Source organism: Pseudophryne corroboree, chromosome 2 (genome assembly GCF_028390025.1).
Source record: "Pseudophryne corroboree isolate aPseCor3 chromosome 2, aPseCor3.hap2, whole genome shotgun sequence".
NCBI classification, from domain to species: Eukaryota; Metazoa; Chordata; class Amphibia; order Anura; family Myobatrachidae; genus Pseudophryne; species Pseudophryne corroboree.
Genome location: NC_086445.1, coordinates 1030708988 through 1031285703, shown reverse-complemented (window position 1 = coordinate 1031285703; position 576716 = coordinate 1030708988). Strand labels below are relative to the sequence as shown.

At 46.8% G+C, this 576716-nt stretch overlaps 2 long non-coding RNA genes across 3 annotated transcripts; one reads left to right on the top strand and one right to left on the bottom strand.

Annotated features, from left to right (window-relative positions):
* Positions 1-162052: 162052 nt before the first annotated feature.
* LOC134988366 (uncharacterized) lies at positions 162053-495214 on the bottom strand. 2 transcript variants are annotated; one of them, XR_010193855.1, is made up of 7 exons: positions 494956-495214; positions 417139-417253; positions 408692-408885; positions 404554-404747; positions 380132-380396; positions 308946-309094; positions 162053-162234 (listed from the first exon to the last, which is right to left on the bottom strand). It is a non-coding gene; the product is annotated as an uncharacterized LOC134988366 (long non-coding RNA). The 2 variants fall into 2 exon arrangements; XR_010193849.1 differs by lacking the exon at positions 162053-162234 and having other exon boundaries at positions 308727-309094; positions 494956-495212.
* Positions 410665-491666, top strand: LOC134988379 (uncharacterized). The gene is made up of 3 exons (XR_010193866.1): positions 410665-410752; positions 411421-411562; positions 491443-491666. It is a non-coding gene; the product is annotated as an uncharacterized LOC134988379 (long non-coding RNA).
* Positions 495215-576716: the final 81502 nt, after the last annotated feature.

The following is a 576716-nucleotide window of genomic DNA, read 5'->3' as shown; positions in this document are numbered from 1 at the left end:
GTTGGAGGTACTGTGTCCCCGGTACCAAATACCATCTAGGTTCCATTTCTCTAGGCAGGCGATACCGAAAATGTACACAGACCTCAGAAAAAGACTCACCAGTGTCCTAAAAAATGCAGTTGTACCCAATGTCCACTTAACCACGGACATGTGGACAAGTGGAGCAGGGCAGACTCAGGACTATATGACTGTGACAGCCCACTGGGTAGATGTATTGACTCCCGCCGCAAGAACAGCAGCGGCGGCACCAGTAGCAGCATCTCGCAAACGCCAACTCTTTCCTAGGCAGGCTACGCTTTGTATCACCGCTTTCCAGAATACGCACACAGCTGAAAACCTCTTACGGCAACTGAGGAAGATCATCGCAGAATGGCTTACCCCAATTGGACTCTCCTGTGGATTTGTGGCATCGGACAACGCCAGCAATATTGTGTGTGCATTAAATCTGGGCAAATTCCAGCACGTCCCATGTTTTGCACATACCTTGAATTTGGTGGTGCAGAATTATTTAAAAAACGAGAGGGGCGTGCAAGAGATGCTGTCGGTGGCCAGAAGAATTGCGGCACACTTTCGGCGTACAGGCACCACGTACAGAAGACTGGAGCACCACCAAAAACGCCTGAACCTGCCCTGCCATCATCTGAAGCAAGAAGTGGTAACGAGGTGGAATTCAACCCTCTATATGCTTCAGAGGTTGGAGGAGCAGCAAAAGGCCATTCAAGCCTATACAACTGAGCACGATATAGGAGGTGGAATGCACCTGTCTCAAGCGCAGTGGAGAATGATTTCAACATTGTGCAAGGTTCTGCAACCTTTTGAACTTGCCACACGTGAAGTCAGTTCAGACACTGCCAGCCTGAGTCAGGTCATTCCCCTCATCAGGCTTTTGCAGAAGAAGCTGGAGACATTGAAGGAGGAGCTAACACAGAGCGATTCCGCTAGGCATGTGGGACTTGTGGATGGAGCCCTTAATTCGCTTAACAAGGATTCACGGGTGGTCAATCTGTTGAAATCAGAGCACTACATTTTGGCCACCGTGCTCGATCCTAGATTTAAAACCTACCTTGGATCTCTCTTTCCGGCAGACACAAGTCTGCTGGGGTTTAAAGAACTGCTGGTGAGAAAATTGTCAAGTCAAGCGGAACGCGACCTGTCAACATCTCCTCCTTCACATTCTCCCGCAACTGGGGGTGCGAGGAAAAGGCTCAGAATTCCGAGCCCACCCGCTGGCGGTGATGCAGGGCAGTCTGGAGCGACTGCTGATGCTGACATCTGGTCCGGACTGAAGGACCTGACAACGATTACGGACATGTCGTCTACTGTCACTGCATATGATTCTCTCCCCATTGAAAGAATGGTGGAGGATTATATGAGTGACCGCATCCAAGTAGGCACGTCAGACAGTCCGTACTTATACTGGCAGGAAAAAGAGGCAATTTGGAGGCCCTTGCACAAACTGGCTTTATTCTACCTAAGTTGCCCTCCCACAAGTGTGTACTCCGAAAGAGTGTTTAGTGCCGCCGCTCACCTTGTCAGCAATCGGCGTACGAGGTTACATCCAGAAAATGTGGAGAAGATGATGGAGGTCATTCCGAGTTGTTCGCTCGCAAGGCGATTTTAGCAGAGTTGCTCACGCTAAGCCGCCGCCTACTGGGAGTGAATCTTAGCATCCTAAAATTGCGAACGAAGTATTCGCAATATTGCGATTACACACCTCGTTGCAGTTTCTGAGTAGCTTCAGACTTACTCGGCATCTGCGATCAGTTCAGTGCTTGTCGTTCCTGGTTTGACGTCACAAACACTCCCAGCGTTCGCCCAGACACTCCTCCGTTTCTCCGGCCACTCCTGCGTTTTTTCCAGAAACGGTAGCGTTTTTTTCCCACACGCCCATAAAACGGCCTGTTTCCGCCCAGTAACACCCATTTCCTGTCAATCACATTACGATCGCCAGACCGATGAAAAAGCCGTGAGTAAAATTACTAAGTGCATAGCAAATTTACTTGGCGCAGTCGCAGTGCGGACATTGCGCATGCGCATTAAGCGGAAAATCGCTGCGATGCGAAGATTTTTACCGAGCGAACAACTCGGAATGAGGGCCGATGTTCATTAAAATGAATTATAATCAATTCCTCCGTGGAGACATTCACCAGCAGCAATTGCCTCCACAAAGTACACAGGGAGCTGAGATGGTGGATTCCAGTGGGGACGAATTGATAATCTGTGAGGAGGGGGATGTACACGGTGATATATCGGAGGATGATGATGAGGTGGACATCTTGCCTCTGTAGAGCCAGTTTGTGCAAGGAGAGATTAATTGCTTCTTTTTTGGTGGGGGTCCAAACCAACCTGTCATTTCAGTCACAGTCGTGTGGCAGACCCTGTCACTGAAATGATGGGTTGGTTAAAGTGTGCATGTCCTGTTTATACAACATAAGGGTGGGTGGGAGGGCCTAAGGACAATTCCATCTTGCACCTCTTTTTTCTTTCATTTTTCTTTGCGTCATGTGCTGTTTGGGGAGTAGTTTTTGGAAGGGCCATCCTGCGTGACACTGCAGTGCCACTCCTAGATGGGCCAGGTGTTTGTGTCGGCCACTTGGGTCGCTTATCTTAGTCACACAGCTACCTCATTGCGCCTCTTTTTTTCTTTGCGTCATGTGCTGTTTGGGGGGTGTTTTTTGGAAGGGCCATCCTGCGTGACACTGCAGTGCCACTCCTAGATGGGCCAGGTGTTTGTGTCGGCCACTAGGGTCGCTTAGCTTACTCACACAGCTACCTCATTGCGCCTCTTTTTTTTCTTCTTTGCGTCATGTGCTGTTTGGGGGGTGTTTTTTGGAAGGGCCATCCTGCGTGACACTGCAGTGCCACTCCTAGATGGGCCAGGTGTTTGTGTCGGCCACTTGGGTCGCTGAGCTTAGTCATCCAGCGACCTCGGTGCAAATTTTAGGACTAAACATAATATTGTGAGGTGTGAGTTGTTCAGAATAGACTGAAGATTAGAGATGAGCGCCTGAAATTTTTCGGGTTTTGTGTTTTGGTTTTGGGTTCGGTTCCGCGGCCGTGTTTTGGGTTCGAACGCGTTTTGGCAAAACCTCACCGAATTTTTTTTGTCGGATTCGGGTGTGTTTTGGATTCGGGTGTTTTTTTCAAAAAACACTAAAAAACAGCTTAAATCATAGAATTTGGGGGTCATTTTGATCCCAAAGTATTATTAACCTCAAAAACCATAATTTACACTCATTTTCAGTCTATTCTGAATACCTCACACCTCACAATATTATTTTTAGTCCTAAAATTTGCACCGAGGTCGCTGTGTGAGTAAGATAAGCGACCCTAGTGGCCGACACAAACACCGGGCCCATCTAGGAGTGGCACTGCAGTGTCACGCAGGATGTCCCTTCCAAAAAACCCTCCCCAAACAGCACATGACGCAAAGAAAAAAAGAGGCGCAATGAGGTAGCTGTGTGAGTAAGATTAGCGACCCTAGTGGCCGACACAAACACCCGGGCCCATCTAGGAGTGGCACTGCAGTGTCACGCAGGATGGCCCTTCCAAAAAACCCTCCCCAAACAGCACATGACGCAAAGAAAAAAAGAGGCGCAATGAGGTAGCTGTGTGAGTAAGATTAGCGACCCTAGTGGCCGACACAAACACCGGGCCCATCTAGGAGTGGCACTGCAGTGTCACGCAGGATGTCCCTTCCAAAAAACCCTCCCCAAACAGCACATGACGCAAAGAAAAAAAGAGGTGCAATGAGGTAGCTGTGTGAGTAAGATTAGCGACCCTAGTGGCCGACACAAACACCGGGCCCATCTAGGAGTGGCACTGCAGTGTCACGCAGGATGTCCCTTCCAAAAAACCCTCCCCAAACAGCACATGACGCAAAGAAAAAAAGAGGCGCAATGAGGTAGCTGACTGTGTGAGTAAGATTAGCGACCCTAGTGGCCGACACAAACACCGGGCCCATCTAGGAGTGGCACTGCAGTGTCACGCAGGATGTCCCTTCCAAAAAACCCTCCCCAATCAGCACATGATGCAAAGAAAAAGAAAAGAAAAAAGAGGTGCAAGATGGAATTGTCCTTGGGCCCTCCCACCCACCCTTATGTTGTATAAACAAAACAGGACATGCACACTTTAACCAACCCATCATTTCAGTGACAGGGTCTGCCACACGACTGTGACTGATATGACGGGTTGGTTTGGACCCCCCCCAAAAAAGAAGCAATTAATCTCTCCTTGCACAAACTGGCTCTACAGAGGCAAGATGTCCACCTCATCTTCACCCTCCGATATATCACCGTGTACATCCCCCTCCTCACAGATTATCAATTCGTCCCCACTGGAATCCACCATCTCAGCTCCCTGTGTACTTTGTGGAGGCAATTGCTGCTGGTCAATGTCTCCGCGGAGGAATTGATTATAATTCATTTTAATGAACATCATCTTCTCCACATTTTCTGGATGTAACCTCGTACGCCGATTGCTGACAAGGTGAGCGGCGGCACTAAACACTCTTTCGGAGTACACACTTGTGGGAGGGCAACTTAGGTAGAATAAAGCCAGTTTGTGCAAGGGCCTCCAAATTGCCTCTTTTTCCTGCCAGTATAAGTACGGACTGTGTGACGTGCCTACTTGGATGCGGTCACTCATATAATCCTCCACCATTCTATCAATGTTGAGAGAATCATATGCAGTGACAGTAGACGACATGTCCGTAATCGTTGTCAGGTCCTTCAGTCCGGACCAGATGTCAGCATCAGCAGTCGCTCCAGACTGCCCTGCATCACCGCCAGCGGGTGGGCTCGGAATTCTGAGCCTTTTCCTCGCACCCCCAGTTGCGGGAGAATGTGAAGGAGGAGATGTTGACAGGTCGCGTTCCGCTTGACTTGACAATTTTGTCACCAGCAGGTCTTTCAACCCCAGCAGACCTGTGTCTGCCGGAAAGAGAGATCCAAGGTAGGCTTTAAATCTAGGATCGAGCACGGTGGCCAAAATGTAGTGCTCTGATTTCAACAGATTGACCACCCGTGAATCCTTGTTAAGCGAATTAAGGGCTGCATCCACAAGTCCCACATGCCTAGCGGAATCGCTCCCTTTTAGCTCCTTCTTCAATGCCTCCAGCTTCTTCTGCAAAAGCCTGATGAGGGGAATGACCTGACTCAGGCTGGCAGTGTCTGAACTGACTTCACGTGTGGCAAGTTCAAAGGGCATCAGAACCTTGCACAACGTTGAAATCATTCTCCACTGCGCCTGAGACAGGTGCATTCCACCTACTATATCGTGCTCAATTGTATAGGCTTGAATGGCCTTTTGCTGCTCCTCCAACCTCTGAAGCATATAGAGGGTTGAATTCCACCTCGTTACCACTTCTTGCTTCAGATGATGGCAGGGCAGGTTCAGTAGTTTTTGGTGGTGCTCCAGTCTTCTGTACGTGGTGCCTGTACGCCGAAAGTGTCCCGCAATTCTTCTGGCCACCGACAGCACCTCTTGCACGCCCCTGTCGTTTTTTAAAAAATTCTGCACCACCAAATTCAAGGTATGTGCAAAACATGGGACGTGCTGGAATTTGCCCATATTTAATGCACACACAATATTGCTGGCGTTGTCCGATGCCACAAATCCACAGGAGAGTCCAATTGGGGTAAGCCATTCCGCGATGATCTTCCTCAGTTGCCGTAAGAGGTTTTCAGCTGTGTGCGTATTCTGGAAACCGGTGATACAAAGCGTAGCCTGCCTAGGAAAGAGTTGGCGTTTGCGAGATGCTGCTACTGGTGCCGCCGCTGCTGTTCTTGCGGCGGGAGTCCATACATCTATCCAGTGGGCTGTCACAGTCATATAGTCCTGACCCTGCCCTGCTCCACTTGTCCACATGTCCGTGGTTAAGTGGACATTGGGTACAGCTGCATTTTTTAGGACACTGGTGACTCTTTTTCTGAGGTCTGTGTACATTTTCGGTATCGCCTGCCTAGAGAAATGGAACCTAGATGGTATTTGGTACCGGGGACACAGTACCTCCAACAAGTCTCTAGTTGGCTCTGCAGTAATGATGGATACCGGAACCACGTTTCTCACCACCCAGGATGCCAAGGCCTCAGTTATCCGCTTTGCAGTAGGATGACTGCTGTGATATTTCATCTTCCTCGCAAAGGACTGTTGAACAATCAATTGCTTACTGGAAGTAGTACAAGTGGGCTTACGACTTCCCCTCTGGGATGACCATCGACTCCCAGCGGCAACAACAGCAGCGCCAGCAGCAGTAGGCGTTACACGCAAGGATGCATCGGAGGAATCCCAGGCAGGAGAGGACTCGTCAGAATTGCCAGTGACATGGCCTGCAGGACTATTGGCATTCCTGGGGAAGGAGGAAATTGACACTGAGGGAGTTGGTGGGGTGGTTTGCGTGAGCTTGGTTACAAGAGGAAGGGATTTACTGGTCAGTGGACTGCTTCCGCTGTCACCCAAAGTTTTTGAACTTGTCACTGACTTATTATGAATGCGCTGCAGGTGACGTATAAGGGAGGATGTTCCGAGGTGGTTAACGTCCTTACCCCTACTTATTACAGCTTGACAAAGGGAACACACGGCTTGACACCTGTTGTCCGCATTTCTGGTGAAATACCTCCACACCGAAGAGCTGATTTTTTTGGTATTTTCACCTGGCATGTCAACGGCCATATTCCTCCCACGGACAACAGGTGTCTCCCCGGGTGCCTGACTTAAACAAACCACCTCACCATCAGAATCCTCCTGGTTAATTTCCTCCCCAGCGCCAGCAACACCCATATCCTCATCCTGGTGTACTTCAACACTGACATCTTCAATCTGACTATCAGGAACTGGACTGCGGGTGCTCCTTCCAGCACTTGCAGGGGGCGTGCAAATGGTGGAAGGCGCATGCTCTTCACGTCCAGTGTTGGGAAGGTCAGGCATCGCAACCGACACAATTGGACTCTCCTTGTGGATTTGGGATTTCGAAGAATGCACAGTTCTTTGCTGTGCTGCTTTTGCCAGCTTGAGTCTTTTCATTTTTCTAGCGAGAGGCTGAGTGCTTCCATCCTCATGTGAAGCTGAACCACTAGCCATGAACATAGGCCAGGGCCTCAGCCGTTCCTTGCCACTCCGTGTGGTAAATGGCATATTGGCAAGTTTACGCTTCTCCTCCGACAATTTTATTTTAGGTTTTGGAGTCCTTTTTTTACTGATATTTGGTGTTTTGGATTTGACATGCTCTGTACTATGACATTGGGCATCGGCCTTGGCAGACGACGTTGCTGGCATTTCATCGTCTCGGCCATGACTAGTGGCAGCAGCTTCAGCACGAGGTGGAAGTGGATCTTGATCTTTCCCTAATTTTGGAACCTCAACATTTTTGTTCTCCATATTTTAATAGGCACAACTAAAAGGCACCTCAGGTAAACAATGGAGATGGATGGATTGGATACTAGTATACAATTATGGACGGGCTGCCGAGTGCCGACACAGAGGTAGCCACAGCCGTGAACTACCGCACTGTACTGTGTCTGCTGCTAATATATAGACTGGTTGATAAAGAGATAGTATACTCGTAACTAGTATGTATGTATAAAGAAAGAAAAAAAAACCACGGTTAGGTGGTATATACAATTATGGACGGGCTGCCGAGTGCCGACACAGAGGTAGCCACAGCCGTGAACTACCGCACTGTACTGTGTCTGCTGCTAATATAGACTGGTTGATAAAGAGATAGTATACTCGTAACTAGTATGTATGTATAAAGAAAGAAAAAAAAACCACGGTTAGGTGGTATATACAATTATGGACGGGCTGCCGAGTGCCGACACAGAGGTAGCCACAGCCGTGAACTACCGCACTGTACTGTGTCTGCTGCTAATATAGACTGGTTGATAAAGAGATAGTATACTCGTAACTAGTATGTATGTATAAAGAAAGAAAAAAAAACCACGGTTAGGTGGTATATACAATTATGGACGGGCTGCCGAGTGCCGACACAGAGGTAGCCACAGCCGTGAACTACCGCACTGTACTGTGTCTGCTGCTAATATATAGACTGGTTGATAAAGAGATAGTATACTCGTAACTAGTATGTATGTATAAAGAAAGAAAAAAAAACCACGGTTAGGTGGTATATACAATTATGGACGGGCTGCCGAGTGCCGACACAGAGGTAGCCACAGCCGTGAACTACCGCACTGTACTGTGTCTGCTGCTAATATAGACTGGTTGATAAAGAGATAGTATACTCGTAACTAGTATGTATGTATAAAGAAAGAAAAAAAAACCACGGTTAGGTGGTATATACAATTATGGACGGGCTGCCGAGTGCCGACACAGAGGTAGCCACAGCCGTGAACTACCGCACTGTACTGTGTCTGCTGCTAATATATAGACTGGTTGATAAAGAGATAGTATACTCGTAACTAGTATGTATGTATAAAGAAAGAAAAAAAAACCACGGTTAGGTGGTATATACAATTATGGACGGGCTGCCGAGTGCCGACACAGAGGTAGCCACAGCCGTGAACTACCGCACTGTACTGTGTCTGCTGCTAATATAGACTGGTTGATAAAGAGATAGTATACTCGTAACTAGTATGTATGTATAAAGAAAGAAAAAAAAAACCACGGTTAGGTGGTATATACAATTATGGACGGGCTGCCGAGTGCCGACACAGAGGTAGCCACAGCCGTGAACTACCGCACTGTACTGTGTCTGCTGCTAATATATAGACTGGTTGATAAAGAGATAGTATACTCGTAACTAGTATGTATGTATAAAGAAAGAAAAAAAAACCACGGTTAGGTGGTATATACAATTATGGACGGGCTGCCGAGTGCCGACACAGAGGTAGCCACAGCCGTGAACTACCGCACTGTACTGTGTCTGCTGCTAATATAGACTGGTTGATTTAGAGATAGTATACTCGTAACTAGTATGTATGTATAAAGAAAGAAAAAAAAACCACGGTTAGGTGGTATATACAATTATGGACGGGCTGCCGAGTGCCGACACAGAGGTAGCCACAGCCGTGAACTACCGCACTGTACTGTGTCTGCTGCTAATATATAGACTGGTTGATAAAGAGATAGTATACTACTAATATTATATATACTGGTGGTCAGGTCACTGGTCACTAGTCACACTGGCAGTGGCACTCCTGCAGCAAAAGTGTGCACTGTTTAATTTTAATATAATATTATGTACTCCTGGCTCCTGCTATAACCTATAACTGGCACTGCAGTAGTGCTCCCCAGTCTCCCCCACAATTATAAGCTGTGTGAGCTGAGCAGTCAGACAGATATATAATATATATAGATGATGCAGCACACTGGCCTGAGCCTGAGCAGTGCACACAGATATGGTATGTGACTGACTGAGTCACTGTGTGTATCGCTTTTTTCAGGCAGAGAACGGATATATTAAATAAACTGCACTGTGTGTCTGGTGGTCACTCACTATATAATATATTATGTACTCCTGGCTCCTGCTATAACCTATAACTGGCACTGCAGTAGTGCTCCCCAGTCTCCCCCACAATTATAAGCTGTGTGAGCTGAGCAGTCAGACAGATATATATAATATTATATATAGATAATAGATGATGCAGCACACTGGCCTGAGCCTGAGCAGTGCACACAGATATGGTATGTGACTGAGTCACTGTGTGCTGTGTATCGCTTTTTTCAGGCAGAGAACGGATTATAAATAAAACTGGTGGTCACTATCAGCAAAACTCTGCACTGTACTGAGTACTCCTAATGCTCCCCAAAATTAGTAAATCAGGTGTCTCTCTAATCTATTCTAAACGGAGAGGACGCCAGCCACGTCCTCTCCCTATCAATCTCAATGCACGTGTGAAAATGGCGGCGACGCGCGGCTCCTTATATAGAATCCGAGTCTCGCGATAGAATCCGAGCCTCGCGAGAATCCGACAGCGTCATGATGACGTTCGGGCGCGCTCGGGTTAACCGAGCAAGGCGGGAAGATCCGAGTCGCTCGGACCCGTGAAAAAAAACATGAAGTTCTGGCGGGTTCGGATTCAGAGAAACCGAACCCGCTCATCTCTACTGAAGATGAGTGGAAATTATGGTTATTGAGGTTAATAATACTTTGGGATCAAAATGACCCCCAAATTCTATGATTTAAGCTGTTTTTTAGGGTTTTTTGAAAAAAAACACCCGAATCCAAAACACACCCGAATCCGACGAAAAAAATTCAGTGAGGTTTTGCCAAAACGCGTTCGAACCCAAAACACGGCCGCGGAACCGAACCCAAAACCAAAACACAAAACCCGAAAAATTTCCGGTGCTCATCACTACTCCCTGCACCCACGGAGCCTAGGTATGTGGACTGCCTATACTGTAGCTCTATTGCAAAAAAATGAACACTCTTGGCAATTGTGTGGCACTGTAGAGCACTACCATTCTTCTCTTACTGACTTGCTTCACTAAAATCATCACTGCTCGGCTCCATTTCATCATAGATTAATGTTGTATACACCTAAACCTACCTCAATAAATGCTCTATAGAACTGAGAAAACAGCATCATAATCCATCTAGCTATTATTGAGATCAGCCCAAACATGGCACTCTTATACAGTATGTCCTGATGAATTACGCTGGTTTTCGTTTCTCATGAAGTAGATAAAGGAGAAAAATCTGTAGGTTCAGGGAAAATATCTCCTTCTAGACACACTATGTGCAGTTTCTTTTCTTTTCTCCTTTTGTAAAGGAAATAGCGGGGACACAGGTGCTGTGGGATCAGTGAAACTAGGCCATGCGGATTCCTGAGGAAGCTGGAAAACTCCCACACGCTTTACTTCAGGCTAAATAATGTTATGGCAGATTGTCACCGCACAGCAACACCGTCTGCTGGGGCACACAGTTAACGGCAGAAATCGGACTGAGGTAGACTGTGGGATGCTCAAGATACTGGGGTCATTCCGAGTTGATCGCACACTAGCTGTTTTTAGCAGCCGTGCAAACGCATAGTCGCCGCCCATGGGGGAGTGTAATTTCGCTTTGCAAGTGTGCGAACGCCCGTGCAGCCGAGCTCTACAAAAACATTTTTTGCAGTTTCAGAGTAGGTTTGAACTTACTCAGCCCTTGCGATCACTTCAGTCTTTTTGGTGCCGGAATTGACGTCACACACCTGCCCTCCAAACGCCCGGACACGCCTGCGTTTTCCCTACCACTCCCAAAAAACGGTCAGTTGACACCCATAAACGCCCTATTTCTGTCAATCTCCTTGCGATCGGCTGTGCGAATGGATTCTTCGTTAAATCCATAGCTCAGCAACGATCCGCATTGTATCCGTATGACGCGCGTGCGCATTGTGGTGCATACGCATGCACAGTAGAGACCTGATCGCAGCGCAGCGAAAATCAGCAGCGTGCGATCAACTTGGAATGACCCCCACAGAACGTTATCAGTCAATGTAATGCTGTCTGTGCAGGCATGCAACAGTACATTTTGCTCTGTCCTGCTCTGTCCTTACAAAGTCAGTTTGGGTAGATTATTTAAGCAGTCAGCTGGAAGTGTGTTACTAAGTGTGTCCACCTTGTATGTGGGAGAGTCCACCTCGGTATCCGTTCACATGGTCGACCATGTTATGGTCGACTGTCATTAGGTTGACCACTATTGGTCGACATTGACATGGTCGACATGGACACATGGTCGACACATGAAAATGGTCGACACATGAAAGGTCGACACATGAAAAGGTCGACATGGGTTTTTTAACTTTTTCGTTTCGGGAACTTTTCCATACTTTACGATCCAAGTGGACTACGATTGGAACGGTAATCTGTGCCGAGCGAAGCGAAGGCACCATGCCCGAAGCATGGCGAGCGAAGCGAGCCATGCGAGGGGACGCGGTGCACTAATTGGGGTTCCCAGTCACTTTACGCAAAAAACGACACAAAAAAAGTTAAAAACCCATGTCGACCTTTTCATGTGTCGACCATTTTATGTGTCGACCATGTGTCCATGTCGACCATGTCAATGTTGACCAATAGTGGTCGACCTAATAACTGTCAACCATAACATGGTCGACCATTCATACCGGAACCGTCCACCTCACAGCCTGCTGGCAAGGGAAGAGGGTCCGCCTTCAGCCTCCTAATGTGGGGTGGTTGCACACACAAAGACTATATGACAGATCTGCATATAGATGGGTCCAGCGATCCGGGGTACCACACATTTCACTGATACGCTTAGGGTAGGGGATCTGACATTGAATAAATGCTAAGTCTACTGTACAGTGCGATTGTTGACATGCACATTGGCAACATTATGACTGCGTCAACACGACATAACGCCCATGTCGGCATACAGACCACCACAACAAACGGAGCTAAAATAAAATATTGAGGATACTATTCAATGGAACAAAACTATTCGTACAGTTTTTTTTTTATAACATTATATAAATGATATCACCTGATGGCTACACAGAAGCAATGACTACCCTTAGGGGGGTCATTCCGAGTTGATCGCTCGAAAGCTATTTTTTGCAGCCGTGCAAACGCATAGTCACCGCCCACGGGGGAGTGTATTTTAGCTGTGCAAGTGTGCGAACGCTTGTGCAGCCGAGCGGCACAAAAACATTTTGTGCAGTTTGTGAGTAGGTCTGATCTTACTCAGCCGCTGCGATCACTTCAGCCTGTCAGGTCCCGGAATTGACGTCATACAGCCGCGCTGCAAACGCCTGGTCACGCCTGTGTTTTCCCTACCACTCCCAGAAAACAGTCAGTTGATACTCATAAACGCCTTCTTCCTGTCAATCTCCTTGCGATCAGCTGTGCGAATGGATTCTTCGTAAAACCCATCGCACAGCAACGATCCGCTTTGTACCCGAACTAAGTGCCTGCGCATTGCGGTGCATATGCATGCGCAGTAGTGACCTGATCGCTGCGCTTCGAAAAATGGCAGCTTGTGACTATTTCAAAGTAGAAAAGAAAAGGAAGAACAATTGCGCTGTGAGAAAAAAGGGTCAGCAGACTTTATTTCAATGTACTGTGAGTACTGAGAGCAGTGCCGTAACTAGACATTTTAGCTCTAAATATAAAAAAGGGCCAATGCGCGCAAAAATATATAGGGGTGTGGCTTAATGAGGAAGGGGTATGGCCACATAGCTCCCTTTTACACAGTACGGCAGGCAGAGCTGCCTTTTACACACTACAGCAGGTAGAGTCCCTCTTTTACACAGTACGGCAGGTAGAGCTCCCCTTTTACACAGTACGGCAGGTAGAGCTCCCCTTTTACACATTAGGCAGGTAGAGTCCCACTTTTACACAGTACGTCATGTAGAGTCCCCCATTTACACAGTACGGCACATAGAGTCCCCCTTTTACACAGTACAGCAGGTAGAGTCTCCCTTTTTTGCACATTAGGCAGCAGAGTCCCCTTTGTTACATATAGTATTACAGCAACAGAGCCCCCTTTTTTCAACACATTAGGCAGGGAGAGTGAGTGCGTGTGTGTGTGTGCGTGCGCGCATGTGTGTGTGTGTGTGTGTTGTTTTTGGGATGATCCAGCAGCAACGGGTCTCTCAGACACAATTACAACAATGGCTCAGAAAGTCGGCTAATTGGGTGACCGCTGAGTAAGGGGAGAAAGATAAATGGGGAATATATGCCTGGACAGTGACCGGTTGTAGGGGGATGTCACCAATCGTGACTAGAAAGAGTGTGTGGAGTCAAAGACATGAGACCTGTAAATAAATGTGTGGTGAGGGCTGACTTACAGGTGAAACACATAACTGTGTGGTGAGGGCTGACTCACAGGTGAAACACATAACTGGGTGGTGAGGGCTGACTCACAGGTGAAACACATAACTGTGTGGTGAGGGCTGACTCACAGGTGAAACACATAACTGTGTGGTGAGGGCTGACTTACAGGTGAAACACATAACTGTGTGGTGAGGGCTGACTTACAGGTGAAACACATAACTGGGTGGTGAGGGGCTGACTCACAGGTGAAACACATAACTGTGTGGTGAGGGCTGACTCACAGGTGAAACACATAACTGTGTGGTGAGGGCTGACTCACAGGTGAGGAGCTGTATGTGTGCGGTGAAGGTTGATTCACATGTAAGGAGCTACATAAGTGTTGGTTATATAGTTGGCTTACAGGCGTGCTATAAGTGCATGATGAGGGCTAACTCAAAGGTGATGAGCTATATATGTGGTGAGGGATAACGCACAGGTCTCTCAGGCACAGGCGGATTTAGACTTCATGGGGCCCTAATCAAGACACCTCTTGAGGGCCCCCTTTCTCAAACAATCCTCATTGTGTGTCCAAAGTGTCTCACTGGCATGCCCCCTCCACAGCAGCGCGTTCCCCACTACACATCACTGCACTAAACCCCCCATAGGCTACAATACTTCGCTGTACTACATCACTACACTACATCCCCCCCAATACACTGCACTGCTTCGCTACATTACATCACTACAGTACGCCTTCCTATACACTGCACTAGATCACTACACTACACCCCCCCAATATGCTGCACTAAGTTACTACACGCCCCTAATACACTGCACTACATCATATATTACATCACTATGCCCTCCTACATGCTGCACTACATCACTACACTACACCTCATCACTACACTACAATATGCTGCACTACATCCCCCTACTGTATATGCTGCACTAAGTCATTACACCCCCCCCATACGCTCCACTACACCCCTCTCCCTATATGCTGCACTACATCCTCCCTATCATTACACTCCACTGTTATTACACACACACATGCTGCATTAATCATTACACACACACCCCCATTGCCCATTTAACAAAAAGTAAATGTGCTACAGGCGCACTGCGGACACCCAGATCTCCGGAGTCTTACCCGGTCCGAGTGAGTCCTGGGAGGCAGGCTGGCAGCACATCCTTCCCCGTAAACTGAGCTCCACAGCGATGTCGCGTCACCACTGCACACACAGTGGGGAGGCCTGCAGGACGCTGGAGAGCAACCGTGCGGGGAGCCACTGTGTCCAAGGTTATGGCAAGTGGCAGAGCCGCAATAGGTCCTAGGAACTGCCGACTACTGCCCAGGCAGAAAATTAATAGACAGCGCAGAGACAGGGGCCACACATAGAAAAAAATAATCCATCATACCACCGTGAATATTCAGCCCAGTCAGTGGAACCCTGGGTCCCTCCGGGGCCCTAAGCAGCCGCTTTGGTTGCGTTACCGTAAATCCGCCACTGCTCTCAGGCGCAATGACAACAATGAGCTGGCGGCTACAAGAGCACTCCCCCCACATTCTCACGGGCTGACTTACCAAACGCAGCGGCGGCTCATAGATGGGAGCTGGTGCCTCCTGTAGCGCTCACACTCCCTCTCCATTCAACTGCCGGCGGCGGGTCTCAAAGGCGGAATTACCACTGGGGGGCCTGTGCAACACCATATGCCGCCTGCGACACCGCTCCCCATCCAGAGGCGGCGGCGGGAGACAGGCACCGACGGACAGCTGAACTTTCAGTACTACCTCACGAAATATAATGGCCGTACATGGGGGTGTGCTGCCAGATGGTGCGCCTCCACTGCTGTTGCGCTGTGGGAAAGGCACCATCGATACACACCTAGTTACGGCCCTGACTGAGAGTGCACATGATGGCATAAGCTCTTCTTCCCGAATGTCATCTGTAGTGGTGTGAAAGATTGAACTGGCAGAGTGGGCCCGAAATACCTGAAAACCTAGGGTGGGTTATTTTGTTTCTGTGCAGGGTAAATACTGGCTGCTTTATTTTTACACTGCAAATTAGATTGCAGATTGAACTCACCACACCCAAATCTAACTCTCTCTGCATATGTTACATCTGCCCCACCTGCAGTGCACATGGTTTTGCCCAACTGCTAACAAAATTCCTGCTGCGATCAACTTGGAATTACCCCCCATGTGCACTGCAGGTGTGGCAGGTATAACATGTGCAGAGAGAGTTAGATTTGGGTGGGTTATATTGTTTCTGTGCAGGGTAAATACTGGCTGCTTTATTTTTACATTGTAATTTAGATTTCAGTTTGAACCAGTGGTGCATGTAGAAAAAAAGTCTTATGGGTAACGTGTGCGCATGCCGAAGGGGCGAGTCAAAAAATGGGTGTGACCAAATGCCACATGGGGCGTGGACAATGAAAATGGGGGGGTGATACACATATGGGGGGAGGGGCAGATACTAGTGATGAGCGGGTTCGGATCCTCGGGATCCGACCCGCCCGAACTTCACCTTTTTTTTACACGGGTCCGAGCGACTCGGTTAACCCGAGTGCGCCCGAACGTCATCATCCCGCTGTCGGATTCTCGCGAGATTCGGATTCTATATAAGGAGCCGCGCGTCGCCGCCATTTTCACACGTGCATTGAGATTGATAGGGAGAGGACGTGGCTGGCGTCCTCTCCGTTATATTAGAAAAGAACATAGTAAACTGAGTGACTTAGTTATGTGGGGAGGATTGGGGACGGGGAGCAGCTGTTAGGGAGTACAGTGCAGGGTTTACCACCAGTGAGTTAGTTTAATCCTTTTTTTCTCTGCCTTAAAAAAAACGCTCCACCATATCTGTGCTCAGTGTGCTGCACTGCTGCATGATATATCTGTGCTGAGTGCACTGCTCACACTGCCTAATTGTGGGGACTGGGGAGCAGTTATAGCAGGAGTACAGTGCACAGTTTTGCTGACAGTGACCACCAGTCCAGTATACGTTTGTCTGCCTGAAAAACACTCCTGTGGTGGCTTTTTTTTTTTCTTCATACTAGTTTAGCAGTCTGCTGACAGTGTCCACCAGGTCCGTTATATACAGTATATTATATATATATAAGCAGTACGGTAGGCCACGGCTGTACCTACCTCTGTGTCGTCAGTGCACTCGTCGTCCATAAGTAATATAATACTATACTTACTATCCATCCATCTACATTGTATTGTATACCTACCTGTGGTGGTTTTTTTTTCCTTCATACTAGTTTAGCAGTCTGCTGACAGTGTCCACCAGGTCCGTTATATACAGTATATTATATATATAAGCAGTACGGTAGGCCACGGCTGTACCTACCTCTGTGTCGTCAGTGCACTCGTCCTCCATAAGTAATATAATACTATACTATCCATCCATCTACATTGTATACCTGTGGTGGCTTTTAGTTGTGCGCATTAAAAAATGGAGAACAAAAATGTGGAGGGTAAAATAGGGAAAGATCAAGATCCACTTCCACCTCGTGCTGAAGCTGCTGCCACTAGTCATGGCCGAGACGATGAAATGCCATCAACGTCGTCTGCCAAGGCCGATGCCCAATGTCATAGTACAGAGCATGTAAAATCCAAAACACAAAAGATCAGTAAAAAAATGACCCAAAAATCAAAATTAAAAGCGTCTGAGGAGAAGCGTAAACTTGCCAATATGCCATTTACGACACGGAGTGGCACGGAACGGCTGAGGCCCTGGCCTATGTTCATGGCTAGTGGTTCAGCTTCACATGAGGATGGAAGCACTCATCCTCTCGCTAGAAAAAAGAAAAGACTTGCGGCAAAAGCACAGCAAAGAACTGTGTGTTCTTCAAAATCACAAATCCCAAAGGAGAGTCCAATTGTGTCGGTTGCGATGCCTGACCTTCCCAACACTGGACGGGAAGAGCTTGCGCCTCTTTTTTTTCTTTGCGTCATGTGCTGTTTGGGGAGTATTTTTTGGAAGGGAAATCCTGCGTGACACTGCAGTGCCACTCCTAGATGGGCCAGGTGTTTGTGTCGGCCACTAGGGTCGCTTAGCTTAGTCGTCACACAGCTACCTCATTGCGCCTCTTTTTTTCTTTGCGTCATGTGCTGTTTGGGGAGTATTTTTTGGAAGGGCCATCCTGCGTGACACTGCAGTGCCACTCCTAGATGGGCCAGGTGTTTGTGTCGGCCACTAGGGTCGCTTAGCTTAGTCGTCACACAGCTACCTCATTGCGCCTTTTTTTTTTTCTTTGCGTCATGTGCTGTTTGGGGAGTATTTTTTGGAAGGGCCATCCTGCGTGACACTGCAGTGCCACTCATAGATGGGCCAGGTGTTTGTGTCGGCCACTTGGGTCGCTTAGCTTAGTCACACAACGACTTTGGTGCAGCTCTTTTTTTCTTTGCATCATGTGCTGTTTGGAGACTATTTTTTTAAGTGCCATCCTGCCTTACACTGCAGTGCCACTCCTAGATGGGCCAGGTGTTTGTGTCGGCCACTTGGGTCGCTTAGCTTAGTCGTCACACAGCTACCTCATTGCACCTCTTTTTTTCTTTGCGTCATGTGCTGTTTGGGGAGTATTTTTTGGAAGGGCCATCCTGCGTGACACTGCAGTGCCACTCCTAGATGGGCCAGGTGTTTGTGTCGGCCACTTGGGTCGCTTAGCTTAGTCACACAGCAACCTTGGTGTGCCTCTTTTTTTCTTTGCATCATGTGCTGTTTGGGGACTATTTTTTTAAGTGCCATCCTGCCTGACACTGCAGTGCCACTCCTAGATGGGCCAGGTGTTTGTGTCGGCCACTTGTGTCGCTTAGCTTAGCCATCCAGCGACCTCGGTGCAAATTTTAGGACTAAAAATAATATTGTGAGGTGTGAGGTGTTCAGAATAGACTGAAAATGAGTGGAAATGATGGTTATTGAGGTTAATAATACTATGGGATCAAAATGACCCCCAAATTCTATGATTTAAGCTGTTTTTTAGGGTTTTTTGAAAAAAACACCCGAATCCAAAACACACCCGAATCCGACAAAAAAAATTCGGTGAGGTTTTGCCAAAACGCGTTCGAACCCAAAACACGGCCACGGAACCGAACCCAAAACCAAAACACAAAACCCAAAAAATTTCAGGTGCACATCACTAGCAGATACACATATGACCCCAATAGTGCCAGATACACATTTCCCCACAGTGCCAGATACACATTGCCCCATAGTGCCCGATACACATTGCCTCACAGTGCCAGATACACATTGCCCCACAGTGCCAGATACACATTGCCTCACAGTGCCAGATACACATTGCCCCACACTGCCAGATACACAAATGCCCCCACAGTGCCCGATACACATTGCCCCACAGTGCCAGATACACATTGCCCCATAGTGTCCGATACACATTGCCTCACTGTGCTAGATACACATTGCCCCACAGTGCCAGATACACATTGCCTCACTGTGCCAGATACACATTGCCTCACAGTGCCTGATATACATTGCCCCACAGTGCCCGATACACATTGCCTCACTATGCCAGATACACATTGCCCCACAGTGCCCGATACACATTGCCTCACTGTCCCAGATACACATTGCCCCACAGTGCCAGATACACATTGCCTCACTGTGCCAGATACACATTGCCTCACAGTGCCTGATATACATTGCCCCACAGTGCCAGATACACATTGCCCCACAGTGCCAGATACACATTTCCCCACAGTGCCAGATACACATTGCCTCACAGTGACAGATACACATTGCCCCACAGTGCCAGATACACATTGCCCCACAGTGCCAGATACACATTGCCGCACAGTGCCATATACACATTGCCTCACAGTGCCCGATACACATTGCCCCACAGTGCCAGATACACATTGCCCCATAGTGCCCAATACACATTGCCTCACAGTGCCAGATACACATTGCCTCACAGTGCCAGATACACATTGCCCCACAGTGCCAGGTACACATTGCCCCACAGTGCCAGATATACATTGCCTCACAGTGCCAGATACACATTGCCCCACAGTGCCAGATATACATTGCCTCACAGTGCCAGATACACAAATGCCTCACAGTGCCAGATACACATTGCCCCACAGTGCCAGATACACAAATGCCCCCAGAGTGCCAGATATACATTGCCCCACAGTGCCAGATATACATTGCCCCACAGTGCCAGATACACAAATGCCCCCACTGTGTCAGATATACATTGCCCCCAGTGCCAGATACAGAAATGCCCCCAGTGCCAGATAAATATGTCCCCTCAGTGCCAGATATGCCCTCAGTGTCAGATATGCCCCAGTGCCAGGTACACATGTCCCCCCAGTGCCAGATACACATGTCCCCCCAGTGCCAGGTACACATGTCCCCCCAGTGCCAGATACACATGTCCCCCCAGTGCCAGATATACATGTCCCCCCAGTGCCAGATACACATGTCCCCCCAGTGCCAGGTACACATGTCCCCCCAGTGCCAGATATGACCCCAGTGCCAGATATCCCCCAGTGCCTCACAGTGCCAGATACACATTGCCCCACAGTGCCAGATACACAAATGCCCCCAGAGTGCCAGATATACATTGCCTCACAGTGCCAGATACACATGTCCCCCCAGTGCCAGATATGACCCCAGTGCCAGATATCCACCAGTGCCAGGTACACATGTCCCCCCAGTGCCAGATATGCCCCCAGTGCCAGATACACATGTCCCCCCCAGTGCCAGATATGATCCCAGTGCCAGGTATACATGCCCCCCCCCCCCAGTGCCAGGTATGCTCCCAGTGCCAGGTGTACATGCCCCCCCAGTGCCAGATATGCCCCCAGTGCCAGATATCCTCCAGTGCCAGGTATACATGCCCCCCCAGTGCCCCCACCCCCCGCGCCCCGCTGCCGTCCTGTGTGTGTGTGAGGGGAGGAGAAGCACAGCTTGCGCCTCTCCTTCCCCTCAGCCTCCGGCGGGTGTGGGTGTCTCAGTTCAAGTCAGCGCCGATCCGTGAGCAAATCAGAGCACGCGCTGCGAGCTCTGATTGGGTCACGGGCGGTGCTGAATTGAACGAAGACACCCACACCCGCCGGAGACTGAGGGGAAGGAGATGCGCAGGCTGCGCTCTCCACCCCTCACATCAGCGGCGAGGTGTACCCACGGCTAAATTCTTAAGGGTACGCCGTACCCACCCGTACCCGCACACTTGCACTGCTGGTTTGAACACACCCCACCCAAATCCTACGTTCTCTGCACATGTTATATCTGCCCCCCCTGCAGTGCACATGGTTTTGCCCACTGCTAATAAATTTGCTGCTGCGATCAACTCCTTAGTTCTGCCCTTGGCCAGCTAGCAGCAAGAGGTAGCAGTATAAAGCAATAATTATGGTATAGGTGAGAATCCTGGTGTATGTATTCCTACCTGACTGTTTCACTGTGATGCACTCATTAAGGTTAGAGGGTCTCAGGGGGTGTTGGGGGGATAACCCCAATTCAACACTGACACAATCAACATACCCATCAGTGCCAAAACAGTTGTATTGAATGTTCAATAGAGATTTAATCCATAGCACAAACCATTCAGTGCCTCTAAAATGACAGTGTAGAACTGAGCGAGCCGGTCGGTTACCTTATCTCCCTACCAGTGCATTTTTATACAGATGACAAATGACTAGCATCATGACCTGACGAGGTGGTGTCCAGGAACTGTGGTGAGTTACGGGAAATCTCCCGCACAAGTGCAATGTATCAAACGTTTTGTACGTTTAGAAATAAAAGCTCAGGCAGCTGGACACAGGGGAGCGGCTGAAATCTAAGACTTCTATTAATGGTAATTGTTCATATTTACAGAGCGTGGGAGACAAAGTGGCAGGATAGAGGAAAAGACAGAGGCACGTATCACTGTGTTACAGCCGGACTCTAAAAATAACAAAACAGATTAAATTGGAGCATCATTTTTACTGGAGGTGCCTTTTGTCCATGTCACCCGAATGCCTGCATGTCGACCGTATGGGGTCATACTTGCCTACCCTCCCTGAATGACCGGGAGGGTCCTGAAAATCGGTTGGCCCTCCCGGCCCCCCGGAAAGGTGGACAAACCTCCCGCTTTTCCTGTCAGCCCCCCCCCCCCCCTCGGCCACCCACAGCAGAGAACAAGTGGGCGTCAAGGGGATCCAATAATGCGATTTGCACTGAATCGCATCATCGTAGCTCCGCCACCCGCTACACAGTACCTATTTTCTCGGCACTGAATAGCAGGGGGCAGAGCCACGATGATGCGATCATGATGTCACACCCCCGGACTTCCCATGTCCCCGTCGTCACGCCCCCAGACAGCCCACATTGGCTCTGACCATGCCCTAGGATGACCTATCATGCCGCCGGCCACACCCCCATGCGCCTACAACGCTGCCTCCTCCCGGAGGAGAGGGCAGCAAGGTAGGCAAGTATGTATGGGGTCCACCTAAAGACTGTAGGCCTACTGAATGTAGATCTCCTATATCACACCCCACAGGACAATCTGCCCATCACTACAGGCCCTGCAAGCCCAATGCAGGTACCATGGGGAAGTGACAGAGCTGCACCCCATTCCCTGCACCCTGGGCGACGGCCCTGCTTGCACACCCCTAGTTACTGCCCTGGGTGTATGAGGGGTGGTGCGGAGAGCTTTGTAGGTAAGGGTGAGTAACTTGAATCAGACCCTGAAGGATACTGTTCGTGCACAGCTGTATTAGGAAAGCTTCCAGCTGATTAGCAATCGCTAAAATCTAAAGCCAAAGTGAATAGTTTCTAATATCTCAGCCATACCATTTCTTCAGCGATCACAGGTTCTGGTTCGCACATTGGGCCTGATTCATGTTTGAAGGTAAAGCAAATTAACAGCAACTGATCTGAACCATGCTGCACTGAAGGTAGGGCAGATGTAACATGTGCAGAGAGATTTAGATTTGGCTGGTTTATAGTGTTTCTGTGCAGGGTAAATACTGGCTGCCTTTGCATGTAGCCCACAAATGTCAGACAGCTTTATTTTTACACTGCAATTTAGATTTCAGTTTTAACACACCCCACCCAAATCTAACTTTCTCTGCACATATTACATCTTCCCTACCTGCAGTGTAGCATGATTTTGCCTAGTTGCTTGATAATTTGCTTTACTTACAAACATGGGGGGTAATTCCAAGTTGATCGCAGCAGGAAATTTTTTAGCAGTTGGGCAAAACCATGTGCACTGCAGGTGTGGCAGAGTAACATTTGCAGAGAGGGTTAGATTTGGGTGGGTTATTTTATTTCTGTGCAGGTTAAATACTGGCTGCTTTATTTTTACACTGCAAATTAGATTGCAGATTGAACACACCACACCCAAATCTAACTCTCTCTGCACATGTTATATCTGCATCCCCTGCAGTGCACATGGGTGGTCATTCTGAGTTGTTCGCTCGGTAATTTTCTTTGCATCGCAGCGATTTTCCGCTTATTGCGCATGCGCAATGTTCGCACTGCAACTGCGCCAAGTAAATTTGCTATGCAGTTAGGTATTTTACTCACGGCATTACAAGGTTTTTTCTTCGTTCTGGTGATCGTAATGTGATTGACAGGAAGTGGGTGTTTCTGGGCGGAAACTGACCGTTTTATGGGAGTGTGTGAAAAAATGCTACCGTTTCTGGGAAAAACGCTGGAGTGGCTGGAGAAACGGGGGAGTGTCTGGGCGAACGCTGGGTGTGTTTGTGACGTCAAACCAGGAACGACAAGCACTGAACTGATCGCACTGGAAGAGTAAGTCTCGAGCTACTCAGAAACTGCACAGAGAAGTCTTTTCGCAATACTGCAAATCTTTCGTTCGCAATTTTGAGAAGCTAAGATTCACTCCCAGTAGGCGGCGGCTTAGCGTGTGCAATGCTGCTAAAAGCAGCTTGCGAGCGAACAACTCGGAATGAGGGCCATGGTTTTGCCCAGTTGCTAACAGAATTCCTGCTGCGATCAACTTGGAATTACCCCCATGATTCGGGCCCATAATGCAGTTGCAATATATTGGGGGGGATGGGATGGGACCTTGGTCTGTACACCCTAATTTCAAAATTACAGTAGTAAGAGGTGCTATTATATTGAGACTTTTGTTATATTGGAAAAGGCACTATGCTAGTAAGTTCTGAATAAATGTATACAATTTGTCAGTTTCAGGGATGAGTGTGGGGCGCAGGGCCCCCTGGGTTGGTGTGGTCTGGCCGCTTTGGGGTATCACATTGTAATATTCAATCTATCACTTACTACCTAATTATTGTTCTAACAATGGGGGTAATTTCAAGTTGATCGCAGCAGGATTTTTGCTAGCAATTGGGCAAAACCATGTGCACTGCAGGGGAGGCAGATATAACATGTGCAGAGAGAGATAGATTTGGGTGTGGTGTGTTCCATCTGCAATCTAATTTGCAGTGTAAAAATAAAGCAGCCAGTATTTACCCTGCACAGAAATAAAATAACCCACCCAAATCTAACTCTCTCTGCACATGTTATATCTGCCCCCCCTGCAGTGCACATGGTTTTGCCCAATTGCTATCAAAAATCCTGCTGCGATCAACTTGGAATTACCCCCAATGTTACAACCTTAAAATTTTAACTATTACCTCTCACCTACATAACACATTTAACACAAGGTTTTGCTACTTCTATAACGTGGTTGCAATTCTAGATGAACCAAAAAAAAATTCCTCCCATACACAGCTATACTATTACACTTCTCCATGCGGGATCAGTACGTAATCCCGCTGGACGGGATCCCGGCGGTCAAAATACCGACGCCGGAATCCCGACCACACAATCCCGACAGGGGTGGCGAGCGGTACGCAGCCCCTTGGGGGCTCGCTTCGCTCGCCACGCTGCGGGCACGGTGCCTCGCTACGCTCGGCACACTATTATATTCTCCCTCTATGGGTGTCGTGGACACCCACGGAGGGAGAATATGTCGGAATTCCGGCGTCGGTATTTCGACCGGCGGGATCCCGTCCAGCGGGATGTTGACCGCCTCCCCCCATGCTTGGTGCAGGTATGCTGTGCACTTTACATTTTGCACAGGCAGGACTCAAAATAGGTTGAAACTCTGGCTGCATGCTCATGACGCGCCCATGCGACACTTATCTTACATGAAGACGCACACTTGCCACCGACCAACGCCATGTCAGCCGTAGGTGAGAAGCCACTAAAATGCGTACTATAAGGGCCAGATTATGGCACACATGGGCTTGGGTCTACTGTGAAAAGAAGAGGAGCTGTGATCACAAGTGTGTGGGAGGGTCCAGTGCTGTGTGGGTGTGACCACTGATGTGTGGGTGTGAACAGTGCCATATGGTCCCCCATACAGTTTTTTGGGACTGTCCCGCTGTACCATACGATGGCCGCAGTGTCAAGCTGGGGGGGGGGGGGGGGGGGGGGCAGTTGGGAGTCTCCTGTCACTCGGTGCATGCGCACAGTATATGTTCAATGGAGACAGAGGGACTGGGGGCATGCCAGCAGCTCACAGACCGCTGGACATACCCCCTCAGTTACGGAAAACAGGGGTGTGGCTTGTGATTTCCCCGCTGCTGTGAGGCCATGCCTATTTTATGTAGGCCACGCCCCTTTTCAGGTGCGCACGGCAGTCCCACTCCAGGATTTTCAAATGTTGGGAGGTATGCGATGTTGGGCCAATTTTTATGTGGGGGCCTGGGGCTAGAGATCCATTGTTAATCTGGCTCTGCGTAAAACTCTGATTCACTTGTAACTGGTCTAAGACTTGTATGTCAGCTGCAGCACACACGTGCACCCTGTGGCAACACTCAGACTTGCGTGTTAACTTATTAAGAACCAGCCCCAAAATGCTTATTGTGACAGGTACACATTAATAAACGACGCACAGACAGGCGCATACAAATCCCCTCATTGGGAGAGGGATAGGATATGAAGATGACAAATGAACCTCGCATTTTAACTGATGTGATCCTTTAATCTAATTTATTATACGTTATTAATTTGACTCTTACCTTGTCCATTTATCTTTGCTTCGTGCACTTTTGTACTCATGACACCATATGTAATTCATGCTAATAACACATCGCTTTGAAACAAATGTTGTTTTCCTGCTGTTCCAATAACAAATGTGACTTGTAGGCGACACGTCGGTGACTACTTCTGTAAGTCGTCAGTAGATTTATTCCTAGCGAGGAGAAGCTGACAGTGCTGGAGTTCCTACAATCGCTGATAAATCCTTGTGTATTCCTATATCCTGGCATAATGCCGTCACTGAGAGCGCCAGCCTGTCATCGCAACCTATTAGCCCTAAAATACTGTACAAGTGTAATTTTATTTCCTGTCAGCTGCAGCAGAAGGAGCAGACTGTTCTGTGGATCAAATGGCGCTTATATTACCATTGCTTATATACCGTAACTGTATCACCGATGGTAAGAGCCTGCACAGGGAGCAGTCTGCAGTACTGACGGCCGCTTAGAACCAGACACTGACACGTGCATTATGGGAAACCATTTGGGTAGTGTATGGGGGGTATCTGCACCCTAGTTTGCATACATATGGAAATAGGGGCTGCCAGTCTATATGAGGAGGCGCTCAAGACCAGTATTGCAAATATTACAGACAATAAAACATAACGTAAGATGATGGTTGTGGCGGCTGGTGTAAAATCAGTAGAGATGAGCGGGTTCGGTTTCTCTGAATCCGAACCCGCACGAACTTCATGTTTTTTTCACGGGTCCGAGCAGACTCGGATCCTCCCGCCTTGCTCGGTTAACCCGAGCGCGCCCGAACGTCATCATGACGCTGTCGGATTCTCGCGAGACTCGGATTCTATATAAGGAGCCGCGCGTCGCCGCCATTTTCACACGTGCATTGAGATTGATAGGGAGAGGACGTGGCTGGCGTCCTCTCCATTAGAAATTAGATTAGAAGAGAGAGAGAGATTGTGCAGAGTCAGACAGAGTTTACCACAGTGACCAGTGCAGTTGTTGTTAGTTAACTTTTATTTATTTTAATATAATATATCCGTTCTCTGCTATATCCGTTCTCTGCCTGAAAAAAAACGATACACAGCAGCAGCCAGTCACACAGTGTGACTCAGTCTGTGTGCACTCAGCTCAGCCCAGTGTGCTGCACATCAATGTATAAAAGGCAAAGCTTATAATAATTGTGGGGGAGACTGGGGAGCACTGCAGGTTGTTATAGCAGGAGCCCCCAGGAGTACATAATATTATATTAATTTAAAATTAAACAGTGCACACTTTTGCTGCAGGAGTGCCACTGCCAGTGTGACTAGTGGTGACCAGTGCCTGACCACCAGTATAGTAGTATATTGTTGTATGTATTGTATACTATCTCTTTATCAACCAGTCTATATTAGCAGCAGACACAGTACAGTGCGGTAGTTCACGGCTGTGGCTACCTCTGTGTCGGCAGTCGGAACTCGGCAGGCAGTCCGTCCATCCATAATTGTATTACAATATATACCACCTAACCGTGGTATTTTTTTTTCTTTCTTTATACCGTCGTCATAGTGTCATACTAGTTGTTACGAGTATACTACTATCTCTTTATCAACCAGTGTACAGTGCGGTAGTTCACGGCTGTGGCTACCTCTGTGTCGGCAGTCGGCAGGCAGTCCGTCCATCCATAATTGTATTATTATTATAATATATACCACCTAACCGTGTTTTTTTTTTCATTCTTTATACCGTCATAGTGTCATACTAGTTGTTACGAGTATACTACTATCTCTTTATCAACCAGTGTACAGTGCGGTAGTTCACGGCTGTGGCTACCTCTGTGTCGGCAGTCGGCAGGCAGTCCGTCCATCCATAATTGTATTATTATTATAATATATACCACCTAACCGTGGTTTTTTTTTCATTCTTTATACCGTCGTCATAGTGTCATACTAGTTGTTACGAGTATACTACTATCTCTTTATCAACCAGTGTACAGTGCGGTAGTTCACGGCTGTGGCTACCTCTGTGTCGGCAGTCGGCAGGCAGTCCGTCCATCCATAATTGTATTATTATTATAATATATACCACCTAACCGTGGTTTTTTTTTCATTCTTTATACCGTCGTCATAGTGTCATACTAGTTGTTACGAGTATACTACTATCTCTTTATCAACCAGTGTACAGTGCGGTAGTTCACGGCTGTGGCTACCTCTGTGTCGGCAGTCGGCAGGCAGTCCGTCCATCCATAATTGTATTATTATTATAATATATACCACCTAACCGTGGTTTTTTTTTCATTCTTTATACCGTCGTCATAGTGTCATACTAGTTGTTACGAGTATACTACTATCTCTTTATCAACCAGTGTACAGTGCGGTAGTTCACGGCTGTGGCTACCTCTGTGTCGGCAGTCGGCAGGCAGTCCGTCCATCCATAATTGTATTATTATTATAATATATACCACCTAACCGTGGTTTTTTTTTCATTCTTTATACCGTCGTCATAGTGTCATACTAGTTGTTACGAGTATACTACTATCTCTTTATCAACCAGTGTACAGTGCGGTAGTTCACGGCTGTGGCTACCTCTGTGTCGGCAGTCGGCAGGCAGTCCGTCCATCCATAATTGTATTATTATTATAATATATACCACCTAACTGTGGTATTTTTTTTTCTTTCTTTATACCGTCGTCATAGTGTCATACTAGTTGTTACGAGTATACTACTATCTCTTTATCAACCAGTGTACAGTGCGGTAGTTCACGGCTGTGGCTACCTCTGTGTCGGCAGTCGGCAGGCAGTCCGTCCATCCATAATTGTATTATTATTATAATATATACCACCTAACCGTGGTTTTTTTTTCATTCTTTATACCGTCGTCATAGTGTCATACTAGTTGTTACGAGTATACTACTATCTCTTTATCAACCAGTGTACAGTGCGGTAGTTCACGGCTGTGGCTACCTCTGTGTCGGCAGTCGGCAGGCAGTCCGTCCATCCATAATTGTATTATTATTATAATATATACCACCTAACCGTGGTTTTTTTTTCATTCTTTATACCGTCGTCATAGTGTCATACTAGTTGTTACGAGTATACTACTATCTCTTTATCAACCAGTGTACAGTGCGGTAGTTCACGGCTGTGGCTACCTCTGTGTCGGCAGTCGGCAGGCAGTCCGTCCATCCATAATTGTATTATTATTATAATATATACCACCTAACCGTGGTTTTTTTATACCACCTAACCGTGGCAGTCCGTCCATAATTGTATACTAGTATCCAATCCATCCATCTCCATTGTTTACCTGAGGTGCCTTTTAGTTCTGCCTATAAAATATGGAGAACAAAAAAGTTGAGGTTCCAAAATTAGGGAAAGATCAAGATCCACTTCCACCTCGTGCTGAAGCTGCTGCCACTAGTCATGGCCGAGACGATGAAATGCCAGCAACGTCGTCTGCCAAGGCCGATGCCCAATGTCATAGTACAGAGCATGTCAAATCCAAAACACCAAATATCAGAAAAAAAAGGACTCCAAAACCTAAAATAAAATTGTCGGAGGAGAAGCGTAAACTTGCCAATATGCCATTTACCACACGGAGTGGCAAGGAACGGCTGAGGCCCTGGCCTATGTTCATGGCTAGTGGTTCAGCTTCACATGAGGATGGAAGCACTCAGCCTCTCGCTAGAAAACTGAAAAGACTCAAGCTGGCAAAAGCACCGCAAAGAACTGTGCGTTCTTTGAAATCCCAAATCCACAAGGAGAGTCCAATTGTGTCGTTTGCGATGCCTGACCTTCCCAACACTGGACGTGAAGAGCATGCGCCTTCCACTATTTGCATGCCCCCTGCAAGTGCTGGAAGGAGCACCCGCAGTCCAGTTCCTGATAGTCAGATTGAAGATGTCAGTGTTGAAGTACACCAGGATGAGGAGGATATGGGTGTTGCTGGCGCTGGGGAGGAAATTGACCAGGAGGATTCTGATGGTGAGGTGGTTTGTTTAAGTCAGGCACCCGGGGAGACACCTGTTGTCCGTGGGAGGAATATGGCCGTTGACATGCCAGGTGAAAATACCAAAAAAATCAGCTCTTCGGTGTGGAGGTATTTCACCAGAAATGCGGACAACAGGTGTCAAGCCGTGTGTTCCCTTTGTCAAGCTGTAATAAGTAGGGGTAAGGACGTTAACCACCTCGGAACATCCTCCCTTATACGTCACCTGCAGCGCATTCATAATAAGTCAGTGACAAGTTCAAAAACTTTGGGTGACAGCGGAAGCAGTCCACTGACCAGTAAATCCCTTCCTCTTGTAACCAAGCTCACGCAAACCACCCCACCAACTCCCTCAGTGTCAATTTCCTCCTTCCCCAGGAATGCCAATAGTCCTGCAGGCCATGTCACTGGCAAGTCTGACGAGTCCTCTCCTGCCTGGGATTCCTCCGATGCATCCTTGCGTGTAACGCCTACTGCTGCTGGCGCTGCTGTTGTTGCCGCTGGGAGTCGATGGTCATCCCAGAGGGGAAGTCGTAAGCCCACTTGTACTACTTCCAGTAAGCAATTGACTGTTCAACAGTCCTTTGCGAGGAAGATGAAATATCACAGCAGTCATCCTACTGCAAAGCGGATAACTGAGTCCTTGACAACTATGTTGGTGTTAGACGTGCGTCCGGTATCCGCCGTTAGTTCACAGGGAACTAGACAATTTATTGAGGCAGTGTGCCCCCGTTACCAAATACCATCTAGGTTCCACTTCTCTAGGCAGGCGATACCGAGAATGTACACGGACGTCAGAAAAAGACTCACCAGTGTCCTAAAAAATGCAGTTGTACCCAATGTCCACTTAACCACGGACATGTGGACAAGTGGAGCAGGGCAGGGTCAGGACTATATGACTGTGACAGCCCACTGGGTAGATGTATGGACTCCCGCCGCAAGAACAGCAGCGGCGGCACCAGTAGCAGCATCTCGCAAACGCCAACTCTTTCCTAGGCAGGCTACGCTTTGTATCACCGCTTTCCAGAATACGCACACAGCTGAAAACCTCTTACGGCAACTGAGGAAGATCATCGCGGAATGGCTTACCCCAATTGGACTCTCCTGTGGATTTGTGGCATCGGACAACGCCAGCAATATTGTGTGTGCATTAAATATGGGCAAATTCCAGCACGTCCCATGTTTTGCACATACCTTGAATTTGGTGGTGCAGAATTTTTAAAAAAACGACAGGGGCGTGCAAGAGATGCTGTCGGTGGCCAGAAAAATTGCGGGACACTTTCGGCGTACAGGCACCACGTACAGAAGACTGGAGCACCACCAAAAACTACTGAACCTGCCCTGCCATCATCTGAAGCAAGAAGTGGTAACGAGGTGGAATTCAACCCTCTATATGCTTCAGAGGTTGGAGGAGCAGCAAAAGGCCATTCAAGCCTATACAATTGAGCACGATATAGGAGATGGAATGCACCTGTCTCAAGTGCAGTGGAGAATGATTTCAACGTTGTGCAAGGTTCTGATGCCCTTTGAACTTGCCACACGTGAAGTCAGTTCAGACACTGCCAGCCTGAGTCAGGTCATTCCCCTCATCAGGCTTTTGCAGAAGAAGCTGGAGGCATTGAAGAAGGAGCTAACACGGAGCGATTCCGCTAGGCATGTGGGACTTGTGGATGCAGCCCTTAATTCGCTTAACAAGGATTCACGGGTGGTCAATCTGTTGAAATCAGAGCACTACATTTTGGCCACCGTGCTCGATCCTAGATTTAAAGCCTACCTTGGATCTCTCTTTCCGGCAGACACAGGTCTGCTGGGGTTGAAAGACCTGCTGGTGACAAAATTGTCAAGTCAAGCGGAACGCGACCTGTCAACATCTCCTCCTTCACATTCTCCCGCAACTGGGGGTGCGAGGAAAAGGCTCAGAATTCCGAGCCCACCCGCTGGCGGTGATGCAGGGCAGTCTGGAGCGACTGCTGATGCTGACATCTGGTCCGGACTGAAGGACCTGACAACGATTACGGACATGTCGTCTACTGTCACTGCATATGATTCTCTCAACATTGATAGAATGGTGGAGGATTATATGAGTGACCGCATCCAAGTAGGCACGTCACACAGTCCGTACTTATACTGGCAGGAAAAAGAGGCAATTTGGAGGCCCTTGCACAAACTGGCTTTATTCTACCTAAGTTGCCCTCCCACAAGTGTGTACTCCGAAAGAGTGTTTAGTGCCGCCGCTCACCTTGTCAGCAATCGGCGTACGAGGTTACATCCAGAAAATGTGGAGAAGATGATGTTCATTAAAATGAATTATAATCAATTCCTCCGCGGAGACATTGACCAGCAGCAATTGCCTCCACAAAGTACACAGGGAGCTGAGATGGTGGATTCCAGTGGGGACGAATTGATAATCTGTGAGGAGGGGGATGTACACGGTGATATATCGGAGGGTGATGATGAGGTGGACATCTTGCCTCTGTAGAGCCAGTTTGTGCAAGGAGAGATTAATTGCTTCTTTTTTGGGGGGGGTCCAAACCAACCCGTCATATCAGTCACAGTCGTGTGGCAGACCCTGTCACTGAAATGATGGGTTGGTTAAAGTGTGCATGTCCTGTTTTGTTTATACAACATAAGGGTGGGTGGGAGGGCCCAAGGATAATTCCATCTTGCACCTCTTTTTTCTTTTCTTTTTCTTTGCATCATGTGCTGATTGGGGAGGGTTTTTTGGAAGGGACATCCTGCGTGACACTGCAGTGCCACTCCTAGATGGGCCCGGTGTTTGTGTCGGCCACTAGGGTCGCTAATCTTACTCACACAGCTACCTCATTGCGCCTCTTTTTTTCTTTGCGTCATGTGCTGTTTGGGGAGGGTTTTTTGGAAGGGACATCCTGCGTGACACTGCAGTGCCACTCCTAGATGTGCCCGGTGTTTGTGTCGGCCACTAGGGTCGCTAATCTTACTCACACAGTCAGCTACCTCATTGCGCCTCTTTTTTTCTTTGCGTCATGTGCTGTTTGGGGAGGGTTTTTTGGAAGGGACATCCTGCGTGACACTGCAGTGCCACTCCTAGATGGGCCCGGTGTTTGTGTCGGCCACTAGGGTCGCTTATCTTACTCACACAGCGACCTCGGTGCAAATTTTAGGACTAAAAATAATATTGTGAGGTGTGATGTGTTCAGAATAGGCTGAAAATGAGTGTAAATTATGTTTTTTGAGGTTAATAATACTTTGGGATCAAAATTACCCCCAAATTCTATGATTTAAGCTGTTTTTTAGGGTTTTTTGAAAAAAACACCCGAATCCAAAACACACCCGAATCCGACAAAAAAAATTCGGTGAGGTTTTGCCAAAACGCGGTCGAACCCAAAACACGGCCGCGGAACCGAACCCAAAACCAAAACACAAAACCCGAAAAATTTCCGGCGCTCATCTCTAAAAATCAGTGTACTTGCACAACGTGATCCACCGCATAAGTTGAACGGATACTGACATTAGCATATCAGGCTTCCGCAGCTGTCTGCACCTAACGCCTCTTTGCTTGTGAGGCTGCGACACAGAATCAGCCCTTTATGTTGTCTTTTCAAACACTATATTTTTCCCTCTCCGATGACCACATATGAATACTGTACGTATTTTGCAGGGACCTGCTTGTTTACCTTTCACATCTCAGTATGTCTGTACACAGGGGTTCAGTATGAATGACCACCATATGGGATGGGGGCGGTTACAATAACAATACCGACATCCCAATCTGTGAAATGCCGACAGGAGCACTGTGAGCATGTTTCCCCCTCTACCCTAACCATAACCCTTCCTTTCTGCAGCCTACCCATAACCTCCCCCATTAGTACCTAACACTAGCCTCCCCACGGTGGTGTCTAACCCCCCTCTCTGCAGCCTAACCCTAATCTTGACTATGGGCCTTATTCATATTTCTGTGCAAATCCGATGGAGTGTGTACAAATACAATGTACGGAGGCCTGCACATATGCAGTACGGGTCTTGTAATGTTTCTCGCCGCCCCCTGTTAGCAGCAGCATGATTGACGATTAGGGGGCGTCTCCCGTCATCCGTACTTCAAAACGGGAACACGTCACCCCTGTTTTTAAAGGCGTGATGGGTACAGGGTCTGCGACTTCCTGGATCCCGGAGCCCGGATCCTACATCTAGCCTGAGTAAGCTTGTTGGAAACAGGACAGGCCTTAGAGATTAATTATATAGATATATATATATATTAGTGATGTGCAGTGGACATTTTTCGGGTTTTGTGTTTTGGTTTTGGATTCGGTTCTGCAGCCGTGTTTTGGATTCGGACGTGTTTTGGCAAAACCTCCCTGAAATTTTTTTGTCGGATTCGGGTGTGTTTTGGATTTGTGTGTATTTTACAAAAAACCCTCAAAAACAGCTTAAATCATAGAATTTGGGGGTCATTTTGATCCCATAGTATTATACACAAAATGGAAAGCTGCTCAATCAGATTGTAATGTCACTCAGGTGCTAAAAGGGAGGGGTAATTCTGTGTAGGAAAAAACTGTGTTCCCTAATGCACACAGAGTGAAAAATATTACTACATAATAGTCAGATAATACGGAGATCTTAGTTTTGTTAACCTCAATAACCATAATCTCCACTGATTTCCAGTCTATTCTGAACACCTCACAATATTATTTTTAGCCCTAAAATTTGCACCGAGGTCGCTGGATGACTTAGCTAACCGACCCAAGTGGCACAAACACCTGGCCCATCTAGGGGGTATATTTACTAAGCTCCCGATTTTGACCGAGATGCCGTTTTTTCTTCAAAGTGTCATCTCGGTTAATCTCGGTCATTTACTAAACACTAATCACGGCAGTGATGAGGGCATTCGTAATTTTTTGCAAGTTCAGGTAAAAAATTACGAATGAATACACCATCGGTCAAAACGCGGCTGTTTAAGTATGAATCTCGGTCATTTACTAAGAAGTGCAAAGCCAAAAAAGAACAAACACTGCCGTGAAAAATTTCAACTCGTAAAAAAGTGCTAAAAAAAAACAGAACTTTTTTTTTAATTCGTGATTGGATAGGCATGCACGGATCCATGAGATCCGTGCATGTATATCAGTGGGAAGGGGTGGGAAAGTGCTTATTTTTTAAAAAAAAATTGCGTGGGGTCCCCCCTCCTAAGCATAACCAGCCTCGGGCTCTTTGAGCCGATCCTGGTTGCAGAAATATGGTGAAAAAAATGACAGGGGTTCCCCCATATTTAAGCAACCAGCATCGGGCTCTGCGCCTGGTCCTGGTCCCAAAAATACGGGGGACAAAAAGAGTAGGGGTCCCCCGTATTTTTAAAACCAGCACCGGGCTCCACTAGCTGGACAGATAATGCCACAGCCGGGGGTCACTTTTATACAGCGCCCTGCGGCCGTGGCATCAAAAATCCAACTAGTCACCCCTGGCCGGGGTACCCTGGGGGAGTGGGAACCCCTTCAATCAAGGGGTCCCCCCCCCCCAGCCACCCAAGGGCCAGGGGTGAAGCCCGAGGCTGTCCCCCCCCATCCAATGGGCTGCGGATGGGAGGGCTGATAGCCTTTGTTGTAAAATAAAAGATATTGTTTTTAGTAGCAGTACTACAAGTCCCAGCAAGCCTCCCCCGCATGCTGGTACTTGGAGAACCACAAGTACCAGCATGCGGCGGAAAAACGGGCCCGCTGGTACCTGTAGTACTACCACTAAAAAAATACCCAAAAAAACACAAGACACACACACCGTGAAAGTATAATTTTATTACATACATACACACATACATACATACTTACCTTATGTTCCCACGCAGGTCGGTCCTCTTCTCCAGTAGAATCCAAGGGGTACCTGTTGAATAAATTCTACTCACGAGATCCAGGGGTCCAGGCTCCTCGGCAAATCCAGGGATAATCCACGTACTTGAATAAAACAAAAAAACGGTTGCCCGACCACGAACTGAAAGGTGACCCATGTTTGCACATGGGTCACCTTCCCACGAATGCCAGAAACCCACTTTGCCTTCTGGCTAAGTGGGTTTCTTCAGCCAATCAGGGAGTGCCACGTTGTAGCACTCTCCTGATCAGCTGTGTGCTGCTGTCCTCACTGACAGGCGGCACACGGCAGTGTTACAATGTAGCGCCTATGCGCTACATTGTAACCAATGCTGGGAACTTTCTGCTCAGCGGTGACGTCACTTTAGGTCAACCGCAGGGCAGAAAGTTCCCATCATTGGTTACAATGTAGCGCATAGGCGCTACATTGTAACACTGCCGTGTGCCGCCTGTCAGTGAGGACAGCAGCACACAGCTGATCAGGAGAGTGCTACAACGTGGCACTCCCTGATTGGCTGAAGAAACCCACTTAGCCAGAAGGCAAAGTGGGTTTCTGGCATTCGTGGGAAGGTGACCCATGTGCAAACATGGGTCACCTTTCAGTTCGTGGTCGGGCAACCGTTTTTTTGTTTTATTCAAGTACGTGGATTATCCCTGGATTTGCCGAGGAGCCTGGACCCCTGGATCTCGTGAGTAGAATTTATTCAACAGGTACCCCTTGGATTCTACTGGAGAAGAGGACCGACCTGCGTGGGAACATAAGGTAAGTATGTATGTATGTGTGTATGTATGTAATAAAATTATACTTTCACGGTGTGTGTGTCTTGTGTTTTTTTGGGTATTTTTTTAGTGGTAGTACTACAGGTACCAGCGGGCCCGTTTTTCCGCCGCATGCTGGTACTTGTGGTTCTCCAAGTACCAGCATGCGGGGGAGGCTTGCTGGGACTTGTAGTACTGCTACTAAAAACAATATCTTTTATTTTACAACAAAGGCTATCAGCCCTCCCATCCGCAGCCCATTGGATGGGGGGGGACAGCCTCGGGCTTCACCCCTGGCCCTTGGGTGGCTGGGGGGGGGGGACCCCTTGATTGAAGGGGTTCCCACTCCCCCAGGGTACCCCGGCCAGGGGTGACTAGTTGGATTTTTGATGCCACGGCCGCAGGGCGCTGTATAAAAGTGACCCCCGGCTGTGGCATTATCTGTCCAGCTAGTGGAGCCCGGTGCTGGTTTTAAAAATACGGGGGACCCCTACTCTTTTTGTCCCCCGTATTTTTGGGACCAGGACCAGGCGCAGAGCCCGATGCTGGTTGCTTAAATATGGGGGAACCCCTGTCATTTTTTTCCCCATATTTCTGCAACCAGGATCGGCTCAAAGAGCCCGAGGCTGGTTATGCTTAGGAGGGGGGACCCCACGCATTTTTTTTTGGGATTTTACATTGTTTAATTAAAAATAAAAAAAAAAAAGAACCCCAGCACGGATCACACAGATCCGGCCGAGATTGATTGTAAAAAAAAACGGCAGTGTTTTGCTAATCACTGCCGTAAAATTAGGTAAAAAAAACCGAATGACATCGACATCGGAAGAAAAGAAAAACACGAATACGACAGCTTAGTAAATCCATCGTAATAAATTCAAAAAGTTGCAGTTTTACACTGTCGATGTCATTCGTGATTGAACTTTGACCTATTTTCGGAAATTACGAATGTTAGTAAATGTACCCCTAGGAGTGGCACTGCAGTGTCAGACAGGATGGCACTTCAAAAAATAGTCCCCAAACAGCACATCATGCAAAGAAAAAAAGAGGTGAACCAAGGTCGCTGGATGACTAAGCTAAGCAACCCAAGTGGCCGACACAAACACCTGGCCCATCTAGGAGTGGCACTGCAGTGTCAGACAGGATGGCACTTAAAAAAAATAGTCACCAAACAGCACATGATGCAAAGAAAAAAAGAGGCACAATGAGGTAGCTGTGTGACTTAGCTAAGCAACCCAAGTGGCCGGCACAAACACCTGGCCTATGTAGGAGCGGCACCGCAGTGTCAGACAGGATGGCACTTAAAAAAATTGTCCCCAAACAGCACATGATGCAAAGAAAAAAAGAGGTGAACCAAGGTCGCTGGATGACTAAGCTAAGCGACCCAAGTGGCCGACACAAACACCTGGCCCATCTAGGAGTGGCACTGCAGTGTCAGACAGGATGGCACTTAAAAAAAATAGTCACCAAACAGCACATGATGCAAAGAAAAAAAGAGGCACAATGAGGTAGCTGTGTGACTTAGCTAAGCGACCCAAGTAGCAGGCACAAACATCTGGCCTATGTAGGAGCGGCACTGCAGTGTCAGACAGGATGGCACTTAAAAAAATTGTCCCCAAACAGCACATGATGCAAAGAAAAAAAGAGGCGCAATGAGGTAGCTGTGTGACCAAGCTAAGCAACCCAAGTGGCCGGCACAAACACCTGGCCTATGTAGGAGCGGCACTGCAGTGTCAGACAGGATGGCACTTAAAAAAATTGTCCCCAAACAGCACATGATGCAAAGAAAAAAAGAGGTGCACCAAGGTCGCTGGATGGCTAAGCTAAGCGACCCAAGTGGCCGACACAAACACCTGGCCCATCTAGGAGTGACACTGCAGTGTCAGACAGAAAGGCACTTCAAAAAAATAGTCCCCAAACAGCACATGATGCAAAGAAAAAAAGAGGCGCAATGAGGTAGCTGTGTGACTAAGCTAAGCGACCCAAGTGGCCGAGACAAACACCTGGCTCATCTAGTAGTGGCACTGCAGTGTGAGACAGGATGGCACTTCAAGAAAATAGTCCCCAAACAGCACATGATGCAAAGAAAAAAAGAGGTGCACCAAGGTCGCTGGAAGGCTAAGCTGAGCGACACAAGTGGCCGACACAAACACCTGGCCCATCTAGGAGTGGCACTGCAGTGTCAGACAGGATGGCACTTAAAAAAATTGTCCCCAAACAGCACATGATGCAAAGAAAAAAAGAGGTGCACCAAGGTCGCTGGATGGCTAAGTTAAGCGACCCAAGTGGCCGACACAAACACCTGGCCCATCTAGGAGTGGCACTGCAGTGTCAGACGGGATTGCACTTCAAAAAATAGTCTCCAAACAGCACATGATACAAAGAATAATGAAAGAAAAAAGAGGTGCAAGATGGAATTGTCCTTGGGCCCTCCCACCCACCCTTATGTTGTATGAACAGGACATGCACACTTTAACAAACCCATCATTTCAGCGACAGGGTCTGCCACACGTCTGTGACTGAAATGACTGGTTGGTTTGTGCCCGCACCAAAAAAGAAGCAATCAATCTCTCCTTGCACAAACTGGCTCTACAGAGTCAAGATGTCCACCTCCTCCTCATCGACCGATTCCTCACCCCTTTCACTGTGTACATCCCCCTCCTCACAGATTATTAATTCGTCAAGCGGAACGTGACCCATCAACAGCTCCTCCTTCACATTCTCCCACAACTGGGGCTGCGAGGAAAAGGCTAAGAATTCCGAGCCCACCCGCTGTCGGTGATGCAGGGCAGTCTGGAGTGAGTGCTGACATCTGGTCCGGACTGAAGGACCTGACAACGATTACTGACATGTCGTCTACTGTCACTGCATATGATTCTGTCACCATTGAAAGAATGGTGGAGGATCATATGAGTGACCGTATCCAAGTAGGCACGTCAGACAGTCCGTACGTATACTGGCAGGAAAAAGAGGCAATTTGGAGGCCCTTGCAGAAACTGGCTTTATTCTACCTAAGTTGCCCTCCCTCCAGTGTGTACTCCGAAAGAGTGTTTAGTGCAGCCGCTCACCTTGTCAGCAATCGGCGTACGAGGTTACTTCCAGAAAATGTGGAGAAGATGATGTTCATCAAAATGAATTATAATCAATACCTCCGTGGAGACATTCACCAGCAATTGCATCTAGAAAGTACACGGGGACCTGAGATCTGAGATGGTGGATTCCAGTGGGGATGAATTAATAATCTGTGAGGAGGGGGATGAACACAGTGAAAGGGGTGAGGAATCGGACGATGAGGAGGAGATGGACATCTTGCCTCTGTAGAGCCAGTTTGTGCAAGGAGAGATTGATTGCTTCTTTTTTTAGTGGGGGCCAAAACCAACCAGTCATTTCAGTCACAGTCATGTGGCAGACCCTGTTGCTGAAATGATGGGTTTGTTAAAGTGTGCATGTCCTGTTTATACAACATAAGGGTGGGTGGGAGTGCCCAAGGACAATTCCATCTTGCACCTCTTTTTTCTTTAATTTTTCTTTGCATCATGTGCTGTTTGGGGACAATTTTTTTTAAATGCCATCCTGTCTGACACTGCAGTGGCACTCCTAGATGGGCCAGGTGTTTGTGTCGGCCACTTGGGTCGCTTAGCTTAGTCACACAGCGACCTTGGTGCGCCTCTTTTATTCTTTGCATCATGTGCTGTTTGGGGACTATTTTTTTAATCTGCCATCCTGTCTGACACTGCAGTGCCACTCGTAGATGGGCCAGGTGTTTGTGTCGGCCACTTGTGTCGCTTATCTTAGTCATCCAGCGACCTCGGTGCAAATTTTAGGACTAAAAATAATATTGTGAGGTGTGAGGTCTTCAGAATTCTATGATTTAAGCTGTCTTTGAGGGTATTTTGTAAAAAAAACACCCGAATCCAAAACACACCCGAATCCGTCAAAAAATTTTCAGGGAGGTTTTGGCAAAACGCGTCCGAATCCAAAACACGGCCGCGGAACCGAATCCAAAACCAAAACACAAAACCCGAAAAATGTCCGGTGCACATCACTAATATATATACAGATGGAGCCATCTTCATCTTGGCCTTTAATAGGATTTATTGAGCCAGGGCCGTCGGACTTAATCCCCTGCTGTAATGACTTAATCCCCTTCTGTATTGTTCTCTCTGTATTGTATTGCAGCTGAGAACAACAGATGAAAGGTTTATGCTAATAAACCATGGTGTGCCTAGGCGCAGCAGAGAAGCCAAGATAACTGTGGCTCCATCTGTAGCTGGCAAAATGTACTTTTGCTTTAGCCACATCTTCTGCGCAGTACAGACGGCGCTGACACACAAGAAGAGCTGAAATTGTGCTACGAATAGATCTCCCTTACAGCGATTGTAATTGTCTTTTCATTTCTTCTCCACTATAAAACGATCTGCCCTGTAACACAAAAACATTTCTCCGGGACGCTTGTTTACTTTATCTGCGCTAGTTTATACATCAAGCCTAGTCGGCAGTCTCCGTAATAAGCATCCAAAAAGCTGCATTAGCAGGAAAACATTTATGTAATGAAGAAAGGTGGTTTGTTCCGAGATAGAGCGCTAATGGCCGGGATCCATCTGTGTTAAGTTAATAAGTATGGGACAACAGCAGGGGTGGGAACGCGGGGATTGTGATGAATCGTCGTCTTCTCCCTTATCTTTTCCGCACATCATCTGAGATTGCTACATATTTCGCTTATTCAACATATTTTTATCTATTAGATTTACCTGTGCGGAAGTTTAGTCACACTGGCCGTATAGAATGTCTTGATCAATGTAACAAGTCTCCCGGCAAGTTTGTTCCTGTTCTCAGAACTTTCTGCCGGTTACAGACTGAAAATGTTTCTTTCTTATCTCTTTTTTTTTTTTGTTTGTTTGTTTGCGGCAGTGACTTTTTTACATTGAGACATGGGTGATTGTTATTAAAGGTATTGAACAAGTAGATGAAGCTCTCGCTCCTAATCCTCCAGCCTGATTAATGTTTGTAAGTAAAGCAAAAGGGCAAGCAACTGGGAAAAACCATGCTGCACTGCAGGTGGGGCAGATGTAACATGTGCAGAGAGAGTTCGATTTGGGTAGGGCAGTGGCAAATGCAGGATTTATAGAGGGGTGTTTCCAAATGCAAATGACAATCTCTCACTCTGTTGAACATAGAGATGAGCGCCTGAAATTTTTCGGGATTTGTGTTTTGGTTTTGGGTTCGGTTCCGCGGCCGTGTTTTGGGTTCGAACGCGTTTTGGCAAAACCTCACCGAATTATTTTTGTCGGATTCGGGTGTGTTTTGGATTCGGGTGTTTTTGTCCAAAAACACTAAAAAACAGCTTAAATCATAGAATTTGGGGGTCATTTTGATCCCAAAGTATTATTAACCTCAAAAACCATAATTTACACTCATTTTCAGTCTATTCTGAATACCTCACACCTCACAATATTATTTTTAGTCCTAAAATTTGCACCGAGGTCGCTGTGTGAGTAAGATAAGCGACCCTAGTGGCCGACACAAACACCGGGCCCATCTAGGAGTGGCACTGCAGTGTCACGCAGGATGTCCCTTCCAAAAAACCCTCCCCAAACAGCACATGACGCAAAGAAAAAAAGAGGCGCAATGAGGTAGCTGTGTGAGTAAGATTAGCGACCCTAGTGGCCGACACAAACACCGGGCCCATCTAGGAGTGGCATTTTTGTTCTCCATATTTTAATAGGCACAACTAAAAGGCACCTCAGGTAAACAATGGAGATGGATGGATTGGATACTAGTATACAATTATGGACGGGCTGCCGAGTGCCGACACAGAGGTAGCCACAGCCGTGAACTACCGCACTGTACTGTGTCTGCTGCTAATATATAGACTGGTTGATAAAGAGATAGTATACTCGTAACTAGTATGTATGTATAAAGAAAGAAAAAAAAACCACGGTTAGGTGGTATATACAATTATGGACGGGCTGCCGAGTGCCGACACAGAGGTAGCCACAGCCGTGAACTACCGCACTGTACTGTGTCTGCTGCTAATATATAGACTGGTTGATAAAGAGATAGTATACTCGTAACTAGTATGTATGTATAAAGAAAGAAAAAAAAACCACGGTTAGGTCACTGGTATATACAATTATGGACGGGCTGCCGAGTGCCGACACAGAGGTAGCCACAGCCGTGAACTACCGCACTGTACTGTGTCTGCTGCTAATATATAGACTGGTTGATAAAGAGATAGTATACTCGTAACTAGTATGTATGTATAAAGAAAGAAAAAAAAACCACGGTTAGGTCACTGGTATATACAATTATGGACGGGCTGCCGAGTGCCGACACAGAGGTAGCCACAGCCGTGAACTACCGCACTGTACTGTGTCTGCTGCTAATATATAGACTGGTTGATAAAGAGATAGTATACTCGTAACTAGTATGTATGTATAAAGAAAGAAAAAAAAACCACGGTTAGGTGGTATATACAATTATGGACGGGCTGCCGAGTGCCGACACAGAGGTAGCCACAGCCGTGAACTACCGCACTGTACTGTGTCTGCTGCTAATATATAGACTGGTTGATAAAGAGATAGTATACTCGTAACTAGTATGTATGTATAAAGAAAGAAAAAAAAACCACGGTTAGGTCACTGGTATATACAATTATGGACGGGCTGCCGAGTGCCGACACAGAGGTAGCCACAGCCGTGAACTACCGCACTGTACACTGGTTGATAAAGAGATAGTAGTATACTCGTAACAACTAGTATGACTGACTATGACGGTATAAAGAATGAAAAAAAAACCACGGTTAGGTGGTATATATTATAATACAATTATGGATGGACGGACTGCCTGCCGAGTGCCGACACAGAGGTAGCCACAGCCGTGAACTACCACACTGTACACTGGTTGATAAAGAGATAGTAGTATACTCGTAACAACTAGTATGACTGACTATGACGGTATAAAGAATGAAAAAAAAACCACGGTTAGGTGGTATATATTATAATACAATTATGGATGGACGGACTGCCTGCCGACTGCCGACACAGAGGTAGCCACAGCCGTGAACTACCGCACTGTACACTGGTTGATAAAGAGATAGTAGTATACTCGTAACAACTAGTATGACACTATGACGGTATAAAGAATGAAAAAAAAACCACGGTTAGGTGGTATATATTATAATACAATTATGGATGGACGGACTGCCTGCCGACTGCCGACACAGAGGTAGCCACAGCCGTGAACTACCGCACTGTACACTGGTTGATAAAGAGATAGTAGTATACTCGTAACAACTAGTATGACACTATGACGGTATAAAGAATGAAAAAAAAACCACGGTTAGGTGGTATATATTATAATAATACAATTATGGATGGACGGACTGCCTGCCGACTGCCGACACAGAGGTAGCCACAGCCGTGAACTACCGCACTGTACACTGGTTGATAAAGAGATAATAGTATACTCGTAACAACTAGTATGACTATGACGACGGTATAAAGAAAGAAAAAAAAATACCACGGTTAGGTGGTATATAATTATACAATTATGGATGGACGGACTGCCTGCCGAGTGCCGACTGCCGACACAGAGGTAGCCACAGCCGTGAACTACCGCACTGTACTGTGTCTGCTGCTAATATAGACTGGTTGATAAAGAGATAGTATACAACAATATACTACTATACTGGTGGTCAGGCACTGGTCACCACTAGTCACACTGGCAGTGGCACTCCTGCAGCAAAAGTGTGCACTGTTTAATTTTAAATTAATATAATATTATGTACTCCTGGCTCCTGCTATAACAACCTGCAGTGCTCCCCAGTCTCCCCCACAATTATTATAAGCTTTTATACATTGATGTGCAGCACACTGGGCTGAGCTGAGTGCACACAGACTGAGTCACACTGTGTGACTGCTGTGTATCGTTTTTTTCAGGCAGAGAACGGATATAGCAGAGAACGGATATATTAAATAAAAGTTAACTTAACAACAACTGCACTGGTCACTGTGGTAAACTCTGTCTGCACAATCTCTCTCTCTCTCTCTCTCTTCTAATCTATTCTAATGGAGAGGACGCCAGCCACGTCCTCTCCCTATCAATCTCAATGCACGTGTGAAAATGGCGGCGACGCGCGGCTCCTTATATAGAATCCGAGTCTCGCGAGAATCCGACAGCGTCATGATGACGTTCGGGCGCGCTCGGGTTAACCGAGCAAGGCGGGAAGATCCGAGTCGCTCGGACCCGTGAAAAAAAAAGTGAAGTTCGTGCGGGTTCGGATTCAAAGAAACCGAACCCGCTCATCTCTAGTTGAACATTGGAGCAAGTGGATATTAATGTAAACACTGATCTTTTTATACACTGGATACTGTATGGAATACAGTATTAATATCTATATCTGTTTTCGCAGCCGAGGGAACGGGTCCCTACTGTGCATACGCCAGCACCGTAGTGCGCCGGCGCATGCCAGACGGCCGAAGGCCATTTCAGGGCTGCGATCGCCTCTGCCTGATTGACAGGCAGAGGCGATTGCTGGGCGGGAGGGGGTGGAATGGCGGCGTTTGGCCGCCATTTTGTAGGCGCAGTCCGGCCAACGCAGGCGTGGCCGTACCGAACGGGGGGAGGGCCGCAGCGGCTGCATGACATCACACGCAGCCGCTGCGGGCCGGGGAGCGAGGAACAGCTCCCGGCCAGCACGCTAAAGCTGCGCTGGCCGGGAGCTACTCTTGAAGTGCAAAGACATCGCCGCTGTGCGATGCCTTTGCACTTCTGTGGGGGGGGGGGGGCAGCACTGACATGCGGGGCGGACTAGCCCTGTGCTGGGCGTCCCCCCGCATGTCAGTGTGATTGACTGTAGCTGTGCTAAATTTAGCACAGCTACGATCATCTCGGAATGACCCCCTCTGTGGGGTGTTTTCAAGCTGAACTCTAACTTGCAGTGTAAAAAAAAAAATCTGCCCAACATTTGTGGGCTACATGCAAAAGCAGCCAGTATTATTCACCCTGCACAGGAACAATATAAATGTATTTGCTTTCCTTGCATGGCAACATGGTTTGTTCCAGACAAATATGTTACTTGCTTATTTGGTTAACTTACAACCTTGAATCAGGCCCTATGCTACACACGTCAGGACAGTAGGTAAGCTTTTATATGCCTCAATGCTCAAGCAGGAGACGGCATTGCACACATACTGTAGGGGCTGGTTCTGAGTGGGGAGCAAGTAACTGCACCTGGACAAACCATGCTGCAATGCAAGGAGTGCATATACATTGATGATTGCAATGGCTGTAACTGCGCTATGGTCAGACCTTGGAGGGTAATTCAGACCTGATTGCTGGGCTGCTTATTTTGCGGTGCTGCAATCAGATAGTCGCCGCCTCCAGGGGGAGTGTATATTCACCGTGCAAGTGTGTGATCCTATGTGTACGACGAGCTGTAAAAATCCAGTGTGTGCAGTGTGTGCGCAGCCCAGGACTTACTCCTCCAGTGCGATGAGAACAGGCTGATCGGGGCCGGAGCTGACGTCAGACACCCTCCCTGATAACGCTTGGGAACGCCTGCGTTTTTCCGGACACTCCCTGTAAATGCTCAGTTGCCACCCACAAACGGCCTCTTCCTGTCAATCACCTTGCAAGTGCCCAGGCGAACGTTTTTTTCGCACCATCTCGTCGCTGACCGGCGATGCCCGTTGTTATTGTCTAACGCGCGTGCGCATTGCGGTGCATACGCATGTGCAGTTAGTACCTGATTGCCCGCTGTGCGAAAACGCACAACGCCGATCAGACCTGAATTAACCCCTTGGATCAAGAAACTGTGAGATATATATTGGAAGGCACTGTACAGTTATCAGTTCAGCTTATGCCACAAAAAAGTATCCCCATAGCAATATAATATCAACTACACTTACCTCTTGCTGAAAATGGAATGTCACCCCATTCAGGCTAGGCAATGGGTCTGACCCAATTGCTTAGTATGCAAATCTGGGAAATTGGTATTCAGATATTTAACTTTGGTCCAGGACCCTGTAAGCCTCAAAGGCATACACAAGGAGGAGGGGGGGTTTCCAGTTGTCTGGAAATTCCCCTTCACCATAGCTGGTCACTACATGCCGTATAAAGGGTAGGATGCTGCACATGCCCAGTGGCAATAGATTTACCTGCCAAATTCGCTCTGTGTGTGTCTGTGCATGTGATGCTCTGTTACCGCACCAGAGAGAGAATATCGTAAGTGGCTTACGCGATCGTTGGGTCTGCATAGGTCTGTAGTACTGTGTTACACACACTGCGCTTTGTTCAGAATCGGGACAGTTGGGGGGTATGTACTGTAAATGTAAAAGGAGGTCCTTCAGTAGTAGGGAGATATGGATAGTGCGTCACAATCTGGTTAGGGAAGATTAGGAAACAGGGGTCTGTGTATTGAGCCTTGTAGAGAGATAGAGTGGAGAAAGACAAAGTACCAGCCAATCAGCTTCTAACTGCCTTGTTACAGGCTGTGTTTGAAAAAATGACAGTTAGGAGCTGATTGGCTGGTACTTTATTTCCATCCAAAGCTTAGTAAATACACCCCTTTATCCCTCTTCACTTTATCTCTCTTCAAGGTTTAGTGCATAGTCCCATAGTCTCTAATAGTGTTACCTTCTTTAAACATAGTCCATTGTGTATCCTCCTCCAGTAAATTATATCGCAGCCCACGTCATGTGGGAAGATGCCATCAGTATATTGCATTAAACAAAGCTAGCTCTAGTGGTCAGCCGTAAATCCTTCCGCATTTACAATGTGAGAGGGGAAAAGTTCCTTGCTGGTTGGTGAACTTAGCTATAGGCAGATTATTTGCAACAGCAGAAGATCCAGGCAATGTGGGAGGTCTCGTATCTCCATCGCGCAGAAAGATAATCATCAAGCACTATCACTGACGCATTCCGCTGGGTTATACTGAATTTCTCATGGAAACCTGGAAACATGATGCGCATTCTTGAGCGGTCACTGACGCATTTCGCTGGGTTCTCCTGGATTTCTCATGGACCCTTGGAAACGTGATGGGCATTCCTGAGCAGTCACTAACGCGTTTCGCTGGGTTATCCTGAATTTTCCATGGATCCTTGGAAACGTGATGGCCATTTCTGAGAGGTTCCTGAGCGGTGACTGGAAGCGGTGCGCACGCACAGAGATGGTCCATCTTATAGACGTGTTTTGGGAGTGTGTTGGTGAAAGCGGTTGTATACACAGGTGCTCAACTGCTCACATAATAGGTCCTATACAGAAGGAGAGACTGTATCTGCCATATGGTTGGTGCAAGTATTGATGGTGAGACTGATGTTAACAGTGGACATCTCGTCCTTGTACCTTCAGACACACCGATGTACACCAGGGAAGGGTTTTGTTGTGACATTCTTTTACAACCACCCCCATCCCCATTGCATCATCTTTACTGAACGGTTGCAGCGTAGCAGTACATTTTATTTTGGTACCTGAAAACCCCTCATTGATAACCAACTCAAGCTGCACTGAAAACAAAGTAAGCATCAATGTTGGGTGGACATCGGGATCATAGTAGTGCTTCATGTATCATAAACGTCTGTACAGTATCCACTGTTCCAAAATACAGAAGACGCATGTTTGTTCCTACCTGTGTCAAGATGCACCGATTGTTTCATCCCCATCTAGATGTTCCGCACTTCAGTGGTATCTGTACTGAGTAGGTATGAACTCTGGGGACAGGAGGGCGCCTGTTAACAAAGAACCTTTATGTTCCATCTGCAGGTGACATAGTGTGAACAGTGTATGTAAAACGAAACCCAACAATGTCACTGATAAGGGACACTCAGATTTAATGTGTTATTGTCAAAGGCATAAATAAGTCAGCTTGTGCCTTACGATCCCCGCCGCATCAAAAGCTTCTGTTTTCTCATTTTGTTCACTGTTATTCTTTTAGCAAGACCTTCTCTATTTAATCAGTACATAAAGTATTTTTTCTCAAAGCAGAAATGTCAAGGATATTTGAATATGGGTTGAAATAATGACATTCGCTAGCAGCCAGCACATCAATTTAAGTTGAGAACTTGTAAGGGCTGTATTGTAAATATTAAAAACTGCCAAAGAATAATGTGTTATTCTGATAACTTCAGAAATTAAATTATATAGTTATGTACAAAGCTTCAAAGTAAGCATGTACACAGAATACCCGTCACTCTGGGCAGAGAGATTTGCATGTTTTTCTGGCTGCACCGTTCTGCTTGCAGTTCCTCAATGAACTCTGGTCTGTCCAGACTCCTCCCCTTACCTGTTCTGCTTCACATCATGACATACTGTATCCGGCTCCGCTTGGTGAAATGTGACACATGCAAGACACTATGAAGGCTCATCTGGATAACATTGGCTGGCAACTCAAGTGATGCGATCTTCTCTTTGCTAGACTCTTGACTGGACCTCCACCCAAGCTTCAAGGTCATTTAGATAATCCATCAGGCATTATCTTGGGGCAACCCCTATAACTTAAGGTTAATGTAATAACTGCCCCTTACCCCCAGAATGGACACAACTATTGTAAACTTAATGGACCATAATGAAGAACTTCTTTATTAAGCAGGACCTCATTAATTAGGATGGTCCATGGTACTGATGATACACCTGTCTAGTTATGCATACAGATGTGTCCTCATACATCCAGCCTTAATACACCACACGGCATGAGAGATCTAGTGCAAGCAAGCCGCCACGTCCCATGCAACTCTGCTAGTGTTGTCCATCTTTTTTGTCTCAAAATGCTCCTTATTAACAACGCCATGTGACTAGGACACAAGAGACTATGGGGTCTATTTATTAAGCCTTGGACGGAGATAAAGGGGACAGAGATAAAGTACCAGCCAATCAGCTACTAACTGCCATGTTGCAGGCTGGGTTTGGAAAATGACAGCTAGGAGCTGATTGGCTGGTACTTTATCTCCATCAACTTTACCTCCATTCAAGGCTTAATAAATAGAGCCCTAAGTTGATTCATTTCATATGCGACTATTGTAATCTGTGTGCGACTGAGTGACATGGAATAAAGCCGTAGCCACGTAGCAATTTATATGCAGATTCAGAGACTCAGTCGCTTTTAAATCAAATGAATCAGCACGGTGAGTCCTAGTCGCATTACACTGCAACTAAGACGCATTTTCAGCAAAAAGACGCGAAGAAGACACCAAACGATAGTAGAATCTCACAGGACCGTATGCGCTGTGAGTGACTGCGGGAATGATGTGTGAGCATGAATCCTTTAAACCCATGGAGTGCCACCCTCTGCCTTTGAGATAGATAGATAGATAGATAGATAGATAGATAGATAGATAGATAGATAGATAGATAGATAGATAGATAGATAGTGTTAGCCTCATACACAGTATAGCGTACAATGCGGGGCAAAAGACAGTTCACTAGGCTGGGCAGACAATACAAAAAACAAGGGAAATGTCAAAAAACCTCCAATTCCCAGAAGGAGATACATTTTTAATTTATCATCATACGAAACATCTGAAAGTGAAATTAGCTTACTGAATAAGGACTTATTGTTTGTATCTTCTGTAGTATTCTAGTGAATTTCAATGGATTGTGGAAAAGGAAAAACATCATTTGAACCGCCAATTAAAACTTAAGGAATTTTTCAATAAGGATTTGCATGTTGGGATGATATTCCTGCTCAACAATTCAGAAAACGGTCTACTTTTGAAGAGACATCTAACAACGCTAGCGTCAAAACCTATAGTCGTATGCTAGATCAAAAGGCAATCTCCACCAAAAATAAACACAAATTTCATCCTAATGTGACACCACTTAAGAAGAATGCGTTAACATCTCTAGCTAATAATTAGTGATGTGCGGGTTCGGTTCCTCGGAATCCGAACCCCCCCCGAACTTCACCCATTTTACACGGGTCCGAGGCATACTCGGATACTCCAGTATTGCTCGGTTAACCCGAGTGCGCCCGAACGTCATCATCCCACTGTCGGATTCTCGCGAGATTCGGATTCTATATAAGGAGCCGCGCGTCGCCGCCATTTTTTACTCGTGTATTGGAAATGATAGTGAGAGGACATGGCTGGCGTCCTCTCACTTTGTTTCAGAACTTTCAGGGGGCTGCAAATATCTTTATTCTGGGGACCAGCAGTATTATAGGAGGAGTACAGTGCAGAGTTTTGCTGACCAGTGACCACCAGTATTATACGTTCTCTGCCTGAAAAACGCTCCATATCTGTGCTCAGTGTGCTGCATATATCTGTGCTCACACTGCTTTATTGTGGGGACTGGGGACCAGCAGTATTATATAGGAGGAGTACAGTGCAGAGTTTTGCTGACCAGTGACCACCAGTATTATACGTTCTCTGCCTGAAAAACGCTCCATATCTGTGCTGCATTGTAGTATATAGTAGGAGTACAGTGCATCATTTTGCTGACCACCAGTATATAATATATAGGAGTACGGTACAGAAGGCCACTGCTCTACCTACCTCTGTGTCGTCAAGTATACTATCCATCCATACCTGTGGTGCATTTCAGTTTTGCACAGTTTGCTGACCACCAGTATATAATATATAGCAGTACGGTACAGTAGGCCACTGCTCTACCTACCTCTGTGTCGTCAAGTATACTATCCATCCATACCTGTGGTGCATTTCAGTTGTGCGCAGTATATATTAGTGATGAGCGGGTTCGGATCCTCGGAATCCGACCCGCCCGAACTTCACCTTTTTTTACACGGGTCCGAGCGACTCGGATCCTCCCGCCTTGCTCCGACCACCATATCTGTGCTCACTCAGTGTGCTGCACTGCTGCATGATATATCTGTGCTGAGTGCACTGCTCTGCTCACACTGCCTAATTGTGGGGACTGGGGAGCAGTTATAGCAGGAGTACAGTGCACAGTTTTGCTGACAGTGACCACCAGTCCAGTATACGTTTTTCTGCCTGAAAAACACTCCTGTGTTTTATTTTTTCTTCATACTAGTTTAGCAGTCTGCTGACAGTGTCCACCAGGTCCGTTATACAGTATATTATATATATAAGCAGCAGTACGGTAGGCCACGGCTGTACCTACCTCTGTGTCGTCAGTGCACTCGTCGTCCATAAGTAATATAATACTATACTATCCATCCATCTACATTGTATACCTGTGGTGTTTTTTTTTTTCTTCATACTAGTTTAGCAGTCTGCATACAGTGTCCACCAGGTCCGTTATACAGTATATTATATATATAAGCAGCAGTACGGTAGGCCACGGCTGTACCTACCTCTGTGTTGTCAGTGCACTCGTCGTCCATAAGTAATATAATACTATACTATCCATCCATCTACATTGTATACCTGTCTTGTTGTTTTTTTCTTCATACTAGTTTAGCAGTCTGCTGACAGTGTCCACCAGGTCCGTTATACAGTATATTATATATATAAGCAGCAGTACGGTAGGCCACGGCTGTACCTACCTCTGTGTCGTCAGTGCACTCGTCGTCCATAAGTAATATAATACTATACTATCCATCAATCTACATTGTATACCTAGGGTGTGTTTTTTTCCTTCATACTAGTTTAGCAGTCTGCTGACAGTGTCCACCAGGTCCGTTATACAGTATATTATATATATAAGCAGCAGTACGGTAGGCCACGGCTGTACCTACCTCTGTGTCGTCAGTGCACTCGTCGTCCATAAGTAATATAATACTATACTATCCATCCATCTACATTGTATACCTGTGTTGTTGTTTTTTTCTTCATACTAGTTTAGCAGTCTGCTGATAGTGTCCACCAGGTCCGTTATACAGTATATTATATATATAAGCAGCAGTACGGTAGGCCATGGCTGTACCTACCTCTGTGTCGTCACTCGTCGTCCATAAGTAATATAATACTATACTATCCATCCTTCTACATTGTATACCTGTGGTGTTTTTTTTTTCTTCATCCTAGTTTAGCAGTCTGCTGACAGTGTCCACCAGGTCCGTTATACAGTATATTATATATATAAGCAGCAGTACGGTAGGCCACGGCTGTACCTACCTCTGTGTCATCAGTCACTCATCGTCCATAAGTAATATAATACTATACTATCCATCCATCTACATTGTATACCTGTGGTGTTTTTTTTTTCTTCATACTAGTTTAGCAGTCTGCTGACAGTGTCCACCAGGTCCGTTATACAGTATATTATATATATAAGCAGCAGTACGGTAGGCCACGGCTGTACCTACCTCTGTGTCGTCAGTGCACTCGTCGTCCATAAGTAATATAATACTATACTATCCATCCATCTACATTGTATACCTGTGTTGTTGTTTTTTTCTTCATACTAGTTTAGCAGTCTGCTGACAGTGTCCACCAGGTCCGTTATACAGTATATTATATATATAAGCAGCAGTACGGTAGGCCACGGCTGTACCTACCTCTGTGTCCTCACTCGTCGTCCATAAGTAATATAATACTATACTATCCATCCATCTACATTGTATACCTGTGGTGTTTTTTTTTTTCTTCATACTAGTTTAGCAGTCTGCTGACAGTGTCCACCAGGTCCGTTATACAGTATATTATATATATATAAGCAGCAGTACGGTAGGCCACGGCTGTACCTACCTTTGTGTCGTCACTCGTCGTCCATAAGTAATATAATACTATACTATCCATCCATCTACATTGTATACCTGTGGTGTTTTTTTTTTTCTTCATACTAGTTTAGCAGTCTGCTGACAGTGTCCACCAGGTCCGTTATACAGTATATTATATATATAAGCAGCAGTACGGTAGGCCACGGCTGTACCTACCTCTGTGTCGTCAGTGCACTCATCGTCCATAAGTAATATAATACTATACTATCCATCCATCTACATTGTATACCTGTGTTGTTGTTTTTTTCCTTCATACTAGTTTAGCAGTCTGCTGACAGTGTCCACCAGGTCCATTATACAGTATATTATATATATAAGCAGCAGTACGGTAGGCCACGGCTGTACCTACCTCTGTGTCGTCACTCGTCGTCCATAAGTAATATAATACTATACTATTCACCCATCTACATTGTATACCTGTGGTGGCTTTTAGTTGTGCGCAAAATATGGAGAACAAAAATGTGGAGGTTAAAAAAATAGGGAAAGATCAAGATCCAATCCACCTCGTGCTGAAGCTGCTGCCACTAGTCATGGCCGAGACGATGAAATGCCATCAACGTCGTCTGCCAAGGCCGATGCCCAATGTCATAGTACAGAGCATGTAAAATCCAAAACACAAAAGATCAGTAAAAAAATGACCCAAAAATCAAAATTAAAAGCGTCTGAGGAGAAGCGTAAACTTGCCAATATGCCATTTACGACACGGAGTGGCAAGGAACGGCTGAGGCCCTGGCCTATGTTCATGGCTAGTGGTTCAGCTTCACATGAGGATGGAAGCACTCATCCTCTCGCTAGAAAAAAGAAAAGACTTGCGGCAAAAGCACAGCAAAGAACTGTGCGTTCTTCGAAATCACAAATCCCAAAGGAGAGTCCAATTGTGTCGGTTGCGATGCCTGACCTTCCCGACACTGGACGGGAAGAGCTTGCGCCTTCCACCATTTGCACGCCCCCTACAAGTGTTGAAAGGAGCACCCGCAGTCCAGTTCCTGATAGTGAAATTGAAGATGTCAGTGTTGAAGTACACCAGGATGAGGATATGGGTGTTGCTGGCGCTGGGGAGGAAATTGACAAGGAGGATTCTGATGGTGAGGTGGTTTGTTTAAGTTAGGCACCCTGGGAGACACCTGTTGTCCGTGGGAGGAATATGGCCATTGACATGCCTGGTGACAATACCAAAAAAATCAGCTCTTCAGTGTGGAAGTATTTCAACAGAAATGCGGACAACAGGTGTCAAGCCATGTGTTGCCTTTGTCAAGCTGTAATAAGTAGGGGTAAGGACGTTAACCACCTCGGAACATCCTCCCTTATACGTCACCTGCAGCGCATTCATAATAAGTCAGTGACAAGTTCAAAAACTTTGGGCGACAGCGGAAGCAGTCCACTGACCAGTAAATCCCTTCCTCTTGTAACCAAGCTCGCGCAAACCACACCACCAACTCCCTCAGTGTCAATTTCCTCCTTACCCAGGAAAGCCAATAGTCCTGCAGGCCATGTCACTGGCAAGTCTGACGAGTCCTCTCCTGCCTGGGATTCCTCCGATGCATCCTTGAGTGTAATGCCTACTGCTGCTGGCGCTGCTGTTGTTGCTGCTGGGAGTCGATCGTCATCCCAGAGGGGGGAAGTCGGAAGACCACTTGTACTACTTCCAGTAAGCAGTTGACTGTCCAACAGTCCTTTGCGAGGAAGATGAAATATCACAGCAGTCATCCTGTTGCAAAGCGGATAACTGAGGCCTTGACAACTATGTTGGTGTTAGACGTGCGTCCGGTATCCGCCGTTAGTTCACAGGGAACTAGACAATTTCTTGAGGTAGTGTGCCCCCGTTACCAAATACCATCTAGGTTCCACTTCTCTAGGCAGGCGATACCGAGAATGTACACGGACGTCAGAAAAAGACTCACCAGTGTCCTAAAAAATGCAGTTGTACCCAATGTCCACTTAACCACGGACATGTGGACAAGTGGAGCAGGGCAGACTCAGGACTACATGACTGTGACAGCCCACTGGGTAGATGTATTGCCTCCAGCTGCAAGAACAGCAGCGGTGGCACCTGTAGCAGCATCTCGCAAACGCCAACTCGTTCCTAGGCAGGCTACGCTTTGTATCACCGCTTTCCAGAATAGGCACACAGCTGAAAACCTCTTACGGCAACTTAGGAAGATCATCGCAGAATGGCTTACCCCAATTGGACTCTCCTGGGGATTTGTAACATCGGACAACGCCAGCAATATTGTGAGTGCATTACATCTGGGCAAATTCCAGCACGTCCCATGTTTTGCACATACCTTGAATTTGGTGGTGCAGAATTATTTAAAAAACAACAGGGGCATGCAAGAGATGCTGTCGGTGGCCAGAAGAATTGCGGGCCACTTTCGGCGTACAGGCACCGCGTACAGAAGACTGGAGCACCACCAAAAACACCTGAACCTGCCCTGCCATCATCTGAAGCAAGAGGTGGTAACGAGGTGGAATTCAACCCTCTATATGCTTCAGAGGATGGAGGAGCAGCAAAAGGCCATTCAAGCCTATACATCTGCCCACGATATAGGCAAAGGAGGTGGAATGCACCTGTCTCAAGCGCAGTGGAGATTGATTTCAACATTGTGGAAGGTTCTGCAACCTTTTGAACTTGCCACACGTGAAGTCAGTTCAGACACTGCCAGCCTGAGTCAGGACATTCCCCTCATCAGGCTTTTGCAGAAGAAGCTGGAGGCATTGAAGGAGGAGCTAAAACAGAGCGATTCCGCTAGGCATGTGGGACTTGTGGATGGAGCCCTTCATTCGCTTAACCAGGATTCACGTGTGGTCAATCTGTTGAAATCAGAGCACTACATTTTGGCCACCGTGCTCGATCCTAGATTTAAAACCTACCTTGGATCTCTCTTTCCGGCAGACACAAGTCTGCAGAGGTTCAAAGACCTGCTGGTGACAAAATTGTCAAGTCAAGCGGAACGCGACCCGTCAACATCTCCTCCTTCACATTCTCCCGCAACTGGGGGTGCGAGGAAAAGGCTACGAATTCCGAGCCCACCCGCTGGCGGTAATGCAGGGCAGTCTGGAGCGACTGCTGATGCTGACATCTGGTCCGGACTGAAGGACCTGCCAACGATTACTGACAAGTCGTCTACTGTCACTGCATATGATTCTCTCACCATTGAAAGAATGGTGGAGGATTATATGAGTGACCGCATCCAAGTAGGCACGTCAGACAGTCCGTACGTATACTGGCAGGAAAAAGAGGCAATTTGGAGGCCCTTGCACAAACTGGCTTTATTCTACCTAAGTTGCCCTCCCTCCAGTGTGTACTCCGAAAGAGTGTTTAGTGCCGCCGCTCACCTTGTCAGCAATCGGCGTACGAGGTTACTTCCAGAAAATGTGGAGAAGATGATGTTCATTAAAATGAATTATAATCAATTCCTCCATGGAGACATTCACCAGCAGCAATTGCCTCCAGAAAGTACACGGGGACCTGAGATGGTGGATTCCAGTGGGGACGAATTAATAATCTGTGAGGAGGGGGATGTACACAGTGAAAGGGGTGATGAATCGGACGATGATGATGAGGTGGACATCTTGCCTCTGTAGAGCCAGTTTGTGCAAGGAGAGATTGCTTCTTTTTTGGTGGGGGCCCAAACCAACCAGTCATTTCAGTCACAGTCATGTGGCAGACCCTGTCGCTGAAATGATGGGTTGGTTAAAGTGTGCATGTCCTGTTTATACAACATAAGGGTGGGTGGGAGGGCCCAAGGACAATTCCATCTTGCACCTCTTTTTTCTTTCATTTTTCTTTGCGTCATGTGCTGTTTTTGGAGTATTTTTTGGAAGGGCCATCCTGCGTGACACTGCAGTGCCACTCCTAGATGGGCCAGGTGTTTGTGTCGGCCACTAGGGTCGCTTAGCTTACTCACACAGCTACCTCATTGCGCCTCTTTTTTTCTTTGCGTCATGTGCTGTTTGGGGAGTATTTTTTGGAAGGGCCAACCTGCCTGACACTGCAGTGCCACTCCTAGATGGGCCAGGTGTTTGTGTCGGCCACTAGGGTCGCTTAGCTTACTCACACAGCTACCTCATTGCGCCTCTTTTTTTCTTTGCGTCATGTGCTGTTTGGGGAGTATTTTTTGGAAGGGCCATCCTGCCTGACACTGCAGTGCCACTCCTAAATGGGCCAGGTGTTTGTGTCGGCCACTAGGGTCGCTTAGCTTACTCACACAGCTACCTCATTGCGCCTCTTTTTTTCTTTGAGTCATGTGCTGTTTGGGGAGTATTTTTTGGAAGGGCCATCCTGCCTGACACTGCAGTGCCACTCCTAGATGGGCCAGGTGTTTGTGTCGGCCACTAGGGTCGCTTAGCTTACTCACACAGCTACCTCATTGCGCCTCTTTTTTTCTTTGAGTCATGTGCTGTTTGGGGAGTATTTTTTGGAAGGGCCATCCTGCCTGACACTGCAGTGCCACTCCTAGATGGGCCAGGTGTTTGTGTCGGCCACTAGGGTCGCTTAGCTTACTCACACAGCTACCTCATTGCGCCTCTTTTTTTCTTTGCGTCATGTGCTGTTTGGGGAGTATTTTTTGGAAGGGCCGTCCTGCCTGACACTGCAGTGCCACTCCTAGATGGGCCAGGTGTTTGTGTCGGCCACTAGGGTCGCTTATCTTACTCACACAGCTACCTCATTGCGCCTCTTTTTTTCTTCGCGTCATGTGCTGTTTGGGGAGTATTTTTTGGAAGGGCCATCCTGCCTGACATTGCAGTGCCACTCCTAGATGGGCCAGGCGTTTGTGTCGGCCACTAGGGTCGCTTAGCTTACTCACACAGCTACCTCATTGCGCCTCTTTTTTTCTTTGCGTCATGTGCTGTTTGGGGAGTATTTTTTGGAAGGGCCATCCTGCCTGACACTGCAGTGCCACTCCTAGATGGGCCAGGTGTTTGTGTCGGCCACTTGTGTCGCTTAGCTTAGCCATCCAGCGACCTCGGTGCAAATTTTAGGACTAAAAATAATATTGTCAGGTGTGAGGTGTTCAGAATAGACTGGAAATGAGTGTAAATTATGGTTATTGAGGTTAATAATACTATGGGATCAAAATGACCCCCAAATTCAATGATTTAAGCTGTTTTTTAGGGTTTTTTGAAAAAAACACCCGAATCCAAAACACACCCGAATCCGACAAAAAAAAATCGGTGAGGTTTTGCCAAAACGCATTCGAACCCAAAACACGGCCGCGGAACCGAACCCAAAACCAAATCACAAAACCCGAAAAATTTCTGGTGCACATCACTAGTATATATAGTAGTAGGCCATTGCTATTGATACTGGCATATAATTCCACACATTAAAAAATGGAGAACAAAAATGTGGAGGGTAAAATAGGGAAAGATCAAGATCCACTTCCACCTCGTGCTGAAGCTGCTGCCACTAGTCATGGCCGAGACGATGAAATGCCATCAAGTCGTCTGCCAAGGCCGATGTCCAATGTCATAGTAGAGAGCATGTAAAATCCAAAACACAAAAGTTCAGTAAAATGACCCAAAAATCAAAATTAAAAGCGTCTGAGGAGAAGCGTAAACTTGCCAATATGCCATTTACGACACGGAGTGGCAAGGAACGGCTGAGGCCCTGGCCTATGTTCATGGCTAGTGGTTCAGCTTCACATGAGGATGGAAGCACTCATCCTCTCGCTGGAAAAATTAAAAGACTTAAGCCGGCAAAAGCACAGCAAAGAACTGTGCGTTCTTCTAAATCACAAATCCCCAAGGAGAGTCCAATTGTGTCGGCTGCAATGCCTGACCTTCCCAACACTGGACGGGAAGAGGTGGCGCCTTCCACCATTTGCACGCCCCCTGCAAGTGCTGGAAGGAGCACCCGCAGTCCAGTTCCTGATAGTCAAATTGAAGATGTCACTGTTGAAGTACACCAGGATGAGGATATGGGTGTTGCTGGCGCTGAGGAGGAAATTGACAAGGAGGATTCTGATGGTGAGGTGGTTTGTTTAAGTCAGGCACCCGGGGAGACACCTGTTGTCCGTGGGATGAATATGGCCATTGACATGCCTGGTCAAATTACAAAAAAAATCACCTCTTCGGTGTGGAATTATTTTAACACGAATGCGGACAACAGGTGTCAAGCCGTGTGTTGCCTTTGTCAAGCTGTAATAAGTAGGGGTAAGGACGTTAACCACCTCGAAACATCCTCCCTTATACGTCACCTGCAGCGCATTCATCATAAGTCAGTGACAAGTTCAAAAACTTTGGATGACAGCGGAAGCAGTCCACTGACCACTAAATCCCTTCCTCTTGTAACCAAGGTCTTGCAAACCACACCACCAACTCCCTCAGTGTCAATTGCCTCCTTACACAGGAAAGCCAATAGTCCTGCAGGCCATGTCACTGTCAAGTCTGACGAGTCCTCTCCTGCCTGGGATTCCTCCGACGCATCCTTGAGTGTAACGCCTACTGCTGCTGGCGCTGCTGTTGTTGCTGCTGGGAGTCGATCGTCATCCCAGAGGGGAAGTCAGAAGACCACTTGTACTACTTCCAGTAAGCAATTGACTGTCCAACAGTCCTTTGCGAGGAAGATGAAATATCACAGCAGTCATCCTGCTCCAAAGCGGATAACTCAGGCCTTGGCAGCCTGGGCGGTGAGAAACGTGTTTCCGTTATCCACCGTTAATTCACAGGCAACTACAGACTTGATTGAGGTACTGTGTCCCCGGGACCAAATACCATCTGGGTTCCATTTCTCTAGGCAGGCGATACCAAAAATATACACAGACCTCAGAAAAAGAGTCACCAGTGTCCTAAAAAATGCAGTTGTACCCAATGTCCACTTAACCACGGACATGTGGACAAGTGGAGCAGGGCAGACTCAGGACTATATGACTGTGACAGCCCACTGGGTAGATGTATTGCCTCCCGCAGCAAGAACAGCAGCAGCGGCACCAGTAGCAGCATCTCGCAAACGCCAACTCGTTCCTAGGCAGGCTACGCTTTGTATCACCGCTTTCCATAAGAGGCACACAGCTGACAACCTCTTACGGAAACTGAGGAACATCATCACAGAATGGCTTACCCCAAATGGACTCTCCTAGGGATTTGTGACATCGGACAACGCCAGCAATATGGTGCGTGCATTACATCTGGGCAAATTCCAGCACGTCCCGTGTTTTGCACATACATTGAATTTGGTGGTGCAGAATTATTTAAAAAACGACAGGGGCGTGCAAGAGATGCTGTCGGTGGCCCGAAGAATTGCGGGCCACTTTCGGCATTCAGCCACCGCGTGCCGAAGACTGGAGCACCAGCAAACACTCCTGAACCTGCCCTGCCATCATCTGAAGCAAGAGGTGGTAACGAGGTGGAATTCAACCCTCTATATGCTTCAAAGGATGGAGGAGCAGCAAAAGGCCATTCAAGCCTATACATCTGCCTATGATATAGGCAAAGGAGGGGGAATGCACCTGACTCAAGCGCAGTGGAGAATGAATTCAACGTTGTGCAAGGTTCTGCAACCCTTTGAACTTGCCACACGTGAAGTCAGTTCAGACACTGCCAGCCTGAGTCAGGTCATTCCCCTCATCAGACTTTTGCAGAAGAAGCTGGAGACATTGAAGGAGGAGCTAAAACAGAGTGATTCCGCTAGGCATGTGGGACTTGTGGATGGAGCCCTTCATTCGCTTAACCAGGATTCACGGGTGGTCAATCTGTTGAAATCAGAGCACTACATTTTGGCCACCATGCTCGATCCTAGATTTAAAACCTACGTTGTATCTCTCTTTCCGGCAGACACAAGTCTGCAGAGGTTCAAAGACCTGCTGGTGAGAAAATTGTCAAGTCAAGCGGAACGTGACCCGTCAACAGCTCCTTCTTCACATTCTCCCGCAACTGGGGGTGCGAGGAAAAGGCTAAGAATTCCGAGCCCACCCGCTGGCGGTGATGCAGGACAGTCTGGAGCGAGTGCTGACATCTGGTCCGTACTGAAGGACCTGCCAACGATTACTGACATGTCGTCTACTGTCACTGCATATGATTCTCTCACCATTGAAAGAATGGTGGAGGATTATATGAGTGACCGCATCCGAGTAGGCACGTCAGACAGTCCGTATATATACTGGCAGGAAAAAGAGGCAATTTGGAGGCCCTTGCAGAAACTGGCTTTATTTTACCTAAGTTGCCCACCCTCCAGTGTGTACTCCGAAAGAGTATTTAGTGCAGCCGCTCACCTTGTCAGCAATCGGCGTACGAGGTTACTTCCAGAAAATGTGGAGAAGATGATGTTCATCAAAATTAATTATAATCAATTCCTCCGTGGAGACATTCACCAGCAATTGCCTCCAGAAAGTACACAGGGACCTGAGATGGTGGATTCCAGTGGGGACGAATTAATAATCTGTGAGGAGGGGGATGTACACAGTGAAAGGGGTGAGGAATCGGACAATGAGGAGGAGGTGGACATCTTGCCTCTGTAGAGCCAGTTTGTGCAAGGAGAGATTGATTGCTTCTTTTTTGGTGGGGGCCCAAACCAACCAGTCATTTCAGTCAGCTTAGCCATCGAGCGACCTTGGTGCACCTCTTTTTTTCTTTGCATCATGTGCTGTTTGGGGACTATTTTTTGAAGTGCTATCCTGTCTCACACTGCAGTGCCACTCCTAGATGGGCCAGGTGTTTGTGTCGGCCACTTGGGTCGCTTAGCTTAGTCACACAGCTACCTCATTGCGTCTCTTTTTTTCTTTGCATCATGTGCTGTTTGGGGACTATTTTTTTGAAGTGCCATTCTGTCTGACACTGCAGTGCCACTCCTAGATGGGCCAGGTGTTTGTGTCGGCCACTTGGGTCGCTTAGCTTAGTCATCCAGCGACCTCGGTGCAAATTTTAGGACTAAAAATAATATTGTGAGGTGTGAGGTGTTCAGAATAGACTGAAAATGAGTGGAAATTATGGTTATTGAGGTTAATAATGCTATGGGATCAAAATGACCCCCAAATTCTATGATTTAAGCTGTTTTTGAGGGGGTTTTGTAAAAAAACACCCGAATCCAAAACACACCCGAATCCGACAAAAAAATTTCAGGGAGGTTTTGCCAAAACGCGTCCGAATCCAAAACACGGCCGCGGAACCGAATCCAAAACTAAAACACAAAACCCCAAAAATGTCCGGTGCACATCACTACTAATAATACAAATTTGATTATATGTCTGGCTGATAAGGACGTGGTGATAGTACTTGAAATTTAGCTATCTGACCAGTATTGCATCAAGCTTGTGAACTTTTGGATATTTTATTACCGGAACATCCTATAACACCTAATTTTCATAAATACCCCTAAAATTCATAAAGGGGTTTAAACCCCCCTCCGGGACATTCTGTAATTACAGCAAAATGTTCACTTCTTCAATCTGCATCAATGTACTGTATATTGATTCCCTGCTACAACCTATAAGCTCTACTTTCTATTGTAGAAGATTGCTGGCTCATTAGTATCGATGTGGTTAATCTTTATGCTGTTATACACCACGATCAGGGATTACAAGCAGTGAGACATTTCTTGATGAATAATAATGCTTATAACCCTTCACACAATTTAATATATCAGTTGTTGGAATTTATACTTACAAAAAAATTATTTAATTTTCAATAAGCAACATTTCTTACAAGTTAAAGGTTGTGCAATGGGATCTAGTGTGGGTCCTTCGTACTCAATATTTTTATGCTTCAGGTGGAAAATTAGCTATTTTTGCTTATAAGGATATTATTTCTAATATCAGTATGTCTACCAGATTCATAGATGAAATCTTAATCCTTTAGAAAGGAACCAAAGGTATGTTTATATATCGTTGAACAACATAATTTAAAACAGCTCCCCATTAAATACACTTATAAATTAGGTCAACATACAGTACTTTTAACTTTTTGCCCATTTTCACTAAGCAGGGCTCTACGCTTATTACTTTAGTCTATGTTAAACCCACAGACCGTAATATCATCCTTCAAGACCAGAGCTGTCATCCTAAAAATTTAATATACGGCCTTCCCTAATCCCAAATAATTAGAGTTCCCTGTAGTAAGAGCGGATATACCACCATTACAACCCAAATAGATGATATGACTGTAAAATGTGTTCAATGGGATTATACCATTGGTTCCCAAACTTTTTTGAATCGAGGCACACTAGGGTATCAGAATTTATTTTATGGCACCCCTAGGCCATAAGTTTATTTTTTAGATATTTTGAAAGAAATGTTTAATTGTATTTATATGTCATCCTGAGGGTAAATTGTATGGTGTTGTCAAGATTTACTTCTGTTTGTCCACATATAATATAATTGGAAGCCACAAGCACTGGTTTTGCCTATTACATTGACCAATGCTCATTTGAATTGGTCCTGGACCATCAACCCAGGGCACCCCTGCAAGTGCCCTGAGGCACACCAAGGTGCCAGAGCACACAATTTGAGAACCACTGGGTTAAACCCTTGCTAATGTAATCAAAACAAAAGCTTAAGTATTAGCTATGGATCGACATAGTCTATTATCTAACAACAAAATGTTTCTCAGAAGCAATCTCGCTTACTTTGGGTTAATAGATTTAGGGGGTTATTCAGAGATGGATGCAGATCTTGCTTCCAGCAGCAAGATCTGCGTCCATCTACTCACATGCTGGGGGACGACCAGCTCAGAGCAAGTCCGCCCAGCATGTGTGTGGTGCCGCTCCGCGATGCGTTCGCAATTTGATTGCGAACACATTGAATTGAGGTCTACCCTGTGGGCTTACATATACAGATGTAGCCATGCCTAGGCGCAAATGCAGCTCATTTGCCATGATGGTGCTGTGCGCGTGTGTCTTAGTTGCACCCGCAAAAGACGCAGCCCAGTGCGGCTAGACGTGGGCACGCCTAGCCATGCCGGTAGTGGTGAAAGGTTGACCGCACACCATTCAGCCATCCGTGCAGCTCTTATTGCAGGCACCGGTGAGCAGCCGGTGACTAGACATTTAGCAGAAAAGCCACATTCTTTGTCTAGCCTGCAACATAGAATAATTAACCATATTCCACTATTGATCAGGGGTGTTGATGGTGCCCGTATGTTATTACAATGTGAATCCCATTGGATTCACCATCTGGATGATTTATCTCCCAAAGGATTAAATAAAAACTTTAGTATAGCATGCGTCCATTAATGTGTATTTCATTGATGCTATGTGATTCTTATTATAATAGAGGGCCTTATTCAGAGATGCATACACATCCAGATCTGCGTCCATCTCCTCACATACTGGGGGCAGCACAGGACAGGGGAAGGCCGCACAGTATGTGTGATGCCGCCTCACGATGAGTCCACAATTAGATTGCAGACGCATCGTAACTAAGGTTGACCCCTGGCAGCGCAGCCATTATTTTTTTCCAGAATGGCTGCATGTGAAGTCACACAGCCGCCCCAAAAATGGTCCTGACTCACCCCCGTTCGGGATGCCCCACACCCCCCAACACCGCAACGTCACCCCCCACCACCACGAAGACATCCTCCAACGGCCGCCTCTGTCAATCACACTACGTACTCAATTTACTTATATATTATCTATTAAATTGCTTTTCTGGTGTGCTTTTTGTTGGGATGTAGTTATGTTATTGGCAGTCGGAATACCGCCGGTCAGTATACTGATGCCGGCATCCCGACCACCACACATTCCAACAGTCGGCATGCCGACAGTCATGGCGATCGCCCCCCCTTCCCCCCGCCGGCAAACTGACAGCCGGGATCCCGGCGTCATGATGCTGACCGCTGAAATCCCAACCATTGGGATCGCAATCCCAACCCTTTTTGTGTAGTACTTCCTGTATATTGGTTGTTATCTTTATGTCGACACTTTACTTTAGAGACGTGATGACGTGATATTGCTGCGATCCGGACCCACACCCATCCTAAACCCGGAAAAACGGCACATCCATGTGGTGAATATGTTAATTTTTGTTTGTGTTTTATTCTGACGACAGTGATAAACTGAAACGTTAACAGCATTAGCTGCTTTACTATCATGTCTTCAAATGGTCAGAGTGCCGCACCTACTGTATGTCTGAGTATCCTATTTACTGACAGGGAACCTGCCGCAGCTACCACTTTACTGGAGTGCCAGATTGCCTAATCCTATATATATATATATATATATTTATATATATAATTAGAGATGTGCACAGGAAATTTTTAGGGTTTTGTGTTTTGGATTCGGTTCCGCGGGCGTGTTTTGGATTCGGACGCGTTTTGGCAAAACCTCCCTGGAAATTTTTTGTCGGATTTGGGTGTGTTTTGGATTCGGGTGTTTTTTAAAAAAAAAAACCTCAAAAACATCTTAAATCATAGAATTTGTGGGTAATTTTGATCCTATAGTAATATTAACCTCAATAACCATAATTTTCAATCATTTCCAGTCTATTCTGAACACCTCACACCTCACAATATTATTTTTAGTCCTAAAATTTGCACCAAGGTCGCTGGATGACCCTGCTAAGCGACCAAAGTGGGCGGCACAAACACCTGGCCCATCTAGGAGTGGCACTGCAGTGTTAGACAGGATGGCACTTAAAAAAATAGTCCCCAAACAGCACATGATGCAAAGAAAAGAGAAAAAGAGGTGCACTGTGGTCGCTGGATGGCTAAGCTAAGCGACACAAGTGGGCGGCACAAACACCTGGCCCATCTAGGAGTGGCACTGCAGTGTCAGACAGGATGGCACTTAAAAACATTGGCCCCAAACATCACATGATGCAAAGATAAATAAAATAAAAAAAAAGGTGCAAGATGGAATTGGCCTTGGGCCCTCCCACCCACCCTTATGTTGTATAAACAGGACATGCACACTTTAACAAACCCATAATTTCAGCCACAGGGTCTGCCACATGACTGTGACTGAAATGACTGGTTGGTTTGGGCCCCCACCAAAAAAGAAGCAATCAATCTCTCCTTGCACAAACTGGCTCTACAGAGGCAAGATGTCGACCTCATCATCATCCTCCGATTCCTCACCCCTTTCACTGTGTACATCCCCCTCCTCACAGAGTATTAATTCATCCCCACTGGAATCCACCATCTCAGGTCCCTGTGTACTTTCTGGAGGCAATTGCTGGTGAATGTCTCCACGGAGGAATTGATTATAATTCATTTTGATGAACATCATCTTCTCCACATTTTGTTGAAGTAACCTCGTACACCGATCGCTGACAAGGTGACCGGCTGCACTAAACACTCTTTCGGAGTACACACTAGAGATGAGCGCCTGAAATTTTTCGGGTTTTGTGTTTTGGTTTTGGGTTCGGTTCCGCGGCCGTGTTTTGGGTTCGAACGCGTTTTGGCAAAACCTCACCGAATTATTTTTGTCGGATTCGGGTGTGTTTTGGATTCGGGTGTTTTTTTCCAAAAACACTAAAAAACAGCTTAAATCATAGAATTTGGGGGTCATTTTGATCCCAAAGTATTATTAACCTCAAAAACCATAATTTACACTCATTTTCAGTCTATTCTGAATACCTCACACCTCACAATATTATTTTTAGTCCTAAAATTTGCACCGAGGTCGCTGTGTGAGTAAGATAAGCGACCCTAGTGGCCGACACAAACACCGGGCCCATCTAGGAGTGGCACTGCAGTGTCACGCAGGATGTCCCTTCCAAAAAACCCTCCCCAAACAGCACATGACGCAAAGAAAAAAAGAGGCGCAATGAGGTAGCTGTGTGAGTAAGATTAGCGACCCTAGTGGCCGACACAAACACCGGGCCCATCTAGGAGTGGCACTGCAGTGTCACGCAGGATGGCCCTTCCAAAAAACCCTCCCCAAACAGCACATGACGCAAAGAAAAAAAGAGGCGCAATGAGGTAGCTGTGTGAGTAAGATTAGCGACCCTAGTGGCCGACACAAACACCGGGCCCATCTAGGAGTGGCACTGCAGTGTCACGCAGGATGGCCCTTCCAAAAAACCCTCCCCAAACAGCACATGACGCAAAGAAAAAAAGAGGCGCAATGAGGTAGCTGACTGTGTGAGTAAGATTAGCGACCCTAGTGGCCGACACAAACACCGGGCCCATCTAGGAGTGGCACTGCAGTGTCACGCAGGATGTCCCTTCCAAAAAACCCTCCCCAAACAGCACATGACGCAAAGAAAAAAAGAGGCGCAATGAGGTAGCTGTGTGAGTAAGATTAGCGACCCTAGTGGCCGACACAAACACCGGGCCCATCTAGGAGTGGCACTGCAGTGTCACGCAGGATGTCCCTTCCAAAAAACCCTCCCCAATCAGCACATGATGCAAAGAAAAAGAAAAGAAAAAAGAGGTGCAAGATGGAATTATCCTTGGGCCCTCCCACCCACCCTTATGTTGTATAAACAAAACAGGACATGCACACTTTAACCAACCCATCATTTCAGTGACAGGGTCTGCCACACGACTGTGACTGATATGACGGGTTGGTTTGGACCCCCCCCAAAAAAGAAGCAATTAATCTCTCCTTGCACAAACTGGCTCTACAGAGGCAAGATGTCCACCTCATCTTCACCCTCCGATATATCACCGTGTACATCCCCCTCCTCACAGATTATCAATTCGTCCCCACTGGAATCCACCATCTCAGCTCCCTGTGTACTTTGTGGAGGCAATTGCTGCTGGTCAATGTCTCCGCGGAGGAATTGATTATAATTCATTTTAATGAACATCATCTTCTCCACATTTTCTGGATGTAACCTCGTACGCCGATTGCTGACAAGGTGAGCGGCGGCACTAAACACTCTTTCGGAGTACACACTTGTGGGAGGGCAACTTAGGTAGAATAAAGCCAGTTTGTGCAAGGGCCTCCAAATTGCCTCTTTTTCCTGCCAGTATAAGTACGGACTGTGTGACGTGCCTACTTGGATGCGGTCACTCATATAATCCTCCACCATTCTATCAATGTTGAGAGAATCATATGCAGTGACAGTAGACGACATGTCCGTAATCGTTGTCAGGTCCTTCAGTCCGGACCAGATGTCAGCATCAGCAGTCGCTCCAGACTGCCCTGCATCACCGCCAGCGGGTGGGCTCGGAATTCTGAGCCTTTTCCTCGCACCCCCAGTTGCGGGAGAATGTGAAGGAGGAGATGTTGACAGGTCGCGTTCCGCTTGACTTGACAATTTTGTCACCAGCAGGTCTTTCAACCCCAGCAGACCTGTGTCTGCCGGAAAGAGAGATCCAAGGTAGGCTTTAAATCTAGGATCGAGCACGGTGGCCAAAATGTAGTGCTCTGATTTCAACAGATTGACCACCCGTGAATCCTTGTTAAGCGAATTAAGGGCTGCATCCACAAGTCCCACATGCCTAGCGGAATCGCTCCGTGTTAGCTCCTTCTTCAATGCCTCCAGCTTCTTCTGCAAAAGCCTGATGAGGGGAATGACCTGACTCAGGCTGGCAGTGTCTGAACTGACTTCACGTGTGGCAAGTTCAAAGGGCATCAGAACCTTGCACAACGTTGAAATCATTCTCCACTGCACTTGAGACAGGTGCATTCCATCTCCTATATCGTGCTCAATTGTATAGGCTTGAATGGCCTTTTGCTGCTCCTCCAACCTCTGAAGCATATAGAGGGTTGAATTCCACCTCGTTACCACTTCTTGCTTCAGATGATGGCAGGGCAGGTTCAGTAGTTTTTGGTGGTGCTCCAGTCTTCTGTACGTGGTGCCTGTACGCCGAAAGTGTCCCGCAATTTTTCTGGCCACCGACAGCATCTCTTGCACGCCCCTGTCGTTTTTTAAAAAATTCTGCACCACCAAATTCAAGGTATGTGCAAAACATGGGACGTGCTGGAATTTGCCCATATTTAATGCACACACAATATTGCTGGCGTTGTCCGATGCCACAAATCCACAGGAGAGTCCAATTGGGGTAAGCCATTCCGCGATGATCTTCCTCAGTTGCCGTAAGAGGTTTTCAGCTGTGTGCGTATTCTGGAAAGCGGTGATACAAAGCGTAGCCTGCCTAGGAAAGAGTTGGCGTTTGCGAGATGCTGCTACTGGTGCCGCCGCTGCTGTTCTTGCGGCGGGAGTCCATACATCTACCCAGTGGGCTGTCACAGTCATATAGTCCTGACCCTGCCCTGCTCCACTTGTCCACATGTCTGTGGTTAAGTGGACATTGGGTACAACTGCATTTTTTAGGACACTGGTGAGTCTTTTTCTGACGTCCGTGTACATTCTCGGTATCGCCTGCCTAGAGAAGTGGAACCTAGATGGTATTTGGTAACGGGGGCACACTGCCTCAATAAATTGTCTAGTTCCCTGTGAACTAACGGCGGATACCGGACGCACGTCTAACACCAACATAGTTGTCAAGGACTCAGTTATCCGCTTTGCAGTAGGATGACTGCTGTGATATTTCATCTTCCTCGCAAAGGACTGTTGAACAGTCAATTGCTTACTGGAAGTAGTACAAGTGGGCTTACGACTTCCCCACTGGGATGACCATCGACTCCCAGCGGCAACAACAGCAGCGCCAGCAGCAGTAGGCGTTACACGCAAGGATGCATCGGAGGAATCCCAGGCAGGAGAGGACTCGTCAGACTTGCCAGTGACATGGCCTGCAGGACTATTGGCATTCCTGGGGAAGGAGGAAATTGACACTGAGGGAGTTGGTGGGGTGGTTTGCGTGAGCTTGGTTACAAGAGGAAGGGATTTACTGGTCAGTGGACTGCTTCCGCTGTCACCCAAAGTTTTTGAACTTGTCACTGACTTATTATGAATGCGCTGCAGGTGACGTATAAGGGAGGATGTTCCGAGGTGGTTAACGTCCTTACCCCTACTTATTACAGCTTGACAAAGGGAACACACGGCTTGACACCTGTTGTCCGCATTTCTGGTGAAATACCTCCACACCGAAGAGCTGATTTTTTTGGTATTTTCACCTGGCATGTCAACGGCCATATTCCTCCCACGGACAACAGGTGTCTCCCCGGGTGCCTGACTTAAACAAACCACCTCACCATCAGAATCCTTCTGGTCAATTTCCTCCCCAGCGCCAGCAACACCCATATCCTCCTCATCCTGGTGTACTTCAACACTGACATCTTCAATCTGACTATCAGGAACTGGACTGCGGGTGCTCCTTCCAGCACTTGCAGGGGGCATGCAAATAGTGGAAGGCGCATGCTCTTCACGTCCAGTGTTGGGAAGGTCAGGCATCGCAACCGACACAATTGGACTCTCCTTGTGGATTTGGGATTTCAAAGAACGCACAGTTCTTTGCGGTGCTTTTGCCAGCTTGAGTCTTTTCAGTTTTCTAGCGAGAGGCTGAGTGCTTCCATCCTCATGTGAAGCTGAACCACTAGCCATGAACATAGGCCAGGGCCTCAGCCGTTCCTTGCCACTCCGTGTGGTAAATGGCATATTGGCAAGTTTACGCTTCTCCTCCGACAATTTTATTTTAGGTTTTGGAGTCCTTTTTTTTCTGATATTTGGTGTTTTGGATTTGACATGCTCTGTACTATGACATTGGGCATCGGCCTTGGCAGACGACGTTGCTGGCATTTCATCGTCTCGGCCATGACTAGTGGCAGCAGCTTCAGCACGAGGTGGAAGTGGATCTTGATCTTTCCCTAATTTTGGAACCTCAACTTTTTTGTTCTCCATATTTTATAGGCAGAACTAAAAGGCACCTCAGGTAAACAATGGAGATGGATGGATTGGATACTAGTATACAATTATGGACGGACTGCCACGGTTAGGTGGTATAAAAAAACCACGGTTAGGTGGTATATATTGTAATACAATTATGGATGGACGGACTGCCTGCCGAGTGCCGACACAGAGGTAGCCACAGCCGTGAACTACCGCACTGTACACTGGTTGATAAAGAGATAGTAGTATACTCGTAACAACTAGTATGACTGACTATGACGGTATAAAGAATGAAAAAAAAACCACGGTTAGGTGGTATATATTGTAATACAATTATGGATGGACGGACTGCCTGCCGAGTTCCGACACAGAGGTAGCCACAGCCGTGAACTACCGCACTGTACACTGGTTGATAAAGAGATAGTAGTATACTCGTAACAACTAGTATGACTGACTATGACGGTATAAAGAATGAAAAAAAAAACACGGTTAGGTGGTATATATTATAATACAATTATGGATGGACGGACTGCCTGCCGACTGCCGACACAGAGGTAGCCACAGCCGTGAACTACCGCACTGTACACTGGTTGATAAAGAGATAGTAGTATACTCGTAACAACTAGTATGACACTATGACGGTATAAAGAATGAAAAAAAAACCACGGTTAGGTGGTATATATTATAATAATACAATTATGGATGGACGGACTGCCTGCCGAGTTCCGACACAGAGGTAGCCACAGCCGTGAACTACCGCACTGTACACTGGTTGATAAAGAGATAGTAGTATACTCGTAACAACTAGTATGACTGACTATGACGGTATAAAGAATGAAAAAAAAACCACGGTTAGGTGGTATATATTGTAATACAATTATGGATGGACGGACTGCCTGCCGAGTTCCGACACAGAGGTAGCCACAGCCGTGAACTACCGCACTGTACACTGGTTGATAAAGAGATAGTAGTATACTCGTAACAACTAGTATGACTGACTATGACGGTATAAAGAATGAAAAAAAAACCACGGTTAGGTGGTATATATTGTAATACAATTATGGATGGACGGACTGCCTGCCGAGTTCCGACACAGAGGTAGCCACAGCCGTGAACTACCGCACTGTACACTGGTTGATAAAGAGATAGTAGTATACTCGTAACAACTAGTATGACTGACTATGACGGTATAAAGAATGAAAAAAAAACCACGGTTAGGTGGTATATATTATAATACAATTATGGATGGACGGACTGCCTGCCGACTGCCGACACAGAGGTAGCCACAGCCGTGAACTACCGCACTGTACACTGGTTGATAAAGAGATAGTAGTATACTCGTAACAACTAGTATGACACTATGACGGTATAAAGAATGAAAAAAAAACCACGGTTAGGTGGTATATATTATAATAATACAATTATGGATGGACGGACTGCCTGCCGAGTTCCGACACAGAGGTAGCCACAGCCGTGAACTACCGCACTGTACACTGGTTGATAAAGAGATAGTAGTATACTCGTAACAACTAGTATGACTGACTATGACGGTATAAAGAATGAAAAAAAAACCACGGTTAGGTGGTATATATTATAATACAATTATGGATGGACGGACTGCCTGCCGACTGCCGACACAGAGGTAGCCACAGCCGTGAACTACCGCACTGTACACTGGTTGATAAAGAGATAGTAGTATACTCGTAACAACTAGTATGACACTATGACGGTATAAAGAATGAAAAAAAAACCACGGTTAGGTGGTATATATTATAATACAATTATGGATGGACGGACTGCCTGCCGAGTGCCGACACAGAGGTAGCCACAGCCGTGAACTACCGCACTGTACACTGGTTGATAAAGAGATAGTAGTATACTCGTAACAACTAGTATGACTGACTATGACGGTATAAAGAATGAAAAAAAAACCACGGTTAGGTGGTATATATTATAATACAATTATGGATGGACGGACTGCCTGCCGACTGCCGACACAGAGGTAGCCACAGCCGTGAACTACCGCACTGTACACTGGTTGATAAAGAGATAGTAGTATACTCGTAACAACTAGTATGACACTATGACGGTATAAAGAATGAAAAAAAAACCACGGTTAGGTGGTATATATTATAATACAATTATGGATGGACGGACTGCCTGCCGACTGCCGACACAGAGGTAGCCACAGCCGTGAACTACCGCACTGTACACTGGTTGATAAAGAGATAGTAGTATACTCGTAACAACTAGTATGACACTATGACGGTATAAAGAATGAAAAAAAAACCACGGTTAGGTGGTATATATTATAATAATACAATTATGGATGGACGGACTGCCTGCCGACTGCCGACACAGAGGTAGCCACAGCCGTGAACTACCGCACTGTACACTGGTTGATAAAGAGATAGTAGTATACTCGTAACAACTAGTATGACTATGACGACGGTATAAAGAAAGAAAAAAAAATACCACGGTTAGGTGGTATATAATTATACAATTATGGATGGACGGACTGCCTGCCGAGTGCCGACTGCCGACACAGAGGTAGCCACAGCCGTGAACTACCGCACTGTACTGTGTCTGCTGCTAATATAGACTGGTTGATAAAGAGATAGTATACAACAATATACTACTATACTGGTGGTCAGGCACTGGTCACCACTAGTCACACTGGCAGTGGCACTCCTGCAGCAAAAGTGTGCACTGTTTAATTTTAAATTAATATAATATTATGTACTCCTGGCTCCTGCTATAACAACCTGCAGTGCTCCCCAGTCTCCCCCACAATTATTATAAGCTTTTATACATTGATGTGCAGCACACTGGGCTGAGCTGAGTGCACACAGACTGAGTCACACTGTGTGACTGCTGTGTATCGTTTTTTTCAGGCAGAGAACGGATATAGCAGAGAACGGATATATTAAATAAAAGTTAACTTAACAACAACTGCACTGGTCACTGTGGTAAACTCTGTCTGCACAATCTCTCTCTCTCTCTCTCTCTTCTAATCTATTCTAATGGAGAGGACGCCAGCCACGTCCTCTCCCTATCAATCTCAATGCACGTGTGAAAATGGCGGCGACGCGCGGCTCCTTATATAGAATCCGAGTCTCGCGAGAATCCGACAGCGTCATGATGACGTTCGGGCGCGCTCGGGTTAACCGAGCAAGGCGGGAAGATCCGAGTCGCTCGGACCCGTGAAAAAAAAAGTGAAGTTCGTGCGGGTTCGGATTCAAAGAAACCGAACCCGCTCATCTCTAGTACACACTGGAGGGGGGGCAACTTAGGTAAAATAAAGCCAGTCTTTGTAAGGGCCTCCAAATTGCCTCTTTTTCCTGCCAGTATACGTACGGACTGTCTGACGTGCCTACTTGGATGCTGTCACTCATATAATCCTCCACCATTCTATCAATGGTGACAGAATCATATGCAGTGACAGTAGACGACATGCCAGTAATCATTGGCAGGTCCTTTAGTCCGGACCAGATGTCAGCACTCGCTCCAGACTGTCCTGCATCACCGCCAGCGGGTGGGCTCGGAATTCTTAGCCTTTCCCTCGCAGCCCCAGTTGCGGGAGAATGTGAAGGAGGAGCTGTTGACGGGTCACGTTCCGCTTGAGTTGACAATTTTCTCACCAGCAGGTCTTTGGACCTCTGCAGACTTGTGTCTGCCGGAAAGAGAGATACAACGTAGGCTTTAAACCTAGGATCGAGCACGGTGGCTAAAATGTAGTGCCATGATTTCAACAAATTGACCACCCGTGATTCCTGGTTAAGCGAATGAAGGGCTCCATCCACAACTCCCACATGCCTAGCGGAATTGCTCTGTTTTAGGTCCTCCTTCAATCTCTCCAGCTGCTTCTGCAAAAGCCTGAGGGGAATGACCTGACTCAGGCTGGCAGTGTCTGAACTGACTTCACGTGTGGCAAGTTCAAAGGGTTGCAGAACCTTGCACAATGTTGAAATCATTCTCCACTGCGCTTGAGTCAGGTGCATTCCCCCTCCTTTGCCTATATCGTAGGCAGATGTATAGGCTTGAATGGCCTTTTGCTGCTCCTCCATCCTCTGAAGCACATAGATGGTTGAATTCCACCTCCTTACCACCTCTTGCTTCAGATGATGGCGCGGCAGGTTCAGGAGTGTTTGCTGGTGCTACAGTCTTTGGCACATGGTGGCTGAATGCCGAAAGTGGCCCGCAATTCTTCGGGCCACTGACAGCATCTCTTGCACGCCCCTGTCATAAAAATTCTGCCCCACCAATTCAATGTATGTGCAAAACATGGGACGTGCTGGAATTTGCCCACATGTAATGCACGCACAATATTGGTGGCGTTGTCCGATGTCACAAATCCCCAGGAGAGTCCAATTGGGGTAAGCCATTCGGCGATGATGTTCCTCAGTTTCCGTAAGCGGTTGTCAGATGTGTGCCTCTTATGAAAAGCGGTGAGGCAATACATCTACCCAGTTGGCTTTCACAGTCATATAGTCCTGAGTCTGCCCTGCTCCACTTGTCCACATGCCCGTGGTTAAGTGGACATTGGGTACAACTGCATTTTTTAGGACACTGGTGCATCTTTTTCTGACGTCTGTGTACATTCTCGGTATCGCCTGCCTAGAGAAGTGGAACCTAGATGGTATTTGGTACCGGGGGGACACTACCTCAAGAAATTCTCTAAGCCCCTGTGAACTAACTCCGGATACCGGACGCACGTCTAACACCAACACAGCTGCCAAGGCCTGAGTTATCCGCTTTGCAACAGGATGACTGCTGTGATATTTCATCTTCCTCGCAAAGGACTGTTGGACAGTCAATTGCTTACTGGAAGTAGTACAAGTGGTCTTCCGACTTCCCCTCTGGGATGATGATCAACTCCCAGCAACAACAACAGCGCCAGCAGCAGTAGGCGTTACACTCAAGGATCAATTGGAGGAATCCCAGTCAGGAGAGGACTCGTCAGACTTGCCAGTGACATGGCCTGGAGGACTATTGGCGTTCCTGTCTAAGGAGGAGCAAATTGACACTGATGGAGTTGGTGTAGTGGTTTGCGGGAGCTTGGGTACAAGAGGAAGGGATTTATTTGTCAGTGGACTGCTTCCGCTGTCACCCAAAGTTTTTGAACTTGTCAATGGCTTCTGATGAATGCGCTCCAGGTGACGTATAAGGGAGGATGTTCCTAGGTGGTTAACGTCCTTACCCCTACTTATTACAGCTTGACAAAGGCAACACACGGCTTGACACCCGTTGTCCGCATTTCTGTTAAAATAATTCCACACCGAAGAGGTGATTTTTTTTGTAATTTGACCAGGTATGTCAATGGCCATATTCATCCCACGGACAATAGGTGTCTCCCCGGGTGCCTGACTTAAACAAACCACCTCACCATCAGAATCATCCTTGTCAATTTCCTCCTCAGCGCCAGCAACACCCATATCCTCATCCTGGTGTACTTCAACAGTGACATCTTCAATTTGACTATCAGGAACTGGACTGCGGGTGCTCCTTCCAGCACTTCCTGGGGGCGTGCAAATGGTGGAAGGATCCACCTCTTCCCGTCCAGTGTTGGGAAGGTCAGGCATCGCAACCGACACAATTGGACTCTCCTTGGGGATTTGTGATTTAGAAGAACGCACAGTTTTCTGTTGTGCTTTTGCCATCTTAACTTTTTTCAGTTTTCTAGCGGGAGGATGAGTGCTTCCATCCTCTTGTGAAGCTGAACCACTAGCCATGAACATAGGCCAGGGCCTCAGCCGTTCCTTGCCACTCCGTGTCGTAACTGGCATATTGGTAAGTTTACGCTTCTCCTCAGATGCTTTTAATTTGATTTTGGGGTCATTTTACTTAACTTTAGTTTTTTTGGATTTTACATGCTCTCTACTATGACATTGGGCATCGGCCTTGGCGGACGGCGTTGATGGCATTTCATCGTCTCGGCCATGACTAGTGGCAGCAGCTTCAGCACTAGGTGGAAGTGGATCTTGATCTTTCCCTATTTTACCCTCCACATTTTTGTTATCCTTTTTATAATGTGTGGCATTATATGCCAGTAATATTATTATTTCTATAGCAATGGCCTACTGTACTGTAAAACTATATACTGTTGGTCACCAAAATGCTGCACTGTACTACTATATATACTGCTCACAAAAATGCAGCACAGATTTGGAATGGATACTTGCAGTGACACAGAGCTGCAAGATACAGCAATGGCCTACTGATCTGTACAACTATATACTGTTGGTCACCAAAATGCTGCACTGTACGACTATATATACTGCTCACAAAAATGCAGCACAGACATGGAATGGCTACTTGCAGTGACACAGAGCTGCAAGATACAGCAATGGCCTACTGTACTGTACAACTGTATACTGTTGGTCACCAAAATGCTGCACTGTACTACTATATATACTGCTCACAAAAATGCAGCACAGATATGGAATGGATACTTGCAGTGACACAGAGCTGCAAGATACAGCAATGGCCTACTGTACTGTACAACTATATATTGTTGGTCACCAAAATGCAGCACACTGAGCACAGATATTTGCAGCACACTGAGCACAGATATGGAGCTTTTCAGGCAGAGAACGTAGATATTTGCAGCACACTGAGCACAGATATTTGCAGCACACTGAGCACAGCTATTTGCAGCACACTGAGCACAGATATGGAGCTTTTCAGGGGAGAGAACGTAGCCACGTCCTCTCCGTTCAATCACCAATGCACGAGTGAAAATGGCGGCGACGCGCGGCTCTTTATATAGAATACGAATCTCGCGAGAATCCAACAGCGGGATGATGACGTTTGGCCGTGTTCGTGTAGATCGAGCAAGGCTGGAAGATCCGAGGCTGCCTCGGACCCGTGTTAAATAGGTGAAGTTCGGGGGGGTTCGGATCTCAGAGAACTGAACCCGCTCATCTCTAAATATATATATATATATATATATATATATATACAGCAAAAAGGAATGGGGATAAGCGACCAATGGTGCAAAAGATAATTAATAAGGGAGCAATTCCCAATGTATATAAATATATATATATATATATATAGGAGCATTAAGGTAAACAAAAAGATATAAAAACTTCACATGTGACATAAATTCATTTAATTTCTTTTAAATATCCTTGAAGAAGTCTGTATGACGAAACGCATTAGTCCAATCCCTTAGATGACCTCCAATTGAGATAAGAGATTTTTATAAATATATATATATATATATATATATAATTATTCTCCAAACGTGGCATAAACGGTACTCACGGGGTTGAATGTATGAAAAGAAGCTGGTACATTTATTGATGTAACGTTTCGGAGCTGCTGCTCCTTCTTCCAGACACCAGCATATATATGCTTTTAAAAATTTTTTATCTATGTTTTCATAAAAAATCTAAAAATTTTAATGAATTTATGTCACGTGAAGTACTTATATATTTTTTACCTTTACGCTCCTGTTGTTACAATAAATTGTATATATTTTTATATACATTGGGTATTGCTCCCTTATTATTTATCTATTGCACCATTGGTCGCTTATCCCCATTCCTTTTTGCCGCAAACATTTTTTACGGGGACCTACCACCCCCGGGTACTTTGGGGAACAGCTTACACCCTTATATATTAGGGAGTGCTTTTTTACATCTAGTACATATATATATACATATATGTACCTTTATACAAATTTGAAGTGTCCTAATTATTGCTTGATAAAATCAGGTCCATTTCACAAGTGGCGCAGTATTTTTCTATGATAGACATATATATATATATATATATATATCACAAAAAATGGAAAATACTGTGCCACAAATGAAAATAAAGACTCTGCAACCCCACTTATATTGCTATTCTGTTTTAACACTCCCGATATATAGGGCGTCTGCTGATCACCAAGTAATACTGGGATGGTAAATCCCTGAATTAATTGAATTTAAGAAGGAAAGGGATGGGGGGTAGCGACCACTGGTGTCTAAAAATGAATTAAAAAAATGCTTAAAACAATAAAAATATTTATTAAGAATTCACAAATCTTTTTCTAAAAATGGGATTACACATACAGATGTAGCCAACTTTATCTTGACTGTTTCTCCGCCGAGACGGGCGTTTAGCCACGCTAAGGCGATAGCTGAGTTTAATCACAGGCAGGCGCGTTGAGACGATCTAGATACTCATCATGCATTACACATCTCCACCACTGTGTGGCTAATGCTCCACTAATCCAGTACTTTCGATCGTACAGTATAGCGGCGGATTGATCTACAGCTCTGGCAATACTGTAGGCGTAACGGGAGGCGGTGGAAAAAGTATGGAGTACAGTACTGTATGTGTATGGAGACGCAACTACAGTAATTGTGTAAAAGGAAGAATGTACAGTACAATGTATAAACACCGTGCTTTTAAAATATATGAGCGTCTGAGTTCGCTAATGCATAATGGGAATGGAGGACTAGCAGAAGGCGGAGGAAAACACCGTGCTTTACAAATGCGAGCGTCCGAGTCCTCTAAGGCATAAACCAACAGCAATGGGGCGGGGGCCGGGCGCTGTTTGCAGTACTTTCACACATGAAATTGGAAATCTCTCATGAGGCGTCGTGGGCTAGGGGTGAAGGCTCCCACCTCCCTCACTGGGGGTCCAGGGTTCGAGACATGATGTGCTTTCTTTCTTTTTTTTTTTTTTTTCTGTAATAATGCACTGTATTATTTTATTTACATTGTAAGACAGTCAATGGAAGGATGCACACAGGTTTCACATAAATCAAAGTACATCTGCAGGAGCGATTCTTTACGCTAAATGCAACCTACAGTACGGTACTGTAAGTGAGCAAAATAGTACTACAGTGGGCGTTTGTGTATTGCACATGACCTGCATTCCCTCCCTGTCTACTGCATGATCTGTGCAGGCTCCCATGGGGGAAGGGCAACAGGCTAGCAGGAGGCGGAGGAAAACACCGTGCTTTACAAATGCGAGCGTCCGAGTCCTCTAAGGCATAAACCAACAGCAATGGGGCGAGGGCCGGGCGCTGTTTGCAGTACTTTCACACATGAAATTAGAAATCTCTCATGAGGCGTCGTGGGTTAGGGGTGAAGGCTCCCACCTCCCTCACTGGGGGTCCAGGGTTCGAGACATGATGTGCTTTCTTTCTTTTTTTTTTTTTTTTTCTGTAATAATGCACTGTATTATTTTATTTACACATGTGGTAATTGCAGTTTTTTGTGTAGTGTACATTGTATCATATTTTGCAGGGAAATGTGCAGTTTGTCATATCACGCAGTCGTGCAGTGCATTGTGTGGTTTAATTGCAGTGTGTCGTGCAGTGTGCCGAAATTTGTGTTTCAGATAGTACAGTGTTCTAAGGGATGTTACTTTGGCAGAAATTATTCTAAGGGATGTTACAGTGGCCTAATGTGTTCTGACGTGCATTACTCTTGCATAAGGTTCATGACTGGCAGATCTCTACTTTGTGACGTAATGTGGATATACTACTGCACTACTGTGACGTACAGTAACGTGAATAAGGTGCTCTACTGTGTGACACAACGTGAATCAAGGACAGTACTGTGACGTGAATACGGTGCTCTACTGTGTGACACAACGTGAATCAAGGACAGTACTGTGACGTGAATACGGTGCTCTACTGTGTGACACAACGTGAATCAAGGACAGTACTGTGACGTGAATACGGTGCTCTACTGTGTGACACAACGTGAATCAAGGACAGTACTGTGACGTGAATACGGTGCTCTACTGTGTGACACAACGTGAATCAAGGACAGTACTGTGACGTGAATAAACTGCACTACTGTGACATGACGTGAATAAGATGAATTCAGGTGAGTACTGCATCATCTGTCATGAAATCAATTTGTAATGTAATGAACAGTACTGAGATGGTTAAGGGTGGGAGGGCTGCATGCTGATGTGTGTCATAATGTTTATAAGGGCAATGCTTATGTGTGTTACAATGTCTATAAAGGTAGTGTTCTGTCTAATACCCTGGACCTACTGTACTGTAGCGATACTGTAAGTGTACTGTATGTCACATTTAGAAATGTGCCCCTTAAGTTTTGAAGACAGTACAGTACACTATGCCCTCCTGAGTGATTAGGTGCAGGGTACTAGAATGAACAATTCCATTTATTGTGATGTCATAAAGATGCTGTCAATGTTGAATTTCATTGGCTGTACAGTATGCTGCCATTATACTGTATATATATTTTTACAGGGCTGGTAGCACGACGTCACAGGAGGCGGGACAGGCGCCGCCAAGCTGGTAAGTATTGTCAAATACAGTAGTGTACAGTACATAGTGATTTCTATAGTCCCAACCCCCTGTCCTGACCATCACAGATAACTCGCTGCAATCCGTTAATGTTAAGAATGTCTGTTTACAAAACTAAATGTAAATATTAAACACAAAGTATAAATAACATTGTAGATAGCTGAATACCCGTGCTTCGCTACGGGATGAGGATGGTAAATTCCAGTGATAGTTGTTTGTTAATTTACGTTTGTTGGCGATCTAGTATATAGTACTGTATACTTTAAGCATACTGTATCTTGCTTCTCTGATGCAGATTGTTTATTGGCCGGACCCCTTTTTGGTCCTGGATACTGTGCAGTACATGTTTCAAATTGACAGCTTCACTTACAGTACTGTTATTTTTTTTCCCACAGTACCACCACCACCACCACCTGCTGCGCTGCCAGGTATTGTGTAACGAGAATTCTGGTGCTACTGTCATCGTTGTTACACTACTGTACATGTGTCCTGGATACTGTACAGTACATGTTTCCAATTGACAGCTTCACTTACAGTACTGTTATTTTTTTTCCCACAGTACCACCACCACCACCACCACCACCTGCTGCGCTGCCAGGTATTGTGTAACGAGAATTCTGGTGCTACTGTCATCGTTGTTACACTACTGTACATGTGTCTTGGATACTGTGCAGTACATGTTTCAAATTGACAGCTTCACTTACAGTACTGTTATTTTTTTTCCCACAGTACCAACAACACCACCACCACCACCACCACCTGCTGCGCTGCCAGGTATTGTGTAACGAGAATTCTGGTGTGACTGTCATCGTTACACTACTGTACATGTGTCCTGGATACTGTACAGTACATGTTTCCAATTGACAGCTTCACTTACAGTACTGTTATTTTTTTTCCCACAGTACCACCACCACCACCACCACCACCACCTGCTGCGCTGCCAGGTATTGTGTAACGAGAATTCTGGTGTGACTGTCATCGTTACACTACTGTACATGTGTCCTGGATACTGTACAGTACATGTTTCAAATTGACAGCTTCACTTACAGTACTGTTATTTTTTTTCCCACAGTACCACCACCACCACCACCACCACCTGCTGCGCTGCCAGGTATTGTGTAACGAGAATTCTGGTGCTACTGTCATCGTTGTTACACTACTGTACATGTGTCCTGGATACTGTACAGTACATGTTTCAAATTGACAGCTTCACTTACAGTACTGTTATTTTTTTTCCCACAGTACCACCACCACCACCACCACCACCACCTGCTGCGCTGCCAGGTATTGTGTAACGAGAATTCTGGTGCTACTGTCATCGTTGTTACACTACTGTACATGTGTCTTGGATACTGTGCAGTACATGTTTCAAATTGACAGCTTCACTTACAGTACTGTTAATGTAATTGAGCTAGGGGATTGTGACGCTCCTTCAGCATTGCCCCCTGAACTGTGAAATGTATGCCATATTGTATCTCACTACATATCCGAGCGCTGCCACGTGCTGGGAGTTCACGGTCGGCGGCCATTTTGTCAGGTTGCTAAGCGATCCAGCTCGGTATACCGTAATGTGCATACAGTAGACCTCGCTTATCCCAGTGTAATTGAGCTAGGGGATTGTGACGCTCCTTCAGCATTGCCCCCTGAACTGTGAAATGTATGCCATATTGTATCTCACTCCATATCCGAGCGCTGCCACGTGCTGGGAGTTCACGGTCGGCGGCCATTTTGTCAGGTTGCTAAGCGATCCAGCTCGGTATACCGTAATGTGCATAGACCTCGCTTATCCCAATGTAATTGAGCTAGGGGATTGTGACGCTCCTTCAGCATTGCCCCCTGAACTGTGAAATGTATGCCATATTGTATCTCACTACATATCCGAGCGCTGCCACGTGCTGGGAGTTCACGGTCGGCGGCCATTTTGTCAGGTTGCTAAGCGATCCAGCTCGGTATACCGTAATGTGCATACAGTAGACCTCGCTTATCCCAGTGTAATTGAGCTAGGGGATTGTGACGCTCCTTCAGCATTGCCCCCTGAACTGTGAAATGTATGCCATATTGTATCTCACTCCATATCCGAGCGCTGCCACGTGCTGGGAGTTCACGGTCGGCGGCCATTTTGTCAGGTTGCTAAGCGATCCAGCTCGGTATACCGTAATGTGCATAGACCTCGCTTATCCCAATGTAATTGAGCTAGGGGATTGTGACGCTCCTTCAGCATTGCCCCCTGAACTGTGAAATGTATGCCATATTGTATCTCACTACATATCCGAGCGCTGCCACGTGCTGGGAGTTCACGGTCGGCGGCCATTTTGTCAGGTTGCTAAGCGATCCAGCTCGGTATACCGTAGTGTGCATAGACCTCGCTTATCCCAATGTAATTGAGCTAGGGGATTGTGACGCTCCTTCAGCATTGCCCCCTGAACTGTGAAATGTATGCCATACTGTATCTCACTACATATCCGAGCGCTGCCACGTGCTGGGGGTTCACGGTCGGTGGCCATTTTTAGTGTGCATAGAACTCGCTTATCCACATAGGCCCCTGTGTTTTTAACTACTATATTGAGATGCACATTTCTAGGCCTACAGTATTTAATATACAGTAAGCAGCATTGTTGTTAGGCAATAATTGAAGAATTTACATACAGTACTGACATGTACTGTATGTAATGCTTGTACATCATGTCAGTCGACCCTTATGCTGTACACTACTGTAAGTCTCACAGGGCCCATGCACTTCCAAGGAGGGTTATTTACTGTACTGTATCTGTTTCATACAGGAAACTAATTGCAGTCCATAACACTGAAGTTGTATTTTCAGTACTGTACAGTATACAATACTTAAATTTGAACATCAGGTACTGGATAGTAAACATGTACAGTATTAACTTCTATCATAAAACTCTTATGCATTTTCAGATGTGTAAATTTTAGACTACAGTATTCACAAATGTTTTCTCTCCATACAGGAATTATAGTTGGACAACATGCCAGTAACTATCAACAAAACGATGAGCAAGATAATCGCCAACATGAAAAAAGAAAATAAAACCATCAAAGAGATCCATGCATGGCTCAAGGAAAGTGGCATTATAGTCACTTTAGAAACGGTGCGCTATCATGCATTCGAGAGAACAACGCCCAGATTTGTATTTCCTACAAAATGCACATGGTACGTACTGTACACTACTGTAATGTTTAAATGACTTGCTTTATACCATAAACAATTTTTTTGAAATAAAATAAAAACTTCATCAATTGTAACTGTGATTGTGCTGTTCATGAATTCATATTTTTCATACTGTATTGTACTGTAGGAGAGTGCAACAAATTGTGGAGGAACTAACTCGTGAGGATGATGAGCGTACTGCTCTGCAAATAAAACGAATTCTCCATTCCAAGTATGACCTGGACATATCGGCCACCAGCATCAGAAGGATGCGACGGAAAATGGGATGGACCTTTGGCGCAACAAGGTAAAATACTGAAAGCAGTATAAACCATACAGTAAATGCACTGTTAATAATCCCTTGATACGTGATATAATAATGCCATAAATCATTATACAGAGTGTGTACTTTATACTATATACAGTATGTGTGTGTGTATATACTGTATATATTCTATCCCAAAAGAGATACCTACTGTATAGGCACTCAGAGACAGCAATGAAGCATTGCCGGCTTATTGTGATGATTACATACTGTATACTGTGTGTGTGTGTGTGTGTGTTTGTGTGTATGTACAGTATGCATATATATATATTACTCTGTATGTAACTTAATGTACTGTATGTACAGTTTAATGTATACAGTAGGTATATAATACAGTATACTGCACATACAGTCTACTGTATATACAGTAATCTGTAAATCTGTAATTTCATAACTGTATCTGATTTCATTATTTTTGGCTCTTCACAGGATATCTCCAATGATAAGAGATGTGAATAAAGAAAAGAGAGTGGAACAGGCACGGCGATGGATTGAGAGTGGTGAAACATTTGATGATGTCATTTTCACAGATGAATCGTCTGTTGCCCTTGAGCGGTTCTCCAGAATGTCATTCAGGAAACGTAACCATATCTCTTTAAAACCACGCCCAAAGCATCCATTGAAAATCCATGTATGGGGAGGCATATCACGATTAGGAGCTGGTCCCCTATTATTTTTCGAAGGTACAGTACTATACTTTATTCTGTGCCTGTGTTCTGTAAAAATACATGTTGTACTGTAGAGTACGTGTAACTGCACAATAAAAGGAGTTGCTTATTAATGAACAACATTTTTTGATTTCTGTAGGAATCATGGATAAGAAATATTTCCAAGAAACAATAGTAGAGAAATGTATGGTGCCATTTGTGAATAAATATTACCCAACTCACCATAGGATATTCCAAGACAATGATCCTAAACACTCCGCCTCAGCCAAATTTATGGAAGAGAAAGGTATGAATTGGGAACGCACACCACCAGAGTGAGTATTCTTTCAACAGTGTACAAGTAAAATTTTGGATAGCACTCTAGTACTGTAAAAAAAAAATTTGTTTAATAAACAGTACAATATTGTATGTTTAATTTTCTCTATTTACTGTAATGTAATTAATTTTTTCTATACGCTTTTTTTTTATTTTTATATAGATCACCAGACATGAACCCAATCGAATTAGTGTGGGCTCAATTGAAGAGGTACGTTAGGAGTGTTGCAAAGCCAACAACAAAACAGCAACTGGTGGATGGGATAAAGAAATTTTGGCTAGAAGTACTCACACCTGAACATTGTAATAATTATATAAATCACCTGTATAAAGTATTACCTGTTGTAGTTGAAAGAAATGGTCAAGCCACAAATATGTAGTTCTGTATTTTCTGTTTAAAATTTTAAATTGGTGCATTATTAAAAAAAATGATAAAATTGCCTTTGTCTGATTATTGCATAAACTAATGTAGAATATTATACAGTAGTAATGTTATTGATGTGTACTGTATGAACAGTTATTTTCAGTTTTATAAGTCCTGAATAAGAGTACTGTACATTTTGATCAGTGCAGTACATGGAATCGGATGTTGTAATACTTTATTTTTACATTAATATTGATGTTTTTCCAATAAATATTCAATTTTACAGTATGGTACGGTACAGTACATGAGGGTACCTGTACAGTATGATACGTCATTATGGGGGAGAAATACTGTATCCACTAAATGTACAGTAAAATGTTTTTTTCTTATTACAAACACACAAATGCATCTCAGATGGAAATATGCTATACACAGCAGACAGCTTATGGTGACAGAACTTCCCTACTGTATCCCCACCCATAGTCGTGGTATATTTTAGATTGCCTAATGAGACACTCCTGCAGCATTGCCAATGATTCATGTAAAACCTGTGTGCAAACAGTATCTGTATTGAATGCAAAGTACAGTAAGAGTACAGTATACAGTATTATCAGAGCCAAACCTGACCAACATGATGCCCTAGGCTAGATTTTGGCTGATGCCCTCTTGCACAGATGCTACGTAGTTCCGCCTCTAACCCTGCACCCCTTTCCCAGCACCATCACCCATTTTGGCGCTCCTACCCCCTATAATCTAAATAAGAACAATGTGCACATTTAGTGCCAGCCCAAAACAGTGTACAGTATGTTCTTGCTGGGAAGGGGCATGGTAACACAATAATACCCGAAGATGATATGACACAACACAGTACTGCAACTTTATTCACATTATATCATGCAGTGGTGTCTCTTATTCTCATGACATCATATCATAGTACCACATTACTCCTAACAGTAATGCCCCTTATTCACATTACACCCCACCACATTCATCTTTATTTACATTAGACCACAGGTTCTCAAACTCAGTCCTCAGGACCCCACACAGTGCAGGTTTTGCAGGTCTCACAGAATCACAAGTGAAAAAATTAGCTCCACCTACTGTATGGACCTTCTAAAATGTGTCAGTTAGTAATGAATACATCTGTGCACTTGCTGGTTTACCTGCAAAACATGCACTGTGTGGGGTCCTGAGGACCAAGTTTGAGAACCACTGCATTAGACCATGCAGTAGTGCCCTTTCCTTATGTTACACCAGAAAATATTGTAGTACACCTTATACACATACAGTACAGTAATGCCACACATTAGTAATGCATTTCATATTTAAATTTTCTGATTTAATTTCATAGAGCCGCAGTCACTCACAGAATATAGGCATGTACTGTAGCATCTCATTTTATTCTGCAGAAGCTGATTATTCCCGTTTGGCTAGTTTGCCGCCTCTGTACAGTATATCACAATAGAAAAAAGTTATAGTGTCAGTGAAAAAAGCACCTCATGACAGATACTGTACACAAGCTCATGTCTAAATACTGTATACTGTAAGCAGTGACATTAAGGGGTACAGTACTGTATATGCAATTGCAGTCGAATTCCGGAAGGAATACGGAAAAAATGGACACGGGATCCCCCATCTTTTTAGAACCAGCACCGGGCTCTGCGCCTGGTCCTGGTGCAAAAAATAAGGGGGACAAAAAAAGCGTAGGGGTTCCCCATATTTTTTGAATCAGCACTGGGCTCCACTAGCTGGACAGATAATGCACAGCCGGGGGAGACTTTTATACCGGTCCCTGCGGCCATGGAATTAAATACCCAACTAGTCACACCTGGCCGGAGTACCCTGGAGGAGTGGGGGCCCCTTAAATCAAGGGGACCCCCCTCCAGCCACTCGATTATCTCTATCACCCCTGTGTATTGTAGCTAGGGGATTGTGACGCTCCTTCAGCATTGCCCCGTAGCCTGCAAAATCTGTGCTGTTATTTGCTCCATAGCTGAGTGCCTCCTAGGAGCTACTGTAGGAGTCACAGGCGGTAGCCATTTCAATTGAGTCTGCCCTGCTATAGAATTGTACAGGTATGTGTACATTACCGTACGGTGCATAGAACCTTTACAGTAGAAACTCTCCTGCAGCTTTGGCCTGCTTTACTGTATGTACTGTAAAACTTGTGTTTTGTCAGTTTGCTATGCGACCGAGCCCGGTGTAACGTACAGTACTGTAATGTGCATAGACCTCGCTTACAGTATCTCTGTGTATTTTGGCTAGGGGATTGTGACGCTCCTTCAGCATCGCCCCGTAGCCTGCACAGCTTATGCCATTTCTCATTCCATACCCAACTGCTGCCTGCCACGAGGTGGGGGTTCATGGGTAGTGGTCGTTTTGACAGTGTGCTATGCGATTGAGTCCGGTGTACCGTAATACTGTATGCAATCCTACAGTAGCTTATCCCTCCCCTGTGTATTTTGGCTAGGGGATTGTGACGCTCCTTCAGCATTGCCCCATAACCTGCACAAGGGTTCAGGGGCGGCGGCCATTTTGCCAGTGTGCTACAGTATGTCATCGAGTCCGGTGTACCATAATATGCATACTGTGTATTTTAGCTAGGGGATTGTGACGCTGCTTCAGCATTGCCCCATAGTCTGTACAATCTGGACTATTACTTGCTCCGTAGCCTAGGGCCTCTGTGGGGCAAGGAGTCATAGGTGGTAGCCATTTCTATTCAGTCTGCCCAGCTACAGAATTGTATGTGTACTGTGTACGGAGCATAGTACCTTAACCTGCATAGAACCTGCACATTATGGTACACCGGACTCGATCGCATAGAACCGCTCATGCAGCTACTGTATGCCCTGGTTTACAGTATGTGAATAAAAAAAATAATAAAGTGTCTGAAAAAAACTACAGTAACATGCATTCGTACTTAAGGAATCGAACCCTGGACTCTGAGTATAGGAAGCGAAACACTTCACCACTTCGCCGCAGACAAATGTATAAATCCGTTGGTTTTGATTATGCTGTAATGGCTACGGGATTAGGACGATAACATACTGTAGAAAATTCCTAATCTTGAGAGGCAATAGTGAACTTGTAACACACATCCATTTGCGACAGTGTACACTACTGGTTTTACAGTACTGTGTTTTGTCTGCGGGACTTGGACGCTCACATACAGTATTCATAAAGTATTGTAGATGGATCATATACTGTATGCTGTACTACTGTATTTGCGTCGGTGTCGTACTGTATATACAGTACTGTATTAAATAATGCAGCGTAATGAGTACAGTATTTGCTGTATGCAGCGTAATGAGACGCCTTAGTAAAGTAGTCCTTATTATGTATGTCAGTATTGTATTTTACGGGAGACCACACGCATGCGCAGTGGTGATTGTAAAAAGCGACATCTGGTGGCTGATCGCAGGTATTACACGTAAAGGTAACGCCAAACGTCAAATGTCTGTCTCCGTGCGATTAGATAGCCTCTCTGTGGCTAGGCGCGCCTCGCTACGCCACAGTACGCTGCGTATGGTCGAACGGGACAACCGCCGCGGCCACTCAAGATAAAGGTGGCTACATCTGTACATATAAAAAAGGACATAAAGTGCAAAAAATTTAAAGTGCTTATCTGAGTCAGAGGTCAAATGATGTCCAACGCGTTTTGTCACACAGACTTCATTAAGGGGTAAAGGCAGAGTGTGACTGGGCTCGTATTTATACTTGTGCTGCTCATAACTCAATTATGACATCATATCCTGTTTAAAAAAAAGTGTATTCTTGCTATGTTATAAACTTCTCATATAAATATAACTTCCTCCCTATGGGCAGATGCTATAGCAAACCACATAAAAAACAAGTCTTTTGGAACTTAAAATAGTGTGCAGAACATCTTTAAAAGTTCAGTTTCTGTGTATTGGCGGCACTTCCGCCACACTTCCGGTGTCCGAGTGCATTAAAAGTCCGGATCACATCACTTCCGCCCCACTTCCGGATCGTCTTATTAAATGTTTTAATTGTTTTAAGCATTTTTTTAATTCATTTTTAGACACCAGTGGTCGCTACCCCCTCCCTTTCCTTTATATATATATATATATATCATTTATTTAGTCTTTTTTCTTGACATCTGTGAACACGTGTAGCCGTGCCCAGAGGCATGTGACATTGATTTACCGACACCCCGTCTAATTTAGCCTCTTCCACACAAAACATTTAAGTACCGCTAGAAAAGAGATAAATCAGAGAAGTTAAACACTGAATATACAGCCTTGATGTTAATGTTTCTATAAAACTTCAGTTTACGCCTCAGGCCCATTCCTCTGAGATGCTTTATATTTAGAGATGTTATACATGGCCGTGATCCGTCACTTATAGATTTACTGGCAACCTTCATTCAGCAGATGATGAAAACTAGTAACTCACAGGCAGTAATGTTATGGCCTTTGCTTATTTCAATATAGTAGTGATAAATCTTTACCTTTCCTCCGCAGGTCATCCGCTACGTTGGCGTGGTTCCACTCGTGCCGGTGCAGGGGGCTTAAATTGGTCCATTTGGACAGTTTGAAGCACAACTATACCAGGAATCATGTATTGAATGTGAACGACAATTGTTTTAGCGTGAAATGCTGGAGAATTGCGCAGTATAAGTTCAATTAAATTATTCTTATTATATCTCTTTTCCTTTAAGCCTGATCACCCAGTATTAGATATGGTCAGTCCTTTTAGAAGTAAAAGGGAAAAAAGAAAAGAAATATAAATGAAATAAAATAAATATAAAAAAGTAAATGTTATGTAATAAAATATACTTTATTTCAACAAGTAAACTTTTTATACCAACAATAAAAGTAAAAAATCTCTCTCTCTCTCTCTCTCTCTCTCTCTCTCTCTCTAACTCACTCTCACTGATATCTTTCCAGGACCACGATACAGTCCTTACCAAAGGAACCAATCTAAAAAAATAACCGAATACGTCCACCACGTCACAGTGGAAGACCTTACCCAACAGCTCCCGCTGCCAGAGGGGTAATCCTAACTGGTCGGACACAAAGGAGTAAATTTACTAAGGTGGAAGTTTATTTTTAGAACCTGTGTTGTTGCTCGCAGCAACCAATCAGATTCTACTTAACATTTATCTAGCTGCTTCTGTAGAAATTTGACAAAGCTGCAGGGTCGTTTGGGTTTGGAGCTTACCTGGAAGGCTCCTGGTGTGCTGTGCCGTGGCCACAGATCAGGGAGGGTTTGACCAGGAACTTACTCCTTCTCTAACTTTCCCTGACTGTGGTGGACCTTGAGCTTTGGGGAGGAAATGATGCTAACATAGTTTTTTTGGGTGGGACAGTCTCAGGGTTCTTCAGGCCATTAACAGTCAGGGGGCATCACTGTTGTCTGCGGTTTAGTTGCTAGCTAGGTAAGTGTTACGTTGTATATGTAGGTTAGTGTTACGTTGTATATACAGTAGTTTATAATATAGATTTTCTGGCTAAAAATATCTCTGGGTTAAAAATTCTATTTGCTGTAATTGGGTTCAATTGAGAGAGTTGGCACCACGGGAGGCCTCGATAGATAATACTTGTCCTCCTTATGTTTGGTAGGTGATCAGACCAACTTGAAGGAACTAGCAAGGTGAAGCAGCTTTCCTGGAATGCGAATAGTATCATCTATCTATACTAGATTATAGCTAAGAGTCAACATCAATTGATGCACTCTTATATCTGGACCTGCATTGCTGTGCGTCACACGTTACCAGCTATGTAAGTGGCTGACCTGGCCCGAGAAAGAGTTTTTCGGGGAGTCTCAAGGGTGCTTAAGGGTTAGACTAGAGCTAAGCTGAAAGATAGGTGACAAATGGTGACAGCTGGAAAATGTGATATTTATGTTCTCTGCAGATGGAGATAAATATTTCCTCGCCAGTGGCAGTTGCAGCACAGTCCAAAATTCAAACAGGGGAGACACACCAACTGCCAGTGAGTCCCAAACAGCAATTTCTGGCAGTGTTTGGGGTGGCAGTTGGAGTGGCTCCCCTGTTTGAATTTTGGACTGTGCTGCAACTGCCACCGGCGATGAAATATTTATCTCCATCTGCAGAGAACATAAATATCACATTTTCCACCTTTTATGATTTAATTATGTTTTATTAAATAGCCCCCTTAGACACTTAATAACTAATTTTGGCCAAATAGTGTAGAGTCAATGGATTTCATAGCAGAGTTGTTGGGATATCTAGATTTGACTTTGTTAGTGGTGCACACTTACTGTATTTCCAGGTGTGTCCGCTCTTTGGGGGGCTTGGCTAATGCATGTGGGTTTACCGTTAACCAAACTCATTTGGAAGTGGGGCAGCCACTTCTGCTACTGCTTCAGGTTTTCAACCGTTAGAGCTACAAACTCTGTGTCTGTGGAAATCTATGGCTCTGCGTTGCTACATGCAGCCGAGTAAAGTGATTGCATGCGTTCATTCAACATGCTTACCAGAGGTATTAGACTACTCGCTGCTATTGCAGGAGTCTGTGGGGAATTTTATTTCTTCTACAGAGGCATCAAGTAAATTAATTACTAATTAATTCTGACATATGCATAGAAAAGAACCTAGTAGGCTTTTGGTTTTTACCTCCGTAGGTTTTTTGTTGTTACCATGCTTGTTTTTTGTCTTTGTGGTTTTGTTGCTGTTGTTTGGGATTCATTCAGGCCTGATCGCTGGGCAGTAATTTTTGCAGCCCTGCGATCAGATAGTCACCGCCTACAGGGGGAGAGTATTTTAGCTGTGCAAGTGTGCGATCGCATGTGTAGCTGAGCTGTACAAACTGATTTTGTGCAGTCTCTGCACAGCCCAGGACTTACTCAGCCGCTGTGATCACATCAGCCTGTCCGGGACCGGAATTGACGTCAGGAACCCTCCCTGCAAACGTTTGGACACGCCTGCGTTTTTCCATCCACTCCCTGAGAACGGTCAGTTGACACCCACAAACGCCCTCTTCCTATCAATCTCCTTGCGAACGCCCTTGCGAACGGATCCATCGCACAAACCCATCGCTGAACGGCGATCCGCTTTGTAGCTATGTGGTGCATACGCATGCGCAGTTTGTGTCTGATCGCCCGCTTTTGCACAGAAGAGATCAGGTCTGAATGACCCCCTTTGTTCACTGCTGTGTGTGTTGGCTATTGTTAATGTTTATCTATTGTCTATGAACGTTTCTTGATGGAAGTGGAAAGCACTACTGCTCAGTCTATAATATAGTTCCTCCAGGGATGATGCTTCATTCCCTTGCCAAGAATTCCGTCAGTACTATTACTGCACAAAGCCATCTTGTTACAGTATATGAGTAACATAGTGGGAGATGGATATCTCCCCCATAGCTCATGAGATTGCAATACCATTACATGCATTGACCGCTATTCCAGCACCTGCACCATTACTGCATCCCAGAGACAGTCACCAACTGGTGATCGGTCCAAATCCTGCTCCGCTACAAGATCCACTTCACGCTTCTTTCCTGCCAGTGTAACAGTGAGCTTTCTGGCTTATGCTGGTGTTTTGGGGTGCCACATCCTGCACCTAGATATAGCGCTAGGGACCCCAAATATACAGAGATGCCTTGATGCGGCTTTGGGGCTTATTCACACATTTGCGCAAATATGTGTAACCAAGATCTCTGAATTCTAATATTATGTGGGATTTTCATCTGGTTACTGTTATCATTCAGGGTGCTGGGGGAAACAATGTCTCTCTTTTTTTCTTGCTTAGAAATACCCCTCCCTTTCGAGCACCTGAATGATATCACTAAGCTAATTGAGCATCTACCATTATATATGTCTGTTGTGAGAGGCAGAGAGGTTCCTGCATTAGGAGGAGGTGCAGGCCCTGACATGCCACATGGAGCATTATGGTGTTGCTTCAAGGTAGGTAGCTCTTAGCTTAGACATATTGTAGTAAGGAGCCATTATCATGTGGCTCCTTGCTGGTTAATCATAGACCCAGATTGGGGTAATGGAGGTGTGAGGTGTGGATCCTCTGGACTGGCTGAGCTGGATGGCTTTAGTGTGGCATACCTTTACATTCTATTAACACTTTTCACTTATTAATTTTTTAACACTATTTCTTTATTTTAATTACATGTTATTTTTGTATCACCTTCTCTATAGCTTCGGCTTCCTAAATACTAATTTATTAACACTATAGTTTTTTCACTGGTATGCTGCTCTGGGCTTTCTGGCTTATGCTGGTGTTTTGGGGTGCCACACCCTGTCCCTAGATAAAGCACTAGGGACCCCAAATATACAGAGACGCCTTGATGCGGCTTTGGGGCTTATTCACACATTTGCGCAAATATGTGTAACCAAGATCTCTGAATTCTAATATTATGTGGAATTTTCATCTGGTTACTGTTATCATTCAGGGTGCTGGGGGAAACAATGTATCTCTTTTTTCTTGCTTAGAAATACCCCTCCCTTTCGAGCACCTGAATGATATCATTAAGCTGATTGAGCATCTACCATTATATATGTCTGCTGTGAGAGGCAGAGAGGTTCCTGCATTAGGAGGAGGTGCAGGCCCTGACATGCCACATGAAGCATTATGGGGTTGCTCCAAGGTAGGTAGCTCTTAGCTTAGACGTATTGTAGTAAGGAGCCATTATCATGTGGCTCCTTGCTGGTTAATCATAGACCCAGATTGGGGTAATGGAGGTGTGGGGTGTGGATCCTCTGGACTGGCTGAGCTGGATGGCTTTAGTGTGGCATACCTTTACATTCTATTAACACTTTTCACTTATTAATTTTTTAACTCTATTTCTCTATTTTAATTACATTTCATTTTTGTATCACCTTCTCTGTCACTTCGGCTTCCAAAATACTAAGTTATGAACACTATAGTTTTTTCACTGGTATGCTGCCATGGGCTTTCTGGCTTATGCTGGTGTTTTGGGGTACCACACTCTGCACCTAGATATAGCACTAGGGACCCCAAATATACAGAGATGCCTTGATGCGGCTTTGGGGCTTATTCACACATTTGCGCAAATATGTGTAACCAAGATCTCTGAATTCTAATATTATGTGGGATTTATATCTGGTTACTGTTATCATTCAGGGTGCTGGGGGAAACAATGTCTCTCTTTTTTTCTTGCTTAGAAATACCCCTCCCTTTCAAGCACCTGAATGATATCATTAAGCTGATTGAGCATCTACCATTATATATGTCAGTGTAACAGTGAGTTCGGCTGTACTACCACTCGCAAAATAACCCACACTGCCTTGGTTAAGCTACACTGGACTGGTTCTTGGGTCACCTTGCAGTTCGCTGGTGTATACATTTACAGTAGCTCTGCTAAAACCACCACCTGTATACAAATGTCCAACAGTTTTAGTTGCTTGGTTAGGCAGTAAGGTGCGCTCCTCTTTATTTAATTATAGGCCAATCGGTCCCTGCCGGGAAATGACACAGCCTGACTGGGCGTGCTTCCCAGGAGAACTGAACACCACTGAATAATTTGCAGGCATGTTCTTGTATTTTGCCCATTCTTTGTTGTTCTCCACCATACTAAAGTTAACTCATAATACTCAGAAATTGCAAGAATTTTAATTGGAAGATATCAAAATAAATTTAACCTCAGTTAGTCTCAACTCAGGCAGTCCGATGTCTTTATTTTAAGAAAAGTATGCTAGCGTTAGGGTTAATTAAACCTTGTGGGTTAACTGAATATTAAGCCTGACTCAGAGGTTTGCGCTCACAAATGCATTTGCAGCTGCAAATGTTTACGCTGCGACTGTGAAACAAACGATTTGATTTGCATTGAGGCGCACATTGACGACTTTGCAAAACCCAGTGGCTGCGTACAAAGAGGAAGCTCTATATAGCCCTATAGTCACGCAACATGGCTGCAGGAAGTCAGGCGGCTGACACATGCATGGAAAACAGTCATGTTTTTGCCCCCATTGCTCATAACCGACCCCGAACAGTCCTTGTCCATCACTTTGCGCATAAATCCTGTCTGTGAGTGACGTTGCAAGACCATCGCAGCATATGCGCAGTGCTAAGTATACCACCCTTACAAATAGAATATTGGGGGTCATTCCGAGTTGATTGCTAGCTGCTTTCGTTCGCTGCGCAACGATCAGGCAAAAAATCGGCACTTCTGCGCATGCATATGCGATGTAATGCGCACGCGTGACGTACTATTACAACGAACGATGTAGTTTCACACAAGGTCTAGCAAAGCTTTTCAGTCGCACTGCTGGCCGCAGAGTGATTGACAGGAAGTGGGGGTTTCTGGATGTCAACTGACCGTTTTCAGAGAGTGTTCGAAAAAAACGCAGGCGTGCCAGGAAAAACGAAGGCGTGGCTGGGCGAACGCAGGGCGTGTTCGTGACGTCAAAACAGGAACTGAACAGTCTGAAGTGATTGCAAGCGCTGAGTAGGTCTGAAGCTACTCTGAAACTGAACAAAATTATTTTGTAGCCGCTTTGTGATCCTTTCGTTCACACTTCTGCTAAGCTAAAATACACTCCCAGTGGGCGGCGGCATAGCGTTTGCACGGCTGCTAAAAACTACTAGCGAGCGAACAACTCGGAATGACACCCATTGTTTGCAAGCACTAATGTATAACTCTAAATGAAAGTCAGTGGGAAAAGGACGCAGTGGGATATTGCAACATCCAATTAAAAATAATCTGCAGTCTGATATTCACAGGTGAGCACCTTACAGTACGAAGCCCAGGGCAAGCGTATCTGGATGTTTCAGGGGCAGGGTCTTTTTTTCGGAATTTCCAATAGCTGACAGACAGAAGGGACTGATCTCAATGGAGTGCTCCGTAAGTACAGGGGGTATCAAAGCCGATAGTAAGGTATCCAGTTGCCTTGCTGGAAGCTGCACGCTGTAAGGTGGCCCCATGTGGATTCCGGACTGCAGGATTCTCATTATCTCTCTTGTAAAGTACAATTTCTCAGTCTAGAAATCAGTTCCTCCTACAATATGTGATTTTATATTCTCTAACCCTTCTCTTTCCATGTTGCTGTGTATTTAATTGGACGTTACCATATCCCACGGTGTCCTTTTCTAATTGACTTTTATTTAGATTTATCTGTTAGTGCTCGCATACAATATTACATGTGTAGGAGGGGTATATTGTGTGCTGTTATTCCTGTAACTATATCGCATATGGTTTATGTCATTTATACCATGGGATTGTTCTCTGTTTACATTTATATACCAATTAACACTGTATTAAATAATATACTTAATTTAATTTAACAAAAGTGTCTTGAGCTACAGTATAAATGATTTTCTGCCATTATCATTCTACCCACTGTTTTATTATTGCAAGTACAATTCCATTTGTGTTTTTTTTTATTGTTTTTTTTTTAGTGTTTTTTTTTGGGGGGGGCTGGGTTTCACATCTGCTCAGTATTTGTGATCTGTAGCCGTTGTGATACACACTTATATCAAATTTCAAGTATACAGATGACTATATCTGCATGTGTGAAGGAGACTGAGGAGTCTATTTACTAAACCTTGGACAGAGATAAAGTGGATGGTGATAAAGTACCAACCAATCAGCTTCTAACTGTCATGTCACAGGCTGTGTTTTAAAAATGACAGTTAGGAGCCCCCCCTTCCCACACACCTATGCAATAAAAGGGATTGTGCACGCCTGTGGTACGCTCCACAAATTGGGTCATGACCACAAAATGGTATCCCCAATTCAAATTACACAATCTTATTCACATTACACCACATAGTTGTGTCCCTTATTCATGTTATGACACACATTAGTGCCCCTTATACACAAAGCCCACAGTAGTAGCACCCCTAATACACATAATGCCCACAGCAGTAATGCCCCTTATACAATGCCCACAGTGGTAGTGCTCCCAATGCAATGCCCACTGTAGTGGTAGTGCCCCCAGTGGTAGTGCACCTTATGTAGAGCCCATAGTAGTGGTGTCGCTTATACAGTGCCCCCAGTATTGGTGCCCCTTATGTCCCCAGGAGTTATGCCCCTTATGAAGTGCCCCCCATACAATACCTTCATTAGTAGTGCCCCCAGTAGTAATTTCCCCAGTGGTAATGCCCCTGTGTAGTATTGCCCCCTGTAGTATTTCCCCCTGTAGTAGTGCCCCCAGTGGTAATGCCCCCTGTAGTATTGCCCCCAGTAGTAATGCCCCATGTAGTATTGCCCCCAGTAGTAATGCCCCTGTAGTTATGCCCCCATGCAGTATTGTCCCCAGTAGTAATGCCACTGTACATATGCCCCCATGTAGTTATAAGCCCAGGAGTTATGCCCCCTGTAGTAGTGCCTGCAGTGGTAATGCCCCCATGTAGTATTGCCCCCAGTAGTAATGCCCCTGTAGTTATGCCCCCATGCAGTATTGTCCCCAGTAGTAATGCCACTGTACATATGCCCCCATGTAGTTATGAGCCCAGGAGTTATGCCCCCTGTAGTAGTGCCTGCAGTGGTAATGCCCACGTGTAGTATTGCCACGAGCGGTAATGACCCTGTGTAGTAGCGCTGCTTACACACCCAAAAATAAAACAAAACCCAATGCTCAGCTTAAGCCCCTACTGCCGTCCTTCTGGCGACTCGCTCCACGAAACTATGGGAGAGAAGTTATGACGTCTCTCCCATAGCGCACAGCCGCACATTGCCAGAGCTATAATCCGGAGCTCAAGAGTGAGCTCCTGCCTACGGCTGCCGCTGTAGAGAAAAAGTTGGGCGTCCTCTGGTAACACAATCTCAGCGGTCGCTCGGCGTCTCCGTGGACACCACAAGAGGGAGAATAGTTGTCGCCGGTATGCCGGCTGTCGGGACCCTGGTACCAGTCAATCTGTGTTTGAAAAATGACAGGAGCTGATTGGTTGCCACTTTATCACCGTGCAATTTATCACTATCCATGGCTTGATAAATCTGATCATTAATTTAAAGAAAACTATAGTATACTACTTATCTCGCAGTGCCTCAGTATCGCCAGGTGTATTGCGCCATATGGGGTATAGAGAGTAGGAGTATGAGAACACATCGGTATAAGAGAAAAATAATTGTAATTTTTATTTTTATATGTTTAATCGATTCGCTCACTTTTTGATTAGCAATTGTTTTATTTTTCGCTGTTAGTCTCTGTTTTTTCTTGTTCCATTTTTTTCCACGCTCTATGTAAAAATGTTATTTTTGCAGAATTTATATTCTACGGATAGACTTACTGTATAATGGCAATGGTCAGTGTATTTTGTGATATGATTGGAATAGGGATAGAGTGGTATACAAGAGCAATATTCAGTAGGCCTACAGTCACTACCCATATGGTTGACAGATACAAAAGGTCAACAGGATCATAGGTCGATGTGACAATGGTCGACACAAAATGGTCCACACTTATTTTTCCATTTTTGGGGTAAGTGTGAATAGTTTTTCCATCTGGGTCCACCGTTTGTAGAAACGCGTCCGCTCTGGGGCTCGTTCGGGCACAATGTTTTGGTTCGCAAGGTTACTTTAAGGTTCTGATTTGTGATGTGGATAGTCAAGGATGGAAAAAGTCCAAAAACATGAAAAAAAAACCCAACAAAAAATGTGTCGACCATATGAACCTCTTGACTCTTTGAACCCGTAAATCTTTTCCAGTGTTGACCTTTCATATGTTGACCTTTTGTCCATGTCGACCTGGTGTCTGTCGACCATATGTGGTAGACCTAATGTATGTCGTCCTATAGTCCGAATTCCAAATAGAGCTTAGGCTAACTTCTACCACCTAAAAACTATTTTGTAGCATAGGGGTCTATTTACTAAGCCTTGGATGGAGATATAGTGGACGGAGATAAAGTACCAGCCAATCAGCTCCTAACTGTCATTTTTCAAACACGGCCTGTGACATGACAGTTAGGAGCTGATTGGCTGGTACTTTATCTCCATCCACTTTATCTCTGTCCAAGGCTTAGTAAATAGACCCCATAATGTAGAATGTAACATATATAGTATACAATACAGCATACTAGGGTGCAGGCTGAGAGACACAGAGTGAACAGTGAAGGCTGAAAGACACAGAATGAAGGGTGGGAGGCTGAGAGGCACAGAGTGAAGAGTGGGAGGCTGAGAGGCACAGAGTAAAGGTGGGGAGACTGAGATGAGAGACACAAAGTGAGAGGGATGGTGTGAGATGCAGGCAGGAGATGATGGCATGGCAGAGAGACACAGGGAGAGGATGATGGTGTGGCTGAGAGACACAGGGAGGGGATGATGGTGTGGCTGAGAGACACAGGGAGAGGATGATGGTGTGGCTGAGAGACACAGGGAGGAGATGATGGCATGGCAGAGAGACACAGGGAGAGGATGATGGTGTGGCTGAGAGACACTTGGAGAGGATGATGGTGTGGCTGAGAGACACAGGGAGGAGATGATGGCATGGCAGAGAGATACAGGGAGAGGATGATGGTGTGGCTGAGAGACACTTGGAGAGGATGATGGTGTGGCTGAGAGACACAGGGAGGAGATGATGGCATGGCAGAGAGACACAGGGAGAGGATGATGGTGTGGCTGAGAGACACAGGGAGAGGATGATGGTGTGGCTGAGAGACACAGGGAGGAGATGATGGCATGGCAGAGAGATACAGGGAGAGGATGATGGTGTGGCTGAGAGATACAGGTAGAGGATGATGGTGTGGCTGAGAGACACAGGGAGGAGATGATGGCATGGCAGAGAGACACAGGGAGGAGATGATGGCATGGCAGAGAGACACAGGGAGAGGATGATGGTGTGGCTGAGAGACACAGGGAGGGGATGATGGTGTGGCTGAGAGACACAGGGAGAGGATGATGGTGTGGCTGAGAGACACAGGGAGGAGATGATGGCATGGCAGAGAGACACAGGGAGAGGATGATGGTGTGGCTGAGAGACACTTGGAGAGGATGATGGTGTGGCTGAGAGACACAGGGAGGAGATGATGGCATGGCAGAGAGACACAGGGAGAGGATGATGGTGTGGCTGAGAGACACAGGGAGAGGATGATGGTGTGGCTGAGAGACACAGGGAGGAGATGATGGCATGGCAGAGAGATACAGGGAGAGGATGATGGTGTGGCTGAGAGATACAGGTAGAGGATGATGGTGTGGCTGAGAGACACAGGGAGGAGATGATGGCATGGCAGAGAGACACAGGGAGAGGATGATGGTGTGGCTGAGAGACACAGGGAGGGGATGATGGTGTGGCTGAGAGACACAGGGAGAGGATGATGGTGTGGCTGAGAGACACAGGGAGGAGATGATGGCATGGCAGAGAGACACAGGGAGAGGATGATGGTGTGGCTGAGAGACACTTGGAGAGGATGATGGTGTGGCTGAGAGACACAGGGAGGAGATGATGGCATGGCAGAGAGATACAGGGAGAGGATGATGGTGTGGCTGAGAGACACTTGGAGAGGATGATGGTGTGGCTGAGAGACACAGGGAGGAGATGATGGCATGGCAGAGAGACACAGGGAGAGGATGATGGTGTGGCTGAGAGACACAGGGAGAGGATGATGGTGTGGCTGAGAGACACAGGGAGGAGATGATGGCATGGCAGAGAGATACAGGGAGAGGATGATGGTGTGGCTGAGAGATACAGGTAGAGGATGATGGTGTGGCTGAGAGACACAGGGAGGAGATGATGGCATGGCAGAGAGACACAGGGAGAGGATGATGGTGTGGCTGAGAGACACAGGGAGAGGATGATGGTGTGGCTGAGAGACACAGGGAGGGGATGATGGTGTGGCTGAGAGACGCAGATGGTACTGAGACTCCCGACCTCCTTCTCCATGGTGCCACCTCCTCGCGCGGTGCCTCCTCCTTCTCCCTGTGGGACCGCCTACACCTCCCCAAGGGCACCAACATGGGATTATATCTTGCCCTCCCCATTCTAAACCAACTCAAACCTAAATACATTCTGACACCCCTGCACGTACTGTACCAGAAATCATAAAAATACAGTATTAAAACATGGTAGCATTGGTGAGATGTTCCCTGGAGTTGCAATAGAAGGCTTAAGTTACACAATAGTAGAGATGTGCGGCAAGCCCTTTTTCGTGTTTTGGTTCTAATTCCATGCTCGTGTTTTGGATCTGGATTGGTTTTGCCAAAACCACCCTTTCGTGTTTTGGTTTTGGATCTGGATGATTTTTTAAAAAAACATAAAAACTACAAAAATCACAAAATTTAGGGGTAATTTTGATCCTACAGTATTATTAACCTCAATAACATTAATTTCCACTCATTTCCAGTCTATTCTGAACACCTCACAATATTGTTTTTAGGCCAAAAGGTTGCACTGAGGTGGCTGTATGACTAAGCTAAGCGACACAAGTACCCGGCACAAACACCTGGCCCATCTAGGAGTGGCACTGCAGTGTCAGACAGGATGGCAGTTTTAAAAAATAGTCCCCAAACAGCACATCATGCAAATAAGAAAAAGAGGTGCAATGAGGTAGCTGGCTGGCTAAGCTAAGCAACACAAGTGTGCGGCACAAACACCTGGCCCATCTAGGAGTGGCACTGCAGGGGCAGACAGGATGGCACTATTCAAAAACTTGGCCCCAAACAGCACATCATGCAAAGAAAAAAAGAGTAGCTGGCTGGCTAAGCTAAGCGACACAAGTGTGCGGCACAAACACCTGGCCCATCTAGGGTTGGCACTGCAGTCCCACTGCACTAATGGCAGATACCGGACGCACGTCTAACACCAACATAGCTGTCAAGGCCTCAGTTATCCACTTTGCGACAGGATGACTGCTGTCATATTTCATCTTCCTCGCAAAGGACTGTTGGACAGTCATTTGCTTAGTTGAAGTAGTACAAGTGGTCTCCCGACTTCCCCTCTGGGATGATGATCGACTCCCAGCAGCAACAACAGCAGCGCCAGCAGCAGCAGGAGGAAGTGGTTCTCGATCTTTCCCTATTTTATCCTCCAAATTTTGCTTCTCCATTATTTTTCTGGACTTATATAACAAAATGCAGCAAAGGAGAGCGTACCCCTACACCTCACAGGGCAAACCCTGTAAAAATTATTTGGATTAAATATTAATAACCCCTTTATTTGGAGCAAATTATATACAGCACAGGACAGCACCACTGGACTGGACTTATACAGCAGTACCACTGGATTGGACTTATACGCCAGTACCACTGGATTTATACGGCAGTACCACTGGACATATAAGGCAGTATCACTGGAATTATATGGCAGTACCACTGGACATATACGGTAGTATTACTGGATTTACACGGCAGTACCACTGGACAAATACGGCAGTATCACTGGACTTATACGTCAGTATCACTAGACTGGATTTATATTTCAGTACCACTGGAGTTATACGGCAGTACCACTGGACATATACGGCAGTATCACTGGAATTATATGGCAGTACCACTGGACATATACGGCAGTATCACTGGAATTATATGGCAGTACCACTGGACATATACGGCATTATCACTGGATTTATACAGCAGTACCACTGGACAGGATTTATACGGCAGTACCACTAGACATATACGTCAGTATCACTGGAATTATATGGCAGTACCACTGGACATATACGGCAGTATCACTGGATTTATACGGCAGTACCACTGGACAGGATTTATATGCCAGTACCACTAGATTTATACGGCAGTACAACTGGACATATACGGCAGTATCACTGGAATTATATGGCAGTACCACTGGACCAGGGTTGCCGACTTCTGGGCTGCTCTGGGAGAGAGCAGCCCGTCGGCTCAGCAGGGGGGGGGGGGGGGGGGGCGGCGCCTGAGGTGACGTGAAGGGAGGGAGACACCCACTGTCAGCGCATATACAGGTAGAAATACCACCATCGGTTGTGCCATTAAAAATTTGCACCTGCCCGATTGCATATGCGCGAGCAAAAAAAATAAAAAATTGCTCCGCTGCATCCAATATCACTATGACTGGAGAAAAGGGCAGAAGGACCATCAGAGTCTTCATGTACAGCAGTCACTTCTCCTAGTCTTTCTGTGATCTGACAGACATCATCCGGCATTTCATAGACACTCTGGAAAGAGAAGAGATTTTCTCAAGAAATGAAGAATGCAGAGAAAATATTGACACATGTAACAGAACAGCGAGCGCAACCTGTGATCTGGGAGACACACTGTATGTGATTGTCTTATCAGAGACAGAATAGCGCACGGAATCAGAGGCTCAGAGATATAAGGGAAAAGGACTGGAGTGATGTATCCAGCTATACACAGCTTCCGAGCTGACAACAGACTGGAAAGGATTGAAAGCCAATCTGATGACAGTTTACACGCAGTAGCTGGTAAACGAAGCAGCCAGCAGATGCTCGACACCCTGTTACTATTGCAGACATACAGCAGATAAAGAGGACTGTCTAGCGTATGGTCAATACAGTCAGGCACAGTTCCTGATAATACGTCATGTCGAAACAGTGGTCGCTTCCCGTATACAGTGTGACGTTACCCAGATTGAGCCTTGTATGACCTCATGTCCACATCTCAGATTTATTTTTACTTTCTTTCTCCAGGTATCTTCTAGTATCAGGAGTCATCTCATACTCAAAAGCAAGAACAGATGTCCAAAGTTGTTATCACCGTAGTTTTTTCATACACATGCCGGGTGTCCTCAAAAAAGGGAAGCATTAACAGACCCAAGATGGCGCCTTACCTTTTAATTTACCATTGCTACAAAGTGGATGTCACAAAACAAAACTAACAACAATATTAAAGAGCAATCCTCTTAGTTTAAATCTCTGTGCTTATGGCTAGGCATGAGGCACTAGTTATCATTGTGAAAAACAAGTGTAATTTGAAACGTGCCAGAATCCTCACCAACGCGTTTCAACATGCACCCTTTTTCAAGAAAGTGGGGTGTCTTCATACTATCCACTTTTAAAAAAAACATTCAAGCAAACAAATCATAACGATTATATTGCTAACTTGTTCATTTGTGCACAATGACCAAAGCAAAAAATTAAAATGTATCTACTGGAAATTATGTAAATCTTATATCGCCCTGGTTTCCGTGCTGCGGTTCTCATCTCATTCCCGATGGCCTACAATGCACAAACATAGAGCTTCCACTGGTCTAACCTTGTTCAATATACTGTCTAAGATACAGTACAAAGTATTGTATGCACCAGGCAGAAGGTATTACTTGTGATACTGGGACACAAAGCACAGCACATTATTGGTACAAAACCATTGAGTGCTACTACTGATTTTGATTCTTTAGGTATCACATGTCGATTTTTAAGATTGATCAGGTTGTGAATTATATGAATCTCCAGTGGGTTTTTGATTCCATAATTTCCACACTTTTATCACTCCTGATTGGCCAGGCATTATTGGCTATGTACTCATAGTGGATGATCCACTTTTTACCGATGTTAATATCCCAGAGCAAATGAATCCATTGATTGTTTGAGGCTAATTACTCAAATAATATGTACCCCTGATGAAGTCTCTGTGAGATGAAACGCGTTGGATTTCAAATTTGTTGTGATCTGACCTCCAACTTACAATCCTTTGAAGGAGGAGTTCGCAAAATAAATATTTGCACATCTGTTCTTATGTGGACCACCACTGGATGTTAGTGGTGGTTGAAATGTTTTATGGACAGTAATATATCAATACAGTATCAGATGATCTTTTATAAATTTTAATAAATTTTGCGTATTGGAACATATTGTTTTCCTAAACAAGATTTTATTTGACATTAGGTCATTCTGTCACAAAAATAGGGGTGTTATAACAACCCCAAGGTGCCAATTACACTAATACTGCATAGAAGGTATTACTTGTTTACATTCCGAGCCTCCTTTTCAAGGTAGTGGAATTATGTTCCCAATCTCCATGAATGAAGTGTGAGGGAGAGATGTACTAACCATGCTGTGTACAACCAGCTACACTTCTCTGGACCTTGCACCGATGCTAATCCCATATGTACTAACATATGTGAATAGCATTGCAGAGGTCAGCTCTTCCGATAAGAGCTGTCCTTTGCGATGCTCTCCCATCCCTGGACTTCTGGGTTACAACCCAGGGGTCCATCTGCGCAAGAACAGAGATGCGGCAGCTGCAGGGCATGCTGGGAAGGATCCAATTGGATCCCTCAGACAGCGCGACGCTGAAAGAAGCCCATAGGCTTCTATAGGGTGACCCTCTGTGTCCGAGCCCCGGCGATGGGGCTTTAGTACATTTGGAAGTGTTGCAAAAAACCCAAAACTGAGTTTTTACTGCATTTCTGCTTTAGTACAGCCCGCCCTTAGCGAGTTAAAGAAACCACAGTGGAATTTACAATGTATACTAAGAATGAAAGAGTAAAAATAAACTAAAAACAATAAATACAAACCTAGTTTTGGTATAAACAACATGGGAACTTTTCCAGAGTCATCTGCAAATAGGTGAAACCCTGTTCATTAAAACATCGTTTTCAGAAATCTTTATACCATTGTGGTTTCAGTATTGTTATACGACTAACGCGGGAACTTCCACGTACAATGGGTGGTCATTCCGACCCGTTCGCACGCAACGGTTCATCGCTGCGGTGCAAACAGGTTGGAAATGCGCATACGCGGCAGACGCATTGCGTATGCGTGGTGTTGCCCGGTGACAGCCTTCGCCGCGTGGCGCAGTTAGCGGAAAAAGTGATTGCAGCGGCGATCGCAAGAAGACTGACAGGTAAGAGGCGTTCTGGGGCGTCAACTCACCGTTTTCCGGGCGTGGTGAGGCGAACACAGCCGTGTCCAGGTGTTTGGAGGGGGGATGTCTGACGTCAAACCCGGGACCTTCATCGCTGGATCCGTCGCAGAGGGTAAGTAAGTCGGACCCTGGTCTTGTTTTGCAGGAAACTTTTTTAGCATAGCAGGGCTGCACAAGCAATCGCAGCCCTGCTATGCTAAAATACACTCCTCCATAGGTGGTGTCAGGTTGATCGCATGAGCAGCAAAAAGTTGCTACTGTACATGCGATCAACTCGGAATGACCCCCCATGTTACGAGACACGAGTAGTGAAGGAAATTTTATTCAGTAAAACTCAGGGTAATGTGGCGTTATTACAACGGCCGACCGTGGACGTCTCAATTTATATCCAGGCGGCATAAGCATTCAATTTTTTTCACACAGTACAGTATCTACGTAGAGTATCGCAGCTGTGAATGCCTTAGCATGTACGCCGGAAGGCCCATAATGCAGAATAAGTTGAATATTTAATTGAACTTTTTTTTTTCTTCTTAAGAAAAAACAAAAATGTCTCGTGCAATTTCTGGGAACATCTGAAGAGGAATGCAGCAGCGTTGCCATTCTTGACAATGCAAAAACATTTTTTTTGAAATTGTATTCTTATATCTTTTAGAAATTCTTCTACATTTTTCACGTTGATGACTAAACCAGGGAAAACTATGCAGACTGTAACGAGAAAAGAAGAACAGATTTAAAGCTTTTAAAAGTTTTCTTCCCATTATCAGTCAGATGCACTTTCGATTTCTGTGTCTCCTGTAAGTGTATAAAAATAACATTATCTTAATGCAACGATCATTTTCTTTCTTCTTACCTAAAACGATTGGAAGCCTGAATTATTTTTATGTAACTGAACAACTGTAATAATCTTACATCTCTTGTGAATGATTCCTAACATTCCCTTATTCCTATATGTTGTACAAAGATCTAAGTGATTGCTAAACCTTCAACAGCTTATTCAATATAGACATACAGGAACACACACACACACACACACACACACACACACACACACACACACACACACACACACACACACACACACGTACAGATGGAGCCCTGCTCATCTATCCCTTTAATAGGATTAATTGAGCCAGTGCTGTCAGATTTAGTGGGTCATTCCGAGTTGATCGTACGCTGCAACTTTTTGCAGCCCATGCGATCAGATAGTCGCCACCTATAAGGGAGTGTATTTTAGCTGTGCAAGTGTGCGAACGCCTGTGCAGGGGAGCTGTACAAAAACATTTTGTTCAGTTTCTGAGTAGCTCTGAACTTACTCAGCCGCTGCGATCACTTCACCCTGTCAGGTCCCGGAATTGACGTCAGACATCCGCCCTGCAAACGCCTGGACAGTGGACACGCCTGCGTTTTCCTCTCCACTCCCAAAAAAAAGTCAGTTGCCACCCCGGAACGCCTTCCTGCTGTCAGTCACCTTGCGATCGCCGCTGTGATCTTAATCTTCATTAGAACAATCGCTGTCTGGGTTCCCCGTCGCCGGGCAGCAATGTGCCTGCACATTGCAGCCGCAGCGCATGCGCATTCTGATACCCAGTCGCATGGCTACGAAAAACTGCAGCGTGCGATCGGGTCGGAATGACCCCCTTAATCCCCTGGTGTATTGTTCTCTCTGTATTGTATTGCAGCTGAGAACAATAGATGACACACTGATGCTAATAAGCCTCGGTGCACCTAGGCGCAGCGGAGATGCCTAGATGAGCAAGGCTCCATCTGTATGTATAAAATAATAAGATAAGGGCAAAGTCCTGAAGTTCAATAAATAATGTTTGCTTCTATTCCACAATTATGTTAGTGCAGCCTCTTCCAAATAGCCCCAGCCTCGGCAGAGTGTATCCCAACATGTGAAAAATGAATGGAGGTCACACAGTGTGACTATAATGTAAAACAACTTTTACTTGAAAAAAATAAAGGCTTACATGCATCAAGGTTATCAGCAATAAACGTGTAATCTACTCATCTGCCTTTTGTTCTACTGTACATACGTTGCTTCCGAAGCGCTCCAGCTCTCTGATCTCCCACCTCAGTACACTGTAGAGACATTTCCTGGTTTCTGTTCACTGTAAAATGCCACGTGATGTCACCGCGTGCAGTGTCCAAGCCTCGCCCAACGCATTGTTATTTCAACGTTTCACTGGGCACAGTCTCTTTCATCAGGAACAGATTCAGAAATAAACTAACATTCATAAATAACCATCTAACCCAACAATACCCACCTCACCCCAACTGTGCCACAAAATTACCTTACAGGTGTGGATTATGGGTTAGAGGGTATTTACGTGTGTTGGGGGATATTTATCAAAGCCTGGGAAGAGATAATGTGGAGAGAGATAAAGCATTAACCAAGCAGCTCCTAACTATAATTTTTTCAAACACAGCCTGTGACATGGCAGTTTGGAGCTGTCCACTTTAGCTCTCTCTCCAAGGCTTGATACATCCCCCTTAGTTTGTTTCAAACAAACCTTAAAGTAAGACTATGACGACTGGAGATGTGCGGCGGGCGCTTTTCGGGTTTTGTGTTTTGGTTTTGGATCTCCGTGGGCAGATGTATAGGCTTGAATGGCCTTTTGCTGCTCCTCCATCCTCTGAAGCATATAGAGGGTTGAATTCCACCTCTTTACCACCTCTTGCTTCAGCTGATGGCAGAGCAAGTTCAGGAGTGTTTGCTGGCGCTCCAGTCTTCGGCACGCAGTGGCTGAATGTTGAAAGTGTCCCGCAATTTATCGGGCCACCGACAGCATCTCTTGAACGCCCCTGTCATTTTTTAACAAAAATTCTGCACCACCAAATTAATTGTATGTGCAAAACATGGGACGTGCTGGAATTTGCCCAGATGTAATGCACGCACAATATTAGTGGCGTTGTCAGATATCACAAATCCCCAGGAGAGTCCAATTGGGGTAAGCCATTCTGCGATGATGTTCCTCAGTTTCCGTAAGAGGTTGTCAGCTGTGTGCCTCTTACGGAAAGCGGTGATACACAGCGTAGCCTGCCTAGGAACGAGTTTGCGTTTGTGAGATGTTGCTACTGCTGCCACTGCTGTAGTTGCTGCGAGAGGCAATACATCTACCCAGTGGGCTGTCACAGTCATATAGTCCTTAGTTTGCCCTGCTCCAGTTGTCCACATGTCCGTGGTTAAGTGGACAGTGGGTACAACCGCATTTTTCAGGACACTGAGGACACTTTTCTTATTGTTCCTGTACAGTCCGGGAGTCGCTTGCCTAGTGAAGTGGAATCTAGACGGGATTTGGTACCGGGGATACAGTACATCCATCAACTGTCTAAATCCCACTGATCTATCGGCAGATACAAGACGAACGTCTAATGCCTCAGTAATCCACTTTACAACAGGGTGACTGCTGTCATATTTCATCTTCCTCGCAAAGGACTGTTGGACAGTCAATTGCTTAGTTGAAGTGGTACAAGTGGTCTTCCAACATCCCCTCTAGGATGACGATCAACTACCAGCAGCAACAACAACAGCAGGCGTACTACTCAAGGATCCTCCGGAGGAATCCGAGTTAGGAGAGGAATCCTCAGTCTTGCCAGTGACATGGCCTGCAGGACTACTGACGTTCCTGAGTGAGGAGGAAGTTGACGTTGAGGGAGTTGGCTTGCAGAAGCTTGGGTACAAGAGGAAAAAGGGATTTAGATGTCAGTGGACTGCTTGTGCTCTTACCCAAAGTTTCTGAACTTGACAATGACTTATGATGAATGCGCTGCAGGTGACATATAAGGGAGGATGTTCCTTGGTTGTTAAGGGCCTTACCCCTACTTATTACGGACTGACAAAGGCAACACATGACTTGACACCTGTTGTCCGGATTTGTGGAGAAATAATTCCACACCGAAGAGGTGGCTTTTTTGGTATTTTGTCCAGGCATAACAATGGGCTTTCTCATCCCATGGACAACAACTGGCTCCACTGGTGCCTTAGTCAAACAAACCACATCACCATCAGAATCCTCATCGTCAACTTCCTCCTCAGCGCCAGCTACACCAATATCCTCCTCATCCTGGTGTACTTCTACAGTAACATCCTCAATCTCAATATCCGCAACTGGACTGGTGCTGCTCCTCCCAGCACTTTCAGGGGGTGTGCAAATGGTGGTAGGAGCCTCCTCTTTCCATACAGTCTTGGGATGGTCAGGCCTAGACATCGTAACCGCGGACACACTTGGACTCTCCATGGGGATTTGTGATATCTCTGAACGCACAGTTGTTTTTTTCCTGTGCTTTAACAAGCTTAATTTTTTACTTTTTATGAGGGAGGAGGGCTTCCATCCTCATGAGAAGCTGAGCCACCAGTCATGAACATAGGCCAAGGCCTTAGCATTTCCTTGCCACTTCGTGTCGAGAATGGCATATTGCCAATTTTACTTTTCTCATCAGATAATTTCTTTTTTTATTATTAATTTTTGCTTCTTGGATTTTACATGCCCTCTATGACATTGGACATCGGCCTTAGCAGACGACGTTGATGGAATTGCATCGTTAATGTCATGACTGGTGGCAGCAGCAGCTTCAGCACTAGTACTAGGAACTGGAAGTGGTTCCTGATCTTCAAATACTTTTTCCTCCAAATTGTTGTTCTCCATTTGACAGGACAGCACCCCTTTATTATTAATACAGCACACAGAACAGTGCCCCTTTATTTTCACAGCACCCCTGTATTTTGACAGCATACTGGACCAGTGTACTTTTATTTTGAATGCAGCATCCCTGCATTTTTACAGCATACAGGACCAGTGTACTTTATTTTAACAACAGCACTCCAGTATTTTGACAGCATACAGGATTAGTGTACATTTATTTTAACAACAACACCCATGTATTTTTACAGCACACAGGAACAGTGTACTTAATTTTAACAACAGCAACCCTGTATTTTGACAGCATACAGGGCCAGTGTACTTTAATTTTAACAACAGCACCCATGTATTTTTACAGCATACAGGACCAGTGTACTTTATTTTAACAACAGCATCCATGTATTTTTACAGCATACAGGACCAGCGTACTTTTATTTTAACAACAGCACCCCTTTATTTTTACAGTATACAGGACCAGTGTACTTTTATTTTAACAGCAGCACCCCTGTATTTTTACAGCATATTAGACAGGGCCAACACCCCTGTATTTTCACAGCATACAGGAACAGTGTGCTTTTATTTTAACAACAGCACCCCTGAATTTTTACAGCATGTAGGACCAGTGTGCTTTTATTTTAACAACCGCACCCCTAACTTTTTACAGCATACAAAACTGGGCCAGCACCCCTGTATTTTCACAGCATACAGGACCAGTGTGCTTTTATTTTAACAACAGCACCCCTGATTTATTACAGCATACAGGATCACTGTACTTTTATTTTAACAGCAGCACCCATGTATTTTTACAGCATATTAGACAGTGCCAGCACCCCTGTATTTTCACAGCATACAGGAACAGTGTGCTTTTATTTTAACAACAGCACCCCTGAATTTTTACAGCATGTACTACCAGTGTGCTTTTATTTTAACAACAGCACCCCTAAATTTTTACAGCATACAAGACTGGGCCAGCACCCCTGTATTTTCACAGCATACAGGACCAGTGTGCTTTTATTTTAACAACAGCACCCCTGATTTATTACAGCATACAGGACCAGTGTGCTTTTATTTTAACAACAGCACCTCTGAATTTTTACAGCATAAAGGAGGACAGTTCCCCTGCCCCCTGTACAACACAGTGACAGCCAGGACAGCAACACCCATGTACAGCTGCAGCACCCCTAACAGCACATGAAACACCAGTGGCAGCCAGGGCAGCCAGTACAGGACACCTAACAGCATAGGTACACCACAGTGACTGCAGCAGCACCCCTACAGAGCGCACACTGACCCCACCCAATGTCACCACCCACAGAGAAACAAAGGTTGTCTCCCTCACTCTCCAAGTCCGGAGTGAAAATGTCAGCAACGCGCGGCTGTTTATATAGAATCCAAAACCTGCAAGAGTCCGACAGCGGGATGATGACGTTTTGCCTCGTTCTGGTTTCCAAGTCTGGCAGGAAGTCCCGAGCCAGGCTCGGACCCCGGCTTGGAGCGTGAAGTTCGGGGGGGGGGGTTCGGTACTCTGAGAACAGAACCGGCTCATTTCTAATAACAACCTGAGTAAACACAGATATAGTTTTTAAACAATTACTTCATTTATTGAAGGATACACGTTATCAATCACCTATATCACCTAATATATTTTAAAAATGAATTGCTCCCTAATTCAATAACTGGCTGTGCCACCTTTACCAACAACAACTACAACCAAACAGTTCCAACAACTGGAGATCTGTCTTTGACATCGCTGTGGTGGAATTTTGGCCCACTCTTTGCAGAATTGCTTCAGCCACATTGGAGGTTTTTTGAGCAGAAACTGTCCGTTTAAGGTCCTGCCACTGCATCTCAAATGGATCCAGGTCAGGACCCTCCAAAACCTTAATTCTGTTTGTTATGAGCCATTAAGAGATGGACTTGTTCTTGTGCTTCGGATCATTGTCTCACTGCATAATCCAATTGTGCATGAGTTTAAGATCATGGACTGATGATCTGACATTCTCCCTCAGAATTTTCTGGTAGAGAGAGAATTCATGGGTCCATCAATTATTGCAGTTCACCCCAAGTCCTCAAATAGCAAAGCATTCCCACACCATGTATGTATAATGTTTTTATTGTGGAATGCTGCTTTAGCTTTGCAACAGATGTAGCGGGTCACATATCTTCCAAAAAGTTCTATTTTTGATTCATCAGTCCACAGAACATTAGCCCAAAAGGATTGAGGATTGTTTTTTGGCAAATGTGAGACGAGCCTCTATGTTGCTCTTGGTATGCAGTGTTTTTTTCCTGGCGCTTCTGTCATGCATACCAGTTTTTCCCCAGTCTCTTTCTTATGGTGGGATCATGAACGTTGAGATGTGCGAGGCCTGCAATTACGTAGATGTTTGTCTGGGTTCTTTTGTGACTTCCTGGATGAGTCATTGACAGTATCGGACTGGGGCATGAAGGGCCCACCAGGGAAATGCAATCACAGGGGCCCACTAAGGGGCATTGCTATATTCTGGAAGGGGTGTGGCCACATGACCAGAGAGGAGTGGCCAGCTAATATAGGCATCACCTAGCATAGTATATAAAGAAAAAGAGCTCTTCCTCTCTGCCCACTTCAAGCTGTTGTGTATGTGCTTGGGTTACACTGGGAGAGAACAGTAGTATATGCACCAGATATAAATAATGACCTCAGTAGAGTTCCAGATACACCTACGCCCCCAGCAGTACCAGATACACATAAGCCCCCAGCAGTACCAGATACACATATGCCCCCAGCAGCAACTGAGAAGAGAAAAGGCCATAAAGGAAAACATTGTTAATAGCCAAGCAGAGCTGAAAACTCCAAATCACACTAACAAATATTAGGAGGTTTGTCTGCTGGCCATACTAACTTGTCTTTCCATCTCCTTCCTGTGTTTCAGTAAGTCAGAGGATTGAGGGGTATCCAGGAACTTATGCATTTCACTGTGTCCCCCACACCATTGACAGCAAAGCCCATTAGGTGCATGCACACCCCTCAATCCTCTGACTTACTGGAACACAGGAAGGAGAGGGAAGGAAAAGTTAGTATGGCCAGGGAGTCAACCTCCTAATATTTGTTAGTGTGATTTGGAGTTCGCAGCTCAGCTTGGCTATTGACAATGTTTTCCTTTATGGCATTTTCTCTTCTCAGTTGACGAAAAACAGAGTCTTCTGTGTCTCACTAGGCCCTGTCTTATATTTAATTTTCTTAATCAATCAATCAATCAATCAATGCTTTCCACTACATACTCCACCTCTGCCCCCGCGCCTCTGATCTTGTTCTTGATTAATGAAAACTTTGCCATCCTGTCTGGTACTGCTGTGTTGCAATGTTTCATAGATGCGCTACATGTATAGTCTTTTAAACTGCTGTGTGTTTGTGCCACTGCTCTGTTGCTTAGTTTAGCCAGCCAGCATTGGTCAGTATTGGTGAGCAATATTGAGAGCTGTGAGGTGGTCAGAATTGACTGGAAACGAATGTTATTGATGTTAATGATGCGTTAGGAACAAAAATAGGCCCACATTACATGATTTTAGCTATTTTTGTAAAAAAAAAATTCAATCCAAAAACAAGAAACTTGGTGGTTTTGGCAAAACCAAACTCAAAACCTGCTGATGAATTAAAATCACGCGCATATCTCTACCAAAAGCAGAGATGCTTTAGCGTAGCTGGTGATTTATCCATACTGTACAGTATGTTTGCAAATATATGCAACTGAAATCTCTGCATTGCTATTAATATGTAGTATTTAAATGTCATTTGGTGGTCCTTTGTGGTGTGCTTGGGGAATTTAATGTTTCTTTTTTTGTGTCTAGATACTGTAGATATATTCGGTATTTATGAGATAGATAGATAGATAGATAGATAGATAGATAGATACTGTAGCTTATTGCCATCTGTTTGCATTTTCATATTTTGCTGCACGTTCTGTTTCCAGATTTTCCTCCTCTCTCGGCTGTTTCTCCCTCTGACATAAATAGCCCTCATCAGTCAGCGACTGTGCTCAGCGAGGCTGGCTGGTAATTCAAACCTTTCATTCAGGTTATCATTACACACTAAAGAGGAAAATATGTGTTTACCAAATTACCTCCCTGTGAATGTTCTGGGCTCACTCGCCTGAGAAGCTGAATGTCTGCCTGATGGGCTCAGTTCACACTCAACATCCGCATGAACCCAAGATACAGCGACGGGAAGCGTTCACCAGACGTAAATAATCCAATATACGCAGATGGATTAAACAAAACATCAACGGATCTGGATGTCACGCATGAGGTGTGATCCGTGTCGCCTGTTCTGTGTTGTCAGTGTATATACAGCAATTTACATGTGTACATAGTCGCCACCTTTCCTTAATTTTGAGGAATAGTCGCAGGTGTTAGAGGCTTCTCCCATGGAACCTTTATGTACCTTTGATAAGGTCCATTTTTTGCCATATTGATAAATTATACATTCTTTCTTTATTACAGTATCTCTCTTAGGGATCTATTTACTAAGCCTTGGATGGAAATAAAGTAGACAGAGATTAGTGCCAGCCAATCAGCTCCTAACTGTCATTTTTCAAACACAGCCTGTGACATGACAGTTAGGAGCCGATTGGCTGGTGTTTTATCTACATACTGTACACTTTATCTCCATCCAAGGATTAGTAAATAGACCACTTATTGTATGGTCTTTAGATGATGTTTTTTGAAGATGGGAGTTTAAGCTTCAGAAAAGCATGTCATAATCACGTGGACCCCATCATGCGTCATGTATTAAAGTTTCCCTGGAACTCACTTATAATGAGCCCGACTCAGACCTGATCGCTGTTGTACGAAATCGCACAGCGACCGATTATCAAATGACTGCATATGTACCGCAATGTGCAGGCGCAGCGCCAAACAGCGACAGAATGGTGAGAACATTTTAAATCGCTAGGCGTACCAAAGTAATTGACAGGAAGAAGACGTTTGTGGATGGTAACTGGACGGTTTCTGGGAGTGTCAGGAAAAACGCAGGCGTGCCCAAGCGTTTTCAGAGCGGGTGTGTGACGTCAGCTCCGGCCCCGATCAGCCTGTTTGTATCGCACTGTAGGAGTAAGTCCTGGGCTGCGCACACACTGGTAAAATCATTCGATGGTGACTGAGTTGCGAACGGACTTGCAGTTGTCCGCTGTCTGGCAAATTTTTCGCATGGCGTACACATGCATTCGCACACTTGCACGGGGCGGGTTTTCACTCTCTATGGGCGGCGACTATCTGATCGCAACTCTCTGCAAGTTTGAGGAGTAGCGATCAGGTCTGAATTAGACCCAATGTTGGCAACTCTGCTTGTGAATTACATCAGTACAATACATAAACTCTCCATGGCTGATGCACTCACACTCCATGCACACCCAGTTATCTAAATATATAAATACACGGACCACTGTAATTGCGGTGAAATGGGGTCAGCTTTTTATTGAAAGTGTTTAAACTAACTATTTAAGTTTTAAGCTAACTAAAGTATGGTGGCAGGATAAGAACGGCCTAGCGTAAGCAAACACGTAACATTAACTGTAAGAACCCGGGACAACTGCCCGACAGGCAAGGAAGAGCCAACTGCCATCTTCCTTGCCCATCTGACTTGCCAAGGCAGGGCTAACCGCCCAAGCCTTGCGGGGACAACACCACAAACCGATGAGGCCATCTGCCCACATCAGCATCGACTTGAGGCAGCAGTTCAGCCATGAAGAAGGAGGAAGGAGGGCCCACTTGGTCCGGTGATGCCCTCTGGTCCACCACTGATTATCCATGCCCAGACTCCTCTATGACTGAACTGCCCCCCAGGGAACAATTTACCTATCCTAACAAGAATTACATATAAGCCATTCTGAGACCGGCCAACATGAAGGTTTAATCTACAAAAACCTGCACCACCATACTTTAAACCTACTATAGCTGCCAGCCCTAAGCTAACCAAATACCCCTAAAAATGTCATCCACAAACCTACGCATACCCTCGTCTGAGAGATGCACACCATCACCTCAGAACAGAGCGTGATCTCTATATGATATGCTCGGGTGTGAAATGACATGCCCGCCAGAAGCCACCACAACACGGCCGACAACCGCGTTCACCCTCCTACGTACCAGATCAATGGCACCCAGTCTCTCAGCACCATACCAGACCAAACGCGGGATGATGTCCGACCACCAGATACGGCAGAAAGGCCATTTTGCAATCAAGTCTACTAACTGCCACCTAATATCACTTCTCAGGTCCAGAGACGACCAGGATGTCAAATCGTTGCTCCCCAAATGTACAATTATGAACAACGTATAGCCGAAAAAAAACCACAGCCTCATCCAATCTCTGGCGGGAATGCCTCCCATCGTATTCCCCTCCATCCAATCCAATGCAGAAAAAAGGCTTCAGGGCACCTAGCGACATCCGCCGCACACAAAGAACGAGCCGCCCAATATACAAATGAGTGACCTATCACCCATATAAATTGCTCGTCTAAACGCCCACCTGTACAAAAATTAATGAACACCATTAATAACGAACCAACCAGAAAAAAACTCAAATGGAAAAAAACAAGCAAGCAACTCCTAAGCACGAACTGGGGATCTAATAAGGGCACACCCCTAACCTGACCATATGTAGGGACGGGGAGGGACGGGCATGGGTCTCCTAACTTGACTTGAGGCAAAAAACACAAACTTCCATCAGCTGGTAGAAACTGTAATTAAAACTGATGGTTAAACAATAAATTCCTCAAGACCCCCACCTAATGGTGACGAGTAGTTACTCTTCAAGTTACTGTAGGTTGCACTGACCAGGTCAATGTCTGATGTATCTATGAAATACCCCAGACCTCCACCTGCCTAGCGCCCGGATATCGTTTATGGACCAGCCCGCTGTGGCGGCAGCCAAAGCGGCACCGATACGGAAGGAATGAGTGCCATAAACACCCGGAGATAGACCCAAGTGGAAGATGCAGCGCTTCAAGACCCACCCAAATTGATAACGAGTCAAAGGAGACCCGTCAGCATGAATTAGCCACGAACCAGTCAAATCCAGACACAAGCCCCCATAAGTCTCCGCCAAGAACACAGGACAAATTCTGCCGTCCGAGCATCGACCCATGGAGACCTAATGTCCTCTACCAACTGGATCAGTCTTGGACAGCTGCAACCAACACCACAGAGCATCTGCACGAAGCACCACATGTGACGTCAGCAAGGGCGAAACTGACCGCCTTGTAGAGGCAACCAATTCACCCACCCTGAAAGCCCCGTGGAACGCCACAGCAAAAGCCAACCGGAAAAACGCAAACTCGAAACGCAAAGCGCAAACTACCGACAATGGTGGTCATTCCGAGTTGATCGCTCACTAGCTACTTTTTGAGCGCTGCAATCAGATAGTCGCCGCCTATAGGGGAGTGTATTTTCGCTTTGCAAGTGTGCGATCGCATGTGCAGCCGAGCGGTACAAAAAAGTTTTGTGCAGTTTCTGAGTAGGTCTGAACTTATCAGTCGCTGCGATCACGTCAGCCTGTTCGTGTCCAAAATTGACGTCAGACACCCGCCCTGCAAACGCTTGGACATGCCTGCGTTTTTCCAGCCACTCCCAGAAAATGGTCAGTTGACACCCACAAACGCTTTCTTCCTATCAATCTCCTTGCGATCGGCTGTGCGAATGGATTCTTCGTTAAATCCATCACTCAGCAACGATCTGCTTTGTACCCGTATGACGCGCATGCGCAGTTTTGACCTGATCACACCACAGCGAAAAAACCTAGCGTGCGATCAGGTCGGAATGACCCCCAATGCCCGCAACAAATGAACAAGCATGGCACCGTCGATGGGCAATCGTGAATCCAGAGGGGTGGGAGTGGAACACGTCCAACCCTTAAGGACTCTAGACATAAAGAATGATTTGGTAATATCTTGTTCCCCTCGTAAACTAAGGAAATAGGATATACCCACCAGTAACTTCACAGCATACACCCTGGAGTTACCCGATGCGTACAAATCCCAAACAAAGGCCATAAGTAAGGAAAATGACTCTAACCTCAACCGCCCCTGTGGATCAAAAATTGGCTCCACTGCTCCCACGCGGACAGATAAGCTGCATAAGTTGACGGGGCCAGCGAACGGTGAGCTAGTCCCTCCATGTCGGACGGATAACCTGCCATACATAAAAGGGGCAAGACTCACCAAATGGGTTATCGCATGGCGCCAGCCTTCTAAAACGCAGCCAGTCAAAGCGTGACAGAGCATCCGCAATACCATTATCACTACCCGGAACATGCTTAGCTCTAAGAGTAATGTTACACTCTAAGCATCACATGACAATCTGCGCAAGAACCTGTAGTACCGGAAGCGACGTTGAGCGCTAGCATGCACTACACCCAAATTGTCGCACCAAAACACTACTTCCCTGTTCTCCAGCCCAGCAGACCAAAGCTGCAGCGCCACCATAATCGGAAAAACACTCCAACAGCAACATATTGGTCGTCACCCAATCCGCCGGCCAAGGAGCCACACACCAAGCCCCCTGAAAAAAGGCCCCAAACCCGGTGGAGCCAGCCGCGTCCGTAAAGAGCTGGAGAACAGGGCTGCAAATCGTGGGAGAGACCCAATCCGAATGCCATTGAAGCTAGCCAAAAACACAATGTAATGTTGTGCATGCCGAACTCCTACCGTCGCCCTCTCTAGCTTCCTGCAGAAGATTCGACCCATTGTGATTACCCTGCAAGCGAAGTTAAACAGACCCAACAGCAATTGGGTCTGCCTAAGAGTGACCTTGTCACCAGCCAGCGCCAGCAAGATACTGTCATGCAAACGCAAAACTTTTTCCTGCGGAAGATGACTCAGGCCAGCCAAGGTATCAATTTCAATACCCAGATAGGTAATGACCTCCTTAGGTCCCCCAGTTTTATCAGCAGCTATGGGAACTCTGAAAGACCGAAACAATGTTTTGCACTCTCTGGGAGCTTAGCGCAACATGCCCACTAAGAGGAAATCGTCTAAGTAATGAGCCACCCCCACCTCTCCCGAGCTCTGCGTTAAACACCAATGCAAAAATGCACTGAACCGTTCAAAATACGCACAGGATATCGCACAGCCCATAGGGAGACACTTATCAATATAAAAGCCATCGTCAAGCCGAAAGCCCATATATCGAAAAGAGGATGGGTGCAAGGGGAGTAAGCATAAAGACGATTCCACATCCAACTTACACATGAGGGCTCCCGTACCAAAAGATCGCACAATGTCCAACGCCGACTCGAAGGACTGATAAGTAACGCTACAGAGAACATCATCTATAGTATCGTTCACGGAAGAGCCCGCCGGGGAAGACAGATGTTGAATCAGCCTAAACCTACCGGGGGCCTTTTTAGGTACGACCCCCACCAGGGACAGCATCAGGCCATCAATAAGGGTCTCCATGAACGGACCCTCCATACGACCCAACTCCACCTCAGCCATCACTTGTTCGCGCAACACCATGGGAAAATCCCTAGCCGAGTGCAAGTTACCAGCCGATCCAGCCCTAACTTCCTTATCGGCAGACGGAGAAAAACCCACTGAAAAACCCAATTTAAGAAACTCTGCCGCCGCACGATCGGGGTAAATGTCCAGCCAGCCTAACATTTTCCCCAAAGCGCACTGGAGTGGGGGCCCTACTTATAAGTGGCTGCTGCAGGACTGCGGCTTTGCTGACCTGATGCGCCCCAGCCCCCACCGCCCGATCGCGTGCAATCTTTAATCGGGTGGGTGCCGCCACACCTAATACAAAGGTGCCGAAACTTGCATTTCCTACCCAGAGAACATTGCCAATTATTAAAAGCAAAACATTTCCCATGATCAGTACGCGAGCCGCTGGACCTACCGATGACCGCCTTGGATGTCGCGTTCCACGAGCCGCGACCCCCTCGCCGCGCCGGACCAGCCTTCTCAGGCGACTCATCATGATTAGTAACATCTACAAACAGCTCAACATCCATTTTACCGAGGTCCATCACCTCGCGCCCATGCTGCTTGTGATGAAAAGCCTCATCATAAGTCATCCAAACAGCACCCCGCAAAGAAAGTCTATGGATAAGGAACATATAACGGACTGCATTAATGTGCTCATCCGGCTGTGTTTTCAGATAGCATGCAGCAAAAACGTACATGCCCCGCAACCAGTTATGGTAAGACACGTATGCGTCCCTTTTTTCGTGCCGCCGCCAACGCCTTTTTGGTTTTGCTTGTTAAAGCAAAAATATTCACATACCGGCCTCTCCTAATGCGCTCCTTCACCCTAGGCTGCAATCCCCTGAACACTGCAGTGTTAGCGCAGCGCACCTCATCCGACTGGATGGACTCAACCGACATGCTCAAGCTTGAAGACCGTTGCCGCCTCTTAGCACCCCTATTCTTGGAAGTCCTTCTATGGTCTCTTGATGAGCCAGACTAATCAGATGAAGTCGAAGAAGGACAGACCCCCCCCCCCCAACACTGCCTGCGCCGCCTACGGCGGCGCTTGCGATCACTTGCCGATGCCGAAGAGCTATCTGCAGCTGACACTGAAGAGCCGTCATGACCAGACTCCGAACCAATCCAGTCAGGGTCAACGGAGGACTCAACAGACATTGCCGCAGGTCTCTCAGCCCGAGAAGCCCCCTCAGTGGATAAAGTTGTCTGCGCACGCTCCAAGATGCCTTCTCCAATCCTGGGCACGACACCTGCAGACACAGAAGAAGACACTCCCGACATTACAGGCACACTGTCCCCACCAGTGGCACTGGACAACCCGTCACTAGATGCGTCCGCAACAGCCGCAGCAACCGCAGGTGCCACTGCCTGAACTAAACGTGCAGTTATCGCCTGTCATATTAATGCCCTCCGTGTTCTTTGTTAGTAGGTGGTCATTCCGAGTTGTTCGCTCGCTAGCAGTTTTTAGCAGCCGTGCAAACACTATGCTGCCGCCCACTGGGAGTGTTTTTTAGCTTAGCAGAAGTGCGAACAAAAGGATCGCAGAGCTTCGGCATAATTTTTATGTGCAGTTTTAGAGTAGCTCAAAACCTACTCAGCGCTTGCGATGACTTCAGACTGTTCAGTTCCTGTTTTGATGTCACAAACACGCCCTGCGTTCGCCCAGCCACGCCTGCATTTTTCAAGGCACGCTTGTTTTTTTTTGAACATACCCTGAAAACGGCCAGTTGACACCCAGAAACGCCCACTTCATGTCAATCACTCTGCGACCAGCAGTGCGACTGAAAAGCTTCGCTAGACCTTGTGTGAAACTACATCGTTTGTTGTAATAGTACTTCGCGCGTGCGCATTGCGCCACATACGCATGCGCAGAAGTGCCGGTTTTTTGCCTCATCGCTGCACAGCGAACGAATGCAGCTAGCGATCAACTCGGAATGACCACCGTAATCCCTTATTACTTTTTTTCTTTAGTAGTTTTTACAGAGGACAGAAGGAGCTGCTCATATGGAGGGGATCCAGTCAGTAGAGAATCCCTTTCCAGCAGTGTTTTACACGGGTGGATAAGTGCCCGTTACCTGCTGGAAAGTGGGAATTGTTATCACATGCACTGTAGTAAATTATTGTATGCCTCTCTGCAACTGGGTGCTGGTATTTACTTTGATGTTCATTTATATCCCCAGTCTCCGGCTGTAGTACCCGGTCCAACACTACAGCTGAGCAGTTCCCAGCTATACTGCATTTGATAGGATACCTCTTATACAGTATCTGTAGATTGAAATGGTTCTTGAAGTCAACACGAATTTCTGCGGCCATTACAAAGCACTCAGTTTATTATGTATTGACTTTACGTAGTCTCAGGACCGCTTGATGGTTCTAGACAGTAGAATTCTTGCACCACCCATACAAACAGTTCATAGTCCGTATGGAAAGAAAACCTCTGTCTTTGTTACTGATCCATCGTGGTTCAATGGTGGGAAAGGATAAAAAAAATCTTAATATAAATTTATTAAATTAGGGTTGAAAACTGCCTGTGATTGGTTGGCTGTGTTGGAAGAGAGTGCTCCTCTTGACCCTGCAAATACCTTGCGCCACCACCACTGAGCTCAGTATACTCTGTAACACCACCACTGAGCTCAGTATACTCTGTGCCACCACCACTGAGCTCAGTATACTCTGTGCCACCACCACTGAGCTCAGTATACTCCTGTGCCACCACCACTGAGCTCAGTATACTCCTGTGCCACCACCACTGAGCTCAGTATACTCCTGTGCCACCACCACTGAGCTCAGTATACTCCTGTGCCACCACCACTGAGCTCAGTATACTCCTGTGCCACCACCACTGAGCTTAGTATACTCCTGTGCCACCACCACTGAGCTCAGTATACTCCGTGCCACCACCACTGAGCTCAGTATACTCCTGTGCCACCACCACTGAGCTCAGTATACTCCGTGCCACCACCACTGAGCTCAGTATACTCCTGTGCCACCACCACTGAGCTCAGTATACTCCGTGCCACCACCACTGAGCTCAGTATACTCCTGTGCCACCACCACTGAGCTCAGTATACTCCTGTAACACCACCACTGAGCTCAGTATACTCCTGTGCCACCACCACTGAGCTCAGTATACTCTGTAACACCACCAATGAGCTCAGTATACTCCGTGCCACCACCACTGAGCTCAGTATACTCCGTGCCACCACCACTGAGCTCAGTATACTCTGTGCCACCACCACTGAGCTCAAAATACTCCTGTGCCACCACCACTGAGCTCAGTATACTCCTGTACCACCACCACAGAGCTCAGTATACTCCTGTGCCACCACCACTGAGCTCAATATACTCTGTGCCTCCACCACTGAGCTCAGTATACTCCTGTGCCACCACCACTGAGCTCAGTATACTCCTGTGCCACCACCACTGAGCTCAGTATACTCCTGTGCCACCACCACTGAGCTCAGTAAACTCCTGTGCCACCACCACTGAGCTCAGTATACGCCTGTGCCACCACCACTGAGCTCAGTATACTCCGTGCCACCACCACTGAGCTCAGTATACTCCGTGCCACCACCACTGAGCTCAGTATACTCCTGTGCCACCACCACTGAGCTCAGTATACTCCTGTGCCACCACCACTGAGCTCAGTATACTCCTGTGCCACCACCACTGAGCTCAGTATACGCCTGTGCCACCACCACCACTGAGCTCAGTATATTCCTGTGCCACCACCACTGAGCTCAGTATACTCCGTGCCACCACCACTGAGCTCAGTATACTCTGTGCCACCACCACTGAGCTCAGTATACTCCGTGCCACCACCACTGAGCTCAGTATACTCTGTGCCACCACCACTGAGCTCAGTATACTCCGTGCCACCACCACTGAGCTCAGTATACTCCGTGCCACCACCACTGAGCTCAGTGTACTCCTGTGCCACCATCACTGAGCTCAGTGTACTCCTGTGCCACCACCACTGAGCTCAGTATACTCCTGTGCCACCACCACTGAGCTCAGTATACTCCGTGCCACCACCACTGAGCTCAGTATACTACGTGCCACCACCACTGAGCTCAGTATACTCCTGTGCCACCACCACTGAGCTCAGTATACTCTGTGCCACCACCACTGAGCTCAGTATACTCCTGTGCCACCACCACTGAGCTCAGTATACTCTGTGCCACCACCACTGAGCTCAGTATACTCCTGTGCCACCATCACTGAGCTCAGTGTACTCCTGTGCCACCACCACTGAGCTCAGTATACTCCTGTGCCACCACCACTGAGCTCAGTATACTCCGTGCCACCACCACTGAGCTCAGTATACGCCTGTGCCACCACCACTGAGCTCAGTATACTCCGTGCCACCACCACTGAGCTCAGTATACTCCTGTGCCACCACCACTGAGCTCAGTATACTCCTGTGCCACCACCACTGAGCTCAGTATACTCCGTGCCACCACCACTGAGCTCAGTATACTCCTGTGCCACCACCACTGAGCTCAGTATACTCCTGTGCCACCACCACTGAGCTCAGTATACTCCGTGCCACCACCACTGAGCTCAGTATACTCCGTGCCACCACCACTGAGCTCAGTATACTCCTGTGCCACCACCACTGAGCTCAGTATACTCCTGTGCCACCACCACTGAGCTCAGTATACTCCTGTGCCACCACCACTGAGCTCAGTATACTCCAGTGCCACCACCACTGAGCTCAGTATACGCCTGTGCCACCACCACCACTGAGCTCAGTATACTCCGTGCCACCACCACTGAGCTCAGTATACTCCTTTGCCACCACCACTGAGCTCAGTATACTCCGTGCCACCACCACTGAGCTCAGTATACGCCTGTGCCACCACCACTGAGCTCAGTATACTCCGTGCCACCACCACTGAGCTCAGAATACTCCTGTGCCACCACCACTGAGCTCAGTATACTCCTGTGCCACCACCACTGAGCTCAGTATACTCCTGTGCCACCACCACTGAGCTCAGTATACTCCTGTGCCACCACCACTGAGCTCAGTATACTCCTGTGCCACAACCACTGAGCTCAGTATACGCCTGTGCCACCACCACCACTGAGCTCAGTATACTCCGTGCCACCACCACTGAGCTCAGTATACTCCGTGCCACCACCACTGAGCTCAGTGTACTCCTGTGCCACCATCACTGAGCTCAGTATACTCCTGTGCCACCACCACTGAGCTCAGTATACTCCGTGCCACCACCACTGAGCTCAGTATACTCCGTGCCACCACCACTGAGCTCAGTGTACTCCTGTGCCACCATCACTGAGCTCAGTATACTCCTGTGCCACCACCACTGAGCTCAGTATACTCCTGTGCCACCACCACTGAGCTCAGTATACTCCTGTGCCACCACCACCGAGCTCATTATATTCCTGTGCCACCACCACTGAGCTCAGTATACTCCTGTGCCACCACCACCGAGCTCATTATATTCCTTTGGCACCACCACTGAGCTCAGTATATTCCTGTACCACCACCACCGAGCTCAGTATACTCCTGTGCCACCACCACGAGCTCAGTATACTCCTGTGCCACCACCACTGAGCTCATTATACTCCTGTGCCCCCACCACCGAGCTCAGTATACTCCTGTGCCACCACCACTGAGCTCAGTATACTCCTGTGCCACCACCACTGAGCTCAGTATACTCCTGTGCCACCACCACCGAGCTCAGTATACTCCTGTGCCACCACCACTGAGCTCAGTATACTCCTGTGGCACCACCACTGAGCTCAGTATACTCCTGTGCCACCACCACGAGCTCAGTATACTCCAGTGCCACCACCACTGAGCTCAGTATACTCCTGTGCCCCCACCACCGAGCTCAGTATACTCCTGTGCCACCACCACTGAGCTCAGTATACTCCTGTGCCACCACCACTGAGCTCAGTATACTCCTGTGCCACCACCACCGAGCTCAGTATACTCCTATGCCACCACCACTGAGCTCAGTATACTCCTGTGGCACCACCACTGAGCTCAGTATACTCCTGTGCCACCACCACGAGCTCAGTATACTCCTGTGCCACCACCACTGAGCTCTGTATACTCCTGTGCCCCCACCACCGAGTTCAGTATACTCCTGTGCCACCACCACCGAGCTCAGTATACTCCTGTGCCACCACCACCGAGCTCAGTATACTCCTGTGCCACCACCACCGAGCTCAGTATACTCCTGTGCCACCACCACCGAGCTCAGTATACTCCTGTACCACCACCACTGAGCTCAGTATACTCCTGTACCACCACCACTGAGCTCAGTATACTCCTGTGCCACCACCACCGAGCTCAGTATACTCCTGTGCCACCACCACCGAGCTCAGTATACTCCTGTGCCACCACCACCGAGCTCATTATATTCCTGTGCCACCACCACTGAGCTCAGTATACTCCTGTGCCACCACCACTGAGCTCAGTATACTCCTGTGCCACCACCACTGAGCTCAGTATACTCCTGTGCCACCACCACTGAGCTCAGTATACTCCTGTGCCACCACCACTGAGCTCAGTATACTCCTGTGCCACCACCACTGAGCTCAGTATACTCCTGTGCCACCACCACTGAGCTCAGTATACTCCTGTGCCACCGCTGGCTATACAGTATATGTACAGTATATACAGTACACAGGTCTGTGCTTCAGTACACAGCACACCACCTGCGTTAACCCCACACATTCCTGACGGCATACTGTACCAGCATTAACCCTCTGTTACTCTGCAACATGTTAGCCTGGTTAATAAACCAAAACCTATGTTACATATCTGTGGGCTGACCTTCATTACACATCTGAATTCCATTGGGCATTCCAAAAACTATTATCGGGATGATGGGAGGCATCCCCCAAAACTGGTGTATTCCCAAGAAATTCATGACAGATCCTTAGCGCAGGGGGAAGTTTGCCCCCCCTCCACTGCGCACTTACAGTAGTAGTTTTCCCAGATCGCTGGGCATACCTTCAATGTGTCAAAAACAGGGGTTGATCCCTCAAGGCCACACCAGTTAATGGGCAGGCGCAAATCCACCAGTCAGTAGTTACAGAAAGTTGGGAGGTATATGGTATAATCATAGGACGTTATTCAGAACTGGACGCTGCTGCACACACCTCACCAGGCGGAAGCACGGCGAAGTATGCCCACATGCAGCAGCCGCACTGCACGTGCGCACACAGTGAGATGCGACGGCATCTCACTTGTGCGATTGACTCTGCCTAATTTACTAGTCGATGCGTTCGCGGGGCGGGAGGGGGCCTCGCAGCTGTGTTAAAGGGGCGTCGGCTCGGCATTGGGTTGGGCGTGGTCTGGGCAATGCAGTCGTGTCTGGACCATTTGCTGGGCGGGCCACAGCGGCTGCGTGATGTCACATGCAGCCACTGCGACACGAAATATGGCGGGTAGCCGCTTGGCAGCGTAGGCAGAGGGCTACTCGAAACATGTGAAAGCATCACCGCCGTGCGATGCTATCGCATGTCTGCGAGGGGGGGGGGACTGGGTCAGGCATGCGGGGCAGACTTGCCCTATGCTGGATGTCACCCCGCATGTCTAAGAATTTGATCGTAGATGTGCCTTTATTCACACATCTACGATTAGGTCTGAATTATCGCCATAGTTTTCATAAATTTTATAGATATTGTTCAGATGCCCAGTTTTACAGATCTATATATATATATATATATATATATATATATATATATATATATATATATATATGAAAGCCCTCACTCACTGACTCAAGCACTCACTCACTGACTCATCACTACTTCCGGTACGTTAGGAAGATGAAATGTAACATAGGTATTCTTCAGGTGGGAAATATGAAAACTACGTAACTAGAAGTTTATTAAACCTCCCCTAAAGGGATGAACAGGGGGTTGACATAATGACGTCATTACCGATGTGTGACTTACGTGGACGTGAACGATAACGGCCAAACGGACAATTGGATCAAAATTTGGATTGTGCCTCAAGTGTGTAGAATTTAATAAACTACAAAACTGGTCCTGTCACTTTTTACTGTATCTGCTACGCGGGGTGTGGTATGGAGGGTCGACAGTAACTAGGTCAACAGTGTCTATGTCGGCCACTATTGGTCGACAGTCACTAGGTCGACAGGGTCTGTAGGTTGACATGGTCTAGGTCGACAGGTCAAAAGGTCGACATGAGTTTTTATTTTTTTGGGTGTTGTTTTCTCCATACAGTGACCGGGAACCCCAATTAGTGCACTGTGTCCCCTCGCATAGCTCACTTCACTCGCCATGCTTCGGGCAAGGTGCCTCGCTCCACTACTGCTGCGCTCAGCACAGGTTACTATTCCCAATCGTAGTCCGCGTGGGTCGTTAAGTATGAAATAGTTAAAAAATAAAGTGTGAAAAACTCATGTCGACCTTTTGACCTGTAGGCCTAGAACATGTCGACCTAGAGACCCTGTCGACCTAGAAACCCTGTTGACCTAGAGACCGGATACCGATACGGGTTCTCCTCGGGTAACTCCAAGCAGCGCCGTAACTAGGTGTGTGCTGAAGGGGCATTGCCCACAGCGCACACCTAGTTGGAGCGCATATTCCCCCTGGCTGCGCTCCCACCTCCTGTCCCTGAGGAGGCGGCTCACTTATCGGCGGGTGATTGGGCAGGCGGCGGTCGCGGTCAGAGCCTCCGATCTGCAGCACTGCGCTCCTCCGACGGCTCTCTGTAGGTTGCCCTGGCAACCGAACAGCAGAGGCTCCAGCGCCGCAGAGAAGTTCAGGACAGCTAAGCGACGGCTCAGCTGTCCAATGGTGTTAAGGTGCAGCCTGCGGCTCAGTCATTGGCTGGGCATGCAGGCTGCAGGAAAGAAGAGTTTGTGGAGCCAGCCAGCAGAGTGCCACAAGCAGCTTGCCAGCTGCAGAGAAAAAAAGTAAGCTAGCTGTATTTTTTTATTTTTCGTTAAAATCATCCTGCTGTTATAATGTTGTTGTTGTTTTTTATTATGCTGCAGTTTATAAAATTGGAATTTTTGGCTCTCTGTGTTGCTTTATGTGTGTGTCTATGTATGTAATGTGTGTGTGTGAGTGTGTATATGTGTATATATATATGTATGTTTATATGGGACGCTGTCTGCCGTAATGTGTAAAAAGGGGGATGCTGTCTGCCGTAATGTGTAAAAGGGGGACGCTGTCTGCCGTAATGTGTAAAAAAGGGGACGCTGTCTGCCGTAATGTGTAAAAAAGGGGACGCTATCTGCCGTAATGTGTAAAGAGAGGACGCTGTCTGCCGTAATGTGTAAAAAAGGGGACGCTGTCTGCCTTAATGTGTAATAAGGGGACGCTGTCTGCTGTAATGTGTAAAGAGGGGACGCTGTCTGCTGTAATGTTTAAAAAGGGGACGATGTCTGCTGTGATGTATAAAAAGGGGCGCTGTCTGCCGTAATGTGTAAAAAGGGGAATCTGTCTGCCGTAATGTGAAAAAGCGGCTCTACCTGGTGTAGTGGCGCTACTGTGCGGCATAATTTGAATAATGGAGACTACTGTGCACCATTATATGAATCGGTATTATTTTGTGGCCACACCCCTTTCCCTATATTTTTTGCGCATGCCTACGGCGCGCACTGCCGCCGGTTTAGGTTAAGGGGGTGTGGGGGGGGGGCGCCGATGCCGTTTCTTGCACACAGCGCTAAAATGTCTAGTTACGGCACTGACTCCAAGAACCATGGATTAATATTTACTTACATTAGGACGTCTCAAATTTACATCTCTATAGATTTATCAAATGTATATTTACAACCATGAAAATCAGAAACTGCCGTGTGAAGAACGGGTAGAACAGCTAGTTGAAAATATTGCATTTCACAATCATTCTGTACTAACACTTTATATTAATGCAGACATGAAATTTCAATATTTTCCGTGGTTTCACATCAGCCAGACCATCAAAGGGTCCCAACGTGCGATTCCACCCTCTTAGCCTCTGCTGATTATTTCCCGCCCAGATGCTTTTATTTTATTAATGTGCAAGATAGGAATTGAACCAAACACTAACTGGAGGGGAGGGAATAGGGCGCTAACTCGTCCTTCCAATTGCAGCCTGTTTGTGGGAGCCAGCATTATTGGAGGCTGTTGTGGAATGTGTTAGTGGGCATGATGCAGATATGGGCACAGTAGCACAGTGGCTGCGTCTTTGTATGCAGCAACTGCGCTAAAATATGTAAATGCCGCAGGAGGGGCCTTGTGTAAATAGACACCTCCTGCTTAGGGGTAACTGTAACCGTCGTTGCATCCACAGAGCATGTGCAGGTCATGAACCATCGGGGGTGTATGTAAGTTATCAGGTTTGCGAGCATTTCTGGGTCTGACCCAGAAAGTGCTTATTGCTATTCATACATCGCTCTGTGCATGGCGATGTTAATTATCCCAGTACAAGTATTGTGTACAGGTTTGATGGTGGGGTGTGTGGCGCCATCTTGTTACTGTGTAGAGTGACACAGTGGAGGCAGATGTCTTCCCCTTAGCTGCATATTACTGGCTTTTACCACCGTTCCAGTGTCCTCCACCGCTGACCGCATACGTAGGACAGTCACTGGCTGCTGAGCTGACACAACCCTGCTCCACTGCAAGTTCCGCTCATGCCTCATCCAGTGCAATAGTGAGTACGGCTCTACCTTCACTTCTCAATAAACCACATTACTGGTTAAGTCATTGGACTTATCTTTGAGTCACAAAAATACTCAGCTGGTGTGTACATTACTCTGCCATATACCATCACATGTACACACATATTTCCAACAGGGGGCGCCAAAGTAGATTCAAGCCATCGCTTCCAATTGATCTAGAACCGGCCGTGGGTAGGGACTGGGAGTAGAGATTGTAAGCTCCACTTGGGAAGGGACTGACGTGAATGACGGAAATATTCTAGGATAGCGCTATGTAATATGTGTGCGCTGTATAACTATTGCCGGCAGTAATTCTTTGGAATTAAGCCGTTTTCACCATCAATATGGATTTTTGCCCTTTGATAGGTCAGCCCGTTAGTGAGTTATGCAGAATTAGGCAGGAAACACATCGACAAAACATAGTCAATGACTTTATTTATTACAAAAAGACTAAATGTCTGATATACAAGCTTTGCTATAATACATTTTTATTCTAAAAATGACAGGCGCGTAATATCGCAATTGCTCGTTATGTTTTTCTCTGTAAAGATCTCATTTTATTTGCACAATACAAATGCGTCTCACAATCAGAAAAATAAACAAATGGTATTTTAGTACTTCCAAGGTCACATATTTCCCAGACGGCAAAGTTTTGCAATGTTGCATTGTCCTTTAAACTCAATAACATACCTAACTGCTACTAACAGACATTGTTGTCTGACAATGGCGGCGTGTGCAGCGCTAGGAATAAAGGCTGGCGGAGCTGGAACACTTTTTCATGTGGCTTATATAATGGTTCAGATCCGAATGTTTTCGTTTTTTTCTTTCCTATAGATTTCCCTGTTGTAATACTGAAAAATCAGCGTGCGTCAGAGGGCAAGACCGCACGTCGCCCGGTGTTGTACATTTACTCATTTTCTAAAGGAACATGCTGACTTATTGAAACCAATTTTTTTTTACCATGATGTCTAATGACTTTTATGAGACATTTTAGAAATACAGATGCAAGTGTACAGCAGTGCCATGGTTCAGCAGGTGTGCCCAGGGGCGGATCCAGTAGAAAATGAAAGGGGGGAACCATGATAGGGGAACGGTAATAGTTATATTTACATGCACCTAAGGCACGCATGCTCCCAGATAAGGGGTGTGGTATCACAGGGGGCGTGGCCTCACGGAATACGCCATCAGGTAATGATTGGCTGTAGGAGCGCATCCTGGTTTATTACCAATGTTTCACCCTGATGAAAAGGCTGATTGGGCCTTGAAATGTTGGTCACCTGTTCCATTAGGTATGGGAGCCTGGAAGGCACCCCAGCACAATATCATTATTATAGTGTTTAGTTGGTGGTGGCAGGTGCAGCATACCTTGTTTTGGGCACTGCACTGAGACTCAGACTGCAGGACATGAACTGCCCATCTTTGATCAGTAGAAACAGCCAGCTGGATCTCCAACAAGCAGCATAAGACATCTGCAGGACAGCCCTGTCACAATCACACAGGCCCCCTTCTCAAAGCTGAGGCTGAGTGTGACTGCACCTAGCATGGTGGTAAAGGAAGTGGAGGAGGAAGTGCTGGGAAACTGTGCGGTGCAGTGAGGGCTAATGAAGCCTTCTGCGCCATCATAAGTAACAGTCTTACTCGATGCTGGCATTTGAACCCCACGCCTGGGCTGAACTCAGGCCGGCTGTAAGTGGAGGAGGTAGGTTGCGGTGTGAGCAGGGGAGAGGCTGGAGCTGCAGCTCCAGCCTCCCCATTGGTTACCACACGGACTTGCTGTTAGAGCCGCGGCGGGTCCTAGTGCCTACCAGCTCTTTTATCAAATCTGACTGACAGAAATAGCAGTAGTGCTGCTGCTGTTCTCCTTTTGAAAAAAAGAAGTCAGAAACGACAGGGGGGGCACAGGCCCGAGTGTCCTCCCCTTGGATCCGCCTATGGGTGTGCCACGGTCACTGAGCTACACCCTGCGGCCACCGGAACAGAATACAGAGGGAGGGGGTCCGCGTAGCATGACCCGACAAGCCCATAACCATATACCTCCCAGAACCCTAAAAGAGGCATGCTCCATGTTGTATGTTAACAAGAGACGAGGACTTTACAATATTCAATTATGACTGTTATCAGGTGTATTTTATGAAATGCAAAAGGCTACTGTTGTTTTAATCCATTCAGGCTACAATTATTAGACATGCTCTAGACTAGTAATTGGCCACTGGATACGCAGCCCACCAGCCTCCAAAGGGGCCTTTACTCAATTGTTCCAAAATAGTCCAACACATTCTAACACCCCTCGTATTGTCCACATGACCAACAAACCTCTCAGAATCCCGCAAATGACCCCCCATACAGTACTTCACCACATGCCCCTCAGACGGCCCCACGTGTCCCTCACCCTTCATCATATCACTCCCTCCTTACCACATGCCCCTCACTGTTTGTCACTTGCCCCTCACATGCCCCAGACTGTTCCTCAGGCCCCTCTCACCTACCCACCTGGCCCTCACTATTCTCTGTTGGGAGAGCAGCGCTGTGCACTGCCTCCGTCAAGCCCAGTCGGACCTGCTGCAGCTCTCACTGGAGGTCCATTCTCCTAAATGCTCTACTGCGTAATCGTATGTGCTGAAAGACCATGTCCCTCTCTCCTCTGGTGTCCTACAAGTGTGGATGCAGCCTCAGAGCACTGGACCCTGCAACAGCCCAAATAACTTCAGAACCACAGTTTAGGTGACCAAGCACCCTACTACTGCCACAGTGAGTTTACAGCCTGATGGTGCATTTTACACCAGGCGTACTACACCACCCAGCACAGCCTGCTTGTTACAGGCTGCCAAACTGCAATACCACCACCGTGTATGTACCATTGCATTAACTCTGCATTAGCTTTTACCCCTGATACCAATAAACCCTGCCACCTGGTGAAGGACTCTCTGCGGTATGGCAGACACTTTCACAATCCGCTTGGCACCTATTGTATCGCAATCCACATCTTCCCACTAGGTTATATATCAATATTCTCTATAATGCCCCTTACATGCCACCATACTTCCTCATGTGCCTCTCACATACCACCACATGCCACGCGTGTTGAATATTTGTATACCATTTGGTGAAGGTAACAAGCAGTAAATAATATATACAGTACTTACCAAACAGCCCAGCACTTAACCAGTAGTATGGCTTTTTATGCAGTAGTGTGTACAGCCATACTCACAGTTACATACACTCAGGGGCATATTTACTAAAGTGTGGGTTTTTAGAAGTGGCTATGCTGCCTATAGCAACCAATCAAATTCTACTTATCACCTATCCAGCACCTTCTAGAAGACAAAAGTTAGTTTCTGATTGGTTGCTATGGGCAACACTAGGTGACAACTATCTCTGGGATATTGCAGTGTCTCCGGGAGCTGAGTGCAACACTTCTTTGTCCTAATGTGGCGCTCTAACACTACAGTAAGATGGCGCCACGCATGAGCAGAAGACCAAACGGCGGCCATCTTGATTAAGGACTGGTGCCTCCCTAAAGAAGCAGCTTGGAGACTGTGCAGTAGCGCAATCCTTATTTTAAAACCTTATATTCTCTTTAAGGGGGACATTTACTAAGCAGTGATAAGAGCGGAGAAGTGAGCCAGTGGAGAAATTTCCCCATCAACCAATCAGCAGCTCTGTATCATTTTATAGTATGCAAATTATAGATATTACTTCAGTGCTGATTGGTTGCCATGGGCAACTTCTCCACTGGCTCACTTCTCCGCTCTTATCACTGCTTAGTAAATGTCCCCCTAAATGCCTGTTGTGTGCTCCATAGACCTCAATACATGCCCTTCACTCCTCCCCACATGTCGCCGATCAGACTTCGGGGTCTACTTCATAAGCCTTGGATGGAGATAAATTGGACGGAGATAACTTCCCAACCAACCAGCACCTGTCATTTTTCAAACCCAATCTGTGACATGGCAGTTAGGAGCTGATTGGTTGGTACTTTGGGCGGGATGTACTAACCTCCCGCGCTGCGGTATCTTGCTTTTCTGTGCTCTCCCGGTGTTATCTCTGCAGTTACTGTTCTCCTCTCCGCTGCCCGGCGCTAACCGCTGCTCCCCCAAGCTGCCCGTTTTTTATTCTCCTCTCACCGTGGTCTGCCTCATTACCGCGGGCAGGGTCCAGGATCTGGCGCGGCGTCCCACAAGCCATACACACACAAGCCAGTGTGCGCCTGACAGAGGGGCGCATGGGCAACTAACAGGGGGAGCGCAGCGCTGACCAAGCGCTACAGAAAGCGCAGGAATCAGTGGTCGCAGCGGTAATGAGGCGGGCTGCAGTGAGAGGAGAAAACAGGCAGTGTGGGGGAGCAACGGGCAGCGGAAAAGGAGACCAGTAACCATGGAGATAACACAGGGAGCACAGAGAAAAGCAAGATACCGCAGCGGGGGAGGTTAGTACATCCCGCCCTCTATGTCCGTTGACTTTATCTCCATCCAAGGCTTAGTACATAGACCCCTTTGTCACATGACCTCACATGCCCCACCCACTATTTAATCTACAGTAAATACTTCTACCTTTCTGCCTATTATCATGTCCACATGGGATTACTGTTAATGCTTATCCAACTATTTTCTAATATCCTCCTTGTTTCTTTACCACACACAGGGGCAGTGGTTAAAGTGGGCCGGAACGGGGCGGAACTGCGTTCCGACACTTCTAATTGAAGGCGGAACCAGTTCCGCCTCCGCCCGGCCACCAAAAAGTGAAAGCTTCAGGACCAGGCTTTAATTTAAAATTCAGATCTGCATAAGCAGCTGCCACTGCCAGCCAATCTCTCCTCCAGCTTCAGAGCCAATCACGGCTCGTGGACCGCCAGCCAATGAGAAGCTGCGAAGTGGCAGCTTTTCATTGGCTGAAAGTCCAGCGATCCGTGATTGCTTCGAAAGAGCGGCCCCTTTTAAATAGCAGGCAGTGGCAGTGCGCCAGGCAGCCGATCCATGACCGTAATGTCAGGACTGTCTGGCAGCACTGCCAACAGCCGCGACCTGATGCTCCAGGCTCCGACGAGGGGGGGATGTGGAGGACGAGGGGGAAGATGAGAGCAGCAGGGGATGAGATAGTGGGGCCAGGAGGAGGATGAAAAAGCCGGAGGCAAGATGGGCGGAGGGGATGACAAGAGAAGCAGGGGGTGAGATAGGCATGGGGATGATGAGACTGAGGAGCAGGGGATGAGATAGGTGGAGGGATGATGAGAGGAGCAGGAGTGAGACAGCAGGGGATGATGAGAGGAGCAGGAGTGAGACGGCAGGGGATAATGAGAGGAGCAGAGAGTGAGACGGCAGGGGATGATGAGAAGAGCAGAAGTGAGACGGCAGGGGATGATGAGAGGAGCAGGTAGTGAGACGGCAGGGGATGATGAGAGGAGCAGGAGTGAGACGGCATGGGATGATGAGAGGAGCAGGGGGTGAGATGGCAGGGGATGATGAGAGGAGCAGGGAGTGAGACGGCAGGGGATGATGAGAGGAGCAGGGAGTGAGACGGCAGGGGATGATGAGAGGAGCAGGGAGTGAGACGGCAGGGGATGATGAGAGGAGCAGGGAGTGAGACGGCAGGGGATGATGAGAGGAGCAGGAGTGAGACAGCAGGGGATGATGATAGGAGCAGGGAGTGAGATGGCAGGGGATGATGAGAGGAGCAAGGGGTGAGACGGCAGGGGATGATGAGAGGAGCAGGGAGTGAGACGGCAGGGGATGATGAGTGGAGCAGGGAGTGAGATGGCAGGGGATGATGAGAGGAGCAGGAGTGAGATGGCAGGGGATGATGAGAGGAGCAGGGAGTGAGATGGCAGGGGATGATGAGAGGAGCAGGGAGTGAGAAGGCAGGGATTGATGAAAGGAGCAGGGAGTGAGACGGCAGGGGATGATGAGAGGAGCAGGAGTGAGACGGCAGGGGATGATGAGAGGAGCAGGGAGTGAGATGGCAGGGGATGATGAGAGGAGCAGGGAGTGAGACGGCAGGGGATGATGAGAGGAGCAGGAGTGAGACGGCAGGGGATGATGAGAGGAGCAGGAGTGAGACGGCAGGGGATGATGAGAGGAGCAGGGAGTGAGATGGCAGGGGATGATGAGAGGAGCAGGGAGTGAGACGGCAGGGGATGATGAGAGGAGCAGGAGTGAGACGGCAGGGGATGATGAGAGGAGCAGGGAGTGAGATGGCAGGGGATGATGAGAGGAGCAGGAGTGAGACGGCAGGGGATGATGAGAGGAGCAGGGAGTGAGGCGGCAGGGAATGATGAGAGGAGCAGGGAGTGAGACGGCAGGGGTTGATGAGAGGAGCAGGGAGTGAGACGGCAGGGGATGATGAGAGGAGCAGGGAGTGAGATGGCAGGGGATGATGAGAGGAGCAAGGGGTGAGATGGCAGGGGATGATGAGAGGAGCAGGGAGTGAGATGGCAGGGGATGATGAGAGGAGCAGGGAGTGAGACGGCAGGGGATGATGAGTGGAGCAGGGAGTGAGATGGCAGGGGATGATGAGTGGAGCAGGGAGTGAGGCGGCAGGGGATGATGAGAGGAGCAGGAGTGAGACGGCAGGGGATGATGAGAGGAGCAGCGAGTGAGACGGCAGGGGATGATGAGTGGAGCAGGGAGTGAGACGGCAGGGGATGATGAGTGGAGCAGGGAGTGAGACGGCAGGGGATGATGAGAGGAGCAGGGGGTGAGATTGGGGTGGGGGTGGTGAGAGGAGCAGGGGGTGAGATGGGAGAGCAAGAGAAGCTGAGATGTGAAATGAGAGGAGCATAGAGTGAGAGGCTCTGGGAGAGGTGGGAGAGTGAGAGGCACAGGGGTGAGATAGAAGCAGTGGTGGAAAGGGTAGCAGGGAGTGAGAGGTGTAGGGGTTAAGTAAAGGAAAGAAAGATTCAGGTGAACAGACATAAAGGTATATAGGGAATACGGGTAGCCTAGGAAACAAGAAAGCAGAAAGGACACATGGAAGACATAGAGGTGAGTAAAGGTTGTACATATCCTGATACATTGCGCATTTCTACATTTAAACACATTATAAAAATACCTATAGATTCGGTGGGGCACTACTACTACTGTGGGCATTGTGTGTGTAAAAGGCACTAATATGTGGGGCAATGTGAATTAGATCGTGCTACTATGAGGCGTTATTTTAAATTGGTACTATTGTGTGGCCACGCCCATTCCTAGTGAGGTCACCCCCCCTTTTTTGCAGCGTGCACCTTTGGCGCTCGGGTGATGAGTTCCCCCACCTCTCCAGGACCACTTTAAGCCCTGCACAGGGGTAAATGTATGAAGCAGTGATAAGAGTGGAGAAGTGAGCCAGTGGAGAAGTTGCCCATGGCAACCAATCAGCATTGAAGTAACATTTATAATTTGCATACTATAAAATAATACAGAGCAGCTGATTGGTCGCCATGGGCAACTTCTCCACTGGCTCACTTCTCCACTCTTATCACTGCTTCATACATTTACCCCACAGTATTATTCTCTCCCTTTAACATTTCCCCCTTTTCCATATATACTCCCCTTTTACTATATACCCGTGACTCATCTCTCCATAGAGCTAAACAATGCACGTAGCTACATGCTATTATTGACCGACATTATAACACGCTACCTATTATTCTGTATACTGAATGGGATTCTCACTTACTACTGTCATATATTTAATATGAGTGTTGCTTATTCAAACAATCACTTTATCGCCAGGTTCAGTAACCACAGTAGGGAGCGCCGTACGCTCGGTTTCCTCTGTCCTGTACTATGAATGGCGTGCTAAGATGCATGGGCTTAGCAGCAAATTATTTTGCTCTATAAAATGCTCCCTCTATATACCTCATTGTTGTTCTCCAGGAGCCTGCAGGAGATCTCCGGGAAATGGGATAATAAGCAGCTCTCAGAACGGCAGCTGTAAAGTCTGCAGGGATCCAAATATTGTGTACAAAATATCCGACAGCGCTGCACTCACGGTATCGCTAAAAGGGCGTGCGCGTCATTGTCAAGGTATCAGGGCACCTGCAGAGCGATTGCCACTTATAAACCTTTTGCACCTGTAAACCATGTGTCACGACATGACCCGCCTGGGTATGAGTGGTAGGTGGGTCTGAAAGGGTTCATCAGCTGGCCAGTCTAAACTTACCGTACAGTAAATAAAATTCAACAATATGATATCTCGCATTCACTAATAAACACCTAGAAGATTCAGTTGTACAAAACATATTCACAAAATAAATGATCTGAATCGATCTTTATGAGACTTTAACCAGGGATGCAGATGAGGAGGGGCGGGGAAAAAAGAATCCAGGCTTCTCTGGGGGTTTTGGAATACAGGGGAGAGTAACTGTGCCATCAAGAAGGCATGGGCTGGCCATGACCCCTTGTAGCTGCTTCCACTTAGATGCTGCTGCTACATAGGCCCTCCACATGTCTTTATCTATCTATCTATCTATCAAGTGCAAAAAGTCATGGGATAGGTGCCTAATATCATGTAGGACCCCCTTTATCCCGGCCAAGTGCAGCAACTCAACCTGGTATCAATTCCACAAGTGGTGGGAATACCTTTGGAGAGATGTTGACCATACCACCTGGATAGCTTCCCAGAGCTTCCTGATATTTGTAGGTGCAGGATCTTGGGTGCGAATGGACCTCTCCGACAAGTCCCATAAATGCTCAATTGGTTTCAAGTCGGCCGAATGTGTTGGCCTCACTAGTCGTCGTAACTTTCCAGATGCAAGAGTGCTCCCCAAACCAGTTCTGGACAACTTGGGACTGATGACATGGTGCATTATCCTGCTGGAATATTCCATCATTGGGGGGTACATAAAGTCCATACAGGTCAGCATATGGTCACCAAGCACTGCAATGTAGGCGCCGTAGAGCGAGGACTGTTGAATGTTCACACAACTTCGAAAATGAAATGTCTCATTTGGCGGTCACCTGCTATCATGCCAAGTTCAAACTCTTCACATCGCCTTGCCATGAGCAACCTAGCTGGTGTTCAAACTGACTCATGAGATGTCAGATTACAACTGATGCGGGTCTGGGCACATATATATGTACACAGTATACAGATGGAGCAACGCTCAACTTGGCTTCTCTGATGCGCCTAGGTGCACCATGGTTTATTAGCATAAACCCTTCATCTATTGTTCTCAGATGCAATACAATACAGAGAGAACAATACAGCAGGGGATTAAGTAATTACAGCAGGGGATTAAGTCCAACTGCCCTGGCTCAATTAATCCAATTAAAGGCAAAGATGAAGAGGGCTCCATCTGTACAGTAGCTCTTTCTCCTTGGCTAAAATAGCTGATGTGTTTTCACTGATTTGAAACACCCAATTTGTCAATCCAGATAAAACATTTTTTATAAATAGAAGAAATCTTTGGGAGGTAACATGACTGGATTACATTTGTATTTTCCTTATTATCCAGATTATAAACCGTAACCCTAGAACCATAATTTGAGAAAAATCCTTGATGGAGGAATTGTATATTATGGATGAATGAAAGATTTTTCAGATGGGTTCCCTGGTGGTGAACCCTCTCTCAGACCTGGAACATCCTAAATAAATACAGTATACAGTATTGTATAAAGCAGTATTATTTAATTTAATTGTTTTCTACATATTATGGAACGGACTGGGTGGGGACATTTTAAACAGAGAGAAAGAATGTAAACGTTAATGTGAGTTTTTCTATTGGTTTGATTTTTTTTTTCTTAAATTAGATTCCGCTTTTGAAGAACATAATAAATCCTGTTTCATTATAGTAATAGCAATTTTACTAGGAATCTATGTACCGTATAAAGGGGGTCATTCCGAGTTGATCGCTCGCTAGCTAGTTTTAGCAGCCATGCAAACGCTATGCCGCCGCCCACTGGGGAGTGTATTTTAGCTTAGCAGAAGTGCGAACGCATGTGCAGCCGAGCTCTGCAAAAACAGTTTGTGCAGTTTCAGAGAAGCTCTGAACCTACTCAGCGCTTGCAATCACTTCAGCCTATTCGAACGTCAGTTGACACCCAGAAACGCCCCCTTCCTGTCAATCTTCTTGCGACCGTCAGTGCGACTGAAAACTTCGCTAGAACCTGTGCACAACCACAACGGGCTTTGTACCTGTACGATGCGCGTGCGCATTGCGGTGAATACGCATGCGCAGAAATGCCGATTTTTAGCCTGATCACTGCGCTGCGAACAACGGCTGCTAGCGATCAACTCGGAATGACCCCCAATATATGAAAACCTGAAATTAGGAGGGTGGTGCTACCCAAAAGTTAAATGTATATTCATACAAAGGGACAACAGAAACGCAGAAAAGAAAAAGATATTTAAGGGTGCACTCAACTAATATACCATAAAATATAATGTTTATTAAAATTACCTGTATACCTGTATATTCCGCCATCTTCTCCTGAATAGTTACACAATACAAACAATTTTGATATACAAAGCCTTTCATTTTTTATATATTTTGGTATTATAATAATGTCACATATGTCCAAAAAAGCTAAATATTAAAGCATAGATAATAAGAAGTGAGGACAAGGCACAGGCTTTTTTATACTCAAATTTTATTTGTTTTCCTTTTTACTTTTTTAAGCGGTGTGGAATCAGCAAATCCCTTCACTTACTGTGGAATTTTCTGGTGGGACAGGTCTAGTATGGAGATACATAGGGACGCAGGCCTGGTGTACATAGAGGCTCGGGCCTAGTACTGGGAGTTACACAGGGGACAAGCATTGTGGCTGGAGTTACACAAAGCTAACAACCTAATGCCAAACTTAAGTGGGCCTCAGCTTAATGCCCGGTTAAACTTAATTGGCAATGCCATGATTTTCTAGTGGGTAAGGGTAAGAGAGCAGCACCCCACTGAGGTATTACCTGTGCTAACCAACCTCAGCAGGCAGAAAGGGGGTCACCACTGCTCCTCAATTCTCTTGAGTCTTGTTTTTGGCTTGACAACGCCATCTGACTGTCACTGGACTGCACCTGGTCAGCAAGGTGCCTAGTATAAGCTGTTTTGAAAGAGCCCCCCTTGCTAGAAGGACTTAGGCTTCTTGAAGTGTTCAGGACCCATTCCTTCATCCTTCTAACACCTATCCCCTTCTGTTTCTTCCTGCCAGATCCTCTTCCTCCTGCAGTGCCTCCTCTTCCTGGTATTCTTCTTGAGCTCACCTCAACTCCTTTGCTTCCACCATACTTCCTCCGTGCCACCATTAAGCTCCCTGTTGTATTTGGGCATTTACACTTGATCTTAGCCCATAGCACGACCTGTGAAATAATTCAGTAAAATAAACACACAACACACTCCTCATACAGCCTCCTTGACATCTTTTTTTCTGATCCAAAGCCATTGCGTGATCTTCTTTTTTCTCAGACCTAAGTTATCCCTTTGAAAAAAAAAAAAAACATACATTGAACATGGAGCCACAGTGTTAATGACCGTCCTAGTGGCTGGTGACACCAATTAATACAGAATCGCCTCACTTTGATTAGGTAGAGTACTGGAAACGCAATGTGTTTTGGCTAATAGTGATAAGACCAAATGTTTACCATTGAACTACACTGAATCCACCGCTAACTGCTAAGTACCTAGTTTATAAAATTTTCCATGACATCAAAACGGGGGCTGAACCTCACCAAACAGTCAAATTTTAATGGCACACCAAGAAAGTAATGACAAGCATGGTTGCAAACATTATTGTCTACAGGGTTGTGGATCATTAGATCGACAGTGTCTAGGTCGACAATATTTAGGTCGACCACTATAGGTCGACAGTCACTAGGTCGACAGGGTCAGAAGGTCAACATGTTCTAGGTCGACAGGTCAAAAGGTCGACATGAGTTTTTTATGTTTTTTTGGTGTCGTTTTCTTTGTAGAGTGACCGGGAACCCCAATTAGTGCACCGCGTCCCCTCACATGGCTTGCTTTGCTCACCATGCTTCGGGCAAGGTGCCTCGCTCCGCTACCGCTTCGCTCGGCACAGATTGCCGTTCCAATCGTAGTCCACGTGGATCGTTAAGTATGAAAAAGTACCTAAACATTGTCGACCTAGACACTGTCGATCTTCAGACCGTATCCCGTCTACGGTCCTGCAAAAATAAAGGTTTTTAACATATTTACCATTGACAGCTGTAAATTTTAAAAGAAATTCCAGAAATGCTTTGCGGATAAGTAGCATCTTATTGTGCGGTTGAACTATATTGAAAAATTAATTAAATTTCCAGAATAAATCATTAAAACCGCGAGCACCCAATTATAGATTAATAGAATAACAATGTTTTCTTAGAGTTAGTTTCCCCTTTCCATATTGATTCTACTAATAAATGAATCCATCCAAAGTAACCCTTTTGGTGTTCAATCATTCTGTATACATCACAAATTGGGGGTCATTCCGAGTTAATCGCAGCCAGCAACTTTTTGCTGCTGGTGCGATCAACTAATCCATGCCTATGGGGGAGTGTATTTTATTTTAGCATGGCTGCGTTCGCTTGTGCAGCCCTGCTAAGCTAAAAAAGTTTTGTGCAGTTGAAGAGTAAGGCTGGAGCTACTTACCCTGTGCGACGGATCCAGCGACATTCCTCCCGGCTTTGACGTCAGACATCCACCCTCCGTTTGCCTGGACACGCCTGCGTTCGGACGACCACTCCTCGAAAACGGCATCCAATGGTGAGTATCCGCCCCGGGACGCCTCTCCGCTGTCAATCTTCTTGCGTCTTATTTTTTCGCTGTGCACGTCATTGCGCCGGGCAACAATTCGCATGCGCATACCACGCATGCGCTGTTCTGACCCGTTCACACCGCAGCGAAGAACCGCTGCGTGCGATCGGGTCGGAATGACCCCCATTGTACTTAACTGGTTACGGTGACTGCCTGAAAAACTAATTTCTCCCAGTATTGTGTAACTTTCATGTAAGAGTGGAAATATAACTACATATAAAAACATTATACCTGAGTGCTTTTTACTTGTCAACCTGTCCTCCTACTCTACTAGAGTCATCGCTGAAACTGAGAATTCACAGGATTAGGCATACATATAAAAAAATATGTTTCATCTCAATTGTTTTAGATAAATTGCAAAGGCATTTTGCTGCAAAGTTACCCTTAGCAATGTTTCCCACAACATCCAAGCCTTGAAACAATAGATTATTATAGCACACATAAAATAGGTATACTGTAACTGGAAATATATGGGAACAATGCAGCAACATGATGCGTTTCACAGCAATGTCTAATAAATATTAATCAAATAAAAACACATGCCTTTATATAAGACAGTATGAATTGTTTCATTATCTCTGCTGTAGCACTGGGAGTTTATGCTGTATCTATAGTGCATTGGTTATACAATGCAGTCAGATATTACATGTACAGGCAGCAATTTGCAATACACAGAGCAGGGCACGGGATTATGCACACATCGTTCATGTCATATGTAAAATATTGCATTTTTTTTTTAGTATTATATCTTGCTGCAACAATTTAATTTTGTTTCAAATTTCTTTCTGAATTCTTTATAGTTTTTGTATCAAAGATTGATACATTGTGATTTTGCAGTTACTAAGCAACCACACAATGTATTGTGTTTTGCTGCCAACAATGAGGTTGTGTAAAAAAGAGGCTCTATTACAAGATGTACTTGCTGACTTCTAAAGCACCATCAGTTCAATGCTGCAAATAATATTATTTAAAAGCCATATTTATTTTTCTATTTAGTATAATGTAGCTACTGTTCAGATGTCAAGGGACATTATTGTTAGTCATCTACATACCGTAGAACCTACAAAATGAAGACTTTAAGAGTAAATGTGAAACAACGGATACCTAATTTGGCACTACACTGTACTGTAAGAATTGCTGTTCACATGCTCTAACACTAGGGGTGCTGTGAGTAAACTAGGAAGGGTCTCAGAAGATGAAGTCTATACCTCCAGTAGTGTTTTTCACATGGTCACCGTGCCGCTATGACTGGGGTTAAGAAGTGTCTCAGTCCATGGAATCCTGTCTGCCTTGTGTACAGGAATTGACTTAGTTCAAGAAGTAATCTGAATAAAGAAAGTTTTGTTTATTTTATGTGTGTACAAGAGAGACAAGCTTAACCCATGTATGTAACCCCTTTCCCCTTCAAAAATTCCAATTCAAGCTTCTCGCACTCACAAAGCACTCACCCACTCCTCCCCCATTTACATCTCTGACCTCGTTTCCCTTTACACTCCCGTCTACGATCTTTGCTCCACAAATACATGCTTCCTCTCTTACCTGCTGATTACCTCCTCCCACCCCCAAGATTTCTCACGTGCTGCTCCCTATCTCTGGAATTCTTTCCCTCTCCCAGTCAGAATCTCCACCTCTATACAAAACTTCAATCGGGCTCTCAAGACCCACTATTTCACCAAAACCAGCCGTTTCTCACCCTAATCTTCTGTTCAACGATCACTATCTAACGCATCTGTGACACCCCTGTCTGTCTGCCTCTCCAGTTTAGAATATAAGCTCTCATGAACAGGGCCCTTTCCCCTCATGTGCCTTTCCTTCTCTTACTTAGACTTTACTTATATCATCACCTAGCCCATGGCATCATCCACCCTGTGCTTATTTCAGTCTCATATCCACCGATACAGCAGCAATGTGTATATACAGTGCCATGTCCTACATTGTCTTGTACTGTAAGACACAGTTTTGGTTGTTTTGCACATTTATTTGTGTACTTGTTAGGTGCTGCAGAACTCTTGTGGCACCATATACATGTTGTTTTAACAAGGTCCAGGAGGGAAACATTCTTCAAATGAAGAGAAGCAAGACTGGAAGGGGGGAGGTTCAGGGGAAATTTGAGGAAAAATTACTTCACAGAAAGGGTAGTGGACAAGTGGAATAGCCTCCCATCAGAGGTGGTAGAGGCTAAGACAGTAGATCAATTTAAACATGCATGGGATAGACATAAGGATATCCTTACAAAGAAATAAGGATCAAATAAGGTTTGGGATTAGAAAATATGGTTAAAAAAAAGGGACAGACTAGATGGGCCAAGTGGTTCTTATCTGCCATCAAAATCTGTTACATAAAGCATAATAATAACAATAAATGATAATATACAGGCCTGATAAAGTTTTTTAGTGAAAATGTGTGACCTGAATGAAAGTTTCCTTAAACAAAAAAACAAAACAACAGCTATATTTTCCTCTCTAAATTCAAATCAAACTCCACCCCAAAAAAAACAAATAAAATAAAACCACAAACGTGCCTTGTGGATGAATGACAGAAGAATCAATTGACCATTGTGGGGTCTATGTACTGAGAGAGATAAATTGGACGGAAAACAAAGTACCAAGTAGGGAAATCACCAGTGGGCATCAGTGCCTGAGAGTCCCTCCCTATTTCTTTTGAGTCTGTTTCTGTACCATGTGTTTAAATTATACATTTGTAACAAGCTGCGAATGCAGCTTGCATTCTGTTTATGTTTTAATGTTGTGATACTGTTGTATTTCTGTTAGCATTTCAGATTTTCTTATGTACTTTTTTGGGGTACTGTTGCGGGCAACCTTTGGTGAGTCTGTGTCACTGCAGCCTGTTTCCTGTATGTGTGGCCTGTGCAGTCTCACCTGTCAGATAATTAGGCCATTACCTTGTGTCTGATTTTCCAGCCATCCTGATTGGTGCTTGCTCCCTTTATTACCCAGCTTGCCCTTCACCTGACACCGGTTATAGCTTCAAGTTCCTGTTTGTACCTGGTCCCGGTTCTCGTCCTGTGGTCGTGAATTGAGCCTGTGCTGTTGGCGCTGTCTGTTCCAGTTGCCAAGCCTGCTATCATTTCACACAGTGTAATCCTGCTCTGAAGCTGGTCTCAGTCTCAGTGTCTCTGGATCTCTGCTCTCCTTCATGGGGTTCTGTTTCAGTTCCAATTTCCAGGCTTCTTCAAAATCCACAGCAGACAGTTTAAGCCAAGTCCTGTGATTTTACATTGGTTATTTTCAGACTCTGATTTACCTCTTGTATTTGTTTATTTATATCATCCTGTGCATTGTTGCATTTACATACCATCTGTGTTTAATTATTATACCACCCTGTGCATTGTTGCATTTCATATTTATTCAGTGTTTATTATTATTTCAACCTGTGCATTATTGCACTCACGTGCATTCTGTTATTACAGTATCTCCGTCTGTGCATTTAGCAGCATTACTAAGGTTTTGTCCAGTGAATGTCTCACTGTACTGCATTTTACTCTTGCCCAGCCTCCAATAGTCGCCTTGTCCTTACATAAGACCTGAGGGCATCTGAGTACGGGGTGGACCTAATTCAACCTGGAAAGGCAGCTGCTAAAGGTGAAGCCTAGCATCGCAGGAAGCTAAAAGACTGCTGGGCAAGGGTAATTGTGTGAGCATCACCAAGTACCACTTGGTAACCCTCTTAACTGAGAAGTCCATATAACAACATTGTTATTCTGGGTTAGTTGCTTGGTGGAGCAAGACCACAAACTGTTGGCTACTACTGTACTCACCCAGGTGGACCCTTTATTCCTTTGTCCGACACTGGTACCAACCAATTAGCTCCTGTCATTTTTCGAACACAGCATGTGACATGGCAGTTAGGAGCTGGTTGGTTGGCACTTTATCTCTCTCCAAGACTTAGTAAATAGATCCCTGAATATCTACTGATATGAGAAGTTGCCTTTGGCATTAGCACATATTCTCAGATCTGCTGCATCTAAAGACACAGCATTGGCTACCTCTTATTCAGGCCCATAATCTGGTGTGCCAGTTGTCCTTAAAGGTCGTCTCAGAATCAGATTCTACTTAACATTTATCTAGCTGCATCTAGAAGATAATAGATAAAAATCTAATTAGTTTCTATGAGCAACATCACTAGTTCTAAAAAAACTCCCACCTTAGTAAATTTACCCCTGTGAGTGTAAATCTCTATGGGGGTCATTCTGAGTTGTTCGCTCGCTAGCATATTTTAGCAGCATTGCACACGCTAGGCCGCCGCCCTCTGGGAGTGTATCTTAGCTTAGCAGAATTGCGAACGAAAGATTAGCAGAATTGCGAATAGAAAATTCTTAGCAGTTTCTGAGTAGCTCAAGACTTACTCCTACACTGCGATCAGCTCAGCCCGTTTCGTTCCTGGTTTGACGCCACAAACACGCCCTGCGTTCATCCAGCCGCTCCCCCGTTTCTCCAGACACTCCCGCGTTTTATTCTGGCACGCCTGCGTTTTTCCGCACACTCCCAAAAAACGGTCAGTTTCCGCCCACAAACGCCCACTTCCTGTCAATCACACTACGATCACTTCAACGATGAAAATTCTTCGTTCGGACGTGAGTAAATCTACTAGGTGTTGTGCTAAAATACTTAGCGCATGCGCACTGCGTACCATGCGCGTGCGCATTTTTGCCTTAATCGCTCCGTTGCGAAAATCGACAATGAGCGAACAACTCGGAATGGCCCCCTATGTGCTACAATTCTCCTCTGTCCATGGTGCTGATGTGTTTGTAAATTAGCCACAAGTCTATTAGGCCTATTCAATTACTGTAGATGCAAGTTTTCCAAAAATCTCGTACCGCTGGATTTTTCCCGCAGGGGAGATATGTTTGGTATTCAATCGAGTGCAAGGTTTTTGGGTATTTTGGGGTGTGCTCAATTTTTGTTTTTCTGAGAGATCACAGGTGTGGCCCGGAACACACCAGTAAGTGCCTTGTGTTCCATGCAACATCTTTTTTTCACCCCCTGGACAATTTTGGCCGCATTTTTTACATTTAATTCTGCATGTTTCAGGAGCGCACATACCCGCGGTAATTAAAAATTGAGCGAAACATTTTTTTACATTTTCTGTCCAAACTCCCGAGCTAATTGAATATTCCTTTATAAATGTTTCTGCTGCGGGGGGACACTGGGCTCCACAAGGAATGGACAAGGGGGTGTAGAGTAGGATCTTGATCCGAGGCACCAACATGCTCAAAGCTTTGACTGTTCCCAGAATGCATAGCGCCGCCTCCTATATTACCCCGCCTACCTGCACAGGATCTCAGTTTTGTAGTTGGTGCTGCAGTAGCAGGCACTTAACAGAGGGGCTGCTCAAGGCAGCCCTAAGAAGAGCTTTTTTTCAGAGGAAAAACGTGAAGACTTCAAGGGCAGCAGCAGTGTTACATGTCAGTGGACATTCACGGCTGCAGCTCCGGCTCTCCCCAGCGGCGCTGTACACTCCCGAGCCCTGGTTGCCGGGTAACTACAGCTGGAAGCTCTGGTTTTCTTCTTGTCAGGCACACACGACGGGGGCTCTCCGGGATCACGTGGCCGCGATTCGGGAGGTGGTAAGTGGGTCCCGCTTGCGGGACCCGGTCTTTATCGCGATCCAGCAGGGTCAGTGGGAGGCGGGCTGCGCGCGCTGGCGGTGGACACTGTGGCAGTACAGGCGATCCCACTAGATCACCAGGGCATGGGACAGGTCAGGTTTTCTCTATAAACCGTTTTATTAGAGCCTGCAGTACCCGGTGGTTTTGCCAGCAGGGGGATAGAGCTTGGACCTGAAGCCCCTCCCCCATTCTGCAAATGTTCCCGCCCTGGAGCTGCATATCTGTCTCTCCCTCACTCCCTGGCAGTGTCTGCGGCGCCATTATCCTTCAGCTCACTGTTCCTGGGAATGCTTGGGCAAATCCTCCTATGTAAAGCCGCCTGGTTGTCAGTGCTGTGACTTTACAATAGAGATGAGCGGGTTCGGTTTCTTTGAATCCGAACCCGCACGAACTTCACTTTTTTTTTCACGGGTCCGAGCGACTCGGATCTTCCCGCCTTGCTCGGTTAACCCGAGCGCGCCCGAACGTCATCATGACGCTGTCGGATTCTCGCGAGACTCGGATTCTATATAAGGAGCCGCGCGTCGCCGCCATTTTCACACGTGCATTGAGATTGATAGGGAGAGGACGTGGCTGGCGTCCTCTCCATTAGAATAGATTAGAAGAGAGAGAGAGAGAGAGAGATTGTGCAGACAGAGTTTACCACAGTGACCAGTGCAGTTGTTGTTAAGTTAACTTTTATTTAATATATCCGTTCTCTGCTATATCCGTTCTCTGCCTGAAAAAAACGATACACAGCAGTCACACAGTGTGACTCAGTCTGTGTGCACTCAGCTCAGCGTGCTGCACATCAATGTATAAAAGCTTATAATAATTGTGGGGGAGACTGGGGAGCACTGCAGGTTGTTATAGCAGGAGCCAGGAGTACATAATATTATATTAATTTAAAATTAAACAGTGCACACTTTTGCTGCAGGAGTGCCACTGCCAGTGTGACTAGTGGTGACCAGTGCCTGACCACCAGTATAGTAGTATATTGTTGTATACTATCTCTTTATCAACCAGTCTATATTAGCAGCAGACACAGTACAGTGCGGTAGTTCACGGCTGTGGCTACCTCTGTGTCGGCAGTCGGCACTCGGCAGGCAGTCCGTCCATCCATAATTGTATAATTATATACCACCTAACCGTGGTATTTTTTTTTCTTTCTTTATACCGTCGTCATAGTCATACTAGTTGTTACGAGTATACTACTATCTCTTTATCAACCAGTGTACAGTGCGGTAGTTCACGGCTGTGGCTACCTCTGTGTCGGCAGTCGGCAGGCAGTCCGTCCATCCATAATTGTATTATTATAATATATACCACCTAACCGTGGTTTTTTTTTCATTCTTTATACCGTCATAGTGTCATACTAGTTGTTACGAGTATACTACTATCTCTTTATCAACCAGTGTACAGTGCGGTAGTTCACGGCTGTGGCTACCTCTGTGTCGGCAGTCGGCAGGCAGTCCGTCCATCCATAATTGTATTATAATATATACCACCTAACCGTGGTTTTTTTTTCATTCTTTATACCGTCATAGTGTCATACTAGTTGTTACGAGTATACTACTATCTCTTTATCAACCAGTGTACAGTGCGGTAGTTCACGGCTGTGGCTACCTCTGTGTCGGCAGTCGGCAGGCAGTCCGTCCATCCATAATTGTATTATAATATATACCACCTAACCGTGGTTTTTTTTTCATTCTTTATACCGTCATAGTCAGTCATACTAGTTGTTACGAGTATACTACTATCTCTTTATCAACCAGTGTACAGTGCGGTAGTTCACGGCTGTGGCTACCTCTGTGTCGGCACTCGGCAGGCAGTCCGTCCATCCATAATTGTATTATAATATATACCACCTAACCGTGGTTTTTTTTTCATTCTTTATACCGTCATAGTGTCATACTAGTTGTTACGAGTATACTACTATCTCTTTATCAACCAGTGTACAGTGCGGTAGTTCACGGCTGTGGCTACCTCTGTGTCGGCAGTCGGCAGGCAGTCCGTCCATCCATAATTGTATTATAATATATACCACCTAACCGTGGTTTTTTTTTCATTCTTTATACCGTCATAGTGTCATACTAGTTGTTACGAGTATACTACTATCTCTTTATCAACCAGTGTACAGTGCGGTAGTTCACGGCTGTGGCTACCTCTGTGTCGGAACTCGGCAGGCAGTCCGTCCATCCATAATTGTATTACAATATATACCACCTAACCGTGGTTTTTTTTTCATTCTTTATACCGTCATAGTCAGTCATACTAGTTGTTACGAGTATACTACTATCTCTTTATCAACCAGTGTACAGTGCGGTAGTTCACGGCTGTGGCTACCTCTGTGTCGGAACTCGGCAGGCAGTCCGTCCATCCATAATTGTATTATTATAATATATACCACCTAACCGTGGTTTTTTTTTCATTCTTTATACCGTCATAGTGTCATACTAGTTGTTACGAGTATACTACTATCTCTTTATCAACCAGTGTACAGTGCGGTAGTTCACGGCTGTGGCTACCTCTGTGTCGGCAGTCGGCAGGCAGTCCGTCCATCCATAATTGTATTACAATATATACCACCTAACCGTGGTTTTTTTTTCATTCTTTATACCGTCATAGTCAGTCATACTAGTTGTTACGAGTATACTACTATCTCTTTATCAACCAGTGTACAGTGCGGTAGTTCACGGCTGTGGCTACCTCTGTGTCGGAACTCGGCAGGCAGTCCGTCCATCCATAATTGTATTATTATAATATATACCACCTAACCGTGGTTTTTTTTTCATTCTTTATACCGTCATAGTGTCATACTAGTTGTTACGAGTATACTACTATCTCTTTATCAACCAGTGTACAGTGCGGTAGTTCACGGCTGTGGCTACCTCTGTGTCGGCACTCGGCAGGCAGTCCGTCCATCCATAATTGTATTACAATATATACCACCTAACCGTGGTTTTTTTATACCACCTAACCGTGGCAGTCCGTCCATAATTGTATACTAGTATCCAATCCATCCATCTCCATTGTTTACCTGAGGTGCCTTTTAGTTCTGCCTATAAAATATGGAGAACAAAAAAGTTGAGGTTCCAAAATTAGGGAAAGATCAAGATCCACTTCCACCTCGTGCTGAAGCTGCTGCCACTAGTCATGGCCGAGACGATGAAATGCCAGCAACGTCGTCTGCCAAGGCCGATGCCCAATGTCATAGTACAGAGCATGTCAAATCCAAAACACCAAATATCAGAAAAAAAAGGACTCCAAAACCTAAAATAAAATTGTCGGAGGAGAAGCGTAAACTTGCCAATATGCCATTTACCACACGGAGTGGCAAGGAACGGCTGAGGCCCTGGCCTATGTTCATGGCTAGTGGTTCAGCTTCACATGAGGATGGAAGCACTCAGCCTCTCGCTAGAAAACTGAAAAGACTCAAGCTGGCAAAAGCACCGCAAAGAACTGTGCGTTCTTTGAAATCCCAAATCCACAAGGAGAGTCCAATTGTGTCGTTTGCGATGCCTGACCTTCCCAACACTGGACGTGAAGAGCATGCGCCTTCCACTATTTGCATGCCCCCTGCAAGTGCTGGAAGGAGCACCCGCAGTCCAGTTCCTGATAGTCAGATTGAAGATGTCAGTGTTGAAGTACACCAGGATGAGGAGGATATGGGTGTTGCTGGTGCTGGGGAGGAAATTGACCAGAAGGATTCTGATGGTGAGGTGGTTTGTTTAAGTCAGGCACCCGGGGAGACACCTGTTGTCCGTGGGAGGAATATGGCCGTTGACATGCCAGGTGAAAATACCAAAAAAATCAGCTCTTCGGTGTGGAGGTATTTCACCAGAAATGCGGACAACAGGTGTCAAGCCGTGTGTTCCCTTTGTCAAGCTGTAATAAGTAGGGGTAAGGACGTTAACCACCTCGGAACATCCTCCCTTATACGTCACCTGCAGCGCATTCATAATAAGTCAGTGACAAGTTCAAAAACTTTGGGTGACAGCGGAAGCAGTCCACTGACCAGTAAATCCCTTCCTCTTGTAACCAAGCTCACGCAAACCACCCCACCAACTCCCTCAGTGTCAATTTCCTCCTTCCCCAGGAATGCCAATAGTCCTGCAGGCCATGTCACTGGCAAGTCTGACGAGTCCTCTCCTGCCTGGGATTCCTCCGATGCATCCTTGCGTGTAACGCCTACTGCTGCTGGCGCTGCTGTTGTTGCCGCTGGGAGTCGATGGTCATCCCAGAGGGGAAGTCGTAAGCCCACTTGTACTACTTCCAGTAAGCAATTGACTGTTCAACAGTCCTTTGCGAGGAAGATGAAATATCACAGCAGTCATCCTACTGCAAAGCGGATAACTGAGTCCTTGACAACTATGTTGGTGTTAGACGTGCGTCCGGTATCCGCCGTTAGTTCACAGGGAACTAGACAATTTATTGAGGCAGTGTGCCCCCGTTACCAAATACCATCTAGGTTCCACTTCTCTAGGCAGGCGATACCGAGAATGTACACGGACGTCAGAAAAAGACTCACCAGTGTCCTAAAAAATGCAGTTGTACCCAATGTCCACTTAACCACGGACATGTGGACAAGTGGAGCAGGGCAGGGTCAGGACTATATGACTGTGACAGCCCACTGGGTAGATGTATGGACTCCCGCCGCAAGAACAGCAGCGGCGGCACCAGTAGCAGCATCTCGCAAACGCCAACTCTTTCCTAGGCAGGTTACGCTTTGTATCACCGCTTTCCAGAATACGCACACAGCTGAAAACCTCTTACGGCAACTGAGGAAGATCATCGCGGAATGGCTTACTCCAATTGGACTCTCCTGTGGATTTGTGGCATCGGACAACGCCAGCAATATTGTGTGTGCATTAAATATGGGCAAATTCCAGCACGTCCCATGTTTTGCACATACCTTGAATTTGGTGGTGCAGAATTTTTTAAAAAACGACAGGGGTGTGCAAGAGATGCTGTCGGTGGCCAGAAGAATTGCGGGACACTTTCGGCGTACAGGCACCACGTACAGAAGACTGGAGCACCACCAAAAACTACTGAACCTGCCCTGCCATCATCTGAAGCAAGAAGTGGTAACGAGGTGGAATTCAACCCTCTATATGCTTCAGAGGTTGGAGGAGCAGCAAAAGGCCATTCAAGCCTATACAATTGAGCACGATATAGGAGATGGAATGCACCTGTCTCAAGTGCAGTGGAGAATGATTTCAACGTTGTGCAAGGTTCTGATGCCCTTTGAACTTGCCACACGTGAAGTCAGTTCAGACACTGCCAGCCTGAGTCAGGTCATTCCCCTCATCAGGCTTTTGCAGAAGAAGCTGGAGGCATTGAAGAAGGAGCTAACACGGAGCGATTCCGCTAGGCATGTGGGACTTGTGGATGCAGCCCTTAATTCGCTTAACAAGGATTCACGGGTGGTCAATCTGTTGAAATCAGAGCACTACATTTTGGCCACCGTGCTCGATCCTAGATTTAAAGCCTACCTTGGATCTCTCTTTCCGGCAGACACAGGTCTGCTGGGGTTGAAAGACCTGCTGGTGACAAAATTGTCAAGTCAAGCGGAACGCGACCTGTCAACATCTCCTCCTTCACATTCTCCCGCAACTGGGGGTGCGAGGAAAAGGCTCAGAATTCCGAGCCCACCCGCTGGCGGTGATGCAGGGCAGTCTGGAGCGACTGCTGATGCTGACATCTGGTCCGGACTGAAGGACCTGACAACGATTACGGACATGTCGTCTACTGTCACTGCATATGATTCTCTCAACATTGATAGAATGGTGGAGGATTATATGAGTGACCGCATCCAAGTAGGCACGTCACACAGTCCGTACTTATACTGGCAGGAAAAAGAGGCAATTTGGAGGCCCTTGCACAAACTGGCTTTATTCTACCTAAGTTGCCCTCCCACAAGTGTGTACTCCGAAAGAGTGTTTAGTGCCGCCGCTCACCTTGTCAGCAATCGGCGTACGAGGTTACATCCAGAAAATGTGGAGAAGATGATGTTCATTAAAATGAATTATAATCAATTCCTCCGCGGAGACATTGACCAGCAGCAATTGCCTCCACAAAGTACACAGGGAGCTGAGATGGTGGATTCCAGTGGGGACGAATTGATAATCTGTGAGGAGGGGGATGTACACGGTGATATATCGGAGGGTGAAGATGAGGTGGACATCTTGCCTCTGTAGAGCCAGTTTGTGCAAGGAGAGATTAATTGCTTCTTTTTTGGGGGGGGTCCAAACCAACCCGTCATATCAGTCACAGTCGTGTGGCAGACCCTGTCACTGAAATGATGGGTTGGTTAAAGTGTGCATGTCCTGTTTTGTTTATACAACATAAGGGTGGGTGGGAGGGCCCAAGGATAATTCCATCTTGCACCTCTTTTTTCTTTTCTTTTTCTTTGCATCATGTGCTGATTGGGGAGGGTTTTTTGGAAGGGACATCCTGCGTGACACTGCAGTGCCACTCCTAGATGGGCCCGGTGTTTGTGTCGGCCACTAGGGTCGCTAATCTTACTCACACAGCTACCTCATTGCGCCTCTTTTTTTCTTTGCGTCATGTGCTGTTTGGGGAGGGTTTTTTGGAAGGGACATCCTGCGTGACACTGCAGTGCCACTCCTAGATGTGCCCGGTGTTTGTGTCGGCCACTAGGGTCGCTAATCTTACTCACACAGTCAGCTACCTCATTGCGCCTCTTTTTTTCTTTGCGTCATGTGCTGTTTGGGGAGGGTTTTTTGGAAGGGCCATCCTGCGTGACACTGCAGTGCCACTCCTAGATGGGCCCGGTGTTTGTGTCGGCCACTAGGGTCGCTAATCTTACTCACACAGCTACCTCATTGCGCCTCTTTTTTTCTTTGCGTCATGTGCTGTTTGGGGAGGGTTTTTTGGAAGGGACATCCTGCGTGACACTGCAGTGCCACTCCTAGATGGGCCCGGTGTTTGTGTCGGCCACTAGGGTCGCTTATCTTACTCACACAGCGACCTCGGTGCAAATTTTAGGACTAAAAATAATATTGTGAGGTGTGAGGTATTCAGAATAGACTGAAAATGAGTGTAAATTATGGTTTTTGAGGTTAATAATACTTTGGGATCAAAATGACCCCCAAATTCTATGATTTAAGCTGTTTTTTAGTGTTTTTGGAAAAAAACACCCGAATCCAAAACACACCCGAATCCGACAAAAATAATTCGGTGAGGTTTTGCCAAAACGCGTTCGAACCCAAAACACGGCCGCGGAACCGAACCCAAAACCAAAACACAAAACCCGAAAAATTTCAGGCGCTCATCTCTACTTTACAAGACACTTAAGTATTCTACCTGCCTTTTTTAGTTAGTGTTAGTTAAGAAAGAGTGCATTTAGTCAGGGTTTCCTAGTACAATTACCCTGTGATATACATCCAGTTCTTACTGTGTAGTGTTATATCTATTGTTATATAGCTGTGTAAGCTAGTCCAGTGCAGTATTATTGTCTGTAATAACCTCTGCATTGTACAGACTGTGACTATTTGTGTGTGCATTTGATAGCTTAGTGGTGTCCATTTTGTGTCTTTCACTCAACCTGCTATCCCTATATTCTATAACCTGAGGGGGCTTGGTGCGTCAGGTTTTATCTAATATAGGATTTTCACAAAGATATACTGTTTTACGTATTTTTCTCTGTGATTTAGTCACCATATCTCTCCTTTATCTCTGCTGGTGCTGACTACACTGCGCAGGGGTTTGGGCTAGAGGTATCGTGCTGCTGACAAATTGTACTGTGTTACTTGATACTGCAAGTTATATCATGTCTGCTTCTGAGGGTAACGGTTCTGGGGCTGAACACACTGCCGGTGTTGCTGAAGCCGCAGATACCTATGAGGAGAATATAGCAGCTTTGGGCTCTGGTTCTGGGGGCTCCTTGTCCCCCAGTGGGACGGTGGCAACGGGGGCAAATAATGACCCGCCGTGGGCCGTTTTCCACGCTTCTGCATACGCTAGTTCATAAACTAACATTCCCTATGGGACCCCCAATGCCGGTACAACCGTTTGTGGTCCCTGCAGCTAACCCGCCGTGGGCGGACGATTTATCTGCTCAAATAAAGAAGTTGAACCAGTCCCTGACTACTAAAAAGTCTGACCATCGCTCGCCTACGTCCAAGGGGTCCTCTAAGCAGCGCTTGTCTCCTCACAATCCACTGCTGTCACTGACACCTTGTCGGATGAAGACGGCACTTACACTGACCCCACAGGTTCTGACTCAGATACGGCTGATGGGGAGGGTGGTTCACATGTGTATGTTCCTGATCTCTTGGAGGCTATTAAGTTAATTTTACAGATTACGGATGACCCGAGCCATCCATTCCTCCTTAGAAACCAGATAGGTTCAAGCGTCAGAAGGTGATTAAACAAGTTTTACCTCACTCTGACCACCTAATTGATACGCGTCAGGAACCCTGGGAAAACCCGGGTATGAAGTTTGTGCCTCAAAAGAAGATGCTGGCTCGCTATCCCCTCGCGCCAGAGCTGTCTAAGACTTGGGAAACGCCTCCTCCAGTGGATTCACATGTGGCTAGGATGGTGGTTTACTCAGCTCTACCAGTCACCACTGTCACGTCTCTAAAAGAGCCTACGGATAAACGTGTGGAGGGTTGTCTGAAAGTGATTTACACCCTCACGGGTGCTGCACAAAGGCCCACTATTGCAGCTACTTGGGCTGCAGAGGCCATTGAAGCATGGGCCTTGGAGTTAGATGCTGAAATCTCCTCTGACCATGCTAGACAATACTTGTCTTATATTGTCACAGCTTCTCGTTATATTAAAGAGGCAGCTTCTGATGCCGGTATCCTGGCAGCCAAGGCCTCTACTACATCAGTCCTGGCTCGCCGGATATCGTGGCTGAGATCCTGGTCTGTGGATCTGGGCTCTAGAAAAATCCTGGAGGTATTCCCTTTTAAGGGAGATATTCTGTCTGGGGAGGATTTAAATAAGATTGTGGCTGACTTGGCTACTGCCAAAACAGCCTGTCTCCCAAGTACTGCTCCTTCTGTGCCGAAGGCTAAAAGTACTTCCTTTCGCCCCTTTCGTCCTTCAGGTAAAGCAAAAGGTCAGGCGTACAACAAGCAGGCCCGCACTTCCAAACCTGGTAAGCCTAAGCCCAAAAGAGCCTGGGCGGCCTGTCAGCCAGCTTCCAAGACAGATAAGCCTGCCGCATGATGGGGCGGGCCTGCCTCTGGGGGATCCCAGGGTGAGGGGCCGGCTTCTAGGGTATACCCAGGAATGGTTGAAGACCACTTCAGATGCCTGGGTATGGGAAGTCATCACACGAGGTTACGACATAGCCTTCAAAAACCGCCCCCCTCATCGATTTTTCCAGACAGATGTCCCGTTGGACAAGACAAAGCCAAACACTCTACATTCGGTGGTACAGACCCTCCTGGATACAGGACTCGTAGTACAGGTGCCTCTTGCGCAGAGGGGCCGGGGGTACTATTCTCCGCTGTTTCTAGTCCCGAAACCGAATGGGTCCTCCCGGCCCATTCTCAACCTCAAGGCATTGAACAGGTTTGTGAAGGTTTCCAAGTTCCGGATGGAAACCCTTCACTCTATAGTTCTGACCTTGGAACCTGGGGACTTCATGGTCTCCCTGGATATACAAGATGCTTACCTGCATGTTTCTATAGCAGTGTCTCATCAGCAATACCTGAGATTTGCGACTGGCAACTGCCATTACCAGTTTCGGGCGTTACCTTTTGGTTTAACAACGGCTCCACGAGTCTTTACAAAAGTCATGGCGGTGATGACGGTGGTACTCTGCCATCAAGGGGTCAGGATACTGCCGTATTTGGACGACTTGTTAATCCTGGCAAATTCCTCAGAACTTCTCCTGCGTCATCTAGATGTGACGGTCCAGATTCTGCAAGCCCACGGGTGGCTCATCAACTGGAAGAAGTCATCCCTGATTCCTGCTCAGAGCATGGTGCATCTGGGAGCACTATTGGACACTCACAACCAGCGGTTGTTCCTGTCTCAGGAGAAAGTCCTGAAACTTTAGGACAGGATTCGTTGCTTCCTATCTCGTCCGCAAGTGTCGATACATTCGGCAATGCAGGTGCTGGGCCTCATGGTGTCAGCATTCGACATGGTGGAGTACGCTCAATTTCTTTCTCACCCTCTCCAGAGGCTGATTCTAGCCAAATGGGACGGCCTGCCTCACCAGATCAGGTCTCAAATGATCTCATTGACTACAGAGGTCCGTCTGTCGCTACTCTGGTGGCTCCGGGACCAACAACTGTGCAGGGGCCATCCGTTCTGGATATCAGACTGGGTCCTGTTGATGACAGATGCCAGTCTAAGAGGTTGGGGCGCGGTGCTGGAGCAACACTCCCTTCAGGGGCGGGGGACCAAGGAGGAGTTCCTCCTCTCGATCAATATTCTCGAGTTGCGGGCGGTCTTCAATGCCTTGAACCTAGCCCAGCATTTAATTCAGAACCGTCCTGTTCAAGTACAGTCGGACAACGCCACCACAGTGGCTTACATAAATCATCAAGGCGGCACTCGAAGCCGCCTAGCAATGAAGGAAGTCTCACGGATTCTACAGTGGTCAGAACGCCATTTACCAGCCATATCGGCAATATTCATTCCGGGAGTCCTGAATTGGGAAGCGGGCTTTCTCAGTCGTCAAGACGTGCATGTCGGCGTGTGGGGCCTCCATCCAGAAGTGTTTCAACTCCTAGTGGAAATGTGGGGCCTTCCAGACGTAGATCTGATGGCGTCTCGACACAATCACACGGTTCCGGTCTTCAGAGCAAGGACAAGGGATCCTCAAGCAGCATTCGTGGATGCGCTGGCGGTACTGTGGAGGTTTCGGCTGCCGTACGTGTTCCCTCCGGTGTCACTCCTACCCAGGGTAATTCGGAAGTTCAAGCAAGAAAAAGGAATTCTGCTTCTCATAGCTCCAGCGTGGCCCAGACGGCACTGGTTCTCAGACCAGCATTGTCAGAGCATCCATTTCTACTTCCACAATGCCCAGACCTCCTCGTTCAGGGCCCCTGTGTCTACCAGGACCTAGCCCGGCTGTCTTTGACGGCGTGGCTCTTGAAGCTTCCGTCTTAAGGGCTAAAGGGTTTTCTGAGGCGGTAATTCAAACTATGTTGCGGGCCCAGAAACCGGCTTCGACTCGGATTTACTATAGGGTCTGGCATTCTTACTTTGTTTGGTGCGCATCTAACGATTATGACGCTTCCAAGTTTAGTATAGCCCAGTTGTTGGCTTTTCTTCAGCAGGGCCTGGACTTAGGTCTGCGTCTGGCCTCCCTCAAGGTTCAAATATCTGCCTTGTCGGTGTGGTTTCAGAGAAAAATTGCGACCTTACCTGATGTGCATACCTTTACTCAGGGCGTGTTGCGTATCCAACCTCCCTATGTCCTGCCTGTGGCTCCTTGGGACTTGTCGGTGGTTTTGGAGGTGTTACAAGAGTCTCCGTTTGAACCTCTTGGTTCAGCTGACCTTAAGTGGCTTTCCCATAAGGTGGTGTTTCTGCTGGCTATTGCTTCAGCTAGAAGAGTGTCGGATTTGGGTGCCTTGTCCTGTAATTCCCCATATCTGATATTTCACCGTGACCGAGCGGTTCTTAGGACTCGTCCCGGCTATCTACCTAAGGTGGTTTCTTCATTCCACCTTAATCAGGAGATTGTAGTTCCGGCACTTGTTTCTCCTGATCTGTCTCCCAAAGAGCAGTCTTTGGATGTGGTACGGGCTCTCCGTATCTATGTGAAGAGAACTGCTCCTATTAGGAAATCAGATTCTCTTTTTGTTGTGTTTGGGTTTCACAAACGTGGCTGGCCTGCTCACAAGCAAACTCTGGCCAGATGGATTAGAATGGTGATTGCACATGCTTATGTGAAGGCTGGTCTCTCTGCTCCTGATCACATTAAGGCCCATTCTACTCGGTCTGTTGGACCTTCTTGGGCGGCCCAACGTGGTGCGACCCTTGAACAATTGTGCAAGGCGGCTACGTGGTCCACTGTGAACACGTTCATAAGGTTCTATGCCTTCAACACTGCCGCTTCCCAGGATGCTTCCTTTGGACGCCGGGTTTTTGTGCCCGCTACAGTGCGTCCCCTCCCATAAGGAACTGCTTTAGGACATCCCCATTGTCCATTCCTTGCAGAGCCCAGTGTACCCCGCAGCAGAAAACGAGTTTTATGGTAAGAACTTACCTTTGTTAAAACTCTTTCTGCGAGGTACACTGGGCTCCACAAGGCGCCTACCCTGACGCACTTAGCTTCTTTGGGTTGATATGGCATTAGCCGCTGACACATCTCCTGTCGCGAGAATGCGGTGTTGTGGCTACTAACCGTTGTCGTCTCTTTTCCTGCTACTGCATTGGACTGGTTAACTAAAAACTGAGATCCTGTGCAGGGAGGCGGGGTGATATAGGAGGCGGCACTATGCATTCTGGGAACAGTCAAAGCTTTGAGCCTGTTGGTGCCTCGGATCAAGATCCTACTCTACACCCCATTGTCCATTCCTTGTGGAGCCCAGTGTACCTCGCAGAAAGAGTTTTAACAAAGATAAGTTCTTACCATAAAACTTGTTATCTCAACCTGTGAGATTGATGTAGTAATGATGACATTTATCATTAATGTACATCATCACTTACCTGATTTAAGATCCGCCACAATTCTTCTACAGAACGTTGAAGACATCACCAGGGCAGATTGTTACTGTATAGAGCTGTCTTCACTGATGAGTTTGTGACCCAGGTGATATACATGAGCACATGAGCTAGTGGCCACTCTTGGGGAGGTCCTCTTCAGATCCAGTGGCATATTAAGACATTAGGTGGCCTGTGTGGGAACAAGGGTCATGCATCTCAGAATAGGAACTTACCAAATCCAGGACCTAATTCAGACCGGATCGCTGCTGTGCTTTTTTGCAGAGACCTGCCGTCAGATAGTCGCCGCCCTTAGAGAGAGAAAAACCGCCCAGTGCAAGCGTGTGAACGCATGCGTACACCGTGCGAAAACTTCTCTAGACAGCGGACATTTGCAAATCCGTGTGCAACTGACTCACCATCTAATGATCTTTCCAGTCTGTGCAGTGTGTGCGTAACCCAGGACTTACTCCTACCGTGCGATACAACCAGGCTGATCGTGACCGGAGCTGACATCACACACCCTCCCTGAAAACGCTTGGGCACGCCTGCATTTTTCCTGACACTCCCAGAAAACGTCCACTTACCACCCCTAAACGCCCGCTTCCTGTCAATCAGCCTGCGTTACCTAGCGATAAAAAAAACGCAGGATTTTTTCGCTGTTTGGCCTCGCACCTGCTCATTACGATCTGTACGCGTACACAGTCAGTCAATAATCGGCTGCTGTGCAAATTCGCACAACAGCGATCGGTTCTGAATTAGGCACACAGTAGTTCCGGGGTGCACAGCAATATATATATTTTTTATCTCTGGTGCAGGATAGTGACCCCCCCAATAAATGATGACAGATGTATGCTAAACCCCAAAACATTGAGAATCATAAGTGATCCAGTGCTCTATTTTCTGATAAACAATGTTTAAAAATAGGAGATCTACTAATTACTATTTTTTTTTAGTACAAATGTTTAATAGAGAATATAAAAGTAGAAATGTTTCTGAACCAATTAAACGTACAGTATGCAACAACACGGAATCAGCTACCTAGGGTGACAGTGACAACGTGATCATTCATAATGTTGATGCTTTTATTGTTGACTGTTGTAGGGGGTGTAGTACGGCTGACCGGCGGTCAGGAGACCGCCGGTCAGCTTACCGACGCCGGGATCCCGGCAGCATATCGACGCCGGGATCCCGGCGGGGAGGGGCGAGTGCAGCAAGCCCCTTGCGGGCTCGCTGCGCTCGCCACGCTGCGGGCTCGGTGGCGACCGCAGGTCGCCACGGGTTCTATTCCCACTCTATGGGTGTCGTGGACACCCACGAGTGGAAATAGTCCTTGTTGGTTGGCATGCCGACCATCGGGATAGTGAGCCGTCGGGATGGTGGGGTAGGTCATGTGACTGTCGGTCAGCTGACCGCCGGTCAAATGAATACCACCCGTTGTAGGCATTCACAGAATGCTGACATGTGAAATGACAACACTGGCAGAATGTCAACATTAGGGTTAGCTGTGGGGGAAGGGTGAGGGTTGTGCTGCAAGTATGGCGGTACAGGGCGGTACTGCATACCGGTAAGTAATTGGCAGCTGGTACGCAGTACCGCCGGCCCGAACGCCATGTTTGCAGCCGCTGGCTGCTGTGTGTGAGGAAAGGAGAGCACAGCACGCGCCTCTCCTGCCCCTCAGTGCTCAATCCGTTCTCCGGTGGCAATGAGGCGCCGGTTTGTTAGCCAATCAGAGCTCAGGGCCCGGCTTATGCGGCTCTTGATTGGGTGCCAGACTGCAAGCTCTGATTGGCTCATGAACCAGTGCCTCATTGGAGATACACGCCGCCAATGCCGGAGACCGGACTGAGCACTGCAGGGCAGGAGCAAGCGCAGAAAAATAACATTATCTTACATGCGCCCAAATTCCTTAGCGTTACATTTTTTCTAGCCGTCGATGGGAATTTCTACCTGTAGCGCAACTATCCATTCAACATAACCCGCACATGCCATTGAGTGCTTGACTTTTGTTATTCACACGCTCTTATTTAGGATTGACCTTTATAACATTCAATAAACGTGTTCTTAAGAACTCCGGATGGACTATGAATTTTCCACAGACTTTTATTTAATGTGCTCCGTTCAGACTGTTTATGATGCATTGATTTTGCTGAATTGTTGGACTGTCATTTCACAGAACCAAATGGCTCCCATTACAGATGGACTTTGATATTCTATGGTAAGTTTGCTCCTGTTGTCAGCATTTAATGTCGTCTTGAAGCGTAGGAGAAGATGCGTTGTTACCAGATCACGGTCTACAGATCCCAGAGCTGTCTCATCGTATCCTCACATAACTTCTGCACTTTATTTGTTATAACATAGAATTCAGGAAGGAAAGATTCAGATAGAACACGGAGGACATGAAATACAGGTGACTAAGGTCAATGTTTTCAACAATAAAATACAGGAAAAAGGATTAAAAAGTAAAAGCAGTGATTGCAATGAAAGGATACAGTATTTTAAACTTAGTTTGAAACACAAGGAAAACCTATAGTAAAATGTTGTTTAATAGGTGGTTCACAGTAATAAATTTAAAGGGACCAATTCAATTAGGGGAGATGTTCTTGGCGCCGCCAGTAAGTGCGGCTATTTACTTATATTACTACCAGACTTGCTGTTCTTTGTTCCCAGTCCCGTAGGTCTGGGCCACGAGGGGGGACGAGTTTGAGTGCTATAGTTGGTGTTTAAACACCATTGCAATGGCAACTCACTCCTTTGCCCCTAATTGAATTGACCCCACAAAATGTATTGCCCAAAGTCCTGACACAGAAATTTCAGTGCAAAATTGAATCCCAAGTCCTTTTACTGTAAAGTTTAGGAAGCATTATTTTTGGGATGCTCTTTTGCATCACTTTCTTGCAGAATGAGGTTCACCATTGCATTTGTAAATTTGTCTCACTCTGTTGGTGACACCATTCTGCCATGTGTTGTTTGCGGTGCGGGGCGTGGGAGGCATCCCCCAGCAAAATGTGTGAAGCGCCTCCAATTTTTATACTCATCTCTAACTGTGCAGCAATGCAACTGCTAAACAACTCGGAACACTGCTGCCTAATACTGATGGCAACAACGTGATTATTGCATGATCCTGGCATCAATTAGGGCACCACAAGAGATTTCAGGAACAACCTTTAATGGTCGAACACCATAACTATAGTAGTAAGTGAGCCTATGGCTGCTTTCTCCAGCTGCTGAGAAGACATCACCATCTATGAGACTGACATACAAATATAGGCTGTGTGAATGCCCCCACCTGGCTACATCCCCATCCAACCTCACCCTAACCTATTATATAGACTGTGTGTACAGATGTGTCCTCTTGTAGCTTTGTTCTGTTTGTTACCACAATGGGTATGCATCACGGTAATGCTATGCTCTCGGGAGATGCATATGAAAGGGACACATCTGTAGATTAACCACTGAGTGAAATTGCAGCAAAGTTTGTGTGAATCGAGTTTCTCTGCGGAACAGTTTTACTTAGTTGCACCGTTACGTTGATATTGGAGTCCTGTCTGCAGAGTGATTAGCGATTGGACAATGATGCTCAATTAATTCCTCTATTTGAACTAGAAACACTTAAAGACAAATGCTGTTGGCAAAATGCCGGATGAGGAGAATATTTCATGGAGCATTTCAGAAGATTTTGCTCATTAGCCAGAATGCTGCACCTTGTTTATTGTCCTACACCCTTAATACATACTAACAATCTGAACCTTAAAAAACACGTGACATCAATCCTTACATAACACATAAATTATAAATGACACAGACACTTCACCTAGAGCCCCTGCCAATGCCAGTCCACAGAATTCCAAGGCCCACCAATGACACTACACATAATTTGAGGGACAACCAATGCCAATCCACATAATTCCAAGCCACACCAATGCCAATCCACAGAATTCCAAGACTCACGAATGCCAATTCACAGAATTCCAAGGCCCACCAATGCCAATCCACAGAATTCCTAGGCCCGCCAATCCACAGAATTCCAAGACTCACCAACGCCAATCCACAGAATTCCAAGGCCCACCAATGCCAATCCACAGAATTCCAAGACCCACCAATGCCAATCCACAGAATTCCAAGACCCACCAATGCTAATCCACAGAATTCCAAAACCCACCAATACCAAACTGCAGAATTCCAAGACTCTTTTAATGCCAATCCACTGAATTCATAGCTCCACCAATGCCAATCCACAGAATTCCAAGCCCCTTCCAATGCCAATTCACAGAATTCCAAGCCCCACCAATGCCAATCCACAGAATTCCAAGACCCACCAATGCCAATCCACAGAATACCGAGACCCACCAATGCCAATCCACAGAATACCGAGACACACCAATGCCAATTCACAGAACTCCAAGACCCACCAATGCCAATCCACAGAATTCCAAAACCCACCAATGCCAAACCGCAGAATTCCAAGACTCTTTTAATGCCAATCCACTGAATTCATAGCCCCACCAATGCCAATCCACATAATTCCAAGCCCCTTCTATTGCAAAACCACAGAATTCCAACTCTTTTAATGCCAATCCACAGAATTCATATCCCCATCAATGCCAATACACAGAATTCCAATGCCAATCCACAGAATTCCAAGACCGACCAATACCAGTTCACAGAATTCCAAGACCCACCAATGCCAAACCACAGAATTCCAAGACTCTTCCAATGTCAATCCATAGAATTCCAGGACTCTTCCAATGCCAATCCAAAGACTTCATAGCCCCACCAATGCCAATCCACAGAATGCCAAGGCCCACCAATGCCAATCCACAGAATTCCAAGGCCCACCAATGCCAGTCCACAGAATTCCAAGACTCACCAATGCCAATCCACAGAATGCCAAGGCCCACCAATGCCAATCCACAGAATTCCAAGCCCCTTCCAATGCCAATTCACAGAATTCCAAGACCCAACAATGCCAAACCGCAGAATTCCAAGACTCTTCCAATGTCAATCCACAGAATTACAAGACTGTTCCAATGCCAATCCACAGACTTCATAGCCCCACCAATGCCAATCCACAGAATTCCAAGGCCCACCAATGCCAGTCCACAGAATTCCAAGACCCACCAATGCCAATCCACAGAATGCCAAGGCCCACCAATGCCAATCCACAGAATTTCCGAGCCCCTTCCAATGCCAATTCACAGAATTCCAAGCCCCACCAATGCCAATCCACAGAATTCCGAGACCCACCAATGTCAATCCACAGAATACCGAGATCCACCAATGCCAATTCACAGAACTCCAAGGCCCACCAATGCCAATCCACAGAATTCCAAAACCCAATGCCAAACCGCAGAATTCCAAAACCCACCAATGCCAATCCACAGAATTCCAAGGCCCACTAATGTCAATCCACAGAATTCCAAGCCCCACCAATGCCAATCCACAGAATTCCAAGACCCACCAATGCCAATCCACAGAACTCCAAGACCCACCAATGCCAATCCACAGAATTCAAAGACCCACCAATGCCAATCCACAGAATTCCAAGACTCTTCCAATGCCAATCTACAGACTTCATAGCCCCACCAATGCCAATCCACAGAATTCTAAGACCCACCAATGCCAATCCACAGAATTCTAAGACCCACCAATGCCAATCCACAGAATTCCAAGGCCCACCAATGCCAAACTGCAGAATTCCAAAACCCACCAATGCCAATCCACAGAATTCCAAGGCCCACCAATGTCAATCCACAGAATTCCAAGCCCCACCAATGCCAATCCACAGATTTCCAAGCCCCACCAATGCCAATCCACAGAATTCCAATGCCTACCAATGCCAATCCACAGAATTCTAAGACCCACCAATGCCTATCCACAGAATTCTAAGACCCACCAAATGCCAATCCACAGAATTCCTATCTCTGGTGTTTATCGCCTTATATCTCTTTCTCTGCTATGACAGTTGCTCCAGTGCTGACCTACTGTAGAATCCAGAAATGATTCCAAAGTTTTTTTTATACTCCTTTCACTTAAACATCTCTTTTTCTGAAAGGCACTCTGCTCCTGCATTTAACTTAATACAAGAACTCCATTTAGATACTAATGAAAGAGTTGTATTTATAGGGGGTATGTATCAAAGCTCGGAGAGAGAAAATCAGCTTCTTCCTTACATTTTATAGGCTGTGTTTGAAAATGACAGCTAGAAGCGGATTGGTTGGCACTTTGGAGGAGATTTATCAAAGCGTGGAGAGTGATAAAGTGGAGAGAGATAATGATTGGTTGGTACGTTTGAATATACTATATGTACTAAGCCTTGGAAAGAGATAAAGTGGATGGAGATAAATGGGGACAATAACTAAGCAGTGATAAGAGTGGAGAAGTGAGCCAGTGGAGAAGTGGCCCCATCAACCAATCAGCAGCTCTGTATCATTTTATAGTATGCAAATTATAGATGTTACTTCAGTGCTGATTGGGTGCCATGGGCAACTTCTCCACTGGCTCACTTCTCCGCTCTTATCACTGCTTAGTAAATATCCCCCAAAGTACCAGTATTTTTCTTTACATAGCAGTATTTTCTTAGCTCTCTCTCTCGTCTTTTGACTCCTATTATTATTTTCCGGGCTGTATAAAGGACAGCGCATGGTAGAAGATGTGGCAGGGAAGACGTTACATGTACAAAGAATGATTTCAGATAAAGAATTTATGAAGTAAGTAACCTGAAACAACTTTTAAAAGCCCCAGCCACAATCCACTTGAAAAGATAAAAGATAGGCACTTTTTTGTGTTGCAGCAGCAATAAGTGCTAGAAGCGCGGTAGCCGGAGCAGGATCTTATGCCGGCTATAAAGCGATCGGCGATGGAATTCAGAAATGTAAACAGCTTTTTATTCCTCCGCTTTTTACTGACTTTTTCATGTTTGAAAGCCGCAGTCCTGGTACAAAAGATATAATAGCCAGGTAACTATGAACGCCTTTCTCAGCCTTTCCTTTGTCAGCAAAGACTGAATCTCATGACACAGAGACGCACGCATCGCATCCAAGCCTTGAATTAGAGACTGTGAGGAGAGGACGGGGAGAGGCGAAGACGACGATGGAGCCGAAACAAACATAGGGCTGTCTTTTTACTCAGCAAGAAAAGCTTGGGACAAAAATAGATTGCACTGCTGTCAGATTAAAGAGCCAAGCGCAGGAGACACATATACTGTAGGGTCGTTTCATCAGCGAAGCTCAATGTACAGTACATTAGTATAAGAGTGGCCTTCCCAAAATGACATTATGTAGCTGCGCTCCTGCGTCCTCTTCATCACTTCCTTGTTTCGTAGCTATACCCATTGCGTGAAAGACGTTTTGCTCATGTATTGTACTTTTTGTTTTAAGCACTCTTTAGAGGTCAGTGAATAAAGTTGTTCCATTTACTCATATCTACAGTACAACACTTCAGGCTTAATCCTGAGTCACAAGGAGTATATTTACTAAAAGGTGATATGGGTCAATGTTGATCGATTTTGAGTTTCAGGGTCTAACGCATTTACTGACAGAAGTTTTTGGACATCCTTCTAAAAAAAATATCTAAAAAAATCATCCGTTAGTAAATGTGGTGTTTAGAGGTACGTTTACTAAAAATCAATCTGGGTTGATTTTTGGTTGATTTTATATTTTAGGGTCTAAATCCCACATTTACTAACAGATGATTTTTTTTATTTTATTTTTTAAAACAATCTCAAAAATCATCTGTTAGTAAACGTGTGATTTAAGGCTCCCATACACGGCACAATATACTGTAGCTGTTGATCCAACGAATTGGCAGCCGTATTGTTCCTTGTGCGGGCATGTTGTCGTCCACTTTGCGCACCCATACGGTCGTCCGCCTACATCCCTGGTCTTTCAAAAGATCAGCAATGCGGGTGGCGAATCCCACGCAGCGCTATGTGGCGGAGGGCCGGAATAGTGGTCGCTCGGGTACTGGATCGCCCCGTGTGTGGGGACCGCATGATATGTCGGCTGCTGCTCCGTCTCATCGGCTGCACAATATCGCTCCGTGTGGCCACTTTTAGACCCTGAAACACAAAATTGATCCAAAAATTATCAAAAATCAACCAAAATCGACTTTTAGTAAATATACCCCAAAGTGCCACATCTGTGGCTGTCAGGTTACTACCTTATGCTAGAGATGGTATCCATCTGGTAATGCGAGTATACGTCCATCTTCATATGTAATGTGGCTTTGTCCACTGTTTGTCCGTCCACAGCCACAACCATTGTTAACATTAACGGCACATACACCCACCTCAAGCCTTGTGCTACAGATCCAGCAGAAACAGACGTCCCATCTTCATCCGCACGCCCCAAACAAGCAGAGAAATCGATCTTCACATGCATAAATTAGTCTGCGCAATAACCACCCGGTTGCCACCTAGAAACGCTCAATTCACGGACATGCATGGAGAGAAGCGTTTGCTCTCGTATCCTAAAGTTTCAGGTTTTTTATTATCAGTGCCACAAAGAGATGCAATACATACATAACACATTCCAATGTTTCAGTATGCAGCTTAATAAACAATTGCTGGAAAACACCTATTAATGGGGTCTATTCATTCATCACCTCTTTTTAAATAAGTAGGAGAAAATTAAAACTTTCACCTACTTTTGTAGAAATGATGGGCCTAATTCAGACTGATCGTAGATGTGCGAGAAAATGCACATCTATGATCAATTTCTTGACATGCGGGGGCACGGGGGAAGTCCGCCGAGCATGCCGAAATCAGCACCCCCCCCCCGCAGACATGTGAGAGCATCGCACGGCAGCGATGCCTTCGCGCGTTTAGAGTAGCCCTCTGCCTGGGCATGGCTACCCACCATATTAAGGGTCACAGCGGCTGCGTGTGATGTCATGCAGCCACCGCGGCCCACCCCGCAAATGTTCCGGAAACGCCTGTGGTGTCCGGACCGTGCCCCTAAAATGGAGCATCGACGCCCACAAAACGCGGCATCGACGCCTCGTTCCCGCCCCACTCCAGGTTGTAAACTGCAAAGTGAAGAGAACACAGTTTAAGACCTTGCAAATGCGCGTACCGGTGTACACGCATGTGCAGAAATCACTACATAGAGATTTTTGCACATCAGCATCAGGGTCAGACTCGGTCCCTAAGTCTCTTAACCATCTATATATATAAATGTGAAAGCCCTCACTCACTCACTGACTCATCACTCACTCACTGACTCACTGACTCACTGACTCATCACTCACTCACTGACTCACTCACTGACTCATCACTCACTCACTGACACACACTGACTCACTCAATGACTCATCACTCACTCACTCACTGACTCATCGCTCACTCACTCACTCACTCACTCACTCACTCACTCATCACTAATTCTCTTCCCGATATGTTAGGAAGATGAAATGTAACAGGTATTCTGCAGGTGGGAAATAGGAAACAACGTAATTAGGATTTTAATAAACTTCCCCTAAGGGGATGAAAAGGGGGTGACATAGTGACATCATTACCAATGCGTGGCTTGCGTTGCGTGAATGATACACCTAAACAGACAATCGGATAAAAATTTGGATTGTACCTCCAGTGTGTAGACTTTATTTAACTACAAAAATGGATCTGTCACTTTTTACCGTATCCGCTACGGGTGCTCCTCGGGTAACGCCAAGAACCATGGATTAATATTTACTGACATTAACGCGTCTCAGATTTACATCTCTATAGATTTACCAAATTATTAATACTCATTTATATTTACAACAGTGAAGACCAGAAACTCCTTTGCGAAGAACGGGTAGAACAGCTAGTTGATTATAAAAGTAATAGAGGATATTTCAGGGATATCTCTATCTCCGTCCCAGAGCAATGTTGAACTGCACCGCCGTTTTAGTACCCAGCGTTTGATGAATAGACCCCAAAATCAATTACCCCTCAACTAGTGATGAGCGGGTTCGGTTTCTCGGTAACCGAACCCCCCCGAACTTCACGCTTTTTACACGGGTCCGAGGCAGACTCGGATCTTCCCGCCTTGCTCGGCTAACCCGAGCGCGCCCGAACGTCATCATCCCGCTGTCGGATTCTCACGAGGCTCGTATTCTATCGCGAGACTCGGATTCTATATAAGGAGCCGCGCGTCGCCGCCATTTTCACACGTGCATTGAGATTGATAGGGAGAGGACGTGGCTGGCGTCCTCTCCGTTTAGATAGAGAGTGAGACACTTGATTTACTGGAGCATTAGGAGTACTCAGAGAGTGCAGAGTTTTGCTGATAGTTATACTAGTGACCACCAGTTTTATTTATTATTTAATATAATCCGTTCTCTGCCTGAAAAAAAACGATACACAGTCACATACCATATCTGTGCTCAGCCTCAGTGTGCTGCATGATAATATCATCTATGTATATCTGACTGTGCTGAGTAGTGCTCACTGCTCACACAGCTTAATTGTGGGGGAGACTGGGGAGCAGTTATAGCAGGAGTACATATTTAACAGTGCACACTTTTGCTGCCAGAGTGCCAGTGTGACTGACCAGCAGTGACCACCAGTATATTGTCTGCCTGAAAAAGTTAAACACTCGTGTGGTGTTTTTTTTTTTTATTCTATAAACGCATTCTGCTGACAGTGTCCAGCAGGTCAGTCATTCATTATATTTCTATCTTCTTCTTACTAGTAGTTTAGGAGTCTGCAGTGCTGACAGTGTCCAGCAGGTCCGTCATTATATAATATATACCTGTCCTGCAGTAGTGATATATATATATTTTTTATATCATTATCATCCAGTCTATACTAGCAGACGCAGTACGGTAGTCCACGGCTGTAGCTACCTCTGTGTCGGCAGTCGCTCGTCCATAATTGTATACCTACCTGTGGTGGGTTTTTTTTTTTCTATCTTCTTCATACTAGTAGTTTAGGAGTCTGCAGTGCTGACAGTGTCCAGCAGGTCCGTCATTATACAATATATACCTGTCCTGCAGTAGTGATATATATATATTTTTTATATCATTATCATCCAGTCTATACTAGCAGACGCAGTACGGTAGTCCACGGCTGTAGCTACCTCTGTGTCGGCAGTCGCTCGTCCATAATTGTATACCTACCTGTGGTGGGTTTTTTTTTTCTATCTTCTTCATACTAGTAGTTTAGGAGTCTGCAGTGCTGACAGTGTCCAGCAGGTCCATCATTATACAATATATACCTGTCCTGCAGTAGTGATATATATATATATATTTTATATCATTATCATCCAGTCTATACTAGCAGACGCAGTACGGTAGTCCACGGCTGTAGCTACCTCTGTGTCGGCAGTCGCTCGTCCATAGTTGTATACCTACCTGTGGTGGGTTTTTTTTTTCTATCTTCTTCATACTAGTAGTTTAGGAGTCTGCAGTGCTGACAGTGTCCAGCAGGTCCGTCATTATACAATATATACCTGTCCTGCAGTAGTGATATATATATATTTTTTATATCATTATCATCCAGTCTATACTAGCAGACGCAGTACGGTAGTCCACGGCTGTAGCTACCTCTGTGTCGGCAGTCGCTCGTCCATAATTGTATACCTACCTGTGGTGGTTTTTTTTTTTTTCTATCTTCTTCATACTAGTAGTTTAGGAGTCTGCAGTGCTGACAGTGTCTAGCAGGTCCGTCATTATACAATATATACCTGTCCTGCAGTAGTGATATATATATATTTTTTATATCATTATCATCCAGTCTATATTAGCAGACGCAGTACAGTAGTCCACGGCTGTAGCTACCTCTGTGTCGGCAGTCGCTCGTCCATAATTGTATACCTACCTGTGGTGGTTTTTTTTCTTTCTATCTTCTTCATACTAGTAGTTTAGGAGTCTGCAGTGCTGACAGTGTCCAGCAGGTCCGTCATTATACAATATATACCTGTCCTGCAGTAGTGATATATATATATTTTTTATATCATTATCATCCAGTCTATACTAGCAGACGCAGTACGGTAGTCCACAGCTGTAGCTACCTCTGTGTCGGCAGTCGCTTGTCATCCATAAGTATACTAGTATCCATCCATCTCCATTGTTTACCTGAGGTGCCTTTTAGTTGTGCCTATTAAAATATGGAGAACAAAAATGTTGAGGTTCCAAAAATAGGGAAAGATCAAGATCCACTTCCACCTCGTGCTGAAGCTGCTGCCACTAGTCATGGCCGAGACGATGAAATGCCATCAACGTCGTCTGCCAAGGCCGATGCCCAATGTCATAGTACAGAGCATGTAAAATCCAAAACACCAAATATCAGTAAAAAAAGGACTCAAAAATCTAAAATAAAATCGTCGGAGGAGAAGCGTAAACTTGCCAATATGCCATTTACCACACGGAGTGGCAAGGAACGGCTGAGGCCCTGGCCTATGTTCATGGCTAGTGGTTCAGCTTCACATGAGGATGGAAGCACTCAGCCTCTCGCTAGAAAAATGAAAAGACTTAAGCTGGCAAAAGCACAGCAAAGAACTGTGCGTTCTTCGAAATCACAAATCCACAAGGAGAGTCCAATTGTGTCGGTTGCGATGCCTGACCTTCCCAACACTGGACGTGAAGAGCATGCGCCTTCCACCATTTGCACGCCCCCTGCAAGTGCTGGAAGGAGCACCCGCAGTCCAGTTCCTGATAGTCAGATTGAAGATGTCAGTGTTTAAGTACACCAGGATGAGGAGGATATGGGTGTTGCTGGCGCTGGGGAGGAAATTGACCAGGAGGATTCTGATGGTGAGGTGGTTTGTTTAAGTCAGGCACCCGGGGAGACACCTGTTGTCCGTGGGAGGAATATGGCCATTGACATGCCTGGTGAAAATACCAAAAAAATCAGCTTTTCAGTGTGGAAGTATTTCAACAGAAATGCGGACAACATTTGTCAAGCCGTGTGTTGCCTTTGTCAAGCTGTAATAAGTAGGGGTAAGGACGTTAACCACCTCGGAACATCCTCCCTTATACGTCACCTGCAGCGCATTCATCATAAGTCAGTGACAAGTTCAAAAACTTTGGGCGACTGCGGAAGCAGTCCACTGACCAGTAAATCCCTTCCTCTTGTAACCAAGCTCACGCAAACCACCCCACCAACTCCCTCAGTGTCAATTTCCTCCTTCCCCAGGAATGCCAATAGTCCTGCAGGCCATGTCACTGGCAATTCTGACGAGTCCTCTCCTGCCTGGGATTCCTCCGATGCATCCTTGCGTGTAACGCCTACTGCTGCTGGCGCTGCTATTGTTGCTGCTGGGAGTCGATGGTCATCCCAGAGGGGAAGTCGTAAGACCACTTTTACTACTTCCACCAAGCAATTGACTGTCCAACAGTCCTTTGCGAGGAAGATGAAATATCACAGCAGTCATCCTGCTGCAAAGCGGATAACTGAGGCCTTGGCATCCTGGGCGGTGAGAAACGTGGTTCCGGTATCCATCATTACTGCAGAGCCAACTATAGACTTGTTTGAGGTACTGTGTCCCCGGTACCAAATACCATCTAGGTTCCATTTCTCTAGGCAGGCGATACCGAAAATGTACACAGACCTCAGAAAAAGACTCACCAGTGTCCTAAAAAATGCAGTTGTACCCAATGTCCACTTAACCACGGACATGTGGACAAGTGGAGCAGGGCAGACTCAGGACTATATGACTGTGACAGCCCACTGGGTAGATGTATGGACTCCCGCCGCAAGAACAGCAGCGGCGGCACCAGTAGCAGCATCTCGCAAACGCCAACTCTTTCCTAGGCAGGCTACGCTTTGTATCACCGCTTTCCAGAATACGCACACAGCTAAAAACCTCTTACGGCAACTGAGGAAGATCATCGCAGAATGGCTTACCCCAATTGGACTTTCCTGTGGATTTGTGGCATCGGACAACGCCAGCAATATTGTGTGTGCATTAAATATGGGCAAATTCCAGCACGTCCCATGTTTTGCACATACCTTGAATTTGGTGGTGCAGAATTATTTAAAAAACGAGAGGGGCGTGCAAGAGATGCTGTCGGTGGCCAGAAGAATTGCGGCACACTTTCGGCGTACAGGCACCACGTACAGAAGACTGGAGCACCACCAAAAACGCCTGAACCTACCTTGCCATCATCTGAAGCAAGAAGTGGTAACGAGGTGGAATTCAACCCTCTATATGCTTCAGAGGTTGGAGGAGCAGCAAAAGGCCATTCAAGCCTATACAACTGAGCACGATATAGGAGGTGAAATGCACCTGTCTCAAGCGCAGTGGAGAATGATTTCAACGTTGTGCAAGGTTCTGCAACCTTTTGAACTTGCCACACGTGAAGTCAGTTCAGACACTGCCAGCCTGAGTCAGGTCATTCCCCTCATCAGGCTTTTGCAGAAGAAGCTGGAGACATTGAAGGAGGAGCTAAGACAGAGCGATTCCGCTAGGCATGTGGGACTTGTGGATGGAGCCCTTAATTCGCTTAACAAGGATTCACGGGTGGTCAATCTGTTGAAATCAGAGCACTACATTTTGGCCACCGTGCTCGATCCTAGATTTAAAACCTACCTTGGATCTCTCTTTCCGGCAGACACAAGTCTGCTGGGGTTCAAAGAACTGCTGGTGAGAAAATTGTCAAGTCAAGCGGAACGCGACCTGTCAACATCTCCTCCTTCACATTCTCCCGCAACTGGGGGTGCGAGGAAAAGGCTCAGAATTCCGAGCCCACCCGCTGGCGGTGATGCAGGGCAGTCTGGAGCGACTGCTGATGCTGACATCTGGTCCGGACTGAAGGACCTGACAACGATTACGGACATGTCGTCTACTGTCACTGCATATGATTCTCTCCCCATTGAAAGAATGGTGGAGGATTATATGAGTGACCGCATCCAAGTAGGCACGTCAGACAGTCCGTACTTATACTGGCAGGAAAAAGAGGCAATTTGGAGGCCCTTGCACAAACTGGCTTTATTCTACCTAAGTTGCCCTCCCACAAGTGTGTACTCCGAAAGAGTGTTTAGTGCCGCCGCTCACCTTGTCAGCAATCGGCGTACGAGGTTACATCCAGAAAATGTGGAGAAGATGATGTTCATTAAAATGAATTATAATCAATTCCTCCGTGGAGACATTCACCAGCAGCAATTGCCTCCACAAAGTACACAGGGAGCTGAGATGGTGGATTCCAGTGGGGACGAATTGATAATCTGTGAGGAGTGGGATGTACACGGTGATATATCGGAGGATGATGATGAGGTGGACATCTTGCCTCTGTAGAGCCAGTTTGTGCAAGGAGAGATTAATTGCTTCTTTTTTGGTGGGGGTCCAAACCATCCCGTCATTTCAGTCACAGTCGTGTGGCAGACCCTGTCACTGAAATGATGGGTTGGTTAAAGTGTGCATGTCCTGTTTATACAACATAAGGGTGGGTGGGAGGGCCCAAGGACAATTCCATCTTGCACCTCTTTTTTCTTTCATTTTTCTTTGTGTCATGTGCTGTTTGGGGAGTAGTTTTTGGAAGGGCCATCCTGCGTGACACTGCAGTGCCACTCCTAGATGGGCCAGGTGTTTGTGTCGGCCACTTGGGTCGCTTATCTTAGTCACACAGCTACCTCATTGCGCCTCTTTTTTTCTTTGCGTCATGTGCTGTTTGGGGGGTGTTTTTTTTTTTAAGGGCCATCCTGCGTGACACTGCAGTGCCACTCCTAGATGGGCCAGGTGTTTGTGTCGGCCACTAGGGTCGCTTAGCTTACTCACACAGCTACCTCATTGCGCCTCTTTTTTTTCTTCTTTGCGTCATGTGCTGTTTGGGGGGTGTTTTTTGGAAGGGCCATCCTGCGTGACACTGCAGTGCCACTCCTAGATGGGCCAGGTGTTTGTGTCGGCCACTTGGGTCGCTGAGCTTAGTCATCCAGCGACCTCGGTGCAAATTTTAGGACTAAAAATAATATTGTGAGGTGTGAGGTGTTCAGAATAGACTGAAAATGAGTGGAAATTATGGTTATTGAGGTTAATAATACTTTGGGATCAAAATGACCCCCAAATTCTATGATTTAAGCTGTTTTTTAGGGTTTTTTGAAAAAAACACCCGAATCCAAAACACACCCGAATCCGACAAAAAAATTTTGGTGAGGTTTTGCCAAAACGCGTTCGAACCCAAAACACGGCCGCGGAACCAAACCCATAACCAAAACACAAACCCGAAAAATTTCCGGTGCTCATCACTAACCTCAACCCCTTCTGTTGGTCAGCTGTGTAAGATGAGGCTTACTCAGCTGGCTACTGTATGTGCGAGTTGGTTGCGATTTTGGATCCCAGCGTGTGACGTCGGTGCTGGGATCACAGCAACATGCAGGAGGCTTCTCTTCTTCTGAGACATCTCCTGCACTCCCCTCCTAGAGACTGGATGGAAATTCAATGCTACTAACAAATGGCTTTGCAGTTCCATCCATCACTGAATCAGGCCCACGGTCCACATGCGTGCACTCTGGCCCCCATATACCGTAGCGCGGTTAAATATCTTGCCCTCCAACATAAAATCAAAAGATAATTTGTAGAGTCTCAATTTTGTAGCTTTTGTTTATACATTGAAAGTCAATATTTGGAAAATATATAAAACATTTGCAATTGCTGCAGTATCTGCTATAGATTGTGAGGTGCCTGATGTCGCCCGTGACAATTTAACCAGTATTTGGCAAGATCATTGTACACTTTTTGCCAAAAGGTGCAAGACCCTTGTGGCAAGACTAATCACCTACTGATACATAGAGAGTGACCAGTGTTGTGTGGGTGTGGCCAGTCACATGTGGGTGTGGCCCGTGTGGGTGTGGCCATGTGGGCATGTACACTGCTTTCACTATCAGCCCCAATGTCTCCTTTAATGCGTAAAAGTAGAGACCGTGTGGAATGGTGGGCGATAGATCCTCATCATGCTTCCTTGGTGATGGGCCTATCTTTATATAGAGGCCTGGAGCTATATTCCCATCCGTCACATTATTAATCTGGCCCTTGGTAAGCAAGTGGGATAGAACCTAGAGAAATTTTGTACCCAATTAAATTTATAAACTGGATTATCATAACAGTTCTCGGAGCTCCGATTTATCAGAGTTTTATCGTGGCCTCATTATTGCTCAGTCTGCCTTTATTTTAGTTACGATTTCATGCCCTTGACTATGAGCTTCTTAGCTGCTGAATTAGGAGGCGGACTATAGACCCTGCGTATACTGTATACATAACATCATTTTTTTTTATTGATTTTGTGTCACGCACTGAATCATATATTCCATTAAAATGTTGTATACACAATAACTTTCACATTTATATTATACACCAGTGATTGCCCTATTCTCCCTTTCCACTCTTTCGTTTTATAGTTTATGTAGCTGCATTCGCTGAAAATAAATACAGCTCATTTAGCAACTGTGTCAATGGTTTTTTTGTTTGAATATTCTATAGATTTCCTTTGATGTTTTACATTCTGTAAATTAATTTCCAGTGGCCTCAGATGTTTTGACAAATGTAAAATGAACGTTTATTCTCCATACCCTACTCCTCCAAATCTTATCTTTTCCCCCTCGTCTCTTCCAATTAGGCTAGCCACAGCTGGCAGCTTGTCAGCCCCCCCCCCCCCCCCCACACACACACACACACACACCACGCACACTGCTCCATAGCTTCCCCCGAGCATCCCCCAAAGCTTACCAGTTTGGGGGGGGGGGCGGATGGCAGCAGTGAGGATCAAGGGGGCCAGGTCAGCTGTGTGCACTGCGTCAGGCAGCCACAGAGGGACAGAGCCACGGCAGTGTACTTACTATAGAGCTGGCCGCAAGCCAATCGGAGCTCGTGGACCGGCAGCCAATCAGGAGCTCTTGTCGATGCTCACTGCTGCCACCCGGGCCCCATCTCAATCATGGCTCAGGACTGGAGTCCCCCCTCCCCCCCCTCTTGATGGCGGGCCTGTTAAGCAGTCTCTGTGTGTATGTGTGTGAGATGGACTGTGTAAAAGTGAGAACGCCCTCTTTACTTACTGTATCTGAGTGTTGTGCGATTCCGCCAGATGGACCTTGCACAGTATAAGATCAGTAAACATCGGCAAACATCGGTAGCTCGCATAAGATCTGGGTCACACATATAGAACTCTCAACAAACTACACTCCCGCAGCGCACCCACTTTTTTATAATGTTTCTTTTTCGTTACCACCCAGTCTCCACCCACATTCGCAAATGCTTCCCAACAGTCTTCTCAGGTACTTGCAACTAATTATCAAACTGTGCGCGCATTGTAAATCCAGCTTTAAATATGCCCCAATGTGTTACATATATACTGTAAACTAGTTTCATGATATATATGATACAATAGACAATCTGACTTTAGATTGGATCATTAGCTTTCTTTCTTAGTAACCTACACCTTGCACATCCCCACCTGGGCCTGTAATCCTGCAGAAGTAGGGCAGACTGATTCATCCGGAAAAGCTCCAAAGTCCAAGTGCGATCTTTCATCCACGCACGTATAAGCAAGACAAACTGCTGCACTTACACATAAGGGGGGGCACTTTCATTTTGTTCAGAAATGAGGCCCAATTGGTGTTTATTAATATTTTATTATTATTATTATTATTATTATTATTATTATTATATGTAACATTTACTTATATAGTACCAGCATATTCTGTAGTGCTGTACGGTTGGAAACAAAACAGTAATAAAGAGAGACTCTGTAATAACTGACTGAGTGGTTAGAGGGCCCTGCTCATAAGCTGAAACTCCACTGTGCATTGCTTAGTAATGATCACAGAATAGGGCATTGTGTATAATGTGATCTGGAGGTACTGTTTGGAATAATATGAACTGGGGGCACTGTGTGGTATAATTTGAACATGTGTACTGGGGTCATTGTGTGTCATAATGTGAATATGGGCACTCTGTGATATAATGTGTACTGTGGTCATTGTGTGGCATGATGTGAACAGGGGCACTGCGTGATATAATGTGTACTGTGGTCATTGTGTGGCAAAATGTGAATAGGGGCACTGTGTGATATAATGTGTACTGGGGGCATTGTGTGGTTACAGGGGAAATGGAAGCACTGTGTGATATGTGTACTGGGATAACTGTATGGTATAATGTGAACTGGGGCACTGTGTGGTATAATGTGTACTGGGGGCATTGTGTGGTATAATGTAAACTGGAAGCACTGTGTGATATAATGTGTATTGGGATGACTGTATGGTATAACGTGAACTAGGATAACTGTATGGTATAATATGAACTGGGGCACTGTGTGGTATAATGTGTACTGGGGCATTGTGTGGTATAATGTGAACTTGAGGCACTGTGTTGTATAATGTGATCTGGAAGCACTGTGCGGTATAATGTGTACTGGAAGTACTGTGTGATATAATGTGAACTGGAGGCACTGTGTGGTATAATATGAACTGGGGGCACTGTGTGGTATAATGTGAACTGGAGGCACTGTGTGGTATAATATTAACTGGGGGCACTGTGTGGTATAATGTGAACTGGAGGCACTGTGTGGTATAATGTGAACTGGAGGCACTGCGGGTCATTCCGAGTTGTTCGCTCGTTATTTTTTTGTCGCAACGGAGCGATTAGTCGCTAATGCGCATGCGCAATGTCCGCAGTGCGACTGCGCCAAGTAAATTTGCTATGCAGTTAGGAATTTTACTCACGGCATTACGAGGTTTTTTCTTCGTTCTGGTGATCGTAATGTGATTGACAGGAAGTGGGTGTTTCTGGGCGGAAACTGACCGTTTTATGGGTGTGTGTGAAAAAACGCTACCGTTTCTGGGAAAAACGCGGGAGTGGCTGGAGAAACGGAGGAGTGTCTGGGCGAACGCTGGGTGTGTTTGTGACGTCAAACCAGGAACGACAAGCACTGAACTGATCGCACTGGCAGAGTAAGTCTCGAACTACTCAGAAACTGCACAGAGAAGTCTTTTCGCAATATTGCGAATCTTTCGTTCGCAATTTTACTATGCTAAGATTCACTCCCAGTAGGCAGCGGCTTAGCGTGTGCAAAGCTGCTAAAAGCAGCTTGCGAGCGAACAACTCGGAATGAGGGCCACTGTGTGGTATAAAATGAACTGGGGGCACTGTGTGGTATAATGTGAACTGGAGGCACTGTGTGTTATAATATTAACTGGGGGCACTGTGTGGTGTAATGTGAACTGGAGGCACTGTGTGGTATAATATGAACTGGGGGCATTGTGTGGTGTAATGTGAACCAGGGGCATTGGGGCAGATGTATTAACCTGGAGATGGCATAAGGAAGTGATTAAACCAGTGCTAAGTGCAAGGTTATAAACACACCAGCCAATCAGCTCCTAACTATTAATTTACATATTGGAGCTGATTGACTAGTGCGTTTATCACCTTGCATTTAGCACTGGTTTAAAACCTCCTTATGCCTTCTCCAGGTTAATACAGCTGCCCGACTGTGTGGTATAATGTTAACTTGGGGGAATTGTGTAGTATAATGGGAACTGGGGCACTGTGTGACATCATGGGAACTGGGGGCAATGTTTGGCATAATGTGAATTGGAGACATTGGGGTATATTTACTAAAATTCGTATTTTTCCGAATGAGGTTAAAGTTCAAACACGAATGACATCGAAAGTGTAAATTTGCAACTTTTTGAATTTATTACGACTAATTTACTAAGCTGTCGTATTCTGCATTTTCGGATTTACCGATGCCGATGTCATTCGTATTTTTTGGCAGTGTTTTACGGGAGTGAATTGTAAAACACTGCCGACTTTAACACAATGAATCTCGGCCAGATCTGGGCTTCATTGTGCACCTTTCGTAAAAAAATAAAACATTGTTAAAAATAAAAAATGCGTGGGGTCCCCCTCCTAAGCAAAACCAGCCTCGGGCTCATTGAGCCGGTCCTGGTTGAAAAAATATGGGAAAAAAAGTGACAGGGGTTCCCCCATATTTAATCAACCAGCACCGGGCTCTGCGCCTGGTCCTGGTTCCAAAAATACGGGGGACAAAAAGCGTAGGGGTCCCCCGTATTTCTGAAACCAGCACCGGGCTCCACTAGCCAGATACATAATGCCACAGCCGGGGGACACTTTTATATTGGTCCCTGCGGCCCTGGCATTACATACCCAACTAGTCAACCCTGGCCGGGGTACCCTGGAGGAGTGGGAACCCCTTAAATCAAGGGGTCCCCCCCCTCCAGCCACCCAAGGGCCAGGCGTGAAGCCCGAGGCTGTCCCCCCCATCCAAGGGCGACGGATGGGGGGCTGATAGCCTTTTTGACAAATTGTGAATATTGTTTTTAGTAGCAGTACTACAAGTCCCAGCAAGCCTCCCCCGCAAGCTGGTACTTGGAGAACCACAAGTACCAGCATGCGGAGGAAAACCGGGCCCGCTGGTACCTGTAGTACTACTACTAAAAAAATACCCCAATAAAAACAGGAGACACACACCTTGAAATCAAAAGTTTATTACATACATCCACACCTCCATCTCCTATATAATAGCCCAGATCTGTGATCTTGTGATTCATTTGCTAACGCTGGGCGGAGTTACAATAGTGGGCGGAGTTAGTCAAATGAGTCACAGATCTGGCCAAATCTATAGGACACTAGGAGCAGCTGCAGAAGCAGATAGTATGGACATGGCACAGACAGGGTGCATACCTCCCAGCTTTCACACACTCACACACACTCACACACACACACACTCACACTCACACTCACACTCACACACGGCGAAAAGGGGGCGTGGCTTCGCGGGAGGGCCCCGTTTTCGTCAGTGAGGGGGCATGCCCAGCGCTCTGTGAGCTGCTGGCATGCTCCCAGGGGCTGATTATGAGTCCGGGGGGCCCAGGGCACTTGAGACAGGGGAGCCCTATCTCATTGCTGTGCATGCTGTGGGTTGGGGGCGTGGCCTAATCGCGGGACGCGAGGCCACGCCCCATTATGCAAATTCCGGGATTTTTTTTTTAATGGTATTTTGGCCCCTCAGCTAGAGGTAAATCCAGAGGAGGTGGTCGCTCCCCCTACACACCCGCACAGGCAGAAGAAAGCAGGCAGACTGCTGCCTCCCTGCAACACCACAGACCTGCCAATACGCAGCAGCGTGTGCTGACTGTAACACAATGCTGCCGCTGTTGCTGGCAGGACGGGGGAGCTTCAGAGCTGGGACAGAGCTACTCCAGCCGGGGGGACCCTAAAACTGTGGGGCCAACGGTACGTACCGCCTGCCCCCCCCTTAATCCGGCTCTGCTGCTGGAACCCCCCCTTAATCCGTACCCCCTGATGCCCCCTCTCCCTCTGTCTCCACTATTCACCGCTGCTCTGCTAAGCAGAACAGCGAGTACAGGAGCTTTCCAACTGCTCCCCCCCCCCCCCCCCACCGCAGCACACTGCGACCCGCGGGTGGAACAGCGGGACAGACCCCAAAAAATGGGACTGTCCCGCGAAAATTGGGACATTTGGGAGGTATGGGGGTGTGTGAGGGGGTATGCCATACTTGACCCCCACATCAGCATACTCAGCAGGGTCTCTCTGGCGGGGAGGAGCGTCACATTCTGGCACACTCCACGCTTCTTAGCTGTAGTTTAGTGGGGCACCTGCCGCTGTGCAGGTTCCATACTGCCTCTGTTATCTCCAGCCCCTGCGACCCCACCGCTAGCTGCAGCGCTGCCACCCGCAGTGAGTTGCGCCCAGCTCCTTCACACACTTTAGCCGGTGGGTAGCGCTGCAGAAGTCCGCGCTGCTTGCAGGCTCTGACCCCCTCCTCCCTCCAGCATCAGCGTCTCCTGGGAGCTAACCAGTCACTCCCAGTCTCCCCTTACCATAGTGCCCAGCAGCCGTGAGGTCCGCGCCACGTGCATGCTATGACCCCCTCCTCCCTCCAGCCGCAGCATCTCCTGGGGGCTAACCAGTCACTCCCAGTCTCACCTTACCACAGTGCCCGGCAGCTGCGCGAGGTCTGCGGTGTGTGACTGAGGAGGGGGGGAGTGATGCGGACGGGCAGAGGAAGCAGGAATACAGTCTAAGAGAGTCAGCCATGCCAAGTCTCCACCAGCAGCAGATGCCAACAGGTTGGAGTGGAACAGCAGCAGCCAGCAGCAGTGACTCCGGTAAGACACATCTGTCTGTCACCACTGTTCTGTCCCTAATACCAATCTCTCCCGTGCCCTGTGTTCTTGCATGTCCCTGTAACCCCTGGCCTTGACCTGCCACCCTTATCCTGGCCCTTTCACCCTTATCCTGGCCCTTTCACCATTATCCTGGCCCTGTCACCCTTATGCTGGCCCTGCTACCCCTATCCTGGCCCTGTCACCCCTGTGCTTCCCTGTCAACCCTATACTGGCCCTGACACCCCTGTCCTGGTCCTGCCGCCCCTACACTGACCCTGTCACCCCTATCCTGTCCCTGTCATTTCTGTCCTGGCCCCGTCGCCCATGTCCTGGCCCCGTCACCCCTGTCCTGGCCCCGTCACCCCTGTTCTGACCCTATCACGCCTGTTCTGACCCTGTCACCCCTGTCCTGGCCCAGTCAACCCTGTTCTGACCCTGTCACCCCTGTCCTGGCCCTGTTACTGCATACCCTCCAACTACCTTTTTGGCAGGTACAAAACCCGCAGCACCTCCAGACCTCTCCCCAATGCACCACACCTCCGCACCTTACCCTCCACCACATGCGGCACTCCACCCCTCCCCCACATGCTGTGCCTCCAGACCCCCTACACCACCCGCGGCTCCCACTCCTCCGCCCCTTCACCACCCCCAGCAATCTCCAGGCCCCCTCCACCATTCACCCCCCTTATATGTCTCCCCCACACCTGCCCCCCTCCACCCGCAGCATCTGCAGACACCCTCCTCCATCCGCGGCCCCCCCCTCACCCACCCCTCCCCCACCAATGGCACCCCCGCACCTGCCCCACCACCACCTGCAGCACCTCCGGACCCCCATCTGCCGCAACACCCGTACCTGCCCCTCCCCTACCCATGGCGCCTACGGACCCCTACCCCACCAGTGGCACTCCCGCCCCTTCCCATCCCACAGCACCTCCGGAACCCTTCACCCATCTGCAACATCCCCACACCTGCCCCTCCCCCACCCATGGCACCCCTGCCCCTCCCCCACCTGCAGTGCCTCCGGACCTTTCCCCCATCTGCATCCCCCACTCCTCTGCCCCTCCCCCACCCGCAGCACCTCCCAACCCTTCCCCATCCGGGCCCCACCCCCACTTCCGCCCCCCCCTCCATCCGCAGCATCTACAGACACCATCCGCAGTACCCCCCGCACCCGCTACATTCTGTACATTGTGGCCTGCAGGTGCTGTTCACGCCGTCGCAAGGGGCTGCGCCTCCTTCACCATCGCACACCCTTTCATTGTGCAATATTTAACCACTAACAAAGGAATGCAGGTGATACTCCATATAACACAAATATTGAACCCCAGAAAGGCATGCAAGGGTTAAGGGGGCGTTGCCCCTTGCGACGGTGTGAAGAGCGCCCGTAGGGCGCGATGAAGCACCTAGTACACACATACTTACCTATGTTCACACGAGGGTCGGTCCTCTTCTCCATGTAGAATCCATGGGGTACCTGTAGGAAAAATTATACTCACATAATCCAGTGAAGATCGGTCCTCTTCTGTTCTATTTGTAATCCACGTACTTTGCAAAATAAAAAAACGGACACCCGACCACGCACTGAAAGGGGCCCCATGTTTTCACATGGGACCCCTTTCCCCGACTGCCAGGAACCCCCCCTGACTTCTGTCTAAGAGGGTTCCTTCAGCCAATCAGGGAGCGCCACGTCGTGGCACCCACCTGATTGGCTGTGTGCACCTGTAGTGTCTGTCAGGCAGCACACGGCAGTGATACAATGTAGCGCCTATGCGCTCCATTGTAACCAATGGTGGGAACTTTGTGGTCAGCGGTTGACCGAAAGTAACCTCACCGCTGACCACAAAGAGTAGGCCACCATCCAGACCGCACATAGTAATCGGTCTATCAAGCTGGAGCTGCGGAACTCGCAGACCTTGAGCCCAAGAAAGATCTATAATGTTCCCAGCAGCTCCGCTATCAATAAATGCTGAAACAAAAGAACTCTGACCTCTGAAGATATTTCTGCAGGAATTAACAAGGAATCATGTGAGGAGACTAATTGAAGACCACAGTGAACCCCCTCACTTTTCACTTGGTCAGAGCGTTTCCCTGCTTATTTGGGCAGCTGCACGCAACATGTCCCTTGCCGATACAGTATAAGCAGAGCCCTAAATTTAACCTTCTGGTTCTCTCCTCAGAGGAGAGTCGGAACAGACCCACTTACATGGGTTCTTCAACGTCCTCAGGGAGAGCATACACAGATGGACTAGGCCTAAAACTAGCCCCTCTTTCAGTCCTCCGCTCTCGGAGACGGTGATCGAGCTTAATAGCGAGCTCCATGAGCTTATCCAAAGTCTCCAGAGCTGGGTACTGAATGAGACTATACTTGATCACTTCTGACAAGCCGAGGCAAAACTGACTGCGCAGAGCAGGGTCATTCCAGCCACAGTCGTTCGACCAACGGCGAAACTCAGTACAATGCGCCTCAGCGGGAATTTTAACGCACGTAAATGGCTCTCTGCAGATGCTTCCCTATCTGGATCATCATACAACAGGCCTAACAACTTAAAAAAGGCATCCACCGTGAGTAATGCTGCGTCATCGGGTTTTAGCCCAAAGGACCAAGTTTGTTTGTCCCCCTGAAGTAATGACATAACTATGCCCACCCCCTGGGACTCTGTACCTGAGGACCGGGGCCTTAAGTGAAAGTAAAGTTTACAGCTCTCCCGAAAATGAAAAAAATCTTTCCAGTTACCCGTAAAGCGGTCAGGAAGATTCATCTCAGGTTCAGGAGTCACACTCGGAGAAGCTCGTAAAAGGTCCTCCTGAGACCTCACCCGAAGGGTAAGGTCCTGCACCATTTGAGTGAGATTCTGAATCTGACTGGCCAATACCTGGCAGGGATTTTGTCCTTGCACTGATGGATTCATGAGGAAAGAATTTCAAGGCCACCCTGACTTGTTTTTTTGTGGCCGGTGATAATGTTACGTTCTCTGTTCTTGGAACCCAGGAGATAGGGTGGCAGCAGAAGAGTTCCAAGTACAGATGCGTGAAGCTGCAACAGAACTGGGATATGCAGCAATACCAAACGGGAATCCTGACTCCATTGTCTCTCCCAAGTGGTCGGTCAACGCCTGCGAGACTATGGTTTCTCGGGCCCACGGTAGCCACGTTTGATGGACAGATAAGGTCTTCCCGACTCCGATGCCCCCCGGTCTTAGTAGGTGACAAGGCATTAACCGAGACAGAGAGAACAAGGGGAAAACTAACTAAAACAGACACACAAGAAAATAGGGGGAAACCACTAAAGAACAATAAACTAGTATATGTGCGGAGCGGCCGCCAACATAACTGTAACCAAGGTAATGCTGCCCAAACACCAAACACGACACCATCGTAATTTGGTGAGGACAGCAATAGCAGAAACCTCCGCAGAGAAACACAAACGCCAGAAAGTAAGAGTAAATACGGCCACAGCCATAAGGTGCGGAAGAGCTGCTACTCACGACACCGGTAAAGGTGCACGTAGAAGGAACAGGAACCCCAAGGCTACAGGTACAGGATAACAGGACTGGAAGGCTGGATAAAATTCCAATGATCAGGCTACGGACACCAGGACCCAGGATACAGGATAAACTGGCTGCACATGAACAATCCAGGAACACACAGGAACACACCTCCAGCTATTACCGGAGGGGCTGTCCTAATCTGGCTCCCATAAAAAAACCCTGTAGCCCAATCAGCAGGCAGCCCAGCCCCAGATCCTAATTATCCAGATTTTAGCTGGCGTGCAGCGCGCGGCATCCCGGCTTAGTAACAGCCGGGACTGCAGTGATGGGCAGCCTCCCAGCACCTTCGGTTGCTAGGCAACCGTCCGGGAGCAGGGAGTTAGCGACGGAAGTGACGCGCCGGCACGTTGCCTAGCAACGGCCGGGAGCCGGCGCTAACAGTAGTATAATGTGGATTGGGGGCACAGTGTGGTGTAATGTGATTTGGTAGCACTGTGTGGTATAATGTGAATTGAGGCAGTATGTGGTATAATGTGAACTGGAAACACTGTGTGGTGGAAACACTGTGTGGTGTAATGTGAACTGGGAGCACTGTGTGGTGTAATGTGAACTGGGAGCACTATGTGGTGTAATGTGAACTGGGAGCACTGTGCGTTGTAATGTGAACTGGGAGCACTGTGTGGTGTAATGTGAACTGGGAGCACTGTGTGGTATAATGTGAACTGGGAGCACTGTGTGGTATAATGTGAACTGGGAGCACTGTGGTATAATGTGAACTGGGAGCACTGTGTGGTATAATGTGAACTGGGAGCACTGTGTGGTATAATGTGAACTAGGAGCACTGTGTGGTGTAATGTGAACTGGGAGCACTGGGTGGTATAATGTGAACTGGGAGCATTGTGTGGTGTAATGTGAACTAAGAGCACTGGCCCTCATTCCGAGTTGTTCGCTCGCTGCTAATTTTAGCAGAATTGCTAATAGACTAAAATCCGGCAGTTCTGCGCATGCGTATGCATCTCAGGGCGCACGCGCTAAGCAAATTTACACAAAACTATGCTATTTTACTCACAGGTGAACGAAGCTTTTCAATCGCTCTGCTGATTGACAGAAAGTGGGAGTTTCTGGGCGGAAACTGGCCGTTTTCAGGGAGTGTGCTAAAAAACGCAGGCGTGCCAGGTAAAAACGCAGGAGTGTCTGGAGAAACGGAGGAGTGGCTGTTCGGACGCTGGGCGTGTTTGTGACGTCAAACCAGGAGCTAAACGGACTGAGGTGATCGCAATCTAGGAGTAGGTCTGGAGCTACTCAGAAACTGCAAGGAAATTTGTTTCGTTAGCAATTCTGCTAATGGAGGTCATTCCGAGTTGTTCGCTCGCAAGGCGATTTTAGCAGAGTTGCTCACGCTAAGCCGCCGCCTACTGGGAGTGAATCTTAGCATCTTAAAATTGCGAACGAAGTATTCGCAATATTGCGATTACACACCTCGTAGCAGTTTCTGAGTAGCTTCAGACTTACTCGGCATCTGCGATCAGTTCAGTGCTTGTCGTTCCTGGTTTGACGTCACAAACACTCCCAGCGTTCGCCCAGACACTCCTCCGTTTCTCCAGCCACTCCTGCGTTTTTTCCGGAAACGGTAGCGTTTTTTCCCACACGCCCATAAAACGGCCTGTTTCCGCCCAGTAACACCCATTTCCTGTCAATCACATTACGATCGCCAGAACGATGAAAAAGCCGTGAGTAAAATGACTAAGTGCATAGCAAATTTACTTGGCGCAGTCGCAGTGCGGACATTGCGCATGCGCATTAAGCGGAAAATCGCTGCGATGCGAAGATTTTTACCGAGCGAACAACTCGGAATGAGGGCCAATATTAGCAGAATTGCTACTCTTTCGTTAGCAATTGCTAATCTTTCGTTAGCAATTCTGCTATGCTAAAATACACTCCCAGAGGGCGGTGGCTTTGCGTATGCATTTCTGCTAAAAGTAGCTAGCGAGCGAACAACTCGGAATGAGGGCCACTGTGTGGTGTAATGTGAACTGGGAGCACTGTGTGGTATAATGTGAACTGGAAGCACTGTGTGGTGTAATGTGGACCGCAAGCACTGTGTGGTGTAATGTAAACTGGGAGCACTGTGTGGTGTAATGTGAACTGGGAGCACTGTGTGGTGTAATGTGAACTGGGAGCACTGTGTGGTGTAAAGTGAACTGGGAGCACTGTGTGGTGTAAAGTGAACTGGGAGCACTGTGTTGTTCAATGTGAACTGATAGCACTGTGTGGTGTAATGTGAACTGGGAGCACTGTGTGGTGTAATGTGAACTGGGAGCACTGTGTGGTGTAAAGTGAACTGGGAGCACTGTGTGGTGTAATGTGAACTGGGAGCACTGTGTGGTGTAAAGTGAACTGGGAGCACTGTGTGGTGTAAAGTGAACTGGGAGCACTGTGTGGTATAATGTGAACTGGGAGCACTGTGTGGTGTAAAGTGAACTGGGAGCACTGTGTGGTGTAAAGTGAACTGGGAGCACTGTGTTGTTCAATGTGAACTGATAGCACTGTGTGGCATCACAACGCTGCAGGCCAGGTGGCTTCGCTCGCCACAGGTTCTATTTCCAGTCATTTGGTGGTGTGGACCACCAACCGAGTGGGAATTAGGGGAGGGTATCGGGATGCTGACCATCGGCAAAATGTCGGCTGTCGAGATTCCAGCGTCGGTCTCCTGAATGCCGGGATCCCGACCGCCGGCATTATGCCAGCACCCCGTGGAGAGAGTGTGCAAAATGTGCATTTCCTAAATGTTCCAGGTGGTCATTGTAAAATCCAGAGTCCAGTCACAAATGGTGAGGGTTCCACCTAGACCTCATTACTTGTTTGTAATCAGAGGCCACACAAAATTTTTTAGTTGGGGTGCCAAGATATAATTTCATTTTGGTGCCCCTTAAACCACAGCCCTCAGGGGTAGCTGAAGTTACATGCCACACCGCGCTGCGGGAGGGGGGGGGATGGTGCATTGATGGAGGGAGGGAGACAGAAAGCAGAAAGGGGTATCTGAGGGGGAAGAGTGGAGAGATATATGAAGAGGTAGGTGGGAAGGGTGCAGTGCTGGTCCCAAAGGAGGGGCCAGCCTGCAGTAACTAGCCGTACACTGTAGAGCCTGTAGCTGGGTGCAAGGGGGAAGAGAGTCCTGAAGGTGAGTGGAGAAGGGCTGTGGGGAGGGATGAGATGGAGCATCCGGAAGGGGGATTATCCTGGCACTGCATGTGGTAACCCTAGATGGTGGCTGCACTGTACCCCACAACCCAGTACAGACTGGCTCCTCTCAAATGTTTTGGGGGGACGAGCTGGTACTCCTCCTCCCGTTCCGACATTAAGTCTGTAATACATGAAACCCAGCACCTTTAGTAGAGTTCCTTTCCTGTTTGCCCAATTCTTGGTAGCCCATGAAACTTGCAGAGCTCATTGACTGATGTCTAGTATATGATGTCGGTGGCCCACTGTGCCAATAATTTGCTGAATCCCTTTTTTCCCAGTGCACCATACAGAATCTATTTCTGTGTGGCCAGTGTACCAACAACAGTAAAGTTAATTCCAATACCAAACAAGGGGAAAAAATACTTTGAGCTATTACCTCAAAATTCAGTTTTTGTTAGGTTTCTGGTGCTGAGAACAAGGGAGATGTTGCGTAGTGAGTCCTGAGCACCAGAATGTGACGCTGAAATAAGGTGTGGTGTGGAAATAGCCCCTAGCACCCTACCTCCGTTGTTTCAACCGTGTGGTCCGTTCACGCCTGAGTGACTATGGTTTCTTGGGCCCACGGCAGCCGCGTTTGAAGGGCGGATTAGGTCTGCCCAACTCCGATGCCCTCAGGTCCTAGATTGAGACAAGGCGTGAACCGAGACAGGATAATAACAAGGGGACCTCTAGCTAAAACAAACAGAAGGCTAGGGGCTACTAACAACCCTAAACCTAAATATATGTGCGGCACACAGCCAAAGGAAAAGAACAACAAAGGAAGTGCTGTCCACTCGCCGACACAATACCGTTGTGTACCGGCGGTGACAGCACAAGCAGAACCCTCTGCAAAAACACCAGAAACAAATTATAACCAAAGAATACTGCGGCCTGAGCCGACGGACGCGGCAGAGCCGCTACTCACGGAACCGGTACAGATACTGGCAAACGGACAGGAACCCCCAATGTAGCCGACACAGACTCTCAGAACTGGAGGACAGGCAGAATCCCAAATGACAGACCGGTGGACACCAAGAAGCCAGATATTCGACCAGGCACAGACAAAGCCACAGGACTTCTGGACAGGAACGCTTCACGACAGGACACGGGACCAGACACTGGAATTGACACAGGAACCGACACTCAGGAACCGACACTCAGGAACCGACACTCAGGAAGCAGCTAGACAGACACTGCTAGACAGGAGCTCAGGAACTGGCAGAAACTAGCTTAGAACTCAAGAACTCTGGAACCTTGGAAATCTGGAAATATCACCAGCGTCTGTGAATTGCACTGAGCCAGAATATAACAGAGAATCTTAATTAATTATGTCGTGCAGCTGCCCTGCTGCACAACTGAGAGGTGCAATCAACAGACAGGTGAGGCTGAACACATGGGAACAAGCTGCAATTACACAGACTCACCACCGGCAGCAAACAAGAGTATTCTTAAACCAGAGCAACGGGAAATCCTGGCCTGCAAGACTACTTATAAACATAAAATAGGAATGAACCACTACCTGTGGTTCATAACAGTACCCTCTCTTTAAGGGAGGGCTCCGAACACCCCATGACACCCACGGGGAACAGAAACAGAAGTATAACATGAAATACATAACCAAAAATGCAAAACAGGAATGAGCCACAGCCGTGGCTCATAACATTACCCCCCCCCCTTGAGGAGGGGTCAAAGGACCCCAAAATTCAGGTTATCCAAAACAAGGTATACATTAATAAACCTGACACTGGAATAAACAGACAAAGACAAGTAACAGAAACAAGCTGTGGCAACAGCTTGTAACAGTGCCCCCCCCTTGACAGTGGCCATTGGACACAAGACAAGGGGGAAAAAAATATTTTTTTTTTATATCAAGGCAAGAGTCAATAATATTTCTTTTTCTTCTTTTTACCCTGTGCTTGCTTGGCGACACCAGGAAAGGAAGAAACCTCTGGCTCAAAAAATTCTTCAAAACATATAGGTCGAGCGATCAGATGCTTCTTCCATCTCCTACCAGAGTGCCCCGGCATATAAGAAACCTCATCAGTTTCGGAATCTGAGAACAGACCATAGATTGGTTCCATTCCCCAAGGTACCGAAACTTTAGAAGATTTCCTGTATGGAGAAGACAGGAAAGCACATCCAGTAGCAATGGTAATAGGCTGTGATCTTTGTGCCGAGTTTACAGTATACGGTGGACTCTCAGCATATAAGACGGGTGACCTAGAGGAACCTGAACCAATTTCTTTGGAACCATATCTCTTAATAACTGCATCACTGAATGCAGGGGGATCCTGAAGAATGGGATCTTCAGCTTTCATTAGGCTGGTCGCCCACTCAAAAGGCTCTCCTCTAAAGGAATATATCAGATAGAGCACAAGGTTCTCTGAAGTGATGCCCAGAAATGGTCTAGACAACAAAATGGTGTAATAGTGTTTGTAAAGCGCCAGAAATTGGACTAAGTCCCCATCAAAGATTATAGATGATGAGATATCAACAGAGTCAAGATCTGCTTCCTTCCCATCTGACTGACTAGAGTGCTTTGCTAGGACCTGGTCACTATTGACCTTACTCAAGGCTGAGACTTTCTGAACCCCACCTGGGGCAGTGACTTTCTGAACCCCACCTGGGGCAGTGGCCCTCGGAACCCCACCTGGGGCAGTGGCCCTCGGAACCCCACCCGGGGCAGTGACTTTCTGAACCCCACACGGGGCAGTGACTTTCTGAACCCCACCCGGGGCAGTGACTTTCTGAACCCCACCCGGGGCAGTGACTTTCTGAACCCCACCCGGGGCAGTGACTTTCTGAACCCCACCCGAGGCAGTGGCCTTCGGGAACCCCGCAGGGGCAGTGGCCTTCGGGAACCCCGCTGGGGCAGTGGCCCTCGGGAACCCCGCTGGGGTCAGCACCTCGGATTCTTTTACTGGGACCGGGCCGTCGGCCTCCCTTTCTGGGGCCGGGCCGTCGGCCTCCCTCTCCGAGTCGATAATTATCGAAACTTCTCCCAGGACTATGACTTCCGGGACTTTTGCTGAAGCTTTAAACTTCAGAACCTCCACTAATGCTATGCCTCTTAAGTTCTTTCCTGGGGAAGCGACCTCTAGACCCTTCTTTGGGGCTGCGTCTCTCGAGACCCCACTTGGGGATATTACTTCAAAGATCCCTTCTGGGGTTTTGCTTCTCGAGTTCCCTTCTAGAACTATGGTTTTAGACACCTTCTCTGGAGTTGCGCTTTTCAAGTCTCTACCTGGGGTAACAGCTTCTGAGACCCCTTCTGGTATTGACACCTGAGCTATAATATTCGATGTCCCTCTATAACCTAGGGCATCGGGTACCGCTCCAGGACTCTGGGCATCGGGTACCGCTCCAGGACTCTGGGCATCGGGTACTGCTCCAGGACTCTGGGCATCGAGTACCGCTCCAGGACTCTGGGCATCGAGTACCGCTCCAGGACTCTGGGCATCGGGTACCGCTCCAGGACTCTGGGCATCGGGCACCGCTCCAGGGGTTTGCAACTCTGCTTCAACAGGAAAATCAAGAGAGGAGAGAAACATTCTCCTTTGGTTCCTGAATCTATAATGGGGCTCCCTAGCCCAAGGACCCCAATTATAGGACAGAGTGCTTTTTAGTGTGGGTTGTGTGACAAGTACCTCTGCCACAGTGGAGACAGGAGTAGGACTTGTATCCTGACTCAACTTGGCCAGAGGGCAGGACTTGTCACCACATTTTGGCTTGCGCAACTCACAGGTCTGCAGATAGTGGCCTAAACCCCCACAATAAAGGCATAAATTTGAGTTTCTGCGACGCAGACGCTCCTCTTCTGAGAGCCTGGGCCGCGGAAAACTTTTAAACCTTTTCTCTTTAATTAAACCTGAGGATTGACTTGTCACCATACTGTGAGCAAGAGTCTCTTTATAGGATGAACTCTAAACAACTTCTGGCAAAATAAGCAAAATTTTGGTCAGAAGATTTTGCAGTTGCTTTAAGGATTGCTGCAAAACTTCCAGCCGCTCAGGTTTCAAAGCACTGAAAGCAGAGTTCAGGGCTGAAAGAGATGCTTGCAGGGCTTGCATAGTAGGCATAGGAGGATTTCAGACTAGACAAGACTAGACTAGACACGATTCTAGACACGATTCTAAGACAAGATTCTAGACACGATTCTTAGACAAAATTCTTAGACAAGATTCTAGACATGATTCCAGACAAGATTCTAAGACAAGATTCTAGACAAGATTCTTAGACAAGATTCTAGACAAGACAAGACTGGACTGGATTTTTAAACTCCGGACTGGATTCTGCACACTGAGTTCTAAACAGGACTGGATTCTAAACACCGGACTGGATTCTGCACACTGAGTTCTAGACAGGACTGGATTCTAAACACCGGACTGGATTCTGCACACTGAGTTCTAGACAGGACTGGATTCTTGACAGGACTGGATTCTGCACACTGAATTCTAGACAGGACTGGATTCTAAACACCGGACTGGATTCTGGACAAGACACTGGACTGGGCCAAAAAAGAAAAAGCTTTATTTCTTTTTTGTTGTATGGCTGGTGATAATGTTAGGTTCCTGGTGCTGAGAACAAGGGAGATGTTGCGTAGTGAGTCCTGAGCACCAGAACGTGATGCTGAAATAAGGTGTGGTGTGGAAATAGCCCCTAGCACCCTACCTCCGTTGTTTCACCCGTGTGGTCCGTTCACGCCTGAGTGACTATGGTTTCTTGGGCCCACGGCAGCCGCGTTTGAAGGGCGGATTAGGTCTGCCCAACTCCGATGCCCCCAGGTCTTAGATTGAGACAAGGCGTGAACCGAGACAGGATAATAACAAGGGGACCTCTAGCTAAAACAAACAGAAGGCTAGGGGCTACTAACAACCCTAAACCTAAATATATGTGCAGCACGCCGCCAAAGGAAAAGAACAACAAAGGAAATGCTGTCCACTCGCCGACACAATACCGTTGTGTACCGGCGGTGACAGTACAAGCAGAACCCTCTGCAAAAACACCAGAAACAAATTATAACCAAAGAATACTGCGGCATGAGCCGACGGACGCGGCAAAGCCGCTACTCACGGAACCGGTACAAATACTGGCAAACGGACAGGAACCCCCAATGTAGCCGACACAGACTCTCAGAACTGGAGGACAGGCAGAATCCCAAACGACAGACCGGTGGACACCAAGAAGCCAGATATTCGACCAGGCACAGACAAAGCCACAGGACTTCTGGACAGGAACGCTTCACGGCAGGACACGGGGCCAGACACTGGAATCGACACTCAGGAACCAACACTCAGGAACCGACACTCAGGAACCGACACTCAGGAACCCGACACTCAGGAACCCGACACTCAGGAAGCAGCTAGACAGACACTGCTAGACAGGAGCTCAGGAACTGGCAGAGACTAGCTCAGAACTCAAGAACTCTGGAACCTTGGAAATCTGGAAATCTGGAAATATCACCAGCGTCTGTGAATTGCACTGAGCCAGAATATAACAGAGAGTCTTAATTAATTATGTCGTGCAGCTGTCCTGCTGCACAACTGAGAGGTGCAATCAACAGACAGGTGAGGCTGAACACATGGGAACAAGCTGCAATTACACAGACTCACCACCGGCAGCAAACAAGAGTATTCTTAAACCAGAGCAACGGGAAATCCTGGCCTGCAAGACTACTTATAAACATAAAATAGGAATGAACCACTACCTGTGGTTCATAACAGTACCCTCTCTTTAAGGGTGGGCTCCGAACACCCCATGACACCCACGGGGAACAGAAACAGAAGTATAACATAAAATACATAACCAAAAATGCAAAACAGGAATGAGCCACAGCCGTGGCTCATAACAGTTTTGTATTAAAGCTTACCATGTGAATGACCTTGGTACAGATGAAGCTGCACTCAGCTTTCCCGAAATGTGTCCTAGTCACAGCAAAGCAAGCGCAGCTAATGTGGCAATGACTATTACACATGCGTATGCACGAGCACCTCCATATGAATGCACAGGGGCTTTAAATAGTTGCCGTAAGACACACCTGCTACACAGTGCGGGATACATGATGGTGGCTACATCTGTAATTCTGTTACCACAGCATGGTGATTCCATTGCCACAGTGAGGTCATACCGATCCCACAGCGTGGTAATTCCACTACCACAACATGGTGATTCCATTACCACAGCACACTGATTCCATTACTGCAGCGCAGGGATTCCACTACCACGGCACAGTGATTCTGTTACCACGGCACGGTGATTCCGTTACCACAGCATGTGATTCCATTACCACAGCATGATGAGTCCGTTACCACAGCATGTGATTCCATTACCACGGCACAGTGATTCTGTTACCACAGCACAGTGATTCCATTACCACAGCATGTGATTCTGTACCACAGCACGTGATTCCATTACCGTGGCACGGTGATTCCGTTACCACAGCAGGATGATTCCGTTACCACAGCACGGTGATTACGTTACCACAGCACAGTGATTCTGTTACCACAGTACAGTGAATCCTTTACCACAGCACAGTGATTCCATCACCACAGCACAGTGATTCAGTTACCACAGCATGTGATTCCATTACCACAGCACAATGATTCCATTACCAAAGCACAATGATTCCTTTACCACAGCACAGTGATTCTGTTACCACAGCACTGTGATTCCGTTACCACAGCACAGTGATTCCGTTACCACAGCACAGTGATTCCATTACCACAGCACAGTGATTCCATTACCACAGCATGGTGGTTCCATTACCACAGCACAGTGATTCCATTACCACAGCATGGTGGTTCCATTACCACAGCACAGTGATTCCATTACCACAGCATGGTGGTTCCATTACCACAGCACAGTGATTCTGTTACCACAGCACTGTGATTCCGTTACCAAAGCACAATGATTCCTTTACCACAGCACAGTGATTCTGTTACCACAGCACTGTGATTCCGTTACCACAGCACAGTGATTCCGTTACCACAGCACAGTGATTCCATTACCACAGCACAGTGATTCCATTACCACAGCATGGTGGTTCCATTACCACAGCACAGTGATTCCATTACCACAGCATGGTGGTTCCATTACCACAGCACAGTGATTCTGTTACCACAGCACTGTGATTCCGTTACCACAGCACAGTGATTCCGTTACCACAGCACAGTGATTCCATTACCACAGCACAGTGATTCCATTACCACAGCATGGTGGTTCCATTACCACAGCACAGTGATTCAGCACAATTATTCCATAACCATAGCACAGTGATTCTGTTACCACAGCATGTGATTCCATTACCACAGCACAATGATTCCATTACTGAAGCATGATGATTCCTTTACCACAGCATGATGATTCCGTTAATACAGCATGTGATTCCATTACCACAGCACAGTGGTTCCATTACAACAGCACAGTGATTCCATTACCAAAGCACAATGATTCCTTTACCACAGCACATTGATTCTGTTACCACAGCACTGTGATTCTGTTACCACAGCACTGTTATTCCGTTACCACAGCACAGTGATTCCGTTACTAAAGTACAGTGATTCAGTTACCACGGCATGTGATTCCATTATCACAGCAATGTGATTCCATTACCACAGCTCAGTGATTCAATTACCAAAGCACAGTGATTCCATTACCACAGCAAGGTGATTCAGTTACCACAGCACAGTGATTCCGTTACCAAAGCATGGTGGTTCCGTTACCTCAGCACAGTGATTCAGCACAATGATACCATTACCATAGCACAGTGATTCTGTTACCACAGCACGATTATTCTGTATCCAAAGCACGGTGATTCCATTACTATAGCACAGTGATTCCATTACCATGGCACAGTGTTTCAGCACAGTAATTTAGTAACCACAGCACAGTGATTCCGTTACCAAAGCATGGTGGTTCCGTTACCTCAGCACAGTGATTCAGCACAATGATACCATTACCATAGCACAGTGATTCTGTTACCACAGCACGATTATTCTGTTACCAAAGCACGGTGATTCCATTACTATAGCACAGTGATTCCATTACCATGGCACAGTGTTTCAGCACAGTAATTTAGTAACCACAGCACAATGATTCCATTACCACAGCTTGGTGATTCTATTACCATAGGATGGTGATTCTGGTACCACAGCACGGGGATTCAGCACAGTGATTCCATTACCACAGCATGATGATTCCATTACCAAAGCACAGTGAATCAGTTACCACAACATGTGATTCCATTACCACAGCACAGTGATTCCGTTACCACAGCACAGTGATTCTGTTACCACAGTGATTCCGTTATTTTCAGCTCCAGGCCCATGTGGCCCTTAATCCGGCCCTGAAAACAGTGATTCTGTTACCACAGCACAGTGACACCATTACCATAGCATGGTCATTCTATTACCATATCACTGTGATTCCATTATCATGGCACAGTGATTCCATTGCCATAGCATTCCATTACCATACCATAGTCACCATAGCACAGTGATTCTGTTACCACAGCACGATGATTCCATTACACAACACGATGATTCTGTTACCACAGCACAATGATTCTGTTATCAGAGCATGATGATTCCATTACCACAGCACAATGATTCTGTTACCACAGCACGATGATTCTGTTACCACAACACAATGATTCTGTTACCACAGCACAATGATTCCATTACCACAGCTTGGTGATTCTATTACCATAGGATGGTGATTCTGGTACCACAGCACGAGGATTCAGCACAGTGATACCATTACCACAGCACGATGATTCCATTACCACAGCACAGTGAATCAGTTACCACAACATGTGATTCCATTACCACAGTGATTCCATTACCACAGCACAGTGATTCCGTTACCACAGCCGTTACCACAGTGATTCCGTTTTATTTTCAGCTCCAGGCCCATGTGGCCCTTAATCCGGCCCTGAAAACAGTGATTCTGTTACCACAGCATAGTGACACCATTACCATAGCATGGTCATTCTATTACCATATCACTGTGATTCCATTATAGTGATGTGCACCGGACATTTTTCGGGTTTTGTGTTTTGGTTTTGGATTCGGTTCCGCGGCCGTGTTTTGGATTAGGACGCGTTTTGGCAAAACCTCCCTGAAATTTTTTTGTCGGATTCGGGTGTTTTTTTTACAAAAACCCCTCAAAAACAGCTTAAATCATAGAATTTGGGGGTCATTTTGATTCCATAGTATTATTAACCTCAATAACCATAATTTCCACTCATTTTCAGTCTATTCTGAACACCTCACACCTCACAATATTATATTTAGTCCTAAAATTTGCACCGAGGTCGCTGGATGACAAAGCTAAGCAACCCAAGTGGCCGACACAAACACCTGGCCCATCTAGGAGTGGCACTGCAGTGTCAGACAGGATGGCACTTCAAAAAAATAGTCCCCAAACAGCACATGATGCAAAGAAAAAAAGAGGTGCGCCAAGGTCGCTGGATGGCTAAGCTAAGCGACACAAGTGGCCGACACAAACACCTGGCCCATCTAGGAGTGGCACTGCAGTGTCAGGCAGGATGGCACTTCAAAACAATTGTCCCCAAACAGCACATGATGCAAAGAAAAATGAAAGAAAAAAGAGGTGCAAGATGGAATTGTCCTTGGGCCCTCCCACCCACCCTTATGTTGTATAAACAGGACATGCACACTTTAACAAACCCATCATTTCAGCGACAGGGTCTGCCACACAACTCTAACTGAAATGACTGGTTGGTTTGGGCCCCCACCAAAAAAGAAGCAATCAATCTCTCCTTGCACAAACTGGCTCTACAGAGGCAAGATGTCCACCTCCTCCTCATCGTCCGATTCCTCACCCCTTTCACTGTGTACATCCCCCTCCTCACAGATTATTAATTCGTCCCCATTGGAATCCACCATCTCAGGTCCCTGTGTACTTTCTGGAGGCAATTGCTGGTGAATGTCTCCACGGAGGAATTGATTATAATTCATTTTGATGAACATCATCTTCTCCACATTTTCTGGAAGTAACCTCGTACGCCGATTGCTGACAAGGTGAGCGGCTGCACTAAACACTCTTTCGGAGTACACACTGGAGGGTGGGCAACTTAGGTAAAATAAAGCCAGTTTCTGCAAGGGCCTCCAAATTGCCTCTTTTCCTGCCAGTATACGTACGGACTGTCTGACGTGCCTACTTGGATGCGGTCACTCATATAATCCTCCACCATTCTTTCAATGGTGAGAGAATCATATGCAGTGACAGTAGACGACATGTCAGTAATCGTTGGCAGGTCCTTCAGTCCGGACCAGATGTCAGCACTTGCTCTAGACTGCCCTGCATCACCGCCAGCGGGTGGGATCGGAATTCTTAGCCTTTTCCTCGCTCCCCCAGTTGCGGGAGAATGTGAAGGAGGAGCTGTTGACGGGTCACGTTCCGCTTGACTTGACAATTTTCTCACCAGCAGGTCTTTGAACCTCTGCAGACTTGTGTCTGCCGGAAAGAGAGATCGAACGTAGGTTTTAAATCTAGGATCGAGCACGGTGGCCAAAATGTAGTGCTCTGATTTCAACAGATTGACCACCCGTGATTCCTGGTTAAGCGAATTAAGGGCTCCATCCACAAGTCCCACATGCCTAGCGGAATCGCTCTGTTTTAGCTCCTCCTTCAATGTCTCCAGCTTCTTCTGCAAAAGCCTGATGAGGGGAATGACCTGACTCAGGCTGGCAGTGTCTGAACTGACTTCACGTGTGGCAAGTTCAAAGGGTTGCAGAACCTTGCACAACGTTGAAATCATTCTCCACTGCGCTTGAGTCAGGTGCATTCCCCCTCCTTTGCCTATATCTTAGGCAGATGTATAGGCTTGAATGGCCTTTTGCTGCTCCTCCATCCTCTGAAGCACATAGAGGGTTGAATTCCACCTCGTTACCACCTCTTGCTTCAGATGATGGCAGGGCAGGTTCAGGACTGTTTTCTGGTGCTCCAGTCTTCGGCACGCGGTGGCCAGTCTTCGGCACGCGGTGGCTGAATGCCGAAAGTGTCCCGCAATTCTTTGGGCCACCGACAGCATCTCTTGCATGCCCCTGTCGTTTTTTAAATAATTCTGCACTACCAAATTCAATGTATGTGCAAAACAAGGGACGTGCTGGAATTTGCCCAGATGTAATGCACGCACAATATTGCTGGCGTTGTCCGATGTCACAAATCCCCAGGAGAGTCCATTTGGGGTAAGCCATTCTGCGATGATGTTCCTCAGTTTCCGTAAGAGTTTGTCAGCTGTGTGCCTCTTCTGGAAAGCGGTGATACAAAGCGTAGCCTGCCTAGGAACGAGTTGGCGTTTGCGAGGGTATTCGGACTCCAGGTCAACAGCACAAAGGTCGACACACCTTAGGTTGACATGGACAAAAGGTCGACATGGACAAAAGGTCGACAGGAACAAGATCGACATGGAAAAAGGTCGACATGAGTTTTTCACGATTTTTTTCTTTTTTTGAACCTTTTCATACTTAACGATCCACGTGGACTACGATTGGAACGGTAAAGTGTGCAGAGCGAAGCGGTAGCAGAGTGAAGGCACCATGCCCGAAGCATGGCGAGCGAAGCGAGCCATGCGAGGGGACGCGGTGCACTAATTGGGGTTCCCGGTCACTCTACGAAGAAAACGACACCAAAAAAAACAAAAAACTCATGTCGACCTTTTTCCATGTCGACCTTGTTCCTGTCGACCTTTAGTCCACGTCGACCTAAGGTGTGTCGACCAATTTGCATCGACCTAAGGTGTGTCGACCTTTGTGCTGTCGACCCTCAGTCCCAGATCCGTTTGCGAGATGCTGCTACTCTTGCCGCCGCTGCTGTTCTTGCTGCGGGAGGCAATACATCTACCCAGTGGGCTGTCACAGTCATATAGTCCTGAGTCTGCCCTGCTCCACTTGTCCACATGTCCGTGGTTAAGTGGACATTGGGTACAACTGCATTTTTTAGGACACTGGTGACTCTTTTTCTGAGGTTTGTGTACATTTTCGGTATTGCCTGCCTAGAGAAATGGAACCTAGATGGTATTTGGTACCGGGGACACAGTACCTCAATCAAGTCTGTAGTTGCCTGTGAATTAGCGGTTTCTCACCGCCCAGGCTGCCAAGGCCTGAGTTATCCGCTTTACAGCAGGATGACTGCTGTGATATTTCATCTTCCTCGCAAAGGACTGTTGGACAGTCAATTGCTTACTGGAAGTAGTAAAAGTGGTCTTCTGACTTCCCCTCTGGGATGACGATCGACTCCCAGCAGCAACAACAGCAGCGCCAGCAGCAGGAGGCGTTGCACTCAAGGATGCATCGGAGGAATCCCAGGCAGGAGAGGACTCGTCAGACTTGACAGTGACATGGCCTGCAGGACTATTGGCTTTCCTGTGTAAGGAGGAAATTGACACTGAGGGAGTTGGTGGTGTGGTTTACAGGAGCTTGGTTACAAGAGGAAGGGATTTAGTGGTCAGTGGACTGCTTCCGCTGTCATCCAAAGTTTTTGAACTTGTCACTGACTTATGATGAATGCGCTGCAGGTGACGTATAAGGGAGGATGTTCCTAGGTGGTTAACGTCCTTACCCCTACTTATTACAGCTTGACAAAGGCAACACACGGCTTGACACCTGTTGTCCGCATTTGTGTTAAAATAATTCCACACCGAAGAGGTGATTTTTTTTTGTAATTTGACCAGGCATGTCAAGGGCTATATTCGTCCCACGGACAACAGGTGTCTCCCCGGCTGACTTAAACAAACCACCTCACCATCAGAATCCTCCTTGTCAATTTTCTCCTCAGCGCCAGCAACACCCATATCCTCAACCTGGTGTACTTCAACACTGACATCTTCAATTTGACTATCAGGAACTGGACTGCGGGTCCTCCTTCCAGCAATTGCAGGGGGCGTGCAAATGGTGGTAGGCGCCACCTCTTCCCGTCCAGTGTTGGGAAGGTCAGGCATCGCAGCCGACACAATTGGACTCTCCTTGGGGATTTGTGATTTAGAAGAACGCACAGTTCTTTGCTGTGCTTTTGCCAGCTTAAGTCTTTTCATTTTTCTAGCGAGAGGATGAGTGCTTCCATCCTCATGTGAAGCTGAACCACTAGCCATGAACATAGGCCAGGGCCTCAGCCGTTCCTTGCCACTCTGTGTCGTAAATGGCATATTGGCAAGTTTACGCTTCTCCTCAGACGCTTTTAATTTTGATTTTTGGGTCATTTTACTGAACTTTTGTGTTTTGGATTTTACATGCTCTCTACTATGACATTGGGCATCGGCCTTGGCAGACGACTTTGATGGCATTTCATCGTCTCGGTCATGACTAGTGGCAGCAGCTTCAGCACGAGGTGGAAGTGGATCTTGATCTTTCCCTATTTTACCTTCCACTTTTTTGTTCTCCATTTTTTAATGTGTGGAATTATATGCCAGTATCAATAGCAATGGCCTACTACTATATATACTGCGCAAAACTGAAATGCACCACAGGTATGGATGGATAGTATACTTGACGACACAGAGGTAGGTAGAGCAGTGGCCTACTGTACCGTACTGCTATATATTATATACTGGTGGTCAGCAAACTGTGCAAAACTGAAATGCACCACAGGTATGGATGGATAGTATACTTGACGACACAGAGGTAGGTAGAGCAGTGGCCTACTGTACCGTACTGCTATATATTATATACTGGTGGTCAGCAAACTGTGCAAAACTGAAATGCACCACAGGTATGGATGGATAGTATACTTGACGACACAGAGGTAGGTAGAGCAGTGGCCTTCTGTACCGTACTCCTATATATCATAATCTGGTGGTCAGCAAAATTATGCACTGTACTCCTACTATATACTATAATGCAGCACAGATATGGAGCGTTTTTCAGGCAAAGAACGTATAATACTGGTGGTCACTGGTCAGCAAAACTCTGCACTGTACTCCTCCTATATAATACTGCTGGTCCCCAGTCCCCACAATAAAGCAGTGTGAGCACAGATATATGCAGCACACTGAGCACAGATATGGAGCGTTTTGCAGGCAGAGAACCTATAATACTGGTGGTCACTGGTCAGCAAAACTCTGCACTGTACTCCTCCTATATAATACTGCTGGTCCCCAGTCCCCACAATAAAGCAGTGTGAGCACAGATATATGCAGCACACTGAGCACAGATATGGAGCGTTTTTCAGGCAGAGAACGTATAATACTGGTGGTCACTGGTCAGCAAAACTCTGCACTGTACTCCTCCTATATAATATACTGGTTGTCCCCAGTACCCACAATAAAGCAGTGTGAGCACAGATATATGCAGCACACTGAGCACAGATATGGAGTGTTTTTCAGGCAGACAACGTATACTGGTGGTCACTGATCAGCAAAACTCTGCACTGTACTCCTCCTATATAATACTGCTGGTTCCCAGTCCCCACAATAAAGCAGTGTGAGCACAGATATATGCAGCACACTGAGCACAGATATGGAGTGTTTTTTCAGGCAGACAACGTATAATACTGGTGGTCACTGGTCAGCAAAACTCTGCACTGTACTCCTCCTATAATACTGCTGGTCCCCAGAATAAAGATATTTGCACTACAGACCCCTGAAACAAAGTGAGAGGACGCCAGCCACGTCCTCTCACTATCATTTCCAATGCACGAGTGAGAAATGGCGGCGACGCGCGGCTCCTTATATAGAATCTGAATCTCGCGAGAACCCGACAGCGGGATGATGACGTTCGGGCGCGCTCGGGTCAACCGAGCAAGGCGGGAGGATCCGAGTCTGCCTCGGACCCGTGTAAAAAGGGTGAAGTTCGGGGGGGTTCGGATTCCGAGGAACCGAACCCGCTCATCACTAATTATCATGGCACAGTGATTCCATTGCCATAGCATTCCATTACCATCAGGGCCATCTTAACAGCAGTGTAGGCCCCTGGGCACAGCAATGCACTGGGCCCCCTACGCATCCTCCAGCAGTAGGGGTGGGGGGTGCAGATTTGATGTCCCGCGGGCGGTTGGAGGTGTTCTATCTGCCACTCAGCATGTAGGACCTGGAGCAGTCATTTCTGCTAATTACTCCTTTACTGCACAGATGGGGCTAAACTGTATAAGGGGCATTAGGCTGAATGAAGAAGCCCCGGTACATGACTTCCAGGGTGGTAGGGGGTGTTTAATACATAGGGGAGGGGTGGATATTGGAGTGGGCTTAATATTTATCATTTTCCGGTGGGAGGGCAGCTTGCTTGACTGCAGATATCTCAAGTTCCTGAAAATATATTTCTGAATGGGATAAAATCTAGAGAGTCTGACCTGTCAGTAGGTGCTGGGGATTTGGGGATCAGAGTTCAGGAGCCAGAGCAATTCACCAACGAAAATCTAAAACTGCATATTAGGCGTGTGGAGCTGGAGCAGAGACCAGCTGATGGAAGGCTGATATCTATGGTTCTGGTCACAGTAGAGACAAGCTGTTAGTGTCCACCAATAGGGGAGAGTCACAGCTTTAGGATTATACCCTCAGAAAAACTCTAAGTCAGACAAAACCCTAGATATCTAGCTGGGAAGAACAATTAACAGGCTTGGATGGGGACCACTGCTTTCAAGTCGATTATCTCCAGTTCCCCAGGTCCGATTTTCAAAAATCTGGTACCCCTGGAAAGAGGGAACCCTCAGCTATCAGACTAGGGCCCTTATACTCATGGGGCCCTTGGGCAAGAGCCCATTGAGCCCATACGGAAAGACAGCCCTGATTATTACCATACCATAGTTACCATAGCTCAGTGATTCTGTTACCACAGCACAATGATTCCATTACACAACACAATGATTCTGTTACCACAGCACAATGATTCTGTTACCACAGCATGATGATTCCATTACCACAGCACAATGATTCTGTTACCACAGCACGATGATTCCATTACCACAGCACAATGATTCTGTTACCACAGCACAATGATTCCATTACCACAACACAATGATTCCATTACCACAGCACAATGATTCTGTTACCACAACACGATGATTCCATTACCACAGCACAATGATTCTGTTACCACAACACAATGATTCCATTACCACAGCACAATGATTCTGTTACCACAACACGATGATTCTGTTACCACAACACAATGATTCTGTTACCACAGCACAATGATTCTGTTACCAAGGCACAATGATTCTGTTACCACAGCACGATGATTCCATTACCACAACACAATGATTCTGTTACCACAGCACGATGATTCCATTACCACAGCACAATGATTCTGTTACCACAACACGATGATTCTGTTACCACAACACAATGATTCTGTTACCACAGCACGATGATTCTGTTACCAAGGCACAATGATTCTGTTACCACAGCACGATGATTCCATTACCACAACACAATGATTCTGTTACCACAGCACAATGATTCTGTTACCAAGGCACAATGATTCTGTTACCACAGCACGATGATTCCATTACCACAACACAATGATTCTGTTACCACAGCACAATGATTCTGTTACCACAGCACGGTGATGGTGATTCCATTACCACGTCACAGTGATTCGGCACAGTGATTTTGTTACCACAGCACGGTGATTCTGCTACTTTATTAATAACTGTGCCCAGGTTACACAAATTGTCATACTTATACCAAATGTATGTGTTCCCACGTTGTCTCCATCTTGCAATAAAATTGTGAAAATCTAGAGTCAATTCTGGAAACTGAATTTATCAATGTTGTGTACAGGTCTCATGAATGGTGATTCGTTACTGACTTTGAACATAGGCTGATTAATCAAGGATAACTTACACAATATAGAACTTGAGCCATAGTGAAAGTATTTTATATGGCCATTATTGTGTGCTGTTGGGTTATGAGGATTTTGGAATTGCCCACGGGATCGTCAGGGCTTTTTGCTTTTTTCAAATCCTCCTAATTAACCACATAAACTATTACATCTTTTTAAACTGCCCCCATAAGTTCTCCGCCTCTTGTCTGTTTGCGTCTGGAAATGTTCTTGACGTAAGAAGTAAAAACTCTTCAAACACTTAACACTTCCTCCGCTTTATGTCATCTTCTTCCTTAATTCCAAGATTTAAACCCCCCGCCCTCTCAAAATATTATTTTGTTGTGTTTGGTTTCTGCGTTAAATAAATAACAAGAGTGACGTACATTAGTGTTAAAGTCTTTATTATATGTTTTCCTATCGCACATTTGGATGATTTTATTATACATCAGAGCTGTGCCTAAATCGTTCCTTCCCACATGTGCCTGGAAGCCCTCCAAATAAATGTATACGGTAATCTCCTTCGCCGACACGTGACATGCAAGATTCCATGGAATAGTTTAGAAAACTTCTCTAATCTTTAGTCAGCAACAATCTTGTTATTTTTTTGAAGAGCACTAACATTATACACATAGGCACCTTCCAAAGAACTTTCTATGTGCTCATATACAGAGGGATATTATTATAGAACAGCATTGTAGGAGCAGTTATACCCTGCATCACTCCTCTACTGCCATCTGCTGGACACAGAGTAAAATGAATGCAATGCTTCTTCACAATAATTTGCATACGTCAATGTGTTCTGCAATAAATGTTGTACTTTGGGAAAATTTTATAATTGCATTTGTTATTATCTCGTAAATCTGTGCTTAATCTGGTTGTTAGCATTTAATATTTTTGTGCGTTTGCGGTGTCTTATGTCAGCAACACTAAATAAAAAGGCAAGAATAATTTGTGTCCTATTGATCAACAACTCAGATTCAATTGACAGGAATAAAGATGTAAAAAAAAAATAGATCGGCACATGCTGAAGGTTATATGAAGAAAATACATTGTATGATTACGGTCTGCGGTCCCCGGAGTTCTTACCAGTGCCGTAACTAGGTATTTTGGCGCTGTGTGCAAGAAATGGCATTGGTGCCCCCCCTCCACACACGCAAGACAGGAGCAGTGCGCGCCGCAGGCGCGCAAAAAATATATAGGGGCGTGGCTTCAAGGGGAAGGGGCGTGGCCACAAAATAATGCCAATTCATACTACGGTGCATAGTAGTCTCCATTACTCAAATTACGCTGCACAGTAGAGCCACTACACCAGGTAGAGCCTCTTTTTACACATTACGGCAGAGGGCGTGTCTTTTTACACATTACGGCAGACAGCGTCCCCCTTTTTACACATTACGGCAGACAGCGTCCCCCTTTTTACACATTACGGCAGACAGCGTCCCCCTTTTTACAAATTACGGCAGAAGGCGTGCCTTTTTACACATTACAGCAGACAGCGTCCCCCTTTTTACACATTACGGCAGACAGCGTCTCCCTTTTTACACATTACGGCAGACAGCGTCCCCCTTTTTAACATTACGGCAGACAGCGTCCCCCTTATTACACATTACGGCAGACAGCGTCCCCCTTTTTGCACATTACGGCAGACAACGTCCCCCTTATTACACATTACGGCAGACAGAGTCCCCCTTATTACACATTACGGCATCCCCTTTTTTAAACATTATGGCAGACAACGTCCCCCTTATTACACATTATGGTATACAGCGTCCCCCTTATTACACATTACGGCAGACAGTGTCCCCCTTATTACACATTATGGCAGACAGCGTCCCCCTTTTTACACATTACGGCAGCCAGTCCCCCTTTTTACACATTGCGGCAGCCAGTCCCCCTTTTTACACATTGCGGCAGCCAGTCCCCCTTTTTACACATTGCGGCAGACAGACACCAAAGAGAGAGAGAGAGAGAGAGAGAGAAAAAGAGAGAGAGACAGAAGGGGAGAGAGAAAGAGAGAGAGACAGAAAGAGAGAGAGCTATATACTTACCATCTCTCAGGCTCCTCGTGCTGGCAGAGATCCCGGGCAGCCGCAGTGGAGAAGGAGGAGGAGGGAGGGGGACTTGAGCCGCAGCAGCGCTATGTCATTGGTAGCGGCGCCGCTGCAGCACTCCCCTCTCCTTCCGTATTGGCTGGCTGCTGCTGAGAATGCTGGGATGAGGGAACCGCATCCCAGCATTCACAGCAACGCCGGGCAGCCAATACAGAAGGAGAGGAGAGTGCTGCAGCGCCGCCGCTATCAATGACATAGCGCTGCTGCGGCTCAAGTCCCCCTCCCTCCTCCTCTGCCTCCGGCGCTGCTCTCCCTCCAGCGTGGCACACGGCACCCAGCAGAGGCGGCATGTAATGAGTCAATTTGACTCATTACATGCCGCTCGCCGTGCGCCCTCAGTGTAACTGCGCTGTATGCCAGGCACACCTGGCACATAGGTAGTTACGGCGCTGGTTCTTACAGATCAATCTCCCAGGCAGAAACCTTAGGGAAATGTACTGTAGCCCATAGCGTACAATGGCTAATGCCATCTGAAGATTAGCATTCCAGAACTTGGTAGATTTGGCATTTTAGCAGCTTAGAGGGCTACTGGGCAAAAGAGGGATGGCAGCAGATATCTCCAATATCTGCTGTTGTCCCCCTGTGGTCATGCCCCCTAATTTTGCAGGTCTGTGTCCCTCCTCTCGACTTTCTATAGTTGAGAGGTGTACCTTAGGTACTTTCACAAAATCAGGGCAACCCTTAAAACATACCAAGCAAATGTCCCTTTGAAAATGTATGCCAATATATGCATGCTGTATAATACAGGAGTTACTGTATACAGTAGTTCTGAAAAATCACGTTTTTTATTTATTCATGTTTTTAACATAATTCATGGAGATTTTTTTCTATCTTCTCTTTCATTAGAAGTTCATATAGTTTTTGTCCAGTGAGGAAGTCTCAGCAGGTCTCCTCTAATTTCTCCTGTTTGCCCTGATATCAGGATGGGAGAGATGTCCCCAGTTCTGGACTTCTTAGCACTTTATGTAGCATAGGGGTAATCAGGGCCATCTCCAGGCTTACTAGCGCCATGAGCAAGAAAATTTTGAAGCACCCCCCCCCCTCCCCTTTTTTTGTTCTTCCTGGAAAAGTGTGCGTGGCCTTGCAACTTTATATCATCAAACTATAAATAAATATGCTTTCAAACCCTCTCTACACACACAATTAGCAGCCTTACACATGACAGCCATAGTAGTGTTCCTTATACATAATGTCTCCCGTATAGTGTCAGACACAAAATGACTGCAGTATAGTGCCTGTTACACATACGCCCCCAGTAGTGCCAGATACACATACACCTCCAATAGTGCCAGATACACATACGCCCCCAGTAGTGCCAGATACACATACACCTCCAATAGTGCCAGATACACATACGCCCCCAGTAGTGCCAGGTACACATACACCCCCAATAGTGCCAGATACACATATGACCCCAGTAGTGCCAGATAAACATAGGCCCCAATAGTGCCAGATACACATACGCCCCCAGTAGTGCCAGATACACATACACCTCCAATAGTGCCAGATACACATATACCCCCAATAGTGCCAGATACACATATGCCCCCAATAGTGCCAGATACACATACGCCCCCAGCAGTGCCAGATACAAATCTGCCCCCAATAGTGCCAGATACACATACGCCCCCAGCAGTGTCAGATACACATATGCCCCCAGCAGTGTCAAATACACATATGCCCCCACCAGTGCCAGATTCACATACGCCCCCAACAATGCCAGATACACATATGCCCCAGTAGTGCAGTGCCAGATACACATTATATGCCCCCACAGTGCCAGATACAAATTAAATGCCCCTGGCAGTGCCAGATACACATAATATGCCTCCACAGTGCCAGATACACATAATATGCACCCAGCAGTGCCAGATACACATGATATGCCCCCAGCAGTACTAGCTATACATAATATGCTCCCAGCAGTGCCAGATACACATAATATGCACCCAGCAGTGCCAGATACACATGATATGCCCCCAGAAGTACTAGATATACATAATATGCTCCCAGCAGTGCCAGATACACATAATATGCTCCCAGAAGTACCAGATACACATGTTTCCCCACAGTGCCAGATACACAGGTGCCCCCATAGTGCCAGATACACATAATATGCCTCCAGCAGTGCCAAATACACATAATATGCCCCCCAGCAGTGCCAGATACATAAAATATGCCCCCACAGTGTCAGATACACATAATATGCACCCACAGTATCAGATACACATTATATGCTGCCACAGTGCCAAATACACATAATATGCCCCCACAGTGCCATATACACAGAATATGCCCCCAGCAGTGCCAGACACACAGGTGCCCCCACAGTGCCAGATACACATAATATGCCCCCATAGTGTCAGATACACATAATATGCACCCACAGTGCCAGATACACAGCTACCCCTACAGTGCCAGATACACATAATATGCCCCCACAGTGCCAGATACACAGGTGACCCACCAGTGCCCAGAGTCGGACTGGGGCATGTAGGGCCAACAAGGGAATACAGTGGTAGAGGCCCATGTTTAGGGGTGTGGCCAGTCTCGTGAGGGGGTGTGCCCAGCCGTCACATTGGTTTGCCTAACCATTTTGCATGGGTTGGTCCCCTAGATAAATATATACAGTAAACACTGTAGTGCAAGCATGATAATGTACTAGATGAGTAACAGCACAGTCTGGAACCTGATCCCTTGAGGAGGGGTGGGCCCATAGGCAGTAGGGCCCACCGGTGGTTTTCCCTGTACCCCTGTGGGCCAGTCCACCCTGCCAGTGCCAGATACACATAATGTGCCACCACAGTGCCAGATACACATAATATGCCCCACACAGTGCCAGACACACATAATATGCCCCCACAGTGTCAGATACACAGATGCCCCCACAGTGCCAGATACACATAATATGCCCTGACAGTTTCAGATACACACATGCCCCCTGTAGTGGTGCTCACCACCGCTGGCCTTCCTGCTGCTGCCGCAGTCACTGCTGCTGTGTGAGGAGAGGAGAGCGCAGTGCGCACCTCTCCTGCCCCTCAGTCCAGTCTCCGGTGGCCCCCTGCCTTGCATCTGAAATCAGCCGCTGGTCCGTTAGCCAGTTAAAGCTCGTGGCCCAGCAGCTAATAGAGAGCCGCCGCTGCCGGTCCACAAGTGCTGATTGGCTGATGGACCGGCTGCTGATTTAAAATTGCGGCCGGCTACCGGCCACCATTAGGAGTCAGCGCCCAGCGCGGCCACTCCTAAGGAACGTGCCTGGAGAGGGCCCTCGTGGTAATTATCTGATGATGACAGATGATCACCTGAGAGAAACTTCTCAGTGCCACATCCTTTGAAATAGGGGACTTTTCTCTTTCAAATGAGGATACACCAGTGATATACATGTGTCCACTTACATCTTTGCTATTTTGCTCAATGTGGCACAACATGCAAAACACAGCTAAACTGTTTTTCACGAGTAGCGAGTGGATGAATTTGTATTTCCCATAATAGAATATGTATAAAGTAACATATTAAAGAAAATCAAGAGAAATCACAAGGCACGGCTAAATCTCTAAGTTTATGGCATGCAAAACTGTGCCATACACGGCGGGATATAGCAAAGATGTATGTGGACACATCTGTAGATTTTGCTCCCCCCTGCCAAAAAGTTTCTGGTGCTAGCATCAACGCCCGCATCCACCACACCACCACGGGGGCTGTTGTTACGCCGTTGGGATACATTCATGTCTGTAGATGACAAGACTAAGGATATTTTATTGCTCTCCCTCCATCCTCTTAGTTTTACAGTTTTCTTTAGTGTAGTGTGTGTGCATGAGTGGGGTTTAATGACATCACTGTGTCTCCAGTGCTATGATGTTATCAAGCCGTGTCCCTTCCCCATCTTCCTCTGGCAGAAACTAGCAGCAAGTAATTTTTATTTTTTACCCTCTGATCTCCTGCAGTGCTGACTATGTGACTCTTCCTTTGCACTCTTGAGGTACTGTATATGCCGAGGACGAGTCCCACTCATCCTTAGCGCTAAAGGGGCTTATAACGCAAATGAAAAGCAATGTGTAAACGTGTTCAGTATGCTCTTTGCAGCTGGCAATCCCATACATGAAAGGCACTCTGCGCAAGAAGAAAAATTCTACAGTATCATTTATCTCGGTAATATGTTTAAAAGAAATAAAATCAGCACGGATGGAGTACTAATTAGCATTACTGCCCCACAGCACTCAGGTCACATCACAAATTATAAAGGACAAATGAGTCTCTGCACCCCGGATATAATGTTGCAAATATGAAATAATGACTCTTCCCTAAATACTATAACATCTTTCCAGTCTCTACTTTAGGAAAGGAGAGAAATCATGGCGGTTTTAATTGGGTGCAACGTAGAGAGATGCAGACTGTAAAATACTATATACAGAGTGTAGAGCAAATATATTCCCAGAGGAATACAGAAAAATCTAAAAAGTAAAAACATATAACTAAGTAGCAGATTTTTCAGTAGTCCTAAGACAGAGGTTCTGTAGCGATGGCGTGTCTCAGTCATGTTTCATAACTGGATGCGACAACAGGGACGGTGCAAGGTTTCCCAGCAGCCTAGGCAAAACTTCAGCCTACTGCCCCCAGCCACCAGCAATACCCATTATCTACCCCATCAGATGAAAGTGTGATTCATAAGTTCCACAGCCACTGCTTGCATGAAGAGATATCCTTCATTTTGTGTTAGGGAGACTCAGTGACGTCCCTAGACAGCTGCCTAAAGTCTTTGTACATTCTGGGGGTCATTCCGAGTTGATAGCTCGCTAGCTACTTTTTGCAGCTGTGCGAACGCATAGTCGCCGCCCACTGGGGAGTATATATTTGCTGTGCAAGTGTGCGATCGCATGTGCAGCCGAGAACTACAAAAATAGTTTGTGCAGTTTCTGAGTAGCTCAGAACTTACTCAGCCGCTGCGATCACTTCAGCCTGTCCGGGACCGGAATTGGCGTCAGACACCCGCCCTGCAAACGCTTGGACACGCCTGCGTTTTTCCAACCACTCCCAGGAAATGGTCAGTTGTCACCCACAAACACCCTCTTCCTGTCAATCTCCTTGCATCGGCTGTGCGAATGGATTCTTCGTTAAATCCATTGCACAGCAATGATTCGTTTGGTACCCGTACGACGCGCCAGCGCACTGCGGTGCATACGCATGCGCAGTAGTGACCTGATCGCTGCGCTGTGAAAAAACATCAGTCCAATGTATACCTGTGAAGGGTTTATTCTAGCCTGATGTGACTAAGGCAGAAATCACTAAAGCGGTCGCAGCAGTGTGCAAATCTGGATCATTCCCGCTAAATGAGTGCAATAATTACTGAGGTTTAGACAGCAGTTTCCACTTCTTTTGGATAAAAGCAAAAAACTATGGGGGTCATTCCGAGTTGATCGCTCACTAGCTAGTTTTAGCAGCCGTGCAAACGCTATGCCACCGCCCACTGGGGAGTGTATTTTAGCTTAGCAGAATTGCAAACGCATGTACAGGCAAGCTCTGCAAAAAACAGTTTGTGCAGTTTCAGAGTAGCTCTGAACGTACTCAGCGCTTGCGATCACTTCAGCCTATTCGTGTCCGGATTTGATGTCATACACCCACCCAGCGACCGCCCAGCCACGCCTGCATTTTTTCAGACACACCTGCGTTTTTGCAAACACTCCCTGAAAACAGTCAGTTGACACCCAGAAACGCCCCCTTTCTGTCAATCTTCTTGCGGCCGTCAGTGCGACTGAAAACTTCGGTAGAACCTGAGCACAACTACAATGGGCTTTGTACACGTACGTCACGCGTGCGCATTGCGGTGCATGCGCAGAAATGCTGATTTTTAGCCTGATCGCTGCGCTGCAAACAACGGCAGCTAGCAATCAACTCGGAATGACCCCCTACGTTGTGTAGAGTAGCACTGAACAGCATATTCTTATTGCAGCTTAATAAAGAAACAGCAGCTCATCCTTTTCATAACATAGGGGGTAATTCTGAGTTGATCGCAGCAGGAAATTTTTTAGCAGTTGGGCAAAACCATGTGCACTGCAGGGGAGGCAGATATAACATGTGCTAGAGAGAGTTCGATTTGGGTGGAGTGAGTTCAATCTGCAATCTAAATTGCAGTGTAAAAATAAAGCAGCCAGTATTTACCCTGCACAGAAACAAAATAACCCACCCAAATCTAACTCTCTCTGCACATGTTATATCTGCCTCCCCTGCAGTGCACATGGTTTTGCCCAACTGCTAAAAAATTTCCTGCTGCGATCAACTTGGAATTAGGCCCATAGTTAGCTGGAAAAAGGCAAGTGACCTCAGACAGTGAAATAAAGCCTTTGTATTAAAAATGACTGAGCTAATTAGTTTATTTTGCAAATGATGCACTAGAAGTTGGGTCATCTCCACGCTTGTCCAAAGCCGACGTGCCTCTCCTAAGTCACTCTCGTGTTATTCCCCCCACCTCCCGTCTCCATTGCGGCTTCTATATTTGTCTATCTCCTCTGATACTCTCCCAGTGCAGCAGGATGAATGTTTCATCAACATATCAAAGCTTTGTGAACATGGAGGAGTTTGTCTTGGATGCCAGTGAAGGAATATCTGAAACACAGTCTGTATCTGTGTGCTGAACGCTGCAGCTCGGGAGAGACAGAGCATTGAGCAACAGTTTTCAGTTTAATGAGCAGCTTCCTCTTATTGCTGGAATCCTCACTAGGTTCAGGGCAGAAATACAATGTATCGCTGTCATGAATATTACATACATTAACTTTTATTTTCTGGAAGAAATTGTCCCCTTTTTCCCACCTTCAGTTAAGTTGCCCCAGGCATCATATCTTATGTATTATGGTGAAATTGTCTTTTCCTCTAACATATCCTTTATTTCCTGAAGTCTAATGTAATAAAATATTATCAATATCACAGTACTTCTCCTGCTGATGTGTTGCAGTATTCTAACAAGTCGCACAATAAAATGCAGGTGGAAAGAGAGAGGAAAAAACAGAGGGAGAAATGTAAAACAAGCACAAAGGTGCATTCTCAGTCTGGTGACATGAAGGCGACACCTGTCAGTCAAGTCATTTTGTGATTTGGCGCATTTGTTGGAAATCAAATTATTTTAAAGGAGGACACATTTGTTGCAATTTGAGGCATACATTGGGGGTAATTCAGACCTAATCGCTTGCTAGCATTTTTTTTTTGCAGCGCTGCGATCAGGAAAGAACTGCACATGTATGCACCGCAATGCGCAGGTGCGTCGCACGGGTGCAAAGCGGATCGCCGCTCAGCGATGGGTTTGTGTGAAGAATCCATTCGCACGGGCGTTCGGAAGGAGATTGACAGGATGAAGCCATTTGTGGGTGGCAACTGACCGATTTCTGGGAGTAGTTGGAAAATGCAGGCGTGTCCAAGCGTTTGCAGGGAGGGTTCCTGACGTCAATTCCGTCCCTGGACAGGCTGATGTGATCGCAGCGGCTGAGTAAGTCCTGGGCTGCGCAGAGACTGCACAAGATCTGTTTGTACAGCTCTGCTACACATGCGTTCGCACACTTGCAAAGCTAAAATACTCTCCACTGCGGGTGACGACTATCTGATCGCAGCAGTGCAAAACAAAAAACCCTAGCGTGCGATCAGGTCTGAATTAAGTACATTGTCTATGGGCGCTGCACATTCCTCTATTAAGACAAGCATAAAATAAATCTGGAAACTGGGAGTTGTTTGGATAGAAGGGGAAGCGCGGGCAGTGTTGGATGCAGCTGAGCGACTATTTTTCTGCTGTTCATGTATCTAAGTCGCACTGTGCGCCCGTCCAGGGACACCACACACAGACTGGCAGTTGCAATCGAGACACACGGGCTTGTAGTGACATTTGCATAAAGTCACAGACCTGTGACTGGAAACAACAATGCCACTGCATGCGGCTTAGAATTATCCTCTCTGCGGGTACATTCTGTGACAGAACTAAGGTTCAACCAGGAGATACAGTGACCATAGCTGTAACTATTACTGCTTTCACATCGCTAACCCGGTAAAGAACCGGCTTTTGAACACGCTTCCGACCCGGGTCTGAACACGCTATACCCCTTTCACATCGCAGTTTGGAGCCGTGTTATTACCGGGTTATTCCCGGGTTGGTGCCTTTCACACTGAACCCGGTTCACCCTTTGAAAACATTTGTGATGTCATTATAAATGGACTTTTCTGTCTCCTATTGATGAGGTTTGAAAGGTATTACAAGGAGGGGCTGGGGAGTGCTCAGTAGTGCAGCAATCATGGCCGACACAGCACATGTCTCTATAGACTTTATGATAGTCTCAGCTGTACTGCTCTTGGATTCAGCCTGTGAGAGGATATTTGAGCTTCTCACATTCTGTAGCTTGTTCAGCAGCTATGTTATGAGGAGGAGGAGGCTGCAGTATTTGAGAGACACCGCCATTCGCTATGCTGGAGGATAAGCTAACCGGTGTTGCAAGTGCTGTGTGGCCAAATATGGTGGCACACTGCTCATAATATTGCCACTCCATACGGGCAGCACCACTTCTGTTTCTGTTGTGGTCGTGGACCTTATGGAAATTCCTTTTAAGGGCCTTTAGTTTATTGATTACCTGCTGGGAGGTACGGTGGAATCCAGAGGCTGCAAGCATCTTCGTTATGTTTTTGTACGTGATTGCATCCTTAACAGTCCCTGTCATTCGGTGGGTGATTTCCGACTCCCCTCTTATCCGTAACAGCTCCCTAACCTCATCCTCACTCCAGTTTGCCATATTCTCCAAGCACTGTAGCAATGCAGCACTGTGAATGTAGTATAAATAAAAACACACTGTTTAAAGCGTGCTGCCTGTTTATTTCCGGGTTCAGACAGGTGACATCATGCAGGGAGACAACCTATCACCTCCTTTTTAAGATTACCGGGTTGAATATAGCGGGTCTGAGGCTTTCACACTGCCAAATGAACCGGTTCTGAACCGTGTAGGATCCTTCTTTTTACACGGGTTAAAATACCGGGTTGTTTGACACGGTAAATTCATAATGGCGCTTTCACACTGCACCTCAAACCGGGTTGACACGGCTCAAACTCGGCAATATACCGGGTTATTTTTGCGATGTGAAAGGGGTAATTGTGTGCCAGGTGTGCCTCTCCTTCCACATTGGCTGGCCCCTGCAGCTGTGAATGCTGGGATGCGCTTCCGTCATCCCAGCATTCACAGCGGCGGCGGCCAGCCAATGCGGAACGAGAGGGACAGCTGCAGCGGCGCCTCTACCAATTATATAGCGCTGCTGCGGCTCCCTGCTCCCCCTCCCTCCTCCTTCTATCTATCTATCTATCTATCTATCTATCTATCTATCTATCTGTCTATCTATCTATCTATCTATCTATCTATCTATCTATCTATCTATCTATCTATCTATCATCTATCCATCCTGTTTACCTAATGTGTGAAAGGGGCTTTACCTGGTGTAGTGGCGCTACTGTGCGGCGTAATTTGATTAATGGAGACTACTGTGCACCGTAATATGAATTGGTATTATTTTGTGGCCACACCCCTTCCCCATGAAGCCACGCCCCTATATATTTTTCAGCACACCTGCGGTGCGCACTGCCCTTATGTTATATAAGGTGTGTGTGTGTGTGGGGGGGGGGGCGCACCGATGCCGTTTTTTGCACGCAGCGCTAAAATGTCTAGTTACGGCACTGACAGTAACAGTGGATAATTAACAGTAATGAGACAAACAGGCCTGCTCTCTCTATTAGGGGCCAGACGTGTCCCATTACAGCACATTAGATAACATATAGGGGTCTATATACTAAGCATTGGAGAGAGATAAAGTACCATCCAAACAGCTCCTAACTGTCATTTTTCAAACACAGCCTGTGACATGGCCGTTAGGAGCTGATTGGCTGGCACTTTATCTCTCTCCACTTTATCACTGTCCAAGGCTAGGAGCTGATTGGCTGGTAATCTTTAGATGCAGTTGCTGACCGTAACATGCCCGCAGCACACCCACATGGACCTAACCTCCCCACCTCTTACCTTCCAGAAGTGGCACTAAAATACACAGCTTCATTTTTCCAAATTCTTCATTTGAGGTCGCATGCACTGCGTGGGCTGACACTATCAGCTGCTTGTGTGTAGCACTAACCTAATGCTCCCCTGTGAATCAGTCCCATTGGCTGTAGTGCAAACACGTGGCAGACTAATATGAGGGACAAACTCTCCTAGCTGGCGCGTTTCAGAGAAGAAGGGATGCGTTTACTAAGTGACAGCAATTGCATGTCGCTGCATTTCAGAGTGATTAACCCCAAAATTTAAAAAGGCAATCACATTAAAGCCAAACCGTGGCTTATAGCAGAGATTCTTAAACGCGGTCCTCAAGGCAGCCCAACAGTCCAGGTTTTCAGTATATCCATGGCTCAGCACACATGGTTCAATCAAGTTGACTGAAGGGCTAATTAAGTCACCTCTGGCCAAGCATGGATAAACTTAAAACCTGGACCATTGGCGTGCCTTGAGGACCGCGTTTGAGAACCTCTGGCAGACAGTAATTTACTTTTAATATGATTTCTGTTTAAAATTTCAGGTTAAATATGTTGAGATGAGGTGGCTTGTAAATGACCGGCAGTGATTTCCGTTTCTATAAAAATAAGCGCTGGTACTTACCTACAGTTATAAGCTAATACAAGGGTTTCCTCAGCACCACCAGACAAAAAGCATTGGTGACTGGTATTACTGTGCAGGTAGGTACATGCTGGTTGATAATGTTCTAATGAGAAGAGAACCAGGAATATGGTGATTTTTGCTGTTTTTATAGATTTTTGTCAAAGATTATACATTATTTCATCGATATTAGACCGAACCAAAATCTGAGTCCGACCCAAAACACTTGAGGGTAGTTTTGCCAAAACCAAAACCAAAATGTGATGCTGAATTCAAACCAAAACCAAAACATGGAGGTCAAGGCACATCTCTAATTATAAAACTCGGGATACGTTATTGTATTGCACCATTGAAATTACAAGACTGGTAGTTTATCACTTTCCATTTTATCTCTCCGAGCAATGATGCATCTAGCTCTAAGGGAGACATGTACTAAGGGGCAAATGTATTAACCTGGAGAAGGCATAAGGAAGTGATAAACCAGTGACAAAGGCACCAGCCAATTAGCGCCAATATGTAAATTAACAGGATCTGATTGGCTGGTGCCTTTATCACCTTGCACATATCACTGGTTTATCACTTCCTTATGCCTTCTCCAGGTTAATACATCTGCCCCTAAGAGTAATAAAAGTGGAGAAGTGAGCCAGTGGAGAAGTTGCCCGTGGCAACCAATCAGCATTGAACGTAACATTTATCATTTGCATACTAAAAACGTATACAGAGCAGCTAATTGGTTGCCATGGGCAACTTCTCCACTGGCTCACTTCTCCACTTTTATCACTACTTAGTACATCAACCCTTTCGTGTTAGAATGATGTCATATGTTCATTACTAAAACCTCTTGGGAATTGATTTGTGATACCCCGAAATGATCAATATCTGAACTATATTGTCTACCACCTCTACCCACCAGCCATAGGTTACTCTGGCAAGAAACACATCCATGCTCCTAGGATTATCCATAAATCATCACAACTTTTGTTTACTGCGGCTGATTCAGTGGCGGACGCAGATGTTGCCGTCGCTCCGTCTTTGAACGCAGCGGCTGTGCAAAAATATACAAACGCTGCAGGTAGCATCTTGTGTAATAAGACGCCCACTGCCGGCTTCGCTGATCCGCTGGCTGTGTCCGAAAAAATGCAGCAGCGGACCAACATCGCAACCAGCGGCTGCAGCTCCGGACATAAGGACCACCCCCCCCCCCCCAAACGCCCGCAATATGTCAATCAGGCTGCAGCGCCCAGGGCACTGTGAACGGAGTCATCGCAGCACGTCGTATGCACAGTCTCTCAACCATCGGTCATTTGAGACCGAATCACACCTGCGTGCAGCACTGAATCAGTCCCCTGATCTATAAGACAATAAGTAAATAGGAGGCTGGTGTCACTGGCTGCTTGTCTGCCTGGCTTGCTGAGATGCTTACCTCCCAGCCGCCTGGCTCTTGTGTGCGCACTGCAGACAGTAATTACAGGGACACAGAGCAGGTGATGAAAGGGAGAGCGCTGATTACAGACGGTGATCTGCACCCAGCACGCCGTGAGTCACACCGCGCAGATCACTCTTCTATCAGACGTCCTTACTAAAAAGGATTTTATTACACAGCATTAAATAAACAGAGACATGTGCGGGATTTCAGGGACAATGACAATTAACCATTTTATGTACAGTTTTAGTACCAGCGGATATAACATTTATCCACTTTCATGTTCCTGTTTTTATGAGATCTGCCTTCCTGAGGGCTCTGCGAAAGCTGCGCCTTCTCCTCCGTCTGTCACTGTAACGTTTTACCTGACACCCGCCCCCCCCCCTTTCCTTTAAATTTGCGTCTTATTCGGACCTCGTAATCAGATTCAGACTCATAGGCACACAGATATATGTGTCACATCTCAAATGAATCCGTGCAGGCTCACTAACCCTTTATGATCCATTGCATGTTTCCAGTGTAAAGTAGACGAATGAGGCCCTAAGTAACCCGCCATATATGATGATGAAAATATGGTTGGGTCATTTTCATTTTTAGTACATAAAGCATTGTAGCACGTATACCAAAACATTGAGATATGTTCTCATTTGATTATTTTGATACCGTAGCGTCTGCCGGAAAATGTATACGGTATTTTCGTACATTGAAATGGACATTGAGGTGTGAATGGCAGCCGTCATCACAATCCAGTATGCGCAATCATTTTGTAAATAATGGACAAAGGGTCATAAAGGGTTAAGGGGTTTTGTCACATTAGATTGTTAATTTGCTTGACAAAGACGCACATTTAAGTGGAAAAGACGTTTGGAGCAAGGGACTTGGTGCACTCAGAAGGGATGTTTTATGTGATTGCAGCAATAGTGTATTGGGGCTAGAGATGTGCGGCGGGCACTTTTCGTGTTTTGTGTTTTGGTTTTGGTTCTAATTCCACTTTCGTGTTTTGGTTTTGGATCTGGATGATTTTGGAAAAAAACATAAAAACAGCTAAAATCATAGAATTTGGGGGTAATTTTGCTCCTACGGTATTATTAACCTCAATAACAATAATTTCCACTCATTTCCAGTCTATTCTGAACACCTCACACCTCACAATATTATTTTTAGTCCTATAATTTGCACCGAGGTCGCTGGATGACTAAGCTAAGCGACACAAGTGGACAACACAAACACCTGGCCCATCTAGGAGTGGCACTGCAGTGTCAGACAGGATGGCACTTAATAAAAATAGTCCCCAAACAGCACATGATGCAAAGAAAAAAAGAGGTGCACCAAGGTCGCTGGATGGCTAAACTAAGCGACACAACCACCTGGCCCATCTAGTAGTATCATGCAGTGGCTGAATGTCGAGAGTGGGCCGCAATTGTTCGGTACACTGACAGCATCTGCAGCACACCTCAGTAATTATTTTTTTTATTCTGCAATTGGTGGTCTTATACGGCAGTACCCCAGGACTAATACAGCAGTACCCCAGGACTCATACGGCAGTGTCACACAGGATGGCACTTTTCAAAAACTAGGCCCCAAACAGCACCTCATGCAAAGATGTCGAAGAGGTGCAATGAGGTAGCTGTGTGACTAAGCCAAGTGACACAAACAATTCCCAATGGAATTATATGTCCAAATCACTGGAATTAATTGGCAAAATCACTGGAATTATAAGTCAAATCACTTTAATTAATTGGCAAGATCACTGAAATTAATAATTATACGTCCAAATCACTGGAATTAATTGGCAAATTCACTGTAATTAATAATTATACGTCCAAATCACTGGAATTAATTGCCAAAATCACTGGAATTATACGTCCAAATCACTGGAATTAATTGGAAAGATCACTGTAATTAATAATTATACGTCCAAATCACTGGAATTAATTGCCAAAATCACTGGAATTATACGTCCAAATCACTGGAATTAATTTTCAAAATCACTGTAATTAATAATTATACGTCCAAATCACTGGAATTAATTGGCAAAATCCCTGGAATTATACGTCCAAATCACTGGAATTAATTGGAAAGATCACTGTAATTAATAATTATACGTCCAAATCACTGGAATTAATTGGCAAAATCACTGGAATTATACGTCCAAATCACTGGAATTAATTGTCAAAATCACTGTAATTAATAATTGTACGTCCAAGTCACTGGAATTAATTGGCAAAATCCCTGGAATTATACGTCCAAATCACTGGAATTAATTGTCAAAATCACTGTAATTAATAATTATATGTCCATGTCACTGGAATTAATTGGCAAAATCACTGTAATTAATAATTATACGTCCAAATCATTGGAATTAATTGGCAAAATCACCGTAATTATACGTTCAAATCACTGTAATTAATTGGCAAAATCACTGTAATTATCCGTTGAAATCACTGGAATTAAATGGCAAAATCTCGCTATCGTCTGCCTAGTGAAGTGGAATCTAGATGGGATTTGGTACCGGGGACACAATATCTCCATCAATTGTCTAAATCTCACTGCACTAATGGCGGATACCGGACGCACGTCTAACTCCAACATAAGTGTCAAGGCCTCAGTTATGAGGGCTTCCATCGTCATGTGAAGCTGAACCACTAGTCATGAACATAGGCCAGGGCCTCAGCCGTTCCTTGCCACTCTGATTTGTAAATGGCATATTGGCAAGTTTACGTTTCTTCTTAGACCATTTAAATTTATTTTTTGGGGTCTTTTTACTGTACTTTGAATTTTTGGATTTTACATGCCCTCTACTATCACAATGGGCATCAACCTTGGCAGACGACGTTGATGGCATTTCATCATCTATGTCATAGCTAGTGGCAGCAGCTTCAGCACTAGGAGGAAGTGGTTCTTGATCTTTCCCTATTTTATCCTCAAAATGGATACAAGAGTCCGCCTTCTTCTGCGCTATCCACAGGTCTTCAAAAAGGGGTGGTAGTCTTTAAGAAAGTTTAAAAGTCCCAAACTTCAGAACCCCAAAGAAAAGGCCACCGACAGTCTGGATAAAGTCAGTTTAGAGATGTTGAAGATATCAAATGGCGGTGATTAACAGATATATGTCGTGAAGAAATATCAAGGGAGCTTCTTATGGGTACGCACCGTACTCACTTGTACAGTATGCGTAAAACATTCAGAAAGGTTTCTTTCTACTCCTTCACCGCAGTGAGTACTGCCGATATTCTTTCTTTTTAGTGGCCCCTCATACAATAAAAAGGAACAGACAGGGGTGGAAACCCCAATAGTGTAATACGTTCGATGTACTTGCGTCAAACAGATACAGGAAAACCGTGAAGGTAATAGGAATCCTTATTATTATAAGTAGGGAACATACCGTACTTACATGCAAACAAATAAACAACTCCTATAAAGGTATCTTTCAAAGGTGCAGACAATAGAAGGGTGAGGCGTACCTCAAACTCACGTTCTATGGATGTTATCAGGACACATCAAGGTTTCTTTCAATGAGAGCTTCCTGCTTCTTCCTTATGGCATTACCATCGGGACCACAGGATACATAAAAACCCACAAAGGGGAAGGTTTTATGATAATGTATCCGTTTATTACAAGAAATTTGTAAAACATAAAGTAAAACTTCTTTTTAAAACATGAGTCACCATGCATAAACCATGGAAGGACACATCCCAATACTGAGAGGTAGTTGTGAAAAAAAGCACAGACCTGGGGTGTGGTAAATCCGGACTCCCACACTCCTGGAAACTGGTCTCCTGGGTATTGGGGTGAACCTCTTTAACCACCAACGTGTTTCAACTAAAAAGTCTTTGTCAAGGTGTAGCCGGGTAGTGTATGATGCAGGAATAAATACCCTGCAGCATGGTAACGCCCCTTTTTTGGGGGGATGGGCCAAAGGACGTCTTTAAAAGATCCTAAACTGGGCAGTAAGGCACCTATCTGAGGTATCAACAATCCCTGCATAAAGTGCCATAATTCATGCTGCCCCTAGTCGACCCCTTATGGGGTTTAAAAACCTATGAAATGTATTTTACGGCGTGCGTTCCACCTGCCGTGGAACGCATACCGGAAATCCCTATGTAATATGTGGGGCGGCTGACTTAACCGTGACCCCGGGGACGCGGAAAAAGTATAGTAGGTGGAGGACATGCGTAAATCCTGCATGTGTATGTACTACAAACTGCTTCCCTCCTGTGGAATGAAAAACGAAAAACGGAGCTAAAGGATTGCAACATGGAATGCGCGCCACTTCCGCCGGAAGTCCGGAGTCCCCTGTAGTGTGATGCGGCTGACATGGCCGTAACCGTAACAACGCGGTGCATGATGCTGCAAGTGAAGGACGTGTGCGAAGTATACAGGGATATCGCACCAACGTCCTTGTGATGTTACTTGCAAATCATTTATTTATGTGAAAGGGGTAAAAATACATCAATCCGGCATGCGTTCCACCATACATGGAACGCATTCCGCATATACCAGAAGTCCATGGAACGGTAAACATAGCCGTTACCATGGTGACACATTAAATAACACACAAGTGGAGGGCATGTATGACATGTAGACTCCATGCACCGTGCAAATAATTATGGACTTACATAATTACATAACTCTGGCGTGCGTCCCATGAACATGGAACACATGCCGGGATGAACTCCCACGTGTGTGGCTAACGATGACGTTTCCCTGGCAACGCAAATGTTGTCACGAAAGGGAGGGGTCTAAGATGGTGATGATAGCAAGTAAGTTGCCCTGGTAACATGTAAATCAACAGGGAAAAAAAGTAACCCCAACAACTAAACGGTGGATTACCTCACCCCAGGTCTATACATAACCACATGATATCCAAGGTAATGATGGATGTGACGATATGGACAATGAACAATAAACAATGTTTCCATCCCTAATAAATAACCTCCTTAAAAAAGTGTCCTCTAATTTAATGGATACACTTTCATAGATGTAGCATGATGCAAAAAAAGGAAGAAAAAAGAAGGGAGAAAAGAGGAATAGGGGGGAGAGGGGAGAAAACAGGAAGAGAGATGTGAGAAAAGTGTGATGAAATTGAGTTTACTACAGGACTGAGGGAACTAATCTTATAGGGATTCATAAGAACCACTTGGTCTCAAAGTTTAGATTAAGTCCCCTGGGGGTCATGGTCCCTAATTTAAAGATAATTTCCATTTTTTTTCTGGCCACTCTCTCCTCAGAGTCATTTTTTCTCCAGTTATTCTTGATAATGTAAATTCCACAAAATGACACCAAGTCTGATATATCACAATTATGTGTGTTAAGAAAATGTGCCGACAATCCATGTGTGGAGAGTCCTTTTTTGACGTTCCTGATGCGTTCACTCATTCTCTCTTTAAGTTTCCTGGTGGTCCTACACACATATTGCTTATTACATTTGCATTGCATTAAGTAAACCACATTTTTAATGTCACGTGATGAAATCGTGAATGGGGAAATCTTTCATCGTGTTAGTGGTAGTGTACTTAGTAATGGCTGTATTGGTGCCTTTGCAGTTCCTGCACATTACGTAGGAACCGCATCTAAAAAATCCCTTTGATTTAATGTTGTTCTTTTACCGTCCATTGTCCAGCATGCTACTGACCACCCGTTTTTTTATATTATCAGCTTTTCAATATATGAAAATGGGTTTGTCAGTAATATATTCTTGCAGAGTGGGGTCCTTAAAAAGAATCCCCCAATGTTTCCTAATAATACGTTCTAAATCTTTGTATTGGCTGCTGTATTTGGTGATAAAGGTGACACCAGTTTTGACTTCTGGACCCTTTTTCCTCTTCTTCTTATCATTATTATGCAGGATCAGTTCATCTCTATTTCTTTTCCCATAATCCAAAAATGGGCTCATGATCCTATCTTCTTCATATCCCTTCCCGATAAATTGTGTTTTAAGCAAAATGCCTTGATCTTCATAGTCTTTAAGCCTCGAGCAGTTCTTCCTCACTCTGTGGAACTGGCTTTTGGGTACTGATGATAACCAATTTTAATGGTGATTGCTATCGTGAGGGATAAAGAAATACAATCAGTGGGTTTGACAAAGGTTTTGGTCTCTATATTCCCATTATCCACAAAGATTGTTAGATCTAAAAAGTTTACACTTTCTTTGTTTTATTCAAATGTCAACTTGATATTCCTAGTATTGGTATTTAGTTGGTCACAAAAATTCTCCAACAACGTCAAATCTCCGTTCCAAATAAAAAGTATGTCATCAATATACCTAACCCATAGCACCAGGTTTGCCCTCAGCTCATGCCTACCGTACACAGATTGTTCTTCCCAGTTGGCCATGAATAAGTTAGCATAACTGTGTCAAACCTGGTGCCCATGGCCGTGCCATGTAATTGTAGGTAGAACGATTCCTCAAACCAGAAAAAATTGTTTTTAAGGATAAGTTCAATACTTTCCATAGTGAACGATTTATGTTCCATATCAAATTCTTCTCTATCAAGAAAAATTTTTGTTGCCTCCAGACCATGCTCGGGGTCAATGGCCGTGTAAAGGGATGTTACATCGGCCGTGACCAAAGTGTAGTTAGGTTCCCATTGGAGGGAGTTGATTTTTTTCATTTACTGCCGTAGAGTCCCTTAGGTATGATCTGGTTTTCTGTGCTAGGGGTTGTAGAGTATGGTCGATAAATTGTGACAGGTTTGCTGTTATAGAGTCGGTACCTGCAACAATGGGTCTTCCAGGTGGGCATTCAGGATTTTTATGGATTTTTGGGAGAGTGTAAATCACTGGGATAGATGGATGAGTGATTGTCATATATTTCTTTTCATTTTCAGTGATGATTTTCTTTCGCTCAAATCTTTCCAGTAAATCCATAAGTTTCTTTTTTATACCTTCCGAAGGATTGCCTCTGAGCTTCTTGTAGGTCACTGAGTCATCCATTATCTCTCTTTTGTAATCCTCTACATCCTGGATGACAATCTAGACTTTGAGACCAAGTGGTTCTTATGAATCCCTATAAGATTAGTTCCCTCAGTCCCGTAGTAAACTCCATTTCATCACACTTTTCTCACATCTCTCTTCCTGTTTTCTCCCCTCTCCCCCCTTTTCCTCTTTTCTCCCTTCTTTTTTCTTCCTTTTTTTTTGCATCATTCTACATCTATGAAATTGTATCCATTAAAATAGAAGATACTTTTTTAAGGAGGTTATTTATTAGGGATGGAAACATTGTTTATTGTTCATTGTCCATATCGTCACATCCATCATTACCTTGGATATCATGTGGTTATGTATAGACCTGGGGTGAGGTAATCCACCGTTTAGTTGTTGGAGTTACTTTTTCCCCCTGTTGCTTTACGTGTTACCAGGGCAACTTACTTGCTATCATCACCATCTTAGACCCCTCCCTTTCGTGACAACATTTACGTTGCCAGGGAAACGTCATCGTTAGCCACACACGTGGGAGTTCATCCCGGCATGTGTTCCATGTTCATGGAAGGCACGCCAGGGTTATGTAATTATGTAAGTCCATAATTCTTTGCACGGTGCATGGAGTCTACATGTCATACATGCCCCCCACTTGTGTGTTATTTAATGTGTCACCATGGCAACGGCTACGTTTACCGTTCCATGGACTTCCGGTATATGCGGCATTCATTCCATGTATGGTGGAACGCATGCCGGATTGATGTATTTTTACCCCTTTCACATAAATAAATGATTTGCAAGTAACATCACAAGGACGTTGGTGCGATATCCCTGTATACTTCGCACACATCCTTCACTTGCAGCATCATGCACCGCGTTGTTACGGTTACGGCCATGTCAGCCGCATCACAATACAGGGGACTCCGGACTTCCGGCGGAAGTGGCGCGCGTTCCATGTTGCATGGAACGCACGCCTCATTAAGGCATCCTTTCGCTCCATTTTTAGTTTTTCATACCACAGGAGGGAAGCAGTTTGTAGTACATACACATGCAGGATTTATGCATGTCCTCCACCTACTAGAGATGAGCGGGTTCGGTTTCTCTGAATCCGAACCCGCCCGAACTTCATGGTTTTTTTCACGGGTCCGAGCAGACTCGGATCCTCCCGCCTTGCTCGGTTAACCCGAGCGCGCCCGAACGTCATCATGACGCTGTCGGATTCTCGCGAGACTCGGATTCTATATAAGGAGCCGCGCGTCGCCGCCATTTTCACACGTGCATTGAGATTGATAGGGAGAGGACGTGGCTGGCGTCCTCTCCATTTAGATTAGAAGAGAGAGAGAGAGAGAGAGATTGACCTGATTTACTGGAGCTTAGGAGTACTGTAGAAGTGTAGAGAGTGCAGAGTTTACTAGTGACTGACCACAGTGACCACCAGACAGTGCAGTTTTATTTAATATATCCGTTCTCTGCCTGAAAAAAACGATACACACAGTGACTCAGTCACATACCATATCTGTGTGCACTGCTCAGCCCAGTGTGCTGCATCATCTATGTATATATATCTGACTGTGCTCAGCTCACACAGCTTATAATTGTGGGGGAGACTGGGGAGCACTGCAGTGCCAGTTATAGGTTATAGCAGGAGCCAGGAGTACATATTATATTAAAATTAAACAGTGCACACTTTTGCTGCAGGAGTGCCACTGCCAGTGTGACTGACCAGTGACCTGACCACACTGACCACCAGTATAGTTAGTAGTATACTATATTGTGATTGCCTGAAAAAGTTAAACACTCGTCGTGTGACTTCACTTGTGTGGTGTTTTTTTTTTAATTCTATAAAAAACTCATTCTGCTGACAGTGTCCAGCAGGTCCGTCATTATATAATATATACCTGTCCGGCTGCAGTAGTGATATATATATATTTTTTATATCATTATTTATCATCCAGTCGCAGCAGACACAGTACGGTAGTTCACGGCTGTAGCTACCTCTGTGTCGGCACTCGGCAGTCCATCCATAATTGTATACCACCTACCCGTGGTTTTTTTTTCTTTCTTCTTTATACATACATACTACTACATCTCTTTATCAACCAGTCTATATTAGCAGCAGACACAGTACAGTACGGTAGTCCACGGCTGTAGCTACCTCTGTGTCGGCACTCGGCAGTCCGTCCATAATTGTATACCACCGACCCGTGGTTTTTTTTTCTTTCTTCTTTATACATACATACTACTACATCTCTTTATCAACCAGTCTATATTAGCAGCAGACACAGTACAGTACGGTAGTTCACGGCTGTAGCTACCTCTGTGTCGGCACTCGGCAGTCCGTCCATAATTGTATACCACCTACCCGTGGTTTTTTTTTCTTTCTTCTTTATACATACATACTACTACATCTCTTTATCAACCAGTCTATATTAGCAGCAGACACAGTACAGTACGGTAGTTCACGGCTGTAGCTACCTCTGTGTCGGCACTCGGCAGTCCGTCCATAATTGTATACCACCTACCCGTGGTTTTTTTTTTCTTTCTTCTTTATACATACATACTACTACATCTCTTTATCAACCAGTCTATATTAGCAGCAGACACAGTACAGTACGGTAGTTCACGGCTGTAGCTACCTCTGTGTCGGCACTCGGCAGTCCGTCCATAATTGTATACCACCTACCCGTGGTTTTTTTTTCTTTCTTCTTTATACATACATACTACTACATCTCTTTATCAACCAGTCTATATTAGCAGCAGACACAGTACAGTACGGTAGTCCACGGCTGTAGCTACCTCTGTGTCGGCACTCGGCAGTCCGTCCATAATTGTATACCACCTACCCGTGGTTTTTTTTTCTTTCTTCTTTATACATACATACTACTACATCTCTTTATCAACCAGTCTATATTAGCAGCAGACACAGTACAGTACGGTAGTTCACGGCTGTAGCTACCTCTGTGTCGGCACTCGGCAGTCCGTCCATAATTGTATACCACCTACCCGAGGTTTTTTTTTCTTTCTTCTTTATACATACATACTACTACATCTCTTTATCAACCAGTCTATATTAGCAGCAGACTGTTAGGCGCCGGGGTCCGCTCGTCGGTGCGGCCCGGCGCCTAGCAACCAGGGACGCCGTGCGCGTACAGCCGCCGGCTCCCTGGCAACGCTAGACGCCGGGCGCACGGAGCCGCTCTGACCCTAGCAACGGGGACGCCACGTTCGGGCCGCGTTCCCCGTTGCTGGGTCTGTTCTAATTGTATCATGATGTGCTGATTGTATCATGGTGTGCTGGCCGTGCAGCATGCAAGCTGCACGGCATTAATTGTGATGACCCAGTCTGGCTCCTGATTGGGGAGCTCACACTTATAAGCACCCTTTGGACTTCTCACAGACGCCGGTGATAGCTTCCTGTTTGCCTTTGTCAGTTGCAGAGAGTTTCCAGTCCTGCTCAATCCGGTTGTTCCTGTCCTCAGTGGTCCTGTACTCGGATATTTGTCATCTATTCCTGGAGTCTGACCGAGCACCTTTAACATCCTGTGGTGTTCGTGAGTCGCGGCGCAGCCGTGTGTTGCGGCTTGTCCGCTTACTGTTTATTATTTAGTTTATTTGTGTTCTGGAGCTTTTGCGGAGGATTCCGCTCCCACAGATCCACTCTGGTATCCAGCGGTGCTGGATAGGAGTAACGGATCAGTGGATCTTTGGTTGTCCTTTTCCCTGGCGGCTAGTCCGCACATACCTTGGTTTAAGTTAGTTAGCTTGTAACCCCTGGCCTGGTTGCTTAGTCAGAGGGCCCCTTGTTATCACCCTGTCTCGGATTTCCCTTTGTCTCCCTTTAAGACCTGAGGGGGCATCGGGGTTGGGCAGACATAATCCGCCCTTCGAACGCGGCTGCCATGGGCTCAAGCAACCATAGTCTCGCAGGGGATTTCTGATAACACGGGCGAGACAACGGAGTTAGGGCGCCAGGGGTTACTAGGCTCTCCTGCTCCCACAACCAGCAAATCTTCCCAGTACTCAGACCTCTGCCATTAGATCTCCTCTGGTCTGGAGTACGGGAATCATAACATTATCACCGGCCAGACAAAAAAAAAAATTAACAGGAGTTGATTTTTTTTTACTTATTCAGTTGGGAGATTTTTGTCGGCCTCATGAATCCCACCGGTGTTGGGCCAAATCCTGGCCAGCTTCTAGTTAGTCAGATTCAAGAACTTACTCAGATGGTTCAGGATCTGTCCCTCCGGGTGAGGTCACAGGAAGATCTGTTACGGACTTCCCCGAGGGTCATTCCTGAACCAAAGATGCATCTGCCTGACCGTTTTTCTGGGGATAGAAAACAGTTTTTTAATTTTAAAGAGTCTTGTAAACTTTATTTTCGTTTAAGACCAGTCTCCTCAGGTACGGAGGCTCAGCGGGTTGGAATTATTATTTCTCTGCTTCAGGGGGATCCTCAGACCTGGGCTTTTGGTTTAAAGACAGACGATCCAGCCTTATTGTCTGTAGATGCCTTTTTAAAATCGTTAGGGCTACTGTATGACGACCCTGATAGAGAGGCGTCCGCTGAGAGTCAGTTGCGTGCTCTCAGACAGGGTAGGAATCCCGCAGAGATTTATTGTACGGAGTTTCGCCGTTGGTCGAACGACTGTGGATGGAATGACCCAGCCCTGCGCAGTCAGTTTCGCCTCGGCTTATCTGAATCTATTAAAGACAGTCTCCTTCAGTATCCCGCTCCTGAGACTCTCGATAAACTCATGGAGCTCTCTATTAAGATAGATCGTCGGCTCAGAGAGCGGAGGGCTGAAAAAGGAGCGTCTGTCGGGTCTACTCCTTGTGTTTTTTCCATCCCTGTGGACATGGAGGAGCCTATGCAGATAGGTCTCTCCAAATTGTCTCCTGAAGAAAGAACCAGGAGGCAAAATTCTGGTCTTTGTTTATACTGTGGAGGTAAGGGACATTTTGCCCGTAGTTGTCCGAACAAGTCGGGAAACTTCCCGACCAAGTGAGTTGTGAGGGGGTTCACTTTGGTCTGCAGCTTATCTCCTCAAATAATTCACTGTTAGTTCCTGCTAAAGTTTCCTTTGGCAGCCTCTGTTCCTCGGTCTCTGCTTTTGTGGACAGTGGAGCTGCAGGGAACTTTATGGATTTAACATGGGCCAAGGCCTTAGGTATTCCTCAGTTAACCTTGGGTAGGTGTGTCACCATGCATGGTTTAGATGGGAGTCCCTTGTCCAATGGGGTTATTTCTCTCTGTACACCTCCTGTTTTACTTTCGGTAGGAGCTCTGCATTCTGAAAAGATTGAGTTTTTCCTTACCCATTGTCCAGCAGTTCCTGTGGTTCTGGGTCACCCTTGGCTGGCCTTTCATAATCCCATCATTGATTGGCAGTCGGGGGAGATCTTACAATGGGGTACCATCTGTAATAAAGAATGTATTACGCTTCCTATCCGAGTAGCTGCCGCCGTTCCCGCACCCATTCCTGTGGAATACCAGGATTTTGTTGATGTATTTTCCAAGGGCAATGCGGATATTCTGCCTCCCCATAGGCCTTATGATTGTGCCATTGAGCTAATTCCTGGTGCCACGTTGCCTAAAGGAAGGTTATATGCATTGTCTGGTCCTGAAACTGTGGCCATGAATGAGTATGTGAAAGAAAGCCTTGGGAAAGGATTTATCAGGCCATCCAAATCCCCTTTAAGTGCAGGTTTCTTCTTCGTAGAGAAGAAGGATGGTTCTCTCAGACCCTGCATTGATTTTAGAGCTTTGAATAAAATCTCAGTAAAGAATACTTACCCTCTGCCGCTGATCTCTGTCCTCTTTGATCAGCTACGTTCGGCTGTGATTTTTTCTAAGATTGACCTGAGAGGAGCATATAACCTCATCAGAATCAAGTCAGGGGATGAGTGGAAAACGGCATTCAGTACTCAGTCAGGCCACTATGAGTATCTGGTCATGCCATTTGGCCTGTCTAACGCTCCGGCAGTCTTCCAGGATCTCATTAACGATGTGCTCCGTGAATTTCTTGGAAGGTTCGTTGTAGTCTACTTAGACGATATTTTGATATATTCTGATTCTGTAGAACAACATGTTACCCAGGTGCGTCAAGTTCTAAAAAAATTACGTGAAAATCACCTGTATGCCAAGCTGGAGAAGTGTGAATTTCATGTTACGGAGGTATCCTTTTTAGGGTACATTATTTCCCCTCGGGGATTCTGTATGGAACCAAAGAAGCTCCAAGCCATCCTTAGTTGGGCGCAACCCACCAACTTAAAAGCAATTCAGCGCTTTTTAGGGTTTGCGAACTACTATAGAAGATTTATCCACTCTTTCTCTGACCTAGTTGCTCCCATTGTGGCACTAACTAAGAAGGGAGCAGATCCTACCAATTGGTCACGTGAAGCTGAGTTATCTTTTCAGGCCTTGAAACAAGCCTTTGTCTCAGCCCCTGTCCTCAGACATCCCAACCCAGAATTGCCTTTCATTGTTGAGGTTGATGCCTCGGAGGTTGGAGTGGGGGCTATCCTATCTCAGAAGGATCCGGATTCCCTTGAATTACATCCTTGTGCCTTTATGTCCAGGAAATTCTCATCTGCAGAATCCAACTACGATGTTGGTAACCGGGAATTGCTGGCTATTAAATGGGCTTTCGAGGAGTGGAGACATTGGCTTGAAGGAGCGACTCATACTATTTCAGTTTTGACTGATCACAAAAATCTTCAATACATTGAATCAGCTAAGCGACTGAATGCCCGGCAGGCTCGTTGGGCTTTATTTTTTACTCGTTTCAAATTCATTATCACCTTCAGGCCAGGTTCCAAGAATACTAAGGCAGATGCCCTGTCACGCAGTTTTCTTCCAGTTCAAGACAACAGTCCTGTTACTCCCATACTGCCGTCTTCAACCATTCGGGCAGGCCTCACACAGGATGTATTTACCCAGTTAAAGCTGCTTCAACATCAAGCTCCTGGAAATACTCCTGCTGGTCGTCTTTTTGTCCCTGAGTTTTTGAGAGCAACTGTTTTGACGGAGTTTCATGATAGCAAAGTTGCCGGGCATCCGGGAATCGCTAAGACTTTGGAATTAGTCTCCCGCTCAGTATGGTGGCCTGGTCTTTCCAAAGACATTAAAGAGTTTGTTTTTTCGTGTCAGGTCTGTGCACAGCATAAAGTTCCCCGTTCTTTACCCATCGGTCAACTTATGCCCTTGAATGTTCCTCTTAGGTCATGGTCGCATATCTCCATGGATTTTGTGGTGGACCTCCCTCTGTCAGCCGGATGCCGAGTCATATGGGTGGTAGTGGACCGTTTTAGCAAAATGGCCCATTTCATTGCTCTTCCCAGATTGCCATCTGCCCAGGGATTGGCAGTCTTGTTCCTCCGCCATGTTTTCAGACTCCATGGCTTACCCACTGATATTGTTTCTGATCGGGGTCCACAATTCATTGCACAATTTTGGAAGTCTTTTTGTGCTTCATTAAAGATGAAGTTATCTTTACCGTCCGGCTATCATCCCCAATCCAATGGGCAGACTGAGCGAGTTAATCAATCTCTAAAACAATATTTGCGTTTGTACTCGGCCAAACTCCAAAATGACTGGTCGGAGTTTCTTCCATTGGCGGAGTTTGCTTATAATAATGCCTGTCATTCTTCCACCAGTGTGTCTCCATTTTTTGCAGTTTTTGGTTTTCACCCCAGAGCTAATTCATTTTTTCAACATTCCTCTGTCTCCTCACTGGCCCTGACCTCTCATCTTAAACTTATTTGGAGAAAAGTGCACCTGGCTCTCAGAAAAGCGGCATTCCGGGAAAAAAGATTTTCTGACAGGCTCCGGCGGCCGTGCACTTTTAAAGTAGGAGATAAGGTGTGGTTGTCGACTCGCAACATTAAACTTCGACAAACCTCAGCCAGATTGGGTCCTAAATTTATTGGACCATTTCACATTATCAAAAAAGTCAATCCAGTTGCTTTCCGGTTACGTTTACCAAAAACTTTACGGATCGGAAATACCTTCCATTGCTCATTGCTGAAACCATATGTTTCGTCCAGTAGATTTCCTCGTAAAAATTCTCAGGGGAGATCACCTATAAATGTACAGGGTCAGCAGGAGTTCTTGGTGGAGAAGGTTCTCGATTCCAAGTTGTCCCGGGGTCGGCTATATTTTTTGGTACATTGGAGAGGTTATGGGCCAGAGGAAAGGTCTTGGGTCCTGGATGAGGATCTTCATGCCCCGAGGCTCAAAAGGGCATTTTTTCGAGAATTTCCTCAGAAACCTGGCTTTAGGGGTTCCTTGACCCCTTCTCAAGGGGGGGGTACTGTTAGGCGCCGGGGTCCGCTCGTCGGTGCGGCCCGGCGCCTAGCAACCAGGGACGCCGTGCGCGTACAGCCGCCGGCTCCCTGGCAACGCTAGACGCCGGGCGCACGGAGCCGCTCTGACCCTAGCAACGGGGACGCCACGTTCGGGCCGCGTTCCCCGTTGCTGGGTCTGTTCTAATTGTATCATGATGTGCTGATTGTATCATGGTGTGCTGGCCGTGCAGCATGCAAGCTGCACGGCATTAATTGTGATGACCCAGTCTGGCTCCTGATTGGGGAGCTCACACTTATAAGCACCCTTTGGACTTCTCACAGACGCCGGTGATAGCTTCCTGTTTGCCTTTGTCAGTTGCAGAGAGTTTCCAGTCCTGCTCAATCCGGTTGTTCCTGTCCTCAGTGGTCCTGTACTCGGATATTTGTCATCTATTCCTGGAGTCTGACCGAGCACCTTTAACATCCTGTGGTGTTCGTGAGTCGCGGCGCAGCCGTGTGTTGCGGCTTGTCCGCTTACTGTTTATTATTTAGTTTATTTGTGTTCTGGAGCTTTTGCGGAGGATTCCGCTCCCACAGATCCACTCTGGTATCCAGCGGTGCTGGATAGGAGTAACGGATCAGTGGATCTTTGGTTGTCCTTTTCCCTGGCGGCTAGTCCGCACATACCTTGGTTTAAGTTAGTTAGCTTGTAACCCCTGGCCTGGTTGCTTAGTCAGAGGGCCCCTTGTTATCACCCTGTCTCGGATTTCCCTTTGTCTCCCTTTAAGACCTGAGGGGGCATCGGGGTTGGGCAGACATAATCCGCCCTTCGAACGCGGCTGCCATGGGCTCAAGCAACCATAGTCTCGCAGGGGATTTCTGATAACACGGGCGAGACAACGGAGTTAGGGCGCCAGGGGTTACTAGGCTCTCCTGCTCCCACAACCAGCAAATCTTCCCAGTACTCAGACCTCTGCCATTAGATCTCCTCTGGTCTGGAGTACGGGAATCATAACACAGACACAGTACAGTACGGTAGTTCACGGCTGTAGCTACCTCTGTGTCGGCACTCGGCAGTCCGTCCATAATTGTATACCACCTACCCGTGGTTTTTTTTTCTTTCTTCTTTATACATACATACTACTACATCTCTTTATCAACCAGTCTATATTAGCAGCAGACACAGTACAGTACGGTAGTCCACGGCTGTAGCTACCTCTGTGTCGGCACTCGGCAGTCCATCCATAATTGTATACTAGTATCCATCCATCTCCATTGTTTACCTGAGGTGCCTTTTAGTTGTGCCTATTAAAATATGGAGAACAAAAATGTTGAGGTTCCAAAATTAGGGAAAGATCAAGATCCACTTCCACCTCGTGCTGAAGCTGCTGCCACTAGTCATGGCCGAGACGATGAAATGCCAGCAACGTCGTCTGCCAAGGCCGATGCCCAATGTCATAGTACAGAGCATGTCAAATCCAAAACACCAAATATCAGTAAAAAAAGGACTCCAAAACCTAAAATAAAATTGTCGGAGGAGAAGCGTAAACTTGCCAATATGCCATTTACCACACGGAGTGGCAAGGAACGGCTGAGGCCCTGGCCTATGTTCATGGCTAGTGGTTCAGCTTCACATGAGGATGGAGGCACTCAGCCTCTCGCTAGAAAAATGAAAAGACTCAAGCTGGCAAAAGCAGTAGCACCGCAAAGAACTGTGCGTTCTTCGAAATCCCAAATCCACAAGGAGAGTCCAATTGTGTCGGTTGCGATGCCTGACCTTCCCAACACTGGACGTGAAGAGCATGCGCCTTCCACCATTTGCACGCCCCCTGCAAGTGCTGGAAGGAGCACCCGCAGTCCAGTTCCTGATAGTCAGATTGAAGATGTCAGTGTTGAAGTACACCAGGATGAGGAGGATATGGGTGTTGCTGGCGCTGGGGAGGAAATTGACCAGGAGGATTCTGATGGTGAGGTGGTTTGTTTAAGTCAGGCACCCGGGGAGACACCTGTTGTCCGTGGGAGGAATATGGCCGTTGACATGCCTGGTGAAAATACCAAAAAAATCAGCTCTTCGGTGTGGAGGTATTTCAACAGAAATGCGGACAACAGGTGTCAAGCCGTGTGTTCCCTTTGTCAAGCTGTAATAAGTAGGGGTAAGGACGTTAACCACCTCGGAACATCCTCCCTTATACGTCACCTGCAGCGCATTCATAATAAGTCAGTGACAAGTTCAAAAACTTTGGGTGACAGCGGAAGCAGTCCACTGACCAGTAAATACCTTCCTCTTGTAACCAAGCTCACGCAAACCACCCCACCAACTCCCTCAGTGTCAATTTCCTCCTTCCCCAGGAATGCCAATAGTCCTGCAGGCCATGTCACTGGCAATTCTGATGATTCCTCTCCTGCCTGGGATTCCTCCGATGCATCCTTGCGTGTAACGCCTACTGCTGCTGGCGCTGCTGTTGTTGCTGCTGGGAGTCGATGGTCATCCCAGAGGGGAAGTCGTAAGACCACTTTTACTACTTCCACCAAGCAATTGACTGTCCAACAGTCCTTTGCGAGGAAGATGAAATATCACAGCAGTCATCCTACTGCAAAGCGGATAACTGAGGCCTTGGCATCCTGGGTGGTGAGAAACGTGGTTCCGGTATCCATCATTACTGCAGAGCCAACTAGAGACTTGTTGGAGGTACTGTGTCCCCGGTACCAAATACCATCTAGGTTCCATTTCTCTAGGCAGGCGATACCGAAAATGTACACAGACCTCAGAAAAAGAGTCACCAGTGTCCTAAAAAATGCAGCTGTACCCAATGTCCACTTAACCACGGACATGTGGACAAGTGGAGCAGGGCAGGGTCAGGACTATATGACTGTGACAGCCCACTGGGTAGATGTATGGACTCCCGCCGCAAGAACAGCAGCGGCGGCACCAGTAGCAGCATCTCGCAAACGCCAACTCTTTCCTAGGCAGGCTACGCTTTGTATCACCGCTTTCCAGAATACGCACACAGCTGAAAACCTCTTACGGCAACTGAGGAAGATCATCGCGGAATGGCTTACCCCAATTGGACTCTCCTGTGGATTTGTGGCATCAGACAACGCCAGCAATATTGTGTGTGCATTAAATATGGGCAAATTCCAGCACGTCCCATGTTTTGCACATACCTTGAATTTGGTGGTGCAGAATTATTTAAAAAACGACAGGGGCGTGCAAGAGATGCTGTCGGTGGCCAGAAGAATTGCGGGACACTTTCGGCGTACAGGCACCACGTACAGAAGACTGGAGCACCACCAAAAACTACTGAACCTGCCCTGCCATCATCTGAAGCAAGAAGTGGTAACGAGGTGGAATTCAACCCTCTATATGCTTCAGAGGTTGGAGGAGCAGCAAAAGGCCATTCAAGCCTATACAATTGAGCACGATATAGGAGGTGGAATGCACCTGTCTCAAGCGCAGTGGAGAATGATTTCAACGTTGTGCAAGGTTCTGCTGCCCTTTGAACTTGCCACACGTGAAGTCAGTTCAGACACTGCCAGCCTGAGTCAGGTCATTCCCCTCATCAGGCTCTTGCAGAAGAAGCTGGAGACATTGAAGGAGGAGCTAACACGGAGCGATTCCGCTAGGCATGTGGGACTTGTGGATGGAGCCCTTAATTCGCTTAACAAGGATTCACGGGTGGTCAATCTGTTGAAATCAGAGCACTACATTTTGGCCACCATGCTCGATCCTAGATTTAAAGCCTACCTTGGATCTCTCTTTCCGGCAGACACAAGTCTGCTGGGGTTGAAAGACCTGCTGGTGAGAAAATTGTCAAGTCAAGCGGAACGCGACCTGTCAACATCTCCTCCTTCACATTCTCCCGCAACTGGGGGTGCGAGGAAAAGGCTCAGAATTCCGAGCCCACCCGCTGGCGGTGATGCAGGGCAGTCTGGAGCGACTGCTGATGCTGACATCTGGTCCGGACTGAAGGACCTGACAACGATTACGGACATGTCGTCTACTGTCACTGCATATGATTCTCTCACCATTGAAAGAATGGTGGAGGATTATATGAGTGACCGCATCCAAGTAGGCACGTCACACAGTCCATACTTATACTGGCAGGAAAAAGAGGCAATTTGGAGGCCCTTGCACAAACTGGCTTTATTCTACCTAAGTTGCCCTCCCACAAGTGTGTACTCCGAAAGAGTGTTTAGTGCCGCCGCTCACCTTGTCAGCAATCGGCGTACGAGGTTACATCCAGAAAATGTGGAGAAGATGATGTTCATTAAAATGAATTATAATCAATTCCTCCGCGGAGACATTGACCAGCAGCAATTGCCTCCACAAAGTACACAGGGAGCTGAGATGGTGGATTCCAGTGGGGACGAATTGATAATCTGTGAGGAGGGGGATGTACACGGTGATATATCGGAGGATGATGATGAGGTGGACATCTTGCCTCTGTAGAGCCAGTTTGTGCAAGGAGAGATTAATTGCTTCTTTTTTGGGGGGGGTCCAAACCAACCCGTCATATCAGTCACAGTCGTGTGGCAGACCCTGTCACTGAAATGATGGGTTGGTTAAAGTGTGCATGTCCTGTTTTGTTTATACAACATAAGGGTGGGTGGGAGGGCCCAAGGACAATTCCATCTTGCACCTCTTTTTTCTTTTCTTTTTCTTTGCGTCATGTGCTGTTTGGGGAGGGTTTTTTGGAAGGGACATCCTGCGTGACACTGCAGTGCCACTCCTAAATGGGCCCGGTGTTTGTGTCGGCCACTAGGGTCGCTTATCTTACTCACACAGTCAGCTACCTCATTGCGCCTCTTTTTTTCTTTGCGTCATGTGCTGTTTGGGGAGGGTTTTTTGGAAGGGCCATCCTGCGTGACACTGCAGTGCCACTCCTAGATGGGCCCGGTGTTTGTGTCGGCCACTAGGGTCGCTAATCTTACTCACACAGCTACCTCATTGCGCCTCTTTTTTTCTTTGCGTCATGTGCTGTTTGGGGAGGGTTTTTTGGAAGGGACATCCTGCGTGACACTGCAGTGCCACTCCTAGATGGGCCCGGTGTTTGTGTCGGCCACTACGGTCGCTAATCTTACTCACACAGCTACCTCATTGCGCCTCTTTTTTTCTTTGCGTCATGTGCTGTTTGGGGAGGGTTTTTTGGAAGGGACATCCTGCGTGACACTGCAGTGCCACTCCTAGATGGGCCCGGTGTTTGTGTCGGCCACTACGGTCGCTAATCTTACTCACACAGCTACCTCATTGCGCCTCTTTTTTTCTTTGCGTCATGTGCTGTTTGGGGAGGGTTTTTTGGAAGGGACATCCTGCGTGACACTGCAGTGCCACTCCTAGATGGGCCCGGTGTTTGTGTCGGCCACTAGGGTCGCTAATCTTACTCACACAGCTACCTCATTGCGCCTCTTTTTTTCTTTGCGTCATGTGCTGTTTGGGGAGGGTTTTTTGGAAGGGACATCCTGCGTGACACTGCAGTGCCACTCCTAAATGGGCCCGGTGTTTGTGTCGGCCACTACGGTCGCTAATCTTACTCACACAGCTACCTCATTGCGCCTCTTTTTTTCTTTGCGTCATGTGCTGTTTGGGGAGGGTTTTTTGGAAGGGACATCCTACGTGACACTGCAGTGCCACTCCTAGATGGGCCCGGTGTTTGTGTCGGCCACTAGGGTCGCTAATCTTACTCACACAGCTACCTCATTGCGCCTCTTTTTTTATTTGCGTCATGTGCTGTTTGGGGAGGGTTTTTTGGAAGGGACATCCTGCGTGACACTGCAGTGCCACTCCTAAATGGGCCCGGTGTTTGTGTCGGCCACTACGGTCGCTAATCTTACTCACACAGCTACCTCATTGCGCCTCTTTTTTTCTTTGCGTCATGTGCTGTTTGGGGAGGGTTTTTTGGAAGGGACATCCTGCGTGACACTGCAGTGCCACTCCTAGATGGGCCCGGTGTTTGTGTCGGCCACTAGGGTCGCTTATCTTACTCACACAGTCAGCTACCTCATTGCGCCTCTTTTTTTCTTTGCGTCATGTGCTGTTTGGGGAGGGTTTTTTGGAAGGGCCATCCTGCGTGACACTGCAGTGCCACTCCTAGATGGGCCCGGTGTTTGTGTCGGCCACTACGGTCGCTAATCTTACTCACACAGCTACCTCATTGCGCCTCTTTTTTTCTTTGCGTCATGTGCTGTTTGGGGAGGGTTTTTTGGAAGGGACATCCTGCGTGACACTGCAGTGCCACTCCTAAATGGGCCCGGTGTTTGTGTCGGCCACTAGGGTCGCTAATCTTACTCACACAGCTACCTCATTGCGCCTCTTTTTTTCTTTGCGTCATGTGCTGTTTGGGGAGGGTTTTTTGGAAGGGACATCCTGCGTGACACTGCAGTGCCACTCCTAGATGGGCCAGGTGTTTGTGTCGGCCACTAGGGTCGCTTAGCTTAGTCATCCAGCGACCTCGGTGCAAATTTTAGGACTAAAAATAATATTGTGAGGTGTGAGGTATTCAGAATAGACTGAAAATGAGTGGAAATTATGGTTTTTGAGGTTAATAATAATATGGGATCAAAATGACCCCCAAATTCTATGATTTAAGCTGTTTTTTAGGGTTTTTTGAAAAAAACACCCGAATCCAAAACACACCCGAATCCGACAAAAAAAAATTCGGTGAGGTTTTGCCAAAACGCGGTCGAACCCAAAACACGGCCGCGGAACCGAACCCAAAACCAAAACACAAAACCCGAAAAATTTCAGGCGCTCATCACTACCACCTACTATACTTTTTCCGCGTCCCCGGGGTCACGGTTAAGTCAGCCGCCCCACATATTACATAGGGATTTCCGGTATGCGTTCCACGGCAGGTGGAACGTACGCCGTAAAATACATTTCATAGGTTTTTATACCCCATAAGGGGTCGACTAGGGGCAGTATGAATTATGGCACTTTATGGAGGGATTGTTGATACCTCAGATAGGTGCCTTACTGCCCAGTTTAGGATCTTTTAAAGACGTCCTTTGGCCCAGCCCCCCCAAAAAGGGGCGTTACCATGCTGCAGGGTATTTATTCCTGCATCATACACCACCCGGCTACACCTTGACAAAGACTTTTTAGTTGAAACGCGTTGGTGGTTAAGGAGGTTCACCCCAATACCCAGGAGACCAGTTTCCAGGAGTGTGGGAGTCCGGATTTACCACACCCCAGGTCTGTGCTTTTTTTCACAACTACCTCTCAGTATTGGGATGTGTCCTTCCATGGTTTATGCATGGTGACTCATGTTTTAAAAAGAAGTTTTACTTTATGTTTTACGAATTTCTTGTAATAAACGGATACATTATCATAAAACCTTCACCTTTGTGGGTTTTTATGTATCCTGTGGTCCCGATGGGAACGCCATAAGGAAGAAGCAGGAAGCTCTCATTGAAAGAAACCTTGATGTGTCCTTATAACATCCATAGAACGTGAGTTTGAGGTACGCCTCACCCTTCTATTGTCTGCACCTTTGAAAGATACCTTTACAGGAGTTGTTTATTTGTTTGCATGTAAGTACGGTATGTTCCCTACTTATAATAAGGATTCCTATTACCTTCACGGTTTTCCTGAATCTGTTTGACGCAAGTAAATCGAACGTATTACACTGTTGGGGTTTCCACCCCTGTCTGTTCCTTTTTATTGTATGAGGGGCCACTAAAAAGAAAGAATATCGGCAGTACTCACTGCGGTGAAGGAGGAGAAAGAAACCTTTATGAATGTTTTACGCATACTGTACAAGTGAGTACGGTGCGTACCTGTAAGAGGGTGGCGGCGGTGCGTGTGGTGGTGCCTGCTGCTGTGCAGGTGTAGTTTCGGTACTCACCAGGCGCCGCGCTCTCTCACCTTCAGGTACCGGAACCTTCAACGGACCTGGCAATCTTCAGTCGGATCCGGACACGGCGATTCCCTCTCGGAGCTGACCGACGACCGAGCTGAGGAGAAAATAGTCTACCTTAAGGGGGGTATCAACCCTTCTTCCACCGGAAAAGGGGATACCCCAGGGGTGACGGCGACCTTCACCGGTTGGGTGAAAGGTCATCACTGGCACAAAGCCTCAGCCACCCAGATTTCACACACTCGCACTCTCGCGCGTAGTGTGATGAAGGGGATTCTCACGTCCGGGAGCAATCCCTATTCCGGCACTCGGGGACAGACAAGGGACAAACGTACACAGATGCTACTCACCGTCTCAAGTCTTGCACTCCGATCTTCTCCACTTACAGGTCCCTGTAAGGAGGCAAAGAGAAACAGCCGTGCAGGGCCAAGAACTACCCTAGTGTGCGTCCGCTACACTAGCTACATAAACAGAGCCCTCAAACTAGCTCGTGTGGGTGGTGCAACACAAACTATGCACAAACTTAAAACAAACAGACACTTTGCTCTGCACGGTAACAACATACATCACAATATCGGATTACAAGATCCCACGGTGCTGTCCCTTTAAGTACCCGACTCAGAACACCCGGTAGTGGGGGCCGCACAGCTCACCCACCTCCCGTACTCTCTTCTCAGGTGCTCAGGCCGAGCGGACCTGCCTACCTAAACACCTCAGGGTGGCCTGGGCCTAGTGCCCAGTGCCACCTTTATTCAGCTCGGGGGGGCACTTATTCACTGGGCCTAGCGCCCCCTGACTGCACACAGGCCGGAGGCCTGACTTCACCCACGGGCCTAGTGCCCGCCTAACTTGTTGCCCGTTGGGTGACCTGGGCCTAGTGCCCAGGGTCACCTTATATGTACCTAGCGGCCGCCAAACTTAACTAGGGCCTAATGCCCTCTAATGCCCCCACAGGCCTATTGCCTGGATTGCCCACGGGCCTAGTGCCCGCCTAACTTGCGCAGTTTAGGTGGCTTGGGCCTAACGCCCAAACCACCAAATCTAATGGTGACCCCCCAAATTCCTTTCTGCGCCACAGGCCTAGTGCCTGAACTGTGCCCCCCGGGCCTAATGCCCGTCCCTGATGGTCTAGGGAGGAAAAGGGGAGGGGGTGAGAGTAGCCTCACTGAGGCCTCACCTGATCCGGGGGTCTCCGGCACCCTCTTCTGCCGCTGACCCGTCCTGGCCAGCGGCGCCGCCGTCTCTTCTCCGCGTCCAGCCGCCGCTGGACATCTTCTTCCCGGAGCCTGGAGTCTTCTGGCCTCTTCCGCGGCCACCAGAGCTCTTCAGCGCTCTTCCGCGCGCCCTCCATCTTCGGCTCCCACACGGCGTCTTCTTTCGCACTCCTCCGCGCGCCCGACCTCTTTGGCTCCCGCCCGGCGTCTGACGTCAGATGCCGGGGGCGGGGCCTATGACGCGGCGAGCGCCGATTGGCTCGCCGCGCCCCTCTCTGATTGGCCGCCGCTCGGGGAGCCGCGATTGGCTCCCGGAGGGCGCCAATATTTGAATGCCCCCGCAGCCTCCGGTCCAGCGTAGGGAAGAGTCTAATCCCTGCACCGGACACCCGCCGCTCCTGTCCACGGACAAGCGCTGGGGACAGACAAACTGCCCCAGCGCTGCCATACACACACTCCCGCAGGGGACACAGATCCCCTGCGTGCTGCTGCTGGGATGTGTCCTGGGGTACAGGACACATCTCCACATACCCATAAGAAGCTCCCTTGATATTTCTTCACGACATATATCTGTTAATCACCGCTATTTGATATCTTCAACATCTCTAAACTGAATTTATCCAGACTGTCGGTGGCCTTTTCTTCGGGGTTCTGAAGTTCGGGACTTTTAAACTTTCTTAAAGACTACCACCCCTTTTTGAGGACCTGTGGATAGCGCAGCAGAAGGCGGACTCTTGTATCCAGTTTGTAATTGTTTGTGGCGATAGAGTGACATCTCCCTGTACGCCCTCACTGCAGCCATCTGTGGGCGCAGTAGATCCTCACCACACCATGGGGGTCATTCCGAGTTGTTCGCTCGCAAGCTGCTTTTAGCAGTATTGCACACGCTAAGCCGCCGCCCTCTGGGAGTGAATCTTAGCTTATCAAAATTGCGAACGAAAGATTAGCAGAATTGCGAATAGACACTTCTTAGCAGTTTCTGAGTAGCTCCAGACTTACTCGGCAACTGCGATCAGTTCAGTGCTTGTCGTTCCTGGTTTGACGTCACAAACACTCCCAGCGTTCGCCCAGACACTCCTCCGTTTCTCCAGCCACTCCCGCGTTTTTCCCAGAAACGGTAGCGTTTTTTCGCACACACCCATAAAACGGCCAGTTTCCGCCCAGAAACACCCACTTCCTGTCAATCACATTACGATCACCAGAACGAAGAAAAAACCTTGTAATGCCGTGAGTAAAATACCTAACTGCATAGCAAATTTACTTGGCGCAGTCACACTGCGGACATTGCGCATGCGCATTAGCGACTAATCGCTCCGTTGCGAGAAAAAAATAACAAGCGAACAACTCGGAATGACCACCATGTGTTTGCATTTATCCTCAAAATGTTTGTTTTCCATTATTTTTCTGGAGTTATATAACACAACATGCGGCACAAGAGAGCGTATCTCTACACCTCACTGGGCAAACACTAAAAATAATTTGCATTGAATATTAATTACTCCTTTATTTGGAGTAAATAATATACAGCACAGGACCCACCACTGAACTTATATGGCAGCACCACTGGACTGGATTTACACGGAATTATATGGACTTTTATGGAACTATACGTCAGGATAACTGGAACTATATAGCAGTATCACGGGAATTATATGGCAGTATCACAGGAATTATACGCCATTATTCTGAGAATTATACGCCAATATCACAGGAATTATACGCCAGTATCACTGAAATTATACGCCAGTATTCCGAGAATTATATGGCAGTATCACAGGAATTATACGCCAGTATCACGGAAATTATATGGCAGTATCACAGGAATTATACGCCAGTATCACGGGAATTAATTGACAGTATCACAGAAATTATACACCAGTATTCCGAGAATTATACAGCAATATCATGGGAATTATACGCTAGTATCACGGGAATTATACGGCAGTAACACTGGATATATGGCAGCAGAGGACACCACCACTGTGACTGGTCACTGGACTGATGCTGCACAAGACACTTCCCCTGGTCTGATGCAAGACAACACAGCAAAAATGCAAGGGTCTTATACCGCAACCAGCAGCACTGGGGACATATAGCAGCAGAGGACACCGACACTGTGACTGGCTGGACTGATGCAGCACAATACACTGACTACACTGGACTGGACTGTGCAGCACAACACAGCACAAGACTCGCCACGCCACTTTCCCACCCCCACACAGACACTGAGGACGGAGACACGTCCTCTGACTACACTCTCCGAGCGCGGCTCCTTATATGGAATCCAAATCCCGTGAGAATCCGACAGCGGGATGATGACGTTTTGCCTCGTTCGGGTTTCCGAGTCAGGCGGAAAAACCCGAGCCTGACTCGGAACCGGGCTCAGAGCGTCCGGTAGGGTTCGGTTCTCTGAATACAGAACCCGCTCATCTCTAATTGGGACACATCTGTAGGTTTGCAGTTAGGCGAACAGGACCCTGAGGCCAGTAGTTGCTGTGACGGCTGCTACCTGTATTACTACGCTTGTAAAGGGGTATGTGTGCAAATCACCACAGGAGTCTGGAGAACCGCAGAAGTGTGACTTTACTAGCCTGAACATGGGTTGCAGAAGCACTTCCTGTATAACAAACACTTCCTGTATAACAATAGGATGGCAATGATGCAACTTCCGCCATCCCCATACAGCATAAATTTACATCCCCCTTTGTCAACATAAAGAGCACTAAACTTGCGTGTGGGTCTTAGAAAGTGTGACAGTGTACAACAAAAAACAAACATAAACTAAAAAATGGGAGATTAAGTAACATACTGTAGGGGTCTATTCACTAAGCCTTGGATGGAGGTGAAGTACCAACCAATCAGCTCCTACCTGCCATTTTTCAAGCACAGTCTGTAACACGGCAGTTAGGAGCTGACTGGCTGGTACTTCATCTCCATCCACTTTATCTCCATCCAAGGTAAATAGACCCCATAGTCCTAGAATTATGGATTAGACATGGGAATTCTCCCAGATCTGGTGACAAAGAAATGAGCTAGTGGTGTGGCTGGTGTCTGAAGAGGCTCACTATTGGGCAAGGGCATGGGAATCACTGTCCAATGGAGATGGGTGTTGTGACACCGTCAGTCTGTGTTAGGTGAGATGAAGGCATTGGCTCATACACCCCTGAGAGGTGACATCTGCTGCTTTCATGCAAAACACAGATAGATTGCGCCACATATCTGCTGGGCCTGTTGTAGAATTCTTGCACAGTCCCGAGTGGTCCGGATGCAGACGGTCTGCCCAGGGGACAATGGTCTTACGCGATAAAATGTTTTATCATGAGTAGCTTTGATTTGCAACCTGGAGGTCTTCAGAGCATTTTGCACGTTGTTCTCAACTTGTAGTCTAAGTTTGAACTTGGCGGTGGGAATGATGGTGTGGGGGAGCCTGAACAGAAAGCTTTAGGCAGGAAAGGGAAGTTCGTCTCTCAGAGCATTTCTCAAATTGAGAAGTGCCATAAATACGGCAGAACCATCTCTATAATATTCGCCTAATAGAAGAACTGCCCTTTCTGCTACTCTGCTGGTCTGTGGACAGCGAGGACAACTGGTGACATGTGAGATGACCCATTCACTGATGAAAGTTTGAAACTCACCACTTATGATGACCTGCCTGGCATTGTCCGTAAGTAGCTTGCATGGTATGCCATGTGCAGAAAATGGTCTTTTCGTTGTGTTGATGACTGTGGCACTTCTCCGTTTTGGAAGATAATCTGTCTTGAATCAACTGGAATATGAATCCACCTCCACAAGGTGCTCTTTCCCCATCATTCAAAAAGATCTGCACCAACGATGGACCAAGGAATGTAATGAACCTCATGCAGAATGAGTGATTCCTTGGCATGACGGGAGCACTGGCAGAGACAACCTCCTAAATGTCAGCAACCAGGGCTGTTTCTAGCCAATTTGGCTCCCAGTGTGAGATTTAAAAATGCGCGCCCCGCCCCCCCCATGACATAAAAAATGCGCCCCCCCAGATAAAAACAACAACTTGCGCGCGCTCCCGGAAAGGGGGCGTGACCTCATTTAAACGGGCGTGGCCTCGTTAAAATGGGCATGACCTCGTCTGAAAAGACTACCTTACAGCACAGTTTTTGACCCTGCACCAACAGATCACGGCCACCATAGAGAGAAAAAAATTCTACCATATTATGCCACACACCGCATTGCCCTTGATACATTAAATCCCCACGTTACGGCAGGCAGAGTCCCCATTTTCCACATTACGGCAGGCAAGAGTCCCCATTTTCCACATTATGGCAGGCAAGAGTCCCCATTTTCCACATTACGGCAGGCAAGAGTCCCCATTGTACACATTACAGCAGGCAAGAGTCCCCATTTTCCACATTACGGCAGGCAAGTGTCCCCATTTTACACATTACGGCACGCACGTGTCCCCATTTTCCACATTACGGCGGGCAAGAGTCCCCATTTTCCACATTTTCGGCAGGCAAGTGACCCCATTTTACACATTACGGCAGGCAAGAGTCCCCATTTTACACATTACGGCAGGCGAGTATCCCCATTTTACACATTACGGCAGGCAAGAGTCCCCATTTTGCACATTACGGCAGGCAAGAGTCCTCATTTTACTCACTACGGCAGGCAAGAGTCCAATTTTCCACATACCGCAGGCAAGAGTCCCCATTTTCCACATTACGGCAGGCAAGTGTCCCCATTTTACACATTACAGCAGGCAAGAGTCCCCATTTTACACATTACGGCAGGCAAGAGTCCCCATTTTACACATAACGGCAGGCAAGAGACCCCATTTTACACATTACGGCAGGCAAGAGTCCCCATTTTACTCATTACGGCATGCAAGAGTCCCCATTTTACACATTACGGCAGGCGAGTATCCCCATTTTACACATTACAGCAGGCGAGTATCCCCATTTTACACATAATGGCAGTCAGAGTCCCCATCGAGAGAGATTGAGAGAGACAGAAAGTTACTATACTTACAGAGGCGATTCCCGCTCTTCGACTCCTCTCCAGTCGCTCCTCGCACCGGCCGCCTCTCCCTCTTCCTAATTTGGCTCCCCCTCCTCCTCAGTACTCCGCTTGGGGGGAGGAGTTTTGTGGAATGACGCGGTTGCGTCATGACGTTATGACGCAACCACATCATTCCGCAAAACTCCACCCCCTGAGCGGGGTATTCGGGAAGAGGGAGGAGGTGGAAGCTGGGAGCCAAAGTCAGTGCTGCGGAGGCGCCCTGTGCGATTGCACAGCTCACCCGCCTCAAGAAACAGCCCTGTCAGCAGCAATGGAGGACCAAAACAGGACATCCATAGTCTACCCTAAGGTGTCCTCACACCAGGGATGCTGCTGGTGGGCTTGCTAAGCTTAGATTGATGGGTAGAAGGTCACAGGAAATGCTGACCAGACAGGAGGTGAGCATATCTCTTGATCCACGTCTGAATAGACAAATGTGTCAGCCTTATCTACATCCAGGTTGAGCAAGGTATTGTATATGCCTATTTAGATTTGTCTTGAACTTGAGCCAAGAGTCTGCAATGGCATTGTCTAAAACCAGCGGATCTATGCATCGAGGACCTTCTGCCATCACAGCCAGACTTCTGACACCGTGTAAAGTGAAAATCACCACAGTACTCTGAAGAACTGCAGAAGTGTGACTTTACTAGTAACCCATGGAGCACTACATATCACCATCATCTCGTTTTTGCTTTTTTTTAAATGATAATAGTGCACTTTTGGCATTTGAAGGACTATGGATCATAAGAATAAATTGTACAAAATAATAAGAATTTACTCACCGGTAATTCTATTTCTCGTAGTCCGTAGTGGATGCTGGGAACTCCGTAAGGACCATGGGGAATAGACGGGCTCCGCAGGAGACTGGGCACTCTAAAAGAAAGATTAGGTACTATCTGGTGTGCACTGGCTCCTCCCTCTATGCCCCTCCTCCAGACCTCAGTTAGGGAAACTGTGCCCGGAAGAGCTGACACAACAAGGAAAGGATTTGGATTCCAGGGTAAGACTCATACCAGCCACACCAATCACACTGTACAACTTGTGATATCCATACCCAGTTAACAGTATGAACAACAACTGAGCCTCCGTTCACGGATGGCTCATAACAATAACCCTTTAGTGAAGCAATAACTATATACACATATTGCAGAGAGTTCGCACTTGGGACGGGCGCCCAGCATCCACTACGGACTACGAGAAATAGAATTACCGGTGAGTAAATTCTTATTTTCTCTGACGTCCTAGTGGATGCTGGGAACTCCGTAAGGACCATGGGGATTATACCAAAGATCCCAAACGGGCGGGAGAGTGCGGATGACTCTGCAGCACCGAAAGGGCAAACTCAAGGTCCTCCTCAGCCAGGGTATCAAACTTGTAGAATTTTGCAAATGTGTTTGAACCCGACCAAGTAGCAGCTCGGCAAAGCTGTAATGCCGAGACCCCTCGGGCAGCCGCCCAAGAAGAGCCCACCTTCCTTGTGGAATGGGCCTTCACCGATTTTGGATGCGGCAATCCAGCCGCAGAATGAGCCTGCTGAATCGTGCTACAGATCCAGCGAGCAATAGTTTGCTTTGAAGCAGGAGCACCCAGCTTGTTGGGTGCATGCAGGATAAATAGCGAGTCAGTTTTTCTGACTCCAGCCGTCCTGGAAACATAAATTTTCAAAGCCCGGACTACGTCCAGCAACTTGGAATCCTCCAAGTCCCGAGTAGCCGCAGGCACCACAATAGGTTGGTTCAAATGAAACGCTGATACCACCTTTGGGAGAAATTGGGGACGAGTCCTCAATTCTGCCCTGTCCATATGGAAGATCAGATATGGGTTTTTACATGACAAAGCCACCAATTCTGACACACGCCTAGCCGAAGCTAAGGCCAACAGCATGACCACCTTCCACGTGAGATACTTTAGCTCCACGGTCTTAAGTGGCTCAAACCAGTGTGATTTCAGGAAATCCAACACAACGTTAAGATCCCAAGGTGCCACTGGAGGCACAAAAGGGGGCTGAATATGCAGCACTCCCTTAACAAACGTCTGAACTTCAGGCAGTGAAGCCAGTTCTTTTTGAAAGAAAATAGATAGGGCCGAAATCTGGACCTTTATGGATCCTAATTTTAGGCCCATAGACACTCCTGACTGTAGGAAGTGCAGGAGTCGACCCAGCTGGAATTCCTCTGTAGGGGCCTTCCTGGCCTCACACCAAGCAACATATTTTCGCCATATTCGGTGATAATGTTTTGCTGTCACGTCTTTCCTAGCCTTTATCAGCGTAGGAATAACTTCATCTGGAATGCCCTTTTCCGCTAGGATCCGGCGTTCAACAGCCATGCCGTCAAACGCAGCCGCGGTAAGTCTTGGAACAGACAGGGCCCCTGTTGTAACAGGTCCTGTCTGAGAGGCAGAGGCCATGGGTCCTCTGAGATCATTTCTTGTAGTTCTGGGTACCAAGTTCTTCTTGGCCAATCCGGAACGATGAGTATAGTTCTTACTCCTCTCTTTCTTGCTATCCTCAGTACCTTGGGTATGAGAGAAAGAGGATGGAACACATAAACCGACTGGTACACCCACGGTGTCACTAATGCGTCCACAGCTATCGCCTGAGAATCCCTTGACCTGGCGCAATATTTTTTTAGCTTTTTGTTGAGGCGGGACGCCATCATGTCCACCTGTGGCAGTTCCCAGCGATTTACAATCTGTGTGAAGACTTCTTGATGAAGTCCCCACTCTCCCGGGTGGAAGTCGTGCCTGCTGAGGAAGTCTGCTTCCCAGTTGTCCACTCCCGGAATGAACACTGCTGACAGTGCTAGCACGTGATTCTCCGCCCATCGAAGAATCATTGTGGCTTCTGCCATTGCCATCCTGCTTCTCGTGCCGCCCTGGCGGTTTACATGGGCGACTGCCGTGATGTTGTCTGACTGAATCAGTACAGGTTGGTTTTGAAGCAGGGGCTCTGCTTGACTCAGGGCGTTGTAAATGGCCCTTAGTTCCAGTATATTTATGTGTAGTGAAGTCTCCAGACTTGACCACTGTCCTTGGAAGTTTCTTCCCTGAGTGACTGCCCCCCATCCTCGGAGGCTTGCATCCGTGGTCACCAGGACCTAGTCCTGTATGCCGAACCTGCGGCCCTCGAGAAGATGAACACTCTGCAGCCACCACAGCAGAGACACCCTGGCCCTTGGGGACAGGGTGATCAACCGATGCATCTGAAGATGCGATCCGGACCATTTGTCCAACAGATCCCACTGAAAGATCCTTGCATGGAACCTGCCGAAGGGAATTGCTTCGTAAGAAGCCACCATCTTTCCCAGGACTCGCGTGCAGTGATGCACCGATACCTGTTTTGGTTTCAGGAGGTCCCTGACCAGAGATGACAATTCCTGGGACTTCTCCACCGGGAGAAACACCTTCTTCTGTTCTGTGTCCAGAATCATGCCCAGGAAAAGCAGACGCATCGCAGGAATCAGCTGCGACTTTGGGATATTCAGAATCCAGCCGTGCTGTTGCAACACTTCCTGAGAGAGTGCTACGCTGACCAACAACTGCTCTCTGGACCTCGCCTTTATGAGGAGATCGTCCAAGTACGGGATAATTATAACTCCCTTCTTCCGAAGGAGTATCATCATTTCGGCCATTACCTTGGTAAATATTCTCGGTGCCGTGAAGAGACCAAACGGCAACGTCTGGAATTGGTAATGACAGTCTTGTACCACAAACCTGAGGTATTCCTGGTGAGGTGGGTAAATGGGGACATGCAAGTAAGCATCCTTGATGTCCAGTGACACCATAAAATCCCCCTCTTCCAGGCATGCAATAACCGCCCTGAGCGATTCCATTTTGAACTTGAACTTCTTTATATAAGTGTTCAAGGATTTTAAATTCAGGATGGGTCTCACCGAACCGTCCGGTTTCGGTACCACAAACATTGTGGAATAGTAACCCCTGTCCTGTTGAAGGAGGGGGACCTTGATTATCACCTGCTGGAGGTACAGCTTGTGAATTGCCGCCAGTACTACCTCCCTTTCCCTGGGAGCAGCTGGCAAGGCTGATTTGAGGTAACGGCGAGGGGGAGTCGCCTCGAACTCCAGCTTGTATCCCTGAGATACAATGTGTACAGCCCAGAGATCCACTTGTGAGCGAACCCACTGGTTGCTGAAGTTTCGGAGACGCGCCCCCACCGCACCTGGCTCCGCCTGTGGAGCCCCAACGTCATGCGGTGGACTTAGTGGAAGCAGGGGAGGATTTTTGTTCCTGAGAACTGGCTGCCTGGTGCAGTTTATTTCCTCTACCCTTGCCTCTGGCCAGAAAGGATGCTCCTCTGACCCGCTTGCCTTTCTGAGGCCGAAAGGACTGCATTTGATAATACGGTGCTTTCTTAGGCTGTGAGGGAACCTGAGGTAAAAAAGTCGACTTCCCAGCAGTTGCTGTGGATACGAGGTCCGAGAGACCATCCCCAAACAATTCCTCACCCTTATAAGGCAAAACCTCCATGTGTTTTTTAGAATCAGCATCACCTGTCCACTGCCGAGTCCACAATACTCTCCTGGCAGAAATGGACATTGCATTAATTCTAGATGCCAGCAGGCAAATGTCCCTCTGTGCATCCCGCATATATAAGACGACGTCTTTTATATGTTCGATGGTTAGCAAAATAATATCCCTGTCGAGGGAATCAATGTTGTCTGACAGGGTATCAGTCCATGCTGCTGCAGCACTACACATCCAGGCTGAAGCAATAGCAGGTCTCAGTAGAGTACCAGAGTGTGTATACACAGACTTCAGGATAGCTTCCTGCTTTCTATCCGCAGGATCCTTTAGGGCGGCCGTATCCTGAGACGGCAGTGCCACCCTTTTAGATAAGCGTGTTAGCGCCTTGTCCACCCTAGGGGATGTTTCCCAACGTAACCTATCCGTTGGCGGGAAAGGGTACGCCATCAGTAACCTCTTAGAAATTACTAGTTTCTTATCAGGGGAACTCCACGCTTCTTCACACAACTCATTTAATTCATCAGATGGGGGAAAAGTCACTGGCTGCTTTTTCTCCCCAAACATAATACCCCTCTTGGTGGTAACCGGGTTAATATCAGAAATGTGCAATACATCTTTCATTGCAGTAATCATGCATCGGATGGCTTTTGTAGACTGTACATTTGTCTCATCCTCATCTACACTGGAGTCAGACTCCTTGTCGACATCTGTGTCTACCATCAGAGCAAGCGGGCGTTTATGAGCCCCTGACGGCTTCTGAGTCGCCTGGGCAGGCGCGTGCTGAGACCCCGGCTGTCCCAAGGCTGCTGCGTCATCGAACCTTTTATGTAAGGAGTTGACACTGTCGGTTAAGACCTTCCACATATCCATCCAATCAGGTGTCGGCCCCGTCGGGGGCGACACCACACTTATCTGCCTCTGCTCCGCCTCCACGTACCCTCCTCATCAAACATGTCGACACAGCCGTACCGACACACCGCACACACACAGGGAATGCTGAGGACAGGACCCCACAAAGTCCTTTGGGGAGACAGAGAGAGAGTATGCCAGCACACACCACAGCGCTATATAACACAGGGATGTACACTATAATAAGTGATTTTTCCCAATAGCTGCTTACTTATCTCATTTGCGCCTAAATTTAAGTGCCCCCCCTCTCTTTTTTACCCTTCTTGTATCCAGATACTGCAGGGGAGAGCCTGGGGAGCTGCTTCCAGCGGAACTGTGAAGGGAAAATGGCGCTGGTGTGCTGAGGAAGAAGGCCCCGCCCCCTCAGCGGCGGGTTTCTGTCCCGCGTTTTGTGAGACTTAATGGCGGGGGTTTGCACACATATACAGTGACAGACTGTATTATGTGTATAATTTGTGCCAAAAGGTATTATAATTGCTGCCCAGGGCGCCCCCCCCGCCCCCAGCGCCCTGCACCCTACAGTGACCGGAGTGTGTGGTGTGCTGTGGGAACAATGGCGCACAGCTGCAGTGCTGTGCGCTACCTTAATGAAGACAGGAGTCTTCAGCCGCCGTTTTCGTCGTTTCTTCTGTCTTCTGGCTCTGCAAGGGGGACGGCGGCGCGGCTTCGGGAACGGACGATCGAGGTCAGGCCCTGTGTTCGAACCCTCTGGAGCTAATGGTGTCCAGTAGCCTAAGAAGCACAAGCTAGCTGCAAGCAGGTAGGTTTGCTTCTCTCCCCTCAGTCCCACATAGCAGTGAGTCTGTTGCCAGCAGATCTCACTGAAAATAAAAAACATAACAAATACTTTCTTTTCTAGCAAGCTCAGGAGAGCCCACTAGGAGCACCCAGCTCTGGCCGGGCACAGATTCTAACTGAGGTCTGGAGGAGGGGCATAGAGGGAGGAGCCAGTGCACACCAGATAGTACCTAATCTTTCTTTTAGAGTGCCCAGTCTCCTGCGGAGCCCGTCTATTCCCCATGGTCCTTACGGAGTTCCCAGCATCCACTAGGACGTCAGAGAAAACCTAATAGGCAGAAATTGGATATTTTATAGTGCAAGTGTCATAAAAGCAGGGACATTTCCAGAAATAAATGTTTAAAATCTTGACCTATACCTATCCATTATGGACGGCTGACAGCTATATTTATTACCTTTGACCTTGGATAACACAATGGCTGTATGAACTGATGTGAACAGTTGAGCAACATGTTAAGTCTATGGTGGGTGTCAATCCCAATGCCCCAATTTCAAGGGAGACAAATAATAATAATAATAATAATAATAATAATAATGTAATTTTTATAACACTTGTCTGCCAATAAGGCTATATTTATAGATAAGAGGAAAAGAAAACATGTTACAAAATAAAAACAAGTATTAACAGATTTAGTGTTTTAGAAACCTAAGGGACATTAGTGAAATGCGTGAGTAAATAGGTAGGTGTTAAGTCTGTTTTGGTGTCTAGAGTGGAGACTTACAGCATCAAACTGTGCGGGGAAGTGAGTTCCAGAGAGTAAGAGTGACAAAACTAAAAGCTCGACCCCAGATGAATTCCAAGAGATTCTAGGAACTGCTAACAGACCTTCATCTACAGATTGCAGTAATTGATTGGAACAGTAATGAATCAGAAGTTGCACCAGGTACCTTGGACCCTGGTCATGTAGGGCTTTGCAAGTCAGTAAGCCAATCTTGAAATATATTTGCCCTCTTACAGGCAGCCAGTGGAGAGAGTAGAAAATGGGTGTTTTTTAGAAATGGGCGGCGGGCACTTTTTCGTATTTTGTGTTTTGGTTTTGGATCTGGGTCCCCGCTCTTGTTTTGGATCTAGATTGGTTTTGCCAAAACCACCCTTTCGGGTTTTGGTTTTGGATCTGGATGATTTATGAAAAAAACACAAAAACAGCTAAAATCACTGGGGGTAATTTTGATCCTACGGCATTATTAACCTCAATAACATTAATTTCCACTCATTTCCAGTCTATTCTGAATACCTCACACCTCACAATATTGTTTTTAGGTCAAAAGGTTGCACCGAGATTGCTGGGTGACTAAGCTAAGCGACACAACTGTGTGGCACAAACACCTGGCCCATCTAGGAGTGGCACTGCAGTGTCAGACAGGAGGGCAGATATAAAAACTAGGCCCTAAACAGCACATAATACAAAGAAAAAAAAGTAATGCACCGAGGTCGCTGGATGACTAAGCTAAGCGACACAATTGTGGGGCACAAACACCTGGCCCATCTAGGAAGTGGCACTGCAGTGGCAGACAAGATGGCAGTTTTAAAAACTAGGCCCCAAACAGCACACACACACTTCACTTTAATTTATTTTAATTGTCACTTGACACTGACTTCTGATGAATGCGCTGCAGGTGACATATAAGGGAGGATGTTCCTAGGTGGTTAACGTCCTTACCCCTACTTATTACGGATTGACAAAGGCAACACATGGCTTGACACCTGTTGTCCGGATTTGTGGAGAAATAATTCCACACCGAAGAGGTGGCTTATTTGGTATTTTGCCCAGGCATGACAACGGGATTCCTCATCCCACGGACAACAACTGTCTCCACTGGTGCCTTATTCAAACAAACCACATCAGAATCCTCATCGTCAAAATCCTCCGCAAAGACAGCTACACCCATATCCTCCTCATCCTGGTGTACTTCTACAGTGACATCCTCAATCTCAATATCAGCATCTGGACTTGCAGGGTGCGTGCACAGAGCCGGCGCTACCCGCTCAGCAAGGGGATGCAGTGCAGGGAGGCACCATGCTGAAGGGAGGCGCCGTCCTGCTCTGCATCCCCGCTGATGCCGGCTGCCACTGCGCCTGTCACGCTGGTAGCGGCGCTGATAGCGTGTAGCGCGGCTCTCTCCCCCATCCTTCCCCAGAGAGCTGGGCTGAGTACGCGGCCTCAGCCCACACACAACGCTGAGCCGGGCATCTTTTGGGGGCGTGACCTAATCGAGGGAGGTGTGGCCACGCCCCCTTGTGGAAAAAGTTTTTTTTTAAAAATCTTTGTAGTGCCGATCAGGTTGTAGGGGTCATGGGGAGGCCCTGAGCCCCTCAGCCAGAGTCAATTTGAGGGGGGAGTGTGATCACTTCCCCCCACTACCCGAACAGGCAGAGGCTCAGCAGTAGCAGCAGCCTCACTGCAGCACAGCACACTGCAGCATGTGCTGTGCTGCCAAGATGAGTGCTTATGCTGCTGCCCAGTAAGGAGGGAGGGGGTAGGGAGTGCGGTGGACCAGGGCCCCACTGAGCCCTACATCAGTCCGTGGCCCGAGTAATTAGTACCCGTTCCCTCCCTCTCGGCATAACTGCCGACATCCTACAGAGCCGCTGCTGCGGGGGTAACGGCGCCTCCGAGAGACATGAGGAGAATGCAGAGGAGGAGCAGCGCTGGAGTCGGGACCTCCTGCAGGTACTGGGGCAGTGCTGTGGAGGGAATCAGGGATGTACCTGGTATAATATGTATAATGGGCTCTACCTGGCCGCATAATGCGTATAAGGTGCTCTCCTGTGTGGGTACTACTGTGCAGTGTAATGTGAGTAACGGACACTACTGTGTGGTGTAATGTGACTAACGGACACTACTGTGCGGTGTAATGTGACTAATGGACGCTACTGTGCAGTGTAATGTGACTAACGGACACTACTGTGTAGTGTAATGTGACTAACGGACACTACTGTGCAGTGTAATGTGACTAACGGACACTACTGTGCAGTGTAATGTGACTAACGGACACTACTGTGCGGTGTAATGTGACTAATGGACGCTACTGTGCTGTGTAATGTGACTAACGGACACTACTGTCCAGTGTAATGTGACTAACGGACACTACTGTGTGGTGTAATGTGACTAATGGACACTACTGTGTGGTGTAATGTGAATAACGGACACTACTGTGCAGTGTAACATGAATAACGGACACTACTGTGCAGTGTAATATGAATAACGGACACTACTGTGCAGTGTAATGTGAATAACTGACGCTACTGTGCAGTGTAATGTGAATAACGGACGGTACTGTGCGGTGTAATGTGACTACCGGACGGTACTGTGCAGTGTAATATGAATAACGGACACTACTGTGCACTGTAATATGAATAATGGACGGTACTGTGCAGTGTACTGTGACTAACGGACACAACCGTGCGGTGTAATGTGAATTGGTACTATTCTGTGGCACCTATATTTTTGCGCGTGCCTGCGGCGCGCACTGTCCCTATATTGAGGTTGGTGGGCAGCAAATGAAATTTTTGCCCTGAGTTCCTCATGGTCTAGAACTGCCCCTGTCACCAATTTTAAAATATCCTTTTCTTTTCAAATGTAACATGCCCCCAATTCAGTACAGAGGAGGTGGCACTGAAACATACCCTTGCTCCGGGCACCATGGCACCTAGCTACACCTCTGGTAAGAGGCACTACTGTGGACATTGTGTATAAGGGATAGTACTGTGTGGCGTAACGTGAATACTATGTGGTGTAATATGAATTGTGGGTAACATTGTGGCCATGCCCCTCCCTGGTGTTACCACACCCCTTTTTGCGGTGCGCACTATTCCTTTTTTAAGGATGGGAGGGCGCCAATTTATAATTTGCAGGGGGGCGCCAAACACTCTAGCATTGGCCCTGCGCGCGCAGCACCCCTATATTTTCAGTGCCCCTGTACAACACAGTGACAGCCAGTACAGCAACACCCATGTACAGCTGCAGCACATGAAACACCAGTGACAGCCAGGACAGTACCACTAACACAGCACCGGTACACCACAGTGACTGCAGCAGCACCCGTACAGAGCACACACTGACCCCACCCGATGCCACCACCCACAGAGAGACAGAGGTCTGTCTCCCTCACTCTCCAAGTCCGGAGTGAAAATGGCGGCGACGCGCGGCTGTTTATATGGGATCCAAATCCAGCGAGAATCCGACAGTGGGATGATGATGTTTTGCCTCGTTCTGGTTTCCGAGTCTGGCGGGAAGTCCCTAGCCAGACTCGGATACGGACTCGGCGCATGAAGTTCGGGGGGGCGGTTTGGTAAGTTCGGGGGGGGGGGGGGGTTCGGTTCTCAGGGAACCGAACCCGCTCATCTCTAGTGTTTTTTGGCAAGACCGGGCCTAGTTAGGTAACAGCCTGGCAGCTGCATTTTGTACCATCTGCAAGCGGTGCAATTCTTCTGCTGGGAGGTCCAGGTAGAGGGCAGAGGTCCAAGCGGGATGATACAAGTGTATTTATGTATGTTTGCATGAGTGTAGGCAAAACTTCTGAGGGAAGCAAGTGCTTGATCCTGGCTATGTTCCTGAGATGAAAGAATTAGGACTTGACCATAGCTCATCATGTGTGATATTTATGTGTCACACCACCATCCAGGACAACACCAAGATTCCGCACATGTTCAGCGCTTTGCAACTCTGGACCCCCAAGCGTTAAGACTTGTTGGTTGACTAAGCTGCAGTCTTGTTCTTTGACAGTAAGCTTCTATCATAACAACTTCTGTTGTATCGGGAATGAGCCGCAGCCATCTAGCACTCATCCATCGTGGAGCTCAACTAGACAGCCATGGAAGACTGGTATTAGGTTCTCAGTTCCTGGAGGAAAGGTATTGTAGAGTTGAGTATCATCTGCACAGCAGTGGTAGACCAGGCAATGACGTCTGATTATTACACCCAGTGGTAGAATGTAGGTAAACAGCATAGGAGCTAGCACAGAACCCTGTGGAACACTGATGATGACTATACTCCTGTAGGGTGTAGTATGTGATGATGGCGGGCGGGCTCCCGGCGGCCAGCATACCGGCGCTGGAATCCCAACTGCTGGCATACTGACAGCTGGGCGAGCGCAAATGAGCCCCTTGCAGGCTTGCTGCACTCGCCATGTTGTGAGCACGGTGGCACGCTACGCTATTCTCCCTCCAGGGGGGTCGTGGACCCCCAAGAAGGAGAAAATATGTCGGTATGCCGGCGGTCGGGATTCCGGCACCGGTATGGTGGTCGTCGGGAGCCCGGCCGCTGGCAACCTGAAGACTACCCCTCCTGTAGACACTTTGATTGAAATGTGTCAAACCTTCTAAAAAGGTCAAATGGAAGTGTTGCCCACGGCACCCAATCAGATTGTATTATTTTATATCACTCTAATCACACCTACATTCTCAAATGGCCGCACCTCTTTAACTTGAAGCCACCTCCCTCTCTGTGTGTGTGAATTGGGAATTCCAGCCAATATTTGGGTTATTGGGAGTCATGCTTTAGGGACGTGCAATTAAATAAAGTTTAAAATTTCTGTTATTTTATCTCTTACTTTCTTGTGAATTTCTTTCAAATAATAACACTTGCTGATAGCAGCTCGCCGCCTTCTCCCGAACCAACCGATTAATATTTCAAACAAGTTTTGGTTTCAAAGAGGAAGAAATATCTCAGCAAATTAGCGCAAGCAAACAAACAAAGAAACAGGTTATCTAAAGCTATAAAGTGCAACCTCTAAGAAGTAATGGAAATAACAGAGGTTATATGATACAGCCATGCCTAGGGCTTCGGTTTACCTTTCCCAGACTCTGGAGGAAGTACAGGGAACACATTTTGCAGAACCTAAAGGTCATTTTCCCTTCAGAGCTGTGTCCTATTTAATAGCTACATCACTGTGCAGCTTAGGCAGCGACTGTGTATTCCATTTATACGTCTCCAGCTTTGATGTTCCGGGGGCCTTGGAAGCAAGTGTATTTAGAGCAAATTGTAATGTAAGTGTGGCTCGGAAAATAAAATATCCTGTGAAATGCTAGCAAGATGAAAAGGAAACTGTAATATAATAAATGGCTCAGATTCCAGAAGCATATTTAGGACATGTACAATAAATACTATGACACATAAAGGGAGATAGAAGCAGTTTAGTACAATATCTCTCCCTACGCAATTTTACATAACACGATTAACCCCAGCGTTGTGTGTAACCATCATCTGCTAGAACCCAGCATGGAGTCAGGGGCACCATAATTATGGGAGTAAGCCCCCCAATAATCTAGATCCCTGTTCCACAGTAATGTAACACTTTGTTAAAAATCAAATATTAAAAAAGTAAATAAAAATGATCAGTAAATATTTTGCATAGTTTTGTAAACAAAAAGATAGGAGTTATCTGTCTGGCCTTCCACCCTACTCACTTGTCCACCAGAGTGTGTACAGTATATTTACACACTGAGACGGCCAGTCCAGTCTTAGGAGAGGACAGGTCACCAGGGTAACTATAGGAGCATGGGGGGTAAGGCAGTACGAGGCGATCGTAGTGGGTCAGGTCAGAGTGATGGGGAGGCGGGTAAGGAGCCGCAATGGACAGGTGGGGGGGGGGGGGGGGGGCAGAGCTAGCCAGAGTGGAGGGGGGAGGAGACTGAGTTGACCCAGCATATGCCAGGTCAGAGTTGACCCAGCATATGCCAGGTCCGAGTTGACCCAGAATGTGCCAGGTCCAATATAAAAATATACAGGATATACACTGTACAGTATATGTGCTAGTGACAAAGTATGCCTGCTATCGTAGCATATAATGGCGGCATATAACTTTAGTGTGTACCGAAAAAAATGAAATAAATAATTTGTTTCTCTAAGGAATACATTTTAGCACCAGCAATTAATTAACGTTCATATTCGTGTATAGACCTGCAACATATGTCCAGTGTATAACATATAATACCGTGTGTTTGCACTCAGTATTGACATATAGAATTATCTTCTGTCTAACAATATCCATTTACATGATCAGAAGACTAATATTAGAAGTGCAGTTGCTGAAATTATTTGAGCCAGCTAAGTACAAACCCCAAGCCGGAATGGGGTTGATGAACATTGATTTGTGTATTGTTTGTGCACCCATGGTGGGATTTATAGGTGCTAAGCTGCTACTACAAAAATAAAGACTGAAGTTTATGAACCTAAAACAAAAAATAAATATATATATATATATACAAAACAGATACTCTCCCTTTTGCGCTATTAAACAGAAAGTGAGAAAGGATTGGGTTAAGGCTGCCAAATTCCACTAAGTCCCTTGTTAGGAGGGACTAAAAAGATACAAATATGTGCCAATAGAGGAATGGGCGCACTTGGGTTGTTTTTCCACCCAATATTCAACGGGGAAAAACAGCAGTCTCCCTAAGATATTTACTCCTAATTTGTGAGCATAAAACCACATTTAACATGTTCCATGTAAAATTTATTACAACATAAAAGCAATGATACAAAACGGTATAGTATCTCTTCTTGCAGATAACACCATATAGTACAGAGGACCAGTTGAAATAACTTTGATAGATTCCTCCTTCTCCTTTGACAATTCGGAGATTTGATGTTTATGAACAAATAACCCGACGCGTTTCGTCTTACTCTAAGACTTCATCAGGGGTATGTCTCTAGTGCTTGATAAATACTGTTAGTGCATCAATAAAATGGCAATTACGTATTCTGGATACTTGAAAAAACCACACACCGGTGGGGTACACAGGTGAAAGTTAGATTAAGCCTTATGGTTAAGTGCTTGAATAACAAGTTCAAACGCATAGGCCTGAACGCAAGTTCAAATAGGTATGTGACCTTATGATTCAGGGATTTGGATAACAAGTTCAAATACACAGGTCTACCACAATTTCATATGCGTGTGTAACCTTGCCAGCAGCTACAATAGCTTCAAGTCACAACCAGTTGATGAACATTGATTTGTGTATTGTTTGTGCACCCATGGTGGGATTTATAGGTGCTAAGCTGCTACTACAAAAATAAAGACTGAAGTTTATGAACCTAAAACAAAAAATAAATATATATATATATATATATATATATATATACACACAGTATATATATATATATATATGTGTGTGTGTGTGTGTGTGTGTGTGTGTGTGTGTGTGTGTGTGTGTGTGTGTGTGTGTGTGTGTATAGGTTCTACTATATATTGGCTAGTTTGGTCATATTTGAGCCCTAATTGCTAAATATTTTTATTTGAATCAATGGGAACGCATTACTATTCAGTGTAGTAACGTAAGCTCGGATAAGCTTGATTCTGGTTGTATTGTTACATTCTCTTGAATTTAGGTCAAACATTTTTAGCTTGTGAGTTTATGGCAAATTTTCTAACTTTACAACCAGCTGAGAACAACAGCATTAAATAATATTAGTTAACTCAAGACAATAGATGCTGATAAACCATCCAAAAATGAGTGTTTTGCTTTCTTTCAAAGAATAATATTTGCTGAATTAAGTTATGTGTTAGTCGCGTGAGCTGGTGAGAACTGTTCCTACCATCTGTAATACACAAATTTGGGGTTGAGGTCAGAAGTTTATTTGTAACGCATAATTTAAATAAATGGGGACTAATATGGATTATTATTTTTGTAAAAATGTTCTTTTACTTTGCAAAAAAATTACACTAAGGTTGAAAGTAAATCTTATTGAAGGCCCTTTACATCATGAAAAGCTGGCCAGGCAAATGCTTGTGGCAATTAACAGTAAGGTCATTTTCACAACTCTTTTGGGATGGCATGGATTGTAACAGTACTAACAGGATTGGTGACGACCTTGAGCAGAGGCTGTCGTATCAGTGACCTTCAACCGGGACTACCGCAAGGGGTATCGGGCTTTGCTATGCCCAATAAGTGGCTCTCTGACTGAGTAGGCATTGAGATTGTCCACATGAGGTGTACTGGAGCATGGTCATCAAGAACAGGTCAGAACCGGGCAGGCAGTGCGGTTCCGGAGGATGTACAGAATCAGGTGAGGAGGAAACCAAAGTTGGAACCAGGAAGTCGGAAGAAGCTGTACCCAGGGAGCAGGAGAAACATCGGGGGACTAGATTAGAACACAAGATTTACCCTGGGAGCTTAAACAGAACAGACGCTGGTGCACAGGTATGGAGCCTAACATTTTGGCACTGGATAGTGCCCAGATACTTCTTTATATAGGGAAGTGATTCAATTTTGGCGCCAACATGACATCATGCTTTGCGCATGCCTACGCCTTTAAATTTTAATCAAAGTAGTGCACGTACAGTATTCCCATGGAATCTCCTAGCTTTAGCCAGCAACCAAAGCCACACAGCAGCCGCCGGGGAGGAGATGGAGCTACTACTTGCACAGCCATCAGGAGAGAGGAGATACCAGCAGCCCCAGGGCAATTACTGAGGCTGGTGCCAGAACTGGTTAGAAGAAGCCAGTCTCCGGTGAACTGTGACAGTCATACACTCCAGGTGCATATCATACCTAAAGGGTTGGTGTAAAGATGCGTGTTGACGATAATTAAGGTATATTTACTGCTTAAGATAAAAACACTTTTTTTTTTTAAATAAAAACACATCTCTCTACAATCCACAGTGAGTATACCGGGATGTTTTCTGCTAATGCATGAAGTTCAATATAAAGGTGCAAACTTAATTTATTAACATTTTTGATAAGGGCGTGATGAGCCTTCACTGTGCACAAAGTTTTTCTAGTTTCTCCCATCAAAAGAAACAAACTTTTGCACCCCTGGTGGCATTGTCACTTGATCAGCTAGTCCTTGCACTTCCCGGAAAAATTGTTGCATGTCGCCACAAATCAGCATTTGCACGGTGGCGTCACATATTTACAGCGTTGTCAGTGACCTTTTGAATCCTTGCTTCATTTCAGCTATCAATAAAACAAGAATATTCCAGTGATGAAGATAATTGTCCACTTGCTAAAAGTTTGCCAGCTCGCTAAGGGGCTGATATTGAGGTGGGATCAAATCAAGAAAATAAGTAACTTTGCACCTGGACAAACCATGTGGCAATACAAGGGGTGCAAATACACTCATTATTATTTTTTAGCTGGGTAAATAGTGTCTGCTTTTGCATGTAGCCCACAAATGTTGAATGGTTTTATGTTCACACTGCCATTTATATTTTGGTTTGGACATGCCCCTCCCAACTCTAAATCCTTCTGCACATGTTACATCTGCCCCAGTAGCAGATCTTGCCACGGGCAAGCAGGACTTTTGCCCGGGGCGCCGCCTTCCGGAGGGCTCAGGGCGCCATCCGGAGGGCGCCGCACCAGGGCAAGATCCGCTGCTGCTGTGCCCCCCGCTGCCCGTTGTCCCCCGCTGCCGATGTGAAGAGAAACGTACGCGTCTAGTTTCCCTTCGTGGAGAGGTCCTTTACTGTGCGGTGCGCGATGACGTCATCGCGCACCGCACATCATTTCAGTCTGTACAGGGGGCGTAAATGACCACGTACGTAGCCACGCCCCCTATTGTCACCCGGGGCGCAGAGCGCCCAAGAACCGGCCCTGATCTGCCCTTACTGCTGTATGACATGGTTTTTGTCAAGGTGCACAGTTACTTGCTCTTTTTTGCTTTGGCCCCAACTCAGAACCAGCCCCTTAACCTTAATAGAAGGCGCACTAACAAGGACGTTATGGAGGTAATACATATTCCCAAGGAATCTTTATAACATGTTCATGTTTTCTATGTATGTGTGGAAAATTACCATATTTAGTGGACTTATTGCTGTATCTCTGCTATATTCCAGAAGAGATATACAGTATTATATTTATATAACTCATTACCAGAACTGTTTTTCAACAGCGGATAATTAAAAATTGCCCAGTCCTTGTAATTCTCTGACTGTGGCGTTTCCCGAGTCCGGTCCATTCCGGCATTCACCCAATACCCTGTTTCTACTCATCATTCCATCAGTGTATCAGTGTCCTGCTCAAGACCTTCTAGTCACACCTGGTACTCATTCTGGTGGGGCTGTGACCTGTATACTACAGCAGCAGAGCCTGTTTTATATACCCATGGGGGGGGGTCCCTGGTGAATACCTGCTCTGCTCCCTTGTGAAAACCAGAACCAAACCAGATAGACAGGACCACAGAACCTCTGAATAAGGTCAGTGGTTCCTAACAGTTTTGACAAATGCCATGTAATATTTATCATTGCAAATGATGGCGTTCTCTATGTATATGTTCTGTTCAAATATTAGCATAGTTGTAGGACAATACTATATCTACCAACTGTCCCAATTTAGTTCTGATTCAGGCTCAACAATCATAATTATAGAGGACTGTCTTTTTGAGAGTCAGGACTCCTTCGCCAACTTCGGAAATGTTGAGAGGTACAGTGCGTACTGCTCAATGAGTGCTCAATGGGAGCCTAATTCAGACCTGATCGGTGCTGTGTGTTTTCACACAGCAGCCGATCAGGTCTGAACTGCTTATGTGCCTGCGCCACAGTGCGCCGGCGCATGCCAGACAGCCAATGGCTGTCTCAGCCCTGCGACCGCCTCTGCCTGATTGACAGGCAGAGGCGGTTGCTGGGTGGGAGGGGGCAGGCCAGCAGCATTTGGCCGCCATTTAGGGGGCGCAGTCTGGGCAACGCAGGCGTGCCTGGACCATGCGGGGGGAAGGCCGCAGCGGCTGCCTGAAATCACACGCAGCCGCTGCGATCAGCACATCAATGGGTAGCTCCCTGCCTGCGCGCAGGAGCTGCCCTGCCAGGGAGCTACCCTTCAAGTACAAAAGCATGGCCGCTGCGCAATGCTTTTGTACTTGTGCGTGGGGGGGGGGGGTGTCGGGCCCGACATGCCGTGTGGACTAGCCCTGTGCTGGGCGTCTCCGCGCATATCTGTGTGACTGATCGTAGATGTGCTAAATTTATCTCATCTACGATCAGGTCTGAATTAGGCCCAATGTACTGTAGAAGAAGAAGCACCAGACATGCCCCCGGTGGAAAAGGCATGACCAAATATCTCGTGACCATGCCGTAACATAATGTGATAGAGAGAGTCACCAGGCTTGGTTTTACCAGAATACTGAATAAGTAACATAACATTGGTGGCAACAGATATGGAGAAACTGTGCTGTAATTGCCTTATGCTGCTCTAGCAATCAATCAAGGAGGAGCAGAAGATGCCACCATGGTAAGAAGCAGGAAGGAGAAAGGATTGGTGGTTGCAGGGGCAAAGGGTCATAACAGGGAGCTTTAACCAGCACTGTCTGGTATCCAGATGATCATCCATCAGCGTCTATGTCAACAGTCAATAGGGCGACACCATATGGTCGACAGGGATTAGGTCAAAAGGTATAAAAAGTCAACAGGTTCAAATGGTCGACATTCATTAAAGTTGACAGGTACAAATTCTCGATCGATTCAAAGAGTCGACATGACAGTGGTCAACACAAATGGTCGACACAAGGTTTTTTTAATATGTTTTGCAAACTTTTGCTTGATTTACTGTGACCATGGACTACGATTAGGAATAGCAACCTTGCCCGAAGTGTGGCGAGCAAATCAAATCTGCAAGGGTACAAGTTTCCACTGGTCACGGTCACATATGATGAATCACAAAGAAAGACACCGGAAAAAAATAAAAGACATGTGTTGACCATTTCTGTGTCCCCAATATCATGTCGACCTTTGTACCTGTCGACCGTTTCTATCTAAATACAAAAGTGACACCTAAATGTGTCCAGGGCGCTTGTGATAATACAATCGTAAGTGATTAAATATGTAATTTGATACAATACGTTCCTTGAATAAACATCAACATGAAATTTGCCGGTCGACAAGGATGATGTATTGGTTGGTTATTTGTCAACACAATCCAGGCGGTGTCCCGTGATGGATTTCCAAAGATCATGCAAAAGATTAATAACAGAAGGAAAAAATGTGTAGTATAGTCTATAGAAAGTCAATTTAGATCAACAACACTTTATAACCAGTATCTTCCTCAATAGGTTAAAGATGGCGTACCCCACTCACTCTATATTGGGGGAAGTCGTATATATAAAGGTATCTTTTGATCCAAAAATTCTTCTAATGAGTTCTTTCGTAATTCAACATAGGTGAATACGTAACCAGATAATAATGATATAGATGGGCGTACCCGAAACTCACACAGGATATAGATGGAAAATGCCTATAAAGGTATCTTTTAAGGTAAGTACGTGTACCCTCCAGCAGACATTCACGTGACTGAGATAAAATGTGGATATATAACCAAACAATACTAGTTGTGATGGGCGTACCTGAACTCACACAAAAAGTGCTTCAAATATGCATATAAAGGTATCTTTATAGCTGGAGTCATACGGTAAGGAGCGTAGCCCAACTCACACTGAATATCATATGCAGACTCCTATCACGGTTTCTTTGGGTGACTCCAAAATCACCTTTGAATCTTTTAGTAAGAATTTCTTATGCCGACCACTTCAGTGAAATTTAAAAAGGAATTTATTCCACAAAATGATGCAAAGACACAAAATAAATAGTCCGTATATACAGATTAAAACACCAAACATTATAAAAATTTAAGATATGAAAAAATAAAACCAAAAAACAATATGAAGTCCTTTTTGTATTTTCCTTTCTAAATAAAAATAATGACAATGTTTCCTCGGGTTACTCACAGTCCAGATACCATGTCGACCTTTTCTATCTGTCAACCGAATGCAAGTCAACCGTATGGGCCAAACTAATGACTGTCTACCTAGACACAGTAGATGTTCTACACTACACCCCACTGTCCGGCTCTGCTGAACGCTGGTTGGTTTGGTTGTTCTGTTCTACAAGATAGAATCTAATCTCAGCGAATTTGTGAGGGTTTATTTAGTGTGGACTAACAGATGTATTGAATCATTTTCCACAGACGTGAGTCCATACTCAGGTTAACGATGAGTTAAGTACAGTGTTGCAAACATTCACCTTCACTTGGTGAACCGAAAGCAGAACCTGGAGATTATCCAGTATCTAAAAAGACGGTTCCGCCACAAGACTCAATTACGGTGAAATCGTGCTCATCCCTTTTTTCCATGTATTACTTTTATAAGCTCTCTTCTGAGTAAAACTTTCAACAATGATGCAAATTATTGTGTTGGTAGCAGCGCGGTAACACTTGGACACATCAAAACGCAGCAGAATAGACCTGTAAAAGTATTTCAGTGCCGGCAATTATTCCTTGGGAGATTACATTGAAATGATTGCTTGCTGAATTCACCAATTTATATTGTCCTACATAATGTGATGTTTATCCTATTTTAACTCAATTATTTTCAAATGAACATGAAGTAATGTTGCATTCAGCGCTGTCGGGTAACAGGTAACCCGCTGAGGTGTTTTTTGTGCACCCTTCAGTAAGTAGGAAAAAGTGACAGTGACAGCAATTACAGAATATAATGTAGTATAGCTGAGAAAGGATCTGTACGGGAGCGGGCCTAGAGGGAGTTATAGAGTTAAAACAGGTGTACATGAATTATGGTGTCCTGGGAATCTAGACCAAATGAAACACTTGTGTGGGCTTGACGAGTGACCACTACACCAGACTTGTGTCAAGTCGCAGATGAATACCTGTACAAGTAAGTAGATTTGTCTGAATTCTGAAACTTATTGTATGCACGCCTTTTCCTGGAGGCTGGGCCGCAACGAAAGGTGTGCAAGCTTTGCTGCTGCCCTCTGCGTGGTGTCTAGGGGCAATACAATTACTGCCCCACAGCACCCATTTTTGGTGGCCCAGAATGACACCTTGCAGTCTAGAAAACATCTAGACCTTCTGGAGTGCCCTTAGGAAGCTCCAGGCAGCTCTACAGGCTGTGTGTGTTACACGAGGGCAACAGGCACTGCTCTTCTTCATTATCTAGGGCCACAAAAAGCTGAATGGGGCTCACGTAATGAGGGGAGCGCGGCCAAATCCATGAGCTGTGACACCCACCCCCCACCTCTGATAAAAACATGTCCTCCTTAGCAGCTGACCTGGGCTCCCATTTGGCCCTCTGACAAGCCCGGGTAATCCATATTTCCCCTCGGCATGACATCATGAGGTCACATGTTTGGGGGCAGACCAACACAGGGCATATGACAGCCCTGCTGCAGCCCTGCCATGAGCCCGTTTGTGGCAGTCTTCTAAAATGCACCCCAATCTGCCACCATTCTCCAAACATCATCTGCAGCATCTTCTCAGACACAACTGGTGCAACTCACATCCCCTAAACGTTAACCTAGATTAGTGGTTCTCAAACTCGGTCCTCAGGACCCCACACGGTTCATGTTTTCCAGGTCTCCTGTAGATCTTTGAAATGTGACAGTTGGTCAAACACATGTGCCCATCTAGGTGACCTGGAAAATGTGAACAGTGTGGGGTCCTGAGGACTGAGTTTGAGAACCACTGACCATAGACCAATTCTTACCTCATACACAAGCAGCATGTAGAGAAGGGGATATCCTTGTTGTCGCATAACTTTATTGGGATCACTTAATTGGCTGAGAGCATTCTAGTGATGTCATCCTATGAAAGGATTTTCCACACAAGAGGTGGTTGCAAATGAATGACGAGATCTTAAACTAGTGAGAGGGAGTAAATTACAGAGGATAGGTGCAGGTGATATTTACTGAAGTATAGACGTGCTTGTCTGTGGCTTTGAAATCTGTTGCAGATAGTGTCCATGCAATGTGGCCCGGATTCATGTTTATAAGTACTGTAAAGCAATTTATCAAGTAACTGGGCAAAACCATGCTGCACTGCAAGTGGGGCAGATGTAACATGTGCAGAGAGAGTTAGATTTGGATGGGGTGTGTTCCCACTGCAATCTAAATTGCAGTGTAAAAATAAAGCAGCCGGCATTTACCCTTCACAGAAACAATATAACCCGACCACATCTAACTCTCTCTGCAAATGTTACATCTGCCCCACTTGCAGGCAGAGGCGTTTCTACCCTTTGGCCAGGAAGGCACTCGCTAGGGGCGCCAGCTGAGGGGGGGGCGCTTCCCGGCCGTGCCAGCCACTGCCAGGGGTAGTGCATAGTACAGGCAGCACCTGCGTTCCACCTGGACGTTTCCTGGCACTGGAGACACACTTAGCAGTCAGTGTAACTAGCGCTGGTGTCCAGAACTTCACTACTGTGGAGCAGCTCTAATTAAAACTACAGCTCCCAGCAGCCCTGTGTGACGTAACATGAATAAGGTTGCACTGGGCAATTAAAGACTGGATCTACTATTGCGTGGCTGCATCCCTACCCAGCAAGACCATGCCCCTATTTTGGGGCATGTACCTTCAGCGCGCACTGTCCCTATTTCAAATATGGAGGTGGGGACGCCAATGCCCTTAATGGCACAGGGCACCAAAATGTCTCATTACAGCTCTGATGGTTATTGTAGTGAATAAAGGTCTGACTAGGAATGACACATGTAACATGTATAAGGGGCACTACGGTGTGGTATAATGTGAATAAAGGACACTACTGTGTGGTGTAATTTGAATTTGGGGTAATATTGTGTGGCCACGCCCACTTTTCAGCACACGCACCTTCTCTATTTCAAAAATGGGGGAGGGGGGGCGGGAGCCAGTCACTTACTTTGCTAGGGGCGCTCTCACCTCTAGATACACCCCTGCCCGCAGTGCAATACAGGTTTGCCCAGTTGCTTAATAATTTGCTGTACTTACAAACATGAGTCAGACTCTTTGTATGGTAGATGAAGTATTCTGACACACGCATTGCACACTGTAATGGTGTCACTGGAATGGGTGCAGCAAAACGTATTTAAGGGATTACAATACTAAACCAGAGGATAAAGAAAAAGCACATTTGTTGGGAAAATATTACTTTTATTTCTGATATTATTTAAAGATGGAATAATCCTTAAAATCCAGGTGCTAGAACTGATATGGATAAGCAGTGTCTGCCCCGCTCACATTTCTCCTCTCTCGCTGCCATACAACCATCATTAGTGAAAATTTGAATGACAAGGATCGTTCACCTGAAACCGTCTCGGAGAGCTGTCAGTGCTTTATCATGTAAAGCCTTCTGTCAAAATGTACTCCCTTTTAAATTCCATGTATACCACCGTATCTCCCCCATCACTCACTTACAGTACATAATATATACTGCCATTATCAAGCTTCCCGGTGCATTATACTGCCTGTGCATTCCCGAGGGTTCCCCGCCAGAACCCCCTTCTTACTTATGAATTCAGAAACATTGTATCCTTTTTTTTAAAAATTTCTAATATAATCACACAGCACTCTGGGAAATTACTGAGAGCAATGAAACACTGCAGGGTATTAGAGGCAGAGTATAATTAAAATAGCGTACACTGTCTAAAATATGGAATTATTAAATTGTAAGATCTAATTTGTTATAGAAAATATATTTCAATTAAATTAACTTTTTTGGTTATTAAATTCCCACCCTTCATTACAGCTTTAAAGTAAAGGAATGCAGAAACTTTGAGCGATTTAAGATTTCTGTGTTGAATTCCGTATCTATAAAAGAAGACCTCAGCATCCTAAAGACAACGCTACCTGATAAAGGTTACCAGACAGCGTTGAAAGTAACTAAACAGGTTTGATTGCTACCTATGGATGATACATTTATTCTACAAGATATATTTTACACAGCTTCATAACTGAAGCTGTGGCATTCCAATGTGAGCAGGGCTGCCACCAGGGGGGGACTGCTGGGACTTCGGTCCAGGACCCAGACTGCAAGGTACTGTAGCACATATGGCAGACCTGAATGTGATCATTATCATCATGGAGGCTCTCTGGTCGAGACCAGAGCAGCATCTTGGGGCAAAATACAAGGCTGGGGTAATTTGTGGAGAGCCTTCGAGTCTGTTTGATGTGTAGGCAAGGCTGCCTCTTTCAGCCTAGCCCGGCTGGAGAACTTAGAGACCAGCGGTAGTAAATATAATAGATCTAAACTGAATTAGCCATGAATTCAATTTGGTCGCTGACTGATCCTCTGCTTAATAATTGTAATAATGTGGAATAATATTTGATTTCCTTTGGAAATGGTTAAAAGCTTGAATTCTGCAAGAAGGGAAAACAGTTCAGCGGTAAACATATGCTCACATTGACAGTTCTCTCCTCTAGCTCGTCCTCCGCACTCGTCTGATTATATTAAAGTCTCAGTCAATCCGTCTATTTACATATATTCCAAGAAGACGCTGCGCTGTCACTCATCCGGTAATGAAAGACAGATGGCAAAATCCTCTCCAGGATTGTCAATTGATACGTTCTGCATTTACCTAGAGACAGTTACTGGGCTGTTACTTGTCTTCAGGTATCTCGGTTATGTCCAACCACATTAACTAGCTGGTTAAATGCCTATACATGTATGGATTCGTTTACAAGACATAGGGCTTTGTTTTTCATTAAAAATCAATGTTGGTGGTATAATTAGTTTAGTATTGCTGCATCTTGCAGTGATACTGGATATTATATTGCCGGTATTTACCATTACTTACCGTAACCCCTACTGTGTTGCACGTGCATAGGGAAAACAGAGTAACATTGCAAACAAATACTGTATACTGTACATAGTAAAAATTGGGAGCATAAAACTGTCACATAATAATTATAAAAGCTACAAACACAGTTACAAATGTGGGAGTAATACTGACATATAATAAATAATAGTGACCCAAACCCGCCGGCTGAGATAGTGAACATGGGGGGAGGGAATAAACATTGGGAGGGAGGGACCTGCTTGTGAGAGCTGACATTCTAAAATGGAAATGGAATGAGTGGGGGTACAAGGTATAGACAAGGGTTAGCGAAGTGCGAGGGACGGACAAACTAGGCAGTATATAAGTTACGCCACCTATGGGCTTCCACCAGGTGATACGTACAGTGAAGCTACTATCCGCATGAGGTCTATGGGGATGGCAGTAATTGACGGTAAATGGGAAACAGCCAGAGTAATCGGTGATTTCTTTAGGGTTAACCCTGTGATTACACCAGTGTTGCCGTTATTTAATAATTTAGCTTCATTTTAACAGTTTATATTTTTGCCATCAAATATTTTTAGAAAAGTTTTAGATATGATAATGTCGATATTATCTTAAACCATAAAGCTATACCTCTAAACACACTTTTACCATGGAGCCGCTGCGGCCGCTAGACTTAATACACACGCTACATACTTTGTACGCTATTTGCCTACAGAGTCCCGTACCTTGTCCGGACTTAGCGTACAAATGCCGCGCTGGGGGTACAAAGTACACACAGCGCGCACACACTCTTGATATACTTTTTTTTTTTTAGACAACAATTTCTTTATTATTATTTAAGATCGTCATTATGACAACGTATACATTTACAATGAATATAACGATGACGGCATTACAGAAAAATTAGAATAACAATTTAGCAGTTAAATTAGGAAAGAAGTATAATTCCCATATCAGGGAATCTAGGACAAAGGAGAGAAAGAGAAAGTAGCTAAATAAATTTAGCAATATATATCAGAACCAGCCTCAGCTTAAAAGGGAGAATTAACCAGGTTGTGGTTAATATCCGTAGGAGAGCCAGTAAATATATAACAACTCTTGTTATAATAAAAGCAGATATCCATGTAAAAAGCTATAACTAGCTAAACATAGTTGGAGAGGCTGACATCGCAATTCTCACCAAAGAATCACAAAAAACAATAAAATAAAAACAGAATAAAACTACATGAAAGGGTATGGGAGGGGTTTGAAAGGGGGTGAGGAGAAGTAGATATTCATGGTACCAAATAATTAAAGTCTAAGAAGCTCTCAGTTTGTCATAAACCCAGACTGAAACAGAACACTTTATTAAGTTTAATAATACCCGTCAGGGGGCTAGGAAAGTTGTTTGCGTGAATATGCCGAAATAAGGTTACGCAAAAGTTGCCATTCTGTGTTTTCAAAAATTTTCATAATGGTAGCTTGTGTGAAAAGATCCAAGGAAGAAATAAAAAGTTCCCATTTCAAATGAAATTTCTCTATATTTTTATTTAAGTCCGGAAATGTATCTCTCCTATCAAAGTACATTAATTGGAGTAATTTTTGTCTAACTTCTAATATGGATGGAGTGGTCGTAGATATCCAATGAACTAGGATAATTTTCTTGGCCACTGTAACTATAATCGTTAATAAAGGCAGAATGGTTGATTTGCGGGCGCCTAGGGCCCAACCCCTAAAATCAGCTAAGAGACAAGCAGAAGGATTTGGGAGGAGGTGTAGCTTGAACAAAGAATTTATGTAATTGAGTAATTTACACCAAAAACGTTTGATTTTCCCACAACTCCACATGCAATGGAAAATATCTGCTCTAGAAACTCGACATTTCGGACAAGAGCTATCATTTTCAGGAAACATGTGAGCTCTCTGAGACGGGGAAACATAAGCTCTATGTGTTGTTTTTAAATGTACCTCCTGTAAATATGAGGATTTCAAGTGCTTCAGTGTCGTTTCAAAATGGCTAGTAATGTCGGTGGAAGTTTGTACAGTTGCTATGTCAGAATGCCATGCTTTTAAAAGTTTTGACCAAGCCGTTGATGTAGAGGCAGGGGAAAGAAGAGAATAAAGCAATTTAGTGTGGTATGGCATAGATTTCAGAGCATTAAATAAACTATTTAGAGGTTCTGTAGAAAGGGTATAACGAGTAGAAGAAGTCAGGGATAGTGCATAGTGTCTAGATTGTAAATACATAAAAAAGGTCCGATCAGATAACTGATACTTAAGTTTCAGTTCGGAGTAAGAAAGTATAAGCCCTCCTGGGTCAAAAATTTGTGAAGCTAAAGACAGACCTTTCTGTTTCCAGTTCAAATAGTCAGCATTTGTTAATGAAGGTGGGAATGAAGGATTTCCCCATAAAGGGACATAAGGAGATGAGAGATGATTTCTGAATAATTTTTTGTTAATTGATTTCCATGCTAAATAAACATCACGAAACAGAACGTTCTGTAAAACGGTAGGTAGAATGTCACCTTGTTTGTGGAGCAAGGCACTAGGAGCGAATGGAAAGAAGATGGCACAGTCTAATGCAAGATCAGTGTAAATGGAAGAATTTAGCATCCAGTCAGTAATAACTCAAAATTGTATAGAAAGAAAATATCTATGGAGATTAGGAGCATTCATTCCTCCTTTGGAGCGAGGAGACTGAAGTTTATCCAGGGCGATTCTAGGGCGTTTTTGGTTCCATAAAAAACGAGAAGTGAGACTATCAAATTTGGAAAAATCTGATTTGGAGAGTCCAATTGGAAGCATTTGTAGGGCATAGAAAATTTTCGGAAAGATAATACTCTTAACAATAGCTAAACGGCCAAGAAGAGAAAGGGGAAGGTTCATCCATGTATCATATAAGGTTGAGATTTTTGCAAGAATTGGGGAAAAATTTAATTTGTACAAAGAAGAAAGGTCAGAGGGAATATTAATACCCAAATATTTGATACTGTCAACTTTAGTGAAATGGGATTGTATCGATGAAAGAAAGGGCCGAGGTGAATGAGGACTAGATATAGGGAGTAATTCAGATTTAGCAATGTTAATCCTGAAGCCCACAACACACCCGAACGAATGGATAAGGGACATTACATTGGGGATCGAAATATCAGGTTGGGAGAGGAATAATAACATGTCATCCGCGAAGAGAGCAGTTTTCAAAACAACATCGCCAATTTGAATACCATCAACAAATGGAGAATTACGAATAGAAACCACAAGGGGTTCAATTGCTAGCGCGAACAACAAGGGGGGAGAGTGGACACCCTTGACGTGTGCCTTTATATATGGTAAATGGAGTAGAGAAGTAACCGTTACATAGGAGTTGGAATTTCGGGGAAGTATATAAGGTTTTCAATAAAGAAATAAATGAAGAAGGGTAACCGAATTTCTCTAAGGTCAAGAACAAATGAGGCCAAGTTATGAGGTCGAAGGCCTTTTCTGCATCTAGGGTTAAAACTACAGCGGGGAGGGAGTCGCGAAAACTAGGGGCAGTCAAATGTTGGATAGTAGCTAATACCCTTCTAACATTCCGAACAGAGTGGCGTCCGCAAATGAAACCTGTTTGATCAGGATGGATAACCTGCGGTAGAGAGAACTTCAATCTGTCAGCTAAAAATTTTGTCAGGATTTTGTAATCTAAATTTAAGAGGGAAATGGGATGGTAGGAAGCGGGGTTAGAGAGGTCACAACCTTGTTTTGGGAGGACTTTGATAATGGCTGAATTAAAATGAAGGGGAACCATGTTAGAATCTATTATATGATTGTAGAAAGCCGTCAGGTGTATGACTATTTTTGGAGCTAGGTGTTTATAAAATTCTCCTGACAATCCGTCAGGACCAGGGGCTTTGGAGGATTTTAACTTAGAAATTGCCTGCCGGACTTCTTCGCAGGTGATCGGAGCCATCAAAGAGGGAAAATCTTCAGCCGGAAATTGTGGAAGTTCCAGAAAATCCCAAGTTTGAGAGGGGGATTGAATACCGAAAGGAGGGAGGGGTGTGGTAGAATGAGGAGAATTTAGTTTTTCATAATATACTTTCATTCTATCTGAGATTTGCTGAGGATTAGTGGTCAATGTGCCCTCCGCAGTTGCCAAGGGGTGAACTATCATAGGAGTGACAGTTCCTTTTAGGAGGTTTGTGAGCATCTAACCAGTTTTGTTTCCAAATTTGTGGAATTTATAGTCAACTTTAAATTTGTATTTATCTCCCATAGAGGATAATAATTCATTAAAGTGCAATTTCTGCGTAAGATAAACGTGTTTATTAGCCAGGGATGGATTCAACTTATAAGATGATACGCATCTGTGAGAGCACATTGAGCTGATAAATAGGATTGTGCATATTTTCTTTTGAGTTCCGAAGTATAAGAAAGAATCTCGCCTCGTAGAACAGCCTTGGAGGCTAGCCAAAAAAGGGACGGGTCAGATTCTGCATGAGATTTATTAGCAGAAGAGTAATTATCCCAAGCAGCATCTAACATATCACCAAATTCAGAGGATACTATTAAATGAGATGGGAATCTCCATTGGGGGGGGGGGGGGTTTCTTTGCAGGCCGTATGAGGAGTGAGAACCAAATCAAGGCGTGATCAGAAATTGCTATTGGTTCAATGTCGGAATCTGTGATTTTTGGATATAATTGATGAGAAATAAAAGTGTAATCAATACGTGAAAGAGTGTTGTGTGCAGCAGAAAGGCAGGTATAGTTTTTATCCATAGGGTGTAAGGCTCTCCAAATATCAACTAAGTGTAAGGATGAGCATAAATGTGAGATACCTTTTTTGGGAAGGTGAAGAGGAACGCCAGAAGAGTGTGAGCGGTCTAAGTAAGAAGAAGTAATTAAATTAAAATCTCCACACATAACCAAGTTATTATGGGCATGAGGAATGAGTTTGGAGAGCAGTAGTTGAAAGAACGCTTTGCTATAAGCATTGGGAGCATATACATTGCAAAAAATATAAGGGATATCGTATAAAGTGAGTTCTACAATGAGGAGCCTACCAGCAGGATCTGCATCAACTAGTGTTACCGCAATTGGGACATGGCGCTTGGCTAATATGACTACACCGCATGCCTTGGAATTAAATGGGGCATCCGCGATCAAGGACCACTGAAGCATTTGAAGTTTAAGTGTTTCTAGGTGAGTGAGATGTGACTCCTGTAAAAAGATAACGTCCACTTTTTGTTTAGTCAGATAGTGGAGAATTTTGCGTCTCTTAGCCGGAGAATTTATACCCCCAACGTTAAGGGTACCTATTTAGATTTCAGTCATTTAAAACAAAGAACATAGTAATAATAACTGGGAGCAGCAAGCAAGCAAGAAATCAGTACATGTATATCTAGCTGGATTGGGGAGAGGAGGGGGAGGGACATAGGTAAAACAAAGAAAAATAATAACAAACCAGAACAAATTATGTATAATGTCTGTATGATACAGACGGAAATCCGGTAAACAGATTACAAACAACATTGAACACAAATACTGTGGAATTTCGACATAGTACTCCGGTAGGCAAAATCACCACATAAGACTTGGTATACATAAAGGGGACCAATAAACAAAAGATTGAAACATTGCCGTTTAAACTGAAAAAGATCAGCCATATTAGGCTTATAGCTAAAAACATATAAATGCAACCACATATATGAAAAGTAAAATACGGGTAAACCGAAGTAGTAGTGAGATAAGCAGGGTACTCCCAATGATAGTCCTGCAGCATGAGCTAAAGAAAAAAAAAAAAGGAAAAAAATATTTAACAGCATACGACCATCATATCACAGCGGGGAGTCCGTCTTGTAGTGAGTCATGAGTGCGAAAAACTAGAGAACAACAATCCAGCGAAATCTTTGGCAGGAAAAGAAGATTTATTCAGAAGCGACAGGGAGAGGGGCATCAGTAATATCTTCCCGGGTGTCTGAAGCTTCATCATGAAGATATGCCAAGGCATCATCGGGAGAAGTAAAATCCAGCGGTTTGTCACCTCCATAAATTCTGAGTTTTGCAGGGTATAACAGAGAGAATTTACATTTTTCCTGAACTAGCCTGGAGCTTACTGGGTTAAAAGCTTTTCTAGCCCTAGTAAGTTCAGCAGAAAAATCCTGAAAGAGAAACAGGCGAGAATTGTCCCACATCACGGATCTCTGTTTGCGGGAGGCCGTCCAAAAGGCCATTTTATGCAGGTAGTTGAGACAACGAAACAATGTGACCCGCGGGCGGCCATCGAGAGTGCGTGGAGGGGGGCCCACTCTGTGTACCCTTTCAATCACTAGATCTTTGCAGGCATCAGAGATATTTAAGAGGGACGGCAGAGTGGTCTGAACGAAAGTAACTAGGTCAGCACCCTTGACGGACTCAGGCAAGCCCACTAACCTAATATTGTTCCGTCGCGAGCGATTTTCTGCGTCCTCTAGACGGTTCCATAATTGATGATTCTCTTTTTGTAAACGGAGGATGGAGCATTGAGTTGATGCCATATCATGACTCAAAACCCCAACTTGATTATCATGAACAGACACTTTGTGTGTGAGGTGTTGTAGCTGCTGTGTAATATCAGTCACAGCCTTAGATAGTAAAGGACTCATAGTGCTGGTGATCGCAGCTGCCAGGTCAGAATGAGTTATTGGGGCATCTGAGGGGAGACTGACCTGTGGAGAGTCCTTATGAAACAGCACAGTGGCTGTTTTTTTAGCCGCAGGAGATGCCGGGGGAGTAGTGCTGCTCGGCGCTATATTAGGGCTGGCACGCTTCTTCTCAAGTCTCGGCGGCTGCGGGAGAGAGGAGGACTTCGGCACGGCCCCCGGAGCTAAATACTTCTCCATTAGGCTGCGGAGGAGATCGGCAGAGAGCGGAGGTCTCAGTGGAAGCCGTGAAAACGGCTTTTAAAAGCTAAGTGGGATAGTGCCTCACGGAGCGATGCTGGGAGCGCACCTCACAGCATCAAGCCGGAACCGGAAGTCCCCCACTCTTGATATACTTTAAACCTTATTAGTAATGCAATGCAATGATATTATTACACTCTAAACCTTATGCAGTAAAGCACTGCAATGATGTTATTACACTCTAAACCTTATGCAGCGCTGACGGTATAAAGTACCCGCAGCGCGTACACACCTTATCAATACACTCTTAAACCTTATGTAGTTAGGTAATGTAATACACTTTAAACCCTAGCAGGGAAAAGAGGACACAACACAGATTTGTAGTTAAAACACTGGGCTCCGACACCTCAGCATAAATATCTGGAAGGGGATAACAATACAATTTATACACTACAATACAACAGAGTAAATGGTTACAGTCAATGTACATACGTGAGAATATTCGCTTGCGCAACCTGGTCCAGTCCTCCGCTAATCAGGTAGATAGCGTTAAGAGTCTTCTGACTGGCCAGGCAGCAACAGGCTTTTTATACACTACTTCCAAAAGCAATACAATGGATACTGTAATCCCTTTGTCCATTGGACACAGAGATGCATCTTTACATTACAGGAGAGGTCATAGGTTGATTTGAAAAGGTGGGCGATGTCTTTCTCAACTGCTCTTGTGGGTGGTCTCCTCTGGATTCCCGCCGCATACATAATATACAGTAAATACAGTTTATATCTATATTCTACTTCTGCACATAACTATACGCAGGATCATGCGATCTTCTTCTAACCAACACCGGAATGTTACCCTTAAAATACCCTACAGCTGGATACTAGACATCACCTTATAACCTTAGTCTGTCCCTTCCTATCATGCAAAGGTGAATCCCTTAGACCTGGAATCATTTAAACTGTTGATACTTGCTGATGTGGTGCGGGGGGGGAGGGGCTATGTTTACAATGTGCACTATTTGGATTAAATATGTAATGTTTTGATAACCCTCTATGCGCTCACAAACTCCGCCGTAAATACCCATACCACGCGCAGGACCACGGGAGCGACCATACGCAAAGGTGTAATGTAATGTGCTACTGTGTGTAATATGGGGGGGGAGGTGTAATGTACTGTGCTACTGTGTGTAATATGGGGGGAAGGTGTAATGTAATGTGCTACTGTGTGTAATATGGGGGGAAAGGTGTAATGGAATGTGCTGCTGTGTGTAATATGGGGGGGCGTAATGTAATGTGCTACTGTGTGTAATATGGGGGGGTGTAATGTAATGTGCTACTGTGTGTAACATGGGGGGTGTACTGTAATGTGCTACTGTGTGTAATACGGGGGGGTAGTGTAATGTGCTACTATGTGTAACTTGGGCGGGTGTACTGTAATGTGCTACTGTGTGTAATATGGGGTGGGGGTGTAATGTTCTGCTGTGTGTAATATGGGGGGTGTAATGTAATGTGCTGCTGTGTGTAATATGGGTGGGTGTAGTGTAATGTGCTGCTGTGTGTAATATGGGGGGGGGGTGTAGTGTAATGTACTACTGTGTGTAATATGGGGGGTGTAATGTAATGTGTTACTGTGTGTAATATGGGGGGGGTGTAATGTAATGTGCTACTGTGTGTAATATGGGGGGTGTAATGTAATGTGCTGCTGTGTGTAATATGGGGGGGGTGTAATGTAATGTGTTGCTGTATGTAATATTGGGGCTGTAATGTAATGTGCTACTGTGTGTAATATGGGGGATGTAGTGTAATGTGCTACTGTGTGTAATATGGGGGGGTGTAATGTAATGTGCTACTGTGTGTAATATGGGGGGGTGTAATGTAATGTGTTACTGTGTGTAATATGGGGGGATGTAGTGTAATGTGCTACTGTGTGTAATATGGGGGGTGTAATGTAATGTGTTACTGTGTGTAATATGGGGGGATGTAGTGTAATGTGCTACTGTGTGTAATATGGGGGGTGTAATGTAATGTGCTGCTGTGTGTAATATGGGGGGGTGTGTAATGTAATGTGTTGCTGTATGTAATATTGGGGCTGTAATGTAATGTGCTACTGTGTGTAATATGGGGGGTGTAATGTGCTACTGTGTATAATATGGGTGGGTGTAATGTAATGTGCTACTGTGTGTAATATGGGGGGTGTAATGTAATGTAATGTGCTGCTGTGTGTAATATGGGGGGATATAATGTAATGTGCTACTGTGTGTAATATGGGGGGGTGTAATGGAATGTGCTACTGTGTGTAATATAGGGGGGTGTAATGTAATGTGCTACTGTGTGTAATATGGGGGGTGTAATGTGCTACTGTGTGTAATATGGGGGGTGTAATGTAATGTAATGTGCTGCTGTGTGTAATATGGGGGGATATAATGTAATGTGCTACTGTGTGTAATATGGGTGGGTGTAGTGTAATGTACTACTGTGTGTAATATGGGGGGTGTAATGTAATGTGCTACTGTGTGTAATATGGGGGGATATAATGTAATGTGCTACTGTGTGTAATATGGGGGGGTGTAATGGAATGTGCTACTGTGTGTAATATAGGGGGGTGTAATGGAATGTGCTACTGTGTGTAATATGGGGGGGTGTAGTGTAATGTGCTACTGTGTGTAATATGGGGGGTGTAATGTAATTTGCTACTGTGTGTAATATGGGGGGATGTAATGTAATGTGCTACTGTGTATAATATGGGTGGGTGTAATGTAATGTGCTGCTGTGTGTAATATGGGTGTGTGTAATGGAATGTGCTACTGTGTTTAATATGGGGGGGTGTAATGTAATGTGCTACTGTGTGTAATATGGGGGGTGTAATGTGCTACTGTGTATAATATGGGGGGGGTAATGTAATGTGCTGCTGTGTGTAATATGGGGGGTGTAATGTAATGTGCTGCTGTGTGTAATATGGGGGGGTGTAATGTAATGTGCTGCTGTGTGTAATATCGGGAGGTGTAATGTAATGTGCTACTGTGTGTAATATGGGGGGTGTAATGTAATGTGCTACTGTGTGTAACATGGGGGGGGGGGGTGTAGTGTAATGTGCTACTGCTGTAATATGGGGGGGTGTAATGTAATGTGCTACTGTGTGTAATATGGGTGTGTGTAATGGAATGTGCTACTGTGTGTAATATGGGTGTGTGTAATGGAATGTGCTACTGTGTGTAATATGGGTGTGTGTGTAATGTAATGTGCTGCTGTGTGTAATATGGGTGTGTGTAATGGAATGTGCTACTGTGTGTAATATGGGGGGGTGTAATGTAATGTGCTACTGTGTATAATATGGGTGGGTGTAATGTAATGTGCTGCTGTGTGTAATATGGGGTGTGTGTGTAATGGAATGTGCTACTGTGTGTAATATGGGGGGGTGTAATGTAATGTGCTACTGTGTATAATATGGGTGGGTGTAATGTAATGTGCTGCTGTGTGTAATATGGGGTGTGTGTGTAATGGAATGTGCTACTGTGTGTAATATGGGGTGTGTGTGTAATGGAATGTGCTACTGTGTGTAATATGGGGGGGGGCGTAATGTGCTGCTGTGTGTAATATGGGGGGGTGTAGTGTAATGTGCTACTGTGTGTAATATGGGGGAGTGTAGTGTAATGTGCTGCTGTGTGTAATATGGGGGGGGTAGTGTAATGTGCTGCTGTGTGTAATATGGGGGGGTGTAGTGTAATGTGCTACTGTGTGTAATATGGGGGAGTGTAGTGTAATGTGCTGCTGTGTGTAATATGGGGGGGGGTAGTGTAATGTGCTGCTGTGTGTAATATGGGGGGGTAGTGTAATGTGCTACTACTATGTGTAATATGGGGGGGTGTAGTGTAATGTGCTACTACTGTGTGTAATATGGGTGGGTGTAATGTAATGTGCTACTGTGTGTAATATGGGTGGGTGTAGTGTAATGTGCTACTGTGTGTAATATGGGTGGGTGTAGTATAATGTACTGCTGTGTGTAATATGGGTGGGTGTAATGTGCTACTGTGTGTAATATGGGTGGGTGTAGTGTAATGTACTACTGTGTGTAATATGGGGGGGCTGTGTAATGTAATGTGCTACTGTGTGTAATATGGGTGGGTGTAGTGTAATGTACTACTGTGTGTAATATGGGTGGGTGTAATGTGCTACTGTGTGTAATATGGGTGGGTGTAGTGTAATGTGCTACCCTGTGTAATATGGGGGGGTGTAGTGTAATGTGCTACTGTGTGTAATATGGGTGGGTGTAGTGTAATGTACTACTGTGTGTAATATGGGGGGGTGTAGTGTAATGTGCTACTGTGTGTAATATGGGTGGGTGTAGTGTAATGTGCTACTGCGTGTAATATGGAGGGGTGTAGTGTAATTTGCCACTGTGTGTAATATGGGGGGGGGGGGCTGTGTAAAATGTAATGTAATGTGTTACTGTGTAATATAGGGGGACATCAGCGGTGCAAGTATGCGGGTACGGGTGGGTACAGCGTACCCTTAAGAATTTTGCCGTGGGTACGCCGTACCCACACCGACGGGCCGCCGCTTGCTACCGCTGATGTGAGGGGAGGAGAGCGCAGCATGCGCCTCTCCTGCCCCTCAATGTCTTCTTTCAAATCAGCGCCGCCCGTGAGCCAATCAGAGCTCGCGGAGCTTTCATTGGCTCACGGATCGGCGCTGAAGATTGAACTCACCCGCCGGAGACTGAGGAGAAGGAGAGGCGCAGGCTGCGCTCTCCTCCCCTCACACAAGACAGCAGCAGCGGTGAGCAGGGGAGGGGGATTCTGCTGCTTCAGGAATACCTGGCACTGTGGGGGGCAATGTATATCTGGCACTGTGGGGGGCAATGTATATCTGGCACTGTGGCGGGCGATGTATATCTGGCACTGTGGGGGGCAATGTATATCTGGCACTGTGGGGGGCAATGTATATCTGGCACTGTGGGGGGCAATGTATATCTGGCACTGTGGGGGGCAATGTATATCTGGCACTGTGGGGGGCAATGTATATCTGGCACTGTTGTGGGCAATGTATATCTGGCACTGTTGGGGCAATGTATATGTGGCACTGTGGGGCATTCGTGTATCTGGCACTGTGGGGCATTCGTGTATCTGGCACTGTGGGGCAACGTGTATCTGGCACTGTGGGGGTCATATGTGTATCTGCCCCTCCCCCATATGTGTATAACGCCAACATTTCCATTGGCCACGCCCCATTTGGCATTTGGCCACGCCCATTTTTTTGGCACGCGCACAGTACCTGTAAGACATTTTTTCTACTTGCACCACTGGGGGACATGGAGCAGCGGGTCCCAGAGCTGCTCGCAGAGGCGGGTGAGACATGGAGCTGTGGGTCTTGCTGAAGCGCTGCTGTCTATCATGGTGTGACACACACACACAGTCTCTCTCAGATATAGGAGCTCTACCTGGCGCAGTGTGTATAAGGGACTCTACCGGGGGTAATGTGTGTAAGGATACCTGGCGTAGGCTAGCTGGCGTAATGTTTGTAAGAGGTTACCTGGTGTGATGTGCGTAAGAGGCTACCTGGAGTAATGTGTGTAAGAGGCTACCTGGCATGATGTGCGTAAGAGGTAGCCTAAGATGTGCGTAAGAGGCTACCTGGAGTAATGTGTGTAAGAGGCTACCTGGCATGATGTGCGTAAGAGGTAGCCAGGTAGCCTATCTGGCGTAGGCTACCTGGAGTAATGTGCATAAGAGGCTACCTGGCGTGATGTGCGTAAGAGGCTACCTGGCGTATGGTGTATATAAGGGGCTGTCAGGCGTAATGTGTATAAGGGGTACTACTGTGTGATGTAATGTGACAAATGTACACTACTGTGCAGGGTAATGTAATGTGAATTTTGTGGTCTTACCACTTTCCCATGAAACCATTTCCCTATATTTTTGGGGGCGCGCCTTCGGCACGCAGTCCCTATTTTACGTGTGGGTGGGGGGCACCATTTCAATCTCTGGCACAGGGCACCAAAATGTCTACTTACAGCTCTGGCTGTGTATATAATGTAATGTATTATGGTGCTATATATATATATATATATATATATATATATATATATATATCACAATATCGCACGCCAGAGTATATACTTTAGGTTTTCTATTCGTCCGTCTCTTCTCACCAGTGTACAGTACACACTACCGTAATATATAGTGCACCTATTATTACTCTAGTGTACCTATATTATTACTCTTTTTGTTTTTGGCTGGTTTTAGACAGTACTATAGTTTTCATCAGGACACACCCCTGAGTGGCAATAAATCCCCTTATAGGTGGACCTAGACACGCCCTTTGGGTGGAGCATGACACCCCCCCCCTTCCTCCCCAACGGAAAGCGCTGCGTGTTCTGCTGCCACCTGTAATCTCCCTGAAACTAGTTTTCAAAAGTAGGCAAGTATGCATCAATGCACAAACATAAAATGATACCGAGACTCCACTGCCATGGTTTCATTGCCCTTGCATATTTGGACTAAATACTATAAATAATAGTAATACACATTTGTGATTCTACACACTGGAGGCGCAACCCAAATTTTGATCCGATTGTCTGTTTGGGTATTATCTTTCACGCAGCGCAAGCCACGCATCGGTAATGACGTCATTATGTCATCCCCCTTTTTATCCCCTTAGGGGAGGTTTATTAAAATTCTGATTACGTAGTTTTCCTATTTCCCACCTGCAGAATACCTGTGTTACATTTCATCTTCCTAACATATCGGGAAGTAAGAGACTTAGCAATGAGTCGACATGTCAGTGGTCGACACAAAAATAGTCGACACGTGTTTTGGGGTTTTTGTTTGCCCACATCTTGTATATTTCATGCTCTGTGACCACGATCAGTATAAATGTATACCCTGGCGGGCTCGATTCGCTCACCACTCTCCGGGCAAGGTTACTATTCCCAATGGTCGTCCACTTGGATAATTAATCAAGCACATTTTTTTAGCCATGTCAACCTTTTGAACCTGCTGACCTCCAATCTTATGAAATATTTTATTTGGTACACAGAAACTAGACCTACAGAATTTTATTTTCTAGTACTTGGCTGCAGTTTGCCTAAGTTGAACTAATTGGGAATAAGAATTAACAAAGATTATTACATGGATATAAATGAGAACCAACGGTTTTGTCTTATGAGTTTTTGTGTTGAAAACAGTATCAGTAATATAGATTTCGGAATCACTATTTTTTCTGGAAGTACTTTATTTTGAGCCGCTGATAGAGGAGAGCTAGGAAATGCCATTAAGCAGCGTGACGCAGATAAAGGGATAAGCAGCTGATAGAGAGACTGCAACAAGCAGACTGGCTGAGACTTGTGGTTCCATGCAGAAAGTCCTGCCAAAGTGAGCGCTGTAATTATCTTTTGGAGTGGAAGTAGCACCTGACTCAGTAGGGGATGTGTCCCAGCTGTCGTGATGCCGACAACCAAAGTCGGAATCCTAACACCAACCAGGAGATTGGGAGGGTTAGCGTTAGGCACTAGGGGGGTTAGGGTTAGACATAATTTGTGGCACCAATGTGAATGGTAGTTCATTCTTGATACAGTTATCAGTAACTGACCGATTGCATTTAATTTATTATGAACTTAACCACTTAACTATTTTCCCCTTCAAAGGCGTTAACAACATTGGGGGTGATTCCGAGTTGTTCGCTCGCTAGCTGCTTTTAGCAGCATTGCACACGCTAGGCCGCCGCCCTCTGGGAGTGTATCTTAGCTTAGCAGAATTGCGAACGAAAGATTAGCAGAATTGCGAATAGAAATTTCTTAGCAGTTTCTGAGTAGCTCGAGACTTACTCCTACACTGCGATCAGTTCAGTCAGTTTCGTTCCTGGTTTGATGTCACAAACACGCCCTGCGTTCGCCCAGCCACTCCCCCGTTTCTCCAGACACTCCCGCGTTTTTCCCTGACACGCCTGCGTTTTTCCGCACACTCCCAGAAAATGGCCAGTTTCCGCCCAGAAACACCCATTTCCTGTCAATCACACTACGATCAGCAGAACGATGAAAAAACTTTGTTACACCGTGAGTAAAATACCAAACGTTTGTGCTAATTTACTTGGCGCAGGCGCGCTGCGTACATTGTGCATGCGCAGTTTGCGACTAATCGCTCTGTAGCGAAAAAAAATAACGAGCGAACAACTCGGAATGACCCCCATTGTTTTTTTAAATTTATTTTATTTAATAAAGTTGAAAAAGTATTTTTTAAATATTTAAACATCATATTATGCACATATGCAGATCGGATCTCTTCGTCAAAAACGGGGGGACAGGGTGGGACGACGCAGTTGCATGAAATCTGACCATGCCAGTTAAGTGGTTAAGGAACAAGTAAATCTTTCATTTACTCCAACCATCTCCCTGCCTCATTCCTGTTCTCATCTGGGGTCAGATAAATGAAATACATATTCCATCCTTGTGCATACTAACCTAGTTGTGCATTTTGCTGTATCTGGGTGGGGATGACCCTTGCCTCTCTGCTAGGATGTGGCCGGAGCTGGAAGTTGCCACCAAATAAAGAAGCCAGAAGGCTGATCTGTCAGAGAGAACTCCCCACCATCCGTATCATCACCTTAAGCAGGGTATCACTTTTACAAGTGCCATTTATGCAAAAAGGACTGGATTGCACTCATGTCCAGGGGTGACAGAATGAAAGGGGGGGGGGGGGGCAAGGGGGTAGCTCGCTCCCCCCAAAACATGAGAGAGGCGCCATACAGTCCACCCGCCTGCCTGTGAAGCCGCCAGCTACAGCACTGCCCGCGTCCGGCACTGCTACTATAAGTTTACACAGCGGGTAACAGCAGAGCCGAGGTAAGCAGCAATATAGCTGCTGGCAGGGGTGGATTGGTCTGGCGGGACACCAGGCTAGTCCCACCGGTCTCGTTGGCCTCTCAGTGCTCTTCACACACACCTCTGCCGGGCTGGCTGCTCACAAGACATGACAACCAGCGCAGGCTCAGTGTCTGGCCATGCTGGTGGTTGAAAAGGAGGGAAGCGCTGTATGGAGGAAAGCACAGCCAGTACCCCAGCCCACCCACCACGCTCAGTAGCTGCTGCAGACGCCAAAAGTTTAATAGGCAGGCGCCCGCTGTAAAAAAACGGCAACCTGCGGCCACCTTCATCTTCCTGTCCCTGGGCAGCTCTACCTCCTGCCCGTGGAAGAAGATAGGAGGACATGAGAGAACCTGCAACACTGGAGGAAATGACCCCCCCAGTGACAGACAGCCAAGTAAAGGGAAATTGAAAGAGTGTTTGGCATTATGATTTATAAAGGATTGGTGAACATACATTCTATAAAGGGTGAAGGGGGGATGTGGGGATGAAGCACTAATTATCTAAGTAGTGGTGGGGGTAATAGGCATAAGATACATGAGGGGTGGGAGAGGGTGTTGATGGCAGCCCCGGAACAGGGCGCTACTGTGTGGTATCAATGGTAATCTGATGGTATCCGGACTCCAGGTCGACAGCACAAAGGTCGACACACCTTAGGTCAACGCCAATTGGTCGACACACCTTAGGTCGACGTGGACAAAAGGTCGACATGGACAAAAGGTCGACAGGAACAAGGTCGACATGGAAAAAGGTCGACATGAGTTTTTCACGATTTTTTTCTTTTTTGAACCTTTTCATACTTAACGATCCACGTGGACTACGATTGGAACGGTAAAGTGTGCCGAGCTAAGCGGTAGCGGAGCGAAGGCACCATGCCCTAAGCATGGCGAGCGAAGCGAGCCATGCGAGGGGACGCGGTGCACTAATTGGGGTTCCCGGTCACTCTACGAAGAAAACGACACCAAAAAAACATAAAAAACTCATGTCGACCTTTTTCCTTGTCGACCTGGTTCCTGTCGACCTTTTGTCCATGTCGACCTTTTGTCCATGTCGGCCTAAGGTGTGTCGACCAATTGGCGTCGACCTAAGGTGTGTCGACCTTTGTGCTGTCGACCCTCAGTCCCAGACCCAATCTGATGTACTGTATAAGGATATATATATCTATACCTGCAGTGTGGGTGGTAATCAGATGTACACTATATGTTTCTATGTATTATCTATACCTGCAGTGTATAATGGAGTGAGGTGTGTGTGTGTGTGTGTGTGTGTGTGTGTGTGTGTGTGTGTATATATATAATTATAATATACAGTGCTTGAGCGGGGTGGAATGCACCGAGCCAGGGCCTTCTTTTTTCCCCCAACCCCACTGGAGGCTGCCGCCACAATGGCCTTTGGCACCTACCGCAATCCAATCGTGACTAGCGGACAGGCCGCTGGCTTCGGCAGAAGTAGTAGCTCCTTGCCTTCCGGCTTCAGCCCAGCTAAGAACCCGGACGCTGGGACGGTAGGAGGCAGTGGCACAGGCCCCGGAGTGCAGTCAGCGGAGCTTTTCAGGACACATGTCATGTGTGCGGAGACTTCAAGATCATATCCAGGAGGACGTCTATCCAGCTCCACTTCTCTGCAGAGAGGTCTCCTGGGACCAGTAACCTGTGTGTGTAGGCAGCACATGTCTTCTACGACCCGGTGCAGCCTGCTGCTGGCAAGGTCTCTCCTGTATTCTATTCATATCTCTTCCTTATCAGTCTGGTATTAGGGTGCTTCTTGGTAATTCTGTTTTATTTCTATGTTATTAAGGGCAGAATGTGTAAGGGGCACTACTATGGGTATAATGTGCAAGCGGCACTACAACTGTGGGCATAATGTAATTTGTAAGGAGCGCTTATATTGTGTGGGCATAATGTGTAAGGGGAATTACTACATGGTGCATAATGTATGGGGCACGGCTACTGTGTGGGAATAATGTGTAAGGGGAATTACTACATGGTGCATAATGTAGAGATGAGCGGGTTCGGTTTCTTTGAATCCGAACACGCACGAACTTCACTTTTTTTTCCACGGGTCCGAGCGACTCGGATCTTCCCGCCTTGCTCGGTTAACCCGAGCGGGCCCGAACGTCATCATGACGCTGTCGGATTCTCGCGAGGCTCGGATTCTATCGCGAGACTCGGATTCTATATAAGGAGCCGCGCGTCGCCGCCATTTTCACTCGTGCATTGAGATTGATAGGGAGAGGACGTGTCTGGCGTCCTCTCCATTAGAATAGAGATAGATAGATTAGATAGAGAGAGATTGTGCAGAGTCGCAGACAGAGTTAGTTTACCACAGTCAGTGACCAGTGCAGCAGCTAGTTAACTTTTATTTAATATAATATATCCGTTCACTTCTCTCTGCTATATCCGTTCTCTGCCTGAAAAAAAAAACGATACACAGCACAGTCAGTCACACAGCGTGACTCAGTCTGTGTGCACTCAGCTCAGCCCAGTGTGCTGCACAGTCATCAATGTATAAATTAAAAGCTTATAATTAATTGTGGGGGAGACTGGGGAGCACTGCAGGTTGTTAGCAGGAGCCAGGAGTACAATTATATTAATTAACAGTGCACACTTTTGCTGCAGGAGTGGTGACCAGTGCCTGACCACCAGTATAGTATTGTTGTATACTACTAATATCTCTTTAAATATCAACCAGTCTATATTAGCAGCAGACACAGTACAGTGCGGTAGTTCACGGCTGTGGCTACCTCTGTGTCGGCACACGGCAGGCAGTCCGTCCGACCAGAATTGTATTATTTATTATTATATACCTACCACCTAACCGTGGTTTTTTTTTCATTCTTTATACCGTCATAGTGTCATCCTAATTGTTACGAGTATACTACTATCTCTTTATCAACCAGTGTACAGTGCGGTAGTTCACGGCTGTGGCTACCTCTGTGTCGGCACACGGCAGGCAGTCCGTCCGACCAGAATTGTATTATTTATTATTATATACCTACCACCTAACCGTGGTTTTTTTTTCATTCTTTATACCGTCATAGTGTCATCCTAATTGTTACGAGTATACTACTATCTCTTTATCAACCAGTGTACAGTGCGGTAGTTCACGGCTGTGGCTACCTCTGTGTCGGCACACGGCAGGCAGTCCGTCCGACCAGAATTGTATTATTTATTATTATATACCTACCACCTAACCGTGGTTTTTTTTTCATTCTTTATACCGTCATAGTGTCATCCTAATTGTTACGAGTATACTACTATCTCTTTATCAACCAGTGTACAGTGCGGTAGTTCACGGCTGTGGCTACCTCTGTGTCGGCACACGGCAGGCAGTCCGTCCGACCAGAATTGTATTATTTATTATTATATACCTACCACCTAACCGTGGTTTTTTTTTCATTCTTTATACCGTCATAGTGTCATCCTAATTGTTACGAGTATACTACTATCTCTTTATCAACCAGTGTACAGTGCGGTAGTTCACGGCTGTGGCTACCTCTGTGTCGGCACACGGCAGGCAGTCCGTCCGACCAGAATTGTATTATTTATTATTATATACCTACCACCTAACCGTGGTTTTTTTTTCATTCTTTATACCGTCATAGTGTCATCCTAATTGTTACGAGTATACTACTATCTCTTTATCAACCAGTGTACAGTGCGGTAGTTCACGGCTGTGGCTACCTCTGTGTCGGCACACGGCAGGCAGTCCGTCCGACCAGAATTGTATTATTTATTATTATATACCTACCACCTAACCGTGGTTTTTTTTTCATTCTTTATACCGTCATAGTGTCATCCTAATTGTTACGAGTATACTACTATCTCTTTATCAACCAGTGTACAGTGCGGTAGTTCACGGCTGTGGCTACCTCTGTGTCGGCACACGGCAGGCAGTCCGTCCGACCAGAATTGTATTATTTATTATTATATACCTACCACCTAACCGTGGTTTTTTTTTCATTCTTTATACCGTCATAGTGTCATCCTAATTGTTACGAGTATACTACTATCTCTTTATCAACCAGTGTACAGTGCGGTAGTTCACGGCTGTGGCTACCTCTGTGTCGGCACACGGCAGGCAGTCCGTCCGACCAGAATTGTATTATTTATTATTATATACCTACCACCTAACCGTGGTTTTTTTTTCATTCTTTATACCGTCATAGTGTCATCCTAATTGTTACGAGTATACTACTATCTCTTTATCAACCAGTGTACAGTGCGGTAGTTCACGGCTGTGGCTACCTCTGTGTCGGCACACGGCAGGCAGTCCGTCCGACCAGAATTGTATTATTTATTATTATATACCTACCACCTAACCGTGGTTTTTTTTTAATTCTTTATACCGTCATAGTGTCATCCTAATTGTTACGAGTATACTACTATCTCTTTATCAACCAGTGTACAGTGCGGTAGTTCACGGCTGTGGCTACCTCTGTGTCGGCAGTCGGCAGGCAGTCCGTCCATCCATAATTGTATTATTATTATAATATATACCACCTAACCGTGGTTTTTTTTTCATTCTTTATACCGTCATAGTGTCATACTAGTTGTTACGAGTATACTACTATCTCTTTATCAACCAGTGTACAGTGCGGTAGTTCACGGCTGTGGCTACCTCTGTGTCGGCAGTCGGCAGGCAGTCCGTCCATCCATAATTGTATTATTATTATAATATATACCACCTAACCGTGGTTTTTTTTTCATTCTTTATACCGTCGTCATAGTGTCATACTAGTTGTTACGAGTATACTACTATCTCTTTATCAACCAGTGTACAGTGCGGTAGTTCACGGCTGTGGCTACCTCTGTGTCGGCAGTCGGCAGGCAGTCCGTCCATCCATAATTGTATTATTATTATAATATATACCACCTAACCGTGGTTTTTTTTTCATTCTTTATACCGTCGTCATAGTGTCATACTAGTTGTTACGAGTATACTACTATCTCTTTATCAACCAGTGTACAGTGCGGTAGTTCACGGCTGTGGCTACCTCTGTGTCGGCAGTCGGCAGGCAGTCCGTCCATCCATAATTGTATTATTATTATAATATATACCACCTAACCGTGGTTTTTTTTTCATTCTTTATACCGTCGTCATAGTGTCATACTAGTTGTTACGAGTATACTACTATCTCTTTATCAACCAGTGTACAGTGCGGTAGTTCACGGCTGTGGCTACCTCTGTGTCGGCAGTCGGCAGGCAGTCCGTCCATCCATAATTGTATTATTATTATAATATATACCACCTAACCGTGGTTTTTTTTTCATTCTTTATACCGTCGTCATAGTGTCATACTAGTTGTTACGAGTATACTACTATCTCTTTATCAACCAGTGTACAGTGCGGTAGTTCACGGCTGTGGCTACCTCTGTGTCGGCAGTCGGCAGGCAGTCCGTCCATCCATAATTGTATTATTATTATAATATATACCACCTAACCGTGGTTTTTTTTTCATTCTTTATACCGTCGTCATAGTGTCATACTAGTTGTTACGAGTATACTACTATCTCTTTATCAACCAGTGTACAGTGCGGTAGTTCACGGCTGTGGCTACCTCTGTGTCGGCAGTCGGCAGGCAGTCCGTCCATCCATAATTGTATTATTATTATAATATATGCCATCTAACCGTGGTTTTTTTTTCATTCTTTATACCGTCGTCATAGTGTCATACTAGTTGTTACGAGTATACTACTATCTCTTTATCAACCAGTGTACAGTGCGGTAGTTCACGGCTGTGGCTACCTCTGTGTCGGCAGTCGGCAGGCAGTCCGTCCATCCATAATTGTATTATTATTATAATATATACCACCTAACCGTGGTTTTTTTATACCACCTAACCGTGGCAGTCCGTCCATAATTGTATACTAGTATCCAATCCATCCATCTCCATTGTTTACCTGAGGTGCCTTTTAGTTCTGCCTATAAAATATGGAGAACAAAAAAGTTGAGGTTCCAAAATTAGGGAAAGATCAAGATCCACTTCCACCTCGTGCTGAAGCTGCTGCCACTAGTCATGGCCGAGACGATGAAATGCCAGCAACGTCGTCTGCCAAGGCCGATGCCCAATGTCATAGTACAGAGCATGTCAAATCCAAAACACCAAATATCAGAAAAAAAAGGACTCCAAAACCTAAAATAAAATTGTCGGAGGAGAAGCGTAAACTTGCCAATATGCCATTTACCACACGGAGTGGCAAGGAACGGCTGAGGCCCTGGCCTATGTTCATGGCTAGTGGTTCAGCTTCACATGAGGATGGAAGCACTCAGCCTCTCGCTAGAAAACTGAAAAGACTCAAGCTGGCAAAAGCACCGCAAAGAACTGTGCGTTCTTTGAAATCCCAAATCCACAAGGAGAGTCCAATTGTGTCGTTTGCGATGCCTGACCTTCCCAACACTGGACGTGAAGAGCATGCGCCTTCCACTATTTGCATGCCCCCTGCAAGTGCTGGAAGGAGCACCCGCAGTCCAGTTCCTGATAGTCAGATTGAAGATGTCAGTGTTGAAGTACACCAGGATGAGGAGGATATGGGTGTTGCTGGCGCTGGGGAGGAAATTGACCAGGAGGATTCTGATGGTGAGGTGGTTTGTTTAAGTCAGGCACCCGGGGAGACACCTGTTGTCCGTGGGAGGAATATGGCCGTTGACATGCCAGGTGAAAATACCAAAAAAATCAGCTCTTCGGTGTGGAGGTATTTCACCAGAAATGCGGACAACAGGTGTCAAGCCGTGTGTTCCCTTTGTCAAGCTGTAATAAGTAGGGGTAAGGACGTTAACCACCTCGGAACATCCTCCCTTATACGTCACCTGCAGCGCATTCATAATAAGTCAGTGACAAGTTCAAAAACTTTGGGTGACAGCGGAAGCAGTCCACTGACCAGTAAATCCCTTCCTCTTGTAACCAAGCTCACGCAAACCACCCCACCAACTCCCTCAGTGTCAATTTCCTCCTTCCCCAGGAATGCCAATAGTCCTGCAGGCCATGTCACTGGCAAGTCTGACGAGTCCTCTCCTGCCTGGGATTCCTCCGATGCATCCTTGCGTGTAACGCCTACTGCTGCTGGCGCTGCTGTTGTTGCCGCTGGGAGTCGATGGTCATCCCAGAGGGGAAGTCGTAAGCCCACTTGTACTACTTCCAGTAAGCAATTGACTGTTCAACAGTCCTTTGCGAGGAAGATGAAATATCACAGCAGTCATCCTACTGCAAAGCGGATAACTGAGGCCTTGGCATCCTGGGTGGTGAGAAACGTGGTTCCGGTATCCATCATTACTGCAGAGCCAACTAGAGACTTGTTGGAGGTACTGTGTCCCCGGTACCAAATACCATCTAGGTTCCATTTCTCTAGGCAGGCGATACCGAAAATGTACACAGACCTCAGAAAAAGAGTCACCAGTGTCCTAAAAAATGCAGCTGTACCCAATGTCCACTTAACCACGGACATGTGGACAAGTGGAGCAGGGCAGGGTCAGGACTATATGACTGTGACAGCCCACTGGGTAGATGTATGGACTCCCGCCGCAAGAACAGCAGCGGCGGCACCAGTAGCAGCATCTCGCAAACGCCAACTCTTTCCTAGGCAGGCTACGCTTTGTATCACCGCTTTCCAGAATACGCACACAGCTGAAAACCTCTTACGGCAACTGAGGAAGATCATCGCGGAATGGCTTACCCCAATTGGACTCTCCTGTGGATTTGTGGCATCGGACAACGCCAGCAATATTGTGTGTGCATTAAATCTGGGCCAATTCCAGCACGTCCCATGTTTTGCACATACCTTGAATTTGGTGGTGCAGAATTTTTTAAAAAACGACAGGGGCGTGCAAGAGATGCTGTCGGTGGCCAGAAGAATTGCGGGACACTTTCGGCGTACAGGCACCACGTACAGAAAACTGGAGCACCACCAAAAACTACTGAACCTGCCCTGCCATCATCTGAAGCAAGAAGTGGTAACGAGGTGGAATTCAACCCTCTATATGCTTCAGAGGTTGGAGGAGCAGCAAAAGGCCATTCAAGCCTATACAATTGAGCACGATATAGTAGGTGGAATGCACCTGTCTCAAGTGCAGTGGAGAATGATTTCAACGTTGTGCAAGGTTCTGATGCCCTTTGAACTTGCCACACGTGAAGTCAGTTCAGACACTGCCAGCCTGAGTCAGGTCATTCCCCTCATCAGGCTTTTGCAGAAGAAGCTGGAGGCATTGAAGAAGGAGCTAACACGGAGCGATTCCGCTAGGCATGTGGGACTTGTGGATGCAGCCCTTAATTCGCTTAACAAGGATTCACGGGTGGTCAATCTGTTGAAATCAGAGCACTACATTTTGGCCACCGTGCTCGATCCTAGATTTAAAGCCTACCTTGGATCTCTCTTTCCGGCAGACACAGGTCTGCTGGGGTTGAAAGACCTGCTGGTGACAAAATTGTCAAGTCAAGCGGAACGCGACCTGTCAACATCTCCTCCTTCACATTCTCCCGCAACTGGGGGTGCGAGGAAAAGGCTCAGAATTCCGAGCCCACCCGCTGGCGGTGATGCAGGGCAGTCTGGAGCGACTGCTGATGCTGACATCTGGTCCGGACTGAAGGACCTGACAACGATTACGGACATGTCGTCTACTGTCACTGCATATGATTCTCTCAACATTGATAGAATGGTGGAGGATTATATGAGTGACCGCATCCAAGTAGGCACGTCACACAGTCCGTACTTATACTGGCAGGAAAAAGAGGCAATTTGGAGGCCCTTGCACAAACTGGCTTTATTCTACCTAAGTTGCCCTCCCACAAGTGTGTACTCCGAAAGAGTGTTTAGTGCCGCCGCTCACCTTGTCAGCAATCGGCGTACGAGGTTACATCCAGAAAATGTGGAGAAGATGATGTTCATTAAAATGAATTATAATCAATTCCTCCGCGGAGACATTGACCAGCAGCAATTGCCTCCACAAAGTACACAGGGAGCTGAGATGGTGGATTCCAGTGGGGACGAATTGATAATCTGTGAGGAGGGGGATGTACACGGTGATATATCGGAGGGTGAAGATGAGGTGGACATCTTGCCTCTGTAGAGCCAGTTTGTGCAAGGAGAGATTAATTGCTTCTTTTTTGGGGGGGGTCCAAACCAACCCGTCATATCAGTCACAGTCGTGTGGCAGACCCTGTCACTGAAATGATGGGTTGGTTAAAGTGTGCATGTCCTGTTTTGTTTATACAACATAAGGGTGGGTGGGAGGGCCCAAGGATAATTCCATCTTGCACCTCTTTTTTCTTTTCTTTTTCTTTGCATCATGTGCTGATTGGGGAGGGTTTTTTGGAAGGGACATCCTGCGTGACACTGCAGTGCCACTCCTAGATGGGCCCGGTGTTTGTGTCGGCCACTAGGGTCGCTAATCTTACTCACACAGCTACCTCATTGCGCCTCTTTTTTTCTTTGCGTCATGTGCTGTTTGGGGAGGGTTTTTTGGAAGGGACATCCTGCGTGACACTGCAGTGCCACTCCTAGATGTGCCCGGTGTTTGTGTCGGCCACTAGGGTCGCTAATCTTACTCACACAGTCAGCTACCTCATTGCGCCTCTTTTTTTCTTTGCGTCATGTGCTGTTTGGGGAGGGTTTTTTGGAAGGGCCATCCTGCGTGACACTGCAGTGCCACTCCTAGATGGGCCCGGTGTTTGTGTCGGCCACTAGGGTCGCTTATCTTACTCACACAGCGACCTCGGTGCAAATTTTAGGACTAAAAATAATATTGCGAGGTGTGATGTGTTCAGAATAGGCTGAAAATGAGTGTAAATTATGTTTTTTGAGGTTAATAATACTTTGGGATCAAAATTACCCCCAAATTCTATGATTTAAGCTGTTTTTTAGGGTTTTTTTAAAAAAACACCCGAATCCAAAACACACCCGAATCCGACAAAAAAAATTCGGTGAGGTTTTGCCAAAACGCGGTCGAACCCAAAACACGGCCGCGGAACCGAACCCAAAACCAAAACACAAAACCCGAAAAATTTCCGGCGCTCATCTCTAGCATAATGTAAGGGGCACGGCTACTGTGTGGGAATAATGTGTAAGGGGAATTACTACATGGTGCATAATGTATGGGGCACGGCTACTGTGTGGGAATATGTGTAAGGGGTACTACTCTGTGGGAATTATGTGTAAGGGCACTACTGTGTCAAGTAATGCAAATAACGGCCTAAGTGTGTGTGTTTTATTGGTGCCTATGTGTGTGTGTTTTTCCTATTGGTGCCCATGTGTGTGGTACAGACCAGTGGCAGCTGCAGAGGCGGGGCTGGAGCGCAGCCCAAAATTCAAATAGAGGAGCCACACCAACTGCCAGTGAGTGCCGGAAGGCGATGTTTGGGGTGGCAGTAGGAGTGGCTCCTCTAATTGAATTTTGGACAGCGCTGCAGCCCCACCTCTGGAGCTGCCCCTGGTACAGACCATAACCTACATGCACACGGCATCTGATCACACTGTGGCCCCTTTTCTGATGCAGGCACATGCATGAATACTGTGTAAATATATATATATATATTATAGTACACATACATCACATACATGTGTTTACTGTACATGATTTAGGGGTCTATTTACTAAGCCTTGGATGGAGATAAAGTAGATGGAAATAAAGTACCAGCCAATCAGCATCTAATTGTCATGTTACAGGCTGGGTTTGAAATATGACAGTTAGGAGCTGGTTGGTTGGTACTTTATTTCCATCCACTTTATCTCCATCCAATGCTTAGTAAATAGACCCCATAGTATGCTGCAACATGTTTGGTGTAATGTGTATCTTAAAGTCACACATGCTGCTGAACAGTGGCGTCACAACCGGGGTGCGGGGGGTGCGGCCCTCACTCGGGTGTCACCCACCAAGGGGTGTCACCACAGTGTCGGCTCCTGCTCAGTGACAGGGTGCTGCACTGTAACATTACGTGCAGTGCCCGGCTTCTGTCACTGTGAAGAAGCCGACACTGCAGTCTCCGGGGTCAGCCAGCCACCTCCCGCACCCCCTTAGTCATGGAAGCGGGGGTCGGGAAGCGTAGCCACGCCCATGTGCAGCACAATCACACCCCCATCTCGTAAAGCCACGTCCCTTCTGACAGCACCCGTGAAGCCGTGCCCATTTTTGAGCAGAAGCCGCACCGGGTGTCAAACATGTAAGTGTCGCCTCTGCTGCTGACTACTAATATATAACATTTTTAACTTATTGGTAATTGCTAATTTCTGTTTATTGCACCTCTGAATGTTTTTCTAATGAGAGAGATCAGCAGATAGAATGGGAGTGACATTGTGTAAATATGCATGTTTCTTTTCTAGTTACAGTATGTTATATAGCAAGCACCACTATGTCATGGTACAGAGGTTCTCAAACTGTGTGCCGTGGCTTCCTGGGGTGCCTCTGGGCACTTGCAGGGGTGCCCTGGGTTGGTGGTTCAGGACCAATTCAAATTATATATGGTCAATGTAATAGGCTACACCAGTGCTGGTGGCTGCCAATCATATCATACAAGGACAAACAGAAGCAAATCCCGGGCCTAATTCTGAGTTGATCGCAGCAGCAAATTTGTTAGCAGTTGGTCAAAACCATGGTGGTCATTCCGAGTTGTTCGCTCGGAAAATTTCTTCGCATCGCAGCGATTTCCCACTTAGTGCGCATGCGCAATGTTCGCACTGCGACTGCGCCAAGTAAATTTGCTATGAAGTTAGGTATTTTACTCACGGCTTTTTCTTCGTTCAGGCGATCGGAGTGTGATTGACAGGAAGTGGGTGTTACTGGGCGGAAACAGGCCGTTTTATGGGTGTGTGGGGAAAAACGCTACCGTTTCTGGGAAAAACGCGGGAGTGGCTGGAGAAACGGAGGAGTGTCTGGGCGAACGCTGGGTGTATTTGTGACGTCAAACCAGGAACGACAAGCACTGAACTGATCGCACTGGCAGAGTAAGTCTCGAGCTACTCAGAAACTGCACAGAGATGTCTTATCGCAATGTTGCGAATCTTTCATTCGCAATTTTAAGAAGCTAAGATTCACTCCCAGTAGGCGGCGGCTTAGCGTGTGCAAAGCTGCTAAAATCGCCTTGCGAGCGAACAACTCGGAATGAGGGCCTATGTGCACTACAGGGAGGGCAGATGTAACATGTGCAGAGAGAGTTAGATTCATTTGGGTGGGGTGTTAATGGATCTTTTTCAACTTGGACTGAAGTGCTAAGTGGTGTGCCGCAAGGCTCAGTATTAGGACCACTATTGTTCAATATTTTCATTAACAACCTAACAGAAGGTCCAAAGTGTGTAAAGTTATAAATGCGGAGGGGGATGCTGAGTCTCTTCAGAATGACTTAGTTAAATTAGAAGCTTGGGTAGCGAAATGGAGAATGTGCTTCAATACAGACAAGTGTAAGGTAATGCACTGTGGTAACAAGAACAAAAATAACACCTACCTACTAAATGGGGTAAAATTAGGAGACTCTGTACTGGAAAAGAATTTCGGTGTCCTCATAGATAGCAAACTAAGCAGTAGTACCCAAAGTAGGACTGCAGCAAAGAAGGCTAATAAGATATTAGCATGCATAAAACGGGGTATTGATGCTAGGGACGAGAGTATTATACTCCCATTATATAAATCACTTGTGAGGCCACACCTTGAATACTGTGTACAATTCTGGGCACCTTACTACAAAAAGGATATCCTGGATCTAGAAAAGGTTCAAAGGCGGGCGACCAAACTAATTAAGGGTATGGAGACGCTGGAATACGAGGAAAGGCTTGCAAGACTAGGCATGTTTACACTGGAAAAGAGGAGATTAAGAGGGGGCATGATCAACATTTACAAATATATAAGGGGACATTATACAGATCTTGCGCAGGACCTGTCTTTGGTTAGATCAACACAGAGAACTCGTGGACACTCGCTCAGGTTAGAGGAGAGGAGATTCCGCACAATACGGCGTAAAGGCTTTTTTACGGTAAGGACGATACGTGTTTCGAATTCCCTGCCTGAGGGAGTTGTAATGGCAGACTCAGTCAACACCTTTAAGAATGGGTTAGATAAATTCCTAATGGATAAGGATATCCAGGGTTACGGGGCATAGTCACGCACTATGGTTATTATAAAAAAAGAGGGATAAAACGTAACGGCAGTCAAAATTTTCTACAAAATAATTGTGCATAGGAGACCACAAATAGGTTGAACTCGATGGACAATTGTCTTTTTTCAACCTTAGATACTATGTTACTATGTTACCTGGCATAATGTGTGTAATGGGCTCTACCAGGTTTAATGTTACAAGGGGTCACTCCCAGCTGCTCCATAGAGGGGTAGATGTATTAAGCCTGGAGACGGCATAAGGAAGTGATAAACCAGTGATAAGTGCAAGGTGAAAATGCACCAGCCAATCAGCTCCTAACTGTTAATTTACATATTGGAGCTGATTGCTTGGTACTTTATTACCTTGCACTTATCACTTGTTTATCACTTCCTTATGCCTTCTCTTGGTTAATACATCTGCCCCAGAGTTCCATACAGGTGCAAAAGACCTATCTAAGGTGGCCAGGAGCTAGGGGCGCCAAACTGAGATTTTATCTTGCCCCCCTCCTGCTCATATTCGAACTATCGGCTATACAATAAACTGATTGTCTAAAGATGATAACATAAAGAAATGTTCCCAAACAAAATGATTATCTTATTATTAATGCTGAGCACTGCGGTGGTAGGATTGAAACCTGAAGGTAAATGAGAAACTAAAGACTGTAAATAAATGCCAATATAATGAAAGTTACATACAATAGAGTTCTACTAATTAGGTAGCCAAGGGAACTAGTGAGACTCTGTGCGTAGGTGTGACATTGTAGCTAACTGTATTGTTGGCTGTGAAATTCAAATGAAATTAACGTAATGCTTAGATACTGTACTTATTTACAGACAAATTTAAAAAAATGAAACTAAATGATCATAATACAAAGTAGGATTTCACTTTGAATTTGTAAAGGAATAAAGTGTTTTTAATACCGGCAAACCTTCAAATATTAAAACTGGGTGTGTTATGATACGTCGACTGCCATACTGTCAACACACGTCATGTTGACATGAGATTGTCAACATAGCCATGCGATTTACCTGCTCAATATGGCTCCAGCATCATCTGCCAGGTCCTGACAATCATGAGATTATCTCTTTTGGGTCAGAGCTCCAATCCTCTGCCTCCAGTAAGCATTGAGCTCCTATCCCTAGCCCTAAACCCCACAGCTAACCCTTTCTCTAGAGCCCAACCCTACCCCCCTCCTTACAGCCTAATCCTAACTGCTCAACGAAGCCTAACCCTAACCCTCCCACCCATAGCCTAACCCTAATATCGTCGTTCTGGGAATGTCGACACATTGCCTGTTGACATTTAAACAATGTCAACATCATAACTGTTGACATGTTGCCTTGGCATTATGAATTTCATCATTGTCATTGCCGACCTTTTGACTATGGGGGTTAGTCAGGTTTATTAGCAAACCAAAAGAGTAAGCAATTGGGCAAATGCATGCTGCACTGCAGGTGGGCCAGATGTAACATGTGCAGAGAGAGTTAGATTTGGGTGGGTTATATTGTTTCTGTGCAGGGTAAATACTGGCTGCTTTATTTTCACACTGCAATTTAGTTTTTAGTTTGAACACACCCCACCCAAATCTAACTCTCTCTGCACATGTTACATCTGCCCCACCTACAGTGCAGCATGATTGGGACCCCGAAATAACGAGCGAACGGCCGATATATCGCTAGGGGGTCGGCAGGTGTGTACACATGGTATGTCTGCGATCGATGTCGATTACAGACGCATCGCGTCAGCTATGCAACAGAGCCAATAGCTGACATGTCTTCAGAAATATCAGTGCAACTGGCTGTGTGTACAGGCGGTCCGCCGACTGTCCGTACACATGCTGTCGGCACTGAAGACAACGCTGAGCGGGAAAATTCAAATGTCAGGACGACACACCGAGCGGCCGATCTGTAAGTTTATATACTCACCTGAATAGGCTGCTCTGTCGTGTTAATGTGTCGCTCTAATGTGTACCCAGCTTAACAGCTTTGAGAAAGGGGTACAGTCACCACCTGAAACCTCAGTGTCTTACATGAAGCAGTCATCCACTCTGCACCACTATGGTTGTTGTTCCCAAACCCTGGTCCAATTCATCTACCACAGGGGTCAGGGAACTTTTTTACCTTTTACCCCAAAATATATTTAGATACGCCTACGTTACCCCCTTGATTTGAAAGGAAGGAAATTATATATTATTGTGCATATATATATATATATATATATATATATATATATATATATATATATAAATGTATTTTCGCCAATTATTTTTTGGCAATGAATGGGTTAATTAAGACTTTCTCCCCAAAACACCAGAATGAATGTAAGACAGATGGATGAGGGGGAAAGGGGGGGGGGGGGGGGGACGGATGAATTTTTGGAGACAAATGGTCAATCCTCACCTCAGTAATGTCAGTGGGAATTTCCCACTGTTATGTGGGCCACTGTCTGATCCTGCAGAACTCCGTCAGCGGTTAGCCACAGAACACATCAAGATCTGTATGTGGGTTGGCGGGCCGCAGGCGGAAGGACAGCGCAGGACGGGCGGGCGTGAGGGAGCGTGGTGTGATGTTAGCATGTCACACCGCGGCCAGGAACACAGCACAGGGCGGCCAGGAGCACATCGCAGGGCGGGCAGGAGGGAGCGCGGTGTGACGTTTGCGAGCCGGACGGTGCTGGATGGGGCTGTTTCTCGGCAGCGCAACGTTTTTACCCCATTTGTGGTAATTTACCCCTGTTCCCTGAACACTGATCTACCACTATTAGACAAAACTCTGCCCACTTTCGGGTAAGACCCTTACCTTTTAAGCTTGACATATTGGCACTGTTGCGGTGAAATCAGGATAAAATTGAGGCATGATAATATATAATTTTTCATGTATTGTAAAAAGCATCTTACTTAAAATTGCATTACATCCCGCCCCATGCTTCCTATGTGCTATGATATATAAACAGCCCTACTGTATAACCATTCAATGTACTGTATGCCCCAGAACACGCGCCAAAAGTCTCATTCCTGTCTATGCTGGCTTTATGGTTCTATGGTAGCCTAGCTCCTCCATCACCAAGTTTACCTTGTACTATACAGTAGGCATTAGATCTGAAATACTTTGTGCTGCTGGTTTCATTTTAATACATTGATTGACTACAAGCTGTTCTAGCCCCACCCACTTCATCCTCTTTTTGCCAGTGTGACCAGATAATTTTTTTTAAATAATATTTTTATTGATTCACAAAAGCCATTTCAATACATATATGGCACAGTACAAAAATGGAAAACTAGATAACGGTCCATTGTGTACACGTAAGCAAAAAATAACAATGCTCCGAGAAGCGGGGAATAAAAACTCCGTATTTCACCTGGAGTTACAGAATATATGAGAGCAACAGCAAAACAGGTACAATGGTAAACATCTACTTACATGGTGCTCCGCCGTCTAAGACAGGTAAGTTTTATCATGTGGATAGATGGAAAGTTGGTCTGAGTGTCTAAGTATCCAAAAACTTTTCAGTCAGGCTTTCTTTATTGATAAATGTAGCGGTCCAGTCCATATAGAATGAATGGGACAATCTAGGAGTAAATAGTGAGAATGATGGCGTGGAGGGCTCAATACATTGTGATAGAATGTTTTTTTTTCGCTGCTCCATCAATCTTACATAAACGCAATTTATTACACTTGGATATAATAGGAGAGAGTATTCCAGAGAATGACCCCCAGAAAACCCAAGTGGGTGAAAGGAGTATGTGTATATAGGGGATGCAGTCAGGTATCACGGCAGTCAGAATACCGACGCCAGAATACCGACCCTATTCTGAATGCCGACACCAGGTTAGGTTTAGGCTGCAGGGAGGGAGGGTTAAAGTTAGGCTGCGTTACAAGGGCTTAGGGTTAGGCTTGGGGTAGGGGGTTTAGGGTTAGGAACCCCCCCTTGGAGGGATAGTCTTAGGCTGTGGGAGGGGAGGGTTAGGTTTAGGCAGTGGGGACAGAGGTTTAGGTTTAGGCACCTACAGGGGGTGGTTAGGGAACACCCCATACTCACCGATGTTGGTTTCTCAAACATCAGGATCATGGCGTCAGTATTACAACTGCCGGGATCCCATGCACCAGCAAAACATACTGATCATGTATATGGAGGATCTTGGTAATATAAAGGTGGATCTGGGCCCAGAACTCTACTACCAACGGACACAGCCAGAGGCAATGGTACAGTATATATCACACTTAAAACAATTGCCATCAGGAATTTTAATTTGGGAGTATACAGTAGTTTGCCCGATGTAACATTTTGTAGGTCGTTTCGGAATACGAGGTGGAAATTAGTTGTTTGTTTATAGTTCTTGTGGCTTTTACCATTTGCTGAGTGTAAGCTCCGGAAAAGTAGATTTCCATTTTGCTAGGCCCCCTGGGATACTATCCAAATCTATATCAGGTCGAATATGAGAATAAATGTCGGAAGAAGATGGAGGCTCAGCAGAGTTGCAGCGCAACTACAGTAAGGATGACATACAGTATAAACAAAATTTACGTAATTTTAAGTTCTTTCTAAATTTCTCAATAATAATCTTTTGGCCTATGGGAGCCATGTCAAAAATTCTGATACATTGGGGCGCCGTGATTCAAAAAAGTTTGGGAAACACTGAACTAGAATATTTGTTGGCTTGGCCTAACCAGTCCATGGCAAAGTGGTAGTTGTGACCACAATTTTAAAGCACAAATACAAAAGGTTACTCTAAAATGATGATAATAAAATATGGAATCACATTGACACTAAAGGGTTACGTTAAATTATGAAGAAAAAAAAATACAGGTGATTAATGAAAACATCATCATTTAACACAAAACGGGGAAAATATTATAATAGTACAACATAAAAAAAAATAGATTCCACTTTTCTTTTGAGCCGTTGAAAATGTTGGAGAAAAAAAATCATTTATTTGTAAACCAAGCCGATCTTTTGTTGTTGTTTTTTTTCTTTTTTTATACTAATCCCAAAATCTATTATTCATGCTCCCTTGTGCATATACCACATTCGTAAGCAAAAGACTTGAGTGTTGAATGCACAATTACTACACAGGTCAGAAGAATCCCATAAAGCTAATTTAATAAACTTCATACTGCTGTGATGCAAATAAAGTTTTGGGTTTGTCCAAATAAAATATTCCTAAAATCTAAACCTGCTACAGCCTTGGGTTCTAAGGCAGAAAATTGCAAGTAAAAGTGTGTCATGCAAATGGCAAATCCAATTTAGTTCTGAATCTGTAAGGGATGATATTGGAACAGTGCCGGAACTTGTGTGTGGTGGGCCAAGGTGCAAAACTATGCTTTGGGCCCCCTCTCCTCTACCATACCCGTCTCCGTCAGGGAGACGGACAGGATGACAGGGATGAGGCAGAGGATGATGGGGATGAGACAGAGGGTGACAGGTAAATGGAGAGTTGGTGAAAGGGAGAGGCAGTGGGTGACAGGAAAAGGGTGATGGGGAGAGTGTGACAGGGAGAAGCAGTAGGTGCCAGGGAGAGGCATTAAAGGAGTGAGAGGGTGAGAGGGAGAGAGTGACTTGCAGAATGTGATGAGGGGAGGCAGAGGGTAGGAGAGGTCTCAATAGGTGGAAGTAAAGGGGGTAAATTGGGTTGAAAGGGTTCACTGGGACAAGAAGGGAAAGTATCAGTGGGGAAGACAGTCAGAGAGGGGGAGACTGAAAAAGAAAGAAAGAAAGAAAGAAAGAAAGAAAGAAAGAAAGAAAGAAAGAAAGAAAGAAAGAAAGAAAGAGGGAAGGTGGTACACAGAGAAAGAAAGGGGGTGATAGGTAGAGAGTTGGAGAGAAAGAGAGAGGGGTGATGGAAAGAGAGAGAGCGAGAGAGAGAGAGAGGGGGGGTTTAAGAGGAAGGAAGAGAGGTGCAGGGGAACAGAGAGACAGAGGGGAGAGATAGGGGGACAGAGACATAGAGAGGTGGGGGAGAGATATAAAGAGAGGGGACAGAGATGGAGAGAGAGAAAGGAGAGAGATGGAGAGAGAGAGAGGGAGAGACAGGAAGGGGGGATGGAGAGGGAGAGGGGAAACAGAGGGGAGAGAGAGAGAGGGGAGATGAAAAGAGAGGGATAGAAGAGGAGAGGGAAGAGTGAGGGGGATGGAGAAACCAGAGAGAGGGGTAATGGAGAGAGAGCGAGAGAGGGGGGTTTGAGAGGAAGGAAGAGAGGTGCAGGGGAACAGAAAGAGAGACAGAGGGAGAGATAGGGGGACAGAGACATAGAGCGGTGGGGGAGAGATATAAAGAGAGGGGACAGAGATGGAGAGAGAGGAGAGAGATGGAGAGAGAGAGGGAGAGACAGGAAGGGGGATGGAGAGGGAGAGGGGAGACAGAGGGGGGAGAGAGAGGGGAGATGGAAAGAGAGGGATAGAAGAGGAAAGGGAAGAGTGGAGAGAGAAGAGTGAGGGGGATGGAGGAACCAAGGGAAGGAGAGAGGGATAGAAGAGGAAAGGGGAAGAGTGGAGAGGGAAGAGTGAGGGGGATGGAGAAACCGAGGGAAGGAGAGAGAGAAGGATGAAGAGGAAGGAAGAGAGGTGCAGAGGAACACTAATAGAGAGATGGGAGAGAGAGAGAGGGGCAGAGATGGAGAGGGGCGGAAGCAGAGAGAGAGGGGGAGACAGAGAGAGAGAGTCACAGAGACCGAAAGAGGGGAAGACAGAGAGAGAGAGGGGGAGATGGAGCAAGAGAGAGAGGGAGACGGAGTGAGAGAGAGGGGGAGAAGGAAAGAGAGAGAGAGGGGGAGACTGAGAGAGAGGAAGGGGGAAGAAAGAGGGAGAAAGAGAGGAAGAGGGGGAGGGAGACTGAGAAAGAGAGAGGGGAAAGACGGAGAGAAAGAGATAGAGAGATGGTGAGAGAGGGAAAGAGAGAGTGGGGGACTGAGAGAGAGAGGGGGGCAGAGAGAGAGAGGGGGGCAGAGAGAGATGGAGGGGAAGAAGAGGGAGAGAGAGAGGTAGTGAAAAGGGAGTTAGAGAGAGGGGGCTGAGGGAGGGAGGGAGAGAGAGAGAGAGAGAGAGATGAGGGAGGGAGAGATAAAGGGGGCCAAGATAGAGTACACAAGAGAGAGAGAGAGTTGAGGGAGAGAGAGAGGAGAAGGCAAGAAATACAGAATGGGGCGAGAAAGAGAGAGAGGGGGAGTAGTGGGAGGGATGGAGACAGAGAGAGAGAGAGAGGGCGAGCCGTGGCAGGGATGGAGACAGAGAGAGAGAGAGAGAGGCGAGCCGTGGCAGGGATGGAGACAGAGAGAGAGAGGCTTAGCAGCACTCGTCACTTGTATTACTCTAGTATTGTTTTCTCCTACCTGTCCTCTAAGGCATGGAAAATCAGGGGCTGCGCATGGTGATGGCCTGTTACTCTGCTTCCTTTCCATTGGAATTTTTTGCGCTGGGACGTCAGGAGACTGTCCCACACAGGCAGTATGACGGGATATTGAGGGAGGAGCTTAGCGAGGGCACCCTCCTCCCCCTTTGGCTGGGCTGTCCCATATAGGCAGTATTACGGAGTCTAGGAGAGGAGCCTATGGAGAGTGGCCCCTCCTCTCCTTCTGTCCAGGCTGTCCCACACAGGCAGCATTACATACCCTCCAACATTTTACACATAAAAACCAGTACAAAATATGAAAGGGGGCATGACCATGGGTAAAAAGATCACGTCCCCTTTCCTAAACTTTCAATGTTAATTTGGAGAGTCAAAAATTGGTACAAAGCCCTTTTTGGCAGGTACAGACCATAAAAAAAAGGTACTGTACCTGCCAAAAAGGTACATTTGGAGGGTATGGTATTATGGTGTCTGGGGGGAGAGGCTTGAAGGAGAGAGAAGAGTGGCCCCTCCGCCCCCCTCCAGCTGGGACCCGAGCACTGATGATGGTGCATAATGTGCACTACAGCAGCCGGCAGGCTCTAGGGCACTGGCGGTGCAGCACTGGCAAAACAGGAGTCAGTGTGACTCATAATAATGCCAGTGGCTGTGGGTCCCTTCAATGCATTGGCCCCGGTGCAATGCACTGGCTGCACCGCCGTAAGTTATGTCTCTGTATTAGAATATTTTATCGTGAGAGGTCTATTGCATTACAGGCCGGGTATCCGTTATCCGGATACCCGTTAACCGAAATATTTTGTAAACCGGGGCTGGCGTCATGACATCACTGGAGTCCGTGGCCAATCACAGACAGGTGGGGGTGTGGCTTTCCACTGGACCCCCCCCCCCCCACACTGATGTGTTGGACTTGCCACGGATACCCCCCCCCCCCATGTCAATGCGCCGGACCCACAGTGGGCCCCCGGGACCCACCCAGAATACTGTTATCCGGAAAAATCCCATATCTGGAATGCTCCTGGTTCCAAGCATTCCGCTGATGGGATACTCGACCTGTATATGATTGCATTTACTGAGCTGCTGTTTTCTCAAACTGATATTTCTTTATGCTGGGACAGAGCAGAGTAAGAAGTGTGGACTCTGGGGGTCATTCTGAGTTAATCGCTAGCTGAAAATGATCACTGCGCAGCGACGATGCAAAAAAAAGGCACTTCTGCGCATGCGTATGCGGCGCAATGCGCACGCGCAACGTACTTTCACAACGGCCGATGTAGTTTCACACAAGGTCTAGCGAAGCTTTTCAGTCACACTGCTGGCCGCAGAGTGATTGACAGGAAAGGGGCGTTTCTGGGTGTCAACTGACCGTTATCAGGGAGTGTTCGGAAAAATGCAGTCGTGCCAGGATAAACGCAGGCTGTGTGAACGCAGGGCGTGTTCGTGACGTCAAAACAGGAACTAAACAGTCTGAAGTGATCGCAAGCGCTGAGTAGGTCTGGAGCTACTCTGAAACTGCACAAAATTATTTTGTAGCCGCTCTGCGATCCTTTCGTTCGCACTTCTGCTAAGCTAAAATACACTCCCAGATGGCGGCGGCATAGCGTTTGCACGGCTGCTAAAAACAGCTAGCGAGGGAACAACTCAGAATGACCCCCTAGGTGCGGCTTGTGTCAGAATGGGAGGAGCAGAGATAGAGTACATGTGTTCAGGGGCGGATTAGGCTGGAAAGCCAGACCGGGAAATCTTCAGAAGCAGCCCTAATGGGGGCGGAGTTTGTTGAGGGGGATTCAATTTAATGGTCAGGTAGGAGATAAATCAAATTTACAATTAGAGATGAAGATTTTGATATCAGAAAGGCCAAAAACCTAGCAACTGGCAAACATACTACACTATAGGCACGCTGCATTCACGCCACCTCAGATGTCACACAGGTACAGCCATTCAAAAAGGGTGTAAAATTATAAAAAAATTGTTTTATTCACATACTGTATTACATTAACTGAAAGGGCATTTTCCCCAAAGTTCAGTGTCTGTTTTAGGTGTGACATCAGATTAAAAATAAAAGAACATGCACTCTCACCTCCAATTCATTAGCTATGTGATAAGAGTCAACTGTACCAATAACACACACCAAAGCAAGTTTCTAATATGTCTTTTTGCAAACATATAACAAAGCATATTGGACTGTGGGTCTACGTGAGGGGCATAATCTGTAGAAACAAACTGTGCAGGTTCTAGTGCAAATAGCAATGTTGTAACACAGCAATCAGCAGAGCCGTAGCTAGACATTTGGTGCCCTGTACCAGAAAGAGCATTGGGCCACGCCCCCAGATTTTAGATAGGGACAGTGCGTGCCGCAAAACATATTGGCAGTGCTTGTGATGGTAGATTTGGTGATGACTTCCGGATGCTCCCAAATGCTTTCTTCTTTAAGTTAGAAGACAGGGAAATGAATCCCACAGAAGTTAGATACACCTGTTCGCATGCACCAGCATTTCTGTGGCCACGGATACAATACAGTATTGTTGATTGAAACACACCTGTTTGCATGGATGAATTATTATTGAAAAGTTGTGATATAGATGTTTTGTGCATAACTTGCATTTGGATATATCCACATTGGGGGTCATTCCGAGTTGATCGCTCGCTAGTAACTTTTTGTAGCGCTGCGATCAGATAGTCGCCGCCAATTGGGGAGTGTATTTTCGCTTTGCAAGTGTACGGATGCTGTTGCAGCCGACAGCACAAAAAAGTTTTTTGCAGTTTCTGAGTTGCCCAGGACTTACTCAGCCGCTGTGATCACTTCAGTCTTTTTGGTCCCAGAATTGATGTGAAACACCCGCCCTGCAAACGCTTGGTCACGCCTGCGTTTTTGCAAACACTCCCAGAAAACGGTCAGTTGACACCCACAAACGCCCTCTTTCTGTCAATCACCTTGCGATCGGCTGTGGGAATGGATTCTTCGTTAAATCCATCGCCCAGCACCGATCCTCTTTGTACCCGTACGACGCGCCTGCGCATTGCGGTGCATACGCAGTTTTGCCGAGATTTAACCTGATCGCAGCGCTGCCAAAAGCTGCTAGCGAGCGATCAACTCGGAATGATCCCCATTGTGTCTTACATATTGTGCACCTGCTATATATATTTTTATAACACTGTGTACGTGTTATAGTTTGCTGTTGGACAGAAACATAAAATACTAAGAGTCAGCAACCCACTAAATCAATCTCACCCGGCTGCTGTCCCACCCCCTCTAGGACAGTACACTTACCCAGCGCCCCTGGCAGCCTGCACAGAAGCCGCCTTGGTGGCCGGGCTCCTCACTTGATGCCCGGCAGTGTGCGGGAGCTGAGGGAGGCGGAGCTGCGTCAGAACTGCCGCTGGGTGCTTTGTCCACAGAGACAGCACATCACGGCAGGTCCGACTAGAGTGAGCCTCTGCGCATGCTCAAAAGCTCCACTAGCGGAAGCCCCTGCCGGGGTTGTCTGACTCTGCTTGTGCTGGGGGGTAGAACAGCCGCTGAGTGGAGCATGGGGGACAGGCAACCAGTCCCAGTTCTCCAGGCTCTGTAGATGGACAGTCAGCACATCACACACCAGTACCACTGTACCGACACCACCCAGACGCACAGCCCGCACCAGAGGTGGGTTGCCGCAGCCATGTGGTGGCAGGATGTGGTATAGAGGATATATAGCTTGTTAGCTTGCGAGCAGGGCCCTCCTACCTCTAAGTCTGTCAGTTATTTACCCAGTTTTGTTCTGTTACTGTTGCTCCAATTGTAAAGTGCAACAGAATATGCTGCGCTATATAAGAAACTGTTAATAAATAAATCTACAATATCTAGGTCTACAATCATTAGGTCCAACCCAAATGGTGCCCAAGCATTAGGTTGTCATGGACAAAAGCTGACCTATGAAAGATCAGTACAGGAAAAAGTTGACAGGTGTAGATGGTACACACATAAAAAGGTCGACACAGCAAATGGTCGACACAAAAAGTTCGATACAGCATTTTTTTTGGAGTGTCATTTTCACGGTCAGAGCACAGGCAACCCCAATTAGTGTACCGCCCTTACCAGGTTGGTTTTTTCCTTGTAAATAATTGACGCTTTAAAAATACGGGCATTCTCGCAAAAGGTTTTGACGCCTCTGGCTTCTCGCAGGCTATTACATTTACCCAAATATATTTTCTATAGTCGTTATGCTACATGTTTTTTTCAGAAACCAACATTTTTTGCACTTTAGAATGTTTTTTGGTTAAAATCTTCTTAAAGTTTAAATTAAAAAACAACAGAAAAAACTTTTGCTGAAATAATGGTGGTCATTTCGAGTTGTTCGCCCGTTGACGTTTTTCGCAACGCAGCGATTAGGTGGAAACTTTGGAGATCTACACAAGCTCGAGCGACGTTTTTTCAATGCTCGAGTGATCGTAGTGTGATTGACAGGAAGTGGGTGTTTCTGGGCGGAAACTCTGCGTTTTCAGGGAGTGTGCAAAAAAACGCAGGCGTGCCAGGATAAAACGCAGGAGTGGCTGGAGAAACGGGGGAGTGGCTGGCCGAACGCAGGGCGTGTTTGTGACGTCAAACCAGGAACTAAACGGACTGAGCTGATCGCAATCTAGGAGTAGGTCTGGAGCTACTCAGAAACTGCAGGGAATTATTTAGTAGCAATTCTGCTAATCTTTCGTTCGCAATTCTGCTAAACTAAGATACACTCCCAGAGGGCGGCGGCCTAGCGTGTGCAATGCTGCTAAAAGCAGCTAGCGAGCGATCAACTCGGAATGACCACCTATGTGCGATTACCGGCTGAAAATCATCGGCAAGAACAATTGTGTTTATTTTGCAATGTACTTAGGGGGGGGGGGATTCAGACCTGAACGCTGCTGTGCGTTTTTTGCACAGCGGGCGATTAGCGATCAACTGCACATGCATATGCACCGCAATGCACACGCGTGTCGGCCAACAGCAACAGGCATTGCCGCACAGCAGTAGGCTTGAGGGAAAATTCTGATCGCACAGCCATCCGCAAGGTGATTGACAGGAAGAGGCCGTTTGTGGGGGGTTGCTGTCCAGTTTTCAGGGCGGGTGTGTGACGTCAGCTCTGGCCCCGATCAGCCTGTTCTCATCGCACTGTAGGAGTTAGTCCTGGGCTGCGCAGACACTGCACACACTGAGACCTGAGTTGGTCGCTCGCTAGCTATTTTTTTGCAGACGTGCAAACGCATAGTCGCCGCCCACGGGGGAGTGTATTTACGATTTGCAAGTGTGAGAACGCCTTTGCAGCGGAGCTCTGCAAAAACATTTTGTGCAGTTTCTGAGTAGCCCAGGACTTACTCAGCCGCTGCGATCACATCAGCCTGTCCGGGACCAGAATTGACGTCACATACCCGCCCTGCAAACGCCTGGACACGCCTGCGTTTTTGCAAACACTCCCAGAAAACGGTCAGTTGACACCCATAAATGCCTTCTTCCTGACCGTCTCCTTGCGATCCACTGTGCGAACGGATTCTTTGTTAAATCCATCGCCCAACAACGATCCGCTTTGTAACCGTACGACGCGCCTGCGCATTGCGGTGCATGCGCATGCGCAGTAGTGACCTGATCGTTGCGCTGCGAAAAACGTCAGCGAGCGATCACCTCGGAATGACCCCCCGAGTGAGGTGTGAACGGATTTGCAGCTGGCCGCACCCGAACATAAACTAGCACGGTGTGAATTTCCACTCCCCCTTGGGCGGCGACTATCCGATCGCAGGACAGCAACATTATCAGCCCATCGATCTGGTCTGAATCACCCCCTATGTATGTACATTTACAAACAAGTTCACCATTACATTTCTTTTCTGCAAATGTAGGTGTTGTAAAGCGATTTACTGTAGATTATGCAATTTCAGCCGTGTTCTTGCGCTAATGTATGTAAAACTGTAAATAGTGTTTAAGTGTTTTATTATTCCATAGGTAAGTGGTTACTCAAAAAATGTCTTACAAATATACAAATGTATAAAAATGTGTTTTAAAGAGCTGCTTTAATAATTTATCAAAATAGTTAAAATGTCATGTTGCTAAAATAATGTAGCGCAGTTTAACACAAGAACACTGCTGCAATAACACACTTAAACACTTCAGCACTACTTAGAGTTTTACAGGCATTAACACAAGGCCATTCATTTAGAATTTGCAAAGATAAAAATAAAAATACACAAATTAAAGGGACAGTCATGACAGTGGGAACACAGAAAGCCCGACTGGTGATGTCATCATCAGGCCCCGCCCCTGCCCGGTGCTGACTGGTTGCATCTGCTGTGCGCCGTCCTGTGTGGTCCAAATGGCAGGAGGGAGGCGGCGTGTGTGTGTGTGTTTGAGGGCTTTCTCCACCTCTGGTAGACCTACAAGTCCCAGCTGCACCATAGCTTGTGTGTGCGCACATCCGAAGAGCTGTCATATCGCTTTACGTATTTTCTCATACGTCCTAGAGGATGCTGGGGACTCCGTAAGGACCATGGTGTATAGACGGATCCACAGGAGCTTGGGCACACTATAAAGACTTAAACTTGGTGTGAACTGGCTCCTCCCTCTATGCCCCTCCTCCAGACCTCAGTTAAACTTTGTGCCCAGGAGTGATGGGTCACACACTAGGGGAGCTCACCTGAGTTTCTCTCAAAGACTTGATGTTAGGTTTTTTATTTTCAGGGAGACCTGCTGGCTACAGGCTCCCTGCATCGTGGGACTGAGGGGAGAGAAGTCAGACCTACTTAAGTGATAGGCTCTGCTTCTTAGGCTACTGGACACCATTAGCTCCAGAGGGTTCGATCACTTGGTGCGCCTAGCTGCTTGTTCCCGAGCCACGCCATCAATCCCCTCACAGAAGCCAGAAGAAAGAAGCCGGGTGAGTATTGGAAGAAAAGAAGACTTCAGTGACGGCAGAAGACTTCAGTAACGGAGGTAACAGCAGCGGTAGTGATGCGCTCCAGGCTCCCACACACCAACGTTTCTGGCAGGGTGCAGGGCTCTGGGGGGGAGCGCCCTGGGGGGCATGTTGCTGAGGGTCTACAATGCTGGCGGGGGACATATTTCGGTGCCTGGGCACGGTGTATGTTCACCCCGCCAGGGTGCCGCAGGGGGGAGAGACAGCGGTAGCGCTGCGCTCCCTGCTCCCCATCACCTGCAGGGTGCAGGGCGCTGGGGGGGCAGCACCCTGGGCAGCATATAATAAAATCTGTAATATCACTGGCAGGAGGACATACTTCGGTGCCCGCCCCGCCAGTGCGCCAAGAACGGGTGAGAGCAGCAGTGGTAGCGCTGCGCTCCCGGCTCCCGCACTCCACCGGGCCTGCAGGGTGCAGGGCGCTGGGGGGGAGCGCCCTGGGCAGCGTATAACGGGTGAAATCACATGCTTCGGTGCCCACCCCACCAGTGCGCCGCGAACGGGAGAGAGCAGCAGCGGTAGCGCTGCGCTCTCTGCTCCCGCTCTCCATCAGCCGGCAGGGTGCAGGGCGCTAGGGGGGAGCGCCCTGGGCGGCATTTCTGAAAGGATCCCGGGTGGGGAACATACCCGGACACCGGGTGTCTTCGCCCCACCGGGAGACCGCAGCGTGCACGCTGCGGTCCATAGCTCCCACACACCAACGGCTTCCATGGGTGCAGGGCGCAAGGGGGGGGCGCCCTGGGCTGCGTAGAGGCATTAAACAAGTTATACAGGGGGTTACCCCCTGTGTATTGGGTCCCCAGCAAGGTTTTAGTATATTATATACTTATATAATTGAGCGGGCTTAAGCGCGCCAGGAAGGGGCGGAGCTTAGCCCTCACAGAGGAGTCAGCGCCATTTTCCTCAGGTCCCCGCCAAGATTTACTGTATAGTAAGAAGGAGGGGGGGCACAGTGATTTTCATGCTATATGGGTGTCATATAGCATTGTGTTTACTAATGGACGCATAATCCTTGTTGTGATACAGACATTCACTGTTTCCCTGTTTATTTACCCACTATCGGTTAGTCGACATATGTCGGTAGGTGTGAGGGCTTTGTCACAAGCTGCTGTGGGGATAACTGTCGGCTTCGCCGACGCATGGCGGTACTTGATTCAAAAAATTAAGTATTAGCAGGTTGGTTTTGTGTACTTAAACACAATCACGCTAGGGGAGACACAGTTGTTTGTGGATGCCCTGTCGGCATCAACTATATTTCCTGGGTAAAAGAATTAACAGGCTGTTATTGCCTTGTACCTGTATTTGTATATATATATATATATATATATATATATATATATATATAAATATATATATCTCCTATATAATAGCCCAGATCTGCGACTTTGTGCCTCATTTGCTAACGCTGGGCGGAGTCACAACACTGGGCGGAGTTAGTCAAATGAGTCACAGATCTGGGAAAATCTATAGGAGACTAGGAGCAGAAGCAGATGGTATGGGCATGGCATAGGCAGGGGTGCATACCTCCCAGCTTTCTTCAGGCAGACGGGTGCATACCTCCCAGCTTTCTTCAGGCAGAAGGAGGGACATACGTGCAGCGAAAATGGGGCGTGACCAACGAAAAGGGGGCGTAACTTCCCGTTTTCGTCAGTGAGGGGTCATGCCCAGTGCTCTGTGAGCTGCTGGCATGGCCCCAGGGGCGGATTATCGGTCCGGGGGGCCCAGGGCACTTGAGACAGGGGGGACCTATCTTATTGCTGTGCCTGCTGTGGGTTTGGGGGCGTGGCCGAATCACACGCCCGCGTGGCCACGCCCCCTTATGCAAATTCCGTTTTTTGTTTTTTTTAAATGGGATTTTGGCCTCTCAGCTAGGGGTAAATCCAGAGGGGGTGGTCGCTCCCCACTACACACCCGCACAGGCAGAAGAAAGCAGGGACCACAGACCTGCCAACACGCAGCAGCGTGTGCTGACTGTAGCACAATGCTGCTGCTGGCAGGACGGGGGAGCTTCAGAGCTGGGACAGAGCTACTCCAGCCGGGGGGGCCCCTAAAACTGTGGGGCCTGGGGTATGTACCCCCTGGGCCTCCCCTTAATCCAGCTCTGCTGCCGGACCCCCATTAATCCGTACCCCCTGATGCCCCCTCTCCCTCTGTCTCCACTAAATAGACGCTGTGCACATGCGCACAGCGTCTATTCACCGCTGCTCTGCTAAGCAGAACAGCGAGTACAGGAGCTTCCCAACTGCCCCCCCCACCACCACCACCCCCGCGGGACACTGCGGCCCACGGGTGGGACAGCAGGACAGACCAAAAAAAATGGGACTGTCTCGCGAAAATCGGGACAGTTGGGAGGTATGGGGGTGTGTGAAGGGGTATGCCGTACAGACAGACGGGCACCGGCTCACTGTGTGCTTGACCCCCCACATCAGCATACTCAGCAGGGTCTCTCTGGTGCGGAGGAGCGTCACTTTCTGGCACTCTCCACGCTTCTTAGCTGCAGTTTTGTGGGGCACCTGCCGCTGTGCAGGTTCCGTACCGCCTCTGTTATCTCCAGTCCCGGCAACCCCACCGCTAGCTGCAGCGCTGCCGCCCACAGTGAGGTGCGCCCAGCTCCTTCACACACTTTAGCTGGCGGCCAGTGCTGCAGAAGTCCGAGCTGCTTGCAGGCTCCGACCCCTCCTCCCTCCAGCCGCAGCGTCTCCTGGGGGCTAACCAGTCACTCCCAGTCTCCCCTTACCACAGTGCCTGGCAGCCGCGAGGTCTGCGCCGCGGGCATGCGATGACCCCCTCCTCCCTCCAGCCGCAGCATCTCCTGGGGGCTAACCAGTCACTCCCAGTCTCCCCTTACCACAGTGCCCGGCAGCTGCGAGGTCCGCGCCGCGTGCATGCTATGACCCCCTCCTCCCTCCAGCCACAGCGTCTCCTGTGGTTTTACCAGTCACTCCCAGTCTCCCCTTACCACAGTGCCCGGCAGCCGCGTGAGGTCCGCGGTGTGTGACTGAGGAGTGGGGGGAGGAATGCGGACGGGCAGAGGAAGCAGGACTCCAGCCTGAGAGAGTCAGCCATGCCAAGTCTCCAGCAGCAGCAGATCCCAACAGGTTGGAGTGGAACAACAGCAGCCAGCAGCAGTGACTCCGGTAAGACACATCTGTCTGTCACCACTGTTCTGTCCCTAATACCAATCTCTCCCGTGCCCTGTGTTCTGTCATGTCCCTGTCACCCCTGGCCTTGCCCTGTCACCCTTATCCTGGCCCTGTTACCCTTATCCTGGCCCTGTCACCCTTATTCTGGCCCTGTCACCCTTATCCTGGCCCTGTCATCCTTATCCTGGCCCTGTCACCCTTATCCTGGCCCTGTCACCCTTATCCTAGCCCTGTCACCCTTATCCTTGCCCTGTCACCCCTGTGCTTGCCCTGTCAACCCTATCCTGGCCCTGTCACCCCTGTCCTGGTCCTGCCGCCCCTACCCTGGCCCTGTCACCCCTATTTTGTCCCTGTCATTTCTGTCCTGGCCCAGTTGCCCCTGTCCTGGCCCCGTCTCCCCTGTCCTGGCCCTGTCTCCCCTGTCCTGGCCCCATCACCCCTGTTCTGACCCCGTCACCCCTGTTCTGACCCTGTCACCCCTGTCCTGGCCCCGTCACCCCTCTTCTGACCCTGTCACCCTGTCCCGGCCCTGTTACTGCATACCCTCCAACTACCTTTTTGGCAGGTACAGTACCAGCAGCGCCTCCAGACCCCTCCCCAATGCACCACGCCTCTGCACCTTCCCCTCCACCACATGCGGCACTCCACCCCTCCCCCACACGCTGTGCCTCCACACCCCCTACACCACCCGCGGCTCCCACAGACCCCCTCCAGCATCCACCTCCCATATATGTCTCCCCCCACACCTGCCCCCCCTCCACCCGCAGCATCTGCATACACCCTCCTCCATCCGCGGTCTCCCCTCCCCCACCCACGGCACCCCCGTACCTGCCCCTCCACCACCTGCAGTGCCTCCAGACCCCCTTCCCCACCCGCCGCACCACCCGCACCTGCCCCTCCTACACCTGCGGCACCTCCGGAACCCCTACCCTACCCCCGGCACCCCTGCCCCTTCCCATCCCACAGCACCTCCGGAACCCTTCACCCATCCGCAACAGCTACATCCCCACACCTGCCCCTCCCCCACCTGTGGCATCCCTGCCCCTCCCCCACCTGCAGTGCCTCCGGACCCCTCCCCCATCTGCAGCCCCCACTCCTCTGCCCCTCCCCCACCCGCAGCACCTCCCGACCCTTTCCCATCCGCCCCCCCCCCCCGCATCCGCAGGTGGGGGAGGGGCAGGTGCGGGTGGTGCGGTGGATGGGGAAGGGGGTCTGGAGGCGCTGCAGGTGGTGGAACAGGGGTGACGGGGCCAGGACAGGGGTGATGGGGCTAGGACAGGGGTGACGGGGCAAGGACAGGGGTGACGGGGCAAGGACAGGGGTGACAGGGACATGACAGAACACAGGGCACGGGAGAGATTGGTATTAGGGACAAAACAGTGGTGACAGACAGATGTGTCTTACCGGAGTCACTGCTGCTGGCTGCTGCTGTTCTACTCCAACCTGTTGGGATCTGCTGCTGGTGGAGACTTGGCATGGCTGACTCTCTTAGGCTGGAGTCCTGCTTCCTCTGCCCATCCACATCCCTCCTCCCCCCCTCCTCAGTCACACACCGCAGACCTCGCGCAGCTGCCAGGCACTGTGTTAAGGGGAGACTGGGAGTGACTGGTTAGCCCCCAGGAGACGCTGCGGCTGGAGGGAGGAGGGGGTCATAGCATGCACGCGGCGCAGACCTCGCGGCTGCCGGGCATTGTGGTAAGGGGAGACTGGGAGTGACTGGTTAGCCCCCAGGAGACGCTGCGGCTGGAGGGAGGAGGGGGTCGGAGCCTGCAAGCAGCGCGGACTTCTGCAGCACTGGCCGCCAGCTAAAGTGTGTGAAGGAGCTGGGCGCACCTCACTGTGGGCGGCAGCGCTGCAGCTAGCGGTGGGGTTGCCAGGGCAGGAGATAACAGAGGCAGTACGGAACCTGCACACGGCAGGTGCCCCACAAAACTGCAGCTAAGAAGCGTGGAGTGTGCCAGAAAGTGACGCTCCTCCGCGCCAGAGAGCCCCTGCTGAGTATGCTGATGTGGGGGGTCAAGCACACAGTGAGCCAGTGCCCGTCTGTCTGTACGGCATACCCTCTCACACACCCCCATACCTCCCAACTGTCGCGGGACAGTCCCATTTTTTTGGGTCTCTCCCGCTGTCCCACCCGCGTGCCGCAGTGTCCCGCGGTGGGAGGGGGCAGTTGGGAAGCTCCTGTACTCGCTGATATAGAACAAAACAAAACAATAAATAAACAGCGCTAACAGGTGTTGGTATTAAATCAATAAATAAAATTTAATATAATCAAATTAGTAAAATAAACACATATTAAAATCAAAACAAGCCTCATAAGCCAGTGATACGACCAAACGGTATTTCTGTGGACTCTAAAAAGGCCAAGTGATGGTAGAATCGTTCCAATGCTTTATAATATCATATCCTGCACGGATAACCATAAGATAATTACCAGATCCTGGGTGGAAGGTAGCAGGGTATTCCACCTAGCGCGGTAATGATGATTCTGTCCTGCGCAATTGGAATTGGTGGTTCTCCCTTTTTGTTAAATGTCCACATGCATGGATCGGTCTCTGGATAGATGTATATTGGATGGGTCAGAGCTCTGAAGACCACTACGGGTCATCCCAAACATTTGTATCCAATTTTATGGCAAGATGATGGATGATATATACCATAAGTTCTCTGGCCTTAGCGATGTCCTGGTCATAGGCTGGCAACCTAACGCGTTTCACTGTCTGTTTGGCAGCTTTATCAAAGGTGATGTACTAGAGGCTTACTTCCCCTTATATAGGTAATTTAATAAGAAAAGAACCAACACCTGAATAAACATTAATTACATGTATTTATTTAAAATGATCTCATATCTTCTACGAAGCAGCAGGAGAGCAGACTATATGGTAATCATAACTTTAAATCAAAAAACGAAGTTTATAAACTGTTTGAAACAGGACTTATTCAACTCACATATTTAAACCCACGGTCATGTGATCATGAACACATGACCACTCTATACCTTGTCATTGGCCATTACCCACAACAAATCATGTCGCTATGGTAACTCAGGAATCTCCGTTCAGGCTCCTGAATGATCAAGCCCATATTTGGATGTCCGGTAGCGTCATATTTCCGGTCACGTGTTTACAGTCACGTGATCGGACCTGTTGACATCTCAGGAATCTCCGTTCAGACTCCTGAATGATCAAGCCCATATTCGGATGTCCAGCAACGTCATACTTCCGGTCACGTGCTTACAGTCACGTGATCGGACCTGTTGATATGACGACCACGTCATCCCGGATGCCCGAGTATATTCTCATACAACCGATGACGTATTCTTTTACAGTCACGTGTCTACAATCACGTGATCGGAACATATCTTACAATGTTAGCCTTTATTACTGCCATTCATATACCCAGCACCGGTACTTTCCAACCACGTGGGCATGGTCACATGGTCGGACGAGGACCTCTAATGTAATTGTAATCACGTGATAAAACTATAACATATAATAGAAAAAAGCAACCCGTTTTATCCCTTACAGAACTTAAATGGATAATCTATCTATTAAAAACCTTATTCAATTTATAAGTGATTATATAACCGGAAAAATTGAAACTAGAAATTACGTTAAAGAAATAGGCAGTAATGCGTATCTTCATTACACCAGTGCACATTATACCCCCTGGAAGGATAATATTCCTAAAGGGCAGTTGTTGCGAATAAAACGCAACTGCTCCAAAAAAGATGTGTTCTCAGAACAAGCAGAGTCAATGATTGACGCTTTTAATTATCGGGGCTATCCTAAGGAATTAGTAAGGAAAACATTTGAAGATGTCTCGGAGTTAGATAGAGAGACACTTATTTTTGGGAAGAAGAAGAACACCAACTTTCAGTATAGGGATCTGGCCTTCATCACTAAATATAACAATAGATCTGGAGAAATTAAAAAAAGTTTTAGTCGAAATTATAACATTTTGAAGCAGGACCCTCTTTTGAAAGAAGACCTTCCCTGTATTCCGAAAGTTATTTTCAAAAAGAATAGGTCACTCAAAACCATGTTGGCTCCAAGTATGCTTAAGAATGATCAGGGCTCGAGTGGGAAATCCGGGGAAGGAGGGTGGTTGACCACTAGAACTAAGGGATTCTTTAAATGCGGTAGAACAAGATGCACCACCTGTACCCATGCTATGAACCAAACAAAAAGTATTGCTATAGATACAAACGAGGACACATATAGTATAAAAAGTTTTATTAATTGTAATACAGATTGGGTTATTTACATGTTGCACTGTAGTTGTAACATGAGGTATATTGGTAGGACCACACGCCCCCTAAAAACCAGATTTATGGAACATCGACGTAATGTCATAAATAAAAAACTGGATCATAGTGTATCTCGACACTTTTTTGAATGCCATCATGGGGACCCTAGTACATTGAAGGTTACTGGTTTGGAACAAATCATAAAAACAAAACGAGGAGGTGACAGGTTTAAAACCCTGTGTAAACAGGAGATCTATTGGATATTTAAGCTTAATTCCTTGCATCCTCATGGATTGAACGAGGCATTGGAACTCAATTCGGTCCTATGATGGACTAGTTTTAGGTTTGAGTTTATCTCAATATGTGGTGGGGTTATGGGTCTAGATAGAGTCTAAGCATCTGTTAAGGAAAAGAGCATCGTCACCATCTAAAAATGGTGATTTCTTTTTAATTTAGGTTAATTAAATAAATATGGTTCGGAATATTATTATGGTCTTGGAACAGAATCAGAAAATATCCATGCACACAATGGGGGGTGTTGTCTATGTTGTATTTTTATGTTTAGAATGTGGAAAATTGTCTCCTTAAATTGGGGACGCATTTATTTAGGTATTATTATTTATCTATGTTTATAGTTTATATATAATATTTTTTAGTAATTATAATTTATAATATATCTGTATTAAGAAAAGAAATATATATATGCTGTGCTTGTTGTGGCTTATATTTTATATAATCACTTATAAATTGAATAAGGTTTTTAATAGATAGATTATCCATTTAAGTTCTGTAAGGGATAAAACGGGTTGCTTTTTTCTATTATATGTTATAGCCTTATCACGTGATTACAATTACATTAGAGGTCCTCGTCCGACCATGTGACCATGCCCACGTGGTTGGAAAGTACCGGTGCTGGGTATATGAATGGCAGTAATAAAGGCTAACATTGTAAGATATGTTCCGATCACGTGATTGTAGACACGTGACTGTAAAAGAATACGTCATCGGTTGTATGAGAATATACTCGGGCATCCGGGATGACGTGGTCGTCATATCAACAGGTCCGATCACGTGACTGTAAGCACGTGACCGGAAGTATGACGTTGCTGGACATCCGAATATGGGCTTGATCATTCAGGAGTCTGAACGGAGATTCCTGAGATGTCAACAGGTCCGATCACGTGACTGTAAACACGTGACCGGAAATATGACGCTACCGGACATCCAAATATGGGCTTGATCATTCAGGAGCCTGAACGGAGATTCCTGAGTTACCATAGCGACATGATTTGTTGTGGGTAATGGCCAATGACAAGGTATAGAGTGGTCATGTGTTCATGATCACATGACCGTGGGTTTAAATATGTGAGTTGAATAAGTCCTGTTTTAAACAGTTTATAAACTTCGTTTTTTGATTTAAAGTTATGATTACCATATAGTCTGCTCTCCTGCTGCTTCGTAGAAGATATGAGATCATTTTAAATAAATACATGTAATTAATGTTTATTCAGGTGTTGGTTCTTTTCTTATTAAATTACCTATATAAGGGGAAGTAAGCCTCTAGTACATCACCTTTGATAAAGCTGCCAAACAGACAGTGAAACGCGTTAGGTTGCCAGCCTATGACCAGGACATCGCTAAGGCCAGAGAACTTATGGTATATATCATCCATCATCTTGCCATAAAATTGGATACAAATGTTTGGGATGACCCGTAGTGGTCTTCAGAGCTCTGACCCATCCAATATACATCTATCCAGAGACCGATCCATGCATGTGGACATTTAACAAAAAGGGAGAACCACCAATTCCAATTGCGCAGGACAGAATCATCATTACCGCGCTAGGTGGAATACCCTGCTACCTTCCACCCAGGATCTGGTAATTATCTTATGGTTATCCGTGCAGGATATGATATTATAAAGCATTGGAACGATTCTACCATCACTTGGCCTTTTTAGAGTCCACAGAAATACCGTTTGGTCGTATCACTGGCTTATGAGGCTTGTTTTGATTTTAATATGTGTTTATTTTACTAATTTGATTATATTAAATTTTATTTATTGATTTAATACCAACACCTGTTAGCGCTGTTTATTTATTGTTTTGTTTTGTTCTATATGGTGACTGACTATCACCTTTATTTAACAGCCGCTTTGGGAAAACAACTCTGTTAAAGCGCCCGGAGAGAAAATTATACTGATTTATCAGTATAGGTTTTTTCAATAATTATATCTTCCTGTACTCGCTGTTCTGCTTAGCAGAGCAGCGGTGAATAGACGCTGTGCGCATGTGCACAGCGTCTATTTAGTGGAGACAGAGGGAGAGGGGGCATCAGGGGGTACGGATTAAGGGGGGTCCAGCAGCAGAGCCGGATTAAGGGGGGTGGGGGCAGGGGGTACGTACTGCGGGCCCCACAGTTTTAGGGGGCCCCCCGGCTGGAGTAGCTCTGTCCCAGCTCTGAAGCTCCCCCGTCCAGCCAGCAGCAGCATTGTGCTACAGTCAGCACACGCTGCTGCGTGTTGGCAGGTCTGTGGTGTTGCAGGGAGGCAGCATCCTCCCTGCTTTCTTCTGCCTGTGCGGGTGTGTAGAGGGGAGTGACCAGCCCCTCTGGATTTACCCCTAGCTGAGAGGCCAAAATCCCATAAAAAAAAAAAAAAAAAAAATCCCGGAATTTGCATAAGGGGGCGTGGCCACATGGTCGATTAGGCCACGCCCCCAAACCCATACAGGCACAGCAATGAGATAGGGCCCCCCTGTCTCAAGTGCCCTGGGCCCCCCCGGACTCATAATCCACCCCTGGGGGCATGCCAGCAGCTCACAGAGCGCTGGGCATGACCCCTCACTGACGAAAACGGGAAGCCACGCCCCTTTTTCGTTGGTCACGCCCCATTTTCGCTGCACGTGTGTCCCTTCTTCTGCCTGAAGAAAGCTGGGAGGTATGCACCCCTGTCTGCCTGAAGAAAGCTGGGAGGTATACACCCCTGTCTGCCTGAAGAAAGCTGGGAGGTATGCACCCCTGCCTGTGCCATGCCCATACCATCTGCTTCTGCTCCTAGTCTCCTATAGATTTGCCCAGATCTGTGACTCATTTGACTAACTCCGTCTAGTGTTGTGACTCCGCCCAGCGTTAGCAAATGAGACACAAAGTCACAGATCTGGGCTATTATATAGGAGATATATATATATATATATATATATATATATATATATATTTGTAGGTATATGTGGGGGGAGTGTTATTGAAATTGTATATGTAATGTATGCTTCCCTCAGACCCCTCGGGGTTTCAAGATTATTATGAATTTTTACCCGCTTACTATTCCTTGCTGTCGACATTTACTCAGTTTCTGTCGACCATAACGTTCCTGGTAGATCCACATCGGGGGCACGTCAGTACATGGTCATACACATTCACAACACATTACTGTCAGTAGGGACCTGATAGGTCTGGACAATCCACCTGCGTATAGGTTATATCTATATGTGTGTATATGTAGATATAGGTTATGTACGCATGGTTAGGATATATGTGTTTTATTGTGTATTACATGCTGTATAGTCATGAATGCTGAAATAATGGTGTTCTTATCATGTGCTGGTCGCTCTGTTGATTAAGCTCTAGATTGGCCGTGACGAGTTGGTTTCGATCCTCTCAGGGAGTCCGAATATTATTCTCTTCACAACGCGGAGAGAAAATTATGACAGTCAACTCCTGGTCGTCGCAGAGCCCGGTCGCAAAGGATCATACACAGGCAGCTAAGTGAAATCTTATTTCTATACTTTGACCTTATTTGCACTGTATGCACTTGAGGGAGTGTTGTATTCGAGTAGGCATCCGATAGACTTACCCTACCCAGAGTAGGTAGGCTTGCCTATGTTTATTCTACATGATAACATTACAGCAGGCTGCCACGTGACAACAGGAGGTGTGACCGGAAAATGCGGAGGATGTCTCCAGGAGATGCTGGTGGGAGGTATACAGCTGTTTGGTGTGGCCTCTGTTCAGTCGATCTCTGCGGATTCCACTGGTAAGTCTAACTTCGTGAGTTAGCCTCCTTCACAACGGTTGGTGACGCATTCTTTTGTGGGATGCAGTCCTTTTAACTGTTTCGATACCGTTCTTTTTTTCCTTTTTCTATGCAGACAGTGGAAGGTGTAAAGGTAAGAGTTCTGTAGCCTTGTTAGGTTCGCAGAAGTGGATGTCATTTCTGTTTCCACTACATCCACCACTTGTCGCTGAGTCTATCTGGCTGGTCCCCACTCAGGTGACCACTTATCTACTAATTTTCAGTTAGCCCAGGAATAGACTAGGACCTGTGAGTTATTTATAGAAGCCAAAGGGGGACATTCTGAGTTTCGGTTGTTTCCCCTTACTGTTTTTTCTAATAGATCTTGCCATTCCCCTCTGGAAGGGGAGGTAGTACGCGACGCCATACAGAGGTGCGTCAGGTTCAGGACATTGTCTGGTTGTCCCTGTATAAAGGTGCAAATCGTTGTTTCTCGCTGACGGTTCTTCGACACAGGGATTGGCTGTTGTTCCCAACGACGCAGATGTCAAAAGTGGGTTTCAGAGTAGATACTGACCGGTTAAGGTTCGGTGTTTTTCCTGGGGAAAGAGGTCTAAGGGTCCAGAGTTGACTCGGCTTTGAGGTGACACCTCATCATTATGTTCCGTTAATAAGACAGATGGGTGCGGCCTAATAGGTTTTTTTTTCGGTCAGCAGGTCTAATACCAGAGTGGTTTTCATGGGACCAGTTGGAAATGTGGTCCGGGTCTCACCTGCGCATGCACCGGAATATAATTCAAACGGCCAGGACATCGCTTCTGTGGTGTCTGCTCGCTTCTTTCCTTCTAGAGGAATGGAGGTTTGGGAATTAAGTGCTATTTTCGTCGAACGTATTCTTCGTGTTCTGCCGTGTTAGTTCTGCCAGTCGACTTGTCAGCAGTGGCATAAGTAAGCCGCTATGGCGGAACAAGGAGCAAAGCGGCAATGGCAGAAGATGCACAGTTTGCAGTTGATTGGGAAGTCTGGTAAACGCTGTTTCAGCAGTCTTCGTTCCGGAGGTAAACGACGGAGAAATAGATTTCCTCTGCTGACGCGATATCCAGCCGGGAAAAATTCAGTCATCATCGAGAAGCTTTCCCAGACGTGACAAGTCCTTGAGGAGTGTCACAATTGGACATGTTGGCGTCTCGCCTCAACGAGAGGCCTCAGGGAGATTGTTCCAGGTCAAGGGACACTCAAGATATAGCAGTGGACATCCTCGTGACTCCGTGGGTGTTTTTAGTCGGTCTATGTGGCCTCTCAGCTTTCACTTTTCTGACGGTGGTAAGCGTAAAATAATTGAAGGTTCCGGTGATCCTCTTGAATCCGGTCTAGCCAGCGAGGGTTGGCTATCCAGTTTCATGGTTTACTCATAGAAGATTACTGCCCTCTTCCTCTACGTGAGGTAATGTTACAAGATCAGGGCATGTATCAGGACTTACCGCGGCTGCGTCTGACGGCGGGGCGGTTGAATGCCATATCCTAAGCTGAACGGGTGTTCCCAGTGAAGTCGTTTCCTCAATTCTTCAGGCTAGGAAAGAACCAACGGCAAAGCGTTACCACCGTAGTTGGAGTAATTATGTGTCTTGGTGGGTATCCAGGAAGGCTCCTATGGAGGACTTTCAACTAGGTCATGCTTATCCATACTGTACAAGTTGGGTGGAGGCAAGCCTAATAAGTTTCTTTACAAAATTTCTCTCTTGGAAAGTGGTCAGGCTATTGGCTTTGACGTCCGAAAGGCGAGTGTCGGAAGTGGTGGTTTTGTCTCACAAGAGCCTTGTTTGATCTTTCAGGTGGATAGAGAGGAATTGAGTATTAGGTTGGTAGTTCTACCAAGAGTGGTTTCTGGGTTTCACAGAAATCAGCCTATTTTGATGCCGGTGGTTACTTAGGCGTTAGCTGATTCAAATTCCCTCGATCTAGCCAGGGATTTGAGTATGTAGGTCGTCATTTTAGCTCAGTTTGGAGAAACAGAGGCTCTGTATGTCTGGTAGGTTCCCAGCATGGTTTGGGAGACTGCGTTATGCAGTCTGTTACACGCTGAATCTGTGATGCGGTTTGGCATGTTCGCTCTACGGCTGAATTGCCGTCACTGAAGTCGGTGGAGGTCCATTCCTTTGGGAAGATGGGCTTTTCTTGGGCGGATGCCCGAGGAGTCTCGGCGGTTCAACTTTGCCGAGCGGATTCTTGGTCGGGATCAAACGCTTTTGCTATGCTCTACAAGTTTGATACCCTGATTATTGGGGACCTTATGTTTGCTTATTCGGTGCTGCAGAGTCGTCCGCACTCTCCCGCCCGTTTTGGAGCTTTGGTATAAACCCCATGGTCCTTACGGAGTCCCCAGCATCCTCTAGGACAAATGAGAAAATAGGATTTTAGTACCTACCGGTAAATCCATTTCTCTTAGTCCGTAGAGGATGCTGGGCGCCCGTCCCAGTGCGTACGGTGTCTGCAGTTATTGCTTTTGGTTACACCCTGGTGGTGTGTCTTCTGTGTCTGGCGGTTGCTACCGTTGTTCATGGCATGGCATGTGGGGTCTTATTTTTGCTTATGTGGACACACGGTTTGTGTTACATATTCTCTCAGCATGTGGCTGTGTTTTGTTCATGCTGTGGGCTGGTATTCTATTGAATACCTCGTTCTACGGTGTGTGTGAGGTGTGAGCTGGTATGACACTCACCGTGTTTATAACAATAAATTCTTTCCTCGAAATTGTCCATCTCTCCTGGGCACAGTTTTCTAACTGAGGTCTGGAGGAGGGGCATAGAGGGAGGAGCCAGTTCACACCCAGTTTAAGTCTTTATAGTGTGCCCAAGCTCCTGCGGATCCGTCTATACCCCCATGGTCCTTACGGAGTCCCCAGCATCCTCTACAGACTAAGAGAAAAGGATTTACCGGTAGGTACTAAAATCCTATTTTTTCTAATGCAATGTGTATGTTATAATTTGTACATTGCAATTACAATTTGCTCAGCTTTACTATTCGATTTTTTTATGACATATTTTTATTAGCTTTGCATAAACAGGTATGGGGTGGAAAAATCCAGAGCCAGTTCTTGGTAGGAGGGGGCAGGAGGAAGACGCAGGTGGGTGGACAGCACCAATGTGGGCTGGGGCAGCAGCGGTTTTATCCCAAGGGGGAGGGGAGGTGATTTATTTGTCAGTACCAGCAGGGCTGTCTCTAGACAATTTGGCTCCCAGTGCGAACAGTAAAAAAATGTGCCCCCCCATAAACATTCTAAAATGTGCCCCCCTCCTCATAGACATAAAGAAATCTAGGGGAGGGCGTGGCCTTGCTAAAACGGGCATATCTGTGCTAAAAATGGGCATGGCTTCACAGGAAAAGACTACCTTACACCCCAGTTTTTGACCCTGCACCAACAGATCTCGGTCATAGGAAAGAGAGAAATTCCACCATATTAAGCCCCAAACAGTGTTGCCCCTTGCCCCATATTATCCCACACACTGCAATGTCTGTGATACATTATGCCCTACAGGAAGGCTTTTCATTACTTTTAAATTACCTGCTCGTTGCCAAGGGTTTCATGTTTGTTGCCAGGGGTTTCATGCTCTGGGTTACATGTTCATTACCCGGGGTTTCATGCCCTATGTTCCATGCACGTTGCCAGGGGTGTTTAATGCTCATTGCAGGGGTGTGTAATGCTTGTTGCCAGGGGTGTAATGCTTGGAGCCACGCCAGGCCACCAACACTGCTATCCTCCTCCTACTGCCTATAGCATTCCACTTGGAGGGGGCAGAGTTTAACAAGATGACGCGGTTGCATCGTTACATCATGATGCAACCACATCATTTCATGAAACTCCACCCACTGCTATGGCAGCCCTGAGTGTAGTGGTGTAGCATTAGGGAGTTTAGCCCTGAGTAGTGGTGTAGCATGAGGTAGTGTAGTCACACAGTGCAAGAAGGGAGTGCACTATGTGACTACACCATGAGGTAATTCAGACGTGATCGCTGTACTGCAAATTACACTGCGATCAGATAGTCGCCGCCCAGGGGGAGTGAAATTTGCCTCGTGCAGGTGTGCGAATGCATGTGTACACTGTGAGAAAATTCCCCTCAGCCAGTGGACAGCTGCAAAACTCCTCCAGTGCGAAGAAATCAGGCTGATCGGGGTCGGAGCTGACGTCACACACCCTCCCTGGAAACGCTTGGGAACGCCTGAGTTTTCCCAGACACTCCCTGATCGAAATTTTTGCACCATCCTGTCGCTGTTTGCGGTGCATACGCATGCGCAGTAGTTCAATAATCGCACAGCAACGATCAGGTCTGAATTGGGCCCATAGTGTGGGGATGTAATGTGGGGAAATAGCATTTTGATGTAGTGTGGGGAGGTTGTGCAGTGATGTAGTGCAGGGATGTAGTGTGGAGAGGTAGCGTAGTGATATAGCATGGAGAAGTAGTGTGTGGAAGTAGTGTTTTGATGTAGTGTGGGGAGGTTGTGCAGTGATATAGTGCAGGGATGTAGTGTGGAGAGGTATTGTAGTGATATAGCATGGAGAAGTAGTTTGTGGAAGTAGTGTTTTGATGTAGTGTGGAGAGGTTGTCAGTGATATAGTGCAGGAATGTAGTGTGGAGAGGTGGCGTAGTGATATAGCATGGAGAAGTAGTGTGTGGAAGTAGTGTTTTGATGTAGTGTGGGGAGGTTGTGCAGTGATATAGTGCAGGGATGTAGTGTGGAGAGATAGCGTAGTGATATAGCATGGAGAAGTAGTGTGTGGAAGTAGTGTTTTGATGTAGTGTGGGGAGGTTGTGCAGTGATGTAGTGCAGGGATGTACTGTAGTGTGGAGAGGTAGCGTAGTGATATAGCATGGAGAAGTAGTGTGTGGAAGTAGTGTTTTGATGTAGTGTGGGGAGGTTGTGCAGTGATATAGTGCAGGGATGTAGTGTGGAGAGGTAGCATAGTGATATAGCATGGAGAAGTAGTGTGTGGAAGTAGTGTTTTGATGTAGTGTGGGGAGGTTGTGCAGTGATATAGTGCAGGGATGTAGTGTGGAGAGGTAGCGTAGTGATATAGCATGGAGAAGTAGTGTGTGGAAGTAGTGTTTTGATGTAGTGTGGGGAGGTTGTGCAGTGATATAGTGCAGGGATGTAGTGTGGAGAGGTAGCATAGTGATATAGCATGGAGAAGTAGTGTGTGGAAGTAGTGTTTTGATGTAGTGTGGGGAGGTTGTGCAGTGATATAGTGCAGGGATGTAGTGTGGAGAGGTAGCGTAGTGATATAGCATGGAGAAGTAGTGTGTGGAAGTAGTGTTTTGATGTAGTGTGGGGAGGTTGTGCAGTGATGTAGTGCAGGGATGTAGCGTGGAGAGGTAGCGTAGTGATATAGCATGGAGAAGTAGTGTGTGGAAGTAGTGTTTTGATGTAGAGTGGTGAGGATGTGCAGTGATATAGTGCAGGGATGTAGTGTGGAGAGGTAGCGTAGTGATATAGCATGGAGAAGTAGTGTGTGGAAGTAGTGTTTTGATGTAGAGTGGTGAGGATGTGCACTGATACAGTGTGGGGATGTAGTGTGGAGAGGTAGCGTAGTGATATAGCATGGAGAAGTAGTGTGTGGAAGTAGTGTTTTGATGTAGAGTGGTGAGGATGTGCAGTGATATAGTGCAGGGATGTAGTGTGGAGAGGTAGCGTAGTGATATAGCATGGAGAAGTAGTGTGTGGAAGTAGTGTTTTGATGTAGTGTGGGGAGGTTGTGCAGTGATATAGTGCAGGGATGTAGTGTGGAGAGGTAGCGTAGTGATATAGCATGGAGAAGTAGTGTGTGGAAGTAGTGTTTTGATGTAGTGTGGGGAGGTTGTGCAGTGATATAGTGCAGGGATGTAGTGTGGAGAGGTAGCGTAGTGATATAGCATGGAGAAGTAGTGTTTGGAAGTAGTGTTTTGATGTAGTGTGGGGAGGTTGTGCAGTGATATAGTGCAGGGATGTAGTGTGGAGAGGTAGCGTAGTGATATAGCATGGAGAAGTAGTGTGTGGAAGTAGTGTTTTGATGTAGTGTGGGGAGGTTGTGCAGTGATATAGTGCAGGGATGTAGTGTGGAGAGGTAGCGTAGTGATATAGCATGGAGAAGTAGTGTGTGGAAGTAGTGTTTTGATGTAGTGTGGGGAGGTTGTGCAGTGATATAGTGCAGGGATGTAGTGTGGAGAGGTAGCGTAGTGATATAGCATGGAGAAGTAGTGTGTGGAAGTAGTGTTTTGATGTAGTGTAGGGAGGTTGTGCAGTGATATAGTGCAGGGATGTAGTGTGGAGAGGTAGCGTAGTGATATAGCATGGATAAGTAGTGTGTGGAAGTAGTGTTTTGATGTAGAGTGGTGAGGATGTGCACTGATACAGTGTGGGGATGTAGTGTGGAGAGGTAGCGTAGTGATATAGCATGGAGAAGTAGTGTGTGGAAGTAGTGTTTTGATGTAGTGTGGGGAGGTTGTGCAGTGATATAGTGCAGGGATGTAGTGTGGAGAGGTAGCGTAGTGATATAGCATGGAGAAGTAGTGTGTGGAAGTAGTGTTTTGATGTAGTGTGGGGAGGTTGTGCAGTGATATAGTGCAGGGATGTAGTGTGGAGAGGTAGCGTAGTGATATAGCATGGAGAAGTAGTGTGTGGAAGTAGTGTTTTGATGTAGTGTGGGGAGGTTGTGCAGTGATGTAGTGCAGGGATGTAGTGTGGAGAGGTAGCGTAGTGATATAGCATGGAGAAGTAGTGTGTGGAAGTAGTGTTTTGATGTAGTGTGGGGAGGTTGTGCAGTGATGTAGTGCAGGGATGTAGCATGGAGAGGTAGTGTAGTGATATAGCATGGAGAAGTAGTGTTTTGATGTAGTGTGGGGAGGTTGTGCAGTGATATAGTGCAGGGATGTAGCATGGAGAGGTAGCGTAGTGATATAGCATGGAGAAGTAGTGTGTGGAAGTAGTGTTTTGATGTAGTGTGGGGAGGTTGTGCAGTGATGTAGTGCAGGGATGTAGCGTGGAGAGGTAGCGTAGTGATATAGCATTGAGAAGTAGTGTGTGGAAGTAGTGTTTTGATGTAGTGTGGGGAGGTTGTGCAGTGATGTAGTGCAGGGATGTAGCGTGGAGAGGTAGCGTAGTGATATAGCATGGAGAAGTAGTGTGTGGAAGTAGTGTTTTGATGTAGTGTGGGGAGGTTGTGCAGTGATGTAGTACAGGGATGTAGCGTGGAGAGGTAGCGTAGTGATATAGCTTGGAGAAGTAGTGTGTGGAAGTAGTGTTTTGATGTAGTGTGGGGAGGTTGTGCAGTGATGTAGTGCAGGGATGTAGCGTGGAGAGGTAGTGTAGTGATATAGCATGGAGAAGTAGTGTTTTGATGTAGTGTGGGGAGGTTGTGCAGTGATATAGTGCAGGGATGTAGCGTGGAGAGGTAGCGTAGTGATATAGCATGGAGAAGTAGTGTGTGGAAGTAGTGTTTTGATGTAGTGTGGGGAGGTTGTGCAGTGATGTAGTGCAGGGATGTAGCGTGGAGAGGTAGCGTAGTGATATAGCATGAAGAAGTAGTGTGTGGAAGTAGTGTTTTGATGTAGTGTGGGGAGGTTGTGCAGTGATGTAGTGCAGGGATGTAGCGTGGAGAGGTAGCGTAGTGATATAGCATGGAGAAGTAGTGTGTGGAAGTAGTGTTTTGAGGTAGTGTGGGGCGGTTGTGCAGTGATGTAGTGCAGGGATGTAGCGTGGAGAGGTAGCGTAGTGATATAGCATGGAGAAGTAGTGTGTGGAAGTAGTGTTTTGATGTAGTGTGGGGAGGTTGTGCAGTGATGTAGTGCAGGGATGTAGCGTGGAGAGGTAGCGTAGTGATATAGCATGGAGAAGTAGTGTGTGGAAGTAGTGTTTTGATGTATTGTGGGGAGGTTGTGCAGTGATGTAGTGCAGGGATGTAGCGTGTAGAGGTAGCGTAGTGATATAGCATGGAGAAGTAGTGTGTGGAAGTAGTGTTTTGATGTAGTGTGGGGAGGTTGTGCAGTGATGTAGTGCAGGGATGTAGCATGGAGAGGTAGTGTAGTGATATAGCATGGAGAAGTAGTGTTTTGATGTAGTGTGGGGAGGTTGTGCAGTGATGTAGTGCAGGGATGTAGTGTGGAGAGGTAGCGTAGTGATATAGCATGGAGAAGTAGTGTGTGGAAGTAGTGTTTTGATGTAGTGTGGGGAGGTTGTGCAGTGATGTAGTGCAGGGATGTAGTGTGGAGAGGTAGCGTAGTGATATAGCATGGAGAAGTAGTGTGTGGAAGTAGTGTTTTGATGTAGTGTGGGGAGGTTGTGCAGTGATGTAGTGCAGGGATGTAGTGTGGAGAGGTAGCGTAGTGATATAGCATGGAGAAGTAGTGTGTGGAAGTAGTGTTTTGATGTAGTGTGGGGAGGTTGTGCAGTGATGTAGTGCAGGGATGTGGAGAGGTAGCGTAGTGATATAGCATGTAGAAGTAGTGTGTGGAAGTAGTGTTTGAGTGGTGAGGAAGTGCACTGATACAGTGTGGGGATGTAGACCAGTTATGTGGTGTAGGGAGATATTGCAGTGATATAGGGGGTCATTCCGAGTTGATCGCTCGCTGACGTTTTGCGCAGCGATCAGGTCAGAACTGCGCATGCATATGCACCGCAATGCGCTGGCACGTCGTACGGGTACAAAGCGGATCGTTGCTGGGCGATGGATTTAACAAAGAATCCGTTTGCACAGCGGATCGCAAGGAGATTGACAGGAAGAGGGCGTTTGTGGGTGTCAACTGACCGTTTTTTGGGAGTGTTTGGGAAAATGCAGGCGTGTCCAAGCGTTTGCTGGGCGGGTGTCTGACGTCAATTCCGTCACCAAGAAGACTGAAGTGATCGCAAGGGCTGAGTAAGTCCAGAGCTACTCAGAAACTGCACAAAATGTTTTTGCAGAGCTCTGCTGCACAGGCGTTCGCACACTTGCAAAGCGAAAATACACTCCCCCGTGGGCGGCGACTATGCGTTTGCACGGCTGCAAAAAATAGCTAGCGAGCGATCAACTCGGAATGAGGGCCATACTGTAGTGCAGAGTTGCAAACGAAAAAGAGACGTTCACAGCAACCGTCGCAAACACATTCGCAATTGTGTACACATTCGCAGCCTATACGCAAAACCAATGAACATCAAGGTTATGGATTGGCCTATGGCTACGCAGATTAGATACAGCATTAGTGACATGTTTTGTGGCACGTATGAGCTCGCAGCTATGCGACGTCTGCGTTTTTCCAACCACTCCCCGTTAACACGTCCAAACGGTCGCTTCCTGTCCATCACTTCTCCATGAAATCACCATTGCGGGCGGGATCGCAGCGTCACCGTGATGAACAATCTGCTGATAATCGCTCTGTTGCTTGATCATCGGTTATTGCGTACAAGCACGTAGTAAGCCCACAGTGCGAAATTATCATTCAACAGAAAGGCCAATGCCCCAGCAGAGCGCTAACGTATTGCCGGAATTTCACGCCTCTGCATGAAATTTAATTTGCGCAAAATCCTGCAGCAACTTCTATCATCTTTATCTGAAATGATAACGTCAATGACAGTGTAATCTGATGTTCGGGAGGGATGTGGAGTCACTCTTGCAGAAGCATTGCTCTCGCTAAAATATGTAACAGCCTGGGAGCTGCGCAGAGATTCCGGACGGCCTTTTCTCCTTTTTTTTTGACATAAAATAATTATGAAGAACAACAGCGACGATGTTAAGCAGAATTTCTCTGGGAGGCGTTTTTTTTCCGTTTTACATTTGCTCTCTCCAAGGCCCATGTAACCTGATTTTTATCACTCCATTCCCCGTATGCTGGAGGATGATTCAGATTCAGATTGTGAGTTATTCCCTTGTACCAAAGGAGCAAAAAAAAAGATGCGTGTAGAGTACATTTTTCCAGAAAATGTCTGTTTAAAGTAACAGTGTCCTATATTTGCATTCTTTGGGGTCTCCCTTAATTTCTAAAGTATAAAATTAACATTTTCTCCTTGTAGAAATTAAGTATCAAGGCCGTTTATTATAAAAGCCTGCTTACCTCTCACTCCCAATCTGGTCCTGGCTGAGGGGCTCTGACCCCCCCCCCCCCCTTCAGGTTGGCAGCACACAAATAATAGGGTTGTTATGCATATATTATACAGATGGTGTGGACACACCTCTGTGATTAGGTCACACCCCCTAACTTTATCGGGGCTCAGGCAATCTCTCTATGGCCCTGACTGTTCATGGTATTCCCGAAGATGGAAGCAACATAAGGGCACTCTGTTTCAGAGGTCTGCGATTAGATATCCACCGCCCAGAGAGAGTGAAAACCCGCCCCGTGCAAGTTTGCTAATACATGCGTACGCCGCGCAAAAACTTTGCCAGACAGCGGACATCTGCAAATTTGTTTGCAACTCACTCACCATCGAATGATGTTACCAGTCTGTGCAGTCTGTGCGCAGCCCAGGACTTATACAAACAGGCAATACAAACAGGCTGATCGGGGCCAGAGCTGACGTTACACACCCTCCCTGAAAACCCTTGGGCACGCCTGCATTTTTCCTGACACTCCCAGAAAACGGCCACTTACCACCCACAAACGTCCTCTTCCTGTCAATCAGCCTGCGTTCGCCTAGCAATAAAAAAAAATGCTGGATTTTTTTCCAGCTTGGCCACACCCCTTCTGGATGCTGGCCACACCCCTAAACCATACCTCCCAACTTTGCATCTTCATAAAGAGGGACACGCGTGCTCCCGAAAAAGGGGCGTGACCTAAGAAAAGGGGGCGTGGCTTCACTGAGGACCCGCGATCGTGAGCCATGCCCCGTTTTCGTCACTGAGGGGGCATGCCCAGCGTTCTGTTAGCCGCTGGCATGACGCCTCTCCCTCTGACTCTAGTGAATAGACGATGTGTGCATGCACACAGCGTCTATTCAGCGCTTGCAGGAGCCTCCCAACTGTCCCCCCCCACGCGGGACACTGCGGCCCGCGGTTGGGACAGCGGGACAGTCCCCAAAAAACGGGACTGTCCCGCGAAAATCGGGACAGTTGGGAGGTATGCCTAATCATGGGCTCCTACCTCTGCACCCCCCCTCCGGTGGTCCCTTCATGCCCCAGTCCGACACTACCTGCGCATTTCGATCTGTACGCATGAGCAGTCATTCGATAATCGGCCGCTGTGCGATTTCGCCCAGCATCGATCAGGTCTGAATTAGTCCCTATATCAGATAACATGATTTTTAATCCATTTATTGCATGTCCTGTAGATGCTGTTTCTTCTTCTTCATTACAGAACGTATAACTCACACTACATAACATGTGCTTGAGCTTTGTTCCTGTTCTCCGTGACTCCCAGGAACAGACGTTGCTGTAAGGCTTGCTTGTTAAACAGGAGGAGTTCTGGTGACTACTGTATAAGAGAAATACAGCTGAGCCCTTGTTTCATTTTATATTCAGTATGCGGCCCCCTGGTGTCATTATGTGCTGTACACTATGTTTGTGCTAATACACTATACCACGGCGCAACTTCTAAACTTTATGTGTTGATGCTTATTTAGCATCTGGGTAACAATAGTCTGTGAATACATTGCTGACACCTTGTAAGGGAACAAGGTTTTTTTTTTAAATTATTATTATTATTATTATTATTATTATTTATAATTGTAATACAGACACAATTGTATTATAAGACAAAAGTTTTATATACTCTTCTACAGTTGTCTGAATCTAGTGACTGCAGTACAGGTGCGTCCTCGTGAACCTATTCTGTTTGCACCATATGGTTTGAGATGTCTGGTGTGAATTACATTCTCTGCCGTGGGTAGCGATTCCTGGACTTTCATCCTTTTCCCTAAATTTAGCTTCTTATTCGCATTGCAGCCGTATACTGTATAAAGCTGCTTATAGTAAACTAGGAATCAGAGGCGGAACTAGCGCCAGTGCAGGCAGTGCCTTGCACTGGGGCCCGCAACTGTCAATGGGCCCGCAGCCAGAACGGCGTGTAATGAGTCAAACTGACTCATTACATGCCGCCTGGCTGCCGCTGTGTTCCGCCGCCGCCGAGGAGAGGATGCGCACCGGCTACGGGGGATGAGGAGGAGGAGGGGGGGAGGAGGGAGCCGCAGCAGCACTGTGTAATTGGTAGAAGCGCTGCTGCTGCTGGCCCTCTCCTTTGCCATAGGCTGCCCTCCGCCGCTGTGAATGCTGGGATGCACATCACCTGCCAGAACAGAAGCTGCACGAGGAGCCTGACTGAGTATACCTAGTCTGTCTATCTATCTATCTATCTATCTATCTATCTATCTATCAATCTATCTATCTATCTATCTATCCTGTTTGCCATAATGTGCAAAACATGGGACGCTGTCTGCCGTAATGTATAATAAATGGGACGCTGTCTACCGTAATGTGTAATAAATGGGACGCTGTCTGCCGTAATGTGCAAAAAATGGGACGCTGTCTGCCATAATGTGTAAAAATGGGACGTTGCCTGTTGTAATGTGTAAAAAAGGGACGCTGTGTGCCGTAATGTGTAAAAAGGGGACGCTGTCTGCCGTAATGTGTAAAAAATGGGACGCTGTCTGCCGTAATGTGTAATAAATGGGACGCTGTCTGCCGTAATATGCAAAAAATGGGACGCTGTCTGCCGTAATGTGTAATAAATGGGACGCTGTCTGCCGTAATGTGTAATAAATGGGACGCTGTTTGCCGTAATGTGCAAAAAATGGGACGCTGTCTGCCGTAATGTGTGAAAAGGGGACGCTGTATGCTGTAATGTGTAAAAAAGGGACGCTGTCTGCCGTAATGTGTAAAAATGGGATGCTGTCTGTTGTAATGTGTAAAAAAGGGACGCTGTGTGCCGTAATGTGTAAAAAGGGGACGCTGTCTGCCGTAATGTGTAAAAAATGGGACGCTGTCTGCCGTAATGTGTAATAAATGGGACGCTGTCTGCCGTAATATGCAAAAAATGGGACGCTGTCTGCCGTAATGTGTAATAAATGGGACGCTGTCTGCCGTAATGTGTAATAAATGGGACGCTGTCTGCCGTAATGTGCAAAAAATGGGACGCTGTCTGCCGTAATGTGTGAAAAGGGGACGCTGTATGCTGTAATGTGTAAAAAAGGGACGCTGTATGCCGTAATGTGTAAAAATGGGACGCTGTCTGTTGTAATGTGTAAAAAAGGGATGCTGTGTGCCGTAATGTGTAAAAAGGGGACGCTGTCTGCCGTAATGTGTAAAAAATGGGACGCTGTCTGCCGTAATGTGTAATAAATGGGACGCTGTCTGTTGTAATGTGTAAAAAAGGGACGCTGTCTGCCGTAATGTGTAAAAATTGGACGCTGTCTGTTGTAATGTGTAAAAAAGAGACGCTGTGTGCCGTAATGTGTAAAAAGGGGACGCTGTCTGCCGTAATGTGTAAAAAAGGGGACGCTGTCTGTCGTAATGTGTAAAAAGGGGACGCTGTCTGCCATAATGTGTAAAAAAGGGACGCTGTCTGCCGTACTGTGTAAAAATGGGACGTTGTCTGTTGTAATGTGTAAAAAAGGGACGCTTTGTGCCGTAATGTGTAAAAAGGGGACGCTGTCTGCCGTAATGTGTAAAAAATGGGACGCTGTCTGCCGTAATGTGTAATAAATGGGACGCTGTCTGCCGTAATGTGCAAAAAATGGGACGCTGTCTGCCGTAATATGTAAAAAGGGGACGCTGTCTGCTGTAATGTGTAAAAAAGGGACGCTGTCTGCCGTAATGTGTAAAAAAGGGGACGCTGTCTGTCGTAATGTGTAAAAAGGGCACACTGTCGTAATGTGTAAAAAGGGGACACTGTCTGCCGTAATGTGTAAAAAGGGGGACGCTGTCTGCCGTAATGTGTAAAAAAGGGGAAGCTGTCCGCCATAATGTGTAAGAGGGTCTCTACCTGGTGTAGTGGTACTACCGTGCGGCGTAATTTGAATAATGGACACTACTGTGCACCGTTATATGAATTGGTATTATTTTGTGGCCACACCCCTTCCCCATGAAGCCATGCCCCTATTTTTTTGCGCGCGCCTGAGGCACGCACTGCCCCTGTTTTACATAGAGGGGCGGGGCTCCGATGCCATTTCTTGCACACAGCACTAAAATGACTAGTTACGGCACTGTTGCTAGGTATCCATTTCCCTGGCCCTGAGCAGGTCCCCCTCACCAGATCCTCTCCAGGGGTAGGGCGGTGGACTTAGATGGGGGGGGGGGGGGCAAAGCATTTTGTCGCACATGGGCCCACCGCTCGCTATTTATTTATTTATTAGCAGTTTCTTATATAGCGCAGCATATTCCGTTGCGCTTTACAATTAGAACAACAATTATAGAACAAAACTGGGCAAAGACAGACAGACAGAGGTAGGAAGGCCCTGCTCGCAAGCTAACACTCTATAGGGAAATAGGTATTGATACACAAGGATAGATGCAACCTGTTACATAATGTTTCCCCAGATTGCTAGGTTCTTAGTGGGTTGTATGATATGATCACCCAGCAATGTTGGAAGACAAAATGTGAGGTTATGGGGACTGTGCAGAGGGAATGTAACTGGATAGGGAAGCATTGAAGGTTATGTGTGTGGGTCTGAAATTTGGTAGGCTTGTCTGAAGAGGTGAGTTTTCAGAGAACGTTTAAAGGTTTGGAGACTAGAGGAGAGTCTTATTGTGCGTGGGAGTGCATTCTACAGAGTGGGTGAAGCCCGGGTAAAGTCCTGTAATTTTGAGTGGGAACAGGTAATACATGTGGATGAGAGACGCAGATCTTGTGCAGAGCGGAGAGGTCGGGTAGGGAGATATTTTGAGATGAGTGAGGAGATGTATGATGGTGCAGTTTGGTTAATAGCCTTGTATGTAAGTAAAAGTATTTTATATTTGACACGGTAGAATACCGGTAACAAATGGAGGGACTGACAGAGCGGATCAGCAGATGAAGAACATCTGGCGAGGAAGATTAGCCTTGCAGCTGCATTTAAAATGGATTGTAGTGGTGATTGCCTATGTTTGGGAAGACCAGTAAGGAGACTATTACAATAATCAATGCTGGAGATGATGGGGTATATTTACTAAGGTCCCGATTTTGACCGAGATGCCGTTTTTTCTTCAAAGTGTCATCTCGGTAATTTACTAAGCAAAAATCACGGCAGTGATGAGGGCATTCGTAATATTTTGGAAGTCCTTGGAAAAAATCACGAATCAATACACCATCGGTCAAATACGCCTGCAATTTGCTAGAAATCGGTCATTTACTAAAAAGTGCAAAACACAAACACTGCCGACAATAGCCAAACACTGCCGTGCTAAAATACAAATCGTGAAAAAGTGCTAAAAAAAAACAGACCTGCTTTTTTATCCCGTGTTTGTATAGGCATGCACCGATCCATGAGATCCGTGCATGTTTATCAGTGGGAAGGGGTGGGAAATGTTATAATTTTACCAAAAAAAAATGCGTGGGGTCCCCCCTCCTTAACCAAACCAGCCTCGGGCTCTTTGAGCCGGCCCTGGTTGCAAAAATATGGGAAAAAAATTGACAGGGGTTCCCCCATATTTAAGCAACCAGCACCGGGCTCTGCGCCTGGTCCTGGTTCCAAAAATACGGGGGACAAAAAGCGTAGGGATCCCCCGTATTTTTGAAACCAGCACCGGGCTCCACTAGCAGGACAGATAATGCCACAGCCGGGGGTCACTTTTATACAATGCCTTGCGGCCGTGGCATCAAATATCCAACTAGTCACCCCTGGCCGGGGTACCCTGGGGGAGTGGGGACCCCTTCAATCAAGGAGTCGTCCCCCCCAGCCACCCAAGGGCAAGGGGTGAAGCCCGAGGCTGTCCCCCCCATCCAATGGGCTGCGGATGGGGGGCTGATAGCCTTTGTTCAAAGTGTTTGATATTGTTTTTAGAAGCAGTACTACAAGGCCCATCAAGCCTCCCCCGCAAGCTGGTACTTGGAGAACCACAAGTACCAGCATGCGGCGGAAAAACGGGCCCGCTGGTACCTGTAGTACTACTACTAAAAAAATACCCCAATAAAGACATCACACACACACCTTGAAAGTATAACTTTAATACATACATGCACACCAACATACATACATACATACATACATACTTACCTATGTTCCCACGCAGGTCGGTCCTCTTCTCCAGTAGAATCCATGGTGTACCTGTTGAAAAAATTATACTCACATAATCCATGGTTGAAGGCTCCTCTGCTTGTAATCCTTTTGTAATCCACGTACTTGAAAAAATAAAAAAACGGATACCCGACCACGAACTGAAAGGGGACCCATGTTTTCACATGGGACCCCTTTCCCCGAATGCCAGAAACCCACTCTGACTGATGTCTAAGTGGGTTTCTTCAGCCAATCAGGGAGCGCCACGTTGTGGCACCCTCCTGATCGGCTGTGTGCTCCTGTACTGTCTGACAGGCGGCACACGGCAGTGTTACAATGTAGCGCCTATGCGCTCCATTGTAACCAATGGTGGGAACTTTGTGGTCAGCGGTGAGGTCACTCTCGGTCAACCGAGGATCGGCTCAAAGAGCCCGAGGCTGGTTTGCCTTAGGAGGGGGGACCACACGCAATTTTTTTTTTACATTTAAACTTTTTTTTTTTTTTAACAAAGTGCACAATGAAGCCCAGCACGGATCTCTCAGATCCGGCCGAGATTCATTGTATTAAAGTCGGCAGTGTTTTACAAGTCACTCACGTAAAACACTGCCAAAAAAAACGAATGACATCGACATCGGAAAACCCAAAAATGCAGAATACGGCAGCTTAGTAAATTAGTCGTAATCAATTCAAAAAGTTGCATATTTACACTTTCGAAGTCATTCGTGATTGAACTTTGACCTCAAATGGGAAAATACGAATCTTAGTAAATTTACCCCGATGAGTGCATGGATTAGAGTTTTTGCAGTGTCTTGTGTAAGATAAGGGCGTATTTTGGATATGTTTTTAAGGTGCATGTAACATGATTTAGAGACAGATTGAATGTGTGGAACAAAGGACAGTTCAGAGTCAAGGGTGACACCTAGGCAACGAGCTTGTGGGGTGGGGTGGATAGTTGCATTGTCAACAGTTATAGAGATATCAGGTTGGTAACCACTCTTAGCTGGTGGGAAAATAATTAATTCGGTTTTGGAAATGTTGAGTTTGAGGTGGCGAGATGACATCCAAGATGAAATGGCAGACAGGCATCCAGTGACACGAGCCAATACTGGTGGTGACAAATCTGGGGAGGATAGGTAGATTTGAGTATCATCAGCTAGTTCCGCCACTGCTAGGAATAGTGTTTCTGTTGCAAAAGTATTGCTGCAAATTCACAGGTTCATCCATATGGGACCTCAGTCTTTTTTGTCATATTAGTGATGCGACTAATACACATACTATGGCCCAGATTTATCAAGACTTGAAGAGTGATAAATTGCACGGTGATAAATCATCAGCCAATCAGCTTCTAACTGCCATGTTACAGGCTGTTTTTGAAAATTGACATCTAGGAGCTGATTGGTTGTTACTTTATCACTCTCCAAGGCTTGATCAATCAGGGTCATATTTTGTTAAAAAGTCTGGGCCAAGATGTATTTCGTCGCTTAGTCATAAAGTCTGTGGCATGCCAAATGGGTTTATTTGGTACGATTCGAGGATAGGTTTATGTTGACACATCTGTATAATTCTTCACTTTACCTGAGATGAGAGCAAGAGAAAAGGAGAGAAACAGCGGCAGAGATAACGAAAGAGGAAGAGGAGAGGAAACGTGTAGATAGAAGAGATGGAGAAGAAGTGTAAGAGAAATTAACTAAGGATACATGAGGAAAATTAGCAAAATGTAATGGAAATAGAGAGAAGAAAAAGTTGTAAAGAGATAGAAAGAGTGAGAAAAAGAGTGAGAAAAAAAGAACAAGAATAAGAAAACTTGAGCAATGAAAAAGAGAGAGATAACAAAAGAGCGAGAAAAACAGATATAGGAAAATTAATGAAAATTAAAGAGAGAGAAAAAGAAATAGAAAGAGAGAGAGAGAGAGAGAGAGGGATGAAAGGAGAATAAAACACAATGAGAAAGATAGAATATAAGACCAAAGACATGACAAACAGAATACAGTCTATATAAGAAAAGATGCGGGAAAGAGGTTATATAACCAGGGAGAAAGTAGAGATAAAAAGAGACAACATAAATAAATAACCAGGGAGAAAGTAGAGATAAAAAGAGACAACATAAATAAAGCTACAGTAAAAGGATAAAAGTACCCATTCTGTGGCTCAGACTGAGAAGAGACTGACTGCTACAGGTAAGTAGAGTGGATATCTTTGGCGGCAGCACAACCATTGCTTTAACTGTTGGCTGAAACTAATTTGGCACCTCAAGTATGCCAATTGCAGATCAAATTCTAAATAGTAATTAACACATTATCTCAGAGTGCAGCTTGGGGGATCTAGCGCTTTCTTCAATCTCTTCAGCAGGAGTTGCTGCATCTAGAAGGAGTGCTGCTTTTGTGGAGGCAACAACTCAGCAGCATGAGGAACGGACAAAGCAAAGGTTCAGTCACATCAGAGATTCTATGTGTCAATCATGCCAATCACATATAATAATAATAATAATAATAATAATAGTAATGTTATTTATATGGGAAGCAGTTAGCTTCCAGATGGACTGGATCCCGGCGGTCGAAATACCGGCACTGAGATCCCGAAGGAGGATGCAATCCCGGCATCTAGATACCGCCGCCGCACGGGATACCGGTGTCACAATACCGACAGCCGGCATCTCAATGGTCATGCCTTGGGGGGAGGGGGCTAGGTTTAGGCAATAGAAGGGGGGTTAGAGTTAGGGTGCAGGGCCGGGAAGGTTAGGGTTGGGTACTGGGGAGGGAAATTTAGGTTTAGGCACATAGAAGGGGCGGTTAGGGTTGGGAACCAGGGAGGGAGGGCTAGGGTTAAGCACATAGAGGGGGAGGTTAGGGTTAGGTATCAAACGGGGAGAATTATGTTTAGGCAGTGGGGAAGGGAGGGTTAGGCAGTGGGGAAGGAAGGGTTAGGGTTAGGCATCAAGCGGGAGGGTTAGGTTTAGGCAGCGGGGAAGGGAGGTTTAGGCATCAAGCGGGGAGGGTTAGGTTTAGGCAGCGGGGAATGAAGGGTTAGGATTAGGCATCAAGCGGGGAGAATTATGTTTAGGCAGCGGAGAAAGGAAGGGTTAGAGTTAGGCATCAAGCGGGAAGGGTTAGGTTTAGGCAGTGGGGAAGAGGGGGTTAGGGTTAGGCATCAAGAGGGGAGGGTTAGGTTTAGGCAGCGGGGAAGGGAGAGTTAGGCATCAAGCGGGGAGGGCTAGGTTTAGGCAGCGGGGAATGATGGGTTAGGATTAGGCATCAAGCGGGGAGGGTTAGGTTTAGGCAGCAGGGAAGAGGGGGTTAGGGTTAGGCATCAAGCGGGGAGGGTTAGGTATAGGCAGCAGGGAAGGGAGGGTTAGGGTTAGGCATCAAGCGGGGAGGGCTAGGTTTAGGCAGCGAGGAAGGGAGGGTTAGGCATCAAGCAGGGAGGGCTAGGTTTAGGCAGCGGGGAAGGGGGGGTTAGAGTTAGGTGTCAAGCGGGAAGGGTAAGATTTAAGCAGTGGGGAAGAGAGGGTTAAAGCTAGGCACCACCATGGATGGGGTAGAGGAGGGTTAGGGATCTTTAGAGGTGGCTGTCGGGATTCAAATGCACGGGATGCCACTGTCGGTATTCTGACTGCCGACATCACGTACATTGGTAAATCATACTGAACCCATTTATATAGCGCTCTTTCTCCAATAGGACAGACAGTTAGGTGCCGAACAGCTAGCACGAACATAAACCATGAAGTGCAGAAAAGCTTTTCTTAAAATACAGGGAATGTTGAGTAAACAGGAAAGTCTTGAGTATGTGTGAAGGATTCTAGAGTGTAGGCCTCTCGCACTGTGTGGGGAAGTGACTTCCATAGAGTCGGAGCCTCATGGATAAAAGCTCGATCTCCTCATCTTACTGATGCGGAGACCGTACAAAGCAGAAGGTCACATGTGAAGAGGGTGCTGAAACAATGAGCAATGCATGTCTCACATCAGGGATGTAGAGTCCTCACAGTGCTCAACGGTCAAATAACTGGGCTTCAAGATACAATAACACACAAACACCTGTTTTGTAAAGTCCCGGGTAAATCATGAAAACGCAGGACCATTGTTAGATACAGCAGCAGAGAAAGCACCATTCCAGGTCTGAAACATGTTGCCTGACCCACTTCTAATTAATAAAATTACCTCTGCAGGTGTCTCGTGCCAAATATGCTAGTGATACTCCGGTCCGGGTTTTTACTGTGTAGTGGTTACAGGCTCTGTGCATGGCAGGGAATCCGGCGCTGGTTTTGTGCTCACAGTCTGTGAGGTCTGAGTGGGGCGTGGACAGCACCTGCTATATTAACCATCCTCTCAGGCTAGGCAAATGCTGCTGAATCTTTGTTTGTTAGTCAGTTCCAGAGAGTTAGCTAGTACTGTGTGACTTTGTATTTACTTGTTGCTTACTGCGAATAGGCCTTGGGATTCGGTACTTCATTCTGCCAATCCGGACCTAGCAGTAAGACTGGAGTCAGTTGTTTGACCTGCTGGGGTTCTTTTGCTATTCTGTGAACCCAGCAGGTTTGCGGCTGTACTCTCAGACTTGCTTGCTTAATCCTCCCTCACTGTGCAGGGCGTCCAGGTTTCTGTTTAGTGGCAGTAAGCTGAACCTGTGCCCTGCAAGTAGGGGTTAGGATTGTGGATACTCTCCTTGTGTCTATATTTCTATCTCTGACCAAGGAGTTTATTCCCACACCCGTTGGTAACCCTTTGGGGTTTTTTCTGTTGCTCTTAGCAACATCATTTCAGGTGCTCCACATGTTAAATCACTACACATCGCTTCATTGTCCGCTCTATTCCATCTGAGCATTCCTGACACTAGGGAGACACCCAATTCCTGAGCCTTTGGGCTTCTCCGTTCACTTTGTGTTTATTAGTTATTCCATCACCTCCTGTGTATGTTATGTTATACTGTCTGTGAGTCCGTTTGCTTCGCTTCCCTCTCTGTTCATACACCGGTATACTCCTGTTAGCACTGGCGTGCGTAACATTTACGTTGCTGTTGATGACGTCTTATAAGCCATATGGAGAAGGGGCCTGGACTGCACACCCTAGCTTCTTATAATGGGATGTGCTACCTTACTGGGACTTAGTACTACAATATAGGAACAAGGGTGCACCATACACCATTAAAATGATAACCATAATATTCAAGGTTCTTGGCATATATTGGCCAGTATGTGAGCCTGCCCACCTACTTCATGGTGACCTAGTCGGACAGGTCCCTAACACTATAGGGGTTCGCCTCTGGGGCGCAGAGCACCACCAAACCACCCCAGCCACACCAGCCCAAGGCATCACACAGAAAAAGGATAAGAGTGATAGATCAGTATTAAGCAAATGAAAGAGGCTGCTGAGTGTTAAAGAAAAAAGAGGACAGCAGAAAGGTGTCAGAGTGAGGGCAGCAGTAAGGTGTCAGAGTGTTAGAGAGAGGGCAGCAGTAAGGTGTCAGAGTGTTAGAGAGAGGACAGCAGTAAGGTGTCAGAGTGTTAGAGAGAGGACAGCAGTAAGGTGTCAGAGTGTTAGAGAGAGGACAGCAGTAAGGTGTCAGAGTGTTAGAGAGAGGGCAGCAGTAAGGTGCAGAATGTTAGAGAGAGGACAGCAGTAAGGTGTCAGAGTGTTAGAGAGAGGACAGCAGTAAGGTGTCAGAGTGTTAGAGAGAGGACAGCAGTAAGGTGTCAGAGTGTTAGAGAGAGGACAGCAGTAAGGTGTCAGAGTGTTAGAGAGAGGACAGCAGCAAAGTGTCAAAGTGTTAGAGAGAGGACAGCAGTAAGGTGTCAGAGTGTTAGAGGGCAGCAGTAAGGTGTCAGAGTGTTAGAGAGAGGGCAGCAGTAAGGTGTCAGAGTGTTAGAGAGAGGACAGCAGTAAGGTGTCAGAGTGTTAGAGAGAGGACAGCAGTAAGGTGTCAGAGTGTTAGAGAGAGGACAGCAGTAAGGTGTCAGAGTGTTAGAGAGAGGACAGCAGTAAGGTGTCAGAGTGTTAGAGACAGGACAGCAGTAAGGTGTCAGAGTGTTAGAGACAGGACAGCAGTAAGGTGTCAGAGTGCTAGATAGAGGACAGCAGTAAGGTGTCAGATGTTAGAGAGAGGACAGCAGTAAGGTGTCAAAGTGTTAGCGAGAGGACAGCAGTAAGGTGTCAGAGTGTTAGAGAGAGGACAGCAGTAAGGTGTCAGAGTGTTAGAGAGAGGACAGCAGTAAGGTGTCAGAGTGTTAGAGAGAGGGCAGCAGTAAGGTGCAGAATGTTAGAGAGAGGACAGCAGTAAGGTGTCAGAGTGTTAGAGAGAGGACAGCAGTAAGGTGTCAGAGTGTTAGAGAGAGGACAGCAGTAAGGTGTCAGAGTGTTAGAGAGAGGACAGCAGTAAGGTGTCAGAGTGTTAGAGAGAGGACAGCAGCAAAGTGTCAAAGTGTTAGAGAGAGGACAGCAGTAAGGTGTCAGAGTGTTAGAGGGCAGCAGTAAGGTGTCAGAGTGTTAGAGAGAGGGCAGCAGTAAGGTGTCAGAGTGTTAGAGAGAGGACAGCAGTAAGGTGTCAGAGTGTTAGAGAGAGGACAGCAGTAAGGTGTCAGAGTGTTAGAGAGAGGACAGCAGTAAGGTGTCAGAGTGTTAGAGAGAGGACAGCAGTAAGGTGTCAGAGTGTTAGAGAGAGGACAGCAGTAAGGTGTCAGAGTGTTAGAGAGAGGACAGCAGTAAGGTGTCAGAGTGTTAGAGACAGGACAGCAGTAAGGTGTCAGAGTGTTAGAGACAGGACAGCAGTAAGGTGTCAGAGTGCTAGATAGAGGACAGCAGTAAGGTGTCAGATGTTAGAGAGAGGACAGCAGTAAGGTGTCAAAGTGTTAGCGAGAGGACAGCAGTAAGGTGTCAGAGTGTTAGAGAGAGGACAGCAGTAAGGTGTCAGAGTGTTAGAGAGAGGACAGCAGTAAGGTGTCAGAGTGTTAGAGAGAGGGCAGCAGTAAGGTGCAGAATGTTAGAGAGAGGACAGCAGTAAGGTGTCAGAGTGTTAGAGAGAGGACAGCAGTAAGGTGTCAGAGTGTTAGAGAGAGGACAGCAGTAAGGTGTCAGAGTGTTAGAGAGAGGACAGCAGTAAGGTGTCAGAGTGTTAGAGAGAGGACAGCAGCAAAGTGTCAAAGTGTTAGAGAGAGGACAGCAGTAAGGTGTCAGAGTGTTAGAGGGCAGCAGTAAGGTGTCAGAGTGTTAGAGAGAGGGCAGCAGTAAGGTGTCAGAGTGTTAGAGAGAGGACAGCAGTAAGGTGTCAGAGTGTTAGAGAGAGGACAGCAGTAAGGTGTCAGAGTGTTAGAGAGAGGACAGCAGTAAGGTGTCAGAGTGTTAGAGAGAGGACAGCAGTAAGGTGTCAGAGTGTTAGAGACAGGACAGCAGTAAGGTGTCAGAGTGTTAGAGACAGGACAGCAGTAAGGTGTCAGAGTGCTAGATAGAGGACAGCAGTAAGGTGTCAGATGTTAGAGAGAGGACAGCAGTAAGGTGTCAGAGTGTTAGCGAGAGGACAGCAGTAAGGTGTCAGAGTGTTAGAGAGAGGACAGCAGTAAGGTGTCAGAGTGTTAGAGAGAGGACAGCAGTAAGGTGTCAGAGTGTTAGAGAGAGGACAGCAGTAAGGTGTCAGAGTGTTAGAGAGAGGACAGCAGTAAGGTGTCAGAGTGTTAGAGAGAGGACAGCAGTAAGGTGTCAATGTGTTAGAGACAGGACAGCAGTAAGGTGTCAGAGTGTTAGAGCAGGACAGCAGTAAGGTGTCAGAGTGTTAGAGAGAGGACAGCAGTAAGGTGTCAGAGTGTTAGAGAGAGGACAGCAGTAAGGTGTCAGAGTGTTAGAGAGAGGACAGCAGTAAGGTGTCAGAGTGTTAGAGAGAGGGCAGCAGTAAGGTGCAGAATGTTAGAGAGAGGACAGCAGTAAGGTGTCAGAGTGTTAGAGAGAGGACAGCAGTAAGGTGTCAGAGTGTTAGAGAGAGGACAGCAGTAAGGTGTCAGAGTGTTAGAGAGAGGACAGCAGTAAGGTGTCAGAGTGTTAGAGAGAGGACAGCAGCAAAGTGTCAAAGTGTTAGAGAGAGGACAGCAGTAAGGTGTCAGAGTGTTAGAGGGCAGCAGTAAGGTGTCAGAGTGTTAGAGAGAGGGCAGCAGTAAGGTGTCAGAGTGTTAGAGAGAGGACAGCAGTAAGGTGTCAGAGTGTTAGAGAGAGGACAGCAGTAAGGTGTCAGAGTGTTAGAGAGAGGACAGCAGTAAGGTGTCAGAGTGTTAGAGAGAGGACAGCAGTAAGGTGTCAGAGTGTTAGAGACAGGACAGCAGTAAGGTGTCAGAGTGTTAGAGACAGGACAGCAGTAAGGTGTCAGAGTGCTAGATAGAGGACAGCAGTAAGGTGTCAGATGTTAGAGAGAGGACAGCAGTAAGGTGTCAGAGTGTTAGCGAGAGGACAGCAGTAAGGTGTCAGAGTGTTAGAGAGAGGACAGCAGTAAGGTGTCAGAGTGTTAGAGAGAGGACAGCAGTAAGGTGTCAGAGTGTTAGAGAGAGGACAGCAGTAAGGTGTCAGAGTGTTAGAGAGAGGACAGCAGTAAGGTGTCAGAGTGTTAGAGAGAGGACAGCAGTAAGGTGTCAATGTGTTAGAGACAGGACAGCAGTAAGGTGTCAGAGTGTTAGAGCAGGACAGCAGTAAGATGTCAGAGTGTTAGAGAGAGGACAGTAGTAAGGTGTCAGAGTGTTAGAGAGAGGACAGCAGTAAGGTGTCAGAGTGTTAGAGAGAGGACAGCAGTAAGATGTCAGAGTGTTAGCGAGAGGACAGCAGTAAGGTGTCAGAGTGCTAGAGAGAGGACAGCAGTAAGGTGTCAGATGTTAGAGAGAGGACAGCAGTAAGGTGTCAGATGTTAGAGAGAGGACAGCAGTAAGGTGTCAGAGTGTTAGAGAGAGGACAGTAGTAAGGTGTCAGAGTGTGAGAAAGAGGACAGCAGTAAGGTGTCAGAGTGTTAGAGAGAGGACAGCAGTAAGGTGTCAGAGTGTTAGAGAGAGGACAGCAGTAAGGTGTCAGAGTGTTAGAGAGAGGACAGCAGTAAGGTATCAGTGTTAGAGAGAGGACAGCAGTAAGGTGTCAGAGTGTGAGAAAGAGGACAGCAGTAAGGTGTCAGAGTGTTAGAGAGAGGACAGCAGTAAGGTGTCAGAGTGTTAGAGAGAGGACAGCAGTAAGGTGTCAGAGTGCTAGAGAGAGGACAGCAGTAAGGTGTCAGATGTTAGAGAGAGGACAGCAGTAAGGTGTCAGAGTGTTAGAGAGAGGACAGTTGTAAGGTGTCAGAGTGTTAGAGAGAGGACAGCAGTAAGGTGTCAGAGTGTGAGAAAGAGGACAGCAGTAAGGTGTCAGAGTGTTAGAGAGAGGACAGCAGTAAGGTGTCAGAGTGTTAGAGAGAGGACAGCAGTAAGGTGTCAGAGTGTTAGAGAGAGGACAGCAGTAAGGTATCAGTGTTAGAGAGAGGACAGCAGTAAGGTGTCAGAGTGTGAGAAAGAGGACAGCAGTAAGGTGTCAGAGTGTTAGAGAGAGGACAGCAGTAAGGTGTCAGAGTGTTAGAGAGAGGACAGCAGTAAGGTGTCAGAGTGTTAGAGAGAGGACAGCAGTAAGGTATCAGTGTTAGAGAGAGGACAGCAGTAAGGTGTCAGAGTGTGAGAAAGTGAGGTTTAGCTGAGCAGTGTTACAAGTGAAAAAAATATGTGAAAAATGCTACATAAATATAAAACAAACACAAGGTGATATAAGTGTTAAAAATAAATGTAAGGTGGTAATGCTCCAAAGTGGTCCGGCCAGAGCAATACAGGGAGCTCCATGCCCCAAAAGTTCACCCCCAAACTGACTTTCTATATAAATGAAAGGATCTTACCTATGTCTTTTGTGCAGTCAGCATGTGCTAGTTCCGTTTAAGAGCCTGAGAGGCAGTGGGCGGGGTGCTAATCCAAGGATGAGGCCGTCCAAAGCCCTCAAGTGTGTATACACACACATAATATAGACTATATGGAGAAGGGGCCTGGACTGCACACCCTAGCTTCTTATAATAGGATGTGCTACCTTGCTGGGACTTAGGGTGTCATTCCGAGTTGATCGCTAGTTGTTCGCAGCGCAGCGATCAGGCTAAAAAATTGCTTTTCTGCAAATGCGTATGCACCACAATGCGCACGCACGTCGCTAGTTGTTCGCAGCGCAGCGATCAGGCTAAAAAATTGCTTTTCTGCAAATGCGTATGCACCGCAATGCGCACGCGCGTCATACGGCTACAAAGCCCGTTGTTGTTTTGCACAGGTTCTAGCAAAGTTTTCAGTCTCACTGACGGCCGCAAGAAGACTGACAGGAAGGGGGCGTTTCTGGGTGTCAACTGACTGTTTTCAGGGAGTGTTTGCAAAAACGCAGGCGTGTCTGAAAAAAGGAAAGGCGTGGCTGGGCGGGTGTATGACGTCAAATCCGGACACGAATAGGCTGAAGTGATCGCAAGCGCTGAGTAGGTTCAGAGCTACTCTGAAACTGCACAGGCTGTTTTTGCAGAGCTCGGCTGCACATGCGTTCGTACTTCTGCTAAGCTAAAATACACTCCCCAGTGGGCGGCGGCATAGCGTTTGCATGGCTGTTAAAACTAGCTAGCGAGCGATCAACTCGGAATGATCCGCTTAGTACTACAACATAAGAACAAGGGTGCAGGTGCACCATACACCATTAAAAGTATAACCATAATATTCAAGGTTCTTGGCACTCCTATTCTTTTTCTGTGTGATGCCCTGGGCTGGGGTGGGTTAGGGGTACTCTGCGTCCCAGAGGTGAACCCCTATAGTGTTAGGGACCTGTCCAACGAGATCACCATGAAGTAGGTGGGCAGGCTCATATACTGGCCAATATATGCCAAGAACCTCGAATATTATGGTTATAATTTTATTGGTGTCTTATAAGCCATGTTTTGGGTCACCATTTTTACCAAAGTATTTATTGGTGTCTTCAAAGAACTTTATTAATAATAGAACAAACACAATTATTTATCGGAAGAGGGAGGAAAAATGAACAGCGACTGTTCATCATCAAATAAACAAGTGTCGCTGTGGACACGTAAAATTCTCACTGTCCGAAACAGACAATAACTGGGATTCCAGATGTGTAACAGCACCAAACACTTGCTACTTAATGAAGGTCTTTGGGGTTCATAAAAAAGAAGGAAAATTGAAAAAAGCAACCATGTTAGTTAACAGCAATACGCCAACACAGTGGCACAATGGTTAGCATTGTGACCTCACACCACTGGGGCATGAATTCAATTCCTGCCCCTTTCACAATAGAGTCCTCTGAAAATAGAAGCAACAATCAACTAACAGTCTAGCAGATTCAAAGAACTGCACGTGTGTTACAAAGTCAAAGAAAGGTTTACCCCAAAAGCATAACCAGCCCCGGTCCCCTGAGCCCAGTCTGGCACTGAGAAACAGGATAAAAACTGGAGTGGGGGTCTACCGGAACCAGAAATGAGCTGAACCAACTGGGGGGGGGGGGGGGGGGGGGGGGCTTACACTATAGCAGGGAGACGTGCATCTCGTGCCATCACGTAAACCAGCCCAGACCAGGAATTCCTCGGAAAGTGGGGACCCCACCAAAAAAAGGTGACCTTCCTCCCGCGGAACTCCCACACCTGGGCTGAAAACCATGTATGCAGGGTTAATGTGTACAAAACAGACTCAGTCGCACACATGTACGAATGTTGCAAACCCCAGTGGCGGAACTAGTGAGTACTGGGCCCAGGTGCAACAACTTGACGTGGGCCCCCTAACTCCAACCCCAAACCAGGGTCATTTTGTGCGCTGAAGGCTTGCGCCTAAAAAATGGTGTGGCCTCACGAGAAGGAGGGCAAGTCCTAGCGGCAGACAGGGTGTCAGTATTATTCATGTACAATGCAAATTAGTCTTTAATCAAATCAGGATAATCCTGATCTGATTAAAAACTATATTGTATTGTACATGAATGATACTGTGGAGTGTGGGCTGTGTATGTAGGGAATGGCTCAGATGGCTCAGGAGAAGTGTAAATGGGTTGGGCTTAGATTCTGTAGGGACTTTACTTACCTGGGCCCATGCCAGAGCTGCAGCAATTGGAGGGGCGAATCTTTTGTCCTTCCTGGTTTTTCGCACCAGGGCTGGTGTGGAGATGTGCCCTGTATCACAGCGCACATCAGAGCAGCGGCGGAGTGCAGAGTACAGCGGTGGCCAGCGCTGGGGCAGTGTGTCTGTCCCCAGCGCCTGTCAGTGTGCAGCAGCGGCGGGTGTCCGATGCAGGGACAGTGTATCGGTTCCCTGCACCGGATGAGAAGCGGCGATGGGCAGCGGCAGCAGTGTTTGAAACTTGGTGCCAATATGGCCGACAATGAGAAGCACCGGCCGCGTCTTTTCAAATTTGTCTCCCTCCGCGAGCCAATCGCAGATCTCTGGCCAATCACAGGCAGTCGCGGCGAGCCAATCGGTGCTCCCTGCGTCATAGGCCCTGCTCCCAGTGTGTGACGCCAGACGCCGCCGGATTCAGGAGAAGACGGGAGGCCACACCGAAGAGCGGTGAATAGTCGGGCGGCGCCAGGAAGAAGAGGACGTTGCGGAGGGAGTTCCTGAGGCTGCGGAAGAGGCCTGAAGATGCGGGCAGTGCCGGAGAAGATGTCCAGCGATGGCTGGATGCGGAGAGGCAACGGTGGCGCCGCTGGCCAGGACGGGCCAGCGGCAGAAGAGTGAAGAAGAGTGCCGGAGAGGTCACCAGGGGTGGGAAGAAAAGAGCTAACGAAGCTCCCCCCTGGTGCCTCTCCCACCGGGTCAGGTAGGCCCTTCTAAGGTGCCCCTGCTACCCCCATCCCTCCCTAGACCACCAGGGATCGGGTATTAGGCCCGTGGGCACAGTCAGGCCACAGGCCTGTGGCACTGCAGGCGGGCACTAGGCCCGTGGGTAACATCAGGCATTAGGCCTGCAGGGATATTAGAGGGCATTAGGCCCTAGTTCAGTTAGGCGGCCATCAGGCATATAAGGTGACCCTGGGCATTAGGCCCAGGTCACCCAACTGGCCTTTGTTAGGCGGGCGCTAGGCCAATGGGTGATGTCAGGCCTTTGGCCTGTGTGCAATTAGGGGCGCTAGGCCCAGTAAATAAGTGGTCCCCCAGGTGAATAAGGGTGGTACTGGGTGCTAGGCCCAGGCCACTCCAACGTGACTAACGTAGGCAGGCCCAAAGGCCTGAGCCCCATATAAGTAAGTGTATAGGAGGTGGGTAGGCTGTACGGCTCCCACTCCCCGGAGAGCAGGTAGGGATTTAAAGGAACAGCACTGTGGTAGTTACTTGCACTGTATTGTGATTTGTGATGTGTGTTGTTTCCGTGCAGGGCCAAGGTTGCTTATAGTTTGTGTCTAGTTTGTTGTACCACACACACAGAGCTAGTTTGAGGCCTCTGCCATTGTAGTTAGTGTAGTGATGTTACACCAGTATAGAGTTGGGCCCTGCACGGCTGTTGTTTGTTTGCCTCCTTACAGGGACCTGTAAGTGGAGAAGAAGTTCGCAGTGCAAGATTGGCAACGGTGAGTAACACCTCTATCCGTGTGTCCCTTTCGATGTGTGTTTGTCCTTATCTGTCTCCCTTCCTTCAGGGCGAACGGTGAACCTTGCACGCAGGTGCAAAGTTGAATTTACACCAGGTGCAAGAGTACCGATAGGTGAAATTCGGGCTCTGAGGCCGTGCGCCCAGGATGACCTTCGCCTAGCCCGAAAGCTCTATTTTTCTCTGTTTCGGAGGGCGTTTCGGTCCACAGTTAGGAGGAACGGCACTCAGCAATCTCTTTCCCCCTAGGTCATCATGTCCGGGTCCAACTGAAGATTTCCAGCTCCGTTGAAGGTTCCGTGACCTGAAGGTGAGTGCCTGGTGAGTAGTGAGCCTACACCTGCACGGCAGCAGGCACTACACCGCACCACCACCCTCTTACATTTTGGCGTAGTCGGCAGGATCACGGGCCGCGGACACAATGTGGAACGTCCCCTAGAAGACCCCCCTGTGGACGGCTCCGGAACAGACCCACCCCCGGACGTGTGCAGACCAGAGCGACTGGGTGACGGTGTCTGGGGCAGACATCCTGAAGATGGTGCAGCGGTCAGTCCAGCGAGGAAAGGAAGAGCACCGGGAAAAGGGGCGCAAGAAGGCCGCTGTGATGCCCTGCAAGAAATGTCGGCAAATGGGACACTTTGCCGACAAATATACTTGGCAGGAGAGTCCGAGGAAAAGAAGCCCAGAGAAGTCCCTGAAGAGCACACAAACGACCCAGCGTGTGAAGAGAGAGCATGGAAGACAAAGCCCTGTGAAGGAAGAGTCCTGGTGTTTGCACTCTGAGGCTAGGGGACATGAGCTTCCCGATTGTCCGTGGAATGAAGACCGGATGATTGCGGATGGTCGTGTCCAGGGATGGGAGGAAAAAATCAGAGAAATGGAGCGGAAAAGACTGCTTGAAGTTAGTTCGCAGGTGCCCATTTCCTCTGAGCCGGAGACAACTGGTGAAGATCCCTCAGTGAAGGAGGTGGCCAAGGAACCCGTCTTGGAGAAGGTGGCAGTAACACTCCCTTGTTGGAAGTGTCGGCAACCAGGACTTTTGGCCAATCAGTGTCCCTGGGAAGATGCCGCGGCCCCCGTTTCCCTGCCGCCACCCCTGCAATGCTCCATCTCGGAAACGGAGTGTTGCCACCCCGCGAACGCCTCTGCCTGTCAATCACCCACCTGGGGCACCCGCAGTAAATGCATATGCAGGACGAGCCCTGGGCATGTGCGCCTCGGCGAACTCAAAAATTCCGGTTGGGATCCAACCTGTATTAGGCCCTATATCTTTAAAATTCAGTTTAGAATAGAATATCTAGAGGCCAATTGCTTCATGGTGAAAAGTATTGTAATACAGGAAAAGTGACGCCATGCGCAGAATCAACCTGGGAGATTACCGGGATTCATTTAGGCCAAATAATACCCCTTTTAAAATGTAATAATATACAGTAGATAAAATATAAACAAATTGGGTTTGTTTTAATAAATGTGGACAGATTATACTGTCTTGTGTTTCTTGATCCCTCATTCCCACGGGAAAAACATTCAAAGTTTTATACAGTAATTATTAGAGATGAGCGCCTGAAATTTTTCGGGTTTTGTGTTTTGGTTTTGGGTTCGGTTCCGCGGCCGTGTTTTGGGTTCGACCGCGTTTTGGCAAAACCTCACCGAATTTTTTTTGTCGGATTCGGGTGTGTTTTGGATTCGGGTGTTTTTTTAAAAAAACACTAAAAAACAGCTTAAATCATAGAATTTGGGGGTCATTTTGATCCCATATTATTATTAACCTCAAAAACCATAATTTCCACTCATTTTCAGTCTATTCTGAATACCTCACACCTCACAATATTATTTTTAGTCCTAAAATTTGCACCAAGGTCGCTGGATGACTAAGCTAAGCGACACTAGTGGCCGACACAAACACCTGGCCCATCTAGGAGTGGCACTGCAGTGTCACGCAGGATGTCCCTTCCAAAAAACCCTCCCCAATCAGCACATGACGCAAAGAAAAAAAGATGCGCAATGAGGTAGCTGACTGTGTGAGTAAGATAAGCGACCCTAGTGGCCGACACAAACACCGGGCCCATTTAGGAGTGGCACTGCAGTGTCACGCAGGATGTCCCTTCCAAAAAACCCTCCCCAATCAGCACATGACGCAAAGAAAAAAAGAGGCGCAATGAGGTAGCTGACTGTGTGAGTAAGATTAGCGACCCTAGTGGCCGACACAAACACCGGGCCCATTTAGGAGTGGCACTGCAGTGTCACGCAGGATGTCCCTTCCAAAAAACCCTCCCCAATCAGCACATGACGCAAAGAAAAAAAGAGGCGCAATGAGGTAGCTGACTGTGTGAGTAAGATAAGCGACCCTAGTGGCCGACACAAACACCGGGCCCATTTAGGAGTGGCACTGCAGTGTCACGCAGGATGTCCCTTCCAAAAAACCCTCCCCAATCAGCACATGACGCAAAGAAAAAAAGAGGCGCAATGAGGTAGCTGACTGTGTGAGTAAGATTAGCGACCCTAGTGGCCGACACAAACACCGGGCCCATTTAGGAGTGGCACTGCAGTGTCACGCAGGATGTCCCTTCCAAAAAACCCTCCCCAATCAGCACATGACGCAAAGAAAAAAAGAGGCGCAATGAGGTAGCTGACTGTGTGAGTAAGATTAGCGACCCTAGTGGCCGACACAAACACCAGGCCTATTTAGGAGTGGCACTGCAGTGTCACGCAGGATGTCCCTTCCAAAAAACCCTCCCCAAACAGCACATGACGCAAAGAAAAATAAAAGAAAAAAGAGGTGCAAGATGGAATCCTTGGGCCCTCCCACCCACCCTTATGTTGTATAAACAAAACAGGACATGCACACTTTAACCAACCCATCATTTCAGTGACAGGGTCTGCCACACGACTGTGACTGATATGACGGGTTGGTTTGGACCCCCCCCAAAAAAGAAGCAATTAATCTCTCCTTGCACAAACTGGCTCTACAGAGGCAAGATGTCCACCTCATCATCACCCTCCGATATATCACCGTGTACATCCCCCTCCTCACAGATTATCAATTCGTCCCCACTGGAATCCACCATCTCAGCTCCCTGTGTACTTTGTGGAGGCAATTGCTGCTGGTCAATGTCTCCGCGGAGGAATTGATTATAATTCATTTTAATGAACATCATCTTTTCCACATTTTCTGGATGTAACCTCGTACGCCGATTGCTGACAAGGTGAGCGGCGGCACTAAACACTCTTTCGGAGTACACACTTGTGGGAGGGCAACTTAGGTAGAATAAAGCCAGTTTGTGCAATGGCCTCCAAATTGCCTATTTTTCCTGCCAGTATAAGTATGGACTGTGTGACGTGCCTACTTGGATGCGGTCACTCATATAATCCTCCACCATTCTTTCAATGGTGAGAGAATCATATGCAGTGACAGTAGACGACATGTCCGTAATCGTTGTCAGGTCCTTCAGTCCGGACCAGATGTCAGCATCAGCAGTCGCTCCAGACTGCCCTGCATCACCGCCAGCGGGTGGGCTCGGAATTCTGAGCCTTTTCCTCGCACCCCCAGTTGCGGGAGAATGTGAAGGAGGAGATGTTGACAGGTCGCGTTCCGCTTGACTTGACAATTTTCTCACCAGCAGGTCTTTCAACCCCAGCAGACTTGTGTCTGCCGGAAAGAGAGATCCAAGGTAGGCTTTAAATCTAGGATCGAGCACGGTGGCCAAAATGTAGTGCTCTGATTTCAACAGATTGACCACCCGTGAATCCTTGTTAAGCGAATTAAGGGCTCCATCCACAAGTCCCACATGCCTAGCGGAATCGCTCCGTGTTAGCTCCTCCTTCAATGTCTCCAGCTTCTTCTGCAAAAGCCTGATGAGGGGAATGACCTGACTCAGGCTGGCAGTGTCTGAACTGACTTCACGTGTGGCAAGTTCAAAGGGCATCAGAACCTTGCACAACGTTGAAATCATTCTCCACTGCGCTTGAGACAGGTGCATTCCACCTCCTATATCGTGCTCAATTGTATAGGCTTGAATGGCCTTTTGCTGCTCCTCCAACCTCTGAAGCATATAGAGGGTTGAATTCCACCTCGTTACCACTTCTTGCTTCAGATGATGGCAGGGCAGGTTCAGTAGTTTTTGGTGGTGCTCCAGTCTTCTGTACGTGGTGCCTGTACGCCGAAAGTGTCCCGCAATTTTTCTGGCCACCGACAGCATCTCTTGCACGCCCCTGTCGTTTTTTAAATAATTCTGCACCACCAAATTCAAGGTATGTGCAAAACATGGGACGTGCTGGAATTTGCCCATATTTAATGCACACACAATATTGCTGGCGTTGTCCGATGCCACAAATCCACAGGAGAGTCCAATTGGGGTAAGCCATTCCGCGATGATCTTCCTCAGTTGCCGTAAGAGGTTTTCAGCTGTGTGCGTATTCTGGAAACCGGTGATACAAAGCGTAGCCTGCCTAGGAAAGAGTTGGCGTTTGCGAGATGCTGCTACTGGTGCCGCCGCTGCTGTTCTTGCGGCGGGAGTCCATACATCTACCAAGTGGGCTGTCACAGTCATATAGTCCTGACCCTGCCCTGCTCCACTTGTCCACATGTCCGTGGTTAAGTGGACATTGGGTACAGCTGCATTTTTTAGGACACTGGTGACTCTTTTTCTGAGGTCTGTGTAAATTTTCGGTATCGCCTGCCTAGAGAAATGGAACCTAGATGGTATTTGGTACCGGGGACACAGTACCTCCAACAAGTCTCTAGTTGGCTCTGCAGTAATGATGGATACCGGAACCACGGTTCTCACCACCCAGGATGCCAAGGCCTCAGTTATCCGCTTTGCAGTAGGATGACTGCTGTGATATTTCATCTTCCTCGCAAAGGACTGTTGGACAGTCAATTGCTTGGTGGAAGTAGTAAAAGTGGTCTTACGACTTCCCCTCTGGGATGACCATCGACTCCCAGCAGCAACAACAGCAGCGCCAGCAGCAGTAGGCGTTACACGCAAGGATGCATCGGAGGAATCCCAGGCAGGAGAGGACTCGTCAGAATTGCCAGTGACATTGCCTGCAGGACTATTGGCATTCCTGGGGAAGGAGGAAATTGACACTGAGGGAGTTGGTGGGGTGGTTTGCGTGAGCTTGGTTACAAGAGGAAGGGATTTACTGGTCAGTGGACTGCTTCCGCTGTCACCCAAAGTTTTTGAACTTGTCACTGACTTATTATGAATGCGCTGCAGGTGACGTATAAGGGAGGATGTTCCGAGGTGGTTAACGTCCTTACCCCTACTTATTACAGCTTGACAAAGGGAACACACGGCTTGACACCTGTTGTCCGCATTTCTGTTGAAATAGTTCCACACCGAAGAGCTGATTTTTTTGGTATTTTCACCAGGCATGTCAACGGCCATATTCCTCCCACGGACAACAGGTGTCTCCCCGGGTGCCTGACTTAAACAAACCACCTCACCATCAGAATCCTCCTGGTCAATTTCCTCCCCAGCGCCAGCAACACCCATATCCTCCTCATCCTGGTGTACTTCAACACTGACATCTTCAATCTGACTATCAGGAACTGGACTGCGGGTGCTCCTTCCAGCACTTGCAGGGGGCGTGCAAATGGTGGAAGGCGCATGCTCTTCACGTCCAGTGTTGGGAAGGTCAGGCATCGCAACCGACACAATTGGACTCTCCTTGTGGATTTGGGATTTCGAAGAACGCACAGTTCTTTGCGGTGCTACTGCTTTTGCCAGCTTGAGTCTTTTCATTTTTCTAGCGAGAGGCTGAGTGCCTCCATCCTCATGTGAAGCTGAACCACTAGCCATGAACATAGGCCAGGGCCTCAGCCGTTCCTTGCCACTCCGTGTGGTAAATGGCATATTGGCAAGTTTACGCTTCTCCTCCGACAATTTTATTTTAGGTTTTGGAGTCCTTTTTTTACTGATATTTGGTGTTTTGGATTTGACATGCTCTGTACTATGACATTGGGCATCGGCCTTGGCAGACGACGTTGCTGGCATTTCATCGTCTCGGCCATGACTAGTGGCAGCAGCTTCAGCACGAGGTGGAAGTGGATCTTGATCTTTCCCTAATTTTGGAACCTCAACATTTTTGTTCTCCATATTTTAATAGGCACAACTAAAAGGCACCTCAGGTAAACAATGGAGATGGATGGATACTAGTATACAATTATGGACGGACTGCCGAGTGCCGACACAGAGGTAGCTACAGCCGTGAACTACCGTACTGTGTCTGCTGCTAATATAGACTGGTTGATAAAGAGATGTCATAGTATGTATGTATGAAGAAGAAAGAAAAAAAAACCACGGTTAGGTGGTATACAATTATGGACGGACTGCCGAGTGCCGACACAGAGGTAGCCACAGCCGTGAACTACCGTACTGTACTGTGTCTGCTGCTAATATAGACTGGTTGATAAAGAGATGTCGTAGTATGTATGTATGAAGAAGAAAGAAAAAAAAACCACGGGTAGGTGGTATACAATTATGGACGGACTGCCGAGTGCCGACACAGAGGTAGCCACAGCCATGAACTACCGTACTGTACTGTGTCTGCTGCTAATATAGACTGGTTGATAAAGAGATGTAGTAGTATGTATGTATAAAGAAGAAAGAAAAAAAAACCACGGGTAGGTGGTATACAATTATGGACGGACTGCCGAGTGCCGACACAGAGGTAGCCACAGCCGTGAACTACCGTACTGTACTGTGTCTGCTGCTAATATAGACTGGTTGATAAAGAGATGTCGTATGTATGTATGAAGAAGAAAGAAAAAAAAACCACGGTTAGGTGGTATACAATTATGGACGGACTGCCGAGTGCCGACACAGAGGTAGCCACAGCCGTGAACTACCGTACTGTACTGTGTCTGCTGCTAATATAGACTGGTTGATAAAGAGATGTCGTAGTATGTATGTATAAAGAAGAAAGAAAAAAAAACCACGGTTAGGTGGTATACAATTATGGACGGACTGCCGAGTGCCGACACAGAGGTAGCCACAGCCGTGAACTACCGTACTGTACTGTGTCTGCTGCTAATATAGACTGGTTGATAAAGAGATGTCGTAGTATGTATGTATGAAGAAGAAAGAAAAAAAAACCACGGTTAGGTGGTATACAATTATGGACGGACTGCCGAGTGCCGACACAGAGGTAGCCACAGCCGTGAACTACCGTACTGTACTGTGTCTGCTGCTAATATAGACTGGTTGATAAAGAGATGTCGTAGTATGTATGTATAAAGAAGAAAGAAAAAAAAACCACGGTTAGGTGGTATACAATTATGGACGGACTGCCGAGTGCCGACACAGAGGTAGCCACAGCCGTGAACTACCGTACTGTACTGTGTCTGCTGCTAATATAGACTGGTTGATAAAGAGATGTAGTAGTATGTATGTATAAAGAAGAAAGAAAAAAAAACCACGGGTAGGTGGTATACAATTATGGATGGACTGCCGAGTGCCGACACAGAGGTAGCTACAGCCGTGAACTACCGTAATGTGTCTTGCTGCGACTGGATGATAAATAATGATATAAAAAATATATATATATCACTACTGCAGCCGGACAGGTATATATATTATATAATGACGGACCTGCTGGACACTGTCTGTCAGCAGAATGAGTTTTTTTATAGAATAAAAAAAAAAACACCACACAAGTGAAGTCACACGACGAGTGTTTAACTTTTTCAGGCAATCACAATATAGTATACTACTAACTATACTGGTGGTCAGTGTGGTCAGGTCACTGGTCAGTCACACTGGCAGTGGCACTCCTGCAGCAAAAGTGTGCACTGTTTAATTTTAATATAATATGTACTCCTGGCTCCTGCTATAACCTATAACTGGCACTGCAGTGCTCCCCAGTCTCCCCCACAATTATAAGCTGTGTGAGCTGAGCACAGTCAGATATATATTATATACATAGATGATGCAGCACACTGGGCTGAGCAGTGCACACAGATATGGTATGTGACTGTCTTGTACTCCTGGCTCCTGCTATAACCTATAACTGGCACTGCAGTGCTCCCCAGTCTCCCCCACAATTATAAGTAGAGATGAGCGCCTGAAATTTTTCGGGTTTTGTGTTTTGGTTTTGGGTTCGGTTCCGCGGCCGTGTTTTGGGTTCGAACGCGTTTTGGCAAAACCTCACCTAATTTTTTTTGTCGGATTCGGGTGTGTTTTGGATTCGGGTGTTTTTTTCCAAAAACACTAAAAAACAGCTTAAATCATAGAATTTGGGGGTCATTTTGATCCCAAAGTATTATTAACCTCAAAAACCATAATTTACACTCATTTTCAGTCTATTCTGAATACCTCACACCTCACAATATTATTTTTAGTCCTAAAATTTGCACCGAGGTCGCTGTGTGAGTAAGATAAGCGACCCTAGTGGCCGACACAAACACCGGGCCCATCTAGGAGTGGCACTGCAGTGTCACGCAGGATGTCCCTTCCAAAAAACCCTCCCCAAACAGCACATGACGCAAAGAAAAAAAGAGGCGCAATGAGGTAGCTGTGTGAGTAAGATTAGCGACCCTAGTGGCCGACACAAACACCGGGCCCATCTAGGAGTGGCACTGCAGTGTCACGCAGGATGGCCCTTCCAAAAAACCCTCCCCAAACAGCACATGACGCAAAGAAAAAAAGAGGCGCAATGAGGTAGCTGTGTGAGTAAGATTAGCGACCCTAGTGGCCGACACAAACACCGGGCCCATCTAGGAGTGGCACTGCAGTGTCACGCAGGATGTCCCTTCCAAAAAACCCTCCCCAAACAGCACATGACGCAAAGAAAAAAAGAGGCGCAATGAGGTAGCTGACTGTGTGAGTAAGATTAGCGACCCTAGTGGCCGACACAAACACCGGGCCCATCTAGGAGTGGCACTGCAGTGTCACGCAGGATGTCCCTTCCAAAAAACCCTCCCCAAACAGCACATGACGCAAAGAAAAAAAGAGGCGCAATGAGGTAGCTGTGTGAGTAAGATTAGCGACCCTAGTGGCCGACACAAACACCGGGCCCATCTAGGAGTGGCACTGCAGTGTCACGCAGGATGGCCCTTCCAAAAAACCCTCCCCAAACAGCACATGACGCAAAGAAAAAAAGAGGCGCAATGAGGTAGCTGTGTGAGTAAGATTAGCGACCCTAGTGGCCGACACAAACACCGGGCCCATCTAGGAGTGGCACTGCAGTGTCACGCAGGATGTCCCTTCCAAAAAACCCTCCCCAAACAGCACATGACGCAAAGAAAAAAAGAGGCGCAATGAGGTAGCTGACTGTGTGAGTAAGATTAGCGACCCTAGTGGCCGACACAAACACCGGGCCCATCTAGGAGTGGCACTGCAGTGTCACGCAGGATGTCCCTTCCAAAAAACCCTCCCCAATCAGCACATGATGCAAAGAAAAAGAAAAGAAAAAAGAGGTGCAAGATGGAATTGTCCTTGGGCCCTCCCACCCACCCTTATGTTGTATAAACAAAACAGGACATGCACACTTTAACCAACCCCATCATTTCAGTGACAGGGTCTGCCACACGACTGTGACTGATATGACGGGTTGGTTTGGACCCCCCCCAAAAAAGAAGCAATTAATCTCTCCTTGCACAAACTGGCTCTACAGTGGCAAGATGTCCACCTCATCTTCACCCTCCGATATATCACCGTGTACATCCCCCTCCTCACAGATTATCAATTCGTCCCCACTGGAATCCACCATCTCAGCTCCCTGTGTACTTTGTGGAGGCAATTGCTGCTGGTCAATGTCTCCGCGGAGGAATTGATTATAATTCATTTTAATGAACATCATCTTCTCCACATTTTCTGGATGTAACCTCGTACGCCGATTGCTGACAAGGTGAGCGGCGGCACTAAACACTCTTTCGGAGTACACACTTGTGGGAGGGCAACTTAGGTAGAATAAAGCCAGTTTGTGCAAGGGCCTCCAAATTGCCTCTTTTTCCTGCCAGTATAAGTACGGACTGTGTGACGTGCCTACTTGGATGCGGTCACTCATATAATCCTCCACCATTCTATCAATGTTGAGAGAATCATATGCAGTGACAGTAGACGACATGTCCGTAATCGTTGTCAGGTCCTTCAGTCCGGACCAGATGTCAGCATCAGCAGTCGCTCCAGACTGCCCTGCATCACCGCCAGCGGGTGGGCTCGGAATTCTGAGCCTTTTCCTCGCACCCCCAGTTGCGGGAGAATGTGAAGGAGGAGATGTTGACAGGTCGCGTTCCGCTTGACTTGACAATTTTGTCACCAGCAGGTCTTTCAACCCCAGCAGACCTGTGTCTGCCGGAAAGAGAGATCCAAGGTAGGCTTTAAATCTAGGATCGAGCACGGTGGCCAAAATGTAGTGCTCTGATTTCAACAGATTGACCACCCGTGAATCCTTGTTAAGCGAATTAAGGGCTGCATCCACAAGTCCCACATGCCTAGCGGAATCGCTCCGTGTTAGCTCCTCCTTCAATGCCTCCAGCTTCTTCTGCAAAAGCCTGATGAGGGGAATGACCTGACTCAGGCTGGCAGTGTCTGAACTGACTTCACGTGTGGCAAGTTCAAAGGGCATCAGAACCTTGCACAACGTTGAAATCATTCTCCACTGCACTTGAGACAGGTGCATTCCACCTACTATATCGTGCTCAATTATATAGGCTTGAATGGCCTTTTGCTGCTCCTCCAACCTCTGAAGCATATAGAGGGTTGAATTCCACCTCGTTACCACTTCTTGCTTCAGATGATGGCAGGGCAGGTTCAGTAGTTTTTGGTGGTGCTCCAGTCTTCTGTACGTGGTGCCTGTACGCCGAAAGTGTCCCGCAATTTTTCTGGCCACCGACAGCATCTCTTGCACGCCCCTGTCGTTTTTTAAAAAATTCTGCACCACCAAATTCAAGGTATGTGCAAAACATGGGACGTGCTGGAATTTGCCCATATTTAATGCACACACAATATTGCTGGCGTTGTCCGATGCCACAAATCCACAGGAGAGTCCAATTGGGGTAAGCCATTCCGCGATGATCTTCCTCAGTTGCCGTAAGAGGTTTTCAGCTGTGTGCGTATTCTGGAAAGCGGTGATACAAAGCGTAGCCTGCCTAGGAAAGAGTTGGCGTTTGCGAGATGCTGCTACTGGTGCCGCCGCTGCTGTTCTTGCGGCGGGAGTCCATACATCTACCCAGTGGGCTGTCACAGTCATATAGTCCTGACCCTGCCCTGCTCCACTTGTCCACATGTCCGTGGTTAAGTGGACATTGGGTACAACTGCATTTTTTAGGAGACTGGTGAGTCTTTTTCTGACGTCCGTGTACATTCTCGGTATCGCCTGCCTAGAGAAGTGGAACCTAGATGGTATTTGGTAACGGGGGCACACTGCCTCAATAAATTGTCTAGTTCCCTGTGAACTAACGGCGGATACCGGACGCACGTCTAACACCAACATAGTTGTCAAGGACTCAGTTATCCGCTTTGCAGTAGGATGACTGCTGTGATATTTCATCTTCCTCGCAAAGGACTGTTGAACAGTCAATTGCTTACTCGAGTATAAGTCGACCCGAATATAAGCCGAGGCACCTAATTTCACCCCAAAAAACTGGGAAAACTTATTGACTCGAGTATAAGCCTAGGGTGGGAAATGCAAGTCTAGCCGTACACAGCCCTCAGTGCCAGATATGCCCCCACATTGCCAGATATGCCCCCACATTGCCAGATATGCCCCCACATTGCCAGATATGCCCCCACAGTGCCAGATATGCCCTCATAGTGCCAGATATGCCCCCACAGTGCCGGATATGCCCCCATAGTGCCAGATATGCCCCCACAGTGCCATACTGCCAGATATTCCCCCACGGTGTCAGATATACCCCCACAGTGCTACATGTGCCCCCACAGTGCCAGATATGCCCTCATACTGCCAGATTTTCCCCACGGTGCCAGATATGCCCCCACAGTGCTACACATTCCCCCACAGTGCCAGATATGCCCTCACAGTGCCAGATATACCCTCATGGTGCCAGATATGCACAGCCCCCAACCCCCCCCCCCACCCCCCCACTGCCGCCGCCTGTCTCTACTCACCATTGACGGGCTATGTGTAAACGAATGAAGGGGCAGCGGAATGCGGGCAGCAGCAGGCGGTGCGGGCATCGGTGGCCGGCCTTAGGTCATACAGGAAAGTCTGCAGCGGCTGAGGAGGCGGGCGGCGCGGCGGTGCTTCAGCGAGCAGGGAGAGGGAGACGGACGGCTGCAGCAGCGTCACTGATTGATGCACCAATTACAGTGCGCTGCTGCGGCTCCCGTGTCCCCCTCCCTCCTCCTCCTTCCCTCCTTCCCAGAGCTCTCTACGCTCTGCTCCGGAGCATCACTCGAGTATAAGCCGAGGGGGAACTTTTTCAGCACAAAAAATGTGCTGAAAAACTCGGCTTATACTCGAGTATATACGGTAGTTGTCAAGGACTCAGTTATCCGCTTTGCAGTAGGATGACTGCTGTGATATTTCATCTTCCTCGCAAAGGACTGTTGAACAGTCAATTGCTTACTGGAAGTAGTACAAGTGGGCTTACGACTTCCCCTCTGGGATGACCATCGACTCCCAGCGGCAACAACAGCAGCGCCAGCAGCAGTAGGCGTTACACGCAAGGATGCATCGGAGGAATCCCAGGCAGGAGAGGACTCGTCAGACTTGCCAGTGACATGGCCTGCAGGACTATTGGCATTCCTGGGGAAGGAGGAAATTGACACTGAGGGAGTTGGTGGGGTGGTTTGCGTGAGCTTGGTTACAAGAGGAAGGGATTTACTGGTCAGTGGACTGCTTCCGCTGTCACCCAAAGTTTTTGAACTTGTCACTGACTTATTATGAATGCGCTGCAGGTGACGTATAAGGGAGGATGTTCCGAGGTGGTTAACGTCCTTACCCCTACTTATTACAGCTTGACAAAGGGAACACACGGCTTGACACCTGTTGTCCGCATTTCTGGTGAAATACCTCCACACCGAAGAGCTGATTTTTTTGGTATTTTCACCTGGCATGTCAACGGCCATATTCCTCCCACGGACAACAGGTGTCTCCCCGGGTGCCTGACTTAAACAAACCACCTCACCATCAGAATCCTCCTGGTCAATTTCCTCCCCAGCGCCAGCAACACCCATATCCTCCTCATCCTGGTGTACTTCAACACTGACATCTTCAATCTGACTATCAGGAACTGGACTGCGGGTGCTCCTTCCAGCACTTGCAGGGGGCGTGCAAATGGTGGAAGGCGCATGCTCTTCACGTCCAGTGTTGGGAAGGTCAGGCATCGCAACCGACACAATTGGACTCTCCTTGTGGATTTGGGATTTCAAAGAACGCACAGTTCTTTGCGGTGCTTTTGCCAGCTTGAGTCTTTTCAGTTTTCTAGCGAGAGGCTGAGTGCTTCCATCCTCATGTGAAGCTGAACCACTAGCCATGAACATAGGCCAGGGCCTCAGCCGTTCCTTGCCACTCCGTGTGGTAAATGGCATATTGGCAAGTTTACGCTTCTCCTCCGACAATTTTATTTTAGGTTTTGGAGTCCTTTTTTTACTGATATTTGGTGTTTTGGTTTTGACATGCTCTGTACTATGCCATTGGGCATCGGCCTTGGCAGACGACGTTGCTGGCATTTCATCGTCTCGGCCATGACTAGTGGCAGCAGCTTCAGCACGAGGTGGAAGTGGATCTTGATCTTTCCCTAATTTTGGAACCTCAACATTTTTGTTCTCCATATTTTAATAGGCACAACTAAAAGGCACCTCAGGTAAACAATGGAGATGGATGGATTGGATACTAGTATACAATTATGGACGGGCTGCCGAGTGCCGACACAGAGGTAGCCACAGCCGTGAACTACCGCACTGTACTGTGTCTGCTGCTAATATATAGACTGGTTGATAAAGAGATAGTATACTCGTAACTAGTATGTATGTATAAAGAAAGAAAAAAAAACCACGGTTAGGTGGTATATACAATTATGGACGGGCTGCCGAGTGCCGACACAGAGGTAGCCACAGCCGTGAACTACCGAACTGTACTGTGTCTGCTGCTAATATATAGACTGGTTGATAAAGAGATAGTATACTCGTAACTAGTATGTATGTATAAAGAAAGAAAAAAAAACCACGGTTAGGTGGTATATACAATTATGGACGGGCTGCCGAGTGCCGACACAGAGGTAGCCACAGCCGTGAACTACTGTACTGTGTCTGCTGCTAATATATAGACTGGTTGATAAAGAGATAGTATACTCGTAACTAGTATGTATGTATAAAGAAAGAAAAAAAAACCACGGTTAGGTGGTATATACAATTATGGACGGGCTGCCGAGTGCCGACACAGAGGTAGCCACAGCCGTGAACTACTGTACTGTGTCTGCTGCTAATATATAGACTGGTTGATAAAGAGATAGTATACTCGTAACTAGTATGTATGTATAAAGAAAGAAAAAAAAACCACGGTTAGGTGGTATATACAATTATGGACGGGCTGCCGAGTGCCGACACAGAGGTAGCCACAGCCGTGAACTACTGTACTGTGTCTGCTGCTAATATATAGACTGGTTGATAAAGAAATAGTATACTCGTAACTAGTATGTATGTATAAAGAAAGAAAAAAAAACCACGGTTAGGTGGTATATACAATTATGGACGGGCTGCCGAGTGCCGACACAGAGGTAGCCACAGCCGTGAACTACCGCACTGTACTGTGTCTGCTGCTAATATATAGACTGGTTGATAAAGAGATAGTATACTCGTAACTAGTATGTATGTATAAAGAAAGAAAAAAAAACCACGGTTAGGTGGTATATACAATTATGGACGGGCTGCCGAGTGCCGACACAGAGGTAGCCACAGCCGTGAACTACCGCACTGTACTGTGTCTGCTGCTAATATATAGACTGGTTGATAAAGAGATAGTATACTCGTAACTAGTATGTATGTATAAAGAAAGAAAAAAAAACCACGGTTAGGTCACTGGTATATACAATTATGGACGGGCTGCCGAGTGCCGACACAGAGGTAGCCACAGCCGTGAACTACCGCACTGTACTGTGTCTGCTGCTAATATAGACTGGTTGATAAAGAGATAGTATACTACTAATATTATATACTGGTGGTCAGGTCACTGGTCACTAGTCACACTGGCAGTGGCACTCCTGCAGCAAAAGTGTGCACTGTTTAATTTTAATATAATATTATGTACTCCTGGCTCCTGCTATAACCTATAACTGGCACTGCAGTAGTGCTCCCCAGTCTCCCCCACAATTATAAGCTGTGTGAGCTGAGCAGTCAGACAGATATATATAATATTATATATAGATAATAGATGATGCAGCACACTGGCCTGAGCCTGAGCAGTGCACACAGATATGGTATGTGACTGAGTCACTGTGTGCTGTGTATCGCTTTTTTCAGGCAGAGAACGGATTATATTATGTACTCCTGGCTCCTGCTATAACCTATAACTGGCACTGCAGTAGTGCTCCCCAGTCTCCCCCACAATTATAAGCTGTGTGAGCTGAGCAGTCAGACAGATATATAATATATATAGATGATGCAGCACACTGGCCTGAGCCTGAGCAGTGCACACAGATATGGTATGTGACTGAGTCACTGTGTGCTGTGTATCGCTTTTTTCAGGCAGAGAACGGATTATAAATAAAAGTGGTGGTCACTGGTCACTATCAGCAAAACTCTGCACTGTACACTACTGAGTACTCCTAATGCTCCCCAAAATTAGTAAATCAAGTGTCTAAACGGAGAGGACGCCAGCCACGTCCTCTCCCTATCAATCTCAATGCACGTGTGAAAATGGCGGCGACGCGCGGCTCCTTATATAGAATCCGAGTCTCGCGATAGAATCCGAGCCTCGCGAGAATCCGACAGCGTCATGATGACGTTCGGGCGCGCTCGGGTTAACCGAGCAAGGCGGGAAGATCCGAGTCGCTCGGACCCGTAAAAAAAAACATGAAGTTCTGGCGGGTTCGGATTCAGAGAAACCGAACCCGCTCATCTCTAATTATAAGCTGTGTGAGCTGAGCACAGTCAGATATATAATATATACATAGATGATGCAGGCATGCAGCACACTGGGCTGAGCAGTGCACACAGATATGGTATGTGACTGAGTCACTGTGTGTACCGTTTTTTTCAGGCAGAGAACGGATATATTAAATAAAACAACTGCACTGCTGGTGGTCACTGTGGTCAGTCACTAAACTCTGCACTCTCTTCTACAGTATCAGCCTCAGGTCAATCTCTCTCTCTCTCTCCTAATCTAAATGGAGAGGACGCCAGCCACGTCCTCTCCCTATCAATCTCAATGCACGTGTGAAAATGGCGGCGACGCGCGGCTCCTTATATAGAATCCGAGTCTCGCGAGAATCCGACAGCGTCATGATGACGTTCGGGCGCGCTCGGGTTAACCGAGCAAGGCGGGAAGATCCGAGTCGCTCGGACCCGTGAAAAAAAACATGAAGTTCGTGCGGGTTCGGATTCAGAGAAACCGAACCCGCTCATCTCTAGTAATTATGCATAATGCTTTATAAATATGGTAACGAGTAGTAAATAGTGTTTTTCAAAGATACATGCAAACCAAAATAAGACACGACTTAAAGATACAGATATATGCATCCATCCACAGAACTTACTCGGTGATGCAAGCAACATATATCCGGAGATCTGCTCCGAGGCATCTTCCGGGAGCACTGCCATGTATCCGGAAATCCTCGCGTACTACAGAAATCATCGGCATATCGGCACATGGGCAGTAGACTCTAGTACGGAACCAGAGTCTACTGAGGTCATGTGCCGACATGAGGGAGGGAGGGCCGACAGAGGCTGTATGCAGGCCCTCCACTATCTTGATCCGCCCTTCTGCTGCAGACCCCTTAGGGTTGGCTTAAGGCTTGTGGGGGCCACAGGGCAGGGCCGGTTCCGGGGCTTCTTGCGCCCCGGGCTGCATTGGGGGGCGTGGCTTCATACAGGGGGCGTGGTCAGTTACGCCCACTGTACTGCAGTAGGATGTGCGGTGCGCGATGACGTCATCGCGCACCGCACAGCAAAGGTCCTCTCTATGAAGGGAACTAGACGCGTAGCGTCTAGTTTCCCTTCGTGGAGAGGACCTTTGCTGTGCGGTGCGCGATGACGTCAACGCGCACCGCACATCATTACAGTTTAGGTCCTCTCCAGGAAGGGGAACTAGACGCATAGCGTCTAGTTTCCCTTCACAGCGGGCAGCCCACGAAGGGAAACTAGACGCGTAGCGTCTAGTTTCCCTTCACAGCGGGCAGCGGCAGCGGGGGGCACCACAGCAGCAGCGGATCTTGCCATGGTGCGGCACCCTCCAGAAGGTGGCGCCCCGGGCAAAAGTCCTGCTTGCCTGTGGCAAGATCCGCTACTGCCACAGGGCAACTAACTTTTGGGAACACCTTCATACAGGAAATGGAATTACATTCATATACTGTAACAAGCTACAGTAGGTTCCTTGCAGACTCAGAGCCTGAATCAGATTTGTATATAATACTCCTTTCACACCGCCGATGCCGGATCCCACCCGGGAATTGGAAACGGGTCCTTCCCGGGTGGGATCCGGCATTGGCTGCTGCTGCAGGCTTCCCCGACCCGGCAATATGCCGCGCGGGTTGCCATAGCAGTGGAGGCGAAGCCGGTGGTTGGGGGCGGAGGTGGAGGCGGCGCTGGGAGATGAGATCATCTCTGCGCCGCCTCTCCCTGCTGTAGTAAACGGGTCCCGGGTCATATCGACCTGGGAGCCCGTTTACGCAGCCGGTATTCAACTCGGGTATAACACTGCTTTATTCCCGGGTTGAATTGCTGGGTCAGACGACCCGGGATTTCGGCTATGCCCATTTCATACCGCGTGTCGACCCGGCAATATGCCGGGTCCATACCGGGTTATTTGTGCGGTGTGAAAGGGGTATTAACCAGTGTGCATCTGCATCTCTCTTCCCCCAGCATAGTAGTAGAAGCCTCAGCATGATAGAACCTCTTGATATCTTTAGTAATAGGATGTGCAGTCCAGGTCCCTTCCTTTTTCCACTATATTTGTGTATATATTGTACACTGGAAGGCAAGGCTTCCTTCCTCTGGTATTGGCACTCCTCCCATTCACCCTCAGGTGTTTTAATAAGCTGGATTCCTGCATTTCAGATCACACATTGATAAGGCCTATTTATGTCGCTTTCAGATCGCAAATGCCGGATCCCACCCGGTAAGAGAAACGTGTCCTTACCGGGTGGGATCCGGCATTTGCTCTTCTCTGCTGGCTTTCTGACCCGGCAATATACCGGGTCGGTTGCCATAGCAGCGGGGGGCGCAGCAGGGGCGGGAGTGGAGGCGGCGCTGGGAGATAAGCTCATCTCCTGCGCCGCCTCTCCCTATGCTGTGAATGGGAGCCGTGTCGCATCGAAACGGCTCCCATTCACACTGCACCTGACCCGGTATTCAACCCGGTAATAACCCTTCTTTTTAACCGGGTTGAATTACCGGGTCAGGCGACCCGCTAATTCAGCAAAGGAGCTTCCACATCGCACACTGACCCGTTTCGACACGTCAATATGCCGTGTCGATACCGGGTTATTTGTGCGATTTGAAAGGGGTATTAGAGGTAAGTCCTGAATAAATGTATAGAACAGAGGTTCCCAAACTGTGTCCCGTGGCTCCCTGGGGTGCCTCGGGACACTTGCAGGACCAATTCAAATTATTCATGGTCAATATAGTAGGCAAAACCAGTGCTGGTGGCTGCCCGTCATAAAATATGTGGCCAAACAGAAGCAAATCTTGTCCCTCACCACACAACTGACCCTAAGGATTACATAGAAACGCCATCTACTTAATGTAATATTTCTTTCTAAATTTCTCAATAAGACATTTTGGCCTCGGGGTGCCGTGAAAAAAATTCTGATATTCTAGGGTGCCGTGATTCAAAAAAGTTTGGAAACCACTGGTATAGAATGTGATAGTATTAGGAATGTTAGGGACCCATGTGAAGAAGTCACCTGGCCGCGGTACATGGGCCCGCATATTTGCGCAAATGTGTGCTAAGAACTTCAATTATACTCCATGTTAATTGTGAGGGTTTATTTAAACTATCAGTATTCTTAGTGCAAAGAGTGTGCATTTGCATCTCTCTTCCTCCAGAGTGTATAATCCTAAAGGGACCACCCTTTTCTATGAATAAAGGGATCACCCTGATAATATATATAATAGCGCACCTTAGGTAATTCTTTTTCTGCATTTCTATATTTGGTCTCCACCAGCAGGGGACCACCTGAAAGGTGACGATCACTCCGTGACTTGTCAGTCACAGTCCCAGTTTCTCGGAATTTGGAAATTATGCACCTGACAGCGGTATGTGGATTTGGAGGTCTTTCTGGGTGCTGAATGTTATAATCTGCAGCTATGACACGGAAACTTTGTTCTCCAGACATCAAAATGACCTCTGTTCTCTCCTCTTTTGTCATAGCTATCTTCAGTTACCTGCAACAAAAAAGTGTTGTAACTTTTGAACCATAAGTGCTATTTCAAATCTGTTTGAAGCAATAAACTTTTCAAGAAATTGACATGTTACACGACCCCCTTTCCATTTGAAAAAATGTAATCAAATTCAAGATGGCAAATTTCAAGATGACGCCCATGTTCGGTACATACCTTAAAAGATAGCCCAGCTCACCCATACCTTACTGGAGTATTCAGTTTTCCCATTTCCTGCACAGTTTTTGAAACTAAAGGATGTACTGCGACTTTTGAACCACCCTGTATATATATACAGTTAGGGATGCCAATCCCTGGCCGTTTTTTCAATCCCGGGATTCGGAATTGAAAAACGCTCGGTAGCGGTGCGGGAGGGAGGGAGGCTTGGTAGCAGCGCAGGAGGGAGGCTGTTAGAGAGCACTGCACAGAGGGATGGTGGGTGTAAGTAATACTACTTACTATTAGGTGGGCGGCAGCCATGGACACACTGAACGCGGCGGCATTTCAAATGAAGCGCCGGCTGCCAGCCAACCAGAGCTGGCGGACCGGCAGGCAATCAGGGAAGCGGCCGCAGCTGTCACTCCTGATTGGCTGCCGCTGCTGCGGCAGCTTCCCTGATTGGCTGCCGGTCCGCCAGCTCCAATTGGCTGGCGACCGGCGCTACATGTGAAAGGCCGCCGCATTCAGCGTGTGTCCATGGCTGCGGCCCGCGTAATAGTAAGTAGTGATGAGCGGGTTCGGTTCCTCGGAAACCGAACCCCCCCGAACTTCACCCATTTTACACGGGTCCGAGGCATACTCGGATTCTCCCGTATGGCTCGGTTAATCCGAGCGCGCCCGAACGTCATCATCCCGCTGTCGGATTCTCGCGTGATTCGGATTCTATATAAGGAGCCGCGCATCGCCGCCATTTTTACTCGTGCACTGGAAATGTTAGGGAGAGGACGTGGCTGGCGTCCTCTCTGTTTATTAATGTTGCTGCAAATATTTGTGCTTATTGCTTAATTGTGAGGACTGGGGAGCAGCTGTATTATATAGGAGGAGTACAGTGCAGAGTTTTGCTGATCAGTGACCACCAGTTTCATCTGTTCTCTGCCTGAAAAACGCTCCATATCTGTGCTCGGTGTGCTGCATATATCTGTGCTCACACTGCTTTATTGTGGGGACTGGGGACCACCAGTATGATATAGGAGGTGTACAGTGCAGAGTTTTGCTGACCAGTGACCACCAGTATTATACGTTCTCTGCCTGAAAAACGCTCCATATCTGTGCTCAGTGTGCTGCATATATCTGTGCTCACACTGCTTTATTGTGGGGACTGGGGACCAGCAGTATTATATAGGAGGAGTACAGTGCAGAGTTTTGCTGACCAGTGACCACCAGTATTATACGTTGTCTGCCTGAAAAACGCTCCATATCTGTGCTCAGTGTGCTGCATATATCTGTGCTCACACTGCTTTATTGTGGGGACTGGGGACCACCAGTATGATATAGGAGGTGTACAGTGCAGAGTTTTGCTGACCAGTGACCACCAGTATTATACGTTGTCTGCCTGAAAAACGCTCCATATCTGTGCTCAGTGTGCTGCATATATCTGTGCTCACACTGCTTTATTGTGGGGACTGGGGACCAGCAGTATTATATAGGAGGAGTACAGTGCAGAGTTTTGCTGACCAGTGACCACCAGTATTATACGTTGTCTGCCTGAAAAAGCTCCATATCTATGCTCAGTTGCTGCATATATCTGTGCTCACACTGCTTTATTGTGGGGACTGGGGACCAGCAGTATTATATAGGAGGAGTACAGTGTAGAGTTTTGCTGACCAGTGACCACCAGTATTATACGTTGTCTGCCTGAAAAACGCTCCATATCTGGGCTCAGTGTGCTGCATATATCTGTGCTCACACTGCTTTATTGTGGGGACTGGGGACCCACAGTATTATATAGGAGGAGAACAGTGCAGAGTTTTGCTGACAGTGACCACCAGTAAATATAGCAGTACGGTACGGAAGGCCACTGCTCTACCTACCTCTGTGTCGTCAAGTATACTATCCATCTAGATTCTATACCTGTGGTGCATTTTAGTTTTGCAGTTTGCTGACAGTGACCACCAGTATATATAGCAGTACGGTACGGAAGGCCACTGCTCTACCTACCTCTGTGTCGTCAAGTATACTATCCATCTAGATTCTATACCTGTGGTGCATTTTAGTTTTGCAGTTTGCTGACAGTGACCACCAGTATATATAGCAGTACGGTACGGAAGGCCACTGCTCTACCTACCTCTGTGTCGTCAAGTATACTATCCATCTAGATTCTATACCTGTGGTGCATTTTAGTTTTGCAGTTTGCTGACAGTGACCACCAGTATATATAGCAGTACGGTACGGAAGGCCACTGCTCTGCCTACCTCTGTGTCATCAAGTATACTATCCATCTAGATTCTATACCTGTGGTGCATTTTAGTTTTGCAGTTTGCAGACAGTGACCACCAGTATATATAGCAGTACGGTACGGAAGGCCACTACTCTACCTACCTCTGTGTCGTCAAGTGTACTATCCATCTAGATTCTATACCTGTGGTGCATTTTAGTTTTGCAGTTTGCTGACAGTGACTACCAGTATATATAGCAGTACGGTACGGAAGGCCACTGCTCTACCTACCTCTGTGTCGTCAAGTATACTATCCATCTAGATTCTATACCTGTGGTGCATTTTAGTTTTGCAGTTTGCTGACAGTGACCACCAGTATATATAGCAGTACAGTACGGAAGGCCACTGCTCTACCTACCTCTGTGTCGTCAAGTATACTATCCATCTAGATTCTATACCTGTGGTGCATTTTAGTTTTGCAGTTTGCAGACAGTGACCACCAGTATATATAGCAGTACGGTACGGAAGGCCACTACTCTACCTACCTCTGTGTCGTCAAGTATACTATCCATCTAGATTCTATACCTGTGGTGCATTTTAGTTTTGCAGTTTGCTGACAGTGACCACCAGTATATATAGCAGTACGGTACGGAAGGCCACTGCTCTGCCTACCTCTGTGTCATCAAGTATACTATCCATCTAGATTCTATACCTGTGGTGCATTTTAGTTTTGCAGTTTGCAGACAGTGACCACCAGTATATATAGCAGTACAGTACGGAAGGCCACTGCTCTACCTACCTCTGTGTCGTCAAGTATACTATCCATCTAGATTCTATACCTGTGGTGCATTTTAGTTTTGCAGTTTGCTGACAGTGACCACCAGTATATATAGCAGTACAGTACGGAAGGCCACTGCTCTACCTACCTCTGTGTCGTCAAGTATACTATCCATCTAGATTCTATACCTGTGGTGCATTTTAGTTTTGCAGTTTGCTGACAGTAACCACCAGTATATATAGCAGTAGGGTACGGAAGGCCACTGCTCTACCTACCTCTGTGTCGTCAAGTATACTATCCATCTAGATTCTATACCTGTGGTGCATTTTAGTTTTGCAGTTTGCTGACAGTGACCACCAGCATATATAGCAGTACGGTACGGAAGGCCACTGCTCTACCTACCTCTGTGTCGTCAAGTATACTATCCATCTAGATTCTATACCTGTGGTGCATTTTAGTTTTGCAGTTTGCTGACAGTGACCACCAGTATATATAGCAGTAGGTACGGAAGGCCACTGCTCTACCTACCTGTCACGATCCGGGTATCTGGACGCCATTTCTTACCTATCAGATGCCTCCTAAGGCTGGCTCAGCGCTCCAGGACCGGATCCCATCTGTTATCCTGATGTGCACATTCCCGCATCCTCTCCTGTCTCTCTGGACGCAGTCACAGTAACGCCTTATACATCTGGCATGGCGTCTCCCGCGGCCTCCGCCGCCGTCCCTGAGCTTCTGCATTCAGAGTGGCGATTACGTCAGCCGCGGCCTCCGCTGTGTCCGCGTGGTCGGATGTGCATCTGTCAGCCTGGCGTCTCCTGTCTCCGGTGGCCGGCGCCGCCATTACTCTTACATCTTGGATTCTGTCAGCTGATCTTTCCTACCAATCCGTTGTCAGTATTATTAATTTGCATAATTGCCTAGCCAATGCCTTCCTTGCTGCAGGTATAAATAGGTTGTGTCTGAGCAAGGAAGGCGTCAGTGCTTTGGTTGTCAAACCTAGTTCCAGTTTGTCTCTCTTCTGTGAATGTCTTCCAGGTTCCAGCTCCTGTCTCCAGACTTCTGCTATAGAGACCCGCACCAGCATTCCATCTGCGGTGTAGCCTGACTCTCCGATCCATTCTGGACTCACCTGTTTCCAGCTACAACATCACCTGCTTCCAGCTCAGCTTCCAGCAGTGTACAGCTTCTCTTAAAGGGCCGGTGTCCTTTCTGCAGTTTACCACTCTCCACCGGTATTATTATTTCTCCGCTCTCAAATTCTACATTTCATCTACATTGCATCGCTCTCAAGCTTTATTTATTATTTAACTGGTTCCAGCCAGTATCCACTCCGTGCCAACACCTGTCTGGTTCTAACCAGTACCCACAGCAGCATTTTATCTACAGCAGTCCAGCTTTCCCTGGAACACCAGCTGGTACGACCCTGGGCTTTCCTCATTGCTACAGTTGAGCCTGGTAAGGACTTTCCAACTTGCAGATAATAAGAACTGTCTCATACCACCAGAGCTCTGTGGCCCCTGCCACCCTGTAATACCCAGGAACTGTATTATTATTTCTCTGCTGATTTTTATGTTACTTTTTACTGCTACTGTGATGCATGGAGTTTGTCATAAATAAATATCATTGACGTTTACTCAAGTTGTCGTGGTCACGCCTTCGGGCGGTTTCTCTTCATGTTACTTACATGTCCAGGGGTCTGATACAACCTCCCAGGTTCCGGTACATCTCAGCCCCTGCAACTGAGGCTGCCTTCCGTCAGCTCAGGCCCTCAGTTGTGACAGTAAGCACTGACCAAATGAATCCAGCCGGAGACCAGGATCAAGCGGCAAGGCCGATGCAAGAACTGGCAGCCCGACTTGAACATCAGGAGGCTGCACAGGGCCACATCATCCGCTGTCTCCAGGATTTCTCTACTCGGCTGGATGGGATTCAGACAACTCTCCGTGGATCAGGCGCATCTGGGGCGTCAACCACAGTGACTCCAACTATAACCCCACCCACCTTACCCGTTTCTGCTCCACGTCTTCATCTTCCAACGCCAGCAAAATTTGACGGATCTCCAAGATTCTGCAGGGGATTTCTCAACCAGTGTGAGATTCAGTTTGAGCTACAACCTGGCAATTTTCCCAGTGACCGTACAAAAATTGCCTACATCATCTCACTTCTCAGTGGCTCAGCCCTTGACTGGGCATCACCGTTATGGGAGAGGTCCGACACCCTGCTATCTTCTTACACTGCATTCGTGTCAACATTCAGGCGTATCTTCGACGAGCCAGGCCGGGTAACTTCAGCTTCATCTGAGATTCTCCGTTTACGCCAGGGATCACATACTGTAGGACAATATCTTATACAGTTTCAGATCCTGGCATCTGAACTGGCATGGAACGACGAGGCCCTGTATGCTGCATTCTGGCATGGTTTATCCGAGCGTATTAAAGATGAGTTAGCTACCAGAGACTTACCCTCCAAGTTAGATGAGCTAATCTCACTTTGTACAAAAGTTGACTTACGTTTCAGAGAGAGAGCAACTGAGCGTGGAAGATCATCTGCTCCAAAATCTTCTGCTCCTCCTCCTCGCCAACTGTCACCAACTAAAGATGAACCCATGCAAATTGGCCGTTCCCGTTTAACTCCTGCTGAGCGCCGAAGACGTCTCTCTGAGTCTCTCTGTCTGTATTGTGCAGCCCCGTCTCACACTATTCATGCCTGTCCCAAACGTCCGGGAAACTTCAAATCCTAGCTCGCCAAGGAGAGGGCCGGCTAGGAGTAATGATCTCCTCTCCATCTCCTCAAGATTGTAATCTCCCAGTCTCGCTTCAAGTTGCTCAACGTTATCAGAACGTCATTGCCCTCCTGGATTCCGGAGCAGCTGGGAACTTTATTACCGAAGCCTATGTTAAACGGTGGTCCCTACCCACCGAGAGACTTCCTTCCTCCTTTTCCTTAACTGCCGTGGATGGCAGTAAAATTTTTGATACAGTTATTGCTCTAAGGACTCTACCAGTTCGTCTGAGAGTGGGAGTTCTTCATTCCGAACTTATTTCACTTTTAGTGATTCCAAGAGCCACACATCCTGTGGTCCTGGGCCTTCCATGGCTCAGTCTTCACAATCCTACAATTGATTGGACGACTACGCAAATCCTGGCATGGGGTCCCTCCTGTGCTGAGACATGTTTGTTTAAAGTGTTTACATTTAATTTAAGCGCACCATTGCTTTTTCTTTTTCTTTATACAACTGTTTGAGGATTTAGCTAATCCTTTAATGTGTGCAGCTGAAGTTAAACAATTAAATATAATTGGTTCAATTGCGCCGGGAGTTGGGGTGTGAATAACACCTTTCCTGTGGTTAAAGTGGTTAAAGTGTTGCCTGTCTGTTCTTCCTCCCCCAGGTCGTCTGATGTTCCACCTCCTCCATATCAAGATTTCACGGATGTGTTCAGTAAAGCTTCTGCTGATATCCTTCCTCCTCATAGAGAATGGGACTGTCCGATTGATCTCGTTCCAGGGAAGGTTCCACCTCGAGGCCGAACTTATCCGTTGTCTCTGCCCGAGACGCATTCTATGGAGGAATACATTAAAGAGAACCTAGCAAAGGGGTTCATTCGACCTTCTTCTTCTCCAGCCGGCGCAGGCTTCTTTTTTGTAAAAAAGAAAGATGGTGGTCTGCGGCCGTGCATCGACTACAGAGGTTTGAACGACATTACCATCAAGAACCGCTATCCTTTACCCCTGATTACTGAGCTCTTTGACAGAGTTAGCGGAGCTACCATCTTTACAAAGCTGGACTTGAGAGGTGCATACAATCTCATCCGGATCCGTGAGGGTGACGAGTGGAAGACCGCATTTAACACCCGTGACGGACATTATGAGTACCTCGTCATGCCCTTCGGATTGAGCAATGCTCCAGCTGTCTTCCAGCATTTCGTCAATGAGATCTTCAGAGACATTCTATACCGTCATGTCGTGGTCTATCTAGATGATATCCTCATTTTTGCCAACAATTTAGAGGAACATCGTTTTTGGGTAAAGGAGGTTCTGTCCCGTCTCCGTGTCAATCATCTCTATTGCAAATTAGAGAAATGCGTCTTTGAAGTCAAGTCCATTCCGTTTCTAGGGTACATTGTGTCCGGTTCCGGACTAGAGATGGATCCTGAGAAACTACAAGCAATCCAGAATTGGCCGGTACCCTTAACCCTCAAAGGGGTCCAGAGGTTCTTAGGGTTCGCCAATTATTACCGAAAGTTTATACGAGACTTTTCCACCATTGTGGCGCCTATTACTGCTTTCACCAAGAAGGGTGCTAACCCGTCCAAGTGGTCTGAAGAAGCCATGCAAGCTTTTCATCTTTTAAAACAGAGGTTCATCTCTGCGCCTGTCCTGAAACAGCCTGACATCGACTCTCCTTTCATCCTAGAGGTGGATGCCTCCTCCGTTGGAGTAGGAGCGGTGTTATCTCAGAGGGCTAAAGATGGCCATTTACATCCTTGCAGTTTCTTCTCACGGAAGTTCTCACCAGCGGAGCGCAACTATGCCATTGGCGACCAGGAGTTGCTAGCCATCAAGCTCGCTCTAGAGGAATGGAGATATCTGTTGGAGGGAGCTTCTCATTCAATCACCATCCTTACAGACCACAAGAACCTTCTATATCTGAAAGGCGCACAATGTCTCAACCCTCGTCAGGCCAGATGGGCACTTTTCTTTTCCAGGTTCGACTTTAAACTCCAGTTCTGTCCGGGCTCTCAGAATCGCAAGGCCGATGCCCTTTCCCGCTCATGGGAGCAAGAAAATGAATCAGAGTCTTCAGACAAGCATCCTATTATAAGTCCGTTGGCATTCTCCACGGTAGGGATGGACTCTACGCCCCCATCAGGGAAAAGTTTTGTGAAGCCGACACTAAGGAAGAAGCTCATGCATTGGGCCCATGCTTCCCGCTTTGCCGGACATACAGGTATCCAAAAAACCCTGGAGTTTATCTCTAGGTCCTATTGGTGGCCAACTCTGAAAAAGGACGTTTTGGAGTTTATTGCATCTTGCCCAAAGTGTGCTCAACATAAAGTATCCCGCCAGTCGCCTGCGGGGCAACTGGTTCCACTATCTGTTCCCCGTCGACCATGGACCCATTTGTCGATGGATTTTTATTACAGATTTGCCCATGTGCAACAAGTTTAATACCATCTGGGTGGTAGTTGACCGGTTCACCATGATGGCACACTTCATTCCTCTCACCGGTCTTCCGTCAGCTTCCAAGTTGGCTCAAGTATTCATACAAGAGATCTTTCGACTCCACGGTCTTCCAGAAGAAATTATCTCAGATCGAGGAGTTCAATTCACAGCCAAATTCTGGCGAAGTTTATGTCAAGCCCTCCAAGTCAAGCTAAAGTTTTCCACGGCTTACCATCCTCAGACCAATGGTCAAACTGAGAGGGTGAATCAGGACTTGGAGTCCTTCCTCCGCATCTATGTGTCCTCCTCTCAAGATGACTGGGTTCAATTACTTCCCTGGGCCGAGTTCTGTCATAACAACCAGTATCATTCTTCATCTTCTTCAACACCATTCTTCACCAACTTTGGATTCCACCCTAAAGTCCCTGAGTTCCAACCGCTTCCAGCAACTTCTGTTCCCGCAGTGGATATCACCTTGCATCAGTTTGCCAATATCTGGAAGAGCGTACGATCAGCTCTGCTCAAGGCATCGTTCAGGTACAAGAAGTTTGCGGATAAGAAGCGTCGAGCAGTTCCTGCTCTCAAGGTGGGTGATCGGGTATGGTTATCCACGAAGAATTTGAGGTTAAGAGTTCCCAGTATGAAGTTTGCACCTCGCTACATCGGTCCTTTTAAAATTGATCAAGTCATCAATCCTGTTGCTTACAGACTCCAGTTGCCTCCCTTCTTAAAAATACCCAGGACATTCCATGTTTCCCTGTTGAAACCGCTAATCTTGAATCGGTTTCATTCCTCACTTCCTCCAACTCCGAAAGTCCAAACTCAACGAGGCGTTGAGTATGAAGTAGCCAAGATCCTGGACTCACGTCACCGTTACGGTCAACTTCAGTATCTTATTGACTGGAAGGGTTATGGCCCTGAGGAACGTTCATGGACCAATGCTTCTGATGTCCATGCTCCTGCCTTGGTCGGAGATTCCATTCCAAGTTTCCTCAAAAGCCAAAGAAGTGTCCTGGGGCTTCTCCTAAAGGGGGGGTGCTGTCACGATCCGGGTATCTGGACGCCATTTCTTACCTATCAGATGCCTCCTAAGGCTGGCTCAGCGCTCCAGGACCGGATCCCATCTGTTATCCTGATGTGCACATTCCCGCATCCTCTCCTGTCTCTCTGGACGCAGTCACAGTAACACCTTATACATCTGGCATGGCGTCTCCCGCGGCCTCCGCCGCCGTCCCTGAGCTTCTGCATTCAGAGTGGCGATTACGTCAGCCGCGGCCTCCGCTGTGTCCGCGTGGTCGGATGTGCATCTGTCAGCCTGGCGTCTCCTGTCTCCGGTGGCCGGCGCCGCCATTACTGTTTTCCAGACCACATGGAATACAATCCAAACTTCCCTCCAAGTGTCTGCATGGGCGCAGCCATCTTGGATTCTGTCAGCTGATCTTTCCTACCAATCCGTTGTCAGTATTATTAATTTGCATAATTGCCTAGCCAATGCCTTCCTTGCTGCAGGTATAAATAGGTTGTGCCTGAGCAAGGAAGGCGTCAGTGCTTTGGTTGTCAAACCTAGTTCCAGTTTGTCTCTCTTCTGTGAATGTCTTCCAGGTTCCAGCTCCTGTCTCCAGACTTCTGCTATAGAGACCCGCACCAGCATTCCATCTGCGGTGTAGCCTGACTCTCCGATCCATTCTGGACTCACCTGTTTCCAGCTACAACATCACCTGCTTCCAGCTCAGCTTCCAGCAGTGTACAGCTTCTCTTAAAGGGCCGGTGTCCTTTCTGCAGTTTACCACTCTCCACCGGTATTATTATTTCTCCGCTCTCAAATTCTACATTTCATCTACATTGCATCGCTCTCAAGCTTTATTTATTATTTAACTGGTTCCAGCCAGTATCCACTCCGTGCCAACACCTGTCTGGTTCTAACCAGTACCCACAGCAGCATTTTATCTACAGCAGTCCAGCTTTCCCTGGAACACCAGCTGGTACGACCCTGGGCTTTCCTCATTGCTACAGTTGAGCCTGGTAAGGACTTTCCAACTTGCAGATAATAAGAACTGTCTCATACCACCAGAGCTCTGTGGCCCCTGCCACCCTGTAGTACCCAGGAACTGTATTATTATTTCTCTGCTGATTTTTATGTTACTTTTTACTGCTACTGTGATGCATGGAGTTTGTCATAAATAAATATCATTGACTTTTACTCAAGTTGTCGTGGTCACGCCTTCGGGCGGTTTCTCTTCATGTTACTTACATGTCCAGGGGTCTGATACAACCTCCCAGGTTCCGGTACATCTCAGCCCCTACAACTGAGGCTGCCTTCCGTCAGCTCAGGCCCTCAGTTGTGACACTACCTCTGTGTCGTCAAGTATACTATCCATCTAGATTCTATACCTGTGGTGCATTTTAGTTTTGCAGTTTGCTGACAGTGACCACCAGTATATATAGCGGTACGGTATGGAAGGCCACTGCTCTACCTACCTCTGTGTCATCAAGTATACTATCCATCTAGATTCTATCCCTGCGGTGCATTTTAGTTTTGCAGTTTGCTGACAGTGACCACTAGTATATATAGCAGTACGGTACGGAAGGCCACTGCTCTACCTACCTATGTGTCGTCAAGTATACTATCCATCTAGATTCTATACCTGTGGTGCATTTTAGTTTTGCAGTTTGCTGACACAGTGACCACCAGTATATATAGCAGTACGGTACGGAAAGCCACTGCTCTACCTACCTCTGTGTCGTCAAGTATACTATCCATCTAGATTCTATACCTGTGGTGCATTTTAGTTTTGCAGTTTGCTGACAGTGACCACCAGTATATATAGCAGTATGGTACGGAAGGCCACTGCTCTACCTACCTCTGTGTCGTCAAGCATACTATCCATCTAGATTCTATACCTGTGGTGCATTTCAGTTTTGCAGTTTGCTGACAGTGACCACCAGTATATATAGCAGTACGGGACGGAAGGCCACTGCTCTACCTACCTATGTGTCGTCAAGTATACTATCCATCTAGATTCTACAGCTGTGGTGCACTTTAGTTTTGCAGTTTGCTGACAGTGACCACCAGTATATATAGCAGTACGGTATGGAAGGCCACTGCTCTACCTACCTCTGTGTCGTCAAGTATACTATCCATCCATACCTGTGGTGCATTTCAGTTGTGCGCAGTATATATAGTAGTAGGTCATTGCTATTGATACTAGAGATGAGCGCCGGAAATTTTTCGGGTTTTGTGTTTTGGTTTTGGGTTCGGTTCCGCGGCCGTGTTTTGGGTTCGACCGCGTTTTGGCAAAACCTCACCGAATTTTTTTTGTCGGATTCGGGTGTGTTTTGGATTCGGGTGTTTTTTTAAAAAAACCCTAAAAAACAGCTTAAATCATAGAATTTGGGGGTAATTTTGATCCCAAAGTATTATTAACCTCAAAAAACATAATTTACACTCATTTTCAGCCTATTCTGAACACATCACACCTCACAATATTATTTTTAGTCCTAAAATTTGCACCGAGGTCGCTGTGTGAGTAAGATAAGCGACCCTAGTGGCCGACACAAACACCGGGCCCATCTAGGAGTGGCACTGCAGTGTCACGCAGGATGGCCCTTCCAAAAAACCCTCCCCAAACAGCACATGACGCAAAGAAAAAAAGAGGCGCAATGAGGTAGCTGACTGTGTGAGTAAGATTAGCGACCCTAGTGGCCGACACAAACACCGGGCACATCTAGGAGTGGCACTGCAGTGTCACGCAGGATGTCCCTTCCAAAAAACCCTCCCCAAACAGCACATGACGCAAAGAAAAAAAGAGGCGCAATGAGGTAGCTGTGTGAGTAAGATTAGCGACCCTAGTGGCCGACACAAACACCGGGCCCATCTAGGAGTGGCACTGCAGTGTCACGCAGGATGTCCCTTCCAAAAAACCCTCCCCAATCAGCACATGATGCAAAGAAAAAGAAAAGAAAAAAGAGGTGCAAGATGGAATTATCCTTGGGCCCTCCCACCCACCCTTATGTTGTATAAACAAAACAGGACATGCACACTTTAACCAACCCATCATTTCAGTGACAGGGTCTGCCACACGACTGTGACTGATATGACGGGTTGGTTTGGACCCCCCCCAAAAAAGAAGCAATTAATCTCTCCTTGCACAAACTGGCTCTACAGAGGCAAGATGTCCACCTCATCTTCACCCTCCGATATATCACCGTGTACATCCCCCTCCTCACAGATTATCAATTCGTCCCCACTGGAATCCACCATCTCAGCTCCCTGTGTACTTTGTGGAGGCAATTGCTGCTGGTCAATGTCTCCGCGGAGGAATTGATTATAATTCATTTTAATGAACATCATCTTCTCCACATTTTCTGGATGTAACCTCGTACGCCGATTGCTGACAAGGTGAGCGGCGGCACTAAACACTCTTTCGGAGTACACACTTGTGGGAGGGCAACTTAGGTAGAATAAAGCCAGTTTGTGCAAGGGCCTCCAAATTGCCTCTTTTTCCTGCCAGTATAAGTACGGACTGTGTGACGTGCCTACTTGGATGCGGTCACTCATATAATCCTCCACCATTCTATCAATGTTGAGAGAATCATATGCAGTGACAGTAGACGACATGTCCGTAATCGTTGTCAGGTCCTTCAGTCCGGACCAGATGTCAGCATCAGCAGTCGCTCCAGACTGCCCTGCATCACCGCCAGCGGGTGGGCTCGGAATTCTGAGCCTTTTCCTCGCACCCCCAGTTGCGGGAGAATGTGAAGGAGGAGATGTTGACAGGTCGCGTTCCGCTTGACTTGACAATTTTGTCACCAGCAGTTCTTTCAACCCCAGCAGACCTGTGTCTGCCGGAAAGAGAGATCCAAGGTAGGCTTTAAATCTAGGATCGAGCACGGTGGCCAAAATGTAGTGCTCTGATTTCAACAGATTGACCACCCGTGAATCCTTGTTAAGCGAATTAAGGGCTGCATCCACAAGTCCCACATGCCTAGCGGAATCGCTCCGTGTTAGCTCCTTCTTCAATGCCTCCAGCTTCTTCTGCAAAAGCCTGATGAGGGGAATGACCTGACTCAGGCTGGCAGTGTCTGAACTGACTTCACGTGTGGCAAGTTCAAAGGGCATCAGAACCTTGCACAACGTTGAAATCATTCTCCACTGCACTTGAGACAGGTGCATTCCATCTCCTATATCGTGCTCAATTGTATAGGCTTGAATGGCCTTTTGCTGCTCCTCCAACCTCTGAAGCATATAGAGGGTTGAATTCCACCTCGTTACCACTTCTTGCTTCAGATGATGGCAGGGCAGGTTCAGTAGTTTTTGGTGGTGCTCCAGTCTTCTGTACGTGGTGCCTGTACGCCGAAAGTGTCCCGCAATTTTTCTGGCCACCGACAGCATCTCTTGCACGCCCCTGTCGTTTTTTAAAAAATTCTGCACCACCAAATTCAAGGTATGTGCAAAACATGGGACGTGCTGGAATTTGCCCATATTTAATGCACACACAATATTGCTGGCGTTGTCCGATGCCACAAATCCACAGGAGAGTCCAATTGGGGTAAGCCATTCCGCGATGATCTTCCTCAGTTGCCGTAAGAGGTTTTCAGCTGTGTGCGTATTCTGGAAAGCGGTGATACAAAGCGTAGCCTGCCTAGGAAAGAGTTGGCGTTTGCGAGATGCTGCTACTGGTGCCGCCGCTGCTGTTCTTGCGGCGGGAGTCCATACATCTACCCAGTGGGCTGTCACAGTCATATAGTCCTGACCCTGCCCTGCTCCACTTGTCCACATGTCCGTGGTTAAGTGGACATTGGGTACAACTGCATTTTTTAGGAGACTGGTGAGTCTTTTTCTGACGTCCGTGTACATTCTCGGTATCGCCTGCCTAGAGAAGTGGAACCTAGATGGTATTTGGTAACGGGGGCACACTGCCTCAATAAATTGTCTAGTTCCCTGTGAACTAACGGCGGATACCGGACGCACGTCTAACACCAACATAGTTGTCAAGGACTCAGTTATCCGCTTTGCAGTAGGATGACTGCTGTGATATTTCATCTTCCTCGCAAAGGACTGTTGAACAGTCAATTGCTTACTGGAAGTAGTACAAGTGGGCTTACGACTTCCCCTCTGGGATGACCATCGACTCCCAGCGGCAACAACAGCAGCGCCAGCAGCAGTAGGCGTTACACGCAAGGATGCATCGGAGGAATCCCAGGCAGGAGAGGACTCGTCAGACTTGCCAGTGACATGGCCTGCAGGACTATTGGCATTCCTGGGGAAGGAGGAAATTGACACTGAGGGAGTTGGTGGGGTGGTTTGCGTGAGCTTGGTTACAAGAGGAAGGGATTTACTGGTCAGTGGACTGCTTCCGCTGTCACCCAAAGTTTTTGAACTTGTCACTGACTTATTATGAATGCGCTGCAGGTGACGTATAAGGGAGGATGTTCCGAGGTGGTTAACGTCCTTACCCCTACTTATTACAGCTTGACAAAGGGAACACACGGCTTGACACCTGTTGTCCGCATTTCTGGTGAAATACCTCCACACCGAAGAGCTGATTTTTTTGGTATTTTCACCTGGCATGTCAACGGCCATATTCCTCCCACGGACAACAGGTGTCTCCCCGGGTGCCTGACTTAAACAAACCACCTCACCATCAGAATCCTCCTGGTCAATTTCCTCCCCAGCGCCAGCAACACCCATATCCTCCTCATCCTGGTGTACTTCAACACTGACATCTTCAATCTGACTATCAGGAACTGGACTGCGGGTGCTCCTTCCAGCACTTGCAGGGGGCATGCAAATAGTGGAAGGCGCATGCTCTTCACGTCCAGTGTTGGGAAGGTCAGGCATCGCAAACGACACAATTGGACTCTCCTTGTGGATTTGGGATTTCAAAGAACGCACAGTTCTTTGCGGTGCTTTTGCCAGCTTGAGTCTTTTCAGTTTTCTAGCGAGAGGCTGAGTGCTTCCATCCTCATGTGAAGCTGAACCACTAGCCATGAACATAGGCCAGGGCCTCAGCCGTTCCTTGCCACTCCGTGTGGTAAATGGCATATTGGCAAGTTTACGCTTCTCCTCCGACAATTTTATTTTAGGTTTTGGAGTCCTTTTTTTTCTGATATTTGGTGTTTTGGATTTGACATGCTCTGTACTATGACATTGGGCATCGGCCTTGGCAGACGACGTTGCTGGCATTTCATCGTCTCGGCCATGACTAGTGGCAGCAGCTTCAGCACGAGGTGGAAGTGGATCTTGATCTTTCCCTAATTTTGGAACCTCAACTTTTTTGTTCTCCATATTTTATAGGCAGAACTAAAAGGCACCTCAGGTAAACAATGGAGATGGATGGATTGGATACTAGTATACAATTATGGACGGACTGCCACGGTTAGGTGGTATAAAAAAACCACGGTTAGGTGGTATATATTATAATAATAATACAATTATGGATGGACGGACTGCCTGCCGACTGCCGACACAGAGGTAGCCACAGCCGTGAACTACCGCACTGTACACTGGTTGATAAAGAGATAGTAGTATACTCGTAACAACTAGTATGACACTATGACGACGGTATAAAGAATGAAAAAAAAACCACGGTTAGGTGGTATATATTATAATAATAATACAATTATGGATGGACGGACTGCCTGCCGACTGCCGACACAGAGGTAGCCACAGCCGTGAACTACCGCACTGTACACTGGTTGATAAAGAGATAGTAGTATACTCGTAACAACTAGTATGACACTATGACGACGGTATAAAGAATGAAAAAAAAACCACGGTTAGGTGGTATATATTATAATAATAATACAATTATGGATGGACGGACTGCCTGCCGACTGCCGACACAGAGGTAGCCACAGCCGTGAACTACCGCACTGTACACTGGTTGATAAAGGGATAGTAGTATACTCGTAACAACTAGTATGACACTATGACGACGGTATAAAGAATGAAAAAAAAACCACGGTTAGGTGGTATATATTATAATAATAATACAATTATGGATGGACGGACTGCCTGCCGACTGCCGACACAGAGGTAGCCACAGCCGTGAACTACCGCACTGTACACTGGTTGATAAAGAGATAGTAGTATACTCGTAACAACTAGTATGACACTATGACGACGGTATAAAGAATGAAAAAAAAACCACGGTTAGGTGGTATATATTATAATAATAATACAATTATGGATGGACGGACTGCCTGCCGACTGCCGACACAGAGGTAGCCACAGCCGTGAACTACCGCACTGTACACTGGTTGATAAAGAGATAGTAGTATACTCGTAACAACTAGTATGACACTATGACGACGGTATAAAGAATGAAAAAAAAACCACGGTTAGGTGGTATATATTATAATAATAATACAATTATGGATGGACGGACTGCCTGCCGACTGCCGACACAGAGGTAGCCACAGCCGTGAACTACCGCACTGTACACTGGTTGATAAAGAGATAGTAGTATACTCGTAACAACTAGTATGACACTATGACGACGGTATAAAGAATGAAAAAAAAACCACGGTTAGGTGGTATATATTATAATAATAATACAATTATGGATGGACGGACTGCCTGCCGACTGCCGACACAGAGGTAGCCACAGCCGTGAACTACCGCACTGTACACTGGTTGATAAAGAGATAGTAGTATACTCGTAACAACTAGTATGACACTATGACGACGGTATAAAGAATGAAAAAAAAACCACGGTTAGGTGGTATATATTATAATAATAATACAATTATGGATGGACGGACTGCCTGCCGACTGCCGACACAGAGGTAGCCACAGCCGTGAACTACCGCACTGTACACTGGTTGATAAAGAGATAGTAGTATACTCGTAACAACTAGTATGACACTATGACGACGGTATAAAGAATGAAAAAAAAACCACGGTTAGGTGGTATATATTATAATAATAATACAATTATGGATGGACGGACTGCCTGCCGACTGCCGACACAGAGGTAGCCACAGCCGTGAACTACCGCACTGTACACTGGTTGATAAAGAGATAGTAGTATACTCGTAACAACTAGTATGACACTATGACGACGGTATAAAGAATGAAAAAAAAACCACGGTTAGGTGGTATATATTATAATAATAATACAATTATGGATGGACGGACTGCCTGCCGACTGCCGACACAGAGGTAGCCACAGCCGTGAACTACCGCACTGTACACTGGTTGATAAAGAGATAGTAGTATACTCGTAACAACTAGTATGACACTATGACGACGGTATAAAGAATGAAAAAAAAACCACGGTTAGGTGGTATATATTATAATAATAATACAATTATGGATGGACGGACTGCCTGCCGACTGCCGACACAGAGGTAGCCACAGCCGTGAACTACCGCACTGTACACTGGTTGATAAAGAGATAGTAGTATACTCGTAACAACTAGTATGACACTATGACGACGGTATAAAGAATGAAAAAAAAACCACGGTTAGGTGGTATATATTATAATAATAATACAATTATGGATGGACGGACTGCCTGCCGACTGCCGACACAGAGGTAGCCACAGCCGTGAACTAGCGCACTGTACACTGGTTGATAAAGAGATAGTAGTATACTCGTAACAACTAGTATGACACTATGACGACGGTATAAAGAATGAAAAAAAAACCACGGTTAGGTGGTATATATTATAATAATAATACAATTATGGATGGACGGACTGCCTGCCGACTGCCGACACAGAGGTAGCCACAGCCGTGAACTACCGCACTGTACACTGGTTGATAAAGAGATAGTAGTATACTCGTAACAACTAGTATGACACTATGACGACGGTATAAAGAATGCAAAAATAACCACAGTTAGGTGGTATATATTATAATAATAATACAATTATGGATGGACGGACTGCCTGCCGACTGCCGACACAGAGGTAGCCACAGCCGTGAACTACCGCACTGTACACTGGTTGATAAAGAGATAGTAGTATACTCGTAACAATTAGGATGACACTATGACGGTATAAAGAATGAAAAAAAAACCACGGTTAGGTGGTAGGTATATAATAATAAATAATACAATTCTGGTCGGACGGACTGCCTGCCGTGTGCCGACACAGAGGTAGCCACAGCCGTGAACTACCGCACTGTACACTGGTTGATAAAGAGATAGTAGTATACTCGTAACAATTAGGATGACACTATGACGGTATAAAGAATGAAAAAAAAACCACGGTTAGGTGGTAGGTATATAATAATAAATAATACAATTCTGGTCGGACGGACTGCCTGCCGTGTGCCGACACAGAGGTAGCCACAGCCGTGAACTACCGCACTGTACACTGGTTGATAAAGAGATAGTAGTATACTCGTAACAATTAGGATGACACTATGACGGTATAAAGAATGAAAAAAAAACCACGGTTAGGTGGTAGGTATATAATAATAAATAATACAATTCTGGTCGGACGGACTGCCTGCCGTGTGCCGACACAGAGGTAGCCACAGCCGTGAACTACCGCACTGTACTGTGTCTGCTGCTAATATAGACTGGTTGATATTTAAAGAGATATTAGTAGTATACAACAATACTATACTGGTGGTCAGGCACTGGTCACCACTCCTGCAGCAAAAGTGTGCACTGTTAATTAATATAATTGTACTCCTGGCTCCTGCTAACAACCTGCAGTGCTCCCCAGTCTCCCCCACAATTAATTATAAGCTTTTAATTTATACATTGATGACTGTGCAGCACACTGGGCTGAGCTGAGTGCACACAGACTGAGTCACACTGTGTGACTGACTGTGCTGTGTATCGTTTTTTTTTTCAGGCAGAGAACGGATATAGCAGAGAGAAGTGAACGGATATATTATATTAAATAAAAGTTAACTAGCAACTGCACTGGTCACTGACTGTGGTAAACTAACTCTGTCTGCGACTCTGCACAATCTCTCTCTATCTAATCTATCTATCTCTATTCTAATGGAGAGGACGCCAGACACGTCCTCTCCCTATCAATCTCAATGCACGAGTGAAAATGGCGGCGACGCGCGGCTCCTTATATAGAATCCGAGTCTCGCGATAGAATCCGAGCCTCGCGAGAATCCGACAGCGTCATGATGACGTTCGGGCGCGCTCGGGTTAACCGAGCAAGGCGGGAAGATCCGAGTCGCTCGGACCCGTGGAAAAAAAAGTGAAGTTCGTGCGGGTTCGGATTCAAAGAAACCGAACCCGCTCATCTCTAATTGATACTGGCATATAATTCCACACATTAAAAAATGGAGAACAAAAATGTGGAGGTTAAAATAGGGAAAGATCAAGATCCACTTCCACCTCGTGCTGAAGCTGCTGCCACTAGTCATGGCCGAGACGATGAAATGCCATCAACGTCGTCTGCCAAGGCCGATGCCCAATGTCATAGTAGAGAGCATGTAAAATCCAAAAAACAAAAGTTCAGTAAAATGACCCAAAAATCAAAATTGAAAGCGTCTGATGAGAAGCGTAAACTTGCCAATATGCCATTTACGACACGGAGTGGCAAGGAACGGCTGAGGCCCTGGCCTATGTTCATGGCTAGTGGTTCAGATTCACATGAGGATGGAAGCACTCATCCTCTCGCTAGAAAAATGAAAAGACTTAAGCTGGCAAAAGCACAGCAAAGAACTGTGCGTTCTTCTAAATCACAAATCCCCAAGGAGAGTCCAATTGTGTCGGTTGCGATGCCTGACCTTCCCAACACTGGACGGGAAGAGCTTGCGCCTTCCACCATTTGCACGCCCCCTGCAAGTGCTGGAAGGAGCACCCGCAGTCCAGTTCCTGATAGTCAAATTGAAGATGTCACTGTTGAAGTACACCAGGATGAGGATATGGGTGTTGCTGGCGCTGGGGAGGAAATTGACAAGGAGGATTCTGATGGTGAGGTGGTTTGTTTAAGTCAGGCACCCGGGGAGACACCTGTTGTCCATGGGACGAATATGGCCATTGATATGCCTGGTCAAAATACAAAAAAAATCACCTCTTCGGTGTGGAATTATTTCAACACAAATGCGGACAACAGGTGTCAAGCCGTGTGTTGCCTTTGTCAAGCTGTCATAAGTAGGGGTAAGGACGTTAACCACCTAGGAACATCCTCACTTATACGTCACCTGGACCGCATTCATCAGAAGTCAGTGACAAGTTCAAAAACTTTGGATGACAGCGGAAGCAGTCCACTGACCACTAAATCCCTTCCTCTTGTAACCAAGCTCCTGCAAACCACACCACCAACTTCCTCAGTGTATATTTCCAACTTACACAGGAAAGCCAATAGTCCTGCAGGCCACGTCACTGGCAAGTCTGACGAGTCCTCTCCTGCCTGGGATTACTCCGATGCATCCTTGAGTGTAACGCCTACTGCTGCTGGCGCTGCTGTTGTTGCTGCTGGGAGTCGATCGTCATCCCAGAGGGGAAGTCGGAAGACCACTTGTACTACTTCCAGTAAGCAATTGACTGTCCAACAGTCCTTTGCGAGGAAGATGAAATATCACAGCAGTCATCCTGCTGCAAAGCGGATAACTCAGATCTTGTCAGCCTGGGTGGTGAGAAACGTAGTTCCGGTATCCACCGTTAATTCACAGGCAACTAGAGACTTGATTGAGGTACTGTGTCCCCGGTACTAAATACCATCTAGGTTCCATTTCTCTAGGCAGGCGATACCGAAAATGTACACAGACCTCAGAAAAAGAGTCTCCAGTGTCCTAAAAAATGCAGTTGTACCCAATGTCCACTTAACCACGGGCATGTGGACAAGTGGAGCAGGGCAGACTCAGGACTATATGACTGTGACAGCCCACTGGGTAGATGTATTGCCTCCCGTAGCAAGAACAGCAGCAGCGGCACCAGTAGCAGCATCTCGCAAACGCCAACTCGTTCCTAGGCAGGCTACGCTTTGTATCACCGCTTTCCATAAAAGGTACACAGCTGACAACCTCTTACGGAAACTGAGGAACATCATCGCAGAATGGCTTACCCCAATTGGACTCTCCTGGGGATTTGTGACATCGGACAACGCCACCAATATTGTGTGTGCATTACATCTGGGCAAATTCCAGCACGTCCCATGTTTTGCACATACATTGAATTTGGTGGTGCAGAATTATTTTAAAAACGACAGGGGCGTGCAAGAGATGCTGTCGGTGGCCCGAAGAATTGCGGGCCACTTTCGGCATTCAGCCACCACGTGCCGAAGACTGGAGCACCAGCAAACAGTCCTGAACCTGCCCTGCCATCATCTGAAGCAAGAGGTGGTAACGAGGTGGAATTCAACCCTCTATATGCTTCAGAGGATGGAGGAGCAGCAAAAGTCCATTCAAGCCTATACATCTGCCCACGATATAGGCAAAGGAGAGGGAATGCACCTGACTCAAGCGCAGTGGAGAATTATTTAAACGTTGTGCAAGGTTCTGCAACCCTTTGAACTTGCCACACGTGAAGTCAGTTCAGACACTGCCAGCCTGAGTCAGGTCATTCCCCTCATCAGGCTTTTGCAGAAGAAGCTGGAGACATTGAAGAAGGAGCTAAAACAGAGCGATTCCGCTAGGCATGTGGGACTTGTGGATGGAGCCCTTAATTTGCTTAACCAGGATTCACGGGTGGTCAATCTGTTGAAATCAGAGCACTACATTTTGGCCACCGTGCTCGATCCTAGATTTAAAACCTACGTTGTATCTCTCTTTCCAACAGACACAAGTCTGCAGAGGTTCAAAGACCCGCTGGTGAGAAAATTGTCAAGTCAAGCGGAACGTGACCCGTCAACAGCTCCTCCTTCACATTCTCCCGCAACTGGGGGTGCGAGGAAAAGGCTAAGAATTCCGAGCCCACCCGCTGGCGGTGATGCAGAGCAGTCTGGAGTGAGTGCTGACATCTGGTCCGGACTGAAGGACCTGCCAACGATTACTGACATGTCGTCTACTGTCACTGCATATGATTCTCTCACCATTGAAAGAATGGTGGAGGATTATATGAGTGACTGCATCCAAGTAGGCACGTCAGACAGTCCGTACGTATACTGGCAGGAAAAAGAGGCAATTTGGAGGCCCTTGCACAAACTGGCTTTATTCTACCTAAGTTGCCCTCCCTCCAGTGTGTACTCCGAAAGAGTGTTTAGTGCAGCCGCTCACCTTGTCAGCAATCGGCGTACGAGGTAACTTCCAGAAAATCTGGAGAAGATGATGTTCATCAAAATTAATTATAATCAATTCCTCCGTGGAGACATTCACCAGCAGCAATTGCCTCCAGAAAGTACACAGGGATCTGAGATGGTGGATTCCAGTGGGGACGAATTAATAATCTGTGAGGAGGGGGATGTACACAGTGAAAGGGGTGAGGAATTGGAGGATGATGATGAGGTGGACATCTTGCCTCTGTAGAGCCAGTTTGTGCAAGGAGAGATTGATTGCTTCTTTTTTGGTGGGGGCCCAAACCAACCAGTCATTTCAGTCACAGTCGTATGGCAGACCCTGTCGCTGAAATGATGGGTTCGTTAAAGTGTGCATGTCCTGTTCATTTTTCTTTGCATCATGTGCTGTTTGGGGACTATCTTTTTAAGTGCCATCCTGTCTGACACTGCAGTGCCACTCCTAGATGGGCCAGGTGTTTGTGTCGGCCACTTGTGTCGCTTAGCTTAGTCACACAGCGACCTTGGTGCGCCTCTTTTTTTCTTTGCATCATGTGCTGTTTGGGGACTATTTTTTTGAAGTGCCATCCTGCCTGACACTGCAGTGCCACTCCTAGATGGGCCAGGTGTTTGTGTCGGCCACTTGTGTCGCTTAGCTTAGCCATCCAGCGACCTTGCTGCACCTCTTTTTTTCTTTGTATCATGTGCTGTTTGGGGACTATTTTTTTGAAGTGCCATCCTATCTGACACTGCAGTGCCACTCCTAGATGGGCCAGGTGTTTGTGTCGGCCACTTGTGTCGCTTAGCTTAGCCATCCAGTGACCTCGGTGCAAATTTTAGGACTAAAAATAATATTGTGAGGTGTGAGGTGTTCAGAATAGACTGGAAATGAGTGGAAATTATGGTTATTGAGGTTAATAATACTATGGGATCAAAATGACCCCCAAATTCTATGATTTAAGCTGTTTTTGAGGGTTTTTTGTAAAAAAACACCCGAATCCAAAACACACCCGAATCCAACAAAAAAATTTCAGGGAGGTTTTGGCAAAACGCGTCTGAATCCAAAACACGGACGCGGAACAGAATTCAAAACCAAAACACAAAACCCGAAAAATTTCCGGTGCACATCTCTTATAGTAAGTAGTATTACTTACACCCACCCTCCCGCAGATGAGCACTGTAATCCCGTGAATCCCGGCATTGTCATGATTTAAAAAGAGTAAACACAGTTGTTTGACAATATATGGCTTCACCCAACCACTAACCTGTAATTCTGCTAGGGTATATAAACTTATGAGCACAACTGTATATATATATATATATATATATATATATATATATAGCATTTCTTTTGTTTTAATAAATTGTTATCCTATTTTAACAGACTTTTATCTATTATTTTTTTTAAAGACATAATTCTTCTAGGTATACTTTTATGGTGGGACACCAGTGGTTGCTGATTACCCTATTCCATATACAGTATGTATATATATATAAATTGTAATCGAATTGGCACTCCCATGTCAGATTTAAATAGGCACCGGCGCCTCCACCCAAAAGAGGCTATTGCATAGGTGAAGAAGAAGGTGTGGCACTCGGCGTCTTAAATGGCAAAACCTGTATTGAAATAACAACCGGATAACCAACGTTTCGGGGCTCACATGCCCCTTTGTCAAGGTGTACAACAGTGAAAAGAGAACAAAACATACCTTTATAGTGTGGAAGAAGCCCCATGTGTGTACTCAGCCGGCGCTAAACGATTCCGTGGATCGGCGCCGTCGAATGACGTCATCAGTGCGCGGCCGCCCGGTGCCATAGTAACTAGGCACGCGTCGTTGCCGCATTGGATTATGGAGAATGTAGTGCGCTGTGAAGACCGATACTTGTCTACCAGACCCCGCACCTGTTAAAAAACACAATCCCAGCAGCATACATGCATTAACGATTCTGATGTAAATCAACTCCTATAACCATACCAACGTTTTATGTAACCTAAACACCAGTGTTTTGAATATTAATCCCATATAGGGCGAACACTGTTCGATGTTATAGATAGATGAGCGCGGTGTAATCATCAATTCCTGCTGGGGTTGAGTTGCACAAAAGAATGTGATTAAAATAGAAAAAGAAAAAGTGATGTTGAAAGGGTGTTTTAAAGAAGAGTGTTTTTAGAAAGTACCCAGGAGGAGAACACTATATGCATATATCTTATAAATAGAAGATACATAGAGAGAACAGTTTCAGTACTTAAAGGCATATAGGAAAGGCATGAAAGAAACAGCTCTTAGGGAGACATATATAGAGACACTGTCACAGTTGACAGGCATGATGGGGACCACAATTAGCTTTTCACTTATGCGTGAATAAATTCCACGGCATCATCTCGTTTAGTCCTCCTGGGCTGATGGTTCCCAAACGGTGAATCCATTTGGCTTCTAGTCGAAGGAGCCTTCCTTCCCGGTCACCTCCCCTTAGTGACTTTTCCACATGGTCGATGACCATATGCTTAAGGTCCCTAATGGAATGTCCAGCTTCCAAAAAGTGCCTGGCAACAGGCTGGTCAGGTACTTTCCCCACAGTGGCTTTTTTAATTGCAGACCGGTGAAGGGCCATTCATTCCCTCATAGTTCTGATGGATTTGCCCACATACACCAAATTGCATAGGCAAATTATAATATAGATGATAAATGAAGAAGTACACGTGAGTACATGTCTGATAGGAATATCATGGTCTTGATGTGGATGCTTAAACAATGGTCCGGTAAGCATGTGGGAACACGTAGTACACTTAATGCACTTATAGCATCCAGGTGTTTTCGACAGAAACCCAGACGGGCACCCTGCCTTCTTACTGAAACCTGTCACATCAGTGTGGACTATGATGTCCTTAATGTTGCGTCCTCTAGTAAAGCAGGCCATTGGGCGTTTACTTTTGAACGAGGGGAGAGCTTTGTCTGAGGCAACAAGCGGCCATAGGGCTCTGGAGGCACGTGGAATGACTGCACTTGTTGTGTTGTACTGAGTGACAAACGGGATCACCTCCCCTTTGGATTTCTTGGTATCAGAGGAAAGCAACTTCTTTCTTGGTATCGCCATGACCTCTAATTTCTGTGCCTGTAATTTCCTGTGGTCGTAGCCCCTTCGTAAAAATTTAGTGATTAGTCTGTCGATTTCCTCTTCCAGTTTAGAGCGGTCACTAGTGATTCTGGCTATTCGTATCATCTGTGACCTAGGGAGTCCATTGATTAAGCCTTTAGGGTGGTGGCTGTTGGCTCGAAGCAAGGTGTTCTGATCGGTGGGTTTGGTATATCATCCTGTATGGATTAGTCCATCTCTGGTAGTCACTTGAACATCCAGATAGTTGATAGTAGTATCATTGATAGAATACGTGAATCTGATGGATGACTCTCGGGAATTTGCTGTGGTCATTAGTGCTTCAAAAAGAGCTTGGGGGCCAGTCCACATGATGAACAAGTCATCTATGAAACGCGTATATAAAAGAATATACTTGGCCATTTCTGGATCCTTAAAGAAAATTTCGACCTCCTCCCTGAACATAAAGATATTAGCAAAGGATGGGGAGACATTGCTCCCCATCGCACACCCTGTTCTCTGGCGAAAAAATTGACCATCAAAAAGATACATTTTTTGAGTAAGAATTAATTTTAGCAGATCTAGAAATAGCTTGTGGTCCAGGTCTCTCATTTGTTCTGTCACAAGAAATTCTTCCATCGCTTGTAGGCCTTGTTGGTGGGGGATACTGGTGTAGAGACTATATACGTCTACTACACACATAATGTTGCCTGGTGGTACACAAGTCACTGTGGAAAGACGTTGGAGAAAACAAGTGGTGTCCTTTATGAATCTTTGATGTCCAAGGATGAATGGTTGCAGAATGTTATCTAAAAAAACTGAAATAGGTTGAAGTATAGAATTCCTGGCTGATATAATTGGACGACCTGGTGGGCACTGGAGGTTTTTATGAATCTTCGGCACCGTAAAGAAGACAGGGACTTCAGGGTGGTCCTGGGTGAGAGCCTTAAGAAGTTTAGGAGAAATGAGGCCCCGAGTACAGGCTGTTTTCAGCATGATGTCTACCGCTGTTTTATATTCGACTGATGGATCTTGAGTCAATCTTTCATACGTAGACTCATCATTGAGTTGATGGTATGCCTCTTTGAGATAGTCACTCAGGTTCATGACTACTATCCCGCCCCCTTGTCGGCGGGGCGGATGACAATGTCTTTATAAGATCCCAGTTGCTTAAGTGCCCCTTGTTCCTGTCGAGACAAGTTACAATGGCTATTGGGTTGGTACTTAGACACCGAGTCATTAATCAACCGTATATATATGATTTAATGGAGGAATTGGTTGAAGGTGGATCGAAGGACGACAATTGCCTAGAGTTAATAAAGTTACTGTGTGTCATCTCCTGGTCATTCAATGTATTACCTGGTCGTTGTGCTTGAAAAAATTCCTGTAGCCTAAGTTTACGGGCAAAACGATGGATGTCTACTTGCCAGGTGAAATCGGCAAACCTAGATGTAGGCACAAACGAAAGTCCTTTCTCCAGAACTGAAAGTTCATGAGGGGAAAAAATTCTGTTTGATAGATTGTACACTAACGATTCCTCCTTGTGGTGGCTCCTTTTGTCCCTCGCCCATTGCCCGCCCCTGCGGGTGGTCTGCCTCTTCTGCCTTTTTCTTTGGAGGCGGAGCTGGCTTGTGCTCCCTCTAAAGGGACACGTGGTGTATGGGGGGAATCTTCAGTCTCCTGTAGAGTGATCTCATTCTCACTATTTGAGGTAGCTGACATATGGGACTGTGCCTCCCGCCTCCTACGCCAACTGTGTTTAGCTCGCGCGTTGTAAGGAGTTTTAGCTCCTTGTTCACCGCTCATCAGCCATCTATAGACACGGTTATTATCATAATCTTCCTTAACTATGGAATATTTATTCCTTTTAAATTTAGTTAAGTCTCTTCGATACGTGTCACATTGTGTCTGCAGCTTAATGAGCCAGTCCTGTTGGGTGTCACTGCGCAGAGCTTGGAGATGCTCCCTTTCCAGTTGGCTAATTTTGTCCCGTGTAAGGGAGAGTTCTCTGCCAGCTTCTTCCACCACCAATAGCAAAAGGTCAAGACTGCACTTGTTTAAGATGCCAATCCATTTTTTACAGAACTCAGGGTTGAAGCGGCCGATGGTAGGGACATTGCGCACCCTGAATCCCCTAGGGATCAATTTATCTCTATGATAGTCAGAGAGAGCAATCCCATGTAAGAGGAAGTCAAACTCACGGCGCTTAAGTTTTAGTAACTGGTGATAAATGTCTTCTGCCGTGTCAGCCTTATCTATATAGCCCAAGCTGTCCTTGAAGCGTAGACGATCTGCGTCGTCATCAGTGAAGCTGTATAGTTCCCCTAAAGTAGAGGACATGCCTCTGCAGCCTGGATCACCCTCCTGTGTCATTCTAACACAGTCCCTTCAATAATAAGTGGTGCTGCTAGTGAAGAATGAAGTGCACGTGTACAATGGAGGTATCACCTTTAAGGGTCCTGTAGATCTGGGAGGGGTGCCTTATTCCAAGATGAATCGCTGGAACCGCAAACAGTCCTCAGAATCCAAAAGTACACATAAATTGTAATCGAATTGACACTCCCATGTCAGTTTTAAATAGGCACCGGTGCCTCCTCCCAAAAGAGGCTATTGCATAGGTGAAGAAGAAGGAGCGGCACTCGGCGTCTTAAATGGCAAAACCTGTATTTAAACAACAACCGGATAACCAACGTTTTCGGGGCTCACATGCCCCTTTGTCAAGGTGTACAACAGTGAAAAGAGAACAAAACATACCTTTATAGTGTGGAAGAAGCCCCATGTGTGCACTCAGCCGGCGCTAAAGGATTCCGTGGATTGGCGCCGTCGGATGACGTCATCAGTGCGCGGCCGCCCGGTGCCATAGTAACTAGGCACGCGTCGTTGCCGCATTGGATTATGGAGAATGTAGTGCGCTGTGAAGACCGATACTTGTCTACCAGACCCCGCACCTGTTAAAAAACACAATCCCAGCAGCATACATGCATTAACGATTCTGATGTAAATCAACTCCTATAACCATACCAACGTTTTATGTAACCTAAACACCAGTGTTTTGAATATTAATCCCATATAGGGCGAACACTGTTCGATGTTATAGATAGATGAGCGCGGTGTAATCATCAATTCCTGCTGGGGTTGAGTTGCACAAAAGAATGTGATTAAAATAGAAAAAGAAAAAGTGATGTTGAAAGGGTGTTTTTAGAAAGTACCCAGGAGGAGAACACTATATGCATATATCTTATAAATAGAAGATACATAGAGAGAACAGTTTCAGTACTTAAAGGCATATAGGAAAGGCATGAAAGAAACAGCTCTTAGGGAGACATATATAGAGACACTGTCACAGTTGACAGGCATGATGGAGTCCACAATTAGCTTTTCACTTATGCTGGTCAGGTACTTTCCTCACAGCGGCTTTTTTAATTGCAGACCGGTGAGGGGCCATTCGTTCCCTCATAGTACTGATACCAAGAAATCCAAAGGGGAGGTGATCCCGTTTGTCACTCAGTACAACACCACAAGTGCAGTCATTCCACGTGCCTCCAGAGCCCTATGGCCGCTTGTTGCCTCAGACAAAGCTCTCCCCTCATTCAAAAGTAAACGCCCAATGGCCTGCTTTACTAGAGGACGCAACATTAAGGACATCATAGTCCACACTGATGTGACAGGTTTCATTAAGAAGGCAGAGTGCCCGTCTGGGTTTCTGTCGAAAACACCTGGATGCTATAAGTGCATTAAGTGTACTACGTGTTCCCACATGCTTACCGGACCATCGTTTAAGCATCCACATCAAGACCGTGATATTCCTATCAGACATGTACTCACGTGTACTTCTTCATTTATCATCTATATTATAATTTGCCCATGCAATTTGGTGTATGTGGGCAAATCCATCAGAACTATGAGGGAACGAATGGCCCTTCACCGGTCTGCAATTAAAAAAGTCACTGTGGGGAAAGTACCTGACCAGCCTGTTGCCAGGCACTTTTTGGAAGCTGGACATTCCATTAGGGACCTTAAGCATATGGTCATCGACCATGTGGAAAAGTCACTAAGGGGAGGTGACGGGAAGGAAGGCTCCTTCGACTAGAAGCCAAATGGATTCACCGTTTGGGATCCATCAGCCCAGGAGGACTAAACGAGATGATGCCGTGGAATTTATTCACACATAAGTGAAAAGCTAATTGTGGACTCTATCATGCCTGTCAACTGTGACAGTGTCTCTATATATGTCTCCCTAAGAGCTGTTTCTTTCATTCCTTTCCTATATGCCTTTAAGTACTGAAACTGTTCTCTCTATGTATCTTCTATTTATAAGATATATGCATATAGTGTTCTCCTCCTGGGTACTTTCTAAAAACACCCTTCTTTAAAACACCCTTTCAACATCACTTTTTCTTTTTCTATTTTAATCACATTCTTTTGTGCAACTCAACCCCAGCAGGAATTGGTGATTACACCGCGCTGATCTATCTATAATATCGAACAGTGTTCACCCTATATGGGATTAATATTCAAAAACTGGTGTTTAGGTTACAGAAAACATTGGTATGGTTATAGGAGTTGATTTACATCAGAAGCGTTAATGCATGTATGCTGCTGGGATTGTGTTTTTTAACAGGTGCGGGGTCTGGTAGACAAGTATCGGTCTTCACAGCGCACTACATTCTCCATAATCCAATGCGGCAACGACGTGTGCCTAGTTACTATGGCACCGGGCGGCCGCGCACTGATGACGTCATCCGACGGCGCCGATCCACGGAATCATTTAGCGCCGGCTGAGTGCACACATGGGGCTTCTTCCACACTGTAAAGGTATGTTTTGTTCTCTTTTCACTGTTGTACACCTTGACAAAGGGGCATGTGAGCCCCGAAACGTTGGTTATCCGGTTGTTGTTTCAATACAGGTTTTGCCATTTAAGACGCTGAGTGCCGCTCCTTCTTCTTCACCTATATATATATATATATATATATATATATATAGCGAGGTAGTGAGCTGGCACTCTAGGAGACTTTCTTAAGTATACCACAGACACAGTTTGCTGTCAACGTTTCAGGGGATAACCCTTTTATCAAGACAACCGTATGATAACAGAATAAAAACATTTATACCTTACCAAACACCGCGTGTACAGTCCGTCCACGGCGCCCGCAGAGACCCGATGACGTCATTGGCGCTGGCCAGTGCCGGCGACCCAGTGTCAGAGGGGGGCGTGGAATGGTATGTAAAGTGACCCATCACCATGGGAACAGTGGAAGCTGTAGGAAACATGCATGAGATGTCTTAATAACAGGATAATACAGTGTATAAATCCACAGTGGGACAGAAGGCAAGGGAACCCGTCACTTGACGCAGACCTTGTCTTCTTGTTAATTAACTCAAAATAATTTGCGATGAATAACACTCGTAAAAGGACACTCTTAACACTCTTTATACACTGTATTATCCTGTTATTAAGACATCTCATGCATGTTTCCTACAGCTTCCACTGTTCCCATGGTGATGGGTCACTTTACATAAAATTCCACGCCCCCCTCTGACGCTGGGTCGCCGGCGCTGGCCAGCGCCAATGACGTCATCGGGTCTCTGCGGGCGCCGTGGACGGACTGTACACGCGGTGTTTGGTAAGGTATAAATGTTTTTATTCTGTTATCATACGGTTGTCTTGATAAAAGGGTTATCCCCTGAAACGTTGACAGCAAACTGTGTCTGTGGTATACTTAAGAAAGTCTCCTAGAGTGCCAGCTCACCAACTCGCTATAGACTGTTTTCAGAGAGCAGGGCACCGGAGCATGTATTACTGTTAAACAGTTTGGAGTGCCGGACATCCCAGCTATATATATATATATATATATATATATATATATATATATATATAAAGCAGGGAAGTCCCGCACTCTCACCCAACACAGGTAACTGCTGGGGTGCCAATCAAAGCCTGGCCCAATATGGGGTCAGACTCATAGTACAATACAGAGTACATCCACCAGAGTGGAAGACAGATAGCACTCTCCAGACTTGCTTAATAAATGCCAAAAAAATTTATTCCAAAAATAATGATGGTTCCTTAAGTGTCCATAACAAACAGAAATTGAAAGGGCTCACCAACGTTTCGGTCCCGTGCTGGGACCTTTTTCAAGATAATAGCAAATTAGAAAATAGTCCAATATAGTCACCGCGTCATCAGAGAAGTAGACAAGGAACCAGGAGCACTGCAATATGCCTCCCAGGTCCCCTATATATGCCCATATGTAAATCAGCTAATTCTAATGGGGCGGCCGCGTCCGGTTGCGTCACTTCCGGTCCGGACCAGAAGTGACGTTGCGTCAGCGTCCGTCCAAAAAGAACATCTACCCATCTCACAATTTTTGAGGGTCATGAGGAATAACACCGATGCCACCCAGATGGAACTACAGCTGCAGGAGATGTCGATGAGATTCCATGAACGTGGCTACACTAGTGGATGCATACGACGCTGCCTGAAGAAAGCACGTACAAAATTCCAAACCCCTGACACACCAAGATGTACTGAGCAGAAACCTGACCGCATGGTATTTACCACAACGTTTGATGCACATTCAAATAAGATCAGCAGTGCCCTGCGGAAGAGATGGCCTATTATTTCTTCCGATACCCAACTCGAGATGAAAAACACTAAACCACCCATGATGGCATACAGAAAAGCCCCTAATCTCAAACAGTTACTATTGAGACCAACGGGATGCCCAACTGCACCGATTAGGACAACCTGGCTACAGGAGCAGAAGCCAGGTTGCTTCAAATGTAGCGGCTGTACCACATGTAGGAGTATGCTTACTGGACCCACTTTCCCCCACCCACACTCGGGACGTCTTATCAAGATTAAGTATAAACTTCATTGTCTCATGGACCACGTCATCTATATACTTACCTGTCCCTGTGGACTTTACTATGTCGGTATGACTGCCAGGCGGTTTCGTGACAGGATGGCGAACCATAGAACGACCATTCATCAAGCGATTACATCAAAAACAACAGACCAACCAGTACCTAGACATTTCCTGTTACACCAACATCAAGTTTCCAATCTTCGGTGCAAACTGATTGATTGGGTTCCCCCTCTTGCACGGGGAGGTGACCGTGTTTTGGCACTTAAAAAGAAAGAGAGCTATTGGATTCACCGTCTGGACACTATCTCCCCACGTGGGATGAATGAAAACAATCCCCTCTCTATATTCCTCAAGTAGTGTTAGAGTTGTGTATCACTACTGAATAGTATGTATTACATACTCGTACACAGGAGGGCAAATTGGCATGACATTATTTGTTGGGGACTCTCTTTATAAGTGGGCTTATGATCTTACCCCCCCAGGAACATTATGATGTCCTGTATTTCCATTATCATCTAATGGGTATGGGATAGTGACATCATTAGAAGGTGTCGGTTACCAGGCTGGGACACACTGTTATCATTACATTTAATGTCCCGTTCTGACAGTCTGACCCTGCAGGAATACGTTGTTCTATTTTAATTATTATGTTTGTTAAATACAAATTGTGTTTGTATTATCATGTTTAGTCTAACTGCTTAATTATGACTCCACTCGGTTTGCACATGTTTAATATATGTATATATTAGATTACACTGTTTTCTTCCGGGATTGCTAAGAGCAACAACCAGGTCTCCGATATGCCCCATCAGTATACTGGTGGATATGTGACCAGGATACTGTTTTTGTTTACAGATGCAGTTTAAGTATGCACAGCGACGTCACCAAGGTTACTGCTACTTCCGGTATCACCGGGAGTTATTAAGTGGTGACACGACGTTGCTATAGTTACTTCTGACACTGTGTACGTGGCTTGATGCGGTTTGAACATACATAGCGACGTTACTATGGTTACCGCTACTTCCGGTTTAACCGGAAGTGATGTAGCGGCTTTGAGACGGCGCTATAGCTGTATGAGTCTAAATGCATTCATGTTTGTCACACGATCAATTCTACAGCAATGGGAACTTTACCGCATCTCCCACTAGTAGTTAAGCACCGCTGAAGCACCTTGGTGCTAGATTTTTGGACGGACGCTGACGCAACGTCACTTCCGGTCCGGACCGGAAGTGACGCAACCGGACGCGGCCGCCCCATTAGAATTAGCTGATTTACATATGGGCATATATAGGGGACCTGGGAGGCATATTGCAGTGCTCCTGGTTCCTTGTCTACTTCTCTGATGACGCGGTGACTATATTGGACTATTTTCTAATTTGCTATTACCTTGAAAAAGGTCCCAGCACGGGACCGAAACGTTGGTGAGCCCTTTCAATTTCTGTTTGTTATGGACACTTAAGGAACCATCATTATTTTTGGAATAAATTTTTTTGGCATGTATTAAGCAAGTCTGGAGAGTGCTATCTGTCTTCCACTCTGGTGGATGTACTCTGTATTGTGTATATATATATATATATATATATATATATATACAGAGAGAGAGAGTTGAATTAAGGCAGCGGCACTCTAGGATTTGTAATCGTGCACAAAAAAAACCCTCTTATTGAAAAATACATAAATTCCAACGTTTCGGGGCCCATAGCCCCTTTGTCAAGGTGTCACACCTTGACAAAGGGGCTATGGGCCCCGAATTGTTGGAATTATATATATATATATATAGAGAGAGCGAGAGAGAGAGAGAGAGAGACAGAGATAATGTCCGGCACTCTCATGCAAATACAGACAACCAGTCTGGGTGCCCTTCCAAAAAGCAATATGGAATACGGTGTGACGGACGGCACTCCAGCATATAGACGAATCAAACAAGAGGCAGAAGTAGTAGCCACTACTTCTACTACTGCCTCTTGTTTGATTCGCCTATATGCTGGAGTGCCGTCCGTCACACCGTATTCCATATATATAAAATATATATATATATATATAAATAAAAGTATACGCGCTGATCCACTCAGTCCAAGTCTTTATCAGGGTTAATTGGATGCTCCTGAAGAATCCTCACTGGACACAACAATCCTCTGCAGCCTCCTCAAGATGTGAGCCGTACCACGGGCTCAATGGAATTACATGCAGAAAGAACAAATGAGGGGCGCGGAGTATAAGTAAAGTGCTTCAACAGTTATTTTAATTGTAGTACATAGATACATACATATCAGTTTAATATAAACGGCTCAGTCAGTCCCCCTCGGTGTCTCTGGATAACATCCGATATGGAAACCTCCCGCCGGCAATTCACCGCTCACCGCTCTCCGGTATATGCGTTACACAGTCAGGGCAGCATACAGGATGTCAGCACGTCCACTCTGTCGTTGTCACGCCAACGCGTTTCAACCATCAAGGTCTCACCCCCTGACAAAGACCTTGATGGTTGAAACGCGTTGGCGTGACAACGACAGAGTGGACGTGCTGACGTCCTGTATGCTGCCCTGACTGTGTAACGCATATACCGGAGAGCGGTGAGCGGTGAATTGCCGGCGGGAGGTTTCCATATCGGATGTTATCCGGAGACACCGAGGGGGACTGACTGAGCCGTTTATATTAAACTGATATGTATGTATCTATGTACTACAATTAAAATAACTGTTGAAGCACTTTACTTATACTCCGCGCCCCTCATTTGTTCTTTCTATATATATATATATATATATATATATATATATACACATACATATAATATATATATATATATATATATATATATCCTAGTAAACACAAAGAGAGAGGGGGCGCTCCATAGTGCATAAAAGTTTTATTACAAAGAAATATATAAAAATGCAATTCCGATCCGAAAGAACTCGTACCAGAGAAAAACACACTGTGGGCTGGTTACCACATGACATAATATGTTACCATCCAGGCAAAACTCGGCCCACGATCCAGCGTCTCTGCAGGAGCAGACTGTATCACTCACAAGCCGCTGAATAGTTATCAGCTCCACTCGGTCCAGCCGTATGTAGAAGCGGCTATACCTGGATCACGTTGGGGCGGTCAGAGAAAGCCGAAGGCAAAAACAGAGGTGCAACGCTGAACTCAGCCCTTACCGGTTTCGTCACAAAGTACTTTGTCAGAGGGCGTAGCTCAGTCAGCGCCAGACAATACTTTCAAATCCTACTGTCACCAATGAGCATGTTAATTCCAAACACACCCCTTTCTCAGGTGTGATAATTAGTCTGCTACATGAGGCAATTAGTGGCATACATCACAATGCACTTATAATCAAACATTGCATAACAAAACATTCACATATGTGCAGTGTCAGACTGGGGAATGAAGGGCCCACCGGGGGAATGCTGCTGTAGGGGCCCATGCTTAAAGGTGTAGCCAGATTCCAGTGGGGGCATGGCCAGTCACCACAGAGGTTTGGCTAACTATTACATGTGCTGTACCCCTTGGTAAATATAGAATAAACCAAATTATTGTGAAGTAGAATGTAACATATGTATAATGCATAAATCCAGTGCACTAGGATAGTCTGGAACTTGATCCCTAGAGGAGGAGGAAGGCCCACAGGCAGTAGGGCCCACCGGTGGTTTCCCCTCTTCCCCTGTGGGCCAGTCCGACCCTGCATACGTGCATTTCATAATACAATTCTTCAATCTAAAAAAATACTTGTTTTGCAAAAAATATTAATAGAACATATAAAACACATTATCGTGTCACTAATTGCCTCATGTAGCAGACTAATTATCACACCTGAGACAGCGGTGTGTTTGGAATTAACATGCTCATTGGTGACAGTAGGATTTGAAAGTATTGGATCGGAACTTTTATGCACTAATCTCTTTGTGTTTACTAGGATTTTACACCCAAGGGTCCTGGGTTTTTGGAGCTGAGAAAAGGGGAGCAGCGGTCCTTATATTTGTGGACATATATGCTAATTGACTTCAGGTTACCTGTTGTCTGCGCTGGACTTGAGACTCATACAAGTATACTGGCCACATCACTATTTTTTATCTTTATATATATATATATATATATATATATATATATATATAACAGCCAGTCAGGCGGCACTCCACTAACATCAGGAAATGAGGGTAAACTGCCGGTGCCTTCCCATGGAGAGAGGAATAACACCTCCCTCAAAAATACAGCGTCTGTGCGGGCGGCACTCACGGCGGATAAAACAGGACAAAAGCCAAGGATACTGTCAACGTTTCAATGTAGATAATTACATTTTCATCAGGACAAATAAAACATGCAAACATACATACCTATATAGCCTCCTCTGATTGTGCATGAGGCAGTCCGCCCGCTGCGTCCGTCCGTCACTTCCCGCCCGGTCCAATGACGTCATCTGCAGGCGCCGCCGTCCGGTGTCATGACAACCTGAATGAAGCACACCATAAACAACAAAGACAAAGTGAACAAGTGCTACCACATATAAGGTGCAGAAAGAATACACATATTGCATTCCTGTAGAGAGAATAAAAGCTGTTCTGCATATCAGATACTGTAAATCCTATACTATTAAAGTGCATAATATTCAAGGTAACCTCATACAGAGTTAAAGAAACAGCAAGATTAGGAGAGAGAAACGACTGCATAGGAAAGGAAAGAGTTAAACATCCTGTGAGGGGTGGACTTAGCTGTGAGGAAAGTACAGCCTTTGGAAAAAGGGGAGGGTTAATATATATAGGGAATGCTAGGCCAGCTTGGTCTCTCTTGCTGCTGAATTGCCTTCCCGCCCTCCCGCCCTGTTGGTAGAGGTTCTGGCACGGAGTGCCTTGGCGTTGAATTGTTGGCTGGTTTTATCGTTGGCTATTTATTGGCGGAAAAGAACGGCAGGTTGTAGTTTGTATTGTTAGCTGTAGTGATTTACAGTTTGGTGTGGTTTAGGTGCACTCACCTCCATCGACTTTTAGGGCCGCTCGACCACCCGTCCGGGGGCAGCGGCAGGCACCCATCAGGGTGGGTAGTCACCGTGGGGGTTGAGTTGGGCACCTATTACCGATTTTATAGTTTGTATTTAAATTAGGATAGTTTTGAATTTTAACGTTTATAAGGTTAGCGTCAGTTCAATAGAGCCGTTCTTTTTTTCTGCCACCATATGCCGGCTGAATCGGCATGTTAACAAAATTTTTCAATTTACAGGTTTGCTAATGGTTAGGGTATAATAAATAGCTAGCAATTTTTCTGCCAAATTCAAGTCTCCGTGTCATTATTTCTTGGTATTAGAGGTAATGAATGCTTTACTTTGAATGAAGGGGTCCACCGAGTATCATTAGGATGTTTATAGAATAATTAATAAAATAGAGATGACAGCTCAAAAGGACAGTATCCTGTGAGTGATGGCTAGCATAAAGGGATAACTCAAATAAGATACAAGTATTCTAACAAACAGCGCAGCTTAATAGCAAACATTAATAAAGATGATGTGGAGACCATACAAACTCCACACCAGACCAAGCAGTTATAGTCAATAAGATCAAATTTAGCTAGATACATACATCCCACATTGGCAGTGGATACAAGAAATCCTGGAGCAATAGAATGTAAGTGGAACAGGTGTGGAGAACATACAGACTCCACATCAACACAAGAACTACCAACAGGGTTCTACTAAGAACTACTTAAAGCAAACACCCATTAAATGAAGCAATTGAGGCCCTGATGTTCATTGAGTCCTCTAGGAGACATTGTGTCAAGCAAATGGATCCATTTAGCTTCCCTTTTAAGCAACAGGAGACCTCTATCACCCCCCCGTCTAAGTGGGGGAATATGGTCTATAATGCGATATCGTAGTTGTGCCAAAGAGTGGCGGGCTGACACAAAATGCCTAGAAATCGGTTGGTCGCTTTTTCCTGAACTGAGTGCAGCTCTAATAACGGATCTATGCGCCGCCATGCGTTCTTTAAAGGCGCATTCCGTTTTGCCCACATAATGTAGGCCGCAAGGACAGCTCAGCAGGTACACCACAAATTTGGTTGTACAGGTCACCCGGTGGAGGATTTTAAATTTCTTTCCAGTATAGGGGTGACAAAAGCTGTCACCAGCAATCATGTGACTGCAGGTCGTGCAGCCTAAGCATTTGAAACAGCCCAAACGTGTCGGGTTAAGAAAACCCAAAGATTTAACCTCATGTGGTAACGGAAATTGAATATCCGTTTTTACCACATAATCTCTCACGTTCTTATAAGCTGGCATTATTTTAGTATGGGCTAGGCTATTGAAATGTTTATCGGACTGCACCACTGGCCACAGGGACTTAGTTAGCCTATTGATCTGGTTGCTGGAACAGTGAAATTTGTTGGTCCAAATTAGGCGATCTTTTGTTTTTTTGTTTTTTTTTAAAGTTAGAATTTTTATTGAGGTTGATCAGTAATCAAAACGTTAACAAGAACAAACTTGTGCAGGTTAAGGAAATTGAACATGAAGACAAACATTTTACATACCAAATCAGAACAGTAGAGACATTTCCATGAAATTATAGGCCAACAGGTACTAGTAATATGTGCCCTGCATATCTCTAAACGTGGATCTGACCTTTCTCATTTTATTTTACCGATATAGTATAAAATTTATACCAAAACAGAGTGTAAACTTGTGAAGAGTGAAAGTAAGAAAGAAAAAGAAAAGGAAGGGAGAGAAGAAGCTAGAGAATGTATCTTAATAAAGGGGAAGCATTGGGGAAGTTACATATAGGGAAATAAGAGAATGGGAACAGTCCACTGTATTGGTAACAGAGGGGGAGACAACAGAGGTGATAGAGGTATTAGCAAAGTTAGTAGCATAAGCATTATCAACATAGTCCGGGCATTATCAACATAGTCCGGGCATCAATAAAGACCGAGCGAGGTACCAAGGAGACCAGATGTTGTGGAACTGGGCCACAGTGTTATTCCTCAGGCTTGTAATATATTCCATACTGGCTATATAATTAATCTTGGACAACAGTGATGCCTTGGAGGGAGGTTTATGGTCTTTCCAGCATTTAGCGATCAGAGATTTAGCCGCCATGCAAAGTAGTATGGTAAGCTTGTCTTGGGTTTTTGGTAGCAATGGTATGGGAGCATGCAGTAGAGCAGTTTCAGGGGAGAGGTCTAGATTATGTCCGCATGTTTGAGCAATAAGTGCTCCTACCATTTTCCAAAAGGGGCGAATAGAGGGGCACGCCCACCATATGTGGAAAAAGGTGCCCTCCTCTCCACAGAGTCTCCAACACAGATTTGATGTCGTGGGGTAAATGGAATGAAGTCTGGAGGGAACTAAGTACCACCTGGTGTAAACCTTATAGCATGTTTCCTTAAGTGCCACACTAATGGAAGCTTTTGCGATGCGCATTCTGATTTCTTCCCATTGATCATCTTCCAACGGATGGGAGAGATCTGATTCCCAGGCTAGTTCATGGGGTTCACGGGCAGGGGGGTCTGGGGTCAGAATAGAGTTGTATATTGTTGAGATATTCCCCTTTTTGCCGATTGAGAGTAAACACATATGTTCAAAGGATGTGGGTGGCTTCAAAGGTGTAGTTTTAAGCTGAGATTTGAGAAAGCTAAGAATTTGGATGTAATGGTATTGACACGAGGCTGGTAAACCAAGGCGCTCCTGAAAATCTCCAAAAGAGGTCGGTGCTGAGTGGCCTTTAACATGGATAAATCTCGTGATACCCTGAGATTGCCATGGGGCCGCTATTTTTCACTCGCAGCCTGGGGGAAAGGCAGGGTGTCCCCAGATAGGTGTTAAAGGTGAGGGGTATGAGGATAGATTGTAGGTGCTGCGGAGTTTGTCCCATAATCCAAGGGTGAATTTAATTGTGGGGATTGAATAGGCCGAGGCTGGTCTGCAGGACCTGGGGAGCCATAGAAGAGAGTCGAGGGGGACGCCCTGATATATTGAATTCTCAATATCGACCCATTTTCTGTGCCCTTGGGGGGAATGCCAGGACACCATGTGATTAAGGTGACAGGAATCAAAATAAGATTGAAGGTTAGGATATCCCAATCCGCCCGAGGTAACACTCTTAGTCAACAGTGTTCGTCTTAATCGAGATTTACGGTGAGCCCAGATAAATTTGTTGCACAGTGATTGCAAAGAGGCCAGAGTCACTCGGGGTACCATTATCGGGATGGTCTGAAATAGGTAAAGAATGCGGGGAAGGAAATTCATTTTCAGGGCGTTAATCCGTCCAATCCATGAAATGAATAATCTATCCCATTTATCCAGGTCTTGGGTGAGAGTTTTAATCATAGGAACATAATTAGTCTGGTATAGGCTGGAGTAGGATTTATTAATGAATATGCCGAGGTATTTGATAGCCGAGGGTCTCCAAAGAAAAGGGAAAGAGGAGGTTAGAATCAAGTGGGTCTGGGGTGGGATATTAAATGCAAGGGCCTCAGATTTGGTGTGGTTTATTTTGTAACCAGAGAGAGAACCGTATAGTAGTAATTCTTTTTGTAGATTAGGAAGAGAAATCAAAGGGTTAGATAAAGTCAAGAGCACGTCATCCGCAAATAAAGATATTTTGTATGAGCTCTGCCCCACTGTAATCCCCCCAATGTCCGAGTTAAGTCTAATACGGGCCGCAAGAGGTTCGATGCATAGAGCGAAAAGTAGGGGTGAAAGAGGGCAGCCCTGGCGAGTACCATTCTTCAAACTAAATCGAGGTGAGCTCAATCCATTGGTCAGGACCATAGATGAGGGGTTGGAATAGAGGGCCGCTATTGCAGTGATGAAATGACCATGGAGGCCAAACGTAGATAAAGTTGAAAACAAAAAGGGCCAGGAAATGCGATCAAATGCCTTTTCGGCGTCTAGCGCCAAGGCAATCGCTGGTGTTTTCGTCGAGTTTATTTGGTGAATCAAATTAATGGTGCGTCTGGTGTTGTCCGAGGCCTGGTGGCCAGGGATAAATCCCACTTGGTCAGGATCTATTAATGATGGCAACACAGCGTTCAGGCGAGTTGCTAGTATTTTGGCAAAAAGTTTGAGATCGGTATTTATCAAAGATATGGGTCTGTAATTTGTGCAATGCGAGGGATCTTTTCCGGACTTCGGGATTACAATAATGCGGGACGTCGTGGAGTCAGCATGGAAGGGCGTACCCCGTAATATTTTATTAAACAGGGAGATCATATGAGGGATGAGTTGAGGGGCGAAGGTTTTGTAATACACCATCGGATAGCCATCCGGACCAGGTGCTTTCGAAGGTTTCTGGGTTTTCAAAGCCGCTTCAATTTCCTCAGCAGAAATATCAGCATTGAGAGTAGAGTTAGTTTCCTCGTCTATATGAGGAAGAGCGCATGACTCTAGATATTGTTGTGCCTGGTCGGCTTGTGCTAAGGGGTCGGACGGGGGGTCAAGGTTATAGAGTGTCCTATAATAATCAAAGAAGATACTATTAATTTTTTTGGGGTCGTAGGTAATGTTACCTGAGGGTTGTCTAATAGTATGGATGCATTGGTTAGCTTTTTTGGCACGTAATTGGTTAGCTAATAAAGTATGTGCCTTGTTACTTTTATCGTAAAATGATTGGTTGGCCCATCGAAGCGAGCGCTCAATATTCTCTGCCAAGAGGGATTGTAGGTCATCTCGTGCTTTAGAAAGTTTGGCTAGAGTTTTTTTAGAGCGTGTGCATTTATGTTCCTGATCCAATGTTGCAATATTATCCGTTAACAGGGCAATTTGGTTTTCTCGGATTCTCTTACGACGGGATGCAAATTGGATAATGGATCCCCTGATAACCGCCTTATGGGCTTCCCATATAGTGGCTATATTGCAGTCACCTTCTACGTTAACCGCAAAATAATCCCGAAGCTCTGTTTTAATTAAGTCTTGGAACTTAGGGATCTTCAATAGTGTCTCGTTTAGTCACCATGTCGGTCTACCGTCAGGGATATCAAAAATGTCAAATGTCGCAATTAAAGCTGCATGGTCAGTCCAGGTAAGTGGGACTATCGAGGAAAAGCGAGCGGTGCGGGAGAGAGGTGCACAACTCAAGAACATATCAATACGAGAGTACACATCATGCGGATTAGAATAGAAGGTATAGTCCCTGGTGGTCGGGTTAAGGAATCGCCATACATCGAACAAACCAGCCTCGGCCAAGCCCCTGTGTAATACGGAGGAATTTGGGGTTTGACTACTACGCAAGGGGCCGGACCTGTCCATGCCCGTGAGAGCCATATTGAAGTCGCCACCAACAAGTATTTTACCTCGTCTATATGAGTAAAGGTCGTGGAAAAACTTACAAAATAATTTGGATTGGGCAGTGTTTGGAGAGTACAGGTTAGCCAAGGTAACCTCCTCGTGTCCAATTTTTCCTCTCACCATTACATAACGGCCTTCATTGTCGTGCTTACAGTCTAGGAATTGGAAAGGGACAGACCCCCTTATTAGGTTGGAGTACCAGGCCATAGGAAATTGTTTAGATGTCAGGGAGGGATGAGAATCTGATTTCAAGTGTGTCTCCTGTAAGAAAATCACGTCACCTTTTAATGTTTTGAGAGATCTGTGGAGATGAGAGCGTTTCTGGGGAGTGTTCAGCCCTTTGACATTAATGGACAGGCTCTTTAGCGGCATGATTGAAGCTGAAGAGGGGGTAATTCGCTGGAGATCCTTAGGGTCCCGGACTCTGCTAATATGGACGAGAGAGATAGGAAAAAAAAAAAAAACCCAGAAAAAATAAATAAAAAAACAACAACAAAGAATAAAAAGAGCAAAATAGGAGTGTGTGATTCCGTATACGTACAATATTAGTTAAATGAATCAAACTATCTGTGCTTACAGGGGTGTCAATACACAGGTGTACTGTAACCGGAGTCTAAGAGAGGAGGGGAGCAGAAGAATGAGGAACAAAAAAGAATAAAGCAGACGCAGTATCCAGTAGGCAGGATACTCGACTGCCAAGGTTGAGCTCTCAAAGAAAAGAAAAATGAGAGAGCTCGCTGGCGGGACACAAATGCAATATAACAGACGAGGGTATTACCCCTCTATGCTTGATAATAACTTTAATCCCTAAGAGTCGGGGGAGGAGGTATCGAGATAGGGCACTGACGCCCCCCACCCGAAACCACTAACAAACAGAACGTGCGGACCGGTGTGTAGCTAACTAAGATCTACTTCAGGGGCGAGATATTCCTAAACATAGAACACGATAATATGAGTGATCATATAACATATAGCAACATTTTAGTGATAACAATAAAACCAATGGTAATATCGCTGGACAGGTCGGCGGCCAGAGACAGTCCTCACGGTTTCGGAAAAGGATTCAATCCAGTAATCTGTCTATACGGCAATGGCTCCAGGCCGCCGACCAACACAGCGAGACAACAACATAGTACTACTTGAGGCATAAAGGTCCGCCAACAAGAACCTTCTAAGAAGAGAGTTAATGAGCATTCGTGTATGGAGCGGTACCTAAAACAGGGCTTACATAACAGTTGAGCAAGATTGAGAACAAAATCGGATAGAGTAAACGTTATAAAAACATTGAAATTAAACAAAAGGAGCTTCACATCTATGAGGTAGCAGCCGGAGTCAGCTGCAACTTTCGAAGCAATTTGTCCCCATCATCAGGAGAGCGAATGGTGTAAATTTTGCCATCAATCTCCACAATGAGGCGGAAAGGGAATCCCCAGCGATATTTATAACCATTGTCGCGCAGTGTGGAGGTGACAGAGCGTAAATCGCGTCGATTAGCAATGGTCACTGGTGACAGATCTTGATAAATCTGAAGCCGGGAGTCTTCAAATAAAATTGAAGTTGAGTTTCTGCATGCCAGAGTAATGCTATTTTTAATCTTGAAGGACAGAAATCGGAGGATAACATCGCGGGGAGGCTCCGAGTCCTTTGGTGTAGGTCTCAGGGCGTGGTGAGCTCTCTCTATCGAAATGGCAGAGTTTGAAAGCGACGGGATCAGGTGTAGAAACAAGCATTGGAGGTATGGTTCCAATTCAGAGGCTGTGATAGATTCAGGGACATTGCGGATGCGTAAATTGTTCCGCCTTTCGCGATTTTCGCTGTCCTCAACTTTATCCTTAAGGAGTTCCAGTTCGCTGGATAGGTAGCTCATGTCCTCCCCCACTTGTTTGTGGAGATTTTGTTGGTGGTCCACCCGTGATTCTAGCGCGGTTGTGCGTGAGTCCAGTGCCGCCATGTCGGATTTTAATTCCCCGATCGCTGTTTGAAGAGCTGTCGTAAATGAACCCTTAAGGTCTAGTATCATGTTCTGGAGGGACTGGATGTCCGCCTTGGTTGAGGGTGCATCCGTCTGATCCATGATGGGGGTGGGCATCGGTGAGGATGGAGACGAAGCTTCTGACGGTTTTTCCCGGCGTGAGAAGTGTTGTGAGATATCTTGTGAAGCTCCTGATTTTTTTGCTCTGGTGTTCGCTCTGCTCATAATATCTGTTGAAAGTAGAACGTCCGTTTAAGGAGTGGTAACAAGAATGGTCCACCTGGATGTTACGTGTTTAACAGTTGGTCCGGGTGAGGAAGAAGTCAGGCATTCGTGAAATTACATCATTTATAGGACTTGAGTCCCATTAATCTATGAAGACGGTGAGAGGGGTCCACGGGAGAGCGTCCTGATTTACAACACACTTTTCCGTGGTTGTATGAAATGTAGTGTAAGAGATAAAAAATAGCAGCTGCGGGGTTGAGATTTTGACTTGATTCCTTGTGAAAATAGGGAGAGTGTATTTTCACAGCTCCAGCAGGGGCAGCAGAGTGCAGATAAGATAGGATGTGCCTAATCTGCCACCTCCAAGATGGCCGCCATCAATAGTGTGTGGAGAGACTTCTTATGGGCATTCACAGCGGTGCCCCCAGGGGTTTATTTTACTTTTAGATGCCCCCAGGTCCCTCATCTATCTCCGCCCGTCCCCCCTGCCAGTTGCCGCGGCCAGCAGGCCTCTCGGAGTGGTGTAGCGCCTGCTTCCTGTCAGACGCCACACCCAAGATGGCCGCCGCCACCGGAGCTCCGTGATTCTGATCGGCTCCGGCCCTGCACCTCCAGGAGCTCTGAATTCCTCCTCGGCTGCCCTGTCAGGCCTCCCCAGGCAAGGGGTACGGGATGTGGTGGCGGGGTAAGTCCGGGGGCAACGTTTTAGCGGCCGGGCGATCCCGGGCGGGGGTATTAATAAATGATCTTTTGGTTTTTTAACGGCTGACGTGAGTGCAACAGATCTGGGAGTACTCAATACTTTAAGCTTAGTGGCCATTAGGTCATCAAGTGGATTCCCTCTCTGTTGGAATTTTATAACCATAGAATCTAATGCTTGTTCTACCGCACTCTCATCGCTTAGGATCCTGCGCACCCGCAGCATTTGAGAGTACGGGAGACCTTTTTTGAGAGGTACTGGGTGATGGCTAGACGCTAACAACATGTTGTTCCTGTCTGTAGGCTTAACAAAAAGCTTGGTATTGATTTTACCATCAACAATCTGAATGCATACATCCAAAAAGTTAGCGCTCCTGTGCTCAAGGCTATAGGTAAACTTTACTGGTGAATCTGATTCATTATGTCTAACAAGCAGAGACTCCAAAGTTTGTTGAGGCCCATCCCACAATAGCAGCAGATCATCAATATAACGTACATATAAGATGATCTGGGTGTTAAATTCTGAACGGTTCAGGAGCAAGGATTCCTCCACCGCAAACATAAAGCTGTTCGCGAATTAAGGCGCCACATTACTCCCCATTGCGCACCCCTGCAGTTGCAGGTAGTACGCGTTATTGAACATAAAATAGTTACGCTGTAGGGTGAGTTCAAGAAACCGAGAAAAAGGTCTATATCGGGACCTTTATACAATGGATTCCCTTCAATCAAAGACCTCACAGCCCAAATTCCTTCCTGATGAGGAATACATGTGTATAGGCTATTGACATCTATCGTTGCCAGTATGCACTCAGGCGGAATCTGTTGGAGCTCTCCCAACCGTTTCAACAACATAGTTGTGTCTTTAAGATATGATGCCTTAGCCTGCACACATGGTTGGAGATAGAAATCCAAATACATAGAAATTTTTTGATATAACGATCCCCTAGCCGATATAATGGGCCTAGCGGGAGGGCAGTGGGCATCCTTATGGATTTTAGGTAACGACTAGAGTAATGGGGTTACCGGAAATCTTGTAGTCAAAGCATCACATGTAGTTTGTAAGATCAATTCACTAGACACAGCCTCACTGAGAATCTTATCTAATTCCTGTTTAAATTGAGAGGTGGGATCAGCAGGGAGTTTGCGGTAGACATTGTTGTCACTCAGTTGGCGGTCCAATTCTAGCACATAGTCTGAAATATTCTGAATGACTATGGCCCCACCCTTATCGGCGGGGCGAATGACCACATCATCATATTTACTGAGTGACTGCAGTGCCTCCCACTCCTCACGACACAAATTCGAGTGACTGTTTTTTGGTATAGAAATCGCTTGTTGTACAGAACAATTTAGAGTGCGACAAAAAACTTTAATTGATTGATTATGAGACACAGGGTCAAATCTCGAATTCGTCCGTAGTGAAGATGGAAAGTCACCAACTGGATCCAACAAGGAAGGTTTATCATTGAAGTATTCCTTGAGACGTAATTGTCTCTCCAACTTAAATTGTTCGATCTTCCACTCAAAAGGATCAAATCTGTTGGTTGGCACAAAATTAAGTCCCTTAGAAAGAACTTGGGTTTCCATAGGAGAGAGAGTTCTGTCGGATAAATTGAAGATTATTTGTTCCGTTTGTAACGGGGACGTCCCGGACCTCGACCTCTTGTTCTGGCCCCCCCTCCTCGTACATTGCCTCCGGGGTCTGCAATTTGGGCCCTTGTACGAACCCCTAAAGGGGGACGACCGGAGATAGTATCCTGGGATTCCACCTCACTCGCTGAGGCATTTCCGTCTGTGGAGGTATCTGTGTCGATGGGAATCTGATTGTTCCGATGGGGGTAGCGTCTCCTGGTGAATCTGCCAGAGTTGGTCGTACCGGTGATCCACGGATATACTTGTTTCCGTGTGTAATCCATATTCACTTTCTCCAATTTGTTGCATTTGTACTGGATTAGCTCTTTTTTATACTTATCCACCTGTGTGGACAAATTGCCCAACCAATCATTGGTCTGATCTTCACTAAGTGTAGTTTTGTGGGAGATCTCAAAAGTCTCTATCTGAGCTCTGATGTTGGTGAGCTCACGAGTGACTTCCTCTATCACTAATAAAATTAAATCAAATGAGCACTTGTTTAATATGAAAATCCATTTTTTGCAGAATGGTACATTGAAGCGACCAATGGTCGGAACATTCTTAATCCTGAAGCCCCGGGGAATCTTTTCTTCACGGTGATAGTCCGATAGTGTTACCCCGTGACAATAGAAATCCTGCTCTCGCTTCTTAAGCTTCAGTAATTCTCTAAACAAGTGCACATTATCCACCTCACCACTGGTAGTACTTAATTGGTCTTTGAATCGGATGTTAGCTGCATCCACATCTGAATAGCTGAATGTATCTCCCTGTGTGAGATCAATCACAGCTAATAATGCATCCAGATCTGTATCCACCTGAGATGTCATAATGCTAGATAGGCTGCCACACAGATATCACTGTCCAAAGCAGATCTCAATACAGGTGCATGACAACAACCACGGTGCAGGTGTACTTAAAAACGTCCAATCAGAGAAATGCAAATAAATATAGAAAGAAATGATGACGGGTGCCAACCATAAGTCCATCCAAGCGTGCACGCTAGCAAATGGACCACATATAACAGCCAGTCAGGCGGCACTCCACTAACATCAGGAAATGAGGGTAAACTGCCGTGCCTTCCCATGGAGAGAGGAATAACACCTCCCTCAAAAATACAGCGTCTGTGCGGGCGGCACTCACGGCGGATAAAACAGGACAAAAGCCAAGGATACTGTTAACGTTTCAATGTAGATAATTACATTTTCATCAGGACAAATAAAACATGCAAACATACATACCTATATAGCCTATAATCTTGCTGTTTCTTTAACTCTGTATGAGCTTACCTTGAATATTATGCACTTTAATAGTATAGGATTTACAGTATCTGATATGCAGAACAGCATTTATTCTCTCTACAGGAATGCAATATGTGTATTCTTTCTGCACCTTATATGTGGTATCACTTGTTCACTTTGTCTTTGTTGTTTATGGTGTGCTTCGTTCAGGTTGTCATGACGCCGGACGGCGGCGCCTACGGATGACGTCATTGGACCGGGCGGGAAGTGACGGGCGGACGCGGCGGGCAGACGGCCTCATGCACAATCAGAGGAGGCTATATAGGTATGTATGTTTGCATGTTTTATTTGTCCTGATGAAAATGTAATTATCTACATTGAAACGTTGACAGTATCCTTGGCTTTTGTCCTGTTTTATCCGCCGTGAGTGCCGCCCGCACAGACGCTGTATATATATATATATATATATATATATATATATATACACACACACACTGTTGATTAAGAAGCGCTCACCCAGGCAAACAGCAAGTCTACCAATGGCACAGCACCGCCACCACACAAATGCTAAAGCAACTCCGAAATACATTCTAAAAACATCCAATACCCTTCGTCAGTAAGATTTACGTCATCTGGCCTAAACAGGGGGGCATCCTTGAATTGGATCAGCAAACCGCTTAGATCATCTTCCTTACCACTTCATCCATCACTGGACCAGGTTTCTTGGAATTCCACATGTGGCGTGGCACACTAGCCGACCAAATAAATCTGCAGAAGGCCAAGACTGGGACAATTCAAAATCCCAAATAAAAGCCAACGCAAATCCAACAACCTGTGCCCGCACAAATGATGGCCTCCTAGTTGACAAACCAAATTTTGTGGGACCCCAAATTACCTTATTGCAGTCATCATACAACCCTTCAGAGTCTTCCACAACATTCCACGAAAGCTTATCCAGTATATGTCCCGAGTCTGAGGGAAAATACAGTCATGGGTCATAGGTGTTAAAGAAGTCGCTGGACCTGAACCACTCACCTGAACAAACAAAGGAATGATTAAGGATGTTGGTAAAAACAACAAAAGGACATGGTAACCGGACCGGCGGCAACAGAGAAACCTATTAGGGTATATTCTGTAATAAGGTAAACTACTTGTTGCCTTCGTAGGAAACAAAAATATTCCTCACAGACTCCTGCAAAAGACAGCGAGTAGCTAGACCTCCGGTTAGCATGCCAAAACAAAAAAGTGTCTCACAGCATTTTACTTGGCTGAACGTATTGAGTCGACAATAGGCTACCGACTTCCGTCAACCCAGTGCTTGGATGTCAGAAGCTGGGAACTCTGTGGCAGCAGCCAAGTGGCCATACCCATCTGGAACAAAGGTGGCAAAAACACCACAAGGAAGGCCCAAAAACATACTGTAATACAAAGCTTCAAAATCAAACTGAATTAATATTTAGTAAAGGGAGACCCATCCTGATGCACAAGCCAGGATACAATCTCCTTCAGACGTGCTGACACATAAGCCTGCCCTATGGATATCGGACATATCAAAGTATCTTGATAACTGGATAGAGAAACCCAGTGGCCACATCCTAGCTGGTCACAGTCTTGAAATGTAATTTTCCTAATAAACATGATTGTGCAATAAAACATTCCAGACAAGGAGGACTGATTCTGCTATCTTTGCATGTGCCACTGACGCACTAATACTGAACGTGCTATGAAAGTCCATTGTAAAGGCTACTTTAAAAAACATGGCTTCATAAACTTAATACCAAACACCCTCAACCACCGTCAATAGGAGGGGCGATATGTGGATGTTAATAGGCTTATCCTTCACCGCAGGCACCGCCCGAGCCCAATACCTTAAAGCCTTTGTAATTACAAAATCCTTAATGGGATCAGCACACCCATGGAAATATGCAAAATAAGCCAAATCAGCTCACCATTTTTTAATCAAAGGAAGGGAACAGCCTGTATCATAAGCTGACCAGAGTAAAGAGTGCGTCAGATGACGCTTTCACCTCTATCATGTGATGCAGATCAGTAATGTATCCATTCAACCCAACTTCCCAAGCCGCTTCATAAGAGCGCAACATCCCCAGACCAAGAGATCACCTGGTTAGTCCCTCCAATCAGGTTGAATAATTTGCCAAACATAAGGAGGACGGCTGTCACAACCTAGTGCGGCGTGAATCTATTTTGTATTACCTGCTAAAAAACAAATAATAGGTGTCAGAATGGGAAGGGGTGGGGGGAATGGCAAGTGCGCAGCTCACTTCCCTTCCCAAATATTTCAGAGGCGCCGGTTAATGTACTGGGATGCGGGGTGCATTTCGACCTCTATCTAGGGTTACCACTGGCAGCGGTCAGGGTGGAGATAATCTCCATTCCGGCTGCTCCACCTTCAGTAGCGGCTCTTGCCACGGGCAAGCAGGACTTTTGCCCGTGGTGCCGCTTATCCGGGGGCACAGCCGTGGCAAGAGCCGTTACTAACTGGGATGGCGGCGGCGGTGGTTAGGAGAGGGTCCTCTCCGCGAAGGGAATCTAGACGTGCAGTGAGGTAGCATCTAGTTTCCCTTCGCGGAGAGGACCTTTCTGTGCGGTGCTGGGAGAGACGTCATGACGTCTCTCCCATAGGTCAGAGGAGCAGCAGCCGGCGGCGGAGACGGAGTGCAGCGGTCGGGAAGCAGGAATGGGGCTGGTAAGTATTTTTTATTTTTTACTAGGGGCACAGCTACTGGTGGGCACGCTAAGGGGGGCACAACTACTGGGTCCACAACTAATGGGGGCACAGCTACAAGGGGGCACAGCTGCAGGGGGCATAACAGCTACTGCGGGCACAGCTGCAGGGGGCACAACAGCTGCAGGGGGCACAACTACTGGGGGCACAGCTGCAGGGGGCATTACAGCTGCAGGGGGCACAACAGCTGCAGGGGGCACAACAGCTACTGTGGGCACAGCTCTACAGGGTGCACAACTCTACAGGGGGCAAAACTACAGGGAGCAAAACTGACCACGCCCCTTTCCTATGAAGCCACGCCAAAGGAAACTTTCACCCTGGGCGCCACAAGGTCTAGAACCCGCCCTGTCCACCTTCTCCCTCCCAACAGCCCTTCTCCACCCACCTCTAGTGCCTCACTCCCTCCTGCACCCAGGTCCAACCCCTACAGTGTGTGGCTAGTTACTGTGGGCTGGCCCTGTGCCCTTCTCTCCTCCAACTTCATATGTTCCTCCCCTCTTCCCCCTCAGCTCTTCCCTAAGTCCTCGCCCCTCCCTCCCCCCAGCCCTCGCAATTGAATACTGAATTCTGTTGGAGCTTATAATGTAATTTTCAAAATGAAAAAACCTAGAATTAATCAGTAGTGATTATAAGACTGCATGACGGTATTATGTGGCAGATTCAGACCTGATCGATGCTGTGTGTTTTCGCACAGCAGACGATTATCGAACTACTACCCCTGCGTATGAACCGCAATGCGCATCGCCGAACAGAGACAGAATGGTACGAAAATTTCGATTGCACGGTGATTGACAGGAAGCGGACGTTTGTGGGTGGCAACTGCCCGTTTTCTTGGAGTGTCAGGAAATACGCAGGCGTTCCCAAGCGTTATCAGGGCAGGTGTGTGACGTCAGCTCCGGCCCCAAACAGTCTGATTTCTTTGCACTGGAGGAGAAAGTATTGAGCTACGCGCACACTGCACAGAATGGGAGAAACATTTGATGGTCAGTGTGATGAGAACGGATTTGCAGCTGGCCGCTGACTGAGGTGAATTTTCGCACAGCGTACACATGCATTCGCACACTTGCACGGGACGAATTTTAACTCCCCCTGGACGGCGACTATCTGATGGCAGGACAGTGTCATTTGCAGCACAGCGATTAGGTCTGAATTAGGCCCTATATGTTGAGATGCTTTTTCTACCCAACACTTTTTTTTATTTTAGCAGGGGTCAACCTTGAGGAGTATTTCACAATCTATTAATTTCGCTGTATTCAGCATTTATAGATCAAGCTCTTGATGGATCTCAAAGTAACTACAGTATTAGCAGCGTATAATTCATGAGATAAAGGTGCTGCTGTAATACCCCTTTCACATCGCACAAATAACCCGGTATCGACACGGCATATTGCCGTGTCGACACGGGTCAGTGTGCGATGTGAAAGCACTTTGCGTGAATTAGCGGGTCGCCTGACCCGGTAATTCAACCCGGTATAAAAGAAGGATTATACCCGGGATAAATACCGGGTCAGGTGCAGTGTGAATGGGAGCCGCTTCGATGCGACACGGTTCCCATTCACAGCATAGGGATAGGCGGCGCAGGAGATGAGCTTATCTCCCATCGCCGCCTCCACCCCCGCCCCTGCTGCTGCTGCGCCCCCCCGCTGCTATGGCAACCGACCCGGTATACTGCCGGGTCGGATAGCCATCAAAGGAGACCAAATGCCGGATCCCACCCGGTAAGGACACGTTTCTCTTACCGGGTGGGATCCGGCATTTGCGATCTGAAAGCGGTATTAGTTATATTATATAATGACCATGCTTATCAGACTACAGCAGCAGCAGGGCCGGTGCAAGGTTTCTCGACACCCTAGGCATAACTTCAGCCTACTGCCCCTAACCACCACCAGTACCCATTTCCCAGCCCTTAATTTGTGATAGGCAGGCTCTGTGGCACCGTCCCCAGATCCCTGCGCCCTAGGCAGCTGCCTAATGGTAGGGCCTGCCCTGAGCGGCCGGCATCTCATCAACTGTCACTTTCCGGCTTCCTGCCTTCTATGCAATTTTTTTAGAAACTTTATTAATAACGTAACAAATATGCATAACACGTACAATGCATATATTAACATATGAATATTTGTGGTGTGGCTAAGCAATTGCGTCATCCTAGCCATGATATCCCCCAGCTATACAATGAAGAAATTACCGGCATTGTACAGAAGGGGGTGTGGCTATGATGACATGATTCACAGTGATGTGCGGTGAGGAAAATGGTGGAGGAGGCACTGACTAGTATTAGGGCCAGATTTACACACACATATATGAACCTGAGGGTACATGTGGACTTTATATAAAGGTGCAGCAGTATCTACTGCTGGGATTTTATACTCCAGAGTTTTGACCATTAAAATTATTAGAATAATATAACGAAGATATTTATAACATATTTGTACATCTAATTATGAGAGGAGAGGACAGGCTCTGCTTCACCCGACCACACGTCACTGGCAACTCGGCGCGAATCGCGTCATCAGCCACCCAGTCCACCAGGGTTGGACTGGCCTACAGGGTTACAGGGAAAACCACCGGTAGGCCCCACTGCCAGGGGGCACACCTCCTCCTCTATGGCTCAGGTCCCGGCTGTGCACTTGAATTGCATATTATACATATTATCTACAGTGCATTGCAGTTATTAATCTGGTACATTATCATGCATGCACTAGCAGTATTTTCTATATATATTTATCATGGGGCCCATACCATGTTAGCCAAGACTCTGTGGTAGCTGGCCACACCCCTAAACATGGGCCTTTACCTCTGTATTCCCCCGGTGGGCCCTCCATGCCCCAGTCCAACACTGCAGTCCACCAACTTTTCTGTTAATGGACGACAGATGCGGACGGCTTCGGAAAACTGGCCCACTTTCCCCAGGGGGCTGGGAGCTTCACCCGATTTTCGGGAGTTTCCCGGCTGTTCCAGGCGAGTAGCCAAGTATGGTCCAAATTCTTTCCTCGTCTGCTTGCAGTGACCATTGGGGCTCATACACAGTGTGACTCGGATGCATGCACAGACTTAAAGAATCGGCCATTTCTGTGCGACATCAATACTATGTCCACCTCCGGTTCAGGCCCTACAATGCCATGAAGCAGAAGGTCCTTCTGTGTTATACTGAAATTGTGTCAATACCACTTAATCCTCACAAACGAGTTTAATAATTTACAGTGCATCCGGAAAGTATTCATAGCGCTTCACTTTTTCCACATTTTGTTATTTTACAGCTTTATTCCAAAATTTAATAAATTAATTTTTCCCTCAAAATTCTTCACACAATACCCCATAATGACAACGTGAAAAAAGTTTTTTTTATAGTTTTTTGCAAATTTATTAAAAATAAAAACTAAGAAATCACATGTACATAAGTATTCACAGCATTTGCCATTAAGCTCAAAATTTAGCTCAGGTGCATCCTGTTCAAAACTAATCATCCTTGAGATGTTCCTATAGCTTAATTGGAGTCCCCCTGTGATAAATTCAGTTGATTGGACATGATTTGAAAAGGTACACACCTGTCTATACAAGGTCCCACACTTGACAGTGGATGTCTGAGCACAAACCAAGCATGAAGTCAAAGGAATTGTCTGTAGACCTTCGAGACAGGATTGTCTCGAGGCACAAATGTGGGGAAAGGTACAGAAAAATATCTGCTGCTTTGAAGGTGCCAATGAGCACAGTGGCCTCCATCATCCGTAAATGGAAGAAGTTCGGAATAATCAGGATTCTTCCTAGAGCTGGCCGGACGTCTAAACTGTGCGATCCGGGGAGAAGGGCCCTAGTCAGGGAGGTGACAAAGAATCCACTGGTCACTTTGTAAGAGCTACAGCATTCCTCTGTGGAGAGAGGAGATCCTTCCAGAAGGACAACCATCTCTGCAGCAATCCAACAATCAGGCCTGTATGGTAGAGTAATGAAATAGTAGCTATAGAGTGAAGTAACTTCGCCTTTCTAGCTGCAGCTCAGTCCCTGCTCACAAGAGCACCAAGTCTTGATCAGCATACAAAAACAAACAAAAGAGAGCAGTCCTCGAGCACTGCTAGATTTTCTCAGACTCGTCCTGTAGACACCGATCTGCACTGTTGGTGTATATGGAAGAAAAAGGACACAATATATCCTAAATCAGATGTCAATTGTGACCACTATAGAAGGGAACCTTCACACTCACCATAAAGCAGTGAGATGCGTTCACATAAAGGTTTCTTTCGTTGGTAGATATACACCTTCTACACTTTTTTTCATATGGATCAGCACTCACCTGGGTCATATGACCCTATATGCATCAAAGGGTTTCTTTCTGTCGCTGATATCCTCCACAATGATCCAAAATGAAAATATGAGGAATGGTATCCGCAACAGTTCCAAGCAAGACGTATTTTATTTACTTAAAAAATCCATAAAAAATCCACATATATAAAAAATATTTTTTAATAGTATATATTAAAAAGGATACATGAAAAGAACCACAAAGGAATCCTGGCATGGCAACAAAATTATGTTTCACTCAGTGGCGTAACTACTGCCCCCGCAGTCCTCGCGGTGGCTTGGGGGCGAGGGGCTGCGGGGGCGCCACTGATTTACAGCAGACTGACATGCGGACAAGCGTCCGCATGTCAGTCTGCAGTCTCCTTCCCTCCGCCGCTTGTTGGAGGGACACGGAGGGCACACAGCGCGCCTCCCTGTGTCCCTCCTGCTGCATCATCTCCGGCGGCCGCGGGTCTAATAGGGGGAAGTGCCGTCCGTGAGCTCTAATTGGCTCACGAACCGGCACTTCCCCCTAATAGACCCGCGGCCGCCGGAGATGATGCAGCAGGAGGGACACAGGAGAGGCGAGCTGTGTGCCCTCCGTGTCCCTCCAAAAAGCGACGGCGGGGGGGGGGGGGTAAATATCTGGCACTGGGGGCATATATGGCACTGGGGGGGGAGGGAGGAATATCTGGCACTGGGGCATTTCTGCCACTGGGGGGAATATCTGGCACTGGGGGCATATCTGGCACTGGGGGGGAGATATCTGGCACTGGGGCATATATGGCACTGGGGGGGAATATCTGGCACTGGGGGCATATATGGCACTGGGGGGGGATATCTGGCACTGGGGGCATATATGGCACGGGGGCATATATGGCACTGGGGGGGAATATCTGGCACTGGGGGCATATATGGCACTGGGGGGGATATCTGGCACTGGGTCATATATGGCACTGGGGGGAATATCTGGCACTGGGGGGAATATCTGGCACTGGGGGGGGGATATCTGGCACTGGGGCATATATGGCACGGGGGGAATATCTGGCACTGGGGGCATATATGGCACTGGGGGGCATATATGGCACTGGGGGGGATATCTGGCACTGGGGGCATATATGGCACGGGGGGAATATCTGGCACTGGGGGGGAATATCTGGCACTGGGGGCATATATGGCACGGGGGGAATATCTGGCACTGGGGGGGAATATCTGGCACTGGGGGCATATGTGGCACTGGGGGGGAATATCTGGCACTGGGGGCATATGTGGCACTGGGGGGGTATATGTGTACCTGGCACATGGGGACGACGACTATATTTGGCACTGGGGCATGTAAGTACCTGGCACCGTGGGGGAATATCTGGCACTGGGGACATATGTGGCACTGGGAGCACAGCCCTAGCAACAAGGACTACCTCCTAGCAACGAGCATGACACCCAGTGCATGAAACACCTGGCAACGAGCATGACACCCAGTGCATGAAACACCTGGCAACGAGCATGACACCCAGTGCATGAAACCCCTGGCAACGAGCATGACACCCAGAGCATGAAAACCCCTGGCACCGTGCATGGAACCAAGGGCATGAAACCCCTGGCAACGAGCATGACACCCAGTGCATGAAACCCCTGGCAACGAGCAGGTAATTGAAAAGTAATTAGAAGCCTTACTGTAGGACTTAATGTGTAATGGGCATTACAGTGTGTGGCATAATGTATCACGGACATTGCGGTGTGTGTCATAATGTGTCACAGGCATTACGGTGTATGGTATACTATATCGCGGGCATTGTGATATGTGGTATAATGTCTCAGGGTCATTGCAGTGTGTGGCATAATGTATCACGGACATTGCGGTGTGTGTCATAATGTGTCAGGCATTACGGTGTGTGGTATACTATATCACGGGCATTGTGGTATGTGGTATAATGTCTCAGGGTCATTGCAGTGTGGCATAATACATAACGGGCATTGCGATGTGTGGCATAGGGTATAACGGGCAGGGCATTGCGGTATGTGTCACAGGCATTACGGTGTATGGTATACTATATCACGGGCATTGTGGTATAATGTCTCAAGGTCATTGCAGTGTGTGGCATAATGTGTCACAGGCATTGTATGTGCTATAATGTATCGGGCATTGCAGTGTGTGGCATAATGTATCACGGACATTGCGGTGTGTGTCATAATGTGTCACAGACATTGTATGTGCTATAATGTATCAGGGGCATTGCAGTGTGTAGCATAATGTATAACGGGCATTGCGATTCCTGTCATAATGTGTCACAGACATTACGGTGTGTGGCATAATGTGTCGGGGGCATTACAGTGTGTGCATATTGTGTCGTGCATTATTGTGTGCGGCATAATGTCTAAGGGCCATTGCAGTATGTGGCATAATGTATACTGGGCATTACTATAAGGAGGAAAAATGACAAATAATGTAAGGGGCATGAATCAGGATTATTTTTCTTTCCTGTGGTGGCCAACGTATGGGCGTGCAGGTTGCAAAACTGGGGTATAAGGTAGTCTTTTCCTGCAATACCACGCCCCTTTATGCGAAACCACGCCCACTCCAACAAAACCACGCCCCTTTTTTGGCGCGCGCGCCTTCGGCGCGCACATATTTATCCCTTTCTTGCTCCCAATTATGGAGCATGAAGGGGGGAGGGGGGGGCGCTGAAGAATTTTTTGGCTTGGGGGAGAAAAATTTCTAGTTACGCCACTGGTTTCACTCTAGACCCTAAGGCATAAAGGAATGCAAAAAAAAGGAGCTGAACTTCATCACCACATTGTTCCTGGGAAAAACAATGTTGGGACCAAAGTACCTCCTTAACTTTGAATCAAAAGCAAACCTTGATCAAAAAGAGCCAATAGGTGAGCAATGAGTGAATGCCAACCTCCAGGGTACCTCAACACCAACGCGTTTTGGAATGCCTTCCTTCCTCAGGGTGTAAAGTCAAACAAACAGAATGGGCTTTTTATACAGTAATTTTCAGATCACATGATAATTTCCACCAATCCTAAAACATCATCTCTAAAACTACCCTAATATTTATCAACAAATACTAGAGATTTCCCATCTAGTAAAGACAGGCATACATATTGTTAATATTAGAGATGTGCACCGGAAATGTTTTGGTTTTGGATTCGGATCCACGGCCTTGTTTTTGGATTCGGACGCGTTTTGGCAAAACCTCCCTGAAATTTTTTTGTCGGATTCGTGTGTATTTTGGATTTGGGTGTTGTTGTTTTTTTTTAAAAAAAAACCCTCAAAAACAGCTTAAATCATAGAATTTGGGGGGGATTTTGATCCTATAGTATTATTAACCTCAATAACCATAATTTCCACTCATTTCCAGTCTATTCTGAACACCTCACACCTCACAATATTATTTTTAGTCCTAAAATTTGCACCGAGGTCGCTGGATGACTAAGCTAAGCGACCCAAGTGGGCGGCACAAACACCTGGCCCATCTAGGAGTGGCACTGCAGTGTCAGACAGGATGGCACTTAAAAACATTGGCCCCAAACAGCACATGATGCAAAGAAAAGAGAAAAAGAGGTGCACTGTGGTCGCTGGACGGCTAAGCTAAGCGACACAAACACCTCAATATCACAGGAATTATTCGTTCTAATCAATGGTATTATTGGTCCAAATCACTGGAAGAAAATGACAAAATCACTGGAATTATTTGTTCTAATCAATGGTATTATTGGTCCAAATCACTGGTAGAAAATGACAAAATCACTGGAATTATTTGGCAAGATCACTGTAATTAATAATTATAAATCACTGATTTTAATTGGTAAAGTGAAGTGGAATCCAGATGGGATTTTGTATCGGGGACACAATAACTTCATCAATTGTCTAAATCCCACTGCACTAATGGCGGAAAACGGGCGCACGTCTAACAGCGCACTGATTATACTGAGAACTGATTATACTGATCACTGATGATACTACGGAGAACTGACACTGAGCAGCGAGAACAGCACTGGACTATTGTACTGTAGTATACTGGTCACCACAATGCAGCACTGACACTGAGCACAGATATTACCTGGTGTATCTCACACATCACTCAGATTACAGGATGTATAATCACCAGGTGTATAACACACGTCGCACAGTACAGTAAACAGGGTGTATAATCCCCAGGTGTATCTCACACATCACTCAGTACAGTATATAGGGTGTATAATCCCCAGGTGTATCTCACACATCGCTCAGTACAGTATATAGGGTGTATAATCCCCAGGTGTATCTCACACATCGCTCAGTACAGATTACAGGATGTATAATCACCAGGTGTATAACACACGTCGCACAGTACAGTATACTTACTGGTCACAACAATGCAGCAGATATTGAGCACTGATCAGGATACTAGAAGTGACACAGAGCTGCAAGATACAGCAATGGCCTACTGTACTGTACTATATGTATACTGCTGGTCACCAAAATGCTGCACTGTCCTACTATATACTGCTCACAATAATGCAGCACAGATATGGATAGTATACTTGACACAGAGCTGCAAGATACAGCAATGGCCTACTGTACTGTAGTACTATAATTATATAATGGTGGTACCCACATTGCAGCACACGGAGCACAGATATTTGCAGCACACTGAGCACAGATATGGAGCGTTTTCAGGCAGAGAACGTAGATATTTGCAGCACACTGAGCACAGATATTTGCGGCACACTGAGCACAGATATTTGCAGCAGACTGAGCACGGATACGGAGCTTTTCAGGGAGAGCACGCAGCCACGTCCTCTCCGTTCAATCTCCAATGCACAAGTGAAAATGGCGGAGACGCGCGGCTCTTTATATAGAATACAAATCTCGCGAGAATCCGACAGCGGGATGATGACGTTCGGGCGCGTTTGGGTTAACCGAGCAAGGCGGGAAGATCCGAGGCTGCCTCGGACCCGTGTAAAATAAGTGAAGTTCGGGGGGGTTCGGATCTCAACGCACCGAACCCGCTCATATCTAGTTAATATACTATAATATACACCATCTAATGATAATAAAATACTTTTTATACATAAATAATCTTAATTCAAGGAGTAAGTGATAGTTCCATAGTTGTACTAGAGTAGAATCAAATCCACCCTTATTTCATAATTCTTCTATTAGAGGTGTTCATACACCCATAAGTCCTTTAATTTCTCTGACGTCCTAGTGGATGCTGGGAACTCCGTAAGGACCATGGGAATAGCGGCTCCGCAGGAGACTGGGCACAAAAGTAAAGCTTTAGGACTACCTGGTGTGCACTGGCTCCTCCCCCTATGACCCTCCTCCAAGCCTCAGTTAGATTTTTGTGCCCGGCCGAGAAGGGTGCACACTAGGGGCTCTCCTGAGCTTCTTAGTGAAAGTTTAGTTTTAGGTTTTTTATTTTCAGTGAGACCTGCTGGCAACAGGCTCACTGCATCGAGGGACTAAGGGGAGAAGAAGCGAACCTGCCTGCTTGCAGCCAGCTTGGGCTTCTTAGGCTACTGGACACCATTAGCTCCAGAGGGACCGAACACAGGCCCAGCCTCGGAGCTCGGTCCCAGAGCCGCGCCGCCGGCCCCCTTACAGAGCCAGAAGCAAGAAGAGGTCCGGAAAAATCGGCGGCAGAAGACATCAGTCTTCAACAAGGTAGCGCATAGCACTGCAGCTGTGCGCCATTGTTACTCAGGCACACTTCACACTTCGGTCACTGAGGGTGCAGGGCGCTAGGGGGGGGCGCCCTGAGCAGCAATGTAAACACCTTGGCTGGCAAAAATACACCACATATAACCCCCAGGGCTATATGGATGTATTTTAACCCCTGCCAGAACTCACCAAAAAGCGGGAGAAAAGGCCGCCGAGAAGGGGGCGGAGCCTATCTCCTCAGCACACGGGCGCCATTTTCCATCACAGCTCCGCTGGAAGGACGTCTCCCTGACTCTCCCCTGCAGTCCTGCACTACAGAAAAGGGTAAAAAAGAGAGGGGGGCACTAATTTGGCGCAGTTTTAATAATAACAGCAGCTATAAAGGGAAAAGCACATTTTATAGTGGTATTCCTGTCTATATATAGCGCTCTGGTGTGTGCTGGCATACTCTCCCTCTGTCTCCCCAAAGGGCTAGTGGGGTCCTGTCCTCTATCAGAGCATTCCCTATGTGTGGGCGGTGTGTCGGTACGATTGTGTCGACATGTTTGAGGAGGAAAATGAGATGGAGGCGGAGCAATTGCCTATTATAGAGTTGTCACCCCCTAGGGAGTCGACACCTGAGTGGATGAGCTTATGGAAGGAATTGCGTGACAGTGTCAGCTCTTTACGAAAGACAGTTGATGACATGAGACAGCCGGCTACTCAGCTTGTGCCTGTCCAGGGGTCTCAAACGCCATCAGGGGCTTTAAAACGCCCGTTACCTCAAATGGCAGACACAGACACGGATACTGACTCCAGTGTCGATGATGAGGAGACAAACGTGACTTCCACTAGGGCCACACGTTACATGATTGAAGCAATGAAAAATGTATTGCATATCTCTGATAATACAAGTACCACTAAGAAGGGTATTATGTTTGGTGAGAAAAAACTGCCTGTAGTTTTTCCTGTATCCGAGGAATTAAATGAAATGTGTGATGAGGCGTGGGTTTCCCCCGATAAAAAACTGATAATTCCTAAAAGGTTATTGGCATCATACCCTTTCCCGCCAGAGGATAGGGCACGTTGGGAAACACCACCTAGGGTGGATAAAGCGCTCACACGCTTGTCTAAACAGGTAGCACTACCCTCTCCTGATACGGCCGCCCTAAAGGAACCTGCCGATAGAAAGCTGGAGAATATCCTAAAATGTATATACACTCACACGGGTGTTATACTGCGACCAGCAATCGCCTCAGCCTGGATGTGCAGTGCGGGCGTGGCGTGGTCGGATTCCCTGACTGAAAATATTGATACCCTAGATAGGGACAGTATATTACTGACTATAGAGCATTTGAAGGATGCATTTCTATATATGCGTGATGCACAGAGGGATATTTGCCGACTGGCATCAAGAGTTAGCGCGCTGTCCATTTCTGCAAGAAGAGGTTTATGGACGCGGCAGTGGTCAGGTGATGCGGATTCTAAAAGGCACATGGAAGTATTGCCTTATAAGGGGGAGGAGTTATTTGGGGTAGGTCTATCAGACCTGGTAGCCACGGCAACTGCTGGAAAATCCACATTTTTACCCCAGGTAGCTTCTCAACCTAAGAAGACGCCGTATTATCAGGCGCAGTCCTTTCGGCCCCATAAGGGCAAGCGGGCAAAAGGCGTCTCATTTCTGCCCCGTGGCAGAGGGAGAGGAAAAAGGCTGCAGCAAACAGCCAGTTCCCAGGAACAAAAGCCCTCTCCCGCCTCCGCAAAGTCCTCAGCATGACGCTGGGGCTTTACAAGCAGACTCAGGCACGGTGGGGGCCCATCTCAAGAAGTTCAGTGCGCAGTGGGCCCACTCGCAAGTGGACCCCTGGATCCTTCAGGTGGTATCTCAGGGGTACAAATTGGAATTCGAGACGTCTCCCCCTCGCCGTTTTCTAAAGTCTGCTTTACCGACGTCTCCCTCAGACAGGGAGGCAGTATTGGAAGCCATTCACAAGCTGTATTCCCAGCAGGTGATAATCAAGGTACCCCTCCTACAACAGGGAAAGGGGTACTATTCCACACTATTTGTGGTACCGAAGCCGGACGGCTCGGTGAGACCAATTTTAAACCTAAAATCCTTGAACACTTACATACAAAGGTTCAAATTCAAGATGGAGTCACTCAGAGCAGTGATTGCAAACCTGGAAGAAGGGGACTATATGGTGTCTCTGGACATCAAAGATGCTTACCTACATGTCCCAATTTACCCTTCTCACCAAGGGTACCTCGGGTTTGTGGTACAGAACTGTCACTATCAGTTTCAGACGCTGCCGTTTGGATTGTCCACGGCACCCCGGGTCTTTACCAAGGTTATGGCCGAAATGATGATACTCCTTCGAAGGAAGGGAGTTTTAGTTATCCCTTACTTGGACGATCTCCTGATAAGGGCAAGATCCAGGGAACAGTTGGAAGTCAGGGTAGCACTATCTCAGATAGTGCTGCGCCAGCACGGTTGGATTCTCAATATTCCAAAATCGCAGCTGATCCCGACGACACGCCTTCTATTCCTAGGGATGATCCTGGACACAGTCCAGAAAAAGGTGTTTCTCCCGGAGGAAAAAGCCAGGGAGTTATCCGAACTAGTCAGAAATCTCATAAAACCAGGCCAAGTCTCAGTGCATCAATGCACAAGGGTCCTGGGAAAGATGGTGGCTTCTTACGAAGCAATCCCATTCGGCAGATTCCACGCAAGAACCTTCCAGTGGGATCTGCTAGACAAATGGTCCGGGTCGCATCTTCAGATGCATCAGTGGATAGTCTTGTCACCAAGGACAAGGGTGTCTCTCCTGTGGTGGTTGCAGAGTGCTCATCTTCTAGAGGGCCGCAGATTCGGCATTCAGGACTGGGTCCTGGTGACCACGGATGCCAGCCTGAGAGGCTGGGGAGCAGTCACACAGGGAAGAAATTTCCAGGGCTTGTGGTCAAGCCTGGAGACATCACTTCACATAAATATCCTGGAGCTAAGGGCCATCTACAATGCTCTAAGCCTAGCAAGACCTCTGCTTCAAGGTCAGCCGGTGCTGATCCAGTCAGACAACATCACGGCAGTCGCCCACGTAAACAGACAGGGCGGCACAAGAAGCAGGAGGGCAATGGCAGAAGCTGCAAGGATTCTTCGCTGGGCGGAAAATCATGTGATAGCACTGTCAGCAGTGTTCATTCCGGGAGTGGACAACTGGGAAGCAGACTTCCTCAGCAGACACGACCTCCACCCGGGAGAGTGGGGACTTCACCCAGAAGTCTTCCACATGATTGTGAACCGTTGGGAAAAACCAAAGGTGGACATGATGGCGTCCCGCCTCAACAAAAAACTAGACAGGTATTGCGCCAGGTCAAGGGACCCTCAGGCAATAGCTGTGGACGCTCTGGTAACACCGTGGGTGTACCAGTCAGTGTATGTGTTCCCTCCTCTGCCTCTCATACCCAAGGTACTGAGAATCATAAGAAGGAGAGGTGTAAGGACTATACTCGTGGCTCCGGATTGGCCAAGAAGGACTTGGTACCCGGAACTTCAAGAGATGCTCACAGAGGACCCGTGGCCTCTACCTCTAAGAAGGGACCTGCTCCAGCAGGGACCCTGTCTGTTCCAAGACTTACCGCGGCTGCGTTTGACGGCATGGCGGTTGAACGCCGGATCCTGAAGGAAAAAGGCATTCCGGATGAAGTCATCCCTACCCTGATCAAAGCCAGGAAGGATGTAACCGTACAGCATTATCACCGTATTTGGCGTAAATATGTTGCGTGGTGCGAGGCCAGGAAGGCCCCTACAGAGGAATTTCAACTGGGTCGTTTCCTGCATTCCCTGCAAACAGGACTGTCTATGGGCCTAAAATTAGGGTCCATTAAGGTTCAAATTTCGGCCCTGTCGATTTTCTTCCAGAAAGAACTGGCTTCAGTTCCTGAAGTTCAGACGTTTGTCAAGGGGGTACTGCATATACAGCCTCCTTTTGTGCCTCCAGTGGCACCTTGGGATCTCAATGTAGTTTTGGGGTTCCTAAAATCACATTGGTTTGAACCACTCACCACTGTGGACTTAAAATATCTCACATGGAAAGTGGTAATGCTGTTGGCCCTGGCTTCAGCCAGGCGTGTCTCAGAATTGGCGGCTTTATCCTATAAAAGCCCTTACCTAATTTTTCATACGGACAGGGCAGAATTGAGGACTCGTCCTCAATTTCTCCCTAAGGTGGTTTCAGCGTTTCACTTGAACCAGCCTATTGTGGTACCTGCGGCTACTAGGGACTTGGAGGACTCCAAGTTGCTGGACGTAGTCAGGGCCCTGAAAATATATGTTTCCAGGACGGCTGGAGTCAGAAAATCTGACTCGCTGTTTATCCTGTATGCACCCAACAAGCTGGGTGCTCCTTCTTCTAAGCAGACTATTGCTCGTTGGATTTGTAGTACAATTCAGCTTGCACATTCTGTGGCAGGCCTGCCACAGCCAAAATCTGTAAAAGCCCATTCCACAAGGAAGGTGGGCTCATCTTGGGCGGCTGCCCGAGGGGTCTCGGCTTTACAACTTTGCCGAGCAGCTACTTGGTCAGGGGCAAACACGTTTGCTAAATTCTACAAATTTGATACCCTGGCTGAGGAGGACCTGGAGTTCTCTCATTCGGTGCTGCAGAGTCATCCGCACTCTCCCGCCCGTTTGGGAGCTTTGGTATAATCCCCATGGTCCTTACGGAGTCCCCAGCATCCACTTAGGACGTTAGAGAAAATAAGAATTTACTTACCGATAATTCTATTTCTCATAGTCCGTAGTGGATGCTGGGCGCCCATCCCAAGTGCGGATTGTCTGCAATACTTGTACATAGTTATTGTTACAAAAATCGGGTTATTATTGTTGTGAGCCATCTTTTCAGAGGCTCCTCTGTTATCATGCTGTTAACTGGGTTCAGATCACAGGTTGTACGGTGTGATTGGTGTGGCTGGTATGAGTCTTACCCGGGATTCAAAATCCTTCCTTATTGTGTACGCTCGTCCGGGCACAGTATCCTAACTGAGGCTTGGAGGAGGGTCATAGGGGGAGGAGCCAGTGCACACCAGGTAGTCCTAAAGCTTTACTTTTGTGCCCAGTCTCCTGCGGAGCCGCTATTCCCATGGTCCTTACGGAGTTCCCAGCATCCACTACGGACTATGAGAAATAGAATTATCGGTAAGTAAATTCTTATTTCCCCCCCCAGAGCAAAATGTATAGCCATTGCCATAGTGACGTCTCGGTCATCAGAGGAAGCGATGGCTGAACAAGTTGTCATGGTATTTCCCCGATGCCGAAAGTCCCGTAACATCACTTCCTGTTTGTGGAACGCAAACAGGAAGTAGGCACCCGCTGGTTGAAGCGCATATAGTGCTAAGTCCATAGATAGAACCATATAGAAAACAGAGTAAAAACAACATTAGTGATTCTTAATGTAATATCTTACACCTTTGTATTTAATAATCTATATGAATATACAATCGGTTTTAGGATAATATAAGAACAGATTTTTTTACCAGAATAACATACACAATGTATTAACCTAAACAGAGAGAGTGTCATAGAAACCATTTGGTTTCAAATTCCACATTAAGTTCCCTAGGGACAAGGGTTCTAAGTTCATATATACTCCTCATCTCCTCTTTTGCTAGGGTTTCTTCCCTGTTATTAGTTCTCCAATTTGGCTTAATGGCTTTTATTCCACAGAAAATAACCATACTCTTGATGTCACAATTATGTGTCTCTTTAAAATGTAAAGATACATTATGGGTTTCTAGGCCCTTTTTTATGTACCGTACATGTTCAGCTAGTCATACTTTCAACATACGCGATGTGCGGCCAACGTATTGGACTTTACGTGTGCATTCTTAGAGGTATATACAATCTTTCATATTACACGTAATGAAATCCTTTATAGGGTAAACCCTCCGTATACAGGTCGATCTATATTTCGTAATTTTGCTCTCATTGCTTCTACACATACGGCACATCTGACACATGCCGCACCTATAGAAGCCCTTAGATTTATTTCTAGTTGTTACTTTAGGTACAGATATGGCACTTTTAACCATACTATCCTTTAGATTACGTGCCTTCCTATACACAAATCTAGGATGTTCTGAGATATATGGTTTTAATAAGTGATCTTTATTAAGTCCTCCCCAATGTTCCTAATAATACCCTCTATCTGCTTATATTGGCTGTTAAAGCCAGTAATAAAGGGAACAACCTCCTTGCTGTTACTTTGATACCTCCTATTTTTTCCTTTTAAGGTGTTATTTCTGTCTAATTTTAAAGTCTACTCATTTACTCTCTCAATTTCCTCCTTTTTATATCCTTTTTCCTAAAATTGATTACTTCGAATCACTGCTTGTTCCTGGTAAGTATCCACATCTGTACAATTTCTTTTTATACTCTGACATTGACTGTTAGGGATACTTTTCAGCCAATTAATGTGGTGATTGCTACTATGTTCAATAAATGAGTTGCAATCTGTTGGTTTAATAAAATTCCTGGTTTTTAAACAATTATCCTCTACATATATGCTCAAGTCTAAAAAGTCATCCTGATTTTCACTAATATTATATGTTAGAGCGATATCATCAGGATTAGTATTCAAGTATCCGCAGAACTGGTCTAGGGATGATCTATCACCACTCCATATAAATAAAATATCGTCGATATAATGACTCCATGACACCAGACTGGCACCGAGCTCACGTCCACTCCACACAAACCTCTCCTCCCAATGGGCTATGAATAGGTTAAAAGTAGCTCGGCGCCAGTCTGGTGCCCATGGCCATACCAGTTAGCTGCAACTGGGGGATTACACTAGTTGGCGAGTCCTGTTGGTTCGTTTCCCTAAAAAACGATCCTGGGTATCCTAATAGGAAAAATAATTTAAGTAAGGTAGAACAGGAAGCAATTAAACCACTAAGCATGAATAAAAATATTGTAGTTAAACCTGCGGATAAGGGGGGCAGTGTGGTCATAATGAATGTGGAGTACTACAATGAAGAAATTATGAGACAGCTGTTGGATAAAGAAACTTATCAAAAATTAAGACATAATCCAAGTATGAATATATATAAAAAATGTGAAACCTTTTTGGCACTATATACCTCTAAGAGAGTCATAACAGAGGACGAAAGATTGTTTATGATAATTGAAAAGCCATCAATCCCTGTTATGTATGTGCTACCTAAGGTTCATAAATGTAAAGTGAAACCGCCAGGTCGACCAATCCATAAGGATGGATTGGATTCTACTCTAGTACAACTATGGAACTATCACTTACTCCTTGAGTATATGGCACAGTTTGGTTTCAACCAATTAAGATTATTTATGTATAAAAAGTATTTTATTATCATTAGATGGTGTATATTATAGTATACTAACAATATGTATGCTTGTCTTTACTAGATGGGAAATCTCTAGTATTTGTTGATAAATATTAGGGTAGTTTTAGAGATGATGTTTTAGGATTGGTGGAAATTATCATGTGATCTGGAAATTACTGTATAAAAAGCCCATTCTGTTTGTTTGACTTTACACCCTGAGGAAGGAAGGCATTCCAAAACACGTTGGTGTTGAGGTACCCTGGAGGTTGGCATTCACTCATTGCTCACATATTGGCTCTTTTTGATCAAATTTGCTTTTGATTCAAACTTAAGGAGGTACTTTGGTCCCAAAATTGTTTTTCCCAGGAACAATGTGGTGATGAAGTTCAGCTCCTTTTTTTTTTGCATTCCTTTATGCCTTAGGGCAGGCATTCCCAACCACGGTCCTCAAGGCACACCAACAGGGCAGGTTTTAGTGATATCCAGGCTGCAGCACAGATGGTTAAATCAAAATAGCTCATCTACTAATTAAGTCACCTGTGCTGCAGCCTGGATATCACTAAAACATGCACTGTTAGTGTGCCTTGAGGACCGTAGTTAGGAATGCCTGCCTTAGGGTCTAGAGTGAAACAACATTTTGTTGCCATGCCAGGATTCCTTTGTGGTTCTTTTCATGTATCCTTTTTAATAAATACTATTAAAAAATATTTTTTATATATGTGGATTTTTTAAGTAAATAAAATACTTCTTGCTTGGAATTGTTGCGGATACCATTCCTCATATTTTCGTTTGGAATCATTGTGGAGGATACCAACGACAGAAAGAAACCTTTTGATGCAAATAGGATCATATGACCCAGGTGAGTGCTGATCCATATGAAATAAGTGTAGAAGGTGTATAATCTACCAATGAAAGAAACCTTTATGTGAACGCATCTCACTGCTTTATGGTGAGTGTGAAGGTTCCCTTCTATAGTGGTCACAATTGACATCTGATTTTGGATATATTGTGTCCTTTTTCTTCCATATACACCAACAGTGCAGATCGTTGTCTACAGGACTAGTCTGAGAAAATCTAGCAGCGCTTGAGGATCGCTCTCTTTGTTTTTGTATGCTGATCAAGAATTGGTGCTCTTGTGAGCAGGGACTGAGCTGCAGCTAGAAAGACGCAAGTTACTTCACTCTATAGCTACTATTTCATTTCTCTACCATACAGGCCTGACTGGTGGATTTCTGCAGAGATGGCTGTCCTTCTGTAAGGTTCTCCTCTCTCTACAGAGGAATGCTGTAGCTCTGACAAAGTGACCAGTGCATTCTTTGTCACCTCCCTGACTAGGGCCCTTCTCCCCTGATTTTGGATATATTTTGTCCTTTTTCTTCCATATACACCAACAGTGCAGATCGTTGCCTACAGGACTAGTCTGAGAAAATCTAGCAGCGCTTGAGGACCGCTCTTTTTTGTTTGTTTCTGTATGGTAGAGTGGCCAGACGGAAGCCACTCCCTAGTAAAAAGCACATGGCAGGGCGCCTGGACTTTGCCAAAATGCACCTGAAGGACTCTCAGACCATGAGAAACAAAATTTTCTGGTCTGATGAGATAAAGATTTAACTTTTTGGCGTGAATGCCAGGCGTCATGTTTGGAGGAAACCAGGCACCACTCATCACCAGGCCAATACCACCCCTACAGTGAAGCATGGTGGTGGCAGCATCATGCTGTGGGGATGTTTTTCAGGGGCACGAATTGGAAGACTAGTCAGTATAGAGGGAAAGATGAATGCAGCAATGTACAGAGACATCCTGGATGAAAACCTGCTCAAGAGCGCTCTTGACCTTAGACTGGGGCGACGGTTCATCTTTCAGCAGGACAACAACCCTAAGCACACAGCCAAGATATCAAAGGAGTGGCTTCAGGACAACTCTGCGAATGTCCTTGAGTGGCCCAGCCAGAGCCCAGACTTGAATCCGATTGAGCATCTCTGGAGAGATCTGAAAATGGCTGTGTACCGACGCTTCCCATCCAACCTGATGGAGCTTGAGAGGTGCTGCAAAGAGGAATGGGTGAAACTGCCCAAAGATACAGTAGGTATACCAAGCTTGTGACATCATATTCCAAAAGACATGAGGCTGTCATTGCTGCCAAAGGTACATCAACAAAGTATTGAGCAAAGGCTGTGAATACTTATGTACATTTGATTTCATAGTTTTTTTTTTTTTTATAAATTAACAAAAATCTAAAAAAAACTTTTTTCACATTGTCATTATGGGGTATTGGGGGTCATTCCGAGTTGTTCGCTCGCAAGCTGCTTTTAGCAGCTTTGCACACGCTAAGCCGCCGCCTACTGGGAGTGAATCTTAGCTTATCAAAATTGCGAACGAAAGATTAGCAGAATTGCGAATAGACACTTCTTAGCAGTTTCTGAGTAGCTCCAGACTTACTCGGCATCTGCGATCAGTTCAGTCAGTGTCGTTCCTGGTTTGACGTCACAAACACACCCAGCGTTCGCCCAGACACTCCTCCGTTTCTCCAGCCACTCCCGCGTTTTTCCCAGAAACTGTAGCGTTTTTTCACACACACCCATAAAACGTCCAGTTTCCGCCCAGAAACACCCACTTCCTGTCAATCACATTACGATCACCTGAACGAAGAAAAAACCTTGTAATGCCGTGAGTAAAATACCTAACTGCATAGCAAATTTACTTGGCGCAGTCGCACTGCGGACATTGCGCATGCGCATTAGCGACTAATCGCTCCGTTGCGAGAAAAAAATAACGAGCGACCAACTCGGAATGACCCCCATTGTGTATAGAATTTTGAGGGGAAAATATAATTTATTCCATTTTGGAATAAGGCTGTAACAGAACAAAATGTGGAAAAAGTGAAGCGCTGTGAATACTTTCCGGATGCACTGTATCTTATCTGCATCTACTCAGCTTTATTCTTATGTTTATTTGTAGCTTTACAGTATATATATATATATATATATACATACAAACAAATATAGAAAACCACAGCACTCGCCACCCCAGAAGCGGGGTGCAGTGTCTGCACTCACCACTCATTCAGCCCATGGCCACCTACCCAAATACATACAAATAGAAAATTCAGCACTCACCATAGCAAGCTCACTTGTCCTCACAACATCAATAAATAAATGATGGGGGTTTAGTTAGTGAATTGGCCAATGCACGGAAGCCTGCATACCGCTCGCCAAGGTACCCCACCTACATGCAGGTCCTACACTACCACAAAGCCTTAAAAATTAAAACCTGGCAACTGTATCACATATAATATAACTGCAAATATGCCCACTAAGTTTAATGTATGCCTGCCACATATCTTATGGCTTTTAAAGGCATACTAGTCACCTTACACTAGCCGATAAATTACTAAGGAGCAGCTGACACAGGTTTAGAACAATTGAGATTACACAGGGGTGCATGAAAAGGCCTGTGACCACGGTTAAACCCCCATAATTTATTTATTGATGTTGTGAGGACAAGTGAGCTTGCTATGGTGAGTGCTGAATTTTCTATTTGTATATATATATATAGAGTAAAGATACACTCGGCACTCCGCCAAATAAATGTAGACATCTTGCCCGGTGCCTTCCTTCTGAGTTTGATATAAGTATGGTATGTAGGCGGCACTCGTGGACTTAATTCAAATAAGAAACCCGGACACTCCTGGGTTGAATACAACGTTTCGGATTTATTATCCTTCGTCAGGTATATAACAAATGCAAGAAATCAAGCTTACCTTTATGCAGTTAAGAAACACCAAGTGAAAGTGAAAGTAAGTGCAAAAACACTCCCCATGCTGCTGCTGCTGACGTCATCACCAATAGACGGCGCCTGAGCAGTGACTGGGACAAAGTGAAAATGAAAGTGAAAGTAAAAACCGTTACCATGGTTACAATGATACATTGTACAAACGGACATTACTACAAATGATCTTACAGCAATACTACAAAAAATAGCAACATAACCATTATAAGAAACAATTAAAGGAAATCATTTCATTCAGTCCATGCGGGGAAACGGTATTCAAAAGATGTATCCATTTAATTTCTAACTGCAGAAGGATCTTTCCTCTATCACCCCCCCTGATATCTTCCTTGACATGGTCCAACATCATGTAGCGTAATGAGGAGAGACTGTGCTTGCAAGTTTTAAAATGTTTGGCAACAGGCTGATCTATGTTTTTCCCTTCCAATATCTGCTTAATGGCACTGCGGTGTTGTGCCATTCTTTCTTTGAACTGGCACACCGTTTTGCCTATGTAATATAAGCTGCAAGGGCACCTAATGCAGTAGATCACATATTTGCTGGTGCAAGTAAAAACATGTTTTAATTTGATCTGTTTACCACTATGTGGATGCCTGATATAATTGCCGGTGTCCAGATAGGTGCAAGTAGTGCAACCTAAGCACCTGTAGTTTCCTGGTTTTTTAGTCATGAAGTGTTTAGGATATGTGGGTGACATGTTAGCAATGTCAACATGTATCACATGGTCCCCGATGTTTTTACCCCTTGTATAACAAGGTAGTAACGCACTTTCAGACAATTCTGCAAGGTCTGGGTCTGCTTGGACTACTGGCCAAACCCTTTTAGCGGTACTGACAATGGTCTTAGTAGATACCGTGTAATTGTTGACCCAAATCATGGTAGTGTCTATTTTATTAGGTTTGGGACAGGTGATATTCTTTACTTTAGGTGCTTTGAGTGCCTTAATTTTAGCTGATTGTAAATCCTTGTTGCTGTACCCCCTTTCTAGAAATTTTTTAGTCATAAGTTCCATTTTATTCACCTCATCAACAGGATCACTGCAAATGCGGTGAACCCGTAAGAATTGCGAATAGGGGAGACCTCTTTTAAGGGAGCTCGGATGGTGGCTGGAGGCATGCAGCATATTGTTGCAATCAGTGGGTTTCTGGTAAATAGATGTACTGAAGTCAACACCACGTATTTTTACCTCTACATCTAAAAAATGTATGTTTTCCTTTTGAATGTTCCACGTAAACTTGATGTGTCTGTCCCTAGTGTTGGCCAGTGACATCATATTAGTGAATTCCTCCTCTGTGCCCCTCCATAGAAGGAACACGTCGTCTATATATCTTGTATATAGGGGTATGAGATTGGCCAGGTCCTGGTCATCAAAGAACAATTGGTGTTCAACTAGGAACATGAAAGCATTCGCGTAGGTTGGTGCGACACAAGATCCCATCGCACAACCCCGGGTCTGCAGGAAAAATTCATTGTTAAAAATAAAATAATTTCTCTCCAAAACCAACCTCAAAAGTTGCAATAGTGCCTAGCCAGCAGTCTTCAGGTATAACACCAAAAGATCTGAGTTTATGCAAAAACATTGTCGTGTCTTTCAGATATGTAGATTGATTCTGAACTACCGGCTGGAGGTAAAAGTCAAGATATTTGGATACTTGATAGTACAAGGAGTCCCTGGCAGACACAATGGGTCTGCACTATTGATGTAGTAAGCCTATACACTAGTATTCCTCATGACAGGGGACTCGAGGCTGTACGAAGTTTGATTACCAATAACACCCTCTATCTTGGTCCTAATGTGGATTTTTTCTTGCAACTTTTGAGGTTGGTTTTGGAGAGAAATTATTTTATTTTTAACAATGAATTTTTCCTGCAGACCCGGGGTTGTGCGATGGGATCTTGTGTCGCACCAACCTACGCGAATGCTTTCATGTTCCTAGTTGAACACCAATTGTTCTTTGATGACCAGGACCTGGCCAATCTCATACCCCTATATACAAGATATATAGACGACGTGTTCCTTCTATGGAGGGGCACAGAGGAGGAATTCACTAATATGATGTCACTGGCCAACACTAGGGACAGACACATCAAGTTTACGTGGAACATTCAAAAGGAAAACATACATTTTTTAGATGTAGAGGTAAAAATACGTGGTGTTGACTTCAGTACATCTATTTACCAGAAACCCACTGATTGCAACAATATGCTGCATGCCTCCAGCCACCATCCGAGCTCCCTTAAAAGAGGTCTCCCCTATTCGCAATTCTTACGGGTTCACCGCATTTGCAGTGATCCTGTTGATGAGGTGAATAAAATGGAACTTATGACTAAAAAATTTCTAGAAAGGGGGTACAGCAACAAGGATTTACAATCAGCTAAAATTAAGGCACTCAAAGCACCTAAAGTAAAGAATATCACCTGTCCCAAACCTAATAAAATAGACACTACCATGATTTGGGTCAACAATTACACGGTATCTACTAAGACCATTGTCAGTACCGCTAAAAGGGTTTGGCCAGTAGTCCAAGCAGACCCAGACCTTGCAGAATTGTCTGAAAGTGCGTTACTACCTTGTTATACAAGGGGTAAAAACATCGGGGACCATGTGATACATGTTGACATTGCTAACATGTCACCCACATATCCTAAACACTTCATGACTAAAAAACCAGGAAACTACAGGTGCTTAGGTTGCACTACTTGCACCTATCTGGACACCGGCAATTATATCAGGCATCCACATAGTGGTAAACAGATCAAATTAAAACATGTTTTTACTTGCACCAGCAAATATGTGATCTACTGCATTAGGTGCCCTTGCAGCTTATATTACATAGGCAAAACGGTGTGCCAGTTCAAAGAAAGAATGGCACAACACCGCAGTGCCATTAAGCAGATATTGGAAGGGAAAAACATAGATCAGCCTGTTGCCAAACATTTTAAAACTTGCAAGCACAGTCTCTCCTCATTACGCTACATGATGTTGGACCATGTCAAGGAAGATATCAGGGGGGGTGATAGAGGAAAGATCCTTCTGCAGTTAGAAATTAAATGGATACATCTTTTGAATACCGTTTCCCCGCATGGACTGAATGAAATGATTTCCTTTAATTGTTTCTTATAATGGTTATGTTGCTATTTTTTGTAGTATTGCTGTAAGATCATTTGTAGTAATGTCCGTTTGTACAATGTATCATTGTAACCATGGTAACGGTTTTTACTTTCACTTTCATTTTCACTTTGTCCCAGTCACTGCTCAGGCGCCGTCTATTGGTGATGACGTCAGCAGCAGCAGCATGGGGAGTGTTTTTGCATTTACTTTCACTTTCACTTGGTGTTTCTTAACTGCATAAAGGTAAGCTTGATTTCTTGCATTTGTTATATACCTGACGAAGGATAATAAATCCGAAACGTTGTATTCAACCCAGGAGTGTCCGGGTTTCTTATTTGAATTAAGTCCACGAGTGCCGCCTACATACCATACTTATATATATATATATATATATATTTATTATTATTATTATTATATATTTTTTTTCCTTAAATACAAAATGTGCAGTATTTTAATTCGATTTTTTTTCACATTTTCAATATTGGGTACAGGTTACCAGGAATTAGGATGGTGGTAGTCAGAATACCGACACCAGAATCCAAACTTCCTAAAATCCCAACAGGGGTGCTCAACTAAACTAACCCTAACCCCTTAAATACAGGAATAGATGGTCCCACTGCGCCTATTTTCATCAATAAATAATTATTGGGTAAATTGTTTTGTTTTAATGTTTTTATTAATATTTTTATGATGCTTCTCTTGATCAGAACCCACCAGTTCATGTTCCAACATACAAATACACAACATAAAATGATCAAAAGGGCGCTATGGCAGAACTGATTGATATCTGTCACTAGGATTATATCCTTATGGCTCTATAATTAGGGCTCTATTAATCTGTCACTACCCTATACATCCTGTTTTTAATGATTCTGTAACTTATTTATCAGAGATCTATTAAAAACAATTACTTCTAAAAAAAACCTTTAAACAAAAATACAGAAAAAAATTAATCTACAGATGGAGCAGCGCTCACCTGATGCGGCTCCATCGCATTCGAGGATTCCCAGCGTGACTAGGCGATCCAGCCACCTAGTCACGCCAGGAGCGCACAGAGACACTGGGGCGCGTGTGCATCTTGGACGCGCACGCACCACGGACATGGCAATAGGCATGTCCGAGCTGACGCACAGGCACAGATGGAACCACGATTAGCGTGGATACATCTGTATTTATATATAGAAATGCGAAAGCCCTCACTCACTCACTCACTCACTCACTCACTCATCACTAATTCTCTTACTTCCCGATACATTAGGAAGATGAAATGTAACACAGGTATTCTGCAGGCGGGAAATAGGAAAACTACGTAATCAGAATTTTAATAGACCTCCCCTAAAGGGATGAAAAGGGGGTTGACATAATGACGTCATTACTGATGCGTGGCTGCATTGCGTGAACGATAACGCTCAAATGGAAAATCGGATAAACATTTGGATTGCACCTCCAGTGTGTACAATTTAAAAACTATAAAAATGCAAAAGCCCTAGATTGCATTTTGCACTTCTATTATACCTGTGTTTAAACACTGATCTCAATGTCCGACTCCGACGCATTTCATTTTAGCAGGAATTATTCTTTGAAAAAAAAAAAAAGGGTATATTTATAAAAACAGGGAGTACTGGAAGGAATGGGTGATAGTACATATGTATATATATGTATATAGAATAGAAATATAAATTTACATAAAAATAGATTAAACTCTAACTCTCCTATCCCCCACAGATTAACCCTAATCCCCCCATAGACTAACCCCAGACCTCCCACCCACAGCCTAACTCTAACCCCTTATAGCCTAAGCCTAACCCTTCCACCCGCAGCCTAACCCTAACCCTCCCCTCCTACAGTCTAACCCTAACACTTCACAGCCTAACCCTAACCATCACCCCGCAGTCTAACCATAACCATCACCCCGCAGTCTAACCCTAACCATCACCCCGCAGTCTAACCCTAACCATCACCCCGCAGTCTAACCATAACCATCACCCCGCAGTCTAACCCTAACCATCACCCCGCAGTCTAACCATAACCATCACCCCGCAGTTTAACCATAACCCTCACCCCGCAGTCTAACCCTAACCATCACCCCGCAGTCTAACCCTAACCATCACCCCGCAGTCTAACCCTAACCATCACCCCGCAGTCTAACCCTAACCATCACCCCGCAGTCTAACCATAACCATCACCCCGCAGTCTAACCATAACCATCACCCCGCAGTCTAACCCTAACCATCACCCCGCAGTCTAACCATAACCATCACCCCGCAGTCTAACCATAACCATCACCCCGCAGTCTAACCCTAACCATCACCCCGCAGTCTAACCCTAACCATCACCCCGCAGTCTAACCCTAACCATCACCCCGCAGTCTAACCATAACCATCACCCCGCAGTCTAACCATAACCATCACCCCGCAGTCTAACCATAACCATCACCCCGCAGTCTAACCCTAACCATCACCCCGCAGTCTAACCCTAACCATCACCCCGCAGTCTAACCATAACCATCACCCCGCAGTCTAACCCTAACCATCACCCCGCAGTCTAACCCTAACCATCACCCCGCAGTCTAACCCTAACCATCACCCCGCAGTCTAACCATAACCATCACCCCGCAGTCTAACCCTAACCATCACCCCGCAGTCTAACCATAACCATCACCCCGCAGTCTAACCCTAACCATCACCCCGCAGTCTAACCATAACCATCACCCCGCAGTCTAACCCTAACCATCACCCCGCAGTCTAACCCTAACCATCACCCCGCAGTCTAACCATAACCATCACCCTGCAGTCTATCAATAACCATTACCCCGCAGTCTAACCCTAACCATCACCCCGCAGTCTAACCATAACCATCACCCCGCAGTCTATCCATAACCATCACCCCGCAGTCTAACCATAACCATCACCCCGCAGTCTAACCATAACCATCACCCCGCAGTCTAACCATAACCATCACCCCGCAGTCTAACCATAACCATCACCCCGCAGTCTAACCCTAACCATCACCCCGCAGTCTAACCATAACCATCACCCCGCAGTCTAACCCTAACCATCACCCCGCAGTCTAACCATAACCATCACCCCGCAGTCTAACCATAACCATCACCCCGCAGTCTAACCATAACCATCACCCCGCAGTCTAACCCTAACCATCACCCCGCAGTCTAACCATAACCATCACCCCGCAGTCTAACCATAACCATCACCCCGCAGTCTAACCCTAACCATCACCCCGCAGTCTAACCATTACCATCACCCCGCAGTCTAACCATAACCATCACCCCGCAGTCTAACCATAACCATCACCCCGCAGTCTAACCATAACCATCACCCCGCAGTCTAACCATAACCATCACCCCGCAGTCTAACCATAACCATCACCCCACAGTCTAACCATAACCATCACCCCGCAGTCTAACCCTAACCATCACCCCGCAGTCTAACCCTAACCATCACCCCGCAGTCTAACCATAACCATCACCCTGCAGTCTATCCATAACCATTACCCCGCAGTCTAACCCTAACCATCACCCCGCAGTCTAACCACAACCATCACCCTGCAGTCTATCCATAACCATCACCCCGCAGTCTAACCATAACCATCACCCCGCAGTCTAACCATAACCATCACCCCGCAGTCTAACCATAACCATCACCCCGCAGTCTAACCATAACCATCACCCCGCAGTCTAACCCTAACCATCACCCCGCAGTCTAACCCTAACCATCACCCCGCAGTCTAACCCTAACCATCACCCCGCAGTCTAACCATAACCATCACCCCGCAGTCTAACCATAACCATCACCCCGCAGTCTAACCATAACCATCACCCCGCAGTCTAACCCTAACCATCACCCCGCAGTCTAACCATAACCATCACCCCGCAGTCTAACCATAACCATCACCCCGCAGTCTAACCCTAACCATCACCCCGCAGTCTAACCATTACCATCACCCCGCAGTCTAACCATAACCATCACCCCGCAGTCTAACCATAACCATCACCCCGCAGTCTAACCATAACCATCACCCCGCAGTCTAACCCTAACCATCACCCCGCCGTCTAACCATAACCATCACCCCGCAGTCTAACCATAACCATCACCCCGCAGTCTAACCATAACCATCACCCCGCAGTCTAACCCTAACCATCACCCCGCAGTCTAACCCTAACCATCACCCTGCACACCACACCCTAACCCTCCCCAGCATACTTACGTTTGGGATTCCGGCTGTCGGTATTCTGTCGCCGGTATTCTGACTGCCGAGATGCTGTCCATCGGAATGCCAACTACATCCCATTGATGGTATATAGCCAGGCGTCTGTGCTCTTTTGTGGCATGCAGACAAGACGTGACACCTGTTTTGCACCCAGCAAGGAATGCAGGGACAAAAACTGCGGTGTAAGGTAGTATTTTCCTGCGAGGCCATGCCCATTTTTAGTGAGGCCACACCCATTTATGTTTATTAGCGGCACATTTTTATAATGTCTATGGGACAATGCTTGCACCAGGAGCCAAATTGTCTAGAAACAGCCCTGCTAAGTATCACTGTGTCATTTCCCCAGGCCTTTCATGCAATCACATGCGACCCCACCACCCCACTGTGTCCCCCATTTTTGACAAGAGATCTGTTCTGCAGATGTGCATTATATAATATTTAAATATTTGAAAAAATAATTTTTAAACTATATAAAAAAATAAAAAAATTTATTTAAAATTTAAAAAAATTACACGAATGGTTTTGAAGGGAAAAATCGTTAGTAACTGTAAGTGGTCAAATTAACGTTTTGTTTGAAAGATACTTTTCATATCTATGTTCCCAATTCTGGTATCTTAATCGAGCTTAGGAGAGAGATAAAGTGGAGAAAGATAAAGTACCAGCCATCCAGCCTAAAACATGACAGTTAGAAGCTGATTGGCTGGCACTTGATCCCCGTCCACTTTATCACTCTCCAAAGCTTAGTACATCTCCCCGAAAATAATATATGATCCAACCTGGAAATAAAGTAGACAAGTAACAAGTACTGGTGAAATCCAAACATAATCAAAAATCCAAAGCCAGGAGCTCATTGAAAGTGTGATATAAAATTTTGCAAGAAAACACGAGTTGGATAAAATAATTCAATATTGCTGCGTCAAAAATTCATTGCTTAAAGGCTTGATCATAATATCTCAATTAATTTTTCAATCCACATGTAACTTGCATGATAAGCAGTGGCGTAACTACTTGGGGCTTGGGGGCGAGGGGCTGCGGGGGCGCCACTGATTTACAGCAGACTGACATGCGGACGAGCGTCCGCATGTCAGTCTGCAGTCTCCTTCCCTCCGCCGCTTGTTGGAGGGACACGGAGGGCACACAGCGCGCCTCCCTGTGTCCCTCCTGCTGCATCATCTCCGGCGGCCGCGGGTCTAATAGGGGGAAGTGCCGTCCGTGAGCTCTAATTGGCTCACGAACCGGCACTTCCCCCTATTAGACCCGCGGCCGCCGGAGATGATGCAGCAGGAGGGACACAGGAGAGACGAGCTGTGCCCTCCGTGTCCCTCCAAAAAGCGACTGCGGGGTGGGGTGGTGGTGGGGTAAATATCTGGCACTGGGGGCATATATGGCACGGGGGGGGGGAGGGAGGAATATCTGGCACTGGGGCATTTCTGGCACTGGGGGGAATATCTGGCACTGGGGGCATATCTGGCACTGGGGGGGGGGATATCTGGCACTGGGGCATATATGGCACTGGGGGGGAACATCTGGCACTGGGGGCATATATGGCACTGGGGGGGGATATCTGGCACTGGGGGCATATATGGCACGGGGGGCATATATGGCACTGGGGGGAATATCTGGCACTGGGGGCATATATGGCACTGGGGGGGGGGATATCTGGCACTGGGGCATATATGGCACTGGGGGGAATATCTGGCACTGGGGGCATATATGGCACTGGGGGGATATCTGGCACTGGGGGCATATATGGCAAGGGGGGAATATCTGGCACTGGGGGGGAATATCTGGCACTGGGGGCATATATGGCACGGGGGGAATATCTGGCACTGGGGGGGAATATCTGGCACTGGGGGCATATATGGCACTGGGGGCATATTTGGCACTGGGGGGGAATATATGGCACTGGGGGCATATCTGGCACTGGGGGCATATGTGGCACTGGGGGGGAATATCTGGCACTGGGGGCATATGTGGCACTGGGGGGGTATATGTGTACCTGGCACATGGGGGGGAACGACTATATTTGGCACTGGGGCATGTAAGTACCTGGCACCGTGGGGGAATATCTGGCACTGGGGACATATGTGGCACTGGGAGCACAGCCCTAGCAACAAGGACTACCTCCTAGCAATGAGCATGACACCCAGTGCATGAAACACCTGGCAACGAGCATGACACCCAGTGCATGAAACACCTGGCAACGAGCATGACACCCAGTGCATGAAACCCCTGGCAACGAGCATGACACCCTGTGCATGAAAACCCCTGGCACCGTGCATGGAACCAAGAGCATGAAACACCTGGCAACGAGCATGACACCCAGTGCATGAAACCCCTGACAGCGAGCAGGTAATTGAAAAGTAATTAGAAGCCTTACTGTAGGACTTAATGTGTAATGGGCATTACGGTGTGTGGCATAATGTATCACGGACATTGCGGTGTGTGTCATAATGTGTCACAGGCATTACGGTGTATGGTATACTATATCGCGGGCATTGTGATATGTGGTATTATGTCTCAGGGTCATTGCAGTGTGTGGCATAATGTATCACGGACATTGCGGTGTGTGTCATAATGTGTCAGGCATTACGGTGTGTGGTATACTATATCACGGGCATTGTGGTATGTGGTATAATGTCTCAGGGTCATTGCAGTGTGGCATAATACATAACGGGCATTGCGATGTGTGACATAGGGTATAACGGGCAGGGCATTGCGGTATGTGTCACAGGCATTACGGTGTATGGTATACTATATCACGGGCATTGTGGTATAATGTCTCAAGGTCATTGCAGTGTGTGGCATAATGTGTCACAGGCATTGTATGTGCTATAATGTATCGGGCATTGCAGTGTGTGGCATAATGTATCACGGACATTGCGGTGTGTGTCATAATGTGTCACAGACATTGTATGTGCTATAATGTATCAGGGGCATTGCAGTGTGTAGCATAATGTATAACGGGCATTGCGATTCCTGTCATAATGTGTCACAGGCATTACGGTGTGTGGCATAATGTGTCACAGACATTACGGTGTGTGGCATAATGTGTCGGGGGCATTACAGTGTGTGCATATTGTGTCGTGCATTATTGTGTGCAGCATAATGTCTAAGGGCCATTGCAGTATGTGGCATAATGTATACTGGGCATTACTATAAGGAGGAAAAATGACAAATAATGTAAGGGGCATGAATCAGGATTATTTTTCTTTCCTGTGGTGGCCAACGTATGGGCGTGCTGGTTGCAAAACTGGGGTATAAGGTAGTCATTTCCTGCAATGTCACGCCCCTTTATGCGAAACCACGCCCACTCCAACAAAACCACGTCCCTTTTTTGGCGCGCACGCCAAAGGCGCACGCATATTTATCCCTTTCTTGCTCCCAATTATGGAGCATGAAGGGGGGGGGGGCGCCAAAGAATTTTTTGGTTTGGGGGAGAAAAATTTCTAGTTACGCCACTGATGATAAGGGCCCTCATTCCGAGTTGTTCGCTCGCAAGCTGCTTTTAGCAGCATTGCACACGCTAAGCTGCCGCCTACTGGGAGTGAATCTTAGCTTATCAAAATTGCGAACGAAAGATTCGCAATATTGCGAAAAGACTTCTCTGTGCAGTTTCTGAGTAGCTCAAGACTTACTCTTCCAGTGCGATCAGTTCAGTGCTTGTCGTTCCTGGTTTGACGTCACAAACACACCCAGCGTTCGGCCAGACACTCCTCCGTTTCTCCAGCCACTCCCGCGTTTTTCCCAGAAATAGTAGCGTTTTTTCAAACACTCCCATAAAACGGCCAGTTTCCGCCCAGAAACACCCACTTCCTGTCAATCACATTACGATAACCAGAACGAAGAAAAAACCTCGTAATGACGTGAGTAAAATGCCTAACTGCATAGCAAATTTACTTGGTGCAGTCGCAGTGCGAACATTGCGCATGCGCAATTAGCGGAAAATCGCTGCGATGCAAAGAAAATTACCGAGCGAACAACTCGGAATGACCACCAATGAGAGAGATTTTAAGATGATGGTGGTCATTCCGAGTTGTTCGCTCGCAAGCTGCTTTTAGCAGCTTTGCACACGCTAAGCCGCCGCCTACTGGGAGTGAATCTTAGCTTATCAAATTTGCGAACGAAAGATTTGCAATATTGCGAAAAGACTTCTCTGTGCAGTTTCTGAGTAGCTCGAGACTTACTCTTCCAGTGCGATCAGTTCAGTGCTTGTCGTTCCTGGTTTGACGTCACAAACACACCCAGCGTTCGCCCAGACACTCCTCCGTTTCTCCAGCCACTCCTGCGTTTTTCCCAGAAACTGTAGCGTTTTTTCAAACACTCCCATAAAACGGCCAGTTTCCGCCCAGAAACACCCACTTCCTGTCAATCACACTCCGATCTCCAGAACGCAGAAAAAACCTCGTAATGCCGTGAGTAAAATACCAATCTTCATAGCAAATTTACTTGGCGCAGTCGCAGTGCGAACATTGCGCATGCGCAATTAGCAGAAAATCGCTGCGATGCGAAGAAAATTACAGAGCAAACAACTCGGAATGAGGGCCGATAATTGGAGTAAAGTCATCCATAATTAAATATACATGATGATAAAAAAAAACATTAAAAAAATTATTTTCAGATATTTTTATTAATTATGCCAATTTACATGTAACTTGCATTATAATGACAATGGGGGTCATTCCGAGTTGTTCGCTCGTTATTTTTTTGTCGCAACAGAGCGATTAGTCGCTAATGCGCATGCGCAATGTCCGCAGTGCGACTGCGCCAAGTAAATTTGCTATGCAGTTAGGTATTTTACTCATGGCATTACGAGGTTTTTCCTTCGTTCTGGTGATCGTAATGTGATTGACAGGAAGTGGGTGTTTCTGGGCGGAAACTGGACGTTTTATGGGTGTGTGCGAAAAAACGCTACCGTTTCTGGGAAAAAAGCGGGAGTGGCTGGAGAAACGGAGGAGTGTCTGGCCGAACGCTGGGTGTGTTTGTGACGTCAAACCAGGAACGAAACTGACTGAACTGATCGCAGATGCCGAGTAAGTGTGGAGCTACACAGAAACTGCACAGAGAAGTCTATTCGCAATTTTGCTAATCTTTCGTTCGCAATTTTGATAAGCTAAGATTCACTCCCAGTAGGCGGCGGCTTAGCGTGTGCAAAGCTGCTAAAAGCAGCTTGCGAGCGAACAACTCGGATTGAGGGCCAATGTCCCTTTATTTATCGGTGAGAAATTCTTCCATAATTAGACATACTGTACAGTAGATGATGATAAAAAAAAAGAAAGCAAAATTAGCAAAAAGAATTAGTTGAGAATAAAAAAATTATTTGATTAATAAGACAAAAAAGTACACAAAGAACACAAATAATCTGTGAGTGGTATAAAACCCAATTAGCTACAGTATATAGAAAATACAAAAAGGGATTAGAGAGGAGTAGATCTGGAAAATGAATGGTCCAAAAATTCATGAAAAAGACCTCTCAGTGTTTCAAACAGTTTCCTTGTCCCACAGTTCTGTTAACTGGTGTTCTTATGCCATATTCTTGAGTCAGAACTTTTGTCGATTGGTTGTCTTATACAGGACGTGAGGGCCAGCAATGTCACAGCAGCTCAACTGACTGCATTCTTTTTGTTTGTATTTTTATGTAGGCCCATATCGAGATGTTCCCTGGCCCAACTCTTGGGTTGTGGGTTCTTGTTTCGGGTCTGTATCTCCTTTGTGTTTTGGATCTGTATTTGTTTTGGATCTGCTAAAATCACAGAATTTAGGGGTGTTTTGTTCCAGCAGTATTATTAAGCTCAATAACATTAATTTCCACTCATTTCCAGTCAATTTTGACCACCTCACAGCTCACAATATTGTTTTCATCCAGTTTAGACCAAAAGGTTGCACCGAGGTAGCTGGATGACTAATCTAAAGGCCCATACACACTGAGTGATTTTGAGCTGAGAGCAGGTCACTTTTGGTGTTTTGTGCTGCTTTCTGCTCAAAACCGCCCAGTGTGTATGCCCCAGCGATTAGCGCTGATGCACGCTCCCGCTTCATCACCAGCGGTCACCATTCATGTACTGGTATTACCAGTAGATGAACGGCAAGGTGAACAGCTTTCCATAGCGTCCTGCTATGGAAAGCCATTCATCACCGCTGACATCGCTAGGCAGGAAAGAAAAGCGCTCAGTGTGTATGCACTGAGCTTTCTCAGCCAAGCGATGTCAGCCATCAATGCTGTGCATACACGCTGGGCAAAAATGCCCAGTGTGTATGCACCTTAAGCGATAGCAGTGGGCAGCAAACACGTGGCAGTTATTAATATATTTTTAAATGCTGTAATCATGCGTTAAAATTATTTTCAAATTAGGATCAAGTTCTTCTATTCCTGAAAGATGTCTCTGGCATGGAGAAGGTTCACTAATCATTTGTTAATTTAAAAAAAAAATAGGATCAATGTCTTCATTTACAGAAAGATATCTTCAACATGGAGAAGGTTCGCTAATCATCCGTTAAAATTATTTTCAAATTAGGATCAAGTTCTTCTGTTCCTGAAAGATATCTTTGCCCTGTTGAAGGTTCGTTATTCAAGCGTGGAGAGTTTATCAGAAATATCATGCAGTGTTTTACTTGTTTGTACCATTGCACTGAGATGTTTTGGGCTCACTGAAGCAAATTTGTGTCCAATCCTATGTGAACCAAGTTCAACCAACCATCTAAAACATGATCTGAGTGACATCTACAGAGCACCTGTTGCTAACACACAGTGTGTGCAGCCATTTTGTGCCACGTTCTCATGAATATTGATAACCATAGTGAATAGACCATAAACTCAGCGAGAATCCGACAGTGGGAAGATTATATTTTTCCCCGTTTTGGGATCCGAATCTGGTTTCAATATCAATCACCTTAATCACATTCACACCACAGACTTCTAGTTGCCTATGAGGGGTAAATTTACTAAGGTGGGAGTTGTTTTTTTTAAACTGGTGATGTTGCTCATAGCAATCAATCAGATTCTATTATCTTCTAGAAGCAGCTACATAAATGTTAAGTAGAATCTGGTTGGTTTCTATGAGCAACATCACCAGTTCTAAAAAACTCCCTCCTTAGTAAATTTACCCCTCGATCTCTGCTCACATCATTAATTTTTCATTTATGTTGCATTATTGTTTTTGTTTTTCATCCACAGTTTAGTTTGTCCCATTTTTTTTACTATTTTATTGTAATTTCACTCAGTGGCCACTTGATTGGATATGCCTGTACAATTGCTCGTTAATGCTAATTTCTACTTAACCAATCATGTGTCAGAAGCTCAGTGCATAAAACCATTCATGATGTACAGTAACACTCCGACAGGCAAGTACAGTATAAACATGGGCCCTCATTCCGAGTTGTTCGCTCGCAAGCTGCTTTTAGCAGCTTTGCACACGCTAAGCCGCCGCCTACTGGGAGTGAATCTTAGCTTATCAAAATTGCGAACGAAAGATTCGCAATATTGCGAAAAGACTTCTCTGTGCAGTTTCTGAGTAGCTCGAGACTTAGGGGCCCTACTCACTGGCCGACCCGCCGCCGAGCTGCCCGACGGCGGATACGGCCGACGAGCGACCCGGCGGCGGGGGGGCAGTGACGGGAGGAGTGAAGTTTCTTCACTCCCCCCGTCACGCGGCTGCATTGAAGTGCAGGCAAATATGGACGAGATCGTCCATATTGGCCTGCATGCACAGCCGACGGGAGACCAGCGATGAACGAGCGCGGGGCCGCGCATCGTTCATCGCTGGAGTCTCCACACTGAAAGATATGAACGAGTTCTCGTTCATTTATGAACGAGATCGTTCATATCTTTCAAAAAATCGGCCAGTGTGTAGGGCCCTTAACTCTTCCAGTGCGATCAGTTCAGTGCTTGTCGTTCCTGGTTTGACGTCACAAACACACTCAGCGTTCGCCCAGACACTCCTCCGTTTCTCCAGCCACTCTCGCGTTTTTCCCAGAAACGGTAGCGTTTTTTCAAACACTCCCATAAAACGTCCAGTTTCCGCCCAGAAACACCCACTTCCTGTCAATCACACTCCGATCTCCAGAACGAAGAAAAAACCTCGTAATGCCGTGAGTAAAATACCAATCTTCATAGCAAATTTACTTGGCGCAGTCGCAGTGCGAACAATGCGCATGCGCAAATAGCGGAAAATCGCTGCGATGCGAAGAAAATTACAGAGCGAACAACTCGGAATGACCACCATGGTGCGAAACACTTGTGGCTCAGAAATGGGCCACACTGATTCACTGACAGAGGGAAGGGTTTCTAGCCCCAGACACAGCAAAGTCACACTCATGTACAAACAAGTATACTTGATATTGATAAGGTATCACCCATATATGTGTCCTGAGTGAAATCCCATCCTTCCTTCCTGCAGCACACAGGCTCACGGTGAGATCCCATCCTTCCTGCCTGCAGCACACCGGCTGGCGGCAAGATCCCATCCTTCCTGCCTGCAGAATACAGGCTCACTGCGAGATCCCATCCTTCCTGACTGCAGCACACAGGCTCACGGCGAGATCCCATCCTTCCTGCCTGCAGCACACAGGCTCACGGCGAGATCCCATCCTTCCTGCCTGCAGCACACAGGCTCACGGCGAGATCCCATCCTTCCTGACTGCAGCACACAGGCTCACGGCGAGATCCCATCCTTCCTGCCTGCAGCACACAGGCTCACGGCGAGATCCCATCCTTCCTGCCTGCAGCACACAGGCTCACGGCGAGATCCCATCCTTCCTGCCTGCAGCACACAGGCTCACGGCGAGATCCCATCTTTCCTTCCTGCAGCACACAGGCTCACGGTGAGATCCCATCCTTCCTGCCTGCAGCACACAGGCTCACGGCGAGATCCCATCCTTCCTGCCTGCAGCTCACGGCGAGATCCCATCCTTCCTGCCTGCATCACACATGCTCGCGGTGAGATCCCATCTTTCCTGCCTGCAGCACACAGGCTCACGGTGAGATCCCATCCATCCTGCCTGCAGCACACAGGCTCGCGGCGAAATCCCATCCTTCCTGCCTGCAGCACACAGGCTCGCAGCGAGATCCCATCCTTTCTGCCTGCAGCACACAGGCTCGCGACAAGATCCCATCCTTTCTGCCTGCAGCACACAGGCTCACGGCGAGATCCCATCCTTCCTGCCTGCAGCACACAGGCTCACGGCAAGATCCCATCTTTCCTGCAGATCCCATCCTTCCTGCCTGCAGCACACAGGCTCACGGTGAGATCCCATCCTTCCTGCCTGCAGCACACAGGCTCACGGTGAGATCCCATCATTCCTGCCTGCAGCACACAGGCTCACGGCGAGATCCCATCATTCCTGCCTGCAGCACACAGGCTCACGACGAGTTCCCGTCCTTCCTGCCTGCAGCACACAGGCTCACGGTGAGATCCCATCCTTCCTGCCTGCAGCACACAGGCTCACGGCGAGATCCCATCCTTCCTGCCTGCAGCACACAGGCTCACGGCGAGATCCCATCCTTCCTGCCTACAGCACACAGGCTCACAGCGAGATCCCATCCTTCCTGCCTGCAGCACACAGGCTCACGGCAAGATCCCATTCTTCCTGCCTGCAGCACACAGGCTCGCAGCGAGATCCCATCCTTCCTGCCTGCAGCACACAGGCTCGCGGCGAGATCCCATCCTTCCTGCCTGCATCACACAGGCTCACGGCGAGATTCCATCCTTCCTGCAGATCCCATCCTTTCTGCCTGCAGCACACAGGCTCGTGGCGAGATCCCATCCTTCCTGTCTGCAGCACACAGGCTCGTGGCGAGATCCCATCCTTCCTGCCTGCAGCACACAGGCTAACGGCGAGATCCCATCCTTCCTGCCTGCAGCACACAGGCTGGCGGCAAGATCCCATCCTTCCTGCCTGCAGCACACAGGCTCACGGCGATATCCCATCCTTCCTGCCTGCAGCACACAGGCTCACGGCGATATCCCATCCTTCCTGCAGCACACAGGCTCACAGCAGGTCCCCGACAGCTCAGCTTGCATGTTGCCAGACTGTCCTTTTGCTCCAGCTATGTAACTATTATGCATATCAGGGGCAACATGCCCTGATGGGTTCAGTATGATTTACTGACAGACACAATACCGACACGGTCAAAATACCAACATTCATCATGCCCACAGGTTTAAAATGCCGACATAGTCAGAATACCGGCATTTGAAATGCTGACATTTCAAAATGCTGACATGAGTTTTTCTGTGTTTCTTTGGTGTCAATGCCGACATAGGTCAACATGGACACCGTGTAAGTGTACCGCGTCTTCTCGCATTGCTCGCATAGCTCGGCACACTATTATATTCCCCCTCCAGGTCCACTGGGCTGGTAAAGTATGAACAAGTCTATTTTGGGGCAAAAATTCCTTAAAAACGCATGTCGACATTTTAACATGTCTGCATTTCAAATGTCGATATTCTGACTATGTCGGTATAATGAATGTCGGTATTTTGACCGTGTCGGTATTTTGACTGTTGGTCAATGGCTGACGGGATTATGACCGTCGGTATTGTGTCCGTCGGTAAAGCAACTGCTACCAGCCCTGATGATCTGTTGATGTCTCCCACGGGGGTTCCAGGTCTCTGGTATCTATAATGAGTGCAGGGTGTGCATTGGTCCAGAGGTTACCACACCGCACACCATGCACTCATATAATTACACTTACCTTTCCGTACTCCCGCATCAGTCGTCGCTGCAGAGCAGCAGAAATCACCAGGAAAATGGTGGATGGCCATTTTCCTGGAGACTTGCACATGCACAGTAGTGAAGGCACTGGGAACATGGCATAGGTGCCATGTTCTCGGAGACCTGTCCCCATGCAATAGAAGCTGACACCAAGCCAGAGTCCACTGTATATAGGGAGGCCAGTCCCGGGATTTAGGCCCAAAAATGGACGGGATTCAATCCTGGGATTTCGGGATCAGGCGGCCCTTTGATTTTGTAATCCCGGGCAGCACTGAGCATCCTCTAAATCCCGGGTATCACAGGAATCCTGGGATTGACCATTGAAAAAATGGCCCGGAATCGGCCACCCTAACTGTATAGCCAGAGAGAAGGGGGGCCACATGAAGTCTGCACCAACCCAGTCTTAAACCACCCCCGGACCTGGCTGTCATGGAGGTGACCATAACAGTCTTTGCTGCAGCTGCAATTCCATGGAGGCGGCAGTCTTTAAACTATGGGGAGCTGTTTAAGTGACACTGTACCTCACTGCAGCGAGCCCCTCAATACCCCAGTAGAGAGACTCTTGCCCTCGTCTCTTGGTATAAGATACTACATTGCTGGGCCCCTACCCATGTTTTGCTCTGTGACCTGAAAATGCAACTGTTCCACCTCAGATGGAAAGGTAGATTTCCGTAATATGAAAGAAACAAGCCGGTGACCGTTCATACCTGTCAGCAAATCACAGGAGACAAACATGTCCATTAAACACGTTCATTCTTAAGGAAAGATTCTAGCTGAACAGGGTTGTCTTAGAAGGATTGTTTAAAAGGGTTATGAAAATATTACGATATAGACTTAGCCAGGACCATATATTGAAGGGGCTGTGCTGGAATGTGACGATTGGTCTCCTTTCTTTGCAGGTAATCTACACTCATCCATTGCAGTTTGGGTCTGCTTAGAAAATACATCTCTATCACTGTTGAAAACTCAGCAATCATCCCTACCCCACAAGCTCGCTGCCTAGGTGTCATCCTGACTCTGATCTGTCCTTTGTTCCCCACATTCAATTTGTCCCAAAATCATGTTGCATGCATCTAAAAAACATATCCAAAATATAACCATACCTTACACAAGACACAGCTAAAACTCTAATCCACGCTCTCATTATCTCCCGCATTGATTATTGCAATAGTCTCCTAACTGGTCTTCCCAAAACAAGACTCTCACCACTACAATCCATTCTGAATGCAGCTGCGAGGCTTATCTTCCTCGCTAGACGTTCATCGTCTGCAGATCCGCTCTGTCAGTCCCTCCACTGGTTACCAGCATTCTACCCAGGGCCGTAACTACGTGTGTGCCAAGTGGGCTTGGCACACAGCGCAGTTGCCCTGAGGGCGCACGGCCAGCGGCATGTAATGAGTCAAATTGACTCAATACATGCCGCCTCTGAAGTTTGCGCAGTGCGCCGCCGCCGCGCTGTGAAGGAGAGAGCAGCGCCGGGCAGGTGAGAATGAGGAGGAGGGAAGGGGACTGGAGCCGCAGCAGCGCTATGTCATTGGTAGTAAGCGCCGCTGCAGCATCCCCCTCTCCTTCCGTATAGGCTGCCTGGCGCTGCTGTGGATGCTGGGATGCGGTTCCTCCATCCCAGCATCCACAGCAGCGCCAGGCAGCCAATACGGAAGGAGAGGGGGATGCTGCAGCGGCGCTTACTACCAATGAAATAGCGCTGCTGCGGCTCCAGTCCCCCTCCCTCCTCCTCATTCTCACCTGCCTGCACCGAGGGAGCTGCACGAGGAGCCTGACTGCCAGTGGGGAGATGGTAAGTATATCTCTCTTTCTCTCTCTCTCTCTCTCTCTGGGACACCGTCTGCCATAATGTGTAAAAAGGGGGCCTGGCTGCCGCAATGTGTAAAAAGGTGGACTGGCTGCCGCAATGTGTAAAAAGGGGGCCTGGCTGCCGCAATGTGTAAAAAGGGGGCCTGGCTGCCGCAATGTGTAAAAAGGGGGCCTGGCTGCCGCAATGTGTAAAAAGGGGGACTGGCTGCCTCAATGTGTAAAAAGGGGGACTGTCTGCTGTAATGTGTAAAAAGGGGGACGCTGTCTGCTGTAATGTATAAAATAAGATTTTACTCACCGGTAAATCTATTTCTCGTAGTCCGTAGTGGATGCTGGGAACTCCGTAAGGACCATGGGGAATAGACGGGCTCCGCAGGAGACTGGGCACATCTAAAGAAAGATTTAGGACTATCTGGTGTGCACTGGCTCCTCCCCCTATGACCCTCCTCCAAGCCTCAGTTAGGACACTGTGCCCGGAAGAGCTGACACAATAAGGAAGGATTTTGAATCCCGGGTAAGACTCATACCAGCCACACCAATCACACCATATAACTCGTGATAGGAACCCCGGTTAACAGTATGATAACAAATGGAGCCTCTGAACAGATGGCTCGCCATAACAACCCGATTTTTGTAACAATAACTTTGTACAAGTATTGCAGACAATCCGCACTAGGGATGGGCGCCCAGCATCCACTACGGACTACGAGAAATAGATTTACCGGTGAGTAAAATCTTATTTTCTCTGACGTCCTAGTGGATGCTGTGAACTCCGTAAGGACCATGGGGATTATACCAAAGCTCCCAAACGGGCGGGAGAGTGCGGATGACTCTGCAGCACCGAATGAGAGAACTCAAGGTCCTCCACAGCCAGGGTATCAATTTTGTAGAATTTTGCAAACGTGTTTGCCCCTGACCAAGTAGCAGCTCGGCCAAGTTGTAAAGCCGAGACCCCTCGGGCAGCCGCCCAAGATGAGCCCCCTTCCTTGTGGAATGGGCTTTTACAGATTTAGGCTGCGGTAGTCCACCGCAGAATGCGCAAGCTGAATAGTGCTACAAATCCAGCGCGCTATAGTCTGCTTAGAAGCAGGAGCACCCAGCTTGTTGGGTGCATCCAGGATAAACAGAGAGTCAGTTTTCCTGACTCCAGCCGTCCTGGAAATATAAATTTTCAGGGCCCTGACTACGTCCAGTAACTTGGAATCCTCCAAGTCCCTAGTAGCCGCAGGCACCACAATAGGTTGGTTCAAGTGAAAGACTGATACCACCTTCGGGAGAAAGTGAGGACGAGTCCTTGCTCTGCCCTATCCATATGGAAAGTCAGGTAAGGGCTTTTTCATGACAAAGCCGCCAATTCTGACACATGCCTGGCCGAAGCCAGACCCAACACATGACCACTTTCCATGTGAGATATTTCAAATCCACGGTTTTAAGTGGCTCAAACCAATGTGATTCCAGGAACTCCAAAACCACATTGAGATCCCAAGGTGCCACTGGGGCACAAAAAAGGGGCTGAATATGCAGCACTCCCTTACAACGTCTGAACTTCAGGCTGACATCCTTCCTGGCTTTGATCAGGATAAGAATGACTTCCTCCGGAATGCCTTTTTCACTCAGGATCCGGCGTTCAACCGCCATGCCGTCAACGCAGCCGCGGTAAGTCTTTTAACAGACAGGGCCCCTGCTGCAGCAGATCCTGTCTGAGTGGCAGAGGCCATGGGTCCTCTGAGATCATCTCTTGAAGTTCCTGGTACCAAGCCCTTCTTGGCCAATCCGGAACAATGAGTATAGTTCTTACTCCTCTTTTTCTTATTATCCTCAGTACCTTGGGTATGAGAGGGAGAGGAGGGAACACATAAACCGACTGGTACACCCGTGGTGTCACTAGAGCGTCCACAGCGATCGCCTGAGGTTCTCTTGACCTGGAGCAATATCTTTTTATTGAGGCGGGACGCCATCATGTCCACCTGTGGTCTTTCCCAACGGTTTACCAGCATTTGGAAGACTTCTGGATGAAGTCCCTATTCTCCCGGGTGGAGTCTGCTGCGGAAGTCTGCTTCCCAGTTGTCCACTCCCGGAATGAACACTGCTGCCAGTTAGAGATGAGCGGGTTCGGTTTCTTTGAATCCGAACCCGCACGAACTTCACTTTTTTTTCCACGGGTCCGAGCGACTCGGATCTTCCCGCCTTGCTCGGTTAACCCGAGCGCGCCCGAACGTCATCATGACGCTGTCGGATTCTCGCGAGGCTCGGATTCTATCGCGAGACTCGGATTCTATATAAGGAGCCGCGCGTCGCCGCCATTTTCACTCGTGCATTGAGATTGATAGGGAGAGGACGTGTCTGGCGTCCTCTCCATTAGAATAGAGATAGATAGATTAGATAGAGAGAGATTGTGCAGAGTCGCAGACAGAGTTAGTTTACCACAGTCAGTGACCAGTGCAGTTGCTAGTTAACTTTTATTTAATATAATATATCCGTTCACTTCTCTCTGCTATATCCGTTCTCTGCCTGAAAAAAAAAACGATACACAGCACAGTCAGTCACACAGTGTGACTCAGTCTGTGTGCACTCAGCTCAGCCCAGTGTGCTGCACAGTCATCAATGTATAAATTAAAAGCTTATAATTAATTGTGGGGGAGACTGGGGAGCACTGCAGGTTGTTAGCAGGAGCCAGGAGTACAATTATATTAATTAACAGTGCACACTTTTGCTGCAGGAGTGGTGACCAGTGCCTGACCACCAGTATAGTATTGTTGTATACTACTAATATCTCTTTAAATATCAACCAGTCTATATTAGCAGCAGACACAGTACAGTGCGGTAGTTCACGGCTGTGGCTACCTCTGTGTCGGCACACGGCAGGCAGTCCGTCCGACCAGAATTGTATTATTTATTATTATATACCTACCACCTAACCGTGGTTTTTTTTTCATTCTTTATACCGTCATAGTGTCATCCTAATTGTTACGAGTATATTACTACTATCTCTTTATCAACCAGTGTACAGTGCGGTAGTTCACGGCTGTGGCTACCTCTGTGTCGGCACACGGCAGGCAGTCCGTCCGACCAGAATTGTATTATTTATTATTATATACCTACCACCTAACCGTGGTTTTTTTTCCATTCTTTATACCGTCATAGTGTCATCCTAATTGTTACGAGTATACTACTATCTCTTTATCAACCAGTGTACAGTGCGGTAGTTCACGGCTGTGGCTACCTCTGTGTCGGCACACGGCAGGCAGTCCGTCCGACCAGAATTGTATTATTTATTATTATATACCTACCACCTAACCGTGGTTTTTTTTTCATTCTTTATACCGTCATAGTGTCATCCTAATTGTTACGAGTATACTACTATCTCTTTATCAACCAGTGTACAGTGCGGTAGTTCACGGCTGTGGCTACCTCTGTGTCGGCACACGGCAGGCAGTCCGTCCGACCAGAATTGTATTATTTATTATTATATACCTACCACCTAACCGTGGTTTTTTTTTCATTCTTTATACCGTCATAGTGTCATCCTAATTGTTACGAGTATACTACTATCTCTTTATCAACCAGTGTACAGTGCGGTAGTTCACGGCTGTGGCTACCTCTGTGTCGGCACACGGCAGGCAGTCCGTCCGACCAGAATTGTATTATTTATTATTATATACCTACCACCTAACCGTGGTTTTTTTTTCATTCTTTATACCGTCATAGTGTCATCCTAATTGTTACGAGTATACTACTATCTCTTTATCAACCAGTGTACAGTGCGGTAGTTCACGGCTGTGGCTACCTCTGTGTCGACAGTCGGCAGGCAGTCCGTCCATCCATAATTGTATTATTATTATAATATATACCACCTAACCGTGGTTTTTTTTTCATTCTTTATACCGTCGTCATAGTGTCATACTAGTTGTTACGAGTATACTACTATCTCTTTATCAACCAGTGTACAGTGCGGTAGTTCACGGCTGTGGCTACCTCTGTGTCGGCAGTCGGCAGGCAGTCCGTCCATCCATAATTGTATTATTATTATAATATATACCACCTAACCGTGGTTTTTTTTGCATTCTTTATACCGTCGTCATAGTGTCATACTAGTTGTTACGAGTATACTACTATCTCTTTATCAACCAGTGTACAGTGCGGTAGTTCACGGCTGTGGTTACCTCTGTGTCGGCAGTCGGCAGGCAGTCCGTCCATCCATAATTGTATTATTATTATAATATATACCACCTAACCGTGGTTTTTTTTTCATTCTTTATACCGTCGTCATAGTGTCATACTAGTTGTTACGAGTATACTACTATCTCTTTATCAACCAGTGTACAGTGCGGTAGTTCACGGCTGTGGCTACCTCTGTGTCGGCAGTCGGCAGGCAGTCCGTCCATCCATAATTGTATTATTATTATAATATATACCACCTAACCGTGGTTTTTTTATACCACCTAACCGTGGCAGTCCGTCCATAATTGTATACTAGTATCCAATCCATCCATCTCCATTGTTTACCTGAGGTGCCTTTTAGTTCTGCCTATAAAATATGGAGAACAAAAAAGTTGAGGTTCCAAAATTAGGGAAAGATCAAGATCCACTTCCACCTCGTGCTGAAGCTGCTGCCACTAGTCATGGCCGAGACGATGAAATGCCAGCAACGTCGTCTGCCAAGGCCGATGCCCAATGTCATAGTACAGAGCATGTCAAATCCAAAACACCAAATATCAGAAAAAAAAGGACTCCAAAACCTAAAATAAAATTGTCGGAGGAGAAGCGTAAACTTGCCAATATGCCATTTACCACACGGAGTGGCAAGGAACGGCTGAGGCCCTGGCCTATGTTCATGGCTAGTGGTTCAGCTTCACATGAGGATGGAAGCACTCAGCCTCTCGCTAGAAAACTGAAAAGACTCAAGCTGGCAAAAGCACCGCAAAGAACTGTGCGTTCTTTGAAATCCCAAATCCACAAGGAGAGTCCAATTGTGTCGTTTGCGATGCCTGACCTTCCCAACACTGGACGTGAAGAGCATGCGCCTTCCACTATTTGCATGCCCCCTGCAAGTGCTGGAAGGAGCACCCGCAGTCCAGTTCCTGATAGTCAGATTGAAGATGTCAGTGTTGAAGTACACCAGGATGAGGAGGATATGGGTGTTGCTGGCGCTGGGGAGGAAATTGACCAGGAGGATTCTGATGGTGAGGTGGTTTGTTTAAGTCAGGCACCCGGGGAGACACCTGTTGTCCGTGGGAGGAATATGGCCGTTGACATGCCAGGTGAAAATACCCAAAAAATCAGCTCTTCGGTGTGGAGGTATTTCACCAGAAATGCGGACAACAGGTGTCAAGCCGTGTGTTCCCTTTGTCAAGCTGTAATAAGTAGGGGTAAGGACGTTAACCACCTCGGAACATCCTCCCTTATACGTCACCTGCAGCGCATTCATAATAAGTCAGTGACAAGTTCAAAAACTTTGGGTGACAGCGGAAGCAGTCCACTGACCAGTAAATCCCTTCCTCTTGTAACCAAGCTCACGCAAACCACCCCACCAACTCCCTCAGTGTCAATTTCCTCCTTCCCCAGGAATGCCAATAGTCCTGCAGGCCATGTCACTGGCAAGTCTGACGAGTCCTCTCCTGCCTGGGATTCCTCCGATGCATCCTTGCGTGTAACGCCTACTGCTGCTGGCGCTGCTGTTGTTGCCGCTGGGAGTCGATGGTCATCCCAGAGGGGAAGTCGTAAGCCCACTTGTACTACTTCCAGTAAGCAATTGACTGTCCAACAGTCCTTTGCGAGGAAGATGAAATATCACAGCAGTCATCCTACTGCAAAGCGGATAACTGAGTCCTTGACAACTATGTTGGTGTTAGACGTGCGTCCGGTATCCGCCGTTAGTTCACAGGGAACTAGACAATTTATTGAGGCAGTGTGCCCCCGTTACCAAATACCATCTAGGTTCCACTTCTCTAGGCAGGCGATACCGAGAATGTACACGGACGTCAGAAAAAGACTCACCAGTCTCCTAAAAAATGCAGTTGTACCCAATGTCCACTTAACCACGGACATGTGGACAAGTGGAGCAGGGCAGGGTCAGGACTATATGACTGTGACAGCCCACTGGGTAGATGTATGGACTCCCGCCGCAAGAACAGCAGCGGCGGCACCAGTAGCAGCATCTCGCAAACGCCAACTCTTTCCTAGGCAGGCTACGCTTTGTATCACCGCTTTCCAGAATACGCACACAGCTGAAAACCTCTTACGGCAACTGAGGAAGATCATCGCGGAATGGCTTACCCCAATTGGACTCTCCTGTGGATTTGTGGCATCGGACAACGCCAGCAATATTGTGTGTGCATTAAATATGGGCAAATTCCAGCACGTCCCATGTTTTGCACATACCTTGAATTTGGTGGTGCAGAATTTTTTAAAAAACGACAGGGGCGTGCAAGAGATGCTGTCGGTGGCCAGAAAAATTGCGGGACACTTTCGGCGTACAGGCACCACGTACAGAAGACTGGAGCACCACCAAAAACTACTGAACCTGCCCTGCCATCATCTGAAGCAAGAAGTGGTAACGAGGTGGAATTCAACCCTCTATATGCTTCAGAGGTTGGAGGAGCAGCAAAAGGCCATTCAAGCCTATACAATTGAGCACGATATAGGAGATGGAATGCACCTGTCTCAAGTGCAGTGGAGAATGATTTCAACGTTGTGCAAGGTTCTGATGCCCTTTGAACTTGCCACACGTGAAGTCAGTTCAGACACTGCCAGCCTGAGTCAGGTCATTCCCCTCATCAGGCTTTTGCAGAAGAAGCTGGAGGCATTGAAGAAGGAGCTAACACGGAGCGATTCCGCTAGGCATGTGGGACTTGTGGATGCAGCCCTTAATTCGCTTAACAAGGATTCACGGGTGGTCAATCTGTTGAAATCAGAGCACTACATTTTGGCCACCGTGCTCGATCCTAGATTTAAAGCCTACCTTGGATCTCTCTTTCCGGCAGACACAGGTCTGCTGGGGTTGAAAGACCTGCTGGTGACAAAATTGTCAAGTCAAGCGGAACGCGACCTGTCAACATCTCCTCCTTCACATTCTCCCGCAACTGGGGGTGCGAGGAAAAGGCTCAGAATTCCGAGCCCACCCGCTGGCGGTGATGCAGGGCAGTCTGGAGCGACTGCTGATGCTGACATCTGGTCCGGACTGAAGGACCTGACAACGATTACGGACATGTCGTCTACTGTCACTGCATATGATTCTCTCAACATTGATAGAATGGTGGAGGATTATATGAGTGACCGCATCCAAGTAGGCACGTCACACAGTCCGTACTTATACTGGCAGGAAAAAGAGGCAATTTGGAGGCCCTTGCACAAACTGGCTTTATTCTACCTAAGTTGCCCTCCCACAAGTGTGTACTCCGAAAGAGTGTTTAGTGCCGCCGCTCACCTTGTCAGCAATCGGCGTACGAGGTTACATCCAGAAAATGTGGAGAAGATGATGTTCATTAAAATGAATTATAATCAATTCCTCCGCGGAGACATTGACCAGCAGCAATTGCCTCCACAAAGTACACAGGGAGCTGAGATGGTGGATTCCAGTGGGGACGAATTGATAATCTGTGAGGAGGGGGATGTACACGGTGATATATCGGAGGGTGAAGATGAGGTGGACATCTTGCCTCTGTAGAGCCAGTTTGTGCAAGGAGAGATTAATTGCTTCTTTTTTGGGGGGGGTCCAAACCAACCCGTCATATCAGTCACAGTCGTGTGGCAGACCCTGTCACTGAAATGATGGGTTGGTTAAAGTGTGCATGTCCTGTTTTGTTTATACAACATAAGGGTGGGTGGGAGGGCCCAAGGATAATTCCATCTTGCACCTCTTTTTTCTTTTCTTTTTCTTTGCATCATGTGCTGATTGGGGAGGGTTTTTTGGAAGGGACATCCTGCGTGACACTGCAGTGCCACTCTTAGATGGGCCCGGTGTTTGTGTCGGCCACTAGGGTCGCTAATCTTACTCACACAGCTACCTCATTGCGCCTCTTTTTTTCTTTGCGTCATGTGCTGTTTGGGGAGGGTTTTTTGGAAGGGACATCCTGCGTGACACTGCAGTGCCACTCCTAGATGTGCCCGGTGTTTGTGTCGGCCACTAGGGTCGCTAATCTTACTCACACAGTCAGCTACCTCATTGCGCCTCTTTTTTTCTTTGCGTCATGTGCTGTTTGGGGAGGGTTTTTTGGAAGGGCCATCCTGCGTGACACTGCAGTGCCACTCCTAGATGGGCCCGGTGTTTGTGTCGGCCACTAGGGTCGCTTATCTTACTCACACAGCGACCTCGGTGCAAATTTTAGGACTAAAAATAATATTGTGAGGTGTGATGTGTTCAGAATAGGCTGAAAATGAGTGTAAATTATGTTTTTTGAGGTTAATAATACTTTGGGATCAAAATTACCCCCAAATTCTATGATTTAAGCTGTTTTTTAGGGTTTTTTTAAAAAAACACCCGAATCCAAAACACACCCGAATCCGACAAAAAAAATTCGGTGAGGTTTTGCCAAAACGCGGTCGAACCCAAAACACGGCCGCGGAACCGAACCCAAAACCAAAACACAAAACCCGAAAAATTTCCGGCGCTCATCTCTACTGCCAGTGCTACCCCATGATTTTCCGCCCAACGGGGAATCCTTGTGGCTTCTGCCATTGCCCTCCTGCTTCTTGTGCCGCCCTGCCTGTTTACATGGGCGAGCACCGTGATGTTGTCTGATTGGATCAGTACGGCTGGTTTTGAAGCAGGGGCCTTGTTTGGGTTAGGGCCTTGTAAATGGCTCTTAGCTCCAGAAAATTTATGTGAAGTGAAATCTCCTGTTTTGACCACAGTCCTTGGAATTTCACTCCCTGTGTGACTGCACCCCAGCCCCGAAGGCTGGCATCCGTGGTCACCAGGACCCAGTCCTGTATTCCGAATCTGCGGCTCTCTAGTAGATGAGCCCTCTGCAGCCACCACCGCAGCGACACCCTGGTTCTTGCCGACCGGGTTATCCGCTGCTGTATCTGGAGATGGGACCCGGACCATTTGTCCAACAGGTCCCACTGGCAATTCCTTGCGTGGAGCTTTCCTAATGGAATTGCTTCGTACGAAGCTACCATTTTTCCCAGGACTCGTGTGCATTGATGTACCGACACCTGTCCCGGTCTTAGGAGGTTTCTGACTAGAGATGACAACTCCTCGGCTTTTTCCATTGGAAGAAACACTTTTTTCTGGTCTGTTTCCAGAATCATTCCAAGGAACAGAAGACGTGTCGTCGGGACCAGCTGTGACTTTGGAATTGAGCTGTTGCAGCACTTCCCGAGAAAGTGCTACCCCCTTACCAACTGTTCCTTGGAGCTCGCCTTTATCAGGAGATCGTCCAAGTACGGGATAATTAAACTCCCTTCTTGCGAAGGAGTATCATCATTTCGGTCATTACCCTGGTAAAGACCCTCGGTGCCGTGGATAATCCAAACGGCAGCGTCTGGAACTGATAGTGACAGTCCTGTACCACAACCTTGAGGTACTCCTGGTGAGGAGGGCAAATGGGGACATGCAGGTAAGTATCCTTGATGTCCAGAGAGACCCTGTAATCCCCCTCGTCCAGGTTCGCAATAATCGCCCTGAGCGATTCCATCTTGAACTCGAATCTTTTGTTATATGTGTTCAAGGATTTTAAATTTAAGGTGGGTCTCACCGAACCGTCCGGTTTCGGTACCACAAACATTGTGGAAAAGTAACCCTTTTCCTGTTGAAGGAGGGGTACCTTGATAATCACTTGCTGTGAATACCGTTTTTGGATAGCCACCAACACTGCCTCCCTGGCAGAGGGAGTTGCCGGTAAGGCAGATTTTAGGAAACGGCGGGGGGGAGACGTCTCGAATTTCAGCCTGTACCCCTGAGACACTGTTTGAAGAACCCAGGGATCCACCTGTGAGAGAGCCCACTGTGCGCTGAATCTCTGAGAGGGGCCCCCACCGTACCCGGGTCCGCCTGAGCAGCCCCAGCGTCATGCTGTGGACTTACCGGACGCAGGGGAGGACTTCTGCTCTTGGGAACTAGCTGTGTGCTGCAGCTTTTTCCCTCTACCTTTTCCTCTTGGCAGAAAAGATGAGCCTCTAGTCCTCTACTTTTCTGGGGCCGAAGGGACTGTACCTGATACTACAGTGCTTACTTTTGCTGTGGGGTAGCTTGTGGCAAAAGTTTTGATTTCCCAGCCGTAGCTGTGGAAACGAGGTCTGAAAGACCATCCCCAAACAGTTCCACCCCCTTATAGGGCAAACTGCCATGTGCCGTTTTGAATCGGCATCGCCCGACCATTGCCGAGTCCATAACCCCCGTCTGGCGGCAATGGTTTTACATATCGCTTATTAGTGATGCCAGTCGGCAAATATCCCTCTGTGCATCACGCATGTATAAGACAGCGTCTTTTATATGCTCTATTTTCAGCAAAATATTGTCCCTATCTATAGTATAAATATTATCCGACAGGGAATCTGACCACGCAGCTGCCGCACTGCACATCCATGCCGAGGCAATAGCAGGTCTCAATATAATGCCCGTGTGTGTGTATATAGCTTTAAGGGTAGTTTTCTGCTTTCTATCAGCAGGTACTTCAGGGCGGCCGTATCCGGAGACGGTAGTGCCACCTTTTTTAATAAGCGTGTAACCGCTTTATCTACCCTAGGGGGTATTTCCCAACGTGACCTATCCTCTGGCGGAAAAGGGTACGCTGCTTAGAAATTATCAATTTCTTATCGGGGGAAGTCCACGCTTCCTTACACACCTCATATCAATTCCTCAGATGCAGGAAAACTACTGGTAGTTTTCTGTCACCAAACATAATACCCTTTTTTGTGGTACCTGGGGTATTATCAGAAATGTGTAATACATTTTTCATTGCCTCAATCATGTAACGGGTGGCCCTATTGGAAGGTACACTAGTCTCATCGTCGTCGACAGTGGAGTCGGTATCCGTGTCAACATCTGTGTCTGCCATCTGAGGTAGCGGGCGTTTTAGAGCCCCTGATGACATGAGACGCTTGGACAGGCACAAGCTGAGCAGCCGGCTGTCCTATGTCGTCAAACCTTTTATGTAAGGAGTTGACACTGTCACGTAATTCCTTCCATAAGTCCATCCACACCGGTGTCGACCCCGCAAGGGGGTGACATCCCATTCACAGGCATTTGCTCCGCCTCCACATCATTATCCTCATCATACATGTCGACACAGCAGTACCGACACACAGCACACACACAGGGAATGCTCTGACAGAGGACAGGACCCCACAAAGCCCTTTGGGGAGACAGAGGGAGAGTATGCCAGCACACACCAGAGCGCTATATACCACAGGGATATCACTATACAGAGTGTTTTTCCCTTATAGCTGCATAATATATTTATATTGCGCCTAATTTGTGCCCCCCCTCTCTTTTTAACCCTTTTCTGTAGTGCAGGACTGCAGGGGAGAGCCAGGGAGCGATCCCTCCAGCGGGGCTGTGAGGGAAAATGGCGCCAGTGTGCTGAGGGAGATGGCTCCGCCTCTTTTTCGGCGGGCTATCTCCCGCTATTGTAAAAGTTCTGGCAGGGGTTAATAAACACCTATATAGCCCCTGGGGCTATATATGGTGTCAGTTCGCCAGCCAAGGTGTTAATATTGCTGCTCAGGGCGCCCCCCCCCAGCGCCCTGCACCCATCAGTGACCGCAGTGTGTGGTGTGCATGAGGAGCAATGGCGCACAGCTGCAGTGCTGTGCGCTACCTTGGAGAAGACAAAAGTCTTCAGCCGCCGATTTTCCGGACCACCTTCTTGCTTCTGGCTCTGTAAGGGGGACGGCGGCGCGGCTCCGGGAACGGGCGACGAGGTCGGGTCCTGTGTTCGATCCCTCTGGAGCTAATGGTGTCCAGTAGCCTAAGAAGCCCAAGCTACCACCACTTAGGTAGGTTCGCTTCTTCTCCCCTTAGTCCCTCGGTGCAGTGAGCATGTTGCCAGCAGGTCTCACTGAAAATAAAAAACCTAACATATACTTTCTTCCTAGGAGCTCAGGAGAGCCCCTAGTGTGCATCCAGCTCAGCCGGGCACAGAAATCTAACTGAGGCTTGGAGGAGGGTCATAGGGGGAGGAGCCAGTGCACACCAGATAGTCCTTAATCTTTCTTTAGATGTGCCCAGTCTCCTGCGGAGCCGTCTATTCCCCATGGTCCTTACGGAGTTTCCAGCATCCACTAGGACGTCAGAGAAAAGGGGCTCTACCTGGTGTAGTGGCGCTACTGTGCAGCGTAATTTGAATAATGGAGACTACTGTGCACCGTAGTATGAATTGCTATTATTTTGTGGCCACACCCCTTCCCCATAAAGCCACGCCCCTATATATTTTCCGCGCGCCTGCAGCGCGCACTGCCCCTGTCTTACATAGGGGGGGGGGGGGCGCCAATGTCGTTTCTTGCACACAGCGCTAAAATGCCTAGTTACGGCACTGATTCTACTGTATTCAATATAAAATACTTTTACTCACACACAAGGCCATTAACCAAACTACACCAACGTACATCTATTCCCTTATCTCAAAATATCTCCCGACCCGACCTCTCCACTCTGCACAAGATCTGCGTCTCTCATCCACACTCATTACTCACTCCCACTCACGACTGCAGGACTTTCATCGGGCTTCACCCACTCTGTGGAATGCCCTACCACGCACAATAAGACTCTCCTCTAGTCTCCAAACCTTCAAGCGTTCCCTGAAAACTCACCTCTTCAGGCAAGCTTATCACATTCCAGAACCGCCCACATAACTTTCATAAACCTTCCTATCAAATTGCATCCACTCTGTACAGTCCACACATATCCTCACATGTCTTCTCATTCTTCACTTTCCCTTCCTCTCGAACCCGGTTCATCATTGCTGTATAACCATATCATTCAGCCCACCAAGAACCTTTGCAATCTGGTGGACAACTATGCAATAGATAGCACCTTTCCTTGTGTACACATGCCTATTTCCCTATAGATTGTAAGCTTGCGAGCAGGGCCCTCCTACCTCTATGACTGTTTGTTATCACCCAGTTTTGTTATATCATTGTTATTTCCAATTGTAAAGCGCAACTGAATTTTCTGCGCTATATAAGAAACTGTTAATAAATAAAATAAGATTTTACTCACCGGTAAATCTATTTCTCGTAGTCCGTAGTGGATGCTGGGGACTCCATAAGGACCATGGGGAATAGACGGGCTCCGCAGGAGACTGGGCACTCTAAAGAAAGATTTAGTACTACCTGGTGTGCACTGGCTCCTCCCTCTATGCCCCTCCTCCAGACCTCAGTTAAGGAAACTGTGCCCGGAAGAGCTGACATTACAAGGAAAGGATTTTGGAATCCAGGGTAAGACTCATACCAGCCACACCAATCACACCGTATAACTCGTGATAAACTTACCCAGTTAACAGTATGAAAAACAACAGAGCATCAAACAACAGATGCCAACATAACATAACCCTTTTATTAAGCAATAACTATATACACGTATTGCAGAAAGTCCGCACTTGGGACAGGCGCCCAGCATCCACTACGGACTACGAGAAATAGATTTACTGGTGAGTAAAATCTTATTTTCTCTAACGTCCTAGTGGATGCTGGGGACTCCGTAAGGACCATGGGGATTATACCAAAGCTCCCAAATGGGCGGGAGAGTGCGGATGACTCTGCAGCACCGAATGGGCAAACACAAGGTCCTTCTCAGCCAGGGTATCAAACTTATAGAACTTTGCAAAGGTGTTTGAACCCGACCAAGTAGCTGCTCGGCAAAGTTGTAATGCCGAGACCCCTCGGGCAGCCGCCCAAGAAGAGCCCACTTTCCTTGTGGAATGGGCTTTCACTGATTTTGGATGCGGCAAACCAGCCGCAGAATGAGCCTGCTGAATCGTGTTACAGATCCAGCGAGCAATAGTCTGCTTTGAAGCAGGAGCACCCAGCTTGTTGGATGCATACAGGATGAACAGCGAGTCAGTTTTCCTGACTCCAGCCGTCCTGGCTACATAAATCTTCAAAGCCCTGACTACATCAAGCAACTTGGAGTCCTCCAAGTCACGAGTAGCCGCAGGCACCACAATAGGTTGGTTCAAATGAAAAGATGACACCACCTTCGGAAGAAATTGCGGACGAGTCCGTAATTCTGCCCTGTCCATATGGAAAACCAGATAGGGGCTTTTACATGACAAAGCTGCCAATTCTGACACACGCCTAGCCGAAGCTAAGGCCAATAGCATGACCACTTTCCACGTGAGATACTTTAGCTCCACGGTCTTAAGTGGCTCAAACCAGTGAGATTTCAGGAAACTCAACACCACGTTAAGATCCCAAGGTGCCACTGGTGGCACAAAAGGGGGCTGAATATGAGGCACTCCCTTTACAAACGTCTGAACTTCAGGAAGCGAAGCCAGTTCCTTTTGAAAGAAAATGGATAGGGCCGAAATCTGGACCTTTATGGATCCTAATTTTAAGCCCACAGTCACTCCTGACTGTAGGAAGTGCAGAAACCGGCCCAGCTGGAATTCCTCTGTAGGAGCCTTCCTGGCCTCACACCAAGCAACATATTTTCGCCATATACGGTGATAATGCTTTGCTGTCACGTCCTTCCTAGCCTTTATCAGCATAGGAATAACTTCATCCGGAATGCCTTTTTCCGCAAGGATCCGGCGTTCAACCGCCATGCCGTCAAACGCAGCCGCGGTAAGTCTTGGAACAGACAGGGCCCTTGTTGCAACAGGTCCTGTCTGAGAGGCAGAGGCCATGGGTCCTCTGTGAGCATTTCTTGCAATTCCGGGTACCAAGTCCTTCTTGGCCAATCCGGAACAATGAGTATTGTTCTCACTCTTTTTCTCACAATTCTCAGTAGGAAACACATAGACCGACTGGAACTCCCACGGTGTTACAAGTGCATCCACAGCTATCGCCTGAGGGTCTCTTGACCTGGCGCAATACCTTTTTAGCTTTTTGTTGAGACGGGACGCTATCATGTCCACCTGTGGCAGTTCCCATCGATTTGCAATCTGCGTGAAGACTTCTTGATGAAGTCCCCACTCTCCCGGGTGGAGGTCGTGCCTGCTGAGGAAGTCTGCTTCCCAGTTCTCCACTCCCGGAATGAACACTGCTGACAGTGCTAGTACGTGATTCTCCGCCCAACGAAGAATCCTGGTGGCTTCTGCCATTGCCACCCTTCTTCTTGTGCCGCCCTGGCGGTTTACATGGGCCACTGCAGTGATGTTGTCTGACTGAATCAGCACTGGTTGGTTTCGAAGCAGAGGCTCCGCTTGACTCAGGGCGTTGTATATGGCCCTTAGTTCCAGGATATTGATGTGCAGACAAGTCTCCTGACTTGACCACAGCCCCTGGAAGTTTCTTCCCTGAGTGACTGCCCCCCATCCTCGGAGGCTTGCATCCGTGGTCACCAGGACCCAGTCCTGTATGCCGAACCTGCGGCCCTCGAGGAGGTGAGCACTTTGCAGCCACCACAGAAGAGACACCCTGGCCCTGGGGGACAGGGTGATCAGCCGATGCATCTGAAGATGCGATCCGGACCACTTGTCCAACAGATCCCACTGAAAGATCCTCGCATGGAACCTGCCGAAGGGAATGGCTTCGTATGACGCCACCATCTTTCCCAGGACTCGCGTGCAGTGATGCACCGATACCTGTTTTGGTTTTAGGAGGTCTCTGACCAGAGTCACGAGCTCCTGAGCCTTTTCCTCCGGGAGAAACACCTTTTTCTGGCTTGTGTCCAGAATCATGCCCAGGAAGGGCAGACGCGTCGTAGGAATCAGCTGTGACTTTGGAATATTCAGAATCCAGCCGTGCTGTCGCAACACTTCCTGAGAGTGTGCTACGCTGATCAGCAACCGCTCCCTGGACCTCGCCTTTATGAGGAGATCGTCCAAGTATGGGATAATTGTAACCCCTTGCTTCCGAAGGAGCACCATCATTTCCGCCATCACCTTGGTAAATATTCTCGGTGCCATGGACAGGCCAAACGGCAACGTCTGGAATTGGTAATGACAGTCCTGTACCACAAACCTGAGGTACTCCTGATGAGGTGGATAAATTGGGACATGCAAGTACGCATCCTTGATGTCCAGAGACACCATAAAATCCCCTTCCTCCAGGCTTGCAATGACCACTCTGAGCGATTCCATCTTGAACTTGAATTTCTTCAGATAAATGTTCAGGGATTTTAAATTCAAAATGGGTCTGACCGAACCGTCCGGTTTCGGTACCACAAACATAGTGGAATAGTAACCCCTTCCCTGTTGAAGGAGGGGAACCTTCACTACCACCTGCTGGAGATATAGCTTGTGAATTGCTGCCAACACTACCTCCCTTTCCATGGGGGAAGCTGGCAAGGCCGATTTTAGGTAACGGTGAGGGGGCGTCACCTCGAATTCCAGCTTGTATCCCTGAGACACAATTTGTATAGCCCAAGGATCCACCCGTGAGCGAACCCACTGGTGGCTGAAATTTCGGAGACGCGCCCCCACCGCTCCTGGCTCCAGCTGTGGAGCCCCAGCGTCATGAGGTGGATTTAGTGGAAGCCGGGGAGGACTTTTGTTCCTGTGAACTAGCTGCATGGTGCAGTTTTTTTCCTCTACCCCTGCCTCTGGCAAGAAAGGATGCACCTCTGACTTTCTTGCTTTTTTGTGAACGAAAGGACTGCATTTGGTAATACGGTGCTTTCTTTGGCTGTGAGGGAATATATGGCAAGAAATTTGACTTCCCAGCCGTAGCTGTGGAAACTAGGTCCGAGAGACCGTCCCCAAACAAATCCTCACCCTTATAAGGTAACACCTCCATGTGTTTTTTAGAGTCGGCATCACCTGTCCATTGCCGAGTCCATAGGACCCTTCTGGCAGAAATCGACATTGCGTTTATTCTAGAGCCCAGCAGGCAAATGTCCCTCTGGGCATCCCGCATATATAGGACAGCGTCTTTGATATGGCCTAGGGTCAGTAAAATAGTCTCCCTGTCCAGGGTATCTATCTCCTCAGACAGAGTATCTGTCCATGCTGCTACAGCACTACACATCCAGGCCGAAGCAATTGCTGGCCTCAGAAGAGTACCAGAATGTGTATAAACAGACTTCAGGATACCTTCCTGTTTCCTATCTGCAGGATCCTTTAGTGCGGCCATATCCTGTGACGGCAGGGCCACCTTTTTAGATAAGCGTGTCAACGCTTTGTCTACCCTAGGGGAGGATTCCCAGCGTAACCTATCCGTTGGCGGGAAAGGATACGCCATAAGTAATCTTTTGGAAACCAGTACTTTCCTATCAGGGGAATCCAACGCTTTTTCACATAACTCATTTAATTCATGTGAAGGGGGAAAAGTCACTTCTTGCTTTTTCTCCCCAAACATATAAACCCTCTTGTCAGGGACAGGGTTTTCCTCCGATATGTGCAATACATCCTTCATTGCTATAATCATGTATCGGATGGCTTTAGTCATTTTAGGCTGCAACTTTGCATCATCGTCATCGACACTGGAGTCAGAATCCGTGTCGACATCTGTGTCAACCAACTGGGATAGTGGACGCTTTTGAGACCCTGACGGCCCCTGAGCTGTAGAATCAGACATGGGTTGAGATCCTGACTGATTATCCAACCTTTTATGCAAGGAGCTTACGTTATCATTTAACACCTTCCACATATCCATCCAATCAGGTGTCGGCGCCGTCGGCGGCGACACCACATTCACTTGCACTTGTTCTGCCTCCACGTAACCGTCCTTATCAAACATGTTGACACAAACGTACCGACACACCGCACACACACAGGGAATGCTCTAATTGAGGACAGGACCCCACAAAGACAGAGAGAGAGTATGCCAGCACACACCCCAGCGCTATATAACCCAGGGATTACACAGTAATTTAGTGTTTACCCAGTAGCTGCTGTTTATGATAATTTGCGCCTAAATTTATGTGCCCCCCCTCTCTTTTTACCCTTTTTCTACCTTGATACTGCAGGGGAGAGCCTGGGGAGCTTCCTCTCAGCGGAGCTGTGGAGAGAAAATGGCGCCGGTTAGTGCTAAGGAAGAAGGCCCCGCCCCCTCAGCGGCGGGCTTCTGTCCCGGGTCTGTGTAAATAAAATGGCGGGGGCTCGTACATATATACAGTGCCCAGCTGTATATATGTGTCTTTTTGCCAAGAGGTATCCTAATTTCTGTCAAGGGCGCCCCCCCCCCGTGTGCCCTGCTCCCAACAGTGACCGGAGTGTGTGGGTAGTGTGGGCACAATGGCGCACAGCTGCGGTGCTGTGCGCTACCTCATGTGAAGACAGGAGTCTTCTGCCGCCGATTTCGATCTCTTCTTGCTTCTGCCGGCTTCTGTCTTCTGGCTCTGCGAGGGGGACGGCGGCGCGGCTCCGGGAACGGACGACCAAGGTTAAGATCCTGTGTTCGAACCCTCTGGAGCTAATGGTGTCCAGTAGCCTAAGAAGCGCAACCTAGCCGCAGTTAGTAGGTTTGCTTCTCTCCCCTCAGTCCCTCGTAGCAGAGAGTCTGTTGCCAGCAGAAGCTCTCTGAAAATAAAAAACCTAACTAAAATACTTTCTTATTAGCAAGCTCAGGAGAGCTCACTAAAAGCACCCAGCTCTGGCCGGGCACAGATTCTAACTAAGGTCTGGAGGAGGGGCATAGAGGGAGGAGCCAGTGCACACCAGGTAGTACTAAATCTTTCTTTAGAGTGCCCAGTCTCCTGCGGAGCCCGTCTATTCCCCATGGTCCTTACGGAATCCCCAGCATCCACTAGGACGTTAGAGCAATAATAAATACTCAGCATTCAAGCAAATTGCAAAATGTAACCTGTAAAAGCATTTATTCCAGATACAGCTGCTTTTCTCTTTAGCTGTATATTGTATTCTCTGTTTTAATCAAGTCACTTGTATTTACAGTTTCCACGGCATTAAGCAGTCACCTGGAGGACGCAATTTGCAGCGCTCACAGCCGTCAGTGATACTAAGCGCTACACTGAATAACGGCTGAAAGGTTTGCTTTGCAGAACTGCGATCCCGTTATTAGAGCGAGAAGTCACCAGGGGACTCCGAGAGTCGCTGACTGTGTCCGCCGAAGCGTCAGCTGCTCGAAGGAAAAACTTTTCATTTTATTAAGAATAATAAACAGGTCTGAAAAAGTAACCACGTCGTTCCTCATCCTTTCTGCGACTCTCATTGCACTTCAGATCGTTCTAGCGCGGAGAGCGATGGGGCAGAGATCTGGCCTACTTTCTCATTTTCTACATTTTGATTGGTATTAATTAGCAGGAGGAGGCGCGGCGCACGCAGGCCCTGGAGCAAGCCGTTGGCGCTGCTTTGCCGACCACAGAACATTATTCCATCACAGCTGCATAATCTGCAAAATACTTACACAAAATTGCAGTTTTATTAGGAGCTCAAAAGTTTTCTGTTTCCTCCAACTTACTAATTTCTGCATCATCTCCTTTTCCCAGGGGTGCCGCTAACAATTACTGTAACTAAGAATGCCAAATCTATTCCGAAAGAGAAGTACTGCATGCATTAATTCTGTTGTATGGTGTAAGATACGTTCATTGCAAATAAGATGTGCCTGAAGATTAACGGGTGCAAGTTTGTGAAATGATCATTGCTGTAACTTTGCTCCAGATATAGATCTACATGGCTCCTACATGGCTTCATGGATCTGGTCCAAACTTTGTACACATACAGTACCCTTTATTATCCAACCTAAAATACAGTACTGGCAGGGTTTCAACTAAAAAAATCCACCCCTTCACGGGCCATGGCCATATATCTTATACTAGCTGGAGTACCCAGTGTTGCCAGGGATTTTAAGAATGTCTGTTTACATAAATAAGTTTAAATATTAAACACACAGTATAAATAACATTGTAGATAGTTGAGTACCCCTGCTTCACTACGGGATGAGGATGGTAAATTAGAATGATAGTTGCTCGTTAATTTACGTTGGTTGGAGTGGAGATCTAGTATATAAGCATATCTTGCTTCCCTGACGCTGCTCCTCCCACTATATAACTCTCAGTCTGTGGCTTCCTGCTGCCTCCATTCCCCTCCTCACACCATGTCACTGCCCCTGTCACATGCAGTCCTGTCCTCACTGACACATCCCTCATCTCCTGATATACTCTGTGCTGCTGGGGGACTGTGCTCCTCCCACTATATAACTCTCAGTCTGTGCTGCCTGCTGCCTCCATTCCCCTCCTCACATCATGTCACTGCCCCAGTCACATGCAGCCCTGTCCTCACTGACACAACACTCATCTCCTGATATACTCTGTGCTGCTGGGGATCCTGCTCCTCCCACTATATAACTCTCAGTCTGTGGCCTCCTGCTGCCTCCATTCCCCTCCTCACATCATGTCACTGCCCCTGTCACATGCAGCCCTGTCCTCACTGACACATCACTCATCTCCTGATATACTCTGTGCTGCTGGGGGCCCTGCTCCTCCCACTATATAACTCTCAGTCTGTGGCTTCCTGCTGCCTCCATTCCCTTCCTCACATCATGTCACTGCCCCTGTCACATGCAGCCCTGTCCTCACTGACACATCACTCATCTCCTGATATACTCTGCGCTGCTGGGGACCCTGCTCCACCCATTTTATAACTCTCAGTCTGTGGCTTCCTGCTGCCTCCATTCCCCTCCTCACATTATGTGACTGCCCCTGTCACATGCAGCCCTGTCCTCACTGACACACCCCTCATCTCCTGATATACTCTGTCATACTTGCCTACTTTTGAAAACTAGCTTCAGGGAGATTGCAAGTGTTAGCAGAATACGCTGTGCAACGCTGAAGGGGCGTGTCATATTCCACCCAAAGGGCGTGTCTAGCTCCACCTATGGGCATATATATTGCCACTCAGGGGTGTGGCCTGCAGCTGAGCTGCTGGTTTATTGGCAGTGTGAGATCACTTTAATTTAAAAATCACCTTGGACACCTTTGCTCCCAAATGAGAACTTGCATATACAACTGTACAAATAACATTTATTTTTATTCTCAGTTAGGCCACTGTAAGATTGGTTCCATTTACACTAACTCAAGACCTAAATGCTGACAGGAGAAAGGGAAGAAACTGGTGCTGAGTGTCACAGACATTACCTACCACCAGAGAGAGCATAGATGTCTGTCAGTGAGTGCACTTTCAGAGTGCAGTTATTGTCTGTGACATTCAGCACCCAGCTTCCTCCCTTTCTCCTGCCCAATCCAGACACCATGGTCACCTTGACGCAATCTAGTTTATTAAATTCCCTTACATTTTAACAGGCCACTGTGGGGGGAGAAGATGCCACCACTGTCGCTGACACTGCCGCCTCTGCTGCTGACACTGCCACCACGAGCACACTAGCCTCCACTCAGACTCTCTGAGTATGCACTGCGAGACGGCCACGGCTACCCACAACCCATGCAGGCCCCGGCATTTACAGACTCGCGCATGCGCAGTCTGGATTTTTATGGAGGGACATTGAAAAACCAGGAGGGCTAGGAACGTTTGCCTGTGGGGGGGGGGGGGTGCAGGAAGATGTGATTATATGAAAATGGGGATCATTATTCTATATCGGGTGTGGTATGCATGACCGGCGGTCAAATGCCGGCATCCTGCCACGGGTTCTATTCCCACTCTATGGGTGTTGGGATTATGAGGGGGCAGGATGTAGGGGGTAGTTACATGACTACATCCCTTCTGTATCTTGTGGATTGTAGAATGCCCGCTGCTGTATAACATCAGAGTGGGTAACAAAGCAGCAGCTGGACCAGGGTACACATTGACACAGGAAAGAGCAGCCCAGCAGCAGTGCCAGCTGCCAGTGTTCTGCTCAGGCACTGGCTGCAGGGAGGGAAGGTGATGGGGAAGGTGGCGCTAAGTACCTGGGATAAATGACGAATACACCAGCCCTTCCCTCACCAGCAGCTCTCTGCACTGAGGATGGAATTTAGGATACAGCACACTTGCAGGAGCCGGATTGACCCTCTCTCCCAGAGCGCATCCATCCCAGGTGAAATAGCGCATCCGTCATGAAGTCTCCTATGCAGGCCCCGCCTGCGGCATTTCCGGACTAGAGCATGCACCGTCCAGATTTTTCACAGTGGGACACTGAAAACCGGGGAGGGGGGGGGGGGGGATGCTGGGTGTAATGCTGGGGAGGGGGGGGGATACTGGGTGTAATGTTGCCCCCCAACATTACACCCAGTAACACATTTCACACAGCTCCCCTCCCCCATATTACACCCACTACCATATTATATTATGCACAGCACACACAGCCCCCACCCCATATTACATCCAAATAGCACATTACATTATACAGAGCCCCCCCCACCCCATATTACACAAAGTACCATATAACATTGTATTATACAGAGCCCAAACATCCCCCCCTTCCCCATAAACCTCAGTACACACAGCACCCACCTGCTGGCTTTGCTGCTCTTTCCTGTGAGGAGCAGGGAACTGTCCCAGGACAGTGTGGTGGGGGAGTCAGCACTGAGCAGCCACATGCAGATTGCAGGACCAGGAAGAGGTAAGCTGGGCTGTGTGTTACACGCAGCCCACTCTGAGTGAGGTGGGCGGGGCCAGCAGCAGTGAAGCAGAGCAACTGGCTGTCAGTAGACCAGCTGCTCTGTTAATTACTCTCCTGCCTCCGCTCAGCCTCAGACTGCCCGACTCAGTATGCACAGCAGGACGGCCACCGCTACCCACAACCCCGCGGTGGCCGCCAGCTGTGACCTCTTCAGCGCAAGCTCCGCCCCCCGCATTTCCGGACTCGCGCATGCGCTGTCCGGGTTTACAAGGAGCTGCTTTAAAAACCGGTAGGGCAGGCAAGGTAAACGGGGCAGCGGGAGGCTCACTTAAAAATCGGGAGCCTCCCGCTAAATGCGGGAGGGTAGGCAACCCTGTACTCTGTGCTGCTGGGGACCCTGCTCCTCCCACTATATAACTCTGACGTGTCACTACCCCTGTCACATGCAGCCCTGTCCTCACTGACACATAACTCATCTCCTGATATACTCTGTGCTGCTGGGGACCCTGCTCCTTCCACTATATAACGCTCAGTCTGTGGCTTTTTGCTGCCTCCATTCCCCTCCTCACATCATGTCACTGCCCTTGTCACATGCAGCCCTGTCCTCACTGACACATCACTCTTCTCCTGATATACTCTGTGCTGCTGGTGACTAGTGATGAGCGGGTTCGGTTCCTCGGAATCCGAACCCCCCCGAACTTCACCCATTTTACACGGGTCCAAGGCATACTTGGATACTCCAGTATTGCTCGGTTAACCCGAGCGCGCTCGAACGTCATCATCCCGCTGTCGGATTCTCGCGAGATTCGGATTCTATATAAGGAGCCGTGCGTCGCCGCCATTTTTCACTCGTGCATTGGAAATGATAGTGAGAGGACGTGTCTGGCGTCCTCTCACTTTGTTTCAGAACTTTCAGGGGGCTGCAAATATCTTTATTCTGGGGACCAGCAGTATTATTGGAGAAGTACAGTGCAGAGTTTTGCTGACCAGTGACCACCAGTATTATACGTTCTCTGCCTGAAACATGCTCCATATCTGTGCTCAGTGTGCTGCATATATCTGTGCTCACACTGCTTTATTGTGGGGACTGGGGACCAGCAGTATTATATAGGAGGAGTACAGTGCAGAGTTTTGCTGACCAGTGACCACCAGTATTATACGTTCTCTGCCTGAAAATCGCTCCATATCTGTGCTCAGTGTGCTGCATATATCTGTGCTCACACTGCTTTATTGTGGGGACTGGGGACCAGCAGTATTATATAGGAGGAGTACAGTGCAGAGTTTTGCTGACCAGTGACCACCAGTATTATACGTTCTCTGCCTGAAAAACGCTCCATATCTGTGCTGCATTGTAGTATATAGTAGGAGTACAGTGCATAATTTTGCTGACCACCAGTATATAATATATAGGAGTACGGTACAGAAGGCCACTGCTCTACCTACCTCTGTGTCATCAAGTATACTATCCATCCATACCTGTGGTGCATTTCAGTTTTGCACAGTTTGCTGACCACCAGTATATAATATATAGCAGTACGGTACAGTAGGCCACTGCTCTACCTAACTCTGTGTCGTCAAGTATACTATCCATCCATACCTGTGGTGCATTTCAGTTTTGCACAGTTTGCTGACCACCAGTATATAATATATAGCAGTACGGTACAGTAGGCCACTGTTCTACCTACCTCTGTGTTGTCAAGTATACTATCCATCCATACCTGTGGTGCATTTCAGTTTTGCACAGTTTGCTGACCACCAGTATATAATATATAGCAGTACGGTACAGTAGGCCACTGCTCTACCTACCTCTGTGTCGTCAAATATACTTTCCATCCATACCTGTGGTGTATTTCAGTTTTGCACAGTTTGCTGACCACCAGTATATAATATATAGCAGTACGGTACAGTAGGCCACTGCTCTACCTACCTCTGTGTCGTCAAGTATACTATCCATCCATACCTGTGGTGCATTTCAGTTGTGCGCAGTATATATAGTAGTAGGCCATTGCTATTGATACTGGCATATAATTCCACACATTAAAAAATGGAGAACAAAAATGTGGAGGGTAAAATAGGGAAAGATCAAGATCCACTTCCACCTCGTGCTGAAGCTGCTGCCACTAGTCATGGCCGAGACGATGAAATGCCATCAACGTCGTCTGCCAAGGCCGATGCCCAATGTCATAGTAGAGAGCATGTAAAATCCAAAACACAAAAGTTCAGTAAAATGACCCGAAAATCAAAATTAAAAGCGTCTGAGGAGAAGCGTAAACTTGCCAATATGCCATTTACGACACGGAGTGGCAAGAAACGGCTGAGGCCCTGGCCTATGTTCATGGCTAGTGGTTCAGCTTCACATGAGGATGGAAGCACTCATCCTCTCGCTAGAAAAATGAAAAGACTTAAGCTGGCAAAAGCACAGCAAAGAACTGTGCGTTCTTCTAAATCACAAATCCCCAAGGAGAGTCCAATTGTGTCGGTTGCGATGCCTGACCTTCCCAACACTGGACGGGAAGAGGTGGCTCCTTCCACCATTTGCACGCCCCCTGCAAGTGCTGGAAGAAGCACCCGCAGTCCAGTTACTGATAGTCAAATTGAAGATGTCACTGTTGAAGTACACCAGGATGAGGATATGGGTGTTGCTGGCGCTGAGGAGGAAATTGACAAGGAGGATTCTGATGGTGAGGTGGTTTGTTTAAGTCAGGCACCCGGGGAGACACCTGTTGTCCGTGGGACGAATATGGCCATTGACATGCCTGGTCAAATTACAAAAAAAATCACCTCTTCGGTGTGGAATCATTTTAACACAAATGCGGACAACAGGTGTCAAGCCGTGTGTTGCCTTTGTCAAGCTGTAATAAGTAGGGGTAAGGACGTTAACCACCTCGGAACATCCTCCCTAATACGTCACCTGCAGCGCATTTATCATAAGTCAGTGACAAGTTCAAAAACTTTGGATGACAGCGGAAGCAGTCCACTGACCAGTAAATCCCTTCCTGTTGTAACCAAGCTCCTGCAAACCACACCACAAACTCCCTCAGTGTCAATTTCCTCCTTACACAGGAAAGCCAATAGTCCTGCAGGCCATGTCACTGTCAAGTCTGACGAGTCCTCTCCTGCCTGGGATTCCTCCGATGCATCCTTGAGTGTAACGCCTACTGCTGCTGGCGCTGCTGTTGTTGCTGCTGGGAGTCGATTGTCATCCCAGAGGGGAAGTCGGAAGACCACTTGTACTACTTCCAGTAAGCAATTGACTGTCCAACAGTCCTTTGCGAGGAAGATGAAATATCACAGCAGCCATCCTGCTGCAAAGCGGATAACTCAGGCCTTGTCAGCCTGGGCGGTGAGAAACGTGTTTCCGTTATCCACCGTTAATTCACAGGCAACTACAGACTTGAGGAACATCATCGCAGAATGGCTTACCCCAATTCTACTCTACTGGGGATTTGTGACATCGGACAACGCCAGCAATATTGTGCGTGCATTACATCTGGGCAAATTCCAGCACGTCCCATGTTTTGCACATACATTAAATTTGGTGGTGCAGAATTATTTAAAAAACGACAGGGGCGTGCAAGAGGTGCTATCGGTGGCCCAAAGAATTGCGGGCCACTTTCGGCATTCAGCCACCGCGTGCCGAAGACTGGAGCACCAGCAAACACTCCTGAACCTGCCCTGCCATCATCTGAAGCAAGAGGTGGTAACGAGGTGGAATTCAACCCTCTATATGCTTCAGAGGATGGAGGAGCAGCAAAAGGCCATTCAAGCCTATACATCTGCCTACGATATAGGCAAAGGAGGAGGAATGCACCTGACTCAAGCGCAGTGGAGAATGATTTCAACATTGTGCAAGGTTCTGAAACCCTTTGAACTTGCCACACATGAAGTCAGTTCAGACACTGCCAGCCCGAGTCAGGTCATTCCCCTCATCAGGCTTTTGCAGAAGAAGCTGGAGACATTGAAGGAGGAGCTAAAACAGAGCGATTCCGCTAGGCATGTGGGACTTGTGGATGGAGCCCTTAATTCGCTTAACCAGGATTCACGGGTGGTCAATCTGTTGAAATCAGAGCACTACATTTTGGCCACCGTGCTCGATCCTAGTTTTAAAACCTACGTTGTATCTCTCTTTCCGACAGACACAAGTCTGCAGAGGTTCAAAGACCTGCTGGTGAGAAAAGTGTCAAGTCAAGCGGAACGTGACCCGTCAACAGCTCCTCCTTCACATTCTCCCACAACTGGGGCTGCGAGGAAAAGGCTAAGAATTCCGAGCCCACCCGCTGGCGGTGATGCAGAGCAGTCTGGAGCGAGTGCTGACATCTGGTCCGGACTGAAGGACCTGCCAATGATTACTGACATGTCGTCTACTGTCACTGCATATGATTCTGTCACCATTGAAAGAATGGTGGAGGATTATATGAGTGACCGCATCCAAGTAGGCACGTCAGACAGTCCGTACGTATACTGGCAGGAAAAAGAGGCAATTTGGAGGCCCTTGCCTCAAACTGGCTTTATTCTACCTAAGTTGCCCTCCCTCCAGTGTGTACTCCAAAAGAGTGTTTAGTGCAGCCGCTCACCTTGTCAGCAATCGGCGTACGAGGTTACTTCCAGAAAATGTGGAGAAGATGATGTTCATCAAAATGAATTATAATCAATTCCTCCGTGGAGACATTCACCAGCAGCAATTGCCTCTAGAAAGTACACAGGGATCTGAGATGGTGGATTCCAGTGGGGACGAATTAATAATCTGTGAGGAGGGGGATGTACACAGTGAAAGGGGTGAGGAATCGGAGGATGATGATGAGGTGGACATCTTGCCTCTGTAGAGCCAGTTTGTGCAAGGAGAGATTGATTGCTTCTTTTTTTGGTGGGGGCCCAAACCAACCAGTCATTTCAGTCACAGTCGTGTGGCAGACACTGTCGCTGAAATGATGGGTTCGTTAAAGTGTGCATGTCCTGTTTATACAACATAAGGGTGGGTGGGAGGGCCCAAGGACAATTCTATCTTGCACCTCTTTTTTCTTTCATTTTTCTTTGCATCATGTGCTGTTTGGGGACTATTATTTTGAAGTGCCATCCTGCCTGACACTGCAGTGCCACTCCTAGATGGGTCAGGTGTTTGTGTCGGCCACTTGTGTCGCTTAGCTTAGCCATCCAGCGACCTCGGTGCAAATTTTAGGACTAAAAATAATATTGTGAGGTGTGAGGTGTTCAGAATAGACTGAAAATTAGAGATGAGCGGGTTCGGTTCCTCGGAATCCGAACCCCCCCGAACTTCAGCCTTTTTACACGGGTCCGAGGCAGACTCGGATCTTCCCGCCTTGCTCGGCTAACCCGAGCGCGCCCGAACGTCATCATCCCGCTGTCGGATTCTCGCGAGGCTCGTATTCTATCGCGAGACTCGGATTCTATATAAGGAGCCGCGCGTCGCCGCCATTTTCACACGTGCATTGAGATTGATAGGGAGAGGACGTGGCTGGCGTCCTCTCCGTTAGAATAGATAGAGACACTTGAGTTGATTACTTAGTAATTTTGGGGAGCATTAGGAGTACTCAGAGTGCAGAGTTTTGCTGATAGTTAGTTACTAGTGACTGACCACTTTATTATTTAATATAATCCGTTCTCTGCCTGAAAAAAAACGATACACAGTCACATACCATATCTGTGCTCAGCCTCAGTGTGCTGCATGATTGATAATATCATCTATGTATATCTGACTGTGCTGAGTGCTCACTGCTCACACAGCTGAATTGTGGGGGAGACTGGGGTGCAGTTATAGCAGGAGTACAGTGCACACTTTTGCTGCCAGTGTGACTGACCAGTGACCACCAGTATATTGTCTGCCTGAAAAAGTTAAACACTCCTGTGGTGTTTTTTTTTTTATTCTATAAACGCATTCTGCTGACAGTGTCCAGCAGGTCCGTCATTCATTATATTATATAAATATTTACCTGCAGTAGTGTTATATTTTTTTTGTTCATCTCTATCATCTTTATCATCTCTATATTAGCAGACGCAGTACGGTAGTCCACGGCTGTAGCTACCTCTGTGTCGTCAGTGCTCGTCCATAATTGTATACCTATCTGTGGTGGGTTTTTTTTTTCTATCTTCTTCATACTAGTAGTTTAGGAGTCTGCTGACAGTGTCCAGCAGGTCCGTCATTATATTATATATACCTGCAGTAGTGATATATATATATTTTTTATATCATTATCATCTCTATACTAGCAGACGCAGTACGGTAGTCCACGGCTGTAGCTACCTCTGTGTCGTCAGTGCTCGTCCATAATTGTATACCTACCTGTGGTGGGGTTTTTTTTTCTATCTTCTTCATACTAGTAGTTTAGGAGTCTGCTGACAGTGTCCAGCAGGTCCGTCATTATATTATATATACCTGCAGTAGTGATATATATATATTTTTTATATCATTATCATCTCTATACTAGCAGACGCAGTACGGTAGTCCACGGCTGTAGCTACCTCTGTGTCATCAGTGCTCGTCCATAATTGTATACCTACCTGTGGTAGGTTTTTTTTTCTATCTTCTTCATACTAGTAGTTTAGGAGTCTGCTGACAGTGTCCAGCAGGTCCGTCATTATATTATATATACCTGCAGTAGTGATATATATATATTTTTTATATCATTATCATCTCTATACTAGCAGACGCAGTACGGTAGTCCACGGCTGTGGCTACCTCTGTGTCGTCAGTGCTCGTCCATAATTGTATACCTACCTGTGGTGGGTTTTTTTTTTCTATCTTCTTCATACTAGTAGTTTAGGAGTCTGCTGACAGTGTCCAGCAGGTCCGTCATTATATTATATATACCTGCAGTAGTGATATATATATTTTTTATATCATTATCATCTCTATACTAGCAGACGCAGTACGGTAGCCCACGGCTGTGGCTACCTCTGTGTCGTCAGTGCTCGTCCATAATTGTATACCTACCTGTGGTGGGGGTTTTTTTTTCTATCTTCTTCATACTAGTAGTTTAGGAGTCTGCTGACAGTGTCCAGCAGGTCCGTCATTATATTATATATACCTGCAGTAGTGATATATATATATTTTTTATATCATTATCATCTCTATACTAGCAGACGCAGTACGGTAGTCCACGGCTGTAGCTACCTCTGTGTCGTCAGTCACTCGTCATCCATAAGTATACTAGTATCCATCCATCTCCATTGTTTACCTGAGGTGCCTTTTAGTTGTGCCTATTAAAATATAGAGAACAAAAATGTTGAGGTTCCAAAAATAGGGAAAGATCAAGATCCACTTCCACCTCGTGCTGAAGCTGCTGCCACTAGTCATGGCCGAGACGATGAAATTCCATCAACGTCGTCTGCCAAGGCCGATGCCCAATGTCATAGTACAGAGCATGTAAAATCCAAAACACAAAATATCAGTAAAAAAAGGACTCAAAAATCTAAAATAAAATCGTCGGAGGAGAAGCGTAAACTTGCCAATATGCCATTTACCACACGGAGTGGCAAGGAACGGCTGAGGCCCTGGCCTATGTTCATGGCTAGTGGTTCAGCTTCACATGAGGATGGAAGCACTCAGCCTCTCGCTAGAAAAATGAAAAGACTTAAGCTGGCAAAAGCACAGCAAAGAACTGTGCATTCTTCGAAATCACAAATCCACAAGGAGAGTCCAATTGTGTCGGTTGCGATGCCTGACCTTCCCAACACTGGACGTGAAGAGCATGCGCCTTCCACCATTTGCACGCCCCCTGTAAGTGCTGGAAGGAGCACCCGCAGTCCAGTTCCTGATAGTCAGATTGAAGATGTCAGTGTTGAAGTACACCAGGATGAGGAGGATATGGGTGTTGCTGGCGCTGGGGAGGAAATTGACAAGGAGGATTCTGATGGTGAGGTGGTTTGTTTAAGTCAGGCACCCGTGGAGACACCTGTTGTCCATGGGAGGAATATGGCCATTGACATGCCTGGTGAAAATACCAAAAAAATCAGCTCTTCGGTGTGGAAGTATTTCAACAGAAATGCGGACAACAGGTGTCAAGCCGTGTGTTGCCTTTGTCAAGCTGTAATAAGTAGGGGTAAGGACGTTAACCACCTCGGAACATCCTCCCTTATACGTCACCTGCAGCGCATTCATCATAAGTCAGTGACAAGTTCAAAAACTTTGGGCGACAGCGGAAGCAGTCCACTGACCAGTAAATCCCTTCCTCTTGTAACCAAGCTCACGCAAACCACTCCACCAACTCCCTCAGTGTCAATTTCCTCCTTCCCCAGGAATGCCAATAGTCCTGCAGGCCATGTCACTGGCAATTATGACGAGTCCTCTCCTGCCTGGGATTCCTCCGATGCATCCTTGAGTGTAACGCCTACTGCTGCTGGCGCTGCTGTTGTTGCTGCTGGGAGTCGATGGTCATCCCAGAGGGGAAGTCGTAAGACCACTTGTACTACTTCCAGTAAGCAATTGACTGTCCAACAGTCCTTTGCGAGGAAGATGAAATATCACAGCAGTCATCCTGCTGCAAAGCGGATAACTGAGGCCTTGGCATCCTGGGTGGTGAGAAACATGGTTCCGGTATCCATCATTACTGCAGAGCCAACTATAGACTTGATTGAGGTACTGTGTCCCCGGTACCAAATACCATCTAGGTTCCATTTCTCTAGGCAGGCGATACCGAAAATGTACACAGACCTCAGAAAAAGACTCACCAGTGTCCTAAAAAATGCAGTTGTACCCAATGTCCACTTAACCACGGACATGTGGACAAGTGGAGCAGGGCAGATTGAGGACTATATGACTGTGACAGCCCACTGGGTAGATGTATTGACTCCCGCCGCAAGAACAGCAGCGGCGGCACCAGTAGCAGCATCTCGCAAACGCCAACTCTTTCCTAGGCAGGCTACGCTTTGTATCACCGCTTTCCAGAATACGCACACAGCTAAAAACCTCTTACGGCAACTGAGGAAGATCATCGCAGAATGGCTTTCCCCTAATTGGACTCTCCTGTGGATTTGTGGCATCGGACAACGCCAGCAATATTGTGTGTGCATTAAATATGGGCAAATTCCAGCACGTCCCATGTTTTGCACATACCTTGAATTTGGTGGTGCAGAATTATTTAAAAAACGAGAGGGGCGTGCAAGAGATGCTGTCGGTGGCCAGAAGAATTGCGGGACACTTTCGGCGTACAGGCACCACGTACAGAAGACTAAAGCAACACCAAAAACGCCTGAACCTGCCCTGCCATCATCTGAAGCAAGAAGTGGTAACGAGGTGGAATTCAACCCTCTATATGCTTCAGAGGTTGGAGGAGCAGCAAAAGGCCATTCAAGCCTATACAACTGACCACGATATAGGAGGTGGAATGCACCTGTCTCAAGCGCAGTGGAGAATGATTTCAACGTTGTGCAAGGTTCTGCAACCTTTTGAACTTGCCACACGTGAAGTCAGTTCAGACACTGCCAGCCTGAGTCAGGTCATTCCCCTCATCAGGCTTTTGCAGAAGAAGCTGGAGACATTGAAGGAGGAGCTAACACTGAGCGATTCCGCTAGGCATGTGGGACTTGTGGATGGAGCCCTTAATTCGCTTAACAAGGATTCACGGGTGGTCAATCTGTTGAAATCAGAGCACTACATTTTGGCCACCGTGCTCGATCCTAGATTTAAAACCTACGTTGTATCTCTCTTTCCGGCAGACACAAGTCTGCAGGGGTTCAAAGAACTGCTGGTGAGAAAATTGTCAAGTCAAGCGGAACGCGACCTGTCAACATCTCCTCCTTCACATTCTCCCGCAACTGGGGGTGCGAGGAAAAGGCTCAGAATTCCGAGCCCACCCGCTGGCGGTGATGCAGGGCAGTCTGGAGCGACTGCTGATGCTGACATCTGGTCCGGACTGAAGGACCTGACAACGATTACGGACATGTCGTCTACTGTCACTGCATATGATTCTCTCACCATTGAAAGAATGGTGGAGGATTATATGAGTGACCGCATCCAAGTAGGCACGTCAGACAGTCCGTACGTATACTGGCAGGAAAAAGAGGCAATTTGGAGGCCCTTGCACAAACTGGCTTTATTCTACCTATGTTGCCCTCCCACAAGTGTGTACTCCGAAAGAGTGTTTAGTGCCGCCGCTCACCTTGTCAGCAATCGGCGTACGAGGTTACTTCCAGAAAATGTGGAGAAGATGATGTTCATTAAAATGAATTATAATCAATTCCTCCATGGAGACATTCACCAGCAGCAATTGCCTCCACAAAGTACAGAGGGAGCTGTGATGGTGGATTCCAGTGGGGACGAATTGATAATCTGTGAGGAGGGGGATGTACACGGTGATGAATCGGAGGATGATGATGAGGTGGACATCTTGCCTCTGTAGAGCCAGTTTGTGCAAGGAGAGATTAATTGCTTCTTTTTTGGTGGGGGTCCAAACCAACCCGTCATTTCAGTCACAGTCGTGTGGCAGACCCTGTCACTGAAATGATGGGTTGGTTTAAGTGTGCATGTCCTGTTTATACAACATAAGGGTGGGTGGGAGGGCCCAAGGACAATTCCATCTTGCACCTCTTTTTTCATTCATTTTTCTTTGCGTCATGTGCTGTTTGGGGAGTATTTTTTGGAAGGGCCATCCGGCCTGACACTGCAGTGCCACTCCTAGATGGGCCAGGTGTTTGTGTCGGCCACTAGGGTCGCTTAGCTTACTCACACAGCTACCTCATTGCGCCTCTTTTTTTCTTTGCGTCATGTGCTGTTTGGGGAGTGTTTTTTGGAAGGGCCATCCTGCGTGACACTGCAGTGCCACTCCTAGATGGGCCAGGTGTTTGTGTCGGCCACTAGGGTCGCTGAGCTTAGTCACACAGCTACCTCATTGCGCCTCTTTTTTTCTTTGCGTCATGTGCTGTTTGGGGGGTGTTTTTTGGAAGGGCCATCCTGCGTGACACTGCAGTGCCACTCCTAGATGGGCCAGGTGTTTGTGTCGGCCACTAGGGTCACTTATCTTAGTCACACAGCTACCTCATTGCGCCTATTTTTTTTCTTCTTTGCGTCATGTGCTGTTTGGGGAGTATTTTTTGGAAGGGCCATCCGGCCTGACACTGCAGTGCCACTCCTAGATGGGCCAGGTGTTTGTGTCGGCCACTAGGGTCGCTTAGCTTACTCACACAGCTACCTCATTGCGCCTCTTTTTTTATTTGCGTCATGTGCTGTTTGGGGAGTGTTTTTTGGAAGGGCCATCCTGCGTGACACTGCAGTGCCACTCCTAGATGGGCCAGGTGTTTGTGTCGGCCACTAGGGTCGCTGAGCTTAGTCACACAGCTACCTCATTGCGCCTCTTTTTTTCTTTGCGTCATGTGCTGTTTGGGGAGTGTTTTTTGGAAGGGCCATCCTGCGTGACACTGCAGTGCCACTCCTAGATGGGCCAGGTGTTTGTGTCGGCCACTTGGGTCGCTGAGCTTAGTCATCCAGCGACCTCGGTGCAAATTTTAGGACTAAAAATAATATTGTAAGGTGTGAGGTGTTCAGAATAGACTGAAAATGAGTGGAAATTATGGTTATTGAGGTTAATAATACTTTGGGATCAAAATGACCCCCAAATTCTATGATTTAAGCTGTTTTTTAGGGTTTTTTGCAAAAAACACCCGAATCCAAAACACACCCGAATCCGACAAAAAAAATTCGGTGAGGTTTTGCCAAAACGCGTTCGAACCCAAAACACGGCCACGGAACCGAACCCAAAACCAAAACACAAAACCCGAAAAATTTCCGGTGCACATCTCTACTGAAAATGAGTGGAAATTATGGTTATTGAGGTTAATAATACTATGGGATCAAAATGACCCCCAAATTCTATGATTTAAGCTGTTTTTGAGGGTTTTTTGTAAAAAAAAAACACCCGAATCCAAAACACACCCGAATCCGACAAAAAATTTTCAGGGAGGTTTTGGCAAAACGCGTCCGATTTCAAAACACGGCCGCGGAACCGAATCCAAAACCAAAACACAAAACCCAAAAAATTTCCGGTGCACATCACTAAGGATTATATGAGTGACCGCATCCAAGTAGGCACGTCAGACAGTCCGTACGTACAGTATACTGGCAGGAAAAAGAGGCAATTTGGAGGCCCTTGCAGAAACTGGCTTTATTTTACCTAAATTGCCCACCCTCCAGTGTGTACTCCGAAAGAGTGTTTAGTGCAGCCGCTCACCTTGTCAGCAATCAGCGTATGAAGCTACTTCCAGAAAATGTGGAGAAGATGATGTTCATCAAAATGAATTATAACCAATTCCTCCGTGGAGACATTCACCAGCAATTGCCTCCAGAAAGTACACAGGGACCTGAGATGGTGGATTCCAGTGGGGACGAATTAATAATCTGTGAGGAGGGGGATGTACACAGTGAAAGGGGTGAGGAATCGGACGATGAGGAGGAGGTGGACATCTTGCCTCTGTAGAGCCAGTTTGTGCAAGGTGAGATTGATTGCTTCTTTTTTGGTGGGGGCCCAAACCAACCAGTCATTTCAGTCACAGTCGTGTGGCAGACCCTATCGCTGAAATGATGGGTTTGTTAAAGTGTGCATGTCCTGTTTATACAACATAAGGGTGGGTGGGAGGGCCCAAGGACAATTCCATCTTGCACCTCTTTTTTCTTTCATTTTTCTTTGCATCATGTGCTGTTTGGGGACTATTTTTTTGAAGTGCCATCCTGCCTGACACTGCAGTGCCACTCCTAGATGGGCCAGGTGTTTGTGTCGGCCACTTGTGTCGCTTAGCTTAGCCATCCAGCGACCTTGCTGCACCTCTTTTTTTCTTTGCATCATGTGCTGTTTGGGGACTATTTTTTTGAAGTGACATCCTGTCTGACACTGCAGTGCCACTCCTAGATGGGCCAGGTGTTTGTGCCGGCCACTTGGGTCGCTTAGCTTAGTCATCCAGCGACCTCGGTGCAAATTTTAGGACTAAAAATAATATTGTGAGGTGTGAGGTGTTCAGAATAGACTGGAAATAAATGAGTGGAAATTATGGTTATTGAGGTTAATAATACTATGGGATCAAAATGACCCCCAAATTCTATGATTTAAGCTGTTTTTGAGGGGTATTTGTAAAAAAAACACCCGAATCCAAAACACAACCGAATCCGACAAAAAATTTTCAGGGAGGGTTTGCCAAAACGCGTCCGAATCCAAAACACGGCCGCGGAACCGAATCCAAAACCAAAACACAAAACCCGAAAAATGTCCGGTGCACATCACTACTGGTGACCCTGCTCCTCCCACTATATAACTTTCAGTCTGTGTCTTCCTACTGCCTGCATTCCCCTCCTCACATCATGTCACTACCCCTGTCACATGCAGTCCTGTCCTCACTGACACCTCACTCATCTCCTGATATAGGGGGTCATTCCGAGTTGTTCGCTCGCAAGCTGCTTTTAGCAGCTTTGCACACGCTAAGCCGCCGCCTACTGAGAGTGAATTTTAGCTTCTCAAAATTGCGAACGAAAGATTCGCAATATTGCGAAAAGACTTCTCTGTGCAGTTTCTGAGTAGCTCGAGACTTACTCTGCCAGTGCGATCAGTTCAGTGCTTGTCGTTCCTGGTTTGACGTCACAAACACACCCAGCGTTCGCCCAGACACTCCTCCGTTTCTCCAGCCACTCCCGCGTTTTTCCCAGAAACGGTAGCGTTTTTTCACACACACCCATAAAACGGCCTGTTTCCGCCCAGAAACACCCACTTCCTGTCAATCACATTACGATCACCAGAACGAAGAAAAAACCTCATAATGCCGTGAGTAAAATACCTAACTGCATAGCAAATTTACTTGGCGCAGTCGCACTGAGGACATTGTGCATGCACATTAGCGACTAATCGCTCCGTTGCGAGAAAAAAATAACGAGCTAACAACTCGGAATGACCCCTATACTCTGTGCTGCTGGGGAACCCTGCTCCTCCCACTATATAACTCTCAGTCTGTTACTTCCTGCTGCCTCCATTCCTCTCCTCACATCATGTCACTGTCCCTGTCACATGCAGTCCTGCCCTCACTGACACATCACTCATCTCCTGATATACTCTGTGCTGCTGGGAACCCTGCTCCTCCTACTATATAACGCTCAGTCTGTGGCTTTTTGCTGCCTCCATTCCTCTCCTCACATCATGTCACTGCCCCTGTCACATGCAGGCCTGTCCTCACTGACACCTCACTTATTTCCTGATATACTCTGTGCTGCTGGGGGGCCGTGCTACCTCCACTATATAACTCTCAGTCTGTGGCTTCCTGCTGCCTCCATTCCCCTCCTCACATCATGTCAGTGCCCCTGTGAAATGATCAATTTATTTACAGTTTCTTATATAGCGTAACACATTATGTATCTCCTGATATACTCTGTGCTGCTAGGGGACCGTGCTACCTCCACTATATAACTCTCAGTGTGTGGCTTCCTGCTACCTCCCTTCCCCTCCTCACATCATGTCTCTACCCTGTCACATGCAGCCCTGTCATCACTGACATATCATGCATGTGCTGATATAGTCTGTGCTGCTGGCCCACCCCTAGGGGCGCTAGTGGTGTGTTACCCTGACAGTGTTTGTTCCCAGAGTGTAAGTCTTATGTGTAGCAAGTTTGGTGTAAATTGCTCCAGGCATTCCAAAGTTATGCTGTCTGCTAAAAAACTCTGTGCTGCTGCCTCACCCCTAGGGGTGCTAGGGGTGTCTTACCCCCACAGTGTTTGTTCCCAGCTTGTAAGTCATATGTGTAGTAAGTTTGTTGTAAATTGGTCCAGGAATGCGGGAGTTATGCTGTCTTCTCAAATACTCTGTGATGCTGTCCCACTCCTAGGGGTGTCTAACCCCCACATAGTTTGTTCCCAGATTGTAAGTCAGATGTGTACCAAGTTTGGTGTAAATGGCTCCAGGCCTTCCCCAGTTATGCTGTCTGCTGACATACTCTGTGCTGCTGTCCCACCCCCAGGGGTGCTAGTTGTGTGTTACCCCCACAGTGTTTGTTTCCAGAGTGTAAATCATATGTGTACCAAGTTTATTGTAAATTGCTGCAGGCATTCCAGAGTTATGCTGTCTGCTGAAATACTCAGTGCTGCTGTCCCACCCCTAGGGGTGCAAGGGGTGTCTTCCCCCCACAGTGTTTGTTTCCAGATTGTAAGTCATATGTGTACCAATTTTTGAGTACATTGCTCCAGCAATTCCGGAGTTATGCTGTCTCCTGATATACTCTGTGCTGCTGTCTCCCCCCTAGGGGTGCTAGGGATTTCACGATCTTCGCTTGTAAACTGGATTTGTAAAGAAAGACAGAAGGACAAATTTTCGCTTTTATATAGTAGATAAAATTCATTGGTCTGTTTGTTTGTTTGTTTGTTTGTTTGTTTGTCTGTCCAGATATGCATTCAAACACCCTGCACCGATTGGGAAGAAACCAACGCAAGGTGGTCCACTTGGATCTTGGTGGTTAGACCTCACAGCAGAATGCGCCGGGCAGAACTTTGACCCATGGAGCCTGTTCTGGGCTTTCCACTGGATGGATTTGAAAGAAAACTTCACAAAGTGGTAACATTGTATCCCAGAAGACATACTAGGGGGTTGGGGTCCCAGTCGGGCCTACCACTTGTGCACGCTGGCCAGAACTTTGACTCGGAGAGCCTGTTCTGGGCCTACTACTGAATGTATTTGGATGAAAACTTCATAGGGTGGTTACATTGGATCCCAATCAGACCTCCTATTGGTGTACATACTGCGTTCCGCAGGTGGGACAGCAGTACAGTCCGAAAATTGTGACAGTTGGTAGGTTTGTGATCCCATTTCAATGTATCTGTTATTTATATTTTCCCAGAAATATAACAGCTACATAGTGGAGGCAAAGCACAGTCAGGGAGATTGCTAGACTCTTCAGGGAGTCAGGGAGATTGCTAGACTCTTCAGGGAGTCAGGGAGATTGCTAGACTCTTCAGGGAGTCAGGGAGATTGATTGCTAGACTCTTCAGAGAGTCAGGGAGATTGCTATACTCTTCAGGGAGTCAGGGAGATTGCTAGACTCTTCAGGGAGTCAGGGAGATTGCTAGACTCTTCAGGGAGTCAGGGAGATTGATTGCTAGCATCTTCAGGGAGTCAGGGAGACTGCTAGACTCTTCAGAGAGTCAGGGAGATTGCTAGACTCTTCAGACAGTCAGGGAGATTGCTAGACTCTTCAGAGAGTCAGGGAGATTGCTAGACTCTTCAGAGAGTCAGGGAGATTGCTAGACTCTTCAGGGAGTCAGGGAGATTGCTAGACTCTTCAGGGAGTCAGAGAGATTGCTAGACTCTTCAGGTAGTCAAGGAGACAGCTAGACTCTTCAGAGAGTCAGGGAGATTGCTAGACTCTTCAGAGAGTCAGGGAGATTGCTAGACTCTTCAGGGAGTCAGGGAGATTGCTAGACTCTTCAGGGAGTCAGGGAGATTGCTATACTCTTCAGGGAGTCAGAGAGATTGCTAGACTCTTCAGGTAGTCAAGGAGACAGCTAGACTCTTCAGAGAGTCAGGGAGACTGCTAGACTCTTCATGGAGTCATGGAGATTGCTACTACTGTATTTCAGGGAGTCAGTTGGCGAGATCTCTGGCCTCTTTCCTTCCCCTAAACGGTGACGACAGTTTTCCCAAACAAAGGCTGTCGTCGCCCCCTCCCTGCCCCCACATGGCATTAGACTGTCAGTCACTGACAGTTTGATGCCGGAGTGGGTGCTACGTCACAGTACCCACTTGTGCACACCCAAATTGCTACTTTGCACATATTGTAGTACTTGCTATGGGATCTGCATAACCCCCTGTATGTAATGCGCCAACAGATGCTCCAACTCAGGTACTGTAGCATACTTTTTCACAAATATTATGTCTTGGTCGCACAGCAGCCACATGCAAAGCCGCACACAGCGTGGCAGAGACACCAGATTGTGACTTTTCTCGTGAAGGGATTGATGCAACCTATGTGCAGATTCAGTGGAACGTGGTGGGAGGACAGTTTTGCTTCTCACTCTCACACAGATGTACAAACACCACTCGTTCCAGTAGTCAGTGTATACTAGCAATGACCTGTTTTTCCCCCTCCCCTTGAAGGGCTGCTGCATAGGTGGGCTGTGGACAGTGGCGCCCCCTGGAGACAGGAGGTAGGAGCCGTATACATAGGACCAGTAAAGATACAGTATAGAAGCTGCAGTAAAGGTAGGTGCTAGGTGGGATACAATCCTCAGGTCGACCTCACTTAGGTCGACCACTATTGATCGACATGCATTAGGTCGGCACCTGGAATAGGTTGACATGAGCATTAGGTTGACATGGCAAAGATCAACACATGAAAAGGTCGACATGAGTTTTTCAACTTTTTAAAAAAAAATTGGAACTTTTTCATACTTTACGATCCACGTGGACTACGATTGGGAATAGTAATCTGTGGCGAGCCATGCGAGGGGACACGGTGCACTAATTGGGGTTCCCGGTCACTTTACGAAGAAAATCACGCCAAAAAAAGTTACAAAAACTCACGTCGACCTTTTTCCATGTCGACCTGTTCCATGTCAACTTGCCGACCATGTCGACCTTTTCCAGGTGTCAGCCTACCGTCTGTCGACCAAAAGTGGTCCACCTAATGAGTGTAGGGTCGACCCAACAAACCCATTCCGTGCTCAGTAGCGGATCTTGCAACGGGCAAGCAGGACTTTTGCCTGGGGCGCCGCCTTCCAGAGGGCACCGGCGCCAGCCGGAGGGTGCCGCACAATGGCAAGATCCGCTACTGTGCCCCCCACTGCCGCTGTGTCCCCCGCTGCTCCTCCGCTACTGTGCCCCCCGCTGCCGCTGTGTCCCCCGCTGGTCCCCCACTGTGAAGGGAACTAGACGCTACCTGTCTAGTTTCCCTTCGTGGAGAGGACAAATGCTGTGCACTGCACAGCATTGTGGGACTGGCACAGACGCTAGGGGTCATAATTGACCTCTAGTGTCTGTCTATGCTGTGCTATGGGAGAGACGTCATGACGTCTCTCCCATAGATCCGAGGAGAGGAGCTGCGCCGGCGGAGGTCTGCAGCGGTCGGGAATCAGGAGCGGGGATAGTAAGTATTCATTTTTTTCCCTCTTACGTCCTAGAGGATGCTGGGGACTCCGTAAAGACCATGGGGTATAGACGGACTCCGCAGGAGACATGGACACTTTAAGACTTTAAATGGGCATGAACTGGCACCTCCCTCTATGCCCCTCCTCCAGACTCCAGTTAGATCCTGTGCCCAGAGGAGACTGGTCACACACTAGGGGAGCTCTACTGAGTTTCTCTAGGAAATAGACTTTGTTAGGTTTTTTTATTTTCAGGGTGCACTGCTGGCAACAGGCTCCCTGCTTCGTGGGACTGAGGGGAGAGAAGCAGTCCCACTTTCCTAGACTGATGGGCCCTGCTTCTTAAGCTACTGGACACCATTAGCTCCAGAGGGTCTGAACACTGGTGTCGTCTAGCTGTTCATTCCCGAAGCCGTGCCGCCGTCCTCCTCACAGAGCCAGAAGATAGAAGCCGGGTGAGTATAGGAAGCAAGAATCAGAGGCGGCAGTAGACGTCAGATCTTCGTGAGGTACTGCGCAGCGGTCGTGCTGCGCGCCATTGCTCCCACACACACACAAGGCACTACAAGGGTGCAGGGCGCAGGGGGGGCGCCCTGGGCAGCAAAATTTACCTCAGATACTAGACTCGCATAGTATATACACTGCATAGGCAGGGTATACAAATCCCCGCCAGTATAAATAATAGCGGGACCAAAGCCCGCCGTCAAGGGGGCGGGGCTTCTTCCCTCAGCTCTAACCAGCGCCATTTTCTCCACAGCTTGCTGCAGAGAAGCTGCTCCCAAACCCTGCCCTGCTATACACAAGTAACGATGCAAAACGGGGGGGGGGGGCACAATAATTTGGTGCTGATTTGATATATATTTATATATATAGAAAAGCGCTTACAGGTCTGAGGTATTGTTAATATTTCGGACTGTGGCGGTGTTGGGTGTGAGCTGGCAAACTTCCTCTCTGTCTCTCCAAAGGACCTCATTGTGGGTCTGTCCCCTATAATTCAGTGTGTTTGTGGGTGTCAGTACGTGTGTGTCGACATGTCTGAGGCGGAAGGCTCTTCGAGGGAGGAAGTGGAGCAGAATGTGGTAATGACTCCGTTGGCACCGCCGACTGCTGATTGGGTAGACATGTGGAATGTTTTGAATGCAAGTGTGGCTTTATTACATAAAAGGTTGGACAAATCTGAGTCTCAGAACCAAGCATGGAGTCAATCCATGGATATTACTGTGTCACAGAACCCATCAGGGTCCCAGAAACGTCCCTTTACCCAAATAACAGACACTGATAGTCTGATACCGACACGGATTCCGACTCCAGTGTCGACTATGATGATGCGAGGTTACACCCAAGGATGGCAAAGAGTATTCAGTACATGATTATAGCAATAAAAGATGTATTACATATCACAGAAGACCCCTCTGTCCCTGACACAAGGGTCTGTATGTTTAAGGAGAAGAAACGTGAGGTAACGTTTCCCCCATCTCATGAACTGAACGCTCTATTTGAAAAGGCTTGGGAAACTCCAGACAAGAGGCTGCAGTTTCCCAAGAGAATTATTTTGGCGTATCCTTTCCCCTCACAGGACAGGTTAAGGTGGAAATCATCACCCTCGGTGGATAAAGCCTTGACGCGGTTATCCAAAAAAGTGGCCCTACTGTCCCCGGACACGGCGACCCTAAAGGATCCTGCGGACCGCAAGCAGGAAACCACTTTAAAATCAATTTATGTGAGTACGGGAGCCCTCCTCAGACCGGCAGTTGCGTCGGCATGGGTGAGTAGCGCAATTGCAGGTTGGGCAGATAACTTGTCATCTGACATGGACACCCTCGACAGGGATACTGTTCTGTTAACCTTGGGTCACATCAAAGACGCATCATTATACCTAAGGGAGGCTGGGAGAGATATTGGCCTCTTGGGATCAAGGGCCAATGCCATTGCAATTTCAGCTAGGACAGCGGTGGCCAACCTGTGGCTCTTGAGCCACATGTTGCTCTTTCTTTATTCAATTGTGGCTCCCAACACTCTAAATCATGTGACCACAACAGATACAGAAACCGCTGCACTCCAGCCAGACACGCAGCTGCACTACAGGGACTGTAATCTGAAGGAGTCAGATACTAGAGGTGAGACACCCACCAGCAAACAGAGGACACATTAGGGACTACTGGAATGGAATGAGTTGATGGGGGGGCTGTAATGATACATGAGGGTGGGCTAGAGTGACACATGGCAGAGCTGGCTGGAGAGACAGAGGAGGGTCCTGGCAGGAGTGACGCGGGAGGGTGCTGGCAGTAGTGACACATGGGAGAGCTGGCTGGAGTGACATAGGAGGGTGGTAGCAGGAGTGACACATGGGAGAGCTGGCTGGAGTGACATAGAAGGGTGGTAGCAGGAGTGACACATGGAAGAGCTGGCTGGAGTGACAGGAGGGTGTTGGCAGGAGTGACACATGGGAGAGCTGGCTGGAGTGACATGGGTGGGTGGTAGCAGGAGTGACACATGGGAGAGCTGGCTGGAGTGACATGGGTGGGTGGTAGCAGGAGTGACACATGGGAGAGCTGGCTGGAGTGACATAGGAGGGTGGTAGCAGGAGTGACACATGGGAAAGCTGGCTGGAGTGACAAAGGAGGGTGGTAGCAGGAGTGTCACATGGGAGAGCTGGCTGGAGTGACATAGGAGGGTGGTAGCAGGAGTGACACATGGGAGAGCTGGCTGGAGTGACATAGGAGGATGGTAGCAGGAGTGACACATGGGGAGAGCTGGCTGGAGTGACAAAGGAGTGTGGTAGCAGGAGTGACACATGGGAGAGCTGGCTGGAGTGACATAGGAGGGTGGTAGCAGGAGTGACACATGGGAGAGCTGGCTGGAGTGACATGGGGGAGCTGGCTGGAGTGACATAGGAGGGTGGTAGCAGGAGTGACACATGGGAGAGCTGGCTGGAGTGACATAGGAGGGTGGTAGCAGGAGTGACACATGGGAGAGCTGGCTGGAGTGACATAGGAGGGTGGTAGCAGGAGTGACACATGGGGGAGGTGGCTGGAGTGACATAGGTGGGTGGTAGCAGGAGTGACACATGGGAGAGCTGGCTGGAGTGACATAGGTGGGTGGTAGCAGGAGTGACACATGGAAGAGCTGGCTGGAGTGACAGGAGGGTGGTAGCAGTTGGGACACATGGGAGAGCTGGCTGGAGTGACATGGGGGAGCTGGCTGGAGTGACATGGGGGAGCTGGCTGGAGTGACATAGGAGGGTTCTAGCAGGCGTGACACATGGAAGAGCTGGCTGGAGTGACATAGGAGGGTGTTGGCAGTAGTGGCACATGGGAGAGCTGGCTGGAGTGACACGTGGGAGCTGGCTGGAGTGACATAGGTGGGTGGTAGCAGGAGTGACACATGGAAGAGCTGGCTGGAGTGACAGGAGGGTGTTGGCAGGAGTGACACATGGGAGAGCTGGCTGGAGTGACAAAGGAGGGTGCTAGCAGGAGTGACATATGGGAGAGCTGGCTGGAGTGACATAGGAGGATGGTAGCAGGAGTGACACATGGGAGAGCTGGCTGCAGTGATATAGGATGGTGGTAGCAGTTGGGACACATGGGAGAGCTGGCTGGAGTGACATGGGGGAGCTGGCTGGAGTGACATAGGAGGATTCTAGCAGGCGTGACACATGGATGAGCTGGCTGGAGTTACATAGGAGGGTGTTGGCAGGAGTGACACATGACAGAGCTGGCTGGAGTGACACAGCATTGTCTTGGCAGTAGTGACACATGGGAGAGCTGGCTAGAGTGACACGGGGGAGCTGGCTGGAGTGACATAGGAGGGTGCTAGCAGGAGTTACACATGGAAGAGCTGGCTGGAGTGACAGGAGGGTGTTGGCTGGAGTGACACATGGGAGAGCTGGCTGGAGTGACAGGAGGGTGTTGGGTGGAGTGACACATGGGAGACCTGGCTGGAGTGACACGGGGGAGCTGGCTGGAGTGACATAGGAGGGTGCTAGCAGGAGGGACATAGGAGGGTGCTAGCAGGAGTGACACATGGAAGAGCTGGCTGGAGTGACAGGAGAGTGTTGGCTGGAGTGACACATGGGGGAGCTGGCTGGAGTGACACAGCAGGGTCTTGGCAGTAGTGACACATGGGAGACCTGGCTGGAGTGACACAGCAGGGTCTTGGCAGTAGTGATACATGGGGGAGCTGGCTGGAGTGACAGTAGGGTGTTGGCTGGAGTGACACAGCAGGATCTTGGCAGTAGTGACACATGGGAGACCTGGCTGGAGTGACACAGGGGAGCTGGCTGGAGTGACATAGGAGGGTGCTGGCAGGAGTGACATATGGGAGAGCTGGCTGGAGTGACAGGAGGATGGTAGCAGGAGTGACACATGGGAGAGCTGGCTGCAGTGACATAGGAGGGTGGTAGCAGTTGGGACACATGGGAGAGCTGGCTGGAGTGACATGGGAGAGCTGGCTGGAGTGACATAGGAGGGTTCTAGCAGGCATGACACATGGATGAGCTGGCTGGAGTGACATAGGAGGGTGTTGGCAGGAGTGACACATGAGAGAGCTGGCTGGAGTGACACGGCATTGTCTTGGCAGTAGTGACACATGGGAGAGCTGGCTAGAGTGACACGGGGGAGCTGGCTGGAGTGACATAGGAGGGTGCTAGCAGGAGTTACACATGGAAGAGCTGGCTGGAGTGACAGGAGGGTGTTGGCTGGAGTGACACATGGGAGAGCTGGCTGGAGTGACAGGAGGGTGTTGGCTGGAGTGACACATGGGAGACCTGGCTGGAGTGACACGGGGGAGCTGGCTGGAGTGACAGGAGGGTGTTGGCTGGAGTGACACATGGGAGACCTGGCTGGAGTGACACGGGGGAGCTGGCTGGAGTGACATAGGAGGGTGCTAGCAGGAGTGACATGAGTGACATAGGAGGGTGCTAGCAGGAGTGACACATGGAAGAGCTGGCTGGAGTGACAGGAGAGTGTTGGCTGGAGTGACACATGGGGGAGCTGGCTGGAGTGACACAGCAGGGTTTTGGCAGTAGTGACACATGGGAGACCTGGCTGGAGTGACACAGCAAGGTCTTGGCAGTAGTGATACATGGGGGAGCTGGCTGGAGTGACAGTAGGGTGTTGGCTGGAGTGACACAGCAGGATCTTGGCAGTAGTGACACATGGGAGACCTGGCTGGAGTGACACAGGGGAGCTGGCTGGAGTGACATAGGAGGGTGCTAGCAGGAGTGACACATGGGAGAGCTGGCTGGAGTGACACAGGGGGGAGCTGAAGTTTATTATGTGAAAGTGACTTTTTCAATGGATTTGGCTTAAAAAATATTATTTGATGTCGTTCTAGCTTTTTCAATGTATTTTATACCAGGGGTGTGGGCTAGCAGGCACAAGGCCACATTCCATTATTGCATGCGCGCCATAGGCTCGATGTCGGCTCTTTGACGTACTTAACAAGGTTTTTTGGCTCTTTGTCACTGACTGGTTGGCCACCCCTGAGCTAGGAGGTCGCTGTGGACCCGTCAATGGACTGGTGATGCTGACTCCAAGAGACTTATGGAGGCTTTGCCTTACAAAGGTGAAGTTTTGTTTGGGGATGGCCTCGCGGACCTGGTTTCCACAGCTACCGGGGGTAAGTCTTCTTTTTTGCCTTACGTTCCCCCACAGCAAAAGAAAACGCCTCAATACCAGATGCAGTCCTTTCGGTCTCATAAATTCAGGAAGGGGCGTGGATCATCTTTCCTCGCCAGAGGTAGAGGAAGAGGGAAAAGAACACCAGCTACGGCTAGTTCCCAGGAGCAAAAGTCCTCTCCGGGTTCTGCCAAATCCACCGCATGACGCTGGGGCTCCCCTGCGGGAGTCCGCACCGGTAGGGGCACGTCTTCGGCTCTTCAGCCAGGTCTGGGTTCAGTCGGACCTGGATCCTTGGGTGCTAGGAATTGTGACCCAAGGGTACAAACTGGAGTTCGAAGATGTGCCTCCGCACCGATTTTTCAAATCGGCCTTACCAGCTTCTTTCCCAGAGAGAACAAAAGTTTCAGCGGCAATACAAAAGCTGTGTTAACAGCAAGTGATTATCGTGGTTCCCCGGTTACAACAGGGAAAGGGGTTTTATTCAACTCTATTCGTGGTCCCGAAGCCAGACGGCTCGGTCAGATCGATTCTGAACCTAAAATCCCTAAACCTGTATTTGAAGAGATTCAAATTCAAGATGGAATCTCTCCGAGCAGTGATCTCCAGTCTGGACGGGGGGGATTTTATGGTGTCACTAGACATAAAGGATGCATACCTTCATGTCCCCATATACCCGCCTCATCAGGAGTTCCTGAGATTCGCTGTGCAGGATTGTCATTACCAATTTCAGACGTTGCCGTTTGGGCTTTCCACGGCCCCGAGGATTTTCACCAAGGTAATGGCAGAAATGATGGTGCTCCTGCGCAAGCAGGGTGTCACAATTATCCCCTACTTGGACGATCTCCTGATAAAAGCGAGATCAAGAGAACAATTACTGAAAAACGTAGATCTCTCTCTGAGGGTGCTACAACAACACAGCTGGCTTCTAAATTTGCAAAAGTCGCAATTGGTTCCGACAACTCGGCTGTCGTTTTTGAGCATGATTCTGGATACGGAAAGACAGACAGAGGGTTTTTCTTCCAGTGGAAAAAGCTCAGGAAATCCAGAACATGGTCAAGGATCTGCTGAAACCAAAAAGAGTGTCGATTCATCAATGCACTCGAGTGTTGGGAAAGATGGTGGCGGCCTACGAGGCCATTCCGTTTGCAGGTTCCATGCAAGAGCTTTTCAGTGGGACCTACTGAACAAGTGGTCAGGGTCCCATCTCCAAATGCATCGGATGATAAGCCTGTCCCCCAGAGCCAGGATCTCTCTCCTGTGGTGGCTCCAGAGTGCTCACCTTCTAGAGGGTCGCAGGTTCGGAATTCAGGTTTGGGTTCTCGTGACCACGGACACGAGCCTCCGAGGATGGGCAGCGGTCACACAGGGAAAAAACTTTCAGGGAATATGGTCAAACCAGGAGGCTTGTCTGCACATAAATGTGCTGGAATTAAGGGCCATATACAACGGCCTGAGACAGGCGGAACATCTTCTTCGCAACCTACCCGTTCTGATCCAGTCAGACAACATCACAGCCGTGGCGCACATAAACCGCCAAGGCGGAACAAGGAGCAGAGCAGCAATGGCGGAAGCCACCAGGATTCTTCGCTGGGCGGAAAATCATGTGAGTGCTCTGTCAGCAGTATTCATTCCAGGAGTAGACAACTGGGAAGCAAACTTCCTCAGCAGGTACGATCTCCATCCAGGAGAGTGGGGACTTCATCAAGAGGTCTTTGCAGAAGTGACAAGTTGCTGGGGACTCCCTCAAATAGACATGATGGCCTCACGCCTCAACAAGAAGCTTCGGACATATTGTTCCAGGTCGAGGGACCCTCAGGCGATAGCAGTGGACGCGCTAGTAACACCATGGGTGTATCAGGCGGTCTATGTGTTCCCTCCACTTCCACTCGTCTCAAAAATATTGAGAATCATAAGAAGAACAAAGGTTCAGACGATACTCATTGTTCCAGATTGGCCTCGAAGGGCCTGGTATCCAGATATTCAAGAAATGCTCACGGAAGATCCTTGGCCTCTTCCTCTCAGAGAGGACCTGTTACAACAGGGACCGTGTGTGTTCCAAGACTTACCGCGGTTACGTTTGACGGCATGGCGGTTGAACGCCAAATCCAACTAGGAAAGAAATTTCAGGGGAGGTCATCCCTACTCTGCTTAAAGCTAGAAAGGAGGTAACGGCGAAGCATTATCACCGTATCTGGAGGAAGTTTGTGTCTTGGTGTGAATCCAAGAATGCTCCTACGGAGGATTTCCAGCTGGGTCGTTTTCTCCATTTTCTACAGACAGGAGTGGATATGGGCCTAAAGTTAGGCTCCATTAAGGTGCAGATTTCGGCCTTATCAATATTCTTTCAGAAGGAATTGGCCTCTCTTCCAGAAGTGCAGACTTTTGTGAAGGGAGTGCTGCACATCCAACCTCCTTTTGTGCCCCCAGTGGCACCATGGGACCTTAACGTGGTGTTACAGTTCCTTAAATCACATTGGTTTGAACCTCTTCAAACTGTTGACTTGAAATTTCTCACTTGGAAAGTAGTCATGTTGTTGGCCTTCGCATCTGCAAGGCGGGTGTCCGAATTGGCGGCTTTGTCTCACAAGAGCCCCTATCTGATTTTCCATGTAGATAGAGCGGAATTGAGAACTCGTCCTCAATTTCTACCCAAGGTGGTTTCGTCGTTTCACATGAACCAACCTATTGTGGTGCCTGTGGCTACGGATGTCTTGGAGGATTCCAAGTCCCTTGATGTGGTCAGGGCTTTAAAAATGTATGTAGCCATATACGGCTCGTATTAGGAAAACAGAGGCACTGTTTGTCCTCTATGCAGCCAACAAGATTGGCGCGCCTGCTTCCAAGCAGACTATTGCACACTGGATCTGTAACACGATTCAGCAGGCTCATTCTATGGCTGGATTGCCATTACCAAAATCGGTAAAGGCCCATTCCACTAGGAAGGTGGGTTCTTCTTGGGCGGCTGCCCGTGGTGTCTCGGCTTTACAGCTTTGCCGAGCAGCGACTTGGTCGGGTTCAAACACTTTTGCAAAATTCTATAAGTTTGATACCCTGGCTGATGAGGACCTCATGTTTGCTCAATCGGTGCTGCAGAGTCATCCGCACTCTCCCGCCCGGTCTGGAGCTTTGGTATAAACCCCATGGTCCTTACGGAGTCCCCAGCATCCTCTAGGACGTAAGTGAAAATAAGATTTTAAACTTACCGGTAAATCTTTTTCTCCTAGTCCGTAGAGGATGCTGGGTGCCCGTCCCAGTGCAGACTGAAATCTGCAATAATTGTACACAGTTATTGATAAGGTTACACAAGGCTTGTGTTACAGTTGAAATCAGGCTGTTGCTGATTTTTGTTGTTCATACTGTTAACTGGTTTACTTATACTGTATACCAAGTTGTACGGTGTGTTTGTTTTGTGAACTGGTATGTGTCTCACCCTTAATTAACAAAATCCTTTTCCTCGTAATGTCCGTCTCCTCTGGGCACAGGTGCTATAACTGGAGTCTGGAGGAGGGGCATAGAGGGAGGAGCCAGTTCACGCCCATTTAAAGTCTTAGAGTGCCCATGTCTCCTGCGGAGCCCGTCTATACCCCATGGTCCTTACGGAGTCCCCAGCATCCTCTACGGACTAGGAGAAAAAGATTTACCGGTAGGTTTAAAATCTTATTTTTTTTCAGCTGCGCTACTCTACAGGGGGCACACATGGGGGCGTAACTGACCACGCCCCCCGTAGGAAGCCACACCCCAACTTTTTTGCCCGGGGCGCCACAAGGGCTAGAACCGGCCCTGTCCGTGCTTTGTATGTTTGAGTTGAGGGTGCATGTAACAATATGATTGCACAGAGTTTTGGTGAAGATATAAGTGCTGGATATAGTTACTGCTCTCTAGATCTTTGTGTCTGTTTTGCACTTTTAAGCACTAACAAAAACCTTCCTCCGAGGAGACAGTTACTTTATATGGACATAAAAGTGGTCGATTTTTACTCTCAGAAGTGTTTTATTATTCCCAGTTTTATTAAACAGCAATTAAACACTTACACTCATTTGCTTTATGTGGCACTATAGAAACAAAACTTTCCTTTGTAGGAAACTAAATGAAGCATATTTTAAACAGCTTAATTAAATAAAAGGAAGTAACTGTAATTAGATGTCCTGAAATACCCTGAAGCTGTATTTACCCATAACCGTTCCATCTCCCTCATCCATTTACACCACTTGGCATAATTAGCACATTAACAAGAAAGACAGATCAGGTGTTTTCTGAGATAGTCATTTACAGTAATGCGTTCCTCCCTCCGCAGGGCCTGGCCTGGCTGCGTCTGGTCACTCGCTTCTCTGCATACATCTGATTCATGGGATGAATGGTTCATATACACTCATATAGGGTCTCATTCTGATGGGGACGTAGCCGCATCTGTCTCTGCAGCTATAGGTGATCGTCTGTCTGCAGCTTTATGCAAATACTGCTACAAAGTTCTTCCCTAGTGCACTGTATATCCATGTGTCTGACTGTGCAAGGACTGAGACCAGGGCCGAACTGCCCAGCTGGCACCTCTAGCAAATACCAGAAGGGGCGATGGACGGGTGGGCCGGTCCGGCTCTCTGGCCTGGCCGCCCCCCACCCGTCTCCGTGGAAATTAAGGCGTGCCGTGAATCCACATCACAGCATCAAACCTCAAAAATGTATCTTGCCCGGCAGACAAAAGTGGGTGTTTTTGCAAAAATCACATAAATCTATAAATGCAGGGGACTGGGAAATTACTAATTTAAAATTGTATATCTTAGCACTTAGCCCAATGTGTTCTTTGATCAGGATGCTATGATCTCAGTCTCAGCTGAACCTGAAATCACTAATTACACGTTCCTATCCAGTCACTAGGAACCATTGACGTCACTGGGAATGCAGCCTATCTAGACCCTAAGAACCAGTGACATCACAGAGAATGCAGCCTGTCCAGTCACTAGGAACCAGTGACATCACTGAGAGCACAGCCGATCCAATCACTAGGAGCCAGTGACATCACTGAGAGTGTAGCCTATCCAGTCACTAGGAACTAGTGACATCACTGAAAGTACAGCCTATCCAGTCACTAAGAACCAGTGACATCACTGTGGATGCAGCCTATCCAGTCACTATGAACCAGTGACATCACTGAGGGTATAGCCTATCCATTTACTAGGAACCAGTAACATCACTGAGAATGCAGCCTATCCAGTCACTAGGAACCAGTGACATCACTGAGAGGGCAGCCTATCCAGTCAATAGGAACCAGTGACATCACTGAGAGTGTAGCCTATCCAGTCACTAGGAGCCAGTGACATCACTGGGAATGCAGCCTATCCAGTCACTAGGAACCAGTGACATCACTGAGAGCGCAGTCTAACCAATCACTAGGAGCCAGTGACATCACTGAGAATGCAGCCTATCCAGTCAGTAGAAACCAGTGACATCACTGAGAGTGCAGCCTATTCAGTCACTAGGAACCAGTAACATCACTAAGAATGCAGCCTATCCAGTCACTAGGAACCAGTGACATCACTGAGAGGGCCGCCTATCCAGTCACTAGGAACCAGTGATATCACTGAGAGTGTAGCCTATCCAGTCACTAGGAGGCAGTGACATCACTGAGAATGCAGCCTATCCAGTCACTAGGAACCAGTGACACCACTGAGAGTGCAGCCTATCCAGTCACTAGGAACCAGTGACATCACTGAGAATGCAGCCTATCCAGTCACTAGGAACCAGTAACATCACTGAGAATGCAGCCTATCCAGTCACTAGGAACCAGTGACACAATTGAGAATGCAGCCTATCCAGTCACTAGGAACCAGTGACATCACTGAGAATGCAGCCTATCCAGACACTGGGAACCAGTGACATCACTGAGAGTGTAGCCTATCCAGTCACTAGGAACCAGTGACATCACTAAGAATGCAGCCTATCCAGACACTAGGAACCAGTGACATCACTGAGAGTGTAGCCTATCCAGTCACTATGAGACAGTGACATCACTGAGAATGCACCCTATACAATTACTAGCTTCTCTCTCCTCCTATACAGTCAGGGCTGGCTCGAGGCATGTTCCTTAGAAGCGACCGCGTGGGACACCGGATTCCTAAGGGCGGCCATCAGCTGGCCCATCAAACAACTCAAAACAGGCGCTGGTTCATCAGCCAATCAGAGCTCGTGGACTGGCAGTGGCTGATTGGTTACCAGACCGCAAGCTTTGATTGGCTGATGAACCGGCGCCATATTTGAGATGGCCACCACTGGAGACCGGACTGAGGGATAGAAGAGGTGTGCACTGCGCTCCCTTCCCCTCGACCACAGCGACAGCAGCAGAGCCCAGCAATGGAGACAGACGTAGAGGAGCCCGTCGGCAGCCAGCAGAGCCTTGAGATGGTGACAGCAGCAGCGGAGCCCGTGGTGGTGAGCAGCGCTACTGGGGACATATGTGTGTCTGGCACTATGGGGGCATATGTGTACTTGGCACCGTGGGGGCATATGTGTATCTGGCACTATAAGGGCATATGTGTATCTGGCACTATACTGGGGGCATATGTGTATGTGGCACTATACTGGGGGCATAGGTGTATCTGGCACTATACTGGGGGCATAGGTGTATCTGGCACTATGGGGGCATATGTGTATAAAATGTTCTCGCTCAGGATGCTAGTATGCCAGGAGCTGCCCCTGTATGCAGTCCACACTAGATGTCTCTTTTCTTTGCTTAACACCAGTGTGGCTGCCGCCCCACCTCTTCACTGCCTGTTCTCCCCCCACTTGATACTGCTACTAGGCTTATTCTTATTGGAACTTTATTCCAACGACCTCGGATGATATTACCATTGTTCTAGACTGTAAGCTCTCATGACCTCTCATAAGCAGGGCCCTCCCTTACTCTTTGCTTACTGGTTTCATCTTCTTTGTAAACCTTCTCTGTACGTCTTCTATTCGTATAGTCTATTTAAAATGATTGGCACTCGCTCTGTATAAATATATTTTTATTTTTAAAGAGTCCCAGTCATATATTATATAATTTACTGGATATTTTAATTCAATAAAATAGTCCCTTCCGCTGTTGATCTACAAGTCCCGGCGGTATCTGATCAGATATCATGTCAACATTCAGTAACCATGTCAGCATTCATACTGCTGACACCCCAATGTCTACGCTAGAATGTCGACATAACCCGATGTGTCGACAGACGACATGCCAGTATCCTCAGAATGTTGACATGTACACAGTGTTCATACAGTATTTGCAACATTGCCATGTGAAATGTCTCCACTCTTATAATGCCGGTGTTTTGGGTTAGGCTGTAGATAGGGGGAGTTAGGGTTAGCCTTAGGGAGAGGGTAAGGGGTTAGTGATAAAGGGAAAATACTGTACTTACTAGAATCCCACTGACTCACATAACCTATAAAAGAGTATTTCAAAGAGTTTTCTAAGTAGTAAAAGGTTATGGCGCGAGAAATAATCTAGTAATCCATTTTTTAAAGCACATTAGATTAGTTCTATAATCTTTATATGTGCTGGCCATGTTAAAAAAAAAAAAACATCGTTAAAAGGCAAAACCAATCATATAATGTTAAAACAGCATTTCTTCCCATACAAAGCACATTTTCAAAGGCAGTCATCGTCTTTATTTCTCCGCTCTTCTTTTCAGTGGCTGAACGCTCCGGGTTCTACAATTTATTTTCAGATATTTTTGTAAAATAAAATTAAAAAAAGAAGGGTCAATGGTTCATCAGAGACGCTGATGGCAACCCTCTCCTGCAGTCACGATGATAGTTAAAATTGAATGAGTCTCATGAAGTCGAAATGCGGAAGCCCTTGTGAATCTTCTGAGTGCCTGACTTAATGGAATTGAAGTCGGTTCTTCAGTAGCTTAGGCCTGTAATGGAAGTTCAAGCGTCATGGACACCTCAAGAAGCGGTCAATGGCACTTTAAAGAAATATATCTTTGCTGAAATATGGAAAATTTGGAATGCAGCCACTTAGTACTGTATGCGGTTTCACAAACCACCATACATCCAATGTGCAGTATTAAGACTTAGCCTGTACTTAAACTGTACGAAAACTGAAAGAAAACAACAAGCACCAACAACAACTACAAATTTACTTCTTTGCAACTTCTAATGTATGTATATGTGTAATGATTGCCTTGTAAGTGGCATTGCATGTGTGGGGAAGTTGCACAGTGAAACAGTTTATAATTGCATGCTCTCTGGTGTTTACCTCCTTTGATCATTTGACCATTGTGGTCAGGATACTATATCTTTACATTTACTGAGGTGTAGTCGTGGTGTACAGGACAGAGTGTGATTCCTGATTAGTAAAAAAACAAACACTGAGCAACATCCCCAAACAGGTAATTTCAACTTTAAACTTGTCATTTATTTTGTACTATCTGGACATGGCTACTAATAACAAATGCACAGACAAAATTCTTAAAGCTATGTGTGAAAATGCTAGGAGCATAGGGTACAAAATTCCAGAGCTAATTGCAATAATGACAAGGGATAACCTGGATTTTGTGGCAATTACAGAGTCATGGTGCAATGAGAATCATGACTGGGACATAGGTATACCAGGATACAATTTATTTAGGAAGGATAGAATAGGAAGAATGGGAGGAGGGGTAGCAATGTATGTGAAAAAAGCATAAATGCTATTTAATACAAAATATTGAAGACAAAACTGAGGCCCTTTGGGTCACCATAGAAACCGCAGAGAAGGACATTATTCGCATTGGGGTGATCTATAGACCACCAGGCCAGGGGCAGGATTTGGACAGGAACCTATTGTTGGACATCACTAAAGTCATAATCATGGGAGACTTTAATTTACCTGATGTAAATTGGGAGGGGTCTTTTGCTAGTTCAGCTACAAGTGGCAAATTTCTACATTCCTTACAGGGACCATCTCTCAAGCAATTGGTGAGGCAGCCCACTCGCAAAGACTCAATATTAGATTTAATTCTTACAAATGGTGATAGGATATCCGACACACATGTGGGTGAGCACCTGGGATCCAGTGATCATCAAGCAGTATGGTTTAGTATAAAGACAGGATCCAACTCCTGTCACACAAAAACAAAGGTGTTGGATTTTAGAAATGCTGACTTTGCAAAAATGGGGAGATGTTTAAGTGATTCATTGGCAGACTGGAGGAACTTGGAAGGAGTGTAGGAGAGGTGGGAAAAACTGAAAAGTGCAATACTAAGTGCAACAGACCTTTGTATCAAAAGGGTTAGGAAAAGCACCAGGAAAAGGAAACCAGTGTGGTTCACAAAAGAAGTATCAACTAGTGTGAAGGCAAAAAAGATGGCTTTTAGGAAACACAAACAGACTCAAAATAATAACGACAAAGAGGTGTATCTAGACAGATGGAAGGATGCTAAGAAAGTGATAAGACATGCAAAGGCAGAAGCTGAGGAGAAAATGGCCCAGTCAGTAGATAAAGGGGGCAAAACTTGTTTTAAGTATATAAGTGAAAGGAGAAAATCAAATGGAGGAATAATAAGACTTAAGGCAGAGAGTGAGCATTTGGTGGAGAGAGATAAGGCAATAGCAGATCACCTAAATAATTATTTTTGCTCAGTATTTACTACAGAAGAAGGTATGGGGCCACAGTTAAGTTGCAAGGACATTCATAAAAATCTGGTAGATGAAAGTACATTTACAGAGGAGAAGGTCCTAGCAGAACTTTCAAAACTAAAAGTGGATAAATCAATGGGGCCAGATGGGATACACCCAAGGATACTCAAAGAGCTAAAAGATGTGCTGGTTACACCTTTAGCAGAATTATTTAACCAGTCTCTAAGTACAGGTGCCATTCCAGAGGACTGGAAAAGAGCAAATGTAGTTCCACTGCACAAGAGTGGAAGCAAGGAAGAAGCAAGTAACTACAGACCAGTAAGCCTTACATCAGTAGTGGGGAAAGTAATGGAAAAACTATTAAAAGAAAGAGTTGTGGAATATCTTAAATCAAACCACTTACAGGATCCAAAACAGCATGGATTTACTGGTGGGAGATCATGCCAAACAAATCTTATTGACTTTTTGACTCTGTGACGAAAATAATAGATCAAGGGGGAGCTGTAGATGTAGCATATCTAGACTTTAGTAAGGCATTTGACACTGTCCCACATCACAGACTGCTAAATAAACTTGAAAGCGTGCGGGTGGATTATAAAATAGTTAAATGGATAACTGGTTGCAGGATAGGAAACAGACAGTTGTAGTAAATGGAGTGCAATCTATGGAGGGAAATGTTACCAGTGGAGTACCCCAGGGATCTGTACTTGGTCCAGTTCTCTTTAATATCTTTGTTGGTGACATTGCAAATGGTATTGAAGGGAAGGTATGCCTTTTTGCAGATGATACAAAGATATGCAACAGAGTTTACACACCGGGAGGGGTAAAACAAATGATTGATGTCCTAGGTAGGCTTGAGAAATGGTCAAGAACGTGGCAACTACAGTTTAATGCTAAAAAATGCAAAATCATGCACTTGGGTCTCAAAAACCCAAAGGCTAAATATAGTATCAAGGGTACTATAATGGAAATTACTGAGGAGGAAAGGGATCTAGGAGTCACTATTTCAGGTGACTTAAAGGCAGGAAAGCAATGCAACAAAGCAATGCAATGAGAAAGGCAGGTCAGATGCTTGGTTGCATAGGGAGAGTAATCAGTAGCAGGAAAAAAGAAGTGATAATGCCACTGTATAGGTCATTCGTACGGCCCCATCTGGAATACTGTGTCCAGTTCTGGAGACCATATCTCCAGAAGGATATAAATACATTAGAGAGTGCACAAAGAAGGGCAACTAAAATGGTGCATTGTCTACATCACAAAACTTACCCGGAAAGGCTAAAAGATCTTAACATGTATCGTTTGGAGGAGAGAAGAGAAAGGGGGGACATGATAGAAACTTTCAAATATATCAAGGGTCATAACTAGAGATGTGCACTTGAAATTTTTCGGGTTTTGTGTTTTGGTTTTTGTTTCGGTTCCGCGGCCGTGTTTTGGGTTCGACCGCGTTTTGGCAAAACCTCACCGAATTTTTTTTGTCGGATTCGGGTGTGTTTTGGATTCGGGTGTTTTTTTTAAAAAACACTAAAAAACAGCTTAAATCATAGAATTTGGGGGTCATTTTGATCCCAAAGTATTATTAACCTCAAAAACCATAATTTCCACTCATTTTCAGTCTATTCTGAATACCTCACACCTCACAATATTATTTTTAGTCCTAAAATTTGCACCTAGGTCGCTGGATGACTAAGCTAAGCGACCCTAGTGGCCGACACAAACACCGTGCCCATCTAGGAGTGGCACTGCAGTGTCACGCAGGATGGCCCTTCCAAAAAACCCTCCCCAAACAGCACATGACGCAAAGAAAAAAAGAGGCGCAATGAGGTAGCTGTGTGAGTAAGATAAGCGACCCTAGTGGCCGACACAAACACCGGGCCCATCTAGGAGTGGCACTGCAGTGTCACGCAGGATGGCCCTTCCAAAAAACCCTCCCCAAACAGCACATGACGCAAAGAAAAAAAGAGGCGCAATGAGGTAGCTGTGTGAGTAAGATAAGCGACCCTAGTGGCCGACACAAACACCGGGCCCATCTAGGAGTGGCACTGCAGTGTCACGCAGGATGGCCCTTCCAAAAAACCCTCCCCAAACAGCACATGACGCAAAGAAAAAAAGAGGCGCAATGAGGTAGCTGTGTGAGTAAGATAAGCGACCCTAGTGGCCGACACAAACACCGTGCCCATCTAGGAGTGGCACTGCAGTGTCACGCAGGATGGCCCTTCCAAAAAACCCTCCCCAAACAGCACATGACGCAAAGAAAAAAAGAGGCGCAATGAGGTAGCTGTGTGAGTAAGATAAGCGACCCTAGTGGCCGACACAAACACCGTGCCCATCTAGGAGTGGCACTGCAGTGTCACGCAGGATGGCCCTTCCAAAAAACCCTCCCCAAACAGCACATGACGCAAAGAAAAAAAGAGGCGCAATGAGGTAGCTGTGTGAGTAAGATAAGCGACCCTAGTGGCCGACACAAACACCGGGCCCATCTAGGAGTGGCACTGCAGTGTCACGCAGGATGGCCCTTCCAAAAAACCCTCCCCAAACAGCACATGACGCAAAGAAAAAAAGAGGCGCAATGAGGTAGCTGTGTGAGTAAGATAAGCGACCCTAGTGGCCGACACAAACACCGGGCCCATCTAGGAGTGGCACTGCAGTGTCACGCAGGATGGCCCTTCCAAAAAACCCTCCCCAAACAGCACATGACGCAAAGAAAAAAAGAGGCGCAATGAGGTAGCTGTGTGAGTAAGATAAGCGACCCTAGTGGCCGACACAAACACCGGGCCCATCTAGGAGTGGCACTGCAGTGTCACGCAGGATGGCCCTTCCAAAAAACCCTCCCCAAACAGCACATGACGCAAAGAAAAATTAAAGAAAAAAGAGGTGCAAGATGGAATTGTCCTTGGGCCCTCCCACCCACCCTTATGTTGTATAAACAGGACATGCACACTTTAACCAACCCATCATTTCAGTGACAGGGTCTGCCACACGACTGTGACTGAAATGACGGGTTGGTTTGGACCCCCACCAAAAAAGAAGCAATTAATCTCTCCTTGCACAAACTGGCTCTACAGAGGCAAGATGTCCACCTCATCATCATCCTCCGATATATCACTGTGTACATCCCCCTCCTCACAGATTATCAATTCGTCCCCACTGGAATCCACCATCTCAGCTCCCTGTGTACTTTGTGGAGGCAATTGCTGCTGGTCAATGTCTCCACGGAGGAATTGATTATAATTCATTTTAATGAACATCATCTTCTCCACATTTTCTGGATGTAACCTCGTACGCCGATTGCTGACAAGGTGAGCGGCGGCACTAAACACTCTTTCGGAGTACACACTTGTGGGAGGGCAACTTAGGTAGAATAAAGCCAGTTTCTGCAAGGGCCTCCAAATTGCCTCTTTTTCCTGCCAGTATAAGTACGGACTGTGTGACGTGCCTACTAGGATGCGGTCACTCATATAATCCTCCACCATTCTTTCAATGGTGAGAGAATCATATGCAGTGACAGTAGACGACATGTCCGTAATCGTTGTCAGGTCCTTCAGTCCGGACCAGATGTCAGCATCAGCAGTCGCTCCAGACTGCCCTGCATCACCGCCAGTGGGTGGGCTCGGAATTCTGAGCCTTTTCCTCGCACCCCCAGTTGCGGGTGAATGTGAAGGAGGAGATGTTGACAGGTCGCGTTCCGCTTGACTTGACAATTTTCTCACCAGCAGGTCTTTCAACCCCAGCAGACTTGTGTCTGCCGGAAAGAGAGATCCAAGGTACGATCCTTTAAATCTAGGATCGAGCACGGTGGCCAAAATGTAGTGCTCTGATTTCAACAGATTGACCACCCGTGAATCCTTGTTAAGCGAATTAAGGGCTCCATCCACAAGTCCCACATGCCTAGCGGAATCGCTCCGTGTTAGCTCCTCCTTCAATGTCTCCAGCTTCTTCTGCAAAAGCCTGATGAGGGGAATGACCTGACTCAGGCTGGCAGTGTCTGAACTGACTTCACGTGTGGCAAGTTCAAAGGGCATCAGAACCTTGCACAACGTTGAAATCATTCTCCACTGCGCTTGAGACAGGTGCATTCCACCTCCTATATCGTGCTCAATTGTATAGGCTTGAATGGCCTTTTGCTGCTCCTCCAACCTCTGAAGCATATAGAGGGTTGAATTCCACCTCGTTACCACTTCTTGCTTCAGATGATGGCAAGGCAGGTTCAGTAGTTTTTGGTGGTGCTCCAGTCTTCTGTACGTGGTGCCTGTACGCCGAAAGTGTCCCGCAATTCTTCTGGCCACCGACAGCATCTCTTGCACGCCCCTGTCGTTTTTTAAAAAATTCTGCACCACCAAATTCAAGGTATGTGCAAAACATGGGACGTGCTGGAATTTGCCCATATTTAATGCACACACAATATTGCTGGCGTTGTCCGATGCCACAAATCCACAGGAGAGTCCAATTGGGGTAAGCCATTCCGCGATGATCTTCCTCAGTTGCCGTAAGAGGTTTTCAGCTGTGTGCGTATTCTGGAAAGCGGTGATACAAAGCGTAGCCTGCCTAGGAAAGAGTTGGCGTTTGCGAGATGCTGCTACTGGTGCCGCCGCTGCTGTTCTTGCGGCGGGAGTCCATATATCTACCCAGTGGGCTGTCACAGTCATATAGTCCTGACCCTGCCCTGCTCCACTTGTCCACATGTCCGTGGTTAAGTGGACATTGGGTACAGCTGCATTTTTTAGGACACTGGTGAGTCTTTTTCTGAGGTCTGTGTACATTTTCGGTATCGCCTGCCTAGAGAAGTGGAACCTAGATGGTATTTGGTAACGGGAGCACACTACCTCAAGAAATTGTGTAGTTCCCTGTGAACTAACGGCGGATACCGGACGCACGTCTAACACCAACATAGTTGTCAAGGCCTCAGTTATCCGCTTTGCAGCAGGATGACTGCTGTGATATTTCATCTTCCTCGCAAAGGACTGTTGGACAGTCAATTGCTTACTGGAAGTAGTACAAGTGGTCTTCCGACTTCCCCTCTGGGATGACCATCGACTCCCAGCAGCAACAACAGCAGCGCCAGCAGCAGTAGGCGTTACACGCAAGGATGCATCGGAGGAATCCCAGGCAGGAGAGGAATCGTCAGAATTGCCAGTGACATGGCCTGCAGGACTATTGGCATTCCTGGGGAAGGAGGAAATTGACACTGAGGGAGTTGGTGGGGTGGTTTGCGTGAGCTTGGTTACAAGAGGAAGGGATTTACTGGTCAGTGGACTGCTTCCGCTGTCACCCAAAGTTTTTGAACTTGTCACTGACTTATTATGAATGCGCTGCAGTTGACGTATAAGGGAGGATGTTCCGAGGTGGTTAACGTCCTTACCCCTACTTATTACAGCTTGACAAAGGCAACACACGGCTTGACACCTGTTGTCCGCTTTTCTGTTGAAATACCTCCACACTGAAGAGCTGATTTTTTTGGTATTTTCACCAGGCATGTCAACGGCCATATTCCTCCCACGGACAACAGGTGTCTCCCCGGGTGCCTGACTTAAACAAACCACCTCACCATCAGAATCCTCCTGGTCAATTTCCTCCCCAGCGCCAGCAACACCCATATCCTCCTCATCCTGGTGTACTTCAACACTGACATCTTCAATCTGACTATCAGGAACTGGACTGCGGGTGCTCCTTCCAGCACTTGCAGGGGGCGTGCAAATGGTGGAAGGCGCATGCTCTTCACGTCCAGTGTTGGGAAGGTCAGGCATCGCAACCGACACAATTGGACTCTCCTTGTGGATTTGGGATTTCGAAGAACGCACAGTTCTTTGCGGTGCTTTTGCCAGCTTGAGTCTTTTCAGTTTTCTAGCGAGAGGCTGAGTGCTTCCATCCTCATGTGAAGCTGAACCACTAGCCATGAACATAGGCCAGGGCCTCAGCCGTTCCTTGCCACTCCGTGTGGTAAATGGCATATTGGCAAGTTTACGCTTCTCCTCCGACAATTTTATTTTAGGTTTTGGAGTCCTTTTTTTACTGATATTTGGTGTTTTGGATTTGACATGCTCTGTACTATGACATTGGGCATCAGCCTTGGCAGACGACGTTGCTGGCATTTCATCGTCTCGGCCATGACTAGTGGCAGCAGCTTCAGCACGAGGTGGAAGTGGATCTTGATCTTTCCCTAATTTTGGAACCTCAACATTTTTGTTCTCCATATTTTAATAGGCACAACTAAAAGGCACCTCAGGTAAACAATGGAGATGGATGGATACTAGTATACTTATGGATGGACTGCTGAGTGCCGACACAGAGGTAGCTACAGCCGTGGACTACCGTACTGTGTCTGCTGCTAATATAGACTGGATGATAATGAGATGAAATCAATATATATATATGTATGTATATATAATATCACTAGTACTGCAGCCGGACAGGTAGATAATATATTTATTAGGTAATGATGACTGATGACGGACCTGCTGGACACTGTCAGCTCAGCAGCACCGCAGACTGCTACAGTAAGCTACTATACTATAGTAGTATGCACAAAGAAGAAAGAAAAAAAAAAAAACACGGGTAGGTGGTATACAATTATGGATGGACTGCCGAGTGCCGACACAGAGGTAGCTACAGCCGTGGACTACCGTACTGTGTCTGCTGCTAATATAGACTGGATGATAATGAGATGAAATCGATATATATATATGTATGTATATATAATATCACTAGTACTGCAGCCGGACAGGTAGATAATATATTTATTAGGTAATGATGACTGATGACGGACCTGCTGGACACTGTCAGCTCAGCAGCACCGCAGACTGCTACAGTAAGCTACTATACTATAGTAGTATGTACAAAGAAGAAAAAAAAAAAAAAAACACGGGTAGGTGGTATACAATTATGGATGGACTGCCGAGTGCCGACACAGAGGTAGCTACAGCCGTGGACTAACGTACTGTGTCTGCTGCTAATATAGACTGGATGATTGATAATGAGATGAAATCAATATATATATGTATGTATATATAATATCACTAGTACTGCAGCCGGACAGGTAGATAATATATTTATTAGGTAATGATGACTGATGACGGACCTGCTGGACACTGTCAGCTCAGCAGCACCGCAGACTGCTACAGTAAGCTACTATACTATAGTAGTATGTACAAAGAAGAAAGAAAAAAAAAAAACCACGGGTAGGTGGTATACAATTATGGATGGACTGCCGAGTGCCGACACAGAGGTAGCTACAGCCGTGGACTAACGTACTGTGTCTGCTGCTAATATAGACTGGATGATTGATAATGAGATGAAATCAATATATATATGTATGTATATATAATATCACTAGTACTGCAGCCGGACAGGTAGATAATATATTTATTAGGTAATGATGACTGATGACGGACCTGCTGGACACTGTCAGCTCAGCAGCACCGCAGACTGCTACAGTAAGCTACTATACTATAGTAATATGTACAAAGAAGAAAGAAAAGAAAAAAACCACGGGTAGGTGGTATACAATTATGGATGGACTGCCGAGTGCCGACACAGAGGTAGCTACAGCCGTGGACTAACGTACTGTGTCTGCTGCTAATATAGAGTCTAGACTGGATGATAAATTATTGATAATGAGATGAAATCAATATAATATCACTAGTACTGCAGCCGGACAGGTACTATATATATTTATTATGTAATGACTGATGACGGACCTGCTGGACACTGTCAGGTCAGCACAGCACCGCAGACTGCTACAGTAAGCTACTATAGTAGTATGTATAAAGAAGAATGAAAAAAAAAAAAAACACGGGTAGGTGGTATACAATATTATATATATATATATATATATATATATTATATACAATTATATATATATATATATATATATATATTAAACTGGTGGTGATTGATTATTAAACTGGTGGTCACTTCAGGTCACGTTGCAACTTGCAACTAGTACTCCGAGGCCTAAGCAGACAATCACAAAATATATTATTATACTGGTGGTCAGTGTGGTCACAACAATGGCAGTGTGGCACTGACTCTGGCAGCAAAAGTGTGCACTGTACGTTATATGTACTCCTGAGTCCTGCTCTCAGACTCTAACTACTCCCCACTGTCAGTGTCTCCCCCACAAGTCAGATAATACACTTACAGTCACACTATCTAATCTATAAATATCACTTCAGCAAGTAGTATAGTAGTATACAGTATAGTAGTACTCCTCCTAATAATGCTCCCCAAAATACTGTGTCTCTCTCTTCTCTAAACGGAGAGGACGCCAGCCACGTCCTCTCCCTATGACTCTCAATGCACGTGTGAAAATGGCGGCGACGCGCGTCTCCTTATATAGAATCCGAGTCTCGCGATAGAATCCGAGCCTCGCGAGAATCCGACAGCGTGATGATGACGTTCGGGCGCGCTCGGGTTAGCCGAGCAAGGCGGGAAGATCCGAGCCTGCTCGGACCCGTGTAAAAAAACCTGAAGTTCGGGCGGGTTCGGATTCAGAGGAACCGAACCCGCTCATCTCTAGTCATAACAAAGTTCAGGAGGGAAACATTCTTCAAAGGAAGAGAAGTATTAGAACTCGAGGACATACACTGAGACTGGAGGGGGGGAGGTTCAGGGGAAATTTAAGGTAAAATTACTTCACAGAAAGGGTAGTGGATAAGTGGAATAGCCTCCCATCAGAGGTGGTAGAGGCTAAGACTGTAGAGCAATTTAAACATGCTTGGGATAGGCATATGAATATCCTTACAAAGAATTAAGGTTAAAAAAGGGTTGAGATTGCTTAAAGGATAAAATAAAAAAGGGGCAGACTAGATGGGCCAAGTGGTTCTTATCTGCCGTCAAATTCTATGTTTCTATGTTTCTAAGAAGCCTAAGGTTTGCAGGCGATCGCACCCAATATGTGCAAGTATACAAACTGCAAGACCCTACTGTGTGTGGTATAGGGTAACACGGGATGTGGTTTAGAGCAGTCTACTGGTTCTCACACCAAACTTCATGAATTGGTGACAGGCCCAGGGCTGGACTGGTCCACAGAGGTACAAAGAAACCCCTGGTGGGCCCCACTGCCTGAAGACCCACCCCCTCCTCTAGGGATTAAGTTCCAAACTGTGCACAATGGGCCTAATTCAGACTGGATCGCTGCAGCGGCATCGATCGCAGTCTGAAGCCCTTTGGGGAGTGCACCCCGGGAGGCCCAGCGAGAGGCAGAGGCGGTCACGGGGCAAGAGGGGGTGTGCCAACGGCAGTAGAACGCTGTTGATGGGGCGTGGCATGTCCGAACCATTGCGGGGGAGGGCTGCAGCGGCTGTGTAACGTCACATGCAGCCACTGCGACCCGGCACCCGTGCGGGGCGGGGGTAGGGCCTGACATGTGGGGCGGACTAGCCCTGTGCTGGGCGTCCCCCCGCATGTCAGAGAAACTGAACGTAGATGTGCTAAATTTAGCACATCTATGATCAGATCTGAATCACCCCCAGTATTTACTATATACATTACATATATATATATAAATCAAGGGGCGCAGACATTGCACTCCCTAATGGTTAGTCAAGCCTTTATAGTGGCTGGCCACATTGGCCCCTACCACCGCATCCTCCTGGTGGGCCCTTCGACACTGGACATGCCTCTGCTTGCTCGCTGTCTACTGGTTTTACATTAGGACTCTCTTACAGTAATGCTAAATTGTACAATCAATAGCAAGTAACAGTGACTTTTTGCAAGGACACAATCAGGACCCAAAATCTAGGCTGAGGAAGCAAGGGCAACGTCCCGGGACCCCCAGCCAAAAGGGACCCTCAATAGAGGGCACTTTAAAAATCCTCTAACTCATTTTATGCAAGTAAGCAAGATTGGCCTACATACGTTATGTTACATACAGTGCGTTTGAAAACACGCAGCCGCTGCGAGAAAAACAATGGAGGCAGACCACCTTAAATGGATGCGTTCGCAATGAAATTGCGAATACATCGCGGGGCGGCGCCACACACACGCTGGGCGGCCTTGTCCTGCGCTGGGAGGCCCCCTGCATGTGAGTAGTTGGACTCAGATCTTGGTGTGGAAGTTGGGATCTGCGTCCACCTCTGAACAACACCCTGTACAAGGGGTGCAAATGGAATTATTTGTTTTGCCAATGGGGAAACACTGACCGCTGTAGTTTTGCATGCAGCACGTAAATTCTGGACGTTTGTAATGGTGACACCTTCTGTTTAATGTCCGTCTATCGCTAACTCTATCTCTAAGTTTAACGTCAACCCTAATATTAACGCTAACCCTAACCTTGATGCAAATGTCGACATATATTGACGTTCTGTCAATGTCGTCATTTTCCAGATGTCAACATTAATGCTGGCAACATCATGGGCGTTGACCGTTTGCTAAAGACTAGAGGTGATGCGGCCCCATAGCTGCCACACCAACAAAAGCTACTCTCTTGGTATCAGCCATACATACACAAACAGAGATCAATAGTGTGTATGGATTCATCTGTTCATTGACAGACCGCACTTTTCATGAAATGGTCAGCAACTGGGTGGCATGGAACTTGTTCCATGTCGTGGTAGTGGTACGGACATGTAAGCCAGCTTTTGTGCTTCATCATAATGTGTGGAAGATGAAGTCCACTAGAATTGTGGGGCCCTAGGCAGCAGCCCGGAGTGCCTATACGTTAAGATGGCCGTGATGACAGCTGTGGGCAGGATAGACCTCCACATGCACTCTTATCATTTGATCACCCAACACAACTGATAATAGTGTTTTAATTCTTCCACGAGACATTAAAGAAAAACAAAATACCCTGTACAGAAGTCATTATGTTCTTGTTCCTAGTGCCTGGCAGCTGCCCTTACAGAGCAGACAGAGCGCCCAGACGTTCTCATCCCTACAGAACCATCTCCCTTTCTGTATCTGTGCGGAGCCCTCCAAGACAAACCATTTAACTATTCCCGCTGTCACGTGGCCCTTTACTGAGGCTGTCTGTTAGGATCTCCTGCTCTGTGCTGCCACGTCGCCATGGCAACCGGGAGGCAAGTGTTAGCGAAGTAACCTGAGCGCAGCTGATACTCCGGTCCGGGTTTTTACTGTGTAGTGGTTACAGGCTCTGTGCACGGCAGGGAATCCGGCGCTGGTTTTGTGCTCACAGTCTGTGAGGTCTGAGTGGGGCGTGGACAGCACCTGCTATATAAACCATCCTCTCAGGCTAGGCAAATGCTGCTGAATCTCTGTTTGTTAGTCAGTTCCAGAGAGTTAGCTAGTACTGTGTGACTTTGTATTTACTTGTTGCTTACTGCGAATAGGCCTTGGGATTCGGTACTTCATTCTGCCAATCCGGACCTAGCAGTAAGACTGGAGTCAGTTGTTTGACCTGCTGGGGTTCTTTTGCTATTCTGTTAACCCAGCAGGTTTGCGGCTGTACTCTCAGACCTGCTTGCTTAATCCTCCCTCACTGTGCAGGGCGTCCAGGTGTCAGTTTAGTGGCAGTAAGCTGAACCTGTGCCCTGCAAGTGGGGGTTAGGATTGTGGATACTCTCCTTGTGTCTATATTTCTATCTCTGACCAAGGAGTTTATTCCCACACCCGTTGGTAACCCTTTGGGGTTTTTTCTGTTGCTCTTAGCAACATCATTTCAGGTGCTCCACATGTTAAATCACTACACATCGCTTCATTGTCCGCTCTATTCCATCTGAGCATTCCTGACACTAGGGAGACACCCAATTCCTGAGCCTTTGGGCTTCTCCGTTCACTTTGTGTTTATTAGTTACTAGGCGATTCATCGCGCCCTACGGGCGCTCTTCACACCGTCGTTAGGGGCTTCGCCCCGTTAACCTCTGCACGGCTTTGCCGCGGGTGGGGGAGGGGGCAGTTAGCCGGGGTGGTGCGGTTGGGGGTGGGTGGGTGTGAGGGTGCTATGGTTGCAGGGGCGGGTGGGAGAGGGGGTGGAGTGCCACGGGTGGTGGGTGGATGCGGTGGGTGCCGCAGGTGTTGGTTCTGCGGGTGGGGGAGAGGGTGGGAGTGCCGCGGGTGGGGTGCGAATGCGGTTGGTTGCCGCGGGTGTTGGTGCTACGGGTTGGGGGAGGGGGCGGGAGATTCGCGGGTGGGTGGCGCGGGTGTTTGTGCTCTGAGTGGGGGAGTGCCGCGGGTGGTGCGCGTGTTGGTGCAGCGGGTGGGGGAGGGGGGGAGTGCCACGGGTGGTGGGTGGATGCGGTGGGTGCCGCGGGTGTTGGTGCTGCGGGTGGGGGAGGGGGTGGAGTGCCACGGGTGGTGGGTGGATGCGGTGGGTGCTGCGGGTAGGTGGCGCGGGTGTTGGTGCTGCGGGTGGGGGAGAGGGTGGGAGTGCAGCGGGTGGGGGGCGAATGCGGTTGGTTACCGCGGGTGTTGGTGCTACGGGTTGGGGGCGGGAGTTCCGCGGGTGGGTGGCGCGGGTGTTTGTGCTCTGGGTGGGGGAGGGGATGGGAGTGCCGCGGGTGTTGGTGCAGCGGGTGGGGGAGGGGGGGGTGCCACGGGTGGTGGGTGGATGCGGTGGGTGCCGCGGGTGTTGGTGCTGCGGGTGGGGGAGGGGGTGGATTGCCACAGGTGGTGGGTGGATGCGGTGGGTGTTGCGGGTAGGTGGCGCGGGTGTTGGTGCTGCGGGTGGGGGAGAGGGTGGGTATGGGGGAGGGACAGGGTTGCATCGGGTGGGGGAGGGGCGGGGGGTGCTGCAGGTGTGGGAGCTACGGGTGGGAGTGCCGCGGGTGGGAGCGGATGTGGGGGATGTGTTGGGTGCCGCTGGGGGGGGGGCAGTGGGTGTTGGTGCTGTGGGTGGGGGAGGGGGCAGAGTGCCACGGGTGGTGCGGGTGTTGGTGCTGTGGGTGGGGGAGTGCCACGGGTGGTGGGTGGATGCGGTGGGTGCCGCGGGTGTTGGTGCTGCGGGTGGGGGAGAGGGTGGGAGTGCCGCGGGTGGGGGGCAAATGCGGTTGGTTGCCGCGGGTGTTGGTGCTACGGGTTGGGGGAGGGGGCGGGAGTTCCGTGGGTGAGTGGCGCGGGTGTTTATGCTCTGGGTGGGGGAGGGGACGGGAGTGCCGCAGGTGGTGCGTGTGTTGGTGCTGCGGGTGGGGGAGGGGGGGGGAGTGCCACGGGTGGTGGGTGGATGCGGTGGGTGCCGCGGGTGTTGGTGCTGCGGGTGGGGGAGAGGGTGGGAGTGCCGCGGGTGGGGGGCGAATGCGGTTGGTTACCGCGGGTGTTGGTGCTACGGGTTGGGGGCGGGAGTTCCGCGGGTGGGTGGCGCGGGTGTTTGTGCTCTGGGTGGGGGAGGGGGCGGGAGTGCCGCGGGTGTTGGTGCAGCGGGTGGGGGAGAGGGGGGGTGCCACGGGTGGTGGGTGGATGCGGTGGGTGCCGCGGGTGTTGGTGCTGCGTGTGGGGGAGGGGGTGGAGTGCCACGGGTGGTGGGTGGATGCGGTGGGTGCCGCGGGTAGGTGGCGCGGGTGTTGGTGCTGCGGGTGGGGGAGAGGGTGGGAGTGCCACGGGTGGGGGGCGAATGCGGTTGGTTGCCGCGGGTGTTGGTGCTACGGGTTGGGGGAGTGGGCGGGAGTTCCGCGGGTGGGTGGCGCGGGTGTTTGTGCTCTGGGTGGGGGAGGGGACGGGAGTGCCGCGGGTGGTGCGCGTGTTGGTGCAGCGGGTGGGGGAGGGGGGGAGTGCCATGGGTGGTGGGTGGATGCGGTAGGTGGCGCGGGTGGGGGAGAGGGTGGGAGTGCAGCGGGTGGGGGGCGAATGCGGTTGGTTACCGCGGGTGTTGGTGCTACGGGTGGGGGAGGGGGCGGGAGTTCCGCGGGTGGGTTGCGTGGGTGTTTGTGCTCTGGGTGGGGGAGGGGACGGGAGTGCCGCGGGTGGTGGGTGGAGACGGAGGGTGTTTGTGCTACGGGTGGGGGAGGGGGCAGGAGCAGTGGCGCCACAACGTGGGTGCGGGGAGTGCGGCCCGCACCCGGGTGTTACCCTCTGAGGGGTGACACCAAAGTGCCGGCTCCTGTCACAGCGCAGAAGCCAGCACTGCAGATTCAGCAGTGTCCCCCGAACCACAACGTGCCGAAAACGGGGGTCGGGACGCGAAGCCACGCCCCATTCCGCGAAGCTACGCCCCCTTTTTGGCCGCGACCGCAGCGGGTGTTAGAAAAGTGAAGACTCTGGGCGGGAGTGCTGCGGATGTTGGTGCTGCGGGAGGGGGAGGGGACGGGAGTGCCGCGGGAGGGGGGCAGATGCGGGTGGTTGCCGCGGGTGGTTGCCGCGGGAGGGAGGGGGGGGGGCGAGTCACTGTTCAGCGTTCAGCATGTCTCCCTAACTCAGTGGCAGCCGCAAGACTGTGAGGCGGGTAATGTGAGTTCCGCTCACAGTCAGCGGCTGCGGTGTCACCACTCACCAGGGGCAGTACGGGGAGAAGGGAGACAGGGGACTGGGCGGATATCGGGAGGGGACTGGGCGGAGAGAGGGAGGGGACTGTTCCTGGCCAGATCTGTGCCTGTGACTCCGCCCAGCGTTACGGCCAGCACAGAGTCACAGAGTTGGGCAAATATATAGGAGATTCCATCACCTCCTGTGTTTGTTATGTTATACTGTCTGTGAGTTCGTTTGCTTCGCTTCCCTCTCTGTTCATACACCAGTATACTCCTGTTAGCACTGGTGTGCGTAACACTGTCAGACGGACTTTCTGATGCACTGACGCTGCTGTGACAATGATTTGTGGATAATGAAGAAGATGATATTACGATAATGTCTGTACAATAGATATCATCGTTCTTTGATATACCCAAAAAAAGGTAAATTCAATGGAGGAAACACGAAAGAGTGTCTGTAGCAGCCTGGGAACACTGAGATTGGTGGCATCCTGCTTTTTCTCTCCATCAATAAATCCAGGGCTGCAGTCGTATTAGACACATATAATCGTATTGACTGGCAGTCAGTTACCTCTGCTGCAAACTTGTTCCTCACGGTCCTATAGGAACCTGTTCTACTGAATGAAACAGATGTTATTTGGGGTTCCGTATGATTTACTGATGGACACAATATCCCAACGGTCATAATCCCAACAGCCATTGGCCTACAGTCAAAATACCGACACGGTCAAAATACCGACATTCATTATACTGACATGTTCAAAATGCTGACCTCGCCAGAATACCGATATTTGAAATGCCGACATGTCAAAATACCAAAAACCCTCCCAAAGCCAAGCTCTAACCTATCCCCTACTGCTTGATCCAAACCATACCTCCTGTTGCTCCTACTTTATCAGACCGAGGGAAGGACATCGGATGCAGCCCCTAGAAGCCTGTTAGAGAGAAGGAGTGGCTTCCTGTTGGGAGTGCTCTCTGGTAAGTCTGGCAGTTCCGGAGTGTGAATGCTGATTATTTTACAGGACATAAAGCAATACCTTATTTCACCAAAGTTCAAGCCGCTGCGGCCGCTGTATTTAATCCTTAACCTCTGTACTATTTACACACCTTACGTACACAAGATCGTACCGTATGCGCACTCTGCGTACCTACGCCAAACGGACGTAGTAAGTACACAGTTTGCGTACACAGGCCTACACGCTGATAGTACAATGCAGCAGCCCGAGTGGCTGTAAATACACTTTAAACCTTAGCAGGAAAAGGGACACAACACCAAGTTGTACTTAGAAACTATGTTGGGGTCCAACCCACCAATGGTTATTTACTAGCAGGGGGTTACAACAACAATACAATACAGTAAGAGAAAAAGGCTACAGTCAATGGTACATACGTTTGTTCACCTGCTCTACCCGGTCCTCAGTCAATCAAGGTAGATGACCTTCAGAGCATGTGTCTGACCGGGCCTGCAGCTGGCCTTTTATACATTTGTCCAAAACCTAATACAATGGAAACTGTAATCTCTTCACCTATAGGTCACTGGGATGGTCATTTACAGTACAGGAGGGGTCATAGGTCAGTTTGAATAGGTGGGCAATGTCTGGTTCAGGTGCACTTGCAGTTGGTCTCCACTGGGTTCCCGCCGAATATCAGGAGTACAGTAAATACAGTTGATATTAATATTCTGCTCCTGCGCATATCTATTCGCAGGAGCATGCGATCTTCCGCAAACTGATACCGGAATATTGCTCTTAAAATACCTTACAGCTGGATACCAAACACCACCTCTTAACCTAATTCTGTCCCCTTATATTCTGTAAAGGTGAATCCCTTTGTTATTATACCCTTTAAGCAAGTGTAACTCGCTGGTGTGGTGCATGTAGACTATGGGGTATATTTACTAAGCTCCCGATTTTGACCGAGATGGTGTTTTTTCTTCAAAGTGTCATCTCGGGAATTTACTAAACTCAAATTTCGGCAGTGATGAGGGCATTCGTATTTTTTTCTAAGTCAAATAAAAAAAAAAATGAATGAATACACCATCGGTCAAATACGCCGTTTTTTGATACAACTCGGTAATTTACTAAAAATTGTATTTCACAAACACTGCCGGCAATAGCCAAACACTGCCGTGAAAAAATACAAATCGTAAAAAAAAGCAGTTTTAAAACAGACCTGCTTTTTTTTACCGTGTTCTGATAGTCCATGATGTCCGTGCATGGTTATCAGTGGGAATGGGTGGGAAATGGTGTAAAATGTGGAAAAAAAATGCGTGGGGTCACCCCTCCTAAGCAAAACCATCCTCGGGCTCTTTGAGCCCTTTGAGCCGGTCCTGGTTGAAAATATATGGGGTACCCCCATACTTAATCAACCAGCACCGGGCTCTGCACCTGGTCCTGGTGCAAAAAATACGGGGGACAAAAAGCGTATGGGGAGGCTTGTAGGGACTTGTAGTTCTTGTGCAAAAAACAATATTCTTTTATTTTACACTTGGCTATCAGCCCCCCATCCGCCGCCCTTGGATGGGGGGACAGCCTCGGGCTTCACCCCTGGCCCTTGGGTGGCTGGAAGGGGGGGACCCCTTGCTTTAAGGGGTCCCCACTCCTCCAGGGTACCCCGGCCAGGGGTGACTAGTTAGTGATTTAATGCCAGGGCCGCAGGGACCTATATAAAAGTGTCCCCCGGCTGTGGCATTATCTCTCTAACTAGTGGAGCCCGGTGCTGGTGTAAAAAATACGGGGGACCCCTATGCTTTTTGTCCCCCGTATTTTTTGCACCAGGACCAGATGCAGAGCCCGGTGCTGGTTGATTAAATATGGGGGAACCCCGGTCATTTTTTTCCTCATATTTTTTCAACCAGGACCGTCTCAAAGAGCCCGAGGCTGGTTTTGCTTAGGAGGGGGGACCCCACGCATTTTTTTCCATGACTTTAAACTATTTTTAAATTTTTTACAGGTGCACAATGAAACCCTGCACGGATTTCACAGATCCGGCCGAGATTCATTGTTTTAATGTCGGCAGTGTTTTACTATTCACTCCCGTAAAACACTGCCAAAAAATACGAATGACATCGACATCGGAAAACTCAAAAATGTAAAACACGACAGCTTAGTAAATGAGTCGTAATAAATTCAAAAAGTTGCAAAATTACACATTCGATGTCATTCGTGTTTGAAATTTAATCTCATTCTGAAAAATACGAATTTTTGTAAATATACTAGTGATGAGTGGGTTCGGTTCCTCGGAATCCGAACCCCCCCGAACTTCACCCATTTTACACGGGTCCGAGGCATACTCTGATTCTCCCGTATTGCTCGGATAACCCAAGCGCGCCCGAACGTCATCACCCCGCTGTCGGATTCTCGCGAGATTCGGATTCTATATAAGGAGCCGCGCGTCGCCGCCATTTTTCACTCATGCATTGGAAATGATAGTGAGAGGACGTGGCTGGCGTCCTCTCAGTTCTATGTTTAGGGGGCTGCAAATATCTGTGCTCACTGCTTTATTGTGGGGACTGGGTATATAGGAGGAGTACAGTGCAGAGTTTTGCTGACCAGTGACCACCAGTATTATACGTTCTCTGCCTATAAAACGCTCCATATCTGTGCTCAGTGTGCTGCATATATCTGTGCTCACACTGCTTTATTGTGGGGAATGGGGACCACCAGTATTATATAGGAGGAGTACAGTGCAGAGTTTTGCTGACCAGTGACCACCAGTATTATACGTTCTCTGCCTGAAAAACGCTCCATATCTGTGCTCAGTGTGCTGCATATATTTGTGCTCACACTGCTTTATTGTGGGGACTGGGGACCAGCAGTATTATATAGGAGGAGTACAGTGCAGAGTTTTGCTGACCAGTGACCACCAGTATTATACGTTCTCTGCCTGAAAAACGCTCCATATCTGTGCTCAGTGTGCTGCATATATCTGTGCTCACACTGCTTTATTGTGGGGACTGGGGACCACCAGTATTATATAGGAGGAGTACAGTGCAGAGTTTTGCTGACCAGTGACCACCAGTATTATACGTTCTCTGCCTAAAAAACGCTCCATATCTGTGCTCAGTGTGCTGCATCATATATCTGTGCTCACACTGCTTTATTGTGGGGACTGGGGACCACCAGTATTATATAGGAGGAGTACAGTGCAGAGTTTTGCTGACCAGTGACCACCAGTATTATATGTTCTCTGCCTGAAAAACGCTCCATATCTGTGCTCAGTGTGCTGCATATATCTGTGCTCACACTGCTTTATTGTGGGGACTGGGGACCAGCAGTATTATATAGGAGGAGTACAGTGCAGAGTTTTGCTGACCAGTGACCACCAGTATTATACGTTCTCTGCCTGAAAAACGCTCCATATCTGTGCTCAGTGTGCTGCATATATCTGTGCTCACACTGCTTTATTGTGGGGACTGGGGACCAGCAGTATTATATAGGAGGAGTACAGTGCAGAGTTTTGCTGACCAGTGACCACCAGTATTATACGTTCTCTGCCTGAAAAACGCTCCATATCTGTGCTCAGTGTGCTGCATATATCTGTGCTCACACTGCTTTATTGTGGGGACTGGGGACCACCAGTATTATATAGGAGGAGTACAGTCAGGGCCGGCCCGACGCATACGCGGGCTATGCAGCCGCGTTGAGCGCCGGGCCATAGGGGGCGATGCTGCAGAGAGTGAGTCACAGTGACTCACTCTCTACAGCAGCGGTGGCTAGCAAGCGGCTCGATCTGCTCCCGGCCACCGCTGCCCGGCGCGCACTGACGTCTCCAGCGGCGGTGTGTATCTGAAATTCGGCGCCGGCTCGTGAGCCAATCAGAGCTCGGGGACCGGCAGCTGAGGCTCCTGATTGGCTTCCGGACCGCGAGCTCTGATTGGCTCACGGGCCGGCGCCGAATTTCAGATACACACAGCCGCTGGAGACGGAGGGGTAGGAAAGGCGCGCGCTGCCCTCTCCTCCCCTCACAGCAGCAGTAGGTGAGCAGCACTTTTTTTTTTCAGGGGGGGAGGTACTGTGGGGACATGTATCAGCTCTGGGGGCATATCTGGCACTGTGGGAGGCACTGTGGGGGCATGTATCAGCACTGGGGGCATATCTGGCGCTGTAGGGGCATATCTGGCACTGTGGGAGGCACTGTGGGGACATGTATCAGCACTGGGGGCATATCTGGCGCTGTGGGAGGCACTGTGGGGACGTGTATCAGCACTGTGGGCATATCTGGCACTGTGGGGGCATGTCTAGCAGCACTGGGGGCATATCTGTCACTGTGGGAGGCACTGTGGGGACATGTATCAGCACTGGGGGCATATCTGGCACTGTGGGAGGCACTGTGGGGGCATGTATCAGCACTGGGGGCATATCTGGCGCTGTGGGGGCATGTGTATCTGCACTGGGGGGATAGCTGGCACTGTGGGGATATGTGTATCTGCACTGGGGGTATATCTAGCACTGTGGGGACATGTGTATCTGGCACTGGGGACATCAGTCATCCACTATCTCAATGTCACCCTGCCTGAGTCACCCATTATCTCCCTGTCACCCCTGCCACACCAGTAACCTATTATCTCCCTGTCACCCACTATCACCCTGTACCACGGGGAGTACAATTGTGTAGCCACACCCCTTTCTTGTAAGACCACACCCTTTTTATCCCATCAAGGGGCGCCAAAATAGATTTTTGCTTACTAAAAAAAATAAGCTTGGGCCGGCCCAGAGTACAGTGCAGAGTTTTGCTGACCAGTGACCACCAGTATTATACGTTCTCTGCCTGAAAAACGCTCCATATCTGTGCTCAGTGTGCTGCATATATCTGTGCTCACACTGCTTTATTGTGGGGACTGGGGACCACCAGTATTATATAGGAGGAGTACAGTGCAGAGTTTTGCTGACCAGTGACCAGTGAACACCAGTATTATACTTGCTCTGCCTGAAAAACGTTCCATATCTGTGCTGCATTGTAGTATATAGTATGAGTACAGTGCATAATTTTGCTGACCACCAGTATATAATATATAGCAGTACGGTACAGAAGGCCACTGCTCTACCTACCTCTGTGTCGTCAAGTATACTATCCATCCAGGGCCGGATTAACAATGGGGCTAATGGAGCTGCAGCTCCAGGCCCACCATCCAAAATAGGCCCACAGATTCTGTAGATGTTTTTGCTGAAGTAAACAGGAAAAAATAAATTCCTGCTACTACAGCCTGCTGTAACCTAGGGACCGCCCACTCCGGCATCAATAACACCCCCCCTCCCCTCTACCCTTGAACCCCATGCTGCAGCGCCGGTCCGTGGCACACGCAGGGTACCCAACGGAGCAATTCGTTTTTTTAATATATTTGTAAACATTGAAGCCCCGCCCACTCGCGGTATTAGGTCACGCCCCCTTCCGCGGCATTATGCCCGCGATTTACTAGCCTGTCGGGAGAGGAGTCCTGCCTGCAGAAAACCCCAATGGCTGGAAAGGAGAAGGCGCTCATCACCAGGTTTCCTTGCAAGAGCCCTGACTGCAGAACAGGAAATCCATCCAGCAGCACTGCAAAGTAACTAGGGCTCTGTACTTTCATCCTCCACATCTACTGTTGGCAAGACAGAACTTCAGTAACTAGGTAGGAGGTGTGTGCACCCACACTGTAGCTATACACATACTGTAATCGGGTTGGGATCGATATATATATATATGAAAGCATACAGAATAGAGATGAGCGGGTTCGGTTTCTTTGAATCCGAACCCGCACGAACTTCACTTTTTTTTTCACGGGTCCGAGCGACTCGGATCTTCCCGCCTTGCTCGGTTAACCCGAGCGCGCCCGAACGTCATCATGACGCTGTCGGATTCTCGCGAGACTCGGATTCTATATAAGGAGCCGCGCGTCGCCGCCATTTTCACACGTGCATTGAGATTGATAGGGAGAGGACGTGGCTGGCGTCCTCTCCATTTAGATTAGATTTAGAAGAGAGAGAGAGAGAGAGATTGCTGTGATACTGTAGATTAGAAGAGAGTGCAGAGTGCAGACAGAGTTTAGTGACTGACGACCACAGTGACCAGTGACCACCAGAGACAGTGCAGTTGTTTGTTTTATTTAATATATCCGTTCTCTGCCTGAAAAAAACGATACACAGTCACACAGTGACTCAGTCTGTGTGCACTGCTCAGCCCAGTGTGCTGCACATCAATGTATTGTATATAAAGCTTATAATTGTGGGGGAGACTGGGGAGCACTGCAGGTTGTTATAGCAGGAGCCAGGAGTACATGATAAATAATATTATATTAAAATTAAACAGTGCACACTTTTGCTGCAGGAGTGCCACTGCCAGTGTGACTAGTGGTGACCAGTGCCTGACCACCAGTATATTAGTAGTATTGTATACTATCTCTTTATCAACCAGTCTATATTAGCAGCAGACACAGTACAGTGCGGTAGTTCACGGCTGTGGCTACCTCTGTGTCGGCACTCGGCAGGCAGTCCGTCCATCCATAATTGTATTATATACCACCTAACCGTGTTTTTTTTTTTCTTTCTTTATACCGTCGTCATAGTCATACTAGTTGTTACGAGTATACTACTATCTCTTTATCAACCAGTGTACAGTGCGGTAGTTCACGGCTGTGGCTACCTCTGTGTCGGAACTCGGCAGGCAGTCCGTCCATCCATAATTGTATTATAATATATACCACCTAACCGTGGTTTTTTTTTCGTTCTTTATACCGTCGTCATACTAGTTGTTACGAGTATACTACTATCTCTTTATCAACCAGTGTACAGTGCGGTAGTTCACGGCTGTGGCTACCTCTGTGTCGGAACTCGGCAGGCAGTCCGTCCATCCATAATTGTATTATAATATATACCACCTAACCGTGGTTTTTTTTTCGTTCTTTATACCGTCGTCATACTAGTTGTTACGAGTATACTACTATCTCTTTATCAACCAGTGTACAGTGCGGTAGTTCACGGCTGTGGCTACCTCTGTGTCGGCACTCGGCAGGCAGTCCGTCCAACCATAATTGTATTATATACCACCTAACCGTGGTTTTTTTTTCATTCTTTATACCGTCGTCATACTAGTTGTTACGAGTATACTACTATCTCTTTATCAACCAGTGTACAGTGCGGTAGTTCACGGCTGTGGCTACCTCTGTGTCGGCACTCGGCAGGCAGTCCGTCCAACCATAATTGTATTATATACCACCTAACCGTGGTTTTTTTTTCATTCTTTATACCGTCGTCATACTAGTTGTTACGAGTATACTACTATCTCTTTATCAACCAGTGTACAGTGCGGTAGTTCACGGCTGTGGCTACCTCTGTGTCGGCACTCGGCAGCCCGTCCATAATTGTATATACCAGTGACCTAACCGTGGTTTTTTTTTCTTTCTTTATACATACATACTAGTTACGAGTATACTATCTCTTTATCAACCAGTCTATATATTAGCAGCAGACACAGTACAGTGCGGTAGTTCACGGCTGTGGCTACCTCTGTGTCGGCACTCGGCAGCCCGTCCATAATTGTATACTAGTATCCAATCCATCCATCTGCATTGTTTACCTGAGGTGCCTTTTAGTTGTGCCTATTAAAATATGGAGAACAAAAATGTTGAGGTTCCAAAATTAGGGAAAGATCAAGATCCACTTCCACCTCGTGCTGAAGCTGCTGCCACTAGTCATGGCCGAGACGATGAAATGCCAGCAACGTCGTCTGCCAAGGCCGATGCCCAATGGCATAGTACAGAGCATGTCAAAACCAAAACACCAAATATCAGTAAAAAAAGGACTCCAAAACCTAAAATAAAATTGTCGGAGGAGAAGCGTAAACTTGCCAATATGCCATTTACCACACGGAGTGGCAAGGAACGACTGAGGCCCTGGCCTATGTTCATGGCTAGTGGTTCAGCTTCACATGAGGATGGAAGCACTCAGCCTCTCGCTAGAAAACTGAAAAGACTCAAGCTGGCAAAAGCACCGCAAAGAACTGTGCGTTCTTTGAAATCCCAAATCCACAAGGAGAGTCCAATTGTGTCGGTTGCGATGCCTGACCTTCCCAACACTGGACGTGAAGAGCATGCGCCTTCCACCATTTGCACGCCCCCTGCAAGTGCTGGAAGGAGCACCCGCAGTCCAGTTCCTGATAGTCAGATTGAAGATGTCAGTGTTGAAGTACACCAGGATGAGGAGGATATGGGTGTTGCTGGCGCTGGGGAGGAAATTGACCAGGAGGATTCTGATGGTGAGGTGGTTTGTTTAAGTCAGGCACCCGGGGAGACACCTGTTGTCCGTGGGAGGAATATGGCCGTTGACATGCCAGGTGAAAATACCAAAAAAATCAGCTCTTCGGTGTGGAGGTATTTCACCAGAAATGCGGACAACAGGTGTCAAGCCGTGTGTTCCCTTTGTCAAGCTGTAATAAGTAGGGGTAAGGACGTTAACCACCTCGGAACATCCTCCCTTATACGTCACCTGCAGCGCATTCATAATAAGTCAGTGACAAGTTCAAAAACTTTGGGTGACAGCGGAAGCAGTCCACTGACCAGTAAATCCCTTCCTCTTGTAACCAAGCTCACGCAAACCACCCCACCAACTCCCTCAGTGTCAATTTCCTCCTTCCCCAGGAATGCCAATAGTCCTGCAGGCCATGTCACTGGCAAGTCTGACGAGTCCTCTCCTGCCTGGGATTCCTCCGATGCATCCTTGCGTGTAACGCCTACTGCTGCTGGCGCTGCTGTTGTTGCCGCTGGGAGTCGATGGTCTTCCCAGAGGGGAAGTCGTAAGCCCACTTGTACTACTTCCAGTAAGCAATTGACTGTTCAACAGTCCTTTGCGAGGAAGATGAAATATCACAGCAGTCATCCTACTGCAAAGCGGATAACTGAGTCCTTGACAACTATGTTGGTGTTAGACGTGCGTCCGGTATCCGCCGTTAGTTCACAGGGAACTAGACAATTTATTGAGGCAGTGTGCCCCCGTTACCAAATACCATCTAGGTTCCACTTCTCTAGGCAGGCGATACCGAGAATGTACACGGACGTCAGAAAAAGACTCACCAGTCTCCTAAAAAATGCAGTTGTACCCAATGTCCACTTAACCACGGACATGTGGACAAGTGGAGCAGGGCAGGGTCAGGACTATATGACTGTGACAGCCCACTGGGTAGATGTATGGACTCCCGCCGCAAGAACAGCAGCGGCGGCACCAGTAGCAGCATCTCGCAAACGCCAACTCTTTCCTAGGCAGGCTACGCTTTGTATCACCGCTTTCCAGAATACGCACACAGCTGAAAACCTCTTACGGCAACTGAGGAAGATCATCGCGGAATGGCTTACCCCAATTGGACTCTCCTGTGGATTTGTGGCATCGGACAACGCCAGCAATATTGTGTGTGCATTAAATATGGGCAAATTCCAGCACGTCCCATGTTTTGCACATACCTTGAATTTGGTGGTGCAGAATTTTTTAAAAAACGACAGGGGCGTGCAAGAGATGCTGTCGGTGGCCAGAAAAATTGCGGGACACTTTCGGCGTACAGGCACCACGTACAGAAGACTGGAGCACCACCAAAAACTACTGAACCTGCCCTGCCATCATCTGAAGCAAGAAGTGGTAACGAGGTGGAATTCAACCCTCTATATGCTTCAGAGGTTGGAGGAGCAGCAAAAGGCCATTCAAGCCTATACAATTGAGCACGATATAGGAGATGGAATGCACCTGTCTCAAGTGCAGTGGAGAATGATTTCAACGTTGTGCAAGGTTCTGATGCCCTTTGAACTTGCCACACGTGAAGTCAGTTCAGACACTGCCAGCCTGAGTCAGGTCATTCCCCTCATCAGGCTTTTGCAGAAGAAGCTGGAGGCATTGAAGAAGGAGCTAAAAGGGAGCGATTCCGCTAGGCATGTGGGACTTGTGGATGCAGCCCTTAATTCGCTTAACAAGGATTCACGGGTGGTCAATCTGTTGAAATCAGAGCACTACATTTTGGCCACCGTGCTCGATCCTAGATTTAAAGCCTACCTTGGATCTCTCTTTCCGGCAGACACAGGTCTGCTGGGGTTGAAAGACCTGCTGGTGACAAAATTGTCAAGTCAAGCGGAACGCGACCTGTCAACATCTCCTCCTTCACATTCTCCCGCAACTGGGGGTGCGAGGAAAAGGCTCAGAATTCCGAGCCCACCCGCTGGCGGTGATGCAGGGCAGTCTGGAGCGACTGCTGATGCTGACATCTGGTCCGGACTGAAGGACCTGACAACGATTACGGACATGTCGTCTACTGTCACTGCATATGATTCTCTCAACATTGATAGAATGGTGGAGGATTATATGAGTGACCGCATCCAAGTAGGCACGTCACACAGTCCGTACTTATACTGGCAGGAAAAAGAGGCAATTTGGAGGCCCTTGCACAAACTGGCTTTATTCTACCTAAGTTGCCCTCCCACAAGTGTGTACTCCGAAAGAGTGTTTAGTGCCGCCGCTCACCTTGTCAGCAATCGGCGTACGAGGTTACATCCAGAAAATGTGGAGAAGATGATGTTCATTAAAATGAATTATAATCAATTCCTCCGCGGAGACATTGACCAGCAGCAATTGCCTCCACAAAGTACACAGGGAGCTGAGATGGTGGATTCCAGTGGGGACGAATTGATAATCTGTGAGGAGGGGGATGTACACGGTGATATATCGGAGGGTGAAGATGAGGTGGACATCTTGCCTCTGTAGAGCCAGTTTGTGCAAGGAGAGATTAATTGCTTCTTTTTTGGGGGGGGGTCCAAACCAACCCGTCATATCAGTCACAGTCGTGTGGCAGACCCTGTCACTGAAATGATGGGTTGGTTAAAGTGTGCATGTCCTGTTTTGTTTATACAACATAAGGGTGGGTGGGAGGGCCCAAGGATAATTCCATCTTGCACCTCTTTTTTCTTTTCTTTTTCTTTGCATCATGTGCTGATTGGGGAGGGTTTTTTGGAAGGGACATCCTGCGTGACACTGCAGTGCCACTCCTAAATGGGCCCGGTGTTTGTGTCGGCCACTAGGGTCGCTAATCTTACTCACACAGTCAGCTACCTCATTGCGCCTCTTTTTTTCTTTGCGTCATGTGCTGTTTGGGGAGGGTTTTTTGGAAGGGACATCCTGCGTGACACTGCAGTGCCACTCCTAGATGGGCCCGGTGTTTGTGTCGGCCACTAGGGTCGCTAATCTTACTCACACAGCTACCTCATTGCGCCTCTTTTTTTCTTTGCGTCATGTGCTGTTTGGGGAGGGTTTTTAGGAAGGGACATCCTGCGTGACACTGCAGTGCCACTCCTAGATGGGCCCGGTGTTTGTGTCGGCCACTAGGGTCGCTAATCTTACTCACACAGTCAGCTACCTCATTGCGCCTCTTTTTTTCTTTGCGTCATGTGCTGTTTGGGGAGGGTTTTTTGGAAGGGCCATCCTGCGTGACACTGCAGTGCCACTCCTAGATGGGCCCGGTGTTTGTGTCGGCCACTAGGGTCGCTAATCTTACTCACACAGTCAGCTACCTCATTGCGCCTCTTTTTTTCTTTGCGTCATGTGCTGTTTGGGGAGGGTTTTTTGGAAGGGCCATCCTGCGTGACACTGCAGTGCCACTCCTAGATGGGCCCGGTGTTTGTGTCGGCCACTAGGGTCGCTAATCTTACTCACACAGCTACCTCATTGCGCCTCTTTTTTTCTTTGCGTCATGTGCTGTTTGGGGAGGGTTTTTTGGAAGGGACATCCTGCGTGACACTGCAGTGCCACTCCTAGATGGGCCCGGTGTTTGTGTCGGCCACTAGGGTCGCTTATCTTACTCACACAGCGACCTCGGTGCAAATTTTAGGACTAAAAATAATATTGTGAGGTGTGAGGTATTCAGAATAGACTGAAAATGAGTGTAAATTATGGTTTTTGAGGTTAATAATACTTTAGGATCAAAATGACCCCCAAATTCTATGATTTAAGCTGTTTTTTAGTGTTTTTGGAAAAAAACACCCGAATCCAAAACACACCCGAATCCGACAAAAATAATTCGGTGAGGTTTTGCCAAAACGCGTTCGAACCCAAAACACGGCCGCGGAACCGAACCCAAAACCAAAACACAAAACCCGAAAAATTTCAGGCGCTCATCTCTAATACAGAAGGAAAGCACTCCCAGTGAAATAAATGATAGTCCCGGTGCCCGCAGTAGGTATTTCAAGCCGAAATCCAGTATATACACATGGGTAATCCGCAGCACACGGTCAGGAATACAAGCAAAGATAGCAGAAGTACTGCAACGTTTCGATATTTATTATATCGTCATCGGGCACATTAACAAACCTTATATCCCATTTCACCCACATGGCGAGGACCGTGTCCGGAAACAGAGGGACGGCGCCAATGTATGACGTCATCACCACCCGTCCGTTGCTAGGACCAGAAGCCAAACAAAACAATTAAAAGCATGAATAAAAACACAGCTAGGGGGTATATGCAGAAGCAATCTACTGTACATAACATATTATAATATAGATAACATTATACTACAAAGTAGCACCTCATAGAGTAACATAATAAGATATACAATTCATACATGCAGATATGCCAGAATATTCATTCAAACCCCTCGGTGACAGGGTTTGTAGGCGGTAAATCCACGGAGCCTCACATTTCAATAGTTTAGAAGCACGGTCACCCCTCCTTAAATTAACCGGTATATGATCAATGATCATATACCGTAACGTAGCCAAACTGTGACCCGCCTGCATATAATGACGGGCCACCGGTTGGTCGCTATGATTGGTGGAAATAGCTTGTCTTATTGCATACCTGTGTGTGGCCATACGTTCTCGCAGGGTGCGTTCAGTTTTCCCTACATAACTGAGTACGCAGGGACAAGTAATAAGATACACAATGTAGCATGTAGTACATGACACGCAATGTTTAATATAAAACTTCTTACCACTATATGGATGGCAAAAACTGCCGCCCACAACAACAGAGCGACAGGTAGCGCAATCCAGACAGCGGTAGCAGCCATTTTTACGGTTAAGAAAACTTTTAGCAGTCTGCGGCTGCTGAATGCCTGTGACGTCTGTACGCATAACAATATCTCTGATGTTACAGCCACGAGAATAACAATTCATAACTCTAGTCTTGGAAAGGTTTAAAACTCCATCAGACTGGACTATGGGGGTAATTCCAAATTGATCGCAGCAGGATTTTTGTTAGCAAATGGGCAAAACCATGTGCACTGCAGGTGGGGCAGATGTAACATGTGCAGAGAGAGTTAGATTTGGGTGGGTTATATTGTTTCTGTGCAGGGTAAATACTGGCTGCTTTATTTTTACACTGCAAATTAGATTGCAGATTGAACACACCCCACCCAAATCTAACTCTCTCTGCACATGTTAAATCTGCCCCACCTGCAGTGCACATGGTTTTGCCCATTTGCTAACAAAGTTCCTGCTGCGATCAATTTGGAATTACCCCCTATGGGTCACAATTTCTTGCTAATCTGACTGATGGTACCACTAAAAGGGTTAAAATGATTAACCCAGGGCATGACAGAATCCACGTGTCCCTTCTTTTTAGGTTGCAATAATTTAGAACGTGGAATACGCAATGCCCTCTCTTTAGCTTTATTTAAATGACACAATTCATAGCCTCTTTGTAAGAAATTAACAATCTGTTTATCAATGTTAGCAATAGCGAACATTAGCAAGAAATTGTGGCCCATAGTCCAGTCTGATGGAGTTTTAAACCTTTCCGAGACTAGAGTTATGAATTGTTATTCTCGTGGCTGTAACATCAGAGATATTGTTATGCGTACAGACGTCACAGGTATTCAGCAGCCGCAGACTGCTAAAAGTTTTCTTAACCGTAAAAATGGCTGCTACCGCTGTCTGGATTGCGCTACCTGTCGCTCTGTTGTTGTGGGCGACAGTTTTTGCCATCCATATAGTGGTAAGAAGTTTTATATTAAACATTGCGTGTCATGTACTACATGCTACATTGTGTATCTTATTACTTGTCCCTGCGTACTCAGTTATGTAGGGAAAACTGAACGCACCCTGCGAGAACGTATGGCCACACACAGGTATGCAATACGACAAGCTATTTCCACCAATCATAGCGACCAACCGGTGGCCCGTCATTATATGCAGGCGGGTCACAGTTTGGCTACGTTACGGTATATGATCATTGATCATATACCGGTTAATTTAAGGAGGGGTGACCGTGCTTCTAAACTATTGAAATGTGAGGCTCCGTGGATTTACCGCCTACAAACCCTGTCACCGAGGGGTTTGAATGAATATTCTGGCATATCTGCATGTATGAATTGTATATCTTGTTATGTTACTCTATGAGGTGCTACTTTGTAGTATAATGTTATCTATATTATAATATGTTATGTTATGTACAGTAGATTGCTTTTGCATATACCCCCTAGCTGTGTTTTTATTCATGCTTTTAATTGTTTTGTTTGGCTTGTGGTCCTAGCAATGAACGGGTGGTGATGAAGTCATACATTGGCGCCGTCCCTCTGTTTCCGGACACGGTCCTCGCCATGTGGGTGAAATGGGATATAAGGTCAGTTGTATGTTTGTTTGTTAATGTGCCTGATGACGATATAATAAATGTTGAAACGTTGCAGTACTTCTGCTATCTTTGCTTGTATTCCTGACCGTGTGCTGCGGATTACCCATGTGTGTGTGTGTATATATATATACACATATATATATATATATATATATATATGCAGCGGTCAGGCTCGGCACTCCTTGCAGGGAAAAATTACTTGCTGTGGTGCCATCTCAGGATGTGTGAAGTCCTTTGTATATCCATGCAAACAGAGGCACTCAACAGACTGATAAGGTAAACGTACAGCCTTTATTACGGTCCTACGCCAATTCGGGGTGATACCCCGTCTTCAGGGACAAGCAATACAAATAACATACAATAAACCACATCTAATATACCCTATCTAACAAGTATTAACAATGTCTAACATCACTCACCTGTCCGGCACTGCCATTCCCGCCGCGTCCAGCCGCTAATCACGCGGGTCTCAGATCTGTGACGTCATCTGGCCGCGCCGGACTAGGAGAGCCAATAGAAGGATGTAAAAAGTGTTGCTAAGTGACGCCTGTACACAAAAACAGAAAAACAATAACAATAGTGCGTATTAAAAGATCAAAGAGGATACATCCTAAAATTCCTCAATAATACAGAAGTTAAAAACATTGGGTGTCAATTACTGATAGCGGAATATTAACTAAACTATTACTTGTAATACTTGCTATGCTGAGTAAAATATAAACATGATTAAGCCCGCTATGGAACACTATTAGCGCTTCTGAATTTAGACAAATATAAAGGGATGCTTGTCAATATGAATTATAGTTTGGGAATGAGCAGTACAATTATGTTACATTATAGAAAACACTGTAGTCCCAGAGTTTCATTTAAACCCCCCGGGGATACAGTGTTTAGTACATGTATCCATCTACTTTCTCTTTGTAGTAAGATCCTATTGCGATCTCCTCCTCTGTGGTGCTGGGGAACATGGTCTATAATGATAGCTCTTAGACTCGCTACATTATGTTTAGCTATTAGACAATGGCGGGCCAGAGGTTGTTCACTGGTGCCCTTCTCTTTAGCCTGTTTTATGGCACTTCTATGTAGAGCCATCCGTTCTCGGAACTGCCGCTGTGTCTTGCCCACATAAGCAAGACCACAGGGGCATTTCAACATATAGACGACATGAGTGGTCGTACACGTCACTCGATGTCGTATTTTAAAGATTTTGCCCGTATGGGGGTGACTGAATGTGGAGCCAGTCAGTAAGGTGTTACATGTAGAGCAACCTAAACAGCAAAAACACCCAACCTTCAGACGTAAAAACTGGGTTTGTTGCTGTCTGGTAAGGGGAAACACATCCAATTTAACTACTCTATCGGCTATATTGGGGCCCCTAGTATAACTAGGTAATACACGGGAGCCCAATAGCGCCGGTAATGTGTTATCAGTGTTTACAATTGGCCAGAGCTGCTTAACCTGTTTAGTTGGCACAATCAGATGCTAAGGAACGTTTCAGTTTCTCTGACGCAGAAGCCCAGGCGATATTAATAAGGAGGAAACTGGATGATGATCCCCAGTCCGTTACAAAAGAGGAATTATACCGCCGCTGGCAGCGTCTGAAACAACGGGAATGTGACTTTACGTACCATGGAATTAGTCTATCCGATTATTATCGCAATAACCAAATCCCGAGGGGTTTTAGGATCCGGAACACCCCCACAATTGGACGGTATAGCATTCCCTTCTGTCGTAAATGGGTAGCTATACTAAATAAAGGTTCCATGGATCTTTTATTGCTAGTAGTGGAGGAATCGACGCGGGAATTAACCATCATTAAGGAACAACTGATTGAGTTTGAGAATCTACACAAGGCGACATTGGCACAGGATACCAGCACGAATTGGCTGGAGAAGCTACAGGTCCAAATGGACCAGTATAGGAGTGACCTCATTAAATATAAAAAAGAAAAACTGTACAAGGTACAGCAAGACTACCAACAGAGAAGAGTATATGCCTGGCTGAACAATACGGGCCCAACACAAGAGTGCCCGCATTATAATAGAAGACACCGTCAACGACCCAACTATCAAGGGCAGTCGGCATCTAGTACGTCGGCTAGTGACGGAGAGTCCTTCAATGCATCATCAGCCTCAGGAAATACACCTCACCCTTTGGGGGCAGTCACCCGCTCAGGCAATCAGCCAAAGTTCCCCCGCGGACGCGGAGGTCGGGGCAGAATAAAAGGTTACAGCACTCGACGACCACCACATCCTTAACAGATCTGGTTATTAACCTCTCGACTTCCCCACTAACAGAAATAGAACATAAGGTCCTTTCTAAAGGACTTTTATTTGTCCCAACGGTGAAACCAGATTCATTTATGGCCGAAGTGGAGAACTATAAGTTTAACAGGACTTTACGTTTAAAGGAACACTTTGGGGATACTTCAAGAATAACACCGGAGTCCACAGTTCCTGAAAAGCTTAAGAAAATTACACCAAGATCAAAATTTGATCCTAACACCAATAATCCATCAATCAGGACATTCTCTCGGTTAACAGAACAAATTTACCAGAAAGAAGTGACTAAATCATACCATTCCAATTTTAGCCGACAAGAATTAACAGCTCTGAACGATCTTTCCAAAAGGACAGATTTGGTGATTCGTAGTGCTGACAAGGGCGGAGCCATAGTCATACAGGACTTGTCAGACTACTTGTCGGAAAGTAAGCGCCAACTGTCAGATCTAGAGACTTATAGTCCTCTGTCTTATGACCCCACTACACGGTTCAAACAGGAGTTGGATGAAGTGTTAACACAAGCCACTACATCAGGGATTTTATCTTTGGAACAAAAACGGGCCATGACAGTGAATCATCCCAAGATTTCACTGTTTTATACAGTTCCAAAAGTACATAAATCGCTGGATAATCCACCTGGCCGACCCATTGTGTCGGCCAGGAACTCCTTGTATTATCCAGTAGCTATCTTTCTAGATGCTTATCTTAATCCATGTATCCAGGCGATTCCATCATATTTGAAAGACACGACAGCTTTGCTGGTAACTCTACAATCGCTGGATACGCCACCAGAGGGTTTAACCCTTTGCAGTGCGGACGTAACTAGTCTCTACACCTGCATCCCTCATGATGCAGGTGTGGAGGCAGTTCGCCGCCTGATTACAGATAATCCTCTTTATCTAGGCCCATGCATAGAGTTGTTTTTGCAATTGTTGACTTTGGTCTTAAAACGTAACTATTTTATTTTTGATGGTCGCATATACTTACAGGTATTTGGCTGTGCGATGGGGTCCCCAGTGGCCCCATCGTACGCCAATGCCTTCATGTATACCATAGAGAACACACTGTTTGATCCATTATTGGCTCCTTCTATGTACCTCTACAAGAGGTACATAGATGATCTCCTCATCTTGTGGCAGGGAACACGAGAACAAATGGAGCAATTATTGGAGGCACATAACCAGACAGGGAGTCCAGTTCAATTTACATACCAGATGTCCTCAGTGGAGATTCAATATTTGGATGTGATAATTAGGCATCAGGATGGCCGACTACATACGGCTTTACACACCAAACCCACTGATCGCAATTCACTTTTACATTATACCAGCTCCCATCCGGTATCATTACGTAAGGGATTACCACAATCACAATTTTTAAGAGCCAGACGCATCATTTCAGATCCAGAACAGGTGGAACCCACCTTGGACCAGATGGTGCATAAATTTGAACAGCGGGGTTATCCACGTACTGACCTATTAACCAGTAAGAACAAGGTCATGTCTTTATCTAGGGAAACATTATGGAATCCACCAGGTGAGGATGACACAAAACAAGTGACCCACAGAGTACCGTGGGTTAATAACTACACGGCAGCTACCACCACTATTACTAAACAGGTTAAGCAGCTCTGGCCAATTGTAAACACTGATAACACATTACCGGCGCTATTGGGCTCCCGTGTATTACCTAGTTATACTAGGGGCCCCAATATAGCCGATAGAGTAGTTAAATTGGATGTGTTTCCCCTTACCAGACAGCAACAAACCCAGTTTTTACGTCCGAAGGTTGGGTGTTTTCGCTGTTTAGGTTGCTCTACATGTAACACCTTACTGACTGGCTCCACATTCAGTCACCCCCATACGGGCAAAATCTTTAAAATACGACATCGAGTGACGTGTACGACCACTCATGTCGTCTATATGTTGAAATGCCCCTGTGGTCTTGCTTATGTGGGCAAGACACAGCGGCAGTTCCGAGAACGGATGGCTCTACATAGAAGTGCCATAAAACAGGCTAAAGAGAAGGGCACCAGTGAACAACCTCTGGCCCGCCATTGTTTAATAGCTAAACATAATGTAGCGAGTCTAAGAGCTATCATTATAGACCATGTTCCCCAGCACCACAGAGGAGGAGATCGCAATAGGATCTTACTACAAAGAGAAAGTAGATGGATACATGTACTAAACACTGTATCCCCGGGGGGTTTAAATGAAACTCTGGGACTACAGTGTTTTCTATAATGTAACATAATTGTGCTGCTCATTCCCAAACTATAATTCATATTGACAAGCATCCCTTTATATTTGTCTAAATTCAGAAGCGCTAATAGTGTTCCATAGCGGGCTTAATCATGTTTATATTTTACTCAGCATAGCAAGTATTACAAGTAATAGTTTAGTTAATATTCCGCTATCAGTAATTGACACCCGATGTTTTTAACTTCTGTATTATTGAGGAATTTTAGGATGTATCCTCTTTGATCTTTTAATACGCACTATTGTTATTGTTTTTCTGTTTTTGTGTACAGGCGTCACTTAGCAACACTTTTTACATCCTTCTATTGGCTCTCCTAGTCCGGCGCGGCCAGATGACGTCACAGTTCTGAGACCCGCGTGATTAGCGGCTGGACGCGGCGGGAATGGCAGTGCCGGACAGGTGAGTGATGTTAGACATTGTTAATACTTGTTAGATAGGGTATATTAGATGTGGTTTATTGTATGTTATTTGTATTGCTTGTCCCTGAAGACGGGGTATCACCCCGAATTGGCGTAGGACCGTAATAAAGGCTGTACGTTTACCTTATCAGTCTGTTGAGTGCCTCTGTTTGCATGGACATATATATATATATATATATATATATATATAATAAGCTATTTTTTCCGGCACTCCAGTCATGCAATAACCGGCTCCGGTGCCCTCCTCTGGGGTGCAGTCCCCGATAATATGAATATCCAATACAGCAGGCGGCACTCAGAGACTTGTACTTAGCTGTAAGTATGCATAAATACCCCGTAGGGTGTGCTTTATTGTGACTGCCTATTTAAGGTCACTGTTTGACACATTGTTTTGTCTGAAAAAAGGGAGAAGTCCCCGAAACGTCACAATAAAGCACACCCCACAGGGTATTTATGCAGACTTACAGCTAAGTACAAGACTGAGTGCTGCCTGCCGTATTGGATATATATATATATATATATATATATATATATATATGGATTGGGTAGTGGGAGTATGGCGCCACAGGTGTATGTGAGCAGATAGCTTATTATAGTATAATACTTTGGTTCAAGACACTCCTTTTAATAATATAAGGTGTCGGCTAACCCCTAAATACTCGGCAGGGATAAGCTGCCTTTAGAGTTAAAATGTGGAAAAAAAGGGGGATAGGGGTATCAGCAACTTACAGTGTCTAATATATTGATATAAATATGAAGAATATTCCAGGATACGGTTTAGAAAAAAAGGTATCAAAATATTTATTTATACAATTTAAAACATAATGATGGGATAAAAAAATAGATGAAGTCTGATGGACGAAACGCGTTGGGTGTACCTCTACTGAATCTCCGTTTTTAAAGATAAGCATCACTCTCTTATCCTAAAATATCTTTTATCAGTACAATATTGTTTTTACTGATTTTATGTGATTCAGGGTTCTAGCTAAATTATATATTTTTTATCTATTCTTTTGGTATTATCAAGCTTTTATATTCTATTTTCTTATCCCATCATTATGTTTTAAATTGTATAAATAAATATTTTGTTACCTTTTTTTCTAAACCGTATCCTGGAATATTCTTCATATTTATATCAATATATTAGACACTGTAAGTCGCTGATACCCCTGTCCCCCCTTTTTTTCCATATATATATATATATATATACAGTATATATATATATATATATATATTTGATATAAAATATAAACACAGAAACGTTTTCTTACAAATCCTGAATTTGCCCCTAGCCAGTGGATCTAATGCCGCCAAAGATGTTTAGCATATAATGGTAGTGCAGTGGGCAGATGCGATGGGCCAAGTGGTTCTTATCTGCTAAAATCACGCAATTTGGCCTTTTTTTTTGTTCCCAGAGTATTACTAACCTCAATAACATAAATATTATTTTATTAATAATCCATAGTTAATTTTTTTTGTGCCCCACGGCACAGACCCCCCCCCCCCCCCCCCATATCAGTAGTCACACCCCCACCATACTGGTCACACTCCCTGTGGCGGCGCACAGTAGGCCCTTTATAAATTTCAGCTCCAGGCCCATCAGGACCTTAATCTGGCACTGTATCCATCCATACCTGTGGTGCATTTCAGTTTTGCAGTTTGCTGATCACCAGTATATAATATATAGCAGTACGGTACAGTAGGCCACTGCTCTACCTACCTCTGTGTCGTCAATTATACTATCCTTCCATACCTGTGGTGCATTTCAGTTTTGCACAGTTTGCTGACCACCAGTATATAATATATAGCAGTACGGTACAGTAGGCCACTGCTCTACCTACCTCTGTGTCGTCAATTATACTATCCTTCCATACCTGTGGTGCATTTCAGTTTTGCACAGTTTGCTGACCACCAGTATATAATATATAGCAGTACGGTACAGTAGGCCACTGCTCTACCTACCTCTGTGTCGTCAAGCATACTATCCATCCATACCCGTGGTGCATTTCAGTTTTGCACAGTATATATAGTAGTAGGCCATTGCTATTGATACTGGCATATAATTCCACACATTAAAAAATGGAGAACAAAAATGTGGAGGGTAAAATAGGGAAAGATCAAGATCCACTTCCACCTCGTGCTGAAGCTGCTGCTACTAGTCATGGCCGAGACGATGAAATGCCATCAACGTCGTCTGCCAAGGCCAATGCCCAATGTCATAGTAGAGAGCATGTAAAATCCAAAACACTAAAGTTCAGTAAAATGCCCCATAAATCTAAATTAAAAGCGTCTGAGGAGAAGCGTAAACTTGCCAATATGCCATTTACGACACGGAGTGGCAAGGAACGGCTGAGGCCCTGGCCTATGTTCATTGCTAGTGGTTCAGCTTCACATGAGGATGGAAGCACTCATCCTCTCGCTAGAAAACTGCAGTGCCACTCCTAGATGGGCCAGGTGTTTGTGTCGGCCACTTGGGTCGCTTAGCTTAGTCACACAGCTACCTCATTGCGCCTCTTTTTTTCTTTGCATCATGTGCTGTTTGGGGACTATTTTTTTTAAGTGCCATCCTGTCTGACACTGCAGTGCCACTCCTAGATGGGCCAGGTGTTTGTGTCGGCCACTTGGGTCGCTTAGCTTAGTCACACAGCTACCTCATTGCGCCTCTTTTTTTCTTTGCATCATGTGCTGTTTGGGGACTATTTTTTTGAAGTGCCATCCTGTCTGACACTGCAGTGTCACTCCTAGATGGGCCAGGTGTTTGTGTCGGCCACTTGGGTCGCTTAGCTTAGTCACACAGCTACCTCATTGCGCCTCTTTTTTTCTTTGCATCATGTGCTGTTTGGGGACTATTTTTTTTAAGTGCCATCCTGTCTGACACTGCAGTGCCACTCCTAGATGGGCCAGGTGTTTGTGTCGGCCACTTGGGTCGCTTAGCTTAGTCACACAGCTACCTCATTGCGCCTCTTTTTTTCTTTGCATCATGTGCTGTTTGGGGACTATTTTTTTGAAGTGCCATCCTGTCTGACACTGCAGTGCCACTCCTAGATGGGCCAGGTATTTGTGTCGGCCACTTGGGTCGCTTAGCTTAGTCACACAGCTACCTCATTGCGCCTCTTTTTTTCTTTGCATCATGTGCTGTTTGGGGACTATTTTTTTTAAGTGCCATCCTGTCTGACACTGCAGTGCCACTCCTAGATGGGCCAGGTGTTTGTGTCGGCCACTTGGGTCGCTTAGCTTAGTCATCCAGCGACCTCGGTGCAAATTTTAGGACTAAAAATAATAGTGTGAGGTGTTCAGAATAGACTGAAAATGAGTGGAAATTATGGTTATTGAGGTTAATAATACTATGGGATCAAAATGACCCCCAAATTCTATGATTTAAGCTGTTTTTGAGGGTTTTTTGTAAAAAAAAACGAATCCAAAACACCCGAATCCGACAAAAAATTTTCAGGGAGGTTTTGCCAAAACGCGTCCGAATCCAAAACACGGCCGTGGAACCGAATCCAAAACCAAAACACAAAACCCGAAAAATTTCCGATGCACATCTCTAAAATAAACCCCTATGTGTAAATTGTGCGCTATGTGTATTAAATATGAAATGTGTCCTTGTGGCTTTTCCATGCGATTACAAATGCTACCGTAATTACTCATACCACGCGCTACCACGTGAGCGGCTATACGCAGCTTACGAGCATGCGCACGCACGGCAGCACAAGCACACGCACGGAGGCCATCTGTGTGGAGTTTGTATGGCTGAAATATTTTCGACTTCGACAGGAGGATGAGTAAAACCTCCCCCTGGGACTGACTGCCCAGCGCTTGATTAGCAGAGAGCACCTCCAATAGGAAGACACTGTCAATACCAGCGATGTCACTAGGGGGCTGGCGGATTTTCCAGAGGGGGCTGCAGCCGTAAATTAAATCCACCAGTGATTACAGTATGTCAGTGGGGCATAACCTACAGAAAAGAGATCAGTGAATTTGCAACAGTGTTTTATGCGAATGAGATTTCATGGCAGAAGAGGCTCTTCTGCAGAGGTCCAACGTTCCAGCAATACAACCTTTAGGTCCCTCTTGGGTGTCACCTTTCTGAATGAAGCCATTCCGCACTGTGGGGCTCAGTTACAGCTGGACACACTTGCAGTGAATATGCATAAGAACATACACAAATAGAGTAGTTACTTGTATACAATGTCGAAAGCATCTCTCAATGGGGCCAGCTGAAAGTAGCATACGGCCGCAGCCAAATGTACAAGGAGGCAAATGTTTTGCTGAGAAGTGTTGACCATTTGCTAATCTCGTAAACAGAATTATATTTACTAACAACAATGACTCTACAGTGAAGAAAGGTAATTTAGAAACTAGACCCTATTGGAACAAAAGCATATTTCAAACAGAGCACTAGTGTATATGTATATTACCGAGTACCAGAGGAGGCTGTGCAGCAAGTGGCCATGAATTGTAAACCCTGACGGTCTGATTACCAGGCAATAATTTTAAATGCAGCTGCACAACAACATAGCTGAGCATGCTGTACTAATAACCATAAAATATTCATTACACTTTAATATCATATAATAAATTTTAAAAGTTCCAGTGAATTGTTGTAGTGACAATACTTATGAACTGAAAATCTCTTATTCGCGCTGTAGTTACTTTCCACAATGGTGCGTTATACTGCAAAATATATTGTTAGTGTATTTGTTTATTGCATCACTTCAATTATACATACATTTGTTCAACAGTATTTCTTTCATAATGTCTCACTAAGTGGCCCTTTTAGATTAAAATATTATAATACTGTAAATGTGGCCTTACTTACTAAGACATATTAATGATTCCGAAACACATATGTGTACATCGTTAACCCCTTCGCTGGAGTGGATGAGTTTGGCCTGTAAACTGCAGAGGATGAGTCCCACTCGTCCTCAACAACATGGGGCTGAGAGATTAGCGGTTTGGTTTTGATGAAAAACTGAACACACCCAAACTTGGGGGTTCCAAGTGAAACCTAGTCCAGACTCGGGTCCTTTGGGGTTCCGAGTCGAACTAAGTTCCAGCCCGGGTCATCCCACCAAGTCTGGAGAGTGGATCTTAAAAGTGAATCTCGTGTGTTTTGGATAGCATGTAGGGGGTCATTCCGAGTTGTTCGCTCGCAAGCCGTTTTTAGCAGCTTTGCACACGCTAAGCCTACGCCTACTGGGAGTGAATCTTAGCATAGTAAAATTGCGAACGAAAGATTCGCAATATTGCGAAAAGACATCTCTGTGCAGTTTCTGAGTAGCTCCAGACTTACTCGGCATCTGCGATCAGTTCAGAGCTTGTCGTTCCTGGTTTGACGTCACAAACACACCCAGCGTTCGCCCAGACACTCCTCCGTTTCTCCAGCCACTCCTGCGTTTTTCCCAGAAACGGTAGCGTTCTTTCAAACACTCCCATAAAACGGCCTGTTTCCGCCCAGAAACACCCACTTCCTGTCAATCACATTACGATCGCCTGAACGAAGAAAAAGCCGTGAGTAAAATTCCTAACTTCATAGCAAATTTACTTGGCGCAGTCGCAGTGCGAACATTGCACATGCGCACTAAGCGGAAAATCGCTGCGATGCGATGAAATTTACCGAGCGAACAACTCGGAATGACCCCCGTAAGTCCCTACATTGTGATTTCAGATGCTATTTTAAATGACTGGAAATGAATGTTCTTGATGATGATAATACTTTAGGAGCAAACACAGGTTCTAATTACATGATTTTAGCTGTTTGTTTTTTGATAAATCTAGATCCAAACCAAAACACTGCAATTATTTAGAATTATTAGTACAAGGGGGTCTGCATATATCGCTCCCTATATATATAGTATATATATGTATACATATGTGTATAGAGTATACGCACTCACATCCACAATCAGTTATCAGTAAGGGGTGCTCCACTAGGGTGACCCCACTGTATCATAGGGAAGCGGTTACAATACCGCTAGTTGGGATCCCAGCGGTTACAATGCAGACACCAAAATCCCCACTATCTGTGAAATGCCGCCGCCGGAATACTGGCAGTAATTATGACTGAAGAAAGAAAAAACTTTTATACTGGTGAGTGCCATCTTGCTGGAGGTTCTACCTATAATAAATATATATATATATATATATATATATATATAGAATTTTTTTTCCCTTTCTGTTGTTTGGATTGCAAAAATTACATGATTTTAGCAGATTTAGGAACAAGGGTGCAGGTGCACGACACACCATTTCAAATTATAATAACCATAATATTTGAAGTTCTTGGCATATATTGGGCAGTATATGAGCCTGCCCACCTATTTCACGGTGACCTCGTCAGACAGGTCCCTAACAATATAGGGGTTCGCCTCTGGGGTGAAGAGCACCCCCAAATTACCCCAGCCATACCATCCCAGGGCATCACACAGATAAAGGATAGAAGTGAGAGATCAGTGTTAGGCAAGTGAGAGAAGCTGCTGAGTGTTAGAGAGAGGACAGCAGTAAGGCATCAGAGTGTTAGAGAGAGGACAGCAGTAAGGTGTCAGAGTGTTAGAGAGAGGACAGCAGTAAGGTCAGAGTGTTAGACAGAGGACAGCAGAAAGGTGTCAGAGTGTTAGAGAGAGGACAGCAGTAAGGTGTCAGAGTGTTAGAGAGAGGACAGCAGTAAGGTTGGAGTGTTAGAGAGAGGACAGCAGTAAGGTATCAGAGTGTTAGAGAGAGGACATCAGTAAGGTGTCAGAGTGTAAGAGAGAGGACAGCAGTAAGGTGTCAGAGGGTTAGAGAGAGGACAGCTGTAAGGTGTCAGAGTGTTAGAGAGAGGACAGCAGTAAGGTGTCAGAGTGTTAGAGAGAGGACAGCAGTAAGGTGTCAGAGTGTTGGAGAGAAGACAGCAGTGAGTGTTAGAGAGGACAGCAGTAATGTGTCAGAGTGTTAGATAGAGGACGACAGTAAGGTTTCAGAGTGTTAGAGAGAGGACAGCAGTAAGGTGTCAGAGTGTTAGAGAGAGGACAGCAGTAAGGTGTCAGTGTTAGCGAGACAACATCAGTAAGGTGTCAGAGTGTTAGAGAGAGGATAGCAGTAAGGTGTCAGTGTTAGCGAGACAACATCAGTAAGGTTTCAGAGTGTTAGAGAGAGGACAGCAGTGAGGTGTCAGAGTGTTAGAGAGAGGACAGCAGTAAGGTGTCAGAGTGTTAGAGGACATCAGTAAGGTGTCAGAGTGTTAGAGAGAGGATGACAGTAAGGTGTCAGAGTGTTAAAGAGAGTACAGAAGTAAGGTGTCAGAGTGTTAGAGGGAGGATAGCAGTAAGGTGTCAGAGTGTTAGATAGAGGACGCCAGTAAGGTGTCAGAGTGTTAGCAAGAGGACAGCAGTAAGGTGTCAGAGTGTTAGAGAGAGGACAGCAGTAAAGTGTCACAGTATTAGAGAGAGGACAGCAGTAAGGTGTCAGAGTGTTAGAGAGAGGACAGCAGTAAGGTGTCAGAGTGTTAGAGAGAAGACAGCAGTAAGGTGTCAGAGTGTTAGAGAGAGGACAGCAGTTAGGTGTCAGAGTGTTAGAGAGGACAGCAGTAAGGTGTCACAGTGTTAGAGAGAGGACAGCAGTAAGGTGTCAGAGTGTTAGAGAAAGGACAGCAGTAAGGTGTCAGAGTGTTAGAGAGAGGACAGCAGTAAGGTGTCAGAGTGTTAGAGAGAGGACAGCAGTAAGGTGTCAGAGTGTTAGAGAGAGGACAGCAGTAAGGTGTCAGAGTGTTAGAGAGAGGACAGCAGTTAGGTGTCAGAGTGTTAGAGAGGACAGCAGTAAGGTGTCAGAGTGTTAGAGAGAGGACAGCAGTAAAGTGTCACAGTATTAGAGAGAGGACAGCAGTAAGGTGTCACAGTGTTAGAGAGAGGACAACAGTAAGGTGTCAGAGTGTTAGAGAGAGGACAGCAGTAAGGTGTCAGAGTGTTAGAGGACAGCAGTAAGGTGTCAGAGTGTTAGAGAGAGGACAGCAGTAAGGTGTCAGAGTGTTAGAGAGAGGACAGCAGTAAGGTGTCAGAGTGTTAGAGAGAGGACAGCAGTAAGGTGTCAGAGTGTTAGATAGAGGACGACAGTAAGGTGTCAGAGTGTTAGCAAGAGGACAGCAGTAAGGTGTCAGAGTGTTAGAGAGAGGACAGTAGTAAAGTGTCACAGTGTTAGAGAGAGGACAGCAGTAAGGTGTCAGAGTGTTAGAGAAAGGACAGCAGTAAGGTGTCAGAGTGTTAGAGAGAGGACAGCAGTAAGGTGTCAGAGTGTTAGAGAGAGGACAGCAGTAAGGTGTCAGAGTGTTAGAGAGAGGACAGCAGTAAGGTGTCAGAGTGTTAGAGAGAGGACAGCAGTTAGGTGTCAGAGTGTTAGAGAGGACAGCAGTAAGGTGTCACAGTGTTAGAGAGAGGACAACAGAAAGGTGTCAGAGTGTTATAGAGAGGACATCAGTAAGGTGTCAGAGTGTTAGATAGAGGACGACAGTAAGGTGTCAGAGTGTTAGAGAGAGGACAGCAGTTAGGTGTCAGAGTGTTAGAGAGGACAGCAGTAAGGTGTCACAGTGTTAGAGAGAGGACAACAGAAAGGTGTCAGAGTGTTATAGAGAGGACAGCAGTAAGGTGTCAGAGTGTTAGAGAGAGGACAGCAGTAAGGTATCAGAGTGTTAGAGAGAGGACAGCAGTAAGGTGTCAGAGTGTTAGAGAGAGGAGAGCAGTAAGGTGTTAGAGAGAGGACAGCAGTAAGGTGTCAGAGTGTTAGAGGACAGCAGTAAGGTGCCAGAGTGTTAGAGAGAGGACAGCAGTAAGGTGTCAGAGTGTTAGAGAGAGGACAGCAGTAAGGTGTCAGAGTGTTAGAGAGAGGACATCAGTAAGGTATCAGAGTGTTAGAGAGAGGACAGCAGTAAGGTGTCAGAGTGTTAGAGAGAGGACAGCAGTAAGGTGTCAGAGTGTTAGAGAGAGGACAGCAGTAAGGTGTCAGAGTGTTAGAGAGAGGACAGCAGTAAGGTGTCAGAGTGTTAGAGAGAGGACAGCAGTAAGGTGTCAGAGTGTTAGAGAGAGGACAGCAGTAAGGTGTCAGAGTGTTAGATAGAGGACAGCAGTAAGGTGTCAGAGTGTTAGAGAGAGGACAGCAGTAAGGTGTCAGAGTGTTAGAGAGGACAGCAGTAAGGTTACAGAGTGTTAGAGAGAGGACAGCAGTAAGGTGTCAGAGTGTTAGAGAGAGGACAGCAGTAAGGTTTCAGAGTGTTAGAGAGAGGACAGCAGTAAGGTGTCAGAGTGTTAGAGAGAGGACAGCAGTAAGGTTTCAGAGTGTTAGAGAGAGGACAGCAGTAAAAGTGTCAGTGTTAGCGAGAGGACATCAGTAAGCTGTCAAAGTGTTAGAGGACAGTAGTAAGGTGTCAGAGTGTTAGAGGACAGCAGTAAGGTGTCAGAGTGTTAGAGAGAGGACATCAGTAAGGAGTCAGAGTGTTAGAGAGAGTATGACAGTAAGGTGTCAAAGTGTTAGAGAGAGGACAGCAGTAAGGAGTCAGAGTGTTAGAGAGAGGATAGCAGTAAGGTATCAGAGTGTTAGAGAGAGGAGAGCAGTAAGGAGTCAGAGTGTTAGAGCACAGCAGTAAGGTGTAGGAGTGTTAGAGAGAGGACAGAAGTAAGGTGTCAGAGTGTTAGAAAGAGGACAGCAGTAAGGTGTCAGAGTGTTAGAGAGAGGACAGCAGTAAGGTTTCAGAGTGTTAGAGAGAGGACAGCAGTAAGGTGTCAGAGTGTTAGAGAGAGGACAGCAGTAAGGTGTCAGAGTGTTAGAGAGAGGACAGCAGTAAGGTGTCAGAGTGTGAGATAGAGGACAGCAGTAAGGTGTCAGAGTGTTAGAGAGAGGACAGCAGTAAGGTGTCAGAGTGTTAGAGAGGACAGCAGTAAGGTTTCAGAGTGTTAGAGAGAGGACAGCAGTAAGGTGTCAGAGTGTTAGAGAGAGGACAGCAGTAAGGTTTCAGAGTGTTAGAGAGAGGACAGCAGTAAAGTGTCAGTGTTAGCGAGAGGACATCAGTAAGCTGTCAGAGTGTTAGAGGACAGTAGTAAGGTGTCAGAGTGTTAGAGGACAGCAGTAAGGTGTCAGAGTGTTAGAGAGAGGACATCAGTAAGGAGTCAGAATGTTAGAGAGAGTATGACAGTAAGGTGTCAAAGTGTTAGAGAGAGGACAGCAGTAAGGAGTCAGAGTGTTAGAGAGAGGATAGCAGTAAGGTATCAGAGTGTTAGAGAGAGGAGAGCAGTAAGGAGTCAGAGTGTTAGAGCACAGCAGTAAGGTGTAGGAGTGTTAGAGAGAGGACAGAAGTAAGGTGTCAGAGTGTTAGAGAGAGGACAGCAGTGAAGTGTCAGAGTGTTAGCAAGAGGACAGCAGTAAGGTATCAGAGAGTTAGAGAGAGGAGAGCAGTAAGGTGTCAGAGTGTTAGAGAGGACAGCAGTAAGGTGTAGGAGTGTTAGAGAGAGGACAGCAGTAAGGTGTAGGAGTGTTAGAGAGAGTACAGCAGTAAGGTGTCAGAGTGTTAGAGAGAGGACAACAGTAAGGTGTCAGAGTGTTATAGAGAGGACATCAGTAAGGTGTCAGAGTGTTAGATAGAGGACGACAGTAAGGTTTCAGAGTGTTAGAGAGAGGACAGCAGTAAGGTGTCAGAGTGTTAGAGAGAGGACAGCAGTAAGGTATCAGAGTGTTAGAGAGAGGACAGCAGTAAGGTATCAGAGTGTTAGAGAGAGGACATCAGTTAGGTGTCAGAGTGTTAGAGAGAGGACAGCAGTAAGGTGTCAGAGTGTTAGAGAGAGGACAGCAGTAAGGTGTCAGAGTGTTAGATAGAGGACGACAGTAAGGTGTCAGAGTGTTAGCAAGAGGACAGCAGTAAGGTGTCAGAGTGTTAGAGAGAGGACAGTAGTAAAGTGTCACAGTGTTAGAGAGAGGACAGCAGTAAGGTGTCAGAGTGTTAGAGAAAGGACAGCAGTAAGGTGTCAGAGTGTTAGAGAGAGGACAGCAGTAAGGTGTCAGAGTGTTAGAGAGAGGACAGCAGTAAGGTGTCAGAGTGTTAGAGAGAGGACAGCAGTAAGGTGTCAGAGTGTTAGAGAGAGGACAGCAGTTAGGTGTCAGAGTGTTAGAGAGGACAGCAGTAAGGTGTCACAGTGTTAGAGAGAGGACAACAGAAAGGTGTCAGAGTGTTATAGAGAGGACATCAGTAAGGTGTCAGAGTGTTAGATAGAGGACGACAGTAAGGTGTCAGAGTGTTAGAGAGAGGACAGCAGTTAGGTGTCAGAGTGTTAGAGAGGACAGCAGTAAGGTGTCACAGTGTTAGAGAGAGGACAACAGAAAGGTGTCAGAGTGTTATAGAGAGGACAGCAGTAAGGTGTCAGAGTGTTAGAGAGAGGACAGCAGTAAGGTATCAGAGTGTTAGAGAGAGGACAGCAGTAAGGTGTCAGAGTGTTAGAGAGAGGAGAGCAGTAAGGTGTTAGAGAGAGGACAGCAGTAAGGTGTCAGAGTGTTAGAGGACAGCAGTAAGGTGCCAGAGTGTTAGAGAGAGGACAGCAGTAAGGTGTCAGAGTGTTAGAGAGAGGACAGCAGTAAGGTGTCAGAGTGTTAGAGAGAGGACATCAGTAAGGTATCAGAGTGTTAGAGAGAGGACAGCAGTAAGGTGTCAGAGTGTTAGAGAGAGGACAGCAGTAAGGTTTCAGAGTGTTAGAGAGAGGACAGCAGTAAGGTGTCAGAGTGTTAGAGAGAGGACAGCAGTAAGGTGTCAGAGTGTTAGAGAGAGGACAGCAGTAAGGTGTCAGAGTGTTAGAGAGAGGACAGCAGTAAGGTGTCAGAGTGTTAGATAGAGGACAGCAGTAAGGTGTCAGAGTGTTAGAGAGAGGACAGCAGTAAGGTGTCAGAGTGTTAGAGAGGACAGCAGTAAGGTTACAGAGTGTTAGAGAGAGGACAGCAGTAAGGTGTCAGAGTGTTAGAGAGAGGACAGCAGTAAGGTTTCAGAGTGTTAGAGAGAGGACAGCAGTAAGGTGTCAGAGTGTTAGAGAGAGGACAGCAGTAAGGTTTCAGAGTGTTAGAGAGAGGACAGCAGTAAAAGTGTCAGTGTTAGCGAGAGGACATCAGTAAGCTGTCAAAGTGTTAGAGGACATCAGTAAGCTGTCAGAGTGTTAGAGGACAGTAGTAAGGTGTCAGAGTGTTAGAGGACAGCAGTAAGGTGTCAGAGTGTTAGAGAGAGGACATCAGTAAGGAGTCAGAGTGTTAGAGAGAGTATGACAGTAAGGTGTCAAAGTGTTAGAGAGAGGACAGCAGTAAGGAGTCAGAGTGTTAGAGAGAGGATAGCAGTAAGGTATCAGAGTGTTAGAGAGAGGAGAGCAGTAAGGAGTCAGAGTGTTAGAGCACAGCAGTAAGGTGTAGGAGTGTTAGAGAGAGGACAGAAGTAAGGTGTCAGAGTGTTAGAGAGAGGACAGCAGTAAAGTGTCAGAGTGTTAGCAAGAGGACAGCAGTAAGGTATCAGAGAGTTAGAGAGAGGAGAGCAGTAAGGTGTCAGAGTGTTAGAGAGGACAGCAGTAAGGTGTAGGAGTGTTAGAGAGAGGACAGCAGTAAGGTGTAGGAGTGTTAGAGAGAGGACAACAGTAAGGTGTCAGAGTGTTATAGAGAGGACATCAGTAAGGTGTCAGAGTGTTAGATAGAGGACGGCAGTAAGGTTTCAGAGTGTTAGAGAGAGGACAGCAGTAAGGTGTCAGAGTGTTAGAGAGAGGACGCCAGTAAGGTGTCAGAGTGTTAGAGAGAGGACAGCAGTAAGGTGTTAGAGAGAGGACAGCAGTAAGGTGTCAGAGTGTTAGAGGACAGCAGTAAGGTGCCAGAGTGTTAGAGAGAGGACAGCAGTAAGGGGTCAGAGTGTTAGAGAGAGGACAGCAGTAAGGTATCAGAGTGTTAGAGAGAGGACAGCAGTAAGGTATCAGAGTGTTAGAGAGAGGACATCAGTTAGGTGTCAGAGTGTTAGAGAGAGGACAGCAGTAAGGTGTCAGAGTGTTAGAGAGAGGACAGCAGTAAGGTGTCAGAGTGTTAGAGAGAGGACAGCAGTAAGGTGTCAGAGTGTTAGAAAGAGGACAGCAGTAAGGTGTCAGAGTGTTAGAGAGGACAGCAGTAAGGTGTCAGAGTGTTAGAGAGAGGACATCAGTAAGGTGTCAGAGTGTTAGATAGAGGACAACAGTAAGGTTTCAGAGTGTTAGAGAGAGGACAGCAGTAAGGTGTTAGAGAGAGGACAGCAGTAAGGTGTCAGAGTGTTAGAGGACAGCAGTAAGGTGCCAGAGTGTTAGAGAGAGGACAGCAGTAAGGTGTCAGAGTGTTAGAGAGAGGACAGCAGTAAGGTGTCAGAGTGTTAGAGAGAGGACATCAGTAAGGTATCAGAGTGTTAGAGAGAGGACAGCAGTAAGGTGTCAGAGTGTTAGAGAGAGGACAGCAGTAAGGTTTCAGAGTGTTAGAGAGAGGACAGCAGTAAGGTG